This window comes from Cygnus olor, chromosome 4 (assembly GCF_009769625.2).
Source record: "Cygnus olor isolate bCygOlo1 chromosome 4, bCygOlo1.pri.v2, whole genome shotgun sequence".
Lineage (NCBI taxonomy): Eukaryota > Metazoa > Chordata > Aves > Anseriformes > Anatidae > Cygnus > Cygnus olor.
In genome coordinates, this window is record NC_049172.1 from 47,094,300 (window position 1) to 47,567,974 (window position 473,675).

The following is a 473,675-nucleotide window of genomic DNA, read 5'->3' on the forward strand; positions in this document are numbered from 1 at the left end:
GCCAAAAATGATTCAGGCGGGAAGGGAAAAAATTGTAACAAGACAAAAATGCAGTAGCTGTTTGCGTAACAAAAGTCCCTTCAAAAAGGTTTATAAGAATAAATCAGGCTGACAGCAGCATGCCCAGCTTCAGCAAATAAAGATATTTTTTCAAACCAGCAAAGAGCAGGCCTTTCTACCAGCCATGCTGGGTGCCATGGGGTTAAAATGTGACCGCAGCACCAATTTCCCAGCCTGGAGCGGCTGGAGCTGTTTTGGGGGCCCTGGCACGCTGGAGCAGCGTGCTATCAAGAGTTTGTGTGGATCCAAAACTTTTCAGATGAGCAGATGAAAGAGGTCAAAATGTGACTCGGCTGGCCAGGCTCTCCCATGCAAGCCAAGCTGTCTGATTGACTGCAGGGCGACTGAGCCATCTTGTCTTTCTGGCAGGCAGGAGGCATTTCCAGGTTTGATGGAAAACACAGAGACAGAAGAGTGTGTGTGTAGGAAGGGGGTAGTGGATAGCTGATACGAGGAATCAAGGGGAAGAGATGCATAATAAAACACTGAATCCTCTGCTGAGTTTTTTATAAGGAGAAACATCGTAATTCCTTTAAAGATTTCTAGTTCTGACCCCCTTCTCTAAAATGGACCAAAATGGTATGCACTTTTAGTTTTAAGCTTGCTAATTGGGTATGCAAATAACATTTCTATCTGATTTATATATTCTGAACTGTTCAAGGATACGGTAATGATTGAGGTTAAAAAAAACTCTTCTGGAAACATTCTTCAACATTTAACACCGCACAAAGAATTTCATTCAAAATATTCAACAGTAACCTTTAAACACTTCATAAAAAATAAACTACTATCTGATAGGTTTTTTGTTTATTTTCTAAATTCCCATATGCTTTTGGTTCTTCATAGTAAATTCTAAATAAGAAGTTTGAAGATGTTAAATTTCAGTAGGAAATGGTTAGTTTTTTCCCCCTGAAAATTACCTAGTATTTTCCTAGAGTGACAGAAGTAGGATCATTAATTCCATCTATTAAAACAGGAGGATTAGGATCAAGACTTAAGCGCTAAGACAATATGATGTAGTTTCATCTGTGCAGTAAAGACATTCAAATTACCACAGCCTATTCCTTGCCAAATATGAGGGAAAAAAATCAGGATGTCAATTTTACATAGAGCAGTATTTAGCTTGAATGACAACTTTGTTATGTAACAGTACTATTAAATAGATACTTGGAGCAATTTTTGGAAAATCATTAAAACCTTCAAGTCCTGTGGTTCTCTTGACTTAAGCTGAATCGTGTGTTTTATGTGGTCCCGAAGAGACTGTTCAGGTGAGGAGGTCTCTATGGAGCTAAGCACTTGTTCTATGTAATTAAATACAAGATTCTTTACAGAAGGTATTTCAAAAGCACTCACAAAACTTGTAAATGTAACCCGCCTGATAGTCAGTGGGATGTGCTCTATAAAGGTCTCTGCCTTTCTTCAGACCCATGAAAAATAATACTAACTATAGTAATGAAACACGTTCCACAGATCCCAAAGATGTAAGGCGTGTGGACATCTCGGTGGAATGCAGAGCTCAGTTTGAAAACCACTACCCTACGAGCTTCTGACTGTGCCCTACAGCAAAACAGGGCTGTTTAAATAGGCATTTACAAGATGTACAATTGTATTAACATAAAAAGGCATGGAGGAGACCACTCAGCTCACTTTCTCTTTGCTAATTAACAGTCTGGCTATAAGACTTATTTAAATTTTTATTGAAGTACAGTGGAATGAAATGGGTAAAGCCTGGAGTAGCACTGAACTGAGCAGCAGAACTGCTGTTGCCTTTGCTGAGAGCACTATTTGGTCCTACGCATACCCAAAACGTCTTTTCATTGGCATGATGCTAATTTGATGTGCCCTGACTGACAGGATTCTTAGCTGAGCTTTCTAAATCCTCAGCAACTCCTCCCCTTTGGTCAACAAAAGACCAGAATAACTTGCAGCTCACACATTGACACACAGCTCAGTTAAGAGACATCTTCCTTGTTGGACTTACATGGTTGCTTTAGGCTTCTCTGACAGCGTGTTCCCTCAGAAGACAAAAAGCTAGAAACAAAGATTTCTAGCAGGATACAACCAACCATGTTCACCCCACAGGCTTTTCCATGCAAGTATCTCTTCCATGAAAAGAGCCTGACACAGAAATACAAGGCTGGTACCAAGGCATCCCAGCTCAGCATGAATTATGCCACACTGAACATTGTGATGTTCAGGAGCCTGTTCTACTGGTGGTGTTTACTGTCAGATCTGTTAGAAAAAGACTGCTGTTTGTCATCAGTACAACAGTTGCAATGACATCCAGGAAAGTCTGAATCTGCAGAACAGTTTTCAACTAAAGTAGGAGATAGAAGAAATACAGACCAGCCTCATGGGCTGTTGTGATCTGAGTCCTTCTGTTTGGCAGCTACACACAAGGATGATCCTGACTGCTAAGGAGCAGTTCCTAACTCTGTCCATTGGGGCAAGAATTACTTGGAGAAAAAGATTATTCAAAACAGATTTTGGGGGTCCTTCTACCGTGGTTAATTACAGCTTTTTCTTTCTATTTAGACTGTTGGTTTTTATTTTATTTAACAAAATCATATTTTATCCAGCCCCCCAATCCTGTTCTCTGCTTGATTGCAAAAATTAGAGTACATTCTGCAACAGTCTGCAAGTAGCAGCAAGCTGGCTCCCTGGTACCATTTTGTCATAACCACACATCGCCATTCAGCAGGCCCAGCTCCTTGCTTGCTCACACCAGTTTCTCCTGTAATTGGCTCCGGTGCCTTCAGAAGAGCTCAGTGTTTATCTGAGAGAGCGGCAAGGACCATTCTCATTTTTCTCCCCAACTTGAACTTTACAGGGAACTCTCATTTATTTGCAGTTCCCATAGACAGTCTTTGCACTTTGCTTCCAAGGATAAGGGCAAATAAGAGCAAATGCAGACAAAATATGTCCTGAGTCACTCAAGGCTGACTGGAGTTCCTGGAGAAGACTATCCACCAACAGGACAGTGATCTGATTGCTAGAGGGTACAAGAGACTGCAAAGCTACACAGAAGGATGGCAGAATCCATAGCTTTTGGCCAAATCACAACATTCCTTGACTAAAAACTATGAAAAGGCAGTTCTAAAGCAAAACACCTAAGTCGTGAGAATCAGTGGCATTGTTACTTCCAGCAATCTCATGAGCATCCAAGCTACATCTTGAGGCACTTACATTTCTGTTAAAATCTGGCCACAAGCAGAAAGGGACTGCAAATCAGACCTAATCTCTCTGCACACAGGCCTCCAAGATGAGCTTGAACAGACAACTTAATTGAACCTCTGTGAAAATACAGATGGTACCTGTTGTAAAGACAAATCTGAGAAGGTTCAGACAATACAATGAAAGACAAAGAAGTATCGGGTTCTGAACATAAGCATAGCAGGTGGGGAGCAAACAGAGCTATAACTTTCCTTAAAAGTATTTCCCAGAACCATTTTAAGAATTCTTAGATTTTTCCATCTACAAGTGAAATATCAGATGTTTGTCATCTTCTTCAGAGGAATTAAATTCTTGCCAGGCAAATAGGACACAACAGCTATCTATAAAAGAACAATCCTTGGAAAGAGGATCTGATTCACATTCACTTTCTCTGCATAGCAGCTGGGTTTTAATTGGTTTATTGGGAAGCAAGCATATAAACCAGAGAGAGATCAGATTTCTGATGAAGCATTCAAAATTAATGTAAATAAGACAATAATAAATATTTCATACGAAAGATGAATCTGTGCCAAGCCATTTAAAGGAAAAACAAAACAAAACATATGGAAACTGAGCAAACAAGAAAACATTGCTATATACTACTCTCCTGTCTCAAACACAGTTTCAAGTGATGTTGCTCGTCATAGTTCCTGACCTTCTAACAGATGTCTTGTCCCTTGCTTTTACTATTGAATATTATTTCTATTGGGAATAAGAGATGATGAAATTCAAGTGATGGAAAAAATTATTTATGATCCAGCAGAGTATTGCCTGAAAGTTTCCTGCCTGGATAGTGTGCTTTGTGTCTAGCTTTTGCATCTGGGCTTTGGCAGATTGAGACACATTCATGTCGCTAAGAGCCTCCCAGATATCAAGACAGAAAAAGGTTCTTGGATATAATACAATTGGCCATCTAGTGGGAAAGAGGGAAAATTACTAGATGAATTGAGACTTTTTTCCCCCCTTTTATATTCTCCATCAAAGTCCAGTTAAGTGAAACCACAGGCAACATTTTCTTACATCCAATGAAGTCTGAAATTGTTTTAATCTTTTCTATTTTGACCATAAGCCAAATTGTTGTTCAGTTGTTGGTGTTGTTCAGGATACCCAGAAACTACACAAAAATGAGTTTTAAAAAATTAAGTTTTATCTAAAATAACTTGTGATGCTGGAGTATCTGGAGAGGCTCAAGGCTGCTGAGCACAGCAGGAATATTGTAAACTCCTAGCACAGAAAACTACTGTCTGAATAAAGGGCAAGTAATGCTGGAACAGGGATAATTTGCCCGAAGCTGTATTTTCTGCCCTGGCCAATTGTCTCTTCCAAGAGGACAACATACAGCTCCCACCTTCCCTCTGCATGTTTTCAGCCTGTCCTACAACTTACTGACCAGAAGTTAGAAGATGAACCCCAACTTCAATAGCTTCCTCGTAATGTTACAAAGGAAGACTAAATGTACTAATTGAAAACCATTTTTCCACTGCTGTGACTTCTTCAACATCACACAAGGAGCCAGAGGAAAGGGCCAAGTTCAATTATTACCAAATCATCTTGGAACATCTTACAATCCAGAGGGACTAGAAAGGAAACCAAACAGGCACTGTTATTGCCTGTCATGTTTATCGGTTTTAAACCCCCCCAGCAGAAAAGGTCCATGCGTCATTGAAGCCATGGCTATCTGAGAACAATCACCTTACTTGCTTGGCAACATTTGTGATGGCACCTCTGATCTAAACAAATTTCAACACTTCTCTCAGAAACATCAGGGAACAGAACCATAAGCAATGTGGTTTGAAAAATCAACATTATCAGCAAACAGTGGAGCGTTGGGGCTGGTACTACTTAGTACAGAGACCAAGTCTTGTCAATATTTGTTGTTTTCCCTGCAATAACTGCAGTCCTTAACATCACAGTGATGCCAACAGCAGGATGTAACAAAATTTGGGATATTCACCTCCGTTCATTTCCACTGTTTCTGCACCTGCCAGGCCAAGGCAGTGCAGGCATTAAGCAGGTGGACAAATGAGGGAGTAGAGGACACTTCAGGAAAGTGCCTCCATTAAAACACCAGTGAACTGGTGCCCTAATTACCAATTTTTATAACACTTTGTACCAAGTTGGCACCCAAGTACACTATTCCGGCACATTTTTGCTCAAGGAGAATGCTTGACAAGGAAAATGCAGGAATGTGCATTTAGTAACATTAAAAGGAGTTATTAGTAAGATGTAGAGACCATAGCCTGAAAACGGAACATTATGCTCAGCATCTTCTGTTCTACCTACCATTGCAGCGATCACCCTTACAGTGAAGGGAATCCATTCACTTCCCCATTTGAGCTTCCTCATCTGCTATTGAAGCTGCCAAAAAGAAGTGTTCCAAAGATGACAGTAGTTTGGTCAGGATGACAGCAATGGCTTTAAAAAAGAGAAAAAAAAATGCTTCACTTTCCAGTTCTACTGCTTATTAAAAAAAAAAAAAAAAAGAAAGAAAAAAAAAAAGGAAAGTCACTTAAGTCATTTCAACATCAAGATCCAGCTCAAAGTTACTGAGCTCCCCCCCACAAGTTGCACACAACATATTTTTGAGAATCAGGGCCTACAGCTTTAGCAACATCTTACAGAGTTCACTAAACACTCTCCTTGTCTCTCACAATAACCGACAAGTTCCTAAATACTAGACATCCAAAGGAGGTCTATATGAGCGTGGTGTCTGCGTTCACCTTTTCACTCATGTGTAACTCTAGCAGAAGAAAGTGTCTTGGACAGTGTTAATTTCAGGAGAATTCACTACTAACTTTTTTCCTTATTAAGCGTACTTCATTCCCCCATCAAACAGCAGCTCTCCCCAGGCTAAAGAAAATTGTAGCATTTCTTTGCAGTGGGACAGTCATGCTTTTCCAAAAATGTAAATTAATCACTTCAGGGAAGAAGAGAGAGTGGCCTGGCAAAAAGGGCAGTATTTGGAGTGATTAGCTCTCCTTGCTGTCTCATATTTATTTCCTGGAAAAAAAAATCTGATGTGGCAGGTGGTTTAAAACTTGTTTATTACGAAGAGGTCATCAGCTGAACACTGTTCAGAATAGGTCAGACATCTGATTAAAGGCTGAATAAACTGAAATGTTTCACATGAATCTCGGAGACAGAAGCTTGATGAGGAGACAGAGATTGTCTTAGGAAAATGTTGCCAGCTTCTGAACATCACAGGCAGCTAGTAGACTGCAGTACTGGTTAAAGGAGGAAGATTAAAGAATTCTGGTTGTAGGCATTAAGAAATATTCAGGATTATTTTTCTGTACTGCAGGACAGGCTTTCTGGAATACAGCCCCTCTGTAAAAGGAACATAATAAGAAATCATGCCAGCCTTGAAGAACTGATAGTCAAAACAGACATGAGAAAAAGGAACATCTTGAAAGGATATGAGAAACAAAGGGGGAAGAGGGGGGAGAATCAGCTGCTTATCCCAGGTCTCATACCACCCGGGTGGGAAATGAGAGATGAATTCACATCTTCCACGAGCAAGCCTAGTGACTACCCCATAGGCCTTCCTTTCATCTTTTGTGCTTTAGCAGTACTTGGGGAAAAAAAAAAAAGATTTTTTCATTATATGTTGTTGCAGTTGCTATTACACGTTCCTGTCAGATCTGATATTTTGAGCCGTGCAGTTAGACTGCAGTCTAATGTCTCCAGAAGTTAATAGGATGCTTTCATTATTTTTGAACTGTAACCGTAATTCACTCCAAAGGTACGAGACAGGTAGCAATATGCTTCCTTTCCTCCTCCTCCTCTCACTTTCCATTTCCCCCTCCAACCTCATGACAAAACTAGTACAAAGACCAGCCTAAAACCAAGAAATGTATATGTCCTATAGTGCCGGTGTTTCCTCTTCCCATGCTTATGAAATCTGGTCAAGAGCTGTAGAATTTCAGTAGGCAGAGTCACAGTTATGTAACATCTAGGATGGAACAACCAAATCAATTAATTGTAAATTCTACAGTAATTGCTAGCTGGAAAAAAAATACTTCCAATAAAACACAAGAACTCAAACATTTTTGATGGGAAAGAAGCTCCACTAAAAAAAAAAAAAAAAAAGAAAATAGAAGTGATTTTTAAGAATGATTTTCTGATCAACAGCTAAATAGAGAAAGAATGGGTAGATTTATCCAGGGCCAAAGCTGGATCCTCGCTAGATCTCAACCCCTGGAGCTCTGCTGCATTGCACAGAATCTTCAGTTCTTGGGCATTCCAGGTCTTTCCATGACAGCTTTCCCTCACAACAGCTGGCCTCAGCACTGTATATGGCATTGCAATGCTGGAATAGTTATTGAATCGACAAAGATCTTACCAGAGCTTTGACCTGTAATTTCTCAGGCCTCTCTTACTCTTTAGAGCATTAAGTCCTCCTAACATGCAGAGTGCCAAATAAATCTCTCCAGTCATTAATTCCAGGCTTCCCTTTGCTAAGAGTTCCCTGAAGCATAAGGTGCCTCCTGTACTTAGGTAGTACGAAAGCCTCAGCTGTGCCCTAACCTAAATACTCATCTGATTGAAGTCCAGAGCTGAGAACAGGGTCATCTGAAGTCCTTCAGCCCTGCAGAGATGACTGGAATAAACCTCCAAACCTGTTGTGCTCTGGTTTGTCCCTATTAAACAGGAGCTGAGTAGCCCTGGTTATGTCAGTTAATTACAACCCTCACCTGGGTTACAAGACCCAGCTTCCAGCATGCAGTGCCCGGGAATCTACAGTGAATTTGTGACAGAGACAGAAAACTCCTCTATCTAGCATGTATTATTAACAACCCAGAAAGTCATCAGAAGCCCAGGTAAGGTAGTGAGGATACTTCTGGGTGTATTGTTTTGCTCACAGACTTCAGAGCAGTGGTTCTGGAGAAAAAATAAATAAATACCACACAGCTCTTCACCTCTTAGGATGCTAAACAGTTGTCTCCCTTGAGGAGAATGCATTTCTGACTTGATACACACCACAGTCCAGCCCATTTTTAAGACAATCCAGACTGAGCAGGTTGTTTTGCAAAATAACAAAACCATCTTGGCTGCAGAAGTGTAAAGAAGATAGTGCTTTAGGACCTTTTTTTTATTTAAAAAAAAAAAAAGTTCTTCTACAGAAGAAAAAGTGCAAAACACTCAAAAAAGAGAGAAGGATGTAGAAACACTGCATTTCCCCACCCCTATAGGATTTGCCTTCCCGCTCCCCCCATCCCCCGTCTAGGACATTTCTCTCTCACACACTCTCACACTCTCCCTGCCTCTTCATGCTAGTCTCTGGCAAAATGTCAGAGGAAGGGAAAAGTGACAAGCTTATAAGAAAATGAATACCTCATTCTGTTTGAATATTACATTAACCCCCAAGCTCCACTGCTTCATTTGTCAGCTTTTTCAGAGCTCTCCATCTCTCCGGCACCCCTGACCTGGTTGGTCTGATTAGGAATGATCAATGTGCACATTTGCGGTGGAGCTCTTTGCACACTGCTAGACCCTCGGCCTTCAGTCACTCATGCAGATAATAACGGCAGTTCAAGTCACTTGCCCATAACTCCAAGCTTCATTAAACAGGGGGGATGTCACCAAAAGTCCCTTTAACTGTCTTTTTGCTTCTCTGCAAGGGAAAAAAATGACAGTGCTGAGAAATGGGATTGGGGTTATAAATAAAATAATATTTGGATGCTGCACTGGATGCTTGCAGTTGGCCTGTGCCTGTGTGCAGAAGTCTCCTCACCCAGTAAGGGCGGGAGGAGAGGCAGGCTTGGCTGAGCACTGTTTGACAGGGAGTTCGCACAGAAACACGCCCGAGGTCAGGAACAGCTTCAAAAGGAATGGTTTCCCCCGAATGGAGCAGGTGTCAGACAGAGACTGCTGTCAGTCATTGCCCGTGCCGCTGGTTGCCACACCTCTGTACCACAGGTTTGTTTTCTGGGTATATTATTGTCGTCTGCTTGCAAGCCATACCACACGTTACACAGCAGAGGCAGGGCTGCTCAGAAGAAATCCCTGCTTTAGAAGGCATGGGGCTTTTGAGAGATTTTATCTGCTGTTTTTACTGGCAGGAGCTGTCACTTACTCAAGCTGCCAGTCCAAGCGGTGGCTGAACAGAAGCTTGCAGGGCACTCAAGTGGGAGGTGAAAGCACAGGAGCAGACTGAGCCCTGCACCCCAGCTGCCTACTGCCGAGTGCACGCACGTTTAGCTCTCTGTGCCGATCGTACACATTCATACTGCAGGCCACTCACTGCCCTCCATCTGCAGATCTTCCACTAACACGGCTTCAAGCCCTTCAGTCAACTTCCCAATGCCACATGTAGGAAACATCAAGGCTCCAGTTTGCTGAGCTTCTCCTGAGGGCTGTCGAGCACCCCCAAAGGCAAACCTCTCAATTACGATTCAGTTCTGGGCCCCTTGTCACCAGAAAACATCAGCGCAAGCTCTGAGAAGAATCCAAAAGATGCTGAGGCACCTGGAGGCTTTGACATGATTCAGTGCATTTTAAATGGGGGGAAAAAATAAACAGGATTTTTTTTTTTCAGAGAAGAAATTTGGACAGGCACACAGCACTGGCTGCAGGGCAAAAACTATTTTCTCTCCTGATTTTCATGTCTGAAGCCAAAAGATGCAATCACAGAGAAGTTAAGTGAACCAGTGGAGGCTTCAGGAACAGATATTAAGCTCAGACTTCCTGGATCTCAGTCCAGTGCTATCTCCACAAGAACAGCACTGCTAACCCAGGGATGAAAGAGAATATTGAAAACAGAGGTTGACCCTACCAAAAAGGGAACAATTTAAGATAGCAAAAGGTGAAGTAGTTTGAAATACATTACATACAATTGATTACATACAATTGATTATTGTATCTCTGTTAAGTCATCCAAGCATTTTGTGTTTAGGCACATTTGGATTTCAGTTTTCACTCAAACTGAAATAAATACGCGCATTGCTCTGGAACAAAAAATATAGTGTTCACCCAAAGAAAAGGTTCAAACAAATGCAAAGATTTAGGGCCATGGCTTTCCCAAACAAGGCATCTGGTAAAGAGGCCAAAAAGGCACTATAATTTTTATTTATTTTTTAAATCAAAAAAATTATTTGGAAGTAAGGCATGTTCTTCAATACAAAGTGTGGGTTTCCTTTTACAATCTTGCCTTTCAAAAATTATGCCAAGGAATTAAAAAAAAAAAAAGGAAAAAAAATCACATTTATATACAAATGGCCCTCAGACTAGAGAGCCTTTACACTATTTGAAAGCTCTGCTGATGATGCCTTACAGATTTAGGCTCTAAAGACAACAGAAATGACCAGTCTCAGACAGACAAAAGGGCTGGGCTGCTAGCGATGTCTTCTGTGTAATGTGAAAGAAGACTTTGTAGTACAGAGGAAACAAACAGGTAGAAATCAGAGTTACTTTTCAGCAGCACATTAGTTCAAGACTGCTTTATTTGGATGAATAGAAGCTTTTAAAGCTGTTTTCTTTCTCACTGCAGATGAACTTTTCATAGGAAATGCACCATTTTCACAGAGGAACAGCCTAGGATGTTTGCCGTCTACTCTAAAAATGAAATAAAAATCTGATGAAGCATCAAGGGAAAGACAAGCCTTTCACTGGATATTTTTCCATAGGAATGAAACCCCAAACCACCACCAATCAACTAAAATGAATCCTCTGCATTTCTTAGCTATACCACACACTTTCTTGACAACTCATTCACAGAAGTTGTGCTTGTCCTATTAAGGCATATTCCATGTGCGCAGATGGGCTCCCGCTGGTTTCAGGAGACTTCAGAGCAGGCTCATGTAGCATCACCTCTAAGGGGAGTTACATACTCAGTGCAAACAGAAGCAGCTCCCTTTGGGAAACTCCTGACCCCAAACACAATTTCCCTTGCCTCCGTACCACAGCCTGAAGAATGAGCTACTGTCTTCAAAACAAACACTCAAATGCTGCACTTCTCATTAGCTCCAAACTTTTGTCCCCTTATTCATGGGAAGGAGTACCTCACTCATCAAGCAGTCATTTCAGTGGCACTTCACAGAATAGTGCCTTATTTTATATGTGTAGTGCCTGCCTGGCCTGTGGCCCTGCGTGGCCAGAACTGCAGCCAGCTGGAACAGGAATTCTAGCAGAAACAAGGCCCAGAGAGCACCAGCATCAGGTCACAAAGACTAACATAAAGGCAACAGGCGCAAAATAAAGCCACATGACATCTGATCTTTACAGAAGGCCCCTACAATCTGTGATGTAGTAGAAGAGTTTTCATCATGATTCGTCCTGGTTTATCCAAATCCATCTATCCTTCAAGTTCAGATGCCTTCTCTGCTTTGCTGTCCTTTTCTCCCACGCTGCAGTACTGACCACAGGACAGGGGGTGGGGTGATGAAGAGTCTGGTCTTGGCAGTCAGTGTCCTCAGCAGTAATACCTTTGCATTTAACCTGCCTCTCACCTGCCTGACGTAAAGTCAGAAAAGATAACACAGATGCTGATATTTGTGGTCTCAAACAGCCCTCTAAGATCAAAAGCACATGAAACCACCTCATTAAATCTTCTTTATCACCCTTCTTTTAAGGACAGCAACATTTTTCAGGTGGGAACCACAGCAGCATATAGCAGGTGAAAGCCTAACCCCCTACATATAATCACACCAGACAAAGCTCTCACTTCCCTAAGATCAGTCTGGCTACCCATACAAGTAGTGACACCTGAGAACATAGAGAGTGAAGGCTAGAGAGTGGTTCCAGCATCTTGACCACTTTTTGGACTCAGCATATTATTATTCTATATTATTTAATTGATCCTGAGCAAAAGAAACCAACCTTGCTGTTCAACAAGTCATGATCTTCACCCCATTATTGATCACACTGTGTTGCCAACAGATGCTGTAAAGGAACTTGTTACAGTTTGGCTCTGAACTCTGCTCTGTGATTTATAAAAAGGGAGTATTGTCCGAGTTGTCTCCAAAGCTACTGGACATTTCCTGAAAGAAGGGGCGAAGGGGAGGAAAACATAAAAAGGAATGCTAAAGAGGAAAAAAAAAAAAAAGCAATAAATATGACATGCTTGTGCTGCTTAAGGGAAGGCAGCCTGAACCCCAACACCTGCTGGACGTAATGGACTCTGAAGTGTTGTTTCAGAATTAATCAAGTCATTTAAAATCATAGCTGTAGTCTCCATTCACTACTCCTGTGCATAAACGCGCTGATCCCGATACTAATCCATGTTGGGTGACTTGAGCAATATATCACCATAATTGCTGTTTTAGGGCTGCAAATTGGAGCTAAAATAACCAGATGCAAAAGAGATGGCCGTATCATACTCTCAAGATGGATCTTCAAAGTTCAAGGAGAGTTCAAGCATGGAAGAGGCAATAGAGAGGGGTCAAGTGTAAGGAGATTGTTCATGTTCAAGAGGAATTAACTTTACAAATATATTGTTTCTGAGGTGGTAATTGTACCATCTTACAGCTATTCATACCTCATTTAATCTTTGCATTCTTCTCAGCCATTAGGGTGATTGTCCGTCATTGAAATAAATTTGATTTTGACAAAATATTCTGTTTTAAAACTGCAACTAATTTCACTGAGATTTTTTGCTTTGAAATAATTCTCTTTGAAACCACACAGCCAGCTATGAGATCTAGAAACTACAGGCTCTGAATCCATGCACAAAGCAGAAGTTGTGAGACTGCTGACTTATTTTACTGTCAGAGAGACAGGTAGTTAGGATGGCTTCTGATGATTAAATACAGAGTTTGAGAGCTCATCAAAAGGAGCATTTAGAGTGCTGCTCTCACTCAAAATAATGCACAGTGTCTGAGGGCCTGGTCTGGAAGCTTCAGGCACTTGAGCTGCCACAGATTTTCAAGTTACTGACAATGAAATGCCTTTTAGGATTCAAGGTTATTATTTCTATATAACTTGACAAACTAAAGTTCACATGAACAAAAAAGTCCACTCTTCTCTGAAGAAATGAAGGTAAATAGCTTGAAATACAAGCTACTTTTTGACACACAGGCTACTTTGAACAGACAGAGAAGATTAAAGGGTGAGACTAACAGCAGCAACAAATTGTATTGCTCTGCTTTGCTGGGACTTACAACAAAGTGAGTCTTCATTAGTAAAGGAAACATACCATCAGAAAACAGCAACCCAATACACCTTTGCAGTCCTGTAAAATGAAAACAAAAGGCATTTTAACAAGCAAGTGCATGACGAAGTTTTAGGCTGCTCATCAGCATGTTTAAGTAATTCCCTTATCTGATAGGCTTCTCTTTTGCAGAAGTCAGATGAGCCCATTAATTATGTGTTCCTCTTCCCTGCTTCAAATTGCACCATTAAAGTACGATTTCAGCTTATTGTTGAACTACCACCAGACCTTAGCATTACCGTTGGCATCTAATAAGTCATCTGCACAGCCAAGAGAGAGAAAACACACATACCATTGTTTCTGTAAGGCCGGGTCGTAGGAGTCCCTACTGCAAAGCTGTGATTTAAACTTGCTCCCACTACAACTCCAGTGGACAAAGGGACAGCTTTTCAGACGATGTAAATCAGCATAGCACCATTGTACCTCAGAGAGCTATGCTAATTCATCCTGGCGAGGATCTGGTGACCTGAGCGGATCCAAACAATGGCATTACAAAAAGCTAATGTGCTATGGGTTACTTGATAATTTCTGCAGCATAATTGGCCAACATGCAAACGTTAGAAATGATTGAAGCTTATAACTAATTGCAACCATTACCGAGACAGCATTATTTATGATTAACTGCATGTAGCAGGCCTGATTCTGATTACCCTTACAACTCATTTCAGACAGTTTTTTGACAGGTAGCTTGTGATTTTCCTGTGTGCCCACCTTCTGGCTTATGGAAGAGGTGAGCTCCCACAGCTGCAACATACTGAGAACACCAAGAAAGTCAGGTCTCCAGCATTTGAACCCTAGGGTGAGTGGGGAAAAAAAAGCCCGAGATTAACTTGCCCTCTGATTTCCCTGCCCACAGAACTCTACTAGCCTACCAGATCCCTGGAGCCTAAGTCAGCCTGGTGAGTTGTCTGCCCCACATCTACGCAGCTGTCAGGCAGGGTGGGACTACTGCAGCCTTATTTGCCAGATTCAGAACTGGCGTTACCTATGTTCCAAATACTAACATGCTGCTTCATATGTAACTGGCTGGATTTCCTCAAGAAGCTGACATCACATTTACTGTCCAAAATAAATAGCTTACATTTCCAGTTTTCTTCCACAGGTCTGGCCACTGAGTCTTGAAGAAAGCTTTTGGAAGCTGACTTTTCTTGGAAATCTACTTTCAACTATGGGTGATGAACCTAGAAATCTGTCTGGCAGAAAGATGACTCTCAGTAGCATTACTTAAGTAGCTTGGGAACATCCTACACAGAGAGAAAAATCAATGTAAATGCAAACATTACTCCCCCAAATACAGACACACACAAATACACCTAACTGTATGAAAATTAAGTCTATCAAAAAGTATCCCAGTTGGACACACTCATTACATTTGACACAGGCAAGTCAGAGTCTGGATCTCTTGTGCAGAATGAACAGCTCCGTATCTTTATTTTTCTGAGAGCTCTTGTCTAAAAACAATCATCTGCAAATTGTAATTTTTTCTCCACCTTTCATAAATATCAGCAATAGTGCAGCCCTCTCTCCCCCTCTCTTTTTCTTATTCAGGATATCAGGCAGATAAGAGTTATCAGTAAAGGTCATCCTCAATTTCTGTACAGAAATGATCTGTCTCCGGTATGTAATAAACATTTATCCATGCCTTTATTAGCTATATTGGATCTGACAGTTCTGTTAAACCATTTTCTTTCATTTTGCTAGGTCATGACGGTTAATGCTGCTAAAAAATCTCATCACTGCTTTTGATCACTGTATTGTCTTCTCTGTATTATCAGGATTTTGTAAAGGTAAGCACTGGCTGGAATGACCTATTAAAGTTACAGCCCGTTGAGTTCCTGGCTTTTTTCTCACCACAATAAAAAAGCAAAGGAGTGCAAAGCATAAATTCTACTTTCGGGGTTATATTTAGTTGTGCAGTTGACATTTAGTAGAGCAGTCACTTTAAGCCCACTTTGCATTGGTTTCACTCCATCTTTTTCACATCCTTGAGTTTCTGAAATGGTGTTGGAAGCCACACCATAGCAAATAAGCCCAATTAGTGGGACCAGGGGGTGATGTCCCAGTTAACCCCTAGCATACTAGCAGTGTGTTAGGCATCTGCTCAGGGTTTTTAAACGATTCCCATGATTTATAAAGCAGATTCTGTCTGAAGATTGAGAAGCATTTTACACATATTCATTCATTCATTCACTCTCATACACTTGTGGCAGTAGCATGCATTCCGGATCCCAGCAACATTCAGTAAGTACCAAAAGATTTTCAAAAAGTTAGGGACCTATGTCCAACTTGTTGCAATTCTCATCTCCCTCCTTCCAGGCTGATGTTTCAACCACTAGGACAGACTTTATTTCAGCTTAAAATGGTTCTCTCTAGTCCACTTCGGTACTTGCAATCCCAGTACAAACTGGAATAAAGACAGAACTTGGGCCCAGCCTTATCTTTCCAAGAATTCTACAGATTTTGGGCCCCCTATCCTCAAACAAGTGAAGAAGAAAAGAGCTAAAAGAGCACTCCAAACCAGAGTGAGGAGCCAGTATAACTCCCTTGGGAGTGCAGAAACATACGTATGAAGTCAGTTTTAATTAGGAAATCACAGCAGACATTTGGAGAAGTTGGCCTCTGAAAGCCTTCCTAGGATACAGGTGCTCTTGGAGATGCCTATATTCTCTAAGGTTAAAAATTAAATAAATAAATAAAGCAAGGCACTAACAACTCTGAGTAAAAAGCAATACTATAATGGCCCCTCACCCTTTTACAGAGACTTTTTCCAGTAGCAGTTTGGTGTCTCTTGAAACAGGTACTCACTAAACGCAAGTTCTTTCTGTTTTCAGGTGATTTCCAACACTGGCCCAGAGAAAGCACTGGCAAAGCATAACACCCCAGAGAATACTAAAGAGTGTGCCCCATTCACAGCTGGCAAGCATTCCCAGAACTAGAATCCGCAAAGGCAGTAGTGGGAATGCAACTAACCCCAAATTACCTGGCAAGTCTCATTTTCGGTGCAACTCAGAGTCTCTATAAGAAGTTTAATTTATGTTTAACCTGATGGCCCATGCTGTAAGGAAGTGGAAAGCTGGCGCTGAGCAAAGGTCCTTCCAGCCCACTGTCCTGCCAACCATCGTACCCAGAAACAACAGGCTGCAGGTGGCACAAGTATATGATGGAAACCTGTCCCAGATAGAAAGCATTCCTTAACCCCAGCGAGTAGCGAACAGCTTACACCCAGAAAAAAAAAGGACTATTACTGACTGCAGAACTGGGCAATATGGCGATACCACAGACAGACACAATGACTTAACTGTAGCTATGCTAAGTATCCATAGCTAAAAGCCTACTTTCTGGCTGAAGACTTTTTTTCCATTACAGACTATAACAATGGGCTTAAGGTTAGTGGTATTAAAGTGCACAGTACGTCTTCCTCTAAACAATCTGTTGCTTTTTGATTTCCACAAGTCTCCCCTTATTCAGCAGCAACAAACCATGTTCTTCTGTTCTTCTTCTGAGCTGCACCCAACTGTAGCTTCACTAACTTCCCAAGTAAGATAGTGAGGGAGAAAGGCAACAGCTCACAAGAGCAACAAGAAAAACTTTTTCCTGGTCTCCAGGACAACGGACATATCACAAAGACAAATCTCTCTGAGCACCTCTCCATATGCTCTCCATCCCCCTGTGTCCTGCAGATCGGTGCTCACTGTGGTCTGTGCAATATATATCTGGTAGCATGAGAAGAGGTCCCACTTTCATGATTAAAATTAATGGTAACCTGTATATATATAGGCTTGCGTCTCTGCTGTCAAGACTCTGGTAAGCCCCAGTGAAATGCAGGAGTTGCCTACCCTGGCTCCATGCGTGCCAAAAATCCCACAACTTTCAACAAAGGAAGATCAAGGGTGTTAACCCCGATGCCCCAGTTAACTTAAACCAAACCTTGTTCCCGGTACCCACATTCGGAGAAAGACGCCCCTTACTTGTCTCTGAATGGCCACCCAGCATTAGTATCTCCCCATAATAATTCATGAACAGGCTTCAAATGGCGCAGGCTCGGAAGTGAAGGTTGACTCAGACATGATTATCCCTTTCACCAGCCTAAGTTAGAAGAGCAGACAATAGACACACAGACCAATAGATGCACTCTGACCTTGATGTTTCAGACCACCAGGCTGTTAAACAAGAGGCAGGACCCCTGTGGTCATGGGAATCTCCAGCATGTGTTGAACACTGTAACATTATATTTATTGGTGAACTTCGTCTAAGCAATCTTTAACATTTTTCAGGTGCGTGCAATCTGCTTGCAGGATTTTATGCATTTTGTATACACAAATACATACGCACAAGCATAGGTGAGGAAGAGAAAGAGAGAACTCCTCCTAACAGCTTTTAAGCGACCCATTATCATCAGCTGCTACTGCCTGCAATTTTTCTTGTATTGCCCCTGCTCCTTTAGTGCAGTTGATAAACAAAAATATTGCTACTGAGCCTTCTCATACTGTAAACAGATAACAGCACTTTTGATCCAGGGCTCTATTTCCTAGATACACTGCTTAAAAAGAACAAAGTGGTTTCTGAAGGCTGGGAGTGTCCGAATTTTTGATTCCTGTGCTCCAGAGAATTCATCTTAAGTAGACAGCTTTGCCAGGCTTAGCTCATTCTCTATAGCTTTTCTTCTACACATCAAACCAGGACTCAAAGCGGATACGGAACAAATTAGTTTCGAAGGGCCAGTCTTCCAAGAAGGCTTGGGACACCTGATGTCTGACTTCTATATGAGCTGGCAGATTTGTGCAAAGAAGCGAGAACGGCCATTAAAATCACGTAATTGTCCAATTTGCCAAGTTATTTGTCTTCAAAATGAGACATTTAACATGTCCTCCTATACTGATGAGTTTTAGGAGCCGAGAATAAACACAGTCCTAAAAAATAAAATCCATATCCAGATAATGCAGCTGGTACTTAATGATTACAATATGTGACACTTCAAATATACCAAGTCGATGACATTTAGCTGATTTGTCTTCCCTATTTTTTTTGCTAAGCAGGCTAGCAAAAGAAGAAAAATGATTGATCTACTAACAAGTTTAACACAACCTTGAAATAAATTACATTCAAAAGCTAGAAGCCTGACTCAGTTTAATAGTTAAATCATTTATTCCTCGGCTTAAGAAAAAAAAAAAAATCCTGCCCTGAAGTCATTATCAGCATGATCCCCTATTTGAAGTCTTGCAAAATGTTCAAGGAACGGCCCTTGTGATTTGGCCAAAAGGAAACAACACACTCAGCGGCTCTATGCAGGCCAAACAAAATGGAGACTCCCAGTATGAGAATATTAAATTATTATGCCTTTTGCAACAGGGGGCACAATTGTTAGTGGCCCCCTTCCTCTGATGGCCAAGCTACATTCTTCCCTGCCGTGAGCATTCATTGTCATATCTAATATTTGCATGCTTTGATAATAATAAGATTGTCAAGATAATAGCAGGGAAGTTTCAGTAGAAACTTAATTTTCAAAAGCCAGCTGTGCACGGCCCCAGTCACTTTTTTCTAGAAAGATTCTTTCAACAAGCAAAATTAAGCCTTACTCTTGAGAAAAAATAAATTATTCCCCCCCCCCTCCCCCCCCCCCGAAAGAAGAAGAGAAGAAAGAAGTTATTGGAAAATAGAAGGATGAAAACCACTTCCTGGAGAAATTATTTTTACATAAGTTTAAACATCCTTTTGTTCCCTAAAGCATTTTGGTCGGTGCAAGCAAATACTGCAAGCAGAAGAACAGGTCTTAAATCAGAGAATAATTACCTTTGTGAGCTTTATTGATTGCACTGATCTAGCTGAAAGAGTTTGGGGCTTTTCTCTCTCATCCACCTTTTTGCATGACATAAACATTCAACAGCTTAAATGAGGTGGGACATAATGTGATTTTTGGAAAGAATGGTAGTATTGTTGAAAACCACAAAATCTCTATTTCTTTGGGTTTTGGCAAACTTGCTTCTTTGTCCACACAAAATAGTGGTTTGAAACAAGAAAAATAAAAGAAAAAGAGAAAAGCCCACTCCCTTCTCCCTTTTTGCCCTGTATCCTTATTTCAGATAGTGTCATTTTGAGTTATCAAGGCTGAGGAACTTTTAAATTCTTATCAACAAACCTCTGCAAGGGTACGCATCCTGGGCCAAGCCCGTGGCAGACAGCAAGCCACACCTCTTTCCTGTATGTTGGGAGGGCCACGCAGCAACCTGAAGCAGCTGAAGACCTGTGCTGCGGCTAGTTGTTAGGAAGTCCTCGCATGTCTCTTCAGAACCTTTTGCTTATTTGGTCTGGTTTTATGCTTTATATGGTTTTCTTTTTAAAAGCATCTAAAGCAAAGCATTTTTCCAAATGCTACATAACCCACTCCAATTCACTTGAGATATACAAGTCCAAATTATGCCTCTGGAATCAGTAACTGCCTTTCTGTGAGTAAACTGCACTGAGATACACTGGTCCATAGTGACTTCAGCCCTTAAGACATTTCCTTGTTACCCAAGAGATGGGGATAGAGAAGATCAGAGACAAAAACATCCTTTTACTAGGACAATGAGTGATGAAAACCAATCCCAAGTTAAGCAGACCACCACCCAATCTTGTTGACTATGCCAGTTTAACTGGGTCTCTATAGTTATTCAGTATAATTAAGTTAATAAAGAACACTTCATAGAGTCCATAACTCAGGTGCTGAAATGCTATTACCTTTCAGGTCATTTTGGAGAAGCAGAGAGTGCTCATTAGAGATCTGTGTTCTGACCCACTGTAGGAAGGAGTAAAGACCAAATTCAACTCTTGGGCCTGCCAGCAGAGATCCATTCACTGAACCCCCTTGCATTTTCTTCCAACTGTATAACAGAAAATAGGGTAAGTGTCCATAGTCTGCTCCATTCTTTGCATGTAGTTTTCCATGTAGTTTGGAAACTACATGGCTTTACATATTTCTGGCCATTGTATGCTTCCAGAAAGTCAGAAGCAGCTAGAATACATGTACAGAAACCTATCTGTTTTTCAAATGAAAAGAGGAATGTGTCTTTTCACTGTCTTGTGCCCTGTGAAATTATTTACACATCAAGAAATGAGCACAAATTACCAACAGGTCAAATACCTTCACTGACTTATATTCACAGTGCACTGCAGCCTGAGCAGGAATTATCACAGAAGATGCAGCACAGAACAAGGGCAGAAGCATACAGGGTTGCCTAGCTGGAGCCTCAGGCAAGACCTACTGGAAAGACATTTCCTCCAAGGTAACAGTTCCCCAACGCAGCCAGGAAGCTGCCAAGAGAGTGACAATCTGTAGAAGCAAACAACAACAATAAGCAGAGATGCTAGCTAACTTGAGACTCCTAAGATAAATGAGTACTGAAATAAGAACGGAAAGTCATACTTTCACCAGGACTGCCTTCTTCAGAGAGGTCTGAAGAGCAGGTTACAGTGCTAAGAACTCATCATTTCCTGCCACTGAGTGATCCAGACAATGGTAACTCAGCACTATCTCCCCTATTAAATAACAACAAAGAAATCGTTTTGCAGATGTTTTCAAGTACACCCCATTATTCTACTAGAGTTTAGACAGACATATATTTATGCAAACATTTGCTTTAACACACAGCCTTGCTATTCCAAAAAGCACTAATCCAATGCAGACGCTTGGCTTAACACTTACCTGATTCTGCCCTTGTCACTGTTGTGCATCTGCCAGCAAAGCCAACTTCCGTGCCCAAGAGATGAAGTTATTTCTTTGCTTCATCTTGTGCTCATTTACCCAACTGCAGCTAAAGAAATCCAAAGCACATCCAAAGAATATCCAAAGAATACATATTTGCAGTAACAACTGTCCCATTGCATGAACAGCATCTTTCACTAAACCAAGGTGCAAATTGTTTGGATTCAGGCGGTTACAGTAAAATAACGTACTGAATATATTTATAAAGTCACATGTACACACACACAGAAAAACATAGACATGCCATGAAAGAAAATAAGTGCTCCATAATAGAAAGTTTGCAATGGGCAATTAAGCCACACAGCACACACCGATTACAGGAATAACTTTGTGGCCTGAAGTCGTTGTTATTTCTGTATTATACCTTCTCCCATTGCTTGGTGTCTATTGAGTTCCATCAGTGTAAAAGACAGCAGAAAACTAGGTCTCCTTAATTCACTGCATTAAACTCCACATTTTAAACAGTGAAATTTGTCAAAATTGAACTTAGATATTACATAAATAAGACTACTTGATTTGCTGTTTTCTTTGCAGGTGAGAAAGCACTCAACGCATATTCATTACCATGGTACTAGCTCTTGGAGAAAAGAATCGGAAGCTTCTTCGGTGTCAGCTGGGATCCCTGGCCTCCTCTAAGAGGAGGGAGGAAAAGCTGCATAAACAACCAGTACTGGAGGCTGCACTCTCAGCTGAAGTCAAGACAGTGGAAACAGCTTGAACTCCCTGACAACTTTATTTTTCTCCCTCTCTTGCTGGGCCTGCACTCCAGCTTTGAATTCCTGATGTGATGCTCAATTATCCTCTAGGAGCTAGGAAGCTGATGTCATCATGCCTTTCAGAAGGAAATCTGTTATTCGGGCATGAAGAAGAAATGGAAGGGGTAGGAAGCAAGGAACAAACAGTAATTTTTAGTCAAAAATGTAAGAGTCCCTCAAACAGCATAAATAAATTGTGGGCTTCGCTGTGGTTTTTCCCCTCTCGGACAAGCACAACAGCATGCATTTTGCTGAGAGCTGCTTGGTCTGAGGGGCTAACTTTATGGCTTCCCACAACATAACTTTATCCTAAAGCTAGCCAATCAGTTCCTCTGAGAGGGGCAGTATGGGACAGAAAAGGAAAAGGGATGGGGGGGGAGGGGAGGGAGAAGCTTTTCTTTACACTTGTGCTGTTCTGAATGCGGACCATCTGTGCCCCCAGCTGGAGTGCTGGAGATGGTCTGGCACTTGAACCACACCATATTTACAGATCTAAACACAAATGGCTACTGCCTGATTGTTTCATGATTCATTAGTCAGACAAGCTCTCCTCTCCCGCCAGCACAGCTGTTACAGAGTAAACCTTTGTCACTTAATAGGCCTGATTATTACTTTCCATCAAAGGTATTGATCTGTGTCATCTCTACTTAAGGGAAAAGGGGAGAAGCGAAAAGGGGACCAAAATGTGTCGAAAAAACAAGAAAGGGGGGGAAAAAATTTAAAAAACAATGACATTTGTATGGTGACTAGAGGCACCGGTCAATACGTTTAATCTCTCCTGGATGTACTGTATTCATGTATTCATTTACCACAGTGACTAGGTTACTCATGGAGATGAAACGTCTCACATGATGTGGCATTCCTTGCACTGCACCAGACTGCTGCAGTCACACAATATGGCCATGCATATAATTGGTCGGCAAAATACACAATGTGAATTAACAAATAGCATCTAAAAAAATAGAAATCAATTAAGTCGCACGTGCAGCAGAAGGTAAGAACACAGGTTCATCTCTAAATGGCATGAAATAAAGAAATCGAGAGCGAGATTGTTGAGAATCATCCCAGGGTTAAGTCCTCATCCATCGAAGTCAGTGACACCACCTCAATTTGCACCAGCTGAGGAGCTGGCCCTTTTTGTTCAGCAAATGAGTGCAGGATAGGATGCGGTCTGTTACATAATTGTGATGCAGAGTATATTTACCACAGCTTGAGTGCTTCTACTTGCTCCAGTAGCTGCCTGACAAGCTGCCATTGCACCAATTGCAGTGTTATTGCGAATTCACTTACTCCATTCATGGGACGAGATGTGCAACGTCCAGATTGAGAGTTTCATTGCCTCTCTGATTCCCACATTGTTATTAGCACCATTCTTGCTTCTATGCTGTATTTGAGGTGGTGCCTGGTACCCACCATCCCAGTGACCAGGTAGACAGTTGAGAACCACAGATGTGGCTCTGGTGGCAGGCTTGAGGGGTGGAGAGAGAGCTCTTAAATAAAGATGCTTTCACTCGTTCCATTTTCCTTGCATTTAAAGCATCATCTTCAAGTCCTGAAGCCAAATCCCAAAGCCCTTGTCCAGTCCTCTTTCAGAATAAGCAGCAGTGAAGATCAGCAAGAAATGCAGGAGAGAAAAGGCCCCACAGCAGAGACCACTTGGCATGGGCCCGCAGCAGCGCAACGGCGTCACTACTCAGGCTACTGCAAAGAGCAATAAAATCCAGAAGTGCCTGTTCAGAGATGAAAAGGACATTTAGAACTAGTGTGAGTGCTTCAAGGGCTGCATTCAGTTCTCTTGCCTGATTTGGGAACAGTTTTGGGACCAAGCCCAAAATGAATGCTCGTCATCTATCACTGAAGATGTTCTTTCAGGATGAAATCCACTCCCCTTGTTCATAGTCTCAATAGCTTTGGGACAGGACAAGGAATCATCTCCTTAGCCCTTTGGGACCACAGAAGCCCAAAACCCAAACTCATTCCCACACAGTACAGTACACCCTTTTTTATATGGGCATGCACACCTGCTATATAACTCTGGTATCCCAAGCAGAAAGCAAGCTCTAGTGCCAAACAAGAAATTCCAGGATGGGACATCTGTCCTTTTCCATCTGAGGACAGAACAGACAAGAAATGCATAGGCCACTGGTAAATACTCAGTAAAGGAGATCTTCTAGATATTCTTATGCAGACTGTTTGCTGTGTGGCCTGCAAGGACTCCCTTTCGTCACATTCCAACAAACCCCTTTATCAGCACCAATACCTCTGAAGAGCAGTCTTCAAGCTGCCTTTCCTCAAGCAGGAAGCAAGGAAGCTTTTCCTTGCACTGACAATCGTGTTTTCAAAGCAAAATGGTCACTAAGATGTTACAGGGACTATCAGTCATTTAAGGCAGAGCACTGTTGAGAAAAGGAAGGAGAAACAGCTGGAACCAAAATGAGCAGTGTGGAAAACATGCTCAGATGCTCAGAGCACCACATTTTCACCTGAGCTTAGCCTGCCTCCAGGGCAGGATCTGCTGTGTCCCGCTGAGGTTCGCAGAGGGCAACGACAGACCCTCGTGTTGGAGGACTGGGAAGCAACCCATGCTCTCTCGAGACACACATGGGCATCTTAGTAGCTATGACATAGAATGGTCCAGTACAGCCCAGCTTCCATACAAATCTCCTAAACAGACCAAAATATAAACACTTTTCTAGCTGTATCTGTGTCCTTAAGGAATCCTGGCCCTTCTACCCTAATACTTTCCCCCAGCCTACTAAGATCCCATTTCTACCCACTCACTCCCACATCCCTATGCATATGCATTTTCTCTGGATGGAAAGGAAAAAAAAAAAATCAGAAGACTGGAGCACGTGACACCAAGCAAGAGTTGTGGCACACACAATCCATTGGAAAGTGTTGCTTGGCAATACTGCGTGTGCTCAGCTTCCCGCCAAGGGACCGGCGTTGTCCCTGTGCCAGGAAATCAGCCATTCAGTTAACAGGCAAAGCAGCAAAAGCAGCGGCCACAGAAGACGGAGAAGCAGAAGGGAGCCGTCAAACCCAAGAGACACGCTTGCTCTCTTCTCCTCATGCACTACAACAAATAGCAGGGGGGAAAGGGTGGGGGTGGTGACTGAGGAACGAGAGAGATGCTGTAAATTTTAGCTTAACCCATGTATCTTCCTGATGCATCGAGGCAGAAAACTCCTTAGTCAGGGGTACAAGAGTGACCCAAAATGACATACCATGACAATATCCTTGCATTTAGGTTATGAGCAAAAACCTTTCCATTCGTGAGTTGTCTTAGAATGGAAAAGGGTGACATTTTATCACTGAATCATTTAGAAGTAGACTGAGCAAAACAGTCAGGAACAGGCTGTTCAGAATAATCCTGCAGTAGGCAGGTCTTTGCCATTGTTGATGCTTTATTTTCTTCCCTTGGAGCCGGTGTTCGAGTCTGATAGCTGGTGATGGGACTACAGAAAAAAGCCAGCAAGGTATACAGAAGAAGAAGCAAAATACTCCAATACCTACAAATAAATCCTTAACTTTTCAAAAACTGTCCTTTCTGGGGATTTGCTGAGAGTAAGGTTTTATTACTGAATCATTGAAATGGGTTATCCTTAGAACTACTGCAAATGATGCTAATCACCTTTGTTATCCTTTCAAAAAAGGTGCTGCTGACACTTGCCAGACTTACTCTTTTTCCTGTTCTCACTGGCACAGATCAGGAGCAATTGCACACAAGCCCAGCGTTATACCTGCTACCAGTTTAGCCCAGTAAGACACTGGACACACAGCATTAACAGCTCTAGTAGTAAGATCTCTTCAACACGTAATTCAGACAGAAAACTCTTTTCTCTAGTATCCAACAAAACATGCCCCACCACACAAAGCTGCCTATCTTACTGAGGTCAATGGGCACTAATGGTCCAGGTGCATTACCCATCTGTTTCCAAAACTGAGTTCCTCCTTTCTCCCAGTGATTAAAATAAAACCCTCTAACAAGGCTTGCCAGGCACTGACGACAAGATCTACCTACGTGCAAAGTGTGGTTCTGAGTTTTCTGAAAGATGCTCAGCTGCATTAATTTTCTCTCACTCATGCCTCTGTTGGTGTGCTTGGAACAAAGCTGAATTAATTCACACCTATATCAAGCAGAGGCTTCCCAAGTCAGATCCAGTGGTGTCAACTGACAGAGCTTGGCTGAATCCAAAGGGCCTAACAGGCCTGGTGGGAAGATCTTTCCTTTCAGAAACAGTAGTATCACTGTAGTATCGCTGAACACCTATGAGCCTTCATCTGCAGTTTTGAAAGCACTTTGGAGACATCTAGCAGAGCTCTCTGGTGGGGTGCCTTCCTAACGGTAGAGTTCTTCTGACCTTCTACAGTCAAAGGCAGGGGTGGAGGTGGGCTGCCCCTCACCCAGGCAGAAAGGCAGCTGCCTGGGGCAGCAAAATTCTTCCATAACTGGGCTGCACAAGTGGCTACAGACTGAAGAAAGGGGCCAACCATTCTCAACAGATGCCCTCAAGCCGCATCTGAATGGGACTGCTTGTTATAAAACCCCTCATGGCCAGTGATGAGAGGGTAAAGAAGGAGCAAAGAGTTCTCATTTCACCTTCTCATCCTGGCTGAGGCAGAGCAAAGGCAAGACTGCGGCAACATCCAACCTAGTCCGTCCCCAGATTTTCCATATATATGTGTTGCAGCTGGTATAAATTGCAGCAGACCTGTGTCAGGTTCCTTCTGCGAGCCTCGTGAAGTACTGCGTCTTGCAACTGAACTGTGTCATCAGCCAAAGACATCTTCCCTGGCAGTGGAGAGGGGGGAGAGGGAGGAAAAAAGAAAAAAAGGGAAAGCTTCAGGTCAAACGATTGATTACAGTTTTGAATTACAGGGGGCTATTGATTTTTCATTAAACACCATGTACTGCTGTAAAGCGGAAAAAAAGTAATTCATTGATCAGAGCTGTGGGCCATGTTCACTTATTGGCTTCCTGCCACATCCCATTATTCCCAGTTCTAAATGTATATTGAAGTCAGTTCATTCTAATCATTGCCTCCTGTCACCAGAAATGTCTCTCAGTAACTATTAGTTTAATCACCCCTTTCTTACAATGGTAATGAGTGATAATATCCAGCATTATGGCAGATTCATGAATATTATTCATTGTATTACAGCATTGCATTTCACAATGCTCCAGTTAAGGGTCTGTCAGCACTTCCATTACAAAGCCCCCAGGCCTGGGACTTTATCAATCACTCCTAAAAATTTGCTGCTGGCAGAAATAAGGAGCTGAGGTTGTCTCATTTTTGGAGAGAATATTGTTGGAACTGCTCTACAAAATCTTTCTGGCCACAGTTTAGCTGCATTAAATGAGTGCTGGAAAGGGGAGAAAAAGGGGGGAGAAAGAAGAGGAACTTTGCCAGCTCAAGCTGCTTTTTCCAATTGATTAAAATGCCATCATTTCAAAAACAGGATGATCTTGCTGTTACATTGGACAGCAATTCAGGAGATAAGCATTCTCTTCCTAGTGCTGACACTCGCAGACAGCACTACCATACTACCTTGCTGATAGTGACACTTCAAATGTCAGAACGTCTTTGAAACCTTTTGACTTCTGCAGTATGTTTTTATGTATTCTGGCTGCCAGCTTATGTGTTTGATATGTCACATTTCAAGAAAGGCACTTTCTGTATGCCCAAACATTGAAAGCCTCAGATTTTACAAAGTAACTGCTTAGGTAAAGCCTTGTCCTGGGAACCATGACAAGTAAAGCTTTAGTAAAACATTTGTGTTTGAGTCCAGAATCCAGCCTGGAGGCTTAGAGGGAAAATGGTCAAACTGGGGGGTTTACACCTATAACCATGGGGACACTTTTCCGTTTCCAGTGACTATCCATAAAGATGTCACTGGAACTACATGCCCTAAAACTGAAAGCAGTCTACTATTAATTTCCAAACCCTGAGCTGAACAAGGTTTGCTGAGGTGACTAGTTGCTTCCACACTATTCTCAAGCAAGGAGAGGGAATGCAGTAATGCAGGATTCAAAACCTCGATATGATATGAGATAAACAAAGCAAACAGAAATCAACTCCCAACTGCTTGCACCATCAGAGAGCCTGGTCTGAAATATGTAACGGTGACCACAAAGAATACTTTCATAAAAATCTCCAGGGGATAATAATTTTTAAATGCTATCTCCTATGCTTAAAAAAAGTTGCAACTTGAAAGCCTCAAAGAAAAAAAGAAGCAACGGGAACATCACCTGAACATCACCTGGCTGCACAGTCTTAGGCTACTTGGGGACTTTGCACAACTGCTGCCTTTGTACTAGTTTTCCAAATGCCAAAGGTATCTCTGATACTCAAGAGCATGTAGTTTAACTTGGCATTGGCTATTTGAAACCACTCTCTGGAAAGCAAGTATGAGCTTAGCATATTCTGTAGGGGGTCCAAAATAGGTACAGAACAAATCACACAAACAAACACACATACACAGAGTAATAAATCTAAGACATTATAATATATTATAATATAATACTATAAATTATTTATTTATAAATTTATTGTTATTTATTTATTACACTCCAGTGTATGAAAGCATTCAGAAGAGAACAGCTCCATTATAGGAGAAACCATGGAAACAAAACAGATGAGTGCCAAACTTAAACTTAGCCCTCACACTATTTAGCTAGAATTAACATGAGATACACACTTGTCAGCACTCACAGACCGATGGTGGCATCACTAATGACTTTTGTCTGCCACTGTGAGGGTACACCCTAAGCCACTGAATCCAGTCTCAAACACATAAAGTACTGGAAGCATTCACAGACGAATCCCTGCACGAGAGCCTTCTGCGACACACATGCAGGCCAAGTTTTGCCTTAATTGTTAAAGCTTTAGCTGCTTGATTTCACCACTTAGTCCCACAGAGGTGCAAGAGCTACCCTTCCATCACCATTTCATCACCATTTCTGTGAACTAAGGTCACCAATTGGTATTCACTGTTACATCTACCACAGGTAAGGGGTGCTCAAGGACAAATGAACAGGGGCAGCCAGGGCAGAGTGAAAAGAACTGAAGAACACCATGTTGCCCACTCAAGGAAGAGGGACCACTCTCAATGAAAACATTTCTGTGAAACACCCAAGGGAGTTCTCTTCAGCAGGGGTCCTTGGAAAATGAGTTCCAGCTACAGGCAGAAAAGCAGTATTTCATTTACTTACCCGTGTTTTCTTGCAAGAAGTGTCTTTTGCAATGTGTTCCGATACATTGCCTCTCCCTGAAGCCAACCTCCTGCTGAAGCTCTTCACAGTTTGTTGCGAAGGAGAAGATGAAGCCTGCTAATTCCTGATTTTGAGTCCAGAGCCTGTACTTGAGAGGTCAAATGGGGCTGAGAGTGACCATCTGGACAGGAAAGAAACAACAAATTCCAGCCACAAACTTGCTTTTGTACACTGGTGCTCTGTGGCCGCAGAGCCAGAAAGACAGTTCCTACACACAATGCAGTAAAGGTGGTGGCAGGCCTCTGTAAATAAGTTCTTTTGAGGAAAAAGGCTAATGGGTGGTTTATAGTATGTGGGAATAAGTTAGCAGAAGGCTGCAGGGCTGGCAGTAATCAGGCTAAAGGCATCAGGTGAAGCCCAGAGGGAGCTCTCAGTGGTTAGAGGATGCTGTCAGAATAAATAACACTTTTCCTTACTGGACACAGGCACAAAAGAGCAACTTATCCATGTCAGGTGTTTATATGCCTCCCATTATCAAGTAAGCACTTTGCAATCTTCACTGTGTTTACCTTCCCCAAAACTCACAACTGTAACAGCAAAGTCACTGGAGAACAGGGAGTGATATTGCCTGGGTACATTTTGAATATGGCAGTGAAAATGGCACTGGTGAAGCCAAAGAAAGTAAGACCCAGATTGTCAAAGGCAGTTTGGCCTTTACATCCCCCAGAAAATCACTTGAAAGTCAAAGTGAAAAGATCTCTGAGGGTTTTTACCTAAGTGACCAATCCAAGTTCACACAAGAATTCTGCAGCAGAGCAGGATACTTGCCTGCCCTGTCTTCAAGGAAATATTTCTATTGTTTCTGCTAGCACAAGTACAACCCCTATAGATGGGAACGTGTGCTTGGATGCAATTTTCTTTATCCTTCAGAAGCAGAGATGTTCTCCTGGCTTCCCACATTTGCATGGCATTCACTTAACCTTACAAAAAGTTAGAGAGAGATCAAAGCTGTTAGTTTGGCTGCCTGTACATTCCTTGTCTCCCAAAAACCGCCGTGCCTGCAACAGCCAGGTCATTTAAAATGAATTGGTTGATGCTATTAAATCTACACCCTAGGAACGAAGCCCTTACTGGCAAGTCCTGTTTTTTCCTCTAATGTCCGTACCTTGTGCCAAATAAACAGCGTTCATTTCACATCATTTGCAAAGGACAGAAATCCTCTGCAGAGCTGCAACAAACAACCTGCCTCCCATGCCAGTATGTAGTACACATATCTCGGGGTAATAAAGCCTTCATTTCATGCTTCAGCACACCTGATCTAAGGCTTGGATTCAGGAGCATATTCAACAAGAGTTCAGACTCCACAACAGCTCCCACCTAACTTAAGTGTGAATGCCTCCACATTTATTCAAATTTTTAACGTTCAGACAGGTTTCCCAAGGGAAAAAGAAAATAAGAATCATTCTGACTTTGTACCTTCCACTTCTCAAGTAACTTTTGCACATATTTTTTGCACTGTACCCAAAACTGAAAGAGCACTGATATTCAAGACAACTAAGCTCCAGCAAGCAGTATGGGAACAGGTGACTGGTTGCAAAGAAGGAACCTGTAACTTCAATTTATACCAAATCTTCAGAGCTGACCTCTTCTCTCTCATGCTAGCTGTTTCTTGCAGCGTCTCATCATCAGTCCATGCAACTGGCCTATCAGAGTCCAAGAGGATGCAGAACACCGTGAAATATGTGAGTGCTTGTCAAAAGCATAGCATAAATAGTTACAGTGCCATAAATATAATGTCAACAGCTGCTGTACCTTTCAGTTCAAGGTAAGAAAGAACAGCTGATGTAAATTGCACCAGTGTGCTATCAACACAAAACAACAGGGCTCAACATATTGCTGCAGGCCCCAAGCACTCCACATCTGTCTTTACACCAGTGTGAGTTTGACACCCACAAGTTCCAAAAATAAAATACTGTTTGCAAAGGGAATTGTTTTTGCCCTGCATCAGAGAGCTCATACCTACAACGGGGCAGAGAGACGGTACTCTCTTTTCAGGCAGCCATTAAGGAATTCATGTAAGGAAGCATGAGGCAAATATGATGATAATCTCTACAGGAAAGTGCCTGTCAGGATAAACCTTAGTCCAGCTGGGTGTTTATGCTGGCGTATAACCTCAAGCACTGATTTGAAGAGAGCTGCTTGCAATCTTCAAGTTAAGCACATACTTAAGCTGTATCCATACACTAGGGCATGCTAAAACTGATTTACCGGATGCTGCCTCACCACACCATTTCAACTAAACTAAATGATGTTGCTGGCCAGAGCCAGCTTGGGGCTCAGCCTTCACTTCACCACAGATTTCACCATACCTATTACCCCCTCAACACAATCACAAACATCACCTCCCCACTCCTACCGTCTTCAGGTCAATGCTTCAGCGCTTTGCATGACGTGAATCTGAACAGGTACAAATAATTCAGGGTATATGTTGGCAGAGCACATCACTCCAGGCCGAGCCTGAAGCATGTAAACCATCACATTAAAGTCTATCCCATACCTAGGCAGCCAGCTGAACTGAGCCCTGAAGTCAGGAGAGCTGGAAAACAAGATGGGACTATGGTCTACTCCATATTCATTCTGCAATGGCACCACCTATTCCGGACACCACTAGCAGGGTCATCGATTTCCAAGGATAGCCCCAGTTGCCTTACTCAGACTCGAACCTTCAGGCGCAAACTTGGCCCTAGGGAACGACTGGAGCAGAAGCAGAGTGCGGCCAGGCACAACAAGCATTTGTGGCTATTAGTGAGCACTGAATATTGCCAACCATTATGAAATACAAGCAAATACCAAGTGAGGCTTTAGCCAGTTTAGATAATCCTGCAGGGAATACTCCCAACAGAAACTAATACATATGCAAGCAATAGCAAGCTGCCTGGAAAACCGAGCATTTTGCCTTCAGTGTCAGATAAAATGCAACACTTAAATTGCCTTTGGCCTAGTATAAGTGTATTATTTAACATACACATACCTTCAAAAGTCTGCTCCTGAATATCTACACAGGTTTTATCCTCTCTTCTTCAAAGTTTCAGCACAGGAGGTCAATATCATGCTCGGGGTCTGAATTTAGAGCAACTCCTGCTGCGTATCTGGAAGAAGTCCAGATTTTTCCCTAAGTAACTGGGAGCACAGCTTGCCCACATGGAGACATCTCTCAGCCCCAAGGTTGTCAGCAGTCACTTGGGATTTCTTAGCAATATGCAGAATTTCTGTGTTTAACCATCCTGCATTGTACCGCTGTACTTGCATTGTACTCGATCTGCTCGCTCACCCACTCCTGCTGTTGGTGTCAACTCAATTTGTCTCTCCCGCCACAATCCTCTTCTACTCTTGCAGGAGGGCGGGCTCGCTCTCCATTGTGTGATCATGCTGCATATGTTTGTAAAACACTAACGTCCCAGAGAAAGGGAGCGGGTGAAGGCCCACATGTGACATAATAGCATTGCTATGCCAGGAACAAAACATCCCCAAATGAGGGTGGTCGGCAGTACAAGTGGCTATCAGAAAGTCAGTGTAAAATTCAAGAGGCTGAGCACTTTCAATTACGATTCAAATCTGCCATTTAGTTCATCGTGTTTATTTAGGCATTAAAAGCAATTTTCCAAGCACATGTCTGTCACATTTAGACACAATGGACTAGCCTGTAATTAGGAAGTATATGACCTCACTGGCTTTAATTGGGAGAAGCCTGCATCCAATCCGTTTACCAGATGATAGAAGGCAACTGGCATTAGAAGGGAAGTTGAGCGTCAGCTGGTAGAACGCACACAATACCTGCTATAATGGCTCCCAATTCATCATCACCCCCTCCACCATCAGGACTTTGTCAATGGTTTCTTCATCAATTTGCTCGTGTACCACCACAAGAGAGCAGGAGACAAATACTGCATGGTGAAGAATGACGTTTATCAGGAGTCAGGAGTGGAAAAATAAATAAATAAATAAATAGCAGAAATGGCAAATTCTGCTTTGGCAAGGGAGCAGCACAGGCATGGGGCCAAAGCCAGGTCTAGTTGTAGAGGCTATAACTCTGCTAACTTTACACCTGCTTACCCGAGGCCAGAATAGAGCCCATACTACCCACCAGGGCATGCTGTAGCTTAAGCGTACAAGAAAAAGATATATTTAGGACTGAAGCATCCCCAGCAGAAAGCTATTATAAGAAAAAGTCCATTTGTTGTAAGAAAATGCAACAACAACAACAAAATCAGTTATATATATACCCAATTGCATAGGAAGTACAATTTTGGCCTGGTTAAGAGCTGACAGAACTCTCTCTCTACCTCCATTGTATTTCCAGTTATTTCCATAATGGTGCACAGATGCTCCTGATTACTGGACAGGCCACATAACTATGCCCCCCACCCTCCCCCAGAGCTCAGAGATAAACAGCTATTGTCAGTTTCAAGAGCAAACCATCACCCTCCAAAGGGATATATGCTCAGGCTCAAGGAGTCCTGGCAACTGATATTTTTTCAAAATAGGAAGGACAGAGAGGAAAAGCTATTGTGTATAAAAACCCTTGTACCACTTGGAGAAGTTCATCAATGAAAAGCCACTGCAGAAGGGTCTGGGTCTCCAGCTTGAGCAAGTCCTAAATGAGGCACGCAGACAGTGCTACATAAACAAGCATCCTTCTAGCAAAGTCTCTTTCTCCTATTGAGGAGAGCTGACTACTTAAAAAATCGAAGAAAAACACATTCTAGAAGGAAACCCACCTCCTGAAAGCAATCCTCTCCTATCCTCTCTTGGAAGGTTGGTTTGTTTGCCTTTTTTTTAATTATCATTGTGGGTTTTTTGTTTGTTTGTTTATTGTGACAGCAATAGGACCTGCAGCTCAGCTACATTAAGATGCGGACAAGTCCAAGAGACAGAAGCAAAGAACATACAGAAGAAGCATTACAGAGAAGAGAGACTCACACACACTTCATCAGGAAGAATCTCCATTCACTAAAATCACATCCTCTGAGAGAAATGTTCTGGGGTTGACTTGTCACCTCCATTTGCTTCTACACCTGTAAGAGCAGTCACTAGGTCAGTCAATACATTTATTTCTCTTGCCTACATTGCCTCATCTCGAAGAAAAAAAAAAATCACAGTTCTACTCCCTGCTCTATAAGCAGCCCTCCTTTTCAGCTAACAGTATCATATCATCAGGAAAGAAGCAGGGAAGCTGAAAATTCAGAATTTCCATACCTCAGCATTATCCAGTATTATAAATAAATAAATAAATAAAATAGATAAACAGATAATCAGAGAGACAGATTTTACCTCAATATACAAGAAAGGAGGGGTAAAAAAAAGCTGAAAACTCAGAACCTTTTTCAGACTGAAATTCTCATTTGATTTTTTTTTTTTTTTTTTTTTTTTTTTTTTACCAGATTGGGCTGAGTTACCACCTCACGGTCACCCTGGAGGAGGGGAACCTACATCCCATCCTTCTACAAAGAGTAAGAAAACCAAAAACCTGCAACTCCAGTAGCTGAGGGAAAAGGAAAGCTCAGGGAGAGGAACATTCTCCAAAAGAACACATCTCCGAAGCAGGAGATGGTGTCAGCTTCTTCCCACCACCGCTGCGTTGCAGGAAAGCCAAACATGCAGCTGGTTCTGGGGGACTTGGCAGCCCCACACATGGGCCATCCTTGCTGCAGATCCTGCATTTTGAGGGTACAATCCAAAGGATATTCAAAACCAGAGTGGCTGGAAACAAGGTACATCTGTGTCCAAGCCTTTCCTTTTTCTACTTCCTTTCGTCTCAAATTCTCTGTCCTGCCCAGACCTTCTTTTTGCAGAAATTGTCGTTGTTCCACTGACCATACTTGCACAGGATTTACTTCAGACAAGAAATACTTCTTCAATGGCAGCCAGATGTTTTTAGGCCAGGTGAAATGCTACGTGCCTAATGTACTTACCCTGGCACTTCAGCCTGTTGCTTTGCACACTGGCTAACCTTTCAGCACAACAGCAAGACCCAGCATTTAACAGAGGTTTTACGAGGTATGGCAGAATATTTACAAAGATACTTTTGCTTCTGCTCAGGTGGGCATAAAAAGGTGCTGACACACATGAACAACTAGCACCTCTTCTTTAAAAAAGTAAAAGATTTAAGTGCTACGTACCTGCCGCTGCACTGGAAGCTGCTTGTGGTGAACTACAGCACAATGACAGAAGAGGTTCCCAGGAATATGGGATAAACACACTTTGTCATTACTTGGAGAACAATGTGGAAATGTGTAAGCTAATAGAAGAAAATCTCTCATTTCTATTGGAAACATTCTGTACAGGAAACAAGGGCATTCCCAGCAGACTTCCACCTGCTTGCTTGCTGTCAGACCTTCCAACTGCTTGGTCTTTTGAGGATGACAGTTTTTAATGGGGCAAGAGAGAGAACTATTAATTGGCTCTCATGCTGAAAAACTGGCCTCCAAATAGGCGCCCAAGGCTTGCACTGGCTGCAGCAAGGCCTCTTACTTCCATTTGCAGTTCCATCCTTCATGCCTACATTGAAATAATGCACTTCTCCACATGCTTTCTGTTTCATTTCTGTCTGCTCTTGGCCTGCTTCAGTTTTCCTCTGGCATCCCAGCTCACTGTGTTCATCCCATGCTCCTGTCCCAGTTATCCAGGGGTCGCCCTGAAAGACCAAATGACGAGGGAGAGCCAAGCTGGTTGCTGCAGCGTGCCCAATTCATATTCAGGGCACAGCCGGGGGACAGGCCCCGGCCTGAAGCCACAGCTTTAGGGATGCAGAGTTGGGCCAGTGAGGGAGAGCGAAGCTGCCTCCTCGCCGTTTCCAACAGACATAAAACACAATTCCCAACGTGTGCCCCTGAGAAAGAGGGGCTAGGGAGTGGAATTGATAGCCATCTAGCATATCGTGTACTAGATTGATGGGCTCAAGAAGCAACTAGAAAAAATAATACTGCATGCAAACCAAAGGTGCAGGAAGAGGCTTATTATGTTATTTGTGTAAGAGGAAAGGAGCAGGCGATGGGCCTCGAAGGCCTGCAGAGCAATTAAGCTCCCATGCTGTTTTTGGATAGGCAGGGCTGGCCGCGGCTGTGACTTGTGTGCAAGCCCACGGACATGGCAAGCTCCTCTCCGGAAGCCGCTGCTCTGACTCGGAGGCATCGCCTGCGAAAGCTGTCAGCACCAGAGCCAGTTATTCGACAGCGGAGATGGTGGCAGAGGGGGTGGGGATGGCAGCGGGTGGGCCGTGCCGTACACAAATGCGTGCCCAGGGGCTGGGGGGCCCAGCAGCGTCGGGAGGGGGTGCCGGTTGCAGGAGACACAGTGCCTGGCATTGCACATGGCTTAAGAGTGGAAGAGTACATCATTTCTTTCAACTCATCTTGCATTCAGCCAGCTGCATATAAATTTCCCTCTATCTCATCAAGCTCTCACTGTTTGGCCTCCTCTGACTGATATTGGCTCATCATACTTAATCTAGGGTGAAATTTCCTCGTCTGAGCTAAATTACTCGCAGCCATCAAGGGAAACGATATTTATTTTTCGTGGGGCTAATGACCTGTCCCCCGGACCCACCCACTGATGGTTATTTACTAGGGCCCAGATGCTTGGGCTCAAAATGAGTGCTAATGTCAGCGGGGGCCATTTCTCATTCAGGTCTCTGATTGAATTGGAGCGATCCCATTGACATTGACTCTGTGACTTTTAAGGCCATTACCCTCAGCAAGAGATGAACCTCTCATCATTGCTCCAACACTGACAGCTGATTAGCGACAAATTACAAGCGGGAAGAACCGAAGACTTCGTTGGGTGAGGGTGGGAAGTGGGGGGAGAAGAGGAGGAGGGATTCGGAGGAGGCAGGGGAAAGCGCACGGTCGGGGAAGGTAGAATAAGTAGCAAAGGAGTAGGAAGGAGTGGGAGGAGAGAGCGCCGCTGAGACGCCGATGCAGCCTGTTGGCACTGATACTGCTCCGCAGGCTTTTGCTGAATGCAGAACAGGGCTTGGAGCCAAAAGTTGGAGCAAGCCAGTGAAGATGCACACCGATCGCAGGGGCTTTGAATGCAAGGGTCGGGAGGAAGAAACTCCACTTGGGGTCAGCGAGTGAGGAACAGACAACAGGGCCAAGCCACAGCTGGGTGCCCCAAGTGCCACCCGAGGGGACAGGCAGAGAGCTCAAGGGCTATGCTCAGACTCTCGCAGGAACCGCGGGTCCCACGAAGACAGAAAAATCTCCAGGAAGGCAAAAAGCTGGTTCTATGGACCGAGAGCTCCAGGACCAAGTAGGGCTCTGCCACCAGCTCTCACTGCACTCCCTCTGCCAGTCCCCTCACCTTGCTGCCTCAGTTTCCCCACTAGGGAGCTGGGTGGTCACAAGTGACACTGACCCAGGCAGCATCTGCCTACAGCTATCAGCCACCAATGCTGACACACAAAACACTTCCCAAGCTGACGAAAAAGCTGCCTGACAGCCCCACTACGTGTTTCAGTCACGACCCTTGCATTTTCAGTGTTCCTAGTTAGAGGGCAATAAATAGCACAAACACAGCCATAAACAATCATAGCACACCGCCATCATGACATATTTTGCCAAGCACAGCAAGACCCAGGTTTCTTCTTTTACTGTTATAACAGAACCTAAGGATAACGTTTTGAATAATTCTGGGCTGCACTCACAGTTTTGTTTCTAACCACAGAAATAGATCTGCTCCTGATATGAACCACAGCTGCCGGCCAGTAACACGCACCAGCTTTCTGTATCAGCTTCTGCAAGAGAAAGGAGTGGATGTTATGATAAAGCTACCAGAGGAAAAAAAATCTATACCTTAAAAATGCTACCCACTGTGGATACGGTTCTTCTTATCTGGATGATTTGTGATGCAGACTTGGCTCCCCCGGGTAAAAGGGAATATTTTTAGTGACACAATTAATATAAATGGAGCCATCCTGAAAGGCATTACAAGGAGGCTTGTTGCTCTGCAGTCCTGCATAAGCAGGCTTGGAGATGCTTTACAGCTCACAAAACACCAGGCCCATTTACAAGAACAAGCAGCATGAAATACAAACAGAGAAAATGCTTGCGAGGCTGAACTGCTACGGTCACAAGTGCCCTCCCTGAATTAAAAACTGGCTTTGGACACTTGGGCAAACAAATGCAGTATGCCTAAGTACAGCCACAGCATGCTGTGTGAGCAGCTGAGCTGTGATTTCTGGTACTCGAGATCTGAAATGGAGTTTCAACAGCAGCCACGTATGTCTGAATCTCACCCCTCATCTGAAGACAAGTTGCTATGAGGGAACCTGAGCTTGTGGCCAAACCTCACCTTGCTGCTCCTTGACAGCTGCATCTGGCAAGTCTGTCAGTGTTTCTGAGCAAAAATAGCAAAAGCAGTTCCATTCCTCTCCCTTCTCCTATCCTTTCACCCTGCTCTCCACACCATTTTTTTTACTGAGCTCAGGAAAGATATCGCGTACTCAGACACCCTAAAAACCTCCTGGGGACTTGGCAATGCGCAACGTATTGGACTAGCTGTACAACTCACTGTGTTTTATGGAGTGCTTAGAACAACTGTGATCTCAATTACGCTGATGCAAGTCTAGAGCTAATCCATTCACGTACATTGAGCCAACCTGCGGCAGAGCTGAAGGCTCTGCAATCAGATTTGGCTCGTGTTGACAAATGGGTGCATGCTTTGTTACAGTGACTGACTAGCAAACCCAGACAGCGCTCTTTACATGTTACAAGCCCTCTCCCACATTCTGTCATGTGCGTTGAACACTTGGTGGCTTCCACAGAATATCCTGCAAGAGAACGCTGGTTGCCATTTTTACGTGAACATCAGCCATCGCAAACATACCAGTGTGAAAGATGTACTAAGGTATGAACGTGCATCCTCTTGGCAGCCCAGGTCTGATCCTGATGGGAAGTTTCCTGGAGTATGGCCTACGTTTTAAGACACCCAGGTAGCAAAATTTCCTCCTAAGGCTGCACCTCCGTGACCTAAGTCCTCACTGAGATTCTCCTCATTGGGAACCCAAAAATCTAGGATTGTCCCTTCCTCTTATCTAATTTCAATCTATCCACAGCGGCCCATCAGTATGCAAGGAACTCATGTGCCCCTTTAGCACCTGCCAAACTTGTGTTGAGAGAAAGCATTGCCATAAACCCTTTTCCCAGCATTGCACACTTGCCCTCTCCCAAGGCAGGACGATGTGTGCCTGGAGCAATCTCCACAGAAATCAAAACTTTCTCTGAAAAACAGACTGGGTTTTATGAGGTTTTTGTTTGCTCGTTGGCTTTTTTTTTTTGCTTTCTTCTTTAAAGTGAGGACAAAACAGATTGACTAACATTCAGTAAGGTCAGAACATTCAGCTGTTCTGGTGTAGAAGAATGCTTACACCTTCCTATTTAAATCAATCTTTTCTCAAAAATAGGACAGAAACGGAGTATCATTTCCTCTGGGAATTCAATTCCTCAACACACGCAGTCCTGCGGAGCTTTTGTCCTCTTTTACAATTGAAAAGATACCTAAGTAACTGAAACAGACTTAGTTGCCACTTGACCAACAAAACTCTATCCATTCACTAACTGAAGCATCACATCACTTTGTAGTCAAACTACACCTCAGAGCATACAAATACTGCAAAAGGTCTTGCATCGTACCTTAAAAGAAAAATAAATGAATAAAAAGGAAAAGAAGAGTTTTCTTGTAACACAGTCTGCAAAACCAAAATGAAGCTTGCTAGTCTTTGGTCTTTTGAGCTAAGCTGACAGGTAAAAGCAGACCTAATTTCCAGCTCCTGAGCAGCAGCAGGAAAGAAAAGCTGATGGAGTGCCTGACTGTCTGTGTGAGTCGCACAGTTGCTGGGGTGGGCCTGTACGACCACGCATCCAAACAGGCTAATGTTCCCCTTACCAGCCTGATTGGTCAATTTGGATGACATATTTTGGGCATCTCTGCTTACTCAGTGACTGCAACTTGTACACCATCCACAAATCCCCATCTGCATCTACAGATGGTCCACTTTTTTTTTTTCTTCCTTTCTTCATTGTGTCTAACAGCTCTTCAGGGTTGCAGAAAAGAGAGACAGAGATGTGGTTTTACTGTACCCTGCTTCAGAAGCCAGGTAGACATTAAATTCAACTGACGTAAAGAAAACCGAAATTCTCAATCTGCAATACTGTTTATTCTGCGCCGAAAAAACTATTTCTCCAGTTCCAGCTCCCACACAAAGCACAACAGACCAGCAGCATCTAAACACTAACAAACATTTGCTGTGGGACAAAACAACCAAAAAAACCCTTCCGAGTTTTTAACTATGTGACATTCATTTTTACTTTAATATTGCATGTACTTTATTCCACACTTTGTAAAATGTTCTCTTTTTCTGTGCCTTATGAGGCATGACAAGATCTACTCAAATCTGGGGATACTTGACAAATGCTGAATCATCTGGTGAAGTGCTACAGGGAAACCAGGCTCCAGTTTTATCCATGCTGCAAAATATCTACTTGTTTTCACTTTTCCCCATTCTTAACTCTTTATTTTCTTCTTCACTGAGAAGAAAATACTGATACACCAAAGATTAAAAAAAAAATTTTGATTCATCATTCACTCTTTTATTTTGCTTAAGCTGTAGTGAAATTGTATCAAAAACATGGGAAACAAATCAAATTGGGAAGACTAAAGGAACTTGTTCTCCATGGGCATATACTCACACATACACTGCTTATTCTGAAGTCAGAAGTTGATTTACCTGTATGGCAGTACCTAATGTTGAGCAGTTAGTGCTGTCAACCAAGTTATTTTCAAGACTCGGGGCTTTTTGCCTACGAATTTAGAAAAAGCATTTACTAGGACCAACCCGTCCTGCCTTGCTACATCCTCATTCCTCTTTCACTCTGGAGAAGGCTGAATTTGCAATGATCTTTGCGTGTACATCCTCCTGCAGGATGCCGCTATCACTACTGAGGTATGTTTTTCAACTATCATACATTACGTTCCTTTACACCACAAACATCTTTTCCTTCATCATTTTTCAGTATACACCCTTGGAAGAATTCTGCATGTGTAGGGGACCACCTTGAGCAGCCTCAGTGAAATTTAATTTACATTGATTCAACCCTGAAAACACACCTCGTGATATTTTGCCAGCTGGGTCCCAAACTATTATTCCATTTTTAAAATGCAGACCATTTTGGTTTTAATCACACACTTCTATTTTGAGTTGGGTGCATTGTAATCCATGGAGTTCTGTAATTTTCCACTTCATTTATTTTGGATTTAATGAGCTGGTAATAATGTATATTTCCAGCAGACTGCCTGAAATGTGGAGCAGAAAGTCACAAAAGTGAAGAACTTAGGAAGGGAAAATTTCTGCCTGAACTTCTGTGGAAATAAAATAAACGAACACTAAGACATGAAACATTGAAGAGAAGTGTGCCAGGTACCACTGCGTGAAAGCTGTGGATAAATGCTGATTTGATTTCTTTTAAGTACTAGTTAACATCAAAGAAGTCAGACTGCACCTCAATACAGCACCAATTGCAACCACAATGTTTAACAGCACAGGAGAAATGCTCTCTTCAGCAAAGCCTTTGGCCCAGCTCTCATTGCAATTGACCTGGAAGGGCTCAGAGGAGTGTCCAAAGTCAGGCTCCTATCTTTTACCTGGGCAGCTAGGCAAAGGGTTTGATTGTCTAGGGCTGAGCAAGCAGCAGCTCTCAATGGGATCTGAAAATTAGGCCATTTAATTAGATTCTAAAATATGTGGCACTACTACTTATCTTGAAGCATACCCTGAAGTACATACCTATCATTTCTTTCAGGGGTCAAAGATACCAACTGCTTTTCCTCTACTCCAGAAAAGTAACAAAGTTTGATCATAAGTACTAGAAAAAGTTTCCCATGTTAAATGCTTGTTTCTGTCATGTTTGTGCTCTTCTGCTCCCTCTGGCCATGCACAATTGATGCTATCATGTCATTAAGCCACTGAAATCTTTCTGTTTGTTTGTTTGCCAAAGATGGCAAGGATTAAATATCTACAAAGTGGTTGTGCTTCATGTGAAAATACATGGTGTACACCCTTGTTTAACTTTAGAATTCAATACAAAAATCTGCATCCTCTGGTATAGCTTTGTTTTAAATTCAGTAACAGGTTAAAAATCAGCTCTGCTCTCTATTCTTTGTCAGTCCCACCAAGAAAAAGAGGAAGTATTTACAGCAGCTATGCTAGACAACCATGCTCCCTGCGAGCACGTACAAACCAAATTGTGTGTTTCAGCATGGCTACTCCAGCAAGGATCCGGCCTGTTCAGCTATGTGTCATCTAGGTTTCAAGAGGAAACTTGGCAAGGAACCTTGCCTGTGTCTTTAACAGTGAAACTGTTTTTAAGGACGATGTGTAAAATACTAGTTTAAATGCTACATTCACAGTCCTGCTCTGCAAACTGTAAACACAAGCTGATTAGCCCAAGACATTTTCCCCAATAATTAGAGTCACTCCTTTGTGTTTAAAAAAAACTAAACAAATAAACCAAAAAAAACAACCAACAACAACAACCACCCAACACACACCACACACACTTAAGGCAAAAAAGTCATGTGGAATATTTTCAATGCTCTACATAGAGCTCTATGAATAATGTGGCTGTGCTAATTGGTACCCATTAGGACAGGGAATCAGAATCCCACTGCCCCAAACAGACTGCCTTTTCCTGATAATTATAATGCTAGGAAGCAAACCCCCAACAATTTCAGGACTAATCACAGAGAATATTGTATATAGTGTAACGTTGTATTATTCCAAAAGGTAATGAAATTCCAGGAAACATCAGATGCAGCAGGTACATGAAGATAATTTTGTTTTTATAACCAATTTCAGGCAGATAAATACTAGAATCCTTTCCAATTTTCCCCCCATGAAACTAAAGTGTCACTGAGATTTACAGCCCCCTCAAGTTCTCTTTTCAAAGGAACATTCATTTACATAAACAGATAATCCCAGATAAAAATTTCCATTAGACAAAGGTGAAATGGATCAATTTTCTCTGCCAAGACAAATCTTAAATCTTGAACAGATAGGGTCATTATTACACCAGGCCCATTTCAGAAATAATGTATTAAAAAAAAAATCATCCGATAGCAGCCATTTCCAGCTTTCCAATTATCTTTAAGAAAAGCTTATTCTGTGGACAATAAAGCACATTACTGCACAATATGATACAGTCCATAAAGATCACAATGTTTTATGAAAGGTTAAAGAAAGCTCAGCACATTTAGGGGAATGTCATAACCCACAAAGTCTTTCAAGACTTAACTGAACCCACGCGCAGGCTGTGCAAATATTGTGCTACGGTTTGCAGTGCTCCTCTCCTGGTATCAAAACAGTGCTCTAGGAAGCATATGCCACCCTGGTTCCTCCCTGGAAATCGGGTATCCGCATGCCATAAAAATAGGAGGTGCTTGCACAGCTCTTCTTCCTCTGGGGACGAAGTTAATTCATCCGTCCCTTTTTTACGTGCTGGGGAGGAAAGCACAGTCGCTTAGGAGCACTTACCAAAACGTGGGGTCCCTCTGCCCTTGTCTTCAAGACCACGTGGTTCTCCTCAAACCATAGGGGTGTTTGACTGCGCAAAAGCCACCATCCGTCTCACCCTGCACATTGCCCTTCCATCTCCACCTCTACCCTCAAGCCAGTTTTGGCGTTAACAAGGCAGAAGCAAAAGCACAGCCTCTCCCCAGCCTCTGACCACCCGTTGGACCCCTTGCTCCCATGCAGCCGCAGCCCTCGGTGCGAAGGCAGAGCAGAGTGACCGGCGCCCCTCGCCCAACACTGTGGGGACAGAGAGAGGCAAGGCAGCGGGGCAGGAACACCCTCCTGCCACCGAGACACTGTGCTGCTCTCAAGTGCCACACAAGTTTGTCAGGCCCCCGGGAATGGGGTTTATGAGGGGTGACAGCAGCGAGGAGGAAGTGCCAGAAATCACTGCCTAATAGACACAGCCATCAAAGCAAAAACAAGCAGCAACATAGCCGACTCCTGTTTTCATCTAAGAGAAATCAGATTTATTTGCCATTTAACTATCTGCTCCTTCCAAACATCATGTGCACAACGGGGAGAGCAGTTACAGGGGACTGAATGAAAGCTGGCTAGTGGCAAGAAAAGAAGTCCAGGAGAGAACCTGCAGAAGGCTTTGTACCAGCAAGCACCGAATCCAGCCCTACAAAGTGCCAAGTGTTCTCACAAATTAAGGTGATGAGGCTGCACAAATCTCTCCAAGAGCTTTCGAGACCACCGTGCTTTAGGTCTGTGGATGTTCTGTCACTAACTGTGGAATACAAGAAATGAGAATTACCCAAAATGAAAAGCAAACCAACTTGCATACCTGGACATGCTTTTCCAAACAGTTTTCCACTGTACCACAGTGCATGGCCAAGTTATTTTCATTTCTTCGTTAAGGGCAACTCAAGACCTTTGTGTGACCTGAATCCTATATGGCTCTCTCCTGAGAGGGGTCCTCATTCAGTGACTTTGTCTCTCACGTCTTCCACCCTATCTTTCCTTTTCATGTTCTTCTTGGGGTTCTTCTTTTGAACTCAAAGCCCTGATGAACAGAGGCTGTTTGCCTTTACAGCGGCTAGCACTCAGGGTGCCCAGTTTCCTGCCTGCTCATCACCACATTAGAAAATGCCACATTGGTGGAGTAACTGCAACCGTATTTGTTTCTGAAAGGGAGTCCACCATCTCCCTCTCTAAGTTGCAATAAAGAGGTGGATCTGCACAAGGAGTTTCCTAGGAGTTTCTGTTCAAGGCTCCTGTGTTTTTGCTTCTTTTAGATTTTATTTTTTTTTAAGACTTTGACCTAAAGGTCAGTTTCTTCACAGGAGCGATTGACTCAAGCAACTGCTATAATAAAGACTGGTCATGGTGCTCCCTCTGGGGCTCCATTTCCCAAAGCTGTTATACTGCGGTTGTATTTTTGAATCCCTCAGGGAGAAAGTTGCCCCATTTGCAAGAGAACAGCTGAAGCTGTAGGAGTATTCAAAGGCCTAGCTTGTTGTTCTGTAAGACAACTAAAATTCACAGAGAAAACATTTATACTTGTGGCAATAACATCTCTCTATTCAGTCTACAGTTAGCTACCAAAAACAGAGACATAGCAAATTGGAAAGGAAAACTGACCTATCTGGAGTGCCTAAAAGCTGTTAAAACAAGTCAATGTATGACCAGTAACCAAAAGTTTCTTCCTACACTGCCAGAAGTGCAAATACCTTTTATTGACACTGAAAGAAAAACTTGACATTATACAACCACGTAATTGTAGTGTTCGATATAGCTGTGTATCCACTGCATTAGCTAGTTGACAGCACTGATGCTGAATAAAACTACACATGCTGTAAAAAATTAACACTACTCTGAAATTAAATCTGGTCAGATTTTTCAAGCAAAGTTTGTGCTTCTCTTTCTGTCCTGTATAAACAGGATAGAAAAACTGTTGCTTTCTTTTAGAAGTCAAAAGAAATTGTGAACTATTAAAAGAATCACTTTATGCAAAATATCTGAATGAGTAAAGGGATGCCATCTGTTTTAAAAAAGGTGATGTTCTGTAAACTAAGTAAATGCCCCAGTGGTGAATTTAAATAACTACTTTAAAATAACCACAGAAAAGATATCTGTTCTACCCCACTATAAATAGCAAAATGCTCAGAAACATCAAAGTTCCTTTTCAACTTTCTCTCTTAGCCCATGTTGAAAGGATCATTACAGTTCAAAGAAGATGCAATAAGGTAAAAGATAAATCAGAACCTCACCTCTACCAACTCTTTTTCGGATATCAAGACTGTGGTTTGGGAACGTGTAAGCCTTTACAAGAGGTATGCCCTTTTTGAGAAGGACGGAATTTTTACCCTGCTAGCAGGTTTGTACAGGGGAGAACAAATCTCAAAAAGGACGTGTGATTTACAGACCATCGCACAAAAGTCACTGTAGAGGAAAGACTTGGGTTGCACAAATAGGGGTCACTGGATCATCTTTCACCTCTATATATGGTCCCAAATGCTTCTGAACAAAACAGGCAATTGCTGTTACTGAGAAACGCAAACCAAATCAAATCACAGGCTTTTCCTGTGATCCAATGCAACTACGGGAGATCAAGTTGGGGTGTACTATGCTTCATGATGCACCATTATCACCTGAATTCGGATTGGCTGAAGACACAGGAATCACGTGGAAAGAAAAATAATTTTCATTTTTTAAATTCTCAGGCTATGTGATTAAAGCTCTCCAGTACAAAAATCAGCATGGGTTGAATAACCAAACACTTCTGGCTCTCTATAATACAGTAAATACCTGTCTTCATAATTTCACGAAGTTGATTCATTTATAAGGTGAGAAAATCTTCCAAGTAGAGCCACGCTTTCTTTAACTGTTATTTGAAACTTTGTTAGTGTGCGGAAATAGTTACTATTGCAATAGCTGCAGTATCAGTCATAACATCTAATGATGTGGAGATTGTTGCTTTATAAAATTCACAGCTGGGTAGCTACATGGCTCAAGGCTAAAACCTATTTTAAAATCCAGTGTTTTAGGAGGGAGAGTGTTTATTAAAACATTTTGCCTATTAAAAATATATGACACATCATCGGTCATTCCATGTGATGCAGTGCCAGCCCTTTTTTAGGCAGTCCACTTGGGACAACTGCCGAAAACCTGGCCAGCCTGTTTGAAAAGTCCACATCCTAATCATTTACTAGTCCATCAAAAAAACAAAAACAAACACAAAAAAGCATTCCAGCAGCCTGAAAGAAACTCACCAATGCCCCTCGCACAGCATGCCCAGAAACTTGCACTCACATACAGCCACAGTGGGTCTCTTCCCACTGATTGACATTCAAAAAGGGAATAACACTTGATCCGCTCGTGTCAGAAGTTACACTGAAATAATGAGGCTGCAGCTCTTTCAGGGGTGGAGTGGTGAACATGATGGAGAGAGAAATGCCAAAACACATTCTCTCAGTGATTCCACGGTATTTGGCATCTGTTTCCACGAATTGATGCGTGTCTTAAAACTTGGAAAACACAAGGGCAAAAACTATGAGGCTAAACAAAGATGAAAACTGCTGTCTCTTCTACCAGGCACCCCTCTGCATTGTGTAAGGACAGCCTTTAAAACTCCACAGTAAGGATTCCAGCTTTCACGGGTGAACACCAAACAAGTAGTCCCGCACAGAGGTCAGTGGGACTACCAGAATGATGGATTCTGTGACAGAGTCCACCACCCAGTCCCACACCAGAAACAGCTACTGTGTCTGCAACCATTGTTGGAGAGAACTATCCAACTAAGAGGACTCGCTCCCTGAACTGCTGACTGAGCTTCTGGGAATGAAAGGGCAGCTGAGGAGTATGAGAGTGAATGCAGATTAGCCTGAGTGAATCCAAGGAGGGCGGTGTCACCTCAGATCAGAAGAGGTGATGGTGTTCTGTTCCGTCTTCGCCATGTCACACACAGCCACATTTTTAGCTGAGGTAGAGCTACCTGCTCTTCCTACCCAGTACGCAGAAGAGAGAGCCAAACCCAGAAGAGATCCAACAAACCAGATAGCTGTTAAAATGTTTTCCTGTAGGGGTTTCCTCAGGGAAGCTCAAGGGAGAGATGCACACAAATATATCCTAAGGATCCAAGAAAACACAGCCCATCCAACAGGCCTTTGGTTTTAAAAGGCAGAAGTTAAACCTATGCTTTGGACTAACCCTTCAGCATGAAGAACACAATGTATTATACTTTAAACAAAAATGTCACCAATGCCGATATCCAGGAAAATAACCCCAACCTCATTGCACGTCCTCTTGTATGACAAAGCATGGATGCTGTTATTCATATTCATACTGTACGAGTGTTCCCAAAATGTCAGCCTTTCCTAATGATACTAAAGTAATTGGAAATTAAAGTGCAGTTCTGGGCAGGAAAGCGACTCTATTTAAAAAAGAGAGAGACAGAGAGAGACAGTGGCCATTGCCCATAGCTGTTCCTAACTGTCTTCCAAGTTCTATCTATTAACTAAGCTTATGTACAAAAGCCATTTTTTTAACTACTGTCAGCACTGCAGAGCTGATACGGCAGCAATAGAGCAAGCTGTTCTGCCTCATGCCTCATCAACATTTCTCACAGTCTGTATCAAAGCACGAACATTAGCAAATTCAGCTGCCCTTCAAACTTCCAGCACCAGTCAGGAGAAAGCATCTGTGGCTGTTCAACTCCTTGCGAGGCTGACAAGGGGGTTGAAAAAGATCCTAGCTTGCCAGAAATGCCCGTAACATCCAAGCCCAGTTGTTCTCCACGACACATGGCTGTAGGACAAGCAAGAGAGCCGTTGAGCTCCGCTTGCTTTCCATCACTCCATAATATTCATGCTTCACTCCAATTACCAGTCAAAATCCCTCTCCAGCAGCACAGATCAGTGGGTTAGCTGTAAGCTTTCATAACTCACTAATATCATTCAGCATGTCTATGGGAATCAGAAGATGTTAGGGAAGTGGCACACTTGAAATGGTTGCAAGATCACTTCCTAGAGACACAGCAGAAGCTAACAAAATAGTGGCTTTAGTGATGTGTCTGTTACGGAGTAAAAAGCTTTCAATCTACCAGTCACTCAGAAAAAGGCAGGAAATACCGTCAGAAGGCATCCATCAGTTTTGCAGACTGTAGGAAAACAAGAAACAGAATAAAGATGAGCTTTGGGTGAGAGAAGCAGCATTTAAAAGTCTTATGGCTTAAACGTGTACAGTATGAACAGGGAGTTACATCTCTGCCTCATTTTACCTACGTACAGCTTCAGAAGAAGAGACTATTACCTTTAAGATACAGAAAAAGGAGCAAGAACATAACAGAACTCTAAAGGTTGGTCAAATCAAAGTGCTCTGCAATCACTTTTGGGATATGCTTAATGATTCTTGTATGACAGACAAGATACAGCATGAAACATGGTTTATGAAGCAAAGGAAGGATGATGCAGCTGAAGAAGAACAGAGAAAAATTCAAGCAAATCCTTACTAGACTGGAAAGATCTTGCATGGATCTTGCTTACTGCCTGATAACTACAGGGAAAAAAAATAGCAAGTTTAAATATGTATAATTGATGAAATAAGCAAATTATTTCATGGGGAGAAAGAAAAGAAAATAACTCAACTAGCCAACAGATCAAAAAAAAGATATTCAAAAATAAAACATTAATGACAATTTCAGTATTTTGCCACTTATACCGTACTTCATTCTTCATGGACCTCCCCGAGTTTCCTTAAAAAAAGTCTCCTCCATATATATTTGCACTTAAAAGTCTTGATGACATCAATAAGTGAGACAGGCAATGAGCATGAGAGGGGGATTTTTATTTGTGTATCTTCCGGAAGACACACTTTCATGGGATTCCAATTTTAGTAATCAAGCTGACCGTGGAAAAACTAAAATCTCCTAAGACCAACTAAGTAGCAATGGGAAAAAGAGTCCTGGCAGATGGGCAATGATACACACAACACAGCTTGCAAAAGCAAGACAATTGTTTCCTCTCTGATTCCCAAATTATTCCATCCCAACATGTTTTTGGAGGCAGGGCAAACCTTTCTTTAACATCTCAAATTCTCAAACTATACCACTGCTACTTAGCAGTGATCTTGGCATTTAGCAACCGTCAGGAAAACATCATGATTTGCATACTCTCATCTTGGCAGATGAAGGAAAAACAAGACAGAAGTAATGCGCTAAATGATCAACTTAACTCTTACGGCTCTGAAGTGACACTTCTTTCTCTAGGCCTATCCTTCATTTGACCTTGAATTTCTGATCAAGTTGAAGCTCCACTACCCTCAATGCTAGTCCATAGAACTGCTGTAAAACAAATCTCAAATTGCCAGAAAAGGCCACAAATACCAATGTCTCATTATTCACAGAGGTTCAAGAGTAAAACCTGCAACTGCATTTCCTTTGACTAATTACAGGAACTGTTTGAAGATGGCTGCCAGTCTATATGCCTAGGTAGACAGTTTGTTTCAGATTCAAAATTTTCTCCCAGTCTGAGCTTGAGAAGTTGCATTTTGGAATTTAGGCACAGGCTATTTTATAGGAACCAGCCATAAAGTATAAATCAGAAACATCAGTGCCAACTCAGTACTCTGTGCAAAGAACAGAATGAGTGCAAAGAACAGAGTGAGTGCTCTAGAACAGGAGGATAAAAAAACAACCAAACGAAACCTTGCGGGTGCTTATCTTTATTACTGATTACTACCACCCCACACCTGTGTACTCCTTGGATTCATAAATCATTAAAAAACCACACTTGAGTCATTACACAGATAGAGGAGTCATGAAGAACAAAATGGGTGTGTGCACGTGTTAATGAACTGACATGGTAAATCTAGAAAAAAAAAAAGAAAGAAAAACAATGGGAAAAAATATGTCATTGCTCTCTTTTTAGGGACTACTGCCAATTCTTCATTAGGATTTCCTAAAAGGGTCACATACCAGTATACTCCATACAACAGAAATGGAACAAATAAAGAAGCCCTTGCAGACACACTAAAGCCACTTGCCTTCTGAGGCGGGAAGTAAAAAGTGCTGATTCTACACGAAGTAGAGTGAGATGATCCCAGAGGCCAAATACCCCGGCCTTGTTTGACATTAAAGTGGCACTATACAGACCAAACTAAGAGCACAAGAAAAGTTTGGAAGGGATTTTCCTAAAGCTCAAATAGCTATAGGCACATAAATCCTCATCAGAACCAAATGAGAACGTGTGTCTCCTGTCATATATACAGCAACATTCAAATACCTCCAGAAGTCTGCAAGCAACAGTATAGATTTACAACAAAAGTGTTGGAACAAGCACCTAATCCCCACTGACACCAAGAAAGCATCTGACAGCCTGCACAGCTCAAAACATGCTTAAACATCATTGGAAACTAAGCCTCTCTCTTTTCCCTCATCCTCTATTGAGAGGCCACTGTAGAGAAAACAATTATATAAACCAGAGCTGCAGGACTACTGTACAAAAAGGCTATTTTGATGTGTCACAGGGTCTTAGAAACATGGTCCCCCGCTACAGCAATTTATATAAAGGCTTTGGTATAAATTCCATTGATATTAATATATTCCACTGATAATATTTATATTGATATAAATAATAAATTCCATTGAGAATAATAATATTGATATAAATTCCTCCATGTCAGGGGAGACTAAGGCTTTCATGGGAATGGCCTGGCTCCTAGGAAAGTCAGAAACCTACACTGTTGCCCAAGAGTGAAATGACCGCATCGACCAAAGTCCTCTAGTCCACAAGTCCTGGAGTTTCACCCTTGCTATAAATAACTCACCTAAATCCATGACGACTAGAGAATCAAAACCTCTGTAGTCAAAATAGTTCATCCAGAAATGCCTTCTGTCATGGCATGAATTCCAGCTGTGATAAAATTTTATAGGCAAGCTGGAGTTAGTGAGACCTTTAAACCTGAAAAAACAACATGCACCTAAAATTCAGAACTCCACACAAAGTTTGTTTTTTCGCCACCAGTTTTACCAGGAGCAGGTCATTGCACTAGGAAACATCCAGCTCACACTATTAAGCAGCTTTCCAAACAGTTTCTTCCCTTCCCTAAAAGTCCCCCCATTCCTCAAAATATATATAAAAAAATCCTTTGTTGTGCTCTCACCACTCTCACCTTCAGGACCTACACACAATTAATTCCAGTCCTTCAGGCTCAGGACCCTATTATGCTGCACAATTGTTCATGTTTGTCTGCTTAACAGGGATGGAAAAGATGCTGCTAAACTGGAGAAAAAATAGCAAGCTGGGCAGAAGAGGTGCCTTCTTCCATCGTGTGCACAGTGCATTTTTGCTGACTGTAAGCTCTCACATGGCAGGAAAAAGCCCAAATGCCATTCTTGCTCTTGCTATTGGCAGCTGTTCTCTTATCACCAAAGAGAATTTATCGCACCACTGACAGATGCTGAGATTCAGAAGCTGGAACTGAAAGCCAAAGGGATTGAATCAGAAAACAGAAATGACAAAAAAAATTTAAAAAAGGAAAAGAAAGAGCCCTACCAAAACAAGTCACTTCACTGCACACATTGCACATGCATCTCTCCATGGGGAGAGGAAAAGAGAGCCCGAACCCCCAACGACAGATGTCAGGCGTTCTGTTTCGGGCACTTCTGGAAGCCGCTCAGGTTCTACGCTGAAGAGTGCGGTACAAGATACCACAGAGAACTTCACCACAAAAATCCTAGCAGATACAGCGCACGGAAGATGCATCTCTAGGGAAGAAGGCCTTAAAACCAAGCTTTCTTAGTATGAAGGTCACTCTAATTACTATACACAAGGTACTTGCATTCTTCATGCTCTCTTATTGAAGGGAGTGTGTGGATTAGGGGTAGTGCAGTATTTCTATTTTTCCCCACTCTCGCTTTAAACGCCTCTTTGACTTCCACAAACCTATAAACCTTATTTTCTTATTTCCAACTTCCCCACATATCAACATCAAGTACTTAATTTCACAGATGCTCTGGCTACTTCCAAGAGAGGATACATCTGTTTTAGATAACAAGGGGCTTTAAATAACTATCTCCTGATGTAGCAGTCAGTAAACATATTCTATACAAGGCCATTTGCAAGTTTTCTTTGCACAGACATACAGAACAGAAAGTGCTTTATGCACATGAATAAATATATGGTCTTTATGGTCATAAACCAGTGCCTGTATTTTATTCACAGGCTCTGCATTGAAATACACTCCTGCGCACAGTACTCTGAACTAGATCTACTTCCTTCCAGCCCCAGGGACAGAGGAATAAGAACGTGGCTATACACTGACACAGCAACGACAAGGTCTCTCTGCTGATAGCATTATGCAAAGGAAGGCATGCGATACCTTCAGCCAGTATTCCCAAATGCATTCTCTCAGCTAAGGTCAGACTAATGACAGATTTCATTTCCAGGCACTGATCTGTCTTTTCTGGAGAACGCGGAGCAAGCTGAGCACTCCCACAGCAGCAGATTCCATCAGAGGGAAAAGCAGTCCCAGGGCACCTCCTATTTCCTTGTTCCCAATGAACTAACGAAGGGCCAGGTCCCCGTGAACCAAAAATCGGGAGGTGTCTTGTTTAGGAATGAGATCAAACGACAAGTCACACATTTTATTTTATTTTATTCCATTCTAGCACTGCTCTTACACTGATACAGGTCTGCAGGAAACAGCGTGGCCAAGATGAGAACTCAAGTCACGGTTCGAATTCTTTGTTAATTACGAAGTCAATGAAGAAGCACCTAATTGAGCTGGCGAGTATAACGAGCTCCTTCCCACCAGCACGGATGGAAGATGTTCAGGCTGATAGCACAGTGCCAGAGTGACACCCTCAGGAAGAGCCAAGAATGAGCTCACTGACAGGTTTCTAGCATGGGAGATAGGTAGCCCTGAGCGGTCTCAAGTCACCTGCACCACATAACTGTCTCAGATGCTTTTATCACTCACCTGCTTTACTGAGCCTCCTATTTTGCAGCCGCCACTGTTTGGAAAGCAGTTTTCTGAAATCTTGTTCACAGGGATCTTCTTGCTAGAAACAAGCAATAATAAAAAAAAAAAAGATAAACCAATGCCTCAAAAACCAGCACCAAGAACACTTCAGGCTTCTTCATCCCTTTACAATCAAATTTGATTTTTTTTAATGCTCCACTTTTGTCACAAGCACTTGAAAAGATCTTTTGCTTGCATATTTTTTCTAACTCATTTGTCCCGTTTTTCCCTCAAAAAAAAAAAAAGTGCAAAATGGAGCAGGACATAAAAAAATGCTGTTAGTATTACAGAACTAATATTAGTTAATTAATTCATATAAACTTGCTGTTCTTTACCTATATTTTCCTTAAACTAGACGCTGAAGACAGGCTAAGGAGTTATATTTCAGGCATCTAAATACGACATTATCTGTTTATACTGACAAACACAGAAGAATCAAACTCAGCAGGGAGCTGTCTTGGTTAAGAAGAAACAGTTTAGGTCATTTGTCTTTTCCTCAGCCATCTCTTTAAAAGCCTTCTCTCTCTGACTACATAGGTCATCTGGGTTTCAACAGAACATTATGGAACCTCTCCCGCACATTTATTGTTACTCCCAATTAAGCTTATCTGCCAGTAAAATTAGGGATAGAGTATAGAAATTAGGGCAGGCTAGGTAGTTACCCAAGAAGGTCAATTTAGGTCAAAGCTATCTTGCCCAGATGGCTAATTTCAATCACTTACGCATACAACACAATTGTTCAATAAGCTCAAAATAAATAGTGTAAGTAATTAATTTAAAGCGGCCCTAATTGTTTCTCAATTTTCCCTCTTAACTTAACCTATAACACTTCTTCTATCAAAGCTTCAAAGCTTTAACTTAACAGCCAATTAAAGCTACTTAAAAAAAAAAAAAGTGCTGTCAGCTCTGATTCCTTCTGACTGAACTCTCTGAAGCGCCCAGGATTTAATTTAAATTGCACAGGGCTTAGAAACAAAGTCTTTTTTTCCAGGTACAATGTTCTCAGTGAGCTAATGATTCAATGGACAATTACAACTAATTACGGTTTTAACCTGGTAGCAACTTTCTAAGCAGCATTTGGCTTGACAAAAGTGAGTGTCCACTTGAGTGAACAATGAATCTCCCCGTTTATCAGCAGGAGCTGGGGAGGATGCCGCTGCTTTCCCTGCTCGGTTTCACAGTGGCAATGAAAGACTTCCCAGGACGGTTGGGGTTCTCTCACCTGAAGTAACGTGGTGGCTCTGTTCTTATTCCTTTATGTACATATGTGTGCACAAATACTTATCTCCCTCATTCTCCAGGCGCTGCAAAGAGAAGAAGGAGGGTGATACTTGTTAGTAAAAAGATTACCACCACATAGAGATCATTCTCATTAGCAGGATCCCACTATTTTGGTTTAGAGATTTCAGCTTACAAGTGCAAAACGTTGACCCAAACAGTATGCTTTCCTATTTTTAGTGCAGCTGATTGAGGTCAACTGGAAAGTGAACTGTTCTTCCACCTCAGAACAGAAACATCTAGCACTGTAGGAACTATTTCCCTTTCAAGCAAGCTGCAACATAACTCCTTCATAGCTTCCTAAGATTTTGTTTCCTGGAAACTCTGGTATTTGAATTCTCAGCCCTCCCATGAACCCGTTACATGTGAGAGTCACCGAGCCATCTCCTGAGTATCAGCCAACTTAGCACTTCTCTCTGCCAGGTGTTTTCTTACACTGGACTTCCCTGTGTACTTAGTATGACTCTGCTGCCTACAGAAGGGATATCCTGTGCTCCATCCTAAACATAGCCACGTGAGTTTTCCCCGTCTCTCTCCTCCAGTCACAACTATGCCTAGGGATCTTTCCAAATGTGCTTTCCCTGCACATTCTTAAAGAATTTAATATTATTAGTTTAATATCTAGCTAGGGGAAAACATGAAGGAGAGAAGCCATATGGAAAAGAAGACACAAAAAGAGGAATGAGCTATTTAAAAGTGTGCTTCTGAGATGTCCCAGAAAGGTGAACACGAGAAAATTAAAGCTAAGTCTGCTGAGTTACTGATATGAACATGCTTCCTCTGGGTACCTCTGCAAAGTCCTGCAGTACATACGGGAGAAAAACGTACCCAGCATTCAGACCAGCTAAAGAGGAGGGAAAAGGCACGAGGAACTGTCAGCAGCTCTGCAGAGGTAGAAGGAACAGAATTTCAGAGCATTCATGTGCAGAAATCACATTGAATAATTATTTGAAATATTCAAGAGCTGTTGTTGACCAGAATGAACTTAACTGGTATAACCAAGTGGTGTAACATGGAAGTTTCTGGGTTATGCATCACAGCTGGTTATCAGGCTATTTCTGGGACTCAAACACCTGGTCTTTACGGTCATTCTCAGATTTCAAATGCCACTCATCCTGTGTCTTTTACTTCACCATACAAATCTCTCTGCCATGGGAAAATGCTCTGTTCTTGTCACAGCACCTCAGTGAAATATGTCCACATTTGGTTTAAATGAGAGAAAAGACCTTTGAAAAATATAGCATGGTGCATCACCAGAGGGGAGGAACAGCTCAACGAGCAAGGAGCAGCGTTCAGGACACTTGTTTTTAACTTCAGAGACAGATAAAGGGAAAGGGGTCCAGTTAACACCTACTAATGGCATTTTTGGATAAAATAAAAAAAATAAAACCACTGAGTCTGTGTGCTTATTGGCATGGCGCACCGGGCATAAACCTATGGACAGCACTCTCTCTCTTACCCTCAGTAGCTGTTTTTTTAAATAAAAATTGGTAAAGCAAATCCTCTGGAAGAGTCTTCTTCAGTCCTAATATTTTATACTGAGAGTAAACAGGAGAAAAAGAAGACGTTAATGGTATACAATCGTTGTATGAAGTAACCAGAGGTTCCACTTGCAGGGGGCGAGGCTGACTCTCACCAGCCACCCCTTCTCAGTACTCCGAGCTCTACGCTGCCTGCTTTGAGCCCACATCTCCTGCTTATTCGCTAACTTTGGACCCCTCTTTAAAAAACGTTTGATTTTAAAACGTTTTTCCCTAAGCTTCTCAGCGCTAAGCACCCTTTCTTTTACGACCCCCGTCACGACAGCAGCGCCATACTGCCCCCCCAGAACCCCCCTCACGGGGCCCGGCGGCCGCCCCGCCCTACGTCATCGCCTCGCGCCGCTGAGGCGGGCGGGTTACGGCTGCCGCGAGCCGGGCCCCGGCTGAGGGGAGCGGGGCTGAGGCGCCGGGCGGGCGGCGGTCGCGATCGTCGCGACAGGCCTGCGGGGCGCGGGCCGATGCGGCGGCGGCGGCGGGGCGGGCGAGATGCAGCAGAAGCTGCTGCGGAGCTCGCACTACATCGAGCTGGGCGGCTACCAGTACTGGCCCATAATGGTGCCCCGCGACATTCGCCTGTACACGTACGAGCAGATCCCCGTGTTCCTGAAGGACAACCCCTACATCACCGACGGCTACCGCGCCTACCTGCCCGCCCGCCTCTGCCTCAAGAGGTGAGCGGGGGAGGCCGTCGTGGCGGTGGGTCAGGCCCCCGGGCTGCCGTCCCGGCCCGAGCCCTGCTCTTCTTCTTCCCCGCAGCCTCTTCATCCTCTCCAACGAGACCGTCAACATCTGGAGCCACCTGCTCGGCTTCCTACTATTCTTCGCTCTGGGTGTCTATGACCTGGTGGCCGTCCTGCCGGCGGCAGGTGCCTCCCGAGAGGACTTCGTCATCTGCTTCGTCTGCCTCTTCTGCTTCCAGGTAGCGCGGCCCGGGAGCCAAATTAATGGTGCCCGTGTCCACAGCGGGAGCGCTGCGGGGCCACTGATGGTGCTTCTGCGTAGGGCTGGAGCCGGCCCGGAGCAGGGCAGGCCGAGCTCAGGCCAGCCGTGCTTTAAATTCCGTTCTTTGTAAAGGTAATCAACAAGATCCGTGGTGGAGTTGATTTTGACTTCTTGAATGTAAAAATCAAGTCAGGAGGGCCGAGCATGGTCAGCCTATGACAAAATCTGCAAAGAACAGCCAAGGCTGTACTGCACAGCTTCTGTTGGGTGTGGGGTCCACGTTCACTAGCATACCCGCAGCTGGCTTCAGTTTCTGCTGAAAACAGCAGCCATATTTTGATGCCAGTCTGGAATCACAGCAGGGTTTTTATTCTAACCTTTTACCCAAGATGAGCAAGAGCTTGTGTGCTTCAGATTAAATCTATACTCAGCACCAGTGATAGCACTTCACATCATGATTTGACTGCTGAAGCTCTATTAGAAGACACTACTCCTAAAAAAAGTGTGTACGACCCTGCTCCCGTGTGTACTGGAACCTTTTTGGCCTCGTGCTCTAGGCCACTGTACCCTTATTTTCTTTGCTGTGCAGCCCATGGTTATCAAGTCTTGCAAAGTTTTTTATTTCTTCAGGCCGCTAGAGAAGGTTGGGTTACTTTCCATTGACTACTGGCAGATATCATGATTGCCTACACGAAGTAGTACTGCAAAACACGTAACAAGTTATTTTCTGCTCTAAGCTTCAGAGTTGAAGCTTGCTGTAATCCTTGTAAGTTACCAAGAAATTAATGTGTCCCTGTTTCAACATGTGTATAGGTCTGTATGCTTTGTTCAGTGGGATATCATCTCTTCTGTTGCCATCGTTCGGAGAAGACCAGCCGGCGATGGATGGCCTTAGATTATGCGGGAATTTCCATTGCTATCCTGGGCTGCTACGTATCAGGCGTGTTTTATGCCTTTTACTGTAATAACGTAAGTCTCACTCACATTTTCATATGACATTTAGTTCCTGCGGTCTCACTGCCGTGGCCTGCATGCCTCGGGAAGGGGGTTCATTGCATTGTGTCCAAGTGGCACGTTAGTCAGGAGACAGTGATGGGAACTGAAACAGGTTTTGACACAAGCAGAACTTTGTTTGCAGAAGTGACAGGTAAACGTGGATATTCCTTTCAAGCTGTCAACTGCACATGTCTCAAGACAGCAGTGAAAGTTATAGAAAGTCAGCATAAACTTGACAGTCATGCTTTTGTCAAATGCATGAGGCTGTTTATGGGATGTATCCCCATCAAAACTAATTCAAATGTTTCCAACCAAGTATCTCACATGGGGCAGAAACAAGCTCATTTTGCTTTGGAGTCTTAAACCACGTCCACCTTTGTAACTCCCAGCTCCCTGTACAAGCAGTGCACTGAAAGCACTGAGCAGGTAGTTGAACCAGCTCTCTTAGGCAGGGTTATGTTTAAAATGTTTTAGTGAAGGCAGTGCTTGAAATCAATGTTCTACCAACTGTACCTGAGCAATAGAGTCCCCTCCCCTCCCTTCCCCTTCCCTTTACTTTATTAATAAGAATATATTCATTCAATGCTGTAATTTGTGGTCTCAGAAGTGACAGGACAATGATGAATCATTGCATTTAGTAACGTGATCTTTCTACCCAGAGTTTGCTTTAACATAAGATGAGAAAATATACAAACTTGCTTTTGTTTCTTTTTTCCTCAGTACTGGCGTCAGGTATACTTAATCACTATGCTGGCAATGATCCTGGCAGTATTTTTTGCTCAGATTCATCCCAGTTACCTCACACAACAGTGTCACAGACTGCGCTCCGTCATCTTTTGCTCAGTGTCTGGCTATGGAATTATTCCTACAGTCCACTGGGTTGGGCTCAACGGCGGCATTGGTGCATCTATTGTACAGGTAAAAGAAAATAATAAGGAAAGAAGCATTCCTTTTGCTTTTCACTTGCCATCTTCCCTCAGTTTCTTAGACTTTTGGAAATAAGGGGGATGTAGAGGTAGTGAAAATCTCTTAAGAGCATAGAATTCCTTTGGATGTAACAGTCCAAATGCAAATGCTCAGATTTACTGAAAGTCAGTAAACAGATTGAGTAGATTAAATTTTTACTGATTTAAAACTGCGTTGTGAGAAGGCCGACTGGATACCAAGGCAACTGTGTGCTTGCCTGAGGGGCAGAGCAGTCTGTGCAGGTAGGCCAGGGCGAGGCTTGGGAGTCAGCTGGTGCGTAGGAAGTGGTTGGTCAGGCTATACAAGTGCCTGGGGCTCTCTGCCCCCGCAGTTCCAGAGGAGGAGGGAGCCATAAGACCATTTTCTTCCTCTTCTGTGCCCTGGGCTTGTGGCAAAATGAGTATTTGCCTACACAGCCCTCTGTCTCGTGTGCAAATTTCATTTAACATCACTGTGAAGTTATAAACTATTTTCCCATTCTTGTTTTACCACTTAAAATTATGGTTAAAGGTTGTCCAGCTCTGAAAAATAGGAAGCACAGCACTGTTAAAAGAGGTGAAGTCTGCCCCAAGGTGTAAACCCCAGGAATCATTGTGATTACCCAGCAACCTAATTGTGCTGAAGAAAACCTTTGCTTTTCATGGTAAGCACTAAGAGTGCAAGTACTTAGACTACCCCCTCAAGAAGACTGGCTTCTAGGGTGGTGGTTTAGCCTGGTCCAGAGCACCTGTTGAATCTGGAAGAGCAGCATTTACAAATAAGTGGCTTTAGAACTGGCACTGAACACTGGCCTGCTAAAAATCAGATAAGCAGTAATTGCTACCCCCACCCTCCCCATTTAGTTTTTCCGGGTGTAACAGAATGGTAGATATGGTACTCATTTTGTTTCCATAGCTGACGAAAATGCTCTGCCTCCAGTAATTAAACTGTTACAAAAACCAAGTCATATGAATGGGTTGCTTTCCAGTGGCTAGTTCTTTTTTTTCTTCACAGTCTCCTATGGAGTATTTCTGTGGCCTCCATTCAGTTTTTTTCAAGTTTTGGCATTAGCTCCTCAACTGGACTCTGTTCTATTCAATAGATAACACAGGCAGCCAAGTAAAATTGTTTGGTCTTGCCTTTTGCTTCTTTAAATATAGGTAGAGATTTTTTATTATTTTATTTCTATCTTGTAACAGAATAGAAAAGCTTCATTTTCTTTTGCAGGAGTTTGCTCCGCGTGTACTTGTCATGTACTTCATCGCTGCTGTAGCTTTTCTCTTCTATATTTCCAAAGTTCCTGAAAGATACTTCCCAGGTAGGAAATCCTGTGGGTTTTTTTTGTTTTGTTTTTGTTTTTTTATGCAGTTCAGCTTCCTGCGGTGTTTCAGTCTTGGCTGTTAGTCCCAAATTTATTGAGAGAGCAGGTTGACGATGTTCTACCTTGTGTTCTTACATAGAGTGAAGCTTTGTGTGTATTTGCATCAAAAGAAGTGAGAAGCTTTGTGTGTGTTTGCATCAAAAGAAATCAGACAACTTCTGATCAAGTTTGTTAAAGAACTTACACTGCCTCCCAGCCACCTGAGTGTATAGTGAGCCTCTGAGGAGACAGCTTGCATTGCACGAGTTAATGCCGAACTGAACAACTTAACAGCTTGCCCTTTTTGTTCCCCGCAGGACAGCTGAACTACCTCGGCTCCAGTCACCAAGTGTGGCATATCCTGGCAGTGGTCATGTTGTACTGGTGGCATCAATCTGTAGTGTACATCATGCAATACAGACACAGCAAGCCCTGTCCTGAGTATAGCGTGGACCTGTGAAGGTAAAGCAGTTTTTGTACGCATGGGAACATGATATTTTAACAAGCGTAGGGTTAAGTAATCTTGTTTTTAACACATCACAAGGTGCAATTAACCTCCCTAATCTAATTAGCTCCCCCAGAAAAAATGCTGAGTGGTGTAATACTTTCTTGTACATAAACAAGTAGTTATCTTGATACCTGGCACTCCACTAATCTATGCTGCTGCACTGCAGGAACCTCCAGGAGACTGCATTGCCCTCAGGCAGAGTTTTAGAGCAAGCTGGACAGATGTTTGCCCGGTCCCTTTCAGCTCTGTTTGACAATTGCAGTAGTCTCAAGCAGTTATCAATATTTGTTCCTACATAGCAAGAGATTGCACGGCCTAGCCATGGGCTAGCAAAACCTTGCGCAGCCCTACGAAAAGCCGGGTGACACACAAACCCCTGCTGAACTACCAGCCTCATCTGTGCTACTCTGTCCTCTCAGTGAGGGTTGACCCTCCATGGGCTTGAGCTTGCTCAGAGTGCTGGAGAGCCTGCCTATCAGCAAAGCGCTCCTGGAGGCTGGCAAGGTGCTGTTCAGTCCCACCAAAGCTGCCTCAAGTGGGCTTAACAAGCCCAGCTCCCTCAGCCTTCTTCCCAAGGAACGTGCCAAGGAGATGTGGCCAAGAGCAGAGCAATAGACATTTACCGTCAAGTATTTGATCACTTATCAGGTATGGAGAAGGCAGGATACTACCTTCTTTGCCAGTAGGCAGGAGAGCAGTGCTGTCACTTAAGCTCAGTGTTTCTTTATCTCTCCTCCCAACACCAGAAACCATAAATGGAAAGAACTAACTCTGCATTTAAAATTCAAATCCCAGACTTGTGAGCCTTCCCGTGTGAATATGTATTTTTGTGGGTTTTTTTTTTTTTTTTAAACTTGACCATGAAGCAAGTTTAAAGTGCACTAATGACTACTACTGAAGCCTGACAAGGAACGTGCAATTATAAAAGCCTGTTTCCAGTGTCATGTGAACAATATTTGAAGAATGTGTGATTGTGTATTGAAAGCGTACTGATTTGATGGTTTGCTTTTTTTTTTTTTTGTAAACTAACTACTGTAGCAGTTTTCACTGGATAAGAAAACTGATTGTGAAGTTGTACATTTTTATTATCCTGACAAAATTCCATCAAGCTGCATGATGGTCTTTTATGTAAATACTGAACCTGTAAATAAATGCTGAACCTGTAAAAATAAAATTTATGAGGAAAGGCTGAGAGACCTGACTCTGTTCAGCCTGGAGAAAAGAAGACTGAGAGGGGATCTTATCGATGTTTATAAATACCTTAAGTGTGGGAGACAGAGGGATTTGGCCAACCTCTTTTCAGTGGTTTGTGGAGACAGGACAAGGGGTAATGGCCACAAAATGGAGCACGGGAAGTTCCACACCAACATGCGAAAGAACTTCTTCACGGTGCGGGTGATGGAGCACTGGGATAGGCTGCCCAGGGAGGTTGTGGAGTCTCCTTCTCTGGAGATATTCGAGTCCCGTCTGGATGCCTACCTGGGCAGCCTGCTCTAGGGAACCTGCTTTGGCAGCGAGGTTGGACCCGATGATCTCTCGATGTCCCTTCCCCCCCGCCCCCTACAATTCTGTGATTCTGTGAAATTCTGGTTCGCTGGATGTTTGCTTGGAGTAACATTTTTGTTTTGAATACTGTACTCAAGCATCTCACAAATGACATACATGAATTGCTTCACCACACATTTGGTACCTCCCCAAGGTTTTAAATAAATAGCGAGGCTGTCTCATGACTTACCAAGGCACAGCATGGACTGGCAGGGCATGTATTCTAACTGCACTACACTAACTGGACTTAAAACTTTAAGGCACAAACTTTTAACAGCTATGCTTGTTCACTTTTGCTCAAGCTGAAGCTTCCAATTAAAACGTGGAGTTGCTTGTAACAAAATTAGACTAAAAAGGGCAATAGACAAAGGACAGAATGACCAAGACATGAGCTACAATGGAGTATGTGTCCTGCTACCACTCAGTCTTGTTACAGATTTTGTTCTTTCTTCAGCTTCCATAATAGTGAAATCAGTACAAACAAGCTCCAAAAAATGCTCTGTCAAACAGTTGGCAGAATGGGTCAAATCAAGTGAAAATTATGTCTAAAAGATTAAGTGCAGAACTGAGTCTGAAGTTAAATGGAAACTATACTGAAAGTTTTGGCCACTTTGAAAAGGGACAAAGCTTCAGTTAGTGCCTAGGAATCTGAATGCATCCTTTTAAAACCGTTCTGCAGGAAGGCTTTAAGAGGAAATACTGAAACTAAGAAATAAAAGCAATACATTATCAACAGGTTTTCACAAGTTGAACAAAGATGGTTGTATTACCTGCCCGACTGTCATCTTTAACATGTAAAAAAAAATACCAACAGTAATCTACAGTTACAAAAAGCAACCAGAAAAAGTAGCATTGCTTATAGTGAATAACTTAAAGCCTAAACGTGAATACTTAATCATGCCATGTTTAAGGAGATCTGCAAAGTCACTGTTACCATGTTTGTTTATTTAACAACTGCAGTATTTTATGATGTACATCAGTTTCACAAAAAAGTTAAAAGTTCTCTGTTTAGTGGTACACAAAAAAGCTTTAGAAACTTGAAGTCTAACAAGAAATGGAAGTGTAGTTCAGGAAAGTGCACTTAAAAGCTGAATGCCAGCAATTTTAAAATAGTTTTTATGCTCTTTAATAGTAGGTGATGCCTTAGTCACGGACTTAGCTATACACACAATTTCCTTGATTTTCCTTTCAAAAGAAGCAGGAAAAGTAACTCAGCAGCCACCCTTTACACTTTTTTCTTTTGCAGATTTCACTCATTCGCTCTTCCTAATTCCATCAAAATGATTGTGGCTGCACTGTTACTAAAAATATAGCATGATGTGTGTGATCACGTGTATATTTTATATATACTTTTCATATATAAAAATACACAATATAGTATAAAATACTCCAGATAAACTCTTATTCTCACAGTAGCAAATATATCAACTTATTTTCACAGTACTTAGTTTTACTAACTGGGACAACCAGAATGATTAAAAGCTATTTCCTTGCAAGTTGGTTTTTGCAGGTCCCACGTTACAAGTCAGCAAAAGCAATTACGCACATCTCAAGGCTATCTGAGAGTCTGCAGAGAAACTCAACTTCTAGTTTTTCTTTCATGACCGTCACCATGAAGGACTCCTTAGTACCTCTGACAGAATCTCTGTCCTGAGCAGCCGATTCTGAAAGGTCTATGGTTCAGTCATTCAACACACTGAAAGAACTGTAAAAATTAATTGATATTTTCTGTTGGAAGGGAAGCGTTAGTTCCTTACCTTGCCATCACTGTCTTCACAGACAGTATGGTACAAGTCTGGTCTTTCCAGTACTTCACGTAAGGTCACAAAAGACTCCATGACAAGTGCACAGATGAGCATGCACACACACTGAATACAGGCAAAAGTATACCATGTTCCCCAGCAGTACCATGTTTTGTCTCTGTTGAATCTTAGCTGAATCTTAAACCCAAGCTGCAGACCAAATACAGCATGCCAAGTCAAGCGAGGCATGCTGATCTCTTCTCAGTCAGAAGAAAAAACAATCATTTTCACTTCCGAAACATAAAAATTACGTTTATGCAAAAAGCTGTTTCATAAGTAGAGTACAAAGAGCAAGGTTTATTAAGGCCAGAAGAAAGCAAGCATCATCGGCCCTAACTCATACGCAGCCATTATGCCAGTTTTAGAGTAACTTGGGTTTACGTTTTGCTTTCATCTCCTCTATCAGTTTGTGTACAACCCAACTCCAGCTTTCCTGTAATGAAACCACTTATGAGCCTTCTGTCAAAAACAAAAAAATAACAAAAAAGACAACACCCACCACACAAGGAAAACCTGTTACACTCCTCAGCCTGCATCTCAGGGTCATCAGACAAAAAACAAACCCAACTCCCTCTTCGCTGGATTTACCTGAGGAGTTAGACCAACGCTAGGTCTGTCGGCACACTGCCTTTCCCCTCAGTGTTCAAGGGCGAACCACTGCTGCTCTTAGGCAGTGGTGTTAAGCCCAGTCCCGGTGCACATTGCTAACCCACACCTCCAGCATCCAACGGCTGTGCAAACCCTGATGCTGCTCTTCCACCAGCAAAAGCAGCAGGTCAGTTGCTTGTTTTCTTCTTGTTTCCACCTATCTGCCCCATTTGTCATAATATTCTGTACTAACAAGTGTTTTTAGGCAGGTAAGTAACAGTTCAAAAGGAAACTGTAGGAAGGCAGCTAATAAGCATGCGCATAAAAACAAAATCACAGTTAACCTGAGTATCAGAAAATGCTACAGACTTGGCGTGCGTTTCTTACAGCCTTTGGCATAAAAAAAAACCCAACAGGTGAGAACAGTAGTAATAAAGCCTAAGAAACTCCTGTGCAAATAGAGTTGAAACATTTCTACTCACGTATTCCTAAAAGCTTAAATTCTAAGCCTGAACAGGTCATTCGTAACCAAGCAGAGCTGTAATATTTCTCTTTCACCTTGTCAGAAAAAAATTAATAAAGGAAGATAATGAAAGTGTACAGATATGCATGAGCTAGTTTCAGAATCCAGGACTAAGGGAAACAAACTCACTAGATACGTGAGGCAGCATTTTATCAAACCAGCCCACAAAAGAAAAAAGGGATTTGTTTTTAACATGCCATCTTTAAACAGATATTTAAGGGATCTACCCGGACCCTCACAGATCTCAGAGTGACTGTATAACCAGCAGTAGACTTCAGGAAAAAAAAAAAAAATACACAACCCTAAATATTTCACTTCACCTCCTGCTAAGGCAGGGGGAAGGGAGGGCAGGGAAAAACAACCTTAAACTTTTATGGTCACCATATGTGAACATCTACTTTACATTTACTCTTCAACATTCGGTAGAGCAGGACATAAAGCTGAGACAAGCAGAGGAACCATCTCCTGATACCTCCTCTTTAGGATTGCCACGGAAGCAAGGCAAACTGGGCCGTTCTGATTTGTACTCGCTCTGCGGTCGGTGTAAATGGCTTGACGCAGGCCGCAAGGCAGCGGGGTGCAGGCCCACCTGCACACGACGCAGGAAGGACATCTCTCCAGTGAGCCTGTCCGCGTCCCCTTCCTTCCCAGCAGCTGCCGGCACTGCAGGCTCCAAGCTCTCAGCCACGTCTCGTGCACCTAATGTCTCGGAGGTACTGTGCAGCAGGACAGGAATCCTGCCTGTAAGGCTTCGTGGTGTGAAACGCAGTTTACTGGTACAGTAGCGATCAGCATCTGCAGGCTACCTGCTGCTTACTGCTTCTGGTCTGAAACAAATCCGGTTTCAGATAAGCTTCTTCAAAGCTCAGTGCATTTAGCAAAACTTTCTTATAAAATACACTTAAGTACAATAGCAGATTCATCAGAACTTGAGAACATTAGGTTACAGTCACTTCATAAAATTATTATTGTTTTAAAAAACAACATGAGTTTTGAAAGAATACACGCTTTCTTTGCAATAAAAATCCAAGAGGAAAAGAAAAGGTGTTTTCAGACACAAACCCCACTTTGTAATCAAATAAAACTGATGGTGCATTTCACAGTCAACTGTTCAAGTCATCTGGAATACTCCATCTGTGCCAGATTCTTACTCATGTAAACCAGCCTCTCTTCCCCAGCGTACTGAGTAGTCTTCAAAGTGCTGCAAACACTGGCTGCATCCCTGCCGGTTTACTCCCTACATTCATACTTTCCATTTCACAAACCATTATATTCTCTGCATCTTTAGTTTTAACTCTAGACTTCCAGTTTGCTATTTTACATTAATGGCACTTACTGTAAAAAAATAATAATAATAAAATTGAACATTTAGGCACACAAAAAAATAATCTGCCTCTCAGCTCTGCAGCTGCATAGATGTCTATCAGGTCCCAAGCCATAGCCGCGCTCTGGAATTCTGGGCCACAGCCCCTTGAAGACTTGGCTTCTTTATTTTTATAATTAATAAAGGTAGTTTTCATCCAGGAAGCAAAGACTTGACTATTTCCAGCATATCAATCTGGATATTAGTACGTTTAGGTTCTTGGGTCTACTGCAACCGAGACACAAAGAAGAACCACAGTTCCTCTAGCCTACCTGTATATATGGAAAACCTTTCTCATGTGATCTCTGCCTGTCCCCCTCCCTCCACCTCAGCACATCACCGAGGGCTGAAAAGGCAATGCGAAAGTGCAGAATGACAATATGTTCCAGGGCCAAGAGTCAGTGACAGACACTGATTCACATCTGATTCCTCTTTATGTTCTGGGAGCCATCTGTCATAAAAAAAAGGATGCTCCTGTGGTGTTTTGTTTTTTTCTATTTTTCTCCAAAAAAATGATAACAATTGCTATAATTCTGAATTTCATTGTGCAAGTTGGCCATGCCTTCTTTAACTTGAATAAACTATAGCCCAGGTCCCTGTCAACCAGATAAATTACTCCACTAATTAAAACCACTACCAAGTGACCCCGAGAGGTGGAAGGGGGAACCCACTGGAAGCATTTACTGTTTGGAAGGAAACGGAGCTGCTCCAAAGGGATCCAACTCGAGCGTCTGCTGCTGCTGGCTCTGGGCACTCTGCACAACAAGTTCTGTGAAGGGTACTGCACCAAAGTCATCTGTTTTCAGCCCATCGCCACCGTGGACGGCTCCATGCAAGGAGCTCTGCCTAGGCCTACTAGCCACTACTACTGCACCGTGATCCCCGCAGTTGTCACCAAACCCTTGGTGCTGGGGATGCCGCATCAAGTCCGGTGGGTGGAAGGGTTTGGCTCCAAAAGGATCCAGCAGATTCTCATCTGTCTGCAGGGGGTTGGTTCGATCTTTGCTGTCCGTCAAGGAGACGCTTATGTTCTCTTTGGAGTCCGAGATGGTCAGGAACTCATTGCTGCTCTGGGAGTCCCTGCGGCCTGCTTTCTTGTGCCTGCGGACTCTCTCCGGGGTGCGGTAGTTGGGCTTCAAAGGCTTCTTCGTGGTGGTCGGGGTGCCATGGTGGCGCTTGCCGTTGTTCTTCGAGACCTCCTGTTTCATGCGCCTTTGGCGGGACGAAAGTTTCTGCAGGTTTCGCTGCTGCTTCACCTTTTGCTGCTGCTGACTCCCTGTGATCTCTTCAAAAGGAATCAGCCCGAACAGGTCCTCTTTACTCCCGCTCACCCTGGGGAGAAGGGAAGGCTGAAATGGGGTGCAGCCAAAAACATCGACACCCCGTGGCGAGGTGGGCGAGAGGTGAGCCTCAGTGCCCACCAGCTGGCCATCTTGCTGTGACACCTTTTTGCTGAACGGGGCTTTTGTGAAAACATCAAAGTCATCCTGCTCTTGGTTCAGGCTGGGAAAAGCAGTCTGAGAAGAGGTATTTTTGTCACTCTTCTCTCTTGCTTGAGGCTGAAGAGAAAAAAAGGGCACTGCCCCAAACACATCAAATTCTTGGACGGGGCTCGCCTTGATTACAGTAGTTGGCACCTGAGACGTATGCATTAAACTGGGTTCTTTAACTTCACTGACTCCCACGCCACCTCTGAACCTACTGCTCGAGAGCCCTTTCACAGATTTTTGCTTGGTGCGATCAGAATCAGAGTCAGAACTTTGCTTTTCTTCCTCCTCTTCCTCTGCCTCTTCCTCAGAGTCCATGAGGAGAGGCCGGTGGCCTAAGTTCTCTGGTTCCGTATCGTTGTCATCGTTGAAGTCTCCATTCTCACCTTGTAAGACTTCCTCATCCTCCTGCTCTTCTTCTTCCTCGCTGCTCTTTGGAGAGGGAGGATCAGATTCAAAATCACTCTCTGACTCATCGCCACCTTTTGGCACTTGTCCCTCTGCTGTCTTCCTCCCTGCCCGGGGATCTCTGAAAGCATGGCTCAGTTTTCCAGCCTTGGTTGCAGTCCCGAAGTTATTTCCTTGATTGCTGGATGAGTTATCCATTTGTTTTCCAGGGGAACCTGCAGGTCCGAAGAAAAATGCAGAACAAAACTTTAAATACGCTCCAAAAATCAACACTTATTACACATACACAGTAGCCACACATACAAGGAGTCAATGCAAATATATATTCTGTGAATACTGAGGGAAATGAGCTAAAATCATATCTAATGTTTCAAACGACACTAATGAAATGGATTAATTGTCAGACCTTATAGCTTTCCTTCTCACACTCAGGACCTTTAGAAACAATACTAACAGGTTTTAGCCAGGGACAAACCACTGGGCAAGGTGGTCTGCAGAGCCAGCTTTTCAAATACACTCGTCACCCAGCCACTCCTCTCCGGGGAAAGAGGAGTCAGTGTGCTTGAAAGAAGGTGTTTTTGTTTTTTAAAACATGAACGTAAAAACATAAAGAAACAGCATGGGTGGCTCCATGCTGCTGTCCTGCTGGTGCAATTTCTGTGCCAGCAAACACACCTTGCTGGCAATCACGTCCCTTCTTAATGCTGCCTTTTGAAAAGATTCTCCAAGACCAACCCACTGTCCTAAGGCTGGTACCACGCAGCCAGATACGTGGAAAAATACTGATGTACCCAACACAGTTTCGAATGGGAAACAAGTGCACGACACCCTGTTAGTTCTCAGCCTTTCCTCTCCCAAGCTTTCATTGCACTGGACAATCCTACCCAACATCTCCAGGATAATTAGCTTTCTATATGGCCTATGAAAATGAGCAATTGGGTGACAGAATAAGATTGTACATGTCCCAGCTGTAGGGAAGATTGCATGAGGTCACCACCTCTCTGTCCTGCCCTCATGGTACCAACACCTTACAAGAATTTAACAAGCAAGACTTGGAACCTGCCAACAGCCACAACAAAGGCACGGGCTGTGTTCTGTTCTTTTTCTTTTCCTCAGTAGTATGTTTTGAGGCATATGAAGGGAAAACGGACAAGACATCAATATCTATGGGGAAATAGAATCATAGAATCAATTAAATTGGAAAATACCTCTAAAATGATCTGGCCCATCCTTTAACCTAGCACTGCCAAGTCTACCATTACACCATGTCACCAAGCACCACACCTACACATTTTTTGAAGACCTCCATTCATGGTGATTCAACAGAAATAGCAAAGCAATCAACAGCATAACAATAAAGAAATAGAAATGAAGGGACAAATACATTTTCCAGCATGTCTGAACTTGAAATAATATGGAAGATGCCTCCCCCCCACACACATCCCTGAGTTATAAATGTAATTTGGACTCTTAAATCCCACTGAGAATTAAGCTAGATTGTCATGGCCATTTGTGCATTTGAAGAGGTGTCTCCAGGTGCTTACTCTCTGTGTCAGCAGAAACAGCCTCTCCCTATTAGGGCCTTTCCCATGATTTATGCCAACAGAATTCACATTGTGAAAGAAACATTGGAGGCTTTTACAAGTTTTTTTTTGTTTTGAAGCAATACTTGCTTGGTGTTTGAAAACTATGCTTTGAGCATATCTTTCAGTCCCTTCTAACTTCTAGGGCAGCAATTCAGGCAAAAATAAATTATCCGGTTGGCTTAAGTTTCAGAGAAATGTTTTCTTGTTTGTTTGCAACTAAGATTGATCAGCTCAGTTTCTCCCCAGCAATGAAATCTATTTATTCATTTTGTTCTGACATCTTCATCCCTGATATTTACTAAGAACTAGAGCTAAGAGGACTCTTTCATGGGGCAGTTAACTTTGAAATACTGGGAGCAGCAAAAACTTTGTCAGTACACAAAACATGGCAACAGCACACAGACTAGATAAGCTTGCATAGTGCCACTAGTATGGCACTCATCACACATGCAAAACAAGTTTCACTCTGTGATGAAGCCATGCTGCTGCACGGAGAGGTTTTCATGAGCGTAAGTGACTTTCAAAAGTCTATCGGAAGAGAATGAGTAGGAGGAAAAGCAAAGCAGTTTCAGCTGGGCAAAGTTTATTTGCTCTTGAGATGTCCTCTTCTCTACACCAGATCACACCACAGACATGTAGGTTTGAAAATACCTAACTGAACATGTAACACTAAGAACAGCAATGATAATTCACCTCTTTCTGCACAGAGTAACTACCTCAAATTGGAATGTAGTACTTTGAAGTGAGGCTGTATTACAATCAGACCGAGTATTATGTGGGTACCAGCCTTCAGATGGGGATTAGAACAATGGCAAAACCCAGTTCCTATTCAATAGGCTACCACAGCTGTGCAGCTTTGTGTCTGCTTTTAATTAAGGAATGACAAACGCAGTGGCAATACTGCCTGTATCACAAGACATCTCTCTTCCCCAGTTCACCTACCTTCATACTTACATTGTACCTGACTTCAGGCTTTTGAATTTGTAGAGGCTTATTTGTCAGTGACCAAACCCCTCAACACCATGAGACAAAACTGTCGCGTGCTGCAGGATGTTGGTTTGGCATCCAAGAGCAAATACAGCATGTTGGAGTCTGCTTGTAAGCTTGCAGAGCAGAGAGAACGTTCCTCTCGCTCCTTCATGAGTTAATATCGGCCATCACAATCCTTCTGAAGTCCATGAAGACAGTGCAAACAATTCCTTTTCAGTAGTGGGATTGCTTTAGAGGAACATTAGGTGACACCGCTTATCAATTCCACAACAGAGCCTCTGCTCAGACCAACCTGTATGCAGTCCGTGCGCTGCAACTGACGCTGGGCACATGCACCCAGAGCTTCCTTTTACTTGATGCTAATGTAGGGCTACCTCTCCTGCATGTAAAGTACTCCCAGCCCTCTGAACGGAGCTGGATTCCTAACTGCTAAAGAGCAGGTATTCGGAAAGCCCTCCAATGCATCTCCCCAGCACACTGGGAAGTTATCCCTAAACCAGGCATGGTTCAGGGGAGCACGTGATCGTATGCAGACACACAAGAAAGGTATTATACAGTCAGAACTGCCTAATGTGCATATATTATTGCTTCAAGATATTTCTGACAACTAAGTAACCACGTTGTGGAAGGGAAATACTACCCACGTTGCACTTTGTGGAACCTGAGAACTCTCCTTTTTAACATCAAGACAAGACCTTTATCCTACTCAAAGCTATTTTTGTTGCTACACTCTATTACCACATAGTGGGATAAAAGTTGAGTTATCAGACTATCGCTTTTGAGGTTTTATGACAAATCAGGCTTTCAGTATTAATGCCCTGTGAACACTCTAGCAGGACCCTCTTTAAGATTTCAGCTCGTAGTCAAGTGTAGGAAAGATGCCCATATGTTGACAGCATTTTAAACTTGGAAGCAACATGCTCAGTTCAGAGGTAGCTCTTATCAAATCAAACAATGATAAAGTATGTTACTTTTCACATTCCTGCGAAGGAATTAAACTGCTTCACGATGCAGAAGGCTGCAGAGAACTGGAAGAGAAGCTGGTGGATGCAAAGAAAAGTGGGTTTGCAGAAGCAGCAGATGAAGCAGGAAGCATCACATTCAGCTGGAACCCCCTCAGAAGGGTTATAATCTCTCCTTAGTAGAGATAATATCCATCTACTTAGGAGACCTTCTCCAACTCACCTGTCACTGTCTACTTCCAAGACTAGCCTTAACTGCACATGCATTTCTCCAGGACAGCCAAATCCTCTCTTAAACTTCAATTTCATAAAATCTTCAGCCTTCACGTACCACATGCAGTTGTGCTACTAGCAGCAGGTACAGCCACCCGCAGAAGAGTGCAACAATGCCTTCGTGTTCTGCATTCATCTTGCTCCCACAAGTATTTAGTATTATCGTTTATTCTAAAAAATGTTTTTTAAAGAGAAAAAGCCTATATAAGATCCTGAGCTCTTATGAGAAACAGTTTTTCCCCAACTGCCAAAATGCATCCAAAACATTACTTAAGTAACCTCACTTATACATTACAGAAAACAATAGAAACGAACAAGTCTAACATGTACCTGGGACAATCTCTACTACTTTGTGGGTAGGAAAATGTCAGATATAAATTTAATCATCTCTCATCCACCCAATTCAGTCATAATCCATTAGACCCCTGTTCCCTCAGCACTTCCAGATTTGGTCCAACATATGACTGTATTTTATAAAGCCACATGCAATTTTGGAGGCTGTTTAACTCTTGGAGCTAAGAAAGCATTCTGCTCCATCAATTCATATATGTTTTTTTTTCCTGGTGATCCAAATAAACGTTCATATAATGCACCAAGACAAATTCAAACATCAAAGAAGGACTTCGCAGACAACCTGCTTATGCTTGCCTAAAGGCCATACCAAGTCGAATTTACCTATGAAGATGCACATACCCCACTAAGCAGCCTAAACTAATAAGACACTGGGCACCATGAACATAGGACACTGTGCGTGCTTGGTACTAAGTTCTTATGTCTCTAGCATCAATCCTGGGAACAAGGGATGTTCCTCATGAAAGCTGTTATTAACAAGCTCCATTCACATTGAACTAGGTTCCTGGCCTTCTAAGCTAATGAAAAGTAACATTTTCCCATTTAGCGTTTATTTTTGTTTAAAAATTGCTGCAGTTTCATCAACTCAATATGTTCTTAGGATTGAAAAAGCTGAGGGATGGACGTATGCACCACTTCTTCCTCAAAAATCAAAAATAATTCAACCAGCTTATTACCTTTTGTTCTTGTAAAACAAAAAGCGATCATATTTCAGGACATTTCTTCTTTCACAGGGAAATTAGCATACAACTTCCAGGCCAAGTAAGGTTCTCTCTTCCTATGCTTAGATTTAGACTGGAACATTAAGTTTTAGAAGGTCGATTTCTTCCTTTTTTGAAAAGGAATTAATAGCCATTTTCAGCATTCAGCAGCCATTTTGCTCGTTTGCAATTGCACCCAAACTCACAATAGGAGTTTGCAGTAATCTATTTCACGTATGGATTTAAAAACAAGCTGACCAAAATGACTAAAAACATCAGGTGATTAGGGGCTGTGAGCTGTTTCTTGTTTGCTTCTGGTGTCAGATTGCTTCTTATCTACTGTAATTTTAAATGCTACATATTTGCTTTACCACTAAATTAGAATCTGGATTATTTGGCTGCTTGCTCTAGATTTCCCAAAGGTACAGCCTTCACGTTGCGCTGTAAAACCCTATATCTCCCAAATCCTGCTGTTGTCAGTATTTACTGGAACACTAATGTTAACATAAATGCAATTAGATTTAAAAGGGGAAAAAAATGAAATATTTCTAGGCTAGATAGCAGCAGCATGTACACAACAAAAAACCCTTAATGTTTGCAAATATCTATGTGAGTTTACACTCTGTGCTTAGACCTTTACAGATAATTTACATATGCTGAATACTGTTTAAAAAGTAAAGGGCTTTGGGACAAGACGGGAACCCATAATGGATCTTGCAAAAAGGATTTAAATACTATTTGTTAATTGTTGCCACAGTTACACTCACTGGAAGACAAACTGCAAAAGGACATCAGCAGGACAGAAGAGATGATACCAACAGCTGCTGACATGCTGCACAAATAATTTAAGTCACACAATGTCAGGCTCTCAGCACACCTCTCCGGACAAAACATCAGACAGGACTCAACAATGCATGGTCAGACATGGAAAACAGTTTCACAAATCATATTCCATGCGCTGGTACCAATAATAGAAAGCATTACAGCATCTGTCAGTAGGCACACTTAGAACTGTTACTCTTGCTGACAATACGCAGGTGATTTTGGGAGTCAATCTAGTCTTCAGGGAATTTATATTAGCATCCTAAATCTCCTTCTTGAATCTAACAACCACAATCCCTAGAAGTAGGATGAAGTCAGGAACAATTCATTGAGGGACTGCACTTTCTGGAAACTCCCTTGATAAGCAAATATAAGCAAAGTTCAGTAAATATAGAGACACTGCCTGCTCACGGTGCATGAAGTCCACGTCTTGCTTGCATACTTCAAATCACTCAAGTGAAACGATGAGCACATTACTTCCAGACAGATGCAGAGACATCATGGAAGGTGTTTATAGAGCTAGCAGCAGTATTGGAGTCTCAAGTACTGATTAGTTTCAATAACTCTTGCTATCTGCCCTGGCACTAGCCAGCTTTGTGGCCTCTTGTTTTTGTAAGGGCAATAAGGCTCAGCCACCATGCACTGCCCGCAGCTTTAATGTCCTTGTTGAGCCACGTTAGGAATGGAGAAGCACAAAGGAAAAGGAAGTGCGAGCCTGCATTCATACAAATCCATCTGCCCACTTGAGAAAACTTAGAAATCCTTTCTAGCCGTACCACCATCACAGCAACAGGCAATTAATTACTTGCCTGGTGGCTCATCAGCTTCACACCCCTCATTTCAATGCCAACAACCTCTGAACAGGCTTTCTCCATTTCTAGGTCTTAAACCCTGAAGTTCCTCACATCCACCTTCTCCCTCCTCCCAGTAGGTATCAATGTTAATGCTTTATCACAGCAAGACACTTAATGCATCTTGTACAGAAACAAAATAGGCAGACAGTGACTTTTACAGGGATTAGGAACACACATGCTACAGTCAGAGCACAACATTATTAAAGTTTCAGGATCGGCACGTATGACCCCACGTGCACAGCCTGAGCAAGAAAGCAAGTAGCTTATGTCAAGTGACACTCCTAGCTGCAGCTCCTCCCACTACAGACTTTTCAAGAAAAGCCTTTTAGTTGTGAAATATTTCAGAAGTAGTGACCTGACTGCTCCCACATTTCTGTTTTTCAGGAAACAGCCAGTATCTTGGTTTCTTCTTCATTTTCTATCAAGGTGACGTAAATAAACAGAGCCACCTGCTCCATGCAGGCTTCAGTTTAAGACACTGCTCTTACACCTTTTCTAGACTGATGCAGCCAAAATTTGAAAATGGTTCTGCATGTGCTTTCTCATCTGCAGTGTCTGTGGCTTACTCCCAATGACAGGGAGAAAATGGCAGCAGACCGATGTCAAAACCAGACCAAAGGAACAAAAATATCTTCCATATAGCTGTCAGTTTTAAACCTAGGATGGGAATGATTTTGTTCTAGTGTTTTCAACAACATTTCAAAATCTTTCACTCCTCAGGAAATTAGTAAACTAAATAAATACTAAAAGCACTACAAGTAGAAACTTATTGTGCCAAAAGGGAAAAATTCCCCTGTTAATGACAATTTAATGCTCTGGTCAAATAGATATCAAAAATTAAGTGTTCCATCATGTTGATTTCATGCAATCTTCTCAAACTGAACTGCTGCAAAGACTGTTCAGATGAATATTTATAGAAAAAGCTGAAAAATGTGGAGTAACATCTGTTTGTAATGTACTGTTCAGATTACTACACTTCTAATCAGGTTTGCATCTTGTAGAAGACAATTGTTCTTCGCTCAAATGCAAGCCAGGTGGAACATCTTTAATCATATAAGAAGATCCCAATCTTCAAGGAAATTTTCTGTCCTGATGTTCTTTTTCTAGACATCCGATTATAAGAGGATGAATTCCCTCTAACAACTGAAGTAATTACATGCCTTCTGCTGGTTCATCATTTCAGGGTATTGCGGGAGTGGCAAAAGAGTGGGGCATAAGGGCTTTAAGCTTTCTTTGAATTGGTAACATACTGCCGCCATCATTCCAGAGCAATTTGCCACATGTCAGGCCCAAGGATTACCCGCGTGCTGCAACTAAATCTGCACTATTTCTTTGACAACAGCCAGAGCAGCAGCTGCTGAATACTGTAATGGATTTGCACTGCTTACCACCTTTATTTTCAACAACAACAACAACAAAAAGAATAAAACACTTCTGCCTAGCATCTCTTGCTTAGAAATTCTTTTGAATACTTGCACAGTCTGTGTTGAAGCATGTTAAGAAAAAAGGGTGACCATGATTGTTCTAAGATTTGACTAGAAAAAAAGTAAATCAGTGAAGCATTTTGGAGATGAAAAAGCACACCACTGGCACAGACTGCACATACCATTTATTCTTGCCAAGTGTTAATTATTTCATGCTCCTTTGAAAGTCTTATCGAGAAAAGACATCTGAAGATGATCTTGATACAGGGAAACACCCTGAACGTGCACTCAGCAAATATTAACAATGTCCAAAAGCCATACCGAGGAAAGGTTATGCAATAAAAACATCAGTATTTTCAGGAAGTACAAAAAACAATATGAACCAATTTTAATTGTCAAGTCAACCAAATCTGGAGGACTGCACAAATGCCCAGGCTTGTGCATCTTTGAACACAATTCAAGAATATCAGTTGCCCAAGAAGCATTAACTGATGACATTAGCTCTTCTGTGTTGTACAAGAAGCTGATGCAAGTTACTTGTGTACTCATGGTTGGTATTTCTTGCTAAATGACAGCATGTTGTGCCTCATTTAAGCTCCAGACTGCACCGTAGTCCAATGGCTCCAACGCTATGGTATATAAATTCCTTGTGGTTTGAAACCTCGTTAGAAGCAGTATACAAAATAAGTAACCAAATGAGTAGTCTCTGGCAATTCTTCGTGCTGGAAGAATGCACTTCCCTGGTGCAAAGCAGTGCACAGTAATCATCAGCTACTGCTGCAGAGTCCATTCAGTGACACGTCCAAAACTCCAGACTGTTTCCATCATACTGCTATTAGTGTGCAGTTAGCCCATTTTCTGCCTGATCCGTATAGCTGTGACTATGCGAGTTACATACCACACCACAAAATTGCTCTTATTCCAAGACATACACCATAATGACCACATTAATGAGTCTTTGAGTGCAGGAAATCTGGAAGTAAAAAGGAAGACACAGAACCATGCTTCCTTTTATTCCTGGTCTCTGCACAGTGAACACGCATGCAGTGACTGGAAAGGGATTGCCTATATATGTTTGAAGAAACAATAGTTAGTTCATCAAGAACCACCATGTCTACAGCACAAAAGATGAGCTTTACAAATATCCAGTAGGAAAATTAAACAGACCAGAACTGGAGCTTTATTCCAGCAAGAGGAGCCAGCTCACTGAGGTTCTCCACTGGAGCAAAGCACTTAGTGGACTTAGCTTCAGGTCTGCACTGGGGTGGAAATCCCAGTCAAGGTTTTCCAGCTTCTCCACTCCTTACACAGTTCACTAGCATCATTTTGAGAGTTACTTCAAATATTTTATTACTTTTGTGAATTCCAGTATTAAACTGAGGGAAGCAAAAGGCAAGGCAATTTAGCCCAGTCTAATCCCAGAAAGAATTAGCACACCAAACCGTACTGTATTCAATATATTTGCTTCTTAGAATTTGATAACTGCAGTAAAGTTACATCTGTTCTGAGTTTCAGAAATGCTCAAGATATTGATAAAAGACATGACAAGAGATGCTTAACACACGTGTGAACCAAAAGTTTCCATTCCAAAATGCTGACTACATGACCCAGTTTTTCCACTGCAACCATCCATTGATTCAGGCAGTGCATTCAGGAACTGCAATCTGTTTTCCACATGCTAGGTGTCTGTCCTAACCAACCACTCAGTGGCTATTCAACTGTGCTTCCTCCCTCTCTTTTTAGTAAAATGCTTGCAATGTTTGTTTTGTTTCTATCAGATTCAGTGGTGGAATTCCTTCTCAACATTTTCTACTCCATTCACCTCAAGTTCTAAGTAATTTCACTGAGGAATAAAATAGCGTGTACAACAAGTTTACATGTGGTACTTCCAAAAACACTTTTTGGGACAGAAACCAAGTGCGGATAACACTAAGTGCTTCTACACCATTTTCTGATCAGCCACAACAGAAGAAACCCAACGTGTTTTGGCTAATTTCAGTATCTGTCCTCTGCATAGCCTGCCAAGTGACGCACGTGCTGTTGCTGCCTGTCCATTCCCACCTGAGAAGAATAAGCAGAGGAGCTCTGACAGACAAGCAGCGTGAGACCGTCCACTTCCAGGTTCTCCTTCCCGGTGATCCTTGCAGCAGCAGCAGCCTTAAGTCCACTCTCAGCTCCCCAGGGAAAATCTCAGGGACTCACCACTCACAATGCTGCACAGTCTTTTCCAGGCGAGGTGATCAAAGTTTTAATATTTTAGCCTCTGTACCACCGTTAGCCTTGCATCACCTTCCCAGACACACGTAGATGATAGCACTTGGCTGGAATACCAGCACCTCATATTAAGTTGTTAAGTCAAAAGATGATACATAACTTTTGGCTTCTTTGCAGCTATCTCATAGCAAATAATAGAGATTTAGTCAAATAATTCTTTCAGAAAATCTGTAAACTTCCAAAACACAAAAAATTGTCTGGGTCACTCTACCCAGCTACAGTCCACATACAGTAACTTAAATGAACCTGAGACCCATGTCTCAACAACAACAACAAGCAGAAACAGACCACAATTCCAACCCAAAGATTAATAGAATAGAACACGCCTTCAATAGCAACTCTCGCTGCTTAATGAAGTCAAATTTTTACTTTGTTTTTAATTTTAAATAATCTGTACTGATAACATTAACATTTCATCTTATCATGGATCAAAAAGTCAAAAGTCAGTAGTCAAATCTGGGTGAATAGTGATAAAACACTCCTTATTTGCACTGTAGACACATTACAATAAATAAATGAAACTTTTTCTCTAAACAGATAAAGCCAGCTTCTTCCTCAAATGTTGGAATTGTGTTTGAGATATTAACCACGTTTCACTTCCTATTCAGTCACCTTCCCTCTGATTCCCTGAATGAGATACTCATGAAGATTCTCTCTCAGTTAAATCTCTTACAATAACACAGAACAAGACAGAAAAATAACATTTTACAGCAATGGTAAGAACAAGAGAACATACAAATAATAAGGTTGTTTGTCATTTCTTTTCTAGAAAACACCCACCTAGAAAGAAAATATACCTAAGTCAACATCATTCTTCTTTTCTTAGCTGGCTTACGATACGTGCTTTAAAGACACTTCCAAGAACAATTCTGTGTGGAATTCTACAATTTAGTTTGTAGAAGACATTTTCAGATTTAAACACCTATCAGATCACATTTGTTGGCTAAGCATAATTCACTGTTAACACTGAGCTCTGAGCCAGTAGAAAAAAGCTATTGAAAAACAAGGATTTTTTTGTTCGCTTTTGTTTGTCCGTAACAATCATACATACTAGTTCCAAACCAACTCCAGATTTCTCAAGCAGTGTGTTTTTAGTCCATGACTGAACTTTTGTATTGTTTTGCACGTCAAGAATTAAAGCTCAGATTGAATTTAACCAAGGCAAATTCACATGACATAACATATCGACACCATTCACTGAAGTCTAAGCTGCATTATAAGTACCTTTAAAACAGCAACAATTAGATTTCAAAGGCCTAAGGTGAGAAAATAAATAAAAGTAACTCCTATACATATGGTTATCTATGTGTGGAAGAGCAAGCACTTGATAGTTGCCACTGAAAGTTAAAGGTAACTATTATTGTTTATTTGGCATGTGATTTTACGCTCACCCATAAAACAAACCAACCTCTTTCATGAAGACCATAGGGTAAATGCTTCCAAACTGACAACTATTGGCAGAGCAAATTCTTCACTTCAGAATTGCTTTCACATTGTATTAAAATACTGCACTCTAACAACAAGGCGACACAAAACAACCTTGTCCTCACTGCATGAGCAGAATAAAGAGAAACTAAGAAAACAGCAATAGACTTAATAGAATTAATTGTTCCTGAATTAAGAATTAAATCTTTCTGGCAACAGGAGCAGACAGCAATACAGAGACTTTGTGGTTTTTTATCCCCCCAACAAACTGCCTTCTACAATACAAAAGCATTACCCTGTTAACTCTTCACCATGTATAGTACAAGAGCATTTGTGAGCATTAAACCCTAGCAGATGACCTTTAGGAATGCAAGGTGAAAGCAAAAGTAAACATGGCTGCTAACTCAGGTTGACCCCAAGGTGATTTATTTTAAGGCACTTTACGCTTTTGAAATTAGATAAAAACAGGTAGCAACAGTTATATTAAGGCACCTTTATCCCAACACAAACAGTCTCAACAAAACATAGGGAAGTGTTTAAGTGGCTCCATAAGCAGCTGAAACTCTTCTGACCATTAATTCTCACATAGGTTTTACTTTGCCTCAGGTATCAAAATTATGATTCAAGTACTGATCAGAAAAATGTTAAAACATTAAGTTGCAGGATTATGTAGTTTTACTTTCACAGTCAATGGTCACATACAATGTTATTTTTACTTCCATCCAAGTTAAAAAAAAAAAAAACTCAACTAAAACACAGTGAATCCCACCCCCTCCATATTTACATATGACAAGATGGTATTTCTCTTGTTTTGACCCAACTTTCTCCAAAAACTATTCAATTCAGTGCAGCAAAAGCACACATTCTTAACTTGGCTGGAAAACTGAACTAACGAAACAGAATTATTTAGAAGAAGGCTATAGGAAAGAATCAAAATCTGGTCATAGCAAGTAATTTGCTTTCAGAAGAACTACTGGTTCTACATGAGATTCATACTGCAGTTGTCCAATATATTTTCACTGCCAAGACTACAGTGTCTGTACATTGTTCAAGTACCAGGAATTGGATGCAGAGGTATTTTTTTACTTAGAGGTAATCAACTTAAAAAAAAAAAACTGTTGAAAACCATCTACTGTAATGAGGCAGCCAACATCTTTTATCTTTCTTTGGTCATTTAACTGGACACACATACACAACAGATACAGATATAAGTAGACATATATACATGAGGTAGTGATGTTACAGTTGTAACTTGCCTGGGTGAGAAATGAAAGGAACAGAACCAAAGGGATCTTCGGGAGGATTTTTCTGTGGAGCAGAATGTAGCTCCACATTCTTATCTGGAGATGCTCTCCTGTCCACCAGCCTGTCTGTAAAAAATAAAAATGAAACAGAACAAAAAATAAAATAAAATAAAATAAAAATGGCAGGTGTTATGCCAACATAAAGATATCTACTCTTCAGGGTGAGGGAGCTATATACTTGATTTTTACTTTTTTGTTTTGTTTGTTATGTTTTAAAGATTTTGCACATCTTAAATTCATACTTCTTGACCATTCAGAAAAATTCACTTGCACAAACTTTTGTTTGTTTTTGTTTTTTGGTTTGCTTTGTTTTTTTCTTTTAATAATACCTCTGCCTAACCAGAAGCATATATTTCCTGACCAAATGCTTAACATGAGGGTATCTTTTACACATTATATGCAGCCTATGTGCTCAGTAATATAAACAACTAGTCCTCTGTACTTTTCAGGCTTTTAAACCAGAGTCATTATCCAAATGCAGCTGAGACTGCAGATATAAGAGAGCTATGATCAGGTACCACTCGCCACTGCTGACCCTTCACAAGTTATTTATCCCACGAACAAGACATACAGCTGTTTCCATTTGAGTGACAGGCCCAAAACTGCTCATAAGTCAGCTCTCTGGGGACTGTCTCAAGTACCAGAAGCACATCTGCACAAAGAAAACCTGCTAAGTGCTACAGCTCTTCAGTTCCTTCAGACTACACATCCTGCAAAGGGCACAGGCCCAGAGCAGCATAGGCTTTGCATCCACAGGGGTCTTTGCTAAAGCACTGAGATGGTTTTGGGACTAACAACAATCTTTGTGCAGTGTGAAGTGTACTGGAGTTATCTGTTCCTGGTGAGAAAGCTGACTGCCCATAGCTCCCAGTTCCACAGAGCATTAAGTGATTACAGGATCTCCTTCAGTAACAGTCCAAAAACCAGACAAACAGTGTACACAGAGACCACAAACTCAATCTTTTGACTACATCAAAGTGCTCCACAATAAGTACTCAGTTCAGAAATCTTCACGCAACTGCTTATTACTTCATATAGCAATGATCATTTTTTTTTTACTATGGAAATCTTCACCAAGTCTAAGCAAAGTATTCTGCTCTAGGAGCTAGATCCCTTTGTAAAGAGAAAGAAATGAATCACCAGAGCAATACCCATCACTAAGTACACCAAACATTAACCTATTATAAATAAAAAAAAAAAAATCAAATAGCAAAGATAGCCTGACAAAAATAGTGACATCTTATCCTCTGAAAAGGCTGTATATATTCCAGTATTATTGGCATGAGCAACAAATTCAAAAATATTTTAAATTCATGTATAATACATCAGCTCAACAATACAAACCAAGCTTTTGCACATGGAAATAAAGGATTATCATTCTGAATGCCATACTCAGCACTACGTAACACAACCGAAAAACAGACTTACGCAACACTGTACATGAGTTCTACAGGACAGGACAGCCAGTGGATTTAGTAACAGAAAATAAAACAATTTCTTTACCAAACCCAAATCTTCAATTCTCCTTTGTCCAGATGGCAAAATGATTCACAGTAAACTCAAAAACTGAACACAATTACTTGGCAGTAAAACACCAACTTTCTCTCATAAGAGATAACCTAAATCTAAAGAGAATTGAGCATTGATCCTTAAGACACATTCAAGAAAATTCCAGAAAGTATTACACAGTTAGTTTTATAGCCACAATCTTTAATTGTACAACAAATTTCCCAATTTCTCATTACTCCAGGTAAATTTGAGCTAGTACAAGTACACAAAATTCAGCGTAAATATTTTGCAGAAGCGGTAACACTGCAAGGGAAGCTAGTAAGATCTTTGGCACAACTCCTGTAATACCAAAAAAAAAAAAAAGTTAAAAGTACCTTGAAATCTTTTACTTATGTATCTGTGGGCACACAAAAACACAGATTAGAACTAACAACCCCACCAGCTCCACTTAACCTCTAACTGAAATCAAGCCAGAAGCCCTAAGACAATCTCCATCCAGCTCAATCTCATTATGTATAAACAAGCCTGCCACCTAGTGTACTATTGGTCAAGTCAACGATAATGATTTTTGACATTTTCTGTATTCCAGTGACTGAAAAACCCTAGTATTGGTTATTACTGAGCAGAACTATGCTGTTATGTTTACTTTCCTCGTACAGCATTTGAAAGTATATGGTGTATTATCATATCGAGCTCTTCTGTGCATTGATTTACTGGTGCTCAGAGGTAAAGGAAGAGCCAAAAACATGCCTAAATTAGATCTATTCTTTAAAGTGTTTATAGCATTTTAGCACATAGTACAAACATAGGATAATGGAATTAAAGTAGCAGTTAACTGTCCTATCTGCTACAGATTTAATGGCAGCCATTAGCAGCATTTAGTTCCAAGTTTTAATTTCTTCTTCTACAAATGCAGTCTAACAGTTCGTATCCAGTTCAGCATTTTGCATATGGAAAGGAGTTACAACGGGACTGCACTGTCATGCTCTCACATTGGTGAGCCAGCTGTGACTGTTAGGAGGCAAGCAGTGACAGCCGGGACCTCTGGACAGCTTTATGACTATCTTAGCCACCCTCTGCTTTGTGTTTGTATGGTTCTGTATCAAATCCTCATAACCCAACTTAAATACAACGTCAGAAGGCCTAACAATGAGGTGTACAGAATGAAATACACATAGCATAGGTGTCCAAGACTGTCATAAAGCTTCCTCATTGAACAGCCTTATAGGAAGCTTATGAGAGCCTACAAGGAAAGGTAAACATCCCATTCTTAAAGCCATGGACTTAAATAACTCTTTATTGTTATAGACTTCCATTAAAATTTGTAAACAATCACACTGTGTAAAACAGAATAGTCAAATTTGGTTATTTTGCTTCATGTCATCCAACAGTTGATACTTTCCCAGCTTACTATAAGCAGCCTATTCAGCTACACCATGCAAACAATTTTTTATACAGCATCTTCCAGCTTTTCTGTAAAGCCACTTCAAATATAACCTTGGTTAATATATTCTTCTCTATTTAAATTTGTTCAAAACACATGGCTTAGCCAAACTAAATTAATAAAATTTAACTTAACTATGGTCAGTAATCCATCAGTCAGATAAAGATTCTGGAAATGGGTAACGTTATACTGACCTTTTGATTCAAGCTAACCTACTTCACATTCAAGGGTTCATCACTTCAAAGTCTTCTAAGGCTTTCTTTGGAACGAGCAAGCCTAACCTATTCAATTCTACTACTTTGAAAAATAATTTCAAATTACAAGCTTAGACTTGCAAAGAACGTTTACTCTTCAGCTAGTATGTTATCCATTTCCTCAAAATGATAGCAAGAATGGTTGTTTTACTGCAGAATGCAAATAAGGCTACATCTGCATCTCAGAAATAGGAGTCTTATGAGATCAACGCAGGAAACAAGTGGAAACCATCAGCTACCCCTGGAGACTGACACAAATCATACCAATGATGCTCCTTCAGGATGAACGTGTAACATGCACATCTCATTCAGCTACATTTAAGCATTCAGAAATCCAAGAAGAAAAAGACTCAACTGAAAGCACCATTTTTTTTTCCCCAATTACCTGAAATTCCACTTTACTATCTTTTTAATTGTAATAGACTTGCTGAGAGTATATATGTTTGTTTTGGTTTTTGACATTGTCGCATCTTACAAGTCTTGCAAATAAATCTGATCTTGACAAAACTAGTTTTAGGAAGAGCATCTAATGAACACGTGTTAAGTAATTAAAAAAAAAGGAAGTAACTTCAAGTAAAAACCATTGAGATAGCTGACTTCAAGAGAAAAAATTTTATTCAACTATTGCCAGATCAGAACAATAAAGCAGCCCTTACATGTAGCCACTCATCAAAAAGGACATTACAAAACATTAACATAATGTAATAGATCATTTTTCTTTCAGGCATTTTCAAAGGACATATCAGACCCACAGAATCTTCTGCTCTCGTGTGCAAGAAAAAAAGCTGAAGAGGAATGAAGCAAGCAGCCAAACTGTTCTGACAACATACCTCTGCTGTTCAGAGCTTTTTGACAATCAAGGTGACGTAAGCAGTGCTTAAGAGCTAAAATATAGCCATTTCTGCAGTACTGCAGCCAGTAACTACCAGTTATAGACAGTGAGCTCCTACTGCACATATTTTCAAAAAGAGAAAGGAAAGAAGACAGGCCCAACTCTGCCCTCAAATGCTCAGAAAGAATTTTCTGTACACAGACCACACGGCCCTTCGATAAGACAGGTGATGGCACTGCTGAGTAACTATGGAGCCCTTATTTACTCTGAAGCAAAATAAGCCTTCAAGCGTCCCTTACTTGATCTTAGCAGGTCAAATTCTCTGTCCAGCAGCTCCTCCTCTGTCAACTTGGAAAAATTGTCCTCTCCAAATGGGTTCCAGCCTGACATATCAGGTGGGTTATTGATGCTCTGCTTCGGGTAACTGGTAATTGCCTCAGCATCAGGAATACCTGACCTATAAAGTCAGTTCATAGAAACAAAAAGTAATGTTATAGGATTGTCTATCTGGGTGAAAATGGATTATATGCTTCATTATGTCAAAATATTATATACAAATAACACATATGCATTAATGGCTTATCTGAAATATATCTGAAAGCTAATTTATGATAAAATGAATTGCTTAGAACATGTGGTTTGACTGCATCATTTCTGTATGCAAACCTTGTACATTTTGTCAATTTATTAATTGTAACAAAAGCACAGAACCTTTTGTCAGAATGATCTGCAAGACTAAGAAATCTATTTCACCTTGTTAATTCCTATACTGTCATAGCAGACAGTCTTGCTCTCTTAAGAAAAAAAAAAGAAAACAGCCTATCAGGTATATTCAAAATTTTTATCAACTCTCCTTATTTGCTAGGATACTAGAAAACCTTTGATCAGATGCATTTTCCCTTTCAAGCAAGTTTTGGCAAATTAAGTCTACCACTTCTCCAGTTGTCTGAATTGAACTAGAAAAGCAATCAAATAGCAAGTTACTGCCCCTTAAATGGTTCTCCATCTATGCCTAGACAGGCTCTGCAGGCCACACATGCAGCCAAAGCTCCACGAGCAACCATCTCTCCAAGGCAAGAGGAAGGGCAAAGGGCTCCCTCCTCTCAGTTCATGTGCTGCCTTCCTACAGGACTACTTGCTCTTTCTACTGAGAGAAGGGCAACATGTAATACATCACAATGCAATGCAATACACGTAGTACGTCAAGAGAAATTAAATCACCCCTTGCTGTAAGATAAGCAGTCATATTTTGGGTTAAAAGATCAACCTTAAGCAATGCAAATTGTTGCTCTCTAGTCACTGATTTGAAGCTTAATAGCAGCCATAAATCTTTAGCCATACACACATAAGAATACCATTTACTCTGTCCATAGGCTTGACCAAAGAACGGGTGTTAAGTGGCAGATCTGGACACAAAAGCACAGGCAAATACTCTCTGCTAGGGATTATACTACCTAATTGGTGTGATGAAGCCAAACAATACAGTGTATCAACCCAGCAGGAAAATATTTTGCCTTTTACTCTTTCAACACACAGCTAGAAGAGATTAAAAATGACAGCAGCAGGTGAAACATGCAGGTCTCAATATTAACTGAAAACCCGTATCAACAAAGACTGCATGCACTACACACTGCAGGGTTACCATTAAGTGCAAAAGGCTTCTATTTCAAACTAACCTAACTCAGAACATCAGTGAAGCTAGGCAAGTATGTGATTTTTTTTTTAAGTTATGAAAAAACTTTTTGTTATTACTTTAATTCCACATATTGCTTCCAGTGAGAATTCATGTGAAAGTCATTTTTCATTATACTTTATTAAACAAGGGTAAATCCACAGGCTCCTTCAAAGGGACCTTCTCAGTGATATATTCCATCACAGAACAAAGTCAGACTACTGATCAACGGACAGAAGAGTTGGAACCTCTACCAAATCGATCTCAACTATAAAGCCTATTTTAAAGCAGTATCCTCCAAACTGGATTGAAGAACAGGAAATGGTAAAATTAGGGTTTGACGTAAGTTTCAAATGCCCACTGCCTAATTAAATATATGCTATGAACACCCAAAGCAAGGTGGTCAGCAGTCAAGTTTCCTGGGAAAAGCCCATGGACAAGGAAAAACAGAAGACAAGGTCTTAAATTAAAGTTCTACCAGGCTCATCTATTGATGAATTGAGTGTCCCTGTCTCCTCCCCTACGATGCCCCAAATATCCATTACCACTAAGCAATTAGTTTTAGCAATTCTTTACTACTGAAACAAGCAATTTGTGCAGAAGGGTAGTAGTGCTCATTACAATCAGCAACATAAGAAATTAGTAATCCTCGGGTACACCTGTGTCAGAATACTTGCCTGTTTGCAGCATAGGGAGAATCTGCCACCATTCCAGCATGCACTGGAAGTGATGCAGGGTAGGAGATTAAGGCTGGTGAGAAGTCTTGTGGAGAAGTGATAAATTCAGGAGATTGCGGCTGTTGCAACCGCTGCTGCTGCTGAGCAAGCATCTGCTGCTGTATAAGAGCCTGCTGATATTGCTGCACCTAAATAAGACAATCACCATGTTACTAAAATTCTCATAAGACAATGCGAAGCTTTTTGCTAACTAATAATACTGGCCTCACAGCCAAACACACCAACATCTGCCAAACTCCAGAAAAGGCTAGTAGCTTCACCAGAAGCAAGAAACCAGTCTGTCCACTAAGTAGGTGAAAAGGAATTGCCTTGTGATTTCTTCCTCTTCCAACATATTGCTTAGCTTTTTATAACTATTGAAAACTACATACATGCACTAAATTAGTTTTCGACATACCATGTTCTTACAAATAAAGAAACAGTTTCACAACAATTTCTTTTGACTTCTGAAAACGACCTTATGCCAGTTAGCCTTCTTGCTTTATGAATACCTTTTATATGTCTAAATTTACACCATGCTGTAGCTGCATCACAAAGAGTGTGCAACATTTACATTCTCGTGAAACCACTGAGAAAGTAACTAAAAAGACTTCTCTACTTGAACCAAGAGAAGCAATAACAGCCAACATTTTTTTAAATACTTAAAAGTGTACTTGCAAACTTGTGTTGCTGGAACTTCACAACAGACTTATAAACTGAACATATATTTGAAAATTGTGCCATCTACATTCCATTCTTGACATACCATAGCAGGATATTGAGATTGGGAAGGTTGCTGCTGGTACACAGACTGCATCAACAGCTGCTGTTGGACCATCTGCTGGTGCATTGCTTGTTGATACTGTATTTGGAAAGAAGAACAAAATACAGAAGAAAAAAATCACAATCCCCTCATTTAGAATATACAGATATTTAGAAGAAGCATTGATTAAAATATCATCTCTGTGTCTCAACAGTGTTCTTCAGTTAAGACACCACATGACCAGGAATCAGCTTATAACTCTGTCAATACATTTTAATGACTCTGTGCTTGGAGGGTTTTCCTTTTTTTTTTCCCCTAGCTAACACCATCCTGATTAACAAAAAATTACAATATGTATTTTGCACTGCCTTTTCTAAGGCAAGCCATTTAACACCCCAACTTCTGTAATTTTCAGGAGTACTATATCTCTTTGGAAAGCAATTCAGCTGTGCTTTTTAATAATAACATGACTCAACAAGAAAAAAAATGGAATACAAAGCAACTTGGACAGACTCTGAAACTTCTCATCTGATCTAGATGCTGTTTGGTTCTTCTTAAGAGTATTTATGCTGTGCAACTTAAACAACCGTACTTGACAGTAAGCAAGGTGGACAGCGTTAGGATATTTAGAATCCATTAAAAATATTGGTTGACATAACTACAAAAAGGAAGCTCTTCATTGACCAACAGAAAGCGAAAACAGCTACAACAGTACTTAGACGGACTACACACCAGAAGCATACCATCTACCACAAGCGCAGCATCATCTACATCACTCCTAATATTTCTTTCAAGCATGTTCATGCATACATGAAACCTTAATTTGGGCCACACAGCGTTGATTCAAAGCAAGCAGGGTTTCTGGGTGAAGCAACAAAGTGAGACAGCACAAAGAACTCAACTTTCCAGGGTAAGCATTACAATGCCTATGCAAAAGACAAATGTGCAAAGCTAAAAAAAAAAAGGGGCAGGAGCTACAGTCCCTCTCTTTAACCTAGCAGAAAGAAGCCAGGTCACAACAGCAGAGGCATTTAACTAGAGCACAATTAAAAATGCTACTAACAGACAATATAATGCTGCTCTTTTAGCAAGATTTGTAACACATTTGACTTGTACCTGCTGAATGTAAGCCTCCTGAATTGAAGGGTGCTGCTGCTGGTGATGTAAATGGTGCAACTGCTGTAGTCTCCAGTCCCCCTGCTGCAGCTGCTGGAGAACTCTGTTCTGCTGCGGATGATGCTGAGTGGTCCCTTGGGACAGCAAGATCTCTTGCCCATTTCCAGGTCTTGGGGTTCCTGTAATATTAAGACAACACTATTAACATACTGATTTCTGAAATTTAACTAGAGAGTTACCACAGCAGTTGACCTCTTCATTAACATTTTAAGGTGAAACGTAGTTCCCTTCCTAGTTTGACCAGCGGTACAGTTTGTATATTAAGCAATTTGGTTTTTATCTTCTAATAACTCAAACCACACTTATCTCTTCCGACTCAAAACTGAGACATACCTTTACACTCTATGTTCTTAAGACAATTTGATTAATTCATTCTTGAGAGAATGCAATAAAGTCTTTTGCATTTTATATACCTAAAAGCAAACTACACAAAATACCCAAACATCAGCTTCATACGGTAGTTGTTTAAATACAGACTGGTGCCCCTTAAAACTTTTTTTTTTTTTTACTAGCTGTTGGGTCACATTTTGCATTACTTAAACAGATCACTGTATGAGGTTCACAATTAAATTATTTTTGCTGCCTTTTAATTAAGCAGTTACTAACACAAATCAATTCATCTTGCATGCTTTATTTGTCTTCTGAAGTGCACAGTAATCATCTGATACTTGTCATATCACGAAAAGCTTTCTAAGTTGTATGTTATTTGGATCCTACCTAGTAGGAGTTGCTTACACCTGGGATGCCAACATTCCCAGTGGCCTTTTGATTGGAAGCTTTCCCAGCACCATCCCTGAAGCTACTCTTCCATCAATCCCATCTCAGCTTGATAAGGCTAAATCAACAACAGGGCAATATCTTGTCTTTGGAGGAGCAGCACTGACAAGTAGTGGACTGCCAGCAACGTATAACTCTGATTCACTTATGTCCTGGTATTCGCTGGGACAGTTAGCTTTCTTCCTGGTAGCTTGTATGGTGTTGTGTTTTGGACTTAGGATGAGAATAACGCTGACCACACACCGATGTTTTTAGCTGTTACAGAACAGTGCTTACACTAAGCAAAGGACTTTTCAGCTTCTCATACTGCCCTGCCAATGAGGAGGCTGGGGATGCAGCAGGAGCTGTGCGGTCACAGAACCAGGACAGCTGACCCAAACTGGCCAAGGGGATATTCCATGCCATATGGTATTGAGCTGAACAATAAAACTGGAGGGGCTGCTGCTTGTGGGGTGTCTGGGCACCGGTGGTGAGCAATTGCGCTGTGCATCACTTGCTTTGTATATTCTTTTATCATTATGATTACTATTATTATTTTCCTTTCCTGTCCTATTAAACTGTTTTTATCTCAACCCACGAGTTTTTAACCCTCTTCTTCCCCATCCCAGTGCAGGTGGGGGGAGCAAAAGGCCATGTGGTGGTTAGCCGCCTGCCAGGATAAACCACAACAACTTAGCAGTCAAAACGTGTACTTCAGTGCAAAAACACATAAGATCACGGAGTGCAATTAGGAAAGTACTCAAAATTAAATTAAAACTATTTCAGTGATTAGTACAGCCCTAACTCTCTTTGAATGAGGTAAAGATCCTCAGAAAGGATTTATTGAAAATGCCACATGATTTTATCTCAGTTACAGCTCTGTTGCCACCCTGTTGCACCAACAGTACAATGTGAAATGCTCTGGTCAATCATTAGAAGAGTAAAGTTTTTACATGATGCCAGCCTACCAATATCAGCACCATTTTATTACTATCTCGTAACTTACTGAGGCACAGGAAATGCATTTTTCCTAAGAGAATTAAAGCTGTATCTGATTACCAAAGAGTTCACTGCTTGCACTGAACTACTTGGTAGTCAAAACTGAGCATGAACTTCTATCCCGAAGTCTGCAGCGGGAAAGTTAGTCTAAATAAAATCAGTGTTATGTACATTGGAAAAAAAAATACCTTGACTTCTTAACTATTTGCATTTAGTTTTTGTGGCACCTATTCAAACTTACCACTTGCACATTTAGAGTCATCCACAAGGGATGAAGATTTGTGGTGGTTTTTTTTTGACAAAAAAAAAAGGAAGTGAAATTAAGTTCCAAAGGTTATCCTTACTAGTTTAAGGAGGGAAACAAACTCAAGTCTTCATTTGTTTCAGTCAGTCCTTAAAACTTGAGTAAGATACCTTTTTGCCCACGATTACCAAATGCACCAGGAACTTGTACTTTGACTGGAGTTGCTGAGCTCTGGATCGTCAGAACACTGGAAGTGGCAGTGCTTGAATTGGCCTTTGGTCTCTGTCGCGGTGCAATTGAGGTTTCCGTTGGTCCAACAGTATCTGTTATTCTGAAACAAGATTTCCACAGAAGAAAATTCATTAAAATGATTGCTTCTTCTTCAAATTAAATACCTCTCTCTTTAGAGTTCAATTGCATCTCAATCATGTGGTACTGTACTTATGAACTGCTTTTAAATAGCTTAAAATTTGTTTTTACAATTCCTCTCACCACCCACTGCAGCCATAGAAGATAGCACTGCTGCACAACACCTTAAGAAGGAGCCATGCAACAGGATTATTCCCAAGGAGACCAAAGCACTTGATTAAATTTCTCTGTGCAAGCTTTCCTTAGTTCACAGTAGTAATTAAAAATTATCTGCAAAGCTCGAGGCAGCAATCCTGTGACTAGAGATATGATTACTGTTTATATATACAGGAAATAAGATTAAGAAAAATCTTATCTGTTAAGTCAATTCATTTCTACTTTCAAAAGAGATTTAACCTCTAGTAGTTGTATCACTCAAACTTCTCTAAATATGTGTGTCTACCCTGCAGTACTTCAGACCTGTATAATATTCCCCCAGGGTAAAGAAGATGCTCAAAAAAGGACTGCGGAGTTTAATCTCACTGTCAGGTTACAGTATAAGCATTTCTTAAAATTATCCAACTGCTTAAAAATACTAATTCACCAGCTGAGCTCCAGTATCTAACACCTCATATTAGTTCCTACCATATTATATTGAGACATCTATCTGCCTTAACCTTCTGTAACTTAAGCCATCAGAAACACATGACTTAGGAAGAACTATGAGTTTCCCTACTAGCATCTAGCAGTCAGAGTTAAAAACATTATGCCATCAGTATTCTATGCTGGCCTGCCACTGCATGTTACCAACTGACAGTAGAGCCAGCAAAAGCAATCATTACCTTAAAACAACACACACATCTACACAGCTCAAAACATGGCTTAAATGAGCCCATTCATTTGCTTCTCATTCATGATATGCTAATGAAGTTGCTGATAATTATAGCTGGACATCTACGTAATTAAGCCACACATTTGTAGGTTCAGAACTTGAAAAACTTCATTAACAAGGAATAAAAGTGTAAGGAATTCCTACAGTTTTAGTATTAAGCACACAGCATATACCACTGCAGAATTAAAAAGCATGAATAAACGCTCAATGTTTTGTTTCAGTTTTTACTTAAAAGTACAAACAAGGCAATGTTTTGGTATAGAAATCTGAATTTTTGTATACAAGTCCAGTTACCTTCAAACAACGAATGAGATGATTGTACATTTAAATAACACTCCACACAACAGTTTAATTGTACCATATTATTCTCACCCCCCACTGAAATCTATTTCAAAATTCACTCATGACAGTAGAATAAAATTAAGCAAATAAGGAACAGACTGCTAGTACTTACATATACCATCACAAAATAGGATCTCAGTTTCTCTCAGCAGATTCTCAAAACCATGAAAAACAAAGGAATGGAATCCGCAAAGAGATCTGAAGCACTTATAAACACAGTTTATCTATTCTAAAGAACTACTCAGATCATTTTTATTAGGAAGCACATGAAAACAAGTTTCAGACAAATGTGCAGCTTAACAACATTAACAAATAAAGTAAACAAAGTAAAGCCACGTCATCTGCTCACCTTGCTTTTATTTGGCTTTTTCTAGCAGCTGCCTCACTAGCTGTCATGGGTTCAGGAAGAGTTGAAGGGACAGGAGAATTCTTGGGAAAAATAAATTTGAATAAATTAAAAAACCGAAATCCTGAAAGAAAAAAATCATTACAAATTGAAGAGGAATACTTGGTTTCAAGTTTTTCATGCTACAAGGTTTCATGCAGAACTCAGTCACATGGCTGTAAATTGAAAGAGATTTTGTTTAACACTATTTCTATGTCCCGTTATCTGTTACGAAAGTAAAAAATGTAGATATTACTGGTCTGACTTACTATTATATCAACTACTTCAGTTCACTTATACCTTACCAGCTACCAACAATGAGGTAAAACATTTTCTCCAAACGTTTTCTTGTAACTGCTCAAAATAAAGATGAATTTTATCTGTGAGTTTAAGAATTAAAGCAAAGCCTAAACACCGACTAAACCAACAGTAGGTTTTTTAGCCCATATAGCTCTTCCACTGCAATGCAAAATCCACACAGCACCTAAGTGTCTATGGTCCTTGAACTAATACCCTTTCACAAATCACAGCCTAATCACATATAAATTCATTCTGCTTTCTGATACTAGCCCACTTCTCTAGCCAGAGACAACAATACTGCAAATAATTATAAACCAGTTCACTTCTTTCATACCGTGTTTGAATCACATTGAAAAACATTCCTCCACCAATGCAATCTGGAAATGCAACCCCACCTCAGTAACAGCAGGCACACAGCAAGATACTGGGCCCAACAATAACGATAAGCTTGTCTTCAATGTCCTACCTTCCCCTACCTCTGCCAAGTGTGCAAAGCCAAGCTTGCCTTTTCCATCTATGCAAGGTCAAAATTTCCTTTTCCCTAAGTCCCAAATGCTCAATGACAATAGTGGCAGATAAAGGCACTACAAATCCACAGTCACCATCCTCCCTGCTAGTTTACCACAGCACCAACAATTTGGTTGATCCTGCTGGCACTTCTGACACCACAGCTTATGGACATCAGAAAATGAAGGACCACATCCTGCAGCTTTCCACCAGCGAAGTTACAGCCAGTGTGCAACTTCAAGTCATTTCTCCTCTCTGGACTTCAAGTATCTGTTTCAAAATCCTCATCTGTCCAGAAAGGGACTAAATATACCCAGTCAGGAACCGGGATCTTCCCAACAGCTGGTCTCCAGTTCACCAGTATATTTGAGCCAACTTCAACACTCCTCTTGCCCTTTGCAGAACTAACTACCTTTCTTCAGAATATCCTTTCGCAGTTCTCATCTGCCACTTCAAAGCTTAAAGAACCTCTCAATTTAATTTCTGAATTAATTACTTTTCACCAAAGCTGCATTTAACCAAGGAAAACGGCTATTTTGGGGAAGGGAGACAGAAAATGTGAAATTATACAAGTGTAATCTTCACATAGAGTACAGAAAGCAAATCTAACTCTGGTCACAAACATTATAACCAAGAGTTATCAATTTTACAATACTACTTCTGAAGACTACCTCAAGTACCAGAATTAGTCAAGAGAGAAATTGGCAAAAGAGAAGCCCACCTCTGACTGCCCCCTGAAAAAACAGGCTGCTGTCACAGACAGCATACTGGACTCACCCCACTTCTGCTCTAACCTACAATGGTGATTCTTACATTCTCATGAACTTTGACGGCTAAGATTAGGGATGTCCAGGTGCGTATTTTTGTGCTTCTTCTCTTTTTGAGACAGCAGTGTGCTGTGCTCCTTCTTTCAGACAGCAGTGGGTGCCAGAGAGGCGAGCACTACCAGAGGAAATCAGGAGCAAGAGAAAACAGGGTGTAAACTACTTTTACTGCTGTCAGAGTAGAGAAGTGTCTGAGCGTTGGAGGGAAACACACAAATCAGCTTCACTTGGTAAAAATACACCAAGCACTTTTACTTTTACATGTCTGTGACAAGGCAAAAGGCCAAGGAAGGAAGTAATTCCTTCCCAACAGGAAAAAGAATCCAAGAAACTGACATATGAATCACTTGAATAAGTTGAAACTGCTCTTACAACATGTAACATAGTAAATTCTCAAGTGTATGTTACATCAGGATAAAGCTATCCACTTGCTTTTATCTCAGTACAAAAGAGAAACTATAATTATTGCACCACCTAACTGCACTCTGCAACAACCTTATGTAAAACCATTCATAACACTTGAAATTTAGCCTTTGCCTACAAACAGCAATGACTCCAAGGTTTTCTGATTTATTATTTTAAATTTTAAAAAACAATCGAAAAATGCTAAGCCTATGCTAAGCTTCCGAAAAGCAACACACATTACTGAACACCTTCTTCTACAGGACCAAGGATCAGTGGTTTTAGATTTCAAAGGCATCTCAGTTAAATTCATTCACCTGCCTCTGAAGACAGAGTTTACTGTAATTGACATGTGCTTCAAAATTAATTTTTCCTAACATCCTAATGCCTACCTTGGGAGTCTCTTTATAACATAGAACATTATGTGTCCTCCAATTCTATGGCACAGTAGCTTAGTCCATCAATTAGATCATCTTTGAGAGAAGGTTCAGAGTTTCAAACAGAGCTCAACCTCTCATGCAAAGCAAGGCCAGGAAAGCAGGCAAACCAAGACACTATTCTGTTTTACTTTCAGTTCACTGTAGCCCTTCCAATTAATATTACGGTTAAGGCTGATTAAAAAGAAAGAAGGGATTATCCAGAACAAACCCAAATGCTCTTGACACGACAAAGATTTTCTACTGTCAATAAGTTCTACAGCGTACTTGATATTAATTGTATTAAACGTAAAACTTGTACAAGTTCAAAGCACAAGTCAGGTACTGGTGCAATATCAATGCAATTCATGGAGCTATGCCCTCAAAATTCCCAAGTATTTTGTTTAGAGATATAACATTACTTGTACACAGTATCAACGGGAAACTTATTTTGCTCCATGTTTTAAATTTAGGAACAAGGTTAATAAGAAACTGAAATCTTCTTTCTCAGCTGATTTGCTAGTTTTTTCCCAATGCTACAGAAGACCTTCGAAATCCTTTAAAACCACAAAAAAATCAAAGACTACTTACATTAATATTGGACACTGGACAATCCTTTTTGGCAAGTTTAAAGGCAAAGTAAGATACTTGAAAGATATCAGGTCTCTGTTCTTGATCTGGTTCAAGCATATATCCTGTAAAATTGGTAAGATCAAATTGTCATTGTTTGACAGCAAATAGCCTACTGAGTTAGTTTACTACCACCAAGAACAAAGTAATTCAGCTATTCTACCAACTAAGCTTTCCCCCAAAGGGATCATTATGCTCTTGTTTCAATGCTTATTGTCTGGTTAAATATAGTTTTTGGGGTCAAATATTATTGATATAGATGCATGCTGTTTGGTATTTTGACTATCAGCTGTGGAAAAGATAGCTCAGACATGCTAACTTGAAACTAGCAACAGAAAAACATGAATAATACTAGAATTTTCTAGCGGTAATGCAAAACTCAGTGAAGCTTACAGAAGACTGACAGGTATGTCTCTGTCTACATCAGGCTAAGGTTCTACATCATCTTTTGTTTGGTAGGTTTACTAGGCTACGTACACTGAAATATTGAAAAAAATCTAGTTGCATAGACAAAAGGACTTGTTCCTCACAAGAGGCTGGATTTCTCATGTAACCCCCAAATATTATTTTCCCTTATAAGAACATCTGACATCTGCCAAACAAATAAAAGTTAGTTTGTTTTGTTTACAAAAGGATGCTGAGTAGGTAATCAGGAAATCTTGTCTAAATGACTGAGAAGCCTACCTAAGCAGTGAAAATTTTTTTTCTAGGCAAGCAAATCCTCTAGAAGATATTCAGCTGTGAAGATAATTAAGAACCTATGAAAGTTTAAGTTACCATTTCTGACGAGGAAATGGAAGCTACATTTCCAAAACTGTTCAGTAGTATAACCAACTGTAAAAAAGGTTTTGTATAAAATGAAGTAACCACTTTCTGTAATAATATAATTGTAGGCAGATCTTATGATTTTATTCAAAGCCATTATCTCATGACCAAAATAGTTCACAGCAAATTCTATTTTTAATTGGGTTTTTATAACGTAAAGTTGATTTGAATTAACTGTGACAGCACCATTATGTGGCAACAGAGCAGTCTGTGAGGTGACTCCTGACACTTGATTCTGAAGTGCTAGGCTTATAAGGTAGACAATGTTCAGCTCGCCACTGTTGTATTTTTTTTCCACTTGTAAAAAAACTAAAATGAAGTCAGAAGTCCCTGAAATACCTTTTATGATCAGCTGCAGTTTTCTGTAGCTTCCATTCCAAAAGGACAGAAGGGAAGTTTACGTTACGAAATTCTTCCCCACCCACATATATTTCATGCCAGGAAGTAATGCTTATCTTTGCACAACAGTTAACTGAAACTCTTATAAATCACAGATCATGCTTGTAAGGAGACACACTTCCAACCTTTATTCTTCTTAAGGTAACACTGTCTAACACAGAGAAAGCTATTTAATCACTTGAAAATTAGCTCATTTTGTCAGTATTTGCAGAAGGCTTGGTACCTGCTATTTCTCACTAATGAATACAACCTCAAAAGCACATTCTGAATTTGCTGTTTCTTTTTATTTAAGAGCATGAACTGTGTGTTCTACACATTGAAGACAGATGTTAAGAGCACCTATTCCAATGGCCTGAATTTTTCATATTGTGCCAGACACACTCTTTCAAGTTAATCTGTTCAAAGTTGAGACACACAACTGAAAATACTCACTATCGCTGTAATTATTTGACCCAATATCCCTATATTCAGGTAATAGACAAACCACTAGAACTTGTTATTCCCCAAAATTTTCCTCCATACCTCTCCATGCTTTCAAACCTTTGCCAAAGTTCTTGTCCAACCCTCTGGGTTGCACACAAACTTGATCAGATTTGTATTCAGTTACAAACCATAAAACTACTATAAAAATCTCTCCAGTGCAATTTGTTTCTGTACATACATGTACCTACACACAGTTTGCACTACAAATTCATCTAGGTAATCCAGTTTTCTTTTTTGGATAGAAAATACTATTCATCTGACATCCCATAGATAAAATGTACAGAAGAGCAAAAAGAGACCGTGAATAAATCAAGAGCTACTCTTTTCATTACCTTTCTGTGTTTGTGGTTTAAGACCACCCTTGACAAAAAATCCATGCCTCCCGAAGAGACCAGAAAGCTTTTCTGAGTTGACATATACCATTTATTTGGCAGATCTCTGAAGTGCTTTCTTCTGTGATTTAAACTCTCAAGTAACCAACTCATCCATTCAATGCCTAAAACACAGTAGGTGATTGGAGAATCTTCTCAGGAGAAAGACTTGTTTGTACTTGATCGACTAGGTTCTCTTTTGGTGCATTTTCTAAGAAGTTTGCTCCAGGTTTGCTAAGCTCCTTGTAGGCCAGCTTCTCAATTCTGTACCTGGTGGCACAGCCCTGTTATGTGAAGGGGTGCCTCATTTCAAGGGCAAGAGTTGCAAGACAGACGGTAGCCAAGAGCAACCCCCACAACTCACTCAAGAACCCAGCCAGTCTGCCCCATATATTCAAGTCCCTCATCTACACCAGTAGCATCTTTCATGTTTTATTTGATTTACAGGGCAAAAGAATTGTTGTGCTGCCCAGATACTTACTTATCAAACAGTGTATACTATGAGTGTATCGGGAATTGTCCGGAATGGTAAAACTTCCATCACAAATAGCAACTTGACTTTCTCCAAATGGAAGTGAAAAGAAACAAAGTTTATACAGCAAGCAGCCAAGTGCCTGTAAAAACAAATACAGGCACCAAAAAAGGATGAGAGTAAGCCATTTACACAATAAAGAAGCACCAACGAGAAACTAATTGCATCCTAGCTACAGCTGATGCTTACACAGTTATGTAGTAGCTGCATTATGAAACACTGTTGATGTGACAAGCTGATATATAAAGCTGCTCTAAAAAGGCTTTCTTTCCCACTGTCTTGTATGTTAGACAAGAAGCTACCAAAACTAGAACGTACCCCAAGAGCTACATTCACATTCCTGTATCACCCAGAGATACCACTGGTGTTTCTGCTGAATTTACTCTTTATTTACTTCACTGTAATGGCTCTTAAGCACATCACCTAATAAAGACACATTTCCTTGTCATGCTGTCAACAGGTTTCCATGTGAAATCACTGGCAACTATCAAGCAGCAAAATGAGCCAACAAAAAAAGGGCGGGTGTGTGTGTGTGTCTTAACCACTTCCTATATCCCCAATCTAAATGATCATCACACATTGCATTAATTTTAATTCCAGAAAACTTAAACACCAAAAGATACCACTATTCTATTCTACGTGATATAGTTGCATTATACATTTCACTTAAAGTAATTAGTTTTTCAGCTTTTCAATGTCACTTTTAACCATTACACCCCTTAATTAGTTACATATTTCGTAAAAACTGATTTTATTTTTTGCTTACCCAGATATCTGCCTTGGTAGTAATTGGTTTCCCTCCGTAAAGATTGACCATTTCAGGAGCTCTGTACGACAGTGTTGTATACCTAGCAGCACATAATTGAAAGAGTACGCAGACGAAAAGCATGCCAAACTGAAGTGCCTTTTCTAGCATCTCTTTTCTAGCATCTGCCATGCACACAACGTTCGCACACAATGTTCACACACACGTTTCCAGTACACACCCAAAATTGTCCTAAGCTATGCAAATCATTTATTTCATTTATAGCATCACAAAGATTTACAATAGCAATACAATATTTATTATTATGGATGATAATTTGAAGTCAGATGAAATTTGGTTTTCGTATTTAGCTCCCCAGTACATGTGCTATGGTAACCAACAGTCATGCTGCTGTAATACTGCAATAACCAGTCATGTGAAAGGCTGAGCCCCACAAGAGTATTCCCCATCTCCTATTGAAACATACAGTATGTACGCTTTGAACAACTACCACCTCAAAATAATTACAAAACCAGCAAAGTACTTTGCATAGATGAAAAAAGAACACATGTATCACTTAATAACTTGAGAACACGTAACCTGTGTTTATTCCTCTGCAGCAGTTAGCCTGAAGGGACAACAATGAACTAATACATGTTTTCAAGAGTACTCCTGCAACAGAGTTAAAATATTTTTCTGACCAGTCTTAGGAGAAAAGCCATGGAACAGCACTGCTTAAATAAGACTGTGTAAATCCCTTCTAATGCTTATATATACTTTTTTTTCCCTCTCATGTTTTTACGGTTAGCTATATTAAAATAGCAAAAATTTAAAATATCCAACTCCTAAAATGGCCAGCAGCAACGTATGTATTTTTCATTTATGTAAATTTCAAAATCACGTGCTTTTTTCAATAGTTTTATTCTACTTGAGTCTGTCTTGCAAAAAACAACATGTAGATAAATAGAAAAAGCAACATTAGCAAATAGTTCCACTGTTTTACTATATCCACATGAACATTTCTTCAGCTCAAACTATTCAATTAATATTGTTATTATGATATGCACACAATGCTCACAGTTCTTTTCATCTGATACACAATGATGTATCCTGTTACCTCACAGCACAATCATTGCTTATAAAGGCCACTTAAAAGTGAACTTACTTTTTAATTTCTTCTTCAACCACATTAACACCATCTTTTTGAGGATTAAGAAATTTGTTGGTGGCACTGCCAAAATCACAGAGAACATAGTTTCCACTATCATTTAACAATATATTCTCCACCTTGAAAGGAAGTTGACACAGAAACAGCAACATTAGATTAAAATAATGCCTTTAATTTCCAACTTAATTGTTACTACGCATTCTTTTCCTTGTGCATAAACAAGGAAATTATCAGCAAACCAATCCACAAACTTAGCATCAAGCAGTATGTGGCCCTATCTTTCAGTTTCTCTGGTTCCAATTTTATCAGTAGTAAATCCTTCCGTAACTAGAAGTCAGTCTTAGCGAAATACTTCCTTCGTTCTCAATCCTTTTTGAGTGTATTGCCAATTTTTACCTAGACATTCCTATTTATTAAGTCCGTACCTTTAGATCCCGGTGAACTATAGGGGTTTTGCACTGATGCAATCGAGCAACAGCTTCACAGGTATCACAAAATATTCTCATTACTTCAGATTCAGTAAAGCCTGTCTGCAGGCGCTGATTCATCTGATTCACAACCTGCCCGGCTAAAGAAGAAACAAAGAAGTTTTTATTTTAATAATTCCTATCATGTGCAGAAGAAAGAATTTTTCTTACATGCAAAAAGCCAACAAATAAGACGCAACACAGTGTCCCAGTGTCACTGCTCTTTTTTAAATTGTTTCCAAACTTTCACTCTTACATGGCCCTAGACAGAAAAATCTATGTCTCAAATAAAAAAAATCTGACTGAAACTCTTCTAACAAATTGTTGCAGACAGAAGGAATCATCCATCAAAGATGTTACCCCAAAAGTGTCTCTTGCATTCAGATCCACAGCCAACATGCTGTCAGCCAACTGAGTTCAAAGTAATTCATAATCTAGACAGCCTTCCTTTGTCTTACTGAGAGGCTAAGGAAAAAAAGGGACCTGAATCCACCCTTAGAGAAAGACCTTACGTAACCTCTTCAGAAGTTTCTTTTTAAGATTGGCAATCATTATTTCCCTGTTTCTTGAGGTAATTTTACCAGATCATACCAGTCTCTTCCTATCACAATGCTCACTTAACACTAACAGATGAAGATCTATGGGGCATTGGAGAGTGTTCCTTCTACCCAAGGATGCTTTGAACAAGAAAAAACTAACAGTGCCCAGTCATCTGATGGTTTACATCCACGTGGCTTCAAAACAACGCAAGCAGAATTCAAACCGAGAAGCAAAGTGTAGGAGTGAGTTTGAACAGAAACTTTCCGTGACAATAAGCTATCCCTAACACAAAGCTCTTCTCTAATTTCTTTAACAATTCTAGGTAAGGAAAGAGTGCCACTGATGCGGAGTCTGAAGAGAGCTCCCACAAAGGGCAGAGAAATTCACCCACACTACTTCATGGCAGGTTTATTCCAACACACTTGTGAGGTTGGGAGAGGGGGGAAGTCTATAACAACCTGGTTTTACATATTGTTTCAAACAACTACATTATGAACAAATAGGACACAGGACTATTATTTTCATGCTCACAATCACCAATACTATGCTCATCCAAAACAAGTCACGTGTCAAGTAAAAGTAAAGAATCTTTACTATAGCGACCTGAAACAAAAAACAGGTGGGAGAACAGTTGCCCAAAGTTTTCCAGTCTTTCCTATAAAACTATGTCCTAGCTACATGTTTAACCAAACAGTAGAACAGAACTATTTCAGTTTCTACTTACAGAAGTAATTTCACTGCTTCTAATTTTACTTAACAACTAAGCTGTGCAAAACTGGCTTTTGCATTTTCTCAGTGTTCAGCAATTCAATGCCTAACTACCGACACAAACGAGCAAAAACAACTAATGGATTCCAGCTTTGAGATATGTAGACTATCCTTTTAAATTAAAGAAATGACACCACATCAAAATCCCAGGTGATCAAAAACAAACGCTTCCCTTGCATTCCCTCTGAAAACCAGAAAAGCGGTCTCTTACCTCGACAGTACTCCATGAGAATGAGTACCTCCCAAACATTGTCACTTACACAGTTAACAGCGCAATCCAAATAGCTGACAATGTTCTTGTGCCCAGATAACTCTTTCTGAAAAAAAAAATGCACATTACACTTGAGCGCAGAAAAGCGTTAGCAAATAGTACAAGCTCTCGTTACAACCATTTATGATTTCCAAGTGAGCTCCTGCCCCCCATGCACTACTCTTTATCAAGTAGCAGAAATAGAACAGAAGCCCACCACTGCCAGCAGTTAGTGACTGTTACGTATCAAATACAATGCAACTGTAATTCAATAAAGAGCATTTATGTGCTATTTGTTCAACACTGCCAACACAAACACGTGCACTCAGAAACAACATTATCAAGTAGTAATATCTAGTAGACAATATCAAGTACACTTGACATGTAGGAGGTATAGAAGAATCAGGCTAGCCATGCCCATCCTAAGGTAAATTCCCAATCTCAATGCTCAAAACCAATCGAAGCTGTGACCAAACAAGTGAGTTCAAAGTTTTCAGCTACTGCCATATCAGTTACCTCCGCAATGGATGCCAACTGGAAGAACAACATGCATCTTGAAGATAGCACTACTTGTGTGAGTAACCAGCAGTATCATTCAGGTCACATAACTGTGGCCCACAGAGGGTTTGAGAATTTAAGTTAGCACTACAGAAATGGCAGTTATTTGCATTTGTCATTAAAGACACAGTTGATGTATGTGTATTATAAATGAACACATTCTCAAGTTACAAATAATGCGTTTCTTACCATAATTGTAATTTCTCTCTTGCATATGTTGAGGTCTGGCACATTATTAACATACATTCGTTTCAGTGCACAACGTATCCCACCATGGGTGCGTACCAGGAACACAGTTGAGAAGCCACCTGGAAAAAAGAATTACAAGCCAATGAAGTCAACCGATCTTTTATTATTCTTCTAAGGGAACATTCCTACATGCTAAAAATCAATGAGGAAGTATGTCGGTCAATGAGTGAGGAGTAACAAACACTAAAACGTTAAGATTTGACAACTCCATCCATTTCACCTACATTAAGTATTCTTGACAAAAACATAAGCACCTTACAGTTCTGCTACAACATTAAGCAAAATATATTTTAAAAGCATTTTCATATTCAAATAAGTTTAAAAGCCTAGCCTAAACTCTAGGTATTCAGGTATCAAACCTGAAGTATTTTCAGTCATCCAGAAACCTGAACAAAGTGAAGATACTCTCTGCTATCTTCAGTTTCTAAATCCTCTAGTGTTTGATAAAGGTTAATATTCATTCCATAAATGTACATTTTATTCTCTATATTTTAAAATAAAAGAAGTAAAAATAAGAATAAAGTCATTACAGATGTTCACTAAGTCATGCAACTACTCAGCATAGACTGAAGACACTAAGATCCACCCTGAAATCACCGACGGTTCAAGCAGTCAACCCAAAAGTAGTTCTTTTTATTTAAATCCATGTTAAACAAGCAGCGAAGAGCTAAGCATGTTCCCACCACCAGACTGGTCAGAAGCCTTCTCAGCCCAACAGCAGCGCGAACCACAGGGCATTTATTTGAGCCCAGCTTCCCAGTCTTAGGTTTTTCCTTCTCTTCATCAGTAGGGAAGAATCATGTAAACAATAATTATACACAGAAGCAAAGCGAAACAGCCTACACAGAAAGTACTTCCAAACATTCATGCAAGCCAAAGGGAAAAAAAAAAAAATGTCACCACTCTGCTCTTTTATCTGTCTTCTGTTCATCTTAAGTACAGCACAAGGCCTCCAGCAAATTACATGAACATCACCTCAAGGTTTCTGCACGCGGCTTTCCCATAGATTTAAGCAATCTACCTCACAGAAGAGCTCATGTCAATCTGTACTTTCTTTAATTGAGCGCTGTCTGATGGTAAGCCAACTATTACCATGAGAACTTTTAACTTGTGCAAAAACGAAGATATACACTCAGGACAGAAATATGCAAATTAAAGTGATTAACTACTCTGATAATCAGGTAGCCAATGGAAATGCATACGCTTCAAGTTTCCTGATAGCATCTGAAAGCAACATTTGTCAAGTATCAAGCCCATTATTTGATACAGGCTTCGTGTGCTTGAGCAAATGTGCACATTAGAATTCATGACTGAAGAAGCTAAGTTTCATCAGGATGCTTTCTTCAAGATTATTTTTTTTTTTTTTAATTTAATTGCTCATTTAGCTAAGTGAGACGCTACACTGTCAAAACAGAATTGCTGCCAATTTTAATACAGCAGCCTAAATTCTCCAATTTATTATGCTTAAGCTAAAGCTAGTTTACGTAGTGCATTCCCAGAACATTAACAGGTGCCCTTAGGTTACTCGAGGTCTAAAGCTAAACTCCAGCTGGGGCTGAAGTGATCCTACAGGGTTCCCCTGCTACTAGCCTGGGGAATTGCATTAACCAACATGCACGCCACGGTTATTGGAAAATTTTTACACCGTCCTCTCTCAAAAAAGAAGACTTTAAGCACAAATACTTGAACAACAGTATAAAACGATACTCTGGTAAAGCACAAAATTCTAACCATTGGAAGACAAACATTTCTTGTCTTTTTAACCAGTTTTATAGCCTTTTCTAAACCAGTTTTGTAGGCTTAAAATTCTCTATGACTAGCAGTAAAGTAGTCATGAATAAGTAAAAAAAAAAATTGGTATAAAGTAGCGAAAAAAACTTAGGCAACTGCTCTTCTTGCCATTAGGTGGCAATATTAACTAATACTTCAACCCTGAAAGAGCCATAAAAGCAGAACTATTCCCCATTTTGCAAAGGAGTAGATATGTGACCTTGAATGGTTTTCCATTAGTAAATACTATCTCCAGTATAAAATGCCTCTGGGCTCTCTGACAAACACACACTGGGCTCTCTGATAAATGGACCAATTCTGAACAAAACATGAATAGGTATATAAATACTTATAGGAAAACTGTCACCAATATTCTGGCAATCTTTACCAAGCACTGCCCTGAACTATTACACTTTGAACTTTTTCAAGGAGTTTCTTTTGTCAAACTTCTCACTGAAATCACCAAAGCAAGCAAACATCAGTGCTGTAAACGTTCAAGAAAAAACCTCTCATTAAGCTGTTATCTGGAGGAGCCACATACACGTCCTTGTCAGAAGCTATACGGAAACACAACCAGAAGTGATGAGTAGCTGCTTTGCCCTGAGACTTGAGATTGCAGACTGAACAGAGGAGCTGGCATTTCACCAGCATTCTTAGAAAGTGGAAAGAAAAAAAAAAGTTCTGTTATCTAGTATCAGTAAAGGCAGAAAACCAACTCAGTTTTCCATAACACAACACAACACATACAAAAAAAAAGAAAATACACCATGACCATTCTGGTTCCCTTTTCCTCCTTTTAGAAATTAGAAATGTTTTTTCCCCAAAAATATTAATACATGCATCCACTTTATCACGTGCTGCAGTGATTGAACCTACGTATCTCCATCTCTCTTCCCAGTTTTGAGACTTGTAGCAGCTCAATCTCTTCCTGTCTTGTATTTCCATCAAACACAACCCAAACTGAAATACACTAGTACACACTAGAGGACAATTGCATTGCACAAGTCACTTTTCATTAAAATACTTGCCTCAATGTCCTTTCTATAGCACCTACAGTTATATAAATCAGTAGAAACTTTGCACAATTAAAAACCTAGTGCTTTGAAAAATAAACTCATTACAAAGCTCAGCAAGTTGAATTACATGTGTCTTTTTTTGTCTTGAACAGTCATTTCTTTGATTTTCATCACCCACTTCAGGGGATATCTTATTAAGAAGCAAACTAGCAATGTTTGAAACTACCTAAAATATTTCTAACAGCCAAATTTTCTGGTTTGGTTTTTCTTTTTTCTTCCCCCTATGCATATTTAAGGTTTCACAAGTTTCAGCTTTCCATTTATGCTTCACCACATCACATTCCTGAAACTCCAACCAGGAAGCAGCGTTGTCAGAATTCAAAGCATCTTATTTGCTTACTCTAGTAAAAAGTAAGGCTGAAGAATCTTCCACTACCTTTATCATCTTTCAGACTGCTGACAACAGTTCTATGAAGACAAGCTAAAAGAATATCGACAAAGATATTCTCAACAAAGTTATGCACGTTAGATATACAGACAACAAGACTGAAAAAGGGGTTTTGTTGCTGTTGCTGTTTTGGTTTTTTTCATATTCAGCTAAAACAAAAAAGCACCCCAAGCATTGTTCCTCCAACTGGTTAACCACCTAACTAAAAAGTGATATCTCAGACAAACAGAGCAGTCCACCACCAACAGAAGGATTGCATACGCACAGGAGCAGGCAGTAATTGCTCCCTACACTCACAAGCACTGAACCAGAAGCAGTAGTTATAGTTACTACAGCCACTCACTCAAAACCAGCAAGGGATAAACACTTTCCTTACAAATGGTTTAAAATCTGGCTGCTACTGAGAGATGGCTATGAGTTTTAACATTAATTTCCACTTCAATACAAATAAATACTCAAAAACAAGTATTTATAAAGCTGATGACTATATAAAAGCTTTTTTCAGGTACAGTATTTACATACAATTATTCTGTACTTTTCACTAACCTAAAATGAATGAAGTAATGTGGGAAGTAATGGACATTTTTCTCATCCGTACCATCAGGACGATTAGGCACCTAATGTCTCTAATAACTAAATATAATATTGAGTCTATAAAAAGAGAAATTCTGAACACCTAGCCCTCAGAGCTGTGAGCCCTGTGATGGGCTGTAAGGCCAGCATCACTGCCTACATTAAGGCACAGTTCCAGAACTGACTTTTTGGTCATTATGTCAAGTTGTTCTTAATGAAGCTGAAACAGCTAAAGGACAGTTTATTTCTACTTCAAAGCAAGTTTGCAAGTTCTGCTTTCAGCTTTGCATGACCTTGCCCTGCGAGATGGGCATGTGGCCCTCTCTGCAAAGCTGGATAAACAGGTTCAAGTGCAAATTATTTTCCAGTGACCAATCTACCCACACATATGCTAACCCCTTTTTAAAAACAAAAACCAAAAAAACCTGGCAGCAAAATGGCTAACCAGCCACACGATAGCATTCTTTAAAATAACAGCTCAGGCTTTCTTGCATTTCAGATAACCTAGCAAGACAAGAAAATAATTTAGGTGCATTCGTTTATGCTGTGAATTAACTACTCATGCCTTCAGCATTACCTGAGCCATCACAGTCAATCACTTGACTCCTGGACCCCTTGGTCAACATGTCTGCTCTCTAATTCTGCGGCCAGCAGTCACCTAGATATCACCAGTATCTACCAAAAGCAGGTTAACCTGACACCAGAGATGCCCTCCTTCAGAAGTTACACGCCTCCTGGAACTGCAGAGCCTTCTGAGCCCTATGAGCAAACAGGACCCATTTTAGGGGCTACCAAAATATGCAGAATATGGGGTACGACCAGTCCCCTTCCAAGCAGGGCACAAATGCCCTGCAAGCAGACTCCAAGCAATAAGAAATAAAACTTTCTTGCAAACCCATGCCAAAGGACAGCAGTAAGGCCTTGTTAAATGTTCCAAGCACACAATAAGTGTTAATAAAAAACAGATCTTCGCCAGGAAAAAAAAAATAATAATAAAAAAAATCACAGTCACCACCATCAACAACAACAAAAACAACCCGGAGCTTTATAACCTTCTGGAGGTGCAACAGACACCGAAGCCAGTGCCCAAAAAAACAGGACACAAAGCACGAAGAAAAATAAAAGGACTCCTTCTCCACAAAAGCAGCATGAAGTCATGAAAGGTCAGCTCTTAACATCCACATGCACATCTGCGTGGAACAGTGGGAAGGGCCCTTTTTTGCTATGCGTGAAGGAGCACATGGACACGCTATTTTACCAGAAATTTTGAAGCAACCCTGTCCTGTCACAGAAGAACCACGTCAAAAGCTTTTCCTCGCTGCTCAGTTTGATCCCACCCTCACCATGTTTAAAATAAACCCAGCACTTTGTTGGAGTTCAGAGAACTTCTGTGACCCTGACAGGCTGCTGCTGCCCCACGCAGGCTCCTTCTCCATCCAGCTGAATTTCTGCTCTCCCCGGGTTCTGCTGCCATGCGCATTTCACTGGCATCCGATTGGGATAACCACAGGGCACTTCTTGCAAGTATCAGGAACTCCCTCCTTCCTGCAACAAAGGAAGTCCTTCCTCTGCAGGAGCACCATCTCCTGATAGCGGACACAGAGGTAGCAGGCATGCTTTTTGGAGCGGCAGACTAAAAGCAAACACAAGAAGTACTTTAGTTTATGTAAAGAACACTATTTAGTTCTTGAAGCTAACAAAATTTATGTCTGTTTCTGAAAGAGAAACCTCTAAAACAGAACAAAACTCAAACTTTGGAAATTTTTTCTATCAGACTCCAAACACTTTGTTGAGAAGCTACATGTTAACAGAACCTTGTCCTGCAGCTTTCCGGCCTTATGAGCAATTTTTGCTGAAGAACACACTTCTTTTTTCCACAGCCTCCACAGGGCAAGGTGGCCGCTGAACCAAGTTCTGCACAGCCACTCCTGAAGCACTGCTGCACAAGCTGACGAAGGGACATCCCATCCCACAAGCTTTCCGTTCTCCAGCAATGCGATGAGAACTGCGGCGGCGGTTGGGATACACCTCAACGTGCTCTCAGACAGTAAGCTGAACATCGTCCAGCTTTCACCAGCCCTGCCCACTGCCACCACCTTCCTGACCCCACTGCAGGCCCGGAGCCAGCAGGAAGGTGTCACACAAAGGCTGTCTCACCTCGGGGGCTGCGTAGCCACCAACTGAAGTCACCTGCGCACGCTCACTTGCTGAAAGCACTGTCAAGGGGCCTACCTGGTGACTACAGGCAGTAGCAAATGACACTGTTCCTATGCATATATTTGCATATATAAATATATATATATATACACACACTTGTGTATGTATATGTGCATATATCCCTAGGAAAACATGTTCCACAAGTCTCAGTCAAAAGCACAAGGCTCTGAGACGCAGCTCCAGCTGGAAGAGCACTTGATAGATGTCGCCTGCAAGCTCAAGAGCTCAACATTCCCCAAATCAAGAGCTCAAGTAGCTCCCTCCGCTTAAAATAATCCCTTTCCTCTACACACATTTTGGAGTTCAATACTTCTCCACTTTGCACGGACACCACATTCAAAGGGACATTCTCTTGTTCCTTTTTCCACTGCCCACACAAGTTCCCTCTGTGTAATAACCTCTGAATATCACGGGTAGTTTCAACAAGAAGCGCTGCTTTCTTCAAACCACCATCTGTTCTTAGGGCAGCACTGCAAAAATAGCAGCTGTGCATTACCAAGCAAGCTGCCTGGGACAAACCCACAGGACATTCCCGTGCATCCCGCTACCAGCAGACCCACTGTGCATACCTTGTCCCTAACTGCGGTGTTAGCCCTGCCTCTGAGCCGGCACTCTCAGGTTTCATTTCTCTCACAACCAGCTACACTCCAACTTGGCAAAGAGCTTTGAGTTGAGCACCCGACAGAGTACACCTGAAGCTACTATAGTGCTCTAAGAAAGATGAAAAGAGCTCTGCTGAAGTTTTCTGCTAAAAGCTTTCTTATTCACTAATACCTCTGCACCAAATACGTCCAGGTGCTAACCCCAGAAAAATAACTTCAGGTGTTCTTACTGGAAACAGAGAAGCAGATGAAGTGACAAAGCAAAGCAAGCGTGCCAAATGTACAAAGAACTTCTACTTTTTACAACCTTTAAAAAATAAAGAGATGAACTGATATGTGCCGTCATAACCAAAACCCACAGATGCTAGTGCTTCAAACAGGTACTAGTACTTGTTTGGTTTTTTTCCTCATCACCATGCAGCAGTAAAGCCTTATGCCCAGCAAAGTTCTCATATTCACAGACTTTGACATCTCATTTATACTTTCTCTTAATGGCAAGGATCATAAAGGCTTGTTACCATGCAAAAAAATTAACCCTATGCAAATTTAAATGCTACACAACAGGCTATAGCAAAATGCCCAGAAGTCACAAAAGATCCCCTCACTGCACAACAAAGAGTAAGTAAGAAAGCAGAGAGGGTGGAATGCAGAGGAACATCAACAAGACTGGTCCCAGATAGGGATATTTTTCTTCTTTTAAATCCCAAGAAACGTTCCTATGGCACTGACCTGAGCATTTTTTCTCGTGTTGCTGACATTACTACTCAGTTAAGCATCAAAAAGCCGTAACAGTAATTTTTAGCCACCACCATTGCCTTTCACTCCTGGCCTGTAAGGACCATGAAGGATGCTTGAATCAGTCTAAAGACAAACTACAACTGTGTGGGCAAAGTTTTCTGAAATTTGAAAATCCTACCCTTTTTAAAACCTCCACTTTCTTCTCCTTCCATTAGGCAACATCCTTCTCTCAAGAAGAAACCATTTAAGCAAAACGAGTCTAAGGCAAGTGTATGTTTGCATGAGAAAGAAACTAAGACACTATTAATTGGCCTTTTAATAAGCAAGCCTCCTCAGAGCCCAGTAGATGTCATTTTTCTCATTGCAGCTGACAGTGTGATGTCTTTGTGAGAATGTCCAGGAGAGCAACCTGGAACGAGTCCTCTCCTACACAAAGGCTTCCTCCAGACATCTACTCCACCAACCTAGTACTAACCGTATTAAAATTTGCATAGTTTGATGAGGTGACACAAACTTCAGATTATTCTTTTTCTGTTTTGAACAAACCTGCTCTAGTTAGCTCGAGTCCCACAGCTCTCTGCTGGATTGTCAACTATGCCTGCTGCAGACAACTTCCCAATTTAACCACTAACGTTCAAGTTCTAGATTTAAGCACATTTTATCTGACAGCTGGCTGACTGAGATACTCCAGCTTTGATCTAGCCTACAGCAAAGGGAACAAAGCTCAGCATTCTGCATTAAAGATGATCATGCTGCTCATCCGAAACACTTCTCAGAGTATCCAGGTGACTTGCTATCTATCCACAGTCGACTGCTTTAATGCGGACACTGTTTCTGTGCTGTCATCTGACTGCCTCGGCTATTTTTCTAGAGGGGAGAAAAAAAAGAAAGAAACAGTTACCTAACGTAGATGATTTTGTAAATTATTTTAATTGAAGACAGCTACAAAAACAGAAGTACTCGCATTTCCTATAATAGTCTGTCAAGGTTAAGAAAGATGTAACCACAACAAATAACTCACTAAACTGAAGTTCAAAAAAAAAAAAAAAGGCAAGCACATGATTCATCACACAAGTAACACACCACCTTGTTCACCCGAGACAAAACGTATTTCTTAGGGCAAACCCCCTGCCCACTCTACTTCTTACTCTCATTACAAGAAATGCAAAAAAAAATCTCTCTATGCTTCAACTTTGAATTAGTCTGAGAATTAGTCACAAGCACTCTGCTCCTTTCATAATACTGTTATCACCTCCTCTTCCTGTTCACTGAAGGAAAACGAATATATTTATGCCTGTATTTAACAGATTCTCGTATTTAAGACAACAAATGCTTGCTCTTCTGTTAGTAAAGAAGAGAGCATAGAACATGACAAGACCACCAACAGTGCAGTTAATTGCTTGCGAAGATCAAAACGTTAACCTCTTTTCAGCTACAGATTCTGAAATCACACTGAAATAGAAACGGCTTGACAGTGTTAAATGGCTCCATTATCTATACCAACAGAAACTGAAAGTAGGAAATAAGGGTAAGATTTGGCAACAAGTCACGATCCATTGAGTTTCATTCATTTCAAAAGTCAGCCTTTACAGCTCTCCGGCTACTTTCAATATTATTTTCTTATTAAAACCAAAAGCAAGCTAAACATAACAAAGGTAGAAGTACTGTACAGGTGGTAGACTTGTGTTGTTTTTTTTTCCCCTTCTTACAAAAGATCAGGAGCTTTCCTCTCACAGAAAGGACACAAGTTTTTAAGTTTAAATAGACAAATCCAGTCTGCTGCCAGCACTGGTGGGGACCAGGAAAAACTTCAGTACAACGCAGAGATATCTGAGAAGGCTCAGCTATTTTATGCAGTTTTGTATACTAAGAAAGTACAACGGTTTATTTATAGGCACGTCAGTAACAAAAACAAGCCAATTTTCATCTTGGTATCTTTTAGTTCAGTGTTCATGGAACCAGCTTCCATCCAGGGAACGAGGCTATCTTCAAATGATGCAAGGATCTTCGTGCCGTTTTTACTTATGAGGTGCAGTAAAGCAACCACTCAATTTAGTCTCCTCAAACACCTTCCTGCTTTGCAAATGCACTTTTTGCACATCCCAATATACTTAAATAAGCAAATAACCCCTTTACAGAGCAGGTGAGCATTTTAAAGCAAGTTTGCACAAGCCTACAAAGTTTTGTCAAGTACTGCTGTTGAATTTCTCATCCACAGTGCACTGCATTACTCATAATTGCATCTTCTACCAGGTTTGCATTTTTAGAATCTCCCTGGCTGGTGTAAACCAGCTCTGGAATAAAAAATATAGAAGTTCAAGCAACACAATCCACGTTTCTGAAGCCAAGAAACACTTGTCACCAGTGACAGCCATTTGCAGGAGCAAGATTTTTCTTCAAGAGATAAAACTTGATGTCATCGATGCTTCCCTTTCCAAACAGTAAGCTTAAAGAACAAATATAAACCCACACAACAGAACCCTATTAAATAACCTGAACTGTGTTTTATTTCTTCAAGGTCAAGACTGTTGACTAAACATTTATATAAGGGATTATGCTAACTGTGTAATCTAGGCCATTAGAATTAATTCAATTCCCTTTCATGGTGCCAGTAAACCTCAAGTCTCTCGAACCTCAGCAGGCTAGACATATCCTGTTACTCAAGATGTAACCAAGGTGATGCCTTTAGGCAGGATGTGCTTCCTGTCCAACTACTCACAACAAGGCTTCAGAAGATCTCCAAGACATTGATTAAATAATAATAATAATCTATAACTAGCAACTGCTACCACTATAAAAACCTCTTGGAACAGCACCTGTCTCCCTGTCTCCTCCACACACGGAAAGTGTTTCCCCCATTGCTCCTGACTTGGTTTGCTCACTCAATTCAGCTCCATCTCTCATTTATTCTAAACTGAAGGCTGAGGGAGTCTGAAAAGCAGGACGAAGATATCTGTAAATATAGAGTTGACAGGAAAATGAAATTACTCCTTCTGCAACACTGCGGCTATGATCAATAGTACCCATGAATTAAACTCATTTTACAGATTGATTTCAAGTGTCATTTGCTAAGCTTTTTTAATGCACAGAAGCGTTGGTTTAAATTGATTTGAATTCCAAAATAATAAACAAGCATTTGAGTAAACTACAGATACCAAATGCTTAAATTAGTGGGTACGGATACATTACTTATCTAGCGCACAACCATCCTCACTCTTTGGGAACTAAGTTCCATTTTCATACCTAATGTTTTAACACCCAATTAAAAACCCTTCTCCAACAAGCTCATGTTCGGTCTGTAGCTTGTCTTTCTTTTTCCTTGAAACCACTACTTTAACTGTGATTTTAACATGCAGGTGGAGAAAAACAGGGCAGAATAAGTCAGAGAATGGATCTGTAACCACACGTGAGCAGCTCACCCCCTCAATATCACAGAGCTATTGTGCCACAGAAACGAGGCGAAGCACAAGGCGCAGGGCTCCAGCAGCATGGCTTGATCTGCGGCACGTGGACATGCGCCACCGCTGGCTGCAACAGAAACAAAGGAGTCACTAGGCCGTGCAGAGATCAACTAAGCAATTCAGGATGCTACAAGCATTTCAGACTAAGGCAGATGTCATATGATGACTCCGGTTTACTGTTTTTTCCTATGGCATCGTAAGTACACTAAACCAGCACAATGAAATCCAGACCTCCTTGCTGCTAGGAGGGGTCTATGTACAGCCTCGCACCCATTTTACATCTCAGTCTAACCACCACTGCACTCATTGACCATCCTTCATCCATAAGCACGATCAGACTAACCAGATGAAATATTAAGAACACCTGATACAAATATTTAAATCTATCAGTATTAGGATTTTTCATCATCTCTTCTGTAGTTGCCTGTCAACAGCAGCATGCGTTTCAGCTCTCAGCATGCCACGGCAGTGGACACAGACATCTTTGGATTATGAGGACAGGGGACCAACAAAGTTCCTTGACAGCACACTGCCTGGGATTCGGGATGCTTACGCAAGGAAATGCAATACTGAGGTACTTTAGGTAACGGTTTTCCTTGTCACCTGCACAGGGCAGGCAGTTCTTCAAGCTCTATCCGGTACGTGCTGTGTATCTTCGAACACCCCAATCTGTGTACAAAACATCTCGTTATTGAGACTGCTATCTGAAGTCTTTTACACCACTTTTATGCTTGGGGTTCCTTCTGCAACAATACTTCCAAACCCCATGCCATGACATTTGATGATTTAGAAAGAGGCACTGAAACTCCCAGATAGTAGGAGCAGCTGCATCGTTTTAAACCGTCTATGCTACAATGACTGAGTTCTGATTACCAGAGACAAAATTATCAAAAGCTTTTAACATCTCTCATTTACCTCCTGTGTTTCAAGGGGCAGTCAGTCAACAGCAGTAACTCTGAACAAGGCAGTTATTCATTAAACAGCCCAGCCTGGAAGCTTGCATGCTTTGGGTTAGTTCCTAAAGATGGAAACTCTATGACCAATCCACTGTCTACACCCAAACATGTCCTTCAACATAATTTCCTCTTACAAATGCAGCTATATAATCCAGTGTCAGTTTAACAGCACAGTAAGTGAAAACGAGGGAGTAAATCAGACTGATGGAGACAAACTGGGCACATCTGAAGAAAGCACTAAGCTTTTGGGAAGGTAATACTTCAAATTTAAACCAAGATTCGTGGACCTTCACCAAATCAGATGCAACACAAGTGGTTTTGTTTTGTTGAGCTTTTGTATGGTTATTTGGGTTTTGTTTGTTGGTTTTTACAACTGCCATAATAATATAAATTTTTCTGCCTTCTGAGGTTTAAGGAACCTCTGGATGTCTCATTCAGAGAAAAATTAATGATCTCCCTGCTGTGTCATGAATTCTTATGAAGCCAAGCGACAGCTCATCTAAACTGAACTGAAGGTCTCTTCTACAGACACAGACTAAGCTACTGAGCCATATAAAGACGACAGGGCTCCAGAGGATGAAATTAGTTGTTTTTTTTTTTTTTTTTTTTTTAAGAAAGCTTGATTTTCTACATATCATGCACAGAACAGGTCCCATGTCCAGCACAGACATGATGAACATCATTCACACTTCCTATTTTCGTCTCACGCAACACAAGTTACATTCAAGTGAGGCCCTTACACATTTGTGTCACTGAGATAATTAAGTGCCTTATATTCTTTAATGATCTATTTTTACTGTGAGACACAAAGTTCAGAACCACAACACTAAGAAATGGCCTTCCCCTGTGTTTACATCACCGCAATCCAAATGAGCACTTGGCTCTGTCCAAACTCTCAAATAGCACAGGCCAACCCTGTGTGCATTTAGCAGTTACATTAAGACTAGATCCAAGTTTTGTCTGTCCATAGCTTGTCTCTCCAAAGAAACACATTTAATATAGTGTCATGCAAGTCCTTCAGTAATTATCCAAAAACTAAAGAAGTGGTTTAGCAACGGTCTTTCTAAATAATGTCACATGCAGTTTTTCAACCTAAAGGAATTGCAAAAACATAAGAACTTGCCTTATTTATCATTGACTTCTAGAACTATTCTTTCTATAATGAAATGCAGCAAAATGCTGCAAGAATGGTTCATTAGACAAGATTCACAGACAGAAATCACAGTCCAAACAACAAGTAAAAACAACAAGAAAAGGTAAAATGAGTCAGTACAAGAATCAAACCAAGAATCAGACCAACCCTGTAAGTACGCCTCTCTTCAAGACTTGCGTATTAAAGTTTCAAGGCAGCACATGAACAAATCCATCCATTAAAGAAAGTAATCTGCAAGTTTAGGAGGAAGACCAACATGTGTATCATTTGGAATAAAAGCTCCTGAAGTCCTAGAACATCACAATTGCCTTCGTCATTCTGTATACAGCACTCAAGGTGTATTAACAACGTGTTACAGAAGCAATGAGAAAGAACCCCTCACGGAGCTGGGAAGTTCCAAACTCTGCCCTCAGCTCTTGTACAGACTTGTTTTCACCCCTGGGCAAATCTCTCCATCTTCTTTTGTTTCCCCATCTGCAGGATGATGGCTTTCAATAAGGGGATGTGATGTTCTTCAGATCAATACCAGCTTTGGCACCTCAGAAAGAGCCAGAAGGTTTTGACTCTCATATGATTCTACATAATCATTTCTTCAGTATTTTCACCATTTGCATCAGGAGTAGCAGTGCAGACAGAACAAGAATCAAGGCTAAAACAGCTAGTTTTCCAGCCATATCTAGGAGTAAAAAATAACCAACCTAGAGAACTGCGAGCAAGGAAAGCATCAGAGGAGAGGAAGGGAAAGGTTCCCACCTTCATAACCAGCAGACAAACACTTGGGAGACTGAAATCCATTCACAAGACAATCAGGAAAGCAGGAGATGAGGAATTCATCCTCCTTCCTTGTCAGCAGCTAGACAATGATGATGAGAAAAAACAGAACCTAGACCTTCAAGAGAACAGGGGTCTCACATTCACTGCATAACTTCTTAGGCCGGAGAGGAAAATCCAGGACAAATACACATCTACTGCAGCAGAAAAGCAGGCTAGAGAGGACCCGAACTGTTGTTTAGTATCACTGGGATATGGAAACCAGCCTCAGACTTCCAGCTTACGGTACTGGAAAAGGGCAAGTATTCCAAATATTTCAGGAAGCAGCTGTTCTTCTACTACATCAACAGCTTCTAAGCTAAACCTATAAAAACACCTGAGAAGAAACCTCCATTCCAAAACAGATGTCAGCATTTTCTGAGGAAAAAAACAGCATCCTAAGCAAACCAGTTAAGATGAGGTGACTGACCCAGCCTACCACCCTGGTGAGTCCCCATTGCAAAATCAATTTTGTTTCCTAGATCCACCTGCAATCTGACACACTTGCACTTGGTATTTTGGCAGGCGCAACGCATTCATAGTGTCAGTTAGCACTGCTTACAAACTGCAGCTCTTTCCGCTATGGTAGCCTACTTACCTAGAGTATTATGGAGGCAGAATAGAGCTACAAGAAAATAAATATAGCCTAAGGTTAAGAAATTAAACAGTTTCAAGAACAAGGACTTAAAAACAATGCTTGTAGAACAAGAGACAAGAAATACTACCTAAATGATTTTATCAAGCCTTGTTCCTGTCAGCCCAAAGTGTAATTAATTTAGCAGAAAACGAGACATTCACCTGACATCCATGTTTGCACACATTCACAGCTAAAACAAATAAACATCTACAGCTAGAAAGATATCAGAGTCCACACCATTAACATCTGTATATATTAAAGCATGTTCACGTTCTTCATGCTAAAGGAAAGGGAGACCCACTGAGCTGCTAGGCAGAGACCAAGTCCCATCTCTGGCATTTACTTCTGTTCTCCACACACAGGAAAACTGTACAAATACCTCCCTATGGGTAACATACTAGCTAATGACTGACTGTTCTGATATTACAGCGACAAAAACCTGTGACAGAAATAAACATACCCTTCCCAAAATCACTAGTTTGGGGTTAACACCCATCCGAAAACTAATTCTACTTTTATTAGCTAGCAAAGTTTTCATTTTCGATGTTGACATACAAAATACTGACATCTAAAACAAACAAACAAAACCTTCAGGTGAATCAACAAAAAATGCACACCCAAAATAAGACCATGCTCAGATTCTTTTAAAGCCAGGCCAAGTCTTTAATGGATAAAGCTAATATATCCTCTATTACTGCATGCTGCTTTACCCTTTAAGGGTGTGCAGGAGTTTAGTAGCAAAAATCAAAACCTGCACATTATGACTACTGCAACATTAACACGTTTTATCAAAACGCACACGCCGGGTAAGAAGCAATTAGAAGGCACACGCGTTTGATCTCTCTTGTCAAAGTCTGGCAAAGGAAAGACAGCTTGAGACTGTGCATCGTATTAACACGATGCTGCTCCAAACCAAGTTGCTCTTCCTGTACAACAATCTGACTCTTGGCCGCTCTCCCAACAACTGAGCTCAGAACTACCAGATTCCAAAGGACTTGCTCAGTATTTAACTGCTTCTGGGCCCCCAGAAGTTAAACTGATAACGTCCTTCAAAAAGAAAAGGGAAGAATTATTTGCCGTCAATACAGGCATAACACTGCATGTCTATATACAGCGCAATGCCTGAATGAGTATCGTTAAGGGATTCAAAGACCAGTAACTTGACAACGAGAAGAGTGTTAGACCACGTGTTGGTGAATGCTGAACTGGCTCTGAGCTGCACAACAGATCCCTTTGTCAGGCTACACGTTTCTTAACCTGTTGTGCAAATTTCTGCATCTCTGTACAAGAGGCACGTGACAGCTCTGGGGGGCAGACAAGCCACAGCAGGGTCCGAACGCTGCGAATGCACGGCTCTTCTCCTGCAGTACCAAACAAGTTCAGTCAGTACACTAGCTACCTGACAATGTGACCAAAGCTCAAGTTAAAGCATTACTTTGTGCACTATGTTACATGAAACAGTATTTTTACCTGCACGTCGATGCAAGACAAGGATCGCAACCAACATCCAAACTAATTCCTGGTTTGGCCTCTCTTACTACAGAGAATACAGCTACAAACTGTAAAAGGCAAAACAATGCTCTTGTTTCAGATTATCTGCCTGCAGTAGGCTTGAAAAGACTAAAGAGAAATCCCAAGCACTAAAGCACAGCTTCCCAATCTTTCATTAGAGATCAAAACCTCACTCAGCATCTCACCACCTGCTACACTTGAAATACGGCAGCCATGCTTGTTATTGGGACTGTGTCAGAGCTCTGTACATGTTTTTTTCTATGCTCTCAGCAAAAATTCATCGGAACCTTTCAAGTCTTCATACTGCTTTTCCCCCCTTTATACCTTCTGAACTTCTGAACAAACCATTTCTGCTACTCAAATATTAGCAAAGCATAACTGTGTTTGAGACAGAATGAGTAACAGGTATGACCTTTAAGATGATGTGTGAACATAGATTCAGTGATATTATACTCTGAAAAGTCGACGTGACCGATCCCAACTCCAACTCCACAAGTTAGATTATGAGCTGGAAGGCTGTCTGGAAATATATCTGAACAACTGAACTGGATTCCTACGGAAAATAAAATAGTAGTTACTGCAAGGAGTGGCAATTCACAAGCTACACAAACACTGAGCAAATGAAGAAAACCAGTAATTACAGTTTCAGCTTGCAGCATATGAGATTGCCATGTCACATAGTCATGAGAGAAGTGACACTGCCCCAGCTGCCTTCACAACACCTGCCACACAAATCATCTTCCACGCTGCAGAATCTGGATCTCAGAGTCAAGAATCTGGTCCACACTGCCTTTAATCACTTTCAAGCACTCCAGTTAACAGATTCAGTGCAAGGGCACTTCTCCTGTTTGCCTCTTCAGAAGAAACAACAACAAACAAGCCAAATCTTCCCAAGAGTGAAGGCAGTGCTTGCTATACATCAGGACACTTAAGAATTTACAGCAACTTCCTGAATTGCACATGCCCAACATCTTACTATAAAAACCTAAAAAATCAGAGTAAGTGAAATAGGGCTTGACAAAACAGGAGGGCGAGAGAAACTATGCACATCAGGAAGTTTGTCTATTCAGACTGCCAATTGAAGTGCTATTGCTAATACACATAAGACAGATAAACTTTAAAGACGTTCCTAATTTGGGAAACAATTTTGAAGAACTTAGAATGCCTCCTTTCTGGGCATTAAGCAATTCAAACTTCACCACCATTGCGATGCCAGTCAAGTCTTAAGATTCCCCCTTCTTCCTTAGACAACTATTTGGGGAAAAAAAAATAAAAAACACTCCAATAAAAGACATTTGCAGTAAAAAAAAAAAAAAAAAAAGAACAGCTTGACAACCTACAGCTACATAGCCCATGACCTCACAGAGCAGGACATGGACTCCCCGATCAAGCTGCTAGTTTTCTTAGGACTCGACCTGGAAAATATAAAAATAAAAGACCAACTAAATAACCTATGCCATCAAGTACTTGCAAGAACCACATGTTCAGTTTAAGCAGAACGGTTCAGCTTGCATGGTCATTCCTTCAGGAGTTTATCAGTAATGACTCCAAGAGATTGCAGCATGAGAAGGATTATATAAGAAAGGAGAACGAGTTTCCAGTATTATGGAGGGATACTTGAGCTTTTCACTTGTCCTCTCTATTTAGAGATGCCTCTTCAGAGAAATCAATGCTTTAACCATCATATTAAATAACTGAAGCAAACACTCTGTGTAATACAAACACTTACTCATTTGAGATGCTTTTTCCCCAGCCTCTCTGGTCCCAGATATAAAGTCACTCAGAAAAACAAAAGCTCCCTATGAGATAGCACTCACAGGCACTCCGAAAGCACAAAAATACAGCTCCACACTCACCGTTTTACCACCCAGAAAAACAAAAAACAGAGTAACTGCTTCTCCTCTTCTTCCCACATATCGTAAGGCAAAGGAAATACAGAAAGTTACAGCAGAAGAGCGGCGATACAGCACGTTCAACTTCTCCTGCCCAAAGGATCAAGGCATATAAAAGCTGGAGGGCAGCCTACCGCTCTTCCCAAACACCACAATGATGCCCACCACTTCCCCACCAGCCTGGGTACCTCTGGAACCAGCTGCACGTGCCATTGCCTACTTTCTTCTACCTCAGTCACTAATTTTTCTGCTTCTAGCAGGGCTTCTAGCTTAACGAACAAGGAGAGGCCGTTCCTGCTGCTTTGGTGGAATACTTCCAAACGGACAAATGCTTCATGCCTAAAGGAAAAACGGGCTACTGCCTGACATTAAGTTACCCCATTTCTCTGTTGGGCTAAATATAGCTTAATTAAGAAATCGGAAAGAGTCCACATATGCTATTAATTGTCCTGGACAGTAGGAGAACCACCAGCCTGAAAAAGACATTGAAACTGTGGTGCTTGAAATACCAGTTCAAGACACATGAGACACTAAATGACAGTTTATTAGCTACACTACAGAAAGAAAAAAAAAAAAAAGCTAAACAAGTTTTTTTGTTGTTCTTCCTTTTTTTTTTTAAAGAAAAATTGCACATCTCATGATTGCACTAATCAATTCTAGATAAGAAATACAATGGAAGCAGGATGGCAAGCATCTTTCTATGCCAATAAAAGAGCTTTCAAACTATGCCAGCCAGCACTGTTCAGGACTACAGGTTGGGACTCTACTGCACATCACAGGTACAGCCTTGGGCACCTCATTACCCCATGGACCCCCTCTCCCCCCCCCCCTTTTTTTTTTTTAATTTTTATTTTTTAACACCCAAAAGTAACTTTGCTTGCTTTATCTGCACTCAGTAAAAACACACCAACATATTGAATTTCCACACACTTACCATGCCTACCTTCGCCTGCTAACTCTAATGGAACAAAGACAAGCTCAAACCTGGAATAGGCTTTATTTACTCAGTGTAAACACCTCTAACACCTACCAAGAAATCGAGACAATACCAGAACTGAACTGTAGTTTAAAAATACCTTCCAGTGCCAACACTCACAGTCTCCAGGAAAATTAGTTTCACGCAGTTCAATAATAAATTTCTGTTTAAGTCAATGCAAACAATGAAGTAGATTTACCCTTGTGTAAAGCCACAACTTCACCTCCTCCTTCCATAAACTAAAAATACTTTGGCAAGTGTACGGGCTTCATGTGGCAAGGTTTTGGTGGTGGTGAGGGGCCACGGGGGTGTCTTCTGTGAGCAGAGCCCAGCAGCTGCCTCTTGTCAGACCAGAGCCAGCTCCAGCCGGCTCCAAAGGGGACCCGCTGCTGGCCAGAGCGACGCTGGCTAGGCCTCTGGGAGAGCAGATTGAATAAAGGGGAAAAATAAAACTGCTGTGCCACAGCAGCTGGGAGAGAGGAGTGGGAAATGCGAAAGAAGCAGCCCTGCTGACACCAAGGCCAGCGCAGAGGAGCTCCAGGCATGGAGCAGAAGTTCCCCTGAGGCCTGTGGAGAGGCCCCTGGTGGAGCAGGGGGTCTGGGGGGAGCTGCCGCACATGGGGGACCCTTGCTGGAGCAGTTTGCTCCTGGGGGATGGACCCCATGTTGCAGTTCCTGAAGAGCTGCTGCCTGTGGGCAGCCCCCCCAGGCTCAGTTCGGGAAGGATGGCACCCGTGGGAGGGACCCCACGTGGGGCAGCGGCAGAGAGGGACCGTGAGGGAGCAGCGGAGAGGTCTTCCTGACCACGGAGAACTGACCGCAGCCCCCCTTCCCCTGCACAGCTCGGGGGGAGGAGGTGGAAGACGGTGGATGGGAGGTGTTTTTAGTTTGCTTTTAGTCCTCACTGCTCTAGCCTGCTAGCGACCGGCAGTAAATTACGTTAATCTCCCTATGCTGAGTCTCTTTTGCCCGTGACAGTAATTGCTGAGCGATCTCCCTGTCCTTATCTCAACCCTTGAGTCCTTTCCATCGTATTTTCTCCCCTTTCCCTTTGAGGAAGGGGAGTGCAAGCGCAGTTGTGGCAGAGTTGGGCTGCCCAGCAGCTTATTGCTTGTTGTTACTTTCCTTTTCACTCTTCACAATATTAACTGTTTTGCATTTGATATTTGAGATGGATTTAAAAGGACATTTCATAATTTTCACGTCCAGTCTGCTGCAATTACTGAGCTAGAAAGCCTTTTTCAGTATTAGAGCTACCACAACTAACTTTAGTGTCCCCAGGACATCATCCGTAACTTCAGAGAGACAGACTTCTCCATATTTGCGTCAGATTTAATTTTCCAAACTTCTGCTTCACTGCACAAACCCTCGTACAACAAAAAAGATATAAAGAAGGCCTTCGCTCTGCCTGGGTCCATCATTCTTCACAGTTCCACCGTCCCCTTGCTGCTTCTGTCTCATCCTTTCAAATGGATAGATAGCAACTCATTTTGTCCGTCAAAGCTTAACCCAAATGTACTGTTTTTCCTCATCTCTGAGTAACAAACCTCAGAAACAAACACCCCCATCCAACAACATACTGAGCCTCGGGTTATGAAAGATAAGGAACCCATCAAAAACAGCTTTGTTTAACACAGAAAAAACAATCTAAGAGCCTTCTAACCACAGCACTTCAACCTTTATACCTACTTTACTACCCAAGTTTACAGGTGCTTTAGATAGTACTACGCACATTATATATGCAAAAGCATTATGTTATAACGTTACGTAGCTTTGCCTTTAAAACACTGCAATAAAATGATACTGTCAAAGGCTAGAGAAGTGTTTCAAGGGCAGCATCCGTATCAACACAGGAAATCTACCAAAGATTCATTAGCGCAGCCTAACGATGAATGTAGTTATGACTTGAGCCTTTTGGCATCGCTGCTGCAACTCGCTCTAGTTATAGGAACCCTTCGGCACTTGCAAAGCCAAGACCCAGCTTTCTAAGACAATTCAGATGTAAAATTTAGAAGGGGGGGGGGGAACACTTTGAACCTGACAGGCATATGCTATTAATCCTAACAGCTAGTAAAAAAAGCCTGTCAATGCCATACCACTGCTAACAGAGCCTTACCCATCTGTTTCTGAAACAGGCTAGTTGTTAAGTTGGTTACATTCATTAACTTATAACCAGCTTCTTGTTACACAACCTAAAACTCCACTCTGAGCCTCTTAAAGTAACTTGTAAATGGTATTTCATTACCACTGAATAACTGGAGCTACCTGGCAAGGCTAAGAAGCTCAGTAAAACCGGGTTTCAGCAGAATAAAACCAACACTTTATACGCACAGGGATTAGGAAAAAAAAAAGTCATTGCTCCCTCCCCTCAAGGCGGGGGGGATTATAAAGCAGGGAACTTATAAAGAGTGTTAATTCTTAATACTAGATGTTAATATTACCTGTACAACGCCACTAACAAATGAGCACTTACTATTAATCGTTACCCCATCGAGGGAAAACCAGCCTGTCAGGAAGTAATTCCTAGACACAAGGAAACTTCTCCATCCACCAGCTATTGTGACAGGTTGGGAGTAGCAGAGCCGGACCACAGCTTTGTCATGGGCACCTCCTCAGCAGGCGCACCCCTGCTCCACACACACGCAGTTAACCCAGCCCCTCCCCGGCCACCACATGGGATGCAGCAGCTCCCTCACTTCTGCCCTGCTTCCTTAACCTTGTCCGTAGGCCACCTGCTATCTCATTCTCTTCTAAAGCCTTCTGGGGTCCTCCCTACTGCCAAATAGCTCTGGCATTGGCTTTGAAGACTTTTCTCTAGATGCAACAGATTTACGCTGTCCCGACTCTTATCGCTTCTAGTCCTAGTCATCTGCACTTAAGGCATCACATGAAAGCTGTAAAAAAAAAACTTGCTATTTCTGTCTATTAAGAAAGAAAGCAAATTTGCACAACACTCAACTACTTAAATACATACTCCCCCTGCCCCTGTGCCTGTTAAGGGCTATGAATTTGTCACTGCAATCTACAGGAATAAAAAAATAGGAATCTACAACTCTTCAAACAGCGTTTTACAAGAAAAGTTTTAGTAAGACGGTGAGCTGAACAAAGCACTGTGCTATTTTTCTGGTTTCCATGTGCCTCCTGAATTTGTTCAGGAGCTCATTTCCTTTTTTTTTTTTTTTTCTTCTTTTTAAGCCTCTGCGCTGTAAGCAGCCCTGTGTACAGGAAGGACTTTCTGTCAGGCTGCGGTGACTCCAAGGGAGCTCCCAGCAAGGATCCCTCTCATCTTTTTGGGCAACCACGGCCATAGCTGGCCAAGCCTTAACCTCATTTTTGTAAATCAGGTACAGAACACTGTATTTATTCTAAGCGTTAAACGCCAATTCCGCTGTACTAAAACTTTCTCAAGACGGCAGTGAAAACCTACCTACCGCCACCACGTTTTCTATTTTCGATACTCACGCTATCAACACGCAGTTGTTAAAACCGCATCCTTGAGACACCGATGGCAGCATCCCCAGCACCCCGGGCAGTGGGGCTGCAGACCCCATCACCTCCCCAGCGCCTGGGACCAGCCTGGTGCCTGCTGCCCTGGGACGCGAGCCGTGGGGCCCGCAGCACCTACAGCCACCAGCACTGTGGCAGGACCCACGCGTGGCCGTGAAGGCGAGTTGGGTGGCGGGAGCACAGCTGGCTGCCACCACCCCAGCCCTGCCCGGGACCAGCGAGGGCAGCGCCAGCACCCGCAGCACGGCGAGGCCAGCGGTGCTCACGCCACGAGCTGCTGATGCTGCCAGCTGATGCGTGACCCTGCTAAAAACCTACCGTGCTCCACTAGCGAGGGTTTCATTATTATTATTAATCATCATTATTATTATTATTTTGTCTCTTTCGGGGCTGCCAAACGCCCACCGCAGGCTTCCGCCACCCCAAACCCAGCACAGCCCCAGGGGCTGCACGCCGCCCCTAAACGAGCACCGGGACGGGGGGGGGGCAAACCCGCCCCTTGCCGGCCTGCGCACCGGGCAAGCCCCAGGGTCCCGGCACCGCCACCGGCTCCCCAACCCCCCCGCCGCCCCCCCCTCCGCCGTTACCCTCGGCCAGCAGCTCCTCGGCGGTGACCTGGTAGCGCCCCACGGCGAACACCTTGCCCAAGGCGGCCCCGCTGCCCCCGCCGCCGCCGCCCGCCGAGCCGCCGCCCGCCGCCCCGCCGCCGCCGCCGCCGCCACCACCGCCTCCGCCGCCGCCCTCCGCCTTGGGCATGCGGGAGAACTTCTTCATGGCGAGCGGGGCCGGGAGCCCCCGGGAGGCGCGGAGCGGAGCGGCCGGTGCCCAGCGGCTGCGGCAGGGGGGCGGCCCCGCCTCACATGCCGCCCCCGCCCCGCTGCGGGAGGAGGGAGGGAGGGAGGGAGGCGGCAGGGGGGAGGCGGCAGGGGGCGGGCGCGGCCCCGCGGGGACCGGGACGGGACCGGGAGGGGGGGGCGAGGGGAGCTCTCCCGCGAGCGCCGCCAGCAGCCGCCCCGCCGGTGCGCGGCGCCACCGCGCATGCGCCGCACCCCCCCCTTCTCCCGACCCCTCCCTCCTCCGGCGGCCGGCCGGAAGTGAGGTGCGCAGCCTGCCCGCGGTGGGCACGTGCGGCGGGGAGGGGGGGTGGACGTTCCGCGCTCGCTGTCTCGCGCCGGCCGTTAACGGTCCCCACGGCCCGTGAGGTGATTGCGTTCCCTCCCCCCCACCCGCTCTCGCCCGAGGAACTGCGGGGGGAAAAAGCGGCTCGGAGCGCCCTGCCGAGGGCACCGCTTGGCTGCCCACCCTCCCCGGGCTGTGTGCTGCTGCCCGTGAGGGAAATAAGTGGAAAAAAAAAATTGGAACAATAAGGGTAAAATCCCCGTGTTGGGTCTCCACCAACAGCGAGGTGCAGTAATTGCCAGAAAACAGTGAAAAGGTGGATCCAGATAGGAAAAGGGGAGCTGTCAGTTTCCTGCTGTGACATGCACGGTCCTTGGTCATCTTCCCTACAGACATTGATGCGGGAAAGTTGGGAAGTTAGCAGCTCAAGCAGCCTTTCACCAGTGAAGCTCTCCAAAAAGTTGTACTTTTAGAACAAACAAACAAAAAAGCACACCAAACAGTTTCGGTACCAGAAACAGACTGTCTCCCAAGTGTGGCAACTCGGTTGCAAAGACTGCAGAGCCCCCTCAGCGCATTGTTGGCTATAAGGTATGTTATCACCACTATGCTACTACGTGTCATGTATGGCAATTTAAGTCAATATTTGTCACAGTTCCCTAAAGACCAGTACATGGGAAACACCCTACGTTTCCAAATAACTCATCACAAATTTCCAGTTCAAATTCAGACTGAAACCAAATTTCAAGTTCTCTGAAATGGCAAAGCACATCCCCTTTTCCTACTAAAACAGTGATTCTACTCATCCAAAATAAGAACCAAACAAGATCAAATGAGAGCAAAACAACAGTCAAATAAGAGTAATTAAAAGGGTAACTTTGTAACAAGCCTGTTTTCCTTTGGTAGTCCCCCTGGGCAAATGCTAATGAGGTATTCCTGCATCTTTTTTTCATGTAGAGACTGAAATCATGCAATAAAAACAAACTTGATATGGGACCTCACATCCGTCTCTCATATGAATGAATGAAGCCACATTTTTGGCATCTATAATGGGAATTTAAAAACGCAGCCTTTCTCAGTGAACATCGAGGTTTTTGGATGAACTTCAATTGTAGCCATCGGTTCTATAAAACCTCTTTGAGAAGCCAGAAGCTTAAAATCTTTGGGAAAATATTTCAGTAATCAAATTAGTTTTGCCTTAATCACATTGCCGTACACCAGGCTGGTAACAAAATGAGAGTATTTCTCTATCGAAGTGACAACTTGTCATACCATGAAAGTACAGACAGAGCTATTCGCATTAGTAGCCCCCTTCCTTCAGTCATTCCCATCCTTTCGATAATTAGAGATCAATTTTTCAGCAGCACGTACAGACTCTAATTCACAATTTTCCTTAGATGTAAAAGGTATTTTGACTGTAGATGAAAGAAACTGAGTACTGTGAGGAGAATGGCATGATGATCAGCATTTTGTTAATGAGGACGTTCTTACAGTGATATATGCCTGTGCTCCTTAGAAATACGCTTTTAATTGTCTTGGAAAAAAAATGTATTTGAAAAAAATCAGAGCTGGGTTTAAAGCACTTAAGTGTAATGCTAGTGATGAATACAACTTTGCTTGTCCTCAAGTAAAAGTAACGTATTTTCTAACAGGTGCTCTGATAGGGTAGGATTGTCTTTTGGGTTAACCAGTTACTTTTTATTTGTTTAGGAGGTCCCCAGCACCAAGATTTGCTCTTTTTAAGGTAAGAGATTAAATTATTGCTTGAGTTATTTATAGGCTGGACAAATGACCACAGTCATTATGCAGGGATTAGTGTTACTAAGCTCTGTCTTCACATACTAGAGGATGTAGAGGTCAACTACTTAGGCATAGCTGGCAAATAAGCCTATCGCTATTGCACGCGGAGTTGTGGTGATTAACGCATGGATGGCCACAGAAGTGACTGGTCTCTTGTGAGTAATCTCAAAGAGCCATAGCACAGATAACTTCTGATGTTCCACGGCCTGCTTAAAGGGAAACTTGGCACTCAAGTGGTCTTTTTCTATAAAGCACCAGCTTGCTGTGAAGAGGTTTCATGCCAAGGATTACCTTTTATTAAGGTTAAGTCAGTGGAAGTGAATAATAAAAATTATATTGACTTGTCACTTTTAAAAAACAGGCCCGATCCTCCAATTTGGTAAACAAGTGATGATTTTGAACATGCGAACAGGTTCTCTGACTTTAATTCCTCACCTGAGCAGAATTGCCTTTTGTTATTTCCAGAAGCTATATAAATTTCAAGAAAGGAAGAGAAAAACCTTTCATGAAATCTTTCACTCAGAGTACGAAACCCAAAGTAAACTTTGCCCTCGCTGTTTGAAACCTCCTATTTGTTTCAGGGACAGTTCACTCTTCCACATTTGGAAGGAGTGCCTTAAAACCAACCTGTGTAGTGCAACAGCTTGACACACTGACAGTATGACAAACCCTTTGCCCTAATTCAAAAAAGAAAAAAAAAAACAATTTAAAACATTCAAGGTATATACTAGCAGAGTTAATTTCTGGATAGAAGGCAAAATAGTAAGCGGTCTGAAGAAAAATCCAGGGGCAACAAACAGAAAATCAGAAATAGGAATCCTCAAGTGAGAAAAGATCAACTAAAGAGGTAGATATGAGGGGGAGGATCTTAGTGCTGAGGCTGGATCACAGCCAGGATATCAATTATCATTGTTTTTAAAAGTTTGGTGGTTTGGTGTTTTTTTTTTCTATATAATGGTTCTTTATTAAACCTTTAAGTCTATGAATCATGAAATCATAGGAAATACTCAGGCTCAAATATTAGGCTTTCATTATCAAAAAACAAAGAACAATAAAAGTAAGTTTCTGCTTTTCATGTGTGGAATTGATAGTAAACTTTCACTACATAAAAACAGGAAAGAAAACAAGTCCCAGTCAAATGATGTGTATGTCTTTCTCAATGTTGTCAATATCAGTAGGTCTTGCTTTTTTTTTTTTTTTTTTTTGACTGGGGTCTAAAATACAGATGCTTTCTAATTTTTTTTTCAGTAATGGTGTAATGGCACGTTAATAACAGAATGTCAACTATTCTACCTATTGCCTTTATTCAGCTCAAAATATTGACCTTCCAACTTCTCTCAGTTATTTCCACAAAAGCAAACCTCATGTTTTTGTTCTGCCTTTTTTTTTTTTTTTTTAAATACAACAGAAACTGTATTCTCTGAGTCGAGGTGAGTCATAGCATGTCTCAGGTAATATATCCATGGCTATCTTTCAGAGTGCTTGAAATCCGGGTCCTGCTCCTGACTCTTGTCTGTTAGACAGCCTTAAGTACACTGCTTCACCTCAATATAAAAAAAATCCCATCAATAAGATTAGGATAACTATTATTTACTCTGTTGCAAAATGCTTTGAAGATTTATGGGTTAAAGCACTAGCTGAGAACTGCTTGAAAGTGAAACATCAGATATGGTATACATGCTAATATCAAGCTTAGAGTTTAAGAAGCGATGATTTAATCCTCTTTCAACTGTTGAATGGGTCAAACGCTTTTCACCTTCATTCATATTTCTTACACCTCTCTCTGTACACCTCTCCCTACTCTCAACTCTTTCCTCTGTGCAATACATAAATTTGTTTTAACTCACTCTCTCGAGAATCAAAGAGCTTCCTGTAAAAATGTCAAATGTCCCTTAATGTAGTTAAGGAAAAAGACAAATGGAAACATTTCTTTGTGTAAATGTTTCTTTGGAAACCTCCTGCTGTTTCTGGACAAGCTCTTTAAATGTTAATTACCCAAGATGAATAGTAGAAACTGAAGAAAATTCTAGAAATTTATTCTTTTTTTATGAAAACTACAAAGAAATCACTGATTTATTCTTCACTTTCATTTGAAACACCTGGGTCCACATCTTTGCAATATAAGTGCCCAACTGTTCAGTCATTACTGCAGTATTTTTTTTTCCCCTCTTATTCAGGCATATGAGGGTTGTTTTATTTTGTACGATTTTAGTCTCAGCAAAGCACCACCAGAGAGGTTCTCCTAACAAGCGCTTGATTCTTACACACACACACACCTATCTCCTCCTTGTTGCATATCTATTATCCTTCTGGTCTTGTGGGAGCCCTGAGAAACATTTTGCACAGAAGTAGCTATACAATCTTCCCGTCTTAATAAATACCATTTCTCAGTTTCAAACTGCTGACCCTGATGCAATCTGTTTTAGAGACAGTTACTAAAACAGGACAGAAAGGTTAACATGAGCTAAAAGCACAACTGGTTTGGCTTTGGGTTTGCATTTTTTCTAGGACCAAGTCATGTCCCACCTACACATCTGAGGCAGAAGCAGTAGCGAGAAGCTTAACATTTGTTTACTTGTAGGTACAACATAAAAACTTTGGTATGACGTTGACTTGGAAATAAATGAGAGAATCAAATCGCTTGCTGCAGTGGGAAAACATGCAAGCTCTAGAGTAAGTGCCTTGTCTCAAGTCTCAATTTTTCAAGACAGGAGAAGCTCTACAGGCATTATGTTGAGCTGGTGACTAGAGGCATATTTTCCTGTTTCAGTCTATCATCTGTCCTAATCAGGAACTGAACAAAAAGGAGTTGTAGAAAAGAAACAAGTTACTGATTGCTCACATTTAAATGGAAACAAACTGAGGAGAAAGCAAGTACAGATCTTCTACGAGGTAAAATTGCCAAGTTCAGCTTTGGTCACATCTGGTGCAACACTCGCTGTCAGCAAGGTCAAGAGTTACTGAATGCAATGCGAGATTTGGTCACTTGTAATATATTTGGACCAAATAAAATACACATCACTTGCTGATGCGACAACCCTTGGTTGTTTCAAAACATCAAGAGAAAGCAAGGAAAACAAAGACTCAAGTAGAAATCCTAGAGGAAGGGGTATGATGAGGTTATAATGGGCTCAGCATTACTTGCATCTTGACCTGGTTAATTATCTCACATTAATAATAGTCTGTTTCCTTTCTGGAAAAGAATGGCCTTCTACATGTTTCCTGATACTCAGGATCCTGGAGGCTGACTCCTGCTTTGTTGGAGAAGAGAACATTTCTGCTCACTTTCTGCATTCTTCGGTGCATAGTTAACCTTTTGTACATAAACTTGTCCCCAGCCCATCCATAGGTTACTTTCTTTCATTCTCATTTCCAAGAAAAAACAGATAATATCCATCCTTCCTTTAACATCTTACTTTTGCAATCTTCAAGATAAAGACCAAGTTTCTCTTATATGCATCCAGTGTGTTTTATGCAACCTTGCAGCGGTAAGAAGTCTTGGGAAAAGCTACAGCCCTTGAGGTGTGAAAAACTCCCTTTTTACCCTACTTGCAGATAGAGGTTTTGCTTTTCTGTTTGTTCTGTGAGGCGTTCAATGCACTTTTATGCCACATGTATTTTTCACAAAGTAGAGAACTGCAGAGATAACACTGGTCATTATGCTAAAAATGTTTCGTTACTGAGTCGTGTCAACTTCAAGTTAGGAAAAAAATCCTTGGAACTCAGAGCCCAGGAAGGAAGAACTCAGGATGTGAATCTAAGGAATAGAGGAATACAGGAGACCCTATGACTTCTGAAAGGCACGGTATTAGAGAGTAAGCAGTGAAATATTCTCATGCAGTAGAATGATGAGCAGCTTAGTAAGGAAGTGATCTTAACATCTGATACGGAAATGTTTTAAAGGATTACATAAATGTGAAACAACTCATGTTAAGGCTACCATTGCCTGTTTGACTGAACTGAGGCACTGCAGTAACCTCCCCTGGAATGGATTTTATTTGAGATTACTTTTAATTGCCTGCATAGCAGAAGAGTGTACACTTCCAGACTGTCCGGATCGCTCAATACTTGCAAGGAGCTGCAGGTCATCTGGAGGGGAGAAATCAGAATCAGAGAGCTCTTGAGAAATGGAGAAATGGTCTGAAAATACCCAGATAAAATTCAATAATTTCAAATACATTAAGTACACAAAGAAAGAATTAAGTACAAAATTAGAGGATCTGACAAAGTGACAAAGAAGCAAAAAGGGTCTGAGGGCTACAGCAGCTCAGTTGGAACAGATATTAGCAACAGATAAACAAAGGAAGTGTTCAGTTCAGCATATATTAAAAGAAATTACATCTGTAAGACACCAAGGTGATCAGTCTGCTAAGGCCTCATCTGAGGTACCACATCCCATTTTGGGTACTATGCTTTAAGACATTTTACTTTAGAGTTCAGAGAAATGCAGTAGGTAAGATACATTCATAAAAGATGACCTCTGAGGAAAGGTTAAACGAGTCATATCCTTATGCAAAAGTAAAGGACAGTTAATTTTCCAAGATGAAAATGCTGAAGTTGATCAACTTGTCTTTATATTTACTACTAGGAAGACAAAAAGAGTTCAAAAAGAGTTGTCTTAGAATCCTGGAATGGTTTGAGGTGGAAGAGCCCTTAAAGCTCACCCAGTTCCAACCCCCCTGCCATGGGCAGGGACCCCTCCCACCTGACCAGGCTGCCCAAAGCCCATCCAGCCTGGCCTTAAATACACCCAGGAATGCGGCAGCCACAGCTTCTGTGGGCAACTTTAGTAAAAATAAAACTAAAAATAAACAGTGGCAAAGGCTTCCTTTTTAAAAGGATAGGGGAAACAATAGGAGATAAATCCAAACATAGTACACCTATTAAAAAAAGTTGTTGGACTTAAAGCTTAAATGTTATTTATTTCTTAAAGGGAAATAGCTGTCAGTTCAGAACAGGTTAAACTCAAGTTGCTCCTTAATTCATAGTGTTAGAGACCTAAATAGATTCTTCTCAGCTATGTAGTTCTACGTATTCTTGCATTCAGGACAAGGAAACATTAGCTTTATCCAATCTGTTGTGGTGCCTGACAAAAACATGGCAACTTAAGAACCAGTGGTTCCAGGCTGCAATGCACCAGCTGCTTTCATTTATTCTTGTGTTCCTCTATTCCTATTTGGAGTGGCCTGCAGATTTTGACTTCTCTGTATTAATTGAGAAAGCTACTCAAATTTTTGTTTGACTTCAAGCATTATAGGTTGGCTTTCCAAGAAACATGAAAAACAGAGCTTTAGCAGTAGAAGGGAAAATGAGTTGTATGACAAATAAAACATAGGCCCATAAATAACAATTCGTGACAGAATGTGTTTGGAGGGAGAGTCTGTGAGCTCAGCTGAGCAAAAGCATAAAAATGTGTTTCAAGTTCACTTTTTAAGCTGGCTAGCAACTTGAAAGATGATTGAAACAATCTGACTCACTTTCAGGATATACATTCTTTTCAGGGCATGCATTGGTTTTCCAATGCCAATAAAATGGTGTAATCCATTAAAAAAATCCCTTCTGCATTTTTCCTTCATTTTTTACCCTGCTCAAAATAGCAAAAAAAAATCTCTGTAGGATCTTGGCCCCTCACTTATTTCCAGTCTTTTATTAGTCTTTAGGAAATAACTACACCTAGTCATTACTGTTTAATTGGAGTGTCACTGAATAATAGTACTGCTTTTAATCTTTACAAAGCACAGTGAATTAAGACTTGCAGCGTCCTTGAGAGGAGATGAGTAAAAGCAATCTAACGAGCCATGAACAAAGACCAGGCACTGCCTACATAAACAGTTACTGCTGACAAGAGTAGAAAGAAACAAGAAGCCACAAGCACTCTAGATTTCAGCTACTGGAGTTTGGCTCTCCAGCATCAAGTGATTCATCACTCATGAATGATTCCTAATCACCTCCAGACCCTCAAGCAGATCAAGCTCAAACACTTCCAGTCTGCACCAAGTCAAGACCAAGTCTGCACCAAGACCAGGTCAAACACTTCCAGTCTGGATTTATTTTTGTCCCTTAAATCTTACAGGCAAACTTATCTAAAGCTACTTTGAATTGTAAGAGTTTGTGTTCTCACTATTCCAAACCTCCTGCATCAGGTTCTCTCTAGTTAATTTTGTCCACAGCAATAAGACTATTAACTTCTTCCCATTCATGAAAATGGGGGATCAAAGAGGCCAGCTAGCCTGTAACATTCATCACCATCATCTGTAATGACATAATCCAACTAGGACGAAGGGAATGTTCTGCCCTCTGCACTGAAGCCAGTAATCCCAGCAGCAGAAGTAGCTTCCACTGGAGAATTCTCATCAACGCAAGTGGGAATGCAGTGAAAACAGGATTCAGTGTTGACAGTGCTCCTGAATGCACACACTGTCTTTGAACCATCAGCACTGAGGGCTGGTTGAGCAAGAAGGGATCCAGGTGTGGCACAGTGATTTATCCCACGGAAACTAGAGAACTCTCGACTCCTGCTTGGTCAGTAGCTTGCTTCTGGGGACAGCCCAGCTATGCACTTTGCCAAGTCCAGGTTTGACCATAACATCCCACAGTGTTAGACACTTGTCACTTAATACAGGCTACCTTTTTCAAACGTTTGCCACTGCCTGTAGTGATAGATTTTTGGGGACTCAGTCACTCTCATGTAGCAGCACTGGTTTAGACATGAGCCTAATTAAATCACTACAGCATGCACACTGCTCAAGCAGTTTCTAAGCTGTTTTAATTAAAAAAAACTGAGGCAAAAGTCTTTATTTAAAATTGCTCAAGCACTTCACCTGTGATTGAAGAGAACGTTTCCCCTGTTCCCTGTGAGCAGCGGGTATACCCAGAGAAGAGCGTGGCATTCATATTTGTAGATATCCCGCCCTATATCAAACTCAAATATGCAGAAAGTCAGTAAAGTGCCACACCTAAAACAGTAACATCACCGGCAGCTGCCTTTACTAATGTTAACATCACTGTAAGAAACACCACAGAAGTCTCTATGCAAATAAATGTGAGAAAGATTAGACTGCAATGTTGACAGGACTATGACCCTGGTCTTGATCTGTAAAACAATGAATAACATGAGAATATTAAATCAAATGCTCTGTATTTATATTCCAAAACTAAGAGGGTAGTCAAAGCAAAAACCAGACAGTTTAAACTGAATGTGGAACAACTTATATACAACAGCAGATATACTTAACTTCATGAATATTATGCATATATATAATACTAGACTAACCTGTAGAACTCTGCCACTAAGGGTATGGAGATTAAGAGTTTAGATACATTCAAAGGAGACATCTGTTCTGATAATGAGAGAAGTCCCAATTACCTCAAGCAGCTTGATATAGTAATCATTATTGAGCACTATCAGCATTTGTGCTTCATTTTAGATAACTGAAAAAGTCCTGTTCCCTCCCTCCCTGTTGGCTTCTGGTATGGTTCACTTTACGAGTCCACAGGAGTCACTGCCAGTTACCACATTTTCTCTCATAACTATATTAGAATACTTACTTAAACAGATCATCTATCTTCTGAACACATCTGTGTGCTAGAAATAATGAGATGTAAACATTTTTCAAAAATGACCTATTTAAAACCAAAACCTGCAGGGGGGATATCTTCTACTAAGGGAATTGATTCTTGTTTTTCAAGCTGTGTTGCATTACATACAGTCTGAGAAATTAAAAATGCAGTTGTGCTTCATTCAGTCAGTTCAGTAAATGCAGTTTCCGAAAATCATTTTTCAAGCTCCCCTCACCTTATGGAGCCAGACACCTCACTTATCAGTTAATAACATTAATACATACATAAAGCACAAATATACATAAACATAAAGCACAAACTGCACCCTATGAAAGCAGAAGTTTTCTACAAGTCCTTTAATTCTCACTGTAACCAAGAGAAAAAAGACGGGATGCTTACTGACAGTTGCATCAGTACTTGCATATCTCCGGTGAAATAACATTACAAAAGAAGGCAGCAGCAGCAGCCTTGTGGGTGACCAAATCCAGACTCATTTACCATGTGGACTGTGGGAAGCTCATGGTTGAATCACCAGCTAATGCTGCCTATCACAGTCTAGATACAAACAGTTTGAGAACATCCACTGGCCTCTAAAAAGAGTCTGGGAAAGGTTAAGTAAAGATTGTAAGGGAGGTGTTGCCAAAGCAAAAAGGGCAGTTGAGAACATCCAATGGAGCATTTCTTATGTTGCAATGCAAAAGTTCCCATTTTCTAACAGGAAACATAGGAAAATAAATTACTCCTTAGATAAGGTCCTTAAATCTCTAGTTGGACTTCAGTCAGCCTCAACTGCTGATGAGATCATTTCAGCATCCATGTGTGTACCAAGTGCTTTCATATAGGAGAGTGGTTTGGGATGTGAGTTACAAAGAACACAGCCTAGATTGCTTTAGCATAGGCTTGATACTGAAAGCACATATATGTCTACAACAGAAGTGCATTATAGTTTTCACACCTATGTGGCAAAAGTCACAGCTTCATGCTACGCTTCTTAGAGAGTTTTACAAAAATGCGAGGCAATCTTTATGCCTGCAGAGCTCATTCATGAAGGCCAAGTGAAAGAAGTGGGATGTTTTTTGCATGATAGGCACCAGTGCAGAGATTGAATTGCCTCTCTTAGCAGAGATTTTTTTTTTCCTTTTAGTGCTACTTAACTCCTGTGTAATAGAATACTACTGAGATGCTTACGGGCAATTTGTCCAATGATATGAAATCAGCTTTTCAACAAAGGGGAGAAGACAGAACAGCAAGTCATCAATCTAAACATTTCCATATCCATGCTGAAAATATGCATGTTTCAGGCAGTTAGAAGTCAATACCAGCATACAATTAGAAACCTGTGTGACAAGAAGCCATTGAGGACAGTTGCAGCTCATACGCTTTTTCTTTGTAAAGACGTCTGAGGTTCAAAGCTACAATCCGTTATCAAATAAAACCATTGCTCATCTGCACTGTGAGCTAAGTTGCCTAAGTCAGAGACAAATGAACCCACCAATGTGGTTTTGCTGTTCAGAAAAAAATGCCAGTGGCCAGTCTGACAAGCCTTATAGTATTTTCTCCCCCACCAAAAAAAAAAAAGCACAGGAAGAAGTGTTTGCCGACAAGTTTCACCCTGCAATGCGAATACAGCACCAAACTAGTGTTTGTACGCACTGGTGTCATTTAGGTACAGAGAGGAGGGCAAGCATACCCTACAGAGGCAGCATATACCCTTCCCAGGCTGCAGCTTATCCTCCAATAGCTCAGCTTATGATTGTACACATCTACAAAAATTGAAGTTTTTCTACCCACAAGTGCTATGTCTGAGTGTTCTGAAAGGCACCCAGAGAATGAACAGCAACAGTAATTGAGAACCTAAGGGAACCTTGGGAGCCCTCCGTACTCCAGGGGCCAGAGCACATACTACACCCACCCAACCCTTAGGCACACTATCATCCCACCCTTTGTGTGTCCCCTGGGGGGGTGGAAAGGGAGAACTGAGGATATAAGGTAGAGTTAAGAAGCAAATGGTCTTTAAATTGGCATCTTAGAGCTAAAGCCTAAGGTGCCAAAAAAACAGGCTCCAGTAAGTGCCAGCCTGGAAAGCAAACAACATAATACCCTGATCTGATAGCAGCATCCATCTTCTGCTCAGCCGTGCTCTGCAGTTCTTCCCTGAACATGCTTTGTCTCTGGAAAAATGTGAGGCATCATTAAAGCAGGATGCAAGTTTGCCTGTCATGGATGAAGCGCATAAAGAATGGCTTGATATTCTTTGAAGTACAGAATACACAGCATATCTAAGAGCATAGAATTGCCCAATATATTGTAGATGAAAAACAATATATTTTTCAAGACACACTAATGCACAAAAGAACAGAGTTAAGGTGGCAGACTCAGCTTAGCATTATCATTTCTTAAGCTTCCCCCCCCACTGGCATATAGAATTATATTATTGCTGCAGAAACCTGTGGAAATTTTGCTCTTGACTTGATGATTTATGGAGTAAAAGTCAGTATTGAAGGATTTTTTTTCAAAGAGGGTGAGCTTGAGCCATCCTTATCCAATAACTTCATGACTTTGTTTCATTTACTTCCACAATAGCTTGTGCAAGTGGCTGCTTTTCCTTGATGGAAAGTTGAAAGTTTCAAGTCTGCATAAGGCAGACAAATGTGCAGCCTGATTTTAAGACAGAAGTTATTCGTTGACCTCCTGTGAACCGTTTATACTTGGAAAAATGAAGATTGATGACTCTGGTGTCTTAGCTAGTATCAACACACAGGCTAGTTTCTGTTACACTGTTTTTTGTTTCTGATTGCTATCCTAGTAACAAGCAAAGCTGCCTTTGCCCAGCCAAGCTTACAATGATTAAACCAGGCAGCACATCTCAAAGTTCCTGTCTTCCCCCACTGCCTGCTGAACTGGAGAACTCAGCCATGTTCACAAATATAATTCCAGCGGTTTGTTTTGTAACCTCATACACTAGCCAATGCTAGGCAACTACAGAAAAAGTGCACAAACAATAAAATAGAAGTACAAAGAATAGCCTAATACTACAGTAAACAAAAACAGCTCACTTGCTTTTATCCTTCTTCCAGCAGTCTTTTCTTCATTCCTCAGCAAGCATCTATATTCCAAGAAGAAAATTAAACCTTTGTTAGTATCTAGCAATTAGGTGGAACTCGATAAAGTGGACAAAGATTTTATTTCTTCATTTGTTTCCCCTTTAGAATTCATTAAGGCTTGACGTTGATTTGCCCTTCAAGCTACCATGGCATTTGTTTTTAAGTATATTGACACTCAATTTACAGAAGTTAATTCCATACAGGCACTGTGATACGTCACTCAAATAGGAAACACTCTAGATGTGCATGCAAGAACCCTACCCTGTCCATTTTTCAATCTCTTAGAAACCAGGACTAGCTTACTGTAACTTGTCCAACATCCCATTTGTTTTTCCCTCTCCTCTAACTTCCATCTTGCAGCCTTTGCCCTTGTTTGGTGAACTCCTTGAAGGAACAAGATTTCTCATATTGGGCAAGCACATAGCACATTGAGTCATTCTGTCAATGAATCCATGAAAACAGTAGGTACACATTTGAAAGTCAAGAAGATCATGGGGTTATCAGAGGTAGTTTCTCCACAACCTAGTCTCAATTATAAGGATTCAGTTTGAGTTTCTTGCACTAAGAACGTGAAATAAAGCAAGGAAACAAAGCAGGGAAAGGGTACTCATAACACACTGTCTCAGAGGAAGATAGGGCTGCTGTTTGGCATTGAGAAAACCTGTGCTCAGGGGGAGGTAGAATTGAGCAGTCTCTGTGCATTCAAGTGTGCTGGAAGCATCGAAGGCAGACAGAGGGACCAGCACCTCCCAGCCAAAGCAGGCTGCGCCGTGAGCCTAAGGCCTGGATCCTACTTTAGGGATGATGTTGGTTTTTCACACGCATGCACCAAATCCACATAACTGACTGTTGGGAGAACAGGTATGCCAGTAATAAAAGCTGCATACCTTCCCTGCTGCAGGTCTCTTCCTTCCCCATGCCAACACACATCATTACTGCAGATTTCAAAACCCCACTGGCAGGCTTTTTTTTTTTTTTCCAACAGGCTTTTCTCACCAAGCTGATGAAATCCACATGGGGCCATTGACAGCAGAGTATCTGCTTGGTTATACCCACATTTGGTATTAACATACCAATTCTGCTGACAGTTCCAACTCCTAAGGCACATCTCTGCCTGACTTGTCAGTGAACTCCAGCTGGGAACGCATTACTGTAGTTGCACTGAGACATTGAGTGCTGACACAAGCCTAAACATGATTTCCTTGACTCAGGTTGGGTGGAGAGGGAGCGATTGTGTTTCAAAACACACCCACAAATAAATGCTTGAAATATGTTGATTTTCATCTAACTTCCTTAAAAAAAAGGTGACAGTCCAGAATCAGCATGTCTCAAAACAACGCCTGTGAGCCTGTGTCCACCCCATGTGCTGGTCCAGTTGCTCCACAAAGCCCCTCCAACACCAAAATTATGTTGACATCAGCAGGGCATGTAAAGGGACGGAGCCAAAGAATGGCTCACCCCCTACACAGGCAAGAACCTGAAATTGCCCATAATGCAAATCAGGAAAAGACAGAAGACCAAGTCTCTGTGAATTTGATCTGTAGCTTCCACTGAATTGCCCCACTATGCTGCCCTTTTTTCTTTGGAAATTTGCTGTGAGGAGGACATGGACTTAGCATCATGGGTCTGTTCAGCCTTGAGAAAAGAAGACTGAGAGGGGATCTTATCAATGTTTATAAATACCTTAAGTGTGGGAGACAGAGGGATTTGGCCAACCTCTTTTCAGTGGTTTGTGGGGACAGGACTAGGGGCAATGACCAAAAAATGGAGCACAGGAAGTTCCGCACCAACATGCGAAAGAACTTCTTCACGGTGAGGGTGACGGAGCACTGGAACAGGCTGCCCAGGGAGGTTGTGGAGTCTCCTTCTCTGGAGATATTCAAGGCCCGTCTGGACGCCTACCTGGACAGCCTGCTCTAGGGAACCTGCTTTGGCAGGGGGGTTGGACCCAGTGATCTCTTGAGGTCCCTTCCAACCCCTATAATTCTGTGATCACAAGATGGAGTACCAAAGAAGCTACTACAGTATTAATAAGAGCTAGGTTTACTCACCCTGTACAAATATCTCTATTTAGAGTTCACAAAATAACCTGGTATCGAAGGCTGTAAAAGAAATGCATCCTATAGTTGTTTATTCTCAAGCAGATGAACCAAACCTTTCCCTCTGATCTCTAATGTCCTTTCCAGAACTGAATTCCTTCCATGCCACCTTCTCATCTAAACTTACGTTTTATTTTAAGTGGTGTGTTTTAATGCCCATCTCTTCAGCCTCACCGACCTCAGAGTCAGCAAGAGGTATTCCATATGGGATAGCATTGTGGAATTTTTACTCTATGATAAGCACTCTTCTGTAATGTTTCAGTCCAAGATTTCATGAGCTATTTAATTTCAGCTTTTTAAAAACTGAGTGTCCTATAAAAGGAAACTGCATTAGAGGGAAAGCAATAAGGCATTCATTCAGTGTGCTTTGCCAAAATAGCTCACTGAGTCTTAGCATAAAAAGATCCTTGTCCCCAACACAGACACAATTACAAGCACAGACAGGATGGTTTTGCCTAGACGGAGAAAATGCCTTAACACTGGGGAAGGGGTGGTGGGAAAATCTCTTGATGGGTAATAATCAGTTCAATCAGATTAAGTAATTAAGACACTTCTAGCAGTCAGTGAGGAGAAGGAAAGTCTGAAGTACATACAGGCAAGAGTAAAGTAAGCCTCCCATTTTAAGTAAACCACTATCCTGTTTCCATCCCATCTCTCAAGAAAACTCAAGAAAAGTTCAAGTAATTCTTCACCGACAGGATCATCAGTTATATTCCTTCCCCTCTACCATTCTCTGTTCTACCTTCTTGATATCATGATATCACTGACTCCAACCCTTTTCTACTTCATCCTTCTCTTCAGTTCGTTTTTCTTGTTACTCAGCTGTTCTTTCATTTTTTTCCACTTGGTCTTCTGCTTTCATACCTTTAACTCTCCCTTTTGCCTTTCTGGCCCTAATCGGCAGTTCCCCTTCATTTTTAATTTGGTATCCAAACTCCCCTCTCCTGACAGATTCATGCTACAGATCACAGTGGCAATTGCGAATTGAATTGTGCCTTCAAAGCCTAAGCCCCAGGATTTGGACAGTGATCTGCCATAGTATCAGGTACCACAGTGTGGGAAGAAGGATCCTAAGGAGATACCTTGTAATGATGATCTGTCAAGCACGGTGCCTGTTTTTATTTGCAAATAAGAACTCCTCAGGCCACTGAAGGTTCAAATTAGCTTGAGCACTGTCTTGAACTGCAGAAGCACTCCTTGCCTCCTCAAAAAGGAAGCTTGACTTAGGCTCAGCACTTCTATTACCTTCACTGCTTCTTGCTTCCCCAAAAGCAACTCAGATTTTAGTCTTGAAATGGACCAAGCAGGGTTTGTTAACAGTCACACCCAACATCAAGATTTCATTCTGATAATGAAGTTACGGAAAAAATGTTAGAGGCTTTTGGTGGGGCTATAAATACAACGGCTGTCATATATTATAGGGATTGCTGCTCTGCACACCTACAATTGAATAACTTTCTGTGAAAGGATCTTTGAGATGTCACAGCAATTCCGTCCCTTCAGACGAAGTTTCTTTCAGTTCTTCCCTTGATCCCATGTTTGACAGGACTGCATTGGACAAAAATTTCTTATATGGAAGCTTTTTTCAGACTATTCTTTTAATGATCAATATCACCAGACTTCTTTTCTGTGATGAACACAGGCTGCAGGCAACATATTCACCCCACTTAGCAGTACGCAGGAAAGGTAGAGAAGTGCATAGAATATTCATCTGTGTATGGGACTTACAGTGAGGAGACCCAGGTGCGTGTCCTGCTTCTGCATACAAGCTGCATGAAGCCTGCATTCATGCTGCTTTACTCAAAAAACATGTCTTTTTGCTATCTATGTGTTTGGCCATCATTAAGTCAGCAAATAAAGACAGGTGTCATTTTTAGTGGGAGGAGATTACCTCCCATCTCCTGCCACGGGAGCAGAATTTCAGAAGAGACTTCACTCTCATAGTCCTCTGCTTTTGAGAGTAATAGGATGTGATGTGTTCCAAGGCAAAGTGCTTTCTCAAGAGGCTGTTGCATGCTTTCCAGATGGGCTTTGCACTACCCCTCCATGCTGTTAGGATTCACTTAAACAGCACTGCCAGCAACAGGAAGTTGCTGATGTGCTTACTTGCATGTTTTAAGATGTCTTAAGGTGAGCTGCCAGATTTTCAAACAGAGGTTTTTGTTTTGCATGCCAAATATTTCTTAAAGAAAACATACTCCCTTTTCTCCTGTCTCTGATACCCCTCTTTTGAGTTTGTTGCAGGGAAATTATGTTCTAGTCATATTGCAAAGTAAGAGCGTAGTTTTTGCTTTTTCCTGAGCAGAGACTACTAAGTAAACAAACAGCTGGTTAAATTACATCTTCATATTAAAGACTTGATTCTCATGTTTTTGTTGATACTCTGTCATCTGCCACAGATCATTATCTATCTGCAAATGTCAGAAGCACTCACTGACCTTGTTTTCAATGGAAGGTTGTCATGGCACATGCCAACTCAGTGTTACACCACTGTTTAGACATAGCCAAAATTCATCTCAGCCTTTACTGACGCTGTTGTGGGAACAGATTAGTCTAATATAGCTTTTCAACCCATCCAACACAGTGCTAAGAAATTTCTTCAGCCTGAACTAAAAATGAACCCAGACAACAGAAGCGTATTACCATCTTGGCCTACCGTTGCTAAGTACAATTATTTTTGCCTTCTCATGTCAAAATGAAAAGTGTGGGACTTGGTTATTATTTTTATATTGTAAATAGAAGTTTGTTCAAGACTAAAAATGCAAAAAGCCACAGAGTTCCTCAGGGAAAGAGCACTCCCTCCCCCTTTCCCCCAAAAGCCAAAAACCATTGAAATTTAGTCATCTAAGTAAATACGCAGCCACTCATACATGTGTATATATATGACTAATCTGAAACATAGCATCTAAAACACATGAGCTTGATCTTCAATTCCCACCATTTGTACGGTCAGATCTCAGTCCCACTAGGCAGAGTATAAATGCAGAGTACCAAGACCTGATTTCTCACCATTGTCAGTGCTTAAAATTGTAAGGCCAGGTAGGAAGCTAAGCCTTGAGTTGAGTAGCACAAGAACTGCCAAAAGCTAACCCAACGTAATATATATTTGGCTCTGGCTTTGCTATCCTAGATGAACTCTCACATTCTATAATACCATTCTTCACCTAAACTAGTTCAACTACTCCGGTAGTTGCACTGAGCTGCTGAACAGAAGTGACAACCATTCCTAGTCCAAGAACCTCAATATGAGAACAACCAGCAGCTTAACTGCATTACAAATAGGCTTATTTAAATGCCTGCGACTGAATCAAGACATAATACAAAACCCTTCTTCACTAGGACCAAGTTTCTGCCCCCAGGAAAGCATGCGGCTTTGGATTTGGTAGACATGCTGCAAGGAAAATTTTCATTTTTTTTTTTTTTTTTCAGGAGGCGGGGGGGGAGGGGGGCAGGGAAAGGAGATGCATTTTTCTTCCCCTAATACAAAACTACAAATCAACTAACCATGATTCACAATATAATCCCCATCTGTCCACTTTCTTCTTCCTTCCCCTCAGCTTAGATCATTTTTCCTCCTGTTCACCAGAGCCTTTTTTCAATGAAGCCCATCTCCCATCCAATAGTGAGGTAAATAAGGACAAAATAACTAGAACATGGAGACCATGGTGCTGCCATCACCTTCTTGTCTTTGTTTTCGAAAACTTTTTTCCCTGTGCCTGCCTTGCAGTCTTGTCTTTCAGACAGGAGGTTTCTCTTATTTATTGGTATAATGCTTAGCGCACAGCCCATTTCTTAGCTGGCCTAACTGCATTTTTGTTAAGAAGGCAATTAAGAGGAATGGGAAAAATCAGTTTATTCATGCTAGAGATGAGCTAAACAATTATCAGATCAAATTTCAGTGGAAAGCATACTTTACCTGTTGTGGTTCATCTGTCATATTGGATCCCATCTACTTGACAGAGCAGCCATGCTGTAAGTTACAGTATGGTTGGCCTGCCCAAGGCTTTGGTGCACTTTAAACATGCCTTAGTTTCCTACAGGATGCACAAGATCATTTTATTTTTAAAGTATGAGACAGCATTGTAATTGGAGCTTTATCAACCATACCACTCACTTCTTTACAGAAAAATCACATTACAGACCAAAAATCTAAGTTTCTTTAAGACTGATCATTAATGTGACTTTTCATTTAATATATATGGTATGTTTGTATTAAAAGTGTGGTTCTGCTTTATTTTGACTTGAATTACCTTTGAGGTTTTTCCTTCCCTCCGGCCTTCAGTTTATTATATATATATAAATATATATACACACACACAGCAAAACTTCATTTCTTACATAAGGTGAGCACAGAATCTGAAGCTATTACTCAAACTCACACAACATCATGTGCTCAAACAATGCATCTGCATGGAGCGCATGCTGTACTCAGATCACAGACAGGCTTCAGTTGACCTGGTCTCTGCTGCTAGCAGAGACTGGGTGGCACTGCTCAAGTCCATTCCTCACACAAAGGCATTTCCCTGCTTATAACAGGAAAATGACATGCTTCTCCTGAATCCTGGTTCTGTAGGTGTTTTGTGTGACACTTGAATGAGTATAGGATCCATTCCTGTATTAACCATAAGTGACTTGTAGATTACAGGGTTTTTTCCAATTCACCAATTGCTCAGAACAGCTCTTTTGAAACCTTGGAGTGTTCCTTTAAGATCTGATGACATCTGTGTCATTCAACAGCTCATTTCACCATCTCAGCATTTTCTCTTCCACACTGCACTTCCTGACAGTCCTGATCAGATGGTTCCAAAGAAGTACTCTCCTGTACACAGCCACATATGAAGCACTGATTTTGATCTCTCACCAGCACCAAGCCAGCAAAATATCACTACGTCAATAGTTACTCTTGGTTTCCATTAGGATGGAAGGGATGAAATGCTAATCCCAATTCATCTGCAGAATGTCTAAACACCATTCCACAAAGGATTAGACTGTCACATTTTTATAAGACAAGAAATCCTGCTATCATGATAATGAATGGTGTTAACCCAACTGTCAGCTGCACCGTCAGAAATCTTGAGAACCTCTCATTGACCATGGAATTACAACAGCATTGTAGGGAGCACACACCTTGGACAAACAAAACTAAAACTTTCTGAAATACCGAAGTCTTCCCCACCTCCCACCCAGTGGAGGGGAAGTAGATATTTATCATACAAAATTGCAGTTGTACTTTTGCTGAAGCATACCATGCAAGAGGACAATTATTCACTCCTGCTGTTCTGTTCCTAATTTCAGAGGAGCTATGCCTGTTTTACACCAGCTGAAATGAGAAGAGAGTCAGGCATTCCATCTTCAGTGCTTTTGTTTCCAAGATAAATGACCGCGTTTTGCTGCTTTCCCCATGGCTTATTCCAGAGATCCACTGCCAATTCAGACTGGCTCAGTGTCAAGACTTGACACACAGCAAAAACGGTTGAAAAATAGCAATGCTCCATCTAATCAGCTAATTTACAAGTTTTGTCCGCTCAAAGCTGGAGCAGTTGGGAAGGTAGCAGGCCCACGACATGTTTGGATACCCAGTTCTAGTAGTGTTTTGCAAAATTCTGTTCTGCAAGTTTCAAACAGGAAGCAGATGACTCAAGAAGTTGAAGCACTGAAAGGAAAGAAAGGGGGAAGGGAGAATGAGGCGATAAACAGCTAATTGCTGTAGAACATGTGCAAATTTAAGTGTGCATTCAAGCAAAACAATGTCACATTTGCACAGGAGATAAAATGGCAGTCAGCTACAGCAGCGCTGCAAAGAAAAATGACATGCATTTTAAGTCTTTTATAAAGAACCATCTAGTTGCAGTGTTTGAACCTCTGCAAGGATTCACAATTGTTTTATAACTTTTACAGGAAAGGTATTTGCTTCCTGCCTTAGCTTTAAGAAGCTGAAATACATAGGGCCAGATGCATTTCCTTTGGGGCTTTTTCTAGTTGTCTGTCAGAGAAGCATCTCCACAAACACTTAATACGCATCACTTCCTCAGTAATCAAGCCCACATTGGTGAAAACATGAAAAATAAAACAGACTTTTCCATAGAGGAATTATATTTTATGTCAACACCTGAGTGGACAGTACAATTCACTACTTAAAGGAGCATGGACACAGTATAAAGTTCTGGAACAAAGTTTGAATTTACAACAACTAGTATCTGAACTAACTCCTCAAACTACAACATGTGGGAGGCAGCAGTACTCAGTCCCAGTAAAAAAAACACTTCAGCTGTTCATGTCATGTTGTGATGTGAATAACATGAAAAAATGATTTAGGCCACAGACCTGAGTCTAAAACCTGCTTACGTGTGAAATCATTTCAATACTTTCCCCAAACAATTTTGAGTGCAAGCTTCACCATGAAAAGTGAGTCAGAGTAAGTAGTTATCTGTGTTTTTTTTTCTTTCATGTTTCTTTTCTGCAAGCAGCCAGAACCACTGACTAATCAAAAAGAAATTCTCCCACTGCTCTCAGAGTAGAAGAGGAAATGTAATAACAGGAGTGAGACTTTTTATCTCGCATTGTCAAGGAAAGGTATGCAGTATGGCTATTCACAGCATGCAGAACTTGATTCCATCATCATCTCACCTGTGAGAAATGCTAATTATTTTTCAGAAAGGTTCTCTCTACAGGATGTGCCCAAGAAACTAGCTCAAATTTCAGCTTCCATATTTCAATGTTGGCAGTTAGAAAAACAAAAGAAAACTTCCTGCTTGTCAGCTGCTGGGGTTTGCTTCAGGGAGACACAAAGGGAACTGCTTTGATTTTTTTTTTAAACTGTCTTTTAGGACTAGAACTGCATTTAAAAATACTTTGAGAACGTGCCTGACTAAAAATAAGCTTTTTGAGACTGTTCAATAAAATATAGGGCAGAACTCCCACTCTGAACAAGAAAACCAACATGATGGAGGTCTTAGGCCTGTTTTGACAGACTTTTCAGCTGCCCCAGCTGCCCATCAGCTTGGAGAAGGCGTGGAAATGCTTCTCTACAAGGACAGCTGGAAGCAACTGTGGGGGGGAGGGTAGCACTGTCACAGATTAATAACTCAGCTCAGAGCCCAGCCTCAGCCAAGTAATTTAGGATGCTCAAATGATCCTGAGGGACAGAGAGCATTTTCTGCATTGATGGCTGTGGGAGGGCAGAAATGTTACAACCAACAGATGGTTTAATTCACTATAGATAAGTGACTTCATAAGCAATGGTTATGGAAACAGCTACCTCTTGTCTTTCAAAACCAATAAATCATTTACCATACATGAAGAGCCTTGATGTCATCAGCCACTTTAGAACTAGTTTGATATCTCTGCTTAAAAAAAGGTCAATTCCATAGACTCATGGGTACCTACTAGAAATGACTCTCAGCGAAAAGATTTGTCTCTGACCACTCTAACATATGCAAACCTTCATTTCACCAAAAGGACAGTGCACTTTCTCAGCTGGACTGCACACTGCTGGACTGATCGAAGGGCAAACAGTGGTTCGTATCAGAGGACTTACCATTATCCTGTATTTCCCTCCTCCTTCCAATCTGAGACACCCACATCCTCACATCAATGACTTGAGCATGCTTTTAGAAGTAGCCACATATCCAAGTAATTTAAGCTAGGGGTATCCCAACTTCCAAGCCATAAGTGTTTTTTCTTTCTTCCCCCAAGGAGTAATTTCTTAGCTTTCTGCAGTTTATGCTTCCAGGATTCACTTTTAGCTTGTCTTTACCATTGTCAGAGAGCCATATTTAAAATTCCCCAGAAAACTCCCTTAATTATATGATTTCCAGAGCTACAGTTTCAAACAAGGAACAGCTCACATAATACTTGTGGTTTACAGCAAGTAACACCAAACTGCCACACCTTCTCAGTAGCTTCTCATTTCTGCACTGACTAGAGGGTTTTTTCCTCTGAAAAGCACAAGATCCTCCAAAAATCGCAATGAAAGCTGCATGAGATCTACCGCCATCAAAAAGAGAAGACAATTACCACTCAAAGTAACCCACACCTGCTTGTCTTCCAATAAAAGAACCATTCTCTAGGAGGTGAATACCTTTACCCTTGCACAAGTAAAGCATCCAGTAGCCTCCCCCTCCTGCTTTACCTTCCGTGCATGCAAAAAACTATCAAAATATGATAAACCTTACAGGTAGAAAAATCCAGAAGCATCACAAAGAAAACATAAGAGAAGTAGAGCAACACATTTCCTTACAAGATTGGAAGTAACATATGTTTCTGTGGAAATATTTTTTTTTGATTCCAGGTTCTGTGCTTCAGAAGACCATAAAGTAATTTTGCAACCAGAACTCCAGCTCTGATGAGGTTTAAGGACAACCACAGCCTTACTCGAACTGGAAATGAGTGAAAACAAACGGAACAAGACCTGAGTGAGGTGCAGAAGGCTGTGGTATATCCACCTTATCTGCTTTAAGACTAATTCCAATTTCCTTTGACTGGGTAAAAATACAGTTCTGATACAAGAAGGAAGGTGAAGAGAAAATACATGCTGCTTCCTCAGCACCAGAGCTACTGAGCAAAGCTTTCTGCCTAAGTCTGCATGTTAGGGGGAAGCCAAAATCATCTCCCTCAGTCAGTTCTTAGTTGTGTGACTCTTGAATGCACATACACATTTCGCACTGCTTGCATCGCACATTTGCCTCACCTTCACCAGCACAAGAGCCAACGTACCGTGCAGTGTTCAGCTGAACAGGAGTTCATGGTACCGTGTTGCATGCAAAAGCAAAGTTCTGGTATTAATTTAAATTCCTTAAACTTGATAAACATACCAAGGGGAAGGTCATCTGGGCAGCCATGCACTGATTCTGAGAAGGCGTACAAGAAGGTGTTCCTGAAGGATGTACAATACCTACAAGAGAGCTATATTTTATTTTATTTTTAATAAAAAACACTTCTCTTTTAGGGAGTTAGTATATGACCACTTTCTAACTCTACTGGACCTGGAGGGGGCCCCATGCAAACTGGATCTGCCTGTCACACAAACACATGGCAGACCTGGCTAGTGACTACAGGCCAGTTTTATACCGTGGTCTCTGCATCCGCACCAAGGGAAGGTGGAGAAGAGAAACCCAGGCCAACACACAGCCCTTACACCAAGAGCAGCAGGTGAACACGGAGCTAAGGAGCATGCCCCTCACCACAGGTTAATAGTTACAAATTTCCCCTACCCAACCCTACACAGCCATGCCCGAAGCCTTGGGAAGCTCCAAAGAGGAGGTACTTCCCAGCCATAAGCCTCATACTGGCCAGTTTGTAGATTCACATGTGACCATCACTCCTGCTACACAAAACAAAACAAGCATGAAATTGCTCCTCCCTACTCTATGGGTGTGGAGGAAGGTAAAACCCAATTCCTTCCGAGCACAGCCACTCTCAGACAAGCTCTGGCCCCAGCAATACAACCCTGTGATATGCTATTGGTAGAAGACACTAGGATTTCATAATGAAGGAATATTTCCCCTGTTCTCAAACCCAGAGCCACTCCACTGACAAAGGGGACTGGCACAGCGCTCCACCTCACCAGTCCCATAAGGTCTCTCATTGACAGACTGATGTGAACAACAGAGTCATTTCTAGAGAAGCCTGAGACACTGGTTAAGAGAAACTCCCAGGATTCTGTGAAATGCTAAGCCTATTACTCAGCAACCATGAAAAGAAACTGGTCTCTGATCCAGCTGCTGGGAGCAAAATGACGTCTTCTCGTTTAGTTCAGCCAGCCACACAATGTTTTTTTGTTCTGTGCCTTGGAGAACGAATACTAACACCACAGTCCGGGAAGAAGTGCCACAACATCTGTACAAACTCACATCTCTGGAGGAGGAAGAACAGGCCAGCCTGACGCTCTGCATTTTAACAGACCCTCCTTAAAATAAGAGCTCACACTTGGATTGTGCAACACCATTTCCTATTACTTGTCAGGGGTATGTGCCCTGTGGCCCAGGAAGCACTGTTTCCTAATCTTCCCAATTTTTTGTCAACTTTAGCAGGGATATGGAGAGGTAAAAAACAAAACAAGAACAAAAAAACACAAAACAACCATTTTCCTGCTTTTGCACCTCAGGAAAACCCTGACAGGTCAAGGTCTGCAGGCATATGAGAGTCCATCAACACAGCGTTGTCTGGAAAGCAGCAGCTAGTATCAGTTATGTCCTAGGAACTCCATAGGGAGGGTACAGACAAGGACAGGGCAGTATTCCCTTCCTGCCTGGGACCTGGTTGTCTCCCGTACTCAACAAGCAAAAGAAACAGACTAGGTGAAAATAATTTAATCAAAGTGCAAGAATTAATAGAAAAACATAGTTATTAATCCCCTGTCCAGATGGAAAAGCATACTTAACAAGTTGCCAGAAGGGGGTCTTACCCTACTCCCAGTACTGTTGAGTACTTGTACAGGAAATCCAGATTATATTTCTTTCATGGAACAAAAATGGAGATCATGCCTCTTAAACCTGACAGTAGGCCAAGAGGCCTGCATGTACCACAGACACAGGATTAAAATCAAGTATGACGTGAAAACACAGGAGCTCAGCTAGGTACTGGCAAGGAAAAGGTACTACATTGTGCTCAAATAAGGGGGACCAGTCATTCCACTATTTTGCAAGAAGTGCTCCAGGGGTTAGAGTATATCTCAGGCTGGACGTGAGTCAACTGTTTTGTGTTCTGAGACATCAAGTAGGGCTGTATTTAATAAGAGAGGAAGTTGCAAGGGGTGTGAAATAACCTTTCCCTTCTACTCCACATCCCCAGGAGTGCTGTGTCCAGTTAACCTATCACACCTTTCAAGGTGTGGACAAACGAATCACACGTCTTGAAACCATATTGTCTTTGAGTATGGACTGAATGGAAGGTGTAGTTTAGCCCAGAAAATAGAAGAGTCAGGACCTGGCCCTTTAGTTACAAAAAGGGCAAGGAGAAGAGACAGCCTGTGCACCCAGGTTCGCTTTAATCAGGGCAGATCAGGGTGTACCTAAATTACAGCAAATGAAATGTAGGTTAAACATCACAGACAAATTTTGTAGCTGCAAGGATAATTAAGTATCAAATGAAGTGCCTGGGGAGATAGCCATGTTTCCAGCACAGGGAGGCTTTAGAACAGGTTAGACTAACAGGTGGAGTTAATCTTGCTCTGGAAAAGAAGCAGGATGAACTTGAGAGATCCCTTTGAGACTTATCTTGTGGTCTGGAGCTAACACGGAGGATGGCAAGCAGCTTCAGTTCCTCCTTTTTTCTAGAAGGGATAAAGGTGAAATTATGTTTTAGCATTTTGTTACCAGTCCCATACACCCCTATCCATGGAGAGTCCAACCTCCCCCTCCCACTGGCTGAAGGGAAGGGATATTAGTTTTAGGTTACTTCACATGCTCCAGTCAGTCCCTTTTTCCACTGCTCCCTCTCTCCTTCCCTCAGGATTTAACCACATCACCACCTACCAGCTAACACGCAAACTCCTGCACGTCTAACAGGTTACATATCCCATATCCTTGTTAGCAACCTGCTCAGTTTTGCAATTCACTGCTTCCATTTCAGGCTGGAGCAAACCATTGTGCCTGACTGTTGAAACATTACATGTCCACTGGTATTAGTTTACAAAATAAGGATGCAACTTATTCTACACCAAGTTGCTCAGCTAGACAGCAGATCAGCAACACTATCAGGCCTATTTGCTGCTTTCTGACTGCCACTCAAATTGTGATCTGCTCAAATGCCACACAGCTTTTCACAAGGGCTGGAAAACAGACTTGTGCTTTGGTAGCAAGAGCCAGAGTGCAGAACCTTGCTCAAGGATAGCTTCCTCTTTCCTAAGTGAGTTGCATTTATTATCAGTTGGTGGTTTTCAGTGTTTCTGTTCCTGCTCTGGAAGTTGCCCTTCCTCAACACTCTGTGGTCAGGCTGTGTTTGGTGCCTGATAACAGCCTTAGAGACAGCTGCTGCAAAGGCAGGGGGAAGCACATAAAAACAAAATGGGTGTGCATTTTCAACAGCTGCTTTCTGAGAAGGTTCCTGAAGCCTTATGTACAGCAAGCACTTTGTACGCAGCTAGAGACTGTCCTTTTTCAGCCATGTTGTCTGACAAAACAGTCATCCCATCTCCATCTGGCTCAACTGTTCCATAACATCAGATGGCACTGCAGCAGAAGCCCTCTCACTTCAAGTGGTAATGGACCAACTCTAAGTGATCCAAGATGTAGCACTCCTGCCAGCTTCTAGGTCCTTTTTGATCAAGGCCTTATCACCCCCTTGAAGATGGGTGTCTAACCACCTGCAGTCACCTCTTCTGCCCAGCAAGACAGTGACATCCACACTAACCATGATTCCTTAGTAACATAGCATTTCTGCTCATGCTTTGATTTACATGGCAAGGATCATGAGAAATTATTCTAGCAAAATCCCGTGGCAGTTCTATCTTTCTGTCCCCACAAAATTTGCCAGTTTCTTTTGAAGCTAGCTTTAGTGATGGATTACCTATGACCAACCATTCCAATCTCCCAGTCCCACAGAGTAGTTCTGCCAGCTGTTGCTTCTTCCTTGTGATATTGTTCCTCCTGAGGTTTCCTAATCTGGGAACCCTAATCCTTCAGAAAAAACATTAGGTTGTCCCTATAAATAGGTGTATAAAGGTGTGTTAACTTTAAGGTAGACAACACTGCAGAGGCAAAGAAATCACTTGCATTTACAGCGTGAAGCCTGCAAGACAAGTTTTCCTTTAACCTACCACCTGATAAGCAGAGAGCTGTAACACTGCTGTCAGAGATCCCTAAAGCAAGGGCTATAAAGAACTAGGATTTGGCAAGAGCTTCTGTCATCTGCAAGACTGCCTCTTTGATCCTCCTTACGCTTCTGTAAGGACGCCAACATCTCTGCCAAACAGTAACAGAGCTGCTGCATCAAGGCAATCTCCTCACTTTCTTTTCTCCTCTGCCTTTTTTTTTTTGCTTGGTAACATTTCATACAACAAGAAAATCCCCACACCTCCCTCTACTATCTATACCTCTTCATTGCAACATTTCTGTTTAATCTCATGAGAATCCTTACTCAAAGGAGTGAGGACTAGGAGGACAAGACACTCCTTCGCAAGTTGGGCTATGTCCACACTGCCAGCTGCACCTCTGACCAGTCATGAAACTGAGTAAATTATTATTTCCCTTGCTCTGCCTTAGGCTGGGAGCTCAACAAAATCAGACTTGGTTACCATTTATTTGCCTAGCACATTGCCTATTAACATTTCCCTGAAGCAAATCAATTGAGTAACCCAGACTACTATCTCGCTTTAGGGGCTGCACAGACAATCTCCCAGACTCCGTGGAAGCAAAAGGTGCTGATAAACTGCGATATTTCATCTCCAATATATGTGCTTCCGTCCAGACAGTGGTTGTTCCATGCCATGGTAAAGGTATTTCCTTTTATTTCTCACTGTATTTTCAGTACCACACCATGTTGCACAACAACTGAAAAATAACTACCAAGTAGGAACCTTGTCCTGAGGAGTCAGCCATCTCCAAGGCCGGACTGTATGTCAAAAGCCCTGGCAAAGCTGACTAGTCTCTGCCAGTGGTTCACATTCATATACTGCCAATATCAGTCTAACATAAAGCAATGATTAAAGGCACATCAGTGCAAGCAATGTTAATAAAAATAAGTTTTTCCTCTAGTAGCCTTCAGATTCCTGAGCCCTTAAGGAAAGCAGCTGCCACATTTTTTTTTAAGCCTTTTTAAGCTTGTTTCTTTCTAGCAGTAACTAGGATTTTTCTTTGAGTGTATGAGTGCAGAAGGTTAGTCTGAGAAAAGCACTGAGCGCTGGAGGACTATACAATGATATGCAAGTACTTGCAATTATCACTTAAACCATTTGAAGTGCAAGAGCCCCTTAAGTCATGTAACAAAACCAACACACTTATTCCACTGACTTACATCCAATACTTTAACTCAGTATTTTTCAAGTATGTCAATATTGAGAGTATGGAAGTACTGATGGAATACATAGTGAAAAACGATTTCACTTGAGACCTTTTTTACATCATAGATGAAAGCACAGAGGGAGATAAAAATATATGTAGAACTAGTATGCAAGCTTTCACTTACAATTATGATCAAATCAGCAAATCCTCTTGCTCCTTATGCTTCACCAGACTTTTTAAAAGGAACAAGCTATATCCAAACTACTGAACTATACTTATCTGGAGAGCATGAAATCAGAGCTTCCCAACATGAGCCTTTACAGTTAACATCCACCACATAATTAGTACTTTCTTTGAGAACATGTGTTTTTAAGTGGGAACATCTTGGGAACTTTGAATAGGTATTTTTAGCTTCAAAAAACAGTGTTTGGCCACACTAAGCAATGTCTTTGTTCTGTGTTGGTATAACAGCCAGTACAACAAACAGGAGCAAGAGCTCCTGTTAACTGTCACAGTATTTGTTTTTAAGCGCTTCCACTGTGTGCAAATGACATCCCTCCTAGACGATTGTGCATTTTAGATGGCTCTTGATTATTTCCTCATTATGGCCACATGGAGCCCTTTTGTGTAGAAATATTTAACATCAAAAGTGGCCTTCAGGACAGATACAGTGTTAAGCCCCCCTTCACTCAATGCCTGTGGTAGACTTTTAGTATTTCAGTGCAGCAGTTGGTAGCATATTTTTGAAGAGAATTTGAGAGGGAAAGCAAGTTACATATATTTTGACATGTTGACAACGACCAAGAGAATGGGCCTGAGAGATCATACCAGGTCCAACAGTTCCCAGTTTGCATTTGACCTTAAATTCCAGGTTCCCATGGCTGTCTGTATTTAATGGGTTTCTCTCCTAGTTGTTTTATTCTTTGTATAGTCATTTACATCCGTGCAAAGACACAAAAATCTAAGTGGATCAGAGTGCTAATGTCCTGCATGCACTTACTTAACCCTGCTGTCCTGCATAGTCATCTGTCCTGTTCTCATTCTCCACCTGTATCTGAGATAACACTTAAGAACATCGAGCAAAGGAAAAGCCTTTATTCCCCACAGCACAAGGAAGAGATTATGTTGCTTTGCATCATGACCAGATCATGCCAGTGGAAAGCATTTGCATAAAGGGAGGACAAAAGACCCCAGCAACATTATACCCCCCTTTTGAGCAGGTTGAAATGACAGCATAAAGTGTTATGGAAGCTCAGGCCTACAGCACATAGTTTGTAGCTGGAAACCAATATCATTGACTGGGCTGACTGTGGGAAGAACCTCACTAAACACAAAAAACAACTTAGGACCCCTGGCCTCTAAGGTACAGTTCTCCCTCAGTCATGATTAGGCTTGGACAGACAGAGCATCAGCTTGGTCTGTTTGGTTCAACAGCACTAGCAGGCTCCATCAGCTACCCAACAGCTCATCGCCCTTGCAACCAAGAAGCAAGTTTCTTGAAGGGCAAGAGAGCTGTTGCTCTTTAGTTTGTACAGGCATGACCCTCCACTGTCTTTGGTTTGGAATACAATTTCAAGCTAATATAAGTAGAAAATCGGGTAAAATGCAGAGTAGACAGACATGGAGAAGGACAGCTGTTGGTCATTACTGAAATACATGAAAATAACTGAGAAGGAAGAGCTACTCTGCTTTCACCCCACACTTCAAAAACAGTTCAACTTATATTCGAGTAGCAGGAATTTGTACAGTGAAATTAAAAACCTAATACAGCTTTAATATTGGGATGCTCTTCATGCAAATGTTGTGATAGCAGAGGGAGACAAACCCAAGCTTTCCCTTCACTTTTGAAACAGCAAAAAAATTAAGGGTGAGATTAAGAGAGAGACTGAGTGTTTCCCCATTGAGACCCTACACCTCAAATGGAAATCCTAAGTGTTAGACAGGGCCAAATTATTTCTCCTGACAGATCCCATCCAAAAGTCTTTTTGCCCTATGCTTTGATGCATCTGATAGTTTCAGAGTAGCAACTACTCCATTTCATTGAGAACAAAATGCTTCCTGATACTAAAATTCTAAAAACTGAGGGCAATAACTTATGTCCCACCTCTTCCCTCAAAAAGAAAAAAAACTAACAGCCTTACTTTTGACCAACTACTTGCCCTTTCAACACAAGTCATCCGATTCTATTCACTCATTTATCCCTCATTTGTTAAGCAGACTGCTCTTACAAGCTCAGCTACAGTAAGATATATAGTTGGTTGTCCTCAGACAATAGGACAAACATGAAATCCTGCCTGGCTAAGTGCGCACAATCTCTACCCATAAAACATCCTTCCGATCCTTTTGTCCCAAAGCAGATTCTTCACTTGGAGCCATTTCAGCATTACAAAACACCTTTCTTTATCCGTTGTGGAAACAATGCACACAAACTGTACAATCAGCATATTTCAACCTTTTAATGGATCTAGTACACATCAACCACATATTGCCTGTTCTAAATCCTGGATCCTGGGGATATGAAGCATGTCTCTAAGAGTGCATAAGCCAGCTCACCGTGAGAGAATCTAAGCATGTTAGGCATGTATGTGAACCTGGAAAATGGAAGCCTTACTCAGCTCACCAGCACTGGAGCAGCCTTTCAGCAATAATGCTCCCTTGGCACTCTAGAGCAGCTCGTGTCAGTGAAGCGCTGCAAGCTGAATGACACAGGGTTTGTTTTCAGACAGGTGGCAGAGCTGGGAAGCCAGAAATCTTCCAGGCATAACTCTGATTAACTTCTGCACCCATTTCCAAAGTAAACTGTCATTTCCCCGCTGGTAAGTTTTCATCTGGGCTGTTGATGACAAGCCATCAAAGCATCCAGCCAATTCCACTCACATAACCAGTTATATGACCGACAGGGAGAGAACAACAGCTAGACCTGAAAAGGCTTTTGGTCTCCTGCTGTGCTTAAATTATGATTTAATGCTGAAAAGTTGGCATGGCAACCAAATGCTTGGCAACAAAACATCATGGCCAAGGAACAGGCCCAGAACAGGGCCAAATAAAAGCACTGCCCAACTCTTTGCGGGCAGATCTGTGCCCTACATACACTTGTTGTCAGCGCTTCTGTATGAGCAAGGATTACATCACAAGGAAGCATTATTAATAACCTGGGCAGGTCTGCAGTAAGTGAATAGCGAGAGTTCTCTGAAACACTCAAAACGGACCCTGGCACCTCGTTCAGGCTCCTTTTGCTTCATCCGCTGATTGCAAGGTTGCCAGGAGACAGTCTTGCTCCACACCAGGGCTTGCCATGAAGTGCCATTGTGCTTTCACTGTCCCCCTCCTCCTCTGTCCTCCTCTTGCTCCCCTCAATGACAGGAGCCTGGCAATGCCCTGGTTCTCCTTTCTGACACAATAACCTCTTTTGATTTGGGAGTGTTCAAAAGCTTTTTGCTTTTTCCACAACAACCTACCAAGCAAAACCCTGAACCCACACAAATCCAGATTTGCATGCATAGGCTGGAAAAGGGATGCAAGCACTTTAAAAGATGGGTCTGACCTGAGGGGAAATTAGTGAGTTAAACTGAAGGGCCCTGTGTCAGACAGATAAAAGACTGGTCATAGGCTCTGTAAGCAATGTGGCTACATCTTCTGAAATGTAACATATGAACATTTACACGCCTCACAAGTGCATAAAAGATACATTACGCTTATTTGTTCTGGGAACCTTTTATAGCCCACTAGAGCACATCCTTGGCTATTTAAATACCCCCAGGCTTTTGTTTCATCATGCAGGGCTTCAAAAACTCCGCTTGCCTTCAGGTATCAGCAAGTTGAGTCCCGAGTGCATCAGAACATAAGCCACTCATTCTTCAGCCTTCATCAGGTCAAGTGCTTTCCTTATACCTCTGCAAAGGAAGCCTTCTGCACATGGACTCAGTATGAGCCACTGAGTATGGTGTCTCCTTCCCCAGCCTGCAGGCACCAGTGTGATCTCTTAGTTCATAGAGCTGCGCTGTTAAGCAGATAAGAGAAGTTAAAGGCTAATCAGTTCCAGAGTTGCTTTGCCAAGTACTGTGAGCCAAGGATCAGTTTGTGCTGCCATTTAGCGTAGCCTTTCATTGTCAAAACAGAAACTGAAAGGTGGCAGCTAAGGAGGAGATCCCTGTGGTAACAGAGACCTTTTCTCAGCAGCACAAGCCTCTAAAAGAATAGCATGGCTAATACATAGCTAGACAGCATAGTGCTTTAGCTTCCTCAAGGGTCTTGAAAAGCTGCCAGAAATTGAGTGAAGATTTTTAGTGCTCCATTTGCAGGGACTTAATCACACAGCCTGTTCCTGCACCTGTGGGGAAAGCATTTCATTTACATGTTATTCTCCAGTGCAGTAACCACTCTTTTTCTGAATGAAAATTCCTTCACTGCTTGCGAGCAAACTAAACTGGGTCTGTTATCACCATCAATCCCAATACTTGCGCTCATTCCAGCATTCCTGCTTGCCATTCCACTCTTCACCACTCCCTGACAACTGTTTCCCTCACTCATGTCAGTTTCCCAGAGGCTCCTAGGCACACAGGACCTCTTCCCCAGCCACATCATTGAACCTGGACAAAGTGACACAAGAAAAATACTTTTAACCAAACTGTCAGACTTATTATAACCATTCTGTGTCATTTTACCAGAGCTTCACTGTTTTGTTTCCAATTCACTCCTTCACTATGGGACACATTCCCCTTTCTTCTCTCCCATCACTACAAGCAGTGACTAATGAGTTGCAGTGCTACAGTTGAGACTCCACAGTTGAAAATGACACTGAAAAATAAAGCATCAACTTCACTGTTGTCATCTTGCACAATCAGAGCAAAGTAGCTGTGTTGAGAGCAGAGAGGTGTGAGGCAGAAGAGTGGATTTTCTACCAGCAACCCCAGCTCTGAGCCTCGCAAGCTGAAGATAAGCTGCTCTCTTGCACAAAGCTGAACAGAAATTTCATACAAATCATGCCACAGGATGAATAACTCCCCAGCGTGCTAGGTGATACAGTCAGCAGCCAAACAGTGCTTGCAGTGCACATCCAAGAAAGGTACATGAGTATCACCAGGCTTCTCATCACACCCACTCTCACCATGCAGTCATAATGACCATGTTAGGAAACAAATTACCCATGCTCATAAGCCTCACTGGGATAGCTAATTTGTTTGTAGGGCCCCTTAGGGTAACAGCAGCAGGTCATAGTTAATCCGAATTTATTTGCCAGCTCCTCTTTTCCTCTGAAACTGTATTACATACAGAAATCATTCAAATGTACCAGAAGCGTACCACAGGCCCAGTGTAGACAAACTACACGTTTCCCAGTGTATGGAAGGGTTATGTTTGCCTGTCACTGCCTGCCCATCCTTTTCCTTTTGTCTTTGATTCAAGATACAAGCCACACACTGACCAGCACATGGACAGTCACTGAAGAGAGTACAAGGAGGTTCACAAGCACACAGACATACAGCTGAGGCTTTGTTCTGGTCATGTTTACTTGCAAGGCAAACACTTAAGCATTGTTTCTGTTGGACAAATTGTAACTGTCCAGCAAGGAGAGATCTAGTTCCAGCTGGTTAGAGCTGTTTTTATTTCTTACCTCCTCCTCCTCCGTCTTCAATAACCCCTGAATCCAGCTTATCCACAGGAAAATAAGTACAAGCTGCCCATTGGCTTCTTTCCCACTTCAAATTGACACTGAGCTAACCCCAGTCCATACCAATACTTCAAGTAGAGGAAACATACTTTATTAAGTGTAGCTTGAAAGGTCAACCCAAAATTGACTGATGTCTCCAAGACAAAGATCCTGCACTTCTGTTAATATTAGGAGCAGTGAAGAGCGAGATGCCCTTTCATAGTCCCCACTGAAGTGCTCTCAGCTTGTCACACAGCACTGGACACACAGAAGTTTAATACCATTGGAGCATAGCTACATGAACCTCAGAGCTATTACCTAATAACTTTTTGCCTTGTATAGCACCTGACGCAACAAACAGCAATCATCCACTGTGCAACACCAAAGGTCACAAAGCCAGTCTCAGGAGATGACTAGGAGAACAGTACCATCAGAACAAAGCCTCTCAATTTTCTCTGTTGAATGCATCGCAGAAAAGTAATAGAAGAATGCCACTGTTTGATTTCTATATTCTTTCCAACAATTTACATTTTTAAAGACAACTTATTTCTTTAGAAGGACATTAATACTCAATCACAGCAGAAGAAACACCAATCTCAAGAAGTACAGTCTTCACAGGGAAGAAGCAGCAGAAGCAGACTGGTATAAAGGGACACCAGATGTTTTAGGGCTGCAAAGAGAACCATGTTGTCCAGTAACACAGAGCCAAAGTGACATTTTGAGTTACTTATCCTGAAGCCCTGCTCTTTAAGACATCTGTGCCATATGAAACCCATCCCAAAAGATGCTCATTAGCTTCACTGTTATGTCAAGAAAGTGGTTTCAAAATCTCTCCCATGAACCAGTCTTGTCATCTAGTACTTTAAGGACTGAACTCAACCATCAGCTCCCATTTGTAGTTTTAGTTGACAGGACTACAGCTCAGGCCCTCTAAGAGCAGCAAGATCAAATGCATCGGGGAAGAAAATACAATTGCATGGAACATCACCAGGGAAAGTTGTTTCTTAGTATATTTGAAGGTAAGACCTACACGCAGAATCAGCTATTGGTTCCACATTTCTGTCAAAGGCAGATGCAGAATCCTGAGGGCACAGAGCCTGTGCCACCAGAGTCAAGTCTGAAACCCATTTTCCAAATTATCCTAATTTTGTCATATAACATTTGGTAATGAAAGTACAATTTTTTTTCCCCCCTTCTCTAATTAGTAACCTATGTTCGCTTACCGTAGTAAGGAAATGCCTCCAAGTAGCCAGAGACACAGGGGAGTCTTGCAGAGTGTAGTTAAAAGGCAAGTTTGCTCTATCATCATGAACCCTGGCCTACAACTCCTGGCCAAACAGTAGGACTGGCAGCTAAGTGCACAATACACATACATATAGCTTATGTTTGAATGCATGATTAAAGAGGCACATTTCAAGGACTATAAAGCATGTTACAGAATCCAAAGTAACAAACTGAACGTAAGCCCCAAAGTTCTTGATTTATTTACCCCACCTCCACATCATTATTCAAATCAAGTCAAAGAAAGCAGACAAAATGCACAGCATTTTATGTGCTTCTTTCAACTTCTTTCCATGACCATGTTATGTGAGAATTCAGAGCTTGCTGACCCAGACATAAGTTTTCCCCTTTAGAGGAAACCTCTCTTTGTTTTTCTGGGCCCTGAGGAGGGATGGCAAGCTCAACTTCTAGTTGTGTGAGGCTAGCTCACAACAGCAGATCTCATGACTGTCCCTCTGGCCTGTTCCTCCCTTTATGAAGAATTCTGTAGATAAACTTCACTTTATCAAAAGGGAGGAAGTTACTGCCGGATACAGAGAGTCAGGAAGGACAGCAGCCCACTGCACAGCAAAACAGCTTTAGAGGAACAGTCCTTTTTCCATGCAGATAGAAAAACAAGACTTAACCATTTGAGTGCCATGCCACTAATTCAGCCTGGACTAAGCTCACCACTCCAGCTGTTTTAATTGCAAGAGCCTTCCCTTGCAAGGGAGAAGAGTAAACAATTTAAGCTTTCTGATGGCTGGAGATGACAGGAGTGATAATCCCCAAAATTAAAGGCAGGGATTCTGTACTTCAGTGTAGCAGGTACCAAGCCCTTCCCTCTGCCCCGAGCTCCCCATATAACCTTGGTTGGGAATTATGCTCAGGCATAGCGGTCAGCCAAGAACACGGTGCCCAGGAGAGCTGATAATTGCTGGTCTGTTCAGGTTATCAAACAGTAAGGCAACGAAGGAGAGCACCGTATGCCCAGAAGGAGTCCGACAGTTGTTTCAAGACTCACTTGGGCTATCTTTAGAGGGACACTTGCAAAATGAAGCAGATTCACAAGAACATAGCTGGGATATTCTTTCCACAAGTGCTCTGCTCAATCCTCCCGTCTTGTTCAAGTGGAATATCTGAGGGCAAGTGATAGCACCTCGCCATCTCAGGCTGCAAAGCCCTGTATAACTTCATCTTAGCTATGGCTGTGACAGCTGGCCAAGCTGTTGCTGCAGAAAGCACACAACTCTTGTCCTAGACTCAGAGTCACCTGCCCGGAAGGGGGCTTCACACTGATGCAATGTTTCTTCCTGGGGGATGACTTGGCCTAGATGAGGCATCTTTTTGTGGGCTTTTCCCTTTTGAAGGGGGGAAAAAATATCAGTGTTTTGTAATCATTTATTTAACAATATAAGTCTGAGCACATAAGTTCTGTAAAATGGATTTCAACAAAATGTTAATTTTCTTTTAAATGTTAATTTTTTAAAAAAATGTTAATTTTCTTTTTTTTTAAAAAAATTTTCTTTGACCACAGGAAAAAGATTCCACTACTAAAAAAATCATTTAAATACATAAGAGGTAACGCATCTGCTTTTTTGGTTGATTAACACTCTTAAACTGCTGTTGATATTACAGTGCTAGTTTGACATTAGAATGTTAATAACATATAGAAAGAAAAACAGGCCTTTAACAAACACAGTGAAACCACTTTCTTTGGAAAAGCGCTATTTCATTACTAAAAAAAACAGTGCCCCCTGAGCTTAGATGACGTTCCTGCACATCCAGAGCCTATGACAAATAGAATAGAAACAGACAAAAAATGGCTTCTCCAAGAAGACCCTAATGCAGATGACAGCAACAGTCAGTGATCCCTGTCACTTCCCACCACCCTTGGCACAGGATTCCCAGGCTCTCTGGGCAGGCCATTAGCGCTAGGCAGGCTGCTTTACCTCTGCAAACTGCTGTACAGAGGTTCAGCCTTGCAAATGTACTATGCAAATGCCCAGTGCACCCAAGCACACTCTGTACCAGTGCCTAGTGTCTGCATGGTGGCACCTGCCTATCAGAAGCACAGCAGAGAATTTAAGGTAACAGATACCAGGAGACCTATGGTGTACCAAGTGCTCTCTCCCTGTTGTCATGGAAAGAAACCATCACAACCTGAGCAGATGCTCATAGCAGAGCACCACAACCCATACACAAAGTGCTGCTGCTCCAAGGAGCTTTACATCTCACACAGCCATCCTCAGGGTGGCACAGATGCATCCTGTGAGATATTAAGGGTGGCAACACCACAAAGCCATCAAGGTAGCTAGAACCAACTTGGTTCAGCTGCTAAGCAAATGACATTGGGGAAAAAAGCAAAGCCTTCCAGCAGTTACTGTCCCCTGTTAACCACCTCACTTCTACAGGGGTGAAGGGTTGGAACAAGCAAACAATTGCAAGTGCCTCACAGAGTCTGCACACAGCACACCTCCCTGTACTGAAAAGTAGAAAGTGGTTTGCTGAAGCCCAGCATACTACAACCCATGCTCTTTGCTGGCTGACAGGCACAGAGCTGGTTCTTCTGTAGTAACAGAAGGCAGGTAGATCAGGATCTTGTTTACAAGGAGCAGCCACCTGAGTGAAGAGAACAACTTAAACCTCAGAAGATGGGAGCACTTAAATCATCCTGGACAGTACCACACTACATGTCTCCCAGCCCAGGCCTTAGTCTCATTTACTTACATCTGCTATTTTCTGTGTGAGTGCTCCAGTTCATGGTTTGCCTCTTCATTTTATGTTTTAATGCTGTAGGATTAAAGTCCTCTGTGACTGGATCACCTTAAAGGATTAAGTCTGAATGTCTTCACACAACCAATAATTTGCCACCTGGCAAGATGCCTTACATCTGCATATTCTGATAAGATAAGGAGACATCAAAGGCATAACTAACTGCCAATAGCCTCTCCAGGCTCCTTTAACTCTGTCCCTGAAGCATTGTTACTTTGAAGTACAAGTCATTTACTCCCCACTTATGTAAGTCCTTCAGGGCAATCTCTACCTTGCGTTAAGTGTAGTCTATCTGTGCCTCTACCAGAGATAAGTTACAGCACAATCAGGAGCTGGAGCACTGGAAGGAACAGCATGCCACAACGGCTCATCAGCACTGACAGTCACCCTGCTCTGGGGCCCAAGTCACCTCAAGGCTCAGGCATCACATCAGTCATCTCCTGGTGCAATGCTCTTCTGAATACAGTGACAGACTAATTTAGGGCTGTAATAACGCCTAAGCAAACATTTGTGAAAGTTCTTGTTTCTCTAGGATTTGTATCCATTAGTGCATTTTATTACCTTATGGAAGGCCATCCTTCTCATCCCTTTGTGAGAAACAAAACACTGTCCACAAATAAATATTAATTGCTACAATATAAAGTCCAACACTTCCTAAGGGTTTAACACAGGTCCGTTAAGCCAAACCTTCTGATTCTTATTTTTAAGAACTTGGGAGTGCATTCAGATGCCCCTCATCAGCTCTGCTGGAAAGACAGCAGGTACCATCTAACAGCAGTCACAGAACTAGTAATGCTAACTGCTTTTGATCCTGAAAGAAACACAAGATCTTCAGAACTGTGTTACAGAGTTATGTGCTACAGAGTTATTTTCACTTGCAGAGCTGCAGATTCAACAGCAGTAGTTTTATATTAGAGGCATACTCCAAGCAAATATGCTAGTTTAAAAACAACTGCAACAGGCATAATACCCAGTCTGAGAACATTATACAACATTACATAGACATACAAAAAAAAAAAAGCTAGGTTAGACAAATACCTTGCTGGAGAGCAGCAAAACTGAAGTTGCAAAAATACACCATCACCCATCACTGGAGTCACCACAAGTTTAAAAAAAAAACAACAACAAACAAACAAACAAAGAAAACACCAACAAAAAAAATTGCTCCTCTTCCTTTGCCCCTTTTATGTTGTTCATAGTCAGATGGGATACAGCTGCTGTGAGAACTACAAGGTCCTGATTGATCATTGCTCTGGAGGAAGACAAGCATTTAAAGAGGCACTCACACAATTATACTGGCAGTTATTGTAATATTGGCTGCTTGTTTGGTGTGCCAGGTAAAAAGGAGCAGAAGCCCATACACATCCCATTTGGAAGCTAAAACCAAGTAGTGCCATCTCCATTTCCGTAATCTGTTCCTTACAGGCCTCCATCTATGGTGAACAGTATTTTTCAATAATGTAGAATAGATCTGGACTGAATCATGTCACCGAGCCCTATCTCGTGAGCCACAGATGCAATCTGAGCAGCAGAGTCATTTTGCAACTATAACAAAATCTTCCTTCTAAGGCCTTGATATGCTTTCTGAATAGGACAAGGTTAAACAAAGTGAGCTGTCCAAACTCAGATGGCAGAGCTGTTGGCAGTTTCCTGGTCACGCAGGTTAGCATGTTATGTGTCATCCAATGTTGTGTAAACTTCATTGTTTTAAAAGTCAAGTCATCCGTTTCAGAAGACTGCCTTAAGCAAGGGTGAAGGATGTTTTGTGCTTCCTGAACTCAAAGTCTCCCTATGCAGCTGTACTCAAGAGACTCAGAAACCTTCTAGTCCCAGTGCTCTTTTTACGGATTCCTTTCCCTTATCGAATCCAAGATCTGGAAAAATGGTTTGGCAATGAAAGTATTGTAAAATCTACTGGAAGCTACAGGAAAAAAAAAAAGCATCCTTTGAAACAACCTTGATATTCAGCCATGCAGAGAATTCAGCGCTTGAGAGAGTTATTTTTTGGGCAATGGAGAAGAAGTTGCAATTCCCTTCATACGTGTTGACACTAGAGGTGCAAAAAAGCAAGAGCTGTTCCAGACACGGAAGAGAAAGGAGGGGGACGTGCAAAGCACAGAGACAGACCATGTAGGCAAAACAGGAAGCTCTGGCCAAAAAGGAAATGCTTGAATGCTGTCTTTAAAACATTTTTTCTGTGAAACTCCAGGCAGTTAGAAAAAGGTGAAAGAAAACCAACTTTCTGCTGAATCAGCGACCTAAATCTCATGTTCTGCAGCACATGATCTCTTGTATTTTTCCTCGCTGCACGGGACGCAGGTTGCAGCAGCTCGTGCCACCACTGAACCCAGGGAACTCCTGGTAAGAGGCCCTGAGCACACATCCTTTCACTACACATGCTCAGTCTGCATCTGTCATTTCAGGTGGTTTCTAGAAGTACAGGGACACGCTCAAACCTTCTGCAACACATGCTTTTCCACATGTTTGGAAGCAGCTTTTCCAGTGACGACATTGGTTAAATCACACAACGTGATTTTTAGTCTCTGTTCAGATGCCAGGATGGGGAATACAAAAAGTCATGGCTGATCCTGTGTTTCACCAGGAGGCTGGTTTCCCCAGAACACTCAGAAAGAGTGAAAATAATGAAAAAATAATATGAAAGTAACATTAAATTGGCTTACTTTATTTCTGTGCAGGTGTAAGGAAAGAGAAAGCAGGTTCTTTATGTAGAGGTAGGAGACCAAAACTTTGAGCAGTGAAGGAACAGTAGAAGTGGCAAGTGTCTAGAGATAAGAGCCATCATCATATATCAGGTTCTGACATCAGATGAAGTAAGTCACAGATCTCACTAACGACTTGGCATAGTCACAGCCACATAGCTCCTTCTTTCTGTGAATTAAAATCATTACAGACATTTAGGTTGCCTCTCTCCAAGCATTCATGGGTACTTCTCATGAATGAATGACAGGGTGAGAATCAATAAGCATGGTTCTTCCTACCTCAGCCATCTTAAGAAATAACTGAAACTTCACGGACCTCAGTTGCAAGTGCCCATTTCGTTTGTTAAATGCGAGGGGATCTCTTGTACAAAAGCAAGTCAGCTTCTTAAAGCTAATTTAGATAATCCCATGATCCCTGGAACAACAAACAGGCAGAATTTCCAAGTACAAAGATGGCCCTGTAGTCAAAAACTCTAAAGTTGAAAGCCTCTTTGTTTCCTGCAATCAGCATCATCTCCAAGTTTTCTCAGAGGCCAATGTAAAGAGGATGCCACTCCAGCCTCCATTTTGCAGAGCGTAAACCTTTGTTGCCTAATGTGCAGAGCTTCTCCAGCACAGAGGGTTGTTGTTGTAAGACATACACAAACTGAAACACACACACACACAGTCTACCCAACCTGCTTTTGTTGCTCTGGGGGTTTGGCGAAGCCCATTATACATTTTGCTGAGTAGCTTTTTTTTTTTCTAGTAATGGTGAAAGGCAGTTTTCAGACAGCCATCAATGGTGATCTCAAACTGACGGGCCAGCAAAACGTTGCAAAACCCACAAAAGAGTTTGCTTTCCTTGGCAGTACGCCCGATTCTGTCATATTAATGCTCTGCCAACAGCTATTGTCCTTGACAAGTGACTCTGCACAGGCAGAACAGGATCCACTTCAAAAAAAATCTTCCCATGTCCTACATTGCTAGCATCTTCTGAGCCTCTAGAAAGGTTAAAATATCTTCCAACGCCAGAAAATTCACGTACCCTAGAATACAGAACTATGTTACAAAGCTTAGGGACAATGATTTGGCACTGGAATAAACCCTGTCCTGGAGAAATTAGCCAGAAAATGGCACAAAGTATAATCAGAATAGGCCTAGGCAGACTCCACAGAGCAAAACAAGACACAACAAACTGGTGGATGAGGCCACGCAGAATTTCTGCTCCTTGCAATGTCTTTTGTTGTTGTTGTTGTTTGCTTGTTTCCACCTAAAACTCAGTTTGGGTGAAGAGGGAGTGATATATTCAGATGGAGGGGCTTGTCTCCTCATTTAGAGCAATTAAGCATGCAGCCATAGTGACTGTATGCATGTCTTTGCTTTTGTCTGTCAGTTGGGAGGGAGCACAGAGATAATGAGGAGAGGGTGTTTACACTGTGCATGGATAGGCAGTTAAGTTAGCAGAGCAGTTAATACACAACTGGCTTCTTTAGAGACTGGATTAGGGCAGGAGGAAAAAAGCATTTAGGGGAACCACTAAAATACTGTGTGACACTGAAATACCTTGTCCAGGTTCTAGTTTATTAATAACCTCTCATTTATAATGAATCAAAGTGCAGAAGTGTTCCCAAATAAAAGATCAAAACATTTTCTTTCAATGAAGAGCAGATTCTTCTTCTTCCCATCACAGAAACACTCCTGCAGAAAGGTTTCATTCCATTTAGTTGTGTTTTCTGACGAATATAATGCTTTGTTGCGAAGTTGTCAGCCAGCTTGAGCTAAGTAGGGCACTATCAAACTGTTTAACTATTGACAGTGAGTATTTTCCTTTAAAAAATAAAGGAAGTGAAAGAACATTATAAGAGGCACAGAAGAGTTCCCCTGTGTAAAATCAGAGCTGAAGGGGGATTTCTGGGATCCAGTGAGAGCAGAAAGTACAGAACTGGCATGTTGATCCGTCTGTCCCTCGCTGCTGGTACGGGGCATTTAACCTTTGGATAGCCGTTACCTTCTGTAGAGGGACTGTGTCTCAACAACAGCCTGATGAAGTCTGTAAGTATTGATTTTCACAAAGGAACACAACTACCTGAGTGTGCTTAGCTTTGGTTTAACAGAGAAGACTCCACAGCAAGCACAACTGTGGTTACAGCTGCTGCTTCGGAATACGTCAGCTACGAACTGCTAAACCAAGAAGAGGTGCCCCCAGCCAGCTCAGTGCCCTGACGCACTGCACCTCGCACTGTCTCAGTAGTTTCACCCTCCCTGGGAGGGTTTTCCCATGCTCAAGGAGACATTAATGTTCGCTACCGAGTTAGGATGTATTAAGCTCGTGGTCCTGATTTGTGTTAGAAACAGGTGAACTAGGAGTTAAAAGGACACCCATCCATGCTATGCCAGCTGCTTCTGAGGGGAGAGAAATCACAGCATGCAAAGTCAGATGGTTCAAATCTCCTTTTGCCTTTCAGCTCCACAAACTTTCTCGCACTTTGACTGATCTAGCGAAAAATCATGCCCCCCATCACTTTTGCTCTGCTTTTAAGGCAGCAGAAACAAAGGACATATATTCCTTTCAAAGAACCTGCAAATCTTGGTGCAGAACATCATGTGTCTGTTTTATTTATTTTTATTGTTATTACTGTTCTGTTCTTGCTTTGGGATGTTAGGCAAACCTTCCTTTCTCTGATGAAAGAGCAAAAACACCCTCTGCGTACCTGAAGCAAGACGATAAAAGCTCATAAATGGTTTTGCTGTGTTCTTGCGATGGAATCTGTGCACCAGAAGAGGATGTTCATGAATGAGATCTGAATTTTACAGGAACATATTACGCTTGTGGAGTGCAAATAGAGGTCCACAGTTGCTGTGCTCTGACTAGTGCAATTTTTGCTAGTCTTTACGTAGATCTTTTCTTTCACACGAAGTTGTGCTTCCTTTCCCACCCCAGGAGATCATGTCTGAGTTTTCAATAGAGTAACTTTTTATAAACTGAGAAAGTGTTACCATTTTTGTAGCTGAGAGTCACCTGTGCGTGAACCATGCTTTAAAGATAAAATTTTCAAAGGTAGCTTGGGATTTGACTACTCAATTAAACTAAGAGAAATTGAATGTCCCAGTCCTCTGAGGTGCTTTGGAATAATCTCTCTCTAAATGTAGCAGCCCAATGAAGATCCAAAGGCACATTATGACATTTTCATCTTTTTTTTTTTCTTTTTTTCTTCCAGGAAAACATGGGTTACTAAGAGGAGGTAGAAAGACAACAGGCATTAAAAAATATCTCTGTGTCCCACAGGGGAAAATCTTTTTTCATTCTTCTGGACTGTAATCCATTTAGTAATCCGGTTGCTTCTTTCCTGGAGTATGGCTCCGTTACAAGGCAAGGGCAGTCTGTATGCTGCGTTTTGGGGACTCCCTTTCTGAAGGCAGCCGAAGGGCATGGCACATCAGCAGCCAGCAGCATACTTTAGAGCTCTTTGGATCACAGAGACTGCAGGCACAGCAGGTGTTCATACTAGTCAGGGTGCTTCGTTCAAGCTCACACTTCTGTATTTCAGTTCCTATGGGTATGTAAAAGACCTTGCACAAAGTGACAGGCATGAAAGGCATTAGGGTGCTGAGGGTAATGACTGGCCTTAATTCCCCTGATCGGCCATATCTGCAGCACCCACCATCCACCCTTTCTCTGCCCATTGGCTCACGAGCCCTTTTTAAGCTCATGCTCGTGTATTTTTTTTTTCTCCTGTATTGTTGTACTGGTTGTGTGTGTGGTGTTTGGTCCTCTATTTTTCCTGATTCTTTGGGTGGGTGTCACAGTTTTGTCATTGCTGTAGGTGTTGTTTTAAAAGCTAGGTTGTGACTGTAGCTGTTATCATTGATTTGGTTGTGCTTGTTTTACTTAATAACTGATATTGCCCATTGATGCTGATGGCATGGCCCTGGCTGCTGTGTGATAGTGAGAAACCCTGGCTTGCCTTCCTTAGAGCAATCTGCTCTTGCTGCTCCTTCATACAAATGTGTCAAGCTTCAGCCTGTCTTTCATCTGCAGTATGTAACAAGAGTAAAAGGCCTGAGAGACAGATCCCTGCTTGCTACGAAGTGCAAGGTGCTACTGTACTTAAAAAATGACTTTAAGTTTAAATGCCATTGTCAGTGAGGAATTCAATGCTCAATAAATTGTCAGCCCATTTTGTTGGCTAGCATATGCAAAAGGAATCTCTAAAGAGTTTACAGCACTTCTTTATCCCATTACTGCTTAGATGTTGAAAGCTTTTTAATTTGCTGCTTTGTTCAGGGCACTATCACTGTTTCTATAGTTAGTCCCTTAGCTTATTGCATTGTAAAGCTGTATATGTGAACTTAGTGAGTCATCTGGTTGAGAAACCTGGTAAGAATTAGAGAACAGACATATATGTGCTGATGGGCTGTTTCACTTATTGATAGACTGTATTTTCCCCAGCAAAGGTATAAAAACCAGATGACTTGCTTGAAATAAAATTTTTGGGGAAGATGACCAGTATTGTCCATTTAAAAGTTACCTGGGATATTCTCATACAATTCAGAGAATGATTTGCACAAAAGTCCACTTGGTTTGGGATTGTAAAATGCATCAGTCTGGTAATTGTTTGATGTTTTCCTAGACAGAAACTGTGAAGCTGTCTGGTTTAAGTGATAACTCAATCCAGATGCTAGCCTGCAAAGAGCAAAAGTATTCACTAGGCAGAATAATTCTCTGGTTTTCTGGGTGATAAATTCCCAGATCCCATCTTGCAAGGAAGGAACATACAGTAGCAACTTTACCAGAAGTTTTACGTCTTATCAAATGGCTCGCTGAGAACAAGCTGCTGACACCCACCCAACAATGACATCAGGCTTTGTTTTTGCCAAGTATTCATGGTGTGGGAAAGGGGGAATTTGGACTCGTTCTACATTAAAGACCAAAGTTTCCTGCATTCTGCTGTATTCACTAAGCAGGATACATCTTGGGGTAATTTTCTATGAAAGGTCATGCAGTCTGTCAACAGCTGAGTGGTAAAGGGCAGGGGGAGCTCTGGTATTTGTTTACTTACTGTCAAATCTATTTCTTAAGGACAATTTTTCTCCTCAAAGTTTGTTAGCTAATTTCGTTTCACACCTGTAAGCTCCCTGCAGAAGCTTGCTCTCTGTTGAAGTCATTCCCTGGGTGCACTGCGGTCATATTTACACAGTTGTTAAACTCTGTAACACTTAGTGCTAAGTCAATTCAGGAATGAAATAGGGAACAGTACCTTGTTCTCTGATAATCGGGTTAATTGCTTATTTGACATTGCTTTGCAACTGACTGAAAGCGGAGTTTACTGTAGAGAAGGTGAATATAACTATCCATGTTTCTGTTACTGGAAAAACAGTTAAACCTGTTAATGAACATGGGAGGGAAAAGAGATAAAGAAGCAGGAGTGGAAGATTTTTGAAGTAATCTGAAACTTGCTGTAAACTTTTTTTGAAAAAGTGCCCTTTTGTTTTCTCTGCAGCTGAGTGCAAAGCTCCCATTCCTGTCTCCTTTCTGAGTTTAAAAATCTCAAGTCTGGTTCTCAGATTTGAAGTTAACTAACAGCACTGATGGCCAAAGCTGCTGCCCCACAGGGAGAGCATATAGGGAGAAATGCAGATTGCACTCAATGTAGGTCACAGGGGCAATATTTCAGTTCAAGTACAACTCATAGACTGCAGTAAGAAAGTGTAGGTGGGTGATGTAAACCTATTCTCTCCACCTGCTGTCGAGATGAGAAAACTTCAAGTCAGTTGTTTCTTTTAATCTATTCCTTGAAATGAAGGGTTTTTGTCAAGGTGAAGGCCAGACCCATGAAGAGAAACCTATCACTAATTATACAAATGCATGATTTTGTTTTACTAAACCAACTGTTCAGTTAAATACAGAAGTGCTTGGTACAAAGGAAGGTAACTTTTACAAAGCTGGGGCATGGGGAACTTAGTGGAGACAGCTTTTATTAAGAAGCACCTGTAATGGTTCCACAGTTGAATTCAAAGGACACTGGACTGAGAAAGGCAGATGCTTGAACAAGAAGCTGTGGATTAAGCCCTATACCTGAAGTATGGCCACAGAGATGTCTTCTCTCCAAAGCAACTTTCTGGCACTGAAGTATTTCAAAGCTGGTACCTGCACCAGCAAGTGGTCTTATGCTTCAGCTGAGAATATTTCCTTGAATGCTATGGGGGGCTTGCAGGCCGCATGCCTGCAGGCATGCCCATGTAAGCACAGCCCCATACACAGAAATGTCAGAAAGGAGATGAACCATACAGCTGGGTAGTGCCTTGATGTACTCCTCTCCCATGTTGCAGGGATGCTGGAGGCAATTCCCAGTGGACACGTGTCGGGTGTGCATAGTAGCAGGCTGTGCAACCAGGCAGAATCTGCTGCCGGACCACAGAAGAGTGGGAAATGGCACTGGGCAAGTGGAGCTGGGAGCTGCCTGGCTATCTCTGCCTTATGGATGAAGTTTCCTGGAGCAACAAGCTGTTCTCTCAAATAGGGGTTAAGGAAGTAGCAAAAGCAGAGTTGAGCTGGACTGCCTGCTGTTGTAGAATTACGTTTAGCAGTTCAATTCTATGATTTTAAAAATAGCATTTAGCTAGAGATGACAAATTGCTTATGTGGAGTTTTGTTGAGCTTGTGGCAAGACATCCTTCCCCTCCCCTGGTTTCAGAGTAATTGCTTTGGTTTCTTTTGGTAGAGTTGGCAAACCATAACAGTACTGGTGAGTTTTCTTATCTGAAGCGTGGCATGCGTGAGCTCTGTAACTGGCTTGCTGCGATGCAGGATGTGCACATGTTCTTGGTAGCAGCTCTCTTAGAAGAGAAACTGGAGTCTGGACCTAGGAGAATTGTGGAGCCTGCCAGCTGGCTGCTTCTCTGTTGGATGCATTTCGTTATATTCCACTTCCAGTGTGTTTTTTCTAGGGAAGTTACACCACCTGCTGCCAGCCTGCGAAGCTGCCTCTTTCTCTTCCTGGTTGCTACAGCCACCTGCCAGGAGTCTGTGCTGATAGTGCGCTACAGAAGGCTCAAGCAGGGAAATTCAGACAAAGCATCGTGGACTCTGTTTTCTCTCATATGTTTCCACATCGTGGTGGCAAGGTTGTGCACAGCATACAGATTTAAATCAATTTGCTGACTGCTTTTCATGAAATCCTAACTGGGTTTGGAACTGGGAGATAAAAAGCCAGTATTCATCTTGTCTGCTGCTGCTCTAGTGTTTTGTAGAATGTCATAAGATCACCAGCAAATATGAGATGAATCTGTCTTAAGGCCTCCTGCAGAGACAGAAAATCATGCCAAACGACAAAGTGTGATGCTGTGGAAACCTTCATGACCTCTTATTACAGCTGTGATGATAGAAAGAACAGTACCAGCATGCTTGCCTTTCTCACCACCGTAACAGGTATTTCATCTCTGTGATAGGCTGTCAGATTTGTGGGGTTTATAGAGCAGACTATTGGATATAGCTCCTTTATGACCTTTAGCCTTAGTTTCCCATGGTAATGATCACAGTACCAGCACCTGAAGTAATACAGAGGCATAAGGTCAGAAACAGACACTTATGCAACACAAATGGGCGGTGAAGAGGCTCCCTGCAATGATGGTTTTCAAACAATTTGAGAACAGAAATACCCAAGCTGAAGAGGAAGTTGCCATACAGAAATGACAGCTTGAAAAGATTGGTCTTGCAACTTGGCCAATATGTGAGAAATTAAAAACCACCTGCATCATCAGCAACTGCTGGAAAGCAGCTCTGCGTGGCAATGGCAAAAGTGCAGTCTGTTTTGACTTTTCCTCCATCTTGCTTGATTTATACTGGACGGAGTCATTTATTACTGTGTGCTTGACAGTACATAGTCCCATTCTATCTTCCATTTTAAAACTCGTAGGTCTCTTTATAAGGACCACCATCTCTTTTTGCTATGTGAAAAGGTATCAGGACAATCCTAAAACTTGTCTTGAAGTCTTCTAATTGCTTCCTCCAGGACTGCTAAAATCTGTGACTGGAGCTTATCAGCATGAAGGTGGTAACACATGAAGTGATACTCAAATTTAATTTTAGTCGGTTTTATTGGAAAAGAATCCAGGTTTTAGGTGGCTCGCTGATAAAACACAACTAGAAAAATGGCATTGGATGAAATTTTACTATTTCCACTGCTCCAAAGTTGCATCATATTTCCTTAATGCTGTACAGCTGCTGAGGGGCTGTTAACATTTTATAACATGCTTTTACCTTGCAGGCAGCCACAGTCTGTATTTGGCAAAATCAGGCTCGGATAACTTTTAAGCACATTTTGCCTAGACCACAGCATGTGCTAAGATAGGGATCAGCAACTGCCTGAAGAGACATGTTTAAATAAGCATTTTTTTATTCTGATACTTAATGAGAAAGCAGCTAGTGTTGCAATTTTACGCTTAAAGAGCTTTGCAAAATGAATGACAGTAAACAGGAGAAATGTGATAGTACCACTAAATGACTTTCAGCTATGTCCTCTACAGATTTTCAGCAATCAGGCCATATAGCCCTCAGAAGCGTTAAACTGCCCCTGAGAAAAAAACAACCACAATTGCAAGGTAATAACAGACGTACGGAACTTCTATCTGATACTGGAAGAACAGCATTCTTACAAAAAATCACTCTGACATCATTAGCTCATGTCCACCCCTTCTTTGTTTTTTTGACCAAATTGCTGGTGTGTGGAGGTTGAGATGTTTGTCCATTAAAAATCAACTGCTCAATTCCTTTAATTCTTTTTTTTTTTTTTTTTGGCTGTGTGTGTGTGTGATTGATGGTGGTGATAGGCTAATAGATTATTTTAATTAGTTCAATGGAATTCACAACTCTACAGTGAAAAAGTCATGCTCCAAGGAAATAAAAACCTGTCAGACTGACTTCTTGGAAGTTTTTCATCTCTCTCTCTCTCTCTCTTTTTTTTTTTTTTTTCTAAACCAGATTTACTAAAGGACTATGGTTTGTAGGAAGCTTTCTAGAGTTAACTGCTTGTCAGAAACTGAAGGCTGGTAGTCCCTGTTACAAATTGACATGGGATGGTTTAAGCAGATCCTTAAAGCAGAGCTTTAACTCTAGCTTACGCTCTTAGGTTCAAATGAAGGCCTTGTTTCTGAAGGTCTTTAAGATATCCAACTGCAGTGCAGTGTGCTTTTTTAATGAGTTCAGGTCCAGGGATGTTTTAGATTACCTTGAGAAGATTCTCATTTCAGCTACAGGAAGCCGCTCTGGTGAAAGCAGGCAAGAAGTGTTTGCCCCAGGTCACCTGAATTTAGCATAATGATTTTAGCAAAGCCAACTTCCTTATGAAAGTCTGAGCCTGATGGAGAGTTCCATGGGAGAATGTATGCACATGACACAAAGGCTGTGTATGGGTATAGATGCCTATATATGTAAAACTTCCAAACAATTTCTGGTATGGCAGTACAGCAGACTGATCACGTGCAATCACCTCAGACTCTTGAAGGAGGAAGGGGACTTCAATGAAAGATGGAAGACTTGGAAGATGCCAAAGGATAATTTATCACTCTGGCACATTGGTCAGTTCCTGGAAGGTCTACAGATACTGCAGCAGCTGTGCATACTTTGTTTTCCTCAAGAGCTGGATCAGTCTGTCACTGATTACCCCAGGCAGTGTGCCAAAGCTAGAAACCTGCACCATCCTATCCTGCACTATTAACCTCTGTCATGAACACAAAAAGGAGTGAGGTTTAGGACACACAAGGCTATAGCAAATAATAGCCATAGCACAGCTCCCAGAAAAGTTGTTTTTAAATGGTCATCCGTGAAAGATCCCCTACCTTTATGTTTCTTGAATATTTCAGGTTAGTACCACTAAAAAAAGTGGGTAGCAGGGTAGCTGTATCCGTGATTGACAGCAATAGCATTTGAGCCCTTCTGAAGGGATGTGTTTTATCCAGTGGGTGTTTTGTACTTGGAGGCATCTTTTGGACAGAGCAGTATGTTCTCCTATGTGTGGTGGTGCATAGCACAAATGCTGTCATCTACCAGAGGTTTGCTCAGTATCAGGTCTGTATGCCTTATTTATGGTGGCGCTATTGTGTCTGAACCATGCCATGATCGAGGCTGTCTTTGAGAGAACGAGGAAAACAAGATTTGCTGCAGACTTAAGACCAGACGTCCTGTCACTTTTCCAGTGAAGGTGGAGAAGAAACCCATTGAGTTCCATGGGGACATATCCACTCTGAATTCAGGTGTACTCAGGTAGGGCAAACCATGATCTCGAGTAATTGTTTCAGTTTGCAGTCTCATTAAAGGCTTCCTTAAATTGATGTGGTGTAGTAAATCTTCTGAAGTAACACTCAAGAGCTTATAGACTTCATGCTGAGGGTTCTGAATTCCTCAAAAGTTAACTAAAACACTGAAGTGATGACAGAACAATGTTACTGCATTTACCAGCTTCATCTCAAAAGTCAACGTGACACAAGAATATCTGCAGAAATAATCTCCTCAATGAAAATCTCACAAACTAGTCTCAATTAAATTGCATACTCATTTTCAGTTGAACTGTGCTCAGAAAAGCATACAGCACAAAAGTATGGTGAGTTTGCTCTCACCTGTACTGAACTTCTTCTATAGAGAACCTTTCATAGGGAAAAGAAAGAGAAGGAAGGCTGTTGCTGCATCCCATCCTCTGTTCCCCAGCTCCAAAGATTTTGCTGGTCTACCTCAAACCAGTCTCCAACTTTTATTTCTCTTCTGCAGGCTGAGTGTAATGAACATAGGGACTTCTGTAGGTGTGCACAGGTATTGCTTTTATAGTAGCAGCAGTTTAAGCTTTGCATTTTTTCATCTTGGTATGAGGCATTATAAAATGCAGAATTCAACTGCATTTTGGAGTTTGATGAGGTCTAAAATGTGAAGAACAAGATGAACAGTTTTACATTTTTCTGTATCATGAGAATTTTCCCATTCCATGACTATGAACATAGTGTCAATAACTGTATTATGAAAGATGCAATTTTACATGTGAAGCAAATATTTAAATTAATTCCAATGGAATAATGAGAAACCATTGTTTTGGTACCAATACATCACGTGGTCAGGAAACAGAAGAGCTACCCTTGCCTCATCCCAATCATTTCTGTGGGAAAGCCTTCAGGGTCCCTATTACCTCTTCAAATGCGGACATCGAAAAAGTCCTCCTGCAGGAAAAGCTAAGGGAAGCTGACTGCAGCATCTGGTGGCAGCTGCCAACACGACACAAGAAGCAGCCTCACAATTAGATTTTGAGAGGGTCCTGAGATGCACCACACTTATTATCCATGTCAGCTCAAAATTCCCAAGCCTAAGCTTTAATTTTCATTTGTGCATAACACCAGTACTTTGTTTTGCTTGGGGAAAGGGCAGTGTAATGACAGCTTTCCTCCCAGGCACTTTAAAATGTTAATTAGTACTATTCAGTATTCAGACTTGGAAATTACATGTGTCTTAATAGGTATTGGAGCCCTTGGAGTTAACAGTACTGCCATGTTTATTTTGAGGAAGTACTAATGTGAGCTCAGATTTATTTTTTAGAATTTATCTGGCTCTTTTCTAGCAATAAAGAAAAAAATCCTCTGGTCCTATACTCTTACTATATTTTGAAGATGCTAAAAGATCAAATTTTGTTATGTAAGGTCTGTTTCCAAAGAGAAGTGTTTGTATCACATGGCAAAATTTCTTCCTGCTCAGGCACCATTTCATTTTACTATATTCATGCATCTCTCTGTGAGATGTTTATCCACTTTTAAACTTTCACCTCTTCTGCCCTGCCATGTGGACAAAAAGAATGCTTTACATGAGTAAAACAACTACTAAAAATTCAGCTGGTTGTTTTTAACAGGTACAACAAGTACCTGTAGCCAGCACAAAAAGGATCAGTAGGATGAGCATGGGAACAAGCATGCAAGGCTGGATGTCCCCAGTTCTCTTGATTTCACGTTTCTGCCTGGCTTTAGGAAAGGCTTTTTGATTTTTGTTGAAACTGAGGCAAAAATGAACTTCAATCAACACAGCAAAGTTAATCATTCCCTAAACCATTTTCTCCACCCTTGGGCCTTTCTGACTGAACTATGACATAGTAGTTGTTGTAATGCATTTTTGTAGGAAAATATTTGTATTATCACATGCATCAGCAGGGGTTGTACCAAAATATCCCCCTGAGGGGCAGGAGGTATTTGTTTTTTTACAAGCTTTGGATTATTTTTTTTGAATCCTTATCCTGTTCTAAATATGGGAGAATGACATTCATTTCTCTTTTTTAAGGCTTCTCTCAGACTGCTATTTTCTGCTTTATACTGAAGGAAAACTATTTTGCTTTGGTCCTGACATAGAGGGGAAAGATCACTGTAGAAGGCTGGGGCTGTGAAAATTGAAATAAATCTGAGTCTTATTTAGCCTAAAAGAAGACTGCATGTAGCTGGCATACAAGATTTCAGAGAACAATTAATAATTGATAATTGATAGAAAGGTTTCACACCAGATGTACCTTAGCAGATCACTGACCTGCAGGGAGATCAGCAGGGAAGGGTGAATGAATTCCTGAAAGCAAGCTCAGCTGGGTGGCAGGGTGAAAAGGAAGAGTGTTTTGGTTCAGCAGTAGTCAGTGAATGCAGTCTGGGGCTGTGTGGACCTAACAGTGACTACCAAAGGCTGCAAGAAAAAAGAGTTTCTTCACTGTTTCGTCAAGCTCACACACTTCTTGTACAGAGAGGAAAGCAGAGTAAAACACCTTGCTAGACGGAAATCATGTGGGTGATAACCTGTGGAAAGATTTGCAGTGGAAAGGATGTGAGCTGATGCAGATAGCACGCAGGATCAACTACTGAAACAGAAGTGACGTCTGCTTTTGGCTGTATCCAAGTTTGGGGCAGCCTCCAGTGGTCGTCATAGGCAGGATATTTTGAAGTAAGACTGAGCAACTATAGGTTGTGGGGGCAGGGGTGCCTGTTGGGGTATGGGGCTCTGAGCCCTTGGCTCTTTCAGAAAGGGCTGCCCTTCCGGCTGCTTTTCTGCACCAACGGAGGGGAGGCTGCTCTTACAGCTGTGCGGAGGTACGGACGTAGAGACAGGAAAAGCCAGTGTTAATTTTTGGTCAGATCTGTGGGTGAAGCTTGCTTGAAAGCTAAAGCCACAAGTTTACGTGCCTGTGCCTAGCACGCTGTGAGTGTGGCTTGGCAGGGTAATTACAGAGTAATTACCTCAACAAAAGGTATCAGTGAGAAACAGATCCTTAAAAAGAATAACCGTGATGCCAAGATTACATTATTTTAGATATTCTGTCTTTCCCTGCAGAGTTCCCCCAGGAATGTAGGGCAACTGAGACACTGCAATGATTGCGCTCTGTGGTAGCGTAAGGGTAATTGAAATTCACTGTTCCCTCCTCCATTATTCAGTATAGCAACATACAGAAATTGAGCTTGTAACATATATAGTTGCAGAATGATTTTTATATCGCATTACCAAGATATGACACTAATGCTAATTCTTCATTAGAGGAAACATGACAAGTCGGGTGATTTAATATGCATTTAGCACTGAAAGACTTGTAGCACATGCAGGGGGACTTTTATTGCTGTTTGACAGCTTTGGAAATCTAAATGCTCTGCTTAGCCGCAGGGGAGGTGCAGACAGCAGCGCTGCTTTGCCCACGTAGGCCTGAACTATGTTCCATGGTCCCAGTGCAGAGACCATTTCTTTGTGGAAAGGCATTTCATCTTCATGCCTTTTTTTATTTTAGGTTTCTCTCTGCAGAAATCGCATTGGGAAGGGGAGAGAGAGTTGTTGCTATCTAATAAATGGCAATCTGATCTTAATTGATTTTTTTAAGAAAAAGCTTAAAGAGCAACATCAATATGAAGTGGCAACAAAATTTGTTTTAAAAACAGGAAAATCCAACTGAGCAAGGGAGAACTTGAACAGTTGGGGTGAAAAGGAGATAAGAGAGCCCAGAAATTACTACTTGTGCCACAAAGGGCTGAACCTTTAGCAGAAGAAGCATGGAAGATTTTCAGACACGGTCAGTGCTTCTGAGATTTCCTTAGGATTTTAGGAAACTGTGGCCTCCTGGGTAGTTAGGAAGTGGGAGGAAGTTTGGGCAGGTGGGCACCGGAGGGGGTACTGAGCCTGTCCGTCTGTGAGCTGCAGCTTGAACAAGCAGTGATCCTTCGTCCTTCCTGATGCCTTTTTCTGTTCCTGCAGCACCCCTGCTGCAGAGCTCAGGTATTTACACAACAACCCCGCGAAGTGACCCAGGTGCGTAGCACCAGGAAGGGAGCCGGAAACAAGTGCTGGTGAGGTGACAGGCCTGTGTCCTTCAGCAGCAAAGCAGAAGCTGTCAAAAGAGCTCCCCAGTCTTGTCCACAAGACCGCCAGCATGACCCGGGAGTGCTGGGCACAGGCACTCTCGTGGCATGTGCAGTGTTTCGCATAACAGATCTATGCTGCCAGACAGTGGCTAAGCCCTGCCGTACCAGAGATGCCAAAATAAAGACCCCAAACATGTCAGGCCAGTAGCTCCCAGTTACAGGCACCGCGAGTCTCTCAGGTGAGCCTGTGCCAAGAAGCAGCAGGTGGAGTTGATTCAAAAGTTGTTTTTCATTTGCTCACAGTTCGCTTTTGGCCTGCAGGAAAGAAGTGGTTTCCTCCCTCCTGCTCTTGTGCATCTTTCTGTCCCATGCACTGTGAAAGGACAGCAGTTGTCACTGGGGCTTTGCTGCAAAGCAATGTTAGCGAACAACTAAGGAGGAAAAACAGCCACTTACTGACATACATACTTGAAAAGAAAAAAAAAAAAAAAGAGAAATCCGTATGTACCACCTTATCTCATTTTCTCTTCCTGCTAGTGTTCAGACAGTTGAAACAGAAAACCAGAGAGCTCCTCAGGGGTGGGGAAGCAAATCCCAGACAGGCCATGAGCTCAGTCTTTCAGGAATGCTGACTTAGTTGCTGGATTTAACAACCCAGCAAACACGTGTTCTCTCATTTCTGCCCTCCTGTCAGCTCCGCTCCTCTGCGTGGGCTGATCTCGGGGCAGAGAAGCGATGAGAGGCTCAGTGTGTTCCCGCGGGGTTCTCCCACTGCCACTGCCCTCAGCCGCTGGCAGAGCGCCCGCCTGTCTCGGGCTTTGGACGCTTCATTCAGACAACGCTTTGCTGGTGCTGCAGAAGTGCAGTGGCAGCAAGTAGAAACCAGAGCTTGCAGAGACACCCTGGCAGAGAAAAGGAGTCTCAAGGAGAGCAGAATGTACCAGTGTGTTTCCTGCCACATGATGAGGGTAGAGAAACTCAGTGAGGCTGTAGGGAAAAGGATGTACAGTCTGTGGTCCTTTGCCCTCCCCTTCTTTGGCTGCTTGCTGGCTCTAAGGTTGGGGCCAGGGGACACTCACAGCCGATCAGCAGCACCATCTGCAGAAGGACTTGGCAGCCAGGAGGTAAGGGGGTGGCTGATAAAATCCAGGAGCCAGATGTGTGTACTCCTCAGGCATATGCACTGCCCCCTGGTGCTGGGTGTCTTGGAGCTGCTCATGGATTGTACAACATTGTGTTTGGACAATGTCTGACTGGACATCAGGGGACAGCGCTTTATTATGAGGCCAGTCAGGCAGTGGGACAGTTTGCCTGGGGAGCTTGTGCAGTCTCCATCTGTGGAGGTTTTGTAAACCTGTCTAGATCTGGTGTGTCGGCCTCAGAGGTGTCCAAAGCAAACATGGTTGTGCCTCAGATGTCCCCAGTGTTTGCCTTGGTGGCTCGGTCCCAGTGTGTGTTTTTTGGTGCTTTTTGCAATGCCAGATGCCTGTTCTTGGTTCTCTTTGGCTTCCCTGAGCATCTCCTTAGCAGTGAGATCCTTACAAGGCCTGTGTCAGGCTCCTCCTGATGGTGATCCCAAGTCCCCTGGGCCATGTGGCTTTCACCCACAGCAAAGAGAGACCACACAGTGCCAGTGTCACTGTCTGGGGCCAGCTCTGTCAGCAGAAGCTGAGCTCTCCCACAGAGCAGTGACCCTGCTGCATACCCAGCCCCATCTCAGACAGTTTTAGCTTCTAAGGCTCAGAGGAAGGTCCTCTCCTGTGGGGAAGGGGTTGGGCATGGGGGAAAGGAGGAGGCTGGAGGCAAGACAGGTGTCCCCAGGGAGCTGCGTTCATCTTGAAGAGGGTGAGAGCCTGTGGAGGGCATCAGACTGATACAGCCCAGATCATTTGGTCAGAAAGGCAGATGTGCCCTCTGCAGGCACAAGGGATTCACTGCAAACCACTGGGGTGACGTTTAGGGCTGGATCTTGAGAAGTTAGTGGGGGGAATGGTCATTGCTCATCATCTGCATGATTGTGTCTGGGCTCTGCTGGAGGACAAGGAAAGACTGACCAGAATGCCTCTTTCTGTTTTGTTCATTCAGGTGCCAGAAGTCCTCAGCGTTATCGACGTGCAGCTGCTGTTTGTGCAGCACAATGCCCTCTGAAGCTTCCTCCCTGAGGCTGCGCCGTGTCCTCCTGCAGCAGGTCAGCACCAGGCCGGGACAGGAGGTGACATTTTCCCCGTGATAGCTACCCCGCAAGGACAGGTGAGCAGCAGTGATTTCAGCAGGTAGGAGCAGAAACAGGTTGTGTTTGCTCACAGCAGCGAGCCAGCACTTCAGCTTCACTGTCCCTGAGGGAACACAGTGGTCTGGTTGGATTTACTTCCTTTTTTCTCATGGAGAAGCTTAGACTCTCCATGAAAATCTGTCTCCCTGCTGCCAGGTGTCTTGCCAGTCACCTGAGAGAAGTGATGGGGAGCAAGCACGACAAAACCCACCCGGGGTTTTAAATAAGGGCAGTTTTGGGGCTGCTTTCACCCTGCTGAAACCAACAGGATGGTGGCCTTGGGTGTGCTCAGGGGAGAGCTGTTTACCCCTCTAGACTTGATTTATTCTGGTGGGGTTTGCTTGTTTGCTTAATTACTGTAGTCTGAGGGTTGCTCTGGATGCTGTTGCAATTTCCACAGTTCTGTCTTTTTGTGGGCACCATGTCTGTGGCCCCACACAAGCTATGGTCAAGCTGTGATGGGGAGACTACCTGGCTAATTATTGTATTGTCATTGGCAGTACTGGCCTGGTCCCACCATTCGTTGCCCACCTACAGCAGCTGTGCGGGGCCAAGCAGGGCCCACTATGGGCTGTGGGAGCTCCAGTGGCTCTGGGCAGGAGGTGAGTGCGGGCTCCTGTCCCTTCCCCAGGGGTGCTGGCATTGGGGTGCCCACTGGGCACCGGAGGAATAAAGTCTATGGGGCTGCAGCCCAGTGGCTCCCTGCCTCAGCAGAGCAATGCACGGTGACACGGGACCAGCCTTTCCTCTGAGGGGCTGCCCACCAGTTCTCAAGCACAGCTCGACACCGCACATGGGGCTGCGGGTGAGTTGCCTGTCCCCCACTACTTGCCGAACATCACACGTGGGGTCTGTGAACAGCAGCCCCAGCCTGCGGGTTTGGGGCTTGCAAAAAGACTGGGCGCTGTGTTTTCAGAGTGAAAAATGGAGGCTGAAGTTCCATGGGGTTGTGGCTCCAAAAAGAAATTAAGTCCTTTGTTTTCAGAACTTGAAAATGGAGACTAATTACTATGGTTTTGGACCCCAAAAGCCAGCTCTTTGGGCACCAGAAACCAGCTATTTTGAATGTTTTGGGGATTCAGAAACAGAGGCTGTCAGTTTTTTATGAAGCTCAGTAGAAGATTAAACCTTGCTTTTTCAGCAATTGAAAATGGGGGCTTAAATCCTGTGGTTTTGGGGCTCCCCCCCCCAAAAAAAAAAAAGAAAAAAAAAGTTAAAGCCTTCATCTTCAGAACTTAAAAAAATTGAGGCTAACTGCTGTGTTTCTGGGAGTTGCAAACAAGCTCATGTGGCTGTCTGGGAGGCTCAGAAACAGTCAGGCTTTTCTGAAGCTCACAGAAAGAATAAGTCCGGTGTTTTCAGCAACTGAAAATGGAGACTTAAGTCCTGTGCTTTGGGGTCCCAAAAACGAGCTCCAGGAGGTGTTTTGGGGGCTCCAAAAGTGAGGCCCCATACTGTGTTTCTGAAGCCCGGCCAAAGACCCAGCGCTGCATTTTCAGCGACTGAAAATGGAGGCTCGGTCCCATGTTGGTGGGCCTCAGAAAGCAGCTCCGCGCCCCGTTTTGGGGACCGGGCCACGGCAACCAGGTCAGCGGCGGTGGGATTGAGGCCAGCGCCCGCGGGCAGGCCAATATTGTGCCCCTTGTTGTCTGTTACAAGCCTACCTTGTAGAGCAAAACAAAGGTCTGATTGCTGTCTGCTGAGGTCTGGAAGCGTGGAGGGGATCGCACTCCTTCGGAGATCTCTGGCGCTAGCAGGTCTTGTAGTGGCTGAGGCTGCTCCTCAGGGCAATTTTCAGTGACTCAGGCATGGGCAGTTGTCTTGTGCATTTTCTCATTTCTCAAACCAGTATTTCAACTCACACAACCATGTAACTTTCAAACAAGTAAATGCTGACACTGGCCAAGCCACCAAACACAAAGAGAAGGTCAGGGATTACCTTGCAGCGTGCAAATCGGTTCCTTAGCATCATGAAGAAGCGACACGGCAGACGAGAGCAAGCACCTTCAGATTTGTTTCTTTGACACACAGTTCATGCCCCTTTCGCTGCCACCACCGCATCCCTCAAGCCGGACACCGCAGCACCCTCAGCCCTGTGGGGCACCAAGGGCATGCAGCTGGGACGTGCCTGAGAGGAGCCAGTGTTGTCTTCCTCCCCGAGCCACGCACCCCCAGCTCAAAGGGATCGACCTGCACCGAGGGCCCGGCCATCTGTGACAAGAACCTACCGTGTAAAACAATCCTGTCTTTCAGCTCCTTTCAGCAGGAGCAACCCACGCCAGCACCCCCACAAAGCACCAGGGGACAGGACGTGGCTTCTCAGTGCTACTGGAGGGGCTTCCAGTCCTTGCATCTCTTCAAACAAAATGTCCCAAAGGCATTTATGCAGCCACAGCAAACCAGAGCTTATTGACTCTGCTCAAGTCAGACACTTCAACTCGAATGTGTGATGCTGCACCAGTACAGCTTCCCAGTCATCTGACAAGCCAGCAACAGTTTTTTCCTAAAGCATTTTCTGTATAGCAAGGGCTGAAGCAGTGCCCTACACCAACCTACATTCAAGAGAATTCGGGACATTGATAAATGCTGCAGACATCAGTAGTTTATTGGTATGTTTAGTCAAAACACATTCAGAATGGAAACTTAAAGGTAAAAATACTTCCCACCTGCAACAATTAAACTAGAATCTACTAGCATATAATGCTTGACACGTTACAGCAATAAAGATGGTAATCCACTGTCTTGTATAACTACTAAAGCCAAGATGGTCAGCCAAGTTTGTTGAAATAGAACCGTAATGACAAAATACTCCCACCATCCACAAATCAGCAACTAACAGTAATGGTCAGCGAATCCCTTCCTTTGCTCTAAGAGGTACATTTACTATAAAGAGGGTCGAGAACATGTAAAAGTCCACAGTACAGCAGGTGAACTATCACCATGTAAACTTCTCTGGATGACGTTCCAATGGTTGTTCATGTCACTTAAACAAGAAGCAAGCCAGAAAGCTGAATGGCTCAGTAGCTCTTTTAATACTCCATTTTTTGTTGTTGAGATTATTCCCAGTGCCATTTGCCATACAAATGAAATAGGTGGCAGCAAAACACCATCACGCTACAAAAGGGGAAAAAAAAGGAAACAAAAACACCTACAGAAAACATACCATTGGCAAACTGCTAACTCAAGACAGCAATTTGTCTGAAGGCTTCAAACTTAAGTTGCGTTGTGTGCCGAGCGGTTCAAGTACTATAGATTTCCAGGTAACAGCTGAAAATGCAAGACTTTCAACCAAAAACTGAAACAAAAAATGGAGACTAGAAGAAATGTGCCCCAGAAAAAAAGCGTATGAAAATAGTGCAAGACTTACCATGAAACACAGAAGACCTCGAGTCTGGGAGAAAACAGACAGATGCCATTTCACTTTGCCTAACGTATCAGTAAAGTATGTGCAAAATCTTCCAGCTTACTTGAAAACAGCAAATGATTGCATAATCCAGAGACAGATTGATATTTTCCCTATCTGCTTTTGCTTGAAATTGCTGTTTTTTTGAGGTCTTCCATGCTTAGAAGCAGCTTTTAGTGGTCACACTCTCACACAGACTCACACGCCAACACACACCCCTCTTTTACTCCTGACGCCTTGGAGCCGGGTGCTCGCTGCACGCCCCAGCACCAAGCCACACTGTACTGTCTGCTGCAGCTGCAGTTCATGGGAATGTGCTCCAGAACGTCATCCCGGAACAGACCTCTCAACTGGACAAACCCACAAGTAATACTGAAGAAGAGGACGTCTCCTTTCTACCCTTAAGTCCGGAGCCACTCAATGTCAACTTCAGCTGAGAGTAATGTGCAAAATGAGTAAGAGTTTAAAAACAAAATAAAAAAAGCACAACTGGAAAATGCAAATACTTAAGAGCTGCTATTTTGTTCTCTGAAAATTGCAGTATCCTCATTTGATATGCTCACCCTCACAAAGGATGCTCAGTTCTACTGATTACGAGCTGGCCCAAAATGTTCACCATTCTCGACTGGCTTCTGAAATGTCCAAGAGAGATTTCATTTCCGATTTCTGTAACTTTGACATTGATTAAAGAGAAGAGACAACCTGGAGACTACTTGGATGCCTTCTTCCTCCCTTCCCCCCCTCTGCAAAAGAACAGACGAACTTGTTAATTGAAGAGCAAGGTGGATGATAATTTTAGCAACGTTTACTGATTGAAAGATACTGCAATTTTTAATACATTTTTTCAATGATTTCTTTTAAATGCTTTGCAGCCGATTGGCTTTGCAGCACAGTAATTCATACACTATACTGTACAAAATCACCAGCAAGACTGGAATGATGTATTCATAGAAGGCACCATCATGCTTATTACATTACCAGAGAACTCAAATACAGTCAAGACAGTTTTCACTGTACAATGCTTATCGAAGGGGAAAGGGGAAGGAGGAGTGTGTTGAGCAGCCATCCCTGTACTGAAGAGGGGCAGATAGAAAAATCTGACGTGAGCTATCAAACTTGCTTAGTACTCAGGACTACGACTTGGAAACTCTGGGTTCTGTTTAGTTTACAGCTAAATGGATTCCTTCTGGAATAAACTTGTAGTCTTGTTAAGGTTTGTGTGTGTTGGTCACAGCAAGCAGATCAGATGCCCGCATCGTTTCACAAGCTATTCTGTCTGAATAAGAGGATGAAGGTTTGTTTTTTTTTTTTTTTTTCCTCCGATGCCTCCTGCAGATGTCAATATAAATGAGTTCAGAGTACCCATTAGTGCATTTTGATGAGTGCGTAAACACGAGTTTGTTTGGAGCCAAGTGTTCTAAAAAAAGAAAAAAAAAAGGCAAGCTTCTCCAATTGCACAAATTGCACTATTTGTGTTTCCAACAGTAACAGGCAGAAACAGTAACACTTACACAAAATGTGCAGCAGAGGGTTTTTGACTGCAAGGACCTGAATTCTATTGGGCATGTCCTTTAGTTCACTTTTGTTTCACTTTTGTTGCAGATAGTTTACTGGTCTTTTTTTTTTTTTTTTAATTTTCCAGTCCTCAATTCTCCAAGTCTACATTTATAAATTAACAGTGTGACTTCTGTTGTGAAACTGGGGAAAGAACGTCCACCTTAATTTAAACCGGAAACCAAAGGATGCTTTCACATCAAAGAAACGATCAGAAGGGCTGTGTCACATTCCAAAGCCAAAAAAAATTAACAAGAATGCAAACACGATGGATAATGTACCACTGCCAAGACTGTCTGCCCACAGTGGAGATTTCAGCGACGCTGTCCAGTGAAGCGGCCTTCCATTTGCCCGGTTCCTCGTCCAGAGCCGAGTTTCTGTGCCATGCCACCTCTCGGCGGGGGTCCTCTTCCGTCCCGGTCTCGCATCATGCCACCACCCACTATTCCACGGGGACCCCCAGGGCCTCTATCATTGCGCCGAATATCCCTACGATCATCGCCTCCGCCTCTGGTCTCTCTTTCACGAGCAGCTCTTGTTTTTTTCTCTTCTACGTTCAAGCGCACCTCACCCCGGAACATAATAGGCTTATAGGGAAGAGTTTTCAAGGCACACGTTAGTCACCGTTTCACAAAGTCCATTTATACAACGCATATGAAAACACAGCATTCGCTGTGTGCCTCAGGCTACCTTCACTTACAAGTCAGACACAAAAACTAACTGCTAACAGTTCCCTGCGACACACACAGCATTAGACCTAACTGCCTGCAGTGAATGGAACAGCATTTTTTAATTCATCTGGCATGCAATGAGTTAAAATATCTTCCTTAATACAGGCAGGGGTTGTCTTTAGCCTTTCTGCTTCAAAGCTTAAGTTCCTGAAGAACTGCTCCACCAGGTCTGACTCATACTAGAAATGGAAATGGCTGTTTTCTCCTCTCCAATTCCTCAAGTCACAGCTGCAAATAACTTTGCTCCTTTCTCTCAGCCCCAGGACACAGAATTTACATGTCCTCAAGATGCCCTTCAAAAATTCACGTGCTGAGCTTTCAGCTTACAGGGGTCTCTAACAGTAAGCGTTCAGTTCCATGTGGTATTTAAGTGAGAGGTCAAATCCCTGAATTGAGTATGACACGGCTGGGGGAACGCTGGCACAGCTCACGTAAGCCACAGAGAACTCTTGACAGACTGAGTGGGCCCAAACTACTCACATAGTGTGCCTGTTTTTCTTACAACTCTTGTTTATGAATGAATGTCAGAAACAACAGTGACATGAACTGAAATAGAATCATAGAATATCCCGAGTTGGAAGGGACCCATAAGGATCATCAAGTCCAACTCCTGGCACTGCACAGGTCTACCCAAAAGTTTAGACCATGTGACTAATTGCACAGTCCAAACGCTTCTTAAATTCAGACAGGCTTGGTGCAGTGACTACTTCACTGGGGAGCCTGTTCCAGTGTGCGACCACCCTCTTGGTGAAGAACCTCTTCCTGATGTCCAGCCTGGCCTGAATAGGCCAAGCTACGTGAGTTTTAGGGCATCCTTTGGTGGATGCTCAGCGATTAATACTTACTTTTGCAACCAAAATTCTCTGGACCGGCTCAGAGTCATCAAATACCACAAAACCAAAATTAGGCAGTTTTCCTCCCACTCCTTTAGTATTTATGCGAAGTTCTACCACATTTCCAAAGCCTGTGAAAGCACAAGGGAAAAGCCATGTTACCAAAACTTAGTGTCAGCTCTGCTACCTCTCCTGCTTCTCAGATAACACTCGTAGAGTTGCATCATGTAAAGTTCCCCCGTGTGGCCACAGTGAATGTTACATGCCTTTTCAACACAGGACAAGCATCTGTTTTTCTCCTTAGTCTCTGCAGCTGAAATTGCTACTTACTCATGAAGAACTCTTTCAGTTCACTCTCATCTATATCATGCGGCAAGTTCCCAACAAAGAGCTGGTGACTGTCTGGATAGCGAATTATTCGACGATTATCCGACTCGTTCTGCTCCATGTCCCCTCTCCCTACCGGGAACAGAAAGAAGAAGGGAGAGTCACTGAGGTTAGAGTTGTGCGCGGATTCCAACAAACACATCTATGTGCACAAGCACCAGGCACACATGCTCAAAAACTTCTGTACCTTCAAGTTCTCCAACTCCCATTTACCATGGATGACAGGGGGGAGGAGGGATACTACCTTCCTCTTTACATAGCCCTAATAATTGTCATGTTCCTGTTGTATCTGCAATCATTATGCTGAAAAGGAGTTTGCTAGTTATTATAATGTAGTTTTTTTTTTTTTTTTAATATTTGAATTTAAGTCACTTCTTCATCAATTCCTTAACCCAACAACAGTATCCATATTTTTGCACTCATATTAAAAATCGTGTTTGCCAGTCACCTCTTCTTTCATCTTCCACCATTTTGTCCCAAACAAAAGCCAGAGTTCCTTACGTTCTCCCACACTCAGCTGAAGTTTATTTAGCACCGTACCAGATGAAAATCTTTCCTGGTATCTCCCTACTAAACCATTTCCTGCCTTGCAGTGTGACAGGAGCACACTGTCACCCCTTCTGGACCTCAGGTATGACAGGGGTCATATGTACCCCTTTCTCTCCTCCATTTCCCCATAAGCCCATTTACAAAAAGCTTACTAGCTTGTTTAAATGGTTTTCTTAAGCAGGTAAGATTGCTCACAGACTTATTCTGAAAATGAGACCATAGGGCAGAAGCTCTACCATTTGGCCAGCTGACACTTCAGCTTTCCCTCCCCTGCTTCCCACCAGTGTGGGATCAGAATTACAAGTCTCAGGTCTGTTACACATTCTCTGTACGATTTATTTAATGGTTTTGTCACATCCACAGCCAAGGGTAGAAAAAAAACCACAGATCTGCAACTTGATTTAGCCACAAGTTGCATCTTTCGCTCCCTGCTGCATGCATTAAAATAAATAAATAAATAAAAAAGACTGTTAACTTGTAACATATGTTATGGTTCTTTCTCTGTGCCTTTCAGTTTCAGTATTGTTCCCAAGTGAGGAAACACTTGCGTTGAGCAAAGCCAAAAGTAAAAAGCACTTTCAAGCCTGATCTCTGTGGGAGTTTGGTGTGCTTTTACTGAAAACATCCATTATATCCCATTTTAGTCAGTCCGAGCTGGCAGAGGCTTACCCACCCAGCTGCTGAGGCTTAACCACCTCCGCAGGCAGTGCTTGGTGAGCAACTGTCAACTTGGTGCCTGCAGCTCAGGACAGTCAAAGACACCACTCCCCTCCTTACAACCCCTGACTTATTTCCACACTTAGTGAAGACGCACGCCTCAACAACCTGCTACTGAGACTAAGCAGCATTTGCCCAGCTCTGCGCAGAGCTTTGCCAAGTGACCAGGTTAGGGTGATGAATGCTGCTCAGGAAACTTTCACCTCTCAACACCACTTGTGACATCTGTCAAGTAACACGCAGCTGTTGTAGCAAAACCACCCTGTGGATTTGGTACTCTGTACCAGTAAGAAAATGCAGAGATCTGGCTGCTCATAAAGCCCAACTCGGAACACCATTTGAGACTACACAAGATGGAAAAATACATCTACAATTATTAACTGACTGAGGTTGAGACAGTGGAAAGGTTTTATTCCAAATCAAAGAGTACCGCAGGCCACAACAACAGCCATTTAAGACCTCTCACTTTCGAAGTTCAGCAAAATTAGATAACATAGGAAAAAAAAAACACATCCTATTTGCAGACTACCTTTTCAGAATTGTATCGAGCTGAATAAAAAGTGTTCAAGCATGTAAGCGAGTGGCCTGACTTTTAAAAAAGAATTCACCAACACAGAGGACCAGAATTAATGCCTAATCTTTGCATCAACTCATCACCAGCTTGGACGGGGAACTGTTTTCCCCCATTTCTAGTTGAAGATAGTAGGAATGGACAGTTTATTATCAGCCAAATACAATATAGCTACAGGCCAGATCCCTGAGGGAGATGCCTCTCATTACCGGCCCCAAACGGACACACAAGCTGTCCCACGTTACCTGGTCGAGGTCCTCGGGGCGGAAAACCTGGTCTTTCCCTTGGGCGCTGTTCACGTACACGAGGAGGCTGAGACTGAGCTTCAGGTTTAGTTTCAACTCTTGGCTGAAACAGGAGAACACACATTATTAAATACCATGTATTAAAGAACAGGCCTAGTAAAACAACAAAAAATAAATAAAAACACAACACAAGACATAGGTAAGTGGCATGCACAACACAAACTCTGCAAGATATGCATCCATGTAAATGTATTTGGGAATACATTTTTTCATCTCTTTAAATTCCTCTGTACCAATCCAGGACTGCAGTGTTCAATTATCTCTGCTAAGAGGTGCAAAGCAAGCATCTCTCCGTCAGAACATCTCCCCATAGCATGGCTAAAGTTTATTTTCCATGTTTGACCAGGCATTGAGACCCCAACACCCCATAATTAAAGAATCCCTCAACCTGACTGAAATAGATGGATTGAATAAAGCTTCCTCATGCCAAGCTCCAACTTCATGGATTAGGAGGTAGCCCAAAAGAAAGAGAACAAAACAAAACAAAAAAGCCTTTCAAATTATGCTATTTCTGATACAATAAAACCACAAAATACACCCTTAAAATTCTCAGGGACTAGGAAACGTACATTCAAACTTTTGCAATCGAATAACGTATGTAAAGATAATTTGCAAAACACAAAAGCAACAAAAGTATTTCTATGTAGCCTGCTGGCTACTGACGCAATGTACAACATGCTTTAAATTCCATTTTCTGTAGGACAGTCGAGCAGCTGCTGCTGCACTGGGTTCTTATCTTGGAAAAACAAAACCATCCTTATGAACACGAGCTTCTGAGGAAGATTAACTACAAGGCCAATGGCTACAGGCCCAGACTACTACAGAAAAGGAGCTGATGTTAAACATCTCCCTTATTTTCCTTGAGGACTTGAGACAACTGCCAGTTACAGTCAGAGAACCTCTCAGGGTAAAGAGACGATGTTTTACAAGAAACACTCTGCCATTCGGCACCAAATCAGCGTTTCAGCCCTCGTATCACTCACGCTCTACCTAGCTAGGCGTTAGCTTATCCTTCCAACGTTTCTACAGTGTTTTTCAGCTCTAAGAATCAACTGGAAAAAAATCAGCCTTCCTTGTCTCCTACAGAAAGCGTTCCTTCATCGTACCTCCTTGTGGGTCACTGGAGCTCCCCTGGCATCTTTTACTCGTACGTTTTTACTGGGTGAGGAATTGTACTTCAGAAGAAAAACTCAAGGCCTTCAGACCATGATTTCTTAGAGACTTAACGCTATCAGGCTTAAACACTCCTTCCTGCCACCACCCATAGCAAAACACTTGCTCAGTCACTGATGTCCTTCTGCTAAATCCCAAGAAATGGATAACTTTTACCCGCTTGCCTTGCACTCCACTCACCTTCTCATCTACCACACACATTCTCTCTCTCCCAGCCCACCAGCTAACCTCATTAGCTGCTCCCTAGTCAGCACCACCCATTTTTGCAGAGTTCTCTGGTGCTGCTCAAAGGGAAAAACACTTCTGCAAAACTGTGCTCCCCCAAACAACTGTCATTAACATCAGCATCACAAGAGACCTATTATGGGCTGCCATTTCCAATCCAAAAAGCAGCTAACTGCAACTCTTATTTCTCAGACAGCACACAGACTGGAGTGGAAGCCACTGAATAAGGATTTTTAGCAGACAATCAGGACTAACTGAGTTCTCAAGCCCAGGAGCCAAGTATGCCACAAACCTCAGCCTACTGGGGCTTTGAGAACAATTAAGGAAAAGAAGATATTGTCCCCACTCTCTCCTGGAGCTCACAGTGGAAGGGAAAGCGACCTCTTGATGCTACAGCAATGCTACTGGCAACGACAGCAAAATCAACCACGTCAGCCTTCACTCACAGACTTTGGAAGTGATCACGCCCGAGGGACAGGAGGATGGGGAGGGAAGAGCAAGAGAACAGGAGACTCCAGAGACTGGTACATTTCTGTTTTTGAAATCTTACATGCTTTAAAAGCTTCTCTACAGTGAGATGCCTCCCACAGCGGAAACACATGCACACAAACAACCTACTAGCAAGGCAAACCACCAAAAAACCCGAAATGAAACAAAACAAAGAAAATAAGCACATCATCTCACCTAATTACTAGCAGCTAGCTTAGATGCATACCACACAACTGCTACCGCACTGTCTGAGGTAAATGTGGACCATGAAACTCACTAAGAGGCAATCAATCACCTTCACAAGGGCACTATAGATCTAAAAATGCCCGAAGCACCTAAAGCATGAAACGACAAAACAGCTTTCGGTTCCCTCTCCTCTTAGACCCAAGTCCATAAAACCTGAGTCTGCCTTAAAATACATGGGATTTAAGTGTGGCTATGTCTAACACACAACCCCCTCTGCAGAAAATCTATCCAGAATCTCAAGAGATTTCAGGAGTTGAAGGAATGCATCTTCCATAAACAGATCCTTCCCTAACTCACCATTTCCACGTCAAAAGACAGAAGCTGAGGAGCACCCTGCCTACCTCCACCCCTCTGGCACCTCCAGGACAGCTAGTGACAGAGTCTGAGTACCTGAAAATGCTCTAAGGGAAGGTCCAGTTTATCAGTGCAGGCAGGTATTATTCCCTGTCAGCTTCTCAACATGACTACAGAAACAGGAGCGAGAAATGCTGAACTGTTTGACCTCACAGGTGTAAACAAACTGCAACTGGATCACCTCCAAATGAGTACACACACAGTCCTTCAAGGGGTTCTGAGCTTATACCACAGGGGCTTGATTTTCAACTTGGTTTATGAGGGCGTCAAACTGAAGTGACGTTGGGGAAAAGAACGAGAAGGGCAGTTATTGGCTGCTTTGTAGCATCACTGATGCTGGTTAGAACAGCACCCCAACAGAGTCACTCATCCACTGGTGCAATCTACTGTCCTCGTTTACATGCATAGTATCCGACGTTAATGAATCCAAAAGAATGGGACAAGGTTGCCACCGATTACTAACCCCTTGCAGAAATTCTTTAGACATCTTTTACACCAGCTTTCTGAACACAATGTCTGAAAAGAACGCAAACTAAGAAGCTAGGAACAGATTAATTCTGTCTCCAGAAGAGCCAAGTGTAGGCTCTTCCTACTTCAGAAGATTCCACGCAGAACTGCTTAAACATGAAACCACAGCACAAGCAATATAAGAGGTAAAGAGCATGACGAGCTGCAGAGGCAACACATGAGTTTAAGGGGACGTCTATAAGCTGTGTTCTGTGACTCTCCTGCATGGATAATTTTAAATGATACTTGCAATCATGTAACAGAAATCCAGCCTCGCTACTTTAAATAAATCATCATTACAAAACAAATCTGGTTTTTGGTTTTGCTTAAGGAAAATCTATTCTGTACTAGAACAAAGAGTTTTACTGCTCAAATACCACCTGAATAACTCAAAGCCCTGTTGAAGCTGATGAAAACAGACAAGTTTCCCAACTCATCACATAGCCATTATCTGATTTCCACAACAGCGGTTAAGACTAGAAGCAACACCACACAAGGAGAGTTTCCTGTTTTCCTGTTGTTGTTTTGTTAAACATGCACTTAGCTGAAGGGCAATCCTTGACAGATTCCTCTGTCAGTTAAAAAAAAAAAAAAAAAAAAAGGAAATCAGTGCAAAAACAGCAGCTGCAATAACCCAGCTGCTCCACTGAAATGACAGTCTTTGTAAAAGGTTGGACATGAGGTACTCACAACATCCAGTGCTTCTGGAATATGGCATCAGTAGAAAAGATTAAAGCACCTATTTTTTATATTGAGGGGGTTTGGTATGCATAGAGGAGGCTGAATTCAGAATCTCAGACCATCTCACACCAGCTTGGCATGTGCAGAACATGAGCTATCACCCGGTCAAACTTTCTGTCCTCTTTGCCCTCCTCCCCTAGTCAGCCTAGGAATGGGAAGACAGCATTGTCCTGGCAAGGAAATGTGAATCCTTCCATTCCTCACACAGTCATAAGTTGGTACAGGGTTCTGTGACAAAGTAATTGTAAATGGATAATGGAGTCCAAAATACTTCTGTAGACACGACCCTTTCAAGGCAAACTTGCTTGTACTCAAAACTTGATACAATCCCTTTTACTGCTGGGGCACTTCTGCCAAAAGAAATTCCCCTTTCCACACATTCTTTAGGAAACTACTATCACGTGGGGGAAGTTTTTTTTTCTCTCCTCATAAACCAAACCACATCCCAGTAAGATAGGTCAAAAAATCAGTAGTCATTTCCTGATTCCACATCAGCAGTTTTTAATATTACCATCACCTGAAGTTACACCAGGTAAGTGTACATGCCTTCACTTGCAACAAGGTGAGTGCATTAACATTTAAGACACAATTAATTTGTGCAACGTAAGTCAAACAAATTGATCTGTTAATTTAAAAACTGAAGCAGTTTGCAGAAGTAATGAGACAATCCAAGGTGTTCACAGATGGGTTACCTGTGAGACTGGTGCTTTAACATGGGGTGGAATTCCAGAGGAAGAAACAGTACCACTAGGAGGCAGGTTTTTACTGGTCACTGAAGCCCAAGAGAAAGCCTGCAGGAAATGCAACAAACCTAGGCTACTAATCATGGCAAACCACTGACAATGCTACAGGGAAATTTGTCCGCTGAAAATACACTTTTGGTTCACATCTGACTATTAAATAACATTTGTGCTAGCATTACAACGAGGATACAGAAAGATTTGCACTTGTAGCCGTCTGTGAACTCATCAGCATGTAGCAGGTGTGTACCGTACTCGCTACTGCTACTTGGGCAAGTGCGGTTCCCTCAACATCCCCAGATCACTGCTTTCCATCATGTAACCAAACCTAGGACTGAAAACCCTGCTGTGTTAAGTGTCTTCTGTGCAACAGAACAAAGTGAGTGCCAGAAGTTAGAGGTAAAAACGCAAAAGAGAAACAGGATTGGAAAGATATGGGAGACTGATACTGGAGCTGGAAAACGACCTCTCTCCAGCTTTCATCCATTCCTCCCATCTCTGTCAAACTCCCTACATGTTACCACACCAGACGACGCATGGCATTCATGGTGCTTTTAGGAACAGGCAGCCTGCCTCTAAGGGAGACGGTCAAAGCCCTCGTACTGTTTTTAGACCTATACTGTGAGTAATTTTCCAAGTGTCCATGCATTGTGGTTTCCCCCCCGCCCCCAAGGAAGAGCAGTGGTTCCCATTTTCTGAGTTTTTTGTTGGTGTTTTTTTTTTTTAAGCCATATCTTAACTCCACATTTAAAAAGGTTGACACATGCATAAAACCACACACACACTCTGCAAACATTGCATTTACAATAGGTAACGAGCGACACTGAAAAATAACATTCTTTTTTTCAGTGAAATTTCACAAGTTCAAGCTTCAAGTCTAGCTGTTCATACAGCTGACCCTGAAAAGAGATACCAGTCTGGCCACTCGAAAAGACTAAGTTCAACACCAAAACTTCTGGTTTATCACCTGCACCTAGAAGCACAGATATGGCTTGTAACTAACCTTTGGTGGTTCTTGTGGTAGTGAAACAGGTTCTACAGGAGGTGGAGAAGGAGACTTCTCTTCTAACTCCTCGAGGGTCTTTTCTTCTGCTTCAGCTTTCAGCTCCTCAGGTTTTGTTTCAGATTCCAATTCTGGCTCAGGTTCATGAGACGATTCTTCCAGTGCCTCCTCTATCCCATTGCTACAATAATCAAATGCATTTTATGCAGCTTTTCAATTGGTTCACATTTTATGGCTTTTTCTCAGTTATACTATGGTAATGACTGGTTTGAAAATTATTTGGTTTCCAGTTGCTACCATATGGTACCTACATATATGAGACTGTGAAAAGTTAAGCTGTACCCCTGTAGTTGCATACTAAGTCACTTTTTATTTTTGCTCAAGTGAAGACATTACACTTTTCTCTGCAAAGAATCTGAAAATTACACAGACATATAAGCCCTGAAAGGAACATATACTAAACTCAAGAGCTGCTGCTCCTAAAAAAAAAAAAAAGCAGCACAGTGAGAGACCAACAGAAGATTGAGCTGTACACAGAAATGAAGCTGATTTTGGAAGGCTATCAGCAGCTTACTTACAAAAGTGCCATAAAAGTTCATTACAGAAGCAGCTGCAAGTCTTACTTATTGAAATTCACACGCACCTTCTTCTCCACTCTGCGTACACAAAACATAAGGGGCCTGAAGTTATTCACTTCTCTGTTCAGTCACCCCCAAAGTTTACCAAATTCCACATACTTCTGCCTACGCAGCTCCAGCCACGGGTTACCATTTGCCTAAATAATGACTATCGCATTTTTAAGCTCTTTCCAATTGGCACAGTAACCCAAGGATAAGACCTGGCGTAACTCTTTAAAGCCTCAAAAACTCTCCGCAAAATCTTGAAGAAGTCACTGCCAGAATTCCAGCAGATTCCATTCTCCCATAAGATTTCTCATGAAAAGCACTACATCAGCAGCATCAAAGTAGCGCTACTGCTGATGCACTTAATGGACATCATCTAATAATTTCATAAACATACATATTTTTTGAATAAGGAATCCAGTCAGTCGGTTCTGCTTGTCTGAAACACATACCTAAGCTTTGAAAAAAGCATTTCAAAACATAACAAAAAGTATTTTTCACATAAAAACATGAAGAAACTTCTTTTTTTTTTCTTGTCTTGTTTAGATTTTAAGACACTCAGGGCAGAAGCCTATTCTTCCAGTACAACTGTACAGCAACTTCTCAAAAATTCATTTTTCCTCTCAGATTCAAGTGCCAGCTTAATTTGAGGACTAATATATCATTAGCCACCCTTTTGTTAAATCACCTGTTTATATAAGTTACATTGTACCACCAACTCGCTATTTTAGTTTAATCACAGAATCACAGAATTGTAGGGGTTGGAAGGGACCCCAGCAAAGAGTCTCCGATCACTAAGACTCTCCACCCTTTTTTTGTGGCACTGGTTTTGATGCAGTGCCCTGTCCAGCCCCGCTCCCTATGCTTCCCCCAATCTTGACATGCTTCTCGGGGTTGCTTCCCAGGTTCTGACTACTGTCCAGACCCTCAACCTTTTCCTGCTCGAGAGCCTCGAATCTATTACCCAGGGACACCGTGGGGGTTGGTGGCACCGTGGGTGTCAGGGGCAGACGCCTCTTTCTGCTTCGAGCTGAGACGAGGGTCCAGCCCCTTTCCTCTTATGGGCGGTCAAGACCTCTGTCCTGCAGGTGAGCAGCTGGGTCAGCTACTACCCCATGTAGGGACTTAGGAGGGGGCTGCTGGGCATCAGCAGGGGCAGGTTTACACCTCCTATCAGTCTCCCTCAGAAACTCCCAGGAGCCCCTCAGGCTGCCAATTTCTCGCTGCAATAGATGAAAACTACATTACATTTTACATGATGAAAAATACATTAAGCACATGTATTTACTACCTTTTCACCTCACATTTGTAACTAGAAGTGAAAACAACTAACAAACATGAGAACATCCACTACTTCCTCTCTCCATTTGATATCCAATGTTTCAAAAATAATGTTAACATAGCATAGATCACAGCACACCAGTTTAAATGTAGTTTTTACTTAAAAAAGCAATGCCACATAATAACATGGACATCTTACGTTACAGGGTGGTTTTCATAGTAAGTGCTGCTTGCATTTTCTTGCACCGGTTCAGGAGATGGTTGTCTTTCCTCCTGTTCCTCCTCCACCTCTTCTTCAGACTCTGACACAAGAGAAAAAATTCCTTGAACACCTCTGCAAGCATATGCAAGTTGCACTTGAAATACAAGCATGTTGAACTAGTAGTAAACAAAAGAATGCTTCATCAACAAAATAAGGCAAGAATTAGCTGCAAGGAGAGATGGAAGACCCTTCTGTTCTTTCAAGAGGCTTTGTTATTGTTTTCACAAAAAGGAGACACTAAAGACATACTGCTGCTAAGTTCTGGGAGGAGGGTTTAAGGATCTTTAAAGCAGCAGATGGTTTTCATATGTTGGCAGTAAAAGAGAAACACTGTATTATTAGCTCTTAAATCACAGTTCCTAAAACTAAGAAGATAAACCTCAAATAGAAGAGCAACGTTTTGCCTAAGGTGTTTTGTTCTATTTTATTCTATTGAGTTCTGTTCTATTCTATTGAGATAAAAGAAATTCCAGCTTTAGAATGCACACATACATACATTCCAGTTGTACTCTCTTTGGCTCAGTGGACAAGGTGGGAAAAAACCCATCCAGAATAATAAAGCCAAGTTCAGCCAACGTATTGAAATGAACTACTGAATGTGATGATGATATAAAAGAGAAAGACAGCTCATAGTGAAAAGCCAGTTAAATTTTATTCACAACATTGTATCTACAAATTTGATTGACCAGAGAAACCAAGTCTACTGAATGAAACTGAGCTGCAGCAAAGTGCTATCGCTCACTACTTCCATTCTGTACCAAGCCTCACCTGCCCTAAGCCAGTTTAGTCCCTGAAGGAACTGGATAGATAGAACAACACAAAATTAACACCACAAGTACAGTTCTCACCTTCATCAAGTTCTCCTTCTGAATCTCCAAATACTTCATCTTCGTACCTGAAGATATCGTTATGTACATAGAACTTGTTTGGAACAGACCCCTGTAAAAGAGCAACATGCATTTTTTTTGCGTATACAATATATTAGCAGTCAGCAACTCCTATGGATGAGAGGTCTAAGCTTTGGGAGTACAAGCCAACATTTTGGAATAGGATTATTTCATAATGGCATTTTCCAAGTGACACCTTTTCTTTAAGCTAGCAACTGAATGGTAACTTCTGACCAAATTAAAAACAATGTTTCAAGCAAAAAGTAACACTTTGCTAATTCACAACAATCATCCCTACTGCCTAAAGGTAAGCCCCTCCATCTCATCAAGTCACCTGTGGAATTTTCTGTTCTGGTAAAGCCTTATAATAAAAAAAAAAAAAAAAAAAGGAATGAAATTCCACAGGGTGACTGTATGCTTAAACTGCTGCATAGGAAAACAATGAAGCAAATCAACAAGGTTCTAGAACATGAATGATCAATCAACCACACAATAGTTTGCGATGGAAAGGGGGAAGGATGTAGGAAAAAAATAATAAAAGCAACTCTTTATCATAACACAGCTCTGCTCTCACTCAGAACTGAATTTGAGCAGTAACTTGCAAAGCAGTAACATGCTTACATGTGACAACAAACTTCAATCAAGTACAGAACTATGCTGGAGACATGATCTGCAGAGCTGACCATTATTTTTTCACTTGTGCAAATAGCAGTTTCCAAAAGCAAGCTTCAATTTGTATTTGCATTACTACTACAATACCTCAAATCTAAAAAAGTTCAGGACAGGTCCTATACACTCATTTCTCTGCACGCACATAATCATAGAATGGTTTGGTGGGCATTATTTATTTATTTATTATTTAATGATAGCCTCTGGGCTAAGCTTTAAAAGCCAGACAGTATCTTCTGTCCCAGTATGGCAGTTTGTGTTCATAGGCCATGTTTTCATCACTGCTCTTGGAAGTTAAAGACAATCTTGCCGATACTTACTTCTGGAGCAAGTACAAAAGTCTGCATGAACTTCCTCATCGGCTGCCCGTTGTTTGACAGCTCCCCCATAACTTGCACAACCACCCCATCGCTCAGAGTAGCGTGAGCATCCACATGACGGATCTTGGTGTGGCACTCACTGAACTGTAGTGACATCACTTTCTTGTGTATCTCCTAGAAGCAAATAGTTACATTTTAGCTACATTGAGTTCCCTACCTATTGAAAAGCTCTAAATATCTCTAAGTGTCAGTTAACATCAAAAAGCAGCCCATTGAAGCTCAAAGGTAAATACAGGAACCCTGAACCATCTTTCACTGTGAAGAATCTACATGAGCTCATGTGATTTTGTGCTTAGAGCGAAAAAAAAAAACACAACACAAACAACCCTCCTCCCCCCCCAAAAAAAACCCTATGCATCTATCAAGTACCCAAATATCACAGCAGTGAGTAACATCTGCACTGTCATGATTTTCCTACTGCCAAACCAGGTTCTGCTGGTGAAAAGAGAAGCAACAAAACCTCATCTGGGCTCAAAGCAACACTGCTCAAAGATGCAGCCACCACATGACAGATGCTCCTAGATGGTAGACGTTATTTTGATAAAAAGCTACAGCCACAGCAAAAAGATGTGTTTTCTGGACTTAGCTTGCTTCTTCTAAAGTTATCTTCCATTACAAGACACGTCTACCCACAGAAGAATTTGCTAACATACAGATTTCAATTTAATTCCCCGAGATCAAAGTCGTTTCACCTAGAAACCACGTCTAACTGAAACACGATACACCTAGAGGGCTAGTCTAACAGGTCCTCTTGATTTTGTTTCCCTCCCTAAATATCATTTCTGCAGTCCAGATGCAGAGCTGATCTATCAAACGCAACCCACAGTAAGAGCATCAACTACCAAGAACATTTAGGCCTCTGAACAGGAGGCAGTACCAGAATACACTATTTCCCAGGTAAGAAAGTCCAACTAATTGATTACAGAAAATGACCAATGTATACAGTAAGCTCTGCACATTAGTGAGGACTTCAGGACCAATTTGGATACGCACAGCTTGACCGTACACTGCTTCTTGTGGTTTCCCACTGGCATCCAGTCCTCCATGGACATAAGAAGAGTTCCTGCCATAAAACCTGCAAGTGAAGAGATGTAATGAAATTCATGCCAATGAAAAAAAAAAATAAGAACAAAATCCAACAAGTATTTTAGCCACAAATTACAGAGCTCAAGGCAGTAGGAATTTCAGGGCAAGCGACGATTCAAGATATACCCACCACGTCTCAGGCTCCAAGGGTACAGAAACAAAGAAGATGAACGTTCAGAAGTCCAGCTTGCCCACTATGGTCAAGGTGGCTGTTTCAGCTAGAGGCTCCCCCAAAACTGAAGTCACCTGCCTGGGTTAGTCACACTCCCCCGAACACGTGACCCTGGGGAGGAACAACCTCTCCTCTGGACCCTGGTCCTCTTCAACACTTCCTGTACTTCACCTACCTCTTCAGTATACCACTATTACCCACCTCTGTACTTTATCTATGAAATATCACTTCCTTTAAGTGTTTCCACCAGCCCATTCTCACACATAACAGAAGGGATAGAGACTGTTTCTACCTAGCTAAACAAGCCAGTGCACAGGCTATGTTAAAATACAGAATTAAACACTTGAACTTGAGCATTTGCCATTTCTTGGTTTATCCCACTAAACCAAGAAACTCCTTCCAGTTCTAGTTGCTTGAAAATACCAATCCAAGATTTTAACTCCCATGATGTCCTTAGTGTCCAGAAACAATTCTGGGAAATATTTGACTTTTCTTTGGTACCAGCTGCATAACCCAATTGTTGAGCATGCTCTAGCACTTTCCCACAGCAAAGACAAACAAAAGTTCTGTTGCACCAGCTCGCAAACCAACGGGAAAACATCTATCAACTCTTTAAATTTCGAAGCAAGCCCCCTGACAGTCAGCACATCCTACCAAGTGCTTTCAGAGGGAGACCAGGAGTTTTAACTTGCTGCGTTTAACGAACTGTTCAAACTCTCTGGTAGGCAGAAAACATGAGCAGGATCTGCAAATTAGGAGAAGAGCACCCACCGAGTCCCCAGTTACATGGAAATATCCATTTTAAGTTAAGAAGCCAGTAAAGCCACACAAATTCATCTGAAGCGTGCCAGGCATGGCAACTACCCTGACTAAAACCCACTTGGAGGGCGAACCCATCTCTTCATACCCAAAGCCTGTGGATAAGCTCTGGATAAAGCATAATGACAGGACTTGGTGCGTTTCTCAAGCTTTTAGTAGGATAAACCAAGCGCATTAACACTTGCTGCCAAACTCCCTTACTCACTGCAAGAATAAATCCTTTTTCTTCTGACATCTAGCTCTGGGAAGCCCTGACTCCAAAATCTTTCTGTGGCAGTGAGCAAGTCGTCGCTTAGACTAACAGCAAGAGAAGGATCGTAGATAAGATGCTCTCTCAGAAGAGCCCCACTCGGACACAACGTACAGCCAAAGAACACAAAGGTAGATTTCCTCCCTATCCAAGCCTTACTGGAGAGGGGTAGCCACCCATGCAGCCCTGAAAAAGGGACAGAGGTGGCAGAGGTTAAAACTGCCTGGAAGATATTCTCCTCATCCAGCTCAACAAACAGCTATGATTTTAACAACTTGTTCATGCAAACCAGATCAAACCTCTAGGACAATCTGTGCAGAGGTATTGAAGAGAAATTTCACAGATGCTGTTCTTGGTGACGCTCGTGTCACCTTTCAAATGAACAGAGGATAGTGCTCGGGCACAGAGTGCCATCTGCACAGGGGAGCTTGTAGGATGGCTGCCACTGCAGCTCCCCAACCTCAGCAGGGTCACTCCAGGCAGCAGGTAACCAGCCAGTTATCCACAGCCCCTCAACTTTAAATGAGAAGAAAAATTCTGTCGAGTTCTTGGTTGAGAGCCCGTGATAAAAGGGCTCTATGGACAATTATAGGCTACAGAATTGCCCGTTCCCACTCAACGTACCAAGCACACAGCACAATTTGGCAAGCCGCATATCAGAACTTTTAGAGTAAAGCCTGAGACAGAGGGGTGGGAGTACTGCCTACCCTACTGCCTTCTGTAAAGCACCCAAGTCACCCTCAACATGCTACCTGTCTCCACAGACACATTTTTTCCTCACATGTAGCCTTCTGCCAATTTTGCATCACCCCAAAGTGGAAACATCCCCAATGTACTAGGAACACCAGCTCCATAATGCTCCCATAGCACGCGTTAATATCGATGGAACGGAATTACTGTTGTAATATGAAAGGGAAGCAGAGGGAAGGCCAGCCTGGAACAGCTGCCTGCTTTTCTTTGAAGCAGCTAGGGAAGAAACAGAGCAGCAGTATTTTGCTTTTTAAATCAAAACACACATCTACTCCCCTCCACGTCCAGCCAAGGTTATAATCACTATCATTACAGGTAAACACTCTTGCGAACAAAATCAAAGATTATTTTCAACACCACATTTGAGGCATGGGTCATTTACCCAACGTTCAACTACCACGAAAACAGAAATGTCACAAAAAGGAAAAGGCAACCTCACTGTACAATGGTGAGAGTTCTTCTACCTCTGGTGTTAAGCTGTAAAGCACAGCCTAATCATCCCTTATATACTAATTCTCTGTCCCTTTGTTTATGCAAACACTTTCTGGGAATTGAGGTAAAATGACAGCACACTTCCCAAGAAAGCTGTCTTACCAACTTCGGCTTTCCACGGTGCTTTCGCAGGCTGTTTAGGGAAATCACCCAGAAAAGACATGTGCGTAAGGAACGCAATCCTCGCTAAGAGCAAGCAGCAAGTCTGTGTATCAGGTATCGATGCGTGACACGGACATGTTTGTCCAGGTGTTGATCTGATCCAACCATTTTGTTAAAATTTCAGGGACAGGGAAAAAAATCTGCCATTACTGAAAATGCTACTTGTGATTTCTGTAAGACTTCGCAACACAGATTAGGAAAGCCCTAAATACACTGCTTGGACAATCTCACACCTTGAAATCTAAATTGAAACACAGAACAAACATGGTTCCACAGCAGTTCATTCACTTAAGACAACACCAGTTCATTTTCCCCACCTCAAAGCTACAGGTGAAAAGAGACATCATTCAAAAGACTGAAATATTAAGCTAGCTGTCAGGGAGCTCCAACTTGTTCTCAAACAGCTCAATTTTTCACCATCAACTTTATGTCAAGTTCTGAGTCAAGAGCAATCCAAGCAGTGATTGCTTAAAAAAAAGAAAAAGGAACAAAACCCAACACAACCAACACTTGCAACACTACTTTCAATGTTACTTCTTACAAGTCAGTGCTGCTCTAAGTCCAAATGTGGAAATACAAAATCTTAAGTGACAAACTGCATGTAGCCAAAATGTCATAAGAAAAAATAGGAAGGAACACATCCAGGGTACCGCTTAAATAGTGGACACAGGTAAATAAAACTACTGAACTGGTCACCTACCTTGTCCGGGCCCTGACTTTTATATCTCCAATCATGATCTGGATAAAAACTCCCCAGAGGCAATATAAAATATACGGTATCCTGAAATTATTATTGTGCTCATCTTAGGTGCTACATGCAAGTGCCTCCTCTGCCATGCTCCTTCCTTTTCTATCTTCTTATCAAACTATTTCTGTAATATGTCCACATTACCATCACATCAGTTAAGAAACAGTTCTCTCTTTCATGAAGGAAATACCTTGTAAACATTGGCCACATTTGGTTCTAGATCCTGAAGATTTTTTTTACGATGAATTATTTTCCGAAAGCCCAGAGGTTAGCCAGGTCAGTTTCCTGCCACACTCAGAAATTCTGTTTATCTCATTTGTGATGAAGAGTATGCACTTTTGTTCCAAAAGATGAGTTACTTTATTGTGAGAGCATTACCTGTGCAAGAAGTCAGGAGCTTTATTTAGAAGAGTGTAGTACTGTCTCACGAACTCCCGCCCTACGAGCAGGGGACTTGGCTTCTCCATCACCATTTCTTTGGTACACAGTGTCAAATGCTGTAATTAAAAATATTTGTGTTAGTTTGAAAAGAAGGCTGTGTATCACAACTTCCTCATAAAAGGATGAGCATAATAAAATTAGAAGTGAAACAATTATATGAACAGGAACTTAATTCAGGCACTTAACTCACCCTGACCTCCCTTTGAAAAAACAAAAAGATGTCTGTCAGTTCACATCCTATTTTGACTAAGAGGGAACGGCGCAAACAAATCAATTCTTGCTAAGTCCCTTATAAAACAGGCACTTCCCACCCCCTGCCCCAAAATGATACTTTTAAGTGTCTAGCACTATTTATTTAACATTTTGGCAATAAACTGAAGACAAACTAAAAATCTAAGACCAAGAGCACTACAAAACAAACATGAATACATTTTCTTAAGTCAGCCAGTATCATTTCTTTATCTCAAAGCAGATCTGCTTCAAAAAGCTCCTGACACATATGTAGTACAAAGAAGGTAGCACTGATATTGTGAAGTTGGAATGAAGTTGTGAATCCATAGGCTGGATTCACACTCCTTGAAGACTGGGAAGGGAAACCGGTATGTCCCAGAGATGACCAAAGCCTTAGGTTCCACATGTCCAGGCTAACTGCATTTCATATTTGCCACAGAAAAAATAATTTAGGTTGGAAAGGACTTCTGGAGGTCACCTGCTTCAACCCCCTGAGCACAGAACAACCTCTTTGTATCACATGGCCTGTTCTGCACATATTTACGCGTTAGCAATATGCAACTTCTGCTTGCAATTTGGGCAAGCTGGCTGTTATTTTAACACAGTCCACCTGGGAGAAGCATGGCTCCACGTTCTCCCAGCAGGTAGCTGAAAGCAGCAGTCATGTATCAGCCTGGTCTCTGTTCCCCAGCCCTCTGAGTCTCCTCTCTCCAGGTGCTCCAGCCCCAGCAGCCCTGGTGGTCCTAGGCCAGACCCATTCTGACCCATCGGCTCCTTCCTGTCCTGAGGAGTTAAAATCGGGGTTGACGAACTGGGTCTGGATGTTGCAAGAGGCAACTGGAAAGGACAAATCACCTCTGCTCACCCTGCTCCTGTTTACACCACCCGTAACGCCATCGCCCTTCATCACCGCGAGATTAGAGCGCTGACTCAAGCTCAGCTCTTCTGCCAGGACACCAAAGTCCATTCTATAAAGCTGCTTCTTAACCAGTCATCTCCCAGCCTTGACTTTTCCCTGGAGTTTTTCCATCCACATTCAGGACTCAGTCATTTCCCTTTACTGAACTTCCTGACGCTACTGTCAGCCACCTTCCCCAGCCTATCCCTCCAAAAATTTGCTGTGGACCACTGCAGCCCATCATCCACGTCACCAGCAAGGTGCTGAACAGCCCCAGCGTTGCCCCTGGAGAAATGTTTGCTACTTTGCTGGACTTTGTACCACTGATCACAACCTTTAGACGCTGACAGTGTGGTCAGTTCCTACCCATGGGCTCGCGTTAGGGTGCCTCAAGTCCCCCATGAGATCGCCCCCAGTTGCTGAAGGAAAGCTTTGCCTACTTTCTCTCTTTCAGAAAGCAAACCTGCAGGCAAGACAGCAGACAAAAATGACCAAGTGACCAAATTTTTGAACTTGGAGATAATCCTAAAATAAGATTTCTGCTTTGTTATCAAAATAACCTCAGCCCAAGGGACAATACAAAGGACTGCTCCCAGTCACAGCTGGCCAGGACAAAATGCACATGGGGAAATTTGCAAGTTAACTTCAGCTCAGAAGAGCCTGTAATTAAAGGTAATGTACACGTGAACACCAGCACAAACACACCATATCCTCCATCAACAGGGAACTGATGAAAAACAACAACAAAACAAAAACATCAAACATAAACTATACTTAGCTCAAAAAGTTTACTTTTAATGGACTGTCAAAATAACCTCAAGCTGTCAAGCAGAGCCACAAGGCAACACCAAGATCCATTACCAAATGCCGTTCGGCAGGAATCACACCCAAAGGAGCGGCCTCACAAACGTGCAGGCAAGGCAGTAGGCAAAGTCTGAAATACAAATTTTGAACCGTGAGAAACGAAAGCAGAAAACTTATTTAGGATTATCCAAAATCTCAGTTATAACCTTCCAAGGCTCTGGAGCACAGCATTAGCTGAGACTCGTAGCAGCCCCGGTTGGAAGCCATTTTGATCATCAGATCTAAAAAACAACGGCCCAGAATGCTATGGGACGCCAACGGCTTGAGCCTTGCCCATGCCCAGAGCTGGATCCTCCAAATAAACAAAATCTGAACAGCTTGAGGATCTTCCTGACCTGACTCATCCCACAGCAACGGCACACATGCGCGAATCTTACTGAGAAACCAACCTTAAAAGAATGATTTCTGTACATACACAAGTTTTACTGCTGCCCTAACCCCCAGCAGGTGATGAACACGGAACAATAATCACCACAAGCACTTGTGAGAGTCCACAAGGACAGAACTTTATAACTTTTTCCTTTTTTTAAGCAGAACCTGTTAAAAAGCAGATCATAGGCAGCACACATTCTTATGAATATAGCATTAGGCAAAGTACATATGTTAACAAATTGCTGGCATACCACAAGGAACACTGAAAATGCCTCTGGGTACAAAACATAATAATCTGTGACAAGTCATTACACGACATCAGATCACACTAGATCTTTTCTTCATTGGAAGCTGTGCTATTTCAGGAAAGGCTGCAGAAACCTTTTAGAAGATCTGAGAAAGGCAAATATGCAATAATCACACCGAGACAATTCTTCCCTAACAACCTCGAGGAGAAGTGGTTCTACATCCCAAACGAGATGGGTGCAGTCCCCCTCTGTCCATGGTTCAAGTGACAGCATGACTGGTTTACATCACAGGATGCTGGTATTTTACAGGATGTCTCAGTACAACTCTTCAACTGTCTCGGTGTTATTTCCTGCACCACCTCTTCAGACATCCCCACTGAGCTGCCAAAGGCTTTATGAAGCATTCAGGTCTCCAAGTTATGGTAAGGCAGTAAAATAAAAACGCAGGTACTGCTTGCTTTCCATCGCCATGGTTTTCAAAAGATTTCAATCTCCACACGTCCCAATTAGTACATCGCCTCCTCAAAGCCCAGGACCCAAGTCTAAGCAGGCCTGAGGGTTTTGGAGGTGAATGCCCAAGGGTAATTGAAGCTAAAACTTAACCTGCCAAATTTCCAACAATAGCTAAATTGCCAACAAAGGCAATTGCTGATCTGCATCAACAATTTAAACAGTTAAAAACTGTTGAAAACTGTTTAAATAACTTAAAAACCACAGTTATCTCCATGTTTTGCTGGGCACTAATGGAAGCCCCATAGATATGCACACTGTATAAAAGCTCTTTTTCCAGTTTTCATAGGTATGTATGTACACGCGAGTCAAGGAACGACGGCTAAGAAGGAATCCGAGCGTTTTTCTCACTTGAATAAAATGAACAACATTTTTAGATTAGCCTGAGCAGTCTTTGGGAAAGTGTCTTAATGAGAATTTACCGCTTGAGGCACTAGAGAATGTACTAGCCAGAAAGAAAACACTGAAACGGTGTTGGCAACACCAGAAATTACGAAAATTTGTCTGCTGGTTTCTTGACAGCACAACTGCTGTGCTAAAGAACCCCTTTCCATGCCATAAACTGAGGAAAGGCATGAGCTACCCAGATGAAGTCGCATGAACGCTCGCGCAATCACTGCTCGTCCGCAGACAGGACCAGACATGCTCAGCACCGTTACCTCAAACAACCAAGCCCTATCTTGAAAAACTTCTGTTATGTCCATGCTCTCTTTGCAAGAAAACAAAAGCAAACAGAGAGTTACCACAGAGGCGAACTGTTATTTGCATGTGAAGATAAGCAAATTAACAAAAACAGAAAGGAGGTTTTCTTTTGGAAAGCAACTGCAGGATAGCACTGAAATGACCAGTAACGTTAGGGTAACTTTGTGACAGCATCAAAGCTACGTTTGGTTAATTTCAGGTACAAGATTATTACAGACTTGGGTCAGCTCTGCAAAAAAATATCTTATGATGGCCTAGGATAGCAAATGTCAGCCATGACAACTAAAAGCGAGTTAGCCTTTGCAACTAAATGAAAGTGTTCAGACATAAAAGATGGAGACATAGCTGACACTAGGACTATTGTGCTCAAATACCCGGGTATCAACTGCTGCAATAATTTCTCCAATGCACGCTGAATTAATAGTGTGCAAATTTATTCAGCCTGCAATCATCTTTAGACACAAAACTTGCCTTTATTAAACTGTGTTTGTTAACCCTTCCTGGGGGGGGAAAAAAAAAATAAAAATCAACAAACCTACCACTCACCAGTCGGTGCAGGAAGGCAGCAGCAATTGGCTTCTCAAATACTGAAGGCCACCAAGTGCTGGGTAGTCAAAATGTCCACCAGCATGCATCTTGCCCACGTGAGCTCTCTCACATTAGTGAAACCTTTTTTTCCCCAAAACAAATGCAAGTTTTCTGTTATTCCCTTAGAGGAATTATTGAATGATTATTTTTTTTTTGGTTTATTGACATCCAAGTCTCATCCTCCAAACTCTGACTACAGCAATTCTTCCGTGACTACAGGCACCTGGCTACCAAGCTACAGTTTCACACCAACCTGTTACAGCATGGTTTATTCTTAAATCCAGGCTCCTGCAGCTTGTGTCAAGGCCAAATAATGCCTTACAAGGGTGTGCTTGCTACTGGGATCCACGTGAGATCCTACTACTGTAACAGGTTGAATTGGGCTCCAGAAGCAAACCGCAGCTCACAGTCCGAGCTGGGGCATCTGCAATAAAAGGCCTGCGAGGCTAGCAGGTATTCCGCGCTCGATGGAAACAAGCGGCAACTACACCAAAAAAATACTGAAAGAGCAAGTGAAAGTCCCCAGCAACCCAGTTCATTACCGAAACCACCTTCTTTTGTTCGTGCTCTGCAAGGTAAGTGCTCAGATCATCATCTGTCTGCAAGCGAGGGCCAGCAAACCCGCATAATCTCAGAGAATCACATTGCTTTATGATCTCCTTTACCTAATCCAATCCCATCTGAATTGGCTGAGCCCCAAGGCACAACATACAGTTCTTTCAAATCAAGCTGTTCTGTGGCAGTTTTTTTTTTTTTTTTTTTGAGAAGAGCTTAATGGCCCCATGTATTTTAGGTACGCGAGTACCACAGGGGACCAGTACCTGGGCAGCTGAGCTGTGTCCTCCAGGAGCTGACACCCACCTGCAGGACAGCCACAGGAATCGCAGGCAGTGGCACCACCTTTGTGGGGAAACCACGCCGCATCTCCCTGGGTGCTGCCATCCAGTGCCTTTTTTCTGGGCTCTCCGCAGATACACCAATTAGTCTGACACGTTAGTCCTTTCACGTGCTCCCTAAATTGCAATGCACTTCTTCGTTTGTCAAATACTCTCAAAAGAAATGACATCCAGTGTCACAACTGCTACAATGAGAAGGAAGAATCAAATCCAACACTGCGTGTTAAGATGCTGTTTCTTCAGCATGTTTTCAGCACTGTAAGATACTCTTTAAGCGTGGCTGTAGATGCATAATTTGAAACCTCGGTTCCATACAGAAAAACATTTTATCCATAAGGACACCAGCGGATAAGTAGATTGAATGGTCGGCTCATTCCGTTTTCTCTCCAGTTTAAGCTTCACTATCACAGAAGATTTTATTCTGCTAATGAAAAATTCATATGATACAGATCATACTTCTCCACAGCGAGCCAAAATCTGCCAATTAGAATATTATAAGAACATTTCAAATGGTAAACAGGGATTATGTCTCTTGAACCCAAGCTACCAGAGTCCAGAACAAGTTTGGGAGCAAGATGTTCCCGCAGGAATGAGAAAGCTTTCCTGATGCAGGTATGGCCCTGCAGGCATACTTACACACAGCGAACACATAATGCATTGGTAATGACAAATGAACTTCTAAAACAACGTCGGTTTGTCAGTAATAACACCTCCTCAGGTAAGAAGGCAAGCTGACAAAGCCATACCCAGTCAGAGCGCTATGATAACGCAGCTGTCCTCCTGTCAGGGACTCACGTGTACATCAGAGAGCTTGCTCCATGTTACTTCAGTCGACAACTGCCACACAGCACCGAGTAGGGCAGCGTGGCCTACACTGCAGCGAAACCATCCCAGTAAGTTGGTCACCGATCTCCTTCTGCTACTGCTCCCTAATTAAAGCTATACATAAGAGAAATGAGAAAACCCTGAGATAGAAGATGTGCTTTATATTAGAAAGAAAAGCTTGCTAAGGGAAATCATCTTTCCCCCTGTACTCCTCCATCAGATCACAGGTCAAAGAACACCGAGCTGGCTTTAAGTGCACCGGTTACACATAAGTAGCCTACCTGCACAAGAATTGAGCTACGAACAAAATAATGTACTCCATTTCTCAACGGATCAAAAATACCTTTGGCATCTTCACGCTTCTTTCTGTAACACAGCAGAACGCTTGCACACTGAACTTGAAGCACCTACAACACACAGAGGGCTCAGGAACTGCCAAACCCACACAGGAGACCGCAATCAGGAATGCTACAAAATGAAGTCAATCTTCCTAGTTGGAAGTGAGCCATCATCTCATCTTCCCTCACCCTCTGCTGTGTCAGTTCTTTCACGCAGCGGTGCTGGGCACAAAGCTCAAGGAAGGTAAAACCTTTGTCAGGGGGCTGCTCCTGTGCCCCCACGCTGGAGCTGCAGTGACCTTTACTTTGGTCCTCGGAGGTTACGAGGAACAGCAGTAAAACGAGAAGAGCTGACAGAAGACCTCCATGCACCTAGGTGTGGGGAGCGAGGCCGCCTGCCCAGCACCAGCCCCGTTACGGGTGCCACCGGCAGCTGCCCTGCGGACAGACAGCAGAGCACGCCCAAGCCCGGCGCCGGGCGGCTTTTACCTCAGCTGCCGTACCCATTTCTCCCAGAAGCCCCTCGGGGGGCCGAGGATGGAGGCCCCGGTGATTCACCGGCCCCCTGAGGGCTCCCCTCGCTCCTCCGCCAAGGTGACGGCGAACAACCCCTCCGCCCCGTTCCCCTCAGCCGCTGCTCCCCCGCTCCCCTCAGCGCCGCGACCGTTACATCCCCCGCTTCCCCCCCCTCTCCCCCTCCCCAACGGCCGCGCTCACCCGTGGGCAGGGGCTCGGCGCGCGGGGCGGGCTGCGGGTCCCGCCCGGGGCCTGCTGGGCGCTGACGGGAGCGGGGCGGCGGCGGCGGGGGCGGCACGGCCGGGCGGGGGAGGGAGGGGAGGGGCCGGGCGGGGCGGCCGGGGCTCCCGTGCGCGCGGGCCTGGGCGCTGCGCGCGTGCGTCACCGGAGGGGAGGGGGCGGCCGCGCGTGCGCCGCGCCGCCCGGCCCCGCCAATCCCCGGCGGTGACGTACGGGGTGGGGGGGGAAGCGGCCGTTGCGCGGGCGCGAGGGCGGCCGTCGGCGGTTGGAGCCCTCCCCTCAGCTACCCCCCCTCCAGCAGCACGGCGCTACCCGAGTTTTATTGATTTATTTTCCCGTTACTGTGAATTTACAGCCTCCTTGGGGGCTGGCGTGTTGCCCTGTCCCGGCGCTCCCCGTCCCACGGGGCCGGCTTTCCACGCTCACCCACCGAGGCTGTGGGGCTCGAGTCCCGGTGCCTCCAGCAGCGCTCCCCCGAGGCGGTGCTGTGCGGGTGGGAAACGCTAAAATAAAGAGTTGGGCGTGCTGCACAAAACGCGCCGTTCTTATTTTCTTGGAGGGGGATGGCATCTCCTCACGTCCAACCCGGGCATCCCCCATCCGTTCTGTTCTTCCATGGGGAAGGGCAGGGTCGTTTCTTAGCCTCTACGGCATCCAGAAGCATTTTAGTTAGGGAAACTTCTGGCGTTCTTGTCATTTCTCTTTTTTTCTCTCCCTTTTCAACCTCTTTTTTTGCTAATAGGCAACCGACTGACCTAGCACTCCAGAAATTCAAAAAAGGTCAGAAATTTGAGAAGTTCGCGGCCGGAAACGAGCTGGCCCCAGCTCCGTTTTGCCGAGCCGCCTTCCCGCCGGCAAGGGGAAAGAGGGAAGCGGTGCGAGTCACGGCAAGGCAGCTCCGGGCCAGCTCCTGCCCCCAAGCCGGCCGGCGCTGGGTATGCCCTGGCTCTTGCACTGCTGCCACGGACGCTTTCCTGAACAACGCCTGGCTCACTGACCAGGAAACCTCACGGCTCCCCCGCTACCCAGCACGACGCGGCCCCCATGCACCCCGACCCAGGGCACAGCGGCGCAGCACGAGCCTCCTCGCGGCGGAGGGGGCGGAGCACGCACAGACCCCGCCCGCCACGGGCGCGGCCCCGCCCTCCGCCGGCCACGTCGGCGCCACGTCGCGGCGCAGGCGCGGCGGCCGCTTCCGTGGCGGGGGCGGCGGCGGCGGCGGCGGGGCCGGGACCGGGGCTGGGGCCGGGGCCGGGAGCAGAGGCGGGCGGGCCGGGGCCGGGGCCGGGGCCGGCGGCGGGGCCATGAACTTCTTGCGGGGCGTCATGGGCGGCCCCAGCGCCGGGCCGCAGCCGTCGGGCGCCGAGACGGTGAGGCGGGGAGGGCTGGGGCGCGGTGCCGCGGCGGTGCGGTGGCGGTGCGGTGACGGTGCCTCCTCGCTCCCGCAGATCCAGAAGCTGTGCGACCGGGTGGCCTCCTCCACGCTGCTGGACGACCGGCGGGACGCCGTGCGCGCCCTCAAGTCGCTGTCCAAGGCGAGTGGCGGCGGGGCCGGGCGGGCCGGGGGCGCGCCGTGCCGGGCGGGGGCTGACGGCTCGTTGTGTCCCGCAGAAATACCGGCTGGAGGTCGGCATCCAGGCCATGGAGCACCTCGTGCGCGTCCTGCAGACCGACCGGTAAGCGCCGCGGCCTGCCCGGCGGGGGGACGGCCTGACACCACAGCGGGAGCTGGGCTGCTGGGGGCTCTTCGCGTGTGGTAACGCCTGGTGGGGGAAAGCTCCGGCAGGGCGTGCTTGGGGTGGGCGGCACGGGGCTGGGGGGCCAGCAGGAGGGCTGTAGGGTCGGCAGTCCCAGCTGAGGTCCTGGGAGGTGACAGCCCTGCAGCAACTTGCCCAGAGAGGGCGTGGAGTCTTCTCCGGCAATATTCAGAACCCACCTGGAGGCCGTCCTGCATCGTGTTCTGTAGGCAATCCTACTTGGTTGGACTGGATGATCTTCAGAGGTCCCTTCTAACCTCAGCCATTCTGTGTAAGGTGCATCTTTGTGCTGCTTCTGAGTGCCCAGTTTCTGCTACAGGTGGCATTAGTAAAAGGTGAACCCAATGCTACAGTATTAGTTAAAAAAGCTTTTGAAACAACTCACGTCAGCCTGAGATGGGACAAAAAGCGAAGTGGGTAGAATTAAGAGTAAATTAACAAAGTCAGCAAATGTGTTTTTTTGACTTATGTGTATGTTGTTAAATGAATGGGTAGAATAGTTCTGTCACTGGGAATATTATTTGAAGTGTTCAAATAGGAGATGTGGGCCCCCCTCATGTTGAATGACCTGCTGTTACAATGCTAGTCTCAGTGCTTTATAAGGATTAGAATATATCGTTTATGCAATGTAGAACTTGGTTATCTTGGCTATGTTTTCTTTCTGAAGTTGCTTGCACTGATAGCAGTCGCGTGTTGCAACTTCAAAGCTGTTGGCAGGGCTCTGATTAACCCTCAAACCTTGCATACTCCTAGCTGTTAGGCAGGTGTATTGTAACATGCTTTCAGTCTGGGCTTGAATGTAAAACTTGTTTTTTTAAAAAAGGCAGTCAGAAGGGATATGTGGGATATGTGCATGCCCACACACCAGAAGCAGCAGTGTCTTCTGATGTCAAGACAAGAATTAAGTAGCGATTCAGGGTCTAGAAGGAGGTCTCAGGGATCTAAGTGACAGTGGCATCTTGCTCTGCTTAAGCGTACAGGACAAGAAAGCCTTTTGTGCTCACCCGAAGGCTGCTGGTGGCCCTGCTTACCAGGCAGGTTGTGAAGAAGGTTTAGGGCTGCTGTCTAAACAAGTCTATGCTAGAGTTAAAATCCCACGTGTGGGCTACATGCAGCTTAAATGATGGAAACAGTACAAGGGAGGTAGCAGGAGCAACAGTCACCCCAAGGGGAAGCCCTTAAAAAAAAATGAGGTCAAGGAGCCTGGTTCATCCACTTATCTGCTGTTCAGGCCAGATTTGAACTTGGAGAAGGGGGGCGGGGCTCCACTGATCTCCTTTTCTTTGAGATGCTAAAAGAGAACTTGGCTGGGCATCAACTTGGAGCTTTTCTGGGCTTTTTTCACCTCCACTTGCCCCTTCAGAATTCGTGTGTACTGGAGCTCTGTTCAGGTGCATTGTGTGACTCAGCAGCTCAAAAACCAGTAGGTACATCTTTGTGTCTTGGGTCTTTAGATGAAAAAACACTGGCTTCCACAAAAAGTTCCTAGATTAATTTCCTATGGCATGATGTTGGTGGACGGGTGCATCAGCTGGCCTGTATGTTGTGGCTTGTTTTAGAGACATGTGGCTATAGGCTGTGTGTTGATGGTGTGTGCTGGGGTGGTGTGAGCGCACTGTTTGGTAGCAGTGATAGTAGAGCAGAGGCTTTGGGGGCTCTTGCTGTGGGAGTACAAGTGGCTGCCAGCTGATCTGCATGGAGGGTTGATAAATGAGTCGCAGGCTCAGCTGTCAGGGTGGTGTCTTGTGGGGAACAGCTGGCGTGCTGTCATCCTCATGTGAGGGGCCACCCCTGGGTGTGATCCGTGATGGACCTTTGCAGTGCCCACTTGAGCTGCCCTGAAGCTTTCTGCAGAAGTGAAAAATGCCCATTTCTTCCTCCTGGCCTCCTCAGTTTTCTTTCTTTTTTTTTTTTTTTTTTTTTTGCATTGCAGCTGTTTAAGATTTTTTAAGAAGCAAGCCAACTTTTCAGAAAACAGAAGTCTGTGATTGACTCAAATGGCCCTCTCACATGTCACTGCATTGATGTAACTCACTCGCACGTGCTGGTCCTGTACCTTGACTGGCTGCTGTGAAGTTCAAGTTTACAGAAGGTCCAGAAATATGATTAGTAATATGAAAGGAGCAGGGAAAACAGTATGTTGAATCTTCTATTCCTTTATTTTTTTCCTCTGTTGCTTAGCTTTAGAAGGGTATGCTTTTTTAGTGATCGTTAGGTTGCCCTGAAGATGGGTGAGGGAACTCTGGAGGTGCAGGTTATTTGCTGGGAAGCTGCTGATGGCTGTTGCCTCACTACCAGGAGATATTACTGATCGGCCAGTTGTCTCAGATGTATGCCTGCAGCTGCTATGTTTTTCTTGCATCAAAATATGATCCTAGCCCATGGGATTTTCCTGTTAGTTTTCAGTTGAGTAGAAGTGGGTCTTGCTTGAGTTTTATCAGCTGAGGCTCTTTTTTTTTTTTTCCCTGGTCTTTTTTGCAGGGGTGGGGTGTTTGGGTGGAAGGAATTTGGGGGAAGGAGCCAGCAACAGGCAGGGGTCACTGAAACAGCGGAGTCTGCCTTGCTGGAGTGCATAACAGCAGTATGGAAAAACTGAAGCAACTTTTCTGATAAGAAATGATTTTTTCCTAATGCAAATAAGTGCACTGTGCAATTGTGATCTAATGGAAAAGTTGTTTGGATTAAAGACCTTTTCAGTCAAGTATAGCAGCACAACAGTTACCTGTTATTTGTGTAGAGCTGGAGTAAAAGCAGGAACATCTTTCATCTCCAGTGCATCTTTTTGTTGTGGTGGATCAATTGCTCCTTCCCTTGAAACTTGATGTGATAAGCACATGGACTGCACCAGCTATGTAGCAGTTTTTCTTTGATTTTCTGCCTCATCTCTGTGCTGCTCATTGCCTTGTCAATTGCCTCTTAGCTCTGTTCAACTTCAAGTCATGCCCCTGTGTTCCTCATTGTGAAGTTGATATGGCAGGAAAAGTAAGAAAGATAGATTTACAGCTTCATCTCCTAATTTCCTTAGGAAAAGGTCCTGGTTTGCATGGCTGTGTGGAAGTGCTGGGTACTTCTTTCTTCCTTTTCTTACTCCTCTTCAGATCTTTCATGGCTGCTTCTGGCAGCTTCCATTTTTTTTTTCAGCCTTTATCTAGAATAGAGATAAACTCCTTTTCTCTTTTAAGTAGACAAGATGCACTACCTGTTACACTGTTTCCTTGTAGATTGCCTTAAGCTCCATCTCCTGCCTGGGCTGAGATACGTGTGTTGAAACTTGCTCTACAGAAAACTGACTTCTTTCACTAGGTTTTCAGCTACGTATATCAGCCATCCTGCAGCCTGAAAAGACTCCTGAGTCAGCCTGAAAATGTTCCAGACTTTTATACAAACCAGTGTTCTTTGGCCATATGTTCATTTTGTAATATGAAGAAGGAACTGCGATCTACTGGAGGACCTTTCCTTCTCTTTGCTGGCTGTCTGCATATTGCCACATCACACCAGGGATTATTTTGAAAAAAGCCTGGCATGGGCTGTAGCACTGATCAGCACCACTTAACTGTTGGTGTAGAGGAAGGCAGAAGAGCAAAAAATTAACTTGATCTTAGACTCATTTTATTCTATTTATATAAAATAAGAATTTTAAAATTTACTTGTGGCAGTTGTAGTAGTTAAAAACTTAATATGAACCTGAGAGACGGAATTTGTTTGCTTAAGGTACAGACTTCAGTTGCTTTGTACTCGTATTTCCAAATTTTCAGAGTTGTGTTATGCTTTTAATTGAAGCTTTTGTAAGAAGTAATGTTGCTTGTTAGTCCTTTGATCACTCTTCCATGAGCTGAGTTTTCAGGGTTAAAAAAATTACCTTCATTTCCAGGTGTGCTATCATTGATGACATGATAGAAATACTCAGCTATTTCATACTTTACTTGACAGGATAGATCATGCTTGGAAGAGGAGGTAAAAGCTTTTTGAGGCGCCCTACCTGGGCAGCACAATATGTGGATACTTTCACTTCCATATGACTCTTCTCTGCTATTGTTTGTGAACTCGAGGAGTGCTGACTTGCCATTTCGGTCAAATTCCACATAAAAGCACCACTAGCAGCAGGAGGATGCCCCAGGTGGCTTACGCTGGATTGTTGCATTTCAGAAAGACTGCGTCTTTTATGGATGTGTGAGAGACTGGAAATCTTTTTCTTGGCTGAAGACTTTCACTACAGAGCAAAAATTGCACAGCTTCGGTCTGAACAGAATAATCAAGAAAATACTGTTGTGTGTGATGAAGACCAGATGGAAGCGAGGCAGTGAATCGCAAAGATACGGTGCTGCTGTCCTCATTTTGTGATGTGTTCTTCTTTCAACAAGAAAAACAAGGCCAGCTTTTTCCATATGCACATAAAATTTGGTTATTCTTTTGTAGCAGCTCTGAATTTCCTGGGAGAGGAAAGGAAAAGCGAGGCTGAGACTTTTTTTTTTCCCAAAAGTCTTCAGGAAGTCACTTTTATGTGTTTTTCAGACATGGAATTGTTTCAGTTACATGAAAAGGAAACCACAGGCTTTGTAATACTGTGTTGAACTAAAATTACATTAAAGGTAAAGGGGGAAACATGCAGTTGGGAAATCTGATCATACCTGCAGGACGGGAAGGTTTACATAGACTAAAAGCTTCTTTCATTTGTTTTGACTTAGATTTTGGCAGATTTTTGTAATTGTTGCTTCCGTTACAGCACAGCTTAAACACAGGTGGTGAGTTGTGTGACACTGAGGGGAAAAAAAAAGAAGTACACGTGTCCGCCTAGACAACGAGCAGGGCAAGGATTCAACTCAAAACCCAATGTGAAGGGACAAACTATGCTGAGGCGTGATAACTGCTAGTTTTGGATTTAGTGTGTCATAAAGGGAGGTGAGTTGTCACTCTGAGAGCCTACTCAAGCCCTTGCTGTAGTGATGCAAGAAAGGTAGGGGTGGGTTGCTCCATTCTGTCTTCTCAAAGCTGGTGGATCACCTTAAGGCAGCTCTGCTTTTTGGCTGTAATAGCAGCTGTAAGTTTGTCATCTTTAATTAGTGGTCTAGCAGAGGTAGCTGGCCTCAATTAGGGCTTGGCTCTTAATGCTGCTGGTTGGACAGGTTGTTTTGGGGGTTTGCTGTGAACTGGCCTAGTAGCTTCCTGAAATATGAATGAGTCTTCAGTGGTGTGGAATCCTCACCTTGTATGCCTTGGAGATTAGTGAAAGCAAAGGCTTAAAAGTTTGAATGACAGGTCTTAGTTTTGACAGCGTGCTCTTCCAACGCTTGGCCAAGACGTGAAAATAGCTGCTAGGTTTGTCCTTACATTCTCTGAGGTGCCTTCCTTTATGTGTGGTGGTGATTCTTAACCAAAAATGGTTACACGTCCCTTTTGCCACCAAATCGTTGCACTGTGTGTTTCAGCAGAGGATTTAAGGATAGTTCAGGCTTTGTAAAGAAGAAAAAGCAAGTCCCTGTTAAAGCAGAGCTTAGAAGGAAAAGTGTGTTGGTGTAAGTGGGCAAACTGATGCCTGGGGGTTAGATAGGCGGCCCAGCAGCTTCCTTGTAATGTTAGGAGTTTGAGAACTCCTAATAACTGGGTCTAGTGAGTCAATGACCCTGGGACTGGCCTGTCTGGGAGATGGCACAGCTATTACTGCATTCAAGTGGAAATTGTTTGGCCCCTGGTTCTTGCTGACACGGTGGTGGGGAGGGTCTTCTTGTGATGGTGCTGAAGCTTGTCTGCAACTCCTCTGGGTGACTTGCTGTCAAGGGAGCTGAGTCCCTACCCGAGGTTTCTCCTGGCACACTGGAGGAGCAGGTTGGAAGGGGTGACTCAGGTGGTGGGAGACATGCTCACCGTGAAGCTTCCTGTGGTTGTCTTGTGTCACCAGACTTTGTGGATGTGGCCACCTCAGGGAGTGGAACAGGCAAAGGGAGTTTGACTCCATTTAAGGGACTGGGAAGCTCATGGTTGGTAAAAACATGGCATTATACGATACCCATCCATGTCAATTCTCTCTTGCGATAGTGCTGTAAAGGCAACTGCCTGAGCAGAAAACCAACATTGTAAACAAGAAATTGTAAGAGAAGTTGCAAATAAATACATCATTAAAGCAAAGTGGTTCTTTTATTCGCAGTTCAGATTCTGAAATAATTGGCTATGCTTTGGACACTCTCTACAATGTAATATCGAATGACCTAGAAGAGGAAGAACAAGGTAAGCTCTTGATGGTGATAGTTGTATTAACTGGGGGGTGCTTTCCTTGCTGGTTTTGTTCAAGTTATGAACAGTAACAATATCCAGTTTACTAATATGTAGACTTGCTTTATTGCATAGCTGTTAAGACAATGTGAAGAAAATCTGTTGACGCAGCTTGCACTAAAGTAATACTGGATCCCTTGCTGATCTTAAAATCAATGTTACGTGAACAGCACCCAGGTTGTATTTTTTCTAGTTTGTAAATATCGCCAGGTCATTCTCTGCTATTGGTAAAGGACAGTTCGGACTGTTACTGTCAAATAGGACTCTTTTTTTCTGAGGACTTAACGATACCAAGAGATAAAGTCTCAGGTGCCTTTGATAAGGTGGATATAGTAAGTGTGAAAATCTTGCTTGCCAGCCCTGTTACGGTATTTTACGAAAAGACTTCCCAAGATAATTAGACTTAGAAACACAGTTGACAGTTATGTTGTGGAACTTATTTTCTGAGGCTCGTTATGCTAGTACCTTCAAGGTGAGGGCAGCACATAGATTGACTAGGTCTACACAGTTAGCCAATGCTTTGATATTTTGTGGTTGCTGCGCCTCCAGCCTTTATTTTATTTGTTGGTCAGCCACCAAATCTGGTCTGAAAGGCCAATGAAATGATAGCAGCCATGAAAAGTAACTCCTTATTTTACAAAAACTTTGGTACTCTGACAAAAATGACAGTAGTAACCCAAATTAGGCTTGAGCAAGGAGAATGGCGTTAAAACTGAATAGATGTGCTGGATCCAAGAGAGCCAGATGTTCTGGCAAACAAAATAGCTGCTGATCATAACGAGTTCAGGCTCTTGAATGGTGCTGAGGGCAGGATGATCCAAGCTCCCTCATCTTTAGCCTCATGGACATGTGCAGAGAATAGGGATGGGGTCTGGCTGAGGGCTGTGCAAGCGCTAGCTTGGGAGGAGGCTTCCATCAGGGAACAACATCAGGTGCTGAGCTTGTGTGTGTTTCCTCCCTTAACAACTGATAAATATCCTGTTGGGAAGCAGGTGAGGATTGTCCAATATGCATGCATTTCTGCCAGTATGTTTGCATCACATTATGTCCTTCTGAGGTACCTTCAGCAATGTGTTGTCTCTTACCTGAGGAGGCTGCAAGAGATCTGTAAGCTGAAATCCTTTGTGTGATGCATTACTCTCAACTTTCTCTGAAGTTGGCAGTTAGCTTTACTTGCCCTTCTTTTCCCTGCTCGTGGTAGCAGCCTTCATTCTTGACTCAACAAGAATGTTAATAGCAGTCTTAAGAAGAGGAAAGAATTGACAAATCTGAGTTCTGTATGTGAGATGATCAGTGTTGCGAAGGGTACAGGGTGGTTCCGTACAGATGCCTGAAGGAGTGATTTGCCACAGAAATGAGGATGGCTGCCTTGGAAATCTGAGCTTGTGCTACTGTTGGTTGTGCTGTTTGAAAAACTATTCAACTTGTGAACCTTTCTCTTTCTCTTTTTCTTTGATCTGCATTGACAGATGATTCTGAAGGTAAAAACCCTTTTACTTGTATAAATATGGCACTTGATAGATGTAGTTGCTACTCACACCCGTAACACACTCCGCAGTTTAAAAAGGACACTGTAAAGACTTGCATTAAAGTTGAGTGCATTTTGTGTTCTGCTCTGAAGTACAAATTTGCTTTGGAGCTGAAGTGGCTTCCCAATGTACTATTTCATGTGATCTGGGCATGTTGAATGCTGGCAGACTTGTAATATAGTAAGTAAGATAGTAATAAATTCTTGTTTGGGATGTCATGAAAGTGCAGCATCAGTTCTGGTAGGGTTTGAATGGGAAGAAGGGTGTGCAGAGTTTTTTGTTTTCAAGAAGCCCTGAAGTTTGACACAAATCCTTCACAGTGTCTCTTTTAAGCGATGCATGTTAAAAATAGTGTTCATCTCTGCCATAAGTTCACCACTAACACTTATTCTTCCTTATTTCTTAAACTTTTTATTAAAATGCACTTCATGTGTTGATTTAAAGATGAAATTCTAATTGATAGTGCTGGATATTGGTGCATCTTTAAAAGATAAAAAATGGAAACTTCTCATTTGAGCCACATCCATGTAGATTTTTAAGAGCAATCTTAAGTATAATTCTGGAAACAGCAAGAGCTTAAAAAACAAATACCATTCCCCCGTCGTCTTAGAAGAATCAAAAACATGCTGAACTAGAACCAAGCTTTTGGAATAAAAGTAGATCTCTGGCAAGCTAGTAAGAGGCTGTGTAAGTTGTGTATACTGATGACTGCTGTTTTTTTTTCTTCTTGCCTTAGCACCCAGAACTTGTGCAAGGATAAGGGTTGGGATTAGCAAGAATCCAGAGTTCAAACCCTTGCTATTTGTAGCTGAGCGTGGCTGGAGGAGGAGATGAGCAGTCATGGCCTGTGGCAAATTCCAAGTGAAATGTTTTCATCTAAGCCTGTATTTTAAATAAAGGGGAAAAAAGTTCAGGTTTATGCTTTGCGTTGTTTGCAGCAAGCTACAGTGTGCACAATCCATATATGACTCCTCAGCTCAGTTGCACTACTCTACATTAGCAAGTTTGGCAACTGCACTTGTGTGGATTTGGTTTGCCTGTTGTTTTTTTTATTCATGCACTGTGGGAGTGGCCCAGACGTGATAAGCCCCCTCCTCTTCAGAGAGGGCCGTATCAGATGTACTTGCATTTTGCTAGATGTCAGGGCTAGAGTTACTCTTGCATGTGATTTGTCTTCCCTTTTGCTACCTTCTGTATTTCATAGTTTGTCCTCTTAAAAATTTGCAGCAGATTGGTGCTGCTTCTCTGTCCCTCATGTAAACTACCTACCAATATCAGCCTCATTAGGAGGATTATAACTAGACTGTGTTAAAGGAATGATCAGCTTCAGTCTGATTACTCTAAGGCCACATAAAAAAAGGCGTCTTAACTGTACAGAAATCCTTAAAAATAGATGTTATAATAAACTCAGCTTGCAATGTATGATGGTAAGGAACAGTTTCAACTTGAAGGAAATTGGCTTGACTGAATTAAATTTTTTTCTTGGTGTCAGTCCAAGAAAATAGATAGTCCTTTGATTTCTGTGTTTTGGTGTGCCCCTAACAAGGTACAGAGTTTCAAGATTATTTGTGGTCTTTGACCCTATTTATAGGTGCTTGGTTGCCAGCGATTGGTGGCTGTGAATCTTACAGTTAAGTGAAAGGAAAAAAAAATCCTTGCTTTCCCTTCCATTACCCAAATCAGACATTTAGATTTGGTCAGAAATTGTGGCTTTACTGTGTTTTGTTTTTTTTTCCTGTGCTTTATGCTTCGAGCCATTCTTGTGCCTGTGGTTTCATCAGCTGGCATGGGATGGTGTTGCAGTGCTGAATGTATGTGTGTGGTTGGTAGGGTAACCTGGTTTAGAAGATGAGTGGCAGTGCTTGTGTTTCTGATGTGTTCTGATGTGTTTCTGGTCTGTCCTACAGGCACATGGGACAGAGGCAGGGCTGATGGCAGTACGCTCTGCGGGACAGGAGTTGCTTTGAGGTTACGGAGAAAGGAGGAACAATGAAGGAAATTGTACAGGAGATGTGTGGGGAGAGAAGCTTTGTAGGGAGAAGTGTGCTCAGCCAGAGCGGGGAATGTGAGTGGCTGTGTTGTATTGCTCCCCCTGTGGCTGACTAATGTGCATTTAGCCCCTTGGTTTGTCATGTTGCTTTGAGAAACCTCATAGAAACACAGCTGAGCAAGGAACTGATGTGATTTTTCAACTCAATGAGATACTGATTTCTTAGAGGTGGCCACAGGTGTTACAGAACTGAATTCCCATCCCTCTTGAGTAGGACTTGATTTGGACTACTGCTAGGTTGCTCAACTACCTTGGCTGAAAAGCTCCAGTCCCAGAAACTGTATTGGAGCTGAAAATACCTTCTCCTCCTGTCCAAAATGAAAACAATCTGAAGCTACTTTTGAATTAAAATTGCAGTTCCTCAATTTGTCAGTGGAAGTTCATTAACTGTGCCAGCCAGTAGTGCCTAAATAAGATGGTTTTGTGAGATAGTTTTGTAAATTGCCGCTCAGACTGGAAAACCAGCAGTGGGGCAGAGATGTAGTTTGCATATTTTCCGTTGTCTTGTGGGATACTTTTGCTTATTATCCATTTATGCAACAATGATTAAATAATTCTGTAAGACTGAATTGATCCACTCCTTTGATTTTGCACAACTGGAGGGTAAATGGAATGACGCTTGATTTTCTTTGTGAAATTAATTTAGATGCCAAGGCTGGGAGGTTTTGATACTTATCTCTTTCACAATTATTCTCTCTTCCTGATGTTTAAGTCTTGTCTAACTGCGATGTCAAAATAAGTAACTGAGGTGCTTGGATTGTTTAGCTTTAGATGGTTTGGAGTAGATGATCTTCAGAGGTCCCTCCAGCCTTGGCCTTCTGTGATTCTGTGGCTTACTTTCTCCACTACTCTCTTTTGAAGCTTCTTGGCATGAAATATACGTGACCCTTGCAAAAAGGTGAAAGGTGAAGAATCCTGTACCAGTTTAGTTGAGCTTTGTGGAAATGTTGAGTCTTTCTGCTCCTCCTGTGCTGCGAGGGCTCTTCCTTTGTCTGAATTCTTTGGTCCCATAGAATTGTTTGGTTTTATCTGAAACAGGTGACTGTCGGTCTGAGAACTGTGAATGTGGATGTGATCAATGGGAAGAGGATTTTTTTTATATTTATACTGGATTAGGTTTCTGTTTGGTAGATTGTTCCTTCCTTGATTTTAAAATAGCTCTCAATAAAAATTGTTTAAAGTGGCCTAAGCTGCTGCTTTTTTTTTGTGCACAGCTTGTGGCTGTGTTTGTTTTTGAAAATTATTTAAACTTATTAACACTGTATCAGTGATCAAAAGCTTGTTTGTCACCCTTGGCTCTATTTTAGTGAGAATAAAAATACAACTAACCAAAGTTATTCTGTTCATGTGTTGTAATACATTGTTTTTGACTATTACAGAAGAAAACTCACCTAAACAAGTTGATGATTTGGGAAGTCAGTTCACAGAGATATTCATTAAACAGCAAGAAAACGTCACTCTCTTGCTGACACTTGTGGAGGTAAGTAACAGCTTGGTGCTGGGAATACTGGAGGATATGTAGTGTTGCACAGTGAGGTTACCTTAATGCATGTTTTCACCTTTCCATGGAAGCATGTGTCAAATGTCAAGTGCCTGGCTGCCTAGCAAGTTTGGGGTTGGAAATGAGTAAAGTCTATGACCTGGATGAAAGCCATTTGTTCCAACCTTAAAGCAAGATACCACTGAAAATGAGGAGGGGATGCTGAGGAAGGGATGATGTACATTCAGTCTTCACCTGTAACTTGGTACAGAGTTAAAATAATACTTGTCATCTAAATCGGTGATTCAGTGGGTGACTTCAAGGTGATGCCTTAAAACCATAAGGATTAGAAGTACAGAAAGCTCTGTGTGGTGACTCAGTTGAGATGTAGGCCGAGTCACCAGCTCTTGAGTTTAAGCTGACCTGGGGAGCCCAAAGGTTTGGTGGTGGTGGTCAAAGCCTATGTGTGGACTCATTAGTTGTTGAGCTTTCTCTTTCTTTCAAGATCCTACTTTAACAGAAGTTGTTGTTGTTTGGGAATGGAGAGAAGATAGAAAAGAGCCAAAGGCATTGCTTTTTTTTCCAAAATTTCTGAGTAACATGGGCTGATGCCATGAGGGTTGGACTGTCTGTTTTAAAAAGAAGAAATAGCTAGGAAAGCAACCCCTGAGGGGAGGGAGGGAAGGAAACTGCTGGGACTTCATCTTGCTTGTATAATAAAATCAAGAACCAGTGTTCTGATTTGTTGGCCATGTGTTGTAATACGATGAATGAAAAAAGAAATGGACAGGAGATTAAATCCCTTGCCAGTTTTGTCTGTTCATAACTGTTATCTCCAAGAGGAAGTGGAATACTGAGGAATTTATTACTTAATTACTTCTCTATCTTTGCAGGAATTTGACTTCCATGTTCGTTGGCCTGGAGTGAAACTACTTACATCACTTTTAAAGCAGCAAGGACCTCAGGTGCAGCAGATAATTCTTGTCAGTCCTATGGGTGAGTGCTTCAGTTGTTTGCGTGTGAACTTCAGCTTGGAAGCTCACCAAACAGAAGGCAGAGAGCTAGAGCTGTTTTGAGTGAGGTGTTATCAAGACCTCTAGCAAGAAAAGAACTGCACCTTTTATGCTTGTTTTTGTGTACTTCTTGCAGGTGTTTCTAGACTCATGGATTTACTAGCAGACTCGAGGGAAGTTATACGAAATGATGTAAGTATAGAACAGAGGCTGTTGATTCTCTTCATAATTAGCAACTGTCAACTGCGTGAACTGCTTAGGATTTGTGCAGAATTTGGATTAAGTTACATGAATGCATGTGAGGGAAGCATCATGGTTATTAATTAAAAATACTTGAGTCTTCCCTTGAGTCAGGTGGTTTCTGCATGTCTTGCCACAAATCAGATAATGAAGGCAAGCTGTTACTGTGTATTTGCAAGCATCAAGTGTTGTATTCCTATTGTGTTAGCTGATCTTTCTCTTGGCCTTCTGTCAGGTTCAATTGTCTTTTTCCTCTTTACTCATCAGACAGCAGAAAGCTCAAATTACTTAGTACAGAAGAGATGAGGTGTCTTACAAGTTTACTCTTTGTTCTTGTGTATAGCCACTTAGCATCCTTTTTGGCAGTGTTGTGCTTCTCTTTTCAAGTGTGGTGAAGCATGTGGTAAATACTGGGTGATGTCCATGCTGGGTTTGGTTACCTGTGCCAAAATGCAGGGGATGTGCAATTCTGTTCTCTGATCCTGGCCAGGGCTTATGCTGCTCTTTTAGCATTCCTCTGAGAGCTGTGACTTGTGACAAGTGATGTTCTTCAGTAAACTTCAGTAAAACTAAGTTTAATCACTTCTTCCCTCTATCTGCCAAGGGAGTCTTGCTGTTACAGCAACTGACAAAAAGTAATGCAGCCATACAGAAGATTGTTGCCTTTGAAAATGCCTTTGAGAGACTTCTGGATATCATAACAGAAGAAGGGAACAGTGATGGAGGTACAGAAGTGTCTAAGGCTCTTTTCATAGTTGTTCCTTCTGTTTTTACACAAGTTAATGGGTGACTGTTTAAAGGTTGATGTGAGTGTGCAATTGGAGCTTGTTAAACGGTTCAAAGGATCAAAACACATACCTGGGTTGTAACAAATTAAGCAGAAACAGGAGCAAGTAGGCAAGTTTTTAGCATATTTTGAAATCTAGCTTTGAGATACTTGAGTTAAAATAACAGCTAATTTCTATGGGCATGTGTGCCTAAGTGTTTGTTCATGTTTGGTTTACATTTGTGAGTGCATGTACTTGGGCAGTGTCCTCTTCTGTCACTTACTAAGTTGAGCGTCGGCATTCCTCCTGCAAAATCCTTGGATGCTTGGAAGTAACAACTTGCTGTGTATCTTCAGCATTGCTGGTGACTTCAGTTTCCTGGTCAGCTCCTAGGCAAATCATTTACCTGGGGGGGGGAAGGATAAGAAAAAGAATGAGCAGAAATGATGCAGCACTTAGGTACTTTCTTTGTTTCTCTTGGCAACTTGAGTTTACCACCAGCTGCAGTTTGCTGCAGGATCTAGTTGAGTAAAAAGATGACCTTCCTGCAAGCTGCAGGAGCAGTTAACATACTGCTGCTCTCCCAGCAGAGCTATTCCAGGTATGTTGGCGTGGAAGGATTAAGCAATCCTTTAATTTAAAGCTGCTATTTTTAGGCAGCTAATAATTTTAGGGGACTTGGTATGTAAACTCCCGTGTGCCAAGAATTGTTGCTTTTCTCCTTCTTACATGTGTGTTCCTCTTGCCTGTGGCCCTGCTGAGGGCTGGATTACCAGCTGTGGCTCGGCAGTGGGAGTGGGAAGGGGGGAATGTGACAGCTGCTCTCTGGGTTATCCCACTCTCAAGTCTGGCACTGTCTGCATTTTTTAAGAAGTGTAAGGACTAAATATTTATCCTTTCTATGAAGTCCAGAAGGCAGCCCAGCAGTACCAGGAGCAGGCTACCTTTGTTTGTGTTGTTCTCTGGACAAAGTTGTCCGAGGACTTTCTCTCAGAGTACATAGTCGATTAGCACCTGTAGTTTGTTTTCAGCACATATAGTCTGTGAGTAAAAAAAAAAAAAAAAAAAAAGCAAAAGCTAAAAACACCCACAAACAAGAAACCCGTTTGCTTCAACTCCAAGGAGTGCAGTTTATATTGGTTTGTTGTAAGGGATATTGCTAAGAATTGCTTCTCTCTTCTGTCATTTTATTTTTCATTAAAAGAAAAAAAATAAAATGAAACTCTGAAATGAGTCAAAATTGTAGCTAGTGATTGCAAGCATGTGTAATCAGTTACAATTTAGGTGCAGTTTAAGAGGAACTTCATTTTAGTACTTAAGCTACACTACTGTCTCTATTTTAACTTGAAATACATATATTTCAAGACACCAAGTGTTCGTGAGGCTTTATTTCAAGTCCTTCCCATTACTACCCAATTAACTTATCATGTGAACCATGTATTCTTCGAAAATACTGTTTCTGCTTCAGACTTGTGGAAGAACCATAATTATGGTTTCATTTGAAATATGCTGGATCAACAGTGATGTATTTCACTTGATCTTTGATTATTTTTTCATGCATGAGTTCTTGATCAAAATTTGATGGTGTTAAGAACAAAGAGTTCAGAAGTGTGTGTTCTGTGCCTCCTAGAATCTGCTGAGTATGTGAAGAAACTAGTAACTTCTGTCTCACCTTTGATTAATCTTTTTTTTTTTCCCACTAGGAATAGTAGTGGAAGACTGTCTCCTCCTTTTACAAAACTTACTGAAGAATAATAATTCCAATCAGAATTTCTTTAAAGAAGGTTCATACATTCAGCGCATGAAGCCTTGGTTTGAAGTCGGGGATGACAATTGCGGTTGGTCTGCACAGAAAGTAACTAATCTTCATCTAATGCTGCAGGTAAAACACTTCTTCTAACTGCTAGTACCAGTATCAAGGTTTCTTCAGCTTTGCTTGCAGTGAGGAATATGTGCAACATGCGACAGCTGAGAAATCTGTGTGCTTTCTTTAGCTCACAGTATTAGTGTGCCAGTATTAATGAGAGATACTTCTTTCAGTGCACATACTATTTCTAAATACTGAACTCGTAATGGGTGGCGCATCAAGTAACTTTATTTCATGTAACTGAAGATGTAACAGTGATTGGAGTGAAATATATAACTAGGGGTGTTTTTATAAAGAATCCTCCTGTATGAATTCATGCGTAGTTATGGTGCATTTACAGCGCTGTTCAATAGATTCATAATTATTGATTGTAGGGCACATTGCCTTTTGCTCACCCCCTCCAGAAAAACACATTTTCCTGTTACGGAACACTTCATGTAGAAACTTGAGATTTATGAAGCTAGTTTCTTGTTTCTCTGACAAATTGTGAGCCGAATAATAAATTAGTGTGATCGTTCACAAATTAGTTGGAACCTGTGTAATGGAGTCCGGTACTTGAGAATTTTAGAGGGTTACACTAAACTCAGCGTCAATTGACCATACTTAGTAATGAGATGGACATGCTGTTTAATTGTTGTCTTTTATGTCTGTTTTTAGGAGCAATTGTTTTTCATGGGTAAATCATGTTCTGCCTTTTGGAAAGTCTGGGACTCTCTTTACATATGGACTTTTTTTTTCCCCTCTAGCTTGTTCGGGTACTCGTGTCTCCCACAAATCCTCCAGGTGCTACCAGCAGTTGTCAGAAGGCCATGTTTCACTGTGGGTTGTTACAGCAGCTCTGCACAATCCTGATGGCAACTGGAGTTCCTGCTGATATCCTGACAGAAGTAAGAGGGAGCAAATAGATATGGGAGTGGGTGAAAATGAATGGGTAAAAACAGGAATCTACAGGGATAACTGCAGTTTGTCTCTGCAGCAACTGGTTACAGTACTTGTTAAGCATTTATCTCGGATGTTGGCTTCCTTTATCTCAGATGTTGGCTTCCTGTATGGAGAACTCACATTTAAGATAGTCTTTTGCATTATAATCTGCAGCTAGGAAATACTTGAATTTGCTTATTTTTTTTTCTCTTGGATTTCAGGATATTCCAAAGAGGCTGAACTGATTCACATTCTTTCCATGTGTGTCTATTTCTTTTGTTGTTTTTTCTTTTTATTGCTCATATTTAACTGTTTCATTTTTTGTCTGCCTTCTTTGTAGACCATTAATACTGTGTCAGAGGTCATTCGAGGATGCCAGATGAATCAAGACTACTTTGCCTCTGTAAATGCACCTTCTAATCCACCAAGGCAAGTGTTCAATTATGTCAGGTAATGATATATTGGTATAGACAATGACAGTCAAATCCAAAGGATTTTTCAGTTCAGAACTTGAAATTCCAATACAGACAAACAGCTTCAAGTTCACGTTGGGTATAATAGCTATAGCATGAAGGTGTCAGTTGTGTTTCCACAGAGATGAGGCTTAGAAGTCATTTTATTTAACGTTACTTGGTGGTACTTACAAAGTGAATGAGCAATAGTTCGCAAGTTCCTAGGTCAGGAGGAGCTGCTGCTGTCAGCCAGAGCGTAGTCTACACAAGGATTTTAGAGGGTAGGAAAATAGGTGGGTAATTAAGAAAACACCCCAAATGGTTTATCTACAGTTGTCTTCATGCACAACCTTGTCCTAATAGCTTTTCTTTTTATTACCAAATAGGCCTGCAATTGTAGTACTTCTGATGTCCATGGTAAACGAAAGGCAGCCTTTTGTGCTCCGATGTGCTGTTCTGTACTGTTTCCAGTGCTTTCTATACAAAAACCAAAAAGGACAAGGAGAAATTGTTTCGACGCTTTTGCCATCTACTATAGACGGTACGCAAGACGACAATCTCTGCACTGAGTTGTGAACCAGTGGAATAATAGTTCACTGCATCAAGTATTATCTTCTGCAAAACTATTTACCTGTTATTGGGTGCCAGATCCAAGCACGATGATTCGGTTTAGGGTTTCTCTAAGACTTGAAATAGATGGCCTTTAATTTTTTGTGCATTTAGTGTACAGTTATGCCTTAAATATCTTGCTGTTTCTGTGGTGTGTTGTAATCTCATTTGTACCTCTGGCCCCTTTTGGTAGCTACAGGTAACTCTGTATCGGCTGGTCAGCTGCTCTGCGGGGGCCTCTTTTCGACGGACTCTCTTTCTAACTGGTGTGCTGCCGTGGCCCTGGCCCACGCGTTACAGGAAAATGCGACTCTGAAAGAACAGCTCCTGAGAGTTCAGCTGGCGACAAGCATTGGCAACCCACCGGTATCGCTGCTGCAGCAGTGCACCAACATCCTCTCACAGGTATGGCACTGACTGGCCCATCGATGGGATAAAAATCAAGGTGTACAGGAAAAATGTTCTTGAGCAGGTGCATCACGGGAAGACATTAGTGTTAGCCTAAGGACAAGGATTCTCTCCCCTCCTGTTTTTTAAGATTTGCTTAAAGCACCCTATGCTGAAGGGAGGGGGGAGCAGCAAATCTTATTGTTCATCAAGCATTTATCTTGCTTGCCGTCAGTAGGCAGGGGGCTTTAAAGCACATGGAACTTAAACTTGGTTTAAAAGACAAAGCAAACAGGCAGGATCCCCAGGCACATCTTGCTGTTGCTGCAGAAGTGCCTGGTTGGCATTTAGCCTGTAACTGCAAACCTGAAACATCTTTAGAAGAACAGGCTGTCGTCTATTGATGGCTGTTGGTTTTGCTGATGGAAGCCAAAAACTTGTTCTGAAGTTGTACAGTATTTTAATACCTGGCTTTGGAAACAGGTGGTTTAACTTTACCTTCCAGACCACACTTCGTTGTGACATTAACTTCTGTTACACATCCTTTCTCCCCAAATGGTTGTAATGATAAGGAGATGGTTAGCTCTGGGCAGTGATTAGGCGTTCCTGCAGTTAAGAATAATGGCAAAATGCTGGAGTTTTGAATTAATTGATGGGACTTCTTTAATTTGCTTTCCCTGATTATAAGCAGAACTCCTTTTTATCCTTTTCCCTGCATTTTTGTTTAAGATGAATTTGAGACGATATAACTTGCCTGTGGCTGTGTAGCCTTAAATGATGCAGGGGATTGAAACTTTGGGGGAATGTTTCTGAAACGTGTTCATCTTAAACGTTCTCAAGTAACGTGTGTGTAACTTGCAGGGTGATAAGATCGACAGACGGGTATGTATGTTTTGGCACAGCTTCGGCATTTTCTTGCCAATAGCAGGCCTTTTCCTTTTGTCTTGGGTTTTGCTGGGGAGGTTTTCTTTAACTGCTCGTTGATGTGTTTCCACTCACAGCTTTGTGTTGCAGTTGGGTTTGGGTTTTTTCCTAGCGTAACCACCTCTTTCTGTGTCTCCAGGGGATTCTCTGGGGGTGCTCCACAAAACTATGGGGTCAGGATCTTGGGTAACACGGGTGCTTTCTTTCCAATGGGGTGTACTCATTCACTGTTTGTACACCTAACAGGCGCACTTTGCTTTTAAGAAAAATTAAACTGTTAGAAATGCTGTTTCCTCAGACAGGCCTGTAGCAAACAGCTGGTGCCATCGGAAGTGGGAACATGCTGCTCATTTCCTGGCTGCTAAAAGAAAGATGGTGTTTAACCTGCCTTTCAGCGACTCTGTTACACTTAACAGCAAAAGCTTTGAGTTTTAACCATGGAGCCAGTGATTTGAATATCATTCAAATTACTAGCATTCAATTACTTATTACTAGTGAATGACCCCTGAAGTGAGTTGCCGGACTTTCAGGCTGTGTTACTTAAAGCACTGCTGAAGTAGTTGTCAGCTGAAGCAGAAACAGTTCTTGAAATATCGCTGCTGTAGAATTGTGTGCTGAATTAGCTGTATTTGTAGTTGTGCAGAGGGGGGGGGTTGGATTGTTACCAGCCATGAATTGTAGGACAGCTGCCATGGAGGACTGTAACCTGTTAAAGTAGTGATTCTTATGGCATGGCTAGAAAATGGGTGTGTATTAGTTAATTAGGTGTGTATTAGGCTCTTCTGGGCTGTGTGGGAATGATTAGGCCAAACATTTTAATCTTCAGTCTAGGATTCAATGCTTGAGTACATGTGGTGTGCAGCTGCTTCCAGGGGATGTGTGTGCTGGAAATGCCAACCTGCACAAGCACAGGCAGCCTTGTGCTGATGACAAGGTTTTAATAGAAGACTGGTGGAAGTGTCAGTTTAGAAGTCTGCAAATGTCCTGTAGGACAAGACTGCTATTTAAAGCAGTTATTCTCAAGCGCAGAAGGTCTGGGGAAATGGATTGCCAGCAGTTTTGAACCAGTCTGAAGTGTGAGAACACTCAGTGGGGAAAAATGAGCAGTCTGCCTGTCCATCGCGTAATCGCAGGTGGGAGTATTAGGGTATGTTCCTCTGTAGGCATTTCTGTGGTAGGCTGTTATGCAGTTGCCTGTGTCATGAGGATGTTAATGCATCTAATCTGGAAGGGATTTAGGAAGAACTGATGTTTTTACAGCTTTCTCGTGGTAAGGCAGTGTACAGAACAGGTAACTTCCAGAGGCCCCTTGCCACCTAAGTGGCCCCATAGTTCTGTGAGGCAGTGAGGAAGTAAATCACCTGCGCAGCAGTTTTGGTCTAGCAAGAAGGGCCTGTGTGGTCAGCAGGTTCATCAGCTAAGGTGTCTGACAAGGCAGTACTAGTGCAATCCACTGCACCAGTGTGGGATGGTAGCTTTTTTCTATAAGAACTCGAAAAATGCAGGAGATGTCATATTTTGTTTAAATTTATGATTTACCAGAGGATTGGAGCGTGAATACAGTTCTTACCTAGTGGGTAATAAGGGCTAGTGAGGGAATATTTGTTGAAACGTTGTTAGAAGACTGTTGTGTCATCTCATGAGCAGAGATGTAGAAGTGTTCTAGATCATGGAGGTTATGAACTAATTTTGAAGTATGTGGTGGGAGGGGAGACCCCCAGTGCAGGTGGGGAAAGCTCAGTGGGCTGGTCCTGAGGACAGGAAGAGCGAAAAACAGAAAAGTTTACGGGGACTAGGCAGCCTGCAAGGAGATGCAGGTCAGTGGAAACCAGTCATGGGTTTCAGGTAGGAGGTTAGCAGCAAGGAAGATAATCTGTGTGTTAATGCAACACAACAACAGGGTCACAGAGAAGCTGAACAGTGACTCCTAACAGCATATGTAGTACTTACTCTGGCAATAAAACAAGTGGTAATGTGCAGTTGGTGCTGATGGTTGTATTCTCTGCTGTTCTGACACTGTTCACTTGGGTCTCTGGAAGTCAAGGTGAGGATGAGGGCCAAAGGGCCAAACACTCCCTTTTCCCATGTAAGCAGTGTTATGGTTGGCTGCCACAGTCTATTTATCTATAATTTTGTGTTTTCTTTTTCCCCTTAGAGGAGATTTGTTTCATTTTAGTGATGACGATATCTTAAAACAGATCACAGCACCTCAATTGTGCTTGAAGGCAATCCCTTCAGGGCATGGTATTTTGTCCCAGTGGAGTTGGTAGGCTCCATTCCTGTCTGTCTTGCAGTCCACAGCGGCAGATGGTAGCTGGGAGCCTTCCGCAGAAGAAGCTTCTTGCCAGAGTGATGCTCGCTGGCTGTTTTGGTGGCGAAAAGGCTTATTTAAAGAGCTTGGGAAGCTTGTTTTTGTTGTGCTTTAATGCTTTAAAAAAAAAACCTGTCTTTAGCCCTAAAGTGTAGGGATTACCAGAGGCAAGGATTGAAGTCCACTGTCTCAAGCACAGATAATTCTCAGGCATGGACTCTTCTTTGTCATTGACTAATACTTTTATCTTCTTGCTGCTGTTTTGATCCCTGTGACCACTCCCATCAATGTATTTTCTTGCCTCCCTTTTGAAGGCATCCAAGCAGGTCTCATATGCTTTGTCTTGTCTTTGAGACTTGACTTAATCTTCCAGTTACTTTACCAAATTTATGAGGTGCTCGTGTGAAGTTGTTTTCTATGCAGGGAACATTTTGCCTGGCTGCCTCGTGAACGCTGACCGTCTGCGAAGGGATGCACGCCTGCCTTAATGCTGCTGTGTCCATATTTATCTGCAGCAAAGACAAGGGGGAGAGAACTGATAAGACAGTTTATTTGTGGATGAAAACATATTTTTCCCCAGTTTAAAAAATAAATTCCTCAATCATGATAGTGAGCTTTCCCCTTCCTGGCTTAATGTACATATTCCTTTGTCTGAATAGAAAGGTACTTCAATATTATGTTAAGAACACATGGCAGTTTTTAGGCAGCAGCAAATGGAAGTGGTTGTAGTGATGCATCTCTTACAGGGAATCCTTACCTGCCTTAATTTACACCTTGTTCCTTCTTTGCAGGGGTTGTGTGTATGTTCCTTTATGTTACCCTAGTATTAATTAAGTGCAAAACTAATTTGTTATGAGTTGATATTGATGCTAATTTGCCTTGAGTCATATTTCACATCTGTATTGCTTGTTTTTTTGCTCTGAAAGCAGCTAAATATAAGTGGTTTAATACTTGTTTCACCAAAGCACTAGAGCTGTGTTCAGTATAACTAACGAATGGGTATCTTGAAAGATGTGACTTTTTGTTTTAAAATGTATTGAAAGGTGAGTTTTGAATCAGTACAGTTTTTTTCTTGATATTTTAGCCTTAAATTGTGCAAAGATAGTAATGGGGGGGTGTTATTTTTTCCAGGGCAGCAAGGTACAGACCAGGGTTGGACTGCTGATGTTGCTTTGTACTTGGCTAAGCAACTGCTCAATTGCTGTCACACACTTCCTTCACAATCCAGCCAATATACCTTTTGTATCCTTGACTTGTTAGCAGATTAGAATGACTTGCCTAGTAGTTACTTGGACTGTCCATGTTAAAATCAAATGCTAATCTAGATCAGTTAGCAGGGATACTGCATGCTGTACAAGGAAATATATCAAGGCAGGAGATGGAAGCAGCCTTTTACTGCCAGAGCTCTGTGTATGCTGACCTGCTTGTAAGATGTGCATGTAACTTCAGGCACAGCAGAAAGCTATGCCATCTGTGGGAGGGATTCTGCCAATTAAGTATTGTGTGATTTTTTTTTCATTTTAACAAGCCCATTGAAGTATTTATTATGAATTAGGCTCTTCTCCAGAAGTAGGGGCCACGTTTCTAACTTGTATTGAAGCTTATTTCTATGCTTACTCTTGAGAAAAAGATCTGACTACAGTACTCTAGGCTAAACCGTCATTTAAGCTAAAGATTTGTTTGCGAACAAGTAAATCTCTTAGGTTAAGCAGAACCACTGGTTTCCCGAGTCCTTTGAATTGTAAGATAGCTTGTTGGTGTCCTAATTAAGCTTGGTTTTAGATGCACAAATTTTAAGAGGAAACAGACTGAAACAGCGCATTTGGAACAGAGAAGTATGTGGTATGTTTTGTGCTTATTTAGTATCGCAAAAATCCTTAACAAGAGCTCTAGCTCACAGGGCAGATAGCTGAAAACCTTGGAGAAGAGGAACAGCTCGTGCAAGGCCTGTGTGCACTTCTGCTCGGCATTTCCATCTACTACAATGATAATTCTCTTGAAAATTACAGGAAGTAAGTATGATGTACAAATAAGACTGTAGGGAAAGGTCTGAATGGCAGATAGTTTAAGAGTCTCTTAAATACTTGATTGAATATTTTCTGTGCATGTTCCTTACAGGATGCAAAATAACTGGACCCCACTTTTAGCTAGGCAAAACAGATCGTTTTGCATAGGTCCTAACCTGTGTATTTCTAGGCTGTGAACAAATGCCAGTGTCACACTGAAAAATCCTGGGTGTTGAATGTTAAGCGTGTAATGCAGATAATCAAAATTGTAACTGGGAAAACAAAAACCTCACTAAGATGAGGGGAAATGGCCTCCAGTTGTGCCAGGGGAGGTTTATGTTGGGTATTAGGAGAAATGTCTTTACTGAAATGGTTGTGTGGCATTAGAATAGGTTGTCCAGGGAAGTGGTTGAGTCACCGTCCCTGGAGGTCTTCAAAAAATGTATAGTTTTAGAACTTAGTAGCATGGTATAGTGGTGAACTTGAATACTAGGTTAATAAAGGTTGGACTAGGTGATCTTACAGGTCTTTTCCAATCTGAATGATTCTATGAGCTAAGAATGTTTTTTTCTTTAAATGTTGCACTGTGGTTGATTTTTCTCTTCCTTTTTTAGAGAGAAACTGAAACAGCTGATTGAGAAGAGGATTGGCAGGGAGAACTTTATTGAGAAGCTTGGCTTCATTAGCAAACATGAACTTTATTCCAGAGCTGCTCAGAAACCACAGCCTAGTTTTTCTAGCCCAGACCACATGATGTTTGATCATGAATTTACCAAGCTTGTAAAGGAACTGGAAGGTGAGATGTATTTTAATTTCTGGGGTTTCTTGTGATGAGCCGATGACTGAATTACCAAACATGCTGAATGTCCTATTAAAAGTAGTGTGATTATATGAAAATATAGCATCCTAAGAAGCACAGGACATGGATTGCTCTAAGCTATCATAAATCCAACCTTCAAATATTTTGTAAAATTATTCCCAGTACAGATCCGTAATCAGGACTTCTAGTAATTAGACATACTTGTATTGTTAAGTAAAACAATTCTTACTATGTGCTGTGAGTTGCCACGCTGTGGCAAAGGAGTGTATTTGTCTGTGTTCACACAGACTGAAACGGGCGGTGATGGAAGCTCGACTCACAGGAGTACACAAGCCAGCACTTTGCAGATTTGTTAAGACAAATTATGAATAATGAATTTCCTGGCTTGTTAGAAAATAATGGGGACTCCATCCTTAATAAGGCTTCATCTACATGTTGCCTTCATAGTCCTAAATCTCTTACTTGTGCAGCCACTTAGGCAAATAGTTGTGATGGAGCATAATGCAAGTGAAGCGCACGTTTGCTGATAGAAAGGACTCAAAACACCCATTTCCTATTCTGAAACTGTCGAGCAGTAAGCATGCAAACCTTCCTATAAAAAAAACACTGCCTTTTCCTATTTTTTAAGACTGTGTAACCATTTTATTTTCTCTAAAGTGCATATTCTATTTCTCATGCTATCAATTTAGTTAAACTGGGTGAGGCTGTGAGATGGTTATGAGGACAAAAAAGATAAATGAACTGGGCTTTACTTGACAAACTCTTGTCAACAGGTGTCATAAGTAAAGCTATTTACAAGTCCAGTGAAGAAGATAAAAAAGAGGAGGAGGTTAAGAAGACATTGGAACAGCATGACAACATTGTGACTCACTACAAAAAAGTCATCAGGGAGCAGGTAAGAGGCAGTCGCTCCATATCACTGTTTTTAGAAGCTGTTTATACTGACTTTTGGAGCTATCACAATGCAGATGTAAAAGTAAGACGGAATCTAGCAATGCAGGTATGCTTGAAAAACACTAAGTCCAAGAATAACTGGCTGAACTCAAGTGTCAGTGTTTAGAATACTGGTTAAGTTTAATTCCTTTCCTGAGGTACATCTTCTCTTTTGTTTGTTTCTCTTCAACTAAGTAACTGAGAAATGTGCAGCCCTTTTCAAAAAGATGAAATTTTTATTTCTGTGCTCTCACTTCTCAAAAGATAATAGATGAAATGTGACTGAAAGGGAAACAAAGTTTCCTTGATCAAATTTGGGTATACTTGTTGAATCTTTTCCAGTGGTAATTTGCTTTTTTTTTTTTTTTTTGCCACAGCTTAGATTGAGAAGTAAAGGAGCAAAGCTAAGTAATTTAGCTAAAGGGGAACTGCAGCAGGTTTTCATAGTTCGTGGACCTAGAGTAGACACAGCCTGCTGCAGTATACCTGGAATTAAGGGACACTTTTGAACCTCCAGTGAGGCTTTATTGAATATATGACTGCAATTACCACTGTTTCTTCCAAGACTTTGTAAGCAGACCAAATGTGTGCAGGATTCAGTGGGGGTGGGGAGAAAAATTACAGGATTTTGTATCTTTGACTCTTCCTACTGTCCCTGGTATGGAGATGGTGGAGCTCTCCTCTGTGAGATTTGGAATGCATTGGTCTTCTGTGACAGACTACTTCTATCTTTCCCCCACCTTTTTCCCTAGGAAAGCTATCTATGTTTGTATGAAACTTTTCTGCTAATGTCATAGGTAGCACTGACAATCTCTATAACCAGTGATGTCTACTGGTGGAGTAAAGTTTTTTTATCTGTCTTTTTGTACCTTAGAGCATTGTATTCAAATGTTATTACTGAAAGTGCTTTCTTTTCCTTTCATAGGACCAGGAGCTTGAAGAGTTAAAACAACAGGTTAACACTTTAAAATCTCAAAATGAGCAGCTCCAAACAACGGTTACACAGCAAGTGTCGCAGATCCAGCAGCACAAAGACCAATATAATCTCCTTAAAGTACAGCTAGGTATGCTTCAGAAAGAATAATAGTAACCTTGCTAGTGTTGAAGATTGTATGTAGTTTATGGCAAGCTATCGAACAGGTGCAGCAAACAATCTTTTGTCATAGCAGACATGCTGCTTTGTTACACAGTATATGAAAACTTCCCATAGAGATAAAGACTTTTTTGGGAAAGTCGATGTTGAGCATTGCTAAAAACTTCATTTAAGCATCAGATTTTCTTTAACTAAAAATATTAGTAAGATATTTTAAATAATATTAATAATATTAAAATATAATAATATAAAATATAAATATATAAAACATAAAATAATAAATATAAAATAATAATTGAATAATATTTAAAATATCTTACTTTAAATGCCTTCAAACTACAGAATAATGCGCAGTGAGAACTGAAAGGACAACCAGAAAATGTGATGGAAGGATCACTTGTTTTTGATTTGTGCCCAGGTTTTAGGTGTTTTGCAGTAATAGTTACTTTCTCAGAACAGCCTGTTAGCGTATCTTGAGCTAGGGCCTACCTGCCATGTAGGCCTGCTACCTGGGAAAACAAGCACCTAAAGAAGATGGCTGCAGCCCAGACAATCCATTTACATGGACACATGGAAATACTGGGATTAGAAATAGCTTCTGATCTGATGATGGTGTTAGTTCAGTTGCCCACCATGAAAAGACAAAGCCCTTCCTTGCAACCCTAGCTCCTTAGCTGCAGCTGTGCCGGGTGAAGGGCTGGAGCTGACGCTTGCTGTGAGAAGTGGTGGCTACCAGGGAACTGCTGGTAGAAGCTTATTCCAAAACAGTTATGCCCTGTTCAGTCTTAAAAACGGAGAGAGTCTGTGTGTGCTACAGCTTGTATCTCAGAATGAAAATGTGAGTATCTGTGGTATGGCAGATGAACAAGATGAAGCGTATCATTGTCAGTAGAGGGGGCTAATGGAATGCTTAAATCAGGACAGTATATGCGAGTTATTCCAAGGGCAAGATGCCTGACGAGCTGTGTATGCCATAGACCTGGTTTGTTAGTATTAAACATAAGGTGGTAAGGGAACAATTGCCAGTCATTACAGAATGAACTGTGTATGTATTTATTTGAGTTGAACTGAATGGCTTGAGCAGCATGCAAATGTAGTCACAAATAAGGAATAGCAAATTAGACCTTGTCCTTAGACTTATGATAGAGAATTTTAAAACTCTGTACTTGGGCTCTTTACTTCAAATAACGTGTACTGCCTTGTGGGGTGAGAGGAGGAGGAGCAATGAATTCTTTGATTCTTTTGTTCAAAAACAACTTTGAAAATGTCAGTAAACTTTGTTATAAACTGTCTCCTAGGAAAGGACAATCAGCATCATAATTCCCACAGTGATACAGTTCAGATGAATGGCATTCAGGTGGAGGAAGTGAGCAAACTGAAAGAGGAGTTGGAAGAATGGAAAAACAAGCATGAGCTGCTGCAAGGGCAGTTGAGGGAAAAGGATTCTTTGATTGAAAAATTGGTAAGGGCTAACTACTGTCTCAGCAGATCTTGACAGGGCTTCTGTTTCTGTTTTAAAATTTTATTTGCCTTATGCTGCGAAGATCATCACTGTGATGGCAGTCATGCAATCAGTTATGATTTTGTGCTGATAATAAGAAATACAGTGGGGGATGGCTTAACAGGAGCATGTGTTTTTTTTCTCGCTTGTTTTTTGCTTCACACTGTTCCCAGGAGTAGCTGGTGCAGCTGATCTGTTGTAGTGTAGAATCTACACTTTTTTTGCTTGCCTTCTGTGTTTCAGTTGTGAAAGTTATTTTTTGCTTCCACGTTAGAGGAGACCATTCAGCTGCTCTCTTGCTATCAGAGAGCTTTATGACATGCATTTATTAACCTATTTTCACCTTTTAACCAGGGAACAGTGATTCAAGCACACAGCTTACTGTGTTTGGACAACGTAACTATATTTAGTCTGTTTAGTTGGCTGATTTTTCTGCTGCTATTACAGAAGCCTTTGCAGTTGGAAACGGGAACAGAACAGTCTTCACAGATGAGCAAATCCAGTGGCTTGGAGCACAATAATGAACTACAGAAGGTGAACTTGCGTTACTTCAGCAAAGCTGAAGTGAACAGCGGTAGCTCAGGATTGGAAGGGAGAGGGGTCAAGTTTCAGGGAGCGTCAGGATTTCTGAGCTTCCTGATAATATTGATGGCCCTCCTTTGTGATGATAGTACTGATCTTGGAGCGTGGAGATCATGTATCCAAAAATGAATTGCTTGCCTTTGCTAAGCAGCTTTAAGCCAGGAGTAGAAATGTCAACTTGTGCAGACTTGAGAGATTTTTGTGTTTATCCATTGCCAAGTATTGTTAAGTGTTCATAAGAAAGCTTCCACGTATTAGATGTACAGCACAGAACAAGTGCTTATGTATCTGTAGGTTCAATGATTTCGCATAGCTGTTGTGCAAAAAATATCTAGTGGTTTTGCAAAAACTTGATTGGGAATTGTGATTGGAAAACAAAGAATGCCTAGGCTGATGTGCCTTAGTGGCTTTCTGCACAAAGAGTGGATGGATATCACAGAGGATGCTGGTGGGAGTGCTAGTGGTGTGAAACCCTGTTATAAACATTAGTCTGGCAGGTGGCTTTGGGCATTGCATAGAGAAGAAATTCTTCAGAGTATGGGGTGGAAGGGATGCTGCCTAGCTTTGTCTTCTAGAGAAACGGTTGCTGTGTTGTCACTAAGACATTTGCACCCTTCCACTTGTGTAGCTAGTGCAAAGCAATTATTCTGGTAGCATTTAACCTAACAAAAAGCTAGTGGGAAGAACTGCTTTGCTTTCTAAAACTAAAAGTATTTTCCTTTTTTGTTTTCCAAAGGAATTAGAAATGCTCAGGACTCAGATACAACTACAGTCTGCAGAAATCTCTAAGCTTCAGGCTGAGAATCAGAAGCTACAAGTAATGGTACTAGTAAAATACTTATTTTTCCTTTTGAGACAAACTTTCCTGCCTGTGCTGTCAGTAGCTATTGTCCTAAACCAAGCTTGTTTTAAACATGCACATCAGAAAGTAATTCCAACATTGTTTTAAATGAAGTAATGTATTACCTAGACAAATCCTTCCTGAGGAAAGAGTAGATGTTACTGAAGTTAGTGCTTTGTGAATTGTGAGGCCATCGGTCCTTGGTGTTTTTATAGAAGTCATTCATTGTTTTAAGTTTCTACTGTTACCAAAGGGGAAAAACAAACAAACCCCTCCTGTGAAGCACACCTCTTAAGAAGCACAACGCATGATATAGTGTACATTAGAGGGATGATTATTTTTCAAATATTGAAGGATACTACTTTGGAAACTTAGATAAAATTGCTTGGCAAACAGGTACATCTGTCTGCACAGACCTATAAACATATGTTACATGTTGAATACTAAATATTTTATATTGAAAAAATGGCCAATAAAGCCTTTGAGAAAAGGTTTTAAAAAAGAGGCAATCCTGTCCTCAGAACTAGCTAATGGCATCAGAAAGTATATGTTGAGCCTGCATACCTCGTTAGGGAGTTGTGTGAACATGCTACTGACATGTTTCCGCAGCAGAGCTCATGGTTCAAGCTGCAGGTCTGTGGGCCACGTGAACAATTGGAAGGAGAGCATTCAGTGATGGTGCTCAAGCAGAACAAGAGTAGCTGTTGTGTGCCCTGCTTTTGTAGCTCTGCTATAATGAAGATAAGGAAGCTAGATTTGCTGAAACTCTTGTTTCTGGCTGGCTTGTTCTGACTAATGCATCAAAGTATGATTTCAACATCACAGGAAAAGGACTTTGTGTGGGGAAAAGATCAAGTGTTTAATGCACAGATGAGCTTGGTGAGGAAGGGTTTTGATATTTTCCAGTGTAAAAAGGCTTAGCTGCCATATGAGATTCCATTTCACATGTGTTGGCCATGTGTGCTTGTGTGGCAGAGGCACGTTCAAGTGTTTCATGCTGCCACCAGCTGTCAGGCCAATTCATTGCCATCCAACAGACTGCTGGCCTTTCCTAGAGCTCTGACTTGAACGTGCTACAACTGGAGAAGCATTATCTTACGTTCATGCTGTGTTGATAGTTTTAACTGAAAGACAGCTGCCACATTTTGGAAACCTTAACTTGAGGAAGGGCTGGCTTACACCACACTATTCCTATTTTTAGTAGTCACATAAAAGATGCAGATACTGCCCCATCCCTTCAAGTGTTGAAGGCCAGGTTGGATGGGGCTTTGCGCAAATGGAAGATGTCCCTGAACGTGGCAGGGGGTTGCAACTAGATGAGGTTTAAGGTTCCTTCCAGCCTCAACCATGCTGTGATATTTAGCCTAATTAAAAGTCAAAACAACAACAAAAAAATCAACCCTTTGGCACTTAAGAACCATCTGAGTGAGAGCTGGTGGCCTGTAAGTGACTGAGTTGGTGTAGAAAAAACTCTGTACACCATAATTTCTGTGAATTAAAGATTATACCTTGTTTTTTGTGTATGCATATACATGTATTCAGACCCCAGAAAGCATCAGTCTGTTCTCTAATGCCTTCCATTGTATGATGTAAATAACTACCATACCTTGGCTATGCTGTAGCAAGAAAGTAAGCTTTTAACATCTACAAGTAATTGTGTAATGTCTTGGCTTGCTGACTTTGTATGTGAGGCATTCAGTGCTCCTGACACTGCTTTTTCGTTTGCACAGAACACAAGTGCAGATCCTGCTTTAGGTGACAGCAGTGCAACAGCAGCGAAGAACTTGGAATTAGAGGGACGACTTGTGCAAGAAGTGAAAGAGCTGAAGGTCAGTACTGGATGAACGCCACACCAGGTCACTTGATGCTCAGCCTTCAGTTAGGACTTGTGCAACTGGAAATGCTTTGGATGGAGGGGGTTTGTACTGTCAGGATTTTCTGTTTTAGACAACAGAAGGGAAGTTGAATGCATCTCTTCTGTTGTTTTTCACTTGGGGAAGAAGGGTCTAGGAAATAGCTTTACTGTGACATGGACAACCTGACTTGACTGGGGGAGGGTAGCCACTCTTTAAAACTCCTACCTACCTTTCTCTTGGCTGGTAATAGGGGGAGTTTAGTTAAGGAAGTGTGGAAGTGAGACCACAGGACGGTTGGTGGGGATCGGCCTGTTACAAGTAGTGTATGGGAAGTGTTTGTAGGAAACAAAGCACGTTTTCCTTGCTTAAGGTGTGACTTTGTGGGATTTTTCCTGTTGCCAGAGTGAAGTCAAAGCCCTTTCTGAAGAAAAAGCATCACTAAAACAGCACCTAGATTCATCCAACAGTACAGTTGCCATCTTGCAAGATGAGAAAAGCAAACTTCAGCAAGAAGTTGCAGAATCAAAAAAAGAACAGGATGATCTTCTGGTGCTTTTGGCTGACCAGGATCAGAAACTATCTGCCCTGAAGAATAAATTGAAGGATCTTGGTGTACCGGTAAGCAAAACAATGTTTCAAGCACGTTCTCGGGTCCAAGGCTGGCCTGAGCGGTCTGGGTATGACAGTGCTTTATCCAACACATCTGATGAGGCATCCTTCTGTAAATGGAGGGCTGTTGAATCTACCAGAGTTGCTTTTTGATCTTAAGTTGGCAGCTAGCAAGAAAATTGCTTCTTGGAAGCAGTGTTCAGAGGTACCTGCATAAGCATTGTGATGAAAACACCTTGTACTGTATACATGTGTCTGGAATGCTATCTGACCGTCTGCCCTTGCTGTTGCTTGTCCTGGCTGCCAGCTAGAAAACAAAGGATGGCATTGTAATGATCCAAGGGCTTGCTCTGCAGAAAATCCAAGTGATTACTTAGCAAGCAACTAAAGCTTTCCAGCTATGCTGCAAATGGTCACTGCAGCATCTGAGAGCAACTCTGGGCAGTTGATTTTAAGAACCCTTGTGGCTTGCAGCTGAACTTGTGACTGTAAGGTGGATGTCACTAGCTGATGTGCTGCAGTTCTTGTGGCTGAATGCCAGACTTGAGCCTGTGTTTCTTATCCAAAGGCAATCATTCTTTCTGATGCAAATCATTTATGTATTAAAGATTACTTTTTGGTAGTTAACAGTTAATCTGGTCTAGCTTTTGCTATCTGGATAAAACATTAGTCTAGGGGGTACTTGTAGCACGTGTAGAAGTTAAACTGTGAGATTGCAAGATGACAATTTGAAGTGTTAATTGATACAGCATGATGATTTTAGGTTACCTTTAAGCCTATTTTCACTCCCTCTGCATTTGTTTTATCTTCAAAGGATTGTATACTTTGACGGAAAGGACCTTATTGCTCACAACAGATCTTTATTCATTTCAGGTTGAAGATGAGGATGATATTGAATCCGGAGATCAAGCAGATGAAGATGAGGATGGGGATGAAGAGGAGCAAGACTAATGTTCTTTTGTGTGTTACAATGAAAACTAGATTGCATTGTTAGTGGTGAAAAAACTTATTATTGGTATACAACACAAAACATCTGCTTACAAGAAGCAGAGGGGAAAGTGGCAACTCTGGGACTAGTTATAAGTTACTGAAGTGTCTGGAAACCCTTCATACTAGGTAAAGCAAACAAAAATTACTAAGTTCTATATGAGTATCCCAAATTTTACTTGTTTAGAAGTTGCTTTAGACACAGTTTAAATTATGGGGATGACAGTGCTGTTCATTGTCATTACAGGAGTTCTGTGCATTTGTTTACCATTTTAACCTTCTGGAACTCTTAACATAATTAAATACAGAAGTATTTGGTTTAACATCTGTCAAATGGAATCATTGCCTCTGCCCTCAGCATGGAGCTTCAGTGTAATTTGTGGCTTCCTTTAAAGAGCAGTGGCGAGGTGGAAGGGTTGGGGTGGCTGTGGTGTGCGCTGGCCACTCTGCTGCCCTCCTGAGCTAGTTCTCTAGGTGCGAATGGACCTGAGCATCGAGTGCCTTGACGCCTGGTACAGCTGCATTTGGTACCTCCTGGAGGGAACCAGAGGGAACTGCAATGTTATGCTAATAATGTGGAAGAGGCTTCACGGAAATGTGCACAAGCAAGGTAGTGTTTTTAAGAAGAATCTCTTTGGAAAAACAAAGACCAATATACTCATTCTAAGGATCTAATGTGCTACCAAGTCAGCATAAAAATAAGTTTAAAAAAAATCTGACTACTTCAGTAAGGAAATGAAAACTACTATGATTTATATAACTTATTGGCTCTTGATGAGTGAATAAAAGGTTGAATTTTAAAAGAAAAAACTGAATAGAGTAAATGCATCCGTTCTTGGTAACAAAAATAGGTATGTCCACTTAGTACTCATTTAATTCTCTTGTCTTGTTTTAATAAAATATATTTTAATACATATTTCAAATTGTTTAAAATCCAGTCAAGTGTGACAAATTAAATGAATAAAATACACTGAACTGGGGGGCTAATCAAATGAGCACATAGTGGGATAGTTCAGTTTTTGCTTTTTCTAAAAGCATTGACTTCAGTAGCTGCCTAACTTAGAGCTTTTTTTGTGAACACACAGTAGTTACTTGATCATAAGATTATTTGATGTAGACCAGAGAAGACTGGTTTGTTAATATAAATATTTTTACAAGTCATGTCATAGTCTCAGCTTGTGTAACAAGAAATGTTTGGAAGTAGTGTTAAATTAAGCTCTGCTCGTGCACTCCATCCTTGGACGGATTTTTTTTGGAACTGGTGGGAAAAGAGCAAGCAGCGGAAACAACGTTAGCATAGGAGCTGAATTGTGTTAGTGTGTGAGTACGTATGGGGAGAAGAACTCCTGCAGATCATGGCCTGGCTGTCGTCATCAGTGTGACTTGCTTTCTGCTGAACTTGATGGAACAGCAGGAGCTGTGACCAAGCAGCTGGGCATACAAAATTCAACAATGAGGGAAGAAGGCATACAGGCTCCAGGGGCTGTTTTAGATAGCTTTACCACCTTATGCAGCAAGAGTTGGAAATAGTTCTTGATAAATTTACTTTTGTTTCCTAGGCAGTACTTCCTTCAAAAAAAAAAAGGGGGGGGGGGGAAGCAGGAGATGCACAAACTACAAAAAGAAAGCCAGAGAGTAAGTTGTGAAGTGCTCTTACTGCTTGCTCAGTGATGTGACTAAGTTCTAAAAGTGATGTTTGGTCTGCTTGCAAAACCTCCTAAGAAGAAACACTTTATAGAAATTAAGCCCCATTTACCTAGACAAATCTCACTTCATGGTATAACCAAAACTCTCTTGACATGAAACACAAGGAGGAGGATTCCTTATGGCAACTGTTCAAGTGGAAGATAGTACAATTGTGGCTTTGACAGCTGACAGGTTTTCCTGTATTTTTATTTCTATGGAAATAGGAGAATTGAGGGATATTTGCTTTGCCAAGAGTATTTTGGAGTTCTTGAAGATGAAAAACTGGATGGAGAGATGCATGGCTTTTAAAATCACTAGGGACACATAACCAAGTATTGTGACTTTTGCCAGTTGGTATGTTGCTTCTTCCCAAGCTCTGTGGTTGAATTTGGCACCAAGTCACTGAAATGGTACACTATCACCCTTACTTTAAGGTACTATGGTCACAGGATCGGATTATTAAAAATAGCTTAAGAATCTAAGTGCCTAGCTCACACTGTGTGCATGGTTATAGGGTGAAATGTCTACCACCCCCTGAAAATTCTGGTTGTGACAAAGTTTCTCCTTCAGGTACAATCCTATAGGAGTCTTCAGGCAGGATGTTTGTGGGCTACAACACACACCAAGTCTTTGACTTAAAATGTTGACTGTAAACTGTGTCAGAAATTTAAATTAAGATGTTAGGGTATGGATTTTATTTGGTGACCTAGATAATCCACTTACTGTCTGTCCTGACTATGCCTGCTGGATTTTATTTCATTGTGGCTGGAACACACAATTAAATTAGGTAGTCATCTGTGCTGAGGATGAAGCTGTTGTGATGGCTTCCCTGTCCCTTACGTAAATGGTGTTGATAAGAATTGCAGTGGGATTTTTACTCCAACCCAGATGGTAATTTGGGTGTTCCCAGAGCTCAGAGAGATCAGCTTGAGTCTAACCAGAGCTATGATTGGAGTTGCGAAGCATTTGACTCTGCCCATGTGCTATTATGAATGGCCCTTCATAACAGAGGAGTGGAAAGGAAGGATGTGCTCAATTTTTAAGGAGATGAAACTTACACCAAGTGATTCAGTCACAACTGTTATCAATTAAAGTGATGGGAACTCATGTCTGCACATCCTGGAAAGTCGAGTTTTAAGTGTTTTTTTTTTTTCCATCAACACTGCTGGCAGTAACAGCTTCAGTACCCTTGTGTCCTGTGAGCACTGGCATTGCTGGTTGCTTTTGTCAGCAATACCACCACCAGGGTGCTGGTGACAATTTGTCCTACCTATTTTGAGAAGATAGACTTATATCTAACTGAAACTCTTTCCCCATCACTGTTAATTGTCCTGTGGAGCATGTGATGTTCTTTGCAGAAGTTGACTCCTTCACTGGAGAGCAAAGGCAACTATGGAGAAGGATTGGTGTCAGGAAGCCTCCTGGCTTTGTTACCTATGACGAGTTTGGAAAGTTATGTGGCCTGTGAAGTAGGAACAGCAGGGAAATTGGCTCTTTACTCCCTGTGTCCTGCTAGGTGATCTGTGCCTTGCAAACCTGTTGTCCAGGCTATGCACTTCTTACATTTTCCCAGATGTTTTTACTTTGTCTTCTGGTTGCTTTTCATGCCAAGTCTATAAAAACACTGTGGGCAGAAATACTTTGCAAGTTGGCTACACTATCCAAACATGCCCTAGAAGGCAAGAGTGCCTCTCAATTACAGGGAAAGGGAATAAAGAAAGAATAAGGGGGAAAAAACAAACCTGGTCATTCCACTGATGGGATGGAATCACCTGAAAAATCAACATGAACACAGATTCAGGATGAGAAAGCACAAGGCATGTGATCGATGGTCTGGCCTGATGTCAATGAGAAACAGTTAACCAGGCACCCTTACCACAACATCGGTGCCTCTCCTAAAAGATGGTACATCACAACATTTTTTTATTTATTGCCACTCTCTGCAGTTATACTTGGGAAGTTCCTACTTTTGGATGCAAGTTCAAAATGTTTGAAATTGGAAAGAAAAAAAACTAGGCAAGGTGGAAAGTTCAGGAGACAGACAAACGGGTTACAAACAGGTTTTAAAGAGGCTTGTTCAAAGCTCTCTTCCCAACTAGAAAACCTGTTTTTGTTGATTATTTTATTGCACCATCCTATCGTTGCCTCTTCATACTGGTAGTAGATGTGTCTGGATTGTAACTGTATGATTGTCGTGGGTAGCCTTTGCCCTGCAGATATTCACTTGACAGTGTATTCTTGACTGTGTCATGACAAGGAGATTTATTTTTCTTTCTGTGGAATCTCTTCTTGTCCCATCATGATCAGGCCATCATGAATGCACGGTATTTTTTCTCACTCTGAGCACGATTTGGAGTGCTTCCACACTCTTTGTCAAATCAAGCAATTGATACCAAGGAGGTGAATAGATCAAAGATTTCTAACTTGATTGTTACACATGGAGAGAACAGCACACATTAACGGGCTAAGAGGCACTGAGCTGTAGAGAGGATCAGGAGTGAATAACAGAAAAAAACAAGTAATTCTGACTGTTGTATGGTAATATTAAAGCACTGTAACTCAGTTTGAGTGTCCAGAGCAGGCACTGTGGGTCCATTTCTATGCACCTGTTCCAGGCAAAAGGGTGTTCAGGAAGGGTCTAGTGGTGCCTGGCCTGAGCTGGGGAAGCCTTTGCACTTTAAGATGGCTTTGCACCATCTTTTGGGATCAGTTCTTTGCTAACTATGGCCTTCAGGGAAGTGAAAGCCACCTTACCTTTGTGACATATCTTCAGGGGGTCAGGGCAAGCTCAAAAATGATCAAATCCTGTTTATTTCTGTGAAGTTCATCCTAGAAAATAAAATGATAACAAAGGGTTGAGAAATGCATGGGGCCTGGAGACATCCTCAGTCTGAAAAGGAATGGGAGGAGAAAAACAGCCTTTTCTGTTCTTCAACTGCCCAAACAGCCTCCTCACTTTAAAGAAGTGGGGGACCAGGTTACCTCAGACTCATTCATTCACAAGGAAAAGGATTCCAGTACAGAGGGGCAATTACCATCAAACAAGAACGAAGTCCCTGTGGTTGCCTGAGTTGTGCACTTCTCTTGGCCTGGACAAGCATGTGATCACTTCCTACTCCTTATATCAGAAAACAATAAGCTTATGATGCTTTTCTTGATACAGGACATCATAGCGGGAACAAATTTTTGTGATGCAACAGACGTGGATCCTGAGGCTAACGGTGAAGGTCAGGCCAAGGCAGAAAATACCCTTGCTGCACAGTGTTGTGCCTCGAAGCTGAAAATTTCACTGCTGGGGAAAGAGAGGGCAGTCAGTGGTCACTGACAGCTGCTCCAGGCCACGTGTGTTTTGCTAGCAGCAGTGTAATAAATTACCAGGTGGACAGCCTGCTTGACTGGAGGGAGATACGAATGCCTGTCAAGAAGAGCCACTGCTAAGGGGGCTGATGCATATATGTGTGTGAAGATCCTTCAGAAAGCAAGTTTTCTGGGGTTAGTGTTATAGAGTGGCTTCAGAGCGCTCCCCGTAACAGCTGGGCCCCAAGACACAGCCCTAAGAAAAAAGACTCATCCCTGCCCTGACTGTCAGTGAGACCTGAGGCACAGGGCAGCCGAGACTCCCCCAGCCAGATCCGTATCTCCTGGCTGACCCAGGGTGCTGGGGCTACGTGACAGAGCAGGTGAGAGAGGTGCTTCCCAGCTCACGGGGCTGACAGGGAGCATGCAGTTCATGGCTGCAGGAATGAACAATTTCTGGCTCTCCTGTTGCTGTATCTCCAGTTAGGCAATGGCAGAATGGTCTGACTTTTCTGCTAGTCCCTGGCTGTGCCTGGAGGCCTTGTCAAGAAATTCAGCTGAGGGTGATCCCAAATAAGACAAGTTCTGCATCCACAAAAGGAAACCAGCTTGCTCCTTGGCCTCTTGGCTCCCATTTGGGACAAGGAGGAGCCAAAGACCGAGTTGATGCTTTCATGCTTCTCAACTGGGCCAGCTCCTGCCTTTCTACAAAACAGGAGGCAACCTGCAAAAGAGCACAAGTCTAGGGCGAAGCTTTGCTAGCACTTGCATGACCAAATTTGCTGCTAAAAAAAAAAAAAGCATCAGGTGTGGTTGTTTCACTGGCTAGTCAGCTTAGCTCCCTGATAAATCTAGTCCAAAAGCAAAGGAGAAATGGGGCTTTCCTGGTAATTAGGGAAGTCCTGAGACACATAGTGGTTGAAGGTATCAGCACAAGCCTTCCTGACCTCATTTGGTGATAGACTGTGGATGCTGAACACACTGAGATTAATAGTAATCTGAGACCAAAGTACAGCCAAACATTGACTTCATGTCATCCCCAATGATTTGAACAAGTTGGTAATTAGAGCATGGTCGCATGCTGACTCCACCTGCCCTCCTGGGGGACACCAGACTCTCAACCTGCATGCTTTCAGCCCCAAAATGATGATGCAAGGGACAGTGGGTTTGCTGCAGGCTGCGTTCTTCTCCTGGTGGCTTGGGAAGGTGTGCGTGTGGCTGGGAGGGAGAAAGCTGCCGAAGTAATTAGTTGAAGTTGTTTATCCTTAGGCACGTCTCTGTAGCTGTCTGGGCCTACCACAGCCATACCGGGGAGCGCTTTGCCACCACCTACCCTGACAAAGGAAAGCACAGCAGGACCGATGCAGGAATAGCACTTGTGTGGTGAAGGCTATCCAAAGAAATATATGTGAAAGGAGGGTTTAAAGCCCAGTTAAAACCCTTTCTGCTTTGGGCTGCAGTGAGCTGCTTTTCATAAACAGGAGAAAACCACCTGGCATGGGCATGGAGTTGCTTGCTGGCTGTGCTCCTGCCCAGTCCCCTCCAGTGACCGGCAGCCCCAGCACGACTGGAGCTGCTCCCCTGGCACTGTGTGTGTCTCTGTGGGGAGGGGGCTGCGGGCACCAGTCTGCGCCAGTTCCACCCCTCTGCACAAACCAGTGGCACTGGACAATGGTCGCAGTCCAACAGGGCCAGGGCTTGCCTTTGCTCATCCTTGCTCCTCAGTCCCTGTGGTGCGAATCCGCCTGCACGCCTAGCACTCAGCACCGAGGGTAGGACTCGTCGAGCTCCAGCGTGGCCACCAGAGGTCACGGTGTTCCCACAGACGGCACCAAAACCCAGCTACAGCAGCCCTGAGCTAGGTGCTGAGAACTGGAGCTGCAGAGCTACAAAGGTTAAACCAGTGTCAGCGTTTCTGAGCCAGCTAGATGGTAGCTTCTGGTTTTAAACAGAGCTTTAAGGCAAACGCTACTTAAAAAAAAAAAAAAAAAAAATAGAATCCACCAAACTTGTTAGAATGCTACCTAAATCTAGCAATTCTCAACCCACAGTAGCTGTGTGGAGCCTTGGAGCCATGTACTACTGTGCTGCTTGGGTTTGCTGACGACCATGCTGGCTTTAGGCAGTTCAGCCTAACTTTTAGCATTGTCCTGCCCTGTTGTCCTAAAAAAAGGCAATTTTTATCTTCTGCTAAGCAGCTTACCATGTGCTGTGCTGCCAGTTCAAACCTGCCTGCTGCACAGCATTGTCCAGCGGTAGCATAGATGCTGAGGAAGAGTTGGCTTTGACAGATTTGGTGGGAGTGTTGTTAGTGGTGTGCATGTGTATGTGTGTACCCTCTTTTTTCTAGTATGGTACTCACAGAAAGAGGAAAAATAGGACAGACTGCCAGGTCATAACACAAGGCTTTTCTTGGAGCTGGGGGCCCTGTTCAGCAACACATGGACATACACTTTTTACTCTCTGCTTGCAGGCTGCTGCTGCGGGTCTTAGCTGTTATAGTCCCCAGAGGTATCTGGATGCATGGACAAGATCCGTGCCAGGCACTAGGTCCCACGTGCTTTCCCTCCTGGCACTGCTGGCTAGTTGTGACTGGTCCAGTGTTGCACCATGTGGTTTTATACCTTAGGTGAGAGGTAAGGAGACTGTTCCTGCATGCACATCTAACCTTGGACATCTCTGGGCTTCAGCATACACAGAGGACTACAGAAAGCCGTGCTCTATTTGCAGGAAAGACTGAAGTGAGATGGTCTCCAAGCTCACAAAGAGCTGGGTTGGCAGCCCCTCTCATATGTTGTAGGGCCGCAGCTTCAATGAGCTCAAGCCCTTGGCCAGGGTTGGAATACCTGGACAGCCTGTGGGACACAGGTTCCCACCCTTGCTGCACTGGAGCTAGCGGCTCCAGGCAAACAGTGTAGTGGGTCTTCCCTGCATTCAGTGTGAGGACACACTTCTGGGCCTTCGCAGAAGATAGCACATCTCACAGACATTCAGTGGTTGTCCTGTATTAAATGACCACACTGAGGACACACAGGACTCAGGGCTGGCCCATCCCATCTCCTCTGATCTGTCCTTGCAGAGCATTATCTGGAAGGCCTGTGTGGCATTAAGCTTGTGGCCTGTAGCAGAACTGCCTGGGTTTGTAGAGGACAGGCTGAGACATCCCCTTTTGTCTCCAGGATCAGAAAAGCCTTGCTTCCTCCTCTACAGTGAAACTTTTTTGCATGCCTGCAGTGGTTCCCTGTTACTGTGCTCCTGCCTTCTAGCTTGTGAAATCCTGAGATTTCTGTCGTGTGTTTCTTAAGCAGCAAACATGGAACTTTTGCTGAATTCTCCGGTAAAGATGCGGGTCCCTGGCAGATGTGGGATGGCCAGTCCCCTTGTCCCTGCTCCTTGGGTGGAACAGAAGGGATCCTGTTATGCTTCAGGCGTCAGGCCAATGCCAGCACTTTGTCGAGTTAGGTTCAGCCCTTACAAACCTGTGGTGATGTCTGTGGAAACCTAAAGGCCTGTCTTTCCATTCTCTGATGAAGAAGTGACACAGTCTAAGAAGAAGAGTGCTGGACCAAGTTAAAAGACCTAAAATTTCCCCTGCACCCCTGCGTGATCTCTGCACACGAGTAGCTTGATCTGGGACAAGCTCAGGAATTGAGCTGCCCATCCAGTCCCCTCTCCTCCCCTCTCACTGGCTCCTTTTTGTTAAGCTGCTGCTCCAGTGTGCATTGCAAATTGACTGCAGGGCTGCTCGTTTACTTAGGACTCGGTAAATCAAGGAGTTAGTAAAAATCACCCAGGCTGAATGAAATGCTTTATCTGACCGGAAATATGAGCATGCTTGAGATCACACAGGGTGTGAGCAGTAGGTGAAAGTGTTTGAGCTATCCTGTTACAGTTAGCCAAGTTGCTTTAAAATACAGAAAAGGGGATGTTGGCTCTCCCCGGCTCCCACCTGTGTACCTGCCCCACAGCAAATGCTCACAAGGGCTGGTGCTGCGGCTGAGCCAACAGAGGCGAGGACAGAGAATACATTAGCAGGCCACTTGCCAGGGTAACTGATCCTTTTTCTGTAGGAAAAGACAGGGTTGTGTCAGCAAGTCCAGCTGCACAGGCACACGCCAAAGGTAGAACAGAAACATGCAGGTTCACTCATCAGGCCAGGAAATCCGCTTGGATAAGAATGTCCTTTATTATTTTTTAAAAATCTGTCAGACACCTACACTCCACTTTTTGTCATAATCTGTCTGGAACTGATTTTATCTCGCATGCCGTGCACTTCAATGGAAAGGAAGGGGGTGATGGTTGGGCAACTGATACAAGGCTTCCACCCTGCGCAACCTCAGCTTCAGGTGGCTGATTACTCACACCTCTTCCTGGCAGGACCCAGACAACCTGCCCTTTGTAGCATTTTGAAGCACATGTGTAGCTGCAAGCCACAGGCCTGGCTGCCATGCCAAAGGTAATGGGGTTTGGACTGGGGCCCGAGGGGGCTCAGATTGCTGGGAGTTTTGCCACCTTCTGGGCTCCTTTGCTTCGTATCCCTGTACTGCCTCGAGGACTCTGCGTTAGTATCCCCTGAATGATGGATGCTACTGAGGGGACCTGCCAGCAGTGCTAGGTTTTTCTGGCACTCTGTTGGTGGCCTTGAAGGGCTATCCCAGCCACAAGGAGTGTCACATCTTGCACTTGTTTTTTCGTGTGGAGGTCTCTTCCAACCTAGATGATTCTGTGATTCTGTGCTCTGCATGCCCATGGAGTCATCTGGTCTTCTGGCAGATATGTCAGACACCTGGCAACTTGGAAGAGATACCCTTTATCCAAAGCTATCTTCTTGACGTGCACCCTTGGGCTGGTTGCATCATCTGTACAAATCCCTGACTTGGCCCTCTGAAGAGGAGCGCTCTTCCTACGCACAGAGAGCACGTGAGTGTCCAAGCTGTGCCCAGCTCCATGGTGAAGTGCTCTGATGTGATTACTGGGGGGCTTGAGACAATTTCCTGGTGAAGTTTCGTAGACTCTTGAGTCACGTCTGCCCTTTGCTCTAGAAATCTCCTGCTGTGACCTCAGCAGGCAACAGAAAAGCTGAAGTGAGAAATTCCCTACATTTCTGCTTTTACCTTTTTAGTATAGCTTTTACAATAGGGATGGCTATACAGTATTTTTCCTCATCCTTCAATTCCTGTTTGAATGTTCCTGGTGATGCTCCCAGCTCTTCATCGGAAGTTTGTGCTGACTTCTGATTGAGCAGATAATGTGCCTGTTAGTCTTTCCTCTCTGTTGCTTCATGGTATGCAACAGGATATTAGTCAAAACAATTGCTTCCAGGTACCTGCAGCTTCAGGAATGACCTATCTACAATTACGTGATACTTGCAGATTTGCTGCTGTGTTTCCCTGAAGGATCTCCCAAGAGAAGTGTCAAGGCACCAGGACTGGTGATAAAGCACATCTCTCCCTCACTAGATGACAGGACTGACAGCAGCTCTGAGTCAGTGCAAGCTCAGGAACTGCACAGAGGAGCCCTGTTTTCTGCCAAAACCAATCCTTACACCCCATCCTCTCTGCCAACAGGGGAAAGCAGTACCCCTTGCCTTGTATGATGCTGGCGGAGAAGTGCTTCTAAGTATCTGCTGCATCCGGCACTCAGTGACATGCGTGAGCCCTGTCTGTCTGCGCCACATGGTGCCATGTTGTGCTGCCTGCAAAGAGCAGGTTCTGAAGGAACTCTTGCAGCACAGTGCTCACACTTCATTTCTCCCTGCTTCTCTGACTGAATTTCCAGTCAGTTTTCCAGGTATGTGCGTGTATCTTGCATCTGTCTAGGTCCCAAAGAAATACCTGGTTCCTAGAGAATTCCTCAGGAGAGAGAGGGAGGAAAATCCCCATTTTGAATGTCCTCACTCTTGAGACTCTCAGATGATGCTTGTGCCACCTGTAACCTCACCACAGCCTCCTTCCAGTTCCCTCAGACCTCTGTGAATGCAGGGCAAAACAGTTTCAATCACTCACCTCTCTGTTCTTTGTCCAAAGAAAGAGAGAAACCAGGAGAGAGAGAGATTGCTGGGTTGGAGGAAAAGCCTCCTCAGTGGGCAGAGATATGGGGACCATGTTGCAGTTGTGGCCTAAGGACAGTGTCCATTCACACGGACTGGGCAAGGCCCCTTGCTGCTCAGCCCCTCCAGTATCGCAGCCAGACATGACGAAAAGGAGATGAGACAGGCCCTGCCTGCTCAGTTTTTCAGGATCAAAGCAGAAGGCAAATTAGGGAGGAAGGAGCGGGCCCCATGCAAGCTGGGTTCCTGTAACACCTCGGAAGACAGTTGGCGTGTCGGAGCAATGGCAGCAGCCGGTGTCTGAGTGTGCCTGGCAGAAGACCAAGCAGGCAAAGACAAGCTCTGTCTACTGAGTAAACGGCGAGCAATCTCCTGTGAGATCTTGGCAGTGGGAGCTATTCTGCAAAATCACAGCTTCCGCTGGGGTGTTTGCTTTGTGTGGAGCTGGGCTTTGTCCCATCGCCATCGGCAGAGGGGAGCAGCTCGGTGTGTGTGAACAAAGGCCCTTAGGAAGCCTGGGCTGCTCTGACAGATCCCAGCCTCCCACTGGCTTTCCAGGAGCTGAGCACGTACAGCCACCCAGACATCCTTCACACGCCACGCAGACCTCAGCCCTGAGAGCTGCTCTTTGACTCAGCTGTGCTGCCATTGGCCCGGCTCTAACGCGCAGAGGAGTTCTTCAAAAACTTCCAGTCCCTGCAGGATAAAGACCTCCAGTTGATAACATAAACATCCTGCACATCCTGTGTGGAAGAGTATAGAGTAAGAGTACAACGAACATTTTTGCCTCCCTACATCATAGCTTTTGTTTTCCTTAAAGCACCAAGACTCATGCGAGTTGAGGGCCCGACGATGATCGTCTAAAGACGATGATGGCATACAGGGAAGCTGCAGCTCTGGTTTGCTTCTGCTCTGTGGAGAATTTTCGCTTTGTCCTGAGTAGTTTCGCGGTATCTGGGCTGTGCGCTGCTGTGGGGTGGGCTGTTAACACCGAAATGCCAGACATTTAGAGTCATACCTGGTATGAGCAAGGAAACTTGAATCACGACATGTTTTCCCAAACCTGATTTCATAGTTTCCTCAAAAGTTTTCCATTTTCCAAAACAAACAAACAAACAAACAATAAGAGCAGTTGTATATATTGATATCTCCTGATGAAAAGCCACAGGTTAGCCAAAGTGAGCCTTCTCCGGATTTAGCAAAAGCAAATCAGACGTGGGAGCTTTGACTTGGTGTCTAGGGTGCTGTTAATGCTTTCCAATTCCTCTCTCCTACTGGAAAATTCAGTACAAGAGGTCCTTGTAGTAGCATTCTGTTACCGTTATTATCACAAGAGGTTTGGAATGGGGATCAAGAAAGGGTGCTGTCTAAAAAGTACCTTGCTTGAATTCATGCCAACTCTGTATTTATGATACAAGACAGAAATGTGTCCTGGAGATGCATTTATGGCATGTGACTGAAACACTGCACCCCAGAGATGGATTTTGTGTGAGTATGGATACATATATCTGTGACTGTACCTTTACTCTGACTGTAATTAAAATTTCTTCTCATGACTTCAGGTCAAACGAAATACCTTTTAAGTGCCTCAATGATACTTCCATGCTAAGATCTCAGCTGGCATAGGAGGCATGGGGGACACCTCCTTGTCACTTCAGGGACTCTGTACTGATGGGGGGGGCTGATCTTCTGCATCTACCTGGAAAGAGAGACACTGCAGTGCTGGGCTTAACTGCACCCAGGACATCCCAGGGGACTGGTATGTCGAGGCCACAGCATGTTCTGCAGGTTCTGTTGAAAAGTTCCCACTGGCCTGTGAAGCCTGTGGCTTAGCATTTGTCAAAACTGTAAAGATCGATACTGCGGCTTGATGCTTGAGAAGAAACTATGGCAAGAAAATATATAAATACTTTGGTGGCTGAACTAATATTATTTTAATCTGCAGGACTGTTTATACACTCAAAGCAATACACTTTCAGCAAACAAGGATTTTAACTTGGATTTGGCAAATATGTTAGACTGAGTTAAGGACCTGGGAGAGTGACATTTTTCATTTCAGTTTCACTTTGTTTTCATGTCATTTGATTTCAAGGAAACCCTTTAAATGTTTTCCTTTTGACATGTGTTCATGATGAAAACAGACAGGATTAGAGGCTGGAAAAATGAAATGTTTTGGTGAACACCGAAGTTCTTACGAGTCTTCCTTTCACTCTACACAACATGCTTTCAGGCTGAGGCAAAAGACAAATATTTTCTTTCCTTTTTTTTTTTTGGTGTTGTTCATCCTCAACAAAAATGCCCTTCTCGACCTAGCTTGTTAAAATATGTCTACAAAGGAATCTGTGAGGCTGTCAAGTGGGGAAATGCATCACTTCCAAGTTGATGCTGTTTCCCCAGCTCCACCAGACTCCAAGGTGCAAATGATGCTCAACTGAAAACGTGCCAAGATGAAGCAGTCACAGGTGAAAGCCAGAGAGTTTTGTTGCCATGTTTGTTCCATTCCTACCTTTCTTGTGTGATTCTGTATCTATCTCACTTTCTTTTCTTTATTATCACAGCAGTATTCATGGAACTAAACTGAGCAAACCTTCTGGCTCACAGTAGGTAGAAGAAGGCACAGTCTCAGCTGCCAGGATGAATTCTGCCAGTTGCAGAAGACAGGATTCACTTCCCCAGTTGTAAAATTAAAAATGAGTTAAACATCCAGCGGGTGTTAATGGAAGGCATGAACCACCCTGCAAACCGCAAGCCTTGGAAGAAGTACAAACTAAACGCAGACAGGAAATCCCCCACCCAGCCAGGACCTGGAAGTTGCTTACACCTGAAGGAGAAGTAACTGGGGATGGTTTACTTTAGGTTGATTATTTGCAAATGACTGAATGTGAGTGACGTTCATTCCCTTAGTTCTAGAGAAGCATATCAGATGAGTGAAAAAACAGTCCTTGATATCTCCTCCGACCAGTTTCCTCTAACTGGTAGGTTCCCTCCCCGCTGAAGACCCGATTCTGGTCTCTCTGCCAGCCAGCTAGACAGCTCGAGACAGCTGGGTCACAGCCTCGGGGCATTCAGGGCTGGCTGAGGGACAAGGACAATGAATTAAGCCCACAAGCTGCAGGAAGGCAAAATTTCTTTGTCGAACTGCGTTGTGATGTTTTGAGAATTACCACTTACAAAAAACACCCTTGCTCCTATTTTCTTCTATTCCTTTGCATGGATCCAAAAGCTGACTGAGATTACAGGGCAATAGATAGAGTGCATATTTTATGGATAGGGTAAAATAGCTATAAGCGTGGCCAAGGAAGAAGTTGGCTGGGACAATAGTTCCATGCTTTTCTGTCTGGCATCCCATCTGTTACTTGCAAGAGTAACACATCTTTTCTAAAATCCACCCACTCTTACTAGTAGTCAATTTTTCATTTCCCTGTTCACATGCCTCCCCTGTCCCAGCATGCCCTTGTTGGTTCAGACTGGCTCCAGCTAACTCTATGTGCATTTATCTTGCAGAAACAATCAATCACTTACATTTTCTGGTTTATGGGTGTTCTCCCATCTGGGACCTGGCTCCATGACAGTTTGTTGTACTACGTGACCTCCCTGTCCTCCTGGAGACTCTGCTACAGCTCCAGCTCCATGCATCAGCGCCAACAGCCGCAGGTTAGGCCCTGCAACAGAAGAGGGAAGGACTGTGTCTCTACACTGCCCAAACAATTAATTCTGTCACTTTCCAAGTATGCTTTTACTGGGAAACAGGAGCTTATTTTGTTTGTCTGTGACAAAGGTGGATTGGCGAATTTCAGAGCTCTCTGGAAGAAAGGCCTTTGGCTAGTGCTATAGATGAAACATTAAACTACCATACTGATACTAAGCGTACTCATTTTCAAATGTCACATTTTCATTACATACACCACATACTATGAATAAAGGCACAACAGTAACTCAAGGCCCCTGGAGACAGAGACGATGGTAGTGACGAGCAGAGCAAAGAAGAAACCTGTGCGTGTGTTCTAACGAGTTCTGCTGAGCTGGCTGTCAGGGCTGTGTTTCCTATGAGAGGTATGAGCTTGGTCTTGTTATCTAATTCTCAGTGTACCAAGGGAGCATATTTACATTGCAAAGTGTTCCTCGTATCCCATTTGGTCTATGCAAGGCAATTAGTATTTTTAAAGCCTTCCAAATAAACTTCAAAGCAGGAGCACTTCCTGTTGGAAGGGAAGGGCTGCCTATGAGTGGGAGCTCTGAACGTCGTCTGCTAACCGCTTCCTTCCTGTGGCCAGAGCTTTCCCCACTGGTGGGCTTCTCCTCCATTTGCTTTTTTTGCAGAACAGCCTCATGAATCACACAAAATCTCTAGAAACAAACCAAATATTGAAGAAAGAGGCTGGAGCAACAGAAGCTGGAAGAGAGTTACACAACTCCCAAGACTAGTGGCACGAATAAACAGTTTCCCGGAGTGGGCTGCTGCTTGTCACCTCTCTCCCAGTTAGTGTCCCTCTGTTCAGAGCAGGCCGACCCATCTCCGATGAGGCCAGCGTGTGAGGTGTACATCTGGCTGGATATGGGCCCACGAGTACATGGGCAGAGCAGAAAGGAGAGGGAAAGGCCGCTTGCTCTGCCGGCCCATGGGTTTCTGGCCCCAGGAGAGCAGAGTGCCGCCAGCCAGGCTGCTGTCCTGACGTCAGCTCAGTGCTCAGTACCTCCTCGCTACCTCGACGCTGACGTTGGAAGGAGATGCTACGCTTTGCACACCCCTTTCTGCACACAAGATGGAAAATGCGACCTGCAGCTGCCTATGTGACGGCTGTTTCCTGTGGACACTGGCAGGGTGTGCCAGGAAAACCTTCAAAGTGAATCTTGGGCCAAGTTGTTTGTAGACACTTGGTGATTTAGGGATCCAACCTGCAGGGAGCCCCGCAGAAGGTTTCTTTCTCATTGCATGCCTTTTATTTTCCCAAACTATCTCAAACTCTGTGAATTAAAAATTGAGACTCAAATGTAAAGGAATCGCTTTTCATTAGGTGAGACTCCTTGTGTCAGATAGATGAGTTGACCTGCCTTGTTTCTGGCATTATGGATATTTAAAATGCTCCCTTCTTCTCCCAGTGAAATTCCCTCCTGGCTCAGGATACCACCATGCTCCTGTGCTGTCTCCTGCTGTCCCCCCAGAGACTGCGTCCTTCACAGGCTTCAGGAAATGATCGAGGCACAGAACAGAGGCAGAAAGCTTGGCTCTTGGGTAGCCTGAGAAAGCGGTGGTGTTTCTCAAGGCAGATGAGCAATTAACTGAAACGAAAGGCAGTCATTAGGTGAAGATGCTCAGGGTTTACCTGGCCTGCCTTAGCCATGCCCATGGCATTTCCCCTAGTCAAGTGACAGATTGCAGGCACATTTTAGTTTAACTGTGAACCTAGTATAATTACGGAAACATTTATCTTTTGGAAATGTAATTGACCCTTTGGAACTGACATACCATGGAGGTGAAATTAAGAAAAGGAAAAACACACTGGAAATATTTGGGCAATTTCCTCTTGGCACATAATTGCCTGTTTTGTGACCTAAAAAACAGTATTCCTTACACTCCTGCACAAGACTATGGGTTACTTAAACTATTTATAGGTGCTTTGATCCTATCTTTTTTCTGCAATCGAGGCGGCGAAGCTTGGATCAACCAAATGTGACATAATTCTGGATGCTGCCACCCTGAGCCATGCCTCAGGTGACCTACCAGCTCCTCGTAGCCACTGTGGGCATGCTTTATCAGCTCCATCTATTACAGACTTCGAAGAGGTCCCTCCCTAGTGCAGAGGACGCTTGAGAAATGGAGGATACCAGGCATGCTATGTTGTGTCATCAGCCCTTGATGAAGGAGTGAGGGAACTGTACCCTGGCAGTACTTTTCCACTTGCTTTCCTACCCGAGAGCTGGTAACTGGGCTGTTACGACATGTATGATCTTCAGCGAGGTTAACCTTTGCAGAGCCAGAGGTCAGATTTGGCTCGGAACACCTCAGTTGTGTGGTGGTCTGTCTTCAAGCTAACATAAAGTGAGATACAACACTTTGTTTTCATGTGTGAGAGATCTTGGATGTTCCTTCCTTCCAGAAGGGATCTGCATTTTCATTGATAATGTAACACACACACAGTGATTTGTGTTAACAGTCACTGGAGATATCTGCAAAGCAGGAGGGTTCAAGTCCATGGAGCCTCTTTTCATTCAGCAGTGACCTTCCATCATTTCCCATGGTCAAGCAGGAGCACAACTCTAGAACTGGCCATTTCCCACAGAAAGGGAATCCCAAAGAACTTGATCTTCTTGCTTTGACATTGTGATTGCTTTGTTGCCATAATATTAGTGTTTGTTTTGACAGTGGTGAAAATACTTGGTTGTCAAAAGTCAGTAACATTCTATTGCATTTAATGCCTGAGACACAGTGTTAAACATAACTGTGAAAAGGAAACTATAACACAAAAAAAATGCATGAAAATTATAGTCTTTGGAGGCAGGATGAGGGAAGAGGAGCAGCCCTTCTGAAAAGGAAACCTGAAGGGAAGAAAGATGCTCTAATATTGAGTCTAGATCCCAGACTGCAGCCCATATCTCAACTTCCTGTCCCAGAAAAACATTTTGTTTTTGGGAAGTGTTTGTGCATCTCAGGGACTAAAGATTGGGACAGAAAAATGTCAGGTTTTTCTTTTCTGTCAAGACAGACACACTAGAGCTGGCTTCCCGCAAGCAAGAGCTTGACTCCTGGGCATGGCAACAGATGTGGTGAGAGAAAGGATATGGTGGGACTGAAGAACTGCTCTGCTGTAAGGGCTCTCGGGAGGGAGCCTGTAAGAGATCCTACTTATCTTGTCATGATGGGAACTGAAGATCTACAGAAGGATGAGGTAGAGGAGCAAGAAGTAGTAAAGGGCCAGTGCTTTGTCGGCTCCCTCCCTCGGGACATCGCTCCTTCTGAGATCTCCTGCTCCAAGACAGGAAGAGGTTTTGATTTCCAAGTGGCAGAGTTGCCTTGGGTCGTGTGGGAGCGAAGTGGGACTCAGGTTTCAAGCATCAGGAACGGTGAACGGCATTGCCAGGCTGATAACCCTGTGGATTTGCATGAGATGACTGCCTACAGCTACTCTTAGTTCCCTTGGCCTGATGGACAGTAACACCAGAACGATTTAGGCAGGACCTACCCTCTGGCCATGCGTGGAAGGGCAGGAACTCGCATCCAGCTCTAGATCACAGAAACACCAGGCTTCTCTGCTGAGGTTCAAGGATGTCGAGGATGTATTGGGGCCTGGGGCAAGCTGCAGGCTTTGTGCACCCATGACTTTCTGGAACAAGCTAGCCAGATTTTTATCCAGAACAAAAGAAACTCAGAGAAGGCTCTTCTTAGATAATTGTTTCTCCATTACATCACTGAGGATTAACCTGGCATTTTCAACACGGTCCTTTTGCTTGTGAAATCCTGGCCTTTCAAAGTCTCCCATTTGGGCCTCTTCTGTAGTTTTATTACAAAAACCTTACAATTACATACACAGGGAAATTCCCCCTTCTGCCTACGAAATGATGTGACATGTAAGCAAAAGAACCTCCAAACAAAGCATCTGAAACAAACTTCACTAAATGTCCTGTTCCTCCAAAATTACACTTCCCGTAAATATTTTTCTGTCTCATTTCCTGTATGCTACTTGTTACATTATTTGTTTAAATCAAATCATCATGTGGCAACTCTTAACATACATGATGTGAGTGTAAACAGCCTAGAAGCAAGCGAAACTGCATAGATGAGAAGGAGAAGCAAGCAGAAAAGGAAACCACTGATAATGTAAAATGCAGACTGATAAAACCAATAAAAAGCTCTCCTCTTTTCTGACTGGCACTAGATGACATCGAAAAACTGCCCTTTAATGTGTGTGCCAGAGGCCTGCTGAAGGAAGGTTTCAAAGGACCAGAGGGCACAGAGTTTGGGCTAACGTGGCGGAGTCTGAGGCGCATCTGCTCATGACTCAGTGCTTCTGATGTCATTCCTATCGCTGGCACGAAAGACAGAAAAAGCAGCGAGTTCAGACGGGACCAAGGCAATTTCTAACAAAATGGGTGGGATGTCACGCACCAGACTCTAGGAAGCCATTGGTGTCTGGTCTCCCTGACCAGCTCTTTGTTCAAACCCCTTCTCCCTCCCCACAGAAACAACGAGAGACAAATCCTCTTTTCCACTCTGGTGCACAGACTGGGCTGCTATGCTCTGCACACAAACTCTGCAAAGCTTCATCATGCTTAATGGAAGGTTTAAGGCCTTTGCGCTGAGATGGGAGATATCCAGGCCAAGACACAGAAGTGTTTTAGCATTCCTGTGGTTACTGAAGTGAGGCCCTAAGCATGCATGGTGTGTCCACAGACCTCTCGTTCTTTCCGTGCTGCACCCAGAGACATTTGCGTATTGTTCTGGTCCCATCTCTGGAATTAGCAACACTGTCTTTATTTTGGGTGGCCTTCAGGCCTTTCAGGTGGCTGTGTCTGAGTGCTAATTGTCAGTCCTTCTTCTGCTGTTGTCCTTTACTCCCTATCATTTCCATATTCCCTTTTTTCATGAAGCAGCGTTTTCTTCCCCACATTGGCATGTCCTCAGCAGCTCACAGGCAGCATCCTGGACAAGAGCCCTAAGTTGTGGCCCGTCCTGTAAGAATGCCATCCACACATGGGAGGCACACAGCACTGACCTTGCTGGTGGAGGCAGGCTGTGAGGTAGGGAGCTGCAAAAGATAAAATGCACCTGTTTTATTGAAGGCATGTTTACATCGAGGATCAAATCCTGTCTTACTCTGCTAAAACTGTAACGTGGAGTGGCTTTTCTGGAACAGCTCCCTGAGTGGGCATGTCCAAACAGCAGCAGGAGAACATCAAAAGCTGCAGCGATCATCCGCAGATAAGCACCCGAACTGTCTGATCCTGAGCTACCCCCAGGCACGGCTTATTAGTTTGTCTGCCCGTGATGAGCTCTCAAGAGCCTATAGCTCTCCTTTACACCCAAGCCTCTTTCCACGGTGCTGGCTTCACACACACGGTCAAGGGCTAACTGCCTGCTGGTCAAGAAGGTTGGATATCCCAGGTTACTTGATGGAAAACACACAGCGTGAAGTCCTTTTAGCAGAGAAAGGACTGGGAACGCAGACTTGGGTCAGTGCTAGAGCAAGTCCCGGCTGCAGTGACCCAGCCACAGTGGGAAGTGTGTTTGTATCAACCATCTCTCAGTAATTATAGCAACAGATGACTTGAGATCAAAGTGTGTTTGTGAATGATGTGGCGAAGTAAATGTATGTAAATCTCAGCTTCCTTATCTCTAGATCTGTCTTTAATGCTGACTTCTGTCCGGCTTTAACCTGCCCTGGGAAAACATCTCAGCTTCCATAGCTGCAGCGCTGGCCCGGGCGGACCCCCAAGAGCCTTGCCCCATGCTCGCCTCCTCGCCCCGTGCACAGCATGGCTGCTCCTGGCTGGCGTGACTGCCATGGCACAGCAGCCGCTTGACTTTGCGTCCTGATCCCCGAGCTTTTCTCAACGCAGAGGGGCGCGTTTGCTGTCATGGTGACTCAACAGAGCCAGGTGCCCAGGCGCTTTGTGCCAACACGCTGAGGTGCCACCAGTGGTCGCTACTTCCAGGCCTTCCCCTCCCACTACTTGCACCCCAGCGGGCAGCTGCTCCTCCTCTGGCCACAGCCGAGGGCTCCAGAGCTGGTTTCTAATCCAAGTTCTCCCGGCCTTGCCCTGCCACCAGGCCAGGCTGTAAGCAAGGTTTCACAGGAGGGATGTTTGTTCGGGCTGACACAGGAGAGCACAAGTGTACAGCGGTGGCCAGTGGCTGATGAGCACGTGGAGGGGCTACCATTTGTCCAGCCCTCTGCATGTATCCCGTGGCTGCCCTTCATCTGGGTTGAACTTGTTCCATCTTCTCTCTGTCATGTACTCCCCTATCAGATTCTAGCATGTTTATCCTGTATTTTCCAACTAGTTAATTGCTTCACCCACGATGCTCAGCTCCACACCAGGTGCTCTCTGCGTGCCATCGATCTGTAAGCACCCCTTGGGGATGTCTCCTCTCTGTGCATCCTGCTCTGGACAGCAGCACACATGGCTGGCAAGATCTTTGCAAGCCCTTCAGTGCTCTGCAACTGCCCTGTCCCACTTGTCTAGTTCCTAGCAGTTTCACAACCTTGCTTTCAGTTCCACTTCATCTGCACAACTGCAACCTTTTTTTTTTCTTCTTTATAACATGATTTTTTGCCTACAAACCTCTGCCTAAAAGGAGCAGGAGAATTCTTCGTGTTAGCTTAAAATGCCATGTGGGATAAAATCCTGCTGGAGGAGTAGCTTGCAGGGAGGGAGTGCTAAAGGAACCACAGCTGTCCTTGCCTGTGTCCCCTCAGAGGCTGACCACCAGGGGCTGGTCCTGGCTGTCCTGCAGGGAACTGGAGTAAATGGCCACAGTTGGAAAGGACTATGATGATCAGACGTTTGATTTGCTTTGTCATTTGTGCCCTGGATACTCACCTGTCTCACCTCATGCTATAGCACGTAGTGGATGGTCAGTTCTCCAGCAGAGGTTAGAAGACACGAGGCAGGGAGCAGTTTTCTAAATGTGAGGAACAAAGACAGGGAAGATACTCCACGCACAGGTCTGTCGTGTGGCTGCACGCTGGCTCCAGACATCTTTCCTGCCCAGTTCCTGACTGAAAGTATTTGAGTCACAAGCAGTAGAGTGCAGAGACAAGGCCAGGGTGGTTAGAAGTTTGGTAGGGAGAATGAAAGCTGATTTAGAAAGCACTCCCCAGATGTCCCTGAGAAAGTCTCCATATCTCTTCCTGATCTCTGTTGATTTCATTTTTTTTTTTTTTTTTTTAATTCCAAAGGCATCTCTGCAGCCAGTACCTTCTGCACAGTTACGCCTTGGCAAGGACAGCCACATTGGGTAAAGTGTTCAGTTGCCACCTGGGCCTAGGTAGCAATGCTATCTATGCACAGGATTTCCCAAATCACATCAATCAATCATCTAGATTTTCCATTGCTTATGCTGAGATGCTGTGTTGCTCCTACTTGCTTATTTCTCAATAGAGTTGAGAGGCTTAATAATTGGGTTGCAAAGCTCCCAAGGGTCTTATCAAAATTGAACTGGAAGAGCGAAGTAACGTGATGTACTGTGCATCCCTAAACCATAAGTTGCTATCCAGAGATTTGCTGTAATCCAGGCGAAGTCTGTCCCCAAAAGCAGCTGCCCAACATGCATGCAGTTTGCTTGCTATCATCAAAGTCTACAGGATGAACAGGCGATTCATTATCATGTAGGGTAGTGCTTTGAATGTTATCATTTCAGCCTCTTAAATGCATAATCTTTCTGTCTCTGGGATCACATCTTCCTGATGAAGAAAAATTAGAGTATCCTCTGGTGAAACACTGGATTATTATTAATGAAACTCGCACTGCCCCAGAGTTTTAATTGAGTTAAGTGTTTAAATACATACCCAACTTAAAACACGTGGGCACTCTCATTCCTGCCACAGGAGTTACCAGTGCTTTTCACACAATGCCAAGAAATGTTAACTGTTAAAAACACATTAAAAACATGTTTGATCATTTACTAACCTCAGTTCTTCACATGTCCAAGTCTAAATCCCTCATCAGAAAGTGCTGAGCACTTACTGTACCATTGAAACTATGCAGGTCTTCTTTAATTATGTATTTTTTTCCATTCTGCAGTCTTGCAGACAGAAATTTCTGATTTTTGCCAGTGCCATAGCTATCTGTAGATTTTTGTTTGCCTCTGAGCCACATTAAGTTTAGATCTGTCATGTATGGAACCATTTATGTCAAAATATTCAAGACAGGAGGCGAGGAGACAAGCTTTGGTGTTCGTACAGAAAACTTACATAGCTTATACCTTTGACTGTGGCCCTCAGTGCCAACCCATTTTTGTCAAGCTGTATACAGACAGCGGAGATGAAATGCTAGAACAGCTTGTGTGGTAGGGACAAAGGGGGTACCCTGGGCCACAACTGCCACCTGGCTCAGATTTTAAATAGCTGAGGTTTTTGCCCATGTGCACAAGGCAAAGGAAGGTTTGCTAATGATTTAAAGGAGGTCAGGGCTTGACATTAATGTTCCTGTTCCCTCATCCCCCCTTCCAATGCAAGCTACCAGATAGAGACAGAGATGTTTCAGGATCAGGCCCTGTCTTTGCTACCTGTGTGTACAACTGCAGATACAACTGCGTACCAATTCCTGCACGGAGACCCCCCAAGCAATCCTGCTAAACTGGTTGGATTTCCTGGGCCATGTGCTGGAGCAAACGCAAGGCGCTTGCGCAAAAAGGAGCAGAGATGGCTGGATTTGCTGCTCTGGGCCTTCCTCTTGCTGTACCTCACTTTCGTGGGAGAAAGGCCAATGGGGGCATAGGCACTGGCTGCTGCCAATAGTTATCGGTGAGCAGTTCGTGTAAGTCTGGTGCTCTGCTAAATGTCATGATCCAGGAATGCAGCTTCTGCTCAGGCATTTGCCAGCTGGCCGAAGCAACTGCAGGTGTGTAACTTTTTATTTGTTTATATATGTAAATCAAGTCCAAAGTCTCAAACGATTAAGTCATGCAATGCAAGGCATGTGACAGAGCGGTTAAGAAATAGTGAAGGGCAGACAAGGGTGACAGGAGGAAAGCATTTCAAAGTGGTAGCTAGCTGTGAGCTAAATCATGTTGGAATTGGGTAACCTGGATTTAGGGGAGAGGTTGGAAAGGAAGGGCGTAGCATTGGGAGTGGAGCTCTTTTTCCCTCTGGAAAGGGCCCTAATTCTCAGGCTTGGGCCCTGATTTTGTTTTACCTACACAACTGCAGAACCAGTGTGGGTCCACCGACCTCACAGGAGCTGTGCCTGATGCCCATAGAAGCAACAACAGTTACTGGGGTTGGCTGTGCGTTTGGGGAAATGCTCCTGGTACAAGCAGCAGCCTCCTCTCTTCTCCTCTCCTCTCCTCCTCTCCTCTCCTCTCCTCTCTCTCCTCTCCTCTCCTCTCCTCTCCTCTCCTCTCCTCTCCTCTCCTCTCCTCTCCTCTCCTCTCTCCTCTCCTCTCCTCTCCTCTCCTCTCCTCTCCTCTCCTGTCTCAGGGCAGTGGTGATGGTGGGCTGTGGCACACCCAAGTCCCTGGCAGCTAAGGTCAGCTCCCCAGGAGTCATGTCAGCTCACAGCCAGGGTGGCAGCATGCTCCTCTGCCCTGTGGCTTTCTTCTGCCCTGCCCTTTCTTCTTTAAGTGGACAGTGGCAGCACGTGGGTCTCTGCCTTGCTCCTCACTGTGCTAGTGACTTGATGAATTCGCCTTCTAGGTGTGTATCCTTTTTCCCACAAGAGCAGCATTAATGGCTTTTGGCCCTAAGTGCTACTTTTGATAGGTGCTAGAGAAGTTACTTCAATGTTTAATAGACAATGCATTGTCAATAGGTTTTTTTTCTATTTGTCATAGTTTACTCCTGGCTTCTCCATGGCAGATGAGAAAAGGCAGAGGGGTGGATGGCATGGGCTTGTGGACTGGACTCTGTCTGCTGGACTCATGTTGGATCATGCTGGAAGTCTTAAGCAGAGTGGAAAATGCCCACTTTAATGGAAACTGGATTTGAACCTGTAATTACCACAACCATCGCATGCCTAATTTGCAGTTGTGTGCACAAACACATGACTTGCCCATGCGCTAATTGTGCTTTCACATTAAATGCTCCTGGGTCCTGGTCTTTAAAAAAAAAAAGTGTCTTTAGCAATACTGGTCTGATCTTCCCAGAGATGAGTAGGAATTTCTGTACTGACTTCAGGAGAGCTAGACTGCATCCCTGTAGACAACGCCAGCCCAGTGGCAGACATCAAATAATGTTGTTCCCCAGCAGTCTACTGATGTTATCGCTGTTTCTGTGAGTAGTAGAAAGAACAAGATCCTACAATGACAAACCACAACGTTTGTTGTGGTACCTAAAGACAAGTGAAAGAAGAGGAAACCTTCCCAAGTGAAAAAAACAACATGCATTTCACGTCCCTTTTTGTTTTTCATGGACCAAGCACCTTGGAGACAACTTGCTCATGATCTGCTAAAGAGGACTGCAATCCACCATGGAAGACAGACATACAATAGCTAGAAGGAAAAGTAACAAAAATTGCACCCAGAGTGCAATTGAAGAATTGCACCATTAAAAATGAATCATTACCTTGCAAATTAAATTTCTAAATCAGTATCACATTTACTAATTTTTAAGGAGTACAGTTCCACAGAACAATGGCAAACTTCTTTTAAATGAATTGATATTGTTGCTTCTTGTTGGCAGCTGCTTTCATCCAGACACTAAATGTTATTTACAGCATTGCCACAGGGAAAGCACTGGAATAGATAGTAATTGTTTCACCTCCACTGAATGTTGGCTTAACAGAAATGAAATGTTTGCATTTTTGCTATGAGTATTTCTCTTTCAGGCATAAGACTAGTACAAAAGCAGCATGAGGAACTCGATTTGAGTTTCTGGTAATCAGGAATGTCAAATTTTACATGCTCTTGTGGCCTGGTTTGTTCTCAGAAGGGACTCCTAAACTCTTAAGCTCAGATTCGTCAAATCCTGTAAAACAACTTCCAATCTATGGAATGAAGAGTTTCTGAGTCCACAGTAAGTCAGAGAGGTGGATGTGGAACTTGTGTTAAATGCCAATCTTGTGCCTAAAACCAGTCAAACAAAGAGTAAGAAGTGTGCAGACTCAGCAACGATTCACCATTCACGTTCTGCCTTGGACTAGTGGTAAATGAAGCTGGGACAGGAAACCCAAGTGGGTTTAAACTGGAACATGGTAAATGAATTAACAGGATTATACAAAGTGGCTGGACTTGCACCAGGAATTACTTTCCAGTCCAATATTCCTACATAAAGTCTAAAATACATACTAAGTCATCTGAATAAACATGCTCACTGACCTCACTGGATGTTGCATAGATGTGTCACTGGGGAAGAAAAATCAAACTGTCTGCATTTGATGTTTACTCATTATACATTTACACTAACACCACAATTTACACACATAGAATTGAAGTATGTAAATGTTGACCTAAATTTTGATATGCGGTTTGCAGTTTGGTTCCTGGGCACTCCTGAATTCCTCTGCCTTTGAAACTTGGGACTGCCTACGATCAGTTTGGGTTCCTCCTGGACAGCCTGCTTGCAGTCCCCATTGACCATGAATGCGTGAGTGCTGTGCTCCAGGCCAGTTCTAGGAAAGTGTGCCCGACACCTGATGATAGCAGTTAGCAAAAGGAAAGATGTGACACCCTAGTAGCTGTACCATTTTCTCCTGTAAGTTCATGTGCTTTGTATGGCTAATCAAGATACAAGAGCTCTTGTTGTGCAGTTTCATTGAAGATATTTGCTCCAACAAGACATATTAGTTTGGTCATTTCCTTACTAGATACCCTTGACAGTTCTCCCCCAGGAGAGTAACTGCTCCAAATCTAGAAAGACACTAAGAGAGTTGAGCAATATGCCCTATAGACTCCTATGCCCTATCATCACGAGGCTGTATGATTTCATTCAATTACCAAGTCCTAATATGTGTGTGGCACTTTGGACTGATTGTCTCCCAGCTTTTGCAGAGCTGCTAGGCAGAGAAGGAAAGTACTTTTTCATCGGTACTGTTTGTTTGTTATTCCTCTGTGAACTCCCCCAACTCCTTGGTGTCAACACCTGGCAGCTCTGTCGTGTCGGTATTGCTTGTTTGTCCTGTTGCCCCAAGTGCTGTGGCGGGTGGGAATTTGGCTGGCCCTGGGGAAGCGAGCCACATCAAACACTGGCGTTCGGAGTCGCATGTGGATTGTGCTGCCTGTTTACTCCCTGGCTGGGAGTGCAGCATGATGGGATTTGGGTAGGCAGTGGGTTTGGGCTCAGCTTGCTGGGGGAGATGATCCTCTGCGAAGATGTCACTGCGCTGATCAGAATGATGGGAAGGATCTTCTCAAATGATATGGGGAGCATGGTGTTTCTGGACTAGTGACACCAATGTAAAGGGCAGCCTAGCCCCACCGGTACTGCCATGCACAAGTTCACAGAAGCCAGCTTTAAGCTTGAGGCAAGAAACATCACATCACCATACCGCAGTGAAGTCCTACATCCACACGTGCAGCACAAGGTCTGGCTGCCCTCTTTTTGTGGCTATAGGAAGGCCCACAAACTCTCCGAAGTCAGCTGTAGCCCATCTACTGCATGGCCTTGCATAGTGCACCTTTACTAGCACCTGCAAATCCAGTTCTGTCCCTAAAAAAACGTGAGTAGAGCAGTGGTACAGACCATATGTCAGGGCGGAGACTTCTCCCAAAACCAGATGCAGCTGTTTGTTGTGTAATGGTGCCTATGAAGTTTTGTAACTCTCTCACATACTGGGAGGACTCACTTGATGGCAAGGCTAGTTTCACTTTCTGACATCTCTCATCCATCAGAAATTCCAGGCCAGAGCTTTAAAAAGCAACTAGTGACTTAGGATCTCATGACTGCTGAATGCATAGACTGAAGTATCTAGGCAGGCGTGCACAATGCTCCTCCTCAAACCTCCTCCTCATAACAGGCATCAAAATTGTGGGTCACTCCAAAAGCCCGAGGCTGGGATCTGGAGCTAACACTTGCCCAAGACAAGTCACAGAAGCTCCTTCTGAACCAAAACGTCAGCTCTAACCCCCAAAATGAAGATCCCTGCTCTGGACTTCAGCTGAGAAGATGCACAGGAACACCACCTGCTTGCATTGGCAGAGCCACAAGGCCTGGCAGTGCTGACAGGCTTATGGTGAGACCTAAACGTGACCATTCGGCCTCATGTCAGGCTTTGATGCTTATGCAAGCAGTGTGATGAGCAGACGATGGTGGTTTGGGTCCCTTTCCTCAAATGGGAATGGAAAATGGTGCCTTAAGCCAAGCTGGGATGTTTCAGGAACTGGCTGACATGTGAGGGGGGCCATGGATGCTGGGCAGGCTCAAACTGAGTAGGTCTAACAAGAGCTGTAGGAGCCTATGCTCCTCTTACAGCTTCCTCCAGACTTAGCTCACATGAAGATGTGGATATTACCTCCAAACACCTTCCTCAAAGCAGCCCTGCCACGTGGGCTCCACCAAAAACAGCTTGGCAAAGGGATGCCCAGGAGGCGATTGCTGCATTACGCTGGCGCTGGCCTGCCTGCCAAGTGGGCTTTGTGGTCCCAGGGGTCTGCTTTGATGAGCGTGACTCCTTGCCCCTGGAGGGATGAGTCCAGTCGTGGTGTTAGTATCGCCTTATCTCCCCTCTTGCATCACAATACTGCTACTGTAACCTGTGGGCGACTGGCAAGCACTAGCCGAACTGCTGCTCCCTGAAGAGGAAGCTGGCAATCGCGGTCTTGCATCATTTGTGAGCGTCTGGCAAGCCAGCTGAGGGCCCTCACATGGGGGGAACGGAGCACAGCTCCTCCATGTGCTCTTCAGCAGATGAGGTCTGTCAGCTTCTCCCCAGGGATGAGGAGTTGAGGTCTCCACCACTTGGCTGAGGATGCCCAACCAGAGCGCAAGGCTGCAGTCATGCTGCACTGCAGGCTGCCATTTCTGGCCTACAGCCTCAGCTGTGCCAGGCTGGGTTTGCTGTTCAGGCCAAGGTGATCTGAGTGCCAGTAACGTGTAGGGCTTGTACAGAAGTGGTTGGTGGCTCTCTACTTCTTCATGACTTGCACCACATCAGTGCTCAGAGCTCATTTCTGCCTTGGATGCATTTTCGACAAGACAGGGCTTTCTCTGCGAGACCCTGCAGAAACTTCTCCAGCGGAAATGTAGCTAAGTATCTCCAAGACGTCTCCATCCAGCAAGACTGACTCTATTTGGATGATATTTCTGGTGAAGTGAATACAGGGGAGCCTGGCAACTGTATCTTACATATAAAGGTCTTTAGTTAAGGTATAAAAAAGCATCTTGCCTCTCTGAACCCATCTTGAACTCTGCCCTACACTGATCCGTAACAAAATGGTACCTGCATCTGTCCCACCCAGGCCTACAATCAGTGGTGACTCACTGTCATATATTCTCATTTGTGCATTTACTGCCCAGATAACTCTCCATTAGGCTAATGAGTCATTCTTTTACACCCACCAAATACATAGCTAGGATTCTGTTGCTTTCTGCTACTGATAAATTAGGGGGAGAAGGAGAACACATACAGCATCGATCCAGAAAATATCTCCTCTGGAGAAGCTCTCCAAAGGTAGAACAGTTGGATTTGTGAGTCTCCACTGAGTCCCATTTAGCACAGTTAGTGAAAATAGGGGTATGCTTTCCCTACACATCCTAATTTGAATCATGTCTGCTATTTAAAAGGCAACTGGACCCTGGGAGGAAGAGGGAGGAGACTGCTGGTTAGGTATGGAAGGTTGACAGGTTTAATATGGTTGACTAAAATGTATTGTTAAATAATTGTCCAGCACCCTTGCAGATCAGACATTTTCCCTGCTTGTTGCTTATGAATTTAGTGAACAAGATCCCCGGCCACACAGGCCACGTCCCCAGAGTTCAGTTCACTTTAGGTGGCTAGGGGCTAAATGCATTGCTTGCACTACCTGGAGTTCAGTTCAGTATGCTCAGTCTCTAGCAGGACCCAACAGTGAAGCGAAAGGTAATATTCACACAACTCTTCTTTAACAAGCCCAGGGCATCAATGTTCTGAGACATGTTGGCCCCTACAGATGTCTGTGACCATCACAAGGATCAGAACCCAAAAGGCATCCCCTCCTGCTCTGCGTGAATCAGCAGTTCAAAGCTGGGTTCAGGTGGGTTGTCTGGCATCTCTAGTGGGGTTATCCATTTTCAGAATTCAAATAATTTGGTTTTCGGGAACAAATGAGGCCCCAACGACTCCAGCAGACAAGCACTGAAGAGATGACGTTACTTGGTGAAGTACCTCATGCCAGTCTACTTCTAGAGCAGGAGGGTTTGGGTCAGGGCTTTGTAGGCCATGGTTGGGGCTGCTTCTCTGAGAAGAGAAAACAACTTGATTCCATGAGTCAGTAAATTTCAAGCAGGCCAAGAGACAAAATGCTTGGCATAGCATAACTGTATGGGTGCACAATCCATGCAAACTTCTCTGACATATTAGACTAGGAATTGCCAGCTCTTGCTAGTTTGGTGATATTTGGAGTGCTCCTTATGACCCCAGAAGACAGGGATTTCTGAATGAGGCAGGAATCTTTTCCTTAAAATGGGTTTAATTCCCCCAGGGCTGTGGACAAAAAATTTGAAAACATGATCTCAGTACATCCAACAGACGAGAAATCAGTTGGCAAATAAGGAAGTGTCTCTAGTATATCTATTTTTTGAGAGTAATGTGGTTTCTGCGTGTCTAAAGATGGCCCAGACATTTATTTTTTAAATGCTTGATGTGGCCATAATGTGTAGCTGTAGTTGAATGCTCTTTTGACCGCTTTCAATTATACTTTGTGGCTAAGGAGACGAGCTGCCTCGACTTTGTAAATAAAATAGTGCCTTGGTGTCAGAGAGAAAGATGATGGGAAAATTTCTACTGACTTTCTCTCTGGTTTGTGCTGCTGACAGGGCAGGAGTGTTGCTGACCTCTCCTCCTGCCAGAGCAGTGGATGCCCTCCGCCAGTGAACTGACAACTGCTTAAGTCAACAGCCAACTGGTTCAGCTTCTTAAGGCGTATCAAATTATTTGCATAAACACTGTGACCAGAGCAAGAATGCAGCAGGGATGGGCTTGAGCTTTAGAAAGGGTTTTTCCAACACAGTTTTCTTATCTTCGCCCCTCTGACTGTCCCTGCACTGCCTGTTCAAAGCAGTTGCTCCCCAGACACCAATGGTCCCAGGTTTCCTCTGGATTGGTGCCTACAGCAGGAGCCTGTGGGCTCTTTGAGGAGAGTTTGAATTGCCAGTTTCTACTTAGTGTGGGCACGCGGACTATTTTGTTCTTTCTCCAGTGAGCTGTATTCGTGACACAGAAACAAACATCATATCCTTGAAATCCCTGCTGTGTGTCTGAATTTGACCTGTTGTTAGAGGCAGGCTAACAGAGAGATAGGTTGCACAACAGCTAAGACTCACTTCCTTAGGAAAATAACCTAAAATACTGCAGTGTGATGCAGGCCTTCTGTAAATGGGTAGTGGCTTTACTGAATGATGTTACATTTCTGTACTGCCAAGCACTTTGGCGTGCCAGTTTTAGGCAGCTTCCCCTCAGCAAAAGGGAGGAAGGTGTGCAAGGGTGGCTTCCATGCTCCTGTGCTCTGCCAGCAGCAGCCAGAGCGCAGGGCAGCGTAGGTCAGGAAAGAGCTGTGACTGGGGTAGGTTATCCACCCCTTGTGCCCCCAGCAGCCGCTTTCTGCTTGCACTGTGGCTCACTGCACAATAATCCATGCAGAGACACAAAGGCCATTTCCACTCAGAGGTTCCCTCTCTGGTCAACTCCGGTTTGAAGCCAGAAGTGATCTTGCAGGGAGAAGAAAATGCAAACCAGCCCCGTATGCACATGTAGCAAACCAGTCCCCATGCTCCCTCTGTGTCTCTATAGGTCCACAACCTTTATTTTCCTGCTATAGCTACTGCAGATATTCTTTGCTTCATTTTTCTAAATAACAAGGCACATTTAAAAAAGTTGATTTCTTCTTGCTAGGAGCTTTTGCTCATTCCCAGAGCTTGCAGAGGATCCCAGTCCTATCATCTCTGCTAGGAAAAGAAGTTCTTACATCTGTTCAGAAGGGAAAGCATGTCATATTAACAATATTGAATAAGAAATGTAGACTCCTCATTTCAGAGGCAGATACTGGAATGTGCTTGGTATTCAGATGATAACTTGTGTCTGTAGCAACTTGCTGAGTGATGTCTTGAATCATGCTTTGATAAAGTGATGTGTTTGAAGTTTCCCAAGACGGTACCTTGCTATCATTCCCTTTCCAGTACTGTCACTCAGAGTTCTTCAGCCTTGCCTCTGTCGCCAGGTGGTCAGACTCGAGTCCCATACAACCAAACCAAAAACCCATCTAGGCTTACTCAATTATTGATTAAGAGCAGGCATTGGAAAAAATACGGAAAACATTTTTTTCCTGAACAAGTTCACTTAATACCACAACAGCATCTTTTCCACCAGTGAATGTAATTAGAACAAGACCCTTCCAGCCACCAAACAGCCTAGCTTTGAGTAGGCCATGTCATGTGATTTTTGGGGTGTCGGCTCCTCTTGTTTCAAGGCTATCTCCTACATAAATGAGGTTTAATTGCTCCCTCCATTGAGCCTGACAGAAGAGTGCTAACACACCCACTGGCTGTAAGAAGGCCTGCGACTGTCTGGAGATCAAAGTCAGTAGTGCCTCATGGCAGCCATCAGTACATTCCAGGGTAACGAGAGCCCTGCAAAAGGTATGGAGAGCCCTGTAGCCTTACAGTGCTCCCCACCCACTGCTGACTTCCATTAATTAATTAACTCTGCAGCTTTGTTCCCTTATCATAACCCTCCCAGCAACAGCACAATAAATTGTACTTGCAACAGATGCTTAGATGAGATGATCCCAGGTCTTTGCAACTTGAAACAAGGGTGGGAAACTCATAGCTTTGCGGTGATCTCCAATTCATTCATTATACAATCGGATTTTAATTGCTTTAAGAATATGATTCTAGTGAATCTGGCCTCTAGTATCAAACACGCTAGACACTTCAGTTGCTAAATCTCCGCTGCTATGTACAGTCAGACTATCCCTTGTGGTCTTCTTCACTTCAGTGGGGTCTAAGGTATTGAATTATTTGTAGAAACTAATGCTGTGGTTCACTCACCCTGCATTCACCCACTGAGCAGATAGGTGCCAAGCTTAAGTTAGCTGTTTTGAGGTAGTGAAGGAGAGGGCATCTCCACAGGGAATTCATTTAACATGAGGTATATAAAATAATCCAGATGAATCATCCCCTGGAGATGTTTCTTTCTCCTTCTGCTGGCTATAAAGGAGGGTGGGCATTAAATGCCTAACTTAAAGACTAATGAAGTTAACAGTAAAGCCCACCCTATGTGTTCAGAGACCCAGGTATGAGAATAAACAGAAGGTTGCTCTGGTGTCGGGTTTGACGTGAGAAGAGCAAGCAGATTGATGCCTCATCCTAACATTGGGGAACATGCCTCCATGTAGGGAGATCAGTATCATTTGCTAGACGGGCATAAAGTTCTGTTAGTATGCTTGGGACAATGAATGGTCTGCATGATTAGGTCAGGCAGCATGCAGCTCTCAGTGGGCACCTTCCAAGCAGAATGAATTCCTCGCAGATCAGTTAAAAACCTATCTAGGAGAGCTGGTAACACGGGAATTACTCCATGCGTGTGTATGTGTGTGTACTGACAGGGATCAGTGAACGTCCCCGAGGATCTAATGTTAATCTCAAGACTTCGGGGATGGGTGGGAGAAGATCTTTTTTTCTGATCCTTTCAGACCGTCAGGCACAACATTAGTCAGAACATCAGCATTTGAGGCTCACGAGTGATTACCTGATTTACTCTGCGATTGAATTCCCCGGAATTTCATTTTGGGCATACCTCTCAACAGCAGTTTTTAATAGCTCCCATGGGAGCCGTATGTTACAAACACAAACTAGGTATTCAGATCCTTGAGGTGGTTTTGAAGATAATTTGTTCTTAAAAAGCCAGTCTGCAATGTGCAAGCTCATACCAAAGTCCTGCTATCCAAACTAAATGTGTCTAAATGTAAACATACTACATGAGAGTGATACTGCTTTTCAGATCCAGATTCAGATCCAAAGAGCCTGCTGAATCCTGCGCTGAGATCCTTCCCTGCAGCACTGCTGCCAAGTATCTCTGCTTCAGTTTGATTTGGGCAAGGCAAATACAGCTTCTTGCAGAGCCTTAGGGCTGGCCGGTGAGGTGTGCACAATGGGCATGCGGAGTGCTAAGAGACACATGCACAAGTCTTGTGTTCAGTGGCAGTAAAGCAATTGGCTACTGAAGGGCTGGAAATAAGGCTTTGTGTGCCTGCCTTCTTGATTAGAAACCTCCAAGGCATGCTCAGGTGTCACTGGAGGCAGCTTTGGTGACTCAGTAGGTGGCAGCCTTCACCTTGACTTTGCAAGGAGTTGTCACCCTGTGGAGGGTGTTGGGGTATTGTGAGCATGGGGGACAAAGGCACCCTGATCCTGGCACAAAGTGCAGAGCCTGGACAAAACCAGCTGTGAGACTTCACCCTGGGTGTGAAGAGCCCCATGACAGAGTCCCAGAGTAACTCATCTCCTGGTCAGTGAGTGCCCTTGTGGGTTGGCAGCCATTTACACCCCAGGAGGTACTGCCAGCATCTCTGACTCCAGTACTGTCCAAGTGACCTTTACGTACAACCAATGCAACTAAAAAGACAAACTGAACAGGTTTAGCACTTCGGAAGAGGTTTGGATCTGCAGAATCACATCCACTGCTCATTCATATAGCAAGCAGAAGCAGTACAGTTTTTCTCTATTTTTGGAGGGGGAAACTTGCTACAAGGAAGAAAATGGAGCACAGGAGGGCAGTGTTTTGGTAAATGGACAGTTTGGGGTGTAAACGCAGAACCTAGCAGAGATTTATGTGGGATGTAAATCCCATGCACGTGAAGACATATTTTCACCATGCAAGCCAATATTTGCTTCTCAAGGAATGTTGGGGGCTGGCTGTAAGGGAGGCAAGACAGGCTCCGGCTGGTGACTGAGATTTCTGCTTTCAGCATGCCTCCTCCTGGAGCTAGATCAGGGACCAACCCGGAGGGACCAGTCTGGTGGATCTGGGGGGCATCGTCCTCCATCTGGGTGGGGAAGCTGAGCAATAGCAGCATAAGCCTCTTCAGGTTGGACAGCTGCAGGCAGGATGGCCTAGCTTACCCCAGCCACGGCCTTCACATCCTTTCAAACCTGAGAGGCTCCTAAGCAACTAACCCCCTTTCCAAAGCTCTTAGAGGTTTCAGGCCCTGTCAAGCTGAATGTTTTTGAACTGTTCACCTGAAAATGAGGAGGAACCATTACTAATGTGAGAAACCATCCTGGTTACTGGCAACGCCTACCTTACCACTTGGCATTATGCCTGCCTACCCTTCTCTCTACCCCTGAACAAGCTTGAACGAAATAACAAGCATATTTTCCCTACTTACTGAGAGGCAGATTTATACTCATGCTCCCGTCATTCTCTCTCAATACCTTACATAAACCACCATTGTTTTTGGAGAGACGCCAGAACAGTTTGAAGGAATGTGTACAGGATCTTCCAAATCAGGGTTTCCCCACGTTTCTGACTCTATAATCCCCCTATTGAGAGAGCTAAACCAATAGGCTCATACTTCCTGCACAGCAAATCTTTTCCAACTCCTTCCACTGCCTTTAAAAACAAACAAGGAAACCCACAAACTCATGCCCAGCTATTATCATGAAAAGGAAAACAAGAGATACAAAGCAAAAGAATTCGCCGCATGCAGATCCATGAATGCTACGTCTGTGAGTGGGAGACATTTGCTTTTGTTCCGCGTAGTCAAACGTGTACTAATCTTTAAAACACCTTCACTCTAAAATTGCAGCTAATTGCTTAGTCAGAGGGGATTTTCTATTTATGCAAAGACCTCTGCTCAAGCTCCAAGTGTGATACTATCGATAACAGTATATAGTGTTAGACTATAAATTCAGGAATAACATTTAGGGAAAAGACTTTGAATAAAAACCTTTGAAAAGCTGCCTGAAGGGGGTTGGAGGGACTTACCTGGGACCACTGTATTGTCACCATAGACAGCAAAATTCAGAGTTGCAGCTCAGAATAGGCTCTGCAGGGTGAGCATTAAGTATGGGAATCATTGGGTGTTCACTAAATGCACAGGTGACTATCTTTGTGACAGAGAGGGAAAACATACTGCTCAAAAAAGATCGGAATTAACTTTTTCTCTACCCACTTTGTCTGCAAAGAGGTTTAAGTGGCCTCCTTGGGTCCAAAAAACTGACTAGTGACAGGGGTGATAGCAGATATAACAGTTCTTAAGCCTCCCCAGCTCACGATAGCTCTATTCTCTGGCAGACTCTCCTGCTCCTTCGTTACAGGTTCCCATCTGAAACAACCTTAAAGACGACCTGCTTTGAGCTGTCATCCCCTGAATCTGGTAACTGCTGCTCTAAGTCCTGCTGTTATTCTCCCATATGAAGAGGGAGACTCTTATTAGTGCACTTACTCCAAAGGGAGCGAGCTGTGGTGTGAGGATTCCTGCGGGAGATTTGATAAAAGTAGGGACTTGCCTTCTTTTGGACTTTCTCCTGTGGATCAGCACAGCAGTTGACTTACCAGAGACTATCCAAGATGGTCTGGCTGGAGGTGCAGACACAGCTTGTGGGGTCTTGGGAAGGAGCTGCAGCATTCTCCCAGGAAGGCAGCATGTGCCTGAGGAGGTCGGCAGCAACGTGAGGACAAGGCAGGATGGCTGTATGGGGGTCTCTCCTTGTCAGAGCAGTCTGCAAAGGCAAGAAAAACAAAAAGTGTTATTCTCTGAATGCCTGCAAGGATGCAGCACAAGATGTCTGTGAGGTTACAGTGCCCACACCAGAGCAGCAAAAGCCCCATATTCCCATGGGCCATCTGGGAGCTCCCAGCCCCCTGAACCAAGATGAGTTTTCAGTGGGAAAATGTAGAAGATGAGTTTTCACAGGATCTCCACAGAGGGATGTACATGGCTGGCAGAAGTCTCAGAAATCTCCGTGTGAAGGAATCCTAAATCACATAGGAACTTTTAAAAAAGGTGACTCCAAAGTCCCACCGAGGCCTTTGACAGAAGAGCAAAGGACTCTGTTGTAGGTAACAGCATTTGTCCCAAGCACAGCACCCATACAAATTAACCAGCTTTACAACACCCTGTCAGGTATTTGACAGGGCAAGAAAAACATCTCCGTTACATTGCCCTGTTATCCAAGGGCATGTGGGAATGAAATTTCCATTGTTAATTATTGGTAAGGTCGTTGGTGTCTGGTACCGTGCAAGGGTTTCATAAGGAATGCAAACACAAGTGCTCGGATGGCCAAGCAGCTGCTGCATTGGCCATGGCCTTCCTCAGATAAGATAATGCAGCTTTTCACCTTCTTCCTGTGCAGTCATAAGGGTTTTTTGTTATCCACACTGATAACCACACAAATGTCGGGGCATGTCCCCTGCTGGTCTGGGCAGCTAACCTGGGCACGTAGTAACGGTTGCTTGTTTGGTGTGCCAAGGCCAGGAAATGTTAGTACTTTGAGAAATTTCTTCTGGGAAGAGGCCCCTGACACTCACCAGTGCAGTGACAGTGCAGCAGAGATGAATTATCACCAAGATAACGTAGCCTGCTGTGTACGGCCTCTACTCTGAATCCCCTGGGCCTGCAGGCTGAATTTCTGCCTGTACATGTGCCCATACAGCCTTGTAAGCAGCTCCCGCAGCTAACCGCATCTCGTTTGCAGCATCCCCTCCTTCCTTGGCAGAGAGTTGCTTTTACATCCAAGGAGCTCCACAGAGAACTCAGGGGCATGTGGGTCAATTCTGCCTTTCTGAACTGGAACGTGGCAGCCCAGCAGAGGCATGTTTGTTGTTTACACATTTTGCATATGCAGATTCTCACCTCCTCCACAAAGCTGGAGTGGGCCTAATTAGAGAGCAGAGCATCAGTAACCAGTCTGCAGAAGGAACTAGAGAGTAGTATGCCCGTGGCTTATCACAAGAGATGGACAAAACCCAAGAGTGGTTTACTTTCTGTTAAAGCTGCCTCTTTCTCGTGTAAGTTTGGGGGTGGGTTTGTTTTGGGATTGTTTGGCAACCAGCCATAGGAAGCATTTTTTCACCTGTGCCTCTGAGAAAACAAAATCATTTTCCTTTCCGAGTTATTTTTAGGCTGCATCCAAGACTGTAAAACTGGCATAGAAAAGAAAATAAGAGCTCACTGTGGTAAACTCTTCTGGAATCGAGAATAGCCATGAATGTGAGGGACACCTGGGAAGTACCAAGCAGCAGGACAGGAAGTCATCATGCTGCTTCTGCTCAGATTCCCTGACAGACCTACAGCTTGTCTGCTGCTTCTCTTCACATCACCTGCACCTTGCTTTGCTCCCATGAAGGTGTGAGATCAGGTCGTTTTGTTGTGAAGAGATGGGCATTTTAGTTTGTGCTTGACTCAGTTGGGCCAGAGGCACTTAAACCATGCAGGCACCTAAACGGCAAAGGCACTGGGCACCATTGCTGCATCCTTGCCACGAAGGACCTTGCCTGTGTTTTAGGTGTCTGGTTTCACATCTAACATTTTATAAAAACATCCTGTGATTTTGAGCTGTATTGCTAGTAGTTTGCAGGTTGCCACCAGTAAGCCATTATTTCCTAGCACTGCCGCGTGGAATAGATAGACCAGAGCCTTCTAAAAATGTTATCAGGAAACAGCAAAAGTTGTCCCAGTCCTTTGAACAGTAAGTATACAGGCATATGAAACCATATGAACACAGACCCTTTTCTGTGGGACCTAAAAGGCAAACTCTCCTTTGACAGGCTGCTTCTGGAGAGGTAGCTTGCTTCAGACCAAAGACATGTGCCTCAGAGCACGTCTACCCCAAGATGCCACTGAGTGCATGTTCTTTTTGCTGACAATGGGAGCTGGGCATACCCATGTAATTCAGTGTGTGCTGACTGTGCATAAGTATATAGATCTGGAAGTATTTCCCATAGCCGTACCCAGTATGGAGGGCTGGTGAGGAGAGATCCAAAATGGGAGTTGAAATGTGTCCAGCCCTATGAAAGACTTTTGTCCATTTTCAGTGTCCTCCTTTTTTTTTTTTTCTCTTGCAATATTCATACACAAGAGTGTTTCTAAACTGTCAACACTTGTGAACTACGAGTGCTGTGCTGCACATGTCAGGAAAAGAGTCTTGTGGAAAGCCCACAGCCTCCTCTGTGTACACAGCAATCTCTCTTTTGGGGATGTCTATCTCCCCCAAGTCCAGCCTACCATCCTTGAGCAGTTACCTGACGCAGTGCAATGAACTCCCTTCTGGGTGAGCCAACTGCCTTTCTCCTAACAGCAGACACCCTGCTGAGACCCAGTGTCTCCTCTTCTGGCAGCTCATTTAGGGCACCAAGTGGATGCTACGAAGATATGGGGACAGCAGTATGGTGTACCGAGTGCCAGAGCTAACAGCTGAAAGGGCAGCCTGATCCCTGGCACTGCACCCTAGGGATGCACAAGGGCTAGGTGGAGAAAGTGGTGAAGGGCGGGATCCCCTCCATGCTCCCCCTAAAGCAAAGATGTTGGTGACACCGATGGCAGCAGAACCTGGTTAACGCCAGAGCACCCCGTTTATATGTTTATAATAAGCAGCTAAATCTCTACCTGAAAAATGTTATAATCCCTGTGGGGCCTAAGGAGGTAACTGGAGAAAGGCAGGCCTGGGGTGACATGCTTAAGGCACGGCTTTTTGAAGTTGTTTCTCCTGACCCAAAGGGAACAGGCAAGAAGCTGTGGAGTCTCCTGTGAGCACCATCTACTACAGCACTGATGTGGCAGACAAACATCAAGCCCGAGGTGCCTAACCTGCTCCAGTGCTTCAGGAAATCCCCCAGGTATCTCTCAGCCCTTACATGTCTATGAACATCCCAACTAGCGCGGGGGACTTGGGTGCTGCAGACAAAGCTACGTGAAGAGAGCTGAACGTGCTCCTGCAGCCTGGCTATGGAAAACAGGATTGCTCAGGCTTGCAAAACAGCGTGAGAATGTGTGCATGAAGTCTGCAGACTTCTTCCTCATTCCCAGTTCACTTGGGAATAATTGTTTACTTTAGCCAAGCTCTTCCTGATCTATATCCATAGATCAGCATTAGGCTCAGCACTGCAGCCTGTCATGCAGTATCTCCACACATGAAAGCAGACAACAGAGATACAAAGGGACAATTTTCCCCTCAGCATCACTGTGACAGCTTTGAGGATGTTGTGGCTTTTAGGCATGAGGCAGCAAATGAGAGGCTGGTACAGGTTTCAGTCGCTGTCTTTCAAGCCTGAGCATCTGGCCAGCTGTTTGGCCCCGTGAGTGCAGTGCCATTTTAGAGAGCAAGTGTGGTTGTTCTGTGGTTTCTATTGTTTACGTGCTCAAGAACCCCAGCTTTTATTCTCTGGTTGCCTGTCTGCCTCCCACCAGCCTTTCAGGTCTCGTGTTTGGCCGAGAGCGCTGCAGGTATCTCCCGTCGCATCTCGCTGGTCCCAGCCACGTGTTTGGTCTGGGCTCCTGCCTGTGCTTATTTGATGTGTGACCCATGCACAGGCTGCCCCATACCCAAGACGCTTTCAGGCAAACAAAGGAGTGACCAGGCTTTCGGGTGCGATGCGAGGGAAGGCTGAACTCAGACACTCTGTCCTGATGAGAGGCGCTGATGTTAATCGCCTGCCTTTGATCCATTTGCCTTTCAACTAGAACTACCATCTTCGCCTTGTCTTCCTCCAGGCTTTGCTCCAAATGAAGACCTGCACAGCTGCCAGGGCACATGATAGGAAGTGCCACATCCAAGCAGATCAGAAATCTCAAGCCTTGGCGAGGATTTTCTACAGGTAATTGAGGGTGTTTGCATTTTGCACAAGCAAAATCAGTACCGGTTTGTGCAGCTAAGTACACGGCTGCACCACTGCCTAGTCTGGACATGCAAATAGTCCTCGCTGAGAGCAAGCGCAGCCTTTGGAGAGAACATACAAATCTGAGACCTGTTTCAGTTCTGCCAGAACAGTTTTCAGAAAAATGGGTTTTACTTTGCTACCCCCAAAAAACAAATAAGAAGTTCAGTCACTAGAAATCTGTGCTAGTTTCTTGACATCAGTGATCTATTCGAGATGTGTAAGATACACTCGGGGCCCCTGCAGATCTTTCTTTTGAGGCACAAAGTGTAACTTCTGCACACCAGTACTAAAAATGCTAACATTTAAAAGCTACTTTCATCTTACTCAAAATAAAGATTAAATGAGATTTCCACAGCAGGTTATCCTCGTGGTCTGGGGGTGAAGTTTTATTTTGCTCCTTAGCTTGTAGGTTTTAAACAGTTGCTTTTAAATTGCCCCCCTAGATTCACCTCAGGCTGGATATCAAACTCATCAGTGTTTGGGAGACATTATTCCTAACCAGAATCCAAATTTGACCCTGGACAGAGGCAGCATCAGCATACAGAGGTATTTTTTTTCTGATTTTTGAAATTCACAGCGGAAGAGCAGACCCACGGCTAGATCTGGATCAAGGCACCTTATCAAGCACCAAAGTATGCTGGTCCCCTCCACTCCCTGCAACTCCCCTAACTAGACCAAAAGAGTGCTTTCCCAGGCAGACTGTTTCTAGGAACAGTATCAGCAGAGTAGCCTTGCAACTCATTAATGCTAATAGCAGTTGCATAACGCACAGCTAAATGTGGTTGAACAGTAAGCTAAGAATATATCCCAACTGCATAAGGTACAACTGCCAGCCAAAGTTTGAAAATGAGCAGCATTCCTTATTGTTACAGCCGAATTTATCTCTGATTGCAAATGCTCTGAAGGGGGCCATGTTTCAAGGGGTCGCAAAGCCATGCCTCTAGCATAATTCCCCACTGAACCGCTGCACGAATGGCCACGGTGTGGAAGGAGTATGAGCTTGCCCTATCACTGTTCTCCCCATGCAAGAGCTCAGGAGACCTCTGGAAGGCCAAGTGCCCACTGGAGGGACGGAATTCAGTTCAAGAGAATCACAGAATCCTTCCAGGGCCCATTTCTCATCTATTTTGTTGTAGCTCCTTTAAAAGCTCTTGATTGTCTTTAGGTAACCGAGCTTTGGACCATATTAAAACCAGCTGACTGCTAGGGCTATCAGGTAGCATGCGATGAAGCTCTGTATATACAAGCTAGACTGAGCCCTTAGTTTCTATGTTGCCATGAACAGACAACAGCTCTCTGCTGTCTGCTCCCTGCCAGTGGAAGTAGGCAGAGTGTTTCCCTCAGGAGATGCTTCTCTGCCCTGGCCCTTGAGCTGCCAGTGTGCAAAGGGACCCTTGCAATTTAGTGACAGGCACCCAAAGTGCTTTCAGCTTTGTTTTCCTTTGAGTGCCACTCAACTTGGCTGCTTTGTCAGATTTCCCTGGATTTCTTTAAAGTACCAGAAAAAAAATAAGACATGAAAAAGGAAGCCATCAAGAGAAAAAAAGGGAAAAATCCTTCATTACTTTTTTCTGAGCTACATCTGCGTGTCTTGTGGTTTCTTCTTGTGGTGGACTTTGCTGTTCCAACTGCCACACTGTCAGTAAGGATGGAGCTTGTATGTGGCCGGTTGTCACTTGGACAAGTTGAGTTTTCCTCCCTGGAGAGTGAGCTGACTTGCTTCAGGTGAAAGCCAAAGTGTCGGCCAGCTTGTAAACAGCATAAATGATGAGCAAGTGAGATGCAGCCTTCAGACACTGATGCAAATGGTCCGTGTTTTGTAGCAGCAACACAGGCAACAGCTGTTTAAATCTATTCCTAAGCTTCTGGCTGCTTCTGCCAGTTCTGGGGGCTCCTGCCACCACCGTGGTGCCTGGGAAGGATGTGAGGCTCACTCTGCCTGCTGGAGTACAATCCCTCTGCCTCTGGCTGGCGACTGCCCTGCATCAGCCCTTGGTGGGGGATTCCCCTACATGTATACCCAGAGAGATCTGGGTTCAGCAGGAAGACAGGTCCCTGGCTCACCAATATTTCCTGCATGCCACCTCCACTTGTTCACAGTGAGGCTGTCTTTTGCTCTAGGTGCCAGGGCTTTGTCGCCAGCCACAGAAAGCAGCACTTAACTATGTTGAAGGCTGCTCCTGTTGTCAACATCCCTGCCTGCTGCGGTGCCACTTCCATCAGGGAATGTGTCCTGAATGTAGCTGAGTGAAATGAATGATGGGCTGAATTATGAAGACATGGGGCTGTGGGAGTCTGACGAGTGCTGCTATGACTTTGAAACAATGGAAAATATTAAATAAACCCTAATTCCCTTCTGGCACATATACACACTATAAATAAACATTGTAAGTATGTAAATAGCACACAGCTCCTAGGATCACCTGGATCACCTTTTGAAATAGCAGGCAGAGGTGTCTGCTACTCTACAATAGAGGGATTATGTTTGGCCAAATTATGCAATTCATTTAAATGCATGCTGTACAGTAGCATAATTTTTGGAAACCTTATTGTTTGGCCCTTCTGAGCGATTCCCAGAAGTAATTCCTGCAAGGAGTACACACCCAAGCCAGTCAGAATTTCTGGAATGACATTCCAGTTGCTCAACACGTGGTTATGCAGATAGAAGAGAAAACAGAGCGACGCCTTAGCCAGTATAATAGATAAGGGTGTGAGAATTCAACTCGCTGGCTAGCACATGAAAGTGTGAATGACCTCGCCCCACGTCCAGGATTGCTCAAGCCATAGGAGATGTCAGTATCGATACACACATCTTCGTTTATAGTCACAGGATAATACTCTTCTAAATGTTTGCTTCTGCCCTCAGACCTTAACCCTAGAACAGAGAGAAAGTGCAATGCTTGTTGAACAAAGTGCTTGCAAAGTTGTTCACCTCTGCCTGCAGAAAAGGATCACTGCAGTTCTGCTTTTTATTATTCAATCCAACGGAAGACCTGCTGCCTCTTCAGATAAACTCACGTGCAATTAGAGGTCGAAGTAACGGGTTCTCAGTTTTCTGAGAACTGAGACAAGTGGCTCCACGCTGTTATTCTCCTGTATAACAACTGGGTGACCATCCCTACATTACATAGAAAGTGGCTCCTCTCGGCTGTAAAATCACAGAGTACATTCAACCTTCATCTATAAAGCACCACAAAGCTTGAATCAAACGTAATTTTGTGTGTGTCCTCAGTATCTGCCAGGAACAGGCCAAGAATTCTTCTGCTGTGTCCATAACCAGAAGAAAAGAATCTAGACAATTAATTCATTGCCTAGCAGATGTTGGCAGTTGTAGCCAGAAGTTACGGGTTAGGAGGGGGAAGGAGACAAGGGGAATTGCTCGATGTTCATTCCTCCTCATGAAAGCTGAGGTGAAGATATCATTTTGAAAACGCAAGATGCAATGGAATACCTGGTGGGTAGAAGTTGGGGTTAGGTGCTGGGTGAAGGGGCACCCAAACCCTCACCTCAGAGGAATCCTGTTAAGTTTTGGGACTACGACCAAAACAAGCAGTCCAGTGCTAATACAACAGGCCCAGCACATATCCTACAAAACCTTGAGTTGAAAAAACACCATGTTTAAACAGAAGGGGTGTTCACATTTCAAGTAAATGTTTTTTTCCTGAGCTACAGGGAGACCTTCGGTAGCAGTCAGTGTGTCTTGTGTTACAATTAGGTTCCTAACCTGGCTCCAGCACTGATTAAAGTGATTAATGCAACCAAGGCCTGTGAGTAGAGGTATGAGTAGGGAGGATTAAATGAGAGAGAAAACATGGCAAGGAATGCCTCTCCCACAGGAAAGAAAGGTGCCTGCAACAGATGCTAGAACATATCCCAGAAGCATTAAGGACTCCCTTAACCTGTAAGCTGGCCTGCAACTCCTGGTTTTCTACCCTTTATTAGCAATGAATCAAATCCTTCATTCCTGATCCTGGAACATGATTTTCTAGTGACTTCTCTGTGCTCCAAGGAAGAGACAGTAAAGGCGATGAATTAAGAAAGCTATCTTTTATTGATCTTTCCCTCTTTGTTTATTTTTAGCCTTTGTAATAGCTCTGCTGTAACTTAGAGATACAAAAAAAATATATGGGAAGCTCCTGTGACTTGCAACATGAGGTTATATTAGAACATTGCTGGGTCTCTCCAAATTATGGGAGACGGGCCAGACCCTCAGAGATAGTAAGACCCTTAATTCTTGCTGGAAGAAAAGGATCTCTGTGTACCTGGACCTGGCTGTCTAATGTCCTCATTCCAAATGAGTAACTTGTCATGCACTAAGTGACTAATGCCAAGACTCTCAGTGTCTCAATAAAGTCAGCAGGGTTCAGACTGCCCTGGTACAGTCTAGCGAACGGTTCTCTGGAAACACTTGCCTCAAACCCTAGTGACATGGCACATGTACAGTTACCTCTCCCAGCTTGCTTTGCAATGTTATTGAGGTTGCAAAGCCAGGCATTCAAAGTTCATAAGAGTACAGGCAGTGTAACCTTCATCCTGGCTGCTTACACGTGCTTTGCTAAGGCCTTGAATTATGAGCCACACCAGACCGCATCCAGATTTTTCTGCCACAAATTTTCTTCAGATGAAGACAATGGCCCAGGCTGTTCCTCTAGAGAAAGCCTTGGCTGTTGAGCAGCCGCATCTCAGTGAAGTACACAACGGTGTTCAATGGAAGGGCATTTTGTATGTAAGAAGGTGTGTATTGGTGGGTGCAAACAGCTCTGGGTTCCTTAAAAATATCACCTATCAATAGATAATGAGAGAGCAAACAAATTATCTAAGACGTTATGACTATAATGGCTAAATGCCAAAAATGTGGAGGAAGGTGTTAATTGCAAGTTTGGCTGTAGTACAGCCAGGGATTCCCAACATAACCAATTAGGGAGACCCTTATGTGTAGTGGATCCAACAAGCAAACTCTCCATTTACTCCAGGGACAGCACCATCATTAGCCACCATCGTTAGGCACTGCACCCAGCAGTAGTGCTAAGGTGGGATTTTGCCTTCACCCAAAATCATCCATCTTCTCTCTCTGAAGAAATGTCTAGCACTTAAACAGAGTTTAGCCTCTGAAAAATATTGAAGCTCTAACCCGAGAAAATCGTATGTGCACAGAGACTTATTTCCACCTATTAATGATGTGGTACACAGGATATTGGGATGCAAATATTCATACCAGCCCATCTGCTGCAAAACTCTGACCTTCCCTTTTACAACCACACCTGCACATGCAGTATGGCTATAGCTAGAGCTTATTCAGAGTGACTCCTGTCTGGCATATCTCACACAGACCGAACCCCTTTTATCAGCAGTTCTACCCAAGATCATGTCATACCTGCTGGCAAAGAAAGTTACCAGAATTTCTCTCAAGCCTCCTGCAACACATGAGATGGAAATGCAGTTGACGCTACCTACAGCTGAGAGCTTATCTACAGAGTCACCGACTTCCTACCATTTCCCTCTTTCACTGTCCCACCATTGCCAGCCATGGTACTGGGACAATCCCTTACTTTTAGAAGTGTCAAAGAGGCTACTAGAGCATAGGTCTGGGTAACAGTGATTGAGAGGTTTGTTTCAAGACACTACTCCTATTTCACACAGCTGCAGATGGGTGCTTGGTCATTTGGGCTGAACAGTCAGGCGCAGCTGGAGATAGTCAGCTCACGCTTGTGTGTACTCCTGGCCCAAGAAGCAGTGTGACAGACCTTGTAGGCATGAAGTTGGTCGGGTCTTTCTGTTGGGAAGAAGCTATGGGCCACTGGAAACCCACACTTTTCTGCTTTGTGTTACCCATGGGAATTAAACTTACGGTATCTCAATTTAGTTACGTTAGAAGTTAAGCAATAATCCTCGCTGGTCTGGGCACTGACGCCAACCTGCAGGCTGCCTTCTCAGCCTGATGTCAGACCTGCCTTATCACCATGGACTTGCCCTGCGATCTGAACTCCACGCTGACCCTGGCTGCACTGTAACAGGCAGGTGTGGTATGCTGAACGTCTAAGGAAACCCCCTAGACCAAGATTAAAAATCCCATCTGAAGCTTTTAATGCTGGTTAGCCAACTCTCTACCCGAAAGGCAGAAGTGACCAAGGGTATTCGTTTTACCAGAAAAATCTGCTCCACTGAGAATAAAAATACTAACATTTCCCTTGATTTAAAATTTAATAAAAAGATATGAAATTGGTAAGAAGGTTTGGGTTTACCTCAAAACTTTACTCTGCTTATTAGCTGAATGAATGTACAAGGTAAGCTTCATCTTGGTATCACTTTGGTTATATATGCTTTCTGGGAACGGCAGTGGTTTCTAGGGCCATTAAGTATTTGTCTGCATGAACGATGTGTTTTTGCTTTTGCTCACTGGCACACTGCTAACGTACTTTCCCCAAGAGATGTTTGTTGTACCAAAATAGCAACTGAATGAATGAAAGTTCAAGTAGAGCTATAAATAGAAAGGGCACCAGGTTTTCACTGTGCGTATATAAACTGTTTCACACCCACTTCCTCTTGTCTGCCATTAACTCTGAGTTCTGAAGTGAAACAACCTTTCTGCACTTTGGAAGAACAAACAGCAGAACAATAAAGAGACCAAATTGCTACGAGAAAGTCACTGAAGTTCTGCGCAGGAAAGGAAAGACAGAGAGTCTATTCTATATATAGTGCTGTACCCTTCGGCTGAAGTTGACAAATAGTAATACCTGGTTTAAATTTTAGCAATACTTACGTGGGAATTTGGGGCTGGAAGAACGAAAATGACTTGGGTGGAATTTCACCCTCTCTGTTCTTCTTTAATGGTCCCTCTCACGCACAATGTGGAGCAGAGCCAAACGCTCAGTCTGTGGGTAATGCCGAGTTGCACCTCCTGGTGGAAACCAGCCTCCAGAAAAGAACAGGCAGGGCTGAGGGCAGAAAAACAGGGAGAGAAACTTCAGGAGACGTAAAATGAGAAAGAAAAGCTAAGAAAAGAAACAAGTTTGTTGTTTTTTTTTTTAATGGACAAAACCCACTTGCTTTTCACACCAAAGACAGAGCACACAGGCATTCTTCTGATGTTGCTTTTGGATGTAAATATATACCTTTTCTTGTCACCACTGGCTGTGTTTAGGACAACTAGGGACAGAAGGTAAGGAGCTACAAATACAGATGGGGTGGGAAAGTAAGTGCTCTAGGAGACAATCTCTACTTCAAGATGCAGCCCTCACCAAAAAAGCTGATAAACCCTCACACTATGCCATAATTTCTTGTGCTTCCCCTGGGCAGGCACTGTCTAGAAGTTCTCTCATGGAAGGATGTTAATGTTCAACTATTGGTGCTGAGAGAAAAAAAAAAAACAACTAGAAGAATGTAGCTGGGCCAGGCTAGGTTAGATGAGGTGGGAACTCCTTTCAGTTTTAGTAGTTGGAAATAGATACCAGACAAAATCTCACTAACAAGAAACTCTTGCCCAAAATGTAGGCTCATAAAAATAAAATGAGTTGGCGGGTTGGGTTTATTATTGTCTCAGCATGTGATATGACATCTGCACATATAAAGGGATGTCCTTCTTGCTGTTTATGGAGGTTACTTGGAGGTTGGCATATGTAACACTTGGCCTGTTGGGAGTTTTGTGCTGTTTCTAGGTGCGAATATGATAATGAGTAACAGAAGAAAGTATCACAACATGTCTCAATGTGTCTCATCTTCTGATGAGAACTCCAGACCACTTCTGCACAGCTGTCTGAACAGAGCTCCCATCTGATCTTTATCGTTTCACTCCTAGCAATGGAAGTGGCTGTAGTTTTTTTTTTTTTTTTTAACTTAAAAAAATGTTGAGGAAACTAAATGGAAATGCTGACAGAACAACTTCCTGACTTTCTTCTGAGCAACTGGACATGCTAGATACTTGCTCAATCTCATTTACATCGGTGTGTATCGCACTGGGGGCTGGGTGGAGGGAGAGGTGAATTTGGCTCACACCAGTGAAGGGGTTGCTCCTGAAATCTGCCGTTGAATCACTGCTTGTTAACCCTGGGACCAGATTTACTGAGTCAGATGGTCACTGCCAGTCTGTTTTCTCCCTCGTCCCTCCCAAAACAGCACCGCAGGGAAACAGCCTGGATGAGAAAGGAACTCCGTAGCTGTGTTTATAAAAGTGCTGCAGTGCAAAGCTGCTTATCCCAGGACTTGCACTACTGTATACAATGTGAGCAAGGAAATAATCTGTCTGGGAAGATGCTGCTGTACATGAAAGCATCTGCCTGCAGCTAGATTCCATCAAAGAGTAGATCTGTGGATTGATTTTCCCAGTATGACATCTTCCATCTGCAGAACATTCAAAGGTTCTTTTATTAGCCCTGCTGTTGTTCATGATTCCAGCAACATGATGAAACAGCTCATAAAAGGGCACCCGGCTCCACTGCCCCATAAGCAATACAGAAAGTCCCAAGGTGAGGTGGTGGCAGAAGCAGGGCCGTGATAACAGGGAGGAGAATGGGAAACGCATTTCTCGGCTTGCCTTTTAATGGAAGCCCACCTCACCTCCTGGGGACAAAGCCCAAGAATCAGCTTGTGCCAGCACGGCTCACACGAGCAAACTGCATGACAAACGTGAGCGCTGTCGGTGAAAATGGAACATTCCTTTCCTATTTCTGTCTCTCTGTTGGGTTCTCTGCATGCATGGGCACGTTTCTATGCATTTTCATTGCATTTGCAATGATGTCACGGACAACCTTTTGCTGACTTATGACCCACAATAGGCAAAGTACCATTGGCTCCTGGAACAATGAAGAAAGTCAGTAAGAAAGCAGGAATAACATTAATTAAATAAGCACAGCAAACAGAGGGACAGAAGTGACACATAATTCCCACAGTGACCTGCCATGGGTATTTCTGAAGGAGCCAGTGAATAGGGAAGGCTGTCAGAGCACCAAGGAGATTTGGACACAGCAGAATATGTTCCCTAGGGCTGAGTATCTGAAGCCTGAAGAGCCACATCAAACATTTTTGGACACAGTATACAGCATGTCAATTTGCTGGGGACTGGGCTCTGCCACAGGACATGCTAATACCGTACAAGAGGTCTGAAAAAATCCTTGGAGCAACCACACAAATTTGCATATCCTCCTCCAGAAAAGGATTTTATTAGATGGCTAAGACAATTTACTTAGCATCAGGGTGCTTTGATGTCCTGAACCTATTAGAAAGCTCTATTAGACCATTATGTTGTTGAAATACAGTCTCCTCTGTGTCAGAGCGAAGCTATTCCTGAGCCATTCCCTGTGCTTCTTATTTATGGGAGAGGAATATGTTGATCCCCAAGAGCATTTCCTACCGATCCACTTCTCTTTATCATCTGATTTACAGGTCTGATCTTGACTTTTCACCACACCCAGACTTCCCATTGACTTCAAGGAGCAGGACTCTGTGGGGGCAGTGTGAAAGTCACCCAATAAAGGTTTTCAAGAGGAAGCGGCTGAATTCATCACCACCGGAATTTACATATATCTAGAAGATGCTGACAGGTTTGCTATGGCAAGCACAATGACCGGTGTCAACTGAAGTGGTATGACAAAACGAAGAAGGACCATGCAGAGCAGTCCCAGTGTTTGCGGTGACAACCCTTCCTTCCTGCTCCTCAGCGTGCTGACTGCATGCCCTGCCTGCAGCAGGGCAGACCCCCCTATCCCAGCCCCCGGATGGGAAGTACATTACATCTCGCGTACATTATCTGTGGCTCACAAGGAACTGCCATGGATGCAGATTCACTGCCATTTCCTACCACCCGCTCCAAAATGACAGTGGAAGCACCAGTCTCTAAGACAGACTGGATTATTGTTGTTTCCTCCATGAAGAATTTGCCACAAACGGTTTGCTAATCCTCAGCTCAAATTAGAGACTTCTCATGTCAGATGCTGCGTGCATAAAGCATGCATTACCTTTAGAGCTGGACAAAGACTAGGGCAGCTGTAAAAGGCCCCAGAGCAGTGCAGAGAACCACGTGCAATGCTGGAGCAAGGGAAAGCCTGACCCAGCCTCATCTCCCAGCCACCTCTGAAGCAGCCTTGGAGACACCGGGACACAGCAAGGCTTTGCCAGCTGCATCACTAGCACATGGTGTAGCTACAGCAGATTGATCTTGTGCCTGGATAACCCTAATAATGCTGTGATTAATTATAAACCCTGCTTCTGTAAGGTTTGGAGGGGAAGAAACCTTCTCCTTCTGCTGAGGAGAAAGAGAAATGATGCCCTTAAATAGCACTGTTTGTATAAATGACTGTGCTTTTTACCCAGAGTTCATCTGCCGAGTTCTCTGGTTTGGGAGGAGCCTGTGTGAGTTTTGATGTGTAAAGCAGGGTAATGGATTTTCATTATTAAAGGGCTTACAAATTGGCTGGCAAGCCCCAGGTGAGAGGTCACTGTACAAATAAAAGGTTTGAGCTGAGTGAGGAAGCTTGGGTTTGACTGAGAGGACAGGGAAAAAAGGTTTTGCTCTGCAGGACGGCAGGTTGGCCTGTCTGAACAGAAACTAACTCACAGGCTCTTTATTCACTCTGAGTTTCTCCGTCAGGCCGTTTGTAGAGTGTGTTGAGCAGGGCTGATAACGGTAGAATTAATTCCATCCCGAGGTTTTAATAAATCTGTCTGCAGCAGAGAGGAACTGAATTTGTCACAGGTTTGGCTAAGGCAGTCTGTGCAGTGTAAGAGGATCTGACCACAGACTGACAGAGAGCACCCCTCAGGCCAGGTGCCAGTGCTGTGCATGTGGTACTGGTGCCAGACAAACCAGTGGGGCATCTAAAGCCAGGCTCTTCATATTTTGGGGCTCGGAGGGGTTAGGAGTGGGAGGAAAGCTGTCTGAATGACTAGGAAAGTTTTATCCTTCCCAAAGGCAGATGGGATGGAAATGGAGTTGCAGTTTCCCTTATTCCAGAGAAGGACCCCTAGACAGACGGACAGGTGCCTGGGTACTGGCTGAAGGGTCATATCATAATGGCGGCAATGATGCTTGTTTAAAGCAGTCCAAGTGTTGCAGCTTAAAGGGATGCTAGGTCTGCAGGAAAAAATACATCATAACTGACAGACAAGACAGCCAGATCTAGTGAATACACACTAAGGCACTGTATCATGGGATACATGAGACTATTGCTGCTCCCCTTGACCTCAGGTTCATCATGCCATCTGTTTCAGGGGTGGCAAACACAGGCTTCCACCAGAAAAGAGAAGTCTCAAGAAACAAAACTGGAAGGAGGAATTAACAATGTGGATTTCCCAGAAGGCTAATGATGGGCTTGGTCCAGCACTGTCCATAAAACCACCCACAGTATCTCCAGCTATGGTGACAGGCTCTTCATCTCAGTATAATCTTTCCCTTTTCCAGCTCCAACTCCTGCAATGATATGAGATTCCCACCTTTCATTTTAAAGAAAGAAAGGATAAAGAACTACCTTTCTAGTCCACAGGCTTACAAAGAGATATTAAAATGTTTGCCCCCTGCATTGTGAAAGATGACTAGCAAATAAGTGTAATTCAAAATATGTAGATTAAAATGTCACGTGCCATCAAGTTGATACGAACCTTCAGGTTTTTGAGGGCTCTACTTGTGACTTCTGAGTATGAGGGTTTAGTTACACAGCAGGCAAGAGTGCCATGCTTGCCTCAGCAATTCCATGTCAAATACACTTCACTGACAAGCAAAGAAATGCAAGTGTAATTTGGGATTTCAGACTCCTGACTGTTTCTGTACCCTTTCCGCACTGTAATGAGGACTAATCAGAAACTGCCTTCATGCAACACCACTGGCTTTAATTACTGACTTTCAGGAGGCATTTACACAATGGAGGTTTAATAGTAACTTGGGGGGAGGCAGAAAGAAAGAGATCTCAGCAGGAAGGGAGACCCTCCTCTTCCTCTCAGCTCTCCAGGATTTGGAAGGCCAAGAGGGATTCAGCAGATGCAAAGTAATGGCACTTTGTGTACTGAAGGCAGCCCAGCAGCAGCTGTGAAGAGCATCTCAGAGACAATTCAGGCCTGGGGATAAAGGTGGCTGTGACAAGTTCCTTAAGCTTATCTAATCCTCTAGCAAGAGAAATATCAGCCTTTATGCTTTTTAACTGCTGGAAAAAATGTATGCACCTATCTCCCCTTGTGGGGGAGCTGCATCAGGTGGCACGAGGGATAATGTTCCCTTTGTTCCTAAGGCTGCAGGGAAGGAGACAACATGCACGTGTGAGGTACAGGCCACGGTGTGGATCCAACAAGCAGGGATAAGCTTTCCCAAGTCCTGCAGCGCTCTTTGGCTCAAGCTGTGCTCTGGCAGCAGCAGTCTAGACAGGACAATCTGGGATGGCAGCTTTACTTAGGGCCTCTGGAGGAGCCTGAGGTAGACTCAAGCTTTTGATTCATATTCAGGCTGTGTTCTCTTGAGTTCAGCACTGCATTAACCCAAACCAAGGAGGCTTTTTTTTTTCTTTTTTTTTTCCTCCCCTTCATGAATCTCACTCAGGTGTCTTTCCTGCAGCAGAATCCTCTCCCTCCCTAGACATCGCTGTTTTCCAAGCTGCCCAAAGCTCTGTCTATTCTTTCTTTGCAGTCTGGTCAGATTGTAGAAGCAAAACTCAAAGACCTCCCAAAAATCCTGCAGCCCAGATGCAGCAGGAGTCTTCTTCCTCCTACACAGTGCTCTGCAGGGGTTGAAGAAGTCCTGAGGATGCTAGAATATGTTAAGGAAAGACAGTTGTGCTGCCGTGTACTTTTATAATGCAGTAACACCTTGGATCCACTCGCAGACTTAGTCATCCTGTTCCCCATTTTTCTTCTCGAACTACGAGAGTCTAAGGTGGCACAGCTGAAGAGGGACATAAAATGGCTTTAGCAGCAGGAGAGAACAAACAGATTGGATCTCTCAAACTCAAAAAGCAGAGGACTAAAGGAGAACACAATAGAGCTCCAGAGTGACATAGAGGATGCATTCAGGGAATGATTTTTTATTTTTTTTCCTGTAAAACAAAAAGCAGGAAAAAATAATCATAATTATTAGACTGCAGTTCTGAACCAGAAGAACTTTTCCCACAATGATTTGCTTCAAGGCTGCCACTCGAATTTGCTCACTGCAGCCATCATTCTTTTTCATCTTTTTCGTGCATTATTTACCTGTGGAACTCATTGCCACAGCTTGCAGTCAAAGTCAAAAGCATAAACTGGTTGAAAAGTGGCCTAAAAAAAAATCCAAAGAGGGCTCGTCAAAGAATAGTGAACATTATGGTGTGAATGTTATGTTACTGTTTTTAATTTCCAATTTTTTTTCTCATTCTTCTCCTGCCTTCCCCTTTCTCTTGAATCTGTGCACATCCCATTTCCTATGACATGTTGAGTTTTCAGTGTTACTGCTGGGCTTGAAGAGATGGTTTCTTTTATTTGCCTTTCAGCCATAAGTTGCAATTATGTTTCACAATAATTAAGAGGCAGAAATGAGGTGATAGGATGTGATAATTTTTTTTTCCTGAAAGTAGATTTCGAGGTACCAGGTGGTTTGGCAGAACAATGCCTTGTCAGCAAGTAAAGGGAATATACTGTCCCAAAAAGATGTGCTCACCAAAACCATCAGTGCTGGTCTGTCTCAGATTCATTTAGGTCTACTTCCAGCACACCCAGAGAGTGGTATATAGTTTGGGAACTACTACACAAACACTCAAAAATACTGCAGTTTCACATTGGGGGCATCAGCTCTTCCTTGCTCTCACTCCCCATCACTCTTCTCTGGGTTTGTGGGGATGAACTCGTTTTAGTAAGTGATAAGGCAGTGAGAGAAGGGCATAGGGAGATCGGTTGCCCCAGAGAAAAACTCTAAATCCTACAGATAGAAAGAGAAGGAAGCAGCAGGCCAGAAAAAAAGAAGATCTTTTAATACCCCTGAGTGTTTTGTCCAAGGCAATGGACAGCAGGAAGAAGGACGGGGGTAGAGGAAAGCTTTCAGCCACAAACCCCATGCAAGTGATTTGTGAAGGACCAGTTGCAGTACATTAATAATGCACTTGCCTGTTATGTCTGAATAGCTTGATGCAGCGGACAAGCCCCATCAAGGAGCTGAATAACTTGCAATTTCACTCCAGTGCTGAAAGGCAAGTTTGCACTGAGAGCATTTGCAAGAGGTTTCTGCTGTGGCTGTAAGGGTAATGGAGGGCAAGAGCTGCACCCCTGCAGCATTAGGTGCAGCTTGGTCACTTGGCTGCTGTGGCCAGAAGCCCCTACCATCTGAAGAGAAAATGTTAAAATTTTTTTTGCCTTGGGAGGCAGGTGACTAAATGTGTGCCACAGGATGAAAGGCAGGGGATGCAGTACCAGGCTGGCTGTGCTGGGGCGCTGCTTCCCAGCAGAAACTCTGATGGTCCCAGGAAAAGGCAGCTGTGCCTCAGGAATGTCGAAGGAAAGCGGGCCGAGGGGTGCAAGGTTCCTGTGGTGCCTCTGAACTGAGGGTGAGCCTGGTTAGCCAGAGTGGTGGGAGGGGAGTAGAGAATGCTTTTACTTTGCATTTCATGAACAATCAAACACACTAAAATGATTCATTTCTTCACAAAATTTGAGTGCTCAGGTCTGCAGATACAAGATAGCTGTTGTTTTTTTGTTTTGTTTTGTTTTGTTTTGTTTTTGTCAATGGGAGGCCAACAAAGAATTTTCCCCAAGCAAGCATACACTGAGCAATACCAGAGTACAAACTGATCTCTTGTTCTCTTCATTTCTAAGTCATAACCGATGTAACAGTGGATATCAAAGAAGTTTCACAGGTAATCTGACTACTGTGCATCCAACACCAGTGGCTTGGTGTCTGATTTCACAGGCCATAAATAATTGTACATTTTCAATGGAAAACCTACACATTGAGGTGACAAGTTACTTTGGTTTTGGTTTCTAAAGGATTTGGGGTTGAGCCTATTTCCTGACATCGATGGCCAGGCCCTACCTTCCTGCTCTTCAGGAGACATCTGGGCAGTACTCGGGCACAAAGAGATGTTTAGCAAATAATTGCACACGGTCACAACTTGTGAAATCCTGGTTTGGGGAAGTTTTCAATGTAAGGCAGTTCATATTCAATTGGTTTTCAATAGTGAAATCCCTTCAATTTGTGGATTGTAGAGCACTTCCAGAAGCAAGAGAGAAACTGACCCTTAAGGTATGTCTGGAAAGGCTGCAAGAGCAAATTTCAGCCAACCTTATCCCATTTTCCAGCTTGTAAGACCACTCATACAGAGCTGTGCCTGAGTCAGGAGAAGCAGTGACCAAGCAAACCTTCTTCTTATCCTGTACAGAGTAACAAGATCGAGTAATGGAGGGCTCGCACAGCTTACAGGAGGTAGCAAGGCTGATGCTGCTCTGTAGCAGCTGGCTTCCTTTTCTGCATTCCTCTTGGCCCAACAGCCTGACCAATACATCCTACCTCTTTTACCCTCCTTAGCTACAACGGAGGCAAAAAGATGTCACTAGCAGAAGCCTAGTGGATTTTGATGCAACTAAAGAAGCATGGGAGACTCAAGCTCAAGGTCCTGTTTCCTCTCTTGCCTAAACAAAGATTACAGATCTTTGTTTAATCATTCCCTGGGTGAAAACACACTGTAGCAATTATCCCTCTCAGCTCACTGAGTGCCTCTCCCTCCATGTCCAGCCGAAGAGAAATACCTGCTCTGGCTCCTTTGACACCGTACAGGTGCTGAGAGTTGCAACATGCCTCAGAAGGCAGCACTGGACAGCCTGGCTCCCCTGATCGCATCGTTGCACCACAGAGAAGAGCAGCAGGTGACATGGAGGAAGGGGGACTGCGACCCGGGAGGTCAGCAGCTCCATCACTCTGAGAGATGTCTCTGGGAGAAATGAATCACTTGAGGTCTGAAACCAGCAGAACGGGACTTGAAGCAGTACTTTATCTCAGGCAGGTGCCTAGACCAACAGGCTGTAAATTGGAGCATTTTCTGTCTCTCTCGGACTTTTCTGCCAGAGCTGCTCTTTGCCAATAAGGATTTAGTGGTCTGTTTTACCTTTCTGACCCCACAGTCCAGCAGAGCTGTCATGAGCTAGACTGCTGTCAGAGCCAGCACAGATCTTGCTCACAAAGCGACAGGAACAACCTGCTCCTTTCACAATGGCAGCACCCCCAGAGTAGGCCTCCTGTCTCAGTATCTTCTGATCTAACAGTTTCCCTTCACTAATATAAAGAATTCGAGCTGAGGGTAAGAATTCAAATGTGTGTGGCCCAGGTCTGAGGGAAAACGGCACAGCTAATGCACTAGGGAATGACCCTGAGCATCTCTCAGATCCTACAGAGCTGACGAAACCATCAGTGGAAATGCAGAGCCTGCATTTCCTATGTCTGTAACTACCTTAGTTATCACACAACAATAAGGGTAATTGTATTTTTTTCATGTTCTATTGTAGTAGCTCTCCTGTTTTGACCTAACTTGTCCCAGTCCAAAGCCAGAGCACATCTAACTTTGTAGCAACAAAGGGTGCAGGTGGCCTTATAACTGTTTGGGATGCTGAGGCCCAGCACCAGGAGCAGCCTGTGCTGTACAGCTGCAGCAGCAGCGCTGTGGGCTCAGCAGTAGTGGAGAACGCAGAGGAAGATCCCCCCAAAAGCCTGGTGAATGTGTCTGTGCCGACGTGCTGGAAACAGTTGAGCTGGTGGATGAGGCTGGAATCTCTCCTAGGTACTGACACAAGCAGTGTGAGGTACAGTCAATTGTACTGAGGCTGTGTGATAAGTAGCTGGTCATAAAAAGAGAACACATACCTAAGAGAGGCAATGCCTGTGGTTGGAGGCCTTGCTGAACAGAGAAGAGAAGCAGGTTCAAATCCTGAATTCAGCTCAGCCTCTTGCTGCCAAGATCTGCTAAATGAAACCGGCCAGACTGGGGTGGGCTTGCTCCAAAAAGCCTGCTGGCTTGATGGAAGCGCTAAAGGAAAGGATGGACTTCAGGAACCTTTGGAGCCCAGGAAAGATAAAGACAGCTTGCCTACTACAAAACCACAGTGCTTGACCCTGTGAACAACCTGCGGGTAAAGAACAGAAGCACAAAAGTTCTCCTTTCAGAGGTGCACAAGGAAGTGCAGGAGCCCGCTCACAGCTAGCTGGGTGACAAGGTTGATTGCTTTTATACTAGAAAGTAAGACACGTCCCCTGCTCAGGGAATGAGGAGCAGACTCCTACTGTCGTGAAGGAATGGCTGGCCACCATGCCACTCCTAAAGGTGCTCCAATCCATGTACCCGAACTAGATTTAAAGACCAGTGTTTTGGAAGATGCCTTTCCTAGGACCAAGCCAGCTACACTGGCAGACCTTTGGATATTGTCCAGGCCTTCTTCAGCTTTGACCCCATCCTTCCTCTCTGCAACAAGTCACAGCACCGCTATACAAAGATGACTACTCAAGGAATGGCTCAGCAGCGCAACACAGCCACCCTCATCTACTGTGCTCACTCCCAAGCTGTACAGACTGCCACGTGGGAGAATTCACCCCAGAGCTGGTTAGGTCACAAATCTGTCCAAATAGGGCCATTATGGAGGAAGTAGGATGCTTCATTTATTTGGGTACCTTTGGAAATAGCATGTCTGTACAACCCTAATTTGGCTGTCTTATGTGTATGCATTATGAAACAGCCTCATTACACACATGGGTAGTATTTTATTTTTGCCTCCTTTCCTACACAGGACAGGGCCTGCTCTAAGGATGAATCAGAGAAGAAGACTATTGTCTGTAGCATCCCAGCTTCAACATCTGCTCAATCTGGACAATGATGTGTAAGTGAAGCAGGCAACTGTAGGAAGAGAAAGGATTAGGGCAGTCAATTGCTGCCCTGAGGACCTGGCAACTCTCCTGCCCCTGCTGAGCAAAGGAATGAACTGAAGTTTTTCAGGGTTGTTCACCGAGCGGATGCAGGCACCCCCCTTTGCTGAATGCTCATCCACACAGCCTTGGAGTAGTCCTGCAGAAATGCAGGAAGCTCAGCCACCAAAAGGAAAGAATGTTCTTTTTTTAGCTTAGCCTTTATCAGCTTCAGTTTAGTCTGTACAGTGGGGACCACTGTTAGGCTTTTTCAATGAGAGGCTTGCAAAATACATAGGCATCACAGAGATGAAGGGCGCAGAAAAGCTGGAGGAGAACGCAGTTGTTTTTGTCTGTGAGGTACAATTTGAATCATGGATTGCAGCACGGCCTAAAGATCCGTGCATAGGCAAAATGAGAGAACTTGTGTTGGCTGCTGGCTCACAGCAGTCTTGTTGCACTGCAATTGTCTCTCTCACTAGAGAATGAGAAGCTGTTTGCAGGTTCTGGCAGAGGGATGTAAAAATCCACCCAGGTTTTAATCTAGCATTTTTCCGCCAGGAGATCTCAAAGGTGGAGATGCCTGTTATCCTCCCTTTACTGATCTGGAAACCAGGGCACAGGGAGGTGGAAGTCAACTAACAAAATGCAAAATTGGCTCCCAATACGTCTGAGTCTCTTCATTATTGTCCAGCCACTGGGCACTGCTGTCCCCTTCTCTCAAGGGTTGCTGCAGGGTTTCCAGCTCTTGCAACCCATCTTTCCTTTGCTGTTTCACCCCGTAGCCACCACTACCGTGCCCTCTTTCAGCTCTGTTGTTCCCAGCCACTTTTGTCTCTGTTGAGCTTTGCCAGGCTTCTCCAGGTGAACCAATTTCTCTGTGGCTGCCCGTTCCCAGGTAAACTAAGTAGAAAACTTTCTGCCTCCAGAATTTGTACTCTGGATGATCTGTAATGCGACAGCTGGGAAGACAATTATTTTGGTAAGGCAGGTCTCTGAGCCCAAGCAGATTGGCTGAAGCATTCCAGATGTACAGGACAGTCAGAACCATCCCCAATTTCGGTCACTACAATAGCCGAGGAAGGGAGTGTTCTGTTTAGCTGTAGCTATGGTTACAGTCGCCTTAACTGCACGCATTTCCGTTTTGGAGTATTCGTGGGGCAATATAAATTTCCGCGATGCCAGAGGCCTGTTAACATGCAATACAGTTATTTAGTGCATTAGTGACATACTGCTCTTTGGCATGTCGGGCTGGATGTGGGCTGGTGTGCAAAGTGAAGTGTCACCAAAGGTTTATGGGAGGAAGGATTGCTTCTTCTCACCTACTTAGGAAGGGAATTAGGTAAGAGGTGCTTGATTCCTCAGTTGCCTAAGCATGAGACCTACATTCTCAGTACACTGAAACAACCAGTCCAGAGAGAGGCAATGTAGAAGCCCCACAGGTTGAAGGAAAAGCCACTCGGTGCCTATAGGTGGTCAAGAATCAAACCCTTAAATATAAATAGACTGCAGTCACAAGAGTAGCTCCAGTGGAGCTGTTCTGACAGAACGATTTGAAAGGGCAAAGCTAAGCTGCTGTTTTAAATAGGGTTTGGAATTTTTTTTTAGGTCTGGGGTCTTACATTGGAATTACCCAAAGTCTTTAAAAAACAAACAAACGAAATGACCAACTGGGTTTGTGGCTTCTGCCCTTACCTCACACCTGAGCATGTCGAAACTTGCTGCGCAGTTATGCTGAGGTAAACTGCAAAAGCGCAGGGGTGAAGGATGCAGTAAGTAGAATATAACGACTTTATTACATTAATGATACATCCAGGCAATGAAATTGATGCAAGTGGTTAGGACTTTTCAGTATCTTTAAAGGACAACTCCTTGAGCAGGTGCAGGAGAGTGGGCGTAGTCTTTGCCCCGCTGATGTCAGTGGGAACGCCCAGTGCCTTTTGAAGCAGCTCCGATGTGGAAATGCTTTTCTGCTCCTCTCCTGGGAGCGTGTGAATTCTCAAGAATCGGAGCTGCCTTTTAGCTGCAGAGGTGACTGATTTACACAAAACCGGATAGCAAGAACTTCCTGAGATGACCCTGTTTTGTGAGGAGATTCTAATCTCATGACAAGTTTGTCTAGCCAGATAATGACAGTAATTAGCCAGGAGGCAAGAAGGTGGATCTAGGTATTCTGCTTCATGAGTAAGAAGGATGTTTTATGGCACTGGAATTAGGAGGTGGATGGAAACTGTTAATATCCTCAAAAACGGAGTTGGAACAAGCAGCACAGCACCAAGGACTGAACCTGAGACGAGATCCCCCAGGCTGCTCTCCCTGCAAAGTGGACAGCTCTGAAACAAAGAGGCCTTTTATTCAGAATAAGCCTGCACTAAGCCAGCACCAGCATTTAACAGCAGGAACATTACCCTTATCGTTCCTCCTGCTCGGCAGACCACTTTGTCTGAAACACAGAGCAGGGAAAAAAGGACCCATGCAATAAAAACTTGTCAGCATTTCAGATATTCAAACAAATTTGCAGTGGAGAAATGAGTAAATAGAAGAGGCAGGCTGCAGCCAATCTCTTAGTAAAGATTGTATTGTACAGCCTCAATCTAGGACACGAGGAGCCGAAAAATATCCTTGCAGTTACCAAGCAGCTTGGTAGGGCATGCCTGCTGCAGCATTATCACCTGCCCTTATCTCTTGTCGTTTCCAGTCAAATATTTGCAAAACGCTTACATGCTGGGTAGATAACAACCCACAGGCACGGAGAAAACAGAATACTTAAATCAAAAGTGCGTGGATTTTTTTTTTTTACTGGAAAAAAATGCCTTTGTCTGTAAACCAAAAGTGAGACATTCCTTGCAAACAGGTAGCTCTGGTGGTATAAAGTGATGCAGTTTTGTCTTTTTGGGGTGCTGCCAGACACCCTGAAATGATAGCGTGGAGAGGAATGTGAGATTTCCCCCTTTCATCATAATGGTTACTTTGAAGCCTAATTACAGCCATTTAAACGCCAGCCTATTAGCCGTGCTATCGCTGATCGCTGCACCGAAATGCGCAGCCAGATGGAGAAGTTCTCTCCTGGAGCTGGCTGTGCAGCTCAGGCATTGCACTGGAGTTTGGGAAGAGCATGGAGCAGCGGTGCAAGTTACTCCCAGCAGACTGGTTCCCAACACTTGTAGGTGCCATGATGACTGCAAGGCCTGGTGACATTTGGTGCCACATTCCTGTTGAAAAATATGTCCCCACCATGATGTTTCACATTTCTGTCTGCACAGTGCAAAAAGCAGGCAGCAAGGCTCAAAGCCTGAATGTCCGAGTGCTTTGCCTTTTCCCAAGAGAACTTTGACTGGTAACTCACCTTGTAAATAAAGGCCTAGCACAACTGTGTCTCTTCAACAGTGGAAACAGAGCAGGGGTCCAAGAATGCTGACTCTTTTGCAATCTCATCTTCTGTTATGAGCTACACCAGTTAGTTTCTGCATGGTTCTTGATGCTGCTTCTCCTAGGTGGGCCACCCAGCGCACGCCAGCTATTTACCTGGTATAACTGGAATAGCTGTGTCTACCTCATGTCTTAGGGGGATATTCAGGAGCAGAAGATCTGACACTAATGAAGTTCTCGTGCATCTGGTCACATTGTAAGGTACATGAAACCAGTGTGGGTTTCCTTTAACTTGTTTGGTTATAGACTGTGGCAGTTCAGCTGCTTCATGACCAACCGAGACACCCCTGCAGCGGAGGCGGTATCCTCTGAGGGCTGCAGCAGAGAGCTCGGGCAGGAATAACAACAGCTGTCCCAATACAAAGTGTTCCCACTTGTGAATCAAAGCCCTTACTAAGATCGGGTCATGTCCAGACACGCTTGATATTTATTCTTGCAGACATAATATGAAGGCACGGATCCATCCTTTTTCTAGTGCATCTTTTTTTTTTTTTTTCTTCTGCAAAGGGAGAGGAACACAAACTGAAACATGCACTTGCTAAAAGGTTGGAAACAGGAAGTTCTGTTTAATTTGCACATTTTTTTGTTTTTTGATGAAAAGTAGGAAATATGAATAACAGCCTTTTATTTCAAATTTGGCATAAAAATTTGCCTTCAAGGTAATGTCGAATAACAGACTTCACACCACTTGGAATTAAGCTGATGATATTCAGTGGAAAGTACAAGGCAAAGACTCAGCTCTACGAGCATTTCATTTTGTTAAATTTCCCCACACAAAGCTCATCTCTGAGAAACCCACAGAACTATTACTGTTTTCCCCTCTTTTGCTTTCCTACTATTATGTATTTGGGCTTGTTTTTCATCTTTTCTGGTCTCCTGCTATTTCCATGGAGGAATACCCCTGGTTATACTGGAAATTCAGACACAGACATCCAGCAATTCAGAGAAAGCGTCAAGTGAGTTTATGTTTCTAATCCTACAGAAAAACAATTTTTATCTATTCAGAGAAACTATAATGAGTCTTCTAACAAACTCACTGGGCCTTATGTCAGGAGTACAATTAAAATATTTATGAAAAAAATTTTTTTACAGACGTTATCTTTTTTATTGAAGTTATTTCAGACGTAGCTTCTGTGTGGACAGAACTGTATCTCATTTATCTGACTTATCCACAGATACAGAGAAAGAAAGAAAGGATCCTACAGCAGAATGACACGTCTCAAATCAGTTAAGAGGAAAGAGACTACACTGACACTGGAAAAATTAGAGGCTGCAAGTTTTTGAGCACTGACTACGCTGGGATCACAAGTAAAGTTTTACTTCATTCTGGCCTTGAGATAAGGCAGATGAGTGGTTGTACACAAGTGGCAGCTGAGTATAGATGATTTTGCTGTTCTTACAGCAGGATGCAGTGACCTGCTGTCACTTTGCCAGAAGTGCTGTTTCCACAGTGGACTGCTCCTGCCATCTGAATTGAATCTGCTTTAATCCCTGCAGGATACAGACCTGACATCTGTGTAATGACAATGAGTAATTGGGCTTGACGTAAAAACTTAATGAAATTATCCCAAACATGTGATGCTAGCATTCAAAAGCAACTACATCACATAACTTCTCTTCGTTTCCACTTCATGACTGTAACTATGTTGTATATTTGAGAATCTGTAATGTTGCATAAAGGGGAAAAAAATAGATACCTGATAAACCACTGTCATGGTAATGGTCATTAGTGACTTCATGGTCTTAAGATGAGAAAAGCACTGCAGGCATCACCATCTCATAACTCAGTCGCTCTGTGCTCTCTTTCTCAGTTTTCACAACCATGTCAGGAATCAGGTTTGTAGCAAGGCTTCTATCCTCCAAACTGAAAAAGAGGAAGATGTGATTTAGTCTTGAGGGAAAGGGCCTATACAAGTTCTGCATAACTACTAACAGAATTTAGGATCATCAGTTTCTAAAGGTAAAATCTGTGTATGGCTGAACTATTCTAAAGAACAGATGAGTAGTTCTTCATTATCTCCCCCTCTAATCCCTGTGAGAATAACACTTGTAAGAAAGTGTCTTCTCTCCTTTCTGAATCAGCTCAGGAATTTTGATCTGATTTGGCTTTTCAAAACCTAGCAGCATGTAAGTGAAAACCTGTTTTGGAAGGTAACTGCAAACGTCCCTGCCAGGCAAGCTGAAATAGAATGTTTCTGATGACTTAAGTGAAATGTTGTCCAAAACATTCTACACTTTCAGGAAGTTTTGGACCTAGAGAAAGCATTTCCCGAGGTTAATTCCAAACAAGATGTTCTCTGAGCAGTGGAATTAATGAATCCTAGTTTACCGGGCACCTCTGTCCTTTGTCCCTTAGTCTCACCACCACAAAAACCTCGACCCCTGTGTAAAGTTTACATGAAATTAGTCAATGCATTCAGAAGTTATTAAGCAGAGATTGACAAATGATGAGGCAGAGACTCGTGGCAGGCTCCCCTCCTTCAGAATCCAAGCTGAAAATGACCCATACAGCTTCTGCCCAGCCCAGCAATTATCATTGCTAGCAGTAAATAGCAACACAATATAAACAACATAAGTTCATCTGTATGCAAATATTACATTGGTATTCCATGCACAAGTATAATTCATGTTGTTGGGGATATATAATTCTGAGATGGATTTTAATAACTATTCCTCTTAGTGATAAGGGATCTATTACTACCTGCATTGTTAAATATAATAAAAGAGTTTATGTACAAAGAGGAAATGGTGGCACAGGCTATAGAATTAAACACACAGGACAGTTCCTGTGTCTTGCCACTTGTAAATAACATGACAAAGCTAGCGTCACATGTGCCAGGTGGGTCTTCCCCCATCTCTTACCTAGCACTGTATGAACAGCTAAGTGAGGAGTCCCATAGCAGTCTCAGCCAGAAATTGTTCCCTCAGTGAAAGTGCAAATAAAAAAAAACATCCAGAATGAGAGTTTCCTGAAAAATTTGCCCAGCTCATGTGTAGGAAAGATCTAGATTATGAGCACTGTAATATAAGCAGGTTGGTTGGGAGTAACATTAAAGATACGGCTTCGCAGACCCAAAAAAGCCTGAATATATCTGAAAAGCTTGCACTTAAGGATTGACTCCACCTCCTGAATAGGCCCATTCTTTAACGATTCTTTTCTACTGGTGGTTGTACAGACAGCTTGTTTCACCGGATTTGTTTTTAAAGTCCTGTGTGTTCACACTGTCATTTTTCATGTATTAACTCTCATTTATGCATTGCTATGGAAATGGTAGTCACAAACGGAGAGGAGTGACTTCACGAAGGAAATAAGTATGAGCAGATGGCCATCAGTCTGTCCATTCCCATAACCATTACACAAGCAAATTTCTAAGACTTCTGGCATGGTTCGAGACTTCTGGACCAAGTTTCTGCAGCTGACGTTGCCGAATGGACCACTCCTAGCTCTTGGCTCCTCAACTCAGGAAAATGTGTCCTTTGGCATTCGTTTCACATGAAGACCCTGGCTTTTTGCTCTACTCACCTCTAGCCACAAGGGCTGGTACTGCTGACCACCTCCCTGCTGCTCACATAGCAGAAGCTTCTGCCCAGGTACAAGTGCAGGCAAATTCGATTCCGAGCACCTGGTAACACTGCCCAAACACAGATTGGCCTGAGCGCATTCAGAGGTAAAGTGAGTTGGGCCATTTGCCCTCCTCTAAGCCTCCCTTGTTGGTTTCGGTGCTGTATTTCTATGTCACCCATGCAAGTTTTGATTCAGATGGCTTACATAAAGGCATACTGGAATAAAGGGACTGTTTACATGAGCAGTTCACATGCCCAGATGGGAAGAGCACTGAGTGCTTGAGAGGATGAAGGTAAAGAAATATAAGGTTTGTGAAAAGAAGGAGCACAAAGTGAGGAATGCTGGTGTGGGCCTTTCTCCCCTGTGCAAGCACTTACAGTGTTTACAGAGGAGAGTTTTGCATTGCAAGTGAGCAAAAAAGGCAGATCTAAGGTTAAGAAGTTCAGCTGCAGATCAGAAACCACCACCTGGAAGCACAGGTAATCTGCCCTGCTCCTCAGGACAGCCTCTGTGAGTGATGGCCTCCCTAGTACACTGGCGTTGGGAACATTAGGTCCTACCACTACTCTGGTGAGGTGCGGGCTCTAGAACCTACGCCTCTCTCCACTCTCATCCATCTCCTCTTCCAGGAAAGAGCTTCCAGGACAAGGATTATTAATTTATTTTACAGATGGGGAAACTAAGGCAAAGGACAAGGGAGAAACAATCATCCTACATCAGCCCCTGGGCCTGGAAGTCTGACTCCCTCTCCTCCTGAAGGGTTTTGTGCATGGATGTCATGAGCACTCTTCGCAAGGCCCAGGAGAGAGGATGCTTGGATTTTCCACTCCCAGCTGACAGTGCAGCCGAAAGGCACACAGCCAAAGAGACCCAGCAGCCCTTGGAAGAAGCCTAATGAAGTTAACGAAGCCAGCTACATCAGTGATCACTATCTGAGTCCCTCTGATCTCCCCACAAGGCCAAGAGAGCCCTGGTGGCGGGGATGCCGCGCGCCTCTGCCAGCCAGCGGAGGGCAGGGCGCAGGGAAGCAGGCAGGAACGCGCCCTGCCACAGTGGCCTTGGCACGGCCGGCCCCGCTCCCTGCTCCTAAACAAAGGGGGAGAACCCAAATCAAATGCCAAACCACACTGGACATTACATTACATTACAAATGGAGACATGGGCATCACTAGGTAAGAATACCACCTGGCACTGAGCTAAGAGGGCTTTTCTCCATTTCTCTTATCATCTTTTGTTCAGAAACTCTTCCCAGTTATACATTTAAAATCCTACACTTCTTGCAGTCATTTCTGCAAACACAATTTCTGCAGATTCTTAACTTTCCATTTTTCCCAGGAAAAAAACAAGCTTACCATTTCAGGAACAGCACGCAGGATTTTTTTACTTCTGAACTGTTAACCAACAGAGCAAAATGCACCCCTGGACTTCTGCTGGACTTCGCTTTACATAAATGATAGATCAGGTCCTCATTCCCCCCTTGGTGCTGGGTCCCTGGAAGCCTGAGCAGAGCTGGACTGATAGATGCACTGACATAAATTTGTACACCTTTATCCTGCTGTTCATCCTGGCCTCCTGCATTAAGGCATTTACCCTGCTGAGTCCTTTGAGGGTACAGCTGCAGATCGTGTCTTGCTGGCATCATGTTGATTGCCTAACCTGAGTCTCCAGCTCACAATTACACCCCGGGCGTGACACCTGACCCTACAATAACTTCCCTGCAGACAGACCCTCTTCACAATGCCACACACAAGGTTTATAGGGCTCCAGTTTGCCAGAGAACACAAAAGCAGTACTGTGAATGCAAGCTAGAGAGGTCGTGCAGCTGAGAGAGAACAACCTGCCTCCAAAAACTGCATCTGAAGGATATAAGTGGCTTCGTACAGCAGATGTCCCTGATCCCAAAAGGGGCTTCGAGAGATGATGACAACAAGAACGTGAGATAGCACCTAACAGCTAGAAATATAAACACACGCACAAGCATTTATGCATGGATGCAAGAGATGATGGAAAAAAATCAATCTGGAAAAATGTGGTTTCTTCAGGCTGAATGAGAGAGCACCAGCTCCTGTCTTTCCTGTGCTAACAGTGCTGAGCTGTGCCTTACAGCATGTCCCAGCTGAGGATCCACCAGCAGCTCAGCCAGCATGTTTAACCAGATTTTCCACCACACCTTTGGGCTGCAGCACACTGTCATTATATCATGCGTGCCTGAAATATCTCAGTAAAGCCAGGATAAAGGAACCAAAGGACCTGTTTCTGACTGTGCTCACAGCAACCAGCAACAGCTCTGCGTGGTCTTCGGCAGGCTCTTCTTCCAGCCCCAAGCACTCTGGAAAAGCAGCATCCTGGGGGTGCAGTACCTCCCTGCTGTATTTCTCTGTAAGCAGCCCAAGCATCTCTGCAGGAGAAGCGAACCATCGTAGGGCAAGAAAGTCTCCAACACGTTACTGTGCGTACGAGGTTCCTCATTAGCTGGGTTCAGCCTGTGACACAGATAAGTCATGTCTGCGGTACATGTGTGGGAGGGTGCATGCATGCATACTGAGATACACATGTGCTACTGCTTAATTCCCTTGCAGACAGATTTCATATTCAGAAGGAAAAAAAAAGGACAAATGCAGAGTCCTTGGCCAGCAGCCAATGCAGAATCTACTGGGCTTGGGGAAGGAAAACAGCAACAGAAAGCATATGGTGACACCTGTGCCACTTGAGAGCCAGAGTGCTAAAGTGATGGGTGCTCCGCACACCTCTGACAAGTTCCAGTAAGGCCAAGCCCACCTCCTGCACAAACGCCTGCATTAAAATGAGAATACATGGCCTGCCTGCTCCCCAGCCTGTGTTCTGAATGGCTCCGTGCTCCATGACACTTTTCAACCATCTCTGAATTTCTTCATGGTTCTTCCTGTTCATGGAGAAAGAAGCTGCACATTTCAGAGCTTACTCTTTGCCCAGCCTAAGCCACGATTATTAACAAGTCTTATTCTTCTAAGACGCAGACATCCACCTTCATGGAAGAACATGAATCTTTCTATAGGATGGGCCCTGTCATTTATATCAGGAGATAATGTCTTGCACTTTCCTCATTCCTTTCTCCTGAGTAATATCTTCTCCTGTAAATAGATGAGGGAGGGAGGGAAAAAAGGAAGCCAAGCAATTTCTTCACTGCCTCGCAAAACATTAATACTCCCAGAATATTCGTTTGGGGCTTAGTTTGAGCCAAATAAAATGGTTTTGCTGGACCAGGACCAAAGCCTGATTTTGACCTGCAGCTGGGCTGCCACAGGGCCTTTTGATCTGCTGTTTGCAGGTCACTTGTAGCTACTGGCTGCAGCATCATAAGAAACATGGCCCGGCTGCATAGCTCAGCCTGCAGAGCAGAGAAAGGGCAGGTGGCACAGCAACTCTGCCACGTCCAGATTAATCCAGAAGAAACTAAATGCTTTGGCATTCACAAGTGGAAATTGCTGCTGCAGAAAACACTGCTCTCCTCCCACTTCTCCAAGTTTAAGCCAGCACAGAAGCACAACTTTTGGGACCACAACACCCTGCCCTCAGCGCTAGAGCAGCACTGCACTGACATACAGAGGTATCGTTTCTTGACTGCCCATTTCTTTAGTCTCCTCCTCTCACCATCGTATTCCCTTTCTGTGGGCTGGCCTTACGCTGCTTGGTATTGCTCCGCCTCAGGTGTACTTGTCAGGTGGTTTCACTGAGACCCTACGAATTCTGTTCCTGCTTTCCCTGCTTTTCAGTGCCATCCAGCCCTGGCTCAGAGTCTTGACATATTTCCTCCACACCCAGACTCAAGGCGGTTCTTCGCTGTCTCCTACTGAAACCATGAGCCCGTTTATATCCTGCGTGCATCCTCCCAGCAGGTCTCGCTCCTCTCACTGCCCTCGTTCCTGGAGCACGCCCTCAGAAAACCCCCAGGATTTGCACACACATGCACACATGGGGGAAACAAAGAACAAACACGCAAAACATCACAACTCGGTGCGATGCAAACCTGGATAAACTCAAACTGCTCCTGACAGTGCAGTCATCCACCTGTACTGTCTTCAGTAGAAGTGAAGTCATCCACCTGTACTGTCTCCCCAACATAGAAAAAGAGCTGCTTTAAACGTTGACAATCCTTGATACTCAGAGCTTTGAGCTCTGCAGCAGTTATGCTGTGTATTTAGTTAGTAGATAGGATGTGTTAAGAACTTACGCAGGAGATGATTATTGCTGCCAGACCTTGCTGTTTCTCACACTGGTGAAACATTACTGAGCATGCAAGAGGTGAGAGGACCACATCCACAACTGCAGAGCAGCATTTTCAGAAGTCTTCAGCATGGGCCTCAGCTTTTGCCCCATTGAGATCAGTGGGAGAACACCACTGGTACTGATTTTAGGGAGTGCTCCAGCCTTCTGAAAATTAACCAAAGATTTCAGAAGGGCTTCTTCTTCTGTCATCTGTGAAACTTGGACCAAATGATGTGGTTATGCTGCACCTGTATTTTGTCTTAAAGGATCCCAAACTATTTATAGTCACTTGCGCTTTACTTTCAGGTGTGCTTGGGTGGGTAAGCAGCAAGGACAAAGCCATACACTTAAGTCACCTTACTGTAAACAAAGATATCTTCAAATCATACGCAGTGCTGAGTGGATGAGCGGGTATGTGCCTGCACATACATATTTTGTTCTCTGTCCCCATTGGACCGCCTGGTCCAACTCTCGCCTCACAGTGAATCTTCCCCTACATTCTTATATAAAACGAAAACATTCTCAAAGAGAGAAATCCGAGTCAAACAAAATGTCGTCTTCTACTTGGAACAATTCTGTTTCTTTGAGTGATTTCTTCATTTACCAAGAAGTGAAAAAAAATGCAAAATTTAAATGATCGTTTTTAGAATAAATAAAAGATGTTTGGTCTGAAAAGGGTAGTGTTAGACCTTTCTGCGTTGCTTTATTCCTGGACCAATTTCATAAATCTACCATACAGATGTTCTGAACAGAAGAAAGAAAAGCAGTCTGCTCCCTGACATACCTCCCACCAGCAATCATGGTCAGAGATTAGCAGCTGGGCACTTTCCCAATAATCCTGTTTGCTGATCCAAAGGCAGAACTTACCCTGCACAGCCTCCCCATGGAAGACTGTATGTTAATCAAAAGAGAGCTCTTGAAGCATTAAACTGTGTTTCTTTACCTCTAAAACAAACGCACAAGCCTGCAGATCACAGCCGGCGTTCTGCATACCTGCACCTTCTCACGTAAACTTCAGTACCTCTTGCCGTATATGCTAACAACAGGGAGGTCACTTCGGGTCCTAGCCGCTAACCCGTGTGTGGCACACGTCACATCACATCACATCACATCACATCACCTCAGTCAGCTCTGATCAGTACAGGGCCCACAGCACACAGGTAAGGGAGACCAGGTCCCTCCAGCATGAAGCAGGGCGAAGCATCCCTTCACTGGCAGCCATGGCTGCAGGGTTGCAAGGCCCTATGGAAAACCTTCATGCTGAGAAGTTCCCCCAGTCTCAAGGCAGAGGTCAATGGAAGGGGAATGACAATAACTCCACAGAGTTTATGCATGTGAGAACGAGTTCCTGATCTCCTGGTCTCAGTCAGAGTACAGTTCCTCACTGTCCAGCTCGAAGTTGACAAACTCCACATCAGACTTAACTTCCTAACTTTGCCCCACATCCCACCAATTAGAAAAGGAGAGAAATCCCACGTAGCGCCTCTAATCATGTACAGAAAAGGAAAAAACAAACAAGAGGCCTCTGAGCCACTCCCTCTCCACCACAGGCTTTCCAGAGTGGTTCACAACCACCTTTTAAATCCCTCCTTGACATCTGAGTAGCTGCTCTTCAAGCAAAATCTATTTCCAAAGGTGCCATCTCAGACATGGCAATACAACAGAGAGAGGTTTTTTATGTTTTGCTATTTAGACTAAAGGACTGTGAAGAACCAGAAGGGCAAAGCCACCTCTACGTCTGGTAACTGAGCGAGTCAAAGTGGCAAGACACAGTAGGTCCCACAAATTACACGCGTTTCCCTATGTTGTTCCTCCTTTTCTGCTGGGAAATGGTGTCCAGATAGAATGTGAGGCCTCTGGATATTTTCTCTGGATTTCTGGATGTCCTACACATGAGTCAGAGTACTAGATCTCCAGAGATCACAGCCATGTCTGCAACCCACATACAGACCGTCAGCCAGACGATCCATTTCTGAGTCATGGAGAGAGACGGTATCTGTTTTACTTGTGTGGCTCTCTTCTGTGTGTTAAGCTCTTTAAAAATGGGAGACTGCTCAGACAAGTGGACTCACAGCTGGAGCCCAAAGGTAAGAAAAAGGTTTTCCTTTTCCTAAGGGACAGAAGGAACTGTGCAGTTTCCTGCAATGCAGAAAGCCACTGAGCAGACAAAAAATGAGCTCTTGCAATGCCGTAAGGGTTGTGGGTATGTGCAGGGGGAGTTCTTGTTTTCGACCCGCCCTTTGGTTCTACTTAAGAAGTGAATTATTCCAGTTTTTATTCTAATATAATCAACTTTGGAGTTTTAATGCCTTGTTGGTCTTCTTTGGAGAGCTGGTGATGTGGAGAAGGCCTAGGCAGACCAACCTCAAAGCTCTGGTTAACTTGGGATCCTGCCACAGCCACAGGAAGTCTGCACCTACACAACGCGTCTGGAGACGTCCTGCTTTTTGTGAAGGTACATTTCATATAAATATGAGCTGGGGACGTGATGAAGAGAGCAGCAGAAAGGGCTCCCAGCCGCAAGGCACAGGGGTGGCAGTGGGAAGTGCACTGTTCCTGAGTTTGCTTTCAACAGCTGGCATTGGGGAGCTTTGGGACGGGAATGGCCATTTGACCCAACTACCTCCAGAACCGCCCTGACTAATGGCATTGCACTTCTGCAAAGCATGTGGTGACAATCCTTTCCACACATACAGGATTTGCATGGCAATAACGACTTGGCAGCCTCGGCCCTAACTGTTGCTGGATCAATATAGGCAGCTGAACCCTTCCAGCCATCACCTACAGGACAGAATAAATATCAAAGCCTTTCCAAGGCAAACCTCCTGGAGAAAGAAGGAAACTTTCACACCACTCCCCTCAGTTTCTTTCCTGCCTTGAGAAAGCTGGGCCTTACAGACTGCAGCTGTTATAACACAGCATGTGTTGGCAAACGCCTTATTGCCCCCCACATTGGCCAACCTGTGAAAGACTCAGCACCCAAAGGACAATAATTTGCTCACAATTATCCAAGCACTGTCAATCGTTTGACAGCAGCACTAGGCACTGTTCCTGTGTGATGTAACTTTCCAAGTCAGTCAGGATGCAGAAGGAGCCAGGCACTATCTTCCCTTCAGAGCCAGCAGGTAAAAGGCGATAGAACCCTTTGCAGTATCCAGCGTTGGGTGCTTTGGAAAATTTTACTACAGCGCTGTTCCTCCCTGTGTTCAGTTCCCTGATGGAAACAAAAGATGGGCTTTCTGTCCTATTTCTTTTGGAGGCAAACTAGATGCAACATGAGAACACTAACCCACCTTTTGCAAAGGTTTGCTGCCTGACTTCTTGTTGTCCCTCTGTCTCCCCAGCTGTTCCCTGCTGCACCGCGCTTCACTGCACGCTTGCAGTGTACAGGGCTCAGAAGAAAAGTCCAGGACCCCACCTCTAAGAGCACCCAAAAGGAAAGGTGCTGGGCCTGAGTCTGCACCATTTAGTTTCTGCCACCCTGTGTCTTGGGGTCATCTTCAGAGGGAGGCTGTACCTGTATCTCTGCACTCAGCACCTTTCGCTGCAGTTCTCCTTTCACTGGCTCTTTGATTTTAAAGCCATTCATATTCCAAGCCAATCCGTACTAAAAATAGGCTTCCTTACTAAGAATGGCACTGGCATTACTCACGTACCTGCTACGTTCTCTTCTCACACTACATGGCCACACCTCCGGCTGGAGGAGTGTGCTGCAGTAATCATCCACAACTATGTGCTTCTGTGAGCAGGTTTTGAAACTTTGCCATCCTTTGGAAGCTCCCACTGTTTTTTCTTTCATGTGCTAATACAGTTTGGTGGCTTATCTCCTTTCACATCCTTGGGGCACACCTCTTTGCAAGACTATACTGACAGCCCAACCAAGTGGGAAAAACACACAGGAGACAGAGCTGTCCCCCTACTCCCCCCTTGCAATTGAGGGCTATCTGCAGTTCTCAGCTGAAGGGCATGCTGTTCTTACTTGCATTCAGGAAGAAACAATTTGCTGCTGGAAGCTGCTGCATCCTTTGGCTTCATCTGGCAGCCACTCTGCTCCAGCTGCTCAACAGTTACTAGCACGGAGGCTTGCAGGCTTTCCTGGTGGGAGGTACGCTCTTCCCGCTCGGTTTTGCCAGACACTGAGCATTTCTGTGAGGTATCGCTCCTCCTCAATGCCCCTGGACATCTAAGGCTATGGGAGGTGGGACATACCTCCAGCCAGATCTAGCTGCACACTTAGATGAATCCTACATGTTTTTTTTTTTAATTATTTTATTTTATTTTATCCTTCAGTGTTCTTTTGTGTTTTGCACATCACTTTCAAGTGCAGGAATGTGTTTCCTCCTGCTGTCCGTGTCAGAGGTGCAGCCAGTGCTCGAGCTGACTGTCACTTATTTGCTCTGATAAGGGGTTAAATATGCACAGGTAAACCTGGGCGTATGTTCATAATGCAGGTGGCAGAGATACTTTAAAGGAGGCACCTTTCTTTGTTCCCTTAATGATTCATTCATTGGGAGTGTGGGAATTAACCTATATAAATTTTTGCTACTAAGGAGATACACCTAGATCCTGAAATAGTGGATGGGTGAGAACCAGTTACAGAGACTCCACACATTGTCCTGGTAGCACTGAAAGAAACAAACCCACAACGGAAGGCTGGGAATAAATGACTACATGGCATTTCTCACGGCACATTCTCTTTACCTCCTGTTTTCTGGTGACTCACCAAAAATCCCACGGGGCTGCAAGAGACACCTCTGAGAAGGGTCTGACTTTGCGTGAGACCTTCAGCAGGGTCCCCTCTTCCGGGGGCTAAATTCTGACCACTGGAACTGCTCATGGGTGTAACTGATATGACTTGGACTCAGCAGCGAGCACAGGCAGCCACACTTTGGTTGCACCAGCACTGGGAGGCAGGTGTGAGATTGCATCAGGAAGCCAGTATAAAAAGGGAGGCTGGCTTTCCACCAAGGCTGGCTCAGTGCCCCTTTTGTAAGTTGCAGCTTACACCTCATCACCTGGGAGGTGGAGAAGAAGGAGATTTGTATTTCAGGCACCTCACTAACAGTGAATTTGACTCCCTCCAGCCTAGCTAGAGGAGGAAGGAAACCTTTCTGGGAGGCTGTGCAGAGTAGGCTGAAATCTCCAGACTAACTCTTGGGCTCCCGGTATTTTCTGATTTTGTCGGAAGAGCCTTAAAGGCTCAGTAAACAAGTTGATCAGTCTAAGACACTTCACCAAGAACATGTCAATCCTGGCTTACCCACTGGAAGTTATAGATTACATTAGCATCTGAGGAGCTTGCAGAAGCATGAGGCAATGGTCAAGTAAAGGGCTGGGGTTCCCTGTGTAGGGAAACACACTGCAGCCCACAGCTCAGAAGGATACGTGTAGGAGAGGGAACAGCTATTCACACGCACGGGGATACCACACAGGACAGAAACTACAGTCAGAAGGAACAAGAAGTACCTGGGTGCTATACTCAGGCGGGATGACCCCTACCTGGCAGCGTAGTGCAGTGAAGAAAAAACCTTCCAGTGGCTCTCTTGTGCCCACTACCCTGTCATTTGTGCTCGGTGGCCCCGAACACACTGGAACCACGTGAGTCAGAGCAGCGTATCTGTGGGCTGTGCGTGTCCTTTGGGAGGCCAGGCAGACATGCCACACCAGGTCAGGGCAGAAGGCGTGTGGGCACAGCGAGCCAATGCAAAGCATTCTCCTGCATGGCATATCCTGTTTCACCCCAAGATATGTACAAGGTCACCATCTGCTTACCAGCGCTCATGGGTGATACCATCTGTTTAATCAAAGTTCTCCACACGACAAAGTCATCCCAGATGCTTTGCATCGGAGACAGCTTTTCCAATAGTAATTAGTGAGGTGGAGGGGGAGGGAGCAATTGTCAGGCTTCTTTTTGCATAGGTCGCGGCATCGGTAGCAAACGGCCTCCCCTCACCCCTGCTTCCTCCTCCCCAAGTAACTGCGGGCCTCCCTGCTCTTCACTTTGGTAGCTACGGCAGGGGAATATTTCATAAACAGGCCCGAGGGTTTGTCTGCTGCCTGTCCTACTTCCCAGCAGAGTACCCGAGATCAGCTGGGCTGGAACATGCCTGCCCGTATCACACTCCTGTGCTGCCTGGTTGGGAGATGGAGACTTACCCACTGAGGTTGAAGATGGCTTCTCACACATGGTATCGGGCTCTCAGCGTAAGTCACGTTTCGGTTGGCAGTCGGGTCTCCAAATCATCACGCTGGCCCTAAAAATCAGAAGAAATAAAGTAAGCCTTGTTATTTTTTCACGAGTTTCTCAGTCTTTAGGGCAACATTCACTTCATACACTGAAGTTCATCCCTTCTGTCTCCAGGGGCTGTAAATGTCCTCGCTCAGAATAGGTATGTGAAACTTTAGGTTCTCAGGCCATGCCTCAACTCCAGGAGCCGGTCCTTGGTGCAATACCCCATTAGGCACCTCCAGGGACTAGGCCCGAAGGGACTGCTTAGTCTAGTCCTCCGCAGCACCAGGCACCTGTAGATATTTAGATTTGACGCACAAGCATACAAAATACTAAAAGTTTCAAGATTCTCCAAATCTTCCCATTGAAACAGTGCCAACAAAAAGACCCAAATCTACAACCTCCTTGATGCACCATCTGTGATGGAAAGGTTCACAGTGAAGTCATTCGTGCTGATAACCTTGCACGCAGCAGCCAGTCTGAGACATCCTTTCTGAAAGGCTACAGTGCCTTCCATAAAGTTATCTGTGTCATCAGCAGTTAATCAGCACAGACCAATCGATTACATCTTCCACTAAACAAGGGCCTGGCTTGTCTTTGTTTTGGTAGATGTTTGGCCGTGATAGTTCTGTAGCTGTGACGGTGAAAGACAGCATGTCTCAGTAGCATTTTTAGTGCTGTTTCACCTACTATTTCTCTCTGTCACCAGGCTTGGAGCCCAGGGGAGGGTTAATCCCTTCACTTGTTTTGCCAGGTAACAGCTGTTCCATTTTCAGGATCCCCGGATCACCCAGTGAGATGCTTTTGGTGAGGGAAGTGGATATCCTTGCAGAAGCTCCTGTGGGAGGAGCTTTGGGAAAACCAGTCAGAACTGGTCCTGCCAGCCCTGGAGCATTCCTGCTCCCATGCTGATGCAACTGGATCCAATCTGCTGGCAGACCAGCTGGCTGCTTTCCAAAGAGCTCCCTCCAGAGTGGCTCACACACCGAGAGCCGAGACTGGGGATGGTTGTGATGAAATTTGAGCAAGGGGCCGAAAGGCTTTCACCCTTCATTAAAGCTGGGAACACCTGATGGAGATAATGCTTGCTCTTGATCGGCTCCTCCCAAGAAAACATGAGCTGCCTTGGTTTGCTGCAAGTTTACCATTCCGCGTGTGGAGCATCTCCCCAGCACCAGCGAGACCAGGGATGTTGAATCACTGTGTTGAACCGTAGCGCAATCCCTTGGGATGTACGAGTGAGAATCATTTAGAGACTGTTGTGCAACATCAGTGTGAGACAGTAAAGCTCATAGTTCTGTCAGTGGCAACACTCAACTTACTCCCACTCAGGATTTAGTGTACAGAAGCTTTATGCGACGCTCTCTGCACCCAAACGTGGACTTCATGCATCCCGAAGATGAAATAGGTGAACTGTGAACAGTGCTTATGCATACTTTAGAACCAGGCAAAACCAGAAATGGGGTTTTAACAGAGAAGAAGATGCAAATGTGAACAGTGTGTTTAAACTCTAGTCCAGACACACCAGGAAGGCCTCAGTTACCTGCACACATTCTGAATGAAAGCAGCTATTAGCAGAAGCAAGGCAATCTCAGCAAAGAGAACTATGAAATGCTTTAAATATGTCTTAAAGCAGAATTTGTTAGGCCACAGTGAAAGGATGGGATCTTCTGAACACTGTTGTTTTCCTTGACCTCTCACTAAATCGATGACAAAGTTCATGCCGATGCTATTGGGACCGCGATTAGACAGAGCTGACAGCTGACAGCTGATGAGCTCCCCACCGTCACTGTTCACCATCCCTTCCCAACTTTTCTTGCGATATTTTTGCTAACAGACACACACTGTTGAGTCTTGTGCTGCTTGCTCATTAGCGTTGCAGTAAGTGATTTCTTATGTAAATTGTGCCAGCCCACAGAAAAACCAGTTCAATTCCAGTCTGCACTGCTGGGATGGACACAGAACAGAGGAGAAGAACCGAGATGCTAATGATCCTGGTGGTGGTTTGTAGTTTTTTGGTTTTGTTGTTATTGTTGTTTTTTAAAATAAAGGAAAAACAAAGACTGGGCATAAAAACAGGTATTGCATATGTTCCACAGCAAGCACAATTACCCTCAAAAATACTCGAAATACAAAATTCCCCCGGCTACCTATTTGCAAGTGCCGTCACCAAGCTTGTACAAACAGCAGCAGTTTCTATGCACCTAATTAGAGGTTTGAAGCTGAGGAGCAATTTTGTTTACGGACCTCATGTCTTCTTTCAAATCTTAACTTTATCTTTTAAGGGCATGGTTATGAAGCTGATGGTAACATTTCTTTTCCATGTAGAATCTCTTAAACACTGTAAATGTGATGAAGAAAAATAAGCAAGTATCCATGGTAGAAGGATCCCTTTCTTCCTATTGCTGTTGCTAATACAAGCTTCCCAAAGGCCTGGATATTGTTTCTGGTTTTATCAGTGTCACGGCGTGGATTGCTGTGCCAGTATCCTGGCAAGCCCTTCCCACACTGCAGACCAGTAAGAGGTGCTTAGCACTGAGCCTACAAAAGGGCACTGAAACGCTGGCAGAATTGTATGTGCTTTCATAGCACAAAGGCCATTAACACTATGCCCTTCCTTAATATTTGCAGAGGTACAAGAGATATAGGTTGAATTTAGCACAATAAGAGTTGCTTTAAGGGTGATAACAAAGGTTATGGGAATTACCTGAGATCAGTGTTTAAAATTGAAGGGACAGTTAACATTTTTCACTGTCGGGGAATCAAAATGGAAAACCTTGTACCTATTCTGGCCCATTTAGCCTTAGTCTGGTACTCTATCCTTTCACCTTACCTCCCTTCAGCTGAAATCCCAACTACTGCCATCTTGTTCAGACAGTATGCTAGCGCTTGCTTAGAACACCTCAACAGGATTAAAACACGTAGCTACTGCTCATGTTCTTGAAAAGCTTTCATCCTAAATGAGAGGGACTAAGACCTGACAGGACATTTGTTGCCCTAAGCCCTGGTTTGGTTTTGCTCTGTTCCGCTCCACCCAAGAGGTGTCTGCCTTTCATCCCTGACAGTAATCATCTGCAGGCATAAGACAGGAAAGCGCCTTTTAACTGGAAGAGGAGCCAGATCCACAGGAGGCAGGTACTGTATGAAAGCAATGCAGACAGATACCAACGGGAGCCACACTAACTCTGTGCCTATGGAAATTACATTTGAAAGTTTCATTTGCAACTCTTTCTTTGCATTTTCTACGTGCGCCTTTAATCATTTCTGAACATAAATCACACTGGTTAGAAATGTGAGGGCTAAGGATGCATTTAGAAGGGAAATCTTGTGGCCAAAATGAGGGATAGCTACCAGGTTCAGGTCTTGTTTGACCTCCACTAATTCACCTTATCATCCCAGCAGTGAATTAAGCAGTGGAAGACAGATCTGACAACACCTCATACGATCTGGATTGTTTTTGAGGTGCTCAGACCCTATGCCAGTTGAAGCTGTCTAAGTGGACAATCCAATAGCAACATTTCAAAATACCTAATTGCTTTGGACACCTAAAAAGTCTTTGCTGTTTCTGCAGGTTTTAACTAGTTACCTGCAGTACTGACATATTTCCTTTCCTAAGCAAAAAGTACCAAGACACGTACTTGGTGATCTTCTGGAAAACTAGTAGGTTTCACCCATGAACTAATTAGATCAGTAAGTGACTGCAGTCTGGTACCCAGATACAAACTCATCGCCAGCTGTATAAGGAAAACCACACTCAAAGAAGGAAGCTATTTTTTAAGGACTGGACCAAACTGTCGATAGGCAAGAATCCATCGGCAGTTAGACGCAGTGATGGTGTTACCTGACCTAGCATGCATGGTGTTGGAATGAAGGTTTGACATCTATGTTGGGATGTATGGGAAATAATGGATAAGATCTGGCTCTCAGATTACTCAGTTGTGTCCCAAACTGAACAGAGAGGCTGCAATATTTCAGTCAAAAAACACTGAGGTGAAGACTGACTTTTTCTGAATTATATGCAAAGACCTCTCTTTCAGACACAAAGCGTTGAAATGAATTTTCTTTTTCAAAAAAAAAAAAACACCAACCAAACAAAAAGCAAACAAAAAAACAAACACCCTGCCACTCTCCATACCAAGAAAATTTTGAAAACCTTTTTTTTCCCTTAGACTTAAGATCCTACCTCACAGATCTCCTTTGGTTGAAAAAAGACAAATCTTCCTTCCTTGGCTTTAGGCCGAGACCCACAGTAAGCTAACAATAGCTGTTTCCCTCTGACATTCACAGGCGTAGCTGTCTCAACCGAACAATCTCACGAGTCATAGGCAAAGCCAGACCTGCAGTACATGAGGATTACTCGCTCGAGGAAGGTGTAACCAGCAGAGGAACGATAGGTATGTACAGCTTTGTTCACAAAATGAGAAGGAATCAAAGTTTGCTTATTAAAGGCTGTCTGACCTTTCTGTCCACTGATTTATCTCCTGTGAATAGCCTCCACCACCGACACAAACACCTTGCCCTTGCTCCATGAACATGCTCACTTAGTGCATTCAGTTGTCACCAAGAACACGAAGCCATCGCTTCCTATCAAAGAAAACTCCTCAAGAGCCAAGTGACTGCAGGACAGTTCATTGAAATGAGGCATACCGTTAGTGCATTGAGAAAACCTCTTCAAAACCAAGCAGGCATTTGTCCCTGTTAACAACCTTGCTTTCAGATATGTTTGTTCAAGTAGTTTACTGAAGTACTTGTCATGCTAGCAGGATAGCTAAGTATATTGATATAAAATACACACATATTTTAAGAATACTAAACTTTACACCGACTACCGGTAATGGCACTGAACAACTCAAAGATGGATTTAAGCAAATTGCTGCACTATGTCTACTTGCAGCAGCTGCCAACGCAAACACCTTCACAAATGTCCCTGTATATCAGGAAGAAGAAAACACCTTAAACTTGCATCTTTCCAATGCCACAGAGAAGAACCAGTCTTTCTATGATATCCGGCAGGCCAAGATTTAAAGGAACATCTGCTACTGAAGAGGTCAAGTCTCCCTCTTGAAGGAGACGAGGGCTACTGAGAGGAAGGTAGGAGGAGGGGTTCGAGGTTCACCAGGAGAAAGGAAGCTGTTCTGGTTATAGACAACTGGAAAACATGCAAAAAAGTCACAAAGCCACAACAGAAGAACAGCATAAGGAACTACTATGTCTCCTAAAAAATCACACAGATCGCAGAGAACAAAACGTTTAGGACAGGGGAAGGAATTGTGCAAGTAGACATGACCCACACTTTACCAGAATTCCTGGATACTGAGCTGGATACCAAAAATGCTTTGCAAAATCAGCCATGTGTGCAGAAAATTGTGCAAGAGAGGTCAGGCTGCTCTTCCAGGTCTCAGCAGAGGCAGCTACAGGTAACAAGGACACAGAAACTCTCCTGTCAAAGTGACGCTACCACTGGAAGGCCAAGAAAAATCTGGAGACAAAACTTCCTAATAACGTGTGGGACCATGCGTGGCATGCTTACTGGAATGAAGGAAACTCCAAGATGAGGGGAGCAGATGATGTATATATCCTGAAAACCAGACCTGGCTGTGCAGGAACAGCAATCAAGATTCTCTTTGGCCTTGCCCTGCAGCAGATCAGATTTGCTTGTCACACAAACGTCACATCCATGGATGTCAAGAGACTTCCAGACATATCATTCCATCAAACAGTGTTTTTTTTTCCAATCAAACAACCCACTGGGCACACTAGGTCTTAATGGTGCTTGTGTACCAAATTCACATTAGGAAGCTGGTAACAAGCTGTAATTAGTCAGTGCCATAGCTCCAGCAAAAAAAAACCACAAAACTTTATTGCTTGCTAAGAAGAAAAAGTCACGAGTATTTGCCTGCAGTTCCAGTTGATCAAATGCATATATATATTTTTTTTAACTGGAAAGCTGTATGTTAGCTCTAAATATACAATTAAGTATTATTCCTGGACAGGGCAAATCTACCTTAGTTTTGTACGCTAAATTTCTCAAGAAGGAATATCCTCAGCAAACATTCTACAGTGCTCAGAAAGGCCACCACAAGGAACACAGAAAGTTGCCTGCCTAACACAGGGCAGCTGTTAGCACACGCGCAGCCACCTGGCAGCAGTCAATGATTTTCCTTCTTGATTATTGACATGAACTCCAGTCCAAGCCAGGACAACTGCAGCTGAGGCTTAAACTTTCAAGATCCCAGCCTCCCAGAAATGGCTCAGCTGGGCACCTGCATTTTGTAACTCCAGTCACTCAGAGTATGAAAAACATACAACAGATGGAATTTACAAGTTGCACTGTAGCAGCTTCACTTTTGTTAGGCTTTAAAGCTGTAACAGGAAGAGGGAAAACACCTCAGTCTTCTGTGATAGCACTGGTTTAGCCTATCAAGAAAAAAATGGTATTTACTTTAGAAAGATGACTGAAGATGGAAATGATTTGGTTAAAGAAGTCTCATGGCTTTCAAATGAGTTGCAATCCATTCCTAGTCTCACTAGGCTATAGGTCAGCCACTACTGAGATTGAGCTTGTTTACTCTAAAGCAAAAACCTTGGCATGACTTACAGAAACAGCGTTTCTTGCCAGAGCTCTAATACCAAATGTCTGTGGAAAAGCCACTTGGAGAGATGCTATTTACTTTGGTAATGAAGCAAGTTCCCTGGAATGAAGTATTGCCATATTCCCAAGAGATGTTGCAATACGCTTACCTGTACCTCAGCTACATGCCATATGGGCTCTCACAGAGAATGTCTGAGAACAGCTTGGCTAAGCCAGAAGGCCAAGGCTCAGCTCTTTGAGGCAGGACTGTGCCCTTCTCCTACAGTAAGTGTGCAACTTAGGTCCCAGCAGAAAGTTTGAGTTTTTTTTTTCCTGAAAGTTTTGCCATCTGCCACAACCTAGGACACAACAGGTAACCCTTCTTGGGGACCCTTTTGTGAGAGAGGCCTTAAAAAGAACGTTCTTACCTCTTTACTCAAAGCATGGATTTTAAGTAGCACTTGTCCCCTTGAATCCCCTTTTCTAGGCAACTTGGGCCCCAGACCCCAGCTCACTCCTGGAAATGCTTAGAGGGAACATCAGCACACAGTTGGACTAATAATTACTTGTGGAAGAATAGGAAGTAAAGGTAGACTTTACAGGCCAAGGTTTCCTTGCTGTTTAGAGTCACAGGCCTGAGGCTATTCTGCTTTTCCTCATTTACTTAAGATGGAGTTACAAGCCACCATTGAAATCCTCTGACCACAGTGAGATGAAAGACTGTCCCTGTTCAACAATCCCAGCTCTCCCTTTGCTGCAAATGGCTACTCATCTGCTGAAACTTGAGCTTCCACTTTTGCTTCCAATGAGGTAGCTCACTAATGCCCTCCCTAGTCCAGTACTTAAAAGGTTCCTTTGTAGTAGAATTTAATGGACTTCCTACTGAAGCAAGCACTTGCATTTGCACGTTGTTTCCAAACAACTTGCACTCTGAGAAGAACACTGAGCTCTACTTTGCACCTGCTGTAGGTTAGATCTTCCCAGTCCTGTTTTGTGCACTTAAGAGTTAAAACTCACGCTCAGAGAAACCAAGCTCTAATTTCAAGTGTTTACATGTGCTCCTGAGAGCAAGAAAAACTCTTACCATAAGATTATAAAAAAGTTTAATTATAAAATAAATAAGTTTGTTATGGAAACATTAAATATTAAATACAATAAATGTACAAATTTACAGACATAACTTGACAATTAATGGCATTGCTCTGCTACCAGAAGACTTCTGATCTGTTTAGAAAGTGCACACAGTCTTTTAAGAAGAAACTGAACTCAGATAATACTCCGTGCTCAAGATTGCATGTGCATTCAAGAAACTGAGGGTACTTGGGTCAGAGAAGTTTGAGGTAAGTAGAGTTCTTCACACCAGGAGGTAGAGCACAGGAGACCACCACTTGCTGAGTATCAGTGAATCAATTTCTTTCTTCAAAGGAACAGGTTCTTGGCTGAGTTGTCAAATGGCTGAATCTGATTTGCATCACTTGACTTCAATGCTGCTCAACGCAGCATCCAACGTCTGGATAACAGACATGTTTGTAGCCAATGGACAGACACCACAACAGGAGTGCCCAGGCTTATTGCTTTTTCAAGCACTGTTTTCCTTCAGGGACAAAACTTCAGATCTTACTTTTCTCAGCATCCTGAGGAGGCTAGTTTTAACTCTGGCTAGCACACACACAGATGGATAGCTCCACTCACACAGTAAGTTCTACTGAACTCAGAGGGATTACCTTCCACACACACAGTAACAGAACCCAGATGTGGCTAACAGATTTGTCACCAACACCTTGCAAGTCAGAACTAGAGATGAAACCGTTTGAAGCCAATATCAACAGGGAGCACAGCAAGAGCAGAATTAGTTTCGTCCACTGAGGCCTAGTTAGATAAGCTCTTTAACTTTGGGGAGAGGGAAGGGAACATCCTCCCCTTCACCTCACTTTCCTGAAAGCCACAACTTCTCCTCAGTTGGAGCTGCCAAAGGAGACTTGCTAGCAGAAAAAAGTCCATCCACAAAACAGCAGAGACTGGAGGTCCAGCACTGGTAGAGAAAGCTCTGTAGCAGCAGTCTCCAGCATCCAGCAGGTCCTGATAGCAAGTCCTCTGCCCCTGCAGTGGCAGCTCCCTCCATGTTGTTGTACAAAGTGGGGTGGCAACTGTCCTCCCCAGCAAGTGGTTCAGCAGCAAGCGGCATGTCGGGCATCTCCTTGCAGCAGCCTCTGTATTGATGAGTCAGGGCTTAGTGGCAACAACTCCAGCCCCCAGTGTCCAGGTGGATGTGGCAGGTAGCCAGAGGTACCCTGTAGCTTGGCAGTGGCCACAGCAGAATTGTTCTGTAAGGGGCAGACCAGGCACATTAACCATCACCCAAAACATGAGCACTCTGCACTAGAAACAGGTCAAACCTACATCCAAGGCAGGCAGGTTAGCTATGTGCACTCTGCTACACATCCTTCAGCTTCAAGCAAACATTGAGCAAAACTCAGCAACTGTCACAGGACAAAGCTTGGACAAGCTCTGTAGTTCACATGAGGTAAAGCATAAATACTGTATGCCAAAGTTTTTCTGGACTATCCTTTAGTTTCTCCTTCAGCTTGTAGTGTAACTCCTGTTCAACAGAAGTCCTTGAAACTGCTGTTTAATACAGTTCTACTCAGAAGAGACTAACTTGTTCATTGAAAGCCACCACATTTCTCCCAAAAGCAATCCACCTATCCAAGGAGCTTTAGCACTGTTGCTTTGAGTATGGAACTTGACTGAGGAGCTATCTACAGTGGTCACTGAGATGACATCTTGGTCTTTCTGTATCCCCTAAGCACTTCAAACTTGCTAATGCCTTGAAGAGATGTGAAAAGTGAAAAGGCTCAGTACTTCTTAGGAGGGATAATGATCCATCTGGCTCCTGCACCATCTCCTGTGATACAGGCCTACCAGAAAGCTACCAGTGCTGTTGAAGAATTCACAGAACTGCAACATGAGTGGTTTCAGGAAACCAGTAACCTGGGTCACTCACATGTAACCTACCTGCTTCAAGGCACTTGATGTGTTAAAAGGTAAGGCTAGCTTCACTGAACATGCATGCAACTCCTGTGTTGTTAATTCCAACCTAGAAAACCTGAAACAAGTTTCACATCAGCTTTCATACCTGCTTTTTCCTCATTTACACACCAACATGTCCATTTCTGTTTTCTTGCCGAAGTTTTTTTCCTTTCTTCTTTCTCTTCATACTGCGGACACTTTTTCCTGACCCTGTGGAATAACACAATGTTAGAGGTCATTTTGAACCCTGACAAAGCCTTCTGTTACAAGCTCCCCATTCTCTGCACCATTCACAGTTAGGTCCTTCAAATCCTCAAGCAACCCTGGCGCACCAGGAAATTTTTGAGCACAACCATTTAAGTGTTTAACTATCCATCTCTAAGCTATATCTGACAGCTTGATAACATGACAGATCCCCCGGGTTAAGTACAGGCAGTTTTACCACACAGAGCCAGGGTTTCCTGGTTCAAGCTTCACTAGGTATCAAGAGGAAGAGGCCTTGCTGCAAAAAGCCTGGAGGCCTTTTGCAACCAGCTGCAGAGTGAAGACTACTTTGCTCCTTCCTGGAGCAGAACTTGAAGGGAACAGGGATTTAAGTGATTTGTCAAAACACCCATCAAAAGCAAGCTGCTAACTGATTTTTTTCCTAGTCTTTCCTAGTGTTCCCAACAAACCACCTCTGGACACAGGTACAGATAAACAAACCTCATGGTTCAAGCTCGTGAGTGTTCACAGGACAGATGCAGTCCTATTGCATGGTTTGCCTCAGCAGCTAACTCTGCTCATTTTCTTACAGCACTACAGAACTGGTTCTCTCTCATAGCAGAGAGGAATGAGGCAGTGTTCAGAGAGCAACTGTTCTTCCCAGCATTCCTCAAGTTCACATCTAAATATGAAGCAACAACAACACAACAAATGCACACCTTGTTTCCTGAATTGCACAAAAGAGTACATCATGTACCTAATTCAATGTACTTCTAAATCTAAAATTAGACCAGATTTCTGAGTTTCACCCACACTACCCCAAGCCCTGCTGCAGTGTCTGACCTAGAGAACTGCTCCTGTGCTCAGTTAACACCAGATCCAGGCTCCCACTGCCAACTACCTAATGGCAGCAGCAGAAAGCCTAGAGAACAAGAAGCCAAGGCATAGATGGGTAGAAGCTGCTGCATGTACCTTGTCAAGAGAAACACAGGTACAGAAGAAGCATTCATGCAAGGCATGAAGAACATTCCCAGATAAATTTTTACTGTATATAGAACAGGACCTGAGATTCTGGTTACCTACTGCTCTGGACTGTCTGCAGCCATTAACCAAGGAATGGTTGTTTCCTCAACCTTAACAGCACACCATACAACCTTTTGGACAGACAGCACTTGCTCCCTCATTTGATTCCCCCAAAGCACAAGTATTTAAGCCCAGCAACCTCCATTAAGAAAAGGACAGCTAGAGGACTGTTTCCTTACCTCTAGCTGTGTACCCAGCTGTTGGATAACAGCCACATACTAGTCACATTATTGCTGGCAGAATTATTCTGCACAAGGATTAGGAAATGCACCGCTGCATCAGCGTTAATGCTCCTCCTCCACCTCCTGCTGATGCTCTGCAGCACCAGTACTCTGGTTGTAGCAGGAAGGCTCTTGATTTAAAACTTAGTATTCACAGGCTGCACATAGCCAATATAATAAATATAAATAATAAATAATATAAATAATGAAAGAGGGTAAGTGAACACCTGATATGAACTTTTCAGACCTTGCTCCTACCCTCAAGACATCTTCAAGCCAGGATAAGAACTCTGCCCTTTTGGAGGTCTTGCACACAGTTCAGACAAGCCACACATACTTTTGATACAACCAGACAAGCCCTGCTCACCCTTAAGCCAGCCACACACCCAAGAACATAATACTTACTGCACTATCACAACGATAAGTACAGTAATGAAGCTGATGCTTGAGAGCAGGACAGCTACCACTACCAACACGGTCTTGGAGTAGTCTGCCACATCATTCTTCCTTTGAGTCTTCATGAACTGTTCACCACAGCGCTCACCAAAAAAATCCTGATGACACCTGCAAGTAAACATCAACACAAGTTCTTATCAGCTCCCATGCTGTCTGGAGCCAAGGACGCCTACACACACATTCAAGCCTGACTTCAACATCTTCGGAGTTTCACATGAATCTCAAGATGCTCTCTTCAGAGCATGTCCATGAAATGCAGTCAGTGCTCTAGCACAAGATTTGTCAGCATTTCAACAAGTCGAGATTAGTTTGGGCGTGATGTTCCAAGAAGACACGCCTTTTCATTCTTTTGGTTCAAGTTTATGACCAACTGATGAGTTCAGTGGCTTGTTATGCATCTCAGATTCCATCATCACTTAATTTACATGGCAGAAAGATTCTCAGTCAAAATACTGCATGAGATGGATCTAGGCCAACTTGACACCAATTTTTCCTCTAAGCCCTCATATGCCACCAGCACATGCAAATCACAGCTAGCTCACAAGGTGCATGTAACTTACTTGCAGGTCACCATCTGGAGATGTTCTAGGTATACACATTCACCATGGATGCAAAAGTTTTTGTATTCCATTTCACAGGGAGTCCCTTTCTTTTTGTTCTTCCCTTTGTTCTTCTTCCTTCTCAATTTGCCAGCATTCTTCTCACCCCCTCTCTTTGTTGTCTTGGGCTTAACCACAGGTTCAACTGAAAAAAGGACAAGAGGACTCAGTCTAGTAATGCTAAACAGACAGATCCTGTGAAAATGAAATAAGATTTGGGAATCACTTCATGAGAGCCTGTGATTGTGGAGCATAGAATGCAAGTGAGCAAAGATCTGGGTACTTGACATCCAGCACAAATGCAGCAAGCTCAGAAGCTCATTAAGCTTAACTCTGATACCCTTGAGTCCTGAGCAATGCAGACAGATTGCAGCAAAAGATGGAGTGGATGAAGAGCAGAGTTAAAGGACTTAGCCATGTTCCACATGGCTAAGACACTTGAATGAAACCACATAGGTTCAGTCAGGGACTTCTGAAGAACACAAGTTCACACTGAGCCAAGCCATCCACACATTTTATAGCGATGCAGATACAAGGCTAACAGCCTCCATTGCTCTAAACTCTATTTGCATCAGTGATGAAAGGCTTTGTAAGTTGCTAGATAGTCTTGGGCACTTGTCAAGCCAAGACAGCCTGCTATCCCAGTTAGCATACTTGTTTCTCCCAAATAACCTGCAGTGCTGTCCTCAGCAGAAGAGATAGTTCATTTCCAGTTCTCCTACTTTGAGATGACAGTGCACCAGAGGAGTGAAAGCAGGAGAGTCCACAAGAGTCAGGTTATTTGTTCTGCCACTTACTGTTGCCCCTCATTATCTCAATTAAAATAAACCTCCCAAAGAGCATGGTTTAAGAGGCTGGTGTCTTAGTAGCCTTTGGATTTGAGGGCATCTTCCTTTTGCCAGGGAGAACAAGCATAGGGCAGTCACTGACTAAGGTCAACAAACTCCACAGACACATGGCAACAAAACTCGATAGCATTATCATTGAGCAAGGTGGTGAAGCACTGTTTCTCCGCACAAACCATCCCTTTTCTACGGGCCATAAAACAAGTCTTCCCCAAGTGATGCTATGCTATTCAGGAGTAACAGTTAACCACGTGAGGTCTCAACAACAGTCAAGACATTTGCAGTCATCTTCCAGGCTGTTTATTTCCCTATTGTGCCACAAAGAGATAAAAATTTTGGGATTATTTCACTCAGAGCACTACACATGCAGGCAATTACCACAATACGATGCAACAACTCCATAACCCTGTATTTCTAGTGACAAGAGATGGTACACAAAGTACACAAAGAAACAAGGTGTAGTTGTCTAGACAGCAATCATTTTAAGTTCTAGAGCAACAAGCCTGGCTTGAAGTTACTTAAAAGCAAAAACGCCTTCAGCAAACAGAAGTCTGATTCAAATTGTATAAGCTATATTAATATGTAAACTAGGAACACTGTTCCTGCAGCAGGGTTTCCTATCCCTAGCAGGGTGAACTTAAAACTGACAGCTGAGGCCTCCATCCTGTCCAGTTGGACTTGATATTTAGGTTCACACTTTCGTAATTGAGGCTGTTTCCATTCTTCCTTCTTCAAGGAAAAGGCTGTTGGTTTGATCTATGTCCCTGTCTGCAAGCTGCATAGCCAAGAAAACCATCCACAGTTGAATCATAACAGATTGAAGGCTCCCTCCACAGATAAACCTCATGCCAAGTAGCAGAGCTTGTCTACAAACCAACCACCTTTGGTAACAAATCTGGTTTCTGTGCAGTTAGACAACACAGAAGTCACCGAGCCAGTAGTTTTACTGGCTAAACTGCTCACTAACTCTGACATTCCTGTTCCCCCTGAAGGTCTTGCAGTCACAGAAAGCTTGAATAAGGGTCCACACATTCCCGTAAGTAATATCTGGAACATGCTCCCCTTAGTCTCATTCAAGCCTCAGGGTGTTCCCTCAGGAAAAACAGCAGTTGAATCCCATCCTAGAAGGCAACAGCACCAATTACTATCCCGCACTGAATTGCTAATCACTTATAGGTATTCCTTTAGTCCCAGCCTCCACAACTTGTCTCACAATTGCACTTTAATTAGAACCAAGAAGGTCCTCCTGTCCCTTCTGTTCCTGGTCAGGTGGGCTGCTCAAATGTCCTCATTGCTTCCAGGACTGTTTAAGTGTTGGCTAAAGGACACCTAACAAGCATTTCTGCAGCCACTTATGGGGTTTGCGTTGGTTTCTCCTGCAAAGCTTTAGTCAACTCCAAGTCAAGTAAGCATAAGAAGACACCCAGAAAAGCCTTCAAGCAGGACGAGTCTCATCTCAACCCCTGTCTTGAGGGGGACAGCACCCAGCAGCCCTGCTGATGCTTCCACAGCAGCAAGGTAGTCACTCCATCACAGCTTTCCTGTGAGGAAGATGAGGAAGGCAGCACAGCAGGTGCTGGGCTAACCTGCAGCTCTCACACCCCCTAACTTCACTCCCATTAAGCTCCCAAACCTGACATCCTATTTCTAACCCAACTGCTCCCAGCAGGAGCACTCCGTACGCGGCAAGACAAGAAGGGGAAACACCAAGAAAGCGAAGCATACCCCCGGGGACCGCCGCCTCACCTCGGATCAAGTCATCCACGATGTACTGGTGGACAGGCAGCGCCTCCTCGTCGTCCTCCTCCTCCTCGTAGTCGGGGCCGGACACAGCCTCCCCCTGGCGGGCCTCAGCCTCCCGCGGGCCGGGCTGGGTGCCGTTGGGCGACGAGGCGGCGGCGAGGCGGGCTGTGAGGAGAGACGGCGCCGTGAGGGAAGCACGCACCCCTTCACCCCCCCCCCCCCCCCAACAGCCCCATAACGGCCCCAACCGCCACTCGCGAGGCACCCTCACCACCCTCCTCCGCACCTGCGAGCACGGCCAGCGCGACGAGCAACGCGACGGCGCGCATTGGTAATCCCGGTAGCGGCGGTAGCGTCAGAGGAGACGACAGCAACAGAAGGGTGTCGCGACAAGCGGCGGCGGCGCGCAACGCTCCATGAGGAGCCGCCCGTCGGCGCCGCCCGTTTTATAGGCGGCCTCTGCTAACGTCACCGGGCGGGGCTGCAGGTGAGGGGAGGGAGGGAGTCGGGGGGGAGCGGCGCACGCGCACCTTGCCGGCCGCGCGCGGGGGGCTCGCGCCCGCCGTTAACGGTCGTTCACCCCTAACGGTCGCGCTTCCCCCCCCCCGCCCCAACGGTCGCCCTGAGGGGAGCCCCCGGGGGTCGGCGGCTCCCCGGGCTCCGCGTGCCCCCCCGGCGCCGTGAGGCGGAGCGGGGTTGCCATGGCGAGCCCCGTACACACACAGCCAGCCGGGTTTATGGCGGGGCACGCCTCCGCTCTTTGCTCTGCCCCCCGCTCCTCGGAGGAAGCGGGTTGGCATATAGGGCAGGAGTGTTTTGGGGGCAATAAAGGCGGTGATCGCCCTGCGTGTGGGGCCGTGGGTGTTTGCTCGGGGAGCAGGACGTGAGTAATGACTGACGAAGTAGGGGCAAGGAGGGGGGCAGCCAGCCAGGGTGGGCGCTCACCCTTGGCGAAGGGCGCCTTACTCTCCTGAGTCCCACACAGACTTGCTTTTAGGGGACAAACCCCAGGGGCACGGGTTGTAGCGTGCTGGTGTAGGGTGGGAATGCAGAAAAGCCCTACAGGGGTGCGAGGACAGCAGATGGGTACCTCTTGGTGCCCGTCAGCACCGCAGCATGGCCCCACAAAGGCTCAGCGTGGAGCATCAGAGGGGTACGTACGGCCCCGAGCAGCTGCGTGATGGGAGCTCTCTGCATCAGGTTCCTCATCACGGGGTGTCGCAAGAGCACCCCCAGTACTCAGCTGTAAGGAGGAAGCAGAAGAGGGTGGGATGGCTGTGAGAGTCAGACAAAGCTCTGCTCTTCTAATTGGGATGCTCTGGAATGCCATTTGCAGCTCAGGGAGGTGACAGAGCCTTTGTTTAACCTGGCTGGGATCCAACTTGCTCGGTTATTAAGCCTTCTCCCCTCTTCTCTGCAGGCCAAAGGAGGACACGCAGCTCCCAGGGCTGTGTTCGGCTCTCAGGCTCATGCCAGCTCTGCCCTGGAGTGGGTTAATCTTGGGAAGTGATGCCTGACAGCTCCGAAAAAGAAGCTGCCGAATCAGTCACTCAGTCTTCGTTTGGGGGCAGTCTGGGGCTCAACACAGCTCCCTCCCCTCCACCTCAGACCTGAGCTACCCATCCATAACTCCTGTAAGGTCCAGGGCACAGGCCAAGTGTGAGTGCAGCTTCTCCAAAGGCAGAGATGCTGGCTTTTGGGGACGGGGTCTGTTCTGCCTACAAGTGGGGTTTGTTTTGTGAGAACGGCCAAATAGAGCTGCCTAAGTTGAAACCTTTCCTGTCCCTCGCCTGACATGCTCAAAGCTGGATCCGCAGGTGGGGGACTACAGCTTCCCTGCAGAGTTTTCTTTTTTGCTGCCATTAAAATGAAGTAAATTTCTCCCAGCCTTTGTTAGAGAGAAACTTACTGGGAACACTTTGAGGTAATTCTTTCAAGCTCAGTCCAAGGAGCACTGAAAATTTCAACCCCATGCTGTGCTTGGCAAATTGCTAAGCAAGTGAAAATAGAAGCTAACCGGGGGAAAGGTTGAATGACCTGAGAGCAATTGACTGTGTTACCTGCACTGTTTAGAGACCAAACATGGCACATCCAGCTACTGACTCACTGACCTCGCTCCTGAAATCTCCAACCAATGGCTCCACTTCACCAGCTGGCAGCGGCAAGGAATTTGGCTTGGCACGCTACAAATTTGTTAGGCATTTCGCTGACTTCCTCCTGCCTCTCCTGCTTTCTGCAAGAAAAACGGGTGGCCGGGCATAAACTAGCACAGCTCAGGAATCTCCTCTTACAGCTTCTCCCTGTGAAATGCTTTAGAAGTGCTGGTGGCCACAGCAAAGGCACGAGAGCGCTTTTCTTTTTGCATCCTGTACTGCCAATGTGGCTGGTACGTTTGGGGCAGCAAAGCGAGACACTTCTCAGCACCCAGGGAACACACCGAGGGTGCTGGCTGCCAGTTGGACAGGAGGAGGGTCAGGGGAGATATCACCAGAGCTTTTCCCAAAATGCTTTCCAGCAAAGCTCTGCAGGCTTCTCCTCTGAGAGGACACCTCCAGAGGTCAGGTGTTTTGGGGAGACGTGCAGGGAGGGAAGCCCCCAGTGCTCTGGCTGATATGTCACTCACAGAACTTCCATCGACTGCAGAGGGAGCCACAAGCAGGACAAAGATTTTGGAAACCTCCCCCTTGCTAATCTTTAGGGCCAGACTCTGACCAGCTTACCTGCCACAGGTGAAGGGAAATCAGACACTTCCTGAGCAGGGAGGGCCTGGATCTGCTCTTCCCAACTCCGTGCCCCCTGTCAGCTGCATGCTGTCAGGCAGGAGGTGCTAAGCTTGACCATGGTGTTACTCCCAGGCTTGAAGGACACTTGGACTTTGTCCCCAGGCTGAGCTGCTGGAGGACATCCCCAGCAGTGATGGAAGGAGATGAAGCATTGAGGGGGCTGCAGGACTCACCCCTGTGGGCTGCCCCACTGCAGTGGGGCTGGTGGGGCAGGGTGCTGGGCCACAGAGGGGCAGGGCTCGCTTTTGGGAAGGTGCTGGTTCCCCGTGGATGCAGAGTGCCACCTACTGAGCCACCGCTCCTGGCGGCACCCGGGGTTTTCCAGCAGGACACCCTGCTGTGGCTGCAAGCCACTGTCCATCCTGCCTGTCCCGGGGCACAAGGAGCTTCCCCAAAGGCTGGTGATCCTCGCAGGGTGCAATTATTAGCAGGGAGACACTGCACATGCACAGCTGGAGTCTTTCCCGGCTGTCTGTCCTGAGCCAGACCTCCTGTTCCACAGGATGGTGACACTGCTGGAGGAGACGCACTGCCGGAGTGCCACCCTGTTCCAACCTGCAGAGACAAACCCCTGGGGAGCTGGGCTGGTCCGTCCTGCACCTCGACTGTCTTTTTGCCATCCCTGAAAAACTCCAGAGCAGCCCAAGCTCGGGGAGCATCCACCCCAGAGCGGGTGGCATTGGTGCACACTTCTTTTCCCCTTGGCCTTCTGCCACGGCCGTGGAGCACAGCACCGCAGCCACATCGGAGGGGAGATTTCTCTCCAGTGGTCTGCCTGCCTTCTCCCAGGCTTTTCTCCAGAAACCATGCCAGGGGTGAACGTGGTGGCTGTGTTTCCTGCTCTGGAGCGGTGCATCATCTGGCTATCTGCTCCCTGGGGCTGTCAGACCACCCTGGCAAGGACGTGATATCCTGAGACAGCAGGTCAGACCCTGCCACGCAGGCGTTTCATGCTCTGTGGTGAATCCCAACAAATTTTTGCTGGCAAAATGAATGTGCTCTCATTTCTGTACAAGTTCAGCTCTCCTCAGCTTTCACTTGGCAGCTCCCGGGACCTGCTGTCCCCGTCACTGACGGTGATCCGTCAGCGTGAGGTGATCAAAATGGAAAGATGTGCCCAGGATGTGAAGTTACATATTTTCAGCTCTGGATTACGCTGGGAGCCTCCAGACTGGCAGAGTATGTGGGTTATATTTCCTTCTCCTCTGGCCCCGCGTATCAGAGTGAAAGCTACCCTGCTCTCACCCCACATCGGGTGGCCAGCAAACAGCCTGTCCCTTCCCCGGCCGTGCGGTGACAATCAGGGGCACAGGCAGGGACTTGTAGAGGCCGAGTGACACCAGTCCTGCCTGGCCCTGGCGGAGCACACTTGGGCATCGTGTCCTCCAGAAGTGTCCGCGTGCCAACCGCGATCTCATTATTCACTCTCTTTACTTTTGATAAAACTCCAGAGAAATGCGTGAAGGGAAAGGAAGTGGCAGAAATTGCTGCCCATTAATTTTCTTCGCTGACATCAAATGTTTATTTTGTATGGGCGGGCACAGCTGACCTGGGTGTTTGAACATGAGTTATCCTTTCTCATCCATCCAGCTGAGAACAGGTGGAAAAGGGTGATGACTCAAACCGGAGCAGTGTCTTCTGGGCAGCTCACTAGACTTTCACTTGACTTGTGATCTGCAGATGCCAGTATCTTCTGCTATCAGCAGCTACCTCATAGGCACGGAGAGAGCTTTGAAGTGAGGCATATGTCACTCCAGTTCCTGCTGATGCAAGTCAAGATTGCTGTAATTAAGAGGATGTGGATGCCTAGCCTGGGTTCTTGGTGGGAAGGAAGGGGAAACAATACGGCATTTCTGGAAATCGTTACAAAGGTTCTAGCCTCTGAGATACGCAGGCATTTGGAGGACCATGCAGCCCTGCCATGAAAGTCAACAGCAACGTTTCTCCTGAGGTGGTGACAGTCTGGCAGTGCTCGATTCCTTTCCCAGAGACCTAGGTTGAAGCAGGGACTTCATGAGTGAAACCCGTCCAGAAAGGGAATAATTTATGCATGTGTACTGCATCAGCTGCTCACTCCAGGGAAATCTGCCCGGTGGCACGTGTTTTCAGCTGCTCCACATTTGACTGCAAAATCTTCTGCAGCATGCCTAAAGAATAAAAACAAAAAGGGCAGAATCTACAGGCACCCACAACAACTACGAGCTCTGCGTTTTTCTCTCATTTACATCAATACGAACAAAAAGCAGTCCCCTTGAAAATCCAAGGGGTTCCTTCTCAGCTAAGGGAAACTCTAACAGCTGTGTGCATCCCTGCCTCACCTGATGAAGCACGCAATGGCACTAAGGGGCTTAATGCTACCAAATCACAGCGGTGGGATTTTACACATGCCTTCCACATCTTTCAGGAATGGCCAGCCTGAAATTTGCAGAATGTCCTGGGCCATCTCCCAGCTCCTGATGTTGCCTACTTGCCTGCACTAGGCACAGATGAGCAGGACAGGCCGGGCTCAGATTTGCAGTGGTGGCAGGGAACACGTTACAAGTCAGGCTGGGATGAAAGTCCTGCCACACTCTAGGAGGATTTTTGGGAAGCTGCCCGCCGTTAGAGCCCTGCCCCAGGCTCTGACTGGTTAATTTTCCACACAGCATGCACCCAGCAGCTCTCGTTTGACCAAATACAACCTCCAGCGCTCACCCACTCATTTTTATGCAATTTGCAAATGCTCAGGGGCAGATTCTGACCCCAGCGGTAATTGTAAGGGCCTGAAGTGGTGAGCGGGGTGAAGCAATGCTGGATTTACACTAGAACAGGGAGCTGGCCCTCAGCTAACAATCTCCTTCTGTAATACCAGGTCCTCCATGCCGGCGAGCACTGAAACCTGCTGCCCTTTCTTCCATTTCCTCAGGCGATCACATTCCCCAGGACTCTGGGGCTCGTGGTCCTGCCCACGTCCTCCTGGAGGCAGGCTCTCCACGGTACTACAATGCAACACCACCCTCCTGACCCTGCTTCCCTGGCCCCACGGGACCAAGAGGGGAAGACGTTGTATAGGAATCCCTACAAAAACTGAGGCCGGACCACTGCTGTTGTAATCTGTGCACTGAGGTACATGGGCAATGTAACTCTGGCCCCTTACCTTGCATATCACACCGTTTCACCTGCACTCTGCACACAGTTGTATATATTCAGAATACCATGTTGCTCTTAGGTGGGCAGAACCACCAGAGTATCTCTCTTCTCCACACAGTTTCTAGGGTTCCAACCCTGCATGGTCCCTACAGAGGGGGACAGCCATCTTAATGCATTCCAAAGTTGGATGTAGGTCATGTATCGTTTTGCAAGTGCCCCCGACATATTCATTTTAAAAAGAAGAGAAAAAATGTTTAAACATTTGCACCAAGGTAGCAAAAGCTGCTTGACTGCTGTTCATTAAGGCATGGTGATCTCCCAGCACGACCACAGAATGCACTCAGCTCGGAGAATGTGCGTATTTATGTGAGCAGCGTGGCTGTTAGAAGAATGATGTCTACACTTGGGAAAAAATAGGCTTTTTTTTTTCTTTAGTGTCTTAGAGATTGAGCTGAAAAGACCAGAGCAGAAATCTTCATATTAAAAACCCTCCACAAAACAAACAAACAAGAACAACAACATCCCGAAGTCCTATACTACAATGTGGTGTTTTTAAAAGCTAGAACATGGTTGCCTCTAATGCCTGGAATGTTAGTTATGAGTCTTCTGTTTTCTTCATTCCATACAACTACTGGATGATCGCTTTTTTGGCTTACTGTGATAAAGTGGCTTTCTGTAGGCAAAAGCCCCTATGTAGTTTTTAATTATCCCATGCCCACTGCAGCTTTCTTTTTAAGGACACCGTGTAGTATGGTCAGAGCAAATAGTTAAAGACAAACAATAGTTAAAGACAAACCAGAGCACTGGTTTTAACAGTGCAGGAGCAATCTTTTGTAGGCAAAGTTCCTTGAGGTGGTCCTGTGCAGACGGCGTGGCAACAATTTGGGGTTACATATCAGGCTGCCCTAGGAGGATCTTCTCCACGGAAGTCTGTCTGACCTGAAGTGTGTTGATGCCAATGAAAGTTGCAAAGTGTAGCTTGAATAACTGAGTTTGTTTAGTGGGGTGAATAATATATCCCTTTCCTCACCTTAGTGGCTTGGGTATGAAGTCACTGTGGAGATGCATATCACCTAATTTGAAAGCATGTGAGTAAATTACATGGTACTGCACGTTTTTAGGGATTATCGTCTCATATGAGGACTGGGAACACGTGACAGAAATAGCGTCATGTTTTTCTTTCATATTGTATGTTATTTCCAACAGTGTTCAGAGCAGCAGAGAAATAAAGTACACGTGAGAATTGCTTGGAAATTTTCTCCTGGAAGTGCAGGGAAAGTTGTAGCTTTTTAATTTATAATCTTCCTCACACAATGTTTTTTACAATTTGGTTTGTAATTTTGGATGGCTGGTGAGGAAAATGGATGCACACAGGTGAACAGAGCGTGGAGAAAAGACTTCACCTAGCTGTGAGCTGCTAGAATTGGGAGCTGCAGCAACCTGGTCAAATCCCTTCAGCCAAGAAGGGGTCTCTCCCATCCGAAGTGAACGCGTTTTGTCCCAGCATCTTTACAAAGATGCATCAGGCCCATGCCATGACAAAGGGGCTGTCGTTTCTTTGCTGCTTGCCCATTTCTCATCTCTGCTGCATACATCGGTTTGTTGGCGTGTGACTCGGTCCCCTTAGGAAAGCTCTCAGGAGGAGTCAAACTCAAGTCCTATCTTCCGGTGTGAGAAACAAATGGAGATTTTAGAAATAAACACATGGAAAGCCCTTTGCCTCGCTGTTGGAGGGACCCTTTACTGCAAGCCCAACTTGTGTGCAGGTTTGCTTTGCTTTTGCTTCCTGCAGCGGGAGCAGAGCGCAGGGTTGTTGCTGTAAGCGAAACTCATCATATTTCCCTCGATCTGAATGGATTTCTCTCTGAATCATCCTACTCCCAGGAAGAGGATGACATCTGGCACTGTCTTGCCACAGCTGAGTTTTTGCCACTGGTGCATCAGGAGGTGAATTTTCTTTACCTACCTGAAGTCATCTGGTATGTGAAGAAACAATGAATCACAAAGAGAAGCCTAAAGCAATTAGAAATTCCTTTCCTCTCACCTTTGCCAAAGCTAGATTTTTCCCCAGAACAAAGCCCGGGCAAGCCTTCCTACGCACAACAATGATTACGTAGATCACTCTGGATTTTGTTTTTTTCACAGGCCATGAGTAAGCAAAGAAGTTGAAGAGAACACTGTATTTCATGGGCATGTTTGTTATGCTTCCTTGAAAATCCCATTGTTAGCTAGTAGTACCTGCATTTGGCTACAAGTCCCGTGCCCTCCTGACGTCGGCTGCCTTTAATTAATTGTACTAGCAAATAAACATGAAATGTGACAAACTACAAATGCGCCACCGGACTAAGTCAGCCCTAGCAATTTGGGTGGTCATTTCACCATGATGAAGTGGGACCAGTGAGCGAGTGCCTTGTGATGCTGCTTCCAGCCTCACATGTCCATCTGTCAGTGAAACCTGTGCACCTCATGCACCTTCCTCCTCGCGTGTTGTGTCTGTCCCCAGCAGGCTGGAATGTGGAGCCAAAGCTTTCCCAGGAGAGGACTGCTGAGACACACCACATGAGTAAGGTCTTGTTTGCATAAAGATTACATACTCATGCTGTGAAGAAGGCTTCCTAAGCACAGTCTCATTTCCTTCTGCAAGTAACTTTGCCTTTATGTAGGAAAAAAAAATATTCTTGAAGTCCTTGGACGGAAACCTGTTTACATTGGCATGCTACAAAACTGTCCTCTTGGCATGTTTGGGTTCTCCTGGTCTGACTGCATGGGGACACACTGCTCTGAAGGAAAACTGAGTCTCCACGGTGAGTGGGGTTCGTGTCTTGTACTCACACAGGCTGTGCTTTGCTCACAAAAAGTCTCATTCCACTCAGATTCAAATTGACCAACGCACAAGCATATGCATCGCTTCCTCCTGTCCCTGTGGGCTACACCCAAGAGGTTTCAGTGGGAACACGTCTGCATCCAGTGGGGAAGGAGGGACCTGGAGGTACCAAATGCACCACTGAGCACTGAGCTTTGGTCTCCACCAAAGGCTTTCCCTGAAATGTAGAGCTCAGCTCTGTTCCTTTGCCATGGTAAGAGGTAACTCACCTACACTGTGGGAAATGAACTGGTTTCAGATGAATGCAGGAGCTGGTATGGGAGAGCAGGAGCTGAGAGGAGATGCCGGTGGTGAAAGGGATTAGTGTCAAAATCAGCTTTCTGGCAGAGAAAGAGATCTTTGTCTCCGTTCCCTCCCACCTGGGTTATGTTGATCCGAATTACAGAAGGGCAGGATGGATTTACCCATTTAATGTAACAGGATTTGTCCCCTGCTCTGCCCAATGTCTTCTGAAACCTTCATTTGAGATTTACCTGCTTCGCTGATACTGAACGATGTCTTTCGTTCTTAACTCCAGAAGGTTATTCCCAAGCTTGCTCAAGTTGCATGGAATTAACACGTTTCTAAAGAAAGAGAGAGAGAAAATGTAATGTGTTTGACTAAATTTAAATTATTTTAAGATTTAAATAAATACTATTTTAACATGCATGAAACAGGTCACTGCAGCCAGAAAGCCATTTTTCCCCACATTAGTAGATTAGTGGCAAATAAAATTAAAGGCACTTAAAAGAAAGAGCTGAGCTGGAAAAAATGAATCATAGAATCATAGAATATCCTGAGTTTGAAGGGACCCATATGCACAAAACTTTGAAAACTCAGAAATGGCCATACAGTTTCAATTCAAGAGTCATGTTTCAAGCATCCTGACCCACATGAGTGCCAAATGCTTCATTTTGCAGGTGTTACATGTGGCACTTAAAGTGACATGGTAGGTAAACACTTTAAAAGTTTTGGAGGAAACTGAAAGGAAGAGAAGCCAGGCCGCTTGGGGCCCTGTGGACCTACAGCAACAAGTGGCCTCGCACTCCAATTTAGGAATGCCTCTGCAAAAGCAATTTTCACCCAAGCTCTATCCCATTCCCGCTGCTAGCTGGAGAGTCAGTATATTCCCAGCGTGCGCCCGCACAGCAGAGCTGTCACGCCTGTGCCATTAGCCCCGCTGTGGATGTGGCTCTCATTTCCAAAGTCCAAGCTGGGTTTGTGAGGATTTTTGGACTGATGGGGCTTTGCTGGTCAGTCCGCTGATAGGCAGCATGTGCCCATCCCACCATCCATGTGCATTATGGCATTGCTGAAGTGGCTGTCCCTTGTCAGCAATCCCATGAGCCAGACCTTTGGTGCAGCGAGAGGGGCACCAAGGCAGCCTCTCCACTGCCCCTGAGCTCCGGTGTGTGAAACGGAGACTCCCTGCTGTCCTGCAGGTGAAAATCCACAAGGGAGGCAGACAGGTAAGGCATCACTTCACCAGTAAACAGAGGAGACTCCGAGGGAAAGCTTTTTCTGACACAGCTCCGCACCCAGCGCAAAGAGAGCCACAAACTGCACACACACCATTTCCTTGCCACCCACGGCTGCCAAATTACCACCACGGCAATCACAGATCTCTCCGTCCTGGGTGGCCGCTGGTGGGCTAAGTGCGTCACAGCTGAGCTCAGTGCCAAATCCTTGGGAGGACGCAATGACTCTTGCATTCTCAGACCGTGAGCTCGAGCGGTTCGTTTTGAAGTTGATGAATTTGCAGGAAGGGCGGCTTTGGGGTGAATAAAATCCATCATTCCGTTTGGCATGGCTTCCAGACTCTGCCAAAGACAGGCCTAGTTTCAAGGTACCTGTGGCCATGAAGGACGAGACTGACTAAATGCCCTTGGTGGCTGCACAGCTCTCCAGAGGCTGCTGCTTGCCCTGGGTTTGGAAAGAAAGGAAGACTTTGCTGGTAAATGTCAGGAAACTGAGCCTTGCAGTAATGATTAACCACACCGAGGACAGCGTGCACAAGGAACGGTGAGAACCTTCTTGGAGATGTGGTTTGTGCCTTTCGGATCAGGACAGACCAAAGCCGCGTGTCTGCCTCTATGGAGAAGTCTGACTTTCCAACCTCAATTTCTATTCCCAAAGAGGACATTACACTGAAATTGCATAAGTATTTTTTCCTTGGGGGGGTCAGCAATGCTGCAAGCTTTGCGTTAAGAAAACTCTGAAACTCTTAATTTCTATGTTTTTCAGTGCATACAAAAAATATGTTTTTTGTAAGCTCAGAATGTTCTCCACCAGCTGGGGCACAAAATGCTTCTTTTCCCCAGGAGACTTCTGAATGTTGCTTCCTTCTGCCAGATAACTCCTAGTGTCAGGACGGGGCAGGGAGACTGCGCTCCCACCCTCTGCACGATGCCCCACGCAAAAAATTGGGGATGTGGAAGTGGGAGATGCAGTCCTCGAGGTGACCACTAGGCGGGAATGAAACCAATGGCAGAAGATTCATGTGGCACTGACCTGTACAGGAATACTGACTAATGAAGGGTTTTTTTTCTTTCTTTGCTTGATTTGAGATCATTGGAACAAAAAAGCTTGGGTGAGTTGAAAAAAAAAAAAAGTTTTAAACAGTGCTGAACTGGCTGAAATAGCCCAGTCCAGTGACCCTAGTGGAAAGGAAACTAAGTAAATAGATTAATTTGCTGGGAGAAGAAACAGTCCCAAGTCAGAAAGATTTCACTTGCAGAACTCATATTTTCCACCAGAAAAATCCTTCTGATGGACCTGCTCCCAGCAAACTTGACTGCAGAGCGGGAGCACGCAGCTCCACGCGAGGAGCGGCCGACGGGCCCAGCTACGTCACCACGTGCAGGGGGATGTCCCCACTCAAGCAGCGGCCGAGGAGGAATGAAGTGAGTCAGGCCAAAGTCACAGCCCAAGCAGAGCAGTCACCGCACCACTGAGTGGGCGCAGGCAGCCCTGGCTGTCCCAGCAGAGCCTTCCAGCTGCTGATGGTTGGGTTGGGACCACCCTTGGCTGCGGTATTCTTGTCCCATTTCAAAAGACAAATGTGATATTAAAGAGATGGAGAGGAGTCAGGGCTCTTGGAGCAGGTTTGGGAAGGGTTTGTGAGCATCTCTTGCAGAGCTCCCCTGAAAATGATGGTTTGCACTCACTCTGCCTGGGTTTTCCTGCTCATTTAAAGCCCATCTGATCCTCCAGTAGCTGACCTGATTTGTCTGACCTTGCTCAGACAAATGCCCCCGTCCTCCTTGCAAGCTTTCTAGAGAAAAACAGGAGTTTTCTGAAACTTGCTGCATCTTGCTCCACTGTTTTACAAAGCTTGTTACTGGCATGGGTGGGCTGAGCATGCGAACCTCTTGAATGTTTGGGAAGCCAAAGGTGCATTGATTTTGGGAGGTACTGGGTCCTCCTGTTTGCGGCTGACTTCAACATTGTGTTCTTTTTGCTATCACAAGTCTCACCATCTTTTCTTGCCCTCATCTAAACTCTTCAGTTTGGTTTCCACTGCCTCCCTCTCAGAAGTGACCTGACATGGGTATCCTGATGGAGATCCATCTCCCACTACCTATTCTTCTCTCCTAAATTAAGCCCTATTTCCCCTCCCCTACTGCCTAAGTGACAGCCGTCCTGGGAGAGGCAGCTAAACTGGCTTTTCTTCCTCATTCATGTGGCTTGTACAACTGCCTCAGCTCCCCGTTATAATGAAGGGCATTGACAACCAGCCTGAAAAACCGGAACAGAAAGAGGACCACAGGACCACTGGGGACCACTGGCAAAGGTTCACAGACCAGCGGTGAAATTGAGGCTGCTGCTGGTTCACTATTGCATCTCCTCTCCTGAATTCCTGCTGGGTTTTCCTATCAAGACTTCGACGCCCTCTGATGACTGGGTCAGAAGAATCAAACTGGCATCCACCGGGGTAGGGCAGAGAAGTTTCTCAATATTTTTTGATCAGTTGTTGTAATCTCCCAGTTTGCTGGGAAAGCTTTTAATCATACAGGGTGGAATTATATAATGGGAGTGCTGGAGTAATTTAGGTTTGGTACTAGCTTTATTAAAATAATAATAATTATTTGTGCAAGACCAAACTTCCACCTTTACTGATGGAGCACCTTCCTTCCTTGCTTGCTTCCTTCCTTCATCCCTTTCATCCATCTTTTCTTCCCTCCTTCCATGTGTTCATCTGTCCATCCATCCATCCATCTGTCCACCCATCCTTTCTTCGTCACAAACAAGAAGGATGGCTGCTACTGACCCAGCCCGGCTCTGCAATGAGTGCATGATTTGTAAGTCTTTCCAGCCCTTTTCACCTCCCCTCCTCCCTGTGCCCCAAATCTGGCCTTCTCACGAGCAGCACCAAGCTGCTCTGCGCAATCTCAGACTTACCTCAGTGGAGACTAGAACCAGTTGTCCAACATCCTCCGCCTCCGTGATGTAACCCAAGATCGTCAGGGAGGCTTCCTCCAGCTCTCAGCAAGCTCGTGGCATTACTGGTTGACGCACTCCAAGGAAACCCGTCGAGGGGGACACATGACTCACAGAGGCTTGAGATTGCCAAAGCACCTCTAGTGACATTACCACGAAGCACGCAACAGGCAAGGCGGCAGCTGGACAGAGAAAGGTCAGCCTCCTGAGCTCGGTGCGTCGCCGTGTCGTCTGTTGTGTGGGCCATGGTGGATGAGTGCGCTATGGCAGTGACCACGGGCACTGTGGCTACGACGGTTCCAGGTTTAGTAACAGCAGGCACACAACAGATGCTGAAAAACCTTCCCCCTTGAGAAGTGATAAGTGAAGGACGGCTTAATTTGCTGTGCCTGCTCCCACTGTGATCTCTCGGCAGCTTTGTGCCTGGCTGCTGATCCTCTTACTAAAGCTACTATGCTCCCTCTTACTAAAAAATAAGGACAGATGTTATGACCGGGGGAAATATTAACATAAGTAACTTTTGCACAAAAGCGAAGCATTTTGGAGAGTTCACAGTACTTCAGAAAAGCACTGTCCTTCTACAGAGCGCCAACACAAGAGTTGTTGCTATTTTTATAGATCTGACAGCACGGGACTTGAAAGCAAGCGTCAGTCGTCCTTTGCCTGAATCTCAAGAGGCTGGAATGGGTTTCGGGTAGGAGATACAGATGTGTGGGCAAGAATCACACAGCAGGGATACTGACAGGGCAGGTCTGAGATGGGATAGGTCTTAAAATGACAGGGAGATGTCAAACAGAGCTGATGGGAGCTGTGGGTGCTCAGCGCTCTAGAGAGCTCCTGCCAAAAGCATCTCATGGAAAAACTGCACAGCGACATGGTGGTGGCCCTGAGGACATCAGGATGCTACAGTATCGGCTGGGTCTCGCCACTATCAATCTCTAGTTTGCATCCCCACCTGTTCCATGCACTTTCTCTGCCGTGATGCAGCCGGACATGGGGACTGGAGAACTTCCCTGGCAGGATACAAAGCTGTTTGGCAAGAAGGGCTTGCGCAGGGCAGCACAGGGGGCACGCTGCAGGCGCTCTCACCAGCAGAGACAGCCAAAGGTGTCTCTGAAAGCGGGCAGTGAGGGTGAAGAAGAGCTGCACCAGAGGGATGGAAGTGGTGCCAGCAGAAACCATGGAAGGAATGAGGGAGGTTCACTCTCTGAGAGAAATTACCTGGGGTGTGTCATCAGGACCCGGCTGTGTGGTTGCTGGACTGGCAATCTAAGTCCAGCCGGCAAGCTGTTGAGGTGGCAGGCTGGTATGTGGCCCCAAGCTTTTCAGTTGCTCAATCATATGCAGGAGTGAGAAAAATACCGGGTCTGGAAGGGCTGCTATGGGCTGGGATTAAGATGAGCAACAGGGTAGGTGGAGAAAACCCAAGCCAAACTAAAACAGTCAGCTAAAAGTTAAGACGTAGGAAAAAAAAAATCCTGCTGAAGTCTGAAACTGGACTATTTCTCTCAAATTTCCCTGACCCAGAAAGCCAAAGGCAGGGTAATCCTCATGCTGCTGCTGTCACTGCAGTTTAAAACTTGTGTGATTGCAGCAATGGAGGGCTGCAGAGGAAAGAAGCATCTTCTGGTACTGAAGTTGCTCATGTCCAGAGGGGCTGGCAGAGAGCAGCTGGGAGACCTGCGGAGAGCAAGGCAGGGAATAATTTAAAGCCTTTCAGACTTGAGCTTTGCTAATAGCACCTCAAATACATGGGGTCATCGTTTACAAAAGGTTAGCTGAGCGGTTGGAATCTCTGTGATGCCCCAAGAGGAGCAGCAAGGGCAGTGTGTGGGAGTTGGAGCAAAGCTTCTGGGTTGAGCCTTGCCGCGGAGTCCAGGAACAGTTTCTGGAGGATGAACAGAGACCGGCCAGAGCGGTTCACAGCCAAGCCGGGAAGCCTGAGGTGGAAACAAAGATGTGTCACCATTCTAACTGGGTCACAGCAGGAACGGCAGAAGGCTCCAAGAATTGATTTTTGCCCCATCTTCCCAGCGGAGAAGGCCATGCTAGCGCCAGGCTGTGGCTGGGGTTGCCATTCACTGTCACCAGTCACCCGGCAGAACAGGTTCCTCTGTGACAACTGGATTACAGGAGAAGGAGAGAGGAAGTGAAAAGCTGAAGAGCAGCTAATAAGGGCCCTGTGACACTGGGCCCAATTAGCAGGGATTGACCAACAGTCCCCTTCTAACTGGATGCCAGGGAAAATTCAGTACTGTCTAGCCCCAGAAGCTGGTGGTACGTCTGCCAGAGAGGGACCCCAAGTGCAGGTACATGAGAAGGTCTACAGTGAACAAAGCACATGGTGAGGAGCACAGGAATTGCCGCAGTGCCAGGCCACAGCACTGCAACCAGAGCTCACATGCAGTGCCTTTGAGCGTCTGGGCCCTCCTGCTGCATGCTGCCGGAGCTATCTGTCGTGAGTAACGTCAGTCTGTGCTCAGATCACACCTTTGCTTTGCTCAGTAGACATCCTTCCTCCTCCTCACCTCATGCTCTCACCTTCGGGGCAGCTTGGGGAAGAGAAGAGCGATGGAAATGGGCAGAATCTGGGCAGAGCTATCTCACTGCAGCCCCAGTCTGCCCGACCACACCTGTGCTGCGCTTGGTGCTTGTAAGCGGGAAGATAACAGGGAAAGTAAATCAAAGTCAGGATGTGAGTACCAAGCCAGAGAAGAAGCAGAGCTATCATTTCAAGTGACTCATCTTTTGCAAAGGAAAGGGTGTAGGCCACATGGCCAGGGGCAAAGCACTTGGGCAAACCTGTCCCACCTTGCCTCCCACTGCTAGCTCCAAGGGTCTTCCTTGCACCACTACTTGCCCAAAGCCTTGGTATAATTGGCCTCCTTTTGCCCGTTTGCTGCACATGTGCACGGAAGAGCTCCCAAGTTTCTTTTCGTGGCAAGTCAGAGACAAGATGATACAGAGATAGGATGATACTAAGGCAGATTGAAGCACTGTTACCTTCAACATGCAGCAGAAAACCAAGGAAGGTAAGTTCTGCTGATCCCCCCTTTCACTTGTTTGATCTTGAGAGCACTTCAGACAGGACGATACTTGAAGGAGATGGAGAACGAGCCAGGTTAGTCCTCCACAATGGTCTCTGCCTGACTGAGCCGGAAGATTTTGCAATTTGCTGGGCAAGCATCACTTCTCCTTACAGACACGGGAGCTTCTGCAATAGCACTCTCACTTTGTGATGTCTCAGGTCCCACCAGCTTCCTTACCAAGATCCTGTTGCACACCCACAAACATCAAGCAACACAGACCAATGCAGTACATAAAGACCTCTGGCAAAGCCCAGGAATGGTGTCAAGGTTGCACTTGTCTCACGTATTCTTGAAGTGTGAGAAGTGGTGGGGTTAACGTGGATGATTCAGATTTTGCAAGACCCCTTCCTGTTCACAGCAAGCACAACGCTGGGTGCAGCTAAACCCAGCAGGCTGTTCTGTCATTATTTCAGGCCAGCAAAATATCTGCATGGAGCACAAACTTGCAAGCTTTCCTTTTCCCTGCTCACAGCTTTACAACAGACACTGTAGCAAAAACACTATGGGGAGGACTCCAGTGCTGGTACTGCTTCTGCAGGAGCTTTCTTCCTGTAGCTAGATTCATACACAGATTTGCAGTGTGCTACTCTGTTCAGCTGTGGAGGCTGATTAACTTGAAACGCCACTGTTGTAATCCAGGACATATCCAACACAACTTTACTGAACATAAGGATGAGTCCAGATCCATGCCGCTGTCACACAGCCTGGATAAGCAGGGCTAGGAGCTGCACTGTTCCTTTAAGTCTTCCTTCAGTTTTGCTGGCTAATAGCTATGTTTGTTGGAACTAAGGTGCGTTGGTACATTGTTTTGAAAACAATGGTTTGTCCATCCAAAATGAACTGCTGGAGCTTCAAACATCCTGCTCAACCAAGCCAAGCCAAGCCAAGCTTCACTTCGATGAAAACACAGAGACATTTTGACTTTGTCTAGAACTTTTATTTCAAGGAGTAAAATTGTTTTGAACATATTCACAAGAATAAATATAAAATTACTCTTCAGAGTAAGACCACTTTTTACAAAAATATATCTCTATCGCATAGAACCACTTACGTGGGGTTCTCATTAAGAAATATTTCATAAAAAAATAAAACACTGAAAATAAAATGCTTGACCTATACTGATTGGATCACCAAACAACTGAAATTTGTAAAATGATATAAATATTGTAAATATTGTTAATAAAAATAACATTTAAATAGATGGGAAGACTCTGAGTCCGTCCAGATGAACAGAACACTGTAGGAAGCGATTGTTTCTTCTACAGGGCACCGACCTCCTTGTATTCACTGGTGTTTGTATGTCTCTTCTTGTTTCGGTACCTGAAAGTAAAGAAGAGAAACATCAGTTCTGGAAGAAGAGAAACATCAGTTCTGGAAAGCCAGTGACTTCTGGAAAGCCAAATGACTTTTTGGGGAGTGAGGGTGGGGAAGGAGGAAGAAAAAAAAAAAAACTCTACATGACCTCCTTGTGCTTGTTTCAACTCTAGCAGCTAGGCTTTGTCTGTGCTTATTTCTGGGTCTGAGATAACTTGCAGGCAGAGTCTCATTTCTCAACTTGTCCCTGACGATTTCACATCTGCATTAAAGTCTTGCTGCTGGCAGTACGCTCATCTTTGTGAAATCCTGCTGGATCCTTGCCTGCAATAGGGCTGAGTACCCTAACCAGCTAGGCCATCTTCTGTTTGATATGACGTGCCATGGAGTCTTCAGATGGGGAAGAGTTGTTACGGCAGTTACCATCTAGCTATCAGACCTGTGAAGCTGAGATCTCCCTTGGGGGGTTGTTCCACCTTCTTGGCTCTCTGACAGCAGCTTACCATTAGTTATGAGCATGAAGAACAATTCTTGATGCTTTTGTGTCTGTTAGTGGAGAAGACTGCTGTCCTGCGTGGTAAAGCTGATAAGGCAATGCTTGCGATATGGCACAGTCACCACAACAACATGGCAGATCAACAAGTTGGCTACTATTAATCCAACTGCTCTTCAGTTCCTGCTGACTGGGGAAATGGCATTACCAACAAGAGCAGCTAGAGTTTTCTGTTCCTTGTCTGTTCTCTCCTTTACCTCAATGTACCCTCTCCAAGACAGATATGAACTAAACTACACAATTCTCCAACAGGGTCAAAGAGCATCTGCAGGTACTTTTGCCTAAGCATGACTTTGCCTTCAGTTTGGGGTATGCTGTGCAGTCATCACACTACTATTTTGGTTCATGCTAGCAGGTCTGCTTATCAGACTATCTCCACGCAATCAAGTGAGCCTAAGTATCTCAAGTCCAGCTGGAGGCCCTCGGTGGCTATCTTATCATACACACAACAGACTTGCCTTCCTTAGCCACGAATATGACGTCTCTTACCTTCTGCAGATGTAGTAGCTTGCAATGGAGATGGCGATGAGGAAAAGCAGAATTAGGATGACTGTCAGTGCTACATACTCCGTGCTGAGGGGTTGTCTGACAAGTTCTGAATGCACACAACGGACACCAGAGAAACCAACATCACACCTGAGGATAAGAGAGGCAGAATTAGAGAAATCGCCACGGGATTACATTTTAGCATTCCACAAAGCATGCTATACCACTGGCTTGTTTCCTCAGGGACAAGCAATTTCAACTTAGACAACTGAAGCCCGCATGGTTTTAGGAATAGATGCACATCATTCAAGTAAGTGAGAAACACCCTTAAAAATGCCTAGAAGGTCTTTCTTTTTTAGACTGAATCAAAGGAGAGACCTTGCTGCTTTGCCTGACGTCTGGATCTCACACTATTGTAACTACAGATGAACAACAGGAGGCAGAGCAGAATGAGCGTACCATGTTTAAGGTGGGTTGGTGACTAATTTCAGGCGTCTAAGACTGTCAATCTGGTTTCACTGCTGCCAACACACATACTTAACGCTTGCTTAAATCCAACTGAGGTCTGTTATAGATATACTGCGCTTTTTTCAGTTCTTGTAAGCATTTAAATGCCTTGCTGGGTTGGTGGTCCAGCTAAGTGTCAGCAAGATCAAAGACCACGTGCAGCTCATCTCAAAGCCCACCTCAGGGAGGCTGCAGGACATGCTGCACTCTGTCCATACCTGCAGTAGTGCTCATCCAAGTCCACTATGTACACGCACTGTCCGTGGAAGCAGTAATCTTTCATTTCAGGCTTGCATCTGGTTATCCCAACTTGAGCCACACGAGGACTGTTCTCCGTTTGGACTGTGGAGAGATTTGGTTAGCATCTCATCAGCCTTATTTTCCCTTTCAGTTTCCCAAACAATGTGCAAGCTTTACAAATAAAACTAACAGCCTAGCTACCAACCAAGCTGTAACTCAGTAGGCACTGAAGCATGTGAGCCTTTTGAATAAGGAGAGGATTTTCCCACGTTAGAGTTACATCGACTCTCCCCTTACAAGTTCCACATTACCTATTTCTGCTTTTATAGAGGTATTATCATCTAAGACACAGATCTTAGTCTGAAAAGGTAGTTTTAAGGAAATACAGGCTATAAGATGGCTCCCGCTCAACAGGAGTGAACACTTTGCGGGATGCTGGAAATGTGATTCAACAGTAAGCTATTTGCAGAGTCAAAGTGATTTCCAAGGGTGGCTCGGTGAGGTCACCAGCCTGAGGAAGATGGGAACCAAAGACTTGTAGCTTGCAAAGAGAGCTGTGCAGTAGACTTACTTAGTGCTGTTGTGCAGTTTTCCATTTCACCTGGTTCACATAATGGGATCACTGTTGTGCCCATGACTGCTTGCAATAGGTAACCTACGAAAGAATGAAGAGTTAACATTAGATTCTTGTTGAGTATAGTTAAGCTTAGGTGTGACAATCCTGCATTCATCGCAGGAGAAGTTCCTTTGGTGATCGAAATAGAGAACACCTTGAGTCACAGCAGTCCCTGGGGAGAGGATTTCCCAGGACTCAACAAGTCAGCCTGGCTGTTGACTCAGCACACTGGGTCCATGCTTACCCAGGCTCAGCACCCTTCCGCTGGCTTCAGAGACCACATACCGCTTGAGGTAGGCTTAACACAAAAGCTACTATTTTGCAGGAGCGAGCTTCCTCAGCCCTCTACTTGCTGTAACCAGCTTGAAAGGGTGGCCAGCTCCTGCACTAACACTCACTCTTGTGCTCACTTGCAAAAAGATAACATGAGATACCTAATCCTCTTTGTCTGGTCACTGGGTCTGAGATGTATTGACCAGCACATGGATCCTGGGCCAGTGTCACTCATCTCAGGAACACCCCAGCAGAAAATGGGTCCACTTCTGTCCTTCCTTCACCATCCACACAAAAGCAAGAACTGCACCTTTCAAGCAGGTTTGATGTGGGTACCAGACACACTGTGAGACTGCACCAGGCAGGCTGAGGAGTCTGGCTGCCAGAGCAGTGGCTGCACTCCCCTGGGGAGCAGGGGCCCTTGTTCCCTTCTCCCACAGATGCATATTATAAAGCATTCTGACACCTTTCGGGGTATCTAGTGCTGCACAAGGCCAGCTTTCATGTATTCTGTAAGTCAAATGAACATTTCCAACGAGGATTGGAAGGCCAGCAAACGCACTTGTAGCTTCATGGCTAGCCCACGAGGAACAGTCAATGTTTGCGCCCCAGCTGACCATAAAATCCACTTGGCGAACACTCCTGTTGTGGTCATAAACTAACCTGCTCATGAACTGTTTAGTCATCAGCCCCATTCCACAGAAGTCTGTAATTTGTGTCTTTGGGCTGTTTGCCTCTATTAACTTGTCAGGTCATGCATGGCTAATGGAGGGAGTGTGCCTTCATAATTTCTTGATCACACTAATTCAACTCCAGTTATTAGAAAGTTTCATTACATCTCAGTGTTAAATCTAGCAGCAATTTATGAATTTCCTGCAATTCATCCATTTCTGGGTGATTAGTAAGGTTTCCTTTCAGATTTAGTTCAGTTAGATACAAGAACAGCAGGAACATCTACCTTACAGAGACAGGGTTTTTTTGTTTTGCTTTAAACATGAATCCTTCTCCCTTCATCCCTCTCCATGACATGTCTTGCCAAGCTAATGAGCCAGGTTTCCACCAAGCTTTAGAGGAAAAGACAAAGATGAGGTCCACCACAGCAAGAGCCACGGAAACAGAGCAATGATACGGGACTCGTATCGGAGACTGCGCCAGACACATCTGCTCCTGCTAGCATGACTCAGCAGGACATGCCTTTCACTCCAATGGGGCAGGACCAGAAAGTTTACTTTCAGGGTGGGATTTTATTATTATTATTATTGGTTTTTTTTTCGTACAGCATTTTGTGTTCAGTATAGATTTCATCAGAATCAGCAGTTTAACACTTCTGTAAGAACAACAGAAAATTCAAGTGCTCAAAAGACAAGCGCATCAGCTGACAGACCACAGCAGATCAGTTACAGCTAGAACAGCAGGCTGAGAGTTTTGACCAGGGACCTGGAGTCCCAAATGATGCTGAGAAAAGAAGATTTACCAAGTCTTCTTCCCAGGAACTAAAGGGACATTTCAGGGGTGCTCCATGGCCTTAGCTGCTCCCTCAGTAGGGAGCACCTGTGGCGCAGGACAGCCCCATCCCAAAAGCAATGCTGTGCTTTTGGAAGAAGGGATGCTGAAATCCTGAGACTGGCAAAAGTACCCTGAGCCTCTCTCCTATTACCCACGTCCTGCTGCTTTTGTCTCTGTGTGATGTGCTGTGGCAGGATTTGGTCTGGGGGGCCACCTGATTATGATGAACATCAAGTAAGCCAAAAAATGCTAGGTGTACCTGAGACATCCACTTCTATCACAGATAGTTAAGTAGATGGATTCATTAACTGAAGATCTCCTTTAGCCTACACAACTTGTCTTTCAGCTTGCATTCTTCCTTGATCTCTGAGCAATCTGAGCAGCTGCTTTTTTGTCTAAAATTCTCAGTTTGACAGACACCAGACCCTGGCTTCTGCATTTGACAAACTCCAACCCAGGTACACTTAAGAGGCAGCTCAGCTCTTCTCTTTGCTCCAGAAAGAGGCACTGCTTTCCAGCTGGACCTGTCCCTACAGAGGAAATGCCTGACACCTGTAAGGGACAGATTAAAACACACCTGCTCATGCAAAGCCCAACAAAAGCTTGCACCACTCCTGCTGTGCACAACCACTGATAGCCTCCTCCACCTGACTGCAGGCACACAGAGCAGAGAGGCTGGAGCACAGGCGTGGATATTTGCTGACACTCAGCAGTATTTTCGGCATGCGGGCAAAGTTCTTCCTGGTCTGCACTGTTACATTTTGCCCTTTCCCCCCATGCACATATTTTCCCTCTGACATCACTGGGAGGGGGATCCTGCAGGAGGATAAGGGATCCACATGGTGCATGGGCAGAGGAAAACCTTTCCCTGAATACTTATCAAGTGAAGTATATCAAACACAGGACCTGGGAGAGGTAGTTTTATTTTTATTCCTTCGCTGTTCACTAAGCAAATACTCTACGGGGTACAAGATAAGAGTAATGAGATTGTTGGTATTCATTTATGCTTCACGAGAATGCGAGTGCCACACGGCCAGCACACAAGCGCAGTACCTTGGCTGGCACCACAGGTATCACTCTATGAGTAGCTCTGACAGCAGCAGCTGTTCCTCAAATGGGAATATTGCTGCTGCTTTCATCCTTCAAGAAAGGACCAGGATGGAGAATAAGGGACAGAGACCGGCTGCCTCAGCTTCCTGCAGCCTTCGTCAGAGATGACATGCAAGGGCTAATTATCAGTTCAGCCACTCAAAGCCAGCTATAGTTTCCAGTCGCAGGCTGAGTGCTAAGGATGAAGGATGTACATACAGGATAAACCTAACTGAGAACCTTTACAAGATTTATACCCACTTTAAAGGCAAGTTGTTAGGTATCTGAGAGGTGTTGGGTCCCACCATCATTTGAGTTACTTTGCCTGTCCCTGAGATCACAAGTCACACACCAACTCACCTGAACAAGGCTTCCTGATGCTATTTCACATTTGGCAGCAACATGGTCCCTGTGGTACAGAGACAGTGCCTACACTTTTAACTCGGGTTGCACTTCCAAATTGACGCCAAGCATAGCAATGCACCTGGTGGATCTCAGCCCATTTTAACTCTAGGGACAGACTGAGCTGGATCCCCATCACCTGATTTCACACACCCAAAGCATGTCAGACCGTCTAGGGCTTTCTTTGCATAGAATAAGCAGAAAACACTGGAAGAAACATTGAAGCTAGCCAATCTGTCCCACTGGCTTTGTGAGCATCACCACTACCACCATTTAACTCTAGTGCATAACCTTTCCTGTCTCTGCAGCTAACCTCCCTGCCTAGCCACCGATGTTTGCAGGCCATCCCAGACCAAGTGAGCCCCTCTACAAATAATGGCCAGGTGGGTGGTTGTGTTCCAGATGAGGACCACAGAAATGCAGGGTTAGCCATGGAAGCTCTGCTAACAGCTTGCTCTTATTCAAGATTTGGTTGTGCAACCTTGCTCACATCAACCACAGCGTCTCCAGAGTTCAGGTTATCCATGTATGCTGGGCATGTTTCCTCAGAAAGGGGAAGCAGTCATTTGAGATCCTTTTAACCACCTCAGAGCGATGCATCTCATTGTTGCACTCAGGATACAACACCTGGCTTCTGCCTGGTGCTTCAGGTGGGATGTATCCGGTGCTAGTTGTCTGACCGTACCCAGCAAAACAGGTGCCAGACACTCCTCTTCCTGAGATGAGACATACAGGCTGTACAGGTTGCTCTTCTCACCCATGTGAAAGGAGATGATGCTAATAGCTCTTTCCACCCCCCACCCCTCTGTGGTCTGCCTTACTTTGGCCAGTTCTTTATATGGAGGCACCAAACGTGATGGTACTGAGAGCGATGCAAATAAACTACCCCTAGGGCAACGGACTGAAGCACCCGTGCATGTTTCTGGGAAGCACTGCCTGCATTTCTCCATCTTGCATTTTGTACCCCCGAGCGCAGAATTGCAGACTCAAAGCTGGGGACGCCCAGGGCCAGGCCAGAGCAGCTCTAAAGCAGCCCTGGCAACACCAGCCTGCACAGAAGGACTGTCGCTCCTAAACTGCTGCGGGCCCACACAATCATCTTCAACATTATGCCAGCACTTAAACAGAGATAATGCAGATAATTACTTATTGTGTGCACCCAATCATCTTAGTGCTGCTTCCACCCCCGTGGAGACCTGCACAACAGTGATCTTATTCACATGCTACCCCTGTTCCTGCACCACTCTGCTTTCTACCATGAGCATGGGGCAGAGCTCCCTATGCTGCAGAAGCAGAAATTCATTATTTCTCCCCACCAGACACATCAGCCACTGATGTTTTCACATCTCCAGACTCAGCAACCTTTGTGTTGAGCCCACCTGCCCATGGCCAAACATGACACAGTAAACCGTAAGGCTGGCAGCTCCTGAAACCCATGAGCATGGAGATGTGAGGCTTGACTGGGCATTACAGCGACCGCAAGGAGACCTTGGGCAAGTTCTTGCCCGGGGCTCCCACACTAACTCACGGAAAAGGCAGGGCCAGGGCTCAGCTCCATCACTGCCACCTCCTCCCTGGCTGGCACAGTGCCACAGCTCCCCAGGGACAAGTGCCAGCTCTCTCCTGCCACTGCCCTTCTGCTGTGATAGCCCAGATACAAAGCTGACGAGTGCCACTTGAGTTAGGCTTCAGCCTTTGAGTGGCGAACCTCTCGAGTCTGGCATAACATCAGCTACAGACAGACTTCCCAGCTTTATTGACCTGGGACGGAAGGGCAGTAAAGTGCTCATAACAGTTGCTATGAGGCCATCTAGCTGTGACTAATCTGTCCCTTACTATTAGATTTTGTACCTGTCCCGGAAATAAATAAATCTGTACACAAATCCATGAAGACATACCAGTTCCTTCCAGTGCTAGTTTTGTGCGAAGCATGGCTGAGTCACAGGCTAGAAGACGTTTAACCTGCTGTCACTGAAAGTAAGATGTTATGCTGCAGCAGCTGATCTGTAAGCCCTTATGGAAATACCTGGCTAAGATGACAGAAACTCATGCTACAGTGGGTTTAGCAGATAGGGAACACCTGTCCCAAAAAAGAGGTCTTGGGAACTGAGCTTCCCCATCACCTGAGACCCCGAGCCCAGCACTGCCAGTGTGAGAACATGCCCTGGCATTAAAGCAGTGTGTGAGGGCTCCAGGTCGCTGTCCTGCCTCCAACAACTGCTGCCCACATACTTTGAGTCACCTCGAAGGGCCAGCTACACACAGTCCCTGCCTGTCTCTGCCAGCACCCGGGCTCTGGGGCTCTTGATGCTCTCAGGACATGCATGTTCAGTTTGGACTGTCAGCTAGCTTATGCAATGCGAGAGGAACATGCGCCCAGTAGAGAGGTGGAGAAGTATCAAGGCACGGGAGGCCACGACCCGTTCTGTTAGCAGAAGGAAGCCTCTGCTGCTGTGGGGATTCACCAGCTGAACTCTCCCGGAGCACAGCCTGGGTGAAGGCAGCAGGGCAGGACAAGGTGACAGACCAGCTCCTTCTGCTTTGGCCAGGGCTGCGCTGCAGGCTGAGCAGGGGAGGAGAACAGACATAGAGCAAGCAAAGCAATGCCCTGCTACAGCACAGTGCCCTGACAGCGAGACCTGCACGCTCCGCTCCTCAGCCCGTGTACACCCGGCCCTGCCTGCCGCTTTGCCTCGGGGAACAAACACGCCGGCTTCACCTCAAGACAAGTTTCGCCCTGCGTGTGGCCAGAGGTCCTCCAGCAGCAAGCAACTGCCCCAGCCCCGTGAGCCAGCACCCGTTCCTGCCGACACTCACCGAGGAAGAGCAGCAGACTGCGGGCCCGCAGGCGGCTGGCGTCCATCGCCCTCATGTCGCCGGCTGGAAGAGGAAGAGATGAAGAAGAGATGATGAAGAGGAGAAGAGAGGAAGGCAGTGGCAGGGAGCGCTGTGGCGGCGGCCGCGCCGCCAGGGCCCTTTATGGGGCTGTGGGAGAGGCGGGGCGGAGTGGTGATGAAACTCTGGCCAAGCTCCGGGCAGGTGCTCGCCCGGCCTCGCTTCCTGCCCCGCCGCACCCGCACCGGGCGGGACGGGGCCCTCCCCTCCTGTCCCCCCCCTGTGCCCGGTGGCGATGCCCTGAGGGCAGGCAGGGGGCATCCCCAGCCCTGCTGTGGGGCAGGCAGGGCAAGGCTGGCAGGGCAAATTCCTCCAGCTCTTGGCTGCCATCCGGATACACGTGCTTGGGTTATCCTTATTTTAGCAAACATTGCTGTGTACGGCTCTTGTGGCCATAAAACCACTGGGTGCCTTAGAGCAAATAGGCCAAGGCGCTGGTGCCCATGGCTCACTGCGCAGTGGTGGCACTGCTGCTGGCCGCTCGCGCTTAATTTATCAGTGCCAGGAGCAATGGTGTGAGACTGGGTGGGAGTGGGGTGGATGCTGAGCAGAGAGCTGCCCGGGGGCCCTGCCTGCGTGGGGGGCTGTGGCATGGCCCCCATCACTGCTTGCACGTAAAGCAAGAAAACAGAGCAGGGCAGGCAGCCGGAAGGCTACCCCCTCCTTCCTCATCTCCCATCAGTTCCCAAGTGACCCTCAGCCCACATGAGCCTCAGGGCTAGGGGCAGAAAGGGTCTATTAAGTTACAGCACAGGCCACAGGAATGCCAGCACCTCACCCCGCACCTCGACAGGCCGTGACGGGCTCAAGGTCAGCAGGTGCTTACGCCGCAGTGCCCCCCCAACCCAACTAGGTACCAACAGGTCCTTTGGTTCTTTAGGCAGGACCCTTGACTAGTCAGCACTTGGTTGTTGTTGGTTTTTTAATCCTTTCATGCATCCTGTTGAAGCCCATGCACTCTATGACTAGGTTAAGCAAGACCTCGTTCTGCACTTACATCCCATCATCAGACAGTCGACGGCCACATCCACCCCCACATCCCTCTGTACACGCTTACCTGAAATATCAAATGCTGCTTCTCTGAAGAAGCTGCTCAGCAACAGTGGATATTTCTTTTCCTTTTAAAGCAAAAACCTTCTTCCTCTGCCTTACCTTCTTGCAGCACCAAAAAAGTCAAGGTGATACCCAATTTATTGCAGAACTGATAAGCATATCTCATAGCGTAAGGAATTTGAGTATTCATAGCAAGGTGCAGTTTTAATAGCTGATAACTCAAGTATTCATAGTTTACCTACTTTACAAGTGGTTGTTGATATAAGAGAGTTAACTATAGAAGATACTGCAGAATATGACACAATCTATCTCCGTGTTCAGATTCTAGTTCTGAGCAATAAACAATTAATTCAGGCAGTTTGGGAATAGACCTGGTACTTACAGATCACATTCCTGCTTACTTAGGCAACGTTTTCTCAGATCTATGGAACTGTGGAGATGCTGAAATGAAAAAGATCAATGTGTTACCATTGAACTACGTCAGCACAGTCAAATTATGCAAATGGTGGGAGAGTTGGCAGGATCCATGAAACTAAAAGCAGCATGCCAGCAGTGCATACACTCTGGTACTCCATGAGAAAGCAGGACATGATTTAATCTGAAACTTTTTCTGAGTCCATTTTTCTCCCTCTAGCATTATGGTCATGGCTTACCCCCATACAATCACTTTACTACCTTGAGGTTAGCAGATAGTAGCTTTTCTGATGCCACATGACTGTTTTTGTTGCTTCTTTAATTCGGGCTGATCCCCCTTATTAAGGATTTTATTGTCTGCTCTTTCAGTGAGTAAAGGAAGGAATTGCAATCATTAGGAAAGCGTTTCTGTATGCGGGCATTTTTCAGGATGCCTTAAAAGCAACATCACTGTAGAACTTCCACTTTATAATTAATTTCACCCTTAAATTCCTGCCTGATTTATCCTCTGAAAAGAGAGCATTTAATTATAGTCCTGTACCGGTATTCAGATACCGAGTAAGGCTGACACCATTGGAGCAATTCATTGGAATTTCCCCTTTCAGATTTGAATACATGGAAAACAAGTATCATATACACATCTGTTTCATCTTTCTGTAATTTTCTTGGTCTCGTGGTATGTGATTCCACATCAGGCATCCCCACTTGCAGATTTCACCATCCTCTCCTCCATGTGGAGGCTGCCTCTTTGAATACGGCTGATGTACGCTTTAAGAGCCAATTTTCCAAGCAGCTATTCACATTGAGTAGCACCTTCCTGCACTGATAGATTCATTGTAAGGCAGATTCATTACACCCCACAGGTCTGAGTACAGAGGGACATGCCTGCACAATGCTGGAAGGTAGCACTGATTGGGCAACAGACCATCATGGGTGTATGTCAGCTGGTGGCCTCAATTACAGCTGGGGTGAACTGACACGCCCAAGCCAAGCCAGTGATGGATTTATGCCACTTGCCATCGGACCAGCAAGAAGCCCCCCAAGTAATTCCATTCGTCAGGGTTTTCTTCTCCACAAAGTGTAAAGAACTTGTGCAGAAAATGTACTAGCTTTTATTACCTTACAACATTTTAACAACCAACTTTAAAGAAAACCTCTATTTACAAAGTACATGGGCTCAAGTCAGGTTTCATCCTCTCACTGTAGCAATTATTCATCTATTCTTCTGAGACAAAGCAGCTGATTCACAGCAGTGATTATTTCAAGAGTATGATTTGAGTTTTTTGTCTATTAGTCTATCTCACATTCATGATACAGAGAATTTTCTGTGAACAAAATACCCTTTAAACTTAGAGGGGAAAAACAGAGGTTTCATGTATGTTTCTCTGTGCCTCAGAATAGAATACTTGTCCTCATGGTGATTTGCTGTGGAAGATGCATACATGGTAATGAACTGTCACTTCATGTATGTGTTCTTACATAACTATATCCATCAGTGACAGGCGACTACTACTCACTTTAGCTGTTTTCTGTAGAACTTGCATCCAGTTTTACACATTGCCACTCTGGGTGTGGACCTGCATTGGTTTTTGTCCATTTGGAACACCACCTATTTCCAAAATCAACATCACCTTGTTAGAAAGCATTTTTGAAAATACAAGAAAATCATTCCTAGTCTTGCACTGAAGCACTGGACACCCTTACACATGGGAAAAAAAAATAACCCAAACCAACATTTTCATAAATACCTGGGAAAATCAGCAAGCTTTTTTCTTTTAAACATCACAAATACATGCTTCAGTACATGTGTACCTCAATTTTCATTTACATCAAGCTTTCATTACTGAGCATTAAAGATGCTCAAGAAATGCTCTCAAAATATCAGTAGGCTAACTGGAGTGTAGCTCACAAGACAGTGTTTTTATTTCAACTACGGAAGACAGGTATTAAACACGAACACCTCACATAGTAAAAAGTATGGGGCTTACATGTGACTGCAAATGCCCTAAAAAGGGAGTATACTTAACTGGGATTCATGGACAAGTTAGTGTGAAGGAAATGGAGTAAGGAAAAAATCTGGAGCTGAACTTACTGCATAGCAGATCTGAAGCTGACCTCTCTATGTATGTGATGAATCATTTAGGCCCAGTGTTCTTAAACAACCAAGCTCTCCTATAAACTATACGAGTTCAAAATGCTGTCCTAAGGCTGAAAGTGGCTGATGCCACTTCTTGTAAATGCACCATGAGGTCAAAGCTACAGGACAACAAAGATGTTTCACTGTTTAAAAAAATCAATCCCCCCCAAACTTACTCATTTCTTAGGCAACTTCTTGGGTCAGCATTAACCAGAAATTAAAAAGGAAAAAAAAAAAAAAAAGAGCATTAAACCCCATCCATCTCAATGCATTTCAGACGATGGAAAGGAAAAGGCAAACAGATCTGTCAGTTCATTCTGGATTGCTCCCTACAGGGAAGTTTTTCACTCCGCTGGCTTGTATGAAATTTTCATTACTCTCTCCTGGACAACTCCTGAATGGTCCAACACATCTTGCTAGCAGGAAGAGCTTCTTAATGCTGAGCTGATGTTTTCCCTTTCCTAATTACAGCTCCCTGCAAAGTGATTTCTTAGCCTCCAAGGGGGTGGTAGATTTTTTCATTGATACAATTTCCATGGCTTCTGCCTTTATTTGATACTAAACAAACCCATGCAAACATTTTGTGTGTAAAGGGTGTTATTAAACTAAGTCTCACCTGTAAATTTAGTCCTTTTTTTCCCTCCTTACTCCAAATCATCTGTTGTACCAAGACAGCTCTGCTCAGAGTAGATCCCCCAGAAGTAAGATGCACAGAGCTGATTCATATGAGCAGGAATGAAGCTCCGAACCATTCACGTGTTCTGACTTTTTTCTCCTTTTCTCTTGTCTCAAAACTCAAACTTTAGTGCATGCATACAGTAAGGGCTCTAAGATGCATGCTGCCAGCCTTCAGAATTGCCTCTCATGACTTAAATGCATTTTACTATTGACAAGCAAGCAAATCGATATGTGAAAGCATGTTGCTGGCTGCTGACCATACAACGCTTCTGCTCGATAGCTCTGAGCACGACATCCCTCTTGGGACAGTGAAATGACAGCAAGAACCACCACTGTGGGGATTGGCATGACTCAGCCAGCACTCACTGGTTCCAGTTGGGCTTTCACCACAGCAGTCAGCCCTGGCTTTGTGTTCTCCGCCGCTATCTTCCTCTCCTCTCCTGCTCTGTCCTTCTGGATAGCTGGCACTAAAACAGGGAGAAGAGAGGGGGAACAAAGAAGACACTCTGTAGAGGAGTGCCACCATCAGAGGGAAGCAAACAGCCTGCCTTGGCCTCCACATTTTGGCTGTGACTCAGTGGTGACTGCCACTTGCATGCTGGACACGCGCACAGGGAGCTGGGGCACCCTCGACATGAGGGGTGTGGCATTAGGGATGATGGAGTAAACAGCAATTCACCTGAAACCAGATTAGCCAGCACATGTTCCCGAAACAGAACCTAGGAAAGAGACACAAGTCCGCGGTGTATTTGTTTGGCCTGGTAACGAGAGCTAGGCATGGGAGCAGATGCACTTAGTGGAATTCCCCCATCCACTAGCATTATGGGACACTCCTATTACTGTTCTTATAATTACTGCTAATCATTACTATTACTGTAGTGACCAAAAAAAAAAAAAAAAAAGGCAGCCAGGATCAAGCCTTCATTGTACTGGCTGTTGTCATGCAGGGGCGATGAGACAGCCTGCCCCAGGGGATCTATAAATGTGGGTGCCCAATTCATCACTGCATTCATATTCAAACTAGGACACCGTGGTCCACGATGAAGCTCCCCTAGGACCTGAGCAAAACGAAACCCTGGCATTCCCTCCAGCTGAGCTATGACAGCCTTGTTTGCATTAGCTTAGAGCCAGGGTGTCGATGTCAGGGTGCTCTCTGTTGAAATGCAGCTAGAAAGGTAAAAAGCTGATCAGGAATACCTTGGGGTCTCAACACTCAACAAGATGTTTCCATTCCGTGTTTTCTGTCTATGGGCCCAACCTGCAATAAAACTCCATATTCTTTGATCTCCAGTGAAGTTAGTATCACCAACTCTTGAAATCCAGCTGTGAGTCACATGGCATGCGGAAACCTCTGGGGTTTGGTTTGGGAATGACCAAGAGTAACTGAAATATCTTCTAGTCACCTTCTCCTCCCAGCCATGGTTTGAACACTACCTCAGGTATCCAACCTCCCTGAGACAGACCCTAGATGACAGACTGAAGAAGAGCATTAACCAGCTTCATCGTATACTGGGTACCAACAGGGAGCTGCAGGGAAAGACTGTAGGCTTCTATAAAGATCTTTTCTCTTTGAAAGGAGCTGTGGGTTTGCCCCAAGGTGAAGGAAGCAGCCTAAGCTGACCCCCACACCAAGACCCCCTGGGAACTTGTCCCCACCTGTCCAACAAGGGTAAGGAGGGTGCTGGTCATCTGGTGTGTGCATGGAGATGGGATGAGGAGAGAAACGTACTGAAGTTGTGTGTCTTGGGGTCTCAACCCCAAGTCCTGGGGACGAGGTGCCAGCAGCCATCAGCTGACGGTGATACTTCCATGGGTAACTCCTCTGCATGGCACCTCTGCACCCACCTCCTCATCCAGCATTGCTCCCTGCAGCGGGATGCTATTGAAGAGATGCAGGAGGTTTCCTTTAGGATACTCCAAGTGCAGGTGTGTAAAGCAAGAGTGGGAAATGACAAAGGCTAGGGCTGGGTTTAATTAGACTGGTGTTAGTTACTCCATTAAGAACATCACCAACCTAGGGCTGGCAGTTCTTGATTAACACTCCTATAGTCAGGGTCTTGGTCCTTTATACGTGAAAAAGGGGGCTGCGGATAAGGGTCTGGTAATTCCAATGTGAATTGAAGCTAAAGGGTGAATTGCCAGGTGAGGAAGAGAGTACTCCGGGAAACACTAGCTAAAGCTGCCAAAAACACTCAGTTCTCTGGATCTAGTTCAACTCTGCAGTAATAATAGTCCCTCTGAAGGGCTTTCTAGAGAAGTCAGGCATCCCAGAAAACCATTTTTTTGGTAAGAGTCCAAAGAGAGGCTGCACATTAGATGCTCAGGATGAGACACTTTTGGTCACCGACTTACAGCGTGCCTACAGCAGAGGTCACCCCTTCATAAATAACACACGTTCCAGCTCCACACCCAGATTAAGCTACCCTGCCCAACCAGGCATACAAGCCACCTGACATCAACCAAAACAAAGACCATGAAGTTAGCACGGGAGACTGCCTGTGCTGAGGTGAAACACGCCAGCCAACAGGGCTCATGCAGAGCATGGCCCAGCTCTTTGGCCTCCATCCTGGCTTCGCAACCCTCCCCCTGTTTTGTTCTCGTAACACTTCCCTACGTGGACCAAGGAGAGAGATTTCCAGGAAGGACTGCTGTATGCAAAGCTAATTGCCCCTCTTTCCAAATCAACCACTTTAAAGGGCACATAGGTTAACTAAATGGGAAAAGAGGTTTCAGTGCAAGTCTCTTCTCCCTCTTCCACGGAGCGCTCTTATGCAAGGCGCTGTACACTGCGGCATGCATGTGATTACATCGGGGCAGCCCAGATTGCCATGTGTACTAACCATGCGACATGTCATCTGCGCTGCTGACTGCGCTGCAAATGCTGAAATTGTCTTTTATGTAGATCTAAATAAGGTTGGAGCCTTTAGGCAATGGCCTTCAATTGTTTACAGGGTTTTTATAAACAGGATACTAATGATTTGTAAATATCCCATTGGAAATCCAGCAGTTTAATATATATGCCTGTCTGTAATAAATCTATCTCCACTAAAACTTCACTGGTAGTGTTGCACAACTGTTACTGACCACAACAATTGCCTCTAATTGCATGTACCAATGATTCTGCTTCATCTCTCCTACAGTTTGATCCTGGCGTTGGTACATCTTCAGCACATTTCCCGGGCAAGCAGAAATCGAAGAAATAATGCATTATTGTTGCCAGCATTTTCTAGGCTTGCACGGTGTATTTCTCCTCAGTCAGAGAGAGCAGGAGAATTGCACTGCTCTGAATTCCTGTTGCTGCACCTTAGCTAGATTTGTTTATTGTGTTTTGTTTAATTTTTCACATCAACTTCCCTCCAGCTGAATGCAGATGGGGACATGTGCACGTACACCCACAGACATACGGCACACATAAAAAATCTCTTTCTTTAATATTTTCTTGGGGTTTCCTTGAGCGTTGCAGAAGAGAGTGTTTAGATGGTCAGTAACTAGGTATCTGTCCATTAACAGTAAATTTCCTGCAGTCAAACCAAAAGTACCTTTCAAAAAGAAGTTGTAATACAACTCTCTTGTGTTGTATCAATCCACCTACAGACACATCCTCTTGGCAGTTAGAGAGGCCAGAATTTCCTTCTAAGCTAAATATTGTACTAAAATTCATGTGTGCCTACCCCAGTTGGCCAACGTTTGACAGACAAAGTAGCGAGCTCTGGGGGATGGATGAGTTGCCTTCATGCTGGAAACTCCAGCTTGAAAGCCAACAGAAGAACTGCACTAAGAACTCACAGTGTGGGAGAAGTAGCAGCATAATGTTGTGTCACTCCTGATGCAAGTGTGAATAACCCACTGCTGGGAGTGCACTGATGCAAAGCAGTCTGTCAGTACATCCTTAGCTTCAAAATAAGCGCCTAAAGGAACTGTAATGACAGGCAATAGTTGTGCTAGCTTAAGGTCAGATCCCAGTAAAGCATTTGAGAAATACTTGCCCCAACCTTAAATACTTCTTCAGCAGGTGAGGGAGTCCTTGTAAGAATATATATTGTTGCCGTCTCCAAACATGATGCACATAAAAAAGATCTTGTCTCAGATATCTGGTGCATCTCTTAACAAAACCCTGGGGTTTGCACATGACACAGATCCTAACGCTGTCCCCTGACTGTTAATGCTTCTCTGAGTCAAGCTGGTTTCCCTGAGCTCCCACACACTTACTCTGTAGCAGTCCTAGCGAGGTTGTACTGTTGACCAGAAAACCTCTGTGGCCTCTCATCCAAGATCTTATCTGCCACAGAGAGATACTCAGTCAAGCCATGCACTGCAGCAGAAGCTGTCTGTCTGGGCCAGGCCAGGTTACCATCCCTGCTGAAGATAGCTGTGAGGGTAAACAGGGCATGGCTTACCGTCTTGGCCTCTTTACCAGGCTACTATAGCCCCTTAGCTCCATCTCTGTCCCTGATCAGCAGCTGTGTTGTATTCCCCAGCATTGCAAGCCCTTCTTTTGTAAAACAGTCCCATTCCTCTAGTGGCATGCGCAGCATGCAGCAGTCCTCGTTGGCTACTAGCTAGGCCCGCTCTCAAATCCAGCTTTTCTCTTGGTCTCGCTCCCAGCTGGGTGCTGCACAGCTCACCTCCCAGCCGCACCTGGCACCAACAGGTTTCCAACCTGTGCCATCTCCCAGTTCCCAAATCCTACAGCCACAACCCTTGTCTGCTGTTTTCTCATCTCAAACCTGAGCAGCAACTGGCTAGAACAGTAGCGCATAAAGCCAAAACTACCTGGTGCAAAATACTCAATGGAGCCTGGTCATCTTGCAATGATTTTTTCCCCCTCAGTATATATCAGAAAAAAGGACTGCACTTGCACATCTTGTTAATCCTGCCCAAAACTACGGGAAAACTGAGACCAGCTCTCCCAGTGCTTCACAGCCTTCCTGTTCTGCATCTCCTCCCACCTGCACAGGCAATTCCCCCAGATTTTGGTAGAAAGACATGAGTCACATGCTGTGTCAGAAGCAAGAAAAAGCTAGAACATTTACCTCATTTCTGTCTGCATCCCAGAATAAGGTCAGTGACACCAAAGCCTTCTAACCCCATTTTCTTCTCATCTCCTTCTATGCCCGTCACTTGGGCGAGAGGACTGGGAGGGCAGGAGAATTATGTCTCCTGACATACTCGAGGCATGGAGAGCAGCCTTCGCTCTGGATGCAGGAGCTGCCTTGGCTGGACCCAAGGGGGGGCACAAACTGCTCTGGTGTCATTCCTGCTGCCACCACAAGTGGGAAACGTTGGGCCTGTTTTTCACACCTCTATCCCTTTATTAGCACCAGCTGAATGCAGACAACTGTCAATGAAATTATGGCAAACTTCTTAAATTTTAAAACCAGGAGGAAAAGGCAGTGTTAAGTCCTGATGCTACTTGTTCTGAGGTAAATCACTGTTTTGCACTATGAACTCAGCTGGGCTTCACAGATGGCTTTGCAGATAAAGCACGAGGAAACCAACTTACACCCACTAGAAGTGTATCTACAGCTAAGAAATGAGATAACTGAATGCCCTTGGGGAGATATGAGAGGCATTTAAAGCATAAAAATTGCTCACCTTTCCCTTACCTGGTAGGCAGATAAACAGAAAAGTTCCTGCTCAATAATACCTAAAAGTCTGATGTAAGCCCTCCAAAGCAAAGGAAATAGGACTCGGTGGCAACTGTGGCACGAGGATGTGCTACCCCAGTGGTAGAACATTCCCAATTCGCTCAAACTGGGCAGCTCTGGAGAACTGCTCAAGTCTGCAGAGATCACGGGCAAAGTAAGTGTGGGAGGGCAGAGGCTCACGCTTCTGTGCTGGACATGGAGGCCGGGGTGTTTCACAAGGGCATTCGCAGCCTCCCAGGTGCTGTGCCGTGCTCAGACTTTCAGTCACGTGGCTGTTGGGATAGACACTGCTCACCGCACGCTAAGAGAGGGTGGGAGCAATTTGCTTTACTGCTCTTGCCAAAAGCCTCTATTAGTACATGTTATGAAAGCTCCACAGAGGCAAAGCATTCCTAAAACCACTTGATTAAAATTAATAACACCCGAAACTCCCCCCAGTTGTTTATGGATGGGAGCGCTGAAGGAGGCAAGAAGCAAAAGCAAAGGCAGAGAGAGAAGTGTTCCCCTTCCCTACAGCCTGACAGGCCAGGGGAGTCTCCGCATCCTTTCAGCTGGCTGCTGAGATGCTGCCTGCTTCCCCCACACCGAGGGTGAGACTGTTTTTTGATCTACAGGTGCTAAGACCTACTTAACGACTAAGCATTGCTCCACCATCCCCCAGTGCCTATGAACTACCCTCGCAGTCTTCAATGCTTTCACCCCCACAGAATCCCTGCAGCTATTTTGGTACCTCTCTGAGGGTGGAACCGAGGCACGCGCAGTGTGTGCAGCTTACCCAAGGCGCGTGTCGAGGCACAGACTTCCACCTGCATCTCCCGTGATCCTGGCTCTTGCCCTGCTTGCAGATCACTTCCTCTGCAGGTGGTGAGTCAGAGCAGCACTGGCTGCCTCCCAGACTCCTCTTCCTCATCCCAGAGCCCAGATCCACGCTGTAGTAGGATAAAAATTTCAAGCTGAACAAGGAGGAAGACTTGCAGTAGCACAACTGTCAGGCTGTTATGCTTAAAGGTGACAACCACTCTGTCCCTTGGGCACACTTACTCTGCCAGTTGGGAGATGTCAAATCCTGTGCGTGGTGGTCTCAGATAACCAACCCATGCTTTTTTCCCTTGGCTGCTTCCTCACCCTTAGCACAGGCAAAATGAACTTGCAGCTGACATCCTGATCCCAGGCACTCTGTTGCCTTACAAAAGGGACAGGCGATTTACGAAGGCTGCAGTGTGTGACAGACCCACGTTTGAGCTCAAGCTTCTGAAATAACAGGTCTGCTGAAGCAGATGCAAGCTTTTTTTGTACTGCCCCAAAACTCATGACACAGGGAAACCTTGGTCTGAGAGTGACCTGCATTAATGCATATGAATTGTAATGCTCGCTTATTTGTATAAGAAAATCATTTTGCATACTGCTTAAGACCATAATCCTTGGGGAATTTGATTTGTGGAAAGGACTGGACTCAAGATTTAGCGTAGAACATGAAAAAATCTCTGTATCACTAACTTTTGCTCTGGCTGGAAATAGAGGAGGATGTACCTTTGCAGACAGCAGCCAGTAGCTATGAATTGGAAGCCATTCATCAGATGTAGTCTCTGAAAGCTCTTCCATACGAACCCCAGAACTTTTCCACACACCCTGGGATGTACAGCTCTCCATGCCCCGCTGTTCAGTGCCACCAAGCCTCTGTGCTACGTTACCTTTCATCCCTTACTACTACTGTTACACATATGAGTGTAGAGCTTCTGCGCTGGCCTGGACCACTATCCCCCACAGCCAACAGCAGTGACCAGACTAATGCATGTATGAGACTTTTGGGGTTTCATCCACAGGGCCTGGTCCGTGTCCAGTTACACAGATCTGCCACCACACCGCAGCAGAACGCCACACACCAGACCCTCACACGAGGCTTGGAATGGAGATGGCAGTGGGCGCACGGGATCCGAGTCTCCCTCATGTTGCTCGGGTTTGTTTTGTTTTCTAACCAAGTTCCTTCGAGGATAATGGTATGTTTTCCGCAGGGCTTTCTGCACATGTACTGATCTGTGTGAACCTGAGTTCTAGGTTAACAAAGATGTTTTTACGAGAAACAAAAGACAAACTTGCTGTTCAACAACATTACCAAAATCCTTGGGATCTAAGTCAGAGCCTGAGCTTGGCAGCGGCACAAGGTACATCCTGTATGTTAAAATCAGAAGTTTTCTATCGTACATTCAGGGTGCATTTGTGACCATTTCATTACTTATTTCCATGTCAACTAGACACTGAGCACAGAAAATGTTATTTGGCATAACAGAAATTGTGTATGTGGCAGCAGAGAGCTAGTGTGCTGAATGAACAGTTAGCAAATAACAGAAAACAATGCACACTCTTTAAGGGATTCAAATGTTTGATGACAAAGGGAATTTGGCTCATATCTGTGTCATATTTTCCTTTGAAACAGCTACAGCACAGAGAAAAGGCAGAATTCACTTACATTGCAGATAGCATACACACTGTCCTGAAGTCCTATGGCAGGCATGCAAAGCTGGTAAAAAGAAAACCCTACAGAACCACACAGAGGCTAATTCCCACCACTGTCAGGTGTTATTTCACAAGTCATCCCTCAAAGCCAGCCATGCTAATTTTGGTACAATTTCATCTGCAGAACAGGAGAGGAAGAACTGGCACAAACACAGGAGATGCCCCCAGATTCTCCTATGTTACAGTGACCAGAAGGCTGTTCCGAAGCCTCATGAAGTTGATGGAAAAATGACCAGGATTTCCACAGGCTCTGTCCAAATTGTCCCATATTTAGAAAAATACCCGAGTTTTGTCTCCCACCCAGGGGTTTTTAACCTTCCAATAATATTCAGAGCATGCTTACATTTATGAGTTGCTGTTACTGAACAGCATGGTGGCCTGCATCTCTCATCCTGCTCCTCTTACATCCCATGGAACTTCCTAGTAATAAAAATATTAAAAAGTAAATTTTAAGAAATTTAAGTAATTGAGTGCCCATGGCAATCAAAAGACTAAAAATGCCTAAACACCCGAAGACTCGCATGGTGCAAGTAGCCTAATTCCATATCCACTGAAATCAACAGGGGTTTTACTACAGCCTGTGGCAGGTCTTGGAGTCAGGCCAGAGCTAACTGGGAAAATCCCAGATCCCTTCTTTATGATTAATTCTCTTAAAAATCCTCGTGTTAAGACATTAAATGGCTGCATTTCACAAATACTTAATGATTTAAAAAGCAATCAAACTAACCCTCTGTGGAATCATTCTGAATACCTCTTTTAAGACTTTCCAGGCTGTAGTTTGAAAGTGGCACCTGAAATACAAGAGTGCACTGGACCAGTTTACAGCAGGATCCCACACCGGGATATCTGTCCTCTGCCTAAATGAACTGAGAGGTCAAACCAGTGCAAACTTGCCCGGAATAACAGGAGGGGAAAGCAAGAATGGCAGGCTCCATCTTTCCTCCCAACCCTGTGAAACCTTGCAGAGTTTCTTCTCTTTGGAGCCCAACCCAGCCCTTGGCATTGCTCAGAACCCGGGCAGAAATGCTCCGTGGCACCTGTGCCCTGCAACCCGTTCGAGGCCTCCATACAGAATAAACCTAGGGGATCTCGTCCTGCATCACAGCACTTGCTGATGGTGGAAAGAGGGGACACCTGCACTGGGAAGGCCAGGAAGCCTGGACCTGAAAGAAACCATGCTGGAAAAGAAGAAAGGGTTGGAGGGGAATGTCCGAGGCCACGCAACCCAGTCCAACTTCCCCTAAACTGCATAAGGTTTTGCTGAGGTCACGGCCATTTCCGTGCAGATCTCAGAGTACGCGTGTGTCTGTGTAAGGTCATGCCCTTCGCCTGCGTCACTCCCCATTCTTATTTGGAACAATCGGGAAGAAACTCCTGGTGTTTCTTGGCTCCTGCACACATTTTTCATGCATAGGGGAGCACCCAGCCCATAGAGAACATTTTTTGCTGCTGTAATCTTGATGGGAAAAGCAGTTAGTGATGGAGGAACGCATTCAGATGGCTGAGATGTGCCTGAGGGAGAAGACCTTACAAACATATTTGCACTTGAGAAGCAATGAACGTGCCACCAAAAAAGTCAAGAGAAGTATTAACAAGGTGAGGGGAAAGGGCAAGAGAATTTCCAGTCTTTCAGCTCCTCGGGAGCCGTGCTGCGTTTGTGTGCTGGTTCATTCTGGTAAACCAGGACAGTCTGAGCCGGTGCTGCTCCGAGAGCAGCAGGCAGATCTGTAACATCACTTATCTGGAAAAGGAGGAACGACTGTGCTTTAACCCCCAGCTGCTGGACACATACCAGTCATCATGCAAATGACAGCCAGTTACGAGAGGGCACAGTGAGCTTCCAGGCACTGCTGTAACAGGACTAACATTCTGGACGGCTTTGATTAACAAAATCACTGTCTTGGTTCAGTCAGATTGTCTAATCACCAATCCATATGCAACTACAAAACCCAGCTCAACTGCTGGGATCTGCATTCATTTAACAGGGGCTGCATGTCCAGAAGGGATAATTCAGAGCTGCTCTTTTAAGCAATATAAGCCAAGCTGCGCAAGTTCACCATTGTGTAGGGGCTATGACAAGCTGCTCAGCTGTACAGTCCTAAGTGGGAAACCAGAAAAACAGCTGAACCAGAAGCCACTGCAGTGAGACAGGCATCTCCTGCACCCTTCCACGGGTCTTACCACTCTCAGTGCAACTGGTCAGCTCTTCCCAGTGGTAGTTCCGGGTCTTGAACTTCGTTTTGCCTTGAAATGCTCAATCCTGTTTCTTCTGACTTGTTTTACAGGATCAGGTTGGAAATTACACGCTTCTCGGGTTCATGAGCCTTTTGCCAGGCTCAACTTGCCTTTGTCTTCAAGTTCGTGCTCACCTCCAAGTTCACAGTTCTGCCCCTTGCCACCAAGGCAGCAAGAGAAATCAGCACAAATTCCTACTTGATCGTTTTCACAGCCACCACTCTACCTGCTACAGCCGTCAGGTATCACAGCACTTGCTCCCATGCGGACCCAGGTCTGATCTTGGATTGAACAGAAGGACTAGGCCCTGTAGCATGGCAACCAGTCAGTCTTCTAGGAACTCTGCATCCACTTATTTTCCTTGCTGGAAAATAACATAGCATAACCACCACCCTTACCAGCAGCTCTCCCGCTATGCCTACGTGTATGATAAATCCCAGCTTGCCAAGTGTCTGTGCTTGGCACGAAGACAGAAAAGGCTGCTGGAGCCCAAGTTCTGTGCCAGAGCTGCCAAGACCCAATGTCTAAAATGCTAAGAGTTGCCAAAAAGCACAAGTGCAGATGAGGCCACCTGAGGGGCCCCTCCTCGTGTTTTGCTGTCTCAGCAACATCACTCCAATAAGTAGGCGTAAGCATGTGCCACTGTAGTCTTGAAGAGAGGGAAAAGACACAAACTCTTAGGTCAAAATTTGCGTGTTCTGGCCATGTGGCATGGTCCCATAAAATCACGGTCCCCACACTGTCCCCTGCCTGCCACTGCCTCGTCTCAGCCTGCCTCACCCCCCTGCAGGGTGGCTGCTGGGCTGCCTGGCTCGCAGGGCAGGGATGCCCTGAAAGCTCCTGGGTCCTCCCTGTTACGTAAAGCTGTCGCAGCTACCTCCTAGGCCTACCGGTTGCTCTGCAACCTTCCAAATCCCAAGGAGTATCTATTAGACAGCTTCCTGGAACAGCGCTCCTATTCACATCTGCCGCCAGGGCTCCGTCAAACGGCCAGCAGAAGTCAATAAAATGCAGCTCATCATGGGATTTGCCATAACAATGGGACACAAACAGACTTAGTCTTACGTACAGAAATGATGTCAAACAAATTAGCTTTGCTCGGGTTAGTCAGATGCTCTTGCAAAGCATGGCCCTATCTTCTTGTGTCTCAACCCTGGCCGTGCTATTTCTCAGCAGGAGCTACCAGGAGGCATCTTTGTGCTGCAGTCCTGCACAGAGAAGACAGAGGAAGAGTTCTTGGATTTTTCTTCGCCTGCCACAGCAAAAGCGACAACAGAACAACACTATAAAATAATTCAAAGTAGCAAAGAGCAGAGTGTATGTCATAAAGTGACAGTGACAAGCTGTACCACTCCCAACCCAGGGTCACATCGTGGCTCCTTGCCTTGGGAAGCTGAAGGCAGAAGAATTTGCAAACAGCAGCAGCTACTCCAGAAACAGTGCTCCCAGGAGGTCTGCAGCCCCTGCACAGCACGTGGGGTGTACTCAACACCGGGTTCCTGGACGTGCTGTGCCTGGGAAGCCTTCCCACAGCAGCCTCAGCCTGGCTCCCCATCCTCAGTCTCTCCTTGGCCAGTGGCAAAGCCACCACACGGTATTCTGGGTCAGTCATGACCAGGAGACACAGCCACATTTGAATTTCTAGTACTCAAAGAACCACCAGCTGTACTTCTGCCTGTTAAAGGACAAAGTAGTGTTTAAATAACAGTGTCAAAATGGAACTGCTATTAGGCAACTTGTTTGCAAACCTGCACCAGATAAACTCAACATGAAGATTTCTTTAAAATTTTGTGTTTAAGTGAGTCACTGTTAGATACAGAACTCAAATGTGGCATCTGGATACCTCTGACTTCTGAGTTGCAAAACCGATCCCAGAGCTACCTGTTAATTTCGCAGGAGTCCTGATTGCCAAAATGGAGAAAAAAATTGGATAGACATCTCCCAAAAGGTGGTTTGGCAAGACATGCCTCAAGTCCCACGTTCAGCTCATCTTGAACTGTTACAGAAGACAAGCATTTAAAACCGTGTTTACCCTAGCTTGTGAATTTCTTATATTTTTAAGATTAAAATTTTAATTTGTCCAACTCCATCAAACTAACAATCAATTGGACCAGCTATACAACAGCCTCAGTGTGGTTATGTGAACTGTTGCTTCTACAGGGATGTAACAGCAGGACACAGACCATAACCCATCTTTAAGAATGAGCTATATGGAAAAATCCCATGACAGGGAGCATTATATTTGTATTTTTCTGTGCCACTTACTGCCTACATTGTGACTTTCTCTTCTATGTGAACATTTATCAAATTAAAGCCCCAGCAAGGAAGAAAAAAAGATTTAGACTTGAGACCATGAAAACATGATCATAGGTACTACAGATTTCTATCCTTTATTAACAAGATGCCTACTGAACAGCTATCCTGCCTCGGGGGTCTCTTCCAGGGTATCTTGCCAGGCCTCATACCTCTGCTCTTTCTTAATAAAGGCAAAATATTGGGCTGCAAATGGGAGAAAAAGCCATTACCTAGGTCATGTAAGGGCAGGCCAAAGGCTCAGGGTCTACATACCCATCTTGTTTTCTGGGACTTAGATCAAGTGACTTGGCTTCCCTGTACCTCTGTTTCGTCTCATTTCATGGGTCCTCCTCCAGAGGAGGCACTCACCTCTTCTTGCTGCATTACCCAACTTCACCTCTCACTTAGGGGTCCACCTGCCTACATGGGTGCTGGGCACAGGAACTGAGTCCAAGCCTGCTCTCAATCCAAAAGTTCCAGCTTTGAACTCCAGCAGCCAAGAGCGAGGGTGCTCTTTCCATATGCACAGCAACTAGCAAAAGGGACTTGTACTCCGAACAAGACCACAATTAACATTTTCCTCTTCTGCACAAACCAGCGGCAGCAGCTGTGTTGTGATACCTCCTTCAGCTCACTGAGAGCTGCTTCTTAGAGCCTGCTCTTTCTCACACTCACTTCAGCGAGAGTAGGAGCAGCCCAGAGCCTAGTCATAGTACAAGATTTTATTGCTGTCATGGTAATTAATGACTACTTACACTGAGCTTTTAATGAGTAGCTGCACTTTTCTGTTTGTTTGTTAACTGGGTCGTAAAGGCATCCCGAGTGATTTCCTGGATTTATAGTACAATAGGGACCTCTACAGGTGCTTCCCTCTTCAGAGCCAGGCGAAGGACGTGATGTGCACGAGCAGCCACACATCACTGCAGATGCCATCAGAGCTCTACAAACGCAGTGACCAAAGCACTGAGCTGTGCAGACAGCACTTTCAGTCTCTCAGTTGTCAGGCCAATTTGCTCACTCGTGCCTTTGAGCCACCCAACACCTTGAAATGTAAACAATAACCAGTACATTCCCCCCCTTCTAGTTTGTCACGTTCACTTTTCTAAAGGCTGCCCTGAAATTGTTCTGTTCCTGGCCAGGAGTTCCTGAAATGAGCACGACTTCCACAAACCCTACACACAATGGGTTGGAGCTAACTGCATACAACCTTCTGATGATTTACTTGCACATGCGAATTGCCTTTTTTTTTTTTCCCCTCCAAAATACTGGCTTGTTGTCATACTTCTCAAACAAAAACCTTGTCCTCATGTCATACACCACCCAGAGCTCAAATGAATATTCAAGAAGAAACTCTTGTTCTTGCCTTCAAACTTTCATCTTACCTAGAATTCCCTTCTTTTTCTCTCTCTGAAAACTACTAGTGCATTATCCATCTATGTGATAACCATTTCTTAAGAGCACTAAAAGGAGCAAAAACATGGTCTATCGGCTACAGCACTACAAGAGGCTCTGGATTCTGGATTTGCTGCCCCGATGCCTCTCACTCACGTGAATTTAGTCCCTCCTCATCTCAGTTGTCCACAGCACATCATCCCCAAAGCACTGACCTGCTTCACGCGGATGCTGTGAAGTCAAATCAATTAAGTACTGCAAGCTTCAGAGGTCACTGGAACTGTTCTTAACATAATTATTAAATTCATTATTTTACCAAATTGGCCTTCTCTTTGAGGGATGCTTTTCCAACCACAGCATATTACATGGACCAGAAATGAAATAAAACAGAACTAGTGTTAAGAACTAAAAACTTAGGAAGTTATGCTCAGTCATATGTTTGTTTTTGCCTGAAATAGAGAACTGCTAGCAAGTAACCCATTTCACCTCTAGTTCTTAGGACATAACCCAGTATTTATGGCTCAAATGACACCCAAGGTAGCCTTTTGCCAGCCGTATGAACACAAATCTTTTTTTTTCTTTTACTACACACTAGAAGAAGCTGTCTTTCCATAGTACGCGAGAAGGATCAGACACACTGCTGTGTTATCATCCAAACCCTACTCTCAGTTATCAACAATAAGAGAATACCTTCTGAGGGAAAACTCTCCTACCTGCCTGCCTGCCACCACATCTCTCAGACCTCCTCTGGGAGCCTTTGGCACCGCCTGCTGTTGCTGACTGGCTATTGGACGAGTTGGGCCAGTGGCCTGGCTGCTCGCATGCCCCCTGCTCAGGTTGCTGATGCACTCCTGTGTGATCTTGGGCACTGCTGGGAAACAACAGCACACCTCGTCAGGAAGGTGGGAGTTTTCAGTGCCCACAGGGACACTTTGTGCACTGACTGTCAGCCAACAATATGCTTCCTTCCCAGATTAAAAGTAGTGTTTTGCCAGGACACTCATCTTTTCCACAGGCTTGCATCCCATCATTTTAAATGGACCTTGTTGCCATCAGGTACGCTGCAGGCTACCCAGGTATTTCAGAAGAAAACGGGTGTCAGATTCTGGGGAGGCGCTCAAGTCCCAGCCAACCATTAGTGACAAAGTGCACCCAGGTGTGGAGAACAGATTGCTGCGAAGCAGGGAGAGGGTTTGGTGGCTCATGGACAGCTAGACTCAAGTGATGCACTGCAAGGCATCATGATGTGGTTCCAGCAGCCAGGATCACATGCAAGGCAATGCTCTGTCCTTTGCAAACGCAGGTCCCAGTCTTTAGCATTTCTCTCTCCTCTCTGCTGAGCCGGTGCCCCCACTAAGCCTGATGCAGGGGTGCCCAGAAGCCACGCAAACATAGGGTCTCCTCCCAAAACGGCAGCATTTTTGGCACGTGCAGCTAATAGGAAAAAGAAGCTTACAGTTCTGTTAATTATGCCATTATAGAAAGAGTCTGAGCCTGATAAATGAGACAGGAAAGACAATCCCGATCCTCTGACAGGCCAGTTCTGCAGGAAATTCAACACTGTAAGCAGCAACAGACAATACTAGCCTAGTAGCACCTGTCACTTATCAAGGCAGGGCTCAGCACAGCTGACTCCACGAAGCAATCTGAGGCAGCACAGACTTCCTCAGCAGGGTCACTGCATCAAACAGCTGAGTGATTCATTCCTGCAGTGATGCCTCAAACACAGCTTGGGCCTGATGAAATCCCTTAGAACTGCGATGACAAGGCTCTTCTCCCACACAGGCTACAGCCCGTAAACACTGTGCAGGCTGACAGAGAGAACAGTCATCTGTGTTGGTGCCACCAAGCTGGGATGTTTGAGAAGCTGGCAGCCTGCTCCCACATCGTGCTTTGGCACAAAGGACGTAGAGCATCCAAGTGGTGAGGAACCCACGTCTGGAAGCCTCAATACCAATTGGAAAAAGAAAACAGAAAAATAAAGCAAAGACCTCCTTTCTCTTCCTTCTTCCATCTGTCTTTCCATTTTACTCTCCCTGCACTTAGACCAAGTTTTATTTTGCATGTCATGGACTCATCTGGTATTTCACTCTTGAGCTTTTCTTCCATTAGCACAAATCCCCTGCAAACTTTCGCAGGCAGCCCTCACAGAGCTGCCTTGGTCCTGAAAGCAAACTAGAAAAAGTTTCCTGCCAAACTGGGGCCTTGAAATAACCTTCCTTTCCAGCTGGCATCCATGTTTTAGCTAAACATAAAAAAAATATCAGTGTGCATTTCTCTAGGTATAGAGTATCTCTGTAATGAATAAATACTTTTCAAGAAGCACTTTGATGTCCTGCAGTGTACCCATTTGGCCACCAGATAGTGAAGAACATCAGTGAGTGGATTCACAAATGGTTAAAACACACACACAAATCCATCTCTCTGTTGACAGCTCTTTAGGACAAAAGAAATTCCAGTTGTTCAAACTCCTGCCTTGAAAACTCCTCAAACAGCTGCATATATACACTGAAAAAGTTGTGTTACTGTGAATGGTTGCTCTACGATAGACTTCTTGATGCAAAAAGATTGTTTCTCTACTAGTGAACGCAACATTTGCAACGTGTGTGCGGGAAGAGACACTGGAAAAGATTAATTTGCATGACAAATGCTTTGCAGCTTTTCCTCTTTTTGGCCTGTCCAGCGATTAAAATTTTCTCAGAGATACAAGGAAGATCTTTAACTTCTGTTTTCCTGACGACATGCAGTTTTTAATAGCTACTTCAGTTCAGCCTCTGTACAGTGTGTGTGTGCAAGGGGTGAGGGGTGTTTTTTGCATGCCTATGTGCATTTGCACAGGTATTAACATCTAATTGCTCTCTCACTACATACAGGTGACACAGAAAATATTCGGGCAACAACTGAAAGCTGACTTCAAAATCATGTCCAATCAGGGTGATGTGCTGTGTTTTTTTTTTTGTTTGCTTTTTTTTTTTTTTTGTATGAAATCAAGAGCTGAGATGACTCAGTTACTGACCAGGATCCCCAGGTGAGAAGCCACTGAACTTCTGAACACTCAAGTGCTCAGCATGCATTTACCTCCCCAAAATCCAGCCTTCTGTACACACTTCAGCATTACCATTGTAGTCTCACAAATACACAGCTTATTATTATTATTTTTTAAACAAAAAACAAATGACATCCATCCTTTGGTAAAAATGAACTTGCATAACAAAGAAATTGAACCTCTCAGCAATGCACAGCAATTTAGGAGCCTGCATTATTCCACAAAAATCCCAAAGATTGTTGAGGTACCTAACTTCCGTTTCCTTGTAGATGACTAAGCACAGCAGATTTGTCTACAATGCGCAACAGCTGAAATGAAAAATCTGTGGGAGCCATCTCCAGTCTCATCAGCATTGGCAAATCCTCCAAATGTCAGTGAGAAGTCACAGTCAGTGCCACCATCCTTACAACCAACTTAGTCCCTTCTCCTTGAACAAAATCCTCCGGCCTTCGCATTTCTTTGTAGGAAAGATGAAGAAAAACAAGCACCTGGTAATAATCTGTCTGGCCAGGATGAAACAAAATCCCTGTGGCCATTTCTTTCTTATCTGAGTGGTCACACTGTGCACAGGTTGTGCACAAGGAGTAAAATGAACATGCTTCCTTGGCAAAGCTATGCTAAGTTGCATAACAAAATTCCAGACTCTGTAGCAGCTGGAGTCTTGTTCTGAAATCACCGTGCAGCAAGGCAATGTTTTGCCTTAAGTTTCAGCAATGTGATGAGCTGCTATATGATGTTTGGGAAGACTTATGTTCTTTGTCATGAGCACACTCCATAATCCATTTCAAGAAAGATGTTGAATTCCTTCTGTCGTCGAAAATGTTAAGAACTTGCTGTGTCCAAAGGTGTCATAGTCTAATTTTCCAGAAATTGCATACCTGTTATTCCAGATTTTACTGAGTCTCTGAGAACAATGCATTTTCCTCAGTCCAAAGCACTTGATGATTTTGTCCCATACGGTATTAGAAGCAGAATCCAGATGGCTTCTCATCAGCACATGATGTTCAGAATACAATTCCATTGTGAAACAGGTTGTTTCAGGGAAGAAGAAAAAAAAAGACAGGAAAGATCAGAGCAGAACACTCTACTAGGGCTTGAAATGACCGAAAACTAGATAGAACGACTCAGTCCTCCCCTTGACAAATACGAACCGCAGGAGAGCACTGAGAAGGCTGCAAGTATCCCTTGCTGTTCTGACCTGCTCATCTAGCAGCCTTTACTAGAAATATCAAGTCTTTCTTCAAAAGTGAATGGACCCCATCAGTTCTGCAGCAGTTCCGTTTACACACTCGCTCTGTCACTCCCTTCATTCCACCTCATCAGCGAGGCTGGGGTACCTGCTAGATGGCGTGGGGTGGCCCTCCAAACAGAACCGCCACTTGCTTACAGGCAGATTGCTAAGTGTCCCAGTGCCACGTCTTCACAACGCCGTCTCTCCTGTGCAGACTTTGTAGGGCGATTTCAATTTCCTGCATCTAAAATGGAAAACATTGTGTCATTTTAATCAGACACACGTAAAACCCCTCTAGTCTGAACAGAACTAGATCTAATTGCTTGATTCATTTAAGTAGCCCCAACAAAACCCACTTTTAGCAAAGCTGCACCATTTTATACAACTGGCAGATCAGAAAGCAGAAATATTGAGCGTCAACTCCTTTAAGATCACACAACAAATGCAAGAACATGCTCCCAATGCCCTTGTAAAAACTCTGCACAGCTTTCCCCCCCACTGTAATTCAGTTGAACAGAATGAGAAGGTTACATGTCTCCCGTACCTCTTTCTTACGTAGCAGTAGATGATGGCAAGTATCCCACTTGTCAGTATCCCTACACCAATTCCCACAGCAATGTAGCGTTCGTAAGAATTATGTGCATAGGAATTTAGTGTTAAATGTTCACACCTCTCTCCATTATAACCTGCAAGGCACCTACAAATTAAATATACACCGTGTAAAAATTACTCAGAATATCTTAGACTTTGTACTTCAGAAACATGTTAGTTTTGAGTAGTTTTAAACAATTTAGAACAAGTCTAAACTAGGATGGACTGAATCTGGGACTCAGTCAGAACCTCTTCAACAAGACTACCAGCTGTCCCAGTCCATCTAGGGTATGTAAGCAGCTGTACAGTAATGAAGTTGGAGCTGACATCCTAAAATATCTTGTCCCCTTTGTTGCACCTGCTGTGAACATTCTTTAACTCTAGCGCTAATTCTGATCTGAGATGCCACTGAGGCTGTGGATCTAGAGAGTTGTTAATTCTCCCTCTTTCTTCCTTGGTATTATAACAGCACAGCATTATTGCCTTGTCATCAGTCCTGAGCCAGTATAGCATCCAAGACTGCACCAAGCTTTAAGCCTGCAGATACTTCGATGCCACTTGAAAGTTGTGCTCTGCTGAAAATTGGTTACATTACAACAATAAAGCATAGCAGAAAAAGAAACAAGGCTAATTCTATATGAAGAGTACTTATAAACAGTGTTATTTACTTGCATATGGGTTTCCTCAGTTCACTGTGGAAAGCACAGAGTCCATTAATGCAATAGCTGTGGTGTTCTTCCAGACAGGTCTGCATAAGCTTCAAGAGCCTCGGCTGCTCTGTGTACTCTACTGTCAAAGTGGAAAAAGCCACGTTATATTTGGAAAAAAAATATAAATCGAATAATTCAAAAATATTTTCATGACTCAGGAGGAACAGACAGCTCCTGCAGAAAGACACCTAATATACAAATTCACTGAGATAGGTCTCTTGACAAACGCTGCTAATCAGAACAAGCTTCTAAGATACACCAGCTTGACTTTGGAAGAAGAACAAACTGCAAGTAAATTACTTCCTCTTGAGGAGTGTGTAGAAAAATGATGGTGGAATATTCGCTCAGGGGGCTATGGATACAATGAGAGCACTGAATTATTCTTAGTATGCTTCCCAGTCTGAATTCAAATGATGAATTCTTTTTTCCTTTTCCTCCAATCACAAGACAAATTACCGCACTCCTGTCTGTCAGTGCTGCAGCTACAATTAAGCGAGGAATGGTGGGATTGCTCCCTCCATCTGTTCTCCACGGTCTCCTGTTAGCAGAGTGTCCAGTTATGGTTTTAAGCAACCCACATTCCCCAAACAGCCTTCCCACGCAAAAAGCAAGCGAGGCCCACAACTATTCATTTTTTAAGCTTGATCAAAACCATCTACATCCAGGTCAGTATGCTTGCTACTGCTCTGAAAGCACAGAAAATGACTACCTTATATCTGAAACATGAACGGGAACAAAAGAATATTCAAAGCTGTTCTTTGGGGTCTTAGACCAGTGTTATCTACTGGTAGAGCAGAGCCCGAGCCCAGGAGCAAGGCACCCCTCTGCGTGGAAGGAGCACAGATGCCAGCATCAATCTGTCACAAGAAAAGGGCTGTACGAAACAGAAAGAAGGCTCAAAGCGAGTATCAGTTTGAACTGGTCTCTCGACCCAATTTACAGCAGTCTCTGGTGGGGTGTGATGTCCAGTGTGTTACTATTTGAGGGGACCGTTCTAAGATGACTGAAGATGATTTCCTCACTGAGCCTACGTAAACACCAGCTTACCATTAGGACCACAAGAAACATAACATCAGGTGGGAAGGTGACAAGGTGACCAGGTTTGCTCAGTGACTAAACAACGGCGCAGCAAGCAGAGAGCCTCCTTTCTGACTAAGTGCTGAATCAAGGTTTAGAAAGATTATACTGACGAAACAATTATCAGATTCAGGACTAACACCACCAATTCCCCCATTTTCTGAGGCAAGTTCAGTCTGAGTCGTTTCATAGCAGGAACCCACTCATGCACTCAGATTGAACGACACTGCTTTGAAAATAGCGCCCCCTAACATTTTACAGAGAAATCAGACTTCCAGCTTATGGAGAGGTTTCTAGAGAACAAGGAATAATTCAAGTCTTCTCGAAAAAGAGCAGAGGGATTTCTTCTTTCTCAGGCAAAGCTACAGAGGAGGAGAAAAAACATGTCTTCATTTATTTATATTCATAATTGTTTGGGCTGAGAAAACAGCATGTTTCCAGCACATTTCCTAGTCTTGTTGAAAATAAAACAAAGACTCACAAGTGCCTCTCGATGATTTGTGGAGAAAGAAGTCCTGAAGCTAGAAATACAAGGCTAGAAGCTGTATACCAGATGTATATTTTTGGCCTAGTAATCCAGCGACAGACAATACACGTGCACTGAGGGAGATGCCCAAGCTCAGGCCCCGTCTGTACAGCACACTGCAGCGCAGCAGAGAGGGCCTGAAACAACTCCCAGGTCAGACCTGCATGCAGCAACACTCAGTGGTGAGCTTTACTCTACCACTGCTAGGTTGCCAAAGCATCCCTCCCAATTTACACCACCTTTGCCGAGAGATGGCAGCCTTCCATCCAGCAACTTCTGGAAGAAAGCTTGCTTAGTGCACACAGGCACTTCCCCTGAGTACCAAAGTTAGCATTGTAATTAGAAACTAAGGTCAGCCTTGAACAGAAGCCTGCCTGGAAAGTGCTCAAGACAAACACCTCGTAACACAGGCCACAAACGAGCGAGCCTGCCCTCCCTCACTTCAGGAGTGAGAGCTTTGTCCAGTGTGGGTTGCAAGATCCCATCTGAAGTGTACGCACGCAAATCCCAAGTGCTAATTATTCTGACGTTGCAAAAGTACAAATGATTACCTTTACAAGAATGATGAGTCTCGAAAACAAAAAGAAAGATTTTCTAACCCATCCCAGAGCATTATGCTAATTCATATCATATTATCCACCTAGATACTAAACAAGCTGTTGAACAAACACATCCATGTGCCCTTTCAAGTCACGTGAGGAAAGAAAAGCATGCTGTGTAAGCACCCAACAGCTGCCTACAACTGAGTCATTCCAACAGATACACTTGGCAAGATCCGACATGAAATCAAAAACTACAGGAACCTGGAAGCCCAGGCATGCCAAAACTGACAGACCGGCTACCAAAAGAGTGAGCCACTAAGACCACGACAGCTCAGCCTTAAGGTATGGTGTGCCAGGGAGAAACGGGAGCGTCAGGAAGGGGAGGGAAGGGGTCAGCCCCAGGTTCGGGACCTCCCTTGAAGTCACAGAGGAAGCGGCTTGTGGCAATGAAGGGGTCTCGTTTTTCCCCAGTAAAACCAAGCCTGTCCCAAATTCTGGCTGCAAATTTCACTACAAAGGTTTCATTTTAGTTGAAAGAGCATCTTAAGTTGTTCGTCCCTGCTTTGCAAGCTCTCCACACGTTTCTTTCCCCAACTGATCACAGAGCCTAATGTTTCCCAGTGCCAGCACTGGTTACACTGGGCTACCTAAGGTATAAAACAGGAAACTGGACATGGTCTTGTAGATGGGATGAATATGGAGTTGTTGTTCCTCAAGCAGAAGTTAGTCGTTCTCCACAAGCTGCACTTCAGTCCTCAGAGGACTTGCAGTCCCACAGAAAACTGCTGTTTCCTCCAGTGATTCTTACCTGGGAATTCAGTTTCTCTGGTGACACTTCAAGCATTTCTTTCTAATCTTCTTGCCAGAAATGACATTTTCTGATTTATCAAGGGCTGCGTATAAGGTACGCCTACATATACCTTTAACTACCTGTGCAAGTGTGTGCTTGAAGGGTTATACATTTGTATTATTACCGAGGGAAACATGCTCTCAGCTAACAGCACGGGTACCTAGTTGATTTGCACAACTGCAACTAGCATGGAACAACTGCAGTCATGGTTGTGTTCCTGTAAACACAACTCTTATTTATTAAAATATGACCCATAACTCCTGCTGTTTAGAAATAATACAGAGTATGTATCGAGTCCCAACAAATACGTCTACTTCATTATACTCCTGTTTGCTCTGTATGCAACTCTGGAAGAAATGTGTCAGACACAACCACCAGGCCAGACCACAAGCGCTGGGCTGAGAAATCAAACTACTGCAGTCAAAAATCAACATCATCTTGACTGTTACAAGTATGTAGATATGTGTGCAAGTGCATATACATATATATTATATATATATATACATACACACAAAAATAATAGTCCAACACATACAGCATGTATACGAACGTGCTTGTGTCTATAAAACTGTACCACGTTGACAAAACAGACACAAAAAGAGAACAGCAGTTTGACTTGTTATGAGAAAAATAAAAAGCTTATGGATCTACTAAAAAAAGCTTGCAAGACATCCCAAGATGACTTACAATTAGCAGAAAATGATTTGTATGCATGTTTATATTCTTTTAAAAGTACAAAGACATTAATAAGTATCACAGTTAAAATCCTTTCCTCCTTTACTGACCTGCCAAAACCTCAGTTCCAGATCGCACAGGTCTCCAAAAGTAATGACATCACTAGCACCTGAAGTAACATCAAGAATGCAGCTTGCAGGATAAACACAGCACTCTGGTCTCAGATGTTGGCAAGTAAATAGCTTGAGTTCACATTTCAGTCAGAAAAGAAAGAGAAGAGAGCGCTAGCGCTCTGAAAAGGGCTGGGGAAGCTGTGATAGCCGAAAGCAAAACTGCAACAAAGAAAAACTACTGAGCAACCGTAATGAGAGGCATCACTTCAAGTTACGTTTGCTGCATTCTCACTTCAGTGCATAAAGACTCAGACTGAAGACAGCTAGAAACCAAGCACTAGTTAAAACATAAATGACCAGTAAAGGTGTACATAAACTAAACCAAATAGCCTCAAAATACCTTTCTCTAATTATAAAAAGGTTTGGATAAGTGATTCTTGAGCTGGTCAGCAATGAGCCTACCACAGCTGAGCAACCGCCATTATTTCAGAGAGGATTTTAATGCTCCATGAGTAAAGTAGCTCATCCCACATGTACAATATATTCAAAACCCAACTGCATCTAACTGACAGGAGCATTACAGCAGCTATTAGCATAAAACAAAATAAAACCTATTCAGTGGCAGATTAATAGAGAAAAACAGAATGAAACACAAATACCTTCAGTGTTGTTTTTTGTCCAGTTATTCCACAATTCTGTGCTGAGGGATGAAACAGTAATAGCTGATTCTTCACTCAGTGCCCCCATTGCTGTGTAATGCAAATAGATGCTTACTGTAACAGAAAAACTCAGCGTATCTATTCAAGGTTCATTTCATTCAGAAAGCATTTACCCACTTATTACAAATTCTGATGCAATGCAGAAAAGTAATAACAGCTCATGTAAAGTGTTCCTGCCTCAAACCTCCTTTTGTCACTGAATAATTATTATGATTGTGGGGAAAAAAAAACAACATTATCATTTGCAGAAATCCAAAATCCATCTCCATTCAATTATCTATACAACTTATGACAAGACTACCTGCAATATATTACAGACGATATTACACCTACTTAACAAAGTAGCCTCTTTTCCAAGTCTAAATTATTATTTATCTGTTAAAAACTTCGTCGAGGTTCATATTAACTAAAACAATGCTGCTTCACAACGTCTTTGCATGTTTTCCACTCCTACTGCTTATTTCAGATAGAGTGAGCTCTTGCTCCAGAAAGCCCAGTGTACTATGACATAGAAAAGCCCCCTCCAAACCTACCTTTCAGCAAAATATAAATTAGCATTCCAAATGCCATTGCAAGCAGCTGCTTTAGCACCTTTTCAATTCTTCTTTCCAGGTAGCTCGTTTGCTCTGCTTATCTGTGCTCCCGTGTGTTTTCTCTTGCACTTATATGCCATGAAGCGTCATCTGCTGTTCTCGCCAATCAAAAAAAGGTGCATCTGGCAACAACCTCAGCCCCCAGGGCAACCACACATTTATTTAGGAAACTACTATTATCTAGCATTGGGATCAGGTTTTCTTTTGAAACCCTAGTTTCCTATTACCTGTGGGCATTATTGTGCATGCAAAGATGCAGTTTTCAAGAGACCTGGTATGTGCCAGAGCAGATCAATGAAATACAGCAAAAACAGAAGCGAGCAAAACAAACAAAAAAGATGTATCGTGAACAATGTGCTCTTTCCTTCCCTTAGCAATGCAAGTCTTGAGTTAATTCTAGGCGGATGGTCAACATTCAGCTTGCTGCCATGGATTTCAGGAAGCGGGGTCCAGCCCCTGCTTTGCCCCGGTCCCTTCCGTGCCCCAGTTCCCTGCTATCCCGACGAGGAACTGCAAGTGCAGCTAGTGCAAGGAGTAGGAAGCGATCAGACACACAGATAACGGATGATGTTCTCCAGCAGTGACTGCCAGCAAGAGGCCTTTGATCACAGGCTCTGGCGAGCCGGAGGGGCATGCTAACCACTTCGCATTCAGCCTACCCTGCGCACAGGCCTCTGAAGCAAGGCAGGGCACCAGCCCCATCGGAGTCTGTGGTTGTGCAGGGTGGCAGGTGGGAGCTGGCAGAGCACAGAGAAAACAAAGGAGAGAGAAAATACTGGCTGAAAGAGGAGGCTGTACTAGGCCATGCCATCATTCCTGCTGCCTCTATCCAGCCACGAGAGCGCATCGCTCCCCTTTCAAGGAAGTGGGTAGCATAATGAGACCAATCATGGTTTTTACAGCAAGTATTTGTAGGTCTTTAAGACATACCTGACACACACAGTTCTTGTACTAAGCCGCTCTCGACAGCCCTAAATACTCTCCTTTGTCACAGGCAACTTGGAACAAGTAGGACTGGTCCCTCCGAAGGGTTCTTAGGCAGCCAGACGCACTAGAGTAGATCATCAGAAAGGCCCAGTTCAGTAACATAAAATCACTTCAACATCCCCAAAATTCTTGACTCTCACCCCAAGAAAACTGCTAACTTCACCCCAACTTGCAGTTTCTCGACTGTGAGCTCTGAGCAACAAAAAACTTATCACAACTGGTTTAAAAAACAAAAAACACACAAAACCTTCTGATAGATGCCCTAATAACTCCGGTCAGCTCAAGTTCTCCCTCTATACCACACTCTCCTCAATGATCTATGGGATTAAATCTAACCACTTCATAAGTTCAGGGAAAAACACAAGCTAGTTATGCACATTTTAATTATGCGTTCTCCTGCTCATGGACTGCATTCCAGGAGGCTTTTCCCTTCCTTCGGTATCCTGAATTGCCACATGCCTGCACACTGATCTAGTGCAGCTTGTGCACTCCCCGGATCGACGGGAGCATGTATGCCTTCCTGGATAACCTTTGCTATCAGTCCCAAGCAGGGGTAAGTCTCATGAGCCTTCCTTTCAACACACATCTACACAATGGGAACTTAATCCGGCTTGAATCCGAGAGGCGGCTTCATCATTAGGCAACAGAGCTGGGCGCGGTAGGCCTGCAAGAAGGGTTCAGCAGACGAGGCCGCGCGGCTGTCCGCCACGGGGTGTTTGTGCTCGGACCAGACCTGACTGGGTCCTGGCACACGAGCATGCTTTTCAGGCTGGAAACAGGCTGTTCCCCCTGGATGTCACAGCGGAGAGTGCTCTCACAGATGCGTCTGGCAGCTCACAGAATGGCACGCTGCTGAGCAAAACCTCCATCTTGCTGGCTTTTGTGCAACGCTAACTCACCCATGAGAGGTGAAAAGAGAAAAAGCTGAAGATGCACAATAAACTGCTTGCAGTATATGAAAGAGGCACACTCATTCGAGTGACACAAGCAAAATGCCTTAGGTTGTTCTTCTGCCAAAAATGCGGAGTCCATTTTCAGTTAAAGCAAAGAAAATGAATGTCAATTCAGGAAAGCAACGTGAACAAACTAAATAATGACTGAACAAGCAAAACACTAACAACGTTCCACTCTTAATGCGCTGAAAAAGAAAAAACAACACAAACTGTATTAACATTTGCCACAGAAAGATCTGCAGAACTGAACAAGTTTTATTCCACCACAGCCCATGATGGGTTGACCAACTGCTTAATTTAAACAGATAAGCAAGTGTCTGCACTATTGCTTCCACATGCTTAGTAATGCATCTGTGAAGCTATTTTACAAAAACTACATTAAGCAAAACTCTCAGAAAGACCATCAGAAGATCAAGTAGCACAGAAACAATGATCCATTTCCTTCTTTTTATTATAGCAAGCATTTTTTTTAAATAAACAGAGGCAATATTGAGTCACACTTCTTTTTCCTCCCCATTCAAGTAATCTTGAGTCTGATGGCATACACCAAAGGCTCATGACTAAAATAAAGTTTGCCCAAATGAGATAAATTTATGAAGACAACAGCCCAAACTGATTCCCACTGACTTCAGTGGGAACTGGGGTTGGCTCTTCAAGTCAATAGTGCATACACTCAGTAAACTTGGCATCTTCACAGTAATGCCACCTGAAATTTTATATTGCATGAGACTATTCTGGATCTGTCTTTGGAACTAAAAGATTAAGGTATAGAAACATACTGCTAATTATCCCTCTTCCCACTTATTTTCACAGTCTCTATTTCCTTTTAACGCAAGCATCTCATTATCCCACCTAGTTCTCCCTAAGCAGCAAAATGTTGTAAACAAGTAAAGGGCTCAGCCTTCCATCATGAACTGAAATCCTTCATGCTGTTTCAGAAAACAAGAGAACAAGTAAATTATTTCAAATTCCAATACAAATATTTCCATCATGGATAAACTTTTGCTTCTCTCTTTCTCTCCCCCCGTGTCATACAAATGTACATTAAAAGCAGCTTTAACAACATTCTATCCAGGTAAAGTCCAATCCAATCAAGTCACCTATTCAAAGCTTTTTTTTTTTTTTTTTTTTTTTTTGTAGGTACCGTGTGTGAAAACATAGTCAAACAAATCCAGACATCCAGGCAAGAAAACAATTCTGGCCTCAATTCTAGGTGCCTACTCATGCAGTCCTCTTGAATACATTTAAGAGGAGAGTTTAGCCAATGTTTAAGTACACAACTGTTTTAAAATGCATACTGAGCATTTGCATTAATTGCCAACATTACTGCCTGACAGGTGAAACAAATTCCAGTCTTTCATTCCTTTCAGATTTAAGATTGATGCTATCTAAATGTTTACCAAAAAATATAATATTCAAGATTTCAAATTACACCCGGAGTGCTCCATGACATCAGAACCCAACCCAAAAGATATCCAGCAAGCTGAAATCTAGTTTTTGTACATTTTAAACAAGATTGAGGGTCCCAAGTATTTAAATAAACTCGACAATAGCACCCCATCTCAAAATAAACAGGTATATTTGTAATTCAAGATTTGTTCTTCATTTTCACACACGCAGTTGACCACCACCAATACATCAGCAAAGGTCGCATTCTCCAATTCAGCAAGTCAGTGGGAGGTAACACAAAGTATCTTAACATTTTGTAAACCATCACCTTCAATATGGTTTACATGAAAAAATAAATACAATGTAGAAATAAATATCTTTGTAGTAAAAAATAAAGGTTTTGTATGTCAATAAATAGAACAACTTGGATTCTTCTTCCAAGACAGCCTGCTTGCTCTAGTAAATGAGCTTTTTAGCAACTATGAGGGTGTTCTTCAGAAGCATTGCAACAGTCATAGGTCCCACCCCTCCTGGCACTGGAGTGATAAAGCCAGCTTTCTTCTTTACTTCTAGGAGAAAAGAGAGAGGAAAAAAAAAAGAAAAGGTATTGACTAAGAACATGTCCAAAAACGTTTTTCTCCTTCATTTGTCCACATATGCCTAACTGGTATCAAGCATGAAGGCCCATAACTCGGACAGGACTGGAGCACATGGGAAAAGTTAAGGCAGAAGTCTTGTTACAACCATGGTAGTCTCGGGATACAGTCAGGACCAGAGATGTGAGGTAGTGCTGTTGATTTGAATATTACTATCCAGGGGCTATTTTCAGGGCATAGCTTCACAATCTGCTTAAGCCAATCTACCTGCAGAAGGCTGCCCTTTCCTCAAGGGAGGAAACTCCCACCAAACTGTCCTGGCAAGTGGCACTTTTTGACTTCTTGACCTGGATGACCAGCTGACCCCACAACACCTCGGTGCTACCAAGACAGGACCGCTCCGGGAAGGCAGCTCTGCACCTGCCAACCCTGATGCCACCGTCAATATCCCAAGGATCTCCTTCTGAAGGCAAAATGTTAATGGCCCAAAGCAAACCTATTCCTGAGGAGCTGCAAGAAGAGCAGAACGCTACCAAAACTGACAGCAAAGCACAAGCAACAGTTGTCACTTCTTTAGCCTCTTTCCCTCCCTCCAGTTTGCTGCTTCTAACAAAGACATTGTACCATCATAAAAAAGAGCTTAAGAAAAATGTAGTGGGAGAGTACAGTTTCCTGGCTGATTTGTTTTTTGCTTCCTAAGGTGGATAAAGAACAATAAATACAACTGTGCTTGAGAAAAAACAGATTGCAGTGGCAAAATTCCCACTGCAATGGCAACCATAAATACTCAGCTCCCCCAGAAAAGTTTTATTTAAAATTTTATTTATTTATTTGTTTTAAAAAAGCACCACCACAAAACAGTGTTACTAGGGTGCCTATACTGAAGTGGAGGCACTGATTTTATTTAAGTCTCAAAGAAAAAAATGAATTAGCTCCAACGACATAACATGTCAGACTAGCCAAAGTTAGCATATATCTCAAGTGCTCGTGCTAAGAGATCAGTATGCCTGTATTTTTTTGACGCATTTAAGGTAATACCCATTGAGTTCAACTCTTTGCATGAAGAATCAATATCATGTAGCAAAAAGTCCTGATGTATTTACTGTGCAAGATATAATCAACTGAAATTTCAGGTTACTTGTAAAGGAATTTTATGCATCTGGCTGGGAATTCATTGCATGACAAACTGTAATGAGCAGTTATTTGCTAATAATGGTTAGTCCAAATGGCATATTACTGAGTACTATGAAGTTTTTTTCCAAGCGCCATTGTGAACCCTCTCCCTTGCTTAGAAACAATTTCCTGGAAACTCACATTCACCCTGCTGTCACCACGTGTCTCAAATGAAGTGGGGAAAGAAGCCGCAAGCTTGCCACATAGATGCAGTCTATAGTGAATCTGACTATTTGAAAAGCATCATTTTTGACGGGGTGCGCACACATACACAGAAAACACCAAGCAAGAGCAACCCTGAAGCTACAGCCATTTCAGGCTGGAGATGAGGAGACATTTCTTCTCAGAAAAGAGTGGTCAGGCATTGGAATGGGCCGCCCAAGGAAGTGGTGGCATCACTGTCCCTGTGGGTGTTTAAGGAGAGGTTGGACGTGGTGCTTAGGGACATGGATTAGTGGGTGACACTGGTGGTAGGGGGATGGTTGGACCAGATGATCTTGGAGGTCTTCTCCAACCTTAACGATTCTGTGATATCCACTGAACCCACTATGGAGCAGAATCTATACCTAACCCTGAGAAGCAATCAATGGATGGAAGATTTGGCAGCTTGATTTTGGAACAAGCAGCATATCCTGCCTCTGCTTTAAGTATATTCCTCTTCAAAGTACGTGGCGCTTCACTGTTCTGAATAACAAGCTCTTAGAAAAACTAACAGAAAAGAATTTGAAAACCTGGATATTATCTTCTTGAGCAAAACGTTTATTAAGACTTTCAGGGAGGTTAAATGGAATGAAAACCACCGTCTGAACTCCTCAATGCAGGGCCCTAACAACTGGATTCGCAGAAGTTAATGGCAAATATCTCATTGAACTGAAGAGCAGAAGATTAAGCCTTGCTGAGGAGAGTTGCTAATTACAGCTGAGAAGGTTTTAATTACTCTGCTGATTGGTACCACCAGATATACTACTAAAAATTTGGAAAGCTAAACAAATTGCAATGTGGGTTGTTTTTTTTTAATGTAAGTTGTAAGAAAGAAATTAAATCTCCTATGACAGTTATTCTTAGTATTTTCAAACACAAATAATTTGTCTTATTAGTTATACTATTTTGAACTACCTACTGTTTGAGATGGGTGTTTATGGTTAACATAGTTACTGCAAATTCCCAAGTCAATGTCATAATTATTGAAATGTACCCACATCTGAAGTGAACACCGTAACAATTAACATACAAAATGTTTTAGACATTTTAAATTGAAATAAGCCTATTTCCATGGCAATGTTACATGTTTCTCTTTGCGGTGTTATTCAGAATACTCCTATCTTACTTACAAAGAGGTGCAGTCCAGAGCTCGACCATGCCTCACCGAAAGAAAGCCTTCTAATGAACATCATGGACAACATCCATCGCCTCTAGTGCTAGTAACTGTACTCAGGAGTAAACACAGAGCATACTGTTTTCACAAGTTGTTGGGAAATTTCTCTACCATACTCTATCATTATGGAAATAGCTGTGGGTCAGCCTGGCAGAAGCCTTATTTTATATCAGCTAGAATACAACCACCTGGATATCTTATTCACAAAAGCTAATCCAGATTTTTAAATGAACAGGTGTCTAAGTTACGGAACTAACATCTGATAGATCTCCACCTATACGAGTTAACATCCATCTGGTGAACGCAATTCTCCAAGATGAATGCCAGTGATCAAAGGGGGGAAAGTAACCTGGCCCTTAAAAACATAGATAGATTTTCCTTTCCTTGCGAAGTGTAGTTGGCCAAACGGTCCTAAAACAGCACTTTGGTGTGACCGATCTCATGTCAGCACATCAGATGCTGCACTGTTGGTTCCTTCAGAAGGTCTTGTTTCTGCCTCTCAGCAACAGTAACACTTTGTCCCTAGCTTTAACTTGGCTTTCTGGAGGTGCGTGCAGTTCTCCCAGACATTTCTCTGGCCATTTTGAAAATGTCGGTATACAAATCAGGTGCCTATGGGGGAGGAGCTGCTATTTTGCAGCTTCTTTAGAATCTGAAAATCTTCCTTTGATTCTTCAGAAGAAATGAAATGTAGATTATTTCCTTGAAAAACAGGATCCACTGCTTTGGAAACAGCCCTTCATTCCTACGTCCCTTTAAAGCTAAGAACATCAGACACCTAATAGGGTTAATCACACAAACCAAGGGCAAGTCTCAACCTGAATGCAATTCTGGGTCTTGTGCATCTGCATTAAGTGATGCAGAATAATTCCTGCCTAAGCATTGTTTCCACACAGCTTTATTAGTCCCTGTAAAGCTTCTCTGGGATCACTGCATCCATGCAGCACTGCACAAGTGTAAATCACATGCCCAGCACTGACAGTAGATACCCCATGCTCTGCTCTACACACACTTTGGGATTATTCACTGTGCACCGTGGGATACCATTCAGCTAACACACACCCCATTTCTCACAATTCCTTCTTTTCGATATTATCCACTAATGATCTCCAGCAGAAAATTATGCAGCATGGCTACTTTCAAATTCAGCTCATTAGCAGAAACAGGTGGATGGAATATTGCAATAGCCCTGGGATAATAAGCAGTGGCAGCAGAAATTCAAGATGCTAATGATTACTTCCTTAGACCCCTGCATGACACATAGACTCCTCTGTGAGGGAGTACCCAAACTCTTCTATCCAAAAGCTTACTGCCAGCAGTCAGTGATTGCTCTGTCTGACCTTCTGGCAGTCACAACCCAGTGCTAACATTCCTATCAAGCAAAATGTTCTGCCCACAACCCTCCTCAGAAGCATCCAGCCATTGCAACTAGTAGCCTACTCAACTATGAAAATAGCCAACATGCCACTATTTTGAAATGGAAAGAATGATGATTTCAGAATTTGCAAAACAACATGGTTTCTTGCATTAGCAAAGTGTAACAACAGGCAATGTTACCCCTGATTTTTGCCAAGGAACAACATGGTGACAGGATTACAAAGACTGGACTTGTAGTACCGGGACTTGTATTACTTGCAGAAAGAATGCCACTTCTTCAAAATGAACTGGAAAAAAAAAAGCAGTAGCGAAAGCAGCTGGAACATCCACATTCTATTTTCATGACCGCTGTTTGGATAAGCGGCATAGAGAGATATGTTGGAAAGGATTCAACAGTCTGTGAAGAAGCCTACAGCCTGGAAGGTAGCACAGCGAACGCAGAGCGGCAGCAAACAACCGTCGGAAGTAACTGCTGTCACAAAGCCTGGACATCCGCATCCCACAAACCCTAGCTGAGACAACTGCAGAGCCCCCATTTCCACCAAGGAATTGGCTTCAAATATAAATCTTTTCTCTACCTGAACAAATCTCAGAAACTTGTCAACTCGCCCGATGGCTTGGTAGCAGTTAGTCCTGTAGCTCATCAGGACAGGATCCATTTCCCTGGTTTTTATTAAACTGATGTGCTTGCTCCATCTGGTAGTGCTACAGGAGCCTGGTGCATTCTCCTCCTTAACAACATTCAACACATCCCTTCCCTCGTTTTCCTGCAGTCACTGTGTCTGATCATCCCTACTTGAAAGGGGATTTATAATACATGCCAACCACTGTTCACTGTACTGATGGTTTGTCAGGGTACTCCCCTCTGCTGTTCAGTACCAGGAACCTCTCCCTGCTCCTGGTTGGGCACCTCTTGTCCAAAATCTGTTATACTGTCTAGGCATTAGAGAACAATTCTCATTTATAAACCCCTCCACTGATATTCCAACTATATCACTTAGAAAGCTTTCTTAAATAAAAAGTTGTCTTCACAGGTACACAATAAAGACTCAAAAACAGAGTATTAGCACCTGCTTGTCAAAAATATGGGAAGAATCACACAGAAATGTAGTCAGCAAGGTGTTTTGCTCTTTAAGGAAACTACACTACCTTTCTATACACTTCAGTCTCACAGGCCCGTTCCAATTCGTTTTCGGATACTATTAGTGATCTGCATTTTTGACATGTTTTGCCCAACACCACAAAGACTTGGGTACCCCACGAACAGCACGACAATTCAGCAGTAACACCACCTCCTAATGAGCTGGAAAAGCTGCAGTGGCAATTCATGTACCAAAGCTCCTTCCTGGTTCTACTACAAACATCCACGGCCATGTCACCAGGAGCCTTGGAAAAGGCCACTCTCAGGCAGCTGCTACCAGGAGCGCCTGTGGGTGATGGCAGCAAACTGAGGGAAGCCTTGCAGCTGCTTTTTGGGGCCCAGCTCAGGAAGCAGCTCTGAATGTTGTGCTTTTGGAAAATAGCCACTATCGCCTGGAAGGTCTGCTACCAGCACTGGTCAGGTAGCAGAGCAGGGAGGTGAGCAGCTCTTTGAGGCTCCTCTGTAACAAGGGTTAGCTCCTACATTGGTGTGCTGCCACCCTGCTCTACCAGTCACACCTGGAAACGGTGCTCCACCCAGAAGAGCTGTTTCAGTTAAATGCTCTGTGTAAGCTGCTGGTTTATTTCTCTTTCCTGGTCCTCACAGCCCTCCTCTCCCTTTAGCTTTAATGCTGTGGCAACAAAAGCCCTATAAAACAGGGCCAGCTACACCCACACGAGCATTATCCTGTTCACCAAAACATGTGCCCCTTTCTGTGACTGAAGTTTGCTGCCTGAAAGTAACTCAAGTGGCGCTGGTGATGATCTAAGGATGACACCGCTTCTCATCCTTCCTTGTGGTGGCTCCCGGAAGTTCAAAGACAACCCCTCCCTGGTCCAAATATTTTGGCAAGTTCTTAACATAAATAGGAGCACACTGAACATGCTGTGCTGGTGACTTGGATGACATGCAGTCTAGAACACCCCAGCAACATCGAGCTGGGTATCTCGGAGCTGCACGGTTTACCTCCACCTAAATGCATAGTGTTTTCTCTCTTGCTCTTCTAGGTATCTTAGAACTGCACATAAAAGTGTTCTGGACAAAATACAATCTTTTTAATGTGAACAATTTGGAGCACAAAAATAAAGAGGATCTTTAGGGAAAAATCACAAGTATTATTTGAAGACATCCCAAAACACAGCCTGGGATTTTTGCCCAGAACGAACAGGTAAGCCTGGAAAGTGCAAAGGTTCCAGATGCCACCACCACCAAGCCAGCCACTTGAGCAGCTGTAAACATGATATTTAGGTGACCGATACAGTTAAATTGCTTTCAGCAAACTAAACCATCTCATCGTTTCTTCTGATGTAGTGGAGTTTAAAGGACAGCCAGAGTGTGTTCCTTAGCTTCAGAGGGTGTACACACACACAGCAGCAGTCGGTCCTCAGGCCACCGTGGGAAGTGCTGTCACCAGCGAGGTCTCCGGCTGCAGGTGACTGCATGCAGCTCAAGCTGCCTACAGCCCGAGTGGACGTGACTCTAACACTTGCAGATTTTAGAACATATTTCAGAACTGCAAAACTCATTTTCAACTGCTATCAAATTCTCTTGGCCTGTGGTAAGAATTTTTTCCTTCAGGTACTTCTTATACTGAATTTATGAATGAAGTTCATTAAAAAAGACAGTTATTTCAAGTGTCATCCCCTTGTTATTAGGGATCAACTCCTGTTTCAAACCTGCTCCCTAGATTAGAAGACAGCATCCAAGTATTGCTAAGATATTACAAAGGAATCAAAACAGTTTCCATCCACCTCATCAGGTTTATTTCCTCTACCAGGGGTTTTTAGTCCAATGACCGGGTTAAGTCAGCCACCCCCAACCATTTCTTATAAATCAAGTTTAACCTCTGACTTGCCAGTTAAATCTCTTTCATACCACCAAACCCCCACTCCCACCCCAAACATCTTTCTACTTGAGGAAGGGGATGATGACAGAATAGATACTGGTGGGCTACTTTATGTTAAACAGGTGGCGTACGTCATGCCAGCTCGTGTACTTGGCCTTAAACTGCAAAAATCATTTTCACTTAAGCTTAAATATAAATTCAGTCAAGTGATCAACAGGAGGGAAAGGATAAAATGATTTAGTACATGAATACACTAGCTTGTTGCATTTCCTAACTGCCAAATCAGTGCTTGGCAAGGGTGACTTACTCTTCGGTATTTTGAACTGTATACACAGGGATAGTTTTTTTTGTTGTTAGAGATTTAGTGAAACTTTCACCGATACTAATGAACCAACAACAATTTCCCTTTGGCAATGCACAGTGAAATGCTACTTGGAGCTGCAGTGGCATAATCCAAGTTGAAGTTCCTCCCTCTTTTTTTGGATCTTCCCTCCCCCCAGGTAAAATCCTGAGAGCAACCCACAGCAGACATGACGAGACATATACAGTGCATTGCTGAAACTCTGAATCATGGCATGGCCATTGAATCTAGACTCATTACATTCAGAAGGTCATACATTTAAAGAAAACAAACAAAAAGGACACACTGTCAAGTTTCTGAAAGTCATATTGTTTTTCAAACATGCTAAAACAAACAAGCAAAAAGAAATCCTGAAACTCCTCTCTACTTCATTTTAGTTTATTTCTGAATACGGAAAACAACCTTTTAGTTGTGATGGTAGAAGCAGGGTAACAACTCAAAGAATTGTTCAAGTTGCACTCTAGAAAAATATTTCTAACAGAACTATTTTATACATCCAGTTATAAATTCCCAAATGCATGCTGAAACAATGACTTAGCTACACCCGTGCGGTTAATTTCATTGATTTTAGCAGACAGATATCATGTGTGATGAGTTATATACGCAGGAACTAAGCAAGTGATGTAATTTGAAATACATACAGTGGGCTAGAAACATTCTGAATATAATTAAGCTTTGAGACATTATGCCAGCCAAGATGTTAATAACTATGAAAAAAACCCTGTGGGTGATTTTCATACTTATCAAAATAAGGAACTGTTGAGAACCATTAATAATGTGGGTAAACGCTGTCTAAGCTTCCCACACAACTCTGCCAATAAGCTTTAATTTTCGACTGCAACAATCCTGCTATTCCAGTCTGGAGCTTCTCCAGAGCAGAGATATTTAATCCAATTACATTGTGAACTTGCTCTGCAACACATTAAACATAAAAAGATCAATATGTAACATCACATATTATCTCAGTTAGGCTTGCCTGGACCAAGATTTTAAAGAGCTGAAGATGAACCCACCTTAAACCTTAGTATAAAGGGTACTTCTGAACAAGAGGTTAACATTTTCAAAAATTTAAGTGTGAAAAGAGGCTTGAGAAATTGTAGTATCATAGTATTTGCTATGATCAGTGGGAAACCTTATACTTGTCAAAGGGCAGAAACTGCAGGTTGTTTTTGTGCAGGGTCTGTGTGTGAGCATGCATGCACACTTCTGAAACACTTTAAAGATTCTCAAAGGATAAAGAAGCCTGGAGACAAGCATCTCTCTAAAACTGCTGCCACCAAACATACATAAGAGCTCATCTGCATCTCTTAAAGGCTGCTCGTATATGTAATTAGAAGTAATGCTTGCTGTTAAATAACATATCATTTCTTAAGAGCAGGTATATGAACAAATTACTTGTTTCTTATTTAAGAAAACAAACACACACTCCTTCAAGTGTTGTCTTATCTGGGACATGAGCTATTCAAAGTATTAATCATCGAAGAATCCCACCAACTTTATGTGAACCTATTGGATAAAAATATTAGTGTTTCACTGACCTTCAAAGTCCACATCCCCAACTAATTTGGTCTTTCCCGTAAGAGGATCATGGATATGATTGATGCCTACATCTATCACAGCTGCACCTTCTTTGACCATATCGGTTGTAATCAACTTCGGGATACCTGGAATCATCAAGGTATTTGATTAACACAGCCAGATAGTCTTAGGTCATCAATTCCAAATTATAGTAATGTGTGTATGCACATGTTATGTATACTTACACCAAAAAAATAAATAAAAAATTCTTTCACTTAAACTTTACTTGACACATCACACAGAGAACACAGTTATTCCTTGGCTTCATACAGCCTGTAACTTTCAGACAAAAAGCTTGACAGTTGTTTATTCTGAGTGAATATTTTCAGATAAGCCTGTGGTCACAAATGTAGTCAACATGATCCCAGTGAACTATGTGCTTGCTGGTTTGTGGTGGAAAGTCAACTTCATAGCTTTTCCAAAAAAAAAAAAAGCTGGATGATAAAGATGTTGCATGAGCTACAAGAAATGTTTAGGGTTGTTGGAATTCCACCAGTCCAGAAATGTCAGGGACCTCTGAAGCAAACCATGTATGTTATCTTGGCAATGTTTTCTTTTGTCTTGGCTTTTTTTAGTATCTGTATTCAATGCATGCTACTCTTCTTGTCTTCTCTGACCGGTCACGTACTCCTTAGATGCAATACTTTTCTGGCAGTTAATAAAATACTAAATACAAGCTACACAAAATGCTATTGAAAAAAAAAGAAAAAAAAAAAGCACGGTGAGAGAATCTGATCTACATCACCAGCTTATTTTTCATTACTGCAATGTATGAGTGAGATAAACAACAGAAACAAACAAAAAAAGGGGCCAACTCAATTTACCCATAAAAAGTGTCAGATCAGTCTGCAAGAGAGAAGCAACGGCCTTTCAAGTAGAACTTTTTCCACCTTATCTCCTAAGTGAGAAAAGAAAAGCGTACTGCATGGAAAACTGGCTGGGTAATTGTACTCAGGTATAACTGGTAGGTAACAACAGGCTCTCGTGGTTCTTTACGAAAACCTAAGTGTCTGTGGAAAGAGTTCTACAAGGGCCAGGTGTTCATTTATAATGGCACTAACGTGACAGAAGAGAACACCTACTATTTAGTAGTGACACAAAATGCAAATGACCCAAAGCTGGAAAGAACTTGAAACAGATTAGCTTAGATTTCAAACACCGCCGGCAAAAAGGAGAACAGCTTCAAAAAACATCTGACATTCAACAGCAAGAAAGGCAAGATACAATTCCTTTACATACAAATGATTACCCCTTGCAAAAGCAAGGCAGTCAACAACTGGTTAGGTGGTCATTTTTCAACAAGAAAAATTTGGGATTAGATCAACTGAACCTGAACAGACAGTCACACTACTGCAAAACACACAAAACTCCTGATCTCTTCACCAGACGACATCAGCTGGGATACCATATTCCTGCTGTGGATGCCAGCTTTCTCTGATCTGTCTGTCCATCTCTATGAGCACCAACAAGAACAACGAAGGTTATGAGGAAACATTGCCCAAAATGAACTTGCCTGATTTCATGGCAGCCTTCAAAAACACAAAAAAGCTTTTGGTAGTAGAAAAGTACCTAGGCTTCCCATCCCCACAAACATCCACAATCGATGTGATGCAAAAAAAATAATTGTTCTTTGCCGCACTGTCCAGAACTTTTAAACCATAAGAACAGAGGAGCGGGGGAGCAAGTAGCCCAAGGAGAGAACCATGTCTCCATCACAGGAAATGTTAAAAGCAGATTGAACAGGTATGTCAAATATCCATCGTAGTGCACCAAAAGTTAAGACATGGGCTTTCAAAAAACCTTTCTTGCTCTACTTTACTATGATTTGCAATTCTGCCACTTGGAACAGAATCAGAAGACCTCCCTGCTTGACCAAAGATGCCTGGCCTCAACATCACATACCTTCATCAGCTCCAGGTGAGCTACATCTGGATAATTTCCTGGGGTTTGACACTTCTATTGTAAAGAAACCCTAGCTAGCAGGGTGCTGTGACAAGCTTCTGCAGCACTTTCATATACAACTCATTTTCTCAATGCATTTAAATTCCAAATATGTTGATATTCATTACCAAGATGTTTGATAGTCAGGACATATAAATGCTAAAAGGTCACTTCAAGTTCTGGACAAAAAACTTGAGGCAACAGCGTATGTTCCCAGTCAGCACAGTTCATCTATCTATATACATGGCAAAAAACACCAAAACAATTATTTAGGTGCTAGGACAAGAGAAGCACAACAATGACAACTTAATTGCCCACAGGATCTGAGCCAGGTCCTACTGAAGGGATAGCAAAACACTGTTTTCTAAAGCAGCAGTCCCAAACTGTAAGCGTCTTCCATTTCACAAAGAACACTGCCACAACAGATTGCAAACAGAAGACAGCACTACACATTTACTTCAAGATGAATCTCATTGAACTTCCCAAGCGTGCTCAAGCAATAGGTAATGCTTTTCTAGCACACCAACAGCTCCACTGGACGCACACAAAAGACCTTTCTTTCAGTACCAGGAGTTCAGCAGGAGCTCTCTTAATGAACAGCAATTTTAAGGCTACCCTAGAACAGAAATACGAGCACTGCTTACCAACAGCAGCATCATGTGTGACCAGACATCTGAAAATTAATTCCTGGACAGACTCAGAACAAATGAACCACCTCTTCAAATGCTAAGGCAAATTACTATCTGAGACCTACGTCTAGTGCTATCTAGTGCTAAGTCAGTACATGCTATCAGAGAGTCAAGACTACAAAGTCATCAGCCATCATCTGCATTACATTAGCCTATCACACCTTAAAGGCAACAGCTGCAATCTTTTCTGTGCATTTGCTTTAAATGACCTCCAAAATTTCTTTCCTGCTATGCAGCCTCTAATTTGGAATGAAAGGAAACGGCAAATTTCAAATAAGTTAAATTTTTGCCCTGCTTCTTCAGTTATTCCTTCAGTTTTATGTTCTGTGAAGAATGTCTACCTCGGTAATAGAGTATCTGCAAAGGGGGAATCTAAATTCCCCCTGCTGCCCTCCCCATGAAATCAGCCTTCTCTCATTCTCTCAGGAGAAAAAAAAAAAAAGAAGAAATCAAATCCACGTTTTTTAGGACCACGGTGTTATTGGAGGCAACTACTGGCAGACAAGGGCTATGGATTCATTTGAAGTGCTGGACGTCTGCCAGCAAGTCATTTGGATACAAGCAACACAAGAACCTTCCTTTCCTTTCTCACTCCCCCATAGGATGCAAGCTTGAAACTCTGCTTTTAATGTTGAGCAAGCCAAGACCTCAAATTCTTTCCTATGCCATTGATAAGATCAGGCTGCATCTACTTCATCGCTCTTATGCAATCAATCGCAAGCTGGCTGGTAATTGGATAATGCCTTCGTCTTATGGGGGTTAATGAGCTGTGTGTGATAGGGATGGAAGCATATTAACGGAAGTTGCACAGTTACACCCTTTGTAAAATGGCTTGATAATAGGCCAAATACTTAATAGCAACAAATAAACTAACCCCCAAACCAAATGAGCAGATCTATTTACTTAAGCCTACTTTACATACCAAGTAGGGAGAGATAAGCGTTAGAGCAGCTATTCCTAAAATGCAGCGATTGAAGAATGTGGGAAAGTCTTTCTTTACTAGTTTTTGTCAAAAACAGTGAATCATGCTTTCAACAAAAAAAATGAACTCCTCCATAATCCCAGTTTAGGTAAAAGGACTGTAAGGTAGCTAAATCCTGAGAAAGCTAACCAACCACTGGCTGAATAAAGCAGCCTGGCAAATCAGCAATTCCCATGCAGGAGGACCACAGATCATGTCCTGAGGGACAGTGCGAGTTGGCCCAGAAGAATTTCATCTGGCATTTGGCACTTCCATTCCTTCTCTTCACCTCTCTGAAGGTAGCAGGCAGATGAGTCGTCTCTCCCAAGGCAGACTAGAAAGCCCAGAGAGCAGCAGCAGCAGATTAAAAGAGACAAAGACTGCCTACTGCCTCCATCACTGCCCTGGAAATACTGCAACAGCTGCATGAGCACCACAACTAAAGCTGTACTTAGTCTTTCAGTATGGGACTGGTCTGATAGCAACAAGAGTAGACACCGTAGGATGTCTGCTTAGGCAGGGACAGCGGGCAAGGATTACAAAGTCCGTAGTGGGATGCAAAGTGCCAGGTGCACTTAGGAGGAAATACTATATTTTGGCTAGAAAGGCAAAAGCTGTGTGGCACAGAGGTTAGAAAGCTCCAGCTGGAAGCAGAGACAAAGATTTTAGGGAGGGAATGAAAATGAGAATTAAGGGAATGCCTTATGATGCAATGAGTTAGGAGGGGACGAGAGAGAAGGAATAAATTGCATCAATAGTTACAATCACAGAAAGCTGGACAACCAGGGTCCCAAGGATGGGAGCAAACAGACAACCTATGAAGATGGGCATTCCCAAACTCCAGAGTAAAGACAGAAGCACCTGGGGTGAACTGTTTGAGAACCATGAATGCAAGTGAACAGGAAGCTCCTCAGAGACAGAGCACCACAACAGAATGAACATGCTTAGTGTCACAAGTCACCAAAATGGGAGGCAGAACACAGGTGGCTCTTAAAGCATTATATGGGAAGAGGAGAATAGAAATCTTGCTCTTTTACACAGTGTATTGGATTTACATGGCAAGAGTTTGGTAGCAGGGGGGCTGCAAGAGTAGCCTCGGTGAGGAGTCCAGAAGCTGCCCCAAGTTAGCTAAAAGCCAGTTCCAGCAGACTCTAAAAGGGACCTGATGCTGGCAGAGCTGTGCCAATGAACAACACTGGTTGGACCTCTATGAGAACATAGGCAAGAAAGGAAACAAATGGCTGCACAACAACAGCTGGGAAAGAGGATTGAGAAAAATATGTAAGAAATGAGCTTGAAGGCACCGTGGTCAGTGAAGAAAGTGGGGATGAAGTGGAACACAAGTTCCTTCAGCAGTTCCCCTGCAGCCCATGGTGTACCACGGCAGATCAGTTCTCTTTGTCCTTATCTCAACCCTTGAGCCCTTTTTCATCACATTTTCTCCCCCTCTTCCCTCACTTGGGAGTGAGAAAGCAGTTATGGTGGAGTTTAGTTAACTATTAGGGTGAAATCAACTCACAGAAAGCTTTCTTCCATTTGCATTTCTTGCATGGTGGTCTGTGACCGTGTAAATGCTTCCTTTCTTGCACTGCTCACTAAATAGGTCACATTTCGAGGGTTAAGCCCAGCACCATCCCAAAGGCCCAACACACACAGTTCTCAAAAAGGGGAACGTGGAGGGACACCACCTTTCCAAGGTGTCATCCTCCCCAGAGTTCTCACTGGGGCAGGGCTGCATACTGTTTGCACAATCTAGCCCTAGGTTTTTTCATCATTCAAAGCATATCTCATGTTGTGTAACAAGCGTTGTATCATGCTCTTCTTACAAATGACATGAGGAAAATAATGTGAACAAACACAGCTGAATTGCTACTGAAATGTTTCGCTACAAGCGTAACTGATGACAAAGCGTTCAGCAGACAAAAAAACTTGAACTATGATTAAATCACAAGCAGTATATGTTGATATTACTAGTTTATTTCCAATTAGAAGACACATCATTATTTTTCATTCAGTGTGAGAATTCTGGTCTGACCCACAGTTGAGTAATCCCACGTGGGAGAACTGAGCTGTTTCTTGTTCCTGACCTGGCATGAGAAAGAGGTAGCGCAATTAAGCTCTGAAAAAAGGACATCTTGCTTCAACAGGAAGTGATGAGCTTTGGACATGTACCTATCTGTCCAAATCTGGAAAATAACTTCCCAGGACTTGGTCTTGAGAATGGTGAAGACAGAGGAAGGGAGGAGAAAAGGGTAAAGATAGAATCTGTTTGTGGTCCTCCAAACCAGTATCAGAGAAGGAAGATGTCATGAACTGCAAGGGGACACAGAATTTGACCAGAGGCTTTGTTGTTGTTGTTTTTTTTTTCCCTGCTTAATTTATATTTCCATTAATAAATACCAGTCAAGTAAAAACAAACAAAACAAAAAAAATCAGAAGCAGTGCTACTTGTTTCTTTCTTCTAGACAAGTCAAACTGAAAGTATTTCATTCTACGTTGCTTTAAGAACATAAACATGGATCTTTCAGAGCCCTTCCTTTTGGCAATTACCATTCTTTTCCTCTTGACGTGATAATTGTCAACATACCAACAAAAAAAATCAGCCGTGAATAACATGCATATGTTACCAAAACTACCATTTAATTTGCCAAGGCTGCCCTTAATTCTAACAGCAAGAGAAAGATACCATTGTTTCATGAATGCAGCCTCCAGCTGATTTAAAGAAACCCTCCTGTCAACAGTTAAATGACTCACGGTTTTTGCACTGTACAGAGAATGTTCTAATTTACATAATTATACCTGTATAAACTATGCACTAACTGGTTCCCAGTCTTGAGTTCACTCTGAAGTCTCCCTAAGGGAAAGGTGTCACATGTGATGAGAAACAGTTTATGAGTCTGCAAATGTGAAGGGCAAGAACAAAGAGCCAGATCACTTGCCTTTCTTACAAGAAATCCTATGTACTGCAACACCCTCAGCAAGCATGAGCACCAAGTATTTGGTAAAACAGGTGAAATAGCTAGTAGTGCCATCAACAGACACCAAGCTTTTCTTTTTATGTTGTAAACATTGTGATGAGAGTACTAACAACTAATATTACCTGCAGCTACTATGACAATGTCAGCAAGTTGAGTATGGATCTTGAGCTGTTCTTTTGGCGTGTATCGGTGAGTAATGGTCACTGTAGCATCACCTGAAAGGTAAAAGATGGGCAATTAATTGATACATACAGAAGGCCTGTAAAGCATTTACTTTCAGGTACATGTGAATCACTGTGGTCCACCAAAAACAGTAAAGGTGACCATCAAATTTGTCTTGGGATGCATCACTTCAGCATAGTCAGAATGCTTGTAACACTTGCCTTTTACACACATGAAAAAGTGCTTATTCTTAAAAACTCACGCAGAATTAATTAATTCATATACCGTGGACTGACTCCATCAGCTTCATTACACTTAGTGGAATTACACAGAGAAACCCAGCATGGAATTTGTCGTCTACATTATTAAGCACAACCTGTGGAATGCACCGTAAGGCTCAGTTGCTTGTCACAAACTAAAGCTTCAAATATAGTATCAGCGTGTTCAGACCTCTGTCCTCAACCACATTTGTCATTCATCTGTCCTGAAACTCCCTAGACGCTTCCTTTGACATCCTGTTGTACGGTCAGTGCTCAGCCTTTGGCCTCTGTTTCTGACGGATTTTGACTGCTCAAGGAACAAACAGTAATTCACGTTCAGTGAAGTAGTATCATTTCTTACTGATGTGCCCCCTCTCAAGAATGAGCACGGCTGATCATCTGACCAAAACCACACGATGACAACCAAGGCTCTTCTCTTTGCAGGGCCTAATTGCGTAGGGAACAAGCTTAGTGGCTATGACAACAGTGACACTCCGGGGCCAAAGGTCTTCGCTTAGATGCTGTCTAACCAACAATTGCATGCAGGGTGCAGACAGCAAAATCCCCCTGTTAACTGGAACACTAACAGATTTCAGTGAGGAGGGATGTTCTTGAATGTACATGCAGAACACAATCAACAGCAGCGTCAATATTTATATGATCTGTAGGATTCCAGTTAGATGGATCTGAGCATGTTTATCCCTGTAACCACTTAAGGAATAAATACATCAAACGCATACATTTTTCCACACACTCAGAGCATTTTAAGTAATTGTTTTGCATAGCTCAAGTGCAAGAACAGGAATGGAAGAGACCGACTAAAAGGTGCTCAGATTTTGCAGATGCCCTACCAGCTTTTCTATCTCCTGATAAAGGAAAAACTGCTGAACACTTACTTGATACCAGAGTAGGAAGTGTTTGAAGTTATCGCAAGCAGAAGACCACATCCTTTTGGGCAAACTCAAAAGCTCTGGGGCCTGCTCCTGCATGTATCCACATTGCTTGGCAAGAAGCTACAAATAAACCCTGCTATTAGGGCATAAAAAACCTCGTGCAAATGAAGCGAGATGCTGAGGAGAGACCACTACACAAAAAACAAAGTGACATGGAAATAGGGACTGAGGTCTCATACTGAGTGCAACAGCAAGGGTAGCAGTCCCTCTAAGACTGCCCATGAAAACAGCAAAAATAGCAGCTATTAAATGAAACTCCCCCCATATTCTGATGCCGTGCTTCTCCCTCACAACTATTTGTACTGCATAGTTGTCTTGTGTTATATCCCCTCATCTCCACCTTCAATTAATTCATCATGGACTCCAATGTCACATTATTAGCCATTAAACTTAAGATTTTTGCCATCTCAGTCATTACAACCACAGCGGCTGCCTCTGGAATGCATCTGACTGTCTAATCTGGACCTCTTATCTCATTACTTGTCTTCCTCAAGCATCTCATCTTCAGTCTGACTGCGCTCTGACTTCTTGGCTCTTTTCTCACAACTTTCATCCTCCTTCAGTCTTTACACCTCATAACATGTCCTCAAAGAGAGCAGATGAAGGTTTTTTCAGTTAATGACAAAGAAGTACAGATGTACAGAAGCAATTTCTTGAAATGAGGAGAACTGCCAGCAGTCAGGTATCCTTCACCACTGTTCTTTTATTTCCCATGTATGCAAGTCCATCAAAAGCCTAGACAGACAATTGTCTTAAGAGCATCTCTGCACTGCTAGCCTTTCTTGTGATAGAAACATCCCAAACAGTACATAAAGCCTGCATGTCTAGATTCCTTCTATTTTTCTTCTCTCCGAAGTCACTTATAGATCCCAAAGGCAACTAATAATAATTAAAAAAAAGAAAAAGGGAGGAACATGACAAAAGAATTATTCATTGTTACTTTTGATTTTGCTAATCTAAAGCGTCTTCTCTCCAATTGTTGATTTGTTTTTATGGAGGTCTCACACACATTCTTCAGTCACGTACAGATTGTAGAGACAGTTATAGTTTTCCTCCTTTGGAGGCCTCATTCTAAAACAAACTAAAAACAAAACGCTGCCTGCTGTAGGAGAATCATGTCTGTTCTTTGGTGCGACACTTCCCTTCTCTAGGAAATGTTCTATGAAGGGTGATCCTTCACACATGGAAGTCAAACTTATCACTGGATTCTGGAAAGAAAAGCTTGAATAAAACAGTAATGTTCTGTTATCAAATTTTCAGGTAAGGATAAGAAAGATGTTTTATCTGAAACTACAATCATTACTTCTAAAAACACGTATATAGTAAGGTTATTTTGACCTCTTGTACTGTATTCAGCAAGGAGGCTGAGAGAAAACAATGGATTAGATCTGAAGTTATGAATATTCACAGCTTTTAAGAATTAAAATCATTTCCTCTGAATAATTTAGAAATGCATGTCTGTAGTCAGCTCCTGAAACCAAGCAATTACTCTCAACACTAAAAAAAAAAAGCCAACCCCACCTTCCAAATAGCAGCCCAGAAGCTTACAGACACCTCTGAAAGGGTAGATTTTCCATTTGAGATCAGGCCAAAACAGAAAATAACTACTTTTACACCGTTACTTTTGCTGAAAGAAGACAGAGGAAGATATTTAGGAAATAAGGTTTAGCATGATACTGCGAAGCTATTTCACTAGCTTATTATGTAAAGTCTCTTGACCTGTCTATCAAGAACACAAATTGCTCTGTAAGTTTACAGATAGTTTTCCTACGTGATCAGTTATCGCCACCTGCAGGACGTTACAGTTTCTACATATATCACAGATGAAGACAGACCCCAGCTTTCCAGTTTTGCTTCTGAAGAATTGAAAACCTACTACTGAAAAAAAAAAAATTACACCAAACCAAACCTACAAACCTATCCACACACCTTGCATCACTTTTCAACCACATTTATTTCACGAAGGCAGTACCAGTTGCTGTTAAAACCATATCCTGACTGATAACCTGAACCTGTTTTATCAATCAGCACTTGCAATGTCTTGTCTGGGCTCTAACCTCATCAACAGAAAGTAAGAAAGAAAAAGAAAAAAGCTTCCACTTAATTCATCTTAATGAGCTTAAACCGTTCTAAATGTGCACATAGAGGAAAGCCTGCCATTGTTTGGTAATAAATAAAAATGTGCAATTTTACATGTCATTTTCATGTTCAAAACATTTAATCTATAAACTGCACACTTGCTAAAGCTACCTCATCTTGTATCTCGAACACATACATCTTGCCCTGCTACCAGCTGCTAAAACACTGGTGGAAAGGATAATTCCACTTCAGCTATTACTTCTATTACATTCACATTTTCAATCTGTACTTTAGCTCCACCTCCTCCATTTCAGGCAACATTAGCTTTATGCATTCTCTTTCACTGCCTGTCTCAGCTTATCTCAACTGACTTCAGCTTCTTCTCTGTCACGATACATCCCTAAGTTGTGATAACCACTGTGGTAGAGCTGAAACCACTGTCTAGCCTGCCTTCCCTTCCACACCCAGCCAGACTTTTGCTCCAAGCAGGACAAGATAGTTAACTGCAGAATACCAACCAGATCTTCAAAGGTAGCCCACTCCACATATCTGGAATGAAAACTGTACTCCCAGCTTGGAAAGGATTTATTAGCAGGTACACAACCAATACGTGTTTAGTGCTTGTTCAGTGTGCAAGAACAACAGATGTTCTTTTGTTTTCTTATTGTCAGATGCCTTACAGTGTATACTATCGCTTTGCAGGTTGGAAACCAAGAAAGACTGCCTTATAAAGGCATCCATTTCTTCAGAATAATGAAAGATAACGTTAATAGGTAACGATAACAAGTTAACTCTTTTCACGTCTAGATTCCAGGGTGGGGAGAGGTATATTTGAATGTTTTTCTGTCCCCACACAGCACACTTGACATACATGTCATTAATGACAACCCCAGCAAATGGCGCTACTGGTGAAGTAAGTGTGCATTACGCCAGAAATCAGAGCCTAGGCAGACTACCTTGAAGGAGAACAAAGCTCATTCATAGCCCAGCAGACTCACAGACTAGCTCCCAAGAGCAAGTCACACTGTTGGTCAGCCAAAGTACAGCTACAGTCCCAGAATATAAGACAACTCAGAGACATGGACCCAACTAACTCAAAAGGTGACAACTACAAAACACTATTTACAGCATGAACGCTTCTGCACCACTACTTAGGGTTTTAGAATAAGTTGCTGAAAGAACCACAGGTTGCTAAACCTCTTCATTTCCCACTGAGAAACATGGAAGTAGGTTACAATGTACATCTGCACCAAAGAAAGCCTCTTACCAACTTCATTGCTGGATCACTGAAAAGCTCTTCCAGTACTACATGGAACCCAGTATTTGCAGTAAATGGCAAAAATCCTACTAATTTTCACAGGAATATGGGATGAGACCAAAATTACACACCAATGGTAATTACAATTCAAACACTCCGAGAAGTTTCAAATAGCAACTTTCCCACAGAGGCTGAATGGAAAAAACAACTCTATGATTAGTAAGAAGCTTTTAGCGTTTCATTATATTAATAACAGATTTCACTCCACTCCTATTAAATTTGTCTGGGATTAAACATCCACGTTTACCTCCTTCGTGCACACCACTGTGGCAGTTTCTAACATCAAAATGAACCTGCAAAACAACAGTGTTCTACGTAATGTTTATTTGTTTCCTACAACACTGTTACAGCAGCACATACATGCTTCTATAATTAAAATTACTCAAAAACATTTTCCTTACAGCCTATGATTTCCAAGGGGATATAAACTGCACTGCAGAAAAATCCCCCAGACCAACAAGTAGTATCATAAAGCTTACACTGAAAAGCTACTTTGTTGGTAATTACGGTATTTTCATAATCACAGCCTAACCAACATAGCACAACACAAGCATTATATTTAATGCTTTTATTTATGTATGGAAAAACTTGAAATCAGCATTATATAAGCGTGAAGATAAGGCTTATAAGCTATTTTACTTAGTATAAACATCATACAAACTGCTGTAGCTCTAAGGCTATGCTGTCAGGTACTATCCTCAATGTTTGGTGCTAACAATATTTAGAATTATAGAATGGTTTGGGTTGGAAGGGACCTTTAAATATCATCTAGTTCCAACTCCCCTGCCATAAGCGGGGACACCTTTCACTAAGTCAGGTTGCTCCAGGTCCCATCCACAGAATCATTTAAGTTGGGAAAAGATCCTTAATTTAAATGGAAGCTGTTTCAAAAGGTTAAGAAAGTGATGACGTAACACCAGAAAAAGTTCAGTCCAGAAACTGACCTTCTCTCCTGAGAAACGATCAGGAAATATATCAGCAAATTAACTTCCTTGCTCCAGTTGCAAATGTCACGCAAGACACAAAAGCTCTCTCTTTATCCGAATCCTCAGTTTAGCTTAATTTTAATGATTTTGCAAGTTAAAGCATTAAAAATACCTGACAACATTGACCGTCTTACCGCCAGGTCTTTCATGCTCTCCGTCAGAATGTAAAAGCATTGAAATCGGCATTCCAACATTCTTAGATCTTCCAGCTACAACAACATTTTTTCCAAATGTTTGGATTCCTTCAAAGAAAACAACACAGAACAAAACAGAGCACAAGATTTTGCTATTTTGAGATAAACCCCTTCTTCTCAATGCCCAAGATCTAATTATTTGCTGTTGCAGACTGCTGATACCAATATGACTTGGAAACCCACAAGGTTGAACTGGAGGTATGAATCCACAAAGTAAGTTTTGACTTTCAGAGCAGAAACAGAACTGACAACTAATTTAGGTCATCTAAATCTCTCTTTGGAGGGACTTAATTTCTGTTCTCTGACCACAAAGTGAAGCACAAGCTCATACGCCAATCAACAGGAGCATCTATAATTACACATTAAAAAGATGTCATATTATAAATATCCTTTCCCCTTCTAGTGACCAATTTACATGTTCTCAATTCTGTTGTTCTCCCCCCCCCTTGCCCCACAAGAAATTACAAATCGAAATCTTGTATTTGATAACTAATCACAAAGTAAAGAATATTACTTAAAGTTCCTTGCAACACTAACAAGCAGAAAGGAAGTGGAAAAAAAACGCTTTGAGTATTTTACATGAACTACCACCTACGCTTAATTAATAGTTACAATACTGGTAAAAAAATAAAGTGAAAAATCTCATTATCTTTGGCACCTCCTTATTTTTTAGATTAATCCCCTAAACACTGGTTCTCCAATGAGTGCAAAACATTAGGATAGCCCACACCTTCTAATTCACACCTGACTTAATCTTCATTCATTTTCTGCATCTTAAATAAAAGTTTCAATAGAGTTCAGTTTCTTACCTGTCCGCTTTATTATTTCCCACACGGCAGCAGCAGTTGCAGGTATTATTGAAGGCTGATCAAGACACAGACGTCCAATGTTAATAATATGAAATCCATCCACATCCTTTTCGGGTGCGATAGCATTACAAACTGTTCGCTCATCTATATGGTCTGGGAAACATTGCTTTCAAATTACATTTCTTTCACTTGTCAGGAGTCATCAATCCTACCTGAATCATTACACTGAGAAACAAAGTTTCATCTAGCTAAAATAATTATCTCCCCCTCAATGACGGAAGTTAGAACCTCAACCCTTCTAGTCATCTACTGGAAATTCAATGAGTCAGTGCATAACACTGCTAATACAAAAGATTTGGTCAAACTTTAAGACTGATACTCAATTATGACAATTATTGAAGAGTTTAAGCACAACGCTTGAGTCTCTTCTACAATCTAGAAGCACTAATTATAATTTGGCTCAGAAAAATCATAGGAGAAAAATCATTTTGTGCATATTACCCATCTCTAACAGACCACAAGATATATGACCAAAGTTTTAATCAAATGTAAGGAAATGGTAATCTCAAACAATTTTTACAGGTCTTATCTTTAGTTTCAATTTTATAACATGACAATTGCTTTAAAGAATTTGCCAATTGGGGGATCAAGATAGATCCTACTTTTCTGGAAAACTAACAATGAAAAAAATTGTTTGATAGTGAGGAGCTCAAAACATTAAATATGGTTGAAATGAAGATACCTGCACATAACTTATTATTTATAACTATTCATTATAAGCATTTTTCATACACACTAGCAACACAGGATAAGTCTGCAGCTGCTTAAAGTTTAGAACACACAAGCATTGATAGTAATAATGATAAAAATATGCGTTAGCCAGTTCCAACTCCGTGAAGTTACAAAACCAAGTATAAAAGTTGCATACATTAGGACACTCTAGAGAAACAGCTCTATAAAGCATGTCTTCATGCTGACCCAGAAAGGACACCATTTAAAAAATGTATTTAACCTTTTCCAGAACTACACTCAAGCTTTAGTACCATCTCAGAACTATTTTTTCCATCTCTTCTGTAAGGACAGAATGCCCATTCTAGACTAGATCCCTAACTGAACTCTGCTATTGTGAGGTGATACATCCCAAAGGCCAATTCGGGGTGCATAATAGTAAATATATAAAATAATAAATATATAAAATAATAAAAAAAGCCCAATAAAGGGGAAATGAGTGTTGATCATGAAATTGAGGCATTTCCAATAACAGTGTTTTATAGACATCTTTATGATATTTAGTGGTCACCTTGCTCTATTCATGTATTGTCTTATTTTGCATAAAAAGAAACAATCTAATTAAAAGATATCATGCATATTAAGGAACTTAAAATACGGTAAGCTCATGTTAAAAGCTTTCCAATTAAAACAAACAAACAAAAAACATCTTAGAGTTACACCAGACTATGCTTAACAGGCTTTACTATTATGATTTGAGATTGAATTCTCCATTTTCCCAAGGGATAAAGTTCCATTCTGTATCCTACAGATACAGGCCTGTGGAAATTAAGGTGTTAAGTACATTGAGGAAAGTAACTTTTTTTTTCAGAAAAAAAAAAAAAACTGTCAGCCATGTTTTTCTTTGAACCTGGGGGATGACAGAACATTGCTCTGACAAAGACTTCTTTCCTGTCTGTCTTTAGCTTCCCTGAAACAGACAGGCAAAAGTCAATTTCATGTAAGAGGCAGAGAAGTCTGTTTTATAAGCATTTTTTCCACTAAGAATTGATTTATGAAATTTCAAAAAAAGGGCACAAAGTACTGGAAAGAAGTACAACTGTATAGCTAGGAACACGTCAGCTGGCACGGACCTGAGAAACAAAGATGTGGACACCTTCCTGGCCTCATCAGCGATGCTTATAAAGCGCCAGCTTGGTCATCATCATCCCCTATGCTCCTCCAACAAGAAACAACAGTTGCAATTGTATATGTAGTAGAGTAACTATCTAATGTGTAGCTTTTACTTGCCTCAAGATATTCTTCCTAGTTTATTTCCACTGGGCTACAGTATCTTTTTATTTTTCTCCCCCTCTCTTTTTGCTCCAGAGGAGCAAAGTCATTTCTTCGGCGTTAGTGCCAGTCTCACCGAACACGCTTAGCCTTCTTTCAACTGAGGTTCATCCAAACCTCCTTGCTGTCATTCCAAGCTCCTCTTATTTACATAATAAATAACGTGTGCCTCCAATGCAGACATACTAAAAATGAAGACTGGTTTTCAAAAGAGAGGACTGATGAAAATGGTAACAATGGAACATACGAGATTCTAAAATATGCCACGTGGATCAAGAAATACGGACTGGAAGCAAGGAAGAAACCGTTCAGCAGCAGCGACGAGCTCCTTGGAAATCTTTTTGAGAAGCTGTACTGGGCCCTTGCTATGATTTTAGTGCTTGGCTCCATCGAAGCAGGTTGCTCTTTGGCTGGCACTGTCCTTCACAACAGAAGGACGTGATGTTTATCCCAATTTGTCCCACACTTCGTTGCTACTTAGAATGCAAAAAACTTGATGTTTTCTTAGTTTTATCTCAAACAAGCATCTAACATGTCACAGCCATCTTCCAGGCAATGGAAGAGATAAGTAAACTCTCCACGAAACCATTACCATATCAGAAGCAATGCACTCAAAAGGTGCATAGAAAGGAAGTTTTCCTCAGGCAAAGATGATAATCCTCAAAGTTAAGTTGCTCCATCTCACAAAAGTCAAAGAGAACAAAGCTATTCTCTGCTTCTATTTTTATCCCAATGTTGATCAAAAGCCACACCTGTGTGTGGTTTATTGAAAAAATAAATATGTATCCAAAACCACACAACCATCCCAACTGTGGGGTAAGCAGCCACTACTGATCAAGTTTTCACAACTTCTGGGCTTTGTATCCTTCCATTACAGTACAAGTTGAACGGACGTTGGAAAATTGGAGGTAAATAACTTTTCTGCCCTTCTCTCTCTAATGTTCCTTTGCCAGAGCATGACATTTCAGCAGTAAATAAATAATATCAAGTAATAATTCAGCACTCCAAGCTACATCCATTATAAAAAAGAATTTCCTGAACATTTTCACTTCATGATAGATTAGATATATACCTTTACTGTATATCTACGTGGACAAAGTGGTATTGGAAAGGTTCTGCTGTTAACTAAATTACTCCAAGGTTTTACTACGGTAGGCAACAGCCAGGCTTCAAATTAGCAAGTTTTACAGGTTAAATGGAAACTATTTAGTCTTAACGTAGTTACTGTGACAGACATACTGTAGTTCTTGAAGGGGATGTTAACCCAGTTATTTGAGGCCTTAAAACATTTAAAGGTACTAGCAATAGACATGTGAGTTGACACAACCGGAGTCATGTTCACATTATTTCTTTTCAAATGTTCAACAGGTTTAAAAATTACTAAGGCTTCAGTCCCTTGTTGAATTATGTATCCTCTGTACAATGAAGGCAGACTGCTCAAAAGCCTATTGCATGTCCTGATCCATCTCATAACAAGTGTTTCTGCAAGCGGTACCCAACAATTTTATGTAGGATCAGCACAAGAATGATGTGACACACAACACCTCCCTTTTCTGGGGAATGCAGCCACGGATTGGGAGTCCAGAGGGTGACTCTCTCCTATGTTACACACATTGCAGAAGTTTTCCATCCCTCGGCTGTCAGTGCTGAATCTCTTGTATGAGTTCTTAATATTGATGACAACTTGTTAAATAACCTGTCTGCCCTGATCTCTTCTTACAGAGAGAGATCCTTGTCCTAAGCAAACCCACCACTTTCAGCCAGCTCCCATAGTTCATTACTTTGTATCCAAGACTTCCTTCTCCTTACTGGTGTTATACTTCCACCTTGTGGCCAACTTATCCCAGCAGGTGGCAAATTTGGGCACAACCATCAGGAAGTGCAAAAATAAGTAAATATATCAGTGTTCATTCTAACAAGGAGTCTATTATCAACATGAACAAAGCACATCTTTCTTTTCCTCCATAAACATACCACCTGTCCCATTAATATTTTGGGGACGCACAATTAAGACTGTAAGAACTGTCTGAAAGTGAAAACCAAGACTACAAGAGGGGAAACAAAGAGCTTACCTAAAAACTGATCTTCCACTTCACAATCACCAGTTTTGTTTACAAACACTAACACATCAGGTCCCACCTTGTGCTAGGACTTGCACCTGTAAATCCCCAAAAAAGACCGTTTCTGCCCTTCAGAGCCTACAGTCTAAATATACGATAAAAGACAACATCTGGAAATACCGAAGTGCGGCAAACTCAACATGCCAGTCAGTTTATTAAAATAAATCTAGTAATTCAGGCACATCTCTACAAGAAAGTTTACACTGGTTTAAATAACTTGATTTCGGTAGGTTTGTAAGAAAATCTGTAAAGTTTACCTCTGTCTAAGGACCATCTTGCCAGCTACTGACAACTCATTTGTATGGATCAGCCAGGTGAGTTTTTAGTACAGACTGCAAGGGGGTAAATAATCAGCTAGAATATTATAGAAGCTTTTAGGTCCTCAGCACAGAGCTCACCTGGAACACTGGGGAAAGCATAGAACAGGCAAAAATTGGAACTGCTGTGAGAAAGGCTGTAGCATCATCTGCTAAATAGCATAACTTGGCACAAGGTGGTGGATGAAGAGCAAAGGTCTGTGGCAAAGGTCTTGGAGTTCAAGGAAAAGCAGTGCAACATGTTAAGAAGAAAATAAAACCAGAGAAGTCAAATAGATAAAATTGGGGGGGGGTTGTTCTGTGTACAACAAAAAATATTTTTATAATCTCTTCATTTAGTCCTTCATTATGTGTGTCCACTTTTGAGAGTTTCTTATATCACTGAGATAGACTTGCTACAGCAAAAGGTGTTAAACATTTTCCTCTCACACTGACTGTATTAGAGGAGTGGGATAAGAGATCACTTACCTGGGAGAGGTAGCTGAACTAATACACCACTAACTGATGGATCCTTGTTGAGTTTTAATGTCATATCTAACAGTTCTTCTTGAGAAATGTCTTCAGGCCTTAGTATGATCTCACTAGAAATGCCTGATAAAAAACAGAAAAACATATTAGCAATCAGGAAATTTATCTACACAGAGCTTACTCATTTTGTCTATCAACTTGCCTAATTCTTGACAAACGTCTTCAATAACCATAAAGTACTTCCAAAAAAAAAATCTCACTTGAATTCTCTGGGCTTTAATGCTGTATTTCTAGGTATCAAGTGCAATCTCTCAATGAACCATGCAAAAAAAAAAAAAAAAACAGTAGTTTGACATAGTAGCTTCAAAAGTATATAAAAAAAGTTTTAATACTGGCAATATGATGACTTTTCTGCTACTATGAGACAAAATTCAGATTTTTCAAGTTACTTTACACGATTGCAGCTCCACGGTGAGCAATGAAGTTGAAGTTTTCTGTTTAAGCTACTTCCATTTGGAAGTGAGATGCTGTACTGACTGGTCGTTATTCCAGGCCATCAGTTACTGTGCTTCACACTATTTGATTTCTACCTGACAGTTTGCCCTTCATATATAGGGCTTTGAAATACGGGTTTTGGATTGGCTTGCCTGAATTTACAGCAGACCTAAAGCTTCCAACAGCCCAGAAATTTCAGGACATACAGCAGACACACATGAAGATGCCTATTGTTAATGACTTCAGGAAGGAAATTGCTTTTTTTTTTTTCTTTGACTTAGTAACTGTTTACATTAACTGCAGGTTAGTAGAGTTCACTACTGAAGTTGGAGACAGTCCAAACAATCCACACATAAAAGGAGGACTATAACTGGTACTGACAAGGTAAGCTCTTAAGTAAATATCCTTTATTTGAAAGTAATCAGTGTCTTGCAGAAAGAATTTATACCTAAAAACTGAAAGAACTCCCCTTAGATTTGCTTTATTCACCCAGCCTTTCAAAAACAGTTAGACATTTAACTGTCAAAAAACTCCCCCAATGTCCACCCACCTTTAGTTTGCAGTTTCTTAAAGTAATGGCCCTAACTGTTTCCCAATAACAATTTAAGGTACTGCATTAAATTTATCCCTACTGTTCACATTATGTAAAAACTACTTTTTTCATATATCAGTACAACTTTTCCATGTTAGCTTGATCAGAGAAATTGAGGAAAAAAGTGTAAAATCAAGTAAAGATACAAAGGAGATCATTCTCCCACTTCTAGATATATATATATATATATATATATATATATATATATATATTTAAAGCACAGTATCTTGTGCTTACCAAAATAAGCATTTATATTGTATAGTACATACCTACAGCTGCAGCTGCTTTTACCTTGTTTCTGACATATATGTGACTAGCTGGATTGTCTCCTACTAATACAACAGTGAGATGAGGCCTCTTGTTTCCAAAGGATATCCATGATTCCACATCCCTTTGAACTTCCTTCAAGACTTCTTTAGCAAGCTTTGTCCCTGAGATAACAGTTGCTTCATCGCTATAAAGACAAAAAGACACAAAACATTTACATCTAAAAATTGCATGAACAAGACACTTTTAAGTTTGTGATCTACTGTGTTAAAATACTTGCAAGTCCTTGGACTAGTGAATTCAGTAGCATTCCAAATATTATTTGAAAAAATACTAATGCAGTACAAATCCACCTGTGGAAAAAACGATCTCTTATTTAAGGGGAATTTTTATGTCTTCAGATGATCTTATTTGAAAAGCATTTAAGTGCCACCAGTGCATACAAAAGAGAAGCTTCACCTGCCTTCTGCCTCACACCCCACCTTCCCAGCACACAGAGCCAATCTGGTTTAGTAACTATCAATTCCTGTGTTTGGGAACAGAACACAAGAACAGTCGTACACCATCAAGTTGTTTCTGTCTTAAAGAATTTTTCTACTCACTCCCCAAACTTACTTCAAAAAATGAGTGACATGGGATTTTGTCCAAATCTTGATTATAATGTTTCTCAGATTTCTTAAAATTAGCTTAGATACATCTATGCTGATGAAGTCAAGGGCTGCTCTTACACCCTCTGTTTTCATGTCCCCATCCTTCCCGAAATCTCGCTCTTCACCTCAACCAGCACTATGGTAGACAAACATTCTCCTCCTGGGAAGTGCCCACCACCATTGCCCTGCCTGTGTAACAAAGGCAGAGGAAAACTCAAGAGTCTCGTGCTTCCAACTGGCTCCAGCCCCCCTCAGCAACATTCCCTCCATCACTGCAGTGATCATGACCCCAACCAAGGATGTGGAACCCCCCAAATGCACCCCTCCAACCTGCAAGAAATAAACTTTCAGTATGCATCACTTTCAGGTACTATGATACTAACTTTTTAATGAAAGAAGCCAACCTTTATAAATTAACTTTACTGCTTGGCAGGGGAAGGAAAGAAGAAGCAGGAACAGAGAGAAAGCCAGAGGGCAAGAAATTGTGGTGTTGCTGACTCAGTTTGAAACAGGGTATTCTATACAATTCAACATCATAATTTTAAGCAGCCAAGAAGATGAAGTTCCATTTCACTTCTTCCAGAGATTTGTGCAACTTCTGCCATTCTTGGTAAATCTTAATAACCCAAGAAGCTAAAAGCAGAAGGGTGTGAAGTTAAGTAAGATGGGGCAGGAAGAAATCCCCTAAAACACCAGGCTAAGGCTTTATATAAAAGAAGTCATCTAAACTTCACTTCTCTATCTGACTAACAGATGAGGAAATCCAGTCTATGTTTCAGATCACTGAACAACGGTGCTATGAGGACTCTGCTACAAAGAACAAAATATCTGAACACACATTTTTCTGGATCAGAAATAATAGTAGCCAACTCTATTTTCTCCTACAACTCATTCCCTTCAAATAACATGAGAATTTTTGAGCAATAAGATGACAAATGTCAAAACGTATTTTAAAATAACATTTATTTCAAGTGGAACACAAGGTAGATCATAACAGTGCTGCAAACAGCAGCACTGCTGAGCAGAGGTTGACATTAACTAAGAAATTCGACTGACAAGCCCAACCCTCGCCCTTGCACGGTACTGGTGACAACAAAATTCAAACTTAGCCTTTCAGAGCTTTACCAATTTCTTTCATTAACTTCCTATGCTCTCCTCAGTGGCTAGCTGCTCAAAGATCAAGTGCATCTCTACCAAAACTGCTCTTAAGGCCTGTTTTATTGGGATCCCCCAAATGCCAGCTTGATCTTACCTTGCTTGTTCTCCTGCTCTCTCAGGTCTTCTCCATGTTCACGCCTGTGTGCTTACTGTCAGCAGAGGTGCTGCTCACCTTGCACACTGTGCATGACGTATTTCTGCACTGCTGAAGCTTTTATCTACACTGTTTGAGCCTCTTGTTTCCTCACAGAAACTCAAAAACTCCTAACACAATATATACCTACAGTTAAGCTTCCTTGGCACAACTATCAGATATTATAACAGTAACAACTTTTCTGACTGTGGAAATACAGCGAGGTAGCACCAAGTCCCTGGAAGCAGAACTACAGATGTGGAGTTACCAGGGAGAAGCTCTTCCCTCTCCTGACAAGGACAACATGCTCCTGGCTCATCAGCTCATAACAGAGACTTGATCTTACTGAGCTGAAAATAAGTTCGAGCTTCCTCCTTGGAAATGAAAGGCTTTACAGGTACACACACACAGAACATAAACCCTGCTTGGAAACGAATAAATAAATTCAACATGACTACTGTTTGACATATTATAAATGTCCGCAATAGAATTATGGCACCAACATGGAAGAGACTTAAAAATAATAACAAATAATTAAATCTCAGTGCCTAGTATTTAAGGGAAAAAAACAACAACAAACAAAACCACCCTGCTGAAACCAAACTATCCAACCATTTGGCCCATTAAGCAAACCAACTTAGGGCACAATACATTAACATTGCGTTTCCTTCAATTTTACTCCAGCTTTAGCTACTTCTCAATATAACCTTCAGCACTGTTTAACTTGCATTTATTTTTAAATTAAAAAAAAAATCAACATGTGGTTTTATTTTTTTTTTTTCCTGTACGGCCTCCTCTTTATGTTCTCATTTCCATACTTCTCTCATCTGCATGATTTATGCTTTGGCTATACATGCCTTTGGCATGAGACACTTGATTCCATGTACTCATTATGCCAAATAAATAATTAACGCTCAACTATGTAGCAATGGCACATACATTTAATGATACAAAAATTTAACAAATACATATTTAATGATACAAATGTATATTTAATGATACAAAAACTTAACAAATTTTAATGCCAACAGATACGACGGCCACATCATATTTTATTTTTACTCTAAATGCATTGCCAAAGTATTAGTTTTCCTAATCCTTAAGCAGCCAATTTTAAGTGCATGCCTCTTTCTCAAAAGACTAACCACATACTCATTAAGTTTTGAGGATCTCATGTAAATCTGACCATACTCACCCCACTGCATTCAAACTTCTCAGTCATCCAAGGACCAAAAAATCAAAAGCAAATGAACTGAACCACAGTGCTAAAAAAAACCCAAACACATCACCATACATACACACACAAGAAAACAATTATCCCCCCCCTCATACACACACTGTAAGCTAGGACAAAACGTACATAATATATCGTAGACAGGAGGTGCATTGATTACACTCCACGATGCTTGCATCTTTCTCAATACAGCATAAAGCAAATTTTACAAGCCTAAGTGAAAGTCAATTATAAAAGATAAAAACTTGACTGAACAAATAGCTTCAAGTTAAAACTACTCTAAAAAAACGGATACTCTGGGGCACCCCAGATTATAGGATATCAAAATGATCCCACGTTAGTTCACACACGCAGAAGAAAAAAAAGCAAAATCAGAACGTGACATGAAGGTGTGGGAATGGCCCTACTTCCAATGAGCTATCCTTTTTTTGACATTCCCATAACTATGTGGATACTTTCAAGACGTAAAAAAACTTATCACTTGACAGTGTAGCTCTATTTGCCATATCCATAACTTAAAGGTGCTGGGCAGTGAGATGCTACTGAGTACGTATGCATTTATGCTGTTATGGAAGTGACTCCAGGTCTCAAGGAGAATCTCACTGAAAATTACGTAGAGAAAAATACTCAGCTAAAACCGTGAGCCTTTGCTTTGGAGGCTGACTGTGAACCACGCAGCAATTGAAATCACCAAATAACTTGTGAAAGGTCAGTATCTTACAGAATTACAGATAAATAGCCTGCAAAGTTTCAGATGCACCGTTCTCTCCTCAAAAAAAAAAAAAAAAAAGGAAGCAAAGGAAAACATTAGCTTTTTTTTTTTTGTGCTGATCTCTCTAAATCTTATTATTTGTAGCAGGCTGGAAAGCTTCCCCCCACCACCATCCACTCATGGCTGGTGATCACAACCATGGCTCTACCACGCACGATTTACTAATCTCAGTACAATGTCATCAGCACAATCCTTTTTTTGAACAAAGCAAAGCACAGTAGCTTGATAATGGTTCAGAAACCCAGCATCCCTGTTGCCACAAAAACCAAGCTATTAAAAGCTTTCCACATGCCCACCAGATTCCACCAAAAACAGAGTCACTGGAACCAACCTGTAAATATTGCTACTGCAACAACCATCACTTGGGTTGAAATGTTCACCATCTTATAAAAGTTCCCTTGCAGAGGTTGTCTAGTCGATTTGAAAGCCTATGTCACCATCACATACAGCAAACATAACCCTTGAAGACCATCTTACTGTCTAAGCAAGAAGTAGAAGCTCTGCCCTATCTCAGCCAGCACCTAAATTGTAGATTTTACAAATCTAAATACAAATGAAACAAGTGTAAAATAACCATTACATTACTTAGAATATAAAGATTGTATACTTCCTTCCCACAGTTAGGTATGGCACAATCAGCAGGTATTGAATTGTGTTACCATTCTGCAAGTCTACTTGATTAAATGCAATTAAAAAATCCCAGTACTTGGTGTTCACACTTAACCATACATATTTCAGTTATACAAACCAAAATCTCAATACTTAAATAGCTAGTTCAAATGAAGGTCATCTAGAGAGGTCCTAAAATGAATTACTTCAGTACTTATATTATCTCAACTGATCATCTTGCAGAAAGCCAGTATATTGCTCTTCTTATCAAAGATTTTAATAAATTCCCAGAATAAATTATTTATTTTTACACCTTGTGCTCAGTTGAACTTCAACTTCTGTTACTTGAACTTAGCTTGACATATCAAATAAGAGAAGTACCTATGACAGCATTTACTTCTATTTTCTACAGGGACAGCAGTATTTACTACTTTCCTTCATTATCATTAATTTCTGGTGGGTCCAGAATTTCATTTAGAATTCTGTACAAATTCAGGATATTGTGGAAACACACATTATCTGTTGTCTAATAGAAGTGTGGTTTAAATTAAATAAAAACCTTTTTGAAAAAAAGTAGAGAGACCTGGTATAAAAAGAAAAAATTGATTAGCTATTAAAAGAATAAAAGGTTGACATCTCCAGCAGTAATCACTTCCCTGGCCTGAGAACTCTAAACATCCAAAACAAAGACATTTGAACCTTCTCTGCAAATACGCATGCTTGATACTAACATGCATTTGTACACACAGGCAGTTAGCACTGGTGGTGTTTAACATATGCTGAGTTAGTTTGCCAAGATTAATGCATTTCATGCTAACTTGCAAAAGCAAATAAAGCCTTCTGTTTTAGATAAAAGTCAGAATGACTTTCAACTGCTACAAATCTGATCAGGTTTTTGCATTACTCCTTTCTGTACTATATCCCGGGAGGAAAACAAGGCTGCACCTAGAATAACACTCAGTGGAATAAAAAAAAACACAAAGAAATGATCTAAAAAATGGTCTTGCATTGTCTCAACCATAAGAAGCCACACGACTAGACTAAAATAACTTGCAATTAATACTTGGTTATACTACTGAGATGTATATTTGTCTATTAGCATAGCCAAACAAGGAAAATATTTGGGGACAACTTAACATATGGGCCAAATAAAGCCAACAAACACCAGATTTATTGAGGGACTCGTGTCTAAACCTTGTAAATACATTGGTGTTACAACATTAAGGATTTTAAAGTATTACCCTAACGACATATGGAAAAAATACAGTGGTGAATTCTGAAAAAAAAATCTTTCCTCTGCTAGTCTTAAAGATTGGGAGAAAAACAGATTAAAACGAAAACACTGCACCTATTTCCACATTAATAAGACAGTATATACAACTGCTCAAGGGAAAATGCTCACGGCTGTCAAATAGAAAAACAGCAAATACTGTAACATAGAATCATAGAATATCCGAGTTGGAAGGGACCCATAAGGATCATCAAGTCCAACTCCTGGCACCGCACAGGTCTGCCCAAAAGTTTAGACCATGTGACTAAGTGCACAGTCCAATCTCTTCTTAAATTCAGACAGGCTTGGTGCAGTGACTACTTCCCTGGGGAGCCTGTTCCAGTGTGCGACCACCCTCTCGGTGAAGAGCCTCTTCCTGATGTCCAGCCCAAACTTCCCCTGCCTCAGCTTCACACTGTTCCCACGGGTCCTGTCACTGGTGATAACGGAGAATAGGTCATCTGCCTCTCCACTCCCCCTCGCGAGGAAGTTGTAGACCGCGATGAGGTCCCCCCTCAGCCTCCTCTTTTCCAGGCTGAACAGGCCCAGTGACCTCAGCCGCTCCTCATGTGTCTTACCCTCTAGGCCCTTCACCATCTTCATCGCCCTCCTCTGGACACTCTCCAACAGTTTCACATCCTTTTTGTACTGTGGTGCCCAAAACTGCACACAGTACTCGAGGTGAGGCCGCACCAGCGCGGAGTAGAGCGGGACAATCACTTCCCTCGACCAACTAGCAATGCCATGCTCGATGCACCCCAGGATATGGTTGGCCCTCCTGGCTGCCAGGGCACACTGCTGGCTCATATTCAACTTGCTGTCAACCACAACCCCCAGATCCCTCTCTGCAGGGCTGCTCGACAGCGTCTCATCGCCCAGTCTGTACGTATAGCCAGGGTCGCCCCGTCCCAGGTGCAGGACCCAGCACTTGCTTTTGTTAAACTTCATGTGGTTGGTGATCGCCCAGCTCTCCAATCTGTCCAAATCCCTCTGCAAGGCCTCTCCACCCTCATCCGAGTCCACAACTCCTCCAAGTTTAGTGTCGTCAGCAGATTTGCTCAGAATACCTTCTAGTCCTACATCCAAATCATTTATAAAAACATTGAAGAGGACTGGCCCTAAAACATGTTCAACATAGCAGATTGAGAACCTAGGTTAACTGCTTTGATGGAAATATTACTTGAAAATCACACCAAGAAAGGCATCAGGTATACAGAAAGGTTATACACTGCAGCAAATTAGCCAAAGCACTCAAAACAACTGAATTATTGTTTTAAATATATCCACATGAAAAACTTGACAGGGTGGGATGTCAGTGAGCAAGTACGCCTGTGCTCCCTGCCCCACTATCATCCCACCTGCTCGTGGATGCTCTTACTCTGAAGCTTGTGTGAAGTTACAATTCAGGTACTGAATCTTTCTTGTGACTTGCAAAATGTTACACCAAGATGCCAGCTGCTCTTTTAGATCCACATACACACCACAAGTCCAAAATCATATGAGGCTTCACAACAGAATCTTCTCAACTGTATACATACACCGTATTTCCCAATGAAAACCTCAGTAAAAGCATTATCATAGGAGCATCTACTTTTACCTGAAATTGAAAAAACAGTTACTGCCAGCAAAGAACAGAAGTGGGCATACATTGTTCCAGAAACACAGACATTTGTGCAGAAAAACAGCAGAATCACATGCACCAACAAAACATACATAATGCCTAGAAGGTGAAGACACTTAATGCGGTTGTCACAGTATTGCTTACCAAGCTTTTCATATTTGAAAACAGAGGCTACAAAGCTTTCAGCAAACACTGCAGTGCTATGTGAGATACACAGACACCACTTTTTTTTTCCCCCATTTTTTTTTCTTCATACTCATCCAGAAGAGAGCAGCACCATGGCACCACACTGCCTGTCCTTCTGAGGGCAGAGATGCAAAAAGATGGACCCCCACCACCACACGTCCCTTCAGAGAGAAATCCTCCAGCATCCATTAAAATATGGTTATACAACCTGACAGACACCAAAAAATTAGTACACGGTAATTCTGCGTAAAACGAGACACAACTGGAGGTCCCAGGAACAAAATAATCCTGAAAAGCCCTACTTCTGCCAGCAGGGGGAAGGAAGACCGAGCTGTAAGGGCTCTCGCACCCAGGTCACCGCCTGGACCCCCCGGGGAGCAGCCGGCCGCCGCCCCGCGTTTTGGGGGGGGGCCATTTTGTGTCGCCGCCCCGCGTTTTGGGGGGGGCCATTTTGTGTAACCCCCACCCCGCGGCGGGGGCGTGGAAGGCGAAGACGCGCCGTACCTGGCGGCGCTGCGGGGGGAGCCGCTGGCGCTGCGGAGCGCCGGGCAGGACAGGGCTCGCCATCTCCTCAGGGGAGCCAAGCACGGGCGCAGCGAGACGGAGGAGGAGAAGGTGGCGGCCGCCATTTCTCTCCCGCCGACCACGAAGCGCAGCCGCAGCCTGGCGGCGAAGGGAGGAGCACGGGGCAAGTAGCGGGGCCGGGGGCGGGCTCGGAGGAGGAGCCGATGGCTCTGACTGGGGCAGCGAGGCTGAGGGGAGAGGCGAGGCGGCAGCCCGGGAAAATTAAAAAACGGAGAGGTTGAGCCTCTGGTGAAGATGCCACCTTGCTGGGCTGAGGGGTTTGAGGTGGAAAACTCAAGAGAAGGTGCGAAGGGCGGGCGACGCCTCTGGGTTTTGCCCTCCTTGGATCCTGTGAGCTGCTGTTCCCGCCAAAAAGTGGCGTGGCAAGCCCGGCCGCGAGTCGGAGCTGCTCAAGCAAACACAGGATCGCAGAAATGTTTAGCGTGGAAAAAACCCTTAAGGTCATCGAGGCCAACCATCCACCTAACATTGCCAAGTCCACCACTAAAGCATAGAATCATAGAACCATGTCCCTAAGCACCACATCCACACGTTCCTTGAGTACCTCTGGGGATGGCGATGCCACCACTTCCCTGGGCTGCCCTTTCCAAGGCCCAGTCAGCCTATCTGTGAAGAAATTCTTCCTAATATCCAATCTAAACCTCCACTGGCACAATTTGAGGCTGCATTCTTGCATGCTATCACTTGTCACCTGAGAAAAGAGGCTGACACCAACCTCACTATAGCCTCACTTCAGGCAGTTGCAGTATGATGCCCCGCATAATTCTCAGGTATGTCCTCTTGTTTTCCCAGTGGAAGTCACATGGACTTCCTTGCGATTCATATATTAGTGCCTTCTGTCATATTTTATTGCAGATTTTTCACTACATCCAGAAGAGAAGAAGAAAACTAAACAAGATCTGAAATAGCGTACACAAAGCATGCCAAATTAGTAACAGCAATCTTACCTGCAATACGGAGCCTACCTGAGAGTTGGCAAATTCCTTTATGAAACTGGGGAACGCTTTGCAAATGATACAACAGATTACTATAGCAGTTTCTGCTATAGCACTGGCAAATTTTTTGATCACTTAGGTGTTCACGTAAGGGCCATGGCTTAGGTGCTTACACAGAAGATGTATGTACTGTTTTTTAATGAGGTATCATCCTAGAATGTTGTTCTCTTCCAGCCTTCTGTATATTATTTAGATCTTCCCCTTTAGCTTGCCATCTCTTATTTTATATACAGTAGTAACACCATCTAGCATGTATGTACTACATTAATTGTAAAGGTTTCTTGAAAAGCACACTTATCTGAGATTCATTGACACAGTTATAAACACTGTCCCTTATTTCCATGATTATTTTTTGTCACTACCCTGTTTGGAGAGAACTTAACATGTGAGGATATAAGAATTCTCATGAAAATTTATGGTCCTAAACAGATACCAAATCTTTAAGACATAATTAGATTAGATTCTAAAGCAAAATACTAACACTTATGTGCTGCTGGGAAAGGAAAAAATGTATTTCCTTTTATTTCCTTTCGGGTAATCCTGAAAATGAAGTAGGTTACTTGAAAGATATATATATATGTACATATATACATAAAGAGGAGGGAATATATTAAAAGAAAGAAAAGTTAAAGAGGATAACAGAGAACATGACAGGGAACTGAAGAAAAAAATAACACATTAGTACTAAAAATTGGTATTACAGAGAAGAGAATTCTGTCAAAAGTTTCCTTTTGTCAAGGAAGAAGAAGGTTGTCCACTCATGTTTTTTTTATTTTTTTTATGTATGGTGTATACTTGATGACAAAATTTGGAATTGTTGCTGTTAAAGATTTCCACAGACAAAATATCCGACAAATATTTCTCTCACTAGTTAGTACACTAGAAAAGTGGTTTTATGATAAGTATTTTTGGTAAAATTTGCTATTCCAGTTGTGACTGAAAAACTGTTTTAGATCAAAAGTACATGAGTTACAGAGCATTTGGCAAATACAGGTGAGTATATTCCTATATTCAGTGATGATAAACACAACAACAACAGAAAAAGAAAGTTATCTACTGTCTTTTGCAAACTCATCTTTTATATCAGTTGGACTCCTGCAATTCATATCAACCCCTAAAGACATATAAAACCAGATATTCGATACCCAGTAATATGAGGATGAAACCTTTTTTCTTGTCCATAGTTGCCAGTTAGGCCTTAGACCCTATTTAAGTTTAAAACTAAAATATCACAACTTTTTTTTTTTTTTTTTAATTAAAATAGCTTTTGCATCATATTGGCCATCTCAGCTTTGACCTTGAGGCTACATCTATTAATAATTACCAAAAAAAAAAGCTATTTATATCAGTGGTTCGCACCACTGCCTTTTCCTATCATTCCTGGAAAAGGATAATCTGAAAATCCATGTCTGCTATAACATTACTTCAATCTAACAGCTCCCAGAGCAAAGCCTACAAAAAGTGACCACATTGCTATTGCTAAAGGTGCACTGAATACATTACATAGAAAACCTTATATAAATACTACAATAATAAAAAATAGTAGCATATTATCCACACTGAGCTGATGAAATTGGTACAAAAGACAAAGCTGAAAATATGCCATTTTGTTTGCCTAACAGTTAAAGTGAAGTTAGGCATTGGCAGCTGTGAAAAGGTGGGTACTCTTAACAGGTTGCTTCAGAGCGTGTTATACTTTGTGTGTTTTTATGTGCAAATGATAAGAGGCTATAATTTTAAAATACTGCTTTGGGTATTAACAATCCCATCAACCTAAAAATATCTCTTAATAGTTGTTTGTGTCTAAATGGGAAGTTGAATTTTTTTTATTATTATTATTTTTTGGTATGAAGCCATATCACCATTCTCTCATCTTGTAAAAACCCTTATCAGGAAATGTAGCTTAAAAAAAAAAAAGTTGAATAATTTCTTTTTATATAATTTCTTATTATATCCTGGGGGAATATTATATCTTTGTTCACTGCTCTGTTTTTTTCTTCTCTTTTTTGTCTTCCCAGCTGCTGTATATTTGTGTAAGATAAAGAGGCTGAGAAGAACCACTTTTTTTTAAGAAAAAAAATGTGGCTTAAGAAAAAAAATGAGGAAAAAAATAAGACAAAAACATTTTTCCTCTTAGGTAGCTTTGTATTTAAAGAAAATTATTTATTTACTTATTTATTTATTTAACTTTCCAGCCATTCTTTACTATCTCTACCCCCCTCCACCCCTCGCCTCTGTTTTTAAAGAACACCGATATTCTGGATGAACTTATTTCTGTACTTGCACAAAGGGATGTGCTTTTCTTCCCTGGTTTTCGAGGTCATGCTGGAAACTAGCCACCAGGAGGCGGCATTTCCACGCGTTAGTCTCGCTTTACGTTGTTGCCTCGTACTGGCGTCTGCTGGTTTTTAGGATCTGGAAGAGAAAAACGAACCTTGAAGCACAGGCAGTCGTTCAAACTCCCTTTTCCTTATTGTCCTGCAACTATTAAGAGTCTTCAGGCTACCAGTCCACACAGCATGTTTAGAAAAATCTTGGCTCAAGTACACAGTTTTAAGGCATGAATTGAAGAAGCAAATACCTTGCCAAGTCTATTTTAATGAGATTTTTTTATCTTAGTTACTTTGGCATACCTTTCTTAGACATCAAATCAGTAAATCAGTGCTCTCAGGGCACTCAAGAAGGCTTGAGCCCTCACAGAGCGATCAAGTTTATGGATAGATTGGGATCAAATTTTGAGCAAAGGTTCTGGTGTTACTTTAAAAAATTAAATACAATAGGAATAATTAACCACAACAGTATATGTTTATAATGCTTTTCACAAACCTTGTTGGATCCTCTAAACGCATGTTTGGATGGAGAAACAAGGAAATTATTTTGATTTGATTTTAAATCACACAACGGTCTGTCCTACTACAAAACCATTAATACCTAGTAATAACTACTATTATTATTACTAATAGCTATTCCTAAATAGCAGCAATACCCAGATTCTGTAGTCTATTTGCAAAAATACATAATAGTTTGACTTTTCCATCATTTTTTATTCTTAGCCAAAGAAACCAAGTAGCCTGTTTGAATTGCAAGGAATGTAAAATGTGCTATAAATACACACAGATTCTACTCAAACGGTGTGATTTCCCAGTCGAGTTTAGATTGGGTAAATTTGCAGTAGTCTGCATACTTGTTCTGCCACAACTCTTTTTGAATATCTTGGCTCTGTACTTACAACTCAGCGCAAGTGAAAACAAGGTATCTAGTCAGCGCTGCCGCTCCTTGCTATGAGTGCAACAGCAGGAAGCATGGATTTTCAGCCTTGGAAAGCTTCTCTTAAGCTTCGTTGACATATGTTAATTGCATTTGTATTCTTTTTATGTTATTTCCAAATAATCATTAACAACGATAAACATTGCCGAGACTTAGCATGTGGTTTAACGACACAGCATAAATTATTTCTGATAAAGGGATCTTCCCATGGGTCTTACATTACAGGTTGTTCTCAGAAAAAAATGCCCATGAAAATTGTTTTTCTGATGACGTACATCAACAGAACATAAAACCAGCATTAAATGTTGATTTTTACTTCAGTATACTCATACAGTTAGCACTGTTACTGAAGTGAATGCATGTTGTTATGAGTTTGCATCAAAGTAAAATTTCACTGAAGTCTCCAGCATACCCATACGAGTTATCTTCATTCTTGCCACTTGCTAAACTGTTCTTCAGCTGTCTTTGTTTTTGAAGCCCCTAGAACTCATCTAGCCACTAGACAGCTACGTTTTTTGGCAAAACACTCTTTTGTTCACCATCCCAGGATGTAGCTTTATCTCCAGTTTATTTATATCACTCAAAAAAATGGAAATTCTAAAGGCACGTCACAATTTTCAACAGCTTTTTCAGGTCAAAAATTTAGAAAAGATGTTGGCATAGCTACAGTTATCTGTATGAGACTCTAAGCTCATGGCATTTGCTTTATGAAAATATATACTGTCCCAAGTCTTCTACAAAATTATAGACACTCCAAAATACCTGTCACATGCATATTGCAGTTACTATTGCCTTATATACCTCAACAGTTTCACCATCTTTTATGGGAGGGAATGAGTGACTTGGCAGCAGTAATGTGCCAGTGGTACAAAGTTCCCATCTTTTTTTTTTTTAATCTTTTTTTTTTTTGAGGCACAAAATTTCTGTTGAATACAGGATTGAAATTCCATTGCTGACTATTTTTTTTCCTTTCAGGCAAGGACAGATGGTCCCTTCTCACGTTTCATTTCTGAGGGCTGAGAGGTGTTTCCTTCTGAACGCACAGCAGAATGCTGGCATTTATGGCTGAGGTGAGTAGCTGATCAAACATGATGAACAGGGCTGCAAAGGGCTTAAAGCTATCTGGGAAAAAAATACAAATACTGTGGTGGGTGGGGGCTGCAGAAAGACACAGGCAGATTTGAATTGCGTTGCCAAGTTAATCTCTGAGCACTCTTCTTTTTGGAAGATACCTTGATGTGCTGATGGGGATTGATAAATCGGAGTCCAGGGACCAAGGGATTTGGGTGCATCACTGTTGGAGAACTTGTGTGCTGGCAGCTGTCTGTGATCACCAGGAGAATTACAGAAAAGCACTTAAAAGAATCTATGAATATGTGCAGCTGAATTTGGGTGTTCTCTCTTTGAGAGAAGGGCATGGGAGAAAACTTATGAAGAAATTTCTTGTAATGTTCTGCTTTGCTTTAAGTGTTAAAAAAAAATGAGGTCTATCTTAAATGATTACATGGCAGTAGAAATATGGTTTAATACATTTATGATGAGTGTACTGTTCCTGGAAAGCAGAAAACACTAGTCAAAATCAAAGTGCAATCTGGTATATTACACAAAAATGGCTGGACAAGGAATAAATTGGTCTTTTCAAAGCAAGTCTGTAATCAGTGTGTTTCTCAGGATCTACATTTGTTTTCTTTCTCTGTATTTTTAAAAAACTTCATTACTATAATTAGATTTTCCTTGTTCTTCAGACTGGACTATTTGCCACTTTAATTTAGATTTAGACTTAATTTAAAGTTAATATTCAATGAGGAGGACAGGAGTAGCCAACTTCTTGAAATAAAATTAGCTGGTGTGGGGTATATTATATTTATTGTCTAGGTACTACAGAAACAGTGTTTTTCTGGAAACTGATATGAATCCAACACTTTATTGAAACGTCACCAATATAATAAAAGTTATAGAAGAATGTATGCAAAACATCCTAGAAATAATTATCAACAATCCATAGATGAGGAGCAACAAATATAGGTATCAAGTACAGCATCGTACCTGAGATTACATATTTCGGGTAGGTATCAGAAGTAAAGCTGTGCTGCTAGCAGGTAAGACGATTACTAAGGAACCTCTGGGCTGGGCTGAAAAGTCATATTTATGCCAACGCACCAATCAGGAAAGATAAGGACAAATTTATCCTTAGTATAACTCTCTTAGGTTAGTGGATGACTTTTGCTTATGATGCCAGCTGTTTCACATATAAAACAAAGATGTTTTATCTTCTCTGTGCAAAACCATTTCTGTGCAGAGCATAAGAACCTGCTTTTTTTGTTTAGCCTGACTCTGGAAAGGAAACCCCTTTAACTACAAGGCCTTCACTGAGAATGTGTTTTGCTACTTCACTGAAATAGTACTGGCAAAAAAAAAAAAAAAAAGCAAAAACCAAAGCCTATAATAATTGTTGCTGGTTTGTCAACTGAGTTTCTACGTGCTGTTCAGCTCATTTTGGGAGATACGTTCTGTGTTGAAGAGGATGAATGCATCTTCACTGAAGCAGGCATCCCTCTATTTTTAAGGCTAAATAGAGTGTTCTTTACAAGAAATTATCCTGGCCTCCTACAGAGGTCATTGCAGAGAACAGACACATTATGACAAAGACTGACTGTGCTGAGGGGGAAGGCTCCAAAGAGGCAAGGAAAAACAATTGGTTGGGAATTAACTTCATGGCTTAAAAAGGAAAAGAAGTTAACTAAAACCAGGTGATAGCTACAGTATGCCACATGCTTTTGAAACCTCTCTAGGTTCTGACTTAACATCCCATTTCCAGGAAACGCGGCTTAGTTCAGGAACACAGAAGCCAAAACCAACCTCTTAACTCCAGCCAAAATAGTGTTAGCAGTGCTCTATAGTTAATTATCTTGGGAGTAGCTGGAGTAGTTATGGAGGATTACTTCTCAATTCACTCTTGGCAGAGAGATGGACTCACTAATTTCCAAGATTGTTTCTGTCTCTAATTTCTCCTAGTTTCCATCCCCACAGTGAAAATAACAGAAAATGTCTTTATTTTGTTTCTGACTCATGTACAGGTACAACAGTTACCAGCTATTTGCTATTTTTAAATTGTTTTTACCTTCAGATGAAAACTCTGAAATGCAAATTTAAAGCAATTTTAAGTGCTGCAAACTCAGCATTTATTTTTCAGAACTGGAGCAAGTGGTGTGCTCAGGTAACCTAGAAAGCTGATGGCATCCTGGCCTGCATCGGGAATTGTGTGGCCAGCGGGACTAGGGAAGTGATTGTCCTGTTGTACGTGGCACTGGTGAGACTGCATCGTGAATACTGTGTTCAGTTTGGGGCTCCTCACTACAAGGACACTGAGTTACTTGAGGCTGTGCAAAGAAAAGCAATGTGGCTGGTGAAAAAAACTGGAAGAGAAGAGTTATGAGGAGTGGTTGAGGGGGGTGGAGTTGTTTAGTCTGGAGAAAAGGAGGTTGAGGTGAGACTTCATCAGTCTTTACAACTAGGTGGAAGGAGGTTGCAGCAAGGAGAGTGTAAGTCTCTTTCCTCAGGTGACAAGTGATGGGACATGAGGAAATAGTTTCAAGTAGTGCCAGGGGAGATTAAGATTGGATATTAGGAGGAATTTCATCATGGAGAGGGTGGCTAGGGATTGGAAGGGGGGCCTAGGCAAAGTGGTGGAGCCCCCGTCCTGGAGGTATTTAAGAGATGTGTGGTCATGGCACTAAGGGACATGGTTTGGTGATGGGACTCAGTAGGTCAGGTTGAACTTGATGACCTTGAAGATGTCTTCCAACCGAAATGATTCGATGATTCATATGGTAGCAGTAACCATCTTTGAGTACTCCTCTAGAGTAAGTAATTTCTAATTTCTCAAAGTATTCTGCTTCCAGAGTCTGCAACTATGGGTAACAAAATAATTTCCTAGCTGTTCCTTGAAATATCTTTTTTTTTTTTTTCAGCTAATCAAGTTTATTACAAAACTACGCAAAGACTATCACAGTAATCACGCAAAGCTGGAACTTTAAATGGAAACCCTCCTTCCAGTTCCACGTTTCATGCCATGAAAAACAGCTGCAAGGGTTCAATCCAGTTTTAATTTGCAAAATTAGGCTTAATGTGTGTGTTTGACTATCTATAGGTATATATTTGAAGTTTGGAGAGTACTGTCAGGCTTATCTTTCTTTATGCTTAGTACTTTCAGAGTTGCAAGAACTGATGACAGAAGGTCCTAGGTCGCATGTAGACTTTAAAAAAAAGGGAGGCTTTTTATGTCTTGTTTTCCTAGCATTTATTGTTGGGCAATATAGTCCCATGCTGCAAGTTGGGTGGGAGGCAAAAGTCCAGGGTTGCACAAGAAGATATATTTCCATTGCTGTTTTAGTAGATTAGCTTGTATGTGAAGAAAACATATGACATAGAGAAGGAGGGAAGAATTGCAGCAGTCTTCACTGATCCACAGTTTTCAAAAACAACATACAAACTAGCAGCTGTTCCAAGTGATAAATTACCTCTGTCAGCTCTTTAGGGAAACTGGTTGTTGGCAGATTTTTTTGCCCCACTCTTTGAAGTGCACCAGGTAGTCAAAGTAAAAATTCTGCCTTGGAGACTTGTGATTTTGCAAATGGCAAAGTCGAGTGGTCAAGTGAAACTGGATGTAGCTCTGTCTGGAATTTGTGCTACTTCTGAGACAGCGTTGCTAACAGGACAGTGATGCGCTAAAGTCTGTTGGGTGGTGGCCAGTGCAGGCAGGACTTTCTCAAGGGTGTGGAGAAGGAGCAGAAATCTCAGGTCGCCTGTGAATTGCAGGAAAGGAATGGTGGGGCAGAAGGCAGGAGAACACGCAGCATATTCATGGGTGTGGATTGGTGCTGCCAAGGTTGGGGACGGAGGTTGCTTACCTGTGGTAGTTCCCAAGTGCCAGTGATGGAAACAGCTTTTTATATACCTGGGTTTGTTTTCTCCTGGTTTATCAAAACACAGAGTGCTTTGGTGTTGCAACACAGTAAGGCATCACCTATACTTGTGCCTGTTATCCACAAGAGAGATGAGGAGCGACTAAATCCAACTTCTCTTAACTGTGGCAGACTGCTGAGTGAAGTACACATTAATTTCATAAGAACAGCTGCTCCAGATGGGATGGAAGACCCATCCAGCCCAGCCTTGTCTCCTTTGATGGTAGCTAAAAACTTACTTCTAGGAAAGAATAGACCAAGTGTGGGGCAAGAGTTTCCCAGAATTGCCCCTTTACTACCAACAATTCGTGTTCCACAGACTTCCTGAGCTAGTCTTTAGATTGTTTTTTTGCCGTATGTCTACACATTATCCATAGGAGACACTTGTAAGCTCCTAATATTTGCAACATCCTTGGCTATGACTTAGCCACATGTTATGTGATTAACCACCTTTCTTTGGTTTCCAGCTCTTTGCTGCAATCAGGCTGCTGAGCACATCTGTGTAATTCTGAGGCATTAAGACACAAGAGATTGAATGTGGGCTACTTGCTTTAGTGGCCTTTCGGTATAAATGTCTTATTGTGGCATTGCTCTAAATAGAATTTACTACACTCGTAGGGCTGTTGCAGTGCTCTCCCAGGAGAGCCGTGTTTGTCGGTCTAACCTAAAGGACTGAATTTGGGGCTTTCCTGCCCCTCACGCGATAAACCAAGCAGCCATGCATCCCTCTGGCATGCCCTGTGGAGCCTCTATCACAGTAAATCCATGTGATAAAATTTGTATGTATTAAACCCTGAATGCTTTTAAGCAAACCACTTAAGGGTAATTGTGAAAATAAACTGAACGAGAAATAAGTAAATTGCAGGATACACAAAGAGCAGAAGTGTGTAGTTTATTTCATAATTGCTTCTGTATTGTATTTGTCATAACCACATAATGCCGTATCAGGCTTCAACAGATGTAGTAACCGGGCAAGTGGCACTGATCCAAGAGAATAATGGGAGCTGTTCTATTTTGCCCAGTGTCTATTTAAGGGAGGATGTGTGCATTTGGCATGACAGCTACATCTAAATGTTTTGTGCAGGAATCAATCCACTCTGTAGCAGACAAATGGGACAGAGTAGGGAACCGAGTGTGTTGATGCAATAAAAAAGTCCTCTATTTATTTTTCTGTGCAAGAATGCTAGTTTTGAATGAACTGAGTAGTTCTTCTGGCTGTTCAGCACAAGTAACTTTCCTTAATGCCCATCTAATTGTGTTTTTATCTCCAAAGGAGATTCAAAATGCAGAGTGTCTCTTACATTTTAAAGAGGGCTTGCCACAACAGAAAAGCTTTGAAGTAAGACACCTGAGTATCAGGCCTCACATGATTCTTATGAGTTTGGAAAGAACTGGTGCACCCTCAGCTCAGCTCTTTGGAAAACCCTGGTGTTACTCCTAAGACCCAGTTCTATACTCCTGGACTGTACCTCTGTCCTCATCTCTGTCCTACTGACTTAACTACTGCCTGTGTGTGGAGAAAGATTTGCGAGATAATGTGTAAAACTTATGCCAGGAGACCTTTTTGCTGCTAGAGATTTATAAAGTATGGCTAGGGTAAAGATGGTTGTCAAGGCAAAAGTTAGGAGTGTAATTCATGCGGGGATGCTATGCGCTCTATGTTGGAGTCATGGTGTGAGGAAGAAAATAGCTTTTAGGAACTAGTATATTTTTTTAATTGCAAGGGACATTGGCAATGATTTGACTGTATTTAAATGTAAGCAGGATATGTGAATCTTTTATTTTGCCATCTGTGGTTCCTGGCTTGGGTGGGCAGGAATGATCCATTAAACACAGTGGGAAATTTGCTGTGGAGACTGGCTGAACTCCTTCAAGACAGCTTCAGCTGAACTGGGAAAGAATTAGCTGTTCTATTAAGGTCAACCGCATGATTTGGCGCCACTTGTGGTCTTAAGTATAAAGTGCTGGGGTTTTCAGCATTGAGGTCCAGTAATTTTAAGAAATGTGAATGGTAAAGTTAAATTTAGGGCAAGGTTTTATGTTGGGGTACATTAAACTCTGTGGAATTCATGTTCATTAAGGTTAATAAGTTTGCATAAAAGATAATGAACAAGCACATTTACATGGGTGTGCATTCTCTGGTTTAAAAATATTATGTGTGTAGAGAGCTGTTGAATAGTATGTGTGTAGAGAGAACAAGAGCCATTTATTTTAAATCCCCCTTGAAAATGAATTAGAAAAATTCTGCAATTACCAACCTAATTTACACAATCTGACCACAGTGGGTATTTCCTAAAAAACACAAGTATCAGTCACCTACACAATGTTCAGCTCCAGCCAGCTGTGCTATACAGGACTTATTTTCACTTTCTTCAGCCTTTCCAGCTTTGTGGTAGTGGCACAGCAGTGGATAATGTCTGGAATTTGACAGCTACTTACAAAATCCTTTCGATTTCCTCTTGAGAAGGTGAGGGCAGACACAACTGCACCCTAAAAAAGCTCTGGGAACATAACTATAGGGGCATAAGCCCTAACACGCAGACAAGCTTTTAAATAAGTTGTGTCCAGCAAGTGAGGTAGATGTGCTAGCAGAACAAAAATGCTCCTTATGGATCTGCAGTCTTTGTCGTGGCTTCTCGCAGCACGAAACTCCAGGGTAGCTTTCCAGAGGGATGCAAGCAGCAGTTTTGGTGCTGTCATGCTCCACTGCACCCCCTCACCAAAGATGCAACTTTTCCTGACAGCACAGGGTTTCTTATCTTAGACAAAAATGCTGTCCTGAGCAAAATAATGTTTGTTTGTTTGTTTGCTTTTTTGTTCGTTTTATTTTTAAATCTGCTTTCACGTTACTATTTGAGTAACACAACTGAGTCAGGGAGCAAATTTCTTCCATGTTCCTAGATGACTCAACGCTTTTTTACCATTCTGAATATAGATAAAACTAAATATTTGCTGATGTGGAAAAAGTCTTTTTCTATTCCTTATACAGTTAAAAGCTTAAGATTTTTTATGCCACTCTTTAATGTATGTTTCAGAAACATGAAGGAAACCAATCTGAACTGCAGCTTCTTCAGGTCCTGAATGTCAAGAAAAGGGTTTTAAGCACATAAAGATAAGAATAACATAGATGTGATTTATCCTGCTCTGGATAAACTTAGCCAGAAAGGAAATAAACTCTCAGTGTCTGAAACCACAAGATATTTACAGCAGGATTCTGTTGCTGAAGTTGAAGCATATGGGCTCTGTCAGTATAGCAAATCAAAAAATAAATCAGATTATTTTATTGTTAGTTTCTGAGTTTTGTAAATACAGTTACACTATTTAACTTCCTGGGTAGGTGTTAAAGTAGAAGACGATAGCTATTTTCTGAACTGTAAGCCATTATGTAGAATTCGAATGATTCTGACCCTCTTTGAATTGATGCACTTCAACAGAATCATCTAAAGCTTCAGAGAGCAACACTCTCAAATGCTGAGCCAACCTAAGCTGTTCCTGGTGCAGTTAGTAAGGGTGTTAAAGTTCCAAACAGATGATAAACTTTAATGTCCATGTCTAATAGCACTGTAAAAACTCCACTTGTTCTGGAAGTGACACCTTGCTTTTCTAAACAGAGAAGCATGAAGCCAAACTAGAATGGTATAACTGTGATATTACTAATTGTATTGGGATTGCTACAGATGTGAAACTGGGCTTTTTCTTACTTGCAGAGTGGTAAGTATGAACTGGAAAAAGCCATTTGTATTTCAAAATCACTGCCATCAGTTAGTGATACCAGTAAGCTCATACTTTAAGTTCATAACCCATGAGCTCACTCAGCCATGTAGACTCAACCGTCTTTTTGTCTGGCTTAGACTTTTATATGCTTACATCACTTCTAAAAATGACATTTATTCAAGGAAGTTCTTGAGGCTATTTTAAACCTTTTATCTTAAATCATAATTATTTTTCTTCTTTATTCTGCAATCCATCTCCACATTAGACTAGGGTTTTGTCTAAGTAGGTCTTTAACACATGGCAGCTCCGATGTTGCTCATTTCAATCTTTAGTTTTCTATCCAACCACAACATTACCAGGGGGATAAGTGTGTGTCAGGGGGTACTTGTACTTACAGATACAACTCAGCTGTCATCGAAAGATGTGACTAAAACCTTCCACGTATGAAAATCCTCCAGAGCAAGCATGTGGACAATTTAGTCTCAAAAATAATTTGTCTAACAACACTGTAAACCCCCACAGAAAAGTAGAATGTCAGGAGAGATGGCAGCCAAACTTGATCAGAACCTGCTACCCAGTTCCTGTCCATTGCTGGGTTTAAGGCATATAATGCCTTCCTACCATTGCAATTACTACTATTTATGTGCCATGTAAGGAAAACTTTGCTAATATTTAAGAGATGATGAGTCGTAAATAGGGTGTGCCTTTGGAAAAACCCTGAAATGAAAAACTGCTATTGCAAAGAAGCAGGGAGAACTGGTATTTTCCATCGTTCAGTAAGCTATTCACAGAAAATGCTGATGAGTTCATTCACGGGACTAGTATTTAGTATTTAGTATTTAGTATTTAGTATTTAGTATTTAGTATTTAGTATTTATATATGGCAATCATGAGACAAAAACATCTGCAGGCTACGTTCGCTTGTAGTTTAATTCTATTGACTTCATTGAAGCAACTTCTATGTTGAACTTTACTGTTTAATATCAGTATAAACAGGAAATTTGAGACTTTTCTAATAATGCAAGGGTAATATTTCACACCTTGTGACTGAGATATATTGTATGTCATGTGGGGCAGGACAGAAAGTCATTGGAAGAGTAGACAATTCAGATCATGGGAAAAATCCCATGAGATTTAAGAACTCTTATACTGCAAGCTTTGTCATGGCATAGCTACTGAAGAAGAGCTCTAGAGAAGTCTTTCTCTTCAGTACTAGCTTACCTACCCTTTAAATACCCAACATTCTCTCGCAGGGTGTGAAAATAATTTGATAATATAGAAAAGATTTTTCAAACCACGAAAGGCCTGTTGTAGTTTTGTACAGAAAAGAGTGCTAAGGTACAGCTCGGTGGCAAAACAAAAACAGCAGGACTTTGCTGTAGTGCAACCCACATGCAACCCTTCTGCTAGAAAAGTTCATGTCGAGTAAAGTGAAAGTAAAAAGAAGTGAGAACAGAAGTTTGGTGGAAATTTATGTCTTGTTATGTGCTTTACTGTATTTCTCAGTAGGAAGCTTATCTCAGCTGGATGGTAATAGAAAAAACAGTGGGAGAGTTTTGTGTTCTGTTTAGGATAAATGGATTGGCAAAGAACACATTTGCCAATACATTTTTTTATTCAAATCCCTGCAATGTTTCATTTCATTGACAAGAGCAGATTTTTGTGTCTGTAAGAAAGATTCCTGAAAATGCTGATCTGCTGATTTGAAGAAGTGGGAAGACAGTCCTTCAGTGTTATACAGCATTAGAAGAGAGGAGACCTTGCTCAAAATTCTGGGATATTTATGACTTCAGTTTCCCCATCACTAAACCACAGGTGATAATAGGTCTTTACCTCCTGTAGAGTGGAGATTTGGTTCTTCATTGTAGCAGGCTCTGAAGTTTTCTAAGAAAAATATCTTTTTGGTCGCACACGTCAGTATGGAACTCCATCAGTGTACTAATGTGATATAGAGAAATGTGGCCTGCAGTATGCAGTGGTTTCAGTGTTGTTGTTGAACTGCGGCATTTTATCAAAAATACAAAACTCTAGTGGACAGTAAAATAACCTGGGTATTTTCGCTATATAGGGAAGTAGAACAGCAGGCTGGCAAAGGCTTTTTGGTGTAAATACTTATTCCTCCCAGTTAAAGTAGCTGGTCTAATAAAGGTATTAGTGTTACCAATAAGTTAATAAGGATGTTATCACCAAGAAATCTTGTCTTGAAGACCAATAGACATTTGTTCCTTCTGACATAGAGTGACGCACTGGACAGAAGTGCCCGTTCCAAACCCTGAGTGCTGGAAGTCAAAATGTAAAAATGAATCCCAAATGAATCCCAAAATTGCATTTCTTTTCTGACTTTGACTGAGTGTATAAATGAAGAATTACATGCATATTCATCATTTTAATTTCATACAGGCTATTTTTATTCAGCATGCCCCAAGCCTGAAAGGTGACTTTTTATGAGTATACTATTTTCCTTGCAGTGAATCAGTATTTCCCACATAATTTCCTACAGCTGGCATCAGAATGGCACATTTCCTTGTGACATATGATGACATGGGTAACAATTTAGAGCGCCAAAACTAATGCTCTAATTAGTCAGGCCAGTGCAGACAGGAACAGGAAGATTCCACACCCTTTAAGGAATCTTTACTGTTTCATTCTTTTCCAGATTTCCTTCTTGGTTTCTCATCCTTCTTTCTCTTCCTTTTAGTCTGAACTTGTCCAGCTTCTTTGGATCAGTTATCGTCATTAATCTCCTGTTCAGCTTTTCGAAGAAACCATTCCTATCAGCTCTTTCTGTGAAACCTGTATTACCTGAGCTGGGATGTAACATGTAGCTGGGAAGTAGAGCACCTTAGAATGCAGCGCATTGAAGGAGGTAAAAATGCTGCAGCTAACTTTGCTGAGGTATTGATCTAAAGACTTATGCAAGGGTTTCTCCTCTAGAATTATTGGTGCTTTCATTCTCATTAACTGGATCCATTTCAGAATGCTGACCTCATTCATTTGCACATAATTTACCAGCCTTGCAGTCAACATGCTAAGCCTTTTGAATGCAGAAATCTTCTGGTGACCACTTAGTCCTGTTTTTTCATAGAACAATTTCTGCCGTAATTCACAAGAATCATAAAGTAGCTCATATTATTAAAGCCTCAAGTTATCCAAAGGTGGCACAGAGTGCAAAACAAGAGGATGCAACATCCTGAATATGGCTTTACAACACGGATTTCAGCTAGTCCGGTCTGAATGTGATCTCACCCTGGTACTATGCACTCACAGGCATGCTCCCACAGCAGTGTTCAGTCTGATGTCCAGTCTTACATCAACTTGGCATTAGGGACAAGAACAAGAATGCTGGGAGAAGTGCAGAAATCAGACTCTGCAGCTACCTTCCTGTTAAAAAAAACACTATAGTGGTACATGAGTGGTGCCATACTTCAGGCTCCTAAATATCCCTGTTGGCAGCGTGGTGTAATGTATATTTTTCTGCTGGCACCATTTGGTGTTAATATTTAAGTAGTGAGTGTCCAGGGAGCTCTGGCTAATTGTTTTCATTCTCCATGCCAATTTACTCAGGACCAATATGATCTCATAACTTGGCCTTGCTTTTTGATGATTTCATCTCAGTGACAACTTTATTACTGAGAAAGGGCAGATGGAAAAGGTACCCTGAGATGTTGTCAGTCTGAATGCAGACAATTTGTTAGTGATGGGACGTAGTAGGTCAGGTTGAAGGTTGGACTTGATGGACTCGTTGGATTCTTCATAGAGACAGACAGGTTTCTTCTATCTGCTACGACTGCAGGTGCAGTGGAAGTGCCGGGGTGAAATCCCTCTTCCCTTTCTAAGGAACAGAGGACAAAACAACAGGCCATCAAGTTCTGAGTCCTCGTTCAATGGGGGCTACACATTTAGAAGTACAATCCAGGAACATACACGAGAAGTCCTTCTCCTCTTACTTGACACATGTTGGCGGAGATGACTCCAAGTTTTCATATACTTAGGTCTTTCCCACAAAAACAAACAAACAAAAAAAAAGTAGTTGAAGGCAATAAGGGCATTACCAGTGTCCTAAGAATTTGCAGTACTAAGAATCTCAAATACTGAAGAATTAAATAGAAGTTACTTTTATTAGGCAAAGTATCCCCTTCTTGCCTTCTGGACCCAGCTGTTGTTTGCTCATCTGACTTGGAAAAACATTCTTTGTGTTCCACATCTGATAGTCACATAGGAAACAAGCCTCAGGAGACTTTTCTGTGCTGATTAGGATAACATTTTATCTCCTCTGGTTTCTCCTTCCTGACATTTCTTCAGACGAAGGCAGAAAAACTATTCCAGAAGTGATTAGGCAATGCATTTCAAGGCTGATAGATGTGTCTGTCAATCGAATAAACCATACTGAACTGCATGCTGGTTCCAGGAACAAGAAAACTCAATTCAGATCAGTGGAAGAAGTTTCTGAAATTGTATGTTTTCTGTGGTTTACTTGACATGATTAATTCATGGAGAATTTATGCACCAGTCCTAACACGGTTCCTGTGCACAGTAATGGTGCAATCTTTCAGATTATTTTCATTCTTCCTCATCATGCTGTGGTGTTTCTAAGTCATCCTTCCACAGTGGAAACTATAGTTTCCTTTTTTTCATGCTGACATTGCCATTCATATAGCCAATCTAGAATATGAAATCAGCAGCATGAGGATCGTAAGATTGACTCAGCATACTTTGTGAAACGAATGGCTTTGTTTTATTGCCTGTTTCATTTCCGTAGGTGTATAGGAGAGATTTTCTGAGCTCTTCACATGCAAGCTGACAAGTATCCTGTAAATGTCATGGCATTTCAATAGCCTTAGGACAAAAGCAGAAGAGCAGCTGCATCACCATCTCATTACAGGTTCATCTAGAAGAGTATCTTGACACCCACAGTGACCAGTAAGGCATGCTTAGGAAAGAATAGGGAAAACATATAAAGATACTTTACACTTTTAATATTCCTCTGTATTTTTCTAGATGTCAAGAATTTGCAGCTGAAGAACTTCTTGAGCCAAAGAGAGCATCTTTGTGTTGAGTAGGCCTTATAGGATTTTCAGTGATGAATTTGCTTAATCGCTGTCTGACCCCCTGTAAACATTTAGTATCCACAAATTGGTGTAGCAAAAAATCCCACAGCTTAACTATTAGATGTAAGGAGAACACATTCCTTTAGTTTCTCCTGAACCTGCCACTGGCTGCCTTCATTTTTTTGGCCATTTTTCTTTTAGATTGAAAGCAGTGACTTCCTTGTTCACTTTATGCATGCCATTTGCAACATTACAAAATTTTGTCACATCTCTTTTCCAGGCTGAAGAGGCATATTCTGCTTGGTTGTTTCCCATCCCATAATCCTTATCATCCTCTGAACCTTATCTACGTTTACTGTACAGACAGACTGATGCCCTTCCTGCTCTCTGCCTCCCACTGTTAACCGTATCACCTCCCAGTTCTTTGAAACCTGGGTGTTTCAAAACTGTAGCTTGTGCCTGTTCTCATTTGCATTGCACCACCTGCGTGATGATCAAAGTGCCATCAACACTGCCAACTCTCACTCATCCTCTCCGGGGTGATTGCTGCGTGTGGAGTGATGCTTGGCAGCTTGTGTGCTGACTTCAGGGAAATGGTTTGTGTTACGTATTGCAGGTCATGCTAGTGCGTTCCTATAGTGTTGTGGGTTTGTTGTTGTTATTTTGTTTTGTTTTAATTTAGGCATTGCTGGTATTTGTACATGTATATCTCCAACTTATTCTCCTAAGTACAGCCTCCTCACAGTACGGTGAAATCCTTGCAGAACCAGTTCAAGGCTTCTCAGCCATGTAAACAAAACTGATTTTTGCTGTCCTAAGGAAGAGGAACCGGGACTGGAGCTGGGCCAGGAGGGTCTTGCTAGGGGAAGGAAAGGAGATGTTGTAGGCAGACAAAGAGCTTGGGGTAACCCTGGCAAAAAGCTTGCTATGCCTTGCTGAGTGCTGTGGGTGGGAAGTCCTCCCCCTCCAGTAGCTGTCAGTCCTGCACACTCTGTTTCTCTTTCAGCAGCTTGCCTGACCTTCCAGGAAACAGACCCAGGGCCTTGCTACTGTCCCCAGCACGCTTCTTCCAGACAAGTACTACTTTGTCTGTGGTTTAAGTTGACCTTGACTACTCAGCTGTTTCCTTGAGGCACTTTTTATGTATCCTTTCAGCCACTAAATTGTTGGCATCAGTATGTGAAAACAGAAGATGTGGACCTTCTGGTGTTTTGCTTTCACCTTGGAGGGTAACCAAAGGCATTTTTGTGGGATTTTTCAGTGTATTTTCAGATCCGCTAGGTATGTAGAGGTCTGGGTTTGGGTTTTTGAATTGGCCTTCTTACCAGTTCACTTCAGGGCTGCAGGTTTTGTCTTCTATGCAATCTGGAGGTGTTAAGGTTCAGGCGTAATAGAGGCTTGATCTGCATGTCAGCTGCTCATCCTATTGGAATATCTAGTTTTAAAGAAATACCCCTCTAAGGTCTTAATGCTTCAGTTGCTTTTGTACTTCTTCCAACATATTTTATTTATGACCACATAATTTTGTCATTTGGACATCCCTCCTTTTTATGTAACTGATCACCAAAAGGCCGCTGTTGCTATGAAGGTCACAAAATACTAAAGGGACAAAGTTTTGTGACTTTGCTGCAGTGTCTTACCTAACAGTATATAAAATGCAGATTGTTTTCCTTGACATTGCCATAGAGCAAACACCTTTCCATCCCACTGGCTGTGTTATCAAGGGCAAAGAGCTCAAGATGGCAGCCAGTAACAAGAGTATCTATATGAAAATGGACTTTTTCTCGTATTTTTTTTTCTCAGAAGTCCTCATAAATAGAGGGTATCTGAAGTGCACCCTCTATTTCTGGAACACAAGAACTGAAATGAGGAGAGCTCCTTCCTGCTCTTCTCATTTCAATAAGAGGTTTGTCCCCCACTTTCAGCTTAGAGAAGAGGAGACTGAGGTGCGACCTCATGGCAGCCTGCAGCTTCCTCCCGAGGGGAGTGGAGGGGCAGGCGCTGAGCTCTGCTCCCTGGGAACAGTGACACGATCCTTGTGGGTACCTCTTAGCTCAGGATATTCTAGGATTCTAATTCTCATATCCCATCAAATGCTAAAAATATGCCTGTAGCTGTGTCACTTTTAGGCTGGAGTGCAACATTTTTTTGTCACAGCTGCTGAAAGACCAAAAGATTTGCCACAGAATTGTTTTTCTGCTTCTTGACACATTTCATTTACCATCACAGAGACCAGAAGTTCTTTCCCTGAGAGTTAAGCCACATCTCAAAGGAATATTGCAGCTCTGTGCCTACATCCTGTCTTGCATCATAAAAATAAGCCTTGTTTTCATTCACATCAATAATCTTTGTAAGGCAGACTGTTTACAAAGGTCTGTTATGTGTGGATGACCATCTACAACAAATAAAATGCCAGGCAAACAACCACAACAAACTGTGTTTTTAAAATCAGCATCATCATTTCATGGCAAGATGAAGATTTTATCTAGAAGATTATTATTTATGTGCAAGAAAGATTAGCTTAAATCAAAGCAGACGCTGGGAAGAACTCTGAGAGTGCCTAGAAGACTTCATATTCTGCAAAGAGATGAAATGGGTTTACATTGTCGAGAGGAGCTATGGGGACTTTTTGCAGGTACCTTAATGGGAAAAACCTATTTATGCAGCAGGATTGAAATGGAAAAACATCAACAGATTTTGCATCAGTGCTGGGTGAAAGTACATTGGAAGTTAGAATAACTTTTCAAGTATCTGCAAGAATCTTTCAAATGGCAGATGTGAGGGCAGAGACCTTAATTAAATCTTTTTAAGATGATGTCCCAGAGAGGTGAAGCAACATCTGGTATCGGATGTGTTTTTGTTTCTTACGGGCTTGGAAGGAGATTCACTTGCTGTCTCTGTGTCATAGTTATGCTGTATTAATCTTCTGTGTCACTGCAGTCACTGGCTGTCTGCAGAGATAAAAACTGGAATCCAAGATAGCAGTTTTGGGTGCACAGAATCACACAAAACTGTGTTTATCAGACATTTTTCACTAACAACTCCTACTGCAATGTGAATATGCGCTCCATGTACCAACACGTGCTTTTGGCAAAGTAAACTGATCAGAAAGCTACCTCATGTTCAGTAAAGCTGAAAGAAATATTCTTTTAATCCAAATACTGATAAAAGTATCAACAATTTTGCTTCTAACTAATTGACTAGATCAGCATATTTTTCAGTATATTTGGAAAGAAATTATTCTTGCTGAGCTATCTTTTCAATTACATTTACGTGTAAGTCTTAGTGGCAAACTTGTTCTTTTGTTTTGTTTTGTTCTTTCATTTATTGAGTAGTCAGATAGACCATAAATAGCCCCTCATGCTAAACAGCTGAGAAGTGAGCTCTCAGCTGTGTTTGGAGACCAACAATGTTAATATTCAGTGACAATATCATGATCTCTTACATACATGAGAACCAAAAATGCATCTGTGTTCAGATGGGGAAAGGGCACTTCTCACTTTGAAAACAAGATAGTATTCAAATATGTTATTTAAATGCATTTCACCAAGTCTTTCCGTACTGAAAATAAATGTAAAATCTATTTTTTCCCTGTAAGAACAGGCACAGCAATTCAGAAAATTATATATGGTCTTGTATTTATTATAAATTTTGTTTTACATTTCAGCCCCTGGTGCATTATGAATAAAGCCTCACAATGGTTTGCAGGTGGCAAAACTCTGAGCATATTTGAAACATTAAGATATTTCATACACATATTCTTTACATTTGAATGGATGGCTTCTGAAAACCTAAAAACCTTTTATAGAGAAGAACCCTTTTGAAATTGACAGTATTATTGCAGTCATGCATGGTGACAAAAACCAAAATAACTATGACTATGGTTTTAAGGTTAGAGCTGTATTTAATGACCATGAGACCAAAAAAATAGGTTTTAAACACTAAAATCTTACAGCATTTGTTTCACTTCAATTGATCATATTGCCTCTAAGCAAGCTGCTTACTGATATCAAGAAATTCCTTTTTTCCTCTCTCTCTCTCTCTCCTTCTTTTTAATACATTCACTAAGAATCTCCTTTGGTTAATTCCTCATTAGTTTGAAAACTACAGCTTTCTTAAACTAGACAAAACCCTACTTTGTAGTCCTTCTGAATGAAGCTTACAGATGGTTTGAAGCTTACAGATGACTTGGTATTACCACCAGTTTGGAGACGGCCACATCCTTGGTGTAGTTAAACCTGTGCAGGTGTTTCCAGCTGACTGATGCGATGCTATGCTAGGGTTTGGCTAGGATATTGCTTTAAATGCTCTGCGGTTAAGCACAGTGTAAAATTTTGTGATAAAATATGAGAGCTTGCTTGTGTTGTGGCAGCCTACTGAGCCCAGCAGTTTCCTTTTGAAAATCAACAGTTTTCATGGATATAAGTGAGGACAGAAAAAGTGAGGACAGAAAAAAATGAGAGTAAGATGATGAATACCTAGCCCTGGAGACACTGAAAGGCTACTGGCATTTCCATGCAGCTTTTGCTTGTTTGTAGAGATGCCTCTCTTTTCTTTACTGATGCTGTTTCTTGGCTGAGCTGCAATGCAGACATTGTAATGAATGATAGAAGGCACAACAAAGTGAGGTTAATTTACAGACATCAAGAACAGTAAAAAACACTCACTCCTGGTGGAAAAAAAAAAGTAATTATTTTCTTTTTTGTTTCTTTTTAGTTGATTGTAGATTTAAGTTGCACTAGCGGGAAGTCATTTGCAACTATTCTACACTAAGGTTCCCTGGATAGCTGTTGCGTGCAATTTATTTCTGAGGAGATGCATCCATCCACAGACACAAGAGAAGCTTGTCCTAGTGACCAGCAAGGCAGTGCTGAGCAGTGCTCTCGTATCTCTTCCGAGGCTATCCCTCCAGAAAGCCCAAACATTGCCCGTGGCATTGTGGAGCTGAACACAAGCCCGAGGAATCCTAGACCAACATACTCATTTGAAATACGGGATGGATAACATTTAGTGTGGTTGTTTGCTTTAAATTACAGAGATATATCCAGTAAGCCTTGTTTCTGCCTTGTCCAAAGATCGACTAATTCTAGTCCTTCCTTATTCCTAGCCTTGCATTTCTCAAATGGCTCTCAGAGACAGAGTGCCAAACATTGCCCTCACATTGATGTTTCTACCGGAGAAAACATGCCCTTTGGTGGAATAATTCCAGTTACTAGGTAATCCTGACAGCTACCTGTGTAGAATCCTGTTAATTATCATCTTCACCCATTTTGCCTGGGGATCTAAACAGATTTGCTGGCTGTTCTTCAGTGTTGCTCTGCAATGGAACAAACATTTCACTTTAATTAATGTTAGCACCAGAAGAGGCAGGCGGAGGACACAGACAAGGCTGAAGGTTTCAAGCTTAAGGGCTGCCAACTCTTCAGCGTTTACAAGCCGTGCCTTCCATCACCTGCTGACTTTACTTACATGATTTCCACAGCCTTGCAGTGGGGGCCCTTGGGAATGATTTCCACATTGGCCAGGTGCTTAGGCAGCATTAATCGTCTGACGTTCCGGATGCAGTGACACCGCAGCTCCGCTGCCAGCATCATCTCTGAGAGGAAAGGAAAGGGAAGCTCATAATGTCTGCAGACTTTGCACAGGTAACAACAAATAAGCTCCTGTTGCTGCCACAATTCTCTTGGCATCTCACAATATCAAGTACAGTGAAAGGCTACTGAAAGTTTGGGGGCCCTGTCTTAGGAGAGGAAGAAGAAGCTAGTCAAAGAGGCCGAAGGCTGCTCTTCATGAATACAGCCTGGAGGTGAAACCTGTTTGGGCTAAATTTCTGTGTTGGCACCTGGTGTGAGAGAGCCACAAATGTATTTAGCTTAGAAGCTTGGCCTCAGAATCAGGCTGCAGAGGAAGCCATGCGGTGTAAGTACTAGGAGCAAGAAATCTAGCTGGCTTTGGGGTGAAGTTTAATTGAATTGTGACACATTCCCTACGGCTCCTAAGTCCACGGATCTGCTGTTGCCTGACAGTCCTTCCAGTCCCACATTTCCATAGCAAAGCAAGAAAAATGTTAGCTCAGCTTTAAAGACTGGACACAGAAAGGTGATGGAGTTTCCCAGGATCACAAGCCATAAAGCCCAGAGCTCTCCCAGCTCCACCCTCTGCGGACACTGGGATATGTTCCTGTTTTCAGGTCAGACAGCACAGGGTTAAAGTGTACAATCACAGCTCTCACATTTCTTCATTTTTCCTGCTAAGGCAAACTAGAGCTGCAGCCTGCAATTCCTGACACTTGGACTGTGGAATATATTTGAAAGGGAAGTTCAGTACTTTTCAGGGCAGCATCAACGAGCAGCAAAGATAAGCTCCAGATAAACAGATGGTGGGGGGAGGACAGAGACTCTTACTGAGATGAGCAGGGCCACAGAAGCTGAAATCCCATTCAGTTCACCAGTTGTCTGTTACTGTGGATAGTATTTACATCCCTTAATATCATACAGCTCTGCCCTTTACCTCACCCTGTGCTACTTCTTGTACCTTGATATGATCATCCACCTATTTCCCTTCTTCACTTACCTTCTGGCCAGCTGAATCCTCCAGTGGTTCTTTTGGCTGACCAACACCTCCCTCCCTACCTGACAGAAAGCAGAAACAAAGGCACTTGAAAGTCAAACACCAGGAAGCACAGAGCATCACTGCATGGCAGCAGTATCTTTTCTTCTTCGGGCTCAGCAGAAGAAAATAAGTTTCCAAAGGTGGTGCCAGAGCTTCACCATGGATGTGTATGATGATACTGGCGTCCTGTTAACCAGCTGTCCAGCCTGGAGATTGGTCATAGCTTATCCAGCTCTGTTCTGGCCCAGGAGAGAATGCACATGTGTGCCATCCCAACGTGAAGCCAGGATGCATGGACTTCCATGGTGCTGAGGCTTGGGAGCATTCCAGACCCCTAAACTTGGCAAACTTTCTGCCCACAAAATACTTTCTGGACTATCCCAGCAGACTTTGCTTTTGTTTACCCTCATGCTTCTCCGGGAAGAGCTTTAACAGATTGGTGTTGATTAGAAATAGATTAACTCAAATTAAGTTGAATATTCCAGGCTTTAAACTCAGGGGCTGTTGTTATAAAAATAGCGTGAAAAGTCATAGTGATGAAACATGCCGCAGTTATCGCAGGCTATAATTTCTCAAGCCTTGGTTCTAATCTCATCTTTCTCAGAATATTTAAGGGACAAGTTTTCAATGTTACTGAATCTCTACTAGCAGAAGAATAATAGGAGACAAGAAATAGGCTCACTCTGACAGTTTGTGGATATCTTTATCTTGACCTGCTACCTTGAAGACAGTGTGAGTTTGGAAGTCCTACACACCTTGAAAATATTGTTTAGTTCAACCATATTGCAGAAGAATTGAAATATAAAGGAAGATAAATTCAATTTTCTTACCAGGAAAGTTGCCCATAAAAGCAAGAATCAGGAGGGAGATTGCAATCTTGGTATCCATGACTGCTCTCTGTGCCTTCTTATGGTGAACTGAAAACAAACTCGGCTGCCTCCAGACCCACATGGGACTGCTGACACTGCTGCAGGATTTGCTTTGCAGGCACAAGTACATACAGATGGAATTGCTCTCGCTCCTGCCTTTTGCCACAACCAGAAGAATTAGTGGGAAAATCTGAGATGAAACAGCTTCTGCTAACATACCTGTAAGCGAGCAGCAAGCTGAAGCCACTGGGCTTGCTCTGATTCCTTTAATTACAATGAAAACAATAAAATACGAAAATGCTTTCTTTATAGGGTTGAACATTGTGTGCCTTGCCCTCTTTTACTTCAGCAGTGTCATTCAGAAGCAAGCACAGTGGAATCAGTGGATGATGTTCAGACAAAGCTGATGTGAGAAGAGATTGAGACTCTCTGTCTGAGGTGAGACAGATAAATTGCGAGAGAGTAACGGAGAAATGCATGAGATGCATGAGTATCTAAAATCTGAGCTTTTCAAACATGCTGGCTAAAACAGTGAAGAAGGTATGAAGCTTCATTTGCTGCCAACATTTATAGCTCAGTACTTGCTTTGTTTTCGCTCAGTGAAATACAAGGCAGAATTAACTTTGTAACAGAACATAGGCAAAAATCTGGATAATGGTGTTATTGGGAAAGAATAAAAATAAAATAAAGATATTAAGGAGGTGTGATTTTTCAACACCTCTGAATATTACGCACTGTTTTAGAAAAAACTTAAAGCCATGTTTAACTTTGTCATTCCAGGTAGTAACAAAATAAGCTCTCCTTCCCTTCAATAGGAACTAATAATGTGTAGTTCACTAAATGAGGATTTGATTTAATTGCGCAATACCACAGATACACACACAAACCAGCTGTGGAAATGCTGGGAACAGCCACCTCATGGTCCCTCCTCTGCCCTTAGCCCTCCTTGGTATTACTCTCTTCTTCTCATTCAAGAGCAATTTAATTCCTTCTTGTGAGTCTCTTTGGATTTGCAAGCACAAAGAGATTGTCCCTCTTTATGCTTGTGTGTTTAACCCTTTTGAACACGTCTCTTTCTTTCAGATCTCTTCTTCCCACTTCTTTCTTTGTGTTCCTCCAGAGAGGAAAATGAGGGAAAAAAAAAAAAAAAGGCATGTGTTTGCCACATGGCTAGTTGCTCTACCCATGTCTATGACCAGACATGTGCACTGCACGCTGCTTGCAATCCCAGTCCAGCCTTTTCTTCTGCCATAATGAATTCAGCAATAGTGATTTTGCTATGCCAAAAATACTGTATTCAGAAGAGGCACTCAGTTCTACCCAGTCTATATATGAATGTTTGGCATTGTCATGCGAGTGAATGATAGTTCACAAAATGGACAAATAATGTTTGTGGTTTTCTGTGCACATTTTCATGTTGTAAAATTGGTTGCTCCATGAAATGACTAAAATGTTGGTAACTTTAGAAAATGACTAAATAAAAGGTAAAAATGTGAAGTACCTAATTACCAGTATTTTTGCTTGTGAAGTTAAAAGTACAAGAACATTTCTCTACAGTATAAATTTAGAAAAGCTTTTTTTTTTTCAAAAACATCCAGTAAGGCATGCCACTCTGCACATCTATGATAATGCTCACAGCTGAGGCTATTTCATAAAGCAGTGGAAAACTTTATTTTTCTGTGAATAGTTCCCCATGGAAAAGTATCATTATTTTCTCTAAGGAGCAGGATAAAAAACTCATTCCATGTGTATCTGTACATATGTCTTTGTGAGAAATTGCTAACACTTCATGCAAAATAATTTTTCAGCTTCGGTTCATATGTTGGTTTGCATGGAGTTTGGCTTCAATCCTTTGTAACAAACATGGTGGTACATGTTTTTGTGGTTTCAGCAGGCCACAACTGCAGGACTACTCTGCTATATCCGAACACCTGTGTGACCTTGTAATACTCGCATTTTTGGAACTGGTGGAGGAACCTGCACCTCCTGGTTGGGTAACAGCAACCCAATGGGCTTGTTACCACCACCTGAAAACTTACAGTCTCAAGCTTGTCCTTAAGGGGAGCAAGGCAAGCCATAAATTTGGGAACAGGCGAGTGATTTCTGGTGTGAGACCAGCAGAGGAGTATCCTGTGGGATTCCTCAGTGAAGCAGGAAACACCTCTGCAAAATGAGCAAGGCTGGGCACTGGGGATGGTCAGGAAGAGGGATGTGTGGTTTCAGTGTGATAGCGCGGTCCGCTGGAAACGTGAACTACATTGGTCCTGTCTTGGAAAGAGGCACCCACTTCTGTGGTGGTCAGGCTGCTGGAGAAAGAGACAGATGGAAGATGGAAGGATGGAGAGAGGGAGAAGCCAAGGGTAACTCTGGTTCTGCAGCCCTACGTGGTGTGAGTAGAGGTGAGTGTTGTGGTTTAACCCGGTCGGCAGCTAAACACCACACAGCCGTTTGCTCACCCTCCCCCCTCCCTCTCTGGGACTGGGGAGAGAAATGGGAAAGTGAAGCCTGTGAGTTGAGATAAAGACAGTTTATTAAGACAGGAAAATAATAATAATAATAATAATAATAATATTAATAATAGTATTAATAATAATAATGTGTATGAAACAAGTGATGCACAATGCAATTGCTCACCACCCGCTGACCGATGCCCAGCCTATCCCCGAGCAGCCGGCCCCCCACCCCGGCTAGCCACCCCTATATATTGTTTAGCATGACGCCATAAGGTATGGAATACCCCTTTGGCCAGTTTGGGTCAGCTGTCCTGGGTCTATCCCCTTCCAGCTCCTGCTGCACCCCTAGCCTGCTCGCTGGCAGGACAGAGCGAGAAGCTGAAAAGTCCTTGGTTTGGTGTAAGCACTGCTCTACAACAATTAAAACATCAGCATGTTATCAGCGCTCTTCTCATCCTAATCCAAAACATAGCACCCTGCCAGCTACTAGGAGGAAAATTAACTCTGTCCTAACTGAAACCAGGACAGTGAGACAGAAGAGACCTGAGCTCATTTGTCATTGTGCTTCCTTTTTAGAAGCTTTTTGCTTGGTTTGGAGAATTGCCAAATCTAGTAGACTCGTTTTGGTGTCTGGATGAGCCACACCAGAAACTGCCTAGAGCAGTGAGGTCCCGTTGTGTGGTGGTGTAACAGGCAACTCTGGTTTTCTGGGTGGCTGCAGTAAAGCTGGCATTGCTGGTGTGGAAGAAGTGTGTTGGTCAGCACAGGCCCAGTCACAGACCTCCGGTAGCCAGGAGATTTGCACATGCCTGCGTCTGAAGACCATCTCCTGGATTTCCTGAAAGGCTGTTTTGCACCAGAAAGTTGCTAGTCCATTAGGGTGCCAGTAAGAGAGGCAGTCAGGCTCTACAAAGCATCACCTAAAATGCCATTTATTGGAACTAATGCTACATAGAAGAAGAGGATAGTAAAGATCATCTGATGTCCCTTCAGATGCTGGTAGCCCCACACTGTGCGTTATAGAGCAGGGCTCCAAGCAGGGCACAGCATTCTCTGCAGATCCTGGCTGCCAAAAGGTTACCCCATTTTGCTCACACAAGCTCTTTTGAGGGTTTGCTGAAAACAAGGCAACTCTATTCATCATTTCTATGGCTAGATAAGAAGGATGCTCTCATGAGGCCTTCTTGCTGCAATTTTCGATAAGGGCAAGGATGTGTAGGTGGTGTAATCACCAGCATTGAGCTCAGGGTAACACTTACATGGGACACTAGCGCCTCGATGCACCCATGTCCCAGCCAGGTCTCTGCAAAGGGGACCTCCTCTGACTCCAGTGTCAAGTGGCACGGGGACATCTGTATTGTAAAGGACTCCCACGGAGAGAAACAGAGCAAAGTTTCTCTTTTTCTCTCCAGCAGAAAAGGGTATGAAGTCTACAAAGGGCAGAAAGGTGGAAAAATGCAAAAACAGTCTAATAAGATAAATTTTGAGAAGCAAAATGTTCTCTGATAGGACAGTAATAATCACTCCAGCTCACTTGGCAATGTGGGGAAACTCTGAATATTTTTGTCTGACAAATAGCATCGCAGTCATTTGGAAGCTGCTGATTTTCCTTACAGCCAGATTTCACTGTATGACCGAACCAGTAACACCGGTCATTTCATGAAATGCCTTCAACTTCTAGCTAAGTCATGTTGTGACCAAGTGCACTCAGCAGTTGGGTAATAGAACATCTATAATTCGAGTCATTTTGTGATTTCGTAATGTGCGCCTGATACAAGTAGATGTGTGTGTATTTGGCATATTGTAAAATCCACCCTTTGACAGAAATTTTCTTCAGTTAATTATATACGTAGCTGTAAGTACCTTCCCATCCTCTGTACCTTTTTGACATGTAGATTTGTCCATTTCTCCCCTAACTTCTCTCTTTAATGCTTGCAAACATGCATAATTGGATTCACTGCTTTTCCCAGATGCGTAACATCTTTTTAGCCCTTTTTCATTTTAAATTTCTGTACTCAGCAGATGGATAAGTTCAGGCAAAATAATTTATTTTCCTTGGAAAAACTGTTAATATAGTAACACTTTATCCCTTTACTTCCGATAGCAAGAATATGGTATCACTGAAAAAAAAAATCTCCTTTCTAAGTGATGGAACAATTCCTCTTAACCACAACAGCCTAACTATCGGACTTTAAAATTTTTGCATTACAGAGAGAAAAGCTATTTTATACATCAAGAAGTTTTCAAAAGTCTGATTTTTTTCTATGTCCACAACTAGAAAACATAGATCATCTGGACTTGTCAGGTAAAGAGGAGTAAATAAGGAACAACAGTTTTTCATAAGAATTTGCTTTCCTGTGATTTCTCTCAAAGAAAAGCTAGGCAGTGTTGCGAGGATGTAGATTTCCTTCAGTTACCAGAGGAGAACGCTGTTAGCTGTGTCCCAAGGCCAGGATCTGGCTATGTCTTCAGATAAGGGCCCGTTGTATTTCGGGAGCAAACAGCACTCTATTTTTCTGTCACTAAATAAGTGTTATGTACCTAGTGATTGAACATATTGTTTGTACTTAAAATGTGTGCTAAAAATAATAGACAGAGATTCTTTGCTTTAAAAGGTGACAGGGCTTCTTGTTACAGCTGGGGCCTGAACGATTTCATTTCATGGAAACAAATTCCCCGCTTCCACTTGCAAATCGTCATGGTTCCGTACCACAGCAGGCACCATTGCTTCTTCCTGCCCTAAGTCAAAGCAGAATACAAACTCCTGGAGATCGCAGGGGTGTACTCGGGTTCAGCACACGAGGGCTAATCTGTCTTCACATCGTCAGCTCCAAGTGAAGGATTTAAACGCTGCACCCGGGAATGGAAAAGCACGTTTGTTCACTACAGAGCATCCTGGGCACCCTGCAGAAGCCTGGACCGCAGGCAGGCGGGTGCAGAGCTCCCCCCTTCCCGACTTCTTGGCTACCCGGACTGACGCAGCTGCATGGGCCCATTTTAACACAGAATTGGCAGAAAAGCCCACTATATTCTCAACAAAAAAAAGTATTTTTATTGCATTGCATTGCATTACATTAGCATTACATGATAAATCTGCCTTTTCATGTAAATACATTTTTCCACAGCAGAGTAAGGAAAATGCCTTACTCAACATGAACTAGGACAGTATGTTATGAGTAGACATAAAATATCTAAGCCTTGTCAGAACATTTACAGTTCCATCTTGTCTATAAATACCAAATAATTAAATGTAAGTTCCTTTAAAAAATTATCATTAGGAACCAAAAAAAAAACCTACGCACAAAACCCCACAGTTTCATGGAAATTCTTAAATTGTGCACAGTGGTGAATAGAGACCTCAGGAGCAAGTTTTCTGTAATTTCACCATGCAATATCTTGTTCAAAAAGATCCTGTTGTACTGTAAATATTATTTATTTACAGGCAACAACAACAGCAACAAAAGATTTGGCTCATTTAGGCAGCTGAGGCAACAGACAGGGTGTGGTAGCACAGAACTGTGTGTGCTTCAACCAGCTTTTATTTTGGTGTCATCCCGAATGGGCACTAAAACACTGAAAATGCATAAATACATAGGCAGGGATAGGCAACAATAAAAACCAAGAAAAAGAAAACAATAAAATCAAGAGGGTTTGACCTCTGAATTTAGCCCAGCCCATGTTTTCTTGAAGTTCTTAGGTTTGCAAGGTGCTGGTGGAAACTGAGGCATGAAATCATTTGTCCTGTGCATCTAGGGATACGTACAAAATTAATTTTAGCACCCGGGTTTCTCTGCCAAATGCACAGAGAAAATTTCACTGCAGATTTATCTGTTATCTGCAAAGCGAAAGGTGTGATGTAAAAGACTGCATGGCCTTCCCTCTCCAGCATGCTCAAAAGGCTTAAAGTCTGCCGGGGGTTCCAGGGACACCTCTGGGAAGAGGTTGTGGCCGGAGGTGTTAGAACCATCCCACCGTCTCTTCCCACTCTTTGCAGACCGTGCATTGTCTCATTTCAGTTCTCTGCCTGCAGGAGGCAGCTAGGGGACTGCTCTTGTGTGTTCTGGAGCAGTGAAGCAGAACTGAAAATTTTCCACTGCAGTCTTGTCAAAGATGTAATAATTGTGCTATCTTTTTTTTTTTTTTCCTTAATCTGGGCAGGAAGGAAAAAAAAAAACAAAAAAAAAAACAATTTAATATTAGGCAATGGACACCTCATTCTTTTTGACTTGGGCTGGGGGGAATGACAACACAGACTGATTTATTACTGTGGTATCTGCAAGTCTGTAAACCTATTCTCTCCTTAATTGCAAAATATTCCAGGAAGAGGGAAGCTGAGAAGAGAGACCATTCTAACTTTGTGCTCACCATTTGGCTGTCAGGTATTTCCCTGTGCACTGACCAACTTGACTGCCTCACAGTTAGTGAGCTGACTATTTTTTCTCTTGCAGCTGTGTGTGAACTGAGAGATTTGTTCAGATCCAGGCAGCACTTTTTCAGCTCAGGCTTCTGTAAGGGTTCCTTTCCTCCCTGGTGTGTGTTACAGCCTGGCACTGTGTGGCCCTAGGTCTGTCAGACCTGAAGCCTTGGGGCACTTCAATATTTCTTGCTTCAGCCATCCTGCAGGAAGTTAGGGAAGCGCTAAACTAAGCAGGAGGGGCAGATCTGAGAACTGAAGGGGTTCATGTTTCTCTCCAAAGTGCCTGCTTCTTACCATGCTTGGTCTGCCAAAGGGTAGGTAGGGAGCAAATAATGTGATTTCTGCTAGCCTGTAATTCCTTCTGCCTCGCTCAGGAGATTTCTGAAAGAACTACAGGTTTGGGCTCAATAGGTAAGCACCGTCAAACACTAGTCTGGATGCTAGCCCTTGCTCCACAACACCCAACCTCAGCCACAACCCTGCCTATTACTGTGGCACCTCACAATATACACCTCACAAGATGCCCAGGAAAATATGTTTTCCTGCTGAAAATCCCATTTCTCCAAGACAAAAGTATTCTTAATAGAAACTGAAGTGATGTGCTAGCTGTGCCAAATGCAAAGGGGTCATGAAGACTCAGGCTGGTTTTAAAATGTAAGGGATATAGTCTCTCTGAACTGTTTTCTGCTGTTTTTTCTCTCCGTATCTCAGGTATTTGGTCCACCCCCAAAAAAATTTAAGCTAACGTTTCCCAGCTTGTGGCTGTTTATAAGATATGGCATTATGTGCTGGCCTTTGCTTATTTAGGGAAATTTTTTTGATGTTATCAGTTTGTTTTTCTTTTTGCGGTGATGTTCTGTGCAAACAGGCTTTCTTCTCTGGAGAGTGCCAGCTCCGTAGCAGCGCAGTTTGAATGCAGTCCTTCTTCTGCTGGCATTAAAGGCAAAGCTCCCGTGGCCTGCAGTGGAAACATGCTTGTTGGATGAAGCCCTCATCGCACGGACGTCAGTGGCAAGATTTCCAGTAGCCAGCTCTTCATTGCTGACGTTAGGTGCCATTAAATAGGCAAGGGATAGAAGAACAACTGGGGCTGACCTGCATTTTACCCTTTTTGAACAATTCATGGAGGGCAGCAGCGGCTGAGCTCTTAGGAGATCACTACAGGTGGTACATTAAGAGCCCATCTCATAGAGGAAAGGATTTCTCTGTTGGAGTGTGGTCAACGTCTCGTGTCACACAGAAATCTGCATTAACAGAGAATAGTTTGTTAGAGTAACTATGTTAGCTTTATTCAAATCTCTCAGCAGGAATTCAAGTCCAAGAACAGGCTGAGGTAAATGCAATATATAAGAGCGTGAATTACTAGATTGGGCTGGCTACTAAACGTGCAAATGGTAAAGTAGCAGTGACAAACTCCCCGTGCAGTGAGAGTCTTCTGTGCTGTGGGTTTCAAAGTGTCCAACTCCAGCAATGTGGTCAGAAATAGCACTGCTTTCCCGTGCCTTCTCAAACATCTGGACGGCTGCTTCCTAGCATGGGAGATGTCATAACAAGTAACTGAGAGGGCCTAACAAGAAACAAGCTATCTTCAAATAAAGCTATGCTTCTTGTGAACTGGGAAGTTTCCATCATTTTCCTGGAACAATCATGTCCAAAATCTGGAGGACGGGTGTTGGTGGAATGTGGAGCTTAATCTGTTCAGGGCTCATAAAGTCGACTGGACAACGTGCCCATGTTCTCCTGTGCCTAGCACCTCCTCCCTGTGCCGGTGCAGCTTTTCGAAGCAATCTTTATGATTGCTATTCAACTAGGAACATTTCATTCCCATAAATTTATTTGCCACTGACTGTTCTTGACGTGAATTACAACACAATTCAGTATGAATTCAGCAGATAAGCTGTTCAGGTACATTGCTTCTAAAGGGAGACCTGAGCTCTGAGCAGCTTGGGACAATGAAATAATTTCAGTGATGTGCTGGGGAAGCAGAAAGGCACTGCAGAAAGGGGTGAAGAAGCTCGCAGATTGCTTCACCATGCCAAAAAGGAAATACTCTTCAATCAGCAAATGTGGCTTGTTGACAAATGCGCAACATCTGCAGTGCTTATGAAGCTCATTTGCTCAGTCATTTTCCTGTGGTGTAATTAACCATTTTGTTTGACGTTCATAAGAACATTTTTGATGGTCTAGAATGTCTTAATTCTCTGACATATCAAACTCCTCAGGAGCTGGCCTGACCTTTAGCCCAGGCTATGGTTCTGGAAAATTCTTGTGCAAATATCTGCCATGCCAGCTGAGTGAGAGGAAACTGGAGTTGTGCTAAGATGCAAAAAATGGCTCATGCTCAGGAGCATTGCTGAGCCCCTTCTCTTTAATCTGTGAGGCTAACCCTACACACCTGGCCCCATTAGGATACGCTCAAAGCAGTACTACCAGGAGCCAGTTTTAGCAAAAAAGGTGATAAATGGTCAGATGAGCACCATTTATTTTGTTTCTGTCCCCGTGAAACAAGAACACCTTGTGCCGTTTGTGGTGGTGCCTAGAATATCCTACAAGTATTCCTTTTTATGGGAACCAATAAAATCATCTTTAAAGAAGTCTGTGACTAGGAGGCAGCTGAAAACATGAATAGGTAATCCACGATGTCACTTGTAGATAGACTCTCAACAAAGTTATGAGGAAAATAAATCAGGATCATCCCGAATCATCTCTCAAGGATCATGTCTGCATCACTCTGGGCAATTAGCTGAATTTTGCAGGTGGGATCAGCCCAACCTCCTGGCCAGTTTTTTCTGGCTGTGGGGATTCCCCTGCTTTTCCTAACTGACACAACCACTTGGTCATACTTGGTCATTAGCAACTGGTGAGAGATAAGAGAGGCTGACAGGTTCCTAGCCAGTTCGTCTGACGAGAAGACGTAGCCCTGTTCTCCTCGTGCGCTGGTGCCTCCTGGAAGTGGGCACAGGAAAGGGAGTATGAATCAGGGAAGCCCAAGGAGAAGGAGTAATTTGAAAAGCATTTATCTGTGGTGAGGTTAGTGTGTCAAGAGCTCGATCTAATGACACAAAGAGAATAAAAATACGTGTTGGAACATAAGGAAAATATGCGATCTGCACAGCTCATCCTGCTGCTCTGCACGGATGATAGGAAAGGCATTCTTCTCGGGTATTGAAAGTAACACTAAGCTTGCCTTGTCATTGGGAAGTGTAAGATCTGACCCTGGTCCCACCGAGTGAGGATTATTGCGGTGGTTGATTGAGGTGCTTTGTGCAAACAAGCAGCAGAACTGACGATACCTGCTTTTCAATGGACGTGAGTTTTGTAATTGGATTCTCTGACGTCTAATTAGGTACACAACCCAACTGAGGAAGTTCCCACAGTTAAGGCCTTTGTGACTTCTCCCCCTCTGCCGTAGGTTCTCAAGTGTGTCATGAAAATTTGGTTGACAAGTTCTGATGGGAATTTCTACCACTCACCGTAGACTTTCAGAAACCATCTAGGAAGTACTCTGAAAATGGCCAACACTCAAAAGATGCCAGGGGAACAGAGGAGTATAGAACAAATGAAGCAGCTTCAGCACATGATAGACTTTTTTTTTGCTAAGAAAACCAGGCTGGATGCTGCCAAACAGATGTGGAGCTGGATTTCAGTCATGTTCCACTCCAGGCAGTCATCCAAATAGAACAACCAAATTTTCACAGCAAAAGAGCTACACAGACAGAATATCCCCCCATTGTCCACGGCAGCTACAGACCTGTGGCAGGGAAAAGGACACTTAGCCATCCAGGACCTATTTAAGCCTATTGGTACTCGGGAGATGGGGGGAAGGGTGGGAATAAAAATACTCAGAGGAGGACAGAAATGCCAAAATGTTGCTGTCACTCTCAAAGGGAGTTGGGAATCACTGTCACTGCTTGGGCTATCCCTCATTAGGAAAGAGCCAGGAGCCAAAGGATGTCTGCCGGGCACGGAGGGAGCAGTGGGGCAGCCGCAGCTCCTCGTTACTCCTCCAACCAGCCTTGCAAGCCTGCCTGCTTTGCTTCTCTGTTGCCAGCTTTCTGATGTCCAACCTTTCCCTGACCAATGTACGAAGAATTCAGCACATGCGGGTCCCAAACGAGCCTCACCGTGCAGATGTAGACCAAAGGGATCGTTTTTGTCCCCAAAATGCTTCCACAGCCGAGCCACACCAACCATCTCCATGCAGCGCGGCGTCCGTGTGAACTGGGAAAGGCCAGGTCAGGTGCTGCAAACAACAGATACTGTGATACATCCATACGGGTCTGATTGCACATCTGCAGGGTGGATTTATTACTGGAACAATTAGACAATTTGTGAAGCAAGTCTCACAAGCAGTTTAATTTCCATGTTCCCCAAATTTCACTTTCATTAATGAGAACCTCCACCCTGCTCATGTTTTGTGCAGAGGCTGGGAATTAACTTAATGAGGCCACCACAAAAGTTGTCATGACCAGTGACTTTAACTTCAGAAGTGAGTTTGCCTGAGGAACTAA

The 473,675-nt window shown here is 43.3% G+C and overlaps 7 protein-coding genes and 4 long non-coding RNA genes across 36 annotated transcripts; 4 read left to right on the plus strand and 7 right to left on the minus strand.

The window, feature by feature from the left end:
• Positions 1 to 22,445: 22,445 nt before the first annotated feature.
• LOC121069898 lies at positions 22,446 to 54,284 on the minus strand. Its single transcript, XR_005819736.1, has 5 exons — positions 54,147 to 54,284; positions 53,683 to 53,764; positions 37,837 to 37,926; positions 29,133 to 29,313; positions 22,446 to 26,711 (listed from the first exon to the last, which is right to left on the minus strand). It is a non-coding gene; the product is annotated as an uncharacterized LOC121069898 (long non-coding RNA).
• A 2,605-nt stretch (positions 54,285 to 56,889) lies between these two features.
• On the plus strand, positions 56,890 to 81,376 carry PAQR3 (progestin and adipoQ receptor family member 3). Of its 2 annotated transcripts, none has more exons than XM_040555645.1 (7): positions 56,890 to 57,214; positions 57,300 to 57,462; positions 58,299 to 58,454; positions 59,202 to 59,399; positions 60,654 to 60,744; positions 61,104 to 61,248; positions 78,991 to 81,376. In XM_040555645.1, exons 1-6 carry the CDS (start codon positions 57,030 to 57,032, stop codon positions 61,244 to 61,246), a joined length of 936 nt encoding a protein of 311 aa, XP_040411579.1. In that variant the 5' UTR covers positions 56,890 to 57,029; the 3' UTR covers positions 61,247 to 61,248; positions 78,991 to 81,376. The 2 variants fall into 2 exon arrangements, with proteins under 2 accessions (XP_040411579.1, XP_040411578.1); XM_040555644.1 differs by lacking the exon at positions 78,991 to 81,376 and adding an exon at positions 62,161 to 62,483.
• On the minus strand, positions 63,764 to 167,417 carry BMP2K (BMP2 inducible kinase). Of its 6 annotated transcripts, XM_040555628.1 has the most exons (17): positions 167,353 to 167,417; positions 140,546 to 140,595; positions 104,683 to 104,801; positions 103,897 to 104,002; positions 102,336 to 102,478; positions 101,908 to 102,029; positions 100,764 to 100,845; positions 99,947 to 100,079; positions 97,349 to 97,452; positions 94,273 to 94,352; positions 92,512 to 92,672; positions 90,283 to 90,461; positions 89,170 to 89,265; positions 88,365 to 88,552; positions 86,315 to 86,472; positions 81,929 to 82,042; positions 63,764 to 69,225 (listed from the first exon to the last, which is right to left on the minus strand). In XM_040555628.1, exons 1-17 carry the CDS (start codon positions 167,400 to 167,402, stop codon positions 67,796 to 67,798), a joined length of 3,315 nt encoding a protein of 1,104 aa, XP_040411562.1. In that variant the 5' UTR covers positions 167,403 to 167,417; the 3' UTR covers positions 63,764 to 67,795. The 6 variants fall into 6 exon arrangements, with proteins under 6 accessions (XP_040411562.1, XP_040411561.1, XP_040411565.1 ...); XM_040555627.1 differs by lacking the exons at positions 140,546 to 140,595; positions 167,353 to 167,417 and adding an exon at positions 127,598 to 127,962; XM_040555631.1 differs by lacking the exons at positions 140,546 to 140,595; positions 167,353 to 167,417 and adding an exon at positions 127,329 to 127,368.
• On the plus strand, positions 128,106 to 189,507 carry LOC121069443. 4 transcript variants are annotated; one of them, XR_005819429.1, is made up of 6 exons: positions 128,148 to 128,720; positions 129,840 to 129,873; positions 156,009 to 156,127; positions 185,448 to 185,612; positions 186,135 to 186,236; positions 187,666 to 189,507. It is a non-coding gene; the product is annotated as an uncharacterized LOC121069443 (long non-coding RNA). The 4 variants fall into 4 exon arrangements; XR_005819427.1 differs by having other exon boundaries at positions 156,009 to 156,121; XR_005819428.1 differs by lacking the exon at positions 156,009 to 156,127 and having other exon boundaries at positions 128,106 to 128,720.
• Positions 188,219 to 216,479, minus strand: G3BP2 (G3BP stress granule assembly factor 2). 3 transcript variants are annotated; one of them, XM_040555642.1, is made up of 12 exons: positions 216,374 to 216,479; positions 209,122 to 209,240; positions 205,258 to 205,339; positions 204,205 to 204,378; positions 203,177 to 203,267; positions 202,266 to 202,368; positions 200,163 to 200,343; positions 199,112 to 199,210; positions 194,625 to 194,727; positions 192,486 to 192,614; positions 192,168 to 192,286; positions 188,219 to 191,178 (listed from the first exon to the last, which is right to left on the minus strand). In XM_040555642.1, the coding sequence occupies exons 2-12, from the start codon at positions 209,214 to 209,216 to the stop codon at positions 190,906 to 190,908; spliced, it is 1,449 nt and encodes a 482-aa protein (XP_040411576.1). In that variant the 5' UTR covers positions 209,217 to 209,240; positions 216,374 to 216,479; the 3' UTR covers positions 188,219 to 190,905. The 3 variants fall into 3 exon arrangements, with proteins under 3 accessions (XP_040411576.1, XP_040411575.1, XP_040411577.1); XM_040555641.1 differs by lacking the exon at positions 216,374 to 216,479 and adding an exon at positions 215,662 to 215,964; XM_040555643.1 differs by lacking the exon at positions 199,112 to 199,210.
• Positions 216,480 to 217,632: 1,153 nt separating this feature from the next.
• On the plus strand, positions 217,633 to 251,024 carry USO1 (USO1 vesicle transport factor). 7 transcript variants are annotated; one of them, XM_040555633.1, is made up of 26 exons: positions 217,633 to 217,782; positions 217,861 to 217,947; positions 218,024 to 218,088; positions 224,312 to 224,391; positions 225,906 to 225,917; positions 229,395 to 229,495; positions 230,389 to 230,491; positions 230,645 to 230,700; positions 231,353 to 231,473; positions 233,219 to 233,397; positions 234,129 to 234,269; positions 234,644 to 234,732; positions 235,142 to 235,296; positions 235,558 to 235,769; positions 236,613 to 236,633; positions 240,118 to 240,228; positions 240,880 to 240,998; positions 241,607 to 241,788; positions 242,586 to 242,707; positions 243,671 to 243,809; positions 245,137 to 245,300; positions 245,787 to 245,873; positions 246,658 to 246,744; positions 248,493 to 248,591; positions 249,021 to 249,236; positions 250,101 to 251,024. In XM_040555633.1, the coding sequence occupies exons 1-26, from the start codon at positions 217,717 to 217,719 to the stop codon at positions 250,176 to 250,178; spliced, it is 2,892 nt and encodes a 963-aa protein (XP_040411567.1). In that variant the 5' UTR covers positions 217,633 to 217,716; the 3' UTR covers positions 250,179 to 251,024. The 7 variants fall into 7 exon arrangements, with proteins under 7 accessions (XP_040411567.1, XP_040411568.1, XP_040411572.1 ...); XM_040555634.1 differs by having other exon boundaries at positions 235,564 to 235,769; XM_040555638.1 differs by lacking the exon at positions 236,613 to 236,633 and having other exon boundaries at positions 235,564 to 235,769.
• LOC121069444 lies at positions 236,646 to 328,323 on the minus strand. The gene is made up of 8 exons (XR_005819430.1): positions 326,607 to 328,323; positions 326,133 to 326,230; positions 313,864 to 314,030; positions 297,674 to 297,848; positions 286,591 to 286,757; positions 264,769 to 264,908; positions 254,655 to 254,729; positions 236,646 to 239,495 (listed from the first exon to the last, which is right to left on the minus strand). It is a non-coding gene; the product is annotated as an uncharacterized LOC121069444 (long non-coding RNA).
• A 7,604-nt stretch (positions 328,324 to 335,927) lies between these two features.
• On the minus strand, positions 335,928 to 341,410 carry AREG (amphiregulin). Its single transcript, XM_040557046.1, is given in 6 exon segments — positions 335,928 to 335,972; positions 335,974 to 336,016; positions 337,720 to 337,878; positions 338,331 to 338,514; positions 340,961 to 341,122; positions 341,244 to 341,410. Coding segments are annotated over 6 exon segments (636 nt in total). The 5' UTR covers positions 341,287 to 341,410.
• A 7,440-nt stretch (positions 341,411 to 348,850) lies between these two features.
• Positions 348,851 to 388,522, minus strand: EREG (epiregulin). Of its 4 annotated transcripts, none has more exons than XM_040557047.1 (10): positions 386,222 to 388,522; positions 371,791 to 371,891; positions 370,127 to 370,218; positions 368,578 to 368,636; positions 367,065 to 367,127; positions 360,933 to 361,016; positions 360,340 to 360,463; positions 359,618 to 359,764; positions 350,227 to 350,316; positions 348,851 to 350,024 (listed from the first exon to the last, which is right to left on the minus strand). In XM_040557047.1, exons 5-10 carry the CDS (start codon positions 367,117 to 367,119, stop codon positions 349,988 to 349,990), a joined length of 537 nt encoding a protein of 178 aa, XP_040412981.1. In that variant the 5' UTR covers positions 367,120 to 367,127; positions 368,578 to 368,636; positions 370,127 to 370,218; positions 371,791 to 371,891; positions 386,222 to 388,522; the 3' UTR covers positions 348,851 to 349,987. The 4 variants fall into 4 exon arrangements, with proteins under 4 accessions (XP_040412981.1, XP_040412982.1, XP_040412983.1 ...); XM_040557048.1 differs by lacking the exon at positions 386,222 to 388,522 and adding an exon at positions 372,104 to 372,126; XM_040557049.1 differs by lacking the exons at positions 348,851 to 350,024; positions 350,227 to 350,316 and adding an exon at positions 358,184 to 358,581.
• Positions 388,523 to 388,651: 129 nt separating this feature from the next.
• On the minus strand, positions 388,652 to 436,935 carry LOC121070220 (probable bifunctional methylenetetrahydrofolate dehydrogenase/cyclohydrolase 2). Of its 6 annotated transcripts, XM_040557039.1 has the most exons (10): positions 436,745 to 436,932; positions 428,610 to 428,794; positions 427,254 to 427,376; positions 422,288 to 422,440; positions 421,419 to 421,526; positions 415,649 to 415,741; positions 408,918 to 409,043; positions 391,045 to 391,165; positions 390,330 to 390,482; positions 388,652 to 390,029 (listed from the first exon to the last, which is right to left on the minus strand). In XM_040557039.1, exons 1-10 carry the CDS (start codon positions 436,867 to 436,869, stop codon positions 389,975 to 389,977), a joined length of 1,242 nt encoding a protein of 413 aa, XP_040412973.1. In that variant the 5' UTR covers positions 436,870 to 436,932; the 3' UTR covers positions 388,652 to 389,974. The 6 variants fall into 6 exon arrangements, with proteins under 6 accessions (XP_040412973.1, XP_040412975.1, XP_040412976.1 ...); XM_040557041.1 differs by lacking the exon at positions 408,918 to 409,043 and having other exon boundaries at positions 436,745 to 436,935; XM_040557042.1 differs by lacking the exon at positions 390,330 to 390,482 and having other exon boundaries at positions 436,745 to 436,931.
• A 25,437-nt stretch (positions 436,936 to 462,372) lies between these two features.
• Positions 462,373 to 463,427, plus strand: LOC121070223. Its single transcript, XR_005819951.1, has 2 exons — positions 462,373 to 462,515; positions 462,607 to 463,427. It is a non-coding gene; the product is annotated as an uncharacterized LOC121070223 (long non-coding RNA).
• The last annotated feature ends 10,248 nt before the right edge of the window (positions 463,428 to 473,675 follow it).

What these genes read in the sequence shown, in the direction of transcription:
- PAQR3 (XM_040555645.1), top strand. Translation starts at nt 57,030, where the DNA reads ATGCAGCAGAAGCTGCTGCGGAGCTCGCACTACATCGAGCTGGGCGGC. An exon ending in ATGCCTTTTACTGTAATAAC is followed by an intron (nt 58,455 to 59,201) that starts GTAAGTCTCACT and finishes TTTTTTCCTCAG; the next exon opens with TACTGGCGTCAGGTATACTT. An exon ending in TTGGTGCATCTATTGTACAG is followed by an intron (nt 59,400 to 60,653) that starts GTAAAAGAAAAT and finishes TTTCTTTTGCAG; the next exon opens with GAGTTTGCTCCGCGTGTACT.
- BMP2K (XM_040555627.1), bottom strand. Translation starts at nt 127,784, where the DNA reads ATGAAGAAGTTCTCCCGCATGCCCAAGGCGGAGGGCGGCGGCGGAGGC. An exon ending in AGAGAGAAATTACAATTATG is followed by an intron (nt 104,003 to 104,682) that starts GTAAGAAACGCA and finishes TTTTTTTTTCAG; the next exon opens with AAAGAGTTATCTGGGCACAA. An exon ending in TCTCATGGAGTACTGTCGAG is followed by an intron (nt 102,479 to 103,896) that starts GTAAGAGACCGC and finishes TTTCTTCTTTAG; the next exon opens with CCGGGCAGGTTGTGAATCAG.
- G3BP2 (XM_040555641.1), bottom strand. An exon ending in CTTTTGTACTTGCTCCAGAA is followed by an intron (nt 203,268 to 204,204) that starts GTAAGTATCGGC and finishes GCTCTTTTACAG; the next exon opens with GGGTCTGTTCCAAACAAGTT. An exon ending in TTAAAGCACCAGTCTCACAG is followed by an intron (nt 194,728 to 199,111) that starts GTAACCCATCTG and finishes CTCCTGTTTCAG; the next exon opens with CCAAGAGTTGAAACTAAACC.
- USO1 (XM_040555633.1), top strand. Translation starts at nt 217,717, where the DNA reads ATGAACTTCTTGCGGGGCGTCATGGGCGGCCCCAGCGCCGGGCCGCAG. An exon ending in TCTTGCTGACACTTGTGGAG is followed by an intron (nt 229,496 to 230,388) that starts GTAAGTAACAGC and finishes CTATCTTTGCAG; the next exon opens with GAATTTGACTTCCATGTTCG. An exon ending in ATTCTTTGATTGAAAAATTG is followed by an intron (nt 245,301 to 245,786) that starts GTAAGGGCTAAC and finishes CTGCTATTACAG; the next exon opens with AAGCCTTTGCAGTTGGAAAC.
- EREG (XM_040557047.1), bottom strand. Translation starts at nt 367,119, where the DNA reads ATGAGGGCGATGGACGCCAGCCGCCTGCGGGCCCGCAGTCTGCTGCTC. An exon ending in CAGTCTGCTGCTCTTCCTCG is followed by an intron (nt 361,017 to 367,064) that starts GTGAGTGTCGGC and finishes ATTCTTTCGTAG; the next exon opens with GTTACCTATTGCAAGCAGTC. An exon ending in GTTCAGTATCAGCGAAGCAG is followed by an intron (nt 350,025 to 350,226) that starts GTAAATCTCAAA and finishes ATCTCCTCTCAG; the next exon opens with CTCCTGCTCTCCCATACCAG.
- LOC121070220 (XM_040557039.1), bottom strand. Translation starts at nt 436,869, where the DNA reads ATGGCGGCCGCCACCTTCTCCTCCTCCGTCTCGCTGCGCCCGTGCTTG. An exon ending in GGAAATAATAAAGCGGACAG is followed by an intron (nt 421,527 to 422,287) that starts GTAAGAAACTGA and finishes TTTTCTTTGAAG; the next exon opens with GAATCCAAACATTTGGAAAA. An exon ending in CTGAGGAAACCCATATGCAA is followed by an intron (nt 390,483 to 391,044) that starts GTAAATAACACT and finishes TTTAATTTGTAG; the next exon opens with GTGCCTTGCAGGTTATAATG.